At 42.2% G+C, this 555,790-nt stretch overlaps 3 protein-coding genes and 3 long non-coding RNA genes across 10 annotated transcripts in view; 2 read left to right on the forward strand and 4 right to left on the reverse strand.

The window, feature by feature from the left end:
* Positions 1–73,044: 73,044 nt before the first annotated feature.
* On the reverse strand, positions 73,045–141,855 carry LOC309847349. The gene is made up of 4 exons (XR_014302410.1): positions 141,785–141,855; positions 137,947–138,132; positions 74,470–74,558; positions 73,045–73,347 (listed from the first exon to the last, which is right to left on the reverse strand). It is a non-coding gene; the product is annotated as an uncharacterized lncRNA (long non-coding RNA).
* Positions 141,856–194,167: 52,312 nt separating this feature from the next.
* On the reverse strand, positions 194,168–248,344 carry PPP4R2 (protein phosphatase 4 regulatory subunit 2). Of its 2 annotated transcripts, none has more exons than XM_082697204.1 (9): positions 248,024–248,344; positions 246,926–247,007; positions 211,071–211,241; positions 202,353–202,446; positions 200,742–200,779; positions 199,575–199,649; positions 199,178–199,321; positions 198,234–198,514; positions 194,168–197,980 (listed from the first exon to the last, which is right to left on the reverse strand). In XM_082697204.1, the coding sequence occupies exons 1-9, from the start codon at positions 248,055–248,057 to the stop codon at positions 197,661–197,663; spliced, it is 1,239 nt and encodes a 412-aa protein (XP_082553330.1). In that variant the 5' UTR covers positions 248,058–248,344; the 3' UTR covers positions 194,168–197,660. The 2 variants fall into 2 exon arrangements, with proteins under 2 accessions (XP_082553330.1, XP_082553331.1); XM_082697205.1 differs by having other exon boundaries at positions 247,414–248,303.
* Positions 248,345–266,492: 18,148 nt separating this feature from the next.
* On the reverse strand, positions 266,493–384,784 carry GXYLT2 (glucoside xylosyltransferase 2). 3 transcript variants are annotated; one of them, XM_082697906.1, is made up of 8 exons: positions 384,617–384,784; positions 377,777–377,853; positions 335,925–336,117; positions 327,999–328,130; positions 285,766–286,017; positions 284,511–284,634; positions 276,723–276,895; positions 267,812–271,058 (listed from the first exon to the last, which is right to left on the reverse strand). In XM_082697906.1, exons 2-8 carry the CDS (start codon positions 377,800–377,802, stop codon positions 270,876–270,878), a joined length of 1,083 nt encoding a protein of 360 aa, XP_082554032.1. In that variant the 5' UTR covers positions 377,803–377,853; positions 384,617–384,784; the 3' UTR covers positions 267,812–270,875. The 3 variants fall into 3 exon arrangements, with proteins under 3 accessions (XP_082554031.1, XP_082554032.1, XP_082554030.1); XM_082697905.1 differs by lacking the exons at positions 267,812–271,058; positions 377,777–377,853; positions 384,617–384,784 and adding exons at positions 266,493–266,864; positions 357,712–358,129; XM_082697904.1 differs by lacking the exons at positions 377,777–377,853; positions 384,617–384,784 and adding an exon at positions 357,712–358,129.
* A 44-nt stretch (positions 384,785–384,828) lies between these two features.
* Positions 384,829–487,330, forward strand: SHQ1 (SHQ1, H/ACA ribonucleoprotein assembly factor). Its single transcript, XM_082697765.1, has 11 exons — positions 384,829–385,107; positions 390,542–390,606; positions 393,481–393,603; positions 394,592–394,752; positions 403,798–403,910; positions 410,722–410,849; positions 420,285–420,439; positions 422,256–422,309; positions 425,125–425,248; positions 444,590–444,710; positions 485,913–487,330. The coding sequence occupies exons 1-11, from the start codon at positions 384,965–384,967 to the stop codon at positions 486,490–486,492; spliced, it is 1,767 nt and encodes a 588-aa protein (XP_082553891.1). The 5' UTR covers positions 384,829–384,964; the 3' UTR covers positions 486,493–487,330.
* Positions 487,331–488,656: 1,326 nt separating this feature from the next.
* Positions 488,657–491,374, reverse strand: LOC309847710. The gene is made up of 2 exons (XR_014302587.1): positions 491,049–491,374; positions 488,657–490,848 (listed from the first exon to the last, which is right to left on the reverse strand). It is a non-coding gene; the product is annotated as an uncharacterized lncRNA (long non-coding RNA).
* Positions 491,375–539,145: 47,771 nt separating this feature from the next.
* Positions 539,146–555,790, forward strand: part of LOC309847616 — a 141,235-nt gene continuing 124,590 nt past the window's right edge. The window contains exons 1-2 of one of the 2 annotated variants that reach the window (XR_014302520.1): positions 539,146–539,256; positions 544,436–544,641. This is a non-coding gene — a long non-coding RNA (uncharacterized lncRNA). The remainder of the gene's footprint in view (positions 539,257–544,435; positions 544,642–555,790) is intronic. The other variant, XR_014302521.1, reaches the window with a different exon arrangement.

Here is a 555,790-nt window from a genome sequence, read left to right on the forward strand (position 1 = left end):
CCTGGGATTTTCTAAGCATCAGATTTCCGGCATTAAATCTCCCCATGCTTAAAATACCCAGGGTGATTTCTTTTTCTTGCGCTGATCCTGATTGATCATTTCTCGATGGAATTGTCTTATTCCTATTTGCACACTCAGTGCCTAAAACAGTATCTGGCAGCAGGTGCTCAATAAATATTTCTTGAAAGCTAATGAAATTAAAATATATGTGTAATTTCTTGGCAACACGAGATTTATTAGTATGACAGATCATCCAAGCATGTCTTCTCGCCTACGTTTAGCTTTCAAACCCAGATCTTGGTACCAGACATCCCGCTGTTTGAGAAAACAACGCGACTACCTCTGACAAAAGAAACCAAAATCTCCGGGGGACAAAAGGGCACCTTTCTTTATACAAACGGTGACCCAGGGTTCACGTGCACACAGGCTCGGATAACAAACAGTGGCATTATTAACAAAAGAAAATTCTATGATCCTGATATGGTCTAGTGATTTAGCACCCGCAGGTAACTTTTACTCTGAATCTTAATTTACTACCCACTGGTGACCCTTGTGTAAAAATCGGAACAGGGGAGATTTGATCTTGCATGTAAATTTTATGTTTTGTCTGCCGGCAGATTTATGATTTGGGTTGTGCCCAACGCATTCAATGAGGGAGAGCCACATAATGGTCATACGTGTCATCACCCAGCACATTAAGCTGCCTTGCAATATCCCAGATTACAGTAGTACATTGCAAAGCATGGCCATTTGAAGGTAATTCATTCCAAATTCAACTTGGATTGCTTTTCCTCTAAAACTGACAGCAGGCTATACAACAAGCCCACTGATGTGTGTCTCCAACCTAAAAATAAATTTTATACTTTTAGAGCCGTAGACAAAGAAGTCAGAATATTCAATTCATTAAAAAAAAAAATAACAATAATATTCTTTTGTGAGATCACTTGCCTCAAACAAAAGGAAACAGAGAAATGTCACAGAGGCAATTGAACAGAGCAATTAAGAGAATAGATGTTCGGGTCAGATGGATCTGGGATGTTAGCTCTCTGGCTCCCAGGCAATGCCTAGAAGCCTCAGCTGCTTCAAGCCTACGGTGCACTCGCCCTCAGGCTTGTTACAAACACTTAGGCAATGCACGCCTGATGCCTAACACAGCATAAGGACTCAGAGCAGTGCTGGTTACTACTTTTTTTCTGCCTAGTCAATTTCTCCTCCAACTTTATTTTATCAAATAGCATCTAATGGCAAAGAAGAATACATTTGTTTGCTTAAAGAAGAATACATTTGTGTGCTTATATAGCTTTTCCAAGAACCAAAAAAAAAAAAAAAAAAAAAAATTGCAGTAATTCATGAAGAGTTCTGGAAGTTCCTTGAGGTCTTATATTTTATTTTTAAGCATAAGGTGTATTACTTGATAATGTATCTGTACCTTCTTTAATTTAACATGTGTGGTTGAAATTGATCAACATCAGGGATGCCAGTTAGGTGGGTATGCTCATAGGTTCAAAATCTGAGTTGCTCAGTCAGGATATGTGTGTACTCTTCTCTCTCATGTGTGTCTTTGTGTGGAGGTGGGGGCTGTATGTTATACTTCAATAAAAAAGTTATTTAAAAGGACTCCAGGAAAATACAGTGGGTTTATCCTAGAGCTCTGACTAAACCCTGGCACGCTGCCCCAAACCCTTAGGGTAGCCCTCCCTTGTTTGCAAAGCATGTCACAGAGGAAGCAAAATCCACACTGAAGTGACAGTATTACTAGGGAAATAAGGAAAGCTTCTCCACGTGATCTAGGACATGGTGGAGTCAGGAGTTTTTCACAGCAGATGTGAACTTGTGCTGATTGCCAATTTCCAAACGCTCATTTGGAAGCCCATGGTTCAGCAATTAGGACTGACTCTAGGCTGTGTTTGAAATACAGGAGGGTTTGTGGTTTTGGGGGGGTTTTGGGTTTTTTTGTTTGTTTTTTTGTTTTTTTTTTAACCAAAAACTCTTCATCCACAACCATTGATGCAATGTGCTAGTTCATTTTTTCCAGTGACTGACCTGTAAGTGTCCAATTACAAAGTTTTATTATTTCCACCCCCTTTTTGCCATTACCCCCTTGGGAAGGAGAGAAATCAGAAGCCAATAGGAGTGCAGAATCTGAGGTTGGAATTGGATTGGAAATTGCAATTATAAAATCCCTAAACCCAAACACCAAAAACAGATTTCCAAGGGCAACATTAAAGTCAGGAGCACAGACGTTCAGGCTTAAATTTGATTTTATAAAATTCCTGGGAAGATGATTCATAACATTACTATGAGGGCACGTAGCTACATGACTTCTAAGACTCTCTCTACCTTTAAATGTATATAAATACACTGATCTTGAAATAATGCCTACTCCACCACATCCCCAAATGGGTTCCATTTATTAATAAAAAAGGCAGGGAGAGGGTAAAGGTCATGTGAAATACATTTGACAAACCCTATACCTTATCTTCTACTCCCAGAGCTTTGCAAGACTTATTAAAGGCTCTGAGAAGTCCTGCAGCCAGCAAATATGTTTAATTGTACGCAACCCCGAGCTTCCCCAATTTACCTGACCAAACATGTCACACCACAGAAAATCCTCTAAAAATTGGGGAAGTGCCAAGTTCACCCTGATGAGCTGTCTGGTTGTCATATTCAGGATGGAAATCCTCAAGCAGGATGTTGATGCACTGGCCTTGAGGCCTCATGTGGCCATTAGCCATGTGTCCTACAGCTCTCTGGAGTTTTGAATTTATACTCCCAAATTTTCTATGACACAAACTCTTCAGGGCTCCTTTGGCTCCTTTGGCCAACAGCAGTGACACTATGATTCCACAGTCCCACAGGAACTGGAGCTGTCAAGAACCGTGACTAACAGTGTTGCCATATGTGGTCGAAACGGAGAAACAGAGATCTGCAAAGGGGATATATATCTGCACCGATGCAACGGAAAAGGTTCTTGCTTCTGCCACTCTCCACTTACCTTTCTTTTTGTTCTTGCTCGTTTTTTGTTTTGTTTTGTTTTTAAGATTTTATTTACTTATTTGACAGAGATCACAAGCAGGCAGAGAGGCAGGCAGAGAGAGAGGAGGGGAAGCAGGCTCCCCGCTGAGCAGAGAGCCCGACACGGAGCTCGATCCCAGGACCCTGGGATCATGACCTGAGCCAAAGGCAGAGGCTTTAACCCGCTGAGCCACCCAGGTGCCCCTCTTGCTCATCTTCTAAACCTTCCTCTTTCTCCCCTCTCCTCACGTGACCTTCCTTTTCTTCAGCTGGTACCTCTTGATCCATGCAGAAGGTGACAAACTTTTGCTCTACAGGGATCAGAAAGTCACTATTTTAGGCTTTGCAAGGCCAACTGGTCCCTGTTAGAACCACTCAGCTCTGCCACCGTATGGCAAAAGCCACATAATATGCGAATAATTGGAGGGCAGCTGTGCCCCCAATAAAACTTTATTTATGAAAATAGGCAGAGGGCCAGATTCAGCCCATGTGCTGTAAAATTACATGGAAACCAATCTTTAACCTAGGCTTTATTTGATGAAGTTAAGGAATTCAAGTATGGTTTTCTTTTTACTTCTTCCATGACATTGCCCATTTCTGGTTGCAAATCTACCCCCTTCCCCCCAACGGTAATACTCTTCTGTAAATCTTATTCTCAATTCAAAGCGATTTCTCCCTCCATCAGGGAACATTCCCAAACTGCCCCCAGCCACTCACCATGACTTGGCCTTTCCCCTGACCCTCACAAGGCAGTGGGGCTCAGCAGAAATTACAGGACTGCCTGCTCTGCCTTGCCTTAGAATGGGCTTTTAAGTATTTTGTCTTCTGTTTCAGACACATACTCTATCCTCTCTGGAGCCCCGAGCCCTATCTGTACACACCGAACAGTTTTCTTACAGCGGATTCAGATGTCTGCGGAATTCCGTCTCCCTTTTTTAAATGGAGATGAATATTTATAGGAATAAATACAAATCACAAAAATTGAAGCTGGTTTTGGCATGAGGTGCTTAGTGAGCATTTCTGGGGACTGATGCAAGGTGTGTGTGTATGGGGGGGGCGGGTGGGAGGGTGGGGGGCAGGCAGAGGAGTTTCACATGAGATGGAAAGAAATCTTGACGGGAAGCCATTCTAAGGATATAAAGGCCCTTTCTCCTCTCACGCCTCAAAACAGATGTCCTACTTATGCATCCGTAGTACGAGCACCAGAGCTTTCAAGAAATGCCGTCTAAATGTATTCAAACAGGGACTCTGCAATAACTCCTAAGAAGCAATGCCTTCAAAGGAAAAGGAAAGGCGCTCACCTTGCGAGACCATCAAAACTATTCCCAGGGAAGCCTCGTGAGCCTCCCCTTATCTGACATGAAAGGAGCAGGGCCTGCTGCAGGCCCGGCGGGATTGGAATCCTCTGGTTCCAGGGAGAGAAGGTATTACCAAGACCTGCTTCAGCATGCGGCTTGAAAGGCACGTACACGGAATACGTCTTGGCCCGCTTGGTTTTGAACTAAATCTTCTCCTCCCTCCCTGATGTAAATGAGATCATTACTGAGGCTCGCTTAGCAGGGATGGATGGGAGTCGGGGGCGCCCGGGGGTGGGAGCGGCAGCGGCTCTCAGAGGCTCTCTGGGGCCAGCCTGAAGCAGGCTGGTAGAGTCATCAAGAGCCACAGCCCGACCTGTTGGACACATGGTGATGAACCGTCCCGTAAAAGTGAATCAATGAAGCAAGATGGGATTGGGAAGGAGACAAACCATAAGTGACTCTTAATCTCACAAAACAAAGTGAGGGTTGCTGGGGGGAGAGGGGTCGGGAGAAGGGGCGTGGGGTTATGGACATTGGGGAGGGTATGTGCTTTGGTGAGTGCTGTGAAGTGTGTAAACCTGGCGATTCACAGACCTGTACCCCTGGGGATAAAAATATATGTTTATTAAAAAAAAAAAATTATAGTTGCTCCAAAAAAAAAAAAAAGTGCCATAGTCCTGGAGTGGTGTTGAGAGCGGTACGGAGGGGCATGTCTGCCTCCAGCTTTCTGCGTAATGGAGAGAAAGTCACAGACTCTCTCTGTCCTCTATTTCTGTCACCTGTCAAGTGCAGGCAATGGCAGTCTGCAAGGTTGTGTTCATAGGGTCAAGTGCCTACAACCGTGTCTCTTGATGCCTCAGTGTCCTCGTTTATAAAAGAAGTCGTGATTTGTTATGCTCCACAATTAAGTGAAACCATATGATAATTGACTCTCTCCGCTTGACTTATTTCACTCAGCATAATCTCTTCCAGTCCCGTCCATGTGGCTACAAAAGTTGGGTATTCATCCTTTCTGATGGAGGCATAATACTCCATAGTATATATGGACCACATCTTCCTTATCCATTCATCCGCTGAAGGGCATCTTGGTTCTATCCACAGTTTGGTGACCGTGGCCATTGCTGCTATAAACAGGACATGGGGAGATAGAGAGGAGAAGGGAGTTGGGGGAAATTGGAAGGGGAGGTGAACCATGAGAGACTATGGACTCTGAAAAACAATCTGAGGGTTTTGAAGGGGCGGGGGGTGGGAGGTCGGAGTACCAGGTGGTGGGTATTATAGAGGGTACAGATTGCATGGAGCACTAGGTGTGGTGCAAAAATAATGAATATTGTTATGCTGAAAATAAAAAATAAAAAAAAAATTTAAAAAGAAGTCGTGATGACATCTGTTGCAAAGGGTTGTTACTGACTCAGTGTCAGCACCCAGAACAGTGCCTGGCACATGGCACAGGTCATGGAAGGGTTCCCTATGAGGATGGGAGAGGATAAACAGACAGGTAATTGTGCAGTGATGAACAGCGGAGGCCGGCCGGCTTGCCTTAGTCAGTGACCAAACTGCACGTACTTGGGCTGTGCAAGTAACACAGTTTCTGCTGCGACCACTCCCCTCTGCTGGGGGAGAGCCACGAGTCTCAGACACTTGTAAGGAGTGCTGGAGGCTTTGTGACAGTAAAACATGGCTTACGGACACCAACATTCGAAGTCCATATAACTGTCACCTATTACAAAATGTCACTCTTCTTAGGATGTTCTAAAACCCACTTCTAAAATATGAAAACCACTCTTCAATCCTGAGTCCTACCCCAGAACAGACAGGCACTGAATTTGGCCTCTGGGCCATAGTTTGTCGATCATTGATTAGGAGTGACTACTCTGGGGGCACCTGGGTGGCTCAGCAGTTAAGCCTCTGCTTTTGGCTCAGGTCATGATCTCAGGGTCCTGGGATCGAGCTCCATATCGGGCTCTTTGCTCGACGAGGAGCCTGCTTCCCCCTCTCTCTGTGCCTGCCTCTCTGCCTGCTTGTGATCTCTGTCTGTCAAATAAATAAATAAAATCTTTTTTAAAAAAGATTTTAAAGCAGGCAGAAAGAGAGGAGAAAGCAGGCTCCCCGTGGAGCAGAGACCCCGATGTGGGGCTCGATCCCAGGACCCTGAGATCATGACCTGAGCTGAAGGCAGAGGCTTTAACCCACTGAGCCACCCAGGCGCCCCAATAAATAAAATCTTAAAAAAAAAGAGTGACTACTCTGGAGTGATCCCTGTTATGTGACATTGAGTAAACAAACACTTCTAAGCCTCTCAAGTTTGATGATCATACCACCTATAGCTGAGAGTTGCTGGAAAGATGAAATGACCTAATGCTTCAGAAGAATGTATCATGAGGCCAGGTACATATTAAGTGCTCAGTAAGTGTCAGCTCTCATTATGAACAAACCCGTTTATCATATCTAACCGAGCTATAGGACTACCTTCTTAGGAGCAAAACCAATGTACCTGCCTCTTCACAAGCCTAGACAGAGACCCTGCCAGGAATTCAGCATGTCCTATGTTGTGGACACTGACAGGCAGCCTTGGCATTGACACTTGACCCCCCCACCCCGAATGAAATCAATCTGGGGGATGTCCATGAACTGTAACCCCCTACTTTAGAAAGTATAGAAGTGATCAGTTACAAAATACCTGGCCCATGTCCCCAACAGATAGCACAGATGATCACTGGGGACATTCATAGTCTGCAGGTAATGAAGAAACCACTAGAGCACCCGACCCTTCTGCTCCTCCTTTCCTTGCGGTGACTTACAATTCCCAAAACACTGAACTGTGCACATTCCACTCAAAACATCAAATATCCTCATCAGCCAGATCCCCTTTCCCTGTCTTTTTGAGAATGTCTACTCTGGCTGGTTCTTTGGATAAGATCATTTTAGTCCGGTGTGTTGTTCTTATGGTCATTGTTTCTTTGTTTCGTTCATAGGATTGAGGAGACCAGTGAACCTGATTGCATACAAACCTAACAACTTCCCTGACAACTTCAGGAGCTCAGGCAGTCTCGCCTTTACTATCCTGACCAAACTTCAGTGTCAGACAGAAAAATTCTAGACCTTTCCAAGAAAAGGAAACCTTTCTACATTCAACTCTACCATGTCAAACTGAGCTGAGATTACAATGGTTGGCCAGTCCAAGGGGGTAGAAGGAGAAAGCCTTGTTTGTGGAAATAGGGATCATGAATTTGCCTCATTGGGAAAAGATGGCAGAGAGCGATTACTTGCAAACACATCAGCAGAGGACAGTTAAGAGAGCCACTATAGATTCTGAGAGAGGCTGGGGGCCCATCCAATAATCTCTCTTCTCCACAAAGCCACTCCAGGAAGTGATCACAGCAATAGGGAACAGAAGTGATGCTTGAGATGGACAAGTGACATCTCCAGAACTGGCACAGAATGTGGACAAACTCTAGCTTTTTCTCTTCCTTCTTTCTTTTCTCCTTCCCTCCCTTCCTCCCTTTCTTTCTCTTTCTTTCTTTTCTTCCTTCTTTCCTTTCTTTCTGATCTTCATGTTTTGCTATAGCTACTGTGGAAAATACTGTGCAGTTTTTTTCAAAAAATTAAAACTAGAATGACCATATGACCCAACATTTCTACTTTTGGATATTTACCCAAAAGAAACAGACAAAAGCACTATCCCTAAGAGCCATTTGTACCCTCATGTTCATTGCACCATTACTTACAAGAGCGAAGACATAGAAACAGTCTGAGGGTCTACCAATAGTTCAGTGGATAAAGAAAATGTGCTATATATTCACAACAGAATACTACTGAGCCAGAACTTAAGGGGAAAAAAAAAGGAAATCCTGTCATGTGCAACACGGATGGACTTTGACAGCATTCTGCTAAGTGAAGTAAGTCAAAAGAAAGACAAATATTGTATGATCTCAACTGCTTGTTAAATCTAAAATACAAAACCCTTCGTAGATACAGAGAGTCAACTGGTGTTTGCCAGAGGCTGGGGAATGACATGGGCGAAGGGGGAAAAAGGTCCAAATTGCCATTTATAAGATAAAAGTCCTGGGGATACAATGTTCAGCATGGTGAAGAAGCAAAACAGACCTCACTCCTTCAGTTCACTTGTCCTGTGTACATCCTTTGCAACAGTCCTCGCCAGGCAAGCAGCCTTGCAGTCGCTCTCTGACTCCCACCCATGCCACGCTCCACAGTCCTGCAGGGAGGGCAGTTCCAGAGAACCTCTCCGGTCAGAGAACCTCTCAGGTTCCGTGCGGGCTGAGGGCCTCCAGCGCCCCGGGATGCAGCAGCCAGCACCTCCTGGGGTCCCAGCACTCTCACACGCTCTCAGCCACTGACGGGCTGCTCAGCCCAGCGAGAGCTGCCAGCACGGCCCCATATGTGGCGGGACCCCCGTGAATCCTGACAGTTGTGATGGGACGGACAGGTGTCTGATTGCAAGTCACATGGCCGTCATGTACCAGGCCACATCTGAGCACCGCTCAAATGATAATGGGAGGAAAACAAACAGGAGACAAAGCAGATTGCAGCCCTCTCCGGTGGGGCTTTACAGAAAAGGTACCTCGCCCATGTCATTCATTAAGCTAAAGCTCCGTTTGGACCCGTTTGGAACCTGACACAATTATTGCAGAGCAATGGCCCATCACTTGCTTTCTGATTTAAAGATGTCTTTCTGCCAGAGTAGAAGGATCCGGGGCTTCACAAGCAACAAGAACACATTGAAAAGTCGTGCTTTTACCCAATATGGCTCTGGATCCTGTTTCATTATCTAGCAGGGAAGAAAGAAAATGTTTTAAAGAGTCACTTTCTGTACAACAGCAGAGAGTTGGAAGCAATTTAACGTCCGGTAATATGGAAGTGATTCGAAGAACTATTTACAACACCGTGAAAAGCCAAGATGAGGTTAAGAGGAACGGGGAAAAGCTATACCAATGCTGAAGAAAAATCTCTAAGACATGCTGTTAAGTAAAAAGAAAATTAAAAGTGAAAACAACAAACAAGTTTAAGAACAAGAGATTCTAACAAAACAGTGGGAATGTGCTCTTGGCCCTGAGCTGTGTACTTCAAAGCAGTTAACACGGTAAACTGTATGTGTACTTTTACCGCAACTTAAAACAAAAGATGTTCTCAATATATCTATAAAAACAAAACTGTGCATTTTCCTCCTTGTCACTTGAGCATAAGGAATTATAGACAAACATCAGCAGAGTCAGATACTGACCTCCAGGGAGGGGCCTAGATTTGAGAGGAAGAACAGCGCAAAATTCAGCTTTGGTAGCATTCTATGAATGTCTTATGACAAGAACATGGTCATGTATATTGTAGTTCATAAATAATTTAAATAAAATCTGCAAGTAAGCCTCAGTCTCTTCTCTAAAATGAGGATATTGAACTAGGTCAGCAATTCACCTTTTCCCCCTATAGTGACAAGCCATGATATTGTAAGATTTGTGTCCATGAATTACTATAATTACTAGGCATGGTTAAAACAGATCTCGTACAATGTCTCAACTTAACCTAAAAACATTTTTTAGTTAGGGGTGCCTGGGTGTCTCAGTTAGTTAAGCTGCTGACTCTCGGTTTCAGCTCAGGTTATGATCTCAGGGTGGAGTCCCACTTTGGGGCTCAATGGAGAGTCTTCTTGAGGATTTTCCTCTGCCTCTTCCCTAACTCATGCAGATGCTCGCATGTGCTCTCTTTCACTCTCCATCTCTCAAATAAATAAATAAATCTTAAAAAAAAAAACACTTTTTTTTTAGTTAGCAAATACTTATTCCTAGTGCTTCACAAATACCAGCTCATTTAATTATCAACAAATACCATGAGGTAGGGCTATCATTATCCCCCACTTCACAGATGAGGAAAAGCCCAGAGAGATTAAGGAACTTCTCCAAGGTCCCACAGCTGACAAGTAAGACAACAAGGATTCCAGTTCAGGCAGCTCCAAGTCCATACTCTTTAAACACTGCTCTGGGCTGCCTCTCTTTCCATCACCTACTCGCCTCCTATCTGTTCTTCACACCTATCCAGTTCACTCCCACATCAGGCCCATCCACTTGCCATCCACTCTTCTGGTGAAATTTTTCTCCAGATCTTTACGTGGCACAGTCTTCTAATATTTAGGTTTCAGCTTAAATGCTGACTTCCTAAGAAGACCTGAAATGGCTTTTCTGCCATCTTTGTAAAATTATTTGTTTGTTAATAATCCATTCACCATTTTATTTTATATTTCTCCTAATACATTATATGCTTCATGAGGTTAGGAACCCTCTCTGCCTTGTTCCCCACTAATCTCAACTCCCACCTCCCATGCCTAACACAGAACAGGTGCTTGGTAAGCGGGGGATGGATGGATGGATGGGTGGGCAGACGGATGGAGACATGACAAGTGGATGAATAGATAGATGGATGGCTGATGAATAGAGAGACAGACGGATGATGGGTAAATGGATGGACTGACAGACAGCTGGAAAGATGGAAGGAAACATTTAAGTTTCAATGAATTTACCTCTACTCCTTTTATCCCACTCAAAACCATTAGCAGGATTCAGGTGAGAGACCTGCTATTACAGAGATGACCTTGAAATCATTAATTTCCTTTTAAAAATAATTTATAACTGCATGGCTTTGATACATTATAAGGATCAAATCACTTGGAGCACAGCTCACAATGGGTAGAGACAACTATTAACGGGAAAACGATCTCTGACAAACATTTCAGTTGATGTGTGAGAAGAAAAAGTCTGCCTACTTTGAAGGCCAATGATACTACTATGCACTGCCCCAGTAGCACTCGGAGGGTGAGGATTCAGACCGTCGGGATGAAACAGAACTCTCAGCTGCTCGGGGGTCCAGAGGAGCGACCGAGCAGCACCCAGGGGCCACGTGCTCATCGGGCGCTGCCGAGGGCTGGACGCAAACACGGTATAAACAGAGGGATCCCTCCTCTGGCCCCACGCGATCTGGGCTCTTTCATCAGGCTCTTTTGAATTCTTTGCTCTCCAGGAAAATAAGAGAAAATATCCCATAGCCTGTCTCAGATATTAGGGAGCCAAAACAAGCAATCTCTACAAGTAAAATATGAGATATTGAGCGAGGCTCCCTGGAGCAGCCAGCTCCCGCATGTAAGTAATTTTAAGAGGACGGAATTGATTTCTGACCTTATGCCTTGGTGTATTTGTAAGCATTTGTATTTGATGAAAAACAGTCAGAATAAAGGGCAGTTTGATTTTTCAAGAGCTGTAAAGTATAGACAAGGATAACAGGGGGTAACTTGCATATTACCCTGCAAATGGACAACAGAAAGTTCTGGGTAGAGCAAGCAAAATATGAAATCAAATTCAGCAAAAGCCCTCCTTTCGTTTTTTTTTTTTTGTTTTTGTTTTTTTTTTAACCCAGTGTATTTCAGCCTTGGTTGGATGAACTCACGACAGGCAGCTCTGTTCAATAAGCACAGTTCTGCTACGTTTTCTCATTTCCTCACATGGAAGCCCTTAGGCAGACCTGAACATTATCTAACTCGAACATGATCTAACTCAGAAAAAATATTCCTGGTTTCGTCAAGAGATGGGTCTCCTGTTCCTCTGGGAGTGATATGTGAAGGCTCCTGGATCCTACTGAAAGAGGATTGGAGACAGAGACTTCCACACCAACCTCACAGATGGCGTGTAAGGGACTCAGGCTGAGAAGGGAGGTTGTCCTTCTGCAGCCCAAGTGTGGCTCGCAAACCTCACTTCCCCTGGGCTTACTCAGGGACACAACGTGATTTTAGACTCATGAACAAGGACATGCATCTAGAAAGATTAATTAAACAGGCAGCAGACATAACAAGAGTCCATTCTCCCCCATTCTCACCACCACCACCACCACCACCACCACCACCACCACCACATAGAGCACACATGTTTCTGTGTGATTTGCATACATGGAGACTGGATCTGCCCTCTTCTAGCTCAATGACCTTACAGAAATGTAGACACTAAACATACTTTGCTTAAATGGGACCAAGAAAGAGAGATCACAAGCAATTATATGACTTAAAGACCCATGATTAAGTCTGTAATAAGACTTGGCATCCATTTCAAAGGTCCGTCTCAATGTTTCATAATTAAGGAGCGATGAGCCTGATAGACATGGGGCATGTCAGACATAAACAGAAATTGGGAATTTCATGCCATCTCTACCCCACTGTAAATAACTCAAGGGTGGAACAAGGCAGGAGGCATTACCAATACGGCTGGAGGTGGGGGAAAGCCAGTTCAGTGCCTTCAATGCCAGGAAGTTATTTGAGGACAGTTGAACCCTAGGAAAAATCAGGCTTTCAGGGTGCCAAGCCCTCAGACACTTGGGTTTATCAAAGAAGTACCAATCACATAACATACCTGAAACCGCCTAGAGATAACTTTGGCTTTCACACCTGAGATTTGGGGAAATTCTGAAGCTCTTGTACCTTTGCCAAAAGCAGAAAACTCATTATTGGCAGCTTTGTGCTTTGTCTGAATACACAGTTTCTCATGGGACTGTCTGATCCCCTTTCCTACCAATGGCTCTGCTGTGTGTCCCCGACAGTCCCAGCCCACACAGTGGGCATCAGGAGAGACCAAGGCATCATCTCAAAGGCAGGGGGCTGGGCATCGCGTCCAACATTGCACCAACAGAATTCTTCTGTGATACATCCTCTGGTTGATACTCCTAATCAGAGATACCTATCATTTGTAGAGAAATTTTTGCTATTTTGCTTGGGAATGAGATTCTTCTCCATCCAAGGAGTCCATCAAAACCCGCTACAGTTCACACGTCTCAACTCATGCATCTCAGTGAAATGTACAGAAAGAATGGCTTATTTGATTAATTAAAGGTCCCACTATGCTGGGTGATAGTTCTCTAGGGCAGCACGGTAAGTAAGTAGCCCTCATGCTTCAGAATCAGAGCCTACAAAGCCTATACATCCTACTGAGACCTTCTCTTGGTTGCCAATAGAAAAATAGTCACAATACATGGTTAGAATAATATACAATATGCATCATGAATGAGTACCAGAGATCACAAAAACAAATGCAGAGGGAAAGGCCTGAATGGAAGCCAACTTGAGGATAGAATCTAGCAATTTATCAAATTCTGTTGACACCACTTCATGACATAGTGCTCTCCAGCTTCTGCCCGGGCCTGCCTGGACCACCCATCTTCCTCCATGCTCTCAGAATTAACCTAATAAGTCCCAGCTCTATTCATACACCTTTAATGGCCCCCAAATGGATTAAACAGAAAGCCAAAAACTTGGTACACATTTAGAACATTCCGTGTTCAGAATGTAGCCCACTTGTTTGGCCCCACCTCTCAATGAGGTACCCATCCTCTAACCCCGAGCCCCACAAGCCTTCAGGTGCTATGCCTTCTGCCACGGATTCTCCATTTCAGGCTCCCAGTGCTTTGAGGCAGCGGGGAGGAGGTTGGGCGGTATCACTACAGCTGTCTTAGAGCTGAGGAAACGGAGTCTAGAGCGGTTCTGTAACTGGCCCAAAGTTACACAGTCAGTAAGCAGAAGCACAACAATTTGAAACCAAGTCTGCCTGATTCCAACACATCTGTTCTTTCCCCTATACTGTGTCAGCGGATCAGTAACTGTTGGACCTCTTGAGAAGTGCGTGGGGTTGTAAGGGGACAACTCAGGAACGTCATACAGAACTATCCCACAGAAGCCGGGCAGAAGAATATCTTTCTTTCCCAGAAATAAAGGCAATCAGGAATGAAGAAATAATCATGTTGGTGCCAGGAAGGGGTTGGAAAGAGGCACGTGAACCCCCACATTATTCCTTCCCATGAACTCCTAAATTTTTCAATAAAAAGGGATGCTCACCAATTGTTTGGTGGAAACCAAGGAAGGGGCTGGGCTTTGTTCTGATGGTAACAAGTGTGGCATGCACAGATGGGGAGGCATAGAGGCAGAAGGACACAAGCAGAAATTGGTGGTAGGGGGGCACACAGAGCTATTCCAGAAATTGGCACATGTGGAGCCGGATCCCTACGAGGCAGGGGAGTTTTCCAGCTTTTTTCTCTAATGAAGCACTGAGCTCCAATGCGTTCCAGAACCTCTCATGTATTCAGTTTTATCCCCGCCCACCTTTACTTCTGTCCCCCGTCCTCAGGGGAGCCCCTACCCCAAAGGAGTACTCTGCCCCCAGAGCCCAGGATCCCCCCCCCCCACCTCCTACCAAAACCTCCGTGCAGGAAAAGCTCTGACAAATTCATTGACCTCCAGGAGTAAAAGCCACTCCTTGCTCAAATCATCACCCCTCCAGGGCTCAGATTTTCATTTTTCAAGCAAAAAGGAAAGGAGCCACGGAAATGGAATTCCGGGCAACAAGGAACAAGTCAGAGGCTTTTCTGAAGGCTCAGAAATCCGACAAAGGCTAATCTGACACATAATATGACATCCCTGATTTTTAAGACAGTTTAATGAAATTAGGAATTTGAGGAAAGCTGTCAAAGACACGCAAGGAAATACCAAAATATAAGTTGTCATGTGCTCTTCGATGGACACTACATGATTGTCTTTCCTTAAAAGGTGGCTCCTTTGGCTCTGGCAAAACAGAATCCATGCCAAAGTGAATGTTCTACAGCTTTGAAAAAGAAAGCTATAAGGATGTATGGAGACACACACACACAAAGGTATGTACCAAGCAAAAAGCAATGCTATGGAATAGCAAAGACTCTGTATTCCTTTTTGTTGTTTAAATTAAGATGTACATGTGTACGCGTCACTGGCACACTATGTGGTTGTTAACTGGCACACTTTCTCCCCTTTTGCTGGAATCACAAACTCCCTCTTCTTTGAGTTGAGGTGGTCCTGGGCTTCACATTTCCCAACAACAATTCCTCCACCTGGTACAGATAAGGAGGTGACCCCAGTCTGTCCCGTTACTGTCCCCCTGTCACCCTCAGAGCCAGTCACCGTCCTTCGCTGGGACTGATGTCCAGGTCCCCAGATAAAGAAGTTTTTCTCTCCACCAGAGCGGCTGCCCTGGTGAGTTAGGGATGGGGGGATGTGGGTGAACATCTTTCCCACCAAGGGAAGGAGAGCGGTCTGCAGAGGACTGACAAGGAGAGAGAAGAATTAGATGATGGAGAAGGAGAAAGGGAGAAGAGGAGGAGGAGAGAAGGCTCCCAGCGGGCCCCGGGATCCAATCAAGAATCCATCCATGTCCACTCGCTAACTTCCCAGGAACACGGCTATTCCACTCGTGGCTGAAGCTTGTGTGGGTTTGCTTTCAGTCACGTGCAAATTAAAGAGCTCTCCCAAATACCGTGGATATATACCTGTGGGCTTCTGGATGTCTCCATCTCCAAATCTAAAACACATCCAAGTGATTTAACAGAACTTATATGTGATCATCTATGATTGTGATTAACGTGGGGTGGGAAGGGCCAATTTAATCACTTTAACTTAACAAGTACTGATACTATTTATGTTGTTGTTGTTGTTTTTTCAGTGAAAACATGGATTTGGATTTTTTTGGTTTGTGTTTTTCAAAAAAATTTCTGCCTCCAATTAAGAATGGAAAGAATCTGTTTTCGCCCTCGGAGTAGGAACCTTAAGTACCCTGTAGGTAGCAGAATCTGCAAGTGGCAAACTCACCTGTGCCGTGTGAAATAACACCGCTGGTACCTACTCTCATTCAGTGCATTGTATAGTGAGCCACTGCCAAGTGGAATCTTCCAGAAACTTAATTTAGCCCTCCTTCATCTTTGCTGTTTGTGTTAAAATGTTCTTCCTCCATGTAGTCATCACTTTGGGCACCAGAAATGTAGGATTCCTTACCAACTCCTGCTTGCTTCTTTATCACTAGAACAAAACCCAAATTATACTCCATTTTCTCCCTTTCTGCCAACCAAGAACACCAAGTCACCTCCAAGGAATACAGAACAACATGGCCAGATTCTGTCAGATTAAAATATGAGACAAATTAACCCTCATTAAGAGAATGCACCTGCAACACTGCCTACCAACTGTGAAAAAGCAACTGGCCGCATCCCTGAGTCCATATTGTCTTCACCCCTCATTAAGCAACCCCCCCGCCGCCGGATTTTGCTGAGCAGCCGCTGCCATGAGAGGCGTGACGGTAAGCAGCTCTGGCTGGACCCCATGGAGGGGTTCTGTAGGCAAGTTGGGACTATTTTGTCTATTCCAAGTACATGTGTATGGGATGCATACGGAGATTTGATTTTAGAAACCGATATTTATTTTCTGGAGGGAAAAAAAAAGAGTTCACATTTTTAAAGGATGCAGTTATGGTCTGGTTTATTCCAGGACTTTGAAAGCAAAGGTTCCTTCTGGACCAGTTTCCTTTCTGATGTCTTTTGTTTCTCAGTGCCTCAGGTGGCCGCAGAACCAGACGCTGCCAAAGTTCAAGGAAGGTCTCGTTTTCTGCCCTCAGAATGCTACTTTTTTTCCTTTCCCACTGAAGAGATCCTGAGTAAAAAGTAAACTGTTCCTGATGTCATTTTTTTGAGAAAACTAATGCTAATGTGAAGTCTCCATGCACAGCAACATTTTTAAGACGCCCCACACCCTTGATTTCTTTAACTTTAATAAGGAGACAGAGTTCAAGGTCGTTAGCTGTGCTCCCCAAGGTCTCCTGGCCAGAAACGGGTGAAGCCAGGTGTGTCTGATTGCAGAATCCGTATCTGCAATCACAATACCACAGCGCAGAGGGGTGCGAACCACACCCCACAGGCCAAAGCCCAGTCTGCCACCTGTTTCTACACATACCTGTCTCCTTGGCGCACAGCCAGGCAGTTCACACATGTCCTCTGGAGGGCTGCTTTCGCGGTGCAATAGAAAAGTCAAGCGATTGCAAAGCCAAACCTGTCTTCTCTCTGACCATTTACCAGTAAACGTCCACCAACCTCATACGGTTGTGGTGTCTCAAGTCTCATACGGTTTAATGTCCTGGCCCATGAAAAGAATAGAGCTCAACTCAGTATCCAGGGAGACCAAAATGCCCAACTGATCATGTTCACTGTCTGGAAGAACTTAACCAGTTGGCAGATGCCATATCCAGGGGGCGGACGTCTGTGCTGCAATGACCCAGCCTTATCTGACCATCCCTGCTCTCCTATGGGCTGCACTGTGGCCCCTGACAAGCAAGAAGTCTCCTGCTTACTGGCATCAAGACCTCAAAGGTAAGAAGGCCAACGTGGTCATTGTGAACCAAACACACATCTCCTTCCCTCATCCGTCACTGCCCCCCAGCAATCTCCTCCTGTACAAGCCTGAGAATGTGGGTTGGGCAAAACCCATGCTTTAATGTGGAATGGACTCACAGGTGTTCCAAAGATTATCTGCCATGCTTTCACTGACAGCCCTTTATGGGGGTTGGGAAGGTTTCGAGGACAGAAATGCCAAGCTACAGAAGGGCAGGAAAGGACCACGTGTGCTAGAGGATATGCTTCCAAAATCTTATTCGAGAGAGTGCCATTAGAAATCCATGCCAGGACATAAAAATGGTCCACTGAAAAAATGATCACGCTTTCACAGTCTAATTGTGATGAAAGTGAATCAAAATATGGCTTATAGTTGTTGTCATTTTTCATTATACAAAAGAATCATATTCCTTTCCCTCCCAGACCAGCAACTTCTCTTCTGGAAATCCATATATTTTTTTAAAAGAACTAGTTGCTCACATAGCCCTTTTCCCTTTCTAAGATATTCAGTGAGCACTTGCTATGTGCCTGTCTTTGTTCTAAGCGTATGTATGAGCTATGATGATCCCTGGGCTTATAGAGTTTCCACTCTAGTTGGAAGACATGTAAATAAGTAAAATAAATGGGAATATTTTAGGTAGAGGTAAATGCTATGAAAGAAACAATAGATGAGACAAACAATGTGTCATGATGGGAGGATGATTTTAGGCAAGAAACCCAGAGGCAGATACCTACTATATGCCGGAAAATGCAGGAAGATTTAGAGAAGGAGTAGGAAGTGCTGGCCAGAGAGGAAGGGCTGTCAATCATCCATCCACATAGAGGGGTTCCAGGCAACAAAACTAGAGTTGTCTTGGGAGGACAGAAAGGATTTTCAGGAACTACATCAAGACCCCAGGATGACCATTTCAATAACCAACAGTGGTGAAATAACTAAATTATGGTATAATTTAGGGGCATCTGGGTGGCTCAGTCAATTAAGTGGCTGCCTTCAGCTCAGGACATGATCCCAGGGTCCTGGGTTCAAGTCCCACATGGGGCTCCCTGCTCAGCAGGGAGTCTGCTTCTCCCTCTGCCCCTCCCCTGTGCATGCTCTCTTTCTCTCTCTCTCTCAAATAAATAAAATCTTTAAAAAATAAAGTAAAAGATGGTATCATTTGAAAGTTGTTTTGAAAGATTATGTAATGAAATGGGGAATTGTTCCTAATTTACTATATTGGAAAGGTCATTTCTAAAGCAGTCTTTGTGATGGCTGATTGTATGTGTGAACCTGACTAGGCCATGGAATGCCCAGAGAGTTGGTTAAACATTATTCTGAGTGTGTTGGGAGGGTGTCTTCCGGATGACATTACACTTGAATCAGACAGAGTAAAGCAAATGATCCTCCCCAAAATGGATGACTCCATCCGAGGCTCCGAAGGCCCAACTAGAACAGAAAGACTGATCTTCGAGAGCAAGAAGGAGCTTCTGCCTGACTGACCAGAGCTGGGATATCAATCTTTCCCTGTCTTCGGTTGGAAACTGAATCATGGGCTCTTCTTGGGTAGCGAGCCTGCTGGCCTTGGGACTCGAATTGTACCATCCACTCCGCTGGGTCTCCAGCGGGATGACGGCCCCTTGCGGACTTCTCAGCTTCTGTAATGGTGTGAGCCAATTCCTTAGAAGTCTCCTCTCTTGCTCTCTAGACAAACAGATATGTATCCTTATCCATATATACCAAGATCTCTCTATATGTGGGTACATATGCACATATACACTATTGATTCTGTTCCTCTTGAAAACCCTGACTAGTACAGTACAATAGGACTTTTTTTTTTAGAAATGTATGTATACACAGAAAAAACTGTCTATTAAATATTAACTGAGATTGTAACTGAAGAATGAAATTAGATGATTAACAATATTTTGATGCTTTTCTGCATTTCCCAGATGTTGTACTGTAATAAGTAGACACACACACACACACACAATTTAGGACACTTGAAGCAAAATGTGGAATTTTCTAGTCTCTTGGGCAAAGCTATCCATGAGCCCTCGGGATATAATAGAAACAGGCTACCCGCCTTGGGCCCGTGGACTTACTTCATTCCCCCGCCTGGCACTGATTCCCCACTCCCCATTCAACCTTCTGGGTGAGCTCTGTCTTCCCACATAGTGGGAGAGAGGGAGAGAGGGAAGTGGGAGAGAGGCTGGTAAAGTGGGAGAGAGAGTGCCAAGTGGGAGAGAGGCTGGTAACCATCCAGGCATGAGTATTCCACCAAAATGAATACATTAATAGCCTGGTTCTGGGGCATTGGCCATGAAAACTCGGGCAGACTGAATCCTTCCCTGAAAGATGGATACGGTAATGACATTATGGACAGTCCCCCATCTGAGGCCACATGACTGAAGGCCAGACCATGAACCAAATAAAGCTTTGCTTCTGCTAATTAAGCCTCTCAATAGATATTTGCCACACATCAGATTTTACACAATTCCTCAAGAATCATCTGCCAGATAGTGACATTTCCTTCTCTCGTTTCTACAGTGAACTCATTCAGGAGTCCAGGGGTGTTCATCAGTGTGGGGCTTTCAGCCCACTGTACCCCAGCCCATCAAACCACACTCCACACTCACCTTCATTCAATCTTCCATGATCCAAAATTGCTAAACACTAGGCGTCCCAATAGATTCACATAATAAAAATAATAGTCCTAAAAAGTCCTATAGCAAGCCTAGTCAGCTGGTAGGTGGGTACCGGCATCCCCATTGTATGGATGAGAACACTGAGACCTGGAAAGCTGACTGGTCCATGGTCACATGGCTTGTAAATGGCAGAGCCAGGGCTGGCCTGTGTTCTAATGCATTACTCCAACCCCAGAGCACCATCTATGGGAGCCCACCAGAACATTCTACCGGAACGTTCTCTTAATCCATGCTGCTTCTCCACCCTCAACTGACCCTCTTAACGCTGACACCAACTCTGCAAAGTATGACACACAAAGTATCAGAAGGATGATTTCATGCTTTTGAGCTCATTCCTCTGGCCCAGGAGTTGCACACTTAATTACCTAAACTCAGGTGAGGTAAATAAAGGAAGCAGGAGGTTTATGACAAGAACATGGTCTGTGGGAAACTGAGGACGAAATGCTGTCTACAGGGTGAAGTCTGTGTCTACATCCACTGTCAGAGGGCTGCAAACTCTGGCCTGTGGGCCAAATCCAGCACGCCACCTGTTAATTGTATGGCCCATGAAGTAAGAACAGTTTTTAGATTTTTAAACGCTTTTGTTTTAAATTGTTATCTAAATACCTTATTTTTTGTCTCTTGACCCACAAAGCCTAAAATATTCACTGTCTGTCCCTTTACAGAACAAGTTGAACAAATCTTGCTTTATAGTGCCCCTTAGCCTTCCAAACTAGACACATATCCACCTGCAGAACCGAAGTCAATAAGTAGATCTGTCTATGAAAACTCTCCAAGTCATTTATGAAGAATGGGGTCATTCAGTCTGAAAAAAGCTACAAACCCTGTGATTCCAACCATAGGGCATTCCAAACTATGGCAACAGTAGGAAGATCAGTGGTCGTCAGGAGTTGTGGGGAAGAGAAACACAGGCAGAGCACGGAGGATTTTTAGGGCAGTTAAAATACTCTGTACGATATACTATAATGGCTATATCAATGGATACGTGCCATTGTCCATTTGTCTAAGCCCACCAAATGCAAAACACCAAGAGTGAACCCTAATGTTAACCCTGGACTTTGGATGATGATGGAGATCAACACCACAGAATCAACATAGATTCAGTAACTGTAACAACCATACCACTCTCATGGGGGATGTTGCAACGAGAGGCTACACATGTGTGAGGGCACAGGTTAAATGGAAAACCTCCATACTTTCTTCTCCATTTTGTTGCAAAGCTAATACTGCTCAAAAAAAAAAATTAAGGAAAAAATATGATTCTTGCCCCGCTTATGCAGTAGATAGCGACCTAGCTAAGCATGAACGTGGTGACGTTGGCAAATGGGTACACAAGAAACCACACTCCCCTTTCATTTGCAGGGCAGACAAAGCCAACCAATTGTGGCACGCCTTCTTGCTGAGGCCAAGAATGATGTCTGAACCCTACTCAATACATCAGAGTTATCCGAAGAAAGAAACCCACCTAGTGAAATCAGTCAGACAGAGACAGACAGATACCGTATGAGCTCACTCACAAGTGGCATCTAAAAAGGCACACACACACACCAAAATAAAACAACACCAAAGTCTCACAGGGACAGAGAACAAATCGGTGGTTGCCAGAGGCAGGGGTTAAGGGGTGGGGAACTGGGTGAAGGGGGACAAAAGTAGGAACATCTAGTTGGAAGGTCAGTACGTTCCCGGGATTTAATGCACAGATGGGGACTGTAGTTAACAGCACTGTATTGTATGTTTGAAGGTTGCTAAGACACTAGATCTTAAAAGTTCTTGTCACAAGAATAAAAAATGTGTAACTGTGAAGTAATGGATCTGAACTGAACTTGGGGAGGTGATCATTCCACAATATGTACTTACATCACATTGTTATGTTGTCTACCTGAAACTTAGGCACTGCTCCATGTCAATTACATCTCAGTAACACTGAAAGGGGAAAAAAAAAAACCCTGCCATCTTGGGTTGTTACCTTGGAGCAAGTATTTTTTTTTTTTAAGATTTTATTTGTTTATTTGAGAGGAGAGAGAGCACAAGAGCGGGATGAGGGGCAGAGAGAGAAGCAGACTCCCCACTGAGCAGAGAGTTGGAGCAATATTTGAGAGATGTTTTGAGTGCTCTTAGCAACTTTCCTCTCTTGGATCCCACAGTGGAGGCTCAGGTACACACTTGAGGACCAGAGCTGGTTTGATTTTCATGGCATTTACTTCAGAGAGGGCAGAAAGTGGCTTTCCTTGTCCCAGAGTGATTCTCCAACATATGGCTGTACTGCAGGTCTGAGGACTGAAGCCCCTCTGACAATCTCTGTGTATGGAAATTTTCTGTGGTGAGCTAAGACTTCAGAGCGACACTAGTATTTTTGTTTAAAATCGCTTTCCTTTTTTCCCCCCTTTCACTTTCCAAAAACACTGAAGCATCCTCAAGGAAAGCCTTCTAAGCCCTGGGCACAATGGTCATCTACATTCTGTAAACACTTGAGGACTCTCCAAGTCAGGACAAATAATAAAATAGTCCAGATGCATTTCAATCATTAACCAGGCTTCAGTTTTCCCATTTTTCTTCTATCCTTCTGTCCCCCAGCGACCACCCCCTTCCCTCAGAATCCTCCACAAACCCAATATGCCTTCCCACCCCCTCAACCACACACTTTATTATTATCTTAGGGTCAATACCTTTATAAACGTGCCTTTGACTGGTTTTTCGTAGATAACTTGAGGGCAGTTCTTCTTCACAAGCAATAAACATACCCCAGCCTGGGATGTTATCAAGACGAAAGTAATTACAAAGTCCTGAGCTCAACTGCCTGCGAGAGCCGGCATCCCTTATTATTGCTGAAGTCTTTGAATGGGAGCACCTGGTTTTATGTAACCATCAATCTCATACTTTTCTTATTTCAAAAGAGGCTTCACCCTTAAAACATACACTCTAAGAAATTATTTGGTTTTGCAAGCAATTCTTTTTTTTTAAGATTTTATGTATTTATTTGACAGACAGAGATCACAAGTAGGCAGAGCAGCAGGCAGAGATAGAGGGGGAAACAGGCTCCCTGTTGAGCAGGGAGCTGATGTGGGGCTCGATCCCAGGACCCTGGGATCATGACCTGAGCCGAAGGCAGAGGCTTAACCCACTGAGCCACCCAGACGCCCCTGCAAGCAATTCTTTATCACATATTAATATTTTTCTGTAGGCACCTTAGGGGATCCGCAGTTATTTACTGGCCTTACCTTCATTAGTTACCCTAACGATTCACTTTCTCACACAGTGTGCTTTTGGGGGGGGGGTGCCCCAACCCCTCCACCCAGATCTGAAGCTAATTGGTTGATAAAGGCTATTCTAGCAATGCCAAGTTCGGAGTCAGTTTCAAACATAATGAAAAAAGCTAAGCACACGAGGGCTATGAGCCTAACCTATCTGTGAGGCATATGCACCAGCCAGATTTTGCTGATTCATGTGTCCGTGGAGAAGAGAAGGCCATCAATGCCACATGAGTGGAGAGCGGTAGGAATGTCTATGAGCTTTACACTGATGTTGGGAGGTAAGACTGACCCTTCCAGAAGAATATATCCTCAAAAGAACCGAGCACAGGTTGAAATCACGCTCACTTGGGACACTTTAGGACAAGTTTCAGTAATCTGTCAACAACACAGACCTGTGAGGGGGGAGCCACCACTCCGTCATTTTCCAGCTCTGTGGTGGTAGCCAAGTCAGCGAAACTCTCTGAGCCATGGGTATTTCACCTAAACTTGGGGATAAGGAAGAGATAAGACACATAAAGACTCAGGAAGCATCCCACAGCAACAGAGGAGATGGGGGCCCCTTTGTCCTACAAACAAGAGAGAGCAGATTATCTTCTAGTCTGTAGCTCCAGTATTCAATTGGTCCAGTTCCTAGAACAGGGGCTAAGGAGACCAGTGAAAATAACTTCTGCTTAGAACTCAGGAGCTCTGGGCCCCAAACCAAAGCCAGTTCAGTTCAGTCTCTCTGGCAAGTAACTCCTGTCAACCAAGCCTAGGAAACTTCTAGAGCACTGTATCACCTTTTAGACTATCACCTACATGATAGGGATAAACATGCCATCCCTACATGTACCCGGGATAAACACTTAACATGGTGACTTATATATTCTCTATGATAACAGAGAGCACCCGTGTTATTATCTCCCTCATTTTACAGATAAGGAACTAAAGCAAAGAGAGAATAAATTACTCTGCAGACAGCAAAAAGGGCAGAGGGGGTAGTAAGTGGCAGAAATAGCCCATGTGCCATTAAACAGAGAAGAGATGAGCTAGACCAACCGAGGAGTCACCTTTATGTGGGCTGCTCAAGGCGTGGCTTTCTGAGGGAGGGTTATCAGATCTGGGACCTGAAGGACAGAAGCAGCCAGGCATGCAAGGATCTCCCAGTCCAGGGAGGACATGGGAACTATGTGAAGTCCCCCAACTACAGAGGAGATGGCTCGAAGGCCGTGTTTCTCAGACGCTATGTGTGACAGAGCATCTGGAGGGCTCGTGCAATGCACATCATTAGGCCTCACCCCAGAAAGTTTACTTTGGTGGCTCTGGAGTGGGCCTGGGAAATGTCATGTCTAAAACATTCCCAGATGACGCTGGTGCAGCTGAGCTGGAATCCACACTTTGGGAACCACTGCTCTGGAAAAGGAGCCTTCCAGCTTTTTATATAAAGAGCGAGACAGTAAATATTTTTCACTTTGCAGACCATCAAGTCTCTGTTGCGACCCCTCGGTTCTGCTGTTGGATCATGAACACAGCCAGAGACAATATGTAAACAAAGGAGCATGGCTCTGTTCCAATAAAACTTTATTTACAAAAATAAATAGTGGGATCCATTAGGCGTCATGGGCCACAGTTTGCCAGCCACTGTTCTAAGTGAATCAAGAGCTACCTATAAATCTGCCTTTGACTCTTTCCAGAACAGAAATCCAAGAAAGCTCCTATGCCCTGAGCCTCTGCTAGAAACGACTGCACTTTCCCACTCTCTGTGGTCAGCCATTTGTGTCTTGGATTGGAAGCCATACACCTGGGAAGGTGCCCCTGACCTCCACGGGGCAGATAAGTTGCCCCTCCTCCGTGTGTCTCTGGTGCCACTCCCCCGCTCTGTCAGAGCACAGAGTCCTGTATGACGTACATGACTGCATGGTCCTAGTTCTATTGGAAGGGGGCCAAATCTATCACCCTCAAACCCCAGTCCGGTGCCCACTACAGAGCCTGCTAGACAACCACTGGGAGTGTCACTTATTGAATGACTGAGTCTTTCATTTTCCCCTTTTCAAGAGCAATTCCCAGTGGCCCCGAGCTGTACTCGTCCCATCCTAATGAGTAGGGATCACTTGGGAACCTTGTTAAAATGCACATTCTGGAAGAAGGAGGAGTCAAGATGGCGGAGAAGTAGCAGATGAGACTACTTCAGCTAGCTAAGTAGCTTATCTAAAGATTGCAAACACCTGCAAATCCATCGGCAGATCGAAGAGAACAGCAAGTCTAGAAACAGAAAAACAACCACTTTCTGAAAGGTAGGACTGGCAGAGAAGTGAATCCAAAGCGACGGGAAGACAGACCCCGGGGGGAGGGGCCGGCTCCCGGCAAGCGGCGGAGCAATGGAGCACAAAATCAGGACTTTTAAAAGTCTGTTCCGCTGAGGGACATCACTCCAGAGGCTAAACTGGGGCGAAGCCCACATGGGGTCAGCGTGGCCTCAGGTCCCGCAGGGTCACAAAAGGATCGGGGATGTCTGAGTGTCGCAGAGCTTGCAGGTATTGGAACGAGAAGCCGGGTACAGAGACAGAACCGAGGAGTAAGCTCATAGCTCAGGGTTACCTTGAACCGGTTGCAGGCTTGGTGAGCTCAGAGCGCGGCCGGAGGTCAGGCAGACGGGAGTTACTGGGCGCTGTTCTCTGAGCGCACTGAGGAGTGGGGCCCTGGGCTCTCGGCTCCTCTGGGCCGGAGACCAGGAGGCCGCCATTTGTATTCTGGTCCTCCGGAACTGTACGGAAAGCCCGCAGGGAAAAAAAGCTCCTGAAAGCAAACCCAGCGGATTACTCAGCCCAGCCCCTAGTAAGGGCAGTGCAATTCCGCCTGGGGCAAAGACACTTGAGAATCACTGCAACAGGCCCCTCCCGGAGAAGATCAACAAGAAATCCAGCCAAGACCAAGTTCACCTACCAAGAAGTGCAGTTTCAATACCAAGGAGAGCAGCAGAATTCCAGAGGAGGAAAAAGCAAAGCACGGAACTCATTGCTTTCTTCCTATGATATTTTAGTCTCGCAGTTAATTTAATTTTTTTTTCTTTTTCATTTTTTTCTCTTCTTCTGCTAAAATTTTTTTTAACTTTTACCCTTTTCTTTTTTAATGTTTTTTAACTAGTTTATCTAATAATATATTTTTTCATTTTTATACGTTTCTTTATTTGTTTTCTTTTTCTAATTCTTTTCTTTTTTTTTTTTTCTTTCTTTCTTTCTGAACCTCTTTTTATCCCCTTTCTCCCCACTCACGATTTGGGATCTCTTCTGAATTGGTTAAAACATATTTTCCTGGGGTTGTTGCCACCCTTTTAGTATTTTAATTGCTCCTTCATATACTTTTATCTGGACAAAATGACAAGGCAGAAAAATTCACCACAAAAAAAAAGAAAAAGAGGCAGTACAGAAGGCTAGGGACCTAATCAATACAGACATTGGTAGTATGTCAGATCTAGAGTTCAGAATGACAATTCTCAAGGTTCTAGCCGGGCTCGAAAAAGGCATGGAAGATAATAGAGAAACCTCTTGGGAGATATAAAAGCCCTTTCTGGAGAAATAAAAGAACTAAAATCTAACCAAGTTGAAATCAAAAAAGCTATTAATGAGGTGCAATCAAAAATGGAGGCTCTCACTGCTAGGATAAATGAGGCAGAAGAAAGAATTAGCAATATAGAAGACCAAATGACAGAGAATAAAGAAGCTGAGCAAAAGAGGGACAAACAGCTACTGGACCACGAGGGGAGAATTCGAGAGATAAGTGACACCATAAGACGAAACAACATTAGAATAATTGGGATTCCAGAAGAAGAATAAAGATAGAGGGGAGCAGAAGGTATACTGGAGAGAATTATTGGGGAGAATTTCCCCAATACGGCAAAGGGAACAAGCATCAAAATTCAGGAGGTTCAGAGAATAGGCCCACAAAATCAATAAGAATAGGCCCACACCTCGTCACCTAATAGTAAAATTTACAAGTCTTAGTGACAAAGAGAAAATCCTGAAAGCAGCCTGGGAAAAGAAGTCTGTAACATACAATGGTAAAAATATTAGACTGGCAGCAGACTTATCCACAGAGACCTGGCAGGCCAGAAAGAGCTGGCATGATATATTCAGAGCACTAAATGAGAAAAACATGCATCCAAGAATACTATATCCAGCTAGGCTATCACTGAAAATAGAAGGAGAGATTAAAAGCTTCCAGGACAAACAAAAACTGAAAGAATTTGTGAACACCAAACCAGCTCTACAGGAAATATTTGAAAGGGGTCCTCTAAGCAAAGAGAGAGCCTACAAGTGGTAGATCAGAAAGGAACAGAGACCATATACAGTAACAGTCACCTTACAGGCAATACAATGGCACTAAATTCATATCTCTCAATAGTTACCCTGAATGTGAATGGGCTAAATGCCCCAATCAAAAGACACAGGGTATCAGAATGGATAAAAAAACAAAACCTATCTCTATGTTGCATCCAAGAAACTCATTTTAAGCCCGAAGACACCTCCAGATTTAAAGTGAGGGGGTGGAAAAGAATTTACCATGCTAATGGACATCAGAAGAAAGCAGGAGTGGCAATCCTTATATCAGATCAATTAGATTTTAAGCCAAAGACTATAATAAGAGATGAGGATGGACACTATATCATACTCAAAAGGTCTGTCCAACAAGAAGATCTAACAATTTTAAATATCTATGCGTGGGAGCAGCCAACTATATAAACCAATTAATAACAAAATCAAAGAAACACACCAACAATAATACAATAATAGTAGGGGACTTTAACACTCCCCTCACTGAAATGAACAGATCATCCAAGCAAAAGATAATAAGGAAATAAAGGCCTTAAACGACACACTGGACCAGATGGACATCACAGATATGTTCAGAACATTTCATCCCAAAGCAACAGAATACACATTCTCCTCTAGTGCACATGGAACATTCTCCAGAATAGATCACATCCTCGGTCCTAAATAGACTCAATTGGTATCAAAAGATTGGGATCATTCCCTGCATATTTTCAGACCACAATGCTCTGAAGCTAGAACTCAACCACAAGAGGAAGTTTGGAAAGAACCCAAATACATGGAGACTAAACAGCATCCTTCTAAAGAATGAATGGGTCAACCAGGAAATTAAAGAAGAATTGAAAAAAATAATGGAAACAAATGATAATGAAAATACAACAGTTCAAAATCTGTGGGACACAACAAAGGCAGTCCTGAGAGGAAAATATATAGCAGTACAAACATTTCTCAAGAAACAAGAAAGGTCTCAGGTACACAACCTAACCCTACACCTAAAGGAGCTGGAGAAAGAACAAGAAAGAAACCCTAAACCCAGCAGGAGAAGAGAAATCATAAAGATCAGAGCAGAAATCAATGAAATAGAAACCAAAAAAGCAATAGAACAAATCAACGAAACTAGGAGCTGGTTCTTTGAAAGAATTAATAAAATTGATAAACCCCTGGCCAGACTTATCAAAAAGAAAAGAGAAAAGACCCAAATAAATAAAATCATGAATAAAAGAGGAGAGATCACAACTAACACCAAAGAAATACAAACTATTATAAGAACATACTATGAGCAACCCTACGCCAACAAATTTGACAATCTGGAAGAAATGGATGCATTCCTAGAAACATATAAACTACCACAACTGAACCAGGAAGAAATAGAAAGCCTGAACAGACCCATAACCAGTAAGGAGATTGAAACAGTCATTAAAAATCTCCAAGCAAACAAAAGCCCAGGGCCAGACGGCTTCCCGGGGGAATTCTACCAAACATTTAAAGAAGAACTAATTCCTTTTCTCCTGAAACTGTTCCAAAAAATAGAAATGGAAGGAAAACTTCCTAACTCATTTTATGAGGCCAGCATCACCTTGATCCCAAAACCAGACAAGGATCTCATTAAAAAGAGAGCTATAGACCAATATCCTTGATGAACACAGATGCGAAAATTCTCACCAAAATACTAGTCAATAGGATACAACAGTTCATTAAAAGGATTATTCCCCACGACCAAGTGGGATTTATTCCAGGGCTGCAAGGTTGGTTCAACATCCGCAAATCAGTCAATGTGATACAACATATCAATAAAAGAAGAACAAGAACCATATGATACTCTCAATAAATGCTGAAAAAGCATTTGACAAAGTACAGCATCCCTTCCTGCTCAAAACTCTTCAAAGTGTAGGGATAGAGGGCACATACCTCAATATTATCAAAGCCATTTATGAAAAACCCACCGCAAATATCTTTCTCAATGGAGAAAAACTGAAAGCTTTTCCGCTAAGGTCAGGAACACGGCAGGGATGTCCATTATCACCACTGCTATTCAACATAGTACTAGAGGTCCTAGCCTCAGCAATCAGACAACAAAAGGAAATTAAAGGCATCCAAATCGGCAAAGAAGAAGTCAAATTATCACTCTTCGCAGATGATATGATACTATATGTGGAAAACCCAAAAGACTCCAGTCCAAAACTGCTAGAACTTGTACAGGAATTCAGTAAAGTGTCAGGATATAAAATCAATGCACAGAAATCAGTTGCATTTCTCTACACCAACAACAAGACAGAAGAAAGAGAAATCAAGGAGTCAATCCCATTTACAATTGCACCCCAAACCATAAGATACCTAGGAATAAACCTAACCAAAGAGGCTAAGAATCTATACTCAGAAAACTATAAAGTACTCATGAAAGAAATTGAGGAAGACACAAAGAAATGGAAAAATGTTCCATGCTCCTGGATTAGAAGAATAAATATTGTGAAAATGTCTATGCTACCTAAAGCAATTTACACATTTAATGCAATTCCTATCAAAGTACCATCCATCTTTTTCAAAGAAATGGAACAAATAATTCTAAAATGTATATGGAACCAGAAAAGACCTTGAATAGCCAAAGGGATATTGAAAAAGAAAGCCAACGTTGGTGGCATCACAATTCCGGACTTCAAGCTCTATTACAAAGCTGTCATCATCAAGACAGCATGGTACTGGCACAAAAACAGACACATAGATCAATGGAACAGAATAGAGAGCCCAGAAATAGACCCTCAACTCTATGGTCAATTAATCTTCGACAAAGCAGGAAAGAATGTCCAATGGAAAAAGACAGCCTCTTCAATAAATGGTGTTGGGAAATTTGGACAGCCACATGCAGAAAAATGAAATTGGACCATTTCCTTACACCACACACAAAAATAGACTCAAAATGGATGAAGGACCTCAATGTGAGAAAGCAATCCATCAAAATCCTTGAGGAGAACACAGGCAGCAACCTCTTCGACCTCAGCAACAGCAACATCTTCCTAGGAACATCGCCAAAGGCAAGGGAAGCAAGGGCAAAAATGAACTATTGGGATTTTATCAAGATCAAAATCTTTTGCACAGCAAAGGAAACAGTTAACAAAACCAAAAGACAACTGACAGAATGGGAGAAGATATTTGCAAATGACATATCAGATAAAGGACTAGTTGTCCAAAATCTATAAAGAACTTAGCAAACTCAACACCCAAAGAACAAATAATCCAATCAAGAAATGGGCAGAGGACATGAACAGACATTTCTGCAAAGAAGACATCCAGATGGCCAACAGACACATGAAAAAGTGCTCCATATCCCTCGGCATCAGGGAAATAAAAATCAAAACCACAATGAGATATCACCTCACACCAGTCAGAATGGCTAAAATTAACAAGTCAGGAAATGACAGATGCTGGTGAGGATGCGGAGAAAGGGGAACCCTCCTCCACTTTTGGTGGGAATGCAAGCTGGTGCAACCACTCTGGAAAACAGCATGGAGGTTCCTCAAAGTGTTGAAAATAGAACTGCCCTATGACCCAGCAATTGCACTACTGGGTATTTACCCTAAAGATACAAACGTAGTGATCCGAAGGGGCACGTGCACCCGAATGTTTATAGCAGCAATGTCCACAATAGCCAAACTATGGAAAGAACCTAGATGCCCATCAACAGATGAATGGATAAAGAAGATGTGGTATATATACACAATGGAATACTATGCAGCCATCAAAAGAAATGAAATCTTGCCATTTGCGACAACATGGATGGAACTAGAGCATATCATGCTTAGCGAAATAAGTCAAGCAGAGAAAGACAACTTTCATATGATCTCCCTGATATGAGGAAGTGGTGATGCAACATGGGGACTTAAGTGGGTAGGAGAAGAATCAATGAAACAAGATGGGATTGGGAGGGAGACAAACCTTAAGTGACTCTTAATCTCACAAAACAAACTGAGGGTTGCTGGGGGGAGGGGGGTTGGGAGAAGGGGTGTGGGGTTATGGACATTGGGGAGGGTATGTGCTTTGGTGAGTGCTGTGAAGTGTGTAAACCTGGCGATTCACAGACCTGTACCCCTGGGGATAAAAATATATGTTTATAAAAAATAAAAAATTTTTTAAAAATGCACATTCTGATTCATCCAGGCTGGGGAAGGACCTGAGACTCTGCATTTCTTTTTTTTTTTTTTAAGATTTTATTTATTTATTTGACAGACAGAGATCACAAGTAGGCAGAGAGGCAGGCAGAGAGAGAGGGGGAAGCAGGCTCCCCACCAAGCAGAGAGCCTGATGTGGGGCTCGATCCCAAGACTCCAGGATCATGACCCGAGCCGAAAGCAGAGGTTTTAACCCGCTGAGTCATCCAGGTGCCCAAGACTCTGCATTTCAAACGAGCTCCAAGGAGATACCGAGGCCCCTGGGCCATGGACCACATTTCACGTGAGGAGCACTTACAATTACAGAATAAAGGATCTCTCCAGAGCTACGATGTAAGGGGAGGCCCTTGAATCACTCTCTCCAGTGCTTTGGTGCAGAAAGTCAGGGCGTGCTCTGTAGCTTCCAGACGGATGTTGAAAGAACCCACACTTCAAATCCAACAAGCAGATCATACTTTACAAACCTCACTGTATTTCCTGTTATTTTAACTATCACTGTAACTAAGGTCAAAAGACTTACCACACACAACTTGCTTTGGCACACTGGGTGTGCTCTGATTTTCAGCGGCCTCAACCAACTCTGGTGCCCTTGAAATTCTTCTGTCAGACACAGGGATGCCGCAGACTGAAATCACAAGAGTCCTATTAAGTTCGTGAGTCCCCCATGCCAAGCTTTGTCAAGAAACAGACCATTTTCAGCATATTCTAAATGCATGGTGTTCTTTGGCTTCCTACCACTGATCTCTCAGGGGCAGCCCCAAACCCCATCAAAAATCAACATGGAATGACAGAGGCTTAGAACTGGCAGGGATCCTGTATTTATCTGCTCCAAATCCAGCCACTAAATGAAAGAGCTTAACTCAGAGAGAGGAAGCAACTTTCCTAGGGCCACACAGCAAGCTCAAAGCAGGAGCTAGAATGAGTGTCTCCTAAATTATGAGCTGGAAATGTCATTTCTGGTAATGACTCTCTCATGGTGTGGTCCACGGCCAACCCTGGTTCATGTTCTCATCGTGTTCTGCAATGAGATATGTACAGAAATTGAGTGAAGATGTTTAGAAAGTCTTACAGCAGGTCGGCATTGCTGATATGGAAGCAGAGATCTGTGGTCTTGTCTCTGAATGTGGGGTCTTGCCATCTCCCCAGTCAGGCGTGTACCACAAGCTACATCATTATCTATAGAGAGTGGGACCACAATGAGTTAGAAATTTGAAGAAGGAAAAAACAAAACAAAACAAAACAAAAATCTGGTCCTCCCCTCTGGCTCCTCGTTTGAGGAGCAGTGGTCTATACCACAAAACCTCTCTCGTGGCATCACCACAGACCCATGGCAGTGCCCCAATTCACAGTTTAATTTAAAAGCATAAACGATGTTAGTTATTGGTTGGAAATCTCTCAGTAATAACACTCTGGCCACTGCCCAGGACAAACCTTCTCACTGGTAGGGAGGGACTACAGTCTGGTAGCTAAGAACCTGAGCTCTGGAAGGGTCCAACTGTGGCCCGTCCTGGAGCCGCCATATTCCTCACCATGTGACCTCGGTCACATTCCTAAGTCTTAACCCTTGGTTTGCCTGTCCACAAACTGGGAGTAAGAATAGTGTCCACTGCCTGCACGGCTGTTCTGAGAAGTAAGACAAACAACAAGAAGGATGTACGTAAAGAGCCTTCTCCAGCATCCGGCACACATATGTGACAATTGTGCTGAATCCAATTCGTGCAGAGGGTAGGGACGTAGCTGCTGGAGGCCGTTTGCTTGCAGTGTGATCCCAGCTTTACCAGCTACTAAATGAGTGACATGAGGCAAGCCATTTGCCTCCCTTACCTTTGCATCTCTTTATCTGCAAATGAGAAGACAAATGTCACGGGCTCTAGGAGGATGCTGGCAGGATTACACAAAACAACCATGAAAAGCATTCAGCATGGGGCCCAGCAGACAGCAAACACGGAGGTACAATGTAAGAGGGCCTGTCTCTTACCACCATCATAGCCACTCTGAAAAGAATTTGCCCCAGAAAGAGTTTATACATGATAGCTGATGTGTGTCAATTCCTGGGCACTCCTTTCAGTTGTAGGATTAAAAGTTGATTAAGAAATCAAAGGCAAAATCCAACCCCAGGGGACCATGTAAGTTACCTCTCACCTGAACCGAGCGAGAACCATGTGTTACCCAAAAACAGACGTCAAACCATTCGACCACTTCTTGCTGCCTGTTTCTGTTCAGGTTCTGAAATGATTCCATTTACTTACAAATGAGATTATCTGTAGCTCGAACTTGCCAAGAATTAAGAAACTAGATTATATGGTGTGACATTAATTTCTCTTCTGATGTGGTCAGGAGTAGGCCACAGGGCATCTGCCCCACTGCCAAGAGCCATCTGGCAGCTGTTTCCTTGGGCGGTTTGGCCTTGTTCAGCTCTGGCCCCACTGGTCAGGGCCGAGCAGATGGAGGCACACTTCACAGAGGGCCCGGCTGGCTCTCCATCACAGAGGTACTGAGCTCGGGCCTGCAGCGAACCACGCTGTGTACCTTGTCACATGACCGAGATAAACAGCAACAAAAAACACCACACACTGAGCATTTGAGGAGCGAGCAGCAAAAACCCCAGATGCTGATCCGTGGGCAGCATCTACAACGGAGGGCAGAGGGAAGCCGAGAACCAACTCGCCACCTTCCACACCAACATGAGACGGGAGCAAAGCAGCAGGGAGAGAGATGGCTTTTCTGGAGTTTCCGTCTCACCCTGGAAAAGGGTCTAACAGTAACAGGGTAAGGGAGGCAGAAACCTCGGATGGCAGAGCGGAACAAACAGCAAAGATGGGACACACACTTCAATCTCCTCTAACAGAGGGAGTGACATCAGCTCTCTGGGCGGGTGGCCTTCTGGGAATGTCACTGAGTGGACACAGGAGAAAAAGTGGAATTGTTGCCGAAAACCATCACTGGCAGTGATGCTACCATTTGTCCGGCCTACAGCAGGGACCGGAAAAGAACACTAGACGAGCTCCCAGCTGGTAACACACGGAGCTGTCCTGCTGTGTTCATGGGAAACAGAGTGCGAGGCTGCTCTGTCCACTACGGTAGCCACTGACCACACATGGCTCTTTAACTCCAAAGTAATCTTGCAACAACAGGGATGGACCTAGAAAGTATAATACTAACTGAAATCAGTCAGCTAGGAAAAGATAAATACCATAGGATCTCACTCGTATGTGGAATTTAAGAAACCAGAGAGCAAAGGGGGAAAAAGAGACAAACCAAAACACAGGCTCTTAGCTCTAGAGAACAAACAGATGGCTACCAGAGGGGATGGGGGTAGGGGGTGGGTGAATTAGGTGATGGGGATTAAGGAGTGCACTTACCCTAATGAGCACTGCGTAGTGTACAGAATTGGTGAATCACTGTGCTATACACCTGAAACTCATGTAATCATGGGTGTTAACTGCACTGGAATTAAAATAAAATTTTTTAATGGGAATAATTTAAAAATAAAAAATTATTTATCTAATAAAAAAATACTTTTTAAAAAAATTCTTAAATTCAAATGGCTCTAAATTGAATTAAAAATTCATTTCCTTGGTTGCTCTAGCCACATTTCAAGAGCTCAATAACCTCACGTAATTAGTGGCTACCCGATTAGTGCTAAAACAGCATTTTCATCATTGCAGAAAGTTTAATGGGATAGCACTGGTCTAAAAATAACAGAGTAGGTTGTGTATACAAGTCAATGAATAGGACCAAATAAAGATACTTCATGCTGGTGAAATCACGATGAAACAAGCAGGGCTCTACTCTGCTGCTAAGAAGGTAAATTTGATACGTCCCTAGAGTATAACCTGACAATATGTATCCTAAAAAGAGCCTTAAAACAGTTGTATTTGTTGGCCCAGTCTTTCTGCACGAAGGAGGTAATCAAAGAACAGATCCCAAAATTTATGGTTTTCATCCAGCAATATTTACTGAATAATTACTTTTCGTAGAAAAAAGAAATCATGTGAATATGCAGTATCAGGGTTATAAAAAATAGATTTCATCATATAATAGACTCCAATGCTACTAGTGAAAATGGAATTTCTAAAAACCAGTAACATAAAGGACATAACTGACCTAAGTTAAGAAAAAGATAGCAACGTGCCTATGTACCCCTACGGTATTTTCAAAATTGCACATACAGATATAAAGGAAAGAAAATACATTGAACCATTAACAGAGGCTATCTCTGGCTGATGGACTCATGAACAGTTATTTACATTTCTTCCTATTTCCCTGAAAACTAACACTGCATCTCTATCGCACCTTCACCGATGCTCATGATGTGTTGGGTACAATTCAGAGGCTTACATGTGTTCACACCTCTAATCCTCATGGTACGCTATCAGGTAAATTCTATCCCCAGCTGGGAAACAGTAATAAAGGAAGTCCCAGAGGTCACACAGGGACAGGGCAGATGAGCCAGGATGTGGAAGCAGACACTTGGATCCAGAATCCAGAGTCTCAAACTTTAAGCTGCCATCATGACTCCAACTTTCAGCCGAGGATACTGAATGAGGAACTGTAAAATGACGCACATAGGTAACACAGTCATTAACCAGCAGGGCTAAAATTCGAGCAGAGCCTCGCAGACTGTTTCCATGTTGCCGGCCTCAGAAGAGGGAATGTCCAAGCCAGGAATATGATTGAGGTCTACAAAACAAGCCAGTTTGCCTTTCTGGCACTCCAGAACATACAAGCTTACACAACCACGCTGCATCAAAACTCAATTTTCACGGAGCAGTTAACCTGTGAGCCCTTCACATGAAGCCCTTTGCAAATACCATCTTGTTTAATCCACAAAACAGCCCTCCAAAAGTTGCCACTATTCTTCTCATTTTAGAGTGAGGAAGCCGGAGCTCAGAAAACTAACAATTCAAGATCCCAGGGCTGCGAATAGGAAAACCCACGATTCGTACTTAAGCTGTGGACTGCAACACCTTTATTCTTTGCTGGGTCAGAAAACAACTCTGTAATTTATTTTTTTTCCCTTTAATATTTTATTTATTCATTTGACAGACAGAGATCATAAGTAGGCAGAGAGGCAGGCAGAGAGAGAGGAAAAGAAGCAGACTCCCTGCTGAGGAGAGAGCCCGATGTGGGGCTTGATTCCAGGACCCTGGGACCATGACCTGAGCCAAAGGCAGAGACTTTAACCCACTGAGCCACCCACATGCCCCTGTAATTTCTATTTCAGAAGGACACCTTTGAGAGTGAAAGGGAAGCTAATAATTATTCCAGGAAAAAGAGGCACAACCTGTTTCTGTCCCACGTAACCCGCTGCTGCTAGGAAATGTAGCTTCTCTGTGATCTTGTTCTCCACTGTAAAGGTCACTGGGCCGGTCTTTGGACACACTGTGGGCCTCCAGCATGGACTAGAAGGACAACACTGTTGTAAATTCCCAGGCAGGTGTCACACGACAAATTATAGATGCTTACTTCTTGGTGCTCTCAAAATACATACTAGCATGTGACAGCCCGAACTAGTGCTGGGGGCCGATTCGGATACCCCACAGCAGAATGAGTGAGATAAACTCAGGCCCTTTGGATTTCATGGGCAGCTGGTGGTAGGTTCCGCCTTCAGGAACCGGGATTTGTTGTTACTCTTGTCAATGAGAACAAAGACAAGACTGGGTCGATTTTGCCCACTTCCCAGCGCCTGCACCGGCCATGATTCATCATCACATGGTTCCCTGCACACTTCCTCACACAGTACTTTGAGGAGGCGGATGGCAGTGGGGGCAGATTCTGCTGATCTACAGATCTGATTTGCTGCTCTGTCCCGGGGGGGGGGGGCACCTTCCAGAATGTACCCACTGCTGGATGGAGCCCCCAGACCTGATCTACCAGTGCATCACTAGGGGTCAGCGGGGACGGGGTGACCCAGGAGTGAACTGACTCCACGAACCATTGAACAGACCCCCGAAAACCCAGAGCATCAGCCAGCTAATGAGGCTTGGGGCCATCATCAGTTCACTGGAAAATGACATCTTCCTGGAGGCTGACACTGGCTTCTCCATCATCCTGAAAACAGAAGGCTTGAAGGAGGGCCAGACACCTGGGCTTGGAGGCACCTGTCACAGCAACCATATCACAGAGCAGTGTTTACAGGGGAGACAGATGAGGACCACAGAGGTAGAAGGCCTAGTTCTCCCATCATCTTGTTGTGCATCCTAGGACAGTTCCTTAACTCTGTAAGTCCCAGTCTCCCCATCTGTAAAAGGGGTAAAATGATTAAAACTCACCTATAGGGTTTTGTGAGGATTAAATGAGGTAATACATGAAAAAGGCTTAGCACCGCATTCAGCTTATAGTAAGAGTTTAAGAACTGTTAGCAGTGACAAAGAATTATTACCTTAACAGTGACACAAAATCCAATTATAATAATTAGTATATATTAATAGAATTAAGATGTAACATATTATCCAAAGTATAGCAGTTACAATGATGGTTCCTATTGTATATTGCTTTTTTTTTCCCCTAAGATTTTATGTTTTTATTTGAGAGAGAGACAGAGAGAGAGCATAAGCAGGAGGGAGGGGCAGAGGCAGAGGGAGAAGCAGACTCCCTGCTGAGCAGGGAGCCTAGTTGGGGGCTCCATCCTAGAACCCTGGGATCAGGACCTGAGCTAAAGGCAGACACTTAACTGACTAAGCCACCCAGGTACCCCCATATATTGTTAATATTATATCGCATCTCAAATGAGAAATACCTGCTAAATACATTGCCTAAAATTAAGGAGTTAGAATGGAATAAAACAATAAAATTATAGTGAAAATATACCAAGAATAAGGCTCTGGATTCCCAGGCCAAAATCAAGGTCAAGGCCTTGCTCATGGAAAAACACCTCCAGATGTTGACGTTCTTATAAACATCACCTTTGGACATGAGCTGAGTTTCGCAGGAGGTTGTGCAGGGGAGGGGAATCAAAGCTCCAGGACAGTGTCTGAAAGAACACTGGTAGTCAGCAGAAGTCTGGTTCAGATCCCGAATCCCAACTGAGGACGGAGTCAGAGAGCACCCTCAGCACGTCGGTATCTAATGATGGACAAAATTAGCTCTTTCTCACTAAGAACCATTCAACCTAATGTCTTCATAAACATTTAATTGTTCCACTCTTTGCAGCAGAGCTTTGGGCAAGTTTTTCAGCAAAAATGAGCAAGAGAGGCTCGGAAAACTGTTTAATAGGACATAAAATGAGTAACAGTCTCAATTTTTGCTTTGCCCCTCTCTTCATCCCCAGGGATGCCGCTGAGCTAAAGGGTAGACGTGCCACACTCTGAACTCTTTCTTTCAATCCCTGACAGATTCACAAACATCGTCTTCCTCCTTGTCTTCTTGAGTTCACTTTATATTTGGTGTTTTCTCACCCGTCTTCCTCTCGCTCCCAAAACCGGAGTAATCATTTGCAAACAGGATGAGGGAGCCTGCTACGTTGTTGCTAAAGTTGTGCGATTCACACAAGACCCTTGAAACTCTGGAGCCAGAAATAAAAGGGGAGGGGTGTCCCATGAATCACTGCCCGCCCACACAAAATCAATACCACAGAGGCGGTAACCCAGCACGGAGAGCCATTTTCCCTTCTGAGAGGGAAGCAGTAGTTACAGTTTCAGCTAATATAACATGTGAATGACAACTTAGTAAAATCGAGAGACTTGATGACTTCCAGCCATCATTCAAGGGCTGGGCTGTAATTCACCATATTACTGCCCAGAGTTCAATACTCAGTTACGGTGTCTCATCAGTCCTGCTCTACCCACATCCCCCAGCTCTCTCCTGCCTTCCCTGCATTTGACAATCTTCCCATTCTGCTTATAAAGTCCTTGGGGTGGGGTCAGGGGGAGGTGGGCCGAAGGGGATAGAGCATAACAAGCAACTTTTGCCTCCAATTCTGACCACAAGAGGCAATGCCTCTATTCCAGGGCTCCTCTGGTCTCTCCTTTTCTTCTCTCTTCAAATCCGTCTGTATATAAACAGTGCCTAGCTTTCCTGAAAGCAGGCTCATAAACTCAAATCCTAGCCAGTACCAGATGGACAGCTTCCACAGGGAAAGTGAACCAAATGGAGATTCTTGTTTTGAGAAACCCTGTTCCAGGCCCCTCCTCACCACTCTTCTGCAGAGCAGACCACAAAGACCCAGGAGTCGCTCTCAGCACCCGAGCTTGCCATCTATTCTGCGGCTGGCTTTCTCCACTGGCTTCCCATCTCCTTTGCACAGAAAACAACACAGTGGGGCTCTTTTCAGGTTTTCCGGAGACCTAGTGATCAGTACCTACTGCCTGGCTGCTGAACTTAAAAAAAAAAAACAAAAACAAAAACCAGGGACTTCGTCAGCTCCTACAATTAGAGGAACTGAGATTTGAATAGCAGCCAGTAAATTTTCCTGCATTATTGATTTTCACTAAGTGTGTGACACATTGTATTTTCTTGAATTGAGTGGAGATACTTGTTTTCTTAGCAGAGGCTCAATCGATGTTCCTTCTGCCATCAGTCAAAGGGCAGCGGTCAATCTGGGCTGTGAGGCACAAGACCCATTCAATAAAACACACCCAGAGGGTGCAGAAGCCAGTTCTGGCTTTTCCGGCTCAGTGTCCCCGACTCTATCCAGAAAAATTCAAAAATTAATTTTCTTCCCACTCTAAATCACCTCTTTCTTTATTCTTGTACACCTGCTCTGTGCCAGGGAGAGCAGGGGTTGTTGGTGGACCATTTCCCCGCCTTAAGGGGTAAATCATCAGTGAGTGAAAATCTTAAGAATAGGTTTATTTGTGACTTTTCCTTTTTGATTCATTGTCTGTTATCTCCCTCCAGAAATGGCAAGAATTCCTTTGAATTAGAAAACCCAGAAGAGACAACATGCTCATGTGGAGAAGCCAATCAGCCTCAGATGGAGGAGAGAGGCCAACAAGAGGCATATCCTGGGGTGATGGACGTATACTAAGAAATAGCTCGGAACTGAAACACTGACAAACTTAACTAATTGCTGAAGCGTGCCCCCCCCCCAAACATACATACCTGAATCCCCTAGGAGAGGATGATGCTCCAGGAAAATAGGCTGATTGGGTCCAAAGTTTCAGAAGGGACCCATTCCTACAACACTGTCCAAAGAACTTCCTGCCTTGAATGTCCAATCACATGCTATCAAATATAATATTCAGTATTAATAGCCACAGGATGCTATTTGGCGTATAGAATGTGGCTAGTCCAAAGGAGAATTTTAAGCTGAACTTTAGATTTTACACTTAAAGTGAACTTTAAGTTTTATCTAATTCTATTTAATTTTATTTAAAGGCCCCCAGTGGTGAGGGGCTACCGTACTGGACAGTCTAGATCTACAATAAAGAAGTGTCTATTTAGAAATTCCCACCCAAGTCTCTTTTCCGTGATAGTAACATCATCAAGGGAAATGGGCTAAGAGCAGCTGTCAGCAAGTACCAATGTGTTCAAAACTATTAGCCCTTGTTGACACCGAAGACACACATTTTAACCATCTAAAAATACTCCTGAGTTAAATTCTTTGCATTGAGGCATTCCCACAAGACAGGCAACTGTTGGTATTGTCTTGTGGCCAGCAAGTACAAATTGATCCCCCTTCTCTAGTTATTGAGTTAGGAACAGATCCAAGTGCAACAAGCCTTGCCTCACCTTGTCCTCCTGCTGGGGTCAAGGGCTTCTGGAGAAGATTTAGGAGTTTCATGGGTCCAGAGCCAGGGAAGGTCTTCTGAGGACATGAGCATCATCTGACAGCAGCGTCACTCTTCCTTCTATCAGGAAGCCAACGGGATTTGGCTAATCCAGCTGGTTACACAGCATCTCCTCCCTTTCCTCTTCTGCTCTGTGGGTCTACGCAGCAAAGAATAAACAGATGGTCCAAGTCCGGGTTAATCTTGCTTCTCTCCTCAAACGTTTATGCTGAAGATGTTGAGTAAAAACAATTTTACCCACATTCCCATCCATTAAGCAAAGAAAGCACTTGCTTAATCACTTGCTTAGGTCTGGATGCCTCAGTCTTGGTTTTCTCAATTCTCTGGACTCTTTACTTTCTCCTGATAGTCCCATCATCGTTTTCTTTATAATCAATTTAACTTCTTAACCTAAACTGTTTGCATGAGAGACTTTATACCACTATATGAAAGAAAATACACAGATCTGATGTCCTAGTTACCAAGATTCTACTACACATTAACAGCTTTTAAATTATTTTTATGCCCAATACCCTCTCACTGATCTTGCAAGTAAGAGTGGTTACTTTTGGGACAATCTGGCCAATTATCCTGAAATTCAAGGATAATTATTTGAGACACACAACTGCTTTTCACCTTCATTTTCATTTAGAAATGTGCACTCTGCACCACTTTGTATGAATGGGATAAAATGCCACAAATGCAAGGAGATTAGGGAGTTGTGTTGATTATGGAAAACTTCTCCGTACTTAAGGAAGAGAATGGCTTTGGAAAGAGCCTGCTTGCTTCCAACCCACCAGATTTTCTATCTGACCCTTCCCAACGCCACCTCCCTGCTCCAGAACACAGACTTCGGTCAACCCTGCCTTTTCCTCCTCAAGAAGCTGAACCTTCCAGGTGCCATTTAAACTCGCTGGGAGATCACCCTTCAAGCTCGGATGCCTCATTCTGGACACACGATGCCCTTCACTTCGAGGCAGGTCTGACCTCCGTGATGCTAACAGCCAGTCTGTGCACCGCCCCTCACAAGTCATCATCTCGAATGGCCTCCTTGCCTAATTTTACTACTCTTTCTGAAAAAATTACTCTGGAGATTAGCCTATAAACCTTCCATACAAAATGGCAATTATCAATTACTGACCCTTCCACAGCCCCGCCCCTCAGGAAGGCAATGGTGTAAAAGACCACAGAGCCACTTAATCACCCTTGTCATATTTCTCTGTGAAATGCAATGCGGCTGCTGCTTTGGTCTGGCCCCTCCCACCATTGTCTGATCTTAACTGTGACTGATGGGTGGTGAGTGAGAAGTCAACCAGGCTCAAGAGAGGATATGATTGGCCCGTGGCCTCCAAGGGGGCCACATGTAGCCTAACTGCCTAGGAAAGCTTATGTCTGGACTGCCAGTCCCTTACAGTAATAGTCACAGGACAGAGTAGGTACCTGTAGGTCGTAATTTGAAGGGTTCATTTATTTATACATTCTTTCAATAAATCTATTTATGTACTTCTACCTCGCAAGCCCCTAGAGCAGCAGTGAGCAAGGGAGGCAAGGTCCCCACCCTCAAGAAGTTGATTTCTACCTGACAGTCAGATGACATGCAAGTAATCAACTAAATAACCCAGATATTAAAATCTCATCAGGGCTATGAAGATGGTAGATGGGCAAATAGGAGAACTTAAAGGGGGATGCATGGTAGGAAAGAGCCTGTTATAGCAGTTCCACCGCTAATGAAAAAGATGGTGGCTTTGTTCAGAATTAGAAAGGGCCTCCCCTTACTCTGCACATTTAACACCAACTGCTAGAAAACTGTCACAGCATGTGTACACAAATCTGTGATGACCAAAAAGTAAAGGGGTCCCTAGAATTGTGTGGTCCTTAACCAGCACACATCTAAGCAGTGGCTACCGTATTTCACAGCATGACCCAGGAAGGGATGTTTGAGCTGCGCCTTGAGGGACAGGAGACAGCGGTGCTGAGGTAGGGGATGAGCATCCCAGCCAGGGAGGACAAGCATGAGGCCCAGGCCCAGGGACAGGTGTGGCCTGCTGGAAGAACACAAGAGAAGCCCAAGAGCTTGTGTGCAGGTGAGGTCATAGGACAGAATGAGTGAGGGGGAGCAGGCCTGCCTGGACTTTAGGGGTGTGGTACAGAGTTCAGACTTTATCTTAAACATCAGAAGGTAAATGAGGGGTGTTAAGCAGAGAAATGCCGTGAGATCATCTGATTGGTATTTCTCAAACAGACTCAGCTTCTGGGTGGAGACTGTATTCTAGGGCCAAAGCCTGGAAGCCAGGAAATGGGATTTACACCAAGTCCGTGGTTCTCATCTCTAGCTGCACATTAGAAACCCTCATGAAACATTTGAAAAATAGTGATACCCTGGCCCCACCCAGGGAGACCAAGTTGGCTGAGGTGGGGGATCACTATTTTTAAATGCTCCCCAGGGCTGGGATGGGGTGCCGGGGTGGCTCAGATGGTTAAGCGTCTGCCTTCAGCTCGGGTCATGACTTCAGGGTCCTGGGATCAAGTCCCTGTCCAGGCTCCTTGTTTGGCAGGGAGCCTGCTTCTCCCCCTACTTGTGTTCACTCTCTCTCTCTGACAAATGAATCAATAAAATCTAAAAAAAACAAAAAAACAAAACAAACAAACCTCCACAAGTAATTCTAAGGTATAGCTAGGCATAAGAACCACTGCCCTCCAGGAAATGCCATGACACTGTAGAAGTCTACACAGTGGCTCTCCATGCACACTCTCTGAACTGGGAGCATCACTATTACCTAGGAATGCGTTAGAAATGCACCTTCCTGCACCCCACCCCAGACCTGCTGAATCAGAAACCGTGGGAGGGGCCAGGCAATCTGTTTTAACAAGCCTTTCAGGTGATCCTGAGGCCTTTGGAGAACCTTGGGCCTAAAAGATAACATTTTAAAAACGTGAAAATATTCCAAAGCCATAATTCCTAGTACTGGGGAAAATAAGTAATTCTACCATAAGAAGTAATACTATTGCAGAGGATTACAGAATTAAACAATAATGATAATACCGATCCCCATTTACAAAAACAGAACATTGAGTTTTCACCCCCAGAATGTACGCCCAGAATGGTTTTTCTGATAGCGGTAATGAATTCCCAGTGCTTTACCCGCACTCCCCAGGAGAAACTCAAGCCCCAGATCTGCCAGACAGCTGGATGACAGCCAATGAGCAAGGGATTGCTTTTCCATAATGCCACATTCTTACAAAACGCTTTCATCTATGTCACCTCATTGTACATTGTAGCAGCTCCACAAGGTAAATTCTGTTCCCATTTCGCAGGTAGAGAAACCAAGAATCAGATAGCTTGAGAAACTTACAGAAGGTCACACAGCCTGAAATTAATTCTGTCTACTTGAAGCTTTCCTTACATTTTTCCCTATGACCTCCAGCGATGAGACTCACCTGAGCTAAGTATTTGAAATGGCTACTTAAAATGCTTTAGAGTGAATGGGCATCCAAATCCTAGCTTCCAGCCAATCTGATGGGCCACTACCAGTACCACCTAAGGACAGACATCCCTTAGTGTAGAAGGAAAGAGGTCTGGCGGCATCTGCAGGAGGTCCTGGGAGCGGGGAGGCAGGATGGGGATGACAATCCTGTCTGGTGCCTCCCCGCTCCCAACGGAACTGCGTTCTCAGCCCAGGCAACGTGTTAGTGTCACCTGGGAAGCTTACAAACCACAGTGCCAGCTGTCCCCTCCCCCATGGCATCCTAACTTCAGTGCTCCAGGCTGGGGTCCAGACATCATTATCTATGAAAAGCCGCACGTGTGACTTCTCTGCACAGCCACCGGTTTAAACCATTAACTTCAGAGGGAACGGTGCCGGGGTAAAAATGCAGGGGCTGTTTTCTGGAAAAATCTTGCAAAGCTCTGGGCACACACTAGGTTACTCACAAAGTCACTTGCAAGGAACTTCAGAAGGAGCCCTTCAGTCCCTACCCCACCCCAGCCTTGGGGCCCTGTGAACAAAGGCAGCAATGGGGAACGAAGGTGCAGAGAAGCAGGAGAGAGACTTCCGTGCACAGAAAAGCAGCTCAGAGTAGCAGCAGCACCTGGAGTGGCTGGGCCAAGCCCCTGCAGTGGCACCCCGTGGTCACCAAGCAGCTGAAGGAGAGTGGGACACAGTGAGGAAGCTGACCCAGAACAACAGAGAGGTGCTTTAAGCCCTCATCAGAATGGCCCCCTCTGCCCTGGGTCTCCCAGAATTCACAGCTAGGGCTCCTGTGGGAGGGAGCTGACAGGTGAGGGTCAATGACGTTAGGTTAGCAGTGGTGTTCTGTTGAGCAAAACCTCCAAACGCACTCAAGGCTGCATTCTTCTGCGCTCCCGGCCGATCGCTAGGCTTCCTTCTCCACCCAGCATCCCTGAGTCTCCACTTCTAACCGCACGACAAGATGCGCAAAATTCTACCCCTGATGACAAGCAATCAGTCCCCTGGTGCAGGGCCTGTGGGGGTGGCCCGGAGCCAGGCATCCCAGGGAGACCCGCCTCCAAGCAGAAATAACAACAGATACCCCGCTGAAAAGTCCCCCCACCCCACCTCAAGCCCCTCCCCCACGCCCTGCCTTCCTCCGCCCTTAGAAACCAATTTTCCTTAATTGCAGGGGGACCTCATCAGGAGAGGCTTTCCCGGTGCACAGTGCCTTGACTGAGGCTAATGACAACAACCGTTCTCCAGGGGGGGATTAGCTGAAAGCCTGGGACTCCAGGGGACATCAGAGGTGCTAATAAGAAAAGTTTGGATGGCGCGGGTCGCTCCGGAATCCGGGAAGGGATGCCGTCTTTACCGTGGCCACTTACAGGAAAGGAGGCCCAAGGCAGCATTTCTACATGTAATTACGCTCTCATCCCAACCCTGCTACTAAGGGAACATGAGCTTTACTGCGCCGCTCACCACCGGTTTTCATTTTACCGCACACACGAACTCATATTCCACCAGGAAGATGAAAGATTGCAGGTTCCGAGGCTGCCAGACATTTGCGCTGGCGAATTTAGCGAGGCTCCTAAATCATGACGGAAGCACAACTTCCAATATCTCTCCCCTCGTTTTCAGGTTTTCTAATATCTCCCCTGCTCCTGTGGTATCTTGGAGCAATCACGCTAATAGGAACAATTTAATGGAGTCCTGGGGAGTCCGGAGTTGGGAGGATTAAATTTCAACACTCAGCGTCTTATCGTAGAGAAACACCCTTTCTCAGTAGATGCCCTGGATTCCAGACGTCCTCGTTTCTCTCTCTCGGAAGAACCAGCAGCACCTGATCAGGACTGAGGAATTGGAAATATGGTTACTGCTCCTTTAATCTCAGTTGCCATCAAGGATGGGCTGAGGGCAAGAGAATGCTAATAAAAAATTAGGAGCAGGGTGCCTGAGTGGCTCAGTGGGTTAAGCCGCTGCCTCCAGCTCAGGTCATGACCTCAGGGTCCTGGGATCAGGCCCTCTGCTCAGTGGGGAGCCTGCTTACCCCTCTCTGTCTCTGCCTGCTTGTGATCTCTGTCAAATAAATAAATAAAATATTTTATAATAAAAAATTAGGAGGGACCACCAGTCTGGAAAGACTAGAGTCATTTTTCTCCACACTCAGAAATCCAGTTTTCTTCTTCTTTTTTTTTAAGATTTTATTTATTTATTTATTTGACACAGAGAGAGAGAGATCACAAGTAGGCAGAGAGGCAGGCAGAGAGAAAGGGGGAAGCAGGCTCCCCACTGAGCAGAGAGCCGGATGTGGGGCTTGATCCCAGGACCCTGAGATCATGACCTGGGCCAAAGGCAGAGGCTTAACCCACTGAGCCACCCAGTCGCCCCCAGAAATCCAGTCTTCTTCCCTGCCCTCTCTAACCACCCACCAAGTAGCTCCAGCTAAAAGCCTGGAGACTGTCCTACAATCCTCCCTCTTCCACACACCCCCACGCATCTGGCCTGTAAGCAAATTCCCTCAAAGCTCTAACATTTCTTTTTAATAAACTCTCTACTTTCTAGTATTGGTACTTTGCTGTGGTTTAGACACTCTTCATCTCCTGGCTATATTTGTTTATTCAAATATTTGAGGAGCTGCTACTAGGTACCAGGCTTACGGGCTGGAATCACAGGGGCTCACATGCTCTCACGGAAAAAAAAAAAAAAAAAAACACATTAAATAAGTATCCCAATCAATGTTTAATAACCTATTTAATAAATGCTACCCAAAGAAGTGCCATTTGAATTGGAAATGGGCGTAAGTGCTTCTGAGATTTAACTGTTGAAACATACATTATCTGACATTTTTAGAACACAGAGAAGCCCAGCTTCTGGTATAAAGAGGTACCTGTGGAACTGAGGGGTCCAGCACATAACAACTATAAACTCTGGACAACACATGCACACATAGGCGCACACAAAAGAACCTGAAGGTATGAAGCATGAAAAGCAGACATTCTGGAGGGTTGTCAAAACTTGGAAGAAAAGTACAAGTTACTTGTCTCTACAACTTGCAGCCTGAAGACGAGCTGGAATTAGCACATGGGGCAGCTACCACTCTGAAAGAAAAATGCCACTCTTTTGGGGTGCCTGGGTGGCTCAGTCAGTTACGTGTCTGCTTTGGCTCAGGTAATGATCCCAGGGTCCTGGGATCGACGCCTGCAACAGGCTTCTTGCTCAGCGGGGACATCTGTTTTTCCCTTCCCTCTGCCTGCCGCTCCCCCTGCTTCTGTGCACACTCTCTCTTTCTCTATGTCTCTCTCTCTCCCTGAAAAGTAAATAAATCAAATCTTAAAGAAAAATACCACTCTTTTGGACCCAAAGCACAGGAGGACAGGGTTTGGAGCTAGCACAGTCATTGGAAAGCAAGGAGAGAAGCCTAGAGTAGAGAAAGCCAAAGAGGGAGAAGTCCAGTTTCTACATACAGTCTTGGTCCACATGTCTGGCTGACCTGAACTCAACATGCACAGAGCAGATTTCAAAGCAGCCCAGCTAACGATAAAAGAACAGAACTGGGGGCGCCTGGGTGGCTCAGTGGGTTAAAGCCTCTGTCTTCGGCTCGGGTCATGATCCCAGGGTTCTGGGATCAAGCCCCGCATGAGGCTCTCTGCTTCGCAGGGAGTCTGCTTCCTCCTCTCTCTCTCTCTGCCTGCCTCTCTGCCTACTTGTGATCTCTCTCTCTCTGTCATATAAATAAAATCTTTAAATAAATAAATAAATAAATAAATAAATAAAGAACAGAACTGAAATTTGACCTACTGCTCAGAAGTAAGAGTTACTCTTTGAGTTCCACTTAGTTAGGTGTCTGGTATAACAAGAACATCAAGACTTTGCAGAAGAATATAATGGAATCCAGAGTTTCTACAAGGTAACATCACAATATCCAGAATCTAATCCAAAATTACTCAGTATGCAAGGAACCAGGGCTGTGAGCCAATTGCCAGAGACAATAAATAGAGGTCAATCCTGAGATGACCCAGACATTGGAACGTGAAACAACTATTCTATGTTCAATAAAGAAGAAATTTTATCATAATGAATGAGAAATGGAAACTACAAAAAAGAAAAAAGGGAAAGAGAGAGAGAAACTCCAATGGAAATTCTCAAACTGAAAATTAAAATATGTGAAATTTAAGTTAATGGATGGGCTTACTGGAAGAATGGAGATGGCAGGGAAAGAATTAGCGAAATTACAGCTAACTCAAAAGAAATGAGGCAATCTAAAGCATATAGAGAAAAACAATTATGGAAAATATACAGAGCCTCATGGGATTTTGGTCTGATACCATATGGACTAGTTTTTAGACAACTACAATCCTGGAAGGAAGATCAACAGAAAAAAAATACTTGAATATAAAACACCCCAAATTTTCTTAATTTGGTTAAAATCATATGTTCATAGGTTCACAAAGCTACATAAACCCCCAAAAGATAAGTACGAAGAAAACAATGCCTAGCCCTTCATACTCAAAGCACTGAGGGCCAGAAATGAACAGAAAATATTAAAAGCAGCTAGAGAAAAACAGCATATTACACACAGGGGAACAAATATTTAAATTATCACAAATTTCTCATCAGAAACTATGGAGACAAGAAGATAGTGGAATAACATCTGCAAAATCCTGAAGAAAACCTTGACAAGAGCATTCTTTATTTAACCAAAATGTCCTCTGGGGGTGCCTGGCTGGCTCAGTTGGTAGAGTGTGCCACTCTTAATCCCAGGGTCGTGAGTTTAAGCTCCATGTTGGGTGTAGAGATTACTTAGAAAAATAAAAAGTAACGGGCTAGGGGCGCCTGGGTGGCTCAGTGGATTAAGCTGCTGCCTTCCGCTCAGGTCATGATCTCAGTGTCCTGGGATCGAGCCCCGCATCGGGCTCTTTGCTCAGCGGGAGCCTGCTTCCTCCTCTCTCTCTGCCTGACTCTCTGCCTACTTGTGATCTTTCTCTCTGTCAAATAAATTAATAAAATCTTTAAAAAAAAAAAAAAGTAACGGGCTAAAATATCTTTCAGAATGAAGTCAAAATCAAAACATTTTTTTTTTTAAAGATTTTATTTATTTATTTGACAGAGAGAAATCACAAGTAGATGGAGAGGCAGGCAGAGAGAGAGAGAGGGAAGCAGGCTCTCTGCTGAGCAGAGAGCCTGATGCGGGACTCGATCCCAGGACCCTGAGATCATGACCTGAGCTGAAGGCAGTGGCTTAACCCACTGAGCCACCCAGGCGCCCCAAAATCAAAACATTTTTAACAATATATTTTATCCAGGGGCACCTGGGTGGCTCAGTGGGTTGGGCCTCTGCCTTCAGCTTAGGTCATGATCTCAGCGTCCTGGGATCGAGCCCCGCATCGGGCTCTCTGCTCAGCAGGAAGCCTGCTTCCCCACCCCCTTTTCTCTGTCTGCCTCTCTGCCTACTTGTGATCTCTCTCTCTGTCAAATAAATAAATAAAAATTAAAAATTAAAAAAATATATTTTTTTATCCATTTTTTTGAGAGAGTATGCATGTGAGTGATCACAGGAGTGGGGGGAGTGTTAGTGGGAGAGGGAGAAGCAGACTCCCTACTGAGCAAGGAATCCAGTATGGGCCAGTGCCAGGACCCTGAACCACCCAAGGGCCCCATTTTTCCAAAATAAAAAAACATTTTTAAATCAAAGAAACCTGGGGCACCTGGATTGTTCAATAGCTTAAGCATCTGACTCGATTTCGGCTCAGGTTATGATTTTATGGTTGTGAGATCAAACCCTGTGTCTGGCTCCATATTGAGCCTGGAGCCTGCTTAAGACTCTCTCTCTCCCCCACTCTGGCCCTCCCTTTTACCCTCTCTCCCTCCCTCTCTAAAAAAAAAGAAAGAAAGAAAACTAAGAGAATCTGTCCCCTTCAGACCTTAACTCCAAGAAATCCTAAAGGAAGATTTTTAGGGTAAAGGGAGATAATTTTTCAAAATCAAAATAAAATATTTTATTCCTAAAATTTCTAGTGATTCAAATACTATCAAAAAATTACATTAAATGAGGTGTGAGGTATTAATGTTTGTCAAGCAGGAACACTAACTTTAAAAGATCGAGGACCACCACTCTCAACAGAAATCATAAAACAAGAGTGAAATGACCAAGGTATGGTCTAGCCATATGTAATTTTTATATTATTTAGAGAGTAAAATGGTCCTCATGAATGGTTTTTTGTAACTTAGAAAAATATCTGTTACAAACTAAAAGTGTATCTGTAAAACCCTAAGATATTCATAGCCTTTGATGTAACTTTTTTTTGTCCTGGGATATACCTTAAAGAAACAGAAAATCACACCAACAATAATGCATAACAATGTTCATCATTGTGTTATTTTTTTCCATCAAAATCCAAAAACTGGATGGAACCTCTTTCAGTTATAGACTTGTTAAATACACGCTACATTTTTAAAATTCATTGTTGTACAAGCAGTACAACTAGTTTTAAAGACTAAGGGAGAGTTCCTAGGTGGCGGTTAAGTGTCTCCATTTGGCTCAGGTCATAATCCCAGGACTCTGAGATCTAGTCCCACGTTGAGGAGTCTGCTTCTCCCTCTGCCTCTCCCCCCACTTGTTTCTCTCTCTTTCTCAAATAAGTAACATCTTAAAAAAATAAAGACTAATGGCAAAAATAATTTTCATTGCAAAAAGGACAGCAATTTATAATGTGCACATACATTGACAATTCCATGAAAAAAATACTGTGAAGCCTAAAGCACACATAGGTGATTATGTACAGGTGGTTTCTCACTGGCAAATGTATGTCATTTTTTTCTTTATATATTTTTGAAAGATTTTATTTATTTGACAGACAGAGATCACAAGTAGGCAGAGAGGCAGGGAGAGGGGGCGGGGAGGCAGGCTCCCTGCTGAGCAGAGAGCCAGATGCGGGGCTCGATCCCAGGACCCTGAGATCATGACCTGAGCCGAAGGCAGAGGCTTTAACTCACTGAGCCACCCAGGTGCCCCTATTTTTTTGTTTTCTAAATTATTTTAATAAATAACTGGATAAGTTTGGATATACAGTATCTGTATATCCAGACTGCTAGAAGAAAATTCCCTAATGTGGGAATCATCCATGGGGACACTCTTTTCTTCAGTCCAAACTGGTAGTTTTACACCCAGATATGGTCTGTGATACTTTCTTGCTTCCTGAAGAGAGGAAGAAGCTCTATAACTTGATGGTTAAGGAAACAGGCTCTGGATCCAGATTGGCTGGGTTGGAAGCTCAGCTCTGGCATTTTTTTCTAGTTAATCTTTCTCGGCCTCATCCCCAATATCCTGACTCTTTGGGTTGGTAGGAAGATTAATGCGTTAATTTTTGTAAAATTTGTAGGAAGATTAATGAGTTAATTTTTGTAAAACATTCAGAATAGTGCCAGGCATTCCGTGTTCTTGAATAGTGTGTTAAATAAAAACTAAATAGAAAATTATCCTAAGGATACAAGCAGATTAAAATGTTCACTAAACCATGATTTTAATAGGAATGAAAGGAGAAAGTGCCAACAAGAGATTAGTTAGAATGGCAGAACGAGGAGGAGCATGAACTCTGGGAGCAACCTGCCAGGATTCAAATTCCATCCCTGCCGTTCACGAGCTGGGGGTCACAGGACAAGCAACTTCATGTCTCTAGGCCTCCATCTTCTCATCAATAAAATGGAGAAAGTAAGAGTACTACTACAGAGCTGTTGAAGGGCTAAAGAGAACGGTGCTTATTAAATGCCCCCAAAACCATGCCTGATGTACAGTAAGCATGACATTCGATATTTCCTCTTGTGGGGGGACGTTGATGCAGTGGTGAAGGGACATCTACGTATGAGCGTTATGTGTCTTCCACAGACTGCTGAGGGGAAGATGTCAGGGCTTGCTGCCTCCATTGGAGCCCTCCACAGACCTGAGGAGATGAATGAGAACTGTATCCACCTGGAAGGGGGGTGGGGTGCATTTTGTAACACAGTGGAGATAAGGGAGTAGGATCCCATTCATGTAAAATAAAAATTTAAAAATGGACATTTATGGGGCGCCTGGGTGGCTCAGTGGGTTGAAGCCTCTGCCTTGGGCTCGGGTCGTGGTCCCAGGGTCCTGGGATTGAGCCCCACGTCAGGCTCTCTGCTCAGCAGGGAACCTGCTTCCCTTCCTCTCTCTGCCTGCCTATCTGCCTACTTATGATCTCTGTCAAATAAATAAAATCTTTTTTTTAAATGGACATTTATGTTTCTAAGTGTCCATCCACATTAAGTTCTATCAGGATAGTGGGCTTGGGATGCTATCATTCTCTCTTCTGAACTTTTCTACAGAGCCCTTCTCATCCCATGCCCCAGAATATGCCTTCTTGTATAAAAGCAATAAAGCGAAGCTCCCAGGTGACTCAGTGGGTTAAAGCCTCTGCCTTCAGCTCGGGTCATGATCCCAAGGTCCTGGGATCGAGCCCCACATCGGGCTCTCTGCTCAGCAGGGAACCTGTTTCCCCCTCTCTCTCCGCCTGCCTTTCTGCTTACTTGCGATCTCTGTCAAATAAATAAATGAAATACTTTAAAAATAAAAAATAAAAGCAATAAAGCCTTGTGTGCATCATGGATCTGCCTATTGACAGAAATAGAAACAATAGAAAATTTGGTGGACAACATTCCATTTCTGTATATGTGTGGATGCAAGGCTCAGGAGGGAAGAAACTCAAACATTTATATACAAAAATGAATAATTCCTATCCTTGGGCCCAGGCATTATTACAGTCTATGTCCACAGCTTTCTGTATTAATGAGAATGAATCTCTTAAAAAAAGTTTTTTAGAGCAGGGGGTGGGAGGTTGGGGGAGCCAGGTGGTGGGTATTACGGAGGGCGCATACTGCATGGAGCACTGGGTGTGGTGCATAAACAATGAATTCTGTGACACTGAAAAGAAATAAATTTTTTTTTAAAGTTTTTTAGATTTTGAAACAGAGGAAAAGAAAATACACTGAGTGGTTGCCTTTGGCGGTAATATTATGGACATTTCTTATTATCTTATATTTTCCTATAATGAATGCATGCTACTTTAATACACACAATATACTATATATAGCTAAACCCTACATGGTTCATCTACAACCTTACAGTTGAAAATAACAAGGACGATTAAAAGTTACATTTATGGAAACATTTTACAGGTGAAAAGAGTAGCTCCCCACATTCTCTCCCCTCCCCCTCTCCCAAAGCAAAGCCAGCAAGTGAAGCGTGTGTTTGCAGCAGACAGCTCAATTTTATCAGTTAGCAAGGTACATGCCCCTGGCAGATTCACCGCATTAAGCTTCGGCCATAGTTTAAAGTTTAGGAAACCTCATTTCCTAGTTCCTGGTCTGTCACACTCCCAGTTTCCCTTAGGAATGCTCTAGGAGGTGACTGTTTTATTTAAAGATTATTTTTATTTTTATATTCCTAGCCATGTTATGCTCAAACATTATCATGGTTAGAGCAGAGTGGTGAAGGCACATGGACACACACACACACACACACACAAACATACAGGCCAGAGTGGAGACATAAAACCAGATATTAAATACATATCATACCCTCCAGACTGTCAGGCAGAGGAAAGACTAGGACACGTGTACCAGCCCACAATCTCCAATGTGTTAAAATAATTTAATTGGGTATTTCATGGCATATTTTGCATTATTATGGCTCCCTTTGGATGCAACAAATGATTTGCTTCAGTAATAGAGTCCCAAGTAGTGGCATTATGTGATTAAGTAAGTGAGAACATCAACCATTAAATTCAGTTCAGTCATGCTTACATCCATCTTATTTCTTTTTTATAATTTAAATTTTCCTGCTGGTATATATTCATCTGAGACTATTTTTAAGTAACCTGTTTATGAGAGTTTCTCTTCTTACTTTTCACCCAATTACTGCTGCACTGGGAGCTTGAGAACTGCAATCTGATTCTCCTTTGTTAAGTAGATTGACCATCAGGTTAGAAGGCAGGAGAGTACATTCCTCAATGTCCACATTTACAACGTCTCTCCAAAAGGTTTCAGATGGCTTGTTTTGTGGGCCTCATAAGCACTACTAGGTTATTGGGCTTGAACACTCAATTAGAACTCCCAGTCATTAAGCGTGGTCTTGGCCTCTCTACCTATGAAATTCAACAGTGTACAGGAAGCTAAAGGAAATCATGGTGAAAAGTTTTAAAACAGCTAGAAAATTCTAGATGAATGGTTCTTGATTTTGCTGGACCATTGTCTCCTTTGAGGATGTATGAGAGTTGTAGGCCCTCTCCCCAAAGCAGTGAACACACACGAAACTAATTTTACGTGCTATTTAATGGTCCACACATGCACGTCCCACCCAGTAGTTCATAGAACTTAACATCAGATTCCTTCTCTCGAGCAGTGGTTCTCAACCAGGGGCTGTTTTGTCCTGCAGAGGACATCTAGCAAACATCTGGACTCAGTGGTGTTTGCCACCGCTGGAAGGTTTGGGTGCTAGTAGGATCTAGTGGATAGAAGCCAAAAGTGCTGCTAAACCTCCTACAATCCTGAGGAGACTTCCCCACATGGAAAACCATCTGACCCAAACATCATTTATGCCATGGCTGAGAAATTCTGTTCTACACAGTAGGCCAAAAATCCCAATGGAATACTGAGACCCAGCTCCATATGGGAATACACCCAGGAAGACTAAACAAAAGTCATGGGGAAATTCATACCATTTCGCCTGAATTCATTCACTGAACCAATCATTTATTCAACACACTTCTAAACATCAGTGTGGTGCCCAGTGTCACTACAGTCACAGGGATTCCAGCAGTGAAGAGGACAGAGTCCTTGCCTTCTGCAGAAGGTAGTCATTAGAAATAGTCAGTTACGCAAATATCCAATTTGATGAAATGCTGCTATCAGTTAGCAATGAGTTCAGCTGTATGCTTAATACTTTAATCAAACTGGGATTTGACTTAACCAGGTCTTTTTTCACGTAGAAACAAATACAAGGGTAGGCAGTCCCAGAGAAAGGACTGCCTGTGCGACAAAGACCACAGACAACTGCCTCTCTCTGGACAACTGCTGCTCTCCTGCCCTGCCATCCTTCATGTTTTGCCTCCCTTCTTTTAGCTGCTGCTCAAATCAGAATGCCAAGCAGAGGAGACAGAGTAAAGGACAAGGGCAAAGCAATGTACAGACCAGTCAGGTCAGACTCTCTTAAATGGAAATGATTATGAAGGAAACTGTTAATCAAGATAAAGAGTCATATTGATATGAATACATTAAGAGTGAGAAATCTTAATACGCCACTCTCAGTAATAGATCATCCAAGCAGAAACAAGAGCATTGAATGACACATTGGATCAGTTGGACCTCATAGGTATATACAGAACATTCCACCATAAAAGAACAGAATACTCATTTTTCTCAAGTGCACATGGAACCTTCTCCAGAATAGATCACATACTGGGTCACAAATCAGGGCTCAACCAATACCAAAAGACTGAGGTCATTCCCTATGTATTCTCAGATCACAATGCTTTGAAACTGGAGCTCAACCACAAGAAAAAGTTTGGAAGGAATTCAAACACCTGGAAGGTAAAAACAACCTTGCTTAAGAATGCTTGGATCAGGGGCACCTGGGTAGCTCAGTGGGTTAAAGCCTCTGCCTTCGGCTCAGGTCATGATCCGAGGGTCCTGGGATCAAGCTACGCATCGGGCTCTCTGCTCAGCAGGGAACCTGCTTCCTCCTCTCTCTTTGCCTGCCTCTCTGCCTACTTGTGATCTCTGTCTGTCAAATAAATAAAATCTTAAAAAGATAAAATAAAATTTAAAAGAAGAATGCTTGGATCAACCAGGAAATCAAAGAAGAACTTAAACAATTCCTGGAAACCAATGAGAATGAAGACACTTCAGTCTAAAACCTATGGGATAGCGGCGGGGGGGGGGGGGGCGGTCGGGGGAACCAGGTGGTGGGTATTAGAGAGGGCATGGATTGCATGGAGCACTGGGTGTGGTGCAAAAATAATGAATACTGTTATGCTGAAAATAAATAAAAAATAAATTTAAAAAAAAAAAAAAAAGAAAGTATAAACCCTGCAGCCATCCTACCAGAGTAGAATCTGGCCCTGCTTCTTACCAAGAGAGACAACTTTGACAAATTCTTTGCCCTCTGAAGGGCTTGCTTTCCTCATCTATAAAATGAGTATAAGCTCATAGGGGCTTCAGAGAGTTGATACTATGATGTATCTAAAACACTACAAGTATTATGTAAGATTTTTATTAAATAAAACTGTTGAAAATTAAAAAAAAAAAAAAAAAACCTATAGGATACAGCAAAGGCAGTCCTAAGGGGGAAATACATAGCCATCGAAGCCTCCCTCAAAAAAAATTGAAAAATCCAGAATACACCAGCTGTCTTTACACCTTAAAAAACTGGATAATTGACAACAAATTAAGCCAACTCCACATAAGAAGGGAAAGAATCAAGATTAGAGCAGAGATCAATGAGACAGAAACTGGAGATACCGAAGAATGCATCAATGAAACTAGAAGCTGGTTTTTTGAAAGATCAATAAGATCGATAAACCATTGACCAAACTAATTCAAACAAAAAGAGAAAAGACCCAAATTAATAAAAGTATGAAGGAAAAGGGAGAGATCACAACTAACACCAAAGAAATAGAAACAATCATCAGAAAATATTATCAACAGTTATATGCTAAAAAGTTAAGCAACCTAGATAAAATAGATGCATTCCTGGAAAACTATAAACTTCCAAAACTGAATCAGGAAGAAATTGACAACCTGAATAGACCAATACCTAGTAACAAGATTGAAGCAGTGATCAAAAACCTCCCAAAAAACAAGAGCCCAGGACCTGACAGATTCCCTGGGGAATTCTACCAAACTTTCAAAGAAGAAATAATACCTATTCTCCTGAAGCTGTTTCAAAAAAATTGAAGCAGAAGGGAAACTTCCAGACTCTTTTTATGAAGCTAGCATTACCCTGATCCCCAAACCAGGCAAAGATTTCACCAAAAAGGAGAATTTCAGACCAATATCCCTGATGAATATGGATGCTAAGATTCTCAACAAGATCCTAGCTAATAGGATCCAACAGCACATTAAAAAGATTATCCACCATGACCAGGTGGAATTTATCCCTGTGTTGCAAGGGTGGTTCAACATTCGCAAATCAATGTGATAGAACAAATCAATAAGGGAAGAGAGAAGGACCACATGGTCCTCTCAATTGATGCAAAAAAATTGATGACAAAATCCAGCATCCGTTCCTGATTAAAACATTTCGAAGTATAGGGATAGAGGGAACATTCCTCAACTTCATAAAATCTATCTATGAAAACCCCACAGCGAATATCATCTTCAATGGGAAAAAGCTGACAGCCTTCCTTTTGAGATCAGGAACACGACAAGGATGCCCACTCTCACCACTCTTGTTCAACATAGTATTAGAAGTCCTAGCAACAGCAATCAGACAACAAAGAGAAATAAAATGTATTCAAATTGGCAGTGAAGAAGTCAAACTCTCTCTCTTCTCAGATGACATGATACTCTATATGGAAAACCCAAAAGACTCCAGCCCCAAACTACTAGAACTCATACAGCAATTCAGTATGTGGCATGATACAAAATCAATGTACAGAAATCAGTTGCTTTCTTATACACTAACAATGAAAGTACAAAAAGGGAAATAAGAGAATCAATTCCATTTACTATAGCACCAAGAACCATAAGATACCTGGGAATAAACCTAACCAAAGAGGTAAAGGATCTGTACTCGAGGAACTACAGAACACTCATGAAAGAAATTGAAGAAGACACAAAAAGATGGAAGACCATTCCATGCTCATGGATCAGAAGAATAAACATTGTTAAAATATCTATACTGCCTAGAGCAATCTATACTTTCAATGCCATTCCAATCAAAATTTCACTGGCATTTTTCAAAGAGCTGGAGCAAACAATGCTAAAATTTGTATGGAATCAGAAGAGACCCCAAATTGCTAAGGAAATGTTGAAAAAGAAAAACAAAACTGGGGTCATCACGTTGCCCAATTTCAAGCTTCACTACAGAGCTGTGGTCACCAAGACAGCATGGTACCAGGATAAAAACAGACACATAGACCAGTGGAACAGAGTAGAGAGCCCAGATATGGACTCAACTCTATGGTCAAATAATTTTCGACAAAGGAGGAAAAAATATACAGTGGAAAAAAGACAGTCTCTTCAATAAATGGTGCTGGGAAAATTGGACAGCTATGTGTAGAAGAATGAAACTCAACCATTCTCTTACACCATACACAAAGATAAACTCGAAATGGATAAAAGACCTCAACATGAGGCAGGAATCCATTAGAATCCTAGAGGAGAACATAGGCAGTAACCTCTTCGACATCGGCCACAAAATGTTCTTTCAAGATATGTCTCCAAAGGCAAAGGAAACAAAAGCGAAAATGAATTTTGGGGATTTCAACAAGATCAAAAGCTTCTGCACAGCAAAGGAACCAGTCAACAAAACAAAGAGGCAACCCATGGAATGGGAGAAGATATTAACAAATGATAGTTCAGACAAAGGGTTGATAACCAGGATCTATAAAGAACTCCTCAAACTCAACACACACAAAACAGATAATCATGTCAAAAAATGGGCAGAAGACATGAACAGACACTTCTCCAATGAAGACATACAAGTGGGTAACAGACACATGAAAAAAACATTCATCATCACTAGCCATCAGGGAGATTCAAATCAAAACCACATTGAGATACCAACTTACACCAGTTAGAATGGCCAAAATTAACAAGACAGTAAACAACGTGTGTTGTAGAGGATGTGGAGAAAGGGGAACCCTCTTACACTGTTGGTGCCAATGTAAGTCGGTGCAGCCACTTTGGAAAACAGTGTTCAAATTCCTTAAAAAATTAAAAATAGAGCTTCCCTATGACCCTGCAATTGCACTACTGGGTATTTACCCCAAAGATACAGATATAGTGAAAAGAAGGGCCATCTGTACCTCAATGTTCATTGCAACAATGGCCACAGTCGCCAAAATGTGGAAAGAACAAAGATGCCCTTCAACAGACAAATGGATAAGGAAGTTGTAGTCCATATATACTATGGAGTATTATGCCTCCATCAGAGAGGATGAATACCCAACTTTTGTATCAACATGGATGGGACTGGAAGAGATTATGCTGGGTGAAATAAGCAGAGAGAGTCAATTATCATATAGTTTCGCTTATTTGTGGAGCATAAGAAATAACATGGAGGACATGGGGAAGATGGAGAGGAGAAGGGAGTTGGGGGAAATTGGAGGGGGAGACAAACCATGAGAGACTGTGGACTCTGAAAGACAATCTGAGGGTTTTGGAGGGGTGGGAGGTGGGAGGTTGTGTGAGCCTGGTAGTATTATGGAGGGTATTATGGAGGGCATGTATTGCATGGAGCACTGGGTGTGGTGCATAAACAGTGAATTCTGGAACACTGAAATTAAAAAAAAATAAATAAAAATTTTTTTAAAAGTGGAAATGATTATCTGGAAATTGCACCCAGTAGACAGCTCCTTACACCTTATTGGCAATAACCAGATCACATGACTGCACACAGCTACGAGGGAGTCTGGGAAGGTAAGTATTTTTAACTGGGCACATGGTTACTCTGAGAAAAACCAGGGTTCTTCTAATAAGGAAGAAAAGTATAATGGTTATTGGGGAGATAATTAGTACTATCTGCCATAAGGATGGTAACTGCAAGAAAATCGATTTAAGAAGTACTAAGGGAACACTTGGGAGAAGCACAGAAATGATCTTGAAGTACTTAAGGGAGAGGGGAGTCTCCCAGACATGGAAACAGAGGCTTGAAAATGAGGAAGAGTTACTGCCAGGGGTGAGGGTATTTGAGCAGTGGGATGGCTGTGAGGTAACAAAAATCATCCAAACAGGGGAACCATGTGTATAAAGGCTAAAAGGGAGGACACGGAGAGCAGCGAAGAATGAGGCAGGATGGGCAAGTAGGACAAGGCACTGCAGTCCATATTAATCCTGAGGGCACTGGCTGGCCTCTAAAGTTGAAAGCAGGGAAGTGACACTCTCTGAAAGTTCACTCAGAAACATCACTCCAATTGCAGTGTGGTGCACCCTTGTAGGGGAAACAGGACTTGGTAGAATAAAACCAGAGTAGTTGCACTGAGGAAGGAAAGACTGGATTGCTTGTTTTTATAATAAAAAAGCGTATTACCCCAGCCTTCAGCCATGAAGCAGGAGTGGTATGGGAATGCTTGGTTAGAAATGGGGATACTACCTGAATCTGTGCTGCAGGCATGTGTTCCAGAAAACCCTTGCCCTGAGAAGTTCCTGAATCATGTGATCATCTCCATGTTCTTCAATCTTTGGAGATGTGACTACCTTGGGCTTTTTTTCTTTTGCAATCCCTCAGGCAAATGTTGGTCACTCATCTCACCTAGCAAGGTTTGTCCAACAGAAAGCCAAAGGACTCCTACCAGCCCCTGCCTGCCTGATGATGTTGACTGCTTTTCCTCAAGCATTCCCCTACAAGTGCCTCTGCCACACTCTCCACATACAAGTCTTACATCTCCATCTAACTGGAGGTTCTCCCACTGCTTCTCTGGAGCAGTCACTGGACTACTACTCTAGTGCCTTTGGTATCACTGGGAACCATGACTCTTCTTATACTCTACACAACAATGGCGGAAGGAGAGACTGCAGAGAAGTCAACTCCACACTCAACTCAACATGGCGAACACTCATTGACCAAAAGATCATACTATATGGTACACACAGCGACACTCCTCAGCAGCAATTACACACTACTGCCTGCCAAACACAAGTGATGAGTGCTGGGGTGTAGTATGCTGACTATAGAAAAGAACATATTTATATCATAAAATGTACTAGGAAGGAATGCTGTGTAGGAAGATATTTTGAAAACATGTCCATAAAGTAGCATTATAAAAAAAAACCTGAGCTAGTTGGCAGGTAACAAGAGTATCTTCAAAAGAAGGTCCTTATTCATTCATTGGGAAAGCAGTAACTTCACAGCATAATTCTGCATATGTCCAAATCATAGCTACATAACATTAAATTGTGTGTGAGAAATATTCATTTCAAATAGCTCTTCTCCTATATGACTGTAGAGTAGAAGATCGTTTGTTCAGAAATCCAAATACTGGGATAATTTATCTGAATTGTTTAATAAGACTTTCTAATTATAATTCAATATTTTATAAATTAGTGTTTTCTAAAACAATTTTATTGAGGTTTAATTTATATACCACAAGACTGAGCCACCAACCCCCCAAATTCTATGAAGACCACTTTTACTTAATCCTTACTTGTTTCCCCTGCCCAAGGCGGTCACTGTTCTGCTTTCTGGCTCTATTACATTTGCCTTTTCTGGGCATTTCCTATAAATGGAATGATACAAGAGGTAGTCTTTTGCCCCTGGCTTCTTATAATGTTTCTGAGAATCATCCATGGTATGCATGTATGGATTCCTTTTTATTTCTGAATGGGATTCCATTGCACAGATACACCACATTTTGTTTATCCATTCACCAGTTGATGGACAACAAATATATAGATTTTTTTCTCTCTTATGAATCATGCTCTTTGTGTTGTGGGTAAGATATTGTCTTGCTTTTTGAAAAATCTAATTTGACAATCTCTGTCATTTGATTAAGGTATTTAGATCATTCCCAGTGGATTTACATTTTCCACCTTATTTTCTGTTTCCTTTTTGTGTTCCTGTTTCTTCTTTTTATTAACTTCTCTTGCATTAAATAACTACTTTTTAGTGTAATATTTTAATTCTTCTATGAAATATTTTAATTTTTTATTATTTTCTTAGTGACTGCGCTGGGAACTAAAACATGTGTCTTAATTTATTGCAACCTACTTCAGATTAATACTAACATAATTCTGTTAAATATAGAAACTCTGCTTCAGCATGGCTCCATTCCTTGCTCTTTTGTGTCTATGAACATATGTGTGTATATTATATATATTTATATATATATATATATAAAACTGCTATAATTAGCTCTTTATCTTTTAGAAAGATTAGAGAGGTTATCAGAAAGATATATTTATAGAGTTTCTTATGTTAATCTATATTTATCATTTCTGGCGCTTTTTTGTCTTCTTTTATGGATTCAAGATGTACCTAATGTCCTGTTCTTTAAGCCTGAAGGATTTCTTAAATATTTCTTGGTAGGTCTACCAGCAACCAATTTTATCAGCCTTTGCTTATCCTGGAATGTCTTTATTTTCCTCCATTTGAAAGGCTGGTTTTTCTGGATATAGTATTTTTAGTTTATAGTTTTGGGTTTCTTCTTTAAAAAAAAAAAAGATTTTTATTTATTTGAGACAGAGAGAGAGCACAAGCACAAGCAGAGGGAGAGGGAGAAGCAGGCTCCCCACTGAGCAGGAATCCTGATTCAGGGCTCTACCCCAGGACCCTGACATCATGACCTGAGCTGAAGGCAGACACTTAACTGAGCCACCCAGGCACCCCTGGTTTCCTTCCTTTAGCACTTTGACTACATCACCCACTGCCTTCTGGCCTCTATTGTTTCAGATGAGAAGTCAGTCGATCATTCATCATACTAATACTTCCCCTGCCTGTAAGAAACCATTTTTATCAAATTCTCAAGAATTTCTCTGCCTTTCACTTTCAAGAGTTGGGCTGTAATGTGTCTGAATGATAATCTCATTGGCTTTACCCTACCTGGGGGATGTTGACCCTGATAGATGTGTGTTTTCCATCAAATATGGCAGGTTTTCAGCCACTGCTTTTTCAAAGAGCTTTTCTATTCCCTTATTTCACTTCTTTCTTTTAGAACTCCCATTATATTTATGTTGATACATTTGATGCCCCATGTTTTCTGAGGCTCTGTTATTTTTATTCTTTATTCCCCCCCTCTCTGAATAGATCATTTCTTTTTTTTTTTTTTAAGATTTTATTTATTTATTTGACAGAAGAGAGCACAAGTAGGCAGAAAGGCAGGCAGAGAGAGAAGTGGGGGGGGGGAGCAGGCTCCCTGCTGAGCAGAGAGCCCAATTCAGGACTTGATTCCAGGACCCTGAGATCATGACCTGAGCCGAAGGCAGACACTTAACCCACTGAGCCACCCAGGCACCCGGAGTAGATCATTTCTGCTGCTCTCTCTTCATGTTCACCGAGGCTTTCTTCATCTATCTTGAATCCCTTTAGTGAATTATTCCTGTTATTGTATTCAACTTGAGAATTTCCATGTGGGTTTTTTTTTCCCATAATTTCTATCTCCTTATTGAGACTCAGTTGTTAATTATTGTCATACTTCCTCTGATGCTTAGTTTTGTACCTCCACTTCACCAGGCTATGGGATGCCCAGGTAACAAGTAATAATTATTTCTGGGGGTGTCTGTAAGAGTATTTCTGGACAAGATTAGCATTCGGATCAGTGAACCAAGTAAACAGATGGCCCACCTCAATGTGGGGAATCACCATTCAATCCCTTCATATTCCAGACAGAATAAAAAGGCACAGGAATGGTAAATGTGCTCTGAGCAAGGACGTTCATCCTCTCCTGCCCTCAGACATCAGTACTCCTGGCTCTAGGGCCTTCAGACTATGATCAGGACTTAGACCATCAGCATCTCCTGCCCCCACTTTTCAGGCCTTCAGACTTAGACTGAATTATACCACCAGCTTTCCTGAATTTCCAGCTTTCAGAAGGAAAATCATGGGACTTCTTGGCCTCCATAATCATGTAAACTAATTAATATACAATAGAAAAAAATACTATTGGTTCTGTTTCTCTGAAAAACCCTAATACACCTTCCTTTAATTCTTTAAGCATAGTTTTCTATACCTCTTTGAAAATATTTATAATAGTTGTTTAAAAACCTTTGCTAAATCTAACATCTAGGGATGTTCAGAGAGTCCTATCCACTGTGGTTTTTTCCAATTATAGACTCTGTATGTCTCATATTTTTGGTTGAACACTTAACATTTTAGATAATATGCTGTAGCAATCTGGATTCTGATTTTTCCCCCTCTGATGGCTGCTATTGCCATTTAGTTGGTTCTATTTATTCAGAAATTTTCACTGGCTAAACTTTGAAGCTTGTCTCCTACAGAGTGTGTGGCTGCTGTGCTTCAGCTCAGGTTTTTGTTGTTGTTGTTGTTTAATTCTTGATTTTTTTTTTTTTTTTTTTAGATCTTATTGTGGGGGGTGCACAAGAGAGAACGCACAGGGGCAGCAGAGGGAGAGGGAGAAGGAGGCTCCCCACTGAGAAGGGGCCCTACCCAAGGCTCAATCTCAGGAGCCCAGGATCATGACCTGAGCTGAAGGCAGACACTTAACCATCTGAGACACCCAGGGGACCCTTGATTTTATTTTTATAAGTCTGGCTTCGTGTGGGCTGCTCTTGTATCACTGTCGCTCAGTAGTCAGCTAATGACTGGGAAAAGGTTGGACTCAAATCCCTTAACCAGGAAGCATACTATCCTTTGCTGATGGTAGAGGTTAGGAGTGGACATTAAAAGGTCAGGCTCTTCTTAAGTCTGCCCTGGCTTTTGTTCACTGCTAGGCCTTTCCATGTATTCTGGGCAATGTGGAAAGTTTTAGGGTTACCCAGGAGTGTACGAAGAGCTGAGGCTCTCTCTGGTCTCTACTATGCACCTGCAAAGCCTCAGCTGGGAACATGTTTGCCCGAAAACTCAGGCTAGTAGACATTTCTACTTCCCGGTCACCAAGGTCATCACTTTCATTAATAACTCCCCTACCCCAAATTCACACAAGCCCCCTTCTACTGTGGCTGTGCAATTTACCCAACCTGAGCTGGGAAGGAGAGCAGCTTCAGACTAAAACACCTCAGACTCCCAGAAGTACCCAAATTCCAGTATTTTTTTTTTTTTTAAAGCACAAATGCTTCTCAGATTGTTTCCTGCCATGGACTAATTTTCAGGATATTGGAATGCTTGTTTTTGTCCATTTTGTCCAGCTTTATAGATGCATTTTGGGGAGAGGATTTACTGACCTCCTTACTCAGCCATACCTGGAAGTCCTGCCAATAATTCAATTTTAAAATCAAGCTGCTGCAAATAACACACAGCATGTAGTGATAGAATGATTTGTAAAGCTATGAATGTCTCATGGGTGATGTCATGATAGACTGATCCATCAACCGGAGCAGAAGGGAACAGGTAAAAACGGCTGATCGCATTCACATCACTATCATTCCCAGGCATAATTTCTAAGTTGAAAGTGTTGCTCTATGTCATTTATATATCTTGGCAAGTGACAACTGTTTTAAGGCGCTGGACACATATTATATATGTCAGAACACACACGTGTTCATATGTAGGTGCAGGTACAAACATGCACACTATAACTGCATTCTTCTGCCTTTCACATCCTATCACTGTGATTGTTCTAATTAAGCTATATAAACTCCAGAGTTGCTGTTAATCCAATTCTGGTAAAATCCCAGAAATTCTAGGCATACTCTCATCTACAGAAGTAGGGAGGAGATGCCTGTCTTCTACTTCCAAGCAGAAAAGCATACTGAACAGAAGAATCAAACGCTAACGTGAACCCAGTTCCACAAAAATTAAGCATAAAAGCATATTATTAAGTCTCAAGGTGATTTCCAAAAAGATGTCAACGATATTTAATTACCCACAACAATCTGATTGGCAAGGAATACCGCTTCAGGGGTGAGAGAGGTTCGCCCCACAGTACGGCAGCACCTCTAACGTGGTCCAATATCTTAAATGCACAGAAGAAAATAAAAAGCTCAAATTAACTTCAAAGCTGAAAGTGGCCTCGGTACCAATTTTTCACGCTAGATCATGAATAATGTCAGTTGGCTGAAACTCTCTGAAGAGAGCCTCCAGGGAAATCTGTAAAGCACGTGTTCATCTTCAACCTCTACCCAAGAGTTTTTCTTCACAGTCATTTGCCACCTGTCACCATTCTCCCAGTTACAGGGTGAAGTTTTGTCACTGGAGTTGCCACGAGCGAGAGCGAAAGAGAGGGTGGCAAAGGGGAGGCTGATGTGAAGATGCTTGAGATCTCCTTTGACAAGGAGTTCTCAAGATGGCAGAGGTATGGCTAACGCTGCCGTATTTGCTGTCACTCCCAGTAGTTTAGAATATGATTTCGTTTTCCCTGGTGCCTCAGGATGAAGCTAGCAGACAAGTGTATTCATAAATTAATAGGAATGAACACCACCAGATCAGCTAGAATTTACTGAGTACTGCGCCAATGCCTGGCACCGCATCATAGCTGCGAAAATTAATCTGAACTTTTTATTTATAATTTAATTCATACTGCCAACAAAGGCCACTGCTCTAAGGATCATTTTACAGTCACCTCAGTCTATTTTACTGATGCTGCATCCAAATGGACAGCATTTAGGGGCAACCAGGGTGGCTCAGTCGGTTAAGTGTCTGCCTTTGGCTCAGGTCATGATCTCAAGGCCCTAGAAATCAAGCCCCGAACAGGCTCCCTGCTCAGCGGGGAGCCTGCCTCTCCCTATTCCTCTGCCCCCCCCACCTGCTTGTGCTTTGTCTCTCTCTCTCTCTCTCTCTTTCTCAAATAAATAAAATTTTTAAAATATATATATACAGCATTTAATCACACCAACTCCATGAAGTTGAATGAGTATGAATAACCCCATTTTACAGATGAGAATTCAAGGACTAAGGCCCTTGGCCAGAAGCAAGTCAGGATCTGAATAATTTTATTCTCTCCTCAACATTCCTGTCCCAGATGCTGAATTATTTGCGCAGAGTCCTTCTATTAGAAAAACCATTTCTGCAGTACTAGTCTATAGATGCAGCATAAAATGGGAACATAGATATTGCAGGATTGCCCTGAGCAATGAAGATGATCTGAAACCCAAGCTAGTGTTTTATCTTTAGCCTATCTTTAAGAGAAATGTGTCTTGGGTGAAAATAAAGAAATGTATCAAAAGACTGTCAATGATTTTGAATTCAAAACCAAGCCCACATATTATTGCTCACATTATTCACTCATTACTTCATTCACTCATTCATTTAAATACTTATTGAATCCCCACTAGGTGTGGGGAATTTGCTAAACACAGGGCATACAGCTGTGAACATGGCAGCTCGTCCCCAACCTCAGTAGACTTGGGGGCAACCTAACAAGTAACCAGACAAATACCATCAGTTCCAATAAGTACCCTGAAGGTAGAATTATCAAGTCTTATATGAACATGGCGGGGGGAGGGTAGGTTCCAACTTCATCTCGCACTTTCAGAGAGAGCTTCCCAGAGGTTATGCGTCAGCCAAGACCATAAAGTGCTGTCCGGGTGGATAGGGGGTGGTGGTCTATATTCCAGGCAGAAGATCATTTTACAAGGAAGGTGCTTCATTAGACATTCTAAGGGGTGAGTGAGGACAAGACCTATTCAAGAAACGCAGGGGGGCAGCTGGGAGGCTCAGTCGGTTAAGCATCTGACTCTTGATTTCAGCTCAGGTCATGATCTCAAGGTCGTGAGATCGAGCCCCATGTCAGACTCCACTCTTAGCAGGCAATCTGCTTAAGATTCTCCCTCTCCCTCTTCCTCTGCTCCTTCCCCTTCATGCTCTCTCTCTCTCTCTCTCTCTCTAAAATTAATAAATAAATCTTAAAACAAACAGTCATGGTATAGCTCATGCTTAGTATGCCAGCAAGAGATGACATTAGACCACACAAAATCAGAGCTCTTTCTAAAGCAATGAAAATAGAAATGGAAACTTGTAGAACCAAAGAGTTCCTGGCTTGGAAACACATGAGAAGCACAAGGTTAGCGAAAATATCCCTTACTGGTCAAGTTACCTTTACATAAATAGTGATTTTTTAAAAACCTCCATCCTGCTTCACTTCTGGCTTCCGAAATGTTCTCTCTACATGGCGCAACATGGTAAACGGCGACATAGACCTTCCTTTCAAAGTGAGCCAAAAATAGAGAGGGAGATGTATCTAATAGTGCATTTAATCTGATCTTCTTGTCCTCATCAAATAAGACTCTCAGGAAAAAAAAAAAAAAACAGAAACAGCAATCACAGAATGAGATTCTCATTTTAAGGACAATGAAGTGCCTGTAGGAGAGTAGGGAATGGCACGTAATAGGCCAGTGGAGAGGGAGAAATTGAGGACTTGGAACAATGGCTTGTTTCTAGAGACCCAAGGATGCATAAAACTTCTCCGGCTGCCACGCAATTTGGAAAAGGAACAGCTTCAGTTGTAATATAAAACAGGAAGAAAGATCACCACTATAAAGGGACTGCCTTGAGAACTAGGGATGGATAAAACCCTTTTATAGAGGCCATAAACCGAGCTTGCTTCTTGGATGAGTTTATCGGCTCCGTGTACAAAGGTCGGTGTCAAGTTCTCAGGAGGAAGTGTCTACCGTCTAGAATGTTGTTCTCTCCCTCTCCTCTTCACCTCGCTAACACCTACATAGTTCCGGGGTCTCGGTTTAAGCAATTTCTTGTTACGGTTGTTCCGCTAAACATTTTTCATTCCCCAGTGAATGCAAGATCTGCTTGTCAGATGCTCCCATAGCACTGTCTTCCTCCCTCTGATCACAGCCCTCACTCCTAGAATCTGTGTAAAATGTGTCTCGTCTGTCTCTGCACATAGAGGCTCTGTGAGCAGAGGGACTAGGCTGTCTTGGTCATCACTGACAACCCAGTGCTAGGAACACACAACAGCTGTTCCTAATGATGTCTTTTTATTTTAATAGTCACTTGCTAATTCAATAAAATGTTGCAACTCCCACTTAAACTCAAAAATTTTTCTACACCAACTACTTGCCAGATGCCATGCCAAACATTTTCTCAAGCTTTTTCTCATTTAATCTTTACAGCAGTCTGGTATTCATCATTATTTGGAAGGAGATAAAATCAAGGCTGAAAGAGAAGAGAGATTTGTCCAAGGCCATGTGGAGGAGATGTGGCAAAACCTGGATTCATACCAGGTCTTCTGACTGCCCCCGCACACTCTCCCCACCCGTGCCATGGAACAGCAACTTGCCTACTGCGTTGTCTGCTCACACATATGGTAACAGGACATCCAAGTCTTAGAAGCTGCAACCAACTGCATGATTTTCCTACTCCCAGACACAATCAACACTTACATAGTTAGAATATGCGTTAAAAATGTTATTTTCAAAATAAACTGAATCAGTTGCTATAGGAAGGAGAAAACCTTAAAAAGAAGATAGCAAAGTGAAACAGGACAGAGTTCTAGAACTCTAACTAGATGTTGGAGTTTTGAGCCAAGGGCTGCTCACTATGGGTTTGGAGAGGAAAATAACCAAGTCACACCAGCATAAAGCTGAGATATTCTCCTGGACCCAGTTAAGAGTATCAATTTGTTTACAACAGCCAGCATATAAAAAGCAACTCAAGTGTCCATCAATAGATGAATGGATAGGGGAAAGATGGTAAATACACACAAGGAATATTACTCAGTCATGAAAAAGAATGAGCTCTTACCATTTGCAATGACACAGATGGACCCAGAGGGGATTATGCTCACTGAAATAACTCAGACAGAGAAAGACAAATACTCTTTGATATCACTGATATGTGGAATCTAAAAAACCAAATCAAGAAACAAACGAACCAAAAAAAAAGTAGAAAGAGACACATAGTACCAAAAACAAACTGGTGGTTGCGTGGGCAAAATGGATGAACACGAGTGAGAAATACAGGCTTCTGGTTATAGAATGAATAAGTCATAAGGATGAAAGGTACAGCACAGGGAATAGATTCAATGGTGTTATACTAGGGTTGTATGGTGACAGATGGTAGCTACACTTGGGGCGAGCACAGCGTAATACACAGAGATGTCCAATTGCAATGTTGTACACCTGCAACTAAAGTAACATTGTGTGTCAAATATATTTCAATTAAAAAATAGTATCTATCTGTAATGGGCTCTTAGGACAGTGCCTGGAATATAACAAGTATTATAGAAGTGTTTGTTGTCACATACATTTGTAACTGATTGGTGTCAGGGGTCACCACCGAGTGAATGTGGAAAGTAAGGAGAGAGAAGGAAGGAAGAGGTAATAAGAAGAAATGAAATTACAGGTGTCATGTGTATGCGTGTGTGTATGCCCATGTAAAATAACTGGGTAGTGATGGATGGTAACTAAATTTATTATGGTAATCATTTTGCAATAAATATAAGTATTGAATCATTATGTTACACACGTGTAACTAATATGATATTATATATATATATCAATTATATCTCCAAAAAAGGAGAAAATCTCTGTATCTCCATGAGATGTGTGTTAACTAACATTCTCCTAGAGACCATCTAAACACAACTTTCACCCCTCACTGTGAATATCTCATACTTAGAAACACAACACTGACAAGAGTATTTCAGGAAGGAAGTAACTGCGACTTAAAACAGCTCAAATCTTAGATGTCTTTCCATAGGAGAGTGGCGACATATTTCCTATGAGGGGAGACAGCACATTCTTTAAGGAAGTACCCTGGTGACCTCTTAGGTAAGAGAGGTGAGGATCCCAAACCTGAGACAGATCTGGAACGAAGAGTCAACAGAAAGAAGGAAGAAAGGAAGGGAGGAGGTGGGGGAAGGAGGGAGGGACTGGGAATTTCATAGGCAACCTGAAATAGAGGGAGGCTTACAAAAATACAAAAGAAGCAGGGAAGATATTAATCTTGCTCACAGAACCCTGTTCTCCTTCCCAGGCCTTCTCACAGTTGCGCTAGAATATGTGTGTGTCGTGTGTTTCATCTCTCCTCCTGTCTCTCTCTCCCCCTCCATCCTAGACCAAAAGCCCTGTCGCATCATGTCTGTTTGCATCTACTGCTCACACGTGGTACACAGAACATGCTCAATCCTATATGTTGATCTAATAAGCAAACAGGAAGGCAGAAGGGCTTCACAGAAGTCAGAACCTGAGCGGGCAAGACCAGTGAGGTTTCCCCATGGTGATGGAAACCAAGGCACTGGTTTTAAAAAAAAAAAAAAAAAAAAAAAAAAGTGCTATCTAATTCTTAATGTGTTCCCTATGCCCTTCTCTCTATCCACTATCCAATTCTGGAAATTGTTTCACATCCATCTACCTACCACTACCAAAGGTGGTAGGACCTTGGAGGATGAAGGAGGAGGTGGAATGAATCAATTCACATACAAACAGCAAGAAGATAGGAGTTTCAGAATTCTGCCTCCTTTGGAAAAGTTAAGAGAAGGGTTGAATGGCAGAAGAACTTAAGGCTCAGTCTCTAGCTTCTTCAAACTCTAACAAGAGGCTAAGTAAGGTGTGGGCTCAAGGCAGTTGAGAAGGTTGGCAGACTTAAAGACAACATCCCCACTCCTCACCCAGGCCACTCTTGGGATAAATTAGAATTATAGCAAATCAAGTGGAAGGAGAAGTGTATTTCTGGCTCCCCAGCAACCAGCACACAGAAGTGGAATTGCCTGGGTAAATGTCACATTGAGCCCAGACTCAAACAAAGGGACTATAGCAGGCAGCCCCTCATGTCTTCTTTAGAATAAAGCACAAGCGATAAGAGCATCTTTCCCTATGGAGCCATCTGGGAAGTGGATGGGTCTGCATTCCACTATCAGCAAAAGGTATTGATTGGTACTTATGAAGTGCCCACATGCTCCTTGTGCTGGACAAAAGGCCCAGTCCCACTTATAAAAGCACTCACTCGATGAGAGTATCAACATTAATACAAATAACAAGAGTCATCCCCCAATGACCATTAGACGTCACAATGGAGAAGAATCCTGATGTTTCAGAAAATAAGCCATTGTTGGCACAATCCCTTCCCAAAGTGACAGTTAAGTGGCTCAATATCCTCGTTTACAAGGACACTGAAAACAAAAATGTTAAGATAGCTACTGAATAAAGTTTTTTTATTATTATTCTAAAAGACCCAATAACAAGCAGTATTTTGGCTTCCGTCCTTCAAGGGAGCAGTTATGTCTCCCCAGAGGTCACAGGTAGATCTTCACATTTTAAGTTCTCCTCTTAAGGACTTTCAACAGGAAGAAGCTTCCTCCAGAAGGCAGGGAAAATTTGGCTTTTCTGAATCTCTAAATGTGTGGCAGCAGAAAATGAGGAAGGTGGTGGTGTACAGGGCTGGGCTGCATGGACCACCTTGGCCATCCACACTCAGCTGCTTGAGGGGGCTTGTGACATCTGAAGAAAAACAAAACCAAAAACCAATTGCTCAGAGATTGGTTCCTGAATTGTAAGTCATTTCTAGGAATAACTTCCCATTAATCCCAGAAAACATTTATATCTACGAAGTTTGAACAGCTCTTCCATCAATTTATTCGGGATTTATAATCAGGGAGCTGTCATTTTCCAACAAGAAGATGATATGCTCGTTGATTCCATTTCTCTTTCTGGCACACGAGGAAATGGTGAGTAATGCTCCTTCCCCCTTGGGGAATGAATCAATGGTGGCAGAAACACACCCTGAGCCTCACAATGGAGAACCCTGGTGTTCTGCTTGTCATCCTCTTCTCTGCCAGCTGATCAATGACAATATGTAAATGTGCATCCAAGACAACCCGCCCTGTCTGCCAGCATTACAGGAGCCCCTCCCTCCGGGTCCTTTTGTGCATCTGTGACAGAAGAGCTTGATGTACGGTCTCCCTGACGCGCTCCATCTCATTAGAGGACAATCCTTTGCTCAGTTCTTAATGGACTTTACAAATTGGTCGTCCTCCCTCTGGTGCAAGATTATTATAATTTTATTGTTCATTCCAGGAATTAGTTGCCAAAAATGACAACATGATCAGTACCACTGACAGATACGAGGAACATCTCCCATGACATCTTAGGAAGGGGACCATCTGAAATAATGTTTGATCTTTAATTAGGAAGAAATGATTTGCCACTTTTCAGCAGAAGTGGGAAACTACAGCATATGTGCCCTCCGCTCCGAGAAGCCGGCAGCATCCCCATCCCCCAGTGCTAAAGGCAAAAATTAAGCAAACTAATACACGCTAAACAGAGGCCTCGCTGTGCCAGCTGGAATGTGCAACTCAGATGTTAGTCGCCGTCACCTCAAATTCTACATCGGGAATTAGAAGATCTAGACTCAGATCTGTGGTCTGACACCAACCTCCTCTGGCGTCAGTTTTCTCATAAATAAGATGGATAAAACAATGTCATTCAATCATTTCATTTCTAAAACTTTGTCTATGGCTGAGACTTTTTGGTTGCCAGCATGGTAACCATTCACTTCTTTCTTCTACTCTATTGGCAGATTCTACCCCAACCCAGCAGAGACTGAAAATGCCAGATACTCACTTTCTCAGCCCTCCGTGCAGCTAGGGACAGCTGTGTGATACAGTTCCATCAATGAAACATAAGTGGACATTCCAGGGACCAGCCAGGATCTGGAGTTCAAAAAGAGAGAGAGAGAGCATGGGAGATGGATGAGCAAGTAAGGCACGCACTTCTTCTCCCTTCTTCCAACTCCGGAAGTATGGACTTGGGATGTGAAAGTATGGACTTGGGATGTGGACTTAGGGGTGGTGGTGGCCATGTTTAAACCAGGAAGGGAAGGACCAGACACTTGCAGAGACAATCACCCAGAGCCATGGCATTCTGGGCCAACAGAGAACCAACTCTGGAATTCTATACCTCTCAACGTCTTATTAGGAGAAGAAAATTAAGTCCAAACTAAGGAAACCACTCGGGTGCCATTTTATTTCTTGCATCTCAAAGCATCCCAGAAGCATCCCAGAAGAATTGTTATTCTGTGTTATGCTGTGTTACCTTTTTTTGTCTGTTTGTTTTTTCCATATTTTATGCCACTGATGGCAGCTGTCTACCATGGTCTGTTGGATGTTAGACTGGCCACAGGTGAAGGCCCACAGGACCCCTAGGAAGGGTTGGTGGCAACACCTGATCCCTTCACAGACCCCCATCCTGAGGTAGGATTGGGAATTTGCTTTCCTATGTCCTCGCATTGATTTGCTCCACCTCTGTGGTCTTCCAGCCTTGCCAATAACTCAATTAGAGCCTCCAAATGCTGAGATTCTCCCCAATTCTCTGCCTTTAGATTACAGTTTTACCCTCTGATTAAAAAAAAAAAATCCAAGTTTTGCACAGTGGCAGTATCGTAGTCAATGAGGTTTATCCAAGGCGCGATTATTGTTAATTGAAAAAAAAAAAATCCGGGAAGAAATAGCCTTAGAGACGATGCTAGATCTTAATATATTATTATTTTATCAAATAACATTAGCCAAATATTACCAAAGAGGAGACATTGAGGTCAACTGCAAGACATTTTTAAACGTTATTCTTAGGTGCCTCATTAGTGCAGTAGGTAGCACGTCAGTCTCATAAACGTTATTCTTTGGGCCATCTCACAACTTTTAAGACACAACCCGGGACCTAAGATATGCAGAGATTGTTCGAAGGGATTCAGTGTCCTACTTTACCGCTGGATGGCAGAGAACCATGACTTTTACTGGCTAAACGCCCTTTAAAATGCTGAATGAGCAAACTTTTTCTTAAAAACGAACAGCACCCCTCTGTAAAACTCAGACAAAGGGGCCGTTGTAACCTAATTTCAATGTAATTTTCACTTGCTCTGTGAGAGCAGGAGCAGCTCCGTGGCAGACCTCGTTTCTGATGAGTTTCAGAGAGCTAAGGGGACAGTTAGAGCTGAATTTACGGTCACCAGACACTGCCAGAGCTCTCCGCTCTGTACCAAAGCTATGAAGGCTTGAAGCAAATGTCACTATGACAACCATTTATGCGGCTAAAATGGAAAAGTAAGATTTGATGGGAGGGGGAAAAAATGCATGCACCTATAATTCTAAAATATATGGCGAGTTTTATGTTTATTTGTTTTTTTTAAGGCCAAGCCCAGCACCTGCCCCCTCCCCACCCCGCCCTCAGATGTGTGTGTGTGAATAAAAGGGGCCATAATGAAACCATGAATAATAAGTACAGGGCTTCAGAAATAATACCACAGGGTCTCCAAATATTCTAATTTAAAATCCACCAGCAACATACCCATGTGTCCCAGCTAGCCGCCCTTCACGGGAAATTCATGTGCTCTTCCCCACGGTTTATCCCTCGCCCCTTCTGAAATATGTTCTGCCAAAACCCCCACAGCAAAATATTCAAAGAGTTTGAACGCTGCCTTTTTTAAAACAACAGGTAGAACGAGTAATGAGTTCTTTCGATGTGTGCTTGGCCAAGTCTGTTAACGACAAACCCCAAAACGCCTCTGGGGAGTTGGTACTCTCAGAAGCCCCGTGCCGGTTAGCTCCCTTCTTCTAGAAACCCTGAAAAGTGTCACTGAGAAAAACAAAACAAAACAAAACCCATGTAAGGGAAAACCAAGGCCTTCGTGTCCAGGGCTCCCTCTGTCGTTCTCTTGGCCTGAGTTTCAGATGCCCGCGTCTTCAGAAAGACGAGAGCCTGCCCTAGGCGAAGGATGCTTCTTTAAAAAGGGAGAGAAACAGTTGTTAAGCAGGTTTTAATGTCACCTGCGCAATCCCCAGTCTCTGCAGCATGAGAGTTCAAATGAAATTCCATTTCTACCTGAATTACGCGGGCTCTGCTCCCCCCACTTCCAAAGCTCTCACTATTCAAAGGAATCCCTTTGATGTCTCTTTCCATTTCAGTGTCCTGGCTGGTGTCTGCAGGATGGAGGAACCCCACCAGCACGACACACCCCATCCCCCCTCCGCAGCAGCCCCAACCCTCCTCAAGAAGGCTGCTCCTCTGCCTGCGGGACAACTTCGTTTGGATGCTGGAAGATCCACGCCCCTTGAGGGACCACACAGCCCTGAGCTCCCTCCGTCCTTGTTCCAAAGCCACAGTGGGTTCTGAGCAAAAAGGAAAACATGAGTCTTGTTTTGTTACCAAGGTCCAGAGTGGCCAACCTTGTGTTCTGAATCTTAAAAGTCCCTCAGAAAACCAACGTCAGGGTTGCCTGGGTGGCTCAGTGGGTTAAGCATCTGCCTTCAGCTCAGGTCATGATCCCAGGGTCCTGGGATCAAATCCTGCATCAGCCTCCTTGCTCAGCAGGAAACCTGTTTCTCCCTCTGCCTCTCCCCCTTGCTCATGCTTCTCTCACGTACTTTCTCTCTCAAACAAATAAATACAATTTTTAAAGGAAAAAAAAAAAAGAAAGGAAAAGAAATTCAGAGAGCTACCAGAGGCAGTCTTAGTTTCAAGGTCAGACTTCGTTGTGGAGTTTGAAGTGGAAAAGAATTCTTCTATCTTCTTCCCACCTCCAGGGTGACCAAGCACTGGACTTCCTCCCCAAGCTGTGGTCTGTACTCCCATATAATCATCAAGAGCCACCTCTCGGGGTATCAGCTCTCTGTGGAAAAGTCTCCCACCGCGAGCAGCCATGTTCCCCTATGAGGTTCTTTCCTGACTACAACCAGTCAGACTTGAGAAGACCGCTGAACCAAACTGGATTCATATTCTCTCTCTCTCTCCCTCTCTCTGTCTAACCCGGGAGACAATGGTAATGAAGACACCACCATCAACATTCCCAACTGTGGTTATGGTAAGAAAGTCTTTAAGGTTGCGGGGGAAGCTCTCTGGTCCTCTGTCCATGGATGTGAGCTGAGAGTTTGAAGGTCTGTGCTTGTCACTCCATTTCTGTGAGAGTCCCCGTGTCCTTGTGGAAATCCACCTCACAATGCAGTCCTAAGAGTCATCGTGACAGCCATCAGAGTCAAGGGCAGAAGTGACTTGGCCCCCTCAGTCCTTGCCTCAGCAGGGGTTTCACCACAAAGCTGATGACTCATGAGGCCACAGGGTGCCACGATCAACAGCAGTGCCTTTTCCATTAGGAAGACTCAACACTGTGCTCAAGTCTGAGGACCCCATGGGCAAATCCCCAAACCCATCTTAGAGTACTAGCATCCTAACAATGCTTCTGGCGCCGACTTCCACATCATTCAGGATCCGGGCAGGAGATAGGAACCATACCAATGTTTTCTAGTTTGTTCGAAAGAGAGAATTTAATAAATAATAGGGTTAGCTAGGGATAAGATTGTTAAATTTACAGAAAGGAAAAAGAAGACACTAAGCTATCACATAGGGAGACAGTTATCACTGCCAGGAAGTCAGGAACCCAGGGCAGAGGTTGGAATGATTGGAGCTCAGAATCCTAGAGAACATTTTCTGCCGAGCTGAAATTTGGATGTCTGAGAAGGAGGTGCTGCCAGGCAAGTGCCGTTAGCTCAGAGCTTAGAGGAGGGACTCCCCCAGGGGCAGGACCCAGTCCTCTGAGGAGAAGCCACTGGCCTCCAGTTCTGGTGTTGGAGCAGGCAGAATGTGGCCAGGTCTGCTGGCCCAACAGCAGACGAATTCCATTGCCCTGCTGGGATGGAGAAGCATTACTGCAGTGATGTTCGCAGCAACAAAACATCTCCCAGGATCCTCTAGTCCCTCATCCTGGCAGAGCCTTCCAGGAAGCAGTTGGCCCAAGCAGAAATGTGGCTTGTAGTAGCCCAGCCACAGCATCACAAAGCAGAACAGAGGAGGGAGATTTGGGAGCTGAGAGACAGTAGCTTAATTACTGATGAGATCATTATGTTTATCCATAGGGAACAAGGGTTTTAAAAGGTAGAGGTGAGATAGGACGGAGTGTTCTGGCTGAGAGAACAGCATAAGCAAAAACAGAGACGCAGGGAGCAGTTGTTGGGTGAACGTGGCTGGTGCATGGGGCTCCTGAGAGTGGAAGACAGACAAAAGACAAAGAGAGGAGAGAAGTGGAAAAGTGCACAGCTGTCCTGTTGTGGGGGGTCCTGGGGAGCACACTGGGAAGTCAGGACATTTTCCTATAGTCATTTGGAACCCAACAAACACTTTCTTATTTTATTTATTTATTTATTTGACAGAGAGAGAGAGAGAGAGAGAGATCGCAAGAAGGCAGAGAGAGAGGGGGAAGCAGGCTCTCTGCTGAGCAGAGAGCCCGATGTGGGGCTCGATCCCAGGACCCTGAGGCCATGACCTGAGCTGAAGGCAGAGGCTCTTACCCACTGAGCCACCCAGGTGCCCCCCCAACAAACATTTTTAATCAGGAAACTAAAATAACCAAAGATGGGTTTTATGACCCCAGCAGTGTAGAGAGAGGAATTATCACTCTTTTTCATCTTCACAAATTGCCACCGAAGCAGCCAGAAGATGGCTTTATTTTAGCACATCAACCCTTCTGCTTAAGTTTTCCAGGACAAAATACAGTGCTCAAATGAATACCTTTTTTTTTTTTTTTTAAGATTTTATTTATTTGAGACAGAGAGTGAGCAAGAGAGCGCGCATGAGTCGGGGAGGAACAGAGGGAGAAGCAGACACCCCGCTGAGCAGGGAACCCAATTTGGGACTCGATCCCAAAACCCTGAGGCCATGACCTGAGCTGAAGGCAGAGGCTTCACCAGCTGAGCCACCCAGATGCCTCTCAAATGAATACTTTTTAAACGGAGGCTGGTAGGAGGAGAACAGGGTTTTGTTTTGTTTTTTGCCCAAAATGTCCTTGCCCTCCTCTGGCAAGATTCCAGGTTTAAAACCGCAGATTTGTTTGTCCACTACAAAGGGAAAGATAGTTCCTTTATACAGGATGAACCTGGCAAACAACAATTTACAGGAATTGCGATCAAAGAAAACATCACCTACGATAAGACATACCAACGTTACGAACTCCTGCCCGTCAGTCACTGAGGAAAACCCAGTAGTTTTGTGGCTGAAAGTGCATAACCTCAGACCAATCATGAGAAAACATTGGACAAACCCAAATTAAGGTCCATTTATAAAATAGTAACTGGCCTGTCCTCTTCCAAAGTGTTAAGGTCACGAAGATGGGGAATGGTAGGGCATTCGAGAAAAAGTGGTGAATTTCACATAAGGACCACAGTGTAGTTGAGAATGCTGTATCAATCGCAATTTCCTCTTCTTGATAATCACACCAAGGTTGTATGCCATGTCATGATTGGGGCAAGGAGAGAAAGAGATCTAAGAGAATTACCTCACTTACTTTTGCAACTTTTCAGTACATCTAAACTGAATTCAAAATAAAAGTTTTTTCTAAAATGCACAGATTTATTTACATGGCCTGGAGTCCCCCAGATTTCCAGCCATAACCATCACAATACGGGTTGAGTAAACAGATGATTCCAAAGTGCCTTTTCTGGAAAACAAAGACCATGAGACTTTCAGGCACAGCACATCAGCAGATGGGATGTTACTTGGCAGAGCACTGGGTGAGAAATATTTCACAATGGGCACAATGAAAGAGGTGAGAGGTTACCAAAGACCAACACTGTCTGCTTCCTAATAGAGTCAGGGACCAGCCCAGTTTACAAGATGGAGTCATAAGCCTCCTGCAACCAACCCACACCTGCTCCCAGGACCAATGCATCAGTCATCCTCACCTCTTCCCTCACATCCAAATAAATCAGTCATCAGGACGTGTTGACGCTATCTTGGTATTCTCTAACCCACCACCGCCTCTTCCATTCAACAATGGTCTATTGCTCTCTTGTAAGATGACCAAAGCCAATTTGGCCATTCACAGTTGCCAAACTTCCCTACTGAATCTGGAGAACCTCCAATGTTTAGAGGCAATTTCGAGCTGTATTTTTCCTCAACCCCCTCTTCCCACCTGAGCAGTATGTCACACGTAAGCAAGTCTCAGGCTGAAGGTCACCACACCTACAAAGAGTTCTGAGCAAGCAGGTCCTAGAGAATCAAACCATCTGGGCCTGGCCCAAGCCAGGCCTCCATTCTCAGGTTTTCAGGTTTTTGATAAAGCGCGTTGCACAGAAGTTTCATCCTGAGGTAACAACGTGTTCCAAAGCGAGGTTCACCTCTCATTTAGTCAATTTAGGCAACAGAGTCTTCCCTGGAGAAGAGAGACTAGGATCCTTCAGAGTTCTGGGCCTGTGTTAACTTTATTCTTCAACCCTGGCAGAGATTCTTTGCTTGAGCAAACTTGGGGTCCTGAACCTTCTCCTAGGCCCATCTGCGCACATCGTCATAAAATCTGGTTTTAGCAAGAACCCTGAGAAGTCAGTTGAATCAGAACGCCTCTACCTTTGACAACTGATCATTCTCGATATCTCATCATGTTCTTCATCCCCAGTGTCCCGCAGGTGATGTCTGATCACCTGGCCTGTCTTCAATAAGAATCCTGGACTGGTTTAGCCAGAACTCCTTCTTACCCCCCATGTTCCCTCTTAGTAATTTTCCATCCACTAGCCCTCATTCTGCTCCTTTGCTATAAATTCCCACTTGTCTGTGCTGTATTGGGAGTTGGATCCAGTCTCTCTCTCCCCCAGTGTAAAATCCAATTACAGTGCTCTCTGCACCTATCTGGATGGTCCTAGATAAAGTCTGCCTTACAATCTTTAACAAGTGTCATAAATCATTTTTTCTGTAACAACTCCATTTGTGCAAGGGCAGATTCTAACCAATGGATATCTTGAACACCATTTATTTCACCAATAACATTTATTTCTAACATCCCTTATGTTTAATTAGCAGACAGTGATATCTGATGGCAGCCCTGGAAAATTGGTCCCTGATTAATCCAAATGTTAACTACTCCTAAAGTAAAATTTAAAGTTGACTTATACCTACATAGAGAGATATATCAAATTGTCGATATTCATGCATTTTTAATAAATGGCAGAATATTTAACAAGTTCTATGTTCTGGTAAGTTCTGGGGACAACTGATGAGCTCAAAGAGACACAGACCCTATCCACAAAGAGCTTATAGTTCAACGGGGCAAGGAAGACAACACTCACACAGCTATTTTTCTGCCAAAAAATAGCTCATTCGCCAGAGATGCATGCTCAAAAGAAGTGAACAGCATTCTAGGAGTAGCGCAAACGAAGAATATGGCATTGTGCAAGGAATCAAGGAAGGCTTTTTTGAGAATGTGATAAATGAGCAGAGATCTGAAAGATTAAAAATTCCAGGTGAAGGTGGTAGAAAAGGGGGCACAGGGAACAGTCTGCCAAGTGCTCTACAAAGACCTGGTGGCAGGGAGAAGGACAGAAGGAATGCCAGTGTGACCTGAACAGAAAGAACCCTACTTGAGACTAGTTGGTCCTAGCTGGCTGCCCATCTCTGCTGTCATTCCCCACCTACCCCCACTGCATACACTCGTCATGTGCACACCACATTTCATCGTGATGTGATCCTACTCCGGTAGAGCATGCTAACTTGCTTTTCCAGCCAGCAGCTCTATGAATTTTAGAACCCCTTAATATTCTTTGTTGAAAACTCTCAAACATCACCATCTCTAAGACATCACTTCTTCTCCCCGCCTTGTAGCCCCTTATTCAGCCTTACGATTAACGCACTTTGGTCGACCAGCCATTACATTATAGATTTGTGTGAGTTCTTGTCTGTTTCCTCAGTGGACTATCAAATCCTGGAAGACAGGCATCTTTTTCTGCTGGAAATACACCATATCCCTAGTGCATAAACAGAATACAGAGTACAGGGTGTCTACCCAAACAGCTGAAGGAAAGAAGAGATGCCAAAAGAAGGACACACAAGACATTTTGACCACCAATGTGTGAATTAAGACTACAGGCACTGCAGGCTAGCTGCCAAAGCATTGCTTCCAGCTTAACACTTGGTCCACTGCCCAGCCTCCTCAAGCCTCAGTTTTATCTTCTGAAAATGGGAGTAAGATGACCAACCTCAAAAGACTTTCGACAGGAATAAAATGAACTAATCTATGTAAGACTCTCAACACCCAGAAAGGAATAAACACTCAATCGCATGTAAGTTATTATTAAACAAGTTTTACTGAGCCTTTCCTTAAATCCAGTTCAGGGAGAATTATAACAAGATCTCAGCACACAATGAATTTCTTCCCAAGATGTCTAGAATAACAATGTCTAAGAACGCTGATGCAGCTGACTTTGCTTTACAAGCTGGGAAGCCTTCTTGTGATTCTAATACCTTCTTTAAAAAAATTCCTAGGACGATGAGGTAGTGTGGAAGGTGAAATTCATTTGGATGCCCAGGAGTTCTCGTTCTGTGATCCTCTGTTAAAGACACTGGTTTTCCCAGCCAGAAAGGTTCACCCTTGATCATCTTCAATCTGCTCAACCCACATTAAATCTTCTCATCATGGGGATGTTATAAACCACACCTCAATTTGCTGATTAGGAATCTATTTGATTTCATCACCTTTTCTATAATTACACCCTCTCTGTCCTGTAAGGAGATCTTATTCAACATGTGACAACAAGTTCAAGAGCATGCATTTATACTTCAAACTCCCTTTAATGGAATTTCAATAGCAAAGGCAATGAACACCTCAGAAGTTCATTTCTAATTTTTAACATTATAGCAACTGGTATAAATTATGAGCATCAGAAGAAATAATAAACACGCAAGATGAAAAATGAAAAACTGTACCCTGCCTATAGTACTTAGATTTTTTAAAAAAGCAAAAAAAAGTACTTTGATGTACAGAAAAAATCAATAATAACATCTTTTAAAAAAAAAAAAGATCTGGTGTAAAATTTGATTCCAATAGCCTTCTTGGCAAAGAGATTTCCTGTTACTATTTAAATGCAAATGAGTTGTGAAGGTTGTGTCAAAAATATTTAGCTCAAAACTAGACCCAATACACCAAGAAAGACAGAGAACAAAGCCCAACCAAGGAAATGGAAATAAAAATGTTTGAGTTTCCAGATTTTGATAACTTTATGCATCTAGAAACAGAGGGAAGTGATAAATGGGTACAATTAAGATACTCTATATGCCATCTATTAAATACTGTGTGACATGCAACTGTATGGATTTCTAGCTTAACCAATCACAAATTTAATCCGAACATTTACCACTTTGTCTTGATGATGCTTTGGAGAATTCAGCTATTGATTAAAACCTATTTATGTGTCCTTTCACAACAATCCATTTTAAGAGCCTTTGATTTTTTTTTTCAAAGAAGAAGAAAAAGCACATTTAATTGTGGCCTCAAAGTCCTAACGAGAAACATAAGCTTGAAATCATATCTCTGTTCCAATCCACTGAAGCAGACATGCAATTTAAAAGAATTTAAAAGAATTAATCACAGCTGCGATAATGCAGCCTACAGAGACTTTCACTTAACCAAATATTAATGCAATTTATTCAGCTAATTCTACTTGTTTGAAAGGGAAAAGTCCATGTAGAGTCACAATAGAAGATGAACACTAGAATTTGTTCAAGAATAAAAACAAGAATAACAATAGCAACACCCATTTATTGGGCCCCAACTTGGTGCCAGGCCCCGGGCTCAGAGCTTCAAGTGCATAATCTGATTTAGCTAAGAAAACCCCATTATGTAAAGATATTGTGATTAAGGGGCACCTGGGTGGCTCAGTCGGTTAAGCATCTGCCTTCGGCTCAGGTCATGACCCCAGGTCCCTGGGCAGAGCCCTGGGTCAGGCTCCCTGCTTAGCGGGGTGTCTCCTTCTCCGTCTCCCTCGGCCCTTCCACCCTGCTCATTTTCTCACTCTCTTTCAGATAAATATATAAAAATCTTTTTTAAAAAAATTTTTTTAAAAGATATGGTGATCAAGTGGATTTTTGTCCCTCTCTCCCTTTTCCATGTGAGGTTCCATACTTCCCACTACAGTAGACATCTATGTTCTGCCTATCTGAAGCAGGCTTGGCCAGGTGACTCGCTTTGCTACCAGGCATGGTGCCCTGAGAGGCCTTCAACGGACGTGCACCGTTTGCCTTGGCCTCTTCTGCCTTCTTCCAGGAGAACATGCCCCAGGTAGCTGCCAGGGCCAGAATGATATAGGCACAAGGAGCAGATCTGAACCCAGCTGGCCTCGTGTCTGGGTGAACTACAACCAACACACAGGCCCATGGGCAGGAAAAATAAATGTTTTCCACTGTAAGTGGCCGATATTTTTGGATTGTTTAACATATGGTCTCACTGTGTATTAAACTGGCTAATTGCGTGTATCTGTTGTCAAGGGCTGAAGCAAACCACAAACTAGGTGCCACAGACTAGGTGACTTAAATGACAGAAATTTGCTGTCTCAACCATTCTAGAGTCTCTACGTCCAAAATCAAGGGGTCCACAGGGATGGTTCCTTCTGAAGTCTGTGGGAGAAGGGAGAAGGCCTCTCAACTTGGCTGACACACAGCTGTGCTCTCCATCTCTTCCCCGACCGTCCCTCTCTGTGTGTTTCTATGTCCAGATTACCCCTCTTGAGAAGGTCACCAGTCATATGGGATTAGACCCCACTCTGATGACCTCACTTGAACTTGATTACCTCTGTAAAAATGCTGTCTTCAACTAAGGTCACATTCTGAGGTACTGGGGGTTAAGACTTCAATATGTGAATTTGGAAGGGACATAATTCAACTCATAACATTTAGGTACTATTTTTAATATCAAGTGTATAGACGTAGAAAATGAATTTCAGAACAAGCAACTTTTCCAAGACCACAGAGCAAACAAATGATGAACTAAGCCAGAGCCTAGACTTCGGACAGCACCTTAGTTATTAAACCTTCCACTTTCCTGCCTATCCACCACTTTGCACAGAATGCCCAGAGTGAATTTTTTTAAAACCGATGTCTTTATCCATGATTGTCACACAAACACATGTACACACTGCTTACATACGTGCTTTCTCTTTTCATTTTTTTTTTTTAACAGAAATACAGGGACTCTCCCCAAACCCTTAAAATGGAAGAACTTCTAGAATGCAAGCTGCTTCATTCGTTCAATACTTCCAAAAGACCGACTATGAGTCAGCTCCTCCAGGGAGCAACAATGAGCAAAAAACATCTTGTCTCCTGCCCAAATGGAGCTCACAGAGGGTGATCGATGGATCAAAACAATACATACCTTACTCTGAAATCACACCTGTGATCGCTATGACAAGAGGAAATTATAGGGTTCCACTAGAGGGTAAAAGTCAACAATTACGACTTAGTCTGAGATGCCCAGAGCAAGCTAAGAAAACAAGAAATGAGCAGAAATCTCAAGCAAGGAGGAACCCCATAGGAAAAAGCACAGGAGAAGAACATTCTGGAGAGTGAGGAAACCGCACGTTCAAAGACACAGTGGCCAAAGGTATCCCAGAAGTCCAGAGCATACCCAGTCATAAGTTGCAAAGGGAAGTGGTGGGAGACACATCTGGTGAGGTAGATACTATCCATTGGGATCTACTCAGCTATCCCGGGCAGGAGGGACTATTAACAGCCTCATCTTCAGACGTTTCCCCAAGGCCAGCCAGTTGATACATGGTCAAGCAGAGACTCAAACCCAAGCATGTTTGGCCATGGAAGCCGAGTGTTAACCACCACACTGCACTGCCCCTCAAAGCAAAAGAAAGTACTCTTTCTTCAGTGGAAAAGCTACTAGTCTTATCAACAATGCCTCTATTACGGAGCTGCTGCTTTCTGGCTTAAATCCATCTTGTGACTACTGATTTGGTGGTATTTACACTACCTTATTTTCTAATTTCCTTGTGCAAAATGTACTGAAATTTATAAAACTGCCATTTCTGTAAGTTGAAAGATGGCCAACTACTAGCCATTTCACACGTTACCTCATATACTAATGCAAGTAAAAGATGTGAGCTGTTGAGTTAATAATCATCAAATGAACAGGTATGGCATCGCCATCTAGATGAGGAAGCGGAATATTCACAGAGACTGGGAAGACTGCCAAGATTCCCTTCCCAAAGTTGTGTGTCCAGGGACATGCCGCGGGGCTGAAGGAGATGGGGGTGCCCCCCTCCCCAAGCTGCAGACATGAAGGGGGCTGTTCCTTCTCAAAGTGACCCACTTTAAGTACGCCAGGCACACTTTGCAGATGTCTGCTCTGATAGAACAATTCTCGACCCAAGGAACGGAAGAGAGCCAGACAAAATATCTCAACAACTCCCACAGTGCTTTGCTCCCAGATCATTTAGAGCAATTTATCACAGTTTTTTCACAAGACAGTTCTAAGTCTTAATGAACTCTAGGGAGGAACTTCTGCCCACTGCCCTCCTTCCTCAGAGCAACCCCCAACTTCCAGCCCCACCAGCCAAGTGAATTGCCTCATGGCCCGCTGTCCCTGAGCCCATGACCGCCGAGAGGGGAGAACCTGGATTGATGTTTCCTGCAGTCACTAGTCTTTGTGAGGCTGCGCTTTCTCTGGGGCAGGTAAATTCTTGGCCACAGACCCAGCTTGACAGCCCGGTAGGTATCCAATGGTTGACAGCAGCTCTCAGCTAAGGCACACTGGAGGCTGGTTTCCAAGACAGCTTAAACACAATTAACTTTTCATTTGACGCAGCCTGCCTCTCTCTGCTCCTAATGTTCCCTTAGGACCCAAGATCCAATAAAGTCCAGCCTGCGACTGAAAAAACCAGGCAGAGAAAGTGACCAAATATTGTTCAACACTACATTACAAACCTATGGGAAAGGAGTTTAATTAAAGACCACAACAATTCTTCGGGGAAATGTTTCTTTTATTAACCATTCCTGCCGAACAAAGCAGCTTTAAACAAACCTTGACTGCTTGAAAATTGTGTATGCCTGAGATATTTTTTTTTTCTTCTTAATCTGTTCTGCTTTTTGGTTATTTGGTCATTAGGAAAATCAGAAGTGTCTTGGACCCAAGAAATCCAATTTGAGTGAGCTCATTCCACATTTATAAATATGAGCAGATGACATTTAAAACACACAAACCAGTAGGGACAGTTCTAAGTGTGAAATTGTTGTTCAACATAAAGTATTACCATAAATATATAAAGGAGTATTTGTGGACCAACTAACAAGTTTAAGGCATTTCAGTGAAATCTATGCACAGCCTGAATGTAGATACGACATTTATAAACGTAGAGGAAATGCAATTCTTTTACGCTCTAGTGTAATAAAACCACTAGTTAGTGTCACTGATATGATAGCCCCAATTGCAGAAGAGTGAAAAAGCAGAAATCAAAATGGAACAATGAAATTAGATTTTAAAGTATTATTGGAAAAGAGGAAATACCACCGAGGAGCAAAGACATGAGTGTATGAATTTTTTAAAACTCAACAAAAGTCAGAGGACATCTACATTTAAACCTGACCCATGAAGACATGAGAATATTCCAAGGCCATGCACTAAGTCAGAGGCACATCTCGTGTGGAGACATGCTCTTGAAGATGTGTAGGACAAAGAGAACAGCCCTTGGGAAAGTGAGTTTGCTTTTCTCAACAATGCCATGAAAATATGCAAAGAAACGAACATTCTGTAAACATAGAAATTATTAAGCACGGACTATAAAATTCTACCACCAACATCTTCATTCCCAATGAATGCACTTGTTTGTAAATTCTGCACATAATAGGACCCTCTATCTAGGCATATCTTCTCCAGAAGACCTTTCTTTTGCGTGCGTTAGATGTGGCAAATTTTGTTTTCCCAACATCCCTCATCCCCCACACTCTTTTTTCAGTGAAACCATGCAATACCCTATTGGGTGGTGGAACCTATTTCCATGGCCCCTTGAATCAGGGCAGCCCCAGATGCACAGGCTAGGGCTGGGCCAAGGATATTTAAGTGAGCCCATGGCTTCCAGTTTCTGCCTCTTGACAGTTAGCTGCTATTAAAAAGTACAATTGCATGAACACCACCAGGCTGCGAGTAGCCAAGCCATATGGAGAGGCCTACAAGGGCACAGACAGACAGGCCAAGGAGCATTGCTGGCAGCAGACATATAATTAAAGAGGCCATCTTGGAAGTGGAGTCCCCATAGTATAGCTGGAGGCCTGCAGCTCAGACCCCCCTACCACCCCCACCAAGTCCTTCCCCAACCCGGATGCCAAAAATAAAAAGCAAAATAAAATGGTTATTTTCAGCTACAAAAACACAGTGAATACTGACCTCTGAGGGGAGGGCCTAGAAACATGTATTTTTAAATACTCCCCTCATACTTCACATATATCCAATTCTGGCTTCATGACCCTCTCATGTTCCAAGCCTGGTAATAAGCTTATTTCCAAGGCAACGTCCAAAATAACTTTAGAGGCATTTTGGCGGATGTCAGAGTAAGCTGTCTTGACCTGTCCATGCCATGGTTTTGCCTACTGTGGTGTGCTCTTTGATATAATAGTACATGGTAGAAAGTGTTTTCTTTGTATTCACCCTCTGCAGTTAAACAACCAATTTATCTGCCAAACAAGTTTGTTCTACGAATAACGGCTTCTCACAAGTCCACTAGCCATTCTTTCTAGAGAAGGCAAATCAGTAGTAAGATTCAATTCAGACAAGCTTTACTGTTTACAAAATATATTGCTAGATGGTGCTTGTGATACCATCAGAAATTGGGGGGGGGGGGGGGAGGGGTGGCTGATCCCTGGCAACTCAGCCTGGTAAAAGAAACAATTGGGTCGCCTGGGTGGCTCAGTGGGTTAAGCCGCTGCCTTAAGCTCAGGTCATGATCTCAGGGTCCTGGGATCGAGTCCCACATCGGGCTCTCTGCTCAACAGGAGGCCTGCCTCCCTTCCTCTCTCTCTGCCTGCTTCTCTGCCTACTTGTGATCTCTCTCTGTCAAATAAATAAATAAAATCTTTGAAAATAAATAAATAAATAAATAGATAGATAAATAAATAAAAAAGAAACAACCGGTTCCCTGAACAAGGGTTCCCATTATGCAGATGGTAACAGAGCGCTACAAAAGCAGCATTCTGCTCTACTTGGCACCTAAGATCTGCAGATCTTAAGCAAGGGATGGGGCCATGTTTGCAAAGCAGATGTGAGAGGAGTCTTTTATTTTTTAATCAGGAGAACTTCTTCCTCCGGGATAGAACTGTCACAGAGCATAGTCAACCCCTTTCATAATACACTAGGGAGGAACAATGGTTAATTGAGATGCCCAGGGCCACACATCAGCCAAGCAAGGAGGTTGCTAACAAACTATTAATGATACAGGTTAATTGTTCAGTGACTTCTGTCAACATGACGGCATCCCAAACTTCTGTGTAGGAGTGTCAAATCCCAAGGAGGCAGGAAACAGAGCTGGGTCACACAAATAAATAATAAGCAAATTTATGCCTCCAATGCCCCTATTGTGATGTCATGACTGCCATGACTGTCTGTGGAGACTTTCGGCACTGGAGAAAGTGAAGAGCTTGACCTCTTGGAGTTTGGGGCAAGTCAAGGCAGACCATGATGATCGCGATTGTTTATGTCGTACCCATGTGGCACTTCTAACTCACTAAAGGCTGCCAACATTTTCCTCCAGTCCATATTTGTGAAGTTGACTGAGCCAGGATTTTAGATTTCAAAACTGTGAGATCATGGGAGGTCAAATGCCTTGTCTAAGATCACACACCTGTGGCAGCTGGAAAGTCAGAATTCCCAGACGCTCTGACTCTAAGTCCACAGCTCTGCCCAGAGAACGTTAGAAATCAGTGGCTCTGTTGACATCAAATATTCAGAAGTGCATTGTCTATATGAACAGGTCCTATTGGATGAACCTCTCTGATGGTTCCGACCGACAGAGAGGTGTCCAGATGCAGGGCTTGGACTCACAGAACATAAGCCTCACTCAGCTTCTTAACAGTGTGATTTTATCCTAGTCCCTTCATCTACCTAGGTCTTGGTTTCTTCCTGTATAAGATCAACATGACACCCAGAATCCTCAACACATAAGTTTATGCTTTTGAGAAGCTGATTCATAGGTTTCTTCCTCTCTGAGGTCACCACCTTCCCTGGGTTGTGTAAAAGCCCACATTCAGGAAAGCCAGAATGCCAGATGGGGCAGGGAAGGAACGAGCTTCAGAAAGAAAGGAGAGAAAGTAAGAGAAATTCCCCCAGACTCTATAGAAAGGGGACAGGGTTGCTTTGGGTCCTAGGGATAGTCTCAGTATAGACCCTGCTTCATAACGGTGTCCTGGGAGACTGGCCAGATTTCCGAAGGAATGGCTGTGTAGAGCATGAGAAGACAAGAGACCACAGACCTTAGGACTCCTGGCTTGGTCAAAGATACCACCCCCTCAAGGCACCTGGGTACCTCTGTCAGTTAAGTGTCTGACTCTTGATTTCTGCTCAGTTCATGATCTCAGGGTGGTGAGATCGAGCCCCGCATTGGGTCCATGATGGGTGTGGAGCCTGCTTAAGATTCTCTCACTCCTGCTCCCTCTGCCTCCCCCCCCCCGAATCACCCACTGTTTCTAAAAAAGAAAAAAGGAGCCACCACCCCCTTAAATGACAGGGAAACAAGGAAGCCAACAATGGACACTGGGAAACAGGAAGTAATCAGGGTGGGCTAATGCAATGTTGTATCACTCCAGATGTATTATGGTCAGTGCAGTTCAGGTGAGGGGGGACACCACCTACAAATGACCGAGACATTACATTGCAATGAAGTGCCTTACAAATTCCTCTGCAGGCAGTGCTGATGCCAGCATGGAATGCATCACTCTCCATTCTGCTGAGTCCAGAAGAAATACCTCAATGGCCTGAGGGACCATGCTCGATGAAAGAAAAAACATCTTAGACCCACCAAGGGAAAAGCAAATCCTGTCCCCTCATCCCCTGATCCCTCCAACCTTCTGTTCTTGGACTACAATGACAAAGTCAATCTCTCTGTGGCAAGACTACCATTAAAACTCATTACTGTGTTGTCTCCCATTCCAGAAGACAAGTGAGTTGAGTTGCTTTGATCCAGTTCCCCTCCGTTCCACCAGACCACAAACAATGTTAGCCACCAAAAATTCTAATACGGCTTTCCTTTTCGCCTAACAAGGAAGGAGATTGGGTGTACCAAGCTGTTTCATTAGGACCACCAAAGAATTTTTATTAGCAGTTCCATCACATTTAACTAGCTCTTTTAGGAACATAAAGAAAATCTATGTCAGAGGTTTGTCAGGCTTTGATGGATGTTTTCATTCTTGGAGTGTTATTACTGCTCTCCTTATGTGGCCAGGCGGCAATGGGGAGTTGGAGCTTATTAGACGCCATACTCCATCTGCCGCCATGCCCCGCAGCTAGGATATTGCTGTTGGAGCCCAACGCCAGGCTTCGAAATTACACAGTTGGGCTGAACAGAAAGGACTGGCCATTGTTTCAAGGAGGTTTTCTCTACCTCTTTGACTTAGAAAACCCTGAGCTTTTCACTTGCTCCTGGTTTGTAATATCAGGAAGAATTGAGAAGAAATCGGTTTGTTTGTGATTTGGCCAGCCCAATGACCAATGCCTTATTCTCTGTTGAAGGGGCTTGATTCTGTCATAATCGGTGATGGGAATGGCTAGGAGAAGAGGGCAGAGAAGGACATTACATATTGGCCAAGGTTTTGGTGCTTAGATCTTATACAAGGTCCTTTTTTTTTTTTTAAGATTTTATTATTTATTTATTTATTTATTTATTTATTTGACAGAGAGAGAGATAGGGAGAGAAGGAACACAAGCAGGGGGAATGGGAGAAGGAGAAGGAGAAGCAGGCTTCCCACTGAGCAGAGAGCCCAGGGCAGGGCCCCAATCCCAGGACCCTGGGATCATGATCTGAGCCAGAGGCAGATGGTTAACAACTGAGCCAGCCAGGCACCCCTATAGCACTTTTTATCAAAGTCATTTTGTTGCAATTTTTTTTAGATATTAAAGCTATATATTCTCTTTGAAAACATCAGACAGGTGTGTATTCTTACAAAGCTATCATGTCACCCATAGTCTCTGTGCCAGTTCATAGTTTCTAAAGATGGCTACACACACACACACACACACACACACACACACACACGCACACACCCCATCCCTCAGGTTCCTCTTATACTGCAATACTGAAACTTTACACAAAAAGTCCAAGTTCCCTCCCCTTGAAACTTTGTGGGTCTTTGTAACTGCACTGACAGATCAGAATTCAGTGAAAGTGATGCTGTGTGGTTTCCAAGGACAAGTCATAAAAGGATATGGGGCTTCAGCTTGGTCCTCCCCCAGCACCACCACCACCATGTGCATCTCCCTTTCTCTCTTTTCCCCTCCCCCTCTCCCCACTCCTGCTCTTTCCACATGTGCATTGGGAGCCCTGCATTCACATGAAGGAAGTGTCCAGGCTGGAGGGATTACATGGAGAAGCGAGAGAGAGTTAGAGAGAAACACCCAGAAGTCCAGCTGTGCCAGCCCCCAGCTGTGTGAGTCTCCTCAGGAATCAGATCTATGAGTGACCCTTCAGATGATTCCAGCCTTTTATCTACCCCAACTAACACCAAGTAGAACTGAGACGGGCTTTGTCCCATTAAACCCTGACCAGATTACACACTTATGAGTAAAATAAAAGGCTGTTATCGGCAGGGGCGGGGGGGGGGGCGTCTAATACTGCATTAGGTAAGCAGAACCACCTCATCACCTCCAGATAAACCCCTGTTACCTCATCAGCATCAGTACTCTCAAATAATAAGTGGCCTTCTCGCCTATTCTCAAGTCAAGAAAAAAATGTGTTCCACCAAGCAGTTTTTGTTCCAGCTGCCTGGTTTCATAAGTTATCAGTTTGGAATGTAGAACCAGTTTCCTCCAATGAAGCAAGTTATCTTGGTGGGCCGGGCCACAGAACCCCACTCAATCTCAGTCTCCATACAGAGTAGATGGCCTTAGAGCAGGAGCTCTACAGAACAGTGCTCCCATGTCAGAAAGAGGTTTCTTCCTTCCTTTGAGTGTTTTAGGAATGAATCTAACCTTGAGAATTTTTTCATGCCAGATGTCTCACCATCATCAACAATTTGATGAATTTTATGCAAGGAGTTCAATGAAGGACAGGTCACACTGCATTGTGGTTGTTGAGGTAAGTCCCCTGAGAAATTTAGAGCTTGTGTTCACTAAGCAGAAGTGATTAAAAAAAAAAAAAAAAATGGGTTGACAGGAAAGGATCATGGCGGCCATCTCTGGTCTCCTTCCCCTGCCCAGCATCATGCACCTTGAGTAACCACATCCCCGTGTTCCTTCAGACCTTGCTACTCAAAATGTGGTGCCCAGACCAGCTCCATCAGCATCACCTGAGAGCTCATTAGAAATGCAGAATCTCTTGGGGCGCCTGGGTAGCTCAGTGGATTAAAGCCTCTGCCTTTGGCTCAGGTCATGGTCCCAGAGTCCTGGGATCAAGCCCCACATTGGGCTCTCTGCTCAGCAGGGAGCCTGCTTCCCTCTCTCTCTCTCTCTCGGCCTGCCTCTCTGCCTACTTGTGATCTCTCTGTCAAATAAATAAATAAAATCTTAAAAAAAAAAAAAACAAAGAAAGAAATGCAGAATCTCAGGCCCCACCCTGGAGCCTAGTGAATCTGAATCTACATTTATCAAGAGCCCCAAGTAATTGATATTTACTTAACCATTGGAGAACAACTGTTGATAGACATTCGCCTTTCTTCCTTTCAGTTTGTGTGGCCTGTGGACCTGAGGGTCCTTTGTGACCCTCGGTGTGGCCAATCAGTAACAGCTCAAAATTAGGTATGTGAATCAGGCCTAACGAATGAGGGCTACACGGAAACTTCTCTTACACAGTACAAAGAAAGGAAACTTTGGGCTATTGCTAAACTATTCAGATGAAAACCACAAATTGTGGTCACAGATGGGGTTCGGAGGTTGACATTTAAATACCAATTCCTGTATACAAGCCTAATGAAGAGAGACGTACAGAGGAGTCAGAATGACAGAGAGAAACAATATCCACTTTATGTTGGAGAGGGAAGCCTGACTTCAAGTCACGATTATACTCTCTAACTTAACCTCTGGAAACTGGACATCAGCCTCTCCCAGGGAGATGCTATCCCAGTAAGCTTACCACACACAAGGCCAACAATACAAACATCTTGAACACAATTCTTTCCAAAAAACAAAAGGTTGCTGAGTCGCCTGTACCCAGTGTCTTCTTTCAAATATCAGGGGATGTTGCTCCTTTTCTCCATGAAAAATGAGATGGAGGGGGAGGAGATCCAGGAAGAAAAACAAGCTTGAGAATGAAGCACCCCCGAGAGAAGAGATAGAGAAACCCTTGACTAGATCATTTAAACAAGTGCAACCAGTGAAGCCAGAAGTTACGTGACCCAATAAGTTCCCTTTTGTGAAGGGGTCCTAATGCAGACATGGCAACTCCAAGGGCACCAAAGGTGCTGTTACATGGGACAGTTGAGGATCACAGAGAAGAGAGCTCCTCTATTATTTTTGCTCCCTACCAGAGTAATAGATTTGCTCCTGAAGTCAGAAAATTACTGTAAAAACTCTAAAGTGAACTGATGATAGTAGTGACTAATGACTAGTCACTAGTATGCTGATAGTGACTAAGGCACGGAGGAAAAGCCAAATATCTCCACGGATCTCACTAGGTGTAGCAGGTCTTTGTGTGGCAAAGACCTAGTTGCTAAGTGGGAAGGCAGTTTTTAGAGAAAAGGTGTCCGGGTAAGTTCCACAGGACTATTCCTCCCAAAAAGTGGTGTCTCCATGTTCCTTGAATCCCCTAGGCCTAAGTCCAAGCTTTCCAGTGACTCCTTATTATGGTTTCTCACCCTTCCACATGGAATGGCTGGAGGTCTTAATCCTTCTGACCAGCCAGTGTGTACTGAAAACTCACACATACACTTCTAAAGGTCTTACTTATAAAAACAGGCCAACATAGTATTAAGACATCAGGGCTAATTTTTCTTTTTCCACATATGCCTCACACAGGAGAAAATTACAGAGTTTGAAGGGTGAGCTTGTGGCATACGAATCGTGACTGAGCCTCACCAGGCACAGGCCTGGAGCCGAGCAATGGAGGGAGCAAGGCGCATGAGGGAGGTCTGTTCTCATGGAGGCGGAGGCTAGTCAGGAAGGCAGCACCACGGCAGGAAGGCGGAGTTGGGAAAAGCCAAGCAATGAGGGGGGGGGGGGGTTGGAATATCCACCAAGACCAAGGGGAAATGTGAACGTATTATGTTTGAGAAACAGAGAGAACCAGACAACAAAAGGGGAGAATGGACATGGCAAGAGAGGAGGCCAGACAGGACAGCCGGGATCAGGAAGGGAGCTCTGGGCCAGAAGGCAGGCTGCGGGTCTGGGCTGTGTGGGGCCGGGCCCAGGAGACCAGTGCCCACAGAGGGAAACACAGGAATCTGCTGCCCATAGACAACCCCTCGCTAGCTCTGGTGCAGCCACTGTAAGTCGCTGGGGCTTGAAGTGAGAGGGAAAGGAGGAATGGGCTGTGAGTGTGAGTGTGCTCTGAGGAAACCACGAGCTAAAGACAATGGGAGTGCAGACAGAAAGCACTTCTCCAGCAGTGGACGGGAGGCCAGCGTTTGTGAACCTTCAACCCAGAGCACCCTTCCCAAAGAGTGACCGGAAGTTCTTCACACACCTTGACATAACAAACAGTCATTTTCTTTTACTTTTCTGAGGGAAAGCCGCAAATATCCAACCAATAGTCGAATGGCCTTAATCCACATGATGCCCTTACCTGTATATAAAGGAGATGTGAAAAAGAAAATAATTTTTAATGAACTATATATTTTGATATATCACCACTTCAGCATTATTACAGTAGACCAGCAGTCAGCACATTTTTTTTCTGTAAAGGCTCATCTGGTCAGTATTTCAGGCTTTGTGGGCTGAAGAGGGTCTTTGTTTCTTTTTTTTTTCTTTTTTTTTTTCTTTTTCACAACTTGAGTATTGGTGAGGCTTTGAGCAGTCTAGAAAGAGACGCCAGGACAGCTTTGGCCCTAGTTTGCTGATCCCTGAACTGAAGAAGACCTTAAAGCAGATGTCAGATGCTTGGACCTACGTATAATGAAGTTTGGACTTCACATGTCAGAACGAGACCTTAGTAAGTGTAGCCGTGTGTCTACACGTGCATCAAACCACCCTGAATGCCAGAGCCGCTGTAGACACACTACAGCCGGTGTGCTTCAGCAGGAGTCAAGTGCCACCCACATTTCTGTCCTCATTGACAACCTTCAAAAAACACTGAGTAGGGGCGCCTGGGTGGCTCAGTGGGTTAGAGCCTCTGCCTTTGGCTCAAGTCACGGTCCCAGGGTCCTGGGATCCAGTCCCACATCTGCTCTGCAGGGGAGCCTGCTTCCCCGTCTCTCTCTGCCTGCCTCTTTGTCTCCTTGTGCTCTCTGTCAAATAAATAAATAAAATATTTTTTAAAAAAATACTGAATAAATAGTTCACAGTCAAGCTCTGGACGAAACAAACTAGAACCTTCTCTCTTTGGACGGCAGTTGCATTGCTGCATGACTCAGGGTATATAAAAACCATGTAAAGGGGCATGTGGGTGGCTCAGTGGGTTAAGCATCTTCTTTCAGTGCAGGTCATGGTCCCAGGGTCCTGGGATTGAGCCCCATGTTAGGTTCTCTGCTCAGCGGGGAGTCTGCTTCTCCCCTTGCCTGCTGCTCCTCATGCTTGTGTTCTCTCTCTCTCTCTCCCTCTCTCTAGCAAATAAATCAATACAACCTTAAAAAAAAACAAAAAAGTAGAGTGTACTTGTGTGGAAACTGGCATTCCTACCTTCAGTAATGGAAACCACTTTTCACTACAAGAATGACTGGTTAGGTGATGTGAACAGCACATGGGATGTTGTATGGGAAGCAAGAAAAGTACCCACGATGTGGGGCTGTCCATGCGTGGCAGGAAATCTAGCATTCCTTACCCGTGCCACCAAGGGCCAGTGTTGTCCCTCCGCCTGCCCTGCTCCGATTATTATGACAACCTTTAGCACCGCCATCCCTTTCCAAACACTACTCCTTAATAGCAGAGGTAGGTCCAAAGGTGAAAGAGAATGTCATAAAATTTTGCATAAATATAATTTCAACATTTCTCCAAGTCTTAAAGGTGGACCTACCAAGGAGGCTCCCTGTGGCTTCAGTGGCAGTGGTTTCCCAGTTGACAGGCCTCTGCCTTGCTGAGGAGAGCCCCAGCAGTGACAGCCTTGACCCACAACTGTAACTATGTGAGGCTCAAGACAGACCCAGGACAAAAAATAAAATCCCACTTTCCTGGAGCAGGGCCCAGTGACACTCGCTGAGTGAACCAATCCAGCCATCTGAGCCAACTGCGGGCCCACAGTCAGGATGGGCTACCCAACAAGGGAACCCAGTTCAGGATGAAAATGTGAGACCCCTCATTCCAAAATTATTAAGAATTTCAAGATGGCAACAGTAGAACACCACACCAAGCACAGGGGCCTTCTGAGCTCAGGGCCCATGTGGTCACACAGATCACACTCTGTGACATTGGTCCTGTCACAAATCAAGCCAAACAGCAATTATAATGAATCCATGTTATCAGCAAGGGCTTTCACATCCATTATTTGGTCCAGTTTCGTACCCGTGCCTTCTCTTAATCAAAGTAAAGCTCTGAGGATATGTAAGGAGAGAGAGGAACTAGAATCCAGGCAGGAGGGAGAGGAACTAGAATCAGGTCTCCCAACTGTTTGCCTGCCCCTGGATCTCATTCTGTAGCTGTCAAGGCTTCATCCCTTGTCCTGATTGCCAGACCCAGAGCTAATGGAAGGGGACCTAAATGGACGTAGATACCCGGGCCTCAATGCTGCTAGAGACATTATTAGCTTCACATTAACACAAATATTCACAGCGTTCACACATGTTGGTGTGGTTCTTGGTTGGTTGTTGCCAAGCCCCTTTTCACTCGAATACATGCATTTAATTTTAGGAAACCTCCAGTCACGAAATGGTACCAGCGATTCACCATGAATTTTAAAATTCTGACCTGGCTGTAAAAGGGAGACTTAGCTAATGCTTGCCCAAAGCCCTCTGGATATTGCTGTGGAAATGTGAGGCCAAGAAAATGGCCGACCAGCACAAAGGAACCAACCCCTGGTGATTGTACTGCTCCTTCAAATGACTTTGCCAAACCCCACTGCTATCAAAGATAGGGCACAGCCACGTTTAGAGTGCACTACAAAGCAGGCAGGAGAAAATGGGAAGAAGGGAAGACTTCTGTGATCTGCCCTCCCTTAATGAAAAAGTGCCCAGTGTGTCCGCTTAGGATCTGTGGAGCTTTCCAGACACCAAGCATTTAGACTCTGGACAGGTGGAAGGTAGGGAAATTAGACACTTCTCTATCCCTGATGATTTAAGTCAATTCATTTAAGCTTCCCTGAATAGATTACAACCTCTACTCATCAGTGAATTCCCGTGCTTGCAAAAAACACTAACAGAAATCCAAAAGCTAAATTTGCTAAAAATAGTTCCCAAAAGCAGTCAAGTTTCGTTTAAAGTTTCTATACCTGGGGCACCTGGGTGGCTCAGTGGGTTAAAGCCTCTGCCTTCGGCTCAGGTCATGATCCCAGGGTCCTGGGATCGAGCCCCACATCAGGCTCTCTGCTCAGCAGAGAGCCTGCTTCCTCCTCTCTCTCTGCCTGCCTCTCCACCTACTTGTGATCTCTGTCTGTCAAATAAATAAATAAAATCTTTAAAAAAAAATAAAATAAAGTTTCTATACCTTAGATTATACACACACACACACACACCTTAAAAGACAGCAAGGAATAAAGTTTATTCTGAGATGAAAACAAGAGCAGAGAGCAAACAAGGCAAACACGATTAAGCGAGGGGAGGCAGGGACAGGCGCGGGGAGGGACCTGGAGGGAGAGCTGTCAGCACAGACTCAGCATGAATTACAGCTTACGGAACAAAGAGAGGAAGATGGAAGCACCCGGGATATTTCATCATCATCTACATAGACCACTGAGTTTATTTGGTAGTTAAGGAGGTAATGACTTTCTTTCAAACTCATTTTAAAAGTTCTTTTTTTAATGATGGCGATAAATGTTTTTTAGTGCCGGGACTATATTCCCTAGAATGGCCGCACGGCCACATTCAACCCTTGTGAAGGATGCTTAATGAGGTGACGCTGGCTTTGCTAAAATATTCCGTGCTCGTTCCAAGTCTCGGAGTTAAGAGAACTCTCAAGGTAGGAACACAATATGGGGGAGAAAAGAGGCATTTTACCCTGTATGTGAAGCCCTCCGGGGTTCGTCTCAAGTGTGTTACCAACTGTTTCTTCCCCAGGAGGTACAAAGTGGCAGGGATATTTAACAGGGGCATAAAAACAAATTAACAGAAGTAATGTGTGAAATAAGCTTTTGCCAGTATCCAATTATAACATCCCATTATGCTAAAAGGTTGATTGATGTTTTGTAGCACTGAATAGCATGGAGTTTAGGGGCTGTATGTGTCACAGAGTCTTGTCCACCCATCAACCCCAAAATTTAAAACCAACCACTACGATAAAAAGAAATTTGCCTGCTGTCTCTCTAGTTTAAGGGGAGCAGGTTACCTCGCTGGGACCGCAAAATCAGTTCAAGTTTCCTCTATTTCTATCGTATTAAGAAACATCGTTTTTTAAAAACTCCTTCTCATCAGATGCCCACACTACCAAGTCAAGCTGTGTTCAAAAATTCATTACAATTGTGTGTGAAGCATGTCATGTTTTTGAGGTCCCGCAGCTCCTATAAGCATTTAAAATTTTTTTATTTTTCAAGAAAAAAAAGGGGCACCTGGGTGGCTCCGTGGGTTAAAGCCTCTGCCTTCAGCTCAGGTCATGATCCCAGAGTCCTGGGATTGAGCCCCACATCAGGCTCTCTGCTCGACCGGGAGCCTGCTTCCTCCTCTCTCTCTGCCTGCCTCTCTGCCTGCTTGTAATCTCTGTCTGTCAAATAAATAAATAAAAATCTTAAAAAAAAAAAAAAGAAAGAAAGAAAGAAAGAAAAAGAAAGGAAGGAAAGGAAAAAAAAATGTAGCAAGTGAAGAAAACACCTGAAAATTCTACTTAAAAATCCCTGATTGCAGTCACAGTTCATAGCATGGATACACCTACGTATTTTGGGTTTTTATTTACCACAACTAAATCTTCATAGCATAGTCATGTAACACAGTAAACACAAAGACAATGCACGGAGGTGGGAAAAAAAGTCAAGTCTTGAAAATCAAACTGTATCCAAAATTAAACAAATACACCTAACATTGAAAAAGTGGAAGAACTGCAGGTTGATGAATAATTAAACAACTGAAATCAAAACAATGGGGAAATAGACTGTTTTAAAAAAAAAAATACCACAGACTTTAAAGCATAAATCATGATTTATAACCCATCCCAACTTTGACCTCATAGAAAGCAAGAAAGATCAAAGGTGATTCTTCATTATGTATTTATTCCTCAACCAAACCATTACTCATCGGTCTTCATTTCAAAAGATATATACGGAATATGTACAAAGTCTCATAGATAGAACCATTACTGGGAAGTTTTTATGTGCAGAATTTATCATGAAATCTGCAGCTAATAGGACAATATGCCTAATTTGTAATTTGCCTGTCTCTTTCCAGATTTATAACATCACAGCTTTGCAGCCAAAAGATGCAAGCTGCAGTGCATCATGGGAAGATGGCTGACAGTTCAAATATAGTCGCTGTAACTCTACAGAGACCTTATTATTTAGTTCTCTAATGAGCATTCCATGAAACAGCTACCACTGCCACCACCATTAACACACACGCACACGCAAAACCCAGAAGATTCCAATTGGAAAGACTGCTGTGTTGTTCATTTCTAAAACGAGGTCAGGTATAAAAGATGTGAGGTGGGATTGCTTTTTTTAATTGAGAATGCTCCATTATATTGTAGAATTCTCTTCTCTCCGTGCCTTTGTCAGGGAAAGACTAAATGGCATCAGGAGTTTGCCCCTAAACCCAGGATACAACAACCATGAGTTAGTTAGCTGAACACTAAAACTAGTATTGTCCCCAAACGTAGTTTTTAAAGACCTGGGATATCCCTAGTTACTATAACTAGTGTCATAACGGTCCCAAGTCTATTTAGACTCATTTTCATGTTTCTAGAAGGTGACATAGCAAAGCGGTACACCTGTGCATTTGGGGAGGAAAAAGAAAGGGAAAGCCACTCATAAACCTAAGCTGTGTCTTGCGATGTGGGCAGGTCTGAGGAAGGCCCAGAATTTCTGGACTGTAACCAAAACTGCATGGCAAAAACGCCCCACCAGAGTGGTGCGGCGTACCTGAGCGACCAGCGTATTTCCCCCCATCCCTCAAAGCAGCTACAGCCTGGGCCTTGAGACCACCTCCTCATCAGTTTACCTAGATGGGAACATAGTACGACAGTAAACGTTCCCTGATTGATGTTCGTCAAATGATCTGTTGTGATGGTTCATTTCATGTGTGAACTTGACCGGCCCACAAAGTGTCCAGACCAGGCGTTACTTTTGGGTATGTCTGCAAGAGTGTTCCCAGATGAGTTAGTGTTCGAATTAGTCAACTCAATAAAATCCAGTGTGAGTGGGCATTATCCCATCGGTTAAGGGCCTGACAGAACAAAAGGCAAGGAAGAAGGTGTTCACTCCCTTCCCTTCTAGCCTACTGGACCTGAGACATCTCCCGTTATCTTCTCCTGCACCTGGACGGGGACTTACACCTCCAGCTCCCTGGTTCTCAGGCTTTGGGACTCATACTAGAATTACATCACTGGCTTTCCTGAGTCTCCTGCTTAGAATATGGATCCTATTGGGTCTGTTTTTCTGGAAAATCCTGCCTAACACAAATGTTAATGAGTACTCCACATTCCGAGGTCAAAATAGGTGCATAAATTTTGAGTTAAATGAAGCCGAAAGCTCTACAGGGCTTATTATTTTAGGACTTTTCAGCGCCATGAACACTGTAGACTGTCTTGAAGGGCGATAATCCTACATAGTTTTTCCAGTCCAACCACAGGTTTTTTTGTCTGTCTCTCTTTTGCTTCACAAGACCAGAGTTCTCCGGGAAACACCTCAAGGTGTAAGAAAATAAAGGAAAGTCTTTGGAACCGCAGTCTGGAATACAGCTCCTAACACTATTTCCCACCATGGGTATTCTTTATTTTTCTTTTTTTTAAGATTTTATTTATTTATTTGACAGAGAGAGATCATAAGTAGGCAGAGAGGCAGGCAGAGAGAGAGGAAGGGAAGCAGGCTCCCTGCTGAGCAGAGAATCTAATTCGGGTCTTGATCCCAGGACCCTGGGAATGTGACCTGAGCCGAAGGCAGAGGCTTTAACCCACTGAGCCACCCAGGTGCCCCCACCATGGGTTTTCTTGAGCAAGCAACTTGGTGCCTGAATCAACCCGGACATCAAATGGGTGCTCTGAGGAGGGTGACTGGTGAACAAAAGTATTTGCTCCTCTGGAAAAAGGCTTCCTGACATCAAGGCTGCCATTCTAGGCCTTGGGGGCACACCTGAATTCAAACCCAGCTGTGCTCCATTTCCTGGAAGGTGACCTTTGGCATTCACTTCAGCATCTTGAGCCATGGTTTTCTCATCTGTAAACTGACTTAAATGAGAAGATACCCTTAAGTGAGCATCAAAAAATAGCAGTTACTCTCAGACCTTCACCAGAGAGGCTGGACTGGGAATGGTAACCAAGAAGAACTACCATTCCCTGAGAATGTGGTGAATATTTGTCCTTCTGTGGCTGCTCAGCCTCCATATTCCCTTCCCAACAGTGACCCAATTTCCTCCAGAGAACCACCTCTTCTACCCAGTGTGTGGTCTTAGCAGGGTCTTAGCTCTTAGACTCACATCCATCATGCAAGTTGAAGTATAGAGCTCCTTCTTCCCTGTTCCCATGTCCTCTAGTACAGACAGAGGGAGCCACGTGACTTAAGCTTCACCAGTGGCATTTTCTCTGCCAACTCGAAATCTTGGACTTCATGAGGATGGAAGGTCAGGTTAGAAGTCAGCCATGGTGGTGGCAAAAAGAACATTCTTATGACCATAAAGGTGCCTGGCTTCCTACCTAATCCCAATACTGAGGCTCCAGCATCCAGTGAATTTACTGAGCTCCCAAATCCATCAATCAATTAACCTTATATGTATGAAACCAGTATTCTTTTTCCAATGACATGTCAGCAGAGATACCAGTCTAGAACAGTTCAGGTCTGGTCCTTAACAGAATCCCAGAGGGAAGACAGGAAGGACAAGAACATTAGTAAGTGAATAATAAACCAAACATCTGCCTCATATATGGTTTTCACTGGGCCACTTCTAAAAACAGAACTATTCGGAATGTATCCTTTATAAGCCCATCAGAAAAAAAAAAAAAAAAAAAAAGGAAATTTCCCTGTAATGAAAGCAGAGGGAATTTAAAACAGGCAATTGGTTACCGAAGGGAGGAAAGAGCTGAGAAGCCACTATAGGACAGTGAGGCAGTCCCAGAGAGCTGTAGCAGCAGGAAAACTATTACCACCCTGAATAAACAGAGTTTATAAAGTGGGCTTACCCCAGGCCAGGGGCTGGGGCCACCACCAAAGCTAGAATCGCTGCGTGCCTGAGGCCACAGAGGAACCACAAGAACTGGGGGAGACTTGATTCAGGGCAGAAAAGTAGGGATGAAAGGGAGAATTACCCAGTTTGTCCCTCCCCCTGCCCTTTGACCTCCCATCCACAAATCCCATTGGTCCAATCCATCCAGGTGATTCAGAAACTTGAGAAATCCCACCGTACGGGCTACCCCTCCTGCCCCAGGGTGGATCCCAGACGACAGACCCAGGACTGGCAAACAAACCTCCACACATAATGTTATGCCTAATAGGCTTTCGTTTCCATGATTCATGTCTCCTTGGCCTCCTGGCCTAAACATGTTTCATCTTTCATATGAGACCAAATGCTCTCAGATCCCTACCTCCAACAACCCAAGGCCCATTTGTTTCCCCCCCCAAAAAACCTGCAAAAACATTTTCTTTACCTCCCCTCCAGATGTTCTATGGACTTACCATTCTCAGAGGCTCCCGATGTTGCTCATTTCAAGAAGTATTTTACCTCACAATGAAAACCAAATGGAATACACGTGCTGTATTTATCATTTCTATAGTAAAAATAAAATCTCTAAGAAGTGAGCACTAGCAAGATAAGAATGAGCGCATAGATCTTTCTGGTCTCGTTGGGAGAGGGATATGTTTTACAGAGGATGTATTGTATGGAATTAGGATTCCCTCTGCCAAATTTATACTAATTTTTTTTCTCCAGGGGAATTTCTGATGAGATTGTCCAGCAAAGGCACCATCTCCTAATGGGATTAGCTGATCAAGATTATAGTGCTCTGTTAAGCGGGCACTTTAGAAGAAAAATGCAACCAGGGGAAGGGAATAAACACAGTAAGAACAACTTCCTGGCATAGCCTAGCGAGGTTGGCACTACTCCTGCCTCTGGTAGAAAGAGGGAGGGTTGGTATACTGGAGGCTCCCCTAAAGATCTTAAATTAGAAAGAGATCCAATCTTGATCCAGACCATTTACCAAGGTCACAAGGCAGTCCTAGTGTAGTGAGACACCTGGCCAGTGATTTCCCTGGGGACTGGGAGTGAGCTTGCCAGTAGCCAAGCCACCTCACTCCCTCTGGTGAGCAACACCATGCTCCTATTTTCATGGCAATGGGGCAGTGAGCTCATAGGCTCAGAATGGGGGTGCCCTTCAACAGGTGACATTTCCAAAGAATCCCAACCCTCGCCCAGGCTGCCCTCTAGGAGAAAAGACATGGGGGGAAAAAATCATGAAATATATCAGAAATAGCTGAAAACACCTGAATCCAAAGAAATCCTTTAAGGAGGGATATTCCAAAGCCCAAAGGAAGGGATGGGGAAGGGATTGCCCAAGGTCAGGCAATAAGAAAATGCACTGACTGTAGAGAATTTTAAAACTATTATTTTAAAGGGCACCTGAGAGTCTCAAGTCAGTTAAGCATCTGACTCTTGATTTCAGCTCAGGTCATGATCTCAGGGTCCTAGGATGGAGCCCCACGACCTCGCCTGGCTCACAGCTCAGTAGGAAGCCTGCTCATCTCTGTATCCCTCTCCCTTTGCCCCTCCCCCGCATGTGTGCTCTCTCTCTAAAATAAATCAATCCTAAAAAAAATAAATAAATAAAATAAAACTGTCTAGTCTTCATTTTATTATCACCATAAACTAGCACTTCTAAAAACTATAATGAAAAAAAATACTCTTCCCTTAAAAACAGAAACAAAAACAACACTTTCATTGGTCTAAGTTCAAAACAATTGCTAAACTAACTCGTTTACTAAACCGAACTGAGTAACCACTTACTCAGTTCATTTTTAGTAACATGTATGTAAGCTTCAAATTAGCATGATTCTGCTATTTATACTTTCATAATCATATTCTATATGAAAGCAAATTCTGATAATTAATTATACAGCCATTCCCAACAAACAGGAACTCGATTGCATGTGTTGGTTTCAAGATCGGGTTCCTAAGTGAGCTTGTTTTGTGCACGGTTTCTATTTCCAAGCACTTGTGGTGCAACACAATCCTGTGATTGAACAGGAGCTTCAAAATAAATAAAGACAACGTAACAGATGCAAAGACGAAGAAATAGAATTTGAGTTACTCCAGCTGTCATGTGGTATGACCACTTGGGTGTCTGTGTTTAAAATTTTCAACAGCCAAGATAATTGAAAGCCACCAGAATCCAACCTGAATGAAAACAGACATGGATGATGTCGTGACTTTCTGGGTAAGTTGTGGTGATATAAAAATTGTACGGCTCCCTGTGAAATTTATCCTTATGTTTAAGATTTCTCCCAACTATTTGAGAATCTGTTGCTTCGTGTAAAAGAAAAGTTTTCATATTAAAGCAGAAAACATTCTCTGATCAGCTGTGAGTAAAGCTAGATTGGCAAAACGGGCTCTACCATCTACTGACCCCAAAGCCATGAAGATCAACTTGATTGACGTCATTGTCAAATTTGTAGAAGCCTTGAAAAGAAAAACCGTATTTATTGCTGCAAACAAATATAAGGATTCTTTTTTGGCAAAAAACACGATATGATTTAAAGTTTTCATCCTTTTTTTTTTTCCTTTTTGATGCCTCAGTTGGTTAAGTGTCTGACTCTTGATTTAAGCTGGGATCAACCTCTCAAGGTCATGATATGGAGCCCCATATCAGGTTCTGTGCTGGGCATGGAGCCTGCTTAAGATTCTCTCTCTCTCTCCCTCTCCCCCTCCATACTCCTCTCTCTCTCTTTTAAAAAAAAAAAATAGAAGAAAGAAAAAGAACATTTGAACATTTGGACTGTCTGCATCTCTGTTCTATTACTATTACTTGTTTTATTTTATAATTGTTACTGAAAATCACTTTGTTGAATAGAGAAAGGACATCTGCGTACAGACTTAGCTACCATAGCTAAGTCTTTATCAAAGAGGAAGACTTTATGTCCTCTACCATCAGTCTCAAAAAGAAAAAAAAGTGAAGAGCTTGGATTCTTGATTTCTTTTTCTCAATAAACTATCTCCTAAATTTGATTAACAGCAAATTCAGGTTTCTCAGCACTTCAGGATTGCCGGATGGAGCTTATTCTGACCTGCCACTGGTATCTACATCATTTCTTCTAGGACGGACTTCCCAGACTCACACCACATCTCCACCCTTCCTGCACCTCAAGATTTACCACGTTTCCATGTGAGAAAGAGACCAGATCTCATGTCATCAGCGCTCATTCCACGACCCGCCCCTGCTAAGCAAACAGAGCATTTTCATAACCTACCATGTTATGTCTGCTTTATGACTAACTCAGTCAGACAACGGTCCCTAAGACTTCCTATGGATGTGACACAAAGTCCACCACTGTCTGAGTCCTTTGTTCAAAATGCCAAGCTAGAGCCTTGGGCATCACTGAATACAGACAGAGCCTCAAGAGTAAACATCAAGGTTGGAATTCCCTGACTTGAGAGACTTGGTGCTTGGGCCTCAAGAGGGTTCATAGGATTCTTTTCATCTCACTGAACTTCCCAGGGAAATAAATCTATTCTCTTCTATGAGGTCACTCATCTGGCAGACATCTTAATGCCATTCTATAAAGTTCCTTCAATTGTTGGGGGAACATTTGATTAATTCACTGACTTTAGCATCCAAGAAACTCGGATTGGAATCCCAGCTCCACCATTTATCAGCCCTGCCATGTTAAGGCAAATTCCTTAACCCTCTGAGCCTCACTGCCTCACCTGTCAAATCATGAGGCCACCATTGACCTCTAAGAGGTGTGCAAGGATTAGGTGAGTAAATATACTTAAAGCATTAGCACCAGGCACCTGGCATGCTGTAATGCTCTGTAACTGATGGATAAATGGTACTGTTATTATTTGAACAAAGATTGTTGCTGAAAGACTGAAAGAAGATAAATGGACTACATAGAATAAAGATTACTCATGTGACAAAGGATGTCAAATAAATGTCATTTAACTAAAAGAAACATGTGGTGGCTATTGGCATGGCAAATATCAAATTACAGCAGTCGCAACAGAGAAAAATCTACATCTCTAGTGTGTCGTGTGGATATTGATTGGTAAGATGCCCATGGGAAGGTCTGTGTTTTTACCCATCAAGGGCCAGCTGAGAAAAGAAATGAAAAGGGCAGAGAGGAGCAGGAGGAGGAAGAATGGGAAGGAAGACAGAGGATAAGAAGGAATGAGGAGGAAGAAATTTCTCTCACCCATCCCCAAATTGAACCTCATAAAATTTCTTGGTGATTATTAGGAAAGTAACCAGTTTGGAAAGGAGGTGAGAACAGAATTGCTACAAAGACTCTGCTCCCATGAACCACACAGTGCTTTGTCCTCTTAGGAGGTGGTCCCAAAGAAAGACAAAATGTGGTCAGATCGACCAGATGTTCTTAATAACTTCCTAAGTGGAAGTGCTGTAAAACTTAAACTTTTTTAGCACAATCTAGATTTAGAAGGCTTAAATTCAACTGTGCCAAAATATTAATGGAATTATGTCAGAGTAGCAGAAATGAACAATTTTCACTTTCTCCTTGTACTGTTTTAATCTTTCAAGAATTGAAAATGTATTATCTTTTTTGTAAAGATTTTATTTATTTATTTATTTATTTGTCAGAGAAAGTACAGGCAGGCAGAGTGGCAGGCAGAAGCAAAGGGAGAAGCAGGCTCCCTGCTAAGCAGGGAGCCTGATGTGGGACTCGATCCCAGGATGCTGGGATCATGACCTGAGTTGAAGGCAGCCGCTTAACCGACTAAGCCACTCAGGCGTCCTTGAAAATGTATTACTTTTTGAATCAAAACCTACCCCTCAATTTTTAAACTGAGCAAATTATAATTTTCAAATTTATTTTTAAAAATTTAAAATTTTTAAAAATTTAAAAAATTTTTAAAATAAGTAAATTATATTGGGCGCCTGGGTGGCTCAGTGGGTTAAGCCACTGCCTTCGGCTCAGGTCATGATCTCAGGGTGCTGGGATCGAGTCCCGCGTCGGGCTCTCTGCTCAGCAGGGAGCCTGCTTCCCTCTCTCTGCCTGCCTCTCCGACTACTTGTGATTTCTCTCTGTCAAATAAATAAATGAAATCTTTAAAAAAAAAAATAAGTAAATTATAAGAAGTATGTAGGATAACAGGGAAGGTGGTTCAAGATGGCAGCATAGGAAGACCCTGACACCACCTCCTCCCACAAACACAGCAAATCTATACCTGCATACAAGCAATTCCCCTGAAGAACTGAGGGCTAACAAGATGGGACGGGGGAGGGAGACAAACCATAAGAGACTCTTCATCTCAGGAAACAAACTGAGGGTTGCTGGAGGGGAAGAGGTGGGGGAATGGGGTGGCTGGGTGATGGACATTGGGGAGGGTATATGCTATGGTGAGTGCTATGAATTGTAAGACTGATGACTCACAGACCTGTACCCCTGAAGCAAATAATATATTATATATTAATAAAATAAAACAAAATAGCTTCTGCACAACAAAGGATACAGAGATCACATAGAGAAGGGTGGGGCAAATGGAGACACGGAAATATGAGAATCCCAACCCCCATAAGAAAATGTGTTAGGGAGAGATGTAACTAACCCATGTGCAGACTCACCTGCATTGGGGCAAAGTGAATAAATAGTAGTTTAAAGGGCAACTAGACTATAAGTGAAGGAAATCCCTTTACTAACCCTAGATCATCTGCCAAATGGGCAGGGTACTTTTGGCGCTGGCGGGTGTCATTTTTCCTGTTCCACTTCCACTTGGATAGCACAAATGAAGCAGGATCTAGGCACTCTAGCCAGCCAGCCAGCCACAAACTCATGAAGGTGGCCCAGGTGAAATACACCCTGAGACACCTCTCCCCCCGTCCACACCCACTGCAACACCAGCATCCAGCCAAGGTGGCCCTGACATGACAGGCCTTGAGACCCTCCTGGCTCTTCTAGCTCCAGCTAGAATCTGTCAGAAGTATGCAGTCCACACCAGCTGCTCCCACACAAAGCCACTCCTTCAGGGAGAGGTAGATGTTCTGCTGAACTCACAGACACAGAAAGTCAAACAAAATTAAAAGACAGAAGAATATGTTTCATAAAAGAACAAGATAAAACCCCAGGATTGGTGTGGGAGGGGGACTCGAATGAGTTAGAAGTAAGTAATTGATGTGATAAAGTAAGTAAGTAATAGATGTGATAAAGAGACCAAAGTATTGATCATAAAGATGTTCACCAAACTCAGGAGAAGAATGGAGGAACACAATGAGAGCTTCAACAAAAAGTCAGAAGGTACAAGAAAAGAACAATCGAGAGCTGAAGGATGCAATATGACGTCAAAAACATAAAACTTGGGATGGGGGAGTACAAACATAGTACATTCAGGATGTATTCAAACCAAAGCAATTACCAGCTTAAAACAGAATGCCATATATATATATAGGTTGATTGTATGAACCTCATGGTAATCACAAACCAAAAACCTAATAATAGATACACAAAAATAATGACAAAAGGAGCCCAAATATAACACTAAAAGAACCATCAAAGCAGGGGTGGTGCCTGGGTGGCTCAGACAGTTAAGCACCTGCCTTCAGCTCAGGTCATGATCTTGGGGTCCTGGGATGGAGCTCCACATTGGGCTTTCCAATCAGCAGGGAGTCTGCTTCTCCTGCTCCCTCTGCCACTCTTCCTGCTCATTCTCTCTCTCTCTCTCACTCTCTCTCTCAAATTAATAAATACATAACATTATTAAAAAGAAAAGAAAACCATGGTGCCTGGGTGTCTCAGTCAGTTAAGTGTCTGCCTTCAACTCAGGTCATGATATCTGGGTCCTGGGATTGAGCCCCATGTCAGGCTCCCTGCTCAGCAGGGAGTTTGCTTCTTCCTCCACCCCCAGTCATGCTCACTGTTTCTCTCTCTCTCAAATAAATAAATAAAATATTTTTTAAAAAGATAAAGAAAACCACCAAACCACAAGGGAAGAGACCAAGAAGAAAGGAAAAAGGACGAACTGTAAAAACAACCAGAAAACTATAAAATAGCACTAAGTACATACCCATCAATGAGTACTTTAAATGTAAATGAATTCTTGCTCCCATCAAAAGACAGAGGGTGGCTGAATGGATGAAAAAATAAGACCCAACTATATGCTGCCTATAAAAGACTCACTTCAGTCCTGAATCCACACACAGACTGAAAGTGAAAAGACGGAAAAAGATAATCCATGCAAATTGAAAAGAAAGCTGGATAGCAATACTCCTATCAGACAAAATACACTTTGAAACAAAGACTGCAACAGAAGACAAAGAAGGGCATTATATAATGATAGAGGTGAATCCAAGAAGAGGATATAACATTCATTAAATATTTATGACCCAACACAGAAGCGCCTAAATATATAAGGCAAATATTAAAAGACATAAAAGAAGAGATTGACAGCCACACAATAATGGCAAGTGACTTTAACACCCCCCTGACATGAATGAATAGATCAATCATACTGTCAGAAAGTCATCAAGGAAACATTGGTCTTAAGCAACGCATTAGACCAGATGGACTTAAAAGACACATAGAGAACTTCCCATCCAAAGACAGCTGAATACACATTCTTCTCAAATGTACCTGGAACATTCTCTGAGATAGGGCACATGCTATGCCACAAAACAGGTCTCAATAATATTAAGAAGACTGAAATCATATCATGCATCTTTTCCAACTACAACTGTATGGAACTAGAAATCAATTACAAGAAGAAAACAAGAAAAAACATAAATACGTGGAAAATAAACAACCCATGGGTTAAGGAAGAAATCAAAAAAGAATATTTTAAAAAGTGCCCTAAGGCAAATGAGAATGGAAACACAACTTTCCAAAATCTATAGGATGCAGCAAAAGCGGTTTTAAGAGCGAGGTTCATAGCAATACAGGTCTACCTCAAGAAACAAGAAAAATCTCAAATAAACAATCTAACTTTATACTAAAGGAACTATAAGAAGGAAAATAAACAAAACCCAAATTTTATGGAAGGAAATAATAGAGATCAGAATGAATATAAATGAAAAGGAAACTAAAAATTCAATAGGAAAAAAAATCAATGAAACTTAACCTGGTTCTTTGAAAAGATAAACAAAATCAATAAACCTCTAGCCAGACTCATCAAGAAAAAGAGAGAGGGTCCAAATAAATAAAATCATAAATGAAAGAGAAGTTACAACTGACACCACAGAAAGACAAAGGATCCTAAGAGATTACTATGAATAGTTAGTCACCAGACCAGGAAACCTAGAAGAAATGGATAAATTCCTAGAAACACACAACCTTCTAAGACTAAATCACAAAGGAAAAGAAAATCTGAATATTTTCTAGAGCAATTACAAGTTATGAAATTTAACCAACAACTTAAAAACTAACCCCCTCAAAAAAAAAAATCAGGACAGATGACTTCATAGTCGATAGTCTACCAAATATTTAAAGAATTAGTACCGGGCGCCTGGGTGGCTCAGTGGGTTAAGCCGCTGCCTTCGGCTCAGGTCATGATCTCAGGGTCCTGGGATCGAGTCCCACATCGGGCTCTCTGCTCAGCAGGGAGCCTGCTCCCCTCCCTCTCTCTCTCTGCCAGCCTCTCTACCTACCTGTGATCTCTCTCTGTCAAATAAATAAATAAAATCTTAAAAAAAAAAAATGTTTAATAAAAAAAAAAAAGAATTAGTACCTATCCTTTTCAGATTGTTCCAAAAAACCAAAAAGGGATGAATGCCTCTAAATTCATTTCATAAGACCAACATTACCCTGATACCAAAACCAAAGACACAACAACAACAACAAAAATGACACTCCGATACCCCTGATGAACATAGATGGAAACGTACTCAACAAAATATTATCAAATTGGATTCAACAATACATTAAAAAGGATCGGACACCACTATCAAGTGGGATTTATTACGGGGATGCAAGAACAATTCAACACCCACAAAACAGTCAATGTGATACACCACATCAACAAAACAATGTATCAAAATCATATGATCATCTGAATGGATGCAGAAAGAGCATCTGACAAAATTTAACATCTATTTATGCTTAAAAACTCTCAGCAAAATAAAGGCCAGAATAAAAGGCTGTGACAAACCCACAACTAACATCATAGTGAATAGTGAAAAAGCTAAAAGCTTTTCCTCTAAGATCAGGAACAGGTTAGAATGCCCACTCTCATCACTTTTATTCCAACAGAGTATTGGAAATCCTAGCCCTAGCAATCAGGTTTAAAAAAAAAAAAAAAAGAAGTAAATTATATCTTAATTGGAAAGGAAGATGTAAAACTGTCACTATTTGCGGATGACATGATACTGTATAGAAAAACCCTAATGACTCCACCAAAACACTATTAGAAGAAATGAATTCAGCGAAGTTGCAGGATACAAAATTAACATACAGAAATCGGTCATGCTTCTATAAACAAATAACAAATTATTAGAGAAATTGAGAAAACATCCCATTTATAATTGCATTTAAAAGAATAAACCACCTAGAAATAAATTTAACCAAGGATGTAAACAACCTGTACCCTGCAAATTATAAGACAATAATGAAATAAATTAAAAACAACACAAATAAAAAGATATTCTGTATTCATGGAATAAAAGAATACTGTTAAAACATCCATACCACCCAAAGCTATCTACAGATTCAGTGCAATCCTCATTAAAATAACCAATGGCATTTTTCAGAGGACTAGAACAAAGGATCCTAAAATTTGTGTGGAACCACAAAAGATCCCAAATAGGGGCACCTGGGTGGCTCAGTGGGTTAAGCCTCTGCCTTCGGCTCAGGTCATGATCTCAGGGTCCTGGGATCGAGCCCCACATCAGGCTCTCTGCTCAGCAGGGAGCCTGCTTCCCCCTCTCTCTGCCTGCCTCTCTGCCTACTTGTGATCTTTCTCTCTGTCAAATAAATAAATAAAATCTAAAAAAAGATCCCAAATAGCGAAAACAATCTTGAGAAAGAAGAACATAGCTGGAGGCATCACACTCTGTGATTTCAAACTATAACACAGAGCTAAAGTGATCAAAACTGTGTGGTACTGGCATGAAAACAGACATATAAATCAATAGAATAGAAATAAACCCACACATACATGGTCATAGAACCTATGACAAAGGAGGCAAGAGGACACAATTGGAAAAAGACAGTCTTTTCAATAAATGGTGCTAGGAAAACTGAATAGCTACATGCAAAAGAATGAAACTGGACCACTACCTTATACCATATACAAAAACAAATTCAAAATTAATTAGAGACGTGAATTTAAGACCTGAAACGCTAAATCTCCTGGAAGAAAAAATGAGTAGTGAGCTCTTTGACCTCAGCCTTGGGATCTTAGGAATACTTTTTTTGACCAGGCTCTGCAGACAAGGGCAAGAAAAGCTAACATAAACAAATGGGACATATCCAAGTAAGAAGCTTTTGCACAGCAAAGGAAACCATCAACAAAATGAAAAGAGAACCTACTAAATGGGGAAAGATATTTGCAAATCATACATCTGGTAAGGGGTTAATATCCCAAAGATATAAACAACTTAAAACAACTTTATATTGAAAAATAAATAGAAGATGTGATTTTTTTTTAAATGGCCAGGAGACTTGAAAAGACTTTGTCCAAGGAAGACATACAGACGAGCAACAGGCACAGGAAAAGAAGCTCTGCACTGCTCATTGTCAGGGACACACACATCAAAACTACAATGGGATACCACCTCATACCTATCAGCCGGCTATTATCAAGAGGAAAAAAGGAACAAGTGTTGGCAAGAATACGGAGAAAAGGGAACCCTCCTACACTATTGGGAAGACTGTAGATTGGTACAGCTACTATAAAAAACAGTATGGATGCTCCCTGCCCCCCAAAATTAAAAACAGAACTACCAAATGACCCAGCAATCTCACTTCTGGGTCTTTATCCAAAGAAAACAAAATCACCAATTCAAAGAGATGTTTGCACCTCCATATTTATTACATCACTGTTTGTAATAGCCAAGATAAGGAAGCAATGTCAATGTCCATCAACAGTTCAATGGATTAAACAGAGGTAAATACGGACGGACACACACACACACACACACAGAGAATATTATTCAGCCATGAGAAAGAATGCTATCCTGCTGCTTGCAACCACGTGGGTGGGATTTGAGGATATTATGCTAAGTGAAGCAAGTCAGAGAAAGACAAATACTGTATGATTTCACTTATATGTGGAATCCAAAAAAAACGAAACAAACAAAACAAAACAGAAACAGAGTCAGATACAGGAAACAGTTACCAGAGAAGGGAAGGAATCAGGGGATGGGAGAAATAGGTGAACGGGTTAAGGAGTACAAACTTTCAATCAGGGGAAAAAAAAAAAAAGTCATGGGGATGGAATGTACAGCATAGGGAACATAGTCAATAATATGATAATAACTTTGTGTGGTGATAGTAACTAGACTTACCTTGGAGATCATTTTGTAATGCATAAAAATATTGAATCACTATGATGTATACTTGAAACTAATAGGATATTGTATGCCAATTATACTTTCATAAAATTAAGTAATCTTAGTTGAAAAAGAAATAATTGCAGAGGACCCCAGTGGCCCTCTTGGATTAGATATGGTGGACTCATTCTTTTGATAAGAAAAATGAAGCAGTTTTGCAGATCCTTGAATTGAAGTAGAAGAAGAAAATGTTTCAGTTTTATAACCAGATCACTTAAAAATTAGACATTGTGGAATCTTGAGAAGATTGTTCCAAAGGGGAACAAAGTACAGGGCAAAGGAAATGCTTTATGCTAGTGGAAATAAATGCTATATCTCAGTCAGAGTGATAAATCTTTAATCAAATATCATTACAGAGACAGATCCAACCAAGATCTCATTATAAGAAGCCTACAAAATATGTTTCTGGAGCTAGAGATACACTCTTTCTGTAGATTTAGACTCTGGATTCTCCAGGGCCCTATCTTTATTCAAACCAGAGCTATACAGAAAGGTAGACAGAGAGCTATGTACTCATGTGCCACTTTTTGAAAACAATGGCCATTTTCAAGAATGATCTCTATATATAAGCAGAGATTATCTCTCTCCTGTGTATGAGCAGGCTTTAAGATTTTTAACCTGAAATTTGGGCCCATTTGATTAGGGACTGAGTAACATTAAATACTCTAAATGTAATCTGGGAAGAAAATAAAAATAAAAAGAACAATTTCAAGGGAAATGTTTGAACTACAAAAAGAAACCACTGTTTTCAAAACATGGGCCATACCTGTGGTCCTTTTCTATTAAAAAAAAAAAAAAAAAAGTCTCTGGACTTTACCCAAGCCTGCTGAAGTCTTGGAGTAAAGCCCCCAAATCTTCATCTTATCTAGTTTTCCAGGTGGTTCTTCGACACACTCTGGCTTGAAACCCTCTGATTAGGAAATGAAGAGTGTGATAATTTAATAGTTCTTTCAAGATCTACTCAACGGCTTTCCATTTTCTGACTTGAAGAGCTGAAACCACTACCTCTCTGAAACGGTTTCCTGATTGGCCTTTTGCTGAAATGACAAAGGCCAAACCGTATTCGCAATCAGCTAGTTTCTAAAACCAAGTGAATTTGTTTTTTGGAACCACACACACATTTTGAGCCTCCAGATCACTCTTCCTGGTGCACTGCTGTCCACTTGGATGGAATCATACATTCCTCCCTGGGCCATGTCCTAAATTCAAGGACCTTTTATGATGAGGAATTAAATGTCCCCAGCACACAGAGAGGAATTAATTAGTGCTCACCAAATGAACAAAGTTTTCATTCCCTGCATGAATATATATTTTGCTTTTGTCACAGCCTGAAAAACAGAGAAAAATCTCTGTAAAAATTAGTTATGCTCTATGGTTTCTGGTAGAGCTTGCAGAGTCTACCCCTTGGGCTGTTATTTGCAGTATTTACATTTTTTTTTTTTTACCAAATTATCAAGTGAAAATCCAATTGTTCCTAATGGCGCTCACTCTGTGTGTTTCCCATTCTCACATATGAGAAAGGGTTTATTATCCATTTGTAGTAATTAAGACACTGATGTTATATAGACCCATAAAAATCCTTCATTAAGCCAGTAAAGGGCTTTTCATCAAAATCACTGTAGCTAAATATTTATTTAAAAATAAAAACTAAACTAAAATAAAGAGTTTCCCCAGCCTCTCCCCCACCCCCACCACCCCACAAATGCTTTGAAACCATTTTGAAAGTAGTGGTGGGAACTCTTAACAGTTTCAGAACACACAACTATATTTTCTCACAGAGTAGAAACCACACTAGGCAGCAATCCATCATGGTTAGCTATAAAGAAATAAAGTAATTAACCACAAGGAAATAATTCAGCAAGATGCTACAGTTTAATAACATTTAAGTGTTTGCATTTAAGCATTATTGTTTTTAAATGGTTTCATAATTGTTTTAGATTTGCAAAAGGTGCTAACACGTGAGTAAAATAAAGAGCAACACAAGATTCTGTGATAGATATGGTCAGCCGAAGAGGTTATTAGGTGCAGAAATAAGGTTTGCATTGTCCAGGCGGAATTTAGAATACAGGCTCTCTGCAAAGCTAGTCTGTACCATACACAATTCAATAGCCCTCAGAAGCCGACACACTTTCCCCCAGCCAGGGGGAAAAGGAGGAAATCCAACAAATCTCTTTCATGAAGAGAAAAACCTCAAGTTGCCATCCTCATGTCACAGGGGAATTTCATTTAGAAAGCCAGAGCTGAGAAAGCAAAACATGTTGATTGGAAAGTGTGAGAACCTCCCACTGGGCAGCTTGGGGATAAGGTTTTATTAGAAAGGCCTTTCTTTATCTTTGAGGCATTATAGAAAGAGCCAAGGAGAAAGCTGTGTGTCTGTTTGCAAAACCTTCTGCCCACCGTGGAAGCTTCCTGCATTTCCATCATCAAGGAAGGAATTGAGGTCTGTTCGCATTTTCCATCCAATACCAGAACGGCATCCCCTCATAGGAGCACAAGGATAGATTGTCAGGGTCCCATGAGTTCCCTGTGAAACATTTTATTTTACCCTCCTGTCTTAATCTCTATGAAATCCTTAAAAATAATGGAATGACAAGGGCCTCTGGGTGGCACAGTCATTTAAACGTCCAATTCTTGGTTCCGGCTCAGGTCATGGTCTCAGGTCACGACCTTGGGTCATGAGGTTAAGGTCCACAACCGTGACCAGCTCCACGCTTGGTTTGGAGTCTGCTTGGGACTCTCTCTCCCCCTCTGCCTCTGCCCCTTCCCCCGTGCTAGCTCACACCCTCTCTCTCAAATAAATAAATAAACCTTTAAGAAAGTGTATCTGAAGGACTGAGTAGAGCATTGCTATAGGGTTCTCCTTTGTGATTATGTTTTATGTTTATGAACATAGTGACAACAATTAACAAAGCATCAGTTGACACAGGTTTAGGAGAGAAATGATAATGGTAGACTTCAGATGGAAATTACATTGATGCCAAATAAAAGCCAACAAAACCGCAATGTGTGCCCTAAGAGCAAATGTCCCCTAGTAGCCTGAACAGAGAGACATACTGAGGGGGAGGGAGTTATGGGCTTAGGCGCCCAGACACATGCCCAACTGGGACCTAAGCAGTCGGGACCTCGTGATATTTCATTTCAGCTCAACAACCGCATCCTTAACTTTCAATTAACATCGTTAATTAAAATTTCGTTGGTTCTGTAGTTTTCATATGTGGTTTATAAATCTGTGTTGCCTTTATAGACGTGGAGCAGACATGAGCGTTACCCCCAGAGAGCCGCGTCTCCCAGCCTCACCGCTGCTGACATCTGGGACCTGCTGAGTCTGTTGCAAGGATGTCCTGGCCATTCCAGGCCATTTCGCGGCCCCCCTGGCCTCTCCCTGCCAGATGCCAAAAGCAACCCCTCGCCCAATTTGTGACAACCAGAAAGGTCTCCACACATTCCCAAATGTCCCCAGATGAGAACCACTGGCCTAATGTATGAGTCAGCGTCCAGACAGGAAAGAGATGAGACAGAGTAATGACTGTCAGGAGAGCTGAACATGCAAGCCATTCATAAAGGCATGGGGAGGGGTAGAGGAAGGCTATTACTGAAGGCCTTATGGGGCAAAGCAGGGGAGAAGCACACTGTGGGGTCAGCGGGGAATGACAGGTCTGCAGAGAGAGTGCCCTGTCAGAAGTTGAGAATGGCAGGTACAAGGTGCAGTCAGAGGTACAGAGCCTGACTTTCCTGCCTGAGCTCCCCATGGGCTGACCCCAATCAGAAGCCCTAAGGAAAGGAGACCGCTGCTGTGGCTCAGATAGGTCATCCCAGCAGGACACAGGCAGAGTGGAGAGAAGGAATACGGTGTATGCAAACCGAGTGCTGTAATGCCAAGAATTTAAAAACATTATAAAAATGTTAAATCAACTCTAAAAGTCCGTAAGTTGCCTTTGATTTAAAAGCCGCTTTCTCCTTGGTGCACGCAAACTGGAAATGTGGACGACATTATGCTAAGTGAAATAAGCCAAACACAGGAAGAAAAAAAACCTGCATGATCTCTTAGAGGTGGAATCTATAAAAGTCAAATCCATGGAAGCAGGGAGTCGAACGGTAGTGACCTATGGCTGAGGGCAGGGGGCGCAGGGGGGAAAATAGAGAGATATTGGTCAAAGGGTACAAAGTTGGAGTTACGTGGGATAAATAAGTCTAGAGATGTCATGGACAGCAGGAGTATAGTTAATACTCTCCTCCACACTGGACATTTGCTACGAGAGACGGCAGGTGCACCCAACATGCACAAAAAGGTATGTGAGAAGGTATGTTAACTAGCTTGACTATAGCAATCATTTTACTATGCGTGTGTCTCCATCAAATCATGTTATATATATTAAATACACTTAATTTTATCTGATAAATAAACATGTAAGGACCTTGTCTATCAGTACGTTATTGAAGTTTGAAAATGATGCACTGGAAACTTCTAAATGTTCACGACAGACCTACCCACAGTGCCCCTGGGCTCCTACTGCTGAACTCGGTAACAATGAATACCGAATACCGCGGTTGACAACAAATACAGTACAGAGCACTATCCTGGTGTTAAGTGGGTGAAAAAAGGCCAGTTCATAAGAAATGTGACATAGACCTCATGTCTACTTACGGATACAACCAATGCACATGGATAGAAGAAGGCTCTCACCAACCAGCTTGAGGACAGAGTCCCAATAAAACATCAATGTCAGTGGCTCAGGGCCACACCGTTCATGCAGGATCCCAACCCTCCTTCTGTAGTGGTGTCTGATTAGGAGGAGTCATCTTTAATATCTGGGTTGGGATATCCCTTTCTCCATATTTATTTCCACAAGAAGACTTCTCCCTTATTCCCTGAAAGGGACAGCAATAGAGTAAGCTCTGTAGCCCTCTCTAGCTCCTGGCATTGGAATGAGGAGTCATGAATATGATTGGTGAGATGGGACCACCTGACACCCAGTGGGCCACCTGTGCCTGGGGCAGGACCACTGCACTGAACAAGGACAGCGAGAGCCACCTGCCCGTTGAAGGCATGATTCCTTGTGCCCCTGGCTCCTTCTAGTAAGGCGATGAAGCAGGGTCAGATGCTGGCCAGCCTGGCCAGTTTGCAATTTCTTAGTTCTTCAGCCTGTAAATAAATAGGCAAACCAAAGTCACATGAATCCCAGGGTTCTTGTTTAGAGAGAGAGAGAGAGAATGTTCATGGGGCAAACTGATCTGAGCCCATTTGACCATTCAATATGGACAGATTTGGGGGAGCCAGTATTGTCATAGCCAACAGTTAGAGGTATGTGGGAGCTATGTAGCTCCTCCAAGGTTCACTTCTGCATGGCATTTTATAATAAAACCAAGCTGTGGACCAAATTTTTCCATTTGTATAACAGTTTCTTAAAGCAGACTGGCTCAAAGTAATCATATATAACCTATCCTGTCAGCTCAGGGACATTTGATTTCCTATCCTTGAGCTTTACAACAAGAAGCTTAACAGAGAATTTCATTCACTTGTAATCCCTCTGTTTAGATCAAGCAACAGGTGCTCTGATAAGTGGGGGACACAAGGATAAATAACTTTCTAGACCAAGAGCAGGTGCTGTCATATTAGGCTTGTCAGGTTTTTAAATCTCCTTGGCTCAAGCACTATGGTGCTTGTAGAGTGTTTCTAGCCAGCCAAATATCTTGAACACCACTCATTCAACCATTGAGAAATTGTATACAACTAACTAACCACAGAGTGCAAATTTCAGATAAGAACTGTGACGAATTAAAGATGACTGAACGTTTTCTTGGATGCTTTTCCCATTGTGATTCTAAGCCCCCTGCCACTGAGGGAAACAGAGCTACAGAGATTTCAGGGAACTGGCTCACAATTTCCATTTTTCCTTTCTATCATGGCTAGCCAATCCATAATCTGCAAGGTAGACCATCGGGCTGGATACCCAGGGAAGAGTTGATGGTGGATGCGTCCAAAGACAATTTGCTAGAACTTCCTCTTCTTCAGGGGCAGTCTTTTTCTAGTAAAGCCTTTACCTGATTGCATGAGACCCACCCACATTGGGAAGTGCCCTCTGCTTTCCTCGAAGTCTACTGATTTAAGTGTTACCATTATCTAAAAAATACCTTCATAGAAACATCTACAATAACAGTTGAGCAAATATCTGGTTACCAAGCCCCAGCCACATTGACACTAAAAATTAACTATCCCCATCAGCCTTGGTGACAGGAGAAGTGATGGAGCGCGGCTTCCCAGGCTAAGTGGTAAAAACACTTGCAGCCTCACCACGCTCTCTTGGAAGTCTGGCTGCCCTGAGATTTCCATGCTGTGAGAAAGCCCCAGCTAGCCGGGTGGAGAGACCACATCAAGTCAGAGACCCCCAGGGAACCCCCCAGCCGTGACAGGCATCCTGGCCCAGGTGCCAGCCACGTGAGGAAAGACACAGCCTGGAACATTCACCCCCACTGAGGCCTCAGAAGCCTGCGGTCCCAGCTGCCAGCAGGTTGCAACCCTATCCAAGAGTCCAAGCGGGAACTGCCAACTGAGCCATCCATCTACAGAACAACAAGCAATAATCAAGGTGCTGCCTTCTAACCCATGACGCTGTGAGGGGAGTTATGCAGCAACAGGTAACCAGACTAAGCATTCTTGACATGTTGGCCAACAGCTCCTAGGGTATGTATTATACTTAACACGCACATGCACAGAAACCACTATCCACACTCAAATATTTGGAGAACATTACAGGCACTAGAACCACCCTGCCATGCTCTCAGTTTCTGGATTTGAAACTGTTTGGCTCCTTATGTCTGTCCGCAACAGTTTAAGGACCTTGGAAAGGGTGGGGGTGATTAGTGAGGACCCAAAACCACCAAGATGGACCCACGTGCCTTCTCCCGCAGAGCACTAAGGGGTCCACAGGGCACTGCCAATACCCTGCAGGTGTGTGAATCGAGTAGCAAGCGTCCAAGGGGAAGAGATCCAAGAATATCTCTTTGTCCCCTTTCTATTCCACTCTGTTAGGGGGATACCCAAGAGTCTGGAGAGAAACACTGTTGCGTTTTTTTACTTGTTGCTCTGCTCTCTAAGGCTACAGAGCCAGTGAAGGCTAGAAGCAGAGAGAAATCAGGATGTCAGACTTCATGCCATTATCTGACAAGTGAGTTCCTCTAACAAGGTCAGGGTCTAGTACCTGGATTCTCATTTCATCAGGATGAATTGTCCTCCAGGAGGGGCCTCAGCCTTCATGCAAATTGGCTTCCCAGGGCCCACATTCCATCAGGATAGACATGGCCAGACGTTCTGAATCCCTCTCAGATTTCATCTCGAAACTCTGCTCCCAGTAAATGAAATAGTGGAGGATACTGACAATCTAACAGATTAATCAGTGTAACAGAATGACCCCGGAGTCAGAATTTAAATTTGTTTTTTAGCAAGAAGCTGACAGCTGCTTCTCTCCCGAGCAGGGTTAGCAACTCAAATGGCTCCAGGCAAGGGTGAGAGTCGAAATATTTAACAACTAGTCCCAGCTGGGCACCGGTATGTTCTGCGCCGTTCCTTCCAGTCCTGCCCACGCTGACTGGGTAGGTGAGGGAAGGAGTGGGCACGCAGGGGAAGAGGGAGACGAAAGCTAGTGCTTCGTGACAGTGGCCCTAGAAAACTGACATCCTCTCTGCCGGTGGCCGATGTGGGAATGTAAGCTTATTGCTTCCAATATATATAGGGTTGTGTTTTTTGTTCCCCCAGAGAGCCTGAATTTGGACTTGTTTGGGAAATTTCCTGATTTAAATGTTGGCAACTAGGGGCGCCTGGGTGGCTCAGTGGGTTAAGCCGCTGCCTTCGGCTCAGGTCATGATCTCAGGGTCCTGGGATCGAGTCCCGCATCGGGCTCTCTGCTCAGCGGGGAGCCTGCTTCCTCCTCTCTCTCTCTCTGCCTGCCTCTCTGCCTACTTGTAATCTCTCTCTGTCAAATAAATAAAATAAAATAAAATATTTTTTAAAATGTTGGCAACTAGTTTGAAACCTAAAAAATAATAATAATCTCTGCAGGCCAAACCAAATAAAGACATAAACATATGTGGCCTTTCTGCTAGAATTCTTCACGGCTACTGCAAAGGCTGACCCAGAAAGACCCATGGAGCCTGTCACTGCTCCATGAAGGAGCATCCATGCAGCCTCTTCAAGGGCACCCAACGTCACTATGCTTCCACGCTTTGAAGGCAGGAATTTATTGGTCCTTTAGGTTAGCAAAGCAGTCCTATCCCCTTACCTCTGGGACCTCTGGGACCTCTGGGATAAGAAAAGGCAAATTAGCATCCAGATCTAGGAACTTCTGGAATAAAAATATTAGGGACACCTACTGCCCCAAAGCAAAAGTTGTAGAAACCCATCAGCGTGGACTGGGACTGGCTAGGTGAGTTCTGCCAACTAAGTCCTCAAAGGGAGCTTCAAAACTTAGGAGAAACCTGGGCTGGCATGCCACAGTCTCCTAAGAGCTACCGTGTTTGTGCTTTAGGAATGGTAACGAATCACTTAACAGGAACTCTAGGAATAGGAACATGGCAGCCTGAGCCCGGACTCGTCTGGTAAGGCCATCACATAGGAGGGGACAAGCAGTGTCCTTTGAACTGTGCAGCCTCACCTTCAACTATGACATCATTGGCCCCTGAGGCAACGACTATGGTGAGCTCATCAGATTCTCCTCTCCCAGCCTGGTGTTTAGAGGTGCCTTTCAGCTTGAATACGTCCATGAGCAGATCCGGCTACCTGGGCATGTGATGTGTGCCATTCCAGAAGGCCCCCTATGTGCTCATCTTGAATTCTTAAATTTTGTTTTTGTGTTTTTAAGATTTTATTTATTTAACAAAGAGCACAAGCAGAGGGAGCCACAGGCAAAGGGAGAGGGAGAAGCAGCTCCCCATGGAGCAGGGAGACCAGCATGGAGCTCAATCCCAGGACCCTGGGATCATGACCTGAGCCAAAGGCGGACGCTTAACCGATGGAGCCACCCAGGACGTCCCAGAATTCTTACATTTTGAACAAGAGGTCCCACATTTCCATTTTGCACTGAGCCCCACAAATTGTGTAGCTAGTCTTGGCCCTGAGGTTCTTAAATAATTGCAAAAAAATATTATCAAACAGGGGACCTCAAGAAGGAGTTAGAGTCATTTCTGATTACTTGTGGTAGTTAGGTTCTATAAACAGAACACGGAGTTAGTGAATACTGAACCATTGCTCTTATGAGAAATACAAGGTTATATTCCGTTAGCTCTGGTCAACCCATCAACGCAGCTAACAGAATTGCTACTCAGATTCTCACCGGGGCCTGAGACTGATGGCCTGGCCTGGCTAAGGAGACAGCAAGGGCTTTGTCCAAAAACCCCACGGGTGAGGAAAACAAGCCTCTTCACAGTGATGAGGGGTGCTTATGGAATCCAAAATCTCACCACCAGTTGGAAAAAATCTAATAAGAAGATAAAGGTGATTTTGTCAACGTGTGGAAAGGACAAAATTTCAAATTACTTTCCTGTGACAGTTTTTGAGGCGTCTAATTTACAAGGTTGGTGAGACTTAGCTCTCTTGCTATTTTAAGCTCCTCAGGAACACTCAAAAAAATTTTCTGGGACTGGTTATACATAATTCATTCTCTGGAGCAGAAATAAACTGAAGAAACTAAGGAATGGAGCTTAGTCTCTTGAATTCTTGAAATAAAGGCTAATTGAAGGGGAGAAAACTTGAGTTTAAAGTAAATGAGGAAGGCAGCTGAGGACCTTCCCAAAAGACTGAATGAAAACAGTCCTTCCTTCAGGGTGTGTTTACTGAGGGCCCACTATGTGACCCTCATTAGAGGTAGTTTTAGAGCATGGCCACAGATTTTCTTGACACTTGTCTTATATATTCAAGCTGTGGTAATAACATGCCACAGGCTGCATACCTTACAAATTTACGTCTCCCAGTTCCGAAAACTGGAAGTCCCAGATCAAAGTGACATCACGGTTGCACACATTCTGGTGAGGGCCCACTTCCTGGTTCATAGCTGGTATCTCTCGCTGTGTAGACACGGTAGAAGGGGGAAGGGGCAAGTCTGCTAGGACAGCTCTAACCCCGTTCATGAGAGCTCCCCCGCTTCATGACCTAAGCACCTCCCAGAGGCCTCAACTTCTATTACCATTAATCTCTGGGGGTTAGGACTTCAACATAGGAATTGGGGTTTACCTAAATGTTCAAAACATAGCAACACCCCTTTCTTCAAAAGGAGGTAAAATCTAATTCTTGTGAATGTGAACCACCTCGGTTAGGAACTTGGAACACAAAGAATTCTGCAGAAGTGACTTTTGAGACTAGGTCATAAAAGACATTGTCACTTTCATCTTACTCGCTCTTGGATCACTGGCGTCACTGCCATGTTGTAAAGCCACATGGGGAAGAGCTGATGCCTCTCACAAAGGCCTCCTACCAACTTGCCGGCTGTAAGCAACCTTGGATGTGGATCCTTCAGGCTCAGGCAAGCCTTCAGATGACTGGGGCTCCAACTGACTTCTTGACTGTGACCTCATAAATGACTCTGAGCCAGAACTCCCCAGCCAGATGGCTCCTAAACTCTTGATCCGCAGAACCATGAGGATTAAATTGCTTATTGTTGTTCTAAGCCACTACCTTCTGAGGTAGTTTGTTATGCAGCAATAGGTAAGTACTGTAACTTGCTTCTTTGCAAAGTTGTGGCAACAAGGAATAAAAACAACACAGTCTACCAGGAAGAAGCCCACAGCCTACTGAGGAGATTCATTTGGGTAAAACCAACAATAACAATACCATAGGATACATGTTAGAATCGAGGGGTCACTCAGTCAGCCTAAACTGAGGAATGGAGCTTAGTCTCTTGGTGGAGACTTAGAGCTTGGTGGAGACCAAGCTTGGTGGAGCTTAGTCTCATGGTCATGGTGTAGTAACCAACAACCTACACCTTTCAGACACTTAGAACCCCAACAGCTTATGTTTTGTTCACGTTACATATCAACTGTGACTGGTACGGACCTCTGTTTCTTCTCCTCCTTCTTCCAGGACCTAGGGACAGAGCAGCCGCTGTCCGTCTTGCTCCTGGCTGCCACAGCAGAAAGAGAAATTGGCAGAACGGGACTACCTTTAAAGCTCCCACCTGGAAGTTACCCAAATCAATTCTGCTCATATATCATTTGGCCAAAGCAAGTCATTTGACTGTGCTTTAAGGAAGGAAGGCCAGAGAACTAGAATCCTACCATCCTCCCAGAGAAGAAATCGTGTATTTATAACATCCCTGGTGATTAGCAGAGCTCTGCTGGGTGCTGTGGGACACAGGACAGAACACACCCCCGAGGAGAAAGGATCGGAGATGGCTCTGCAGAGGAATGAATGCTCCGAAGGAAGATTTTAACTACTCAAGGCTAGAACAGCATTCCAGATGTTGGAAACAAGAGATGAAGGTTCGTTTGCACAAGAACTTATCACATATTGGAGAGGAGCAGGTAACAGGAGCGGAAGCGGGGGATGTCACACTGAGAACGTAAGTCGGGCTAGGTGCCATGAGGGCAGTTAGCATGCTGAGCAGCAGACCACCCAAGGCCTGTAGCACACAGAGGAGTTAGGATGTTCCCAACTCTCCTTCCCCTTCGAAACGTCCTTGGGGCTGGAAGGAACACTGCCCCCTGTTGAGAACCACTGGTAAATCGGATCGTCTGTTTTTCTTCGAAAACACTGAAAGTCTAATCAGATTTTGACAGAATTCAAGAGAAATCAAGAATAAATAAATCACTGCAATAAACAGCAATTGCCACAAAACTTAAACTGTCCAACAGTAGCAGCTGGCTCCTACAGTCGAGAGACATTAGACCGTGGATTACATGGAATTACTGTCATACTCCTCTAACCACCCCTCAGGAAAGTACTGTTTTCTCTCCTTTCAAGAAGAATGCAGTAAAGGATCAGAGATAACTTTGAATCTGCTCCCATTTGTTTTTTAAAGGAGACATCACTAACAAATAATCCAATTAAAAAATGAGAAGGGGACATGAACAGACATTTTTCCGAAGAAGAAATACAGATGGCCAACAGACACATGAAAAGATGCTCAACATCACTCACCATCAGGGAAATGCAGATCAAAACCACAGTGAGATACCACCTCATACCTGCCAGGATGGCTAACATCAAAAACATAAACAACAAGTCTTGCCAGGGATGTGGAACCCTTACACACTGCTGGTGGGGGTGCAAGCTGGTGTAGCGCTATGGAAAAGAGTATGGATGTTCCTCACGAAATAAAAAATTGAAAATTCAAAAAAACGAATTACCATATGATCCAGTAATTCTACTACTGGGTATTTATCCAAAAAAACAAACAGACAAACCAAAAGCACTAATTTGGAAGGATATATATATATGGCTCTATGTTTATTTTTTAAATATATATTTTTTAAAGATTTTATTTATTTATTATTTTATTTATTTGACAGAGATCACAAGTAGGAGAGAGGCAGGCAGAGAGAGGCAGATAACAGTCTTCTCACTGAGCAGAGAGCCCAATGCGGTGCTCGATCCCAGGACTCTGGGATCATGACCTGAACCGAAGGCAGAGGCTTTAACCCACTAAGCCACCCAGGCACCCTATACCCCTATGTTTATAACAGCATTATTTACAATAGCCAAATTATGGAAGCAACCCAAGTATCCACCCATAGATAGATGAATAAAGAAGAAACGGTGTATAGAGAGAGCAGAATATTACTCAGCCACTAAAAGAATGAAATCTTGCCATTTCCAATAACATAGATGGATCTAGAAGGTAAAATGTTAAGTGAAATAAGTTAAAGAAAAATACCACACAATTTCACTTTATGTGGAATTTAAGAAACAAAAAGAGAAATGACCACTGACACATGAATGCATAAACAAAATGCAATCTATACATACAATGGAATATTACTCAGTCATAAAAAGGAAATACTGAAACAGGTCATTATATGGATAAATCTAAAGACATTCCACCAAGTGAAATAAGCCAGTAACAGAAAGACAAATCCTGTATAATTCCACTTAAATGAGGTAGCTAGAATAATAAAATTCACAGAGGCAATAAGTGAAATGGTGGCTTCCAGGATTTGGGGGTGAGGGAGAGATGGGAGTTAATATTCATGGGCATAGAATTTCAGTTCTGCAAGACCGTTCTGAAGACTGACTGCTTGACAACGTGAATATCCTTAAAACAACCACATTGTACACTTAAATTCTGCGTTGTGTCTATTTTACCACAATTTAAAACAAACTGGTTAAAAATGGTTACTTTTATGCTACGGACATATACACACACAATCTATTTTGTATAGCAAGAGAGAAAAAAGAATTTTCATTGTTAAAATCCACGTAGGATGAATGCAGAGAGGCCAGCCTCCAGGATCAAGATGGACTGAAAGTCACGTAATAAGCCAGATCAGCTGGCTTTGGAAATTTCATCTCAGTGACAGCTACAAACCAACTTACGCCCACTGGGTCACTGACAATCACCGCCTTCTTTTCAGCACATGGTGGCAGCCTCCGATTAAAAGGAGGGGAAGGATGGGGCGCCTGGGTGGCTCAGTGGGTTAAGGCCTTTGCTTTCGGCTCAGGTCGTGATCCCAGGGTCTTGGGATCAAGCCCCGCATCGGGCTTTCTGTGAAACAGGGAGCCTGCTTCCCTTCCTCTCTCTCTGCCTGCCTCTCTGCCTACTTGCGATCTCTGTCAAATAAATAAAATCTTAAAAAAAAAAAAAAAAGAGGGGAAGGCTACGGGGGTCCTTCCCGTTTCCCTGCCGTTACATGGTGTGTTCCAAGGACCAACGGCCGCCACCCCCATCCTACAACGAGCTCTTCTTTGCTCAGTGAGGTCCCAGCTCTCTGTCCTCACACAGAAGTCACCCTCAAGGAAAATGCAACCGTGTTCCAGCCCCTTTCCTTCCAGGTCTCTGAGATCACAGAACAGAATCCCCTGCTTAAGGCAATGCACAGGGATAGACGAATCAGGGGCCTCCACTGTTCCAGAAGAAACAAGATCCTGAACTTGCTAGATTCTCATACACCCTAGGTGGGCCACCTAATGTAACAAAAATTTTCTTACAACAAAGCCATTTCCATGTGGCCTGTGGTGACTTCTGCCACCATAGCTTGGCTAAAGAGTTGGAATATCAACTGTAGGGCCCTAAAAGCCTAAAACATTTTTCATCTGACCCTTGGCATGAAAAGGTGGCTACCCCTGTGATAACCCCTCTCATGTAAGGCAGGAGTGCCTACATAATATTCCTGTCTGTATTTCTCAAACATCACTCATTTCACCAATGAAAAATAGGACCTAATAGGAATTAATTTACCAATGGAGAAATGAGTTAGAGGTCAATTCGGTGACTGGCTAGATTATATTTTTATGGGGTCTCAACCTTGATGGGAATGAGAAGAATGTAGGTACAGCAGCCTAACAGCTTGGAGTCACTCTTGAGGTCTAAAACCACAGTTTCCTGTGCCTCCCCCCATACACGCTTAATGGGTGCTCTGTTGTCTGACCAAACTATAAGCGTGGCTGGCCTTGCCCTTGGATTTGTACTACATGGACCTCAGAGTGAGCAGTAAAGTCAAGGGTTCATGAAAGTGTCTGAGTGTAGGTGACACACTTTACCCACTGTATAGGTGTGGGTTTGGGACCCCACTCTGGTGGCTTTTTACGCTCATGTGTTTGATTTCCCGGTAACATACCGTCTTGGGTGAGGTTTGCAGGAAGAGACAGGTAACACCCATCTACCTGTGATCCCTGGGGCCTCCAATGTTTGTCAGCAGAGCCATCGTCAGGCTGAGTTAGGTCAGGTCACAAATCTGGGCTTTTCTTCCCAGAAACTAAGAGACCCCCGAAAACAACAGGACTGGTACGTTCATGCAACAGCTGTGAAGGCCCTGGAATCTTTTTACTGAGGCCTTCAGGAAACAAGGTAGAACCTAAGAGTGGTTTTCTCGGTGGAGCTCAGTCGCGGACTGTCAATCATGTGAAAAGAGCAGAAGCCTGCCGAGACCCCTTCAGTTTGAAGCACTGGTGAATGGTTGACTACTTTGGAATTCTGGTTTTCATTTGTGTCTCCTGATCCACACACCCTCCTGTACAACCCCCCCCCCCGCCGCCGCCACACACACACACCTTACAGCAAGGTCCCATAGACACAGTTACATTTTATCTTTTATGGCAGTATTTCTTCAACCCAGCTCCTGGGAATCGCCTGGGAAGAGCTGCATATGCATGTTTCCTTCTTGTTTGTTTTTAATACTGTTGTTCCTCAACTTCCCCTACCTCCAGAGTTTTCTGTTTGGTGAGTCTGAAGTTGGGCAGGTGGCGTTCTTCAAAGATCCCCAGGTCACAGGCAGCTGGGATGAAATCATTGCATTTAACACAACCACTCACTGGCCACCTGCCGCCCGCCAGGCACCGAGCCAGACCGGGCAATTTCTCAGCGGGGCCTCCAGCCACCCTAGGACGGTCCTTGTAGTACAGGTACAAACCCAGACCCAGAGGAGTTACAAGTCACCCCAGCTGGGTTAGCAAGGAAAATGTAAATATGGGGTGAGCACCCAGGTTTTCTCCCCTGGTGTGACTGCCCTGAAAAAAAAAAAAAAAAAAAGCCTCCCGTGGTTCTGAGGACAGCTAGCTGACCCCAGGCTGCCACCATCACACTCAACAGCACACTGATAGCCATCTTGGGGCAGGGCCCACTACAACCCAAGAGCCATGACTTTAGAGGTGGAAGGAACTCACTTGGGTCAGTGGGGGAACACATCTATGGGGGAACATGTCTATGGGAATGCCTCCCACCAGCTTCTCTGCCACTCTGCACCAGACAGCAGCTCAGAAATGAAAGAACTGTGTAAACTTTAGTCTTCCTACTTCCAGTACTTAATGTTCACATATGACCAAGACCCAGTGCTTCCATTTGGAGTCCCTCTCTTAAATCTCACCGCCTTGTCCAAAAGGAGAATGTCACACGATGATTTCCTTAAAACAGAGGAATGGTGTGGACAGAAGTATCTTGAAAGCTGGTATGAACAGAAGTAGATCCTCGCTCCCGGACAAGTCCATCTTTGCTTAACCACCATAGGGAGGAAGCAGTTAACATTTTATTCTTAATCCCTATAGCACATCTTTTTTTTTTTTTTTTAAAGATTTTATTTATTTATCAGAGAGAGAGGGGGAGAGAGCGAGCATAGGCAGACAGAATGGCAGGCAGAGGCAGAGGGAGAAGCAGGCTCCCTGCCGAGCAAGGAGCCCGATGCGGGACTCGATCCCAGGACGCTGGGATCATGACCTGAGCCGAAGGCAGCTGCTTAACCAACTGAGCCACCCAGGCGTCCCTATAGCACATCTTTTATAAAAAAAAAAAAAAAAAAACCTCTGGATCAGAGAACTGCCTGTATGTTCTTGGTTCTTATCATCATGGCAAAGATAAAAAAAAAAGTGAAAAATGTACCTTCTGAATTTGCCATCATTGATTTTAAGTATTCTTCTCATTGCTTTATTTTAATTTATACATTCGATCTTTATTTTTATAAAATCCTATTCTTTAAACACTCTAATTTGCATTAAAACAGTTCAGGCTCATGATTTTTAAAAAAAGTCATAGTAGAGAAGGGCATCTAATAAAAGGCATATTTTTATGTCACATCTCCTTTACTCCCAAAGGCAACCACTTGAAACCATTTTATTTCTAGTTCTTCTAGTGATTACTACCACACAATTTGCTAATTTTTCTTCATTCCTTTTATATAGCCATTTTTTTCCCATCTTGAGGCATAAAAAGAAATCCACACATTCAAATAGAAGGTGGCCTTAAATTTTTTAAAGAATAGGATTTCCTGAATATGAGTAAAGTTCTCTCACCACCGGCAATTTAAAGCACATAAGAAAGTAACTTTGCTTATCCTTTCTTTTGATTTTTAAAGTAAAATATTTACAAGGCAGCACTTAGGCAATCAAAATTTATTTTCTTATGTCCCCTGTGGCAGAGTAGCTACCTGTCCAATATACATTCTCCCCTCCTTTCTTCAATTGTTTTAGCTCACAATATGGCCACCTGCCCCAAGACTTATTTCCCAGCATCTCCTGCAGTTTTATGTACTCATGTGACTTCTTGTCAAATGTGTAGGGAAATTATGCATGCCAATGCAAATCAGATTTTTTAAATATATGAATGATGCTTTTATAGAATGCTGATGAGATGGCAGGAGCAAGAGCAGCCATTCTGAAACAAGAAGGAAGAGTATACTAACTGTGGTGGAGCCTCCCTACTTGCCCTGAGACACCCAGAGACTGCCCCTTGAAAGACAAACTTTATCCTGTTTGGGCCTCTTTGATGCAGTAACTTAAGCGCAGTCCAGCGGACCTTCTCAAATTAAAACCAAAATAAAAGCGCTCAGATCCTCTTCATTCATTTAGCAGGTATCTGGGTGTCTACTTTGTGTCAAATCTTGTTCTAGGTAGTTTGGATGAGAGAGAAATAGAAAACAGGCAGCAGGCGGTGAGGAGAAGGAGAGTATAGGAATCCTGGGCTGAGGGTAGGAGACAGTTTGCTGGGTGGGGTGGGCTGAAGTCGGTCAGAGCCACCATAATAAACCCCACAGACTGGGAGGCTTAAACAACAGAAAATCTCCCCCATAGTTCCAAAGGCTGGAATTCAAACTCAAAGTGTCAGCTGCATTGATTTCTCTGGAGGCCTCTCTCATTGGTTTCCAGATAGACACCTTCTCCCTGGGCCCTCCCACCCCCACGGCTGGGTCTGTGCTGCCATCTAATCTCATCTTCTTTTAAGGGTCCCACTCATTAGGGATGAAGATCCTCATTTTACTTCAGCTGTTTCTTCAAAAGCTCTCTCTCCAAATACAACCACATTCTGAGGTACTGGGGGTTAGGGCCTCCACACAGGAATTGGGGGTGCGCACAATTCAGCCCATCACAGGACAAGGGGGAGGGGCAGATAGGCAAATGGACAGTGCTGATTTAAAATAGCAAAAAGTCGTACTCTGATAAATATACTAAAGTGGCCCGTAGAAAACCAGTAAGCCTCAGCATGGTAAGACACTATAAATACAAAAACCAGGATTAAAAGGCAAAAACGAACTTGGAAAGCAACACAAAGCAGCACTCTGTTACCAACAAAGTCTGCTCTGTTTCATGTGGTGAGAGCCTTTGAAACTAATTAAAAGGCCAAATGACTTTGCAAGAAAATGCTAGAACATATGCATAAGGCAAATTCAGAAGAATATGAAAGACGAATAGAATAGTGCATAACCACTGATTATTAAAGATAAACAAATTCATACAAAGTATTTTACTCATCAGACTGACATGTATTAAAAAGACTGGTCTGTGTGGCGGGATTATGAACGACATGCAGAAAACACAGAGATGATCACGCAACTTGGTTCAAACAGATAAATCAGCATTACCCATTGTTAAATGTGTTTAATCTATCAGCCAGCAATTCCACACCCAGTGTACATATAAATTCATTGCAGAATTGCTTATAGTCACGCCAAATTTGAAACAACTTAAATATTTATGGTTATGGACTAAATGGTGTCCTCCCCCCAGAAGTTAACATGCTGGAGGCCAACCCCTCAGAGAGAGAGCGAGCCTCTCTTCCCCTTTCTCAGGGGTTTTTGTTTTTGTTTATTTGTGGATATTGGCTTAGTTCCTGTCAAATGTAGTTTACAAGGGGAAAGTACAAGTACCTTTGTATAGACATCACACCAGGGGGCCCAGGGAGGGGTGGAGGAGGGGACGTGTTGCCATGGGAACAGCTGCTCCAATCTCCGAGAATGGTGGCAGAAGGCTGGGCAGCCAGAAGCACCTCATCCAGTGCCAGCCTCAACCCCTGTTTGAGCTAGGTTCCCATTTCCTGTGCCTCCTCCTCCTCCCAGCTCCTTACACGGAGCCCCAAAAGTTGGGACTGTGTTGAGGACCATGTCCCTTGGGGCATGGGCCCCCTATCTGGGAAAACAAATATACACCATTAAACACAGAGCCCATGAGAGAAGGCAAGACAGGCACCCCAAGAGGTGGATAAGCTGAGCCCCCAGCCAGCCCTGAGGAGGCACTGCTTCCAGGTGTTCTCTTAAAAAGGAAAGCGCCCGGGCACCTGCTTGGCTCAGTGGGTTAAAGCCTCCACCTTCGGCTCAAGTCACGGCCTCGGGGTCCTGGGATAGAGTCCTGAGTGGGGCCTCTCTGCTCCGCGGGGAGCCTGCTTCCCCTCTCTCTGCCTACTTGTGATCTCTCTCTGTCAAATAAATAAAACTCTTAAAAAAAAAAAAAAAAGGAAAGCACCATACAACCAAAGGGGAAGGGATAAGTTGGAGGCCAAGGAATTGTCCCATTTATACAGAAAAGGGTAAAATTTATACACAAGAGTGATCAGAGGACATCAGTCCTATAGACTGGGGGTCCTTAGAGGGAGACAAAGATTGACACCAGAGATCTTTCTCTCCACAGAAGCACCATGGGAAGGCCACGAGACAACCCCAAGAAGGTCTTGCGTTCACAAGCCAGGAGGAGAATCCTCACCAGAAACTCAATCTGCTGGCCTCTTGATCTTGGGATTCCAGAACTCTGAGAAAATAAATGTCTGTTGTTTAACTACCCAATCCATGGTATTTTATTGTGACAGCCCCAGCAGGTAATGCCTGGCCAGTTAAAACACCAAGCAAAAGTTGGTTTCATAACTTAACAGCATATTCACCCAATGGAGTACTATACAGCCTTTAAGAAGATACAGAAGCAGATTCACAAGTAACACCATGGAAAGATGCCCCACTTCACCTTTACTACGTCGAGGCAATAAATACCCGAGTTTGCCTGTAAATCAAGACTTTTGTGCAAAAAATTATTTTATTCTTAGAAGCTTGGCTTCATCTGAGAATCCTAAATGACAGACAGTATCCTCTCCTTTGCTCCTCCTGTGTATTTATTTCCCCTCCTATAATATAATAATATTTTATTATAAAAATTTTCATACAGGGGCACCTGGATGGCTCAGTAGGTTAAGCCTCTCCTTTCGGCTCAGGTCATGATCCCAGAGTCCTGGGATCGAGCCCCACATCAGGCTCTCTGCTCAGCGGGGAGCCTGCTTCCCCCTCTCTCTCTGCCTGCCTCTCTGCCTACTTGTGATTGCTCTCTCTCTCTCTCTCTCTCTTTCTTTTTCTCTCTGTCAAATAAATAAATAAATAAATATTTTTTAAAAATTTCCATACATGCATAAAGTTGAATTTTACAGGGAATTTCTTCATGCCCACCGTGAAGATTCTGCAATTACTATTGTACTACCTTGCTTTATCAGATATCCAACCACTGTTCTGCCCATCCATCAACCCATCTTATGTATTTCAAAGTAAGTTGCAGATACGAATACACTCTTCCCTAAGTATTTCCATATGCATAGCGTGTAGACTGCTTTTGGATACATAAATAAACACACAAATATATTAAAAATTTTACATGCCAGAAGAGTCCACAGACCACACAATGTTAGACCATCAAAGGGAGGAGCTTGGAAACAAATAGCGCAGTGGGGGGTGAGGGGGCTACTTCAAAAGAACTAATTAGATTTTGTTTGCTACCCTGGTTCAGGCTTTACTGAGAAAGAGCAGAGAAGCACCCACACCCCACAAGCCAAACATCAATATGTTTGTCATTAATCAAAACTGCAGTTAAAAAAAAAATCAAAGGGAAAATAAGGGTCTGGATATATTTGTTGCTGTGAGCATGAGGAGCTGCTGTCTCAAACTAGGAGCCTCTGCCTCGGCTGGCTCTACGCCTTTAGCTTCTGGGAAGACACCACCAGCCAAGCATCCTTTCAAGTCCTTGAAATATGGTCTGTTGCTGTTTTCCTACAAATATTTGCATGTTGCTATCACTGAATGTTCTCCATTTTTTCAAGGGTTGTTTTCACTACAGAAACATCAAACTCCGATCAGCCCAAGACGACTTTCATGTAACATACAGAGTATCAGCTTTTCCTAAGTTCCTGACCTAGGAAGTTTATTTATTCATTTTCAAGGGAGTTCCAGGTCTCTTCTTTCTAATTAGCAAGCAATCCGGTAAGATTAAAAAGCCATGTGAATCACCTTCCCTTTGAGAACTGGGTCTTCCCCACAAGCCTCGATCAGAGGAAAGCAAAGCCAAGCCATTGTTTTCCTAAACCAGAGATAACATTTCTGGCATTGCCCGTAAACATACTTAGGAAGGTCACTGTGCTCATACATAACACAATTCAGATTCTTTGCTAGAGTGGTATCCATGCCGCGAATCCCCCCAGAACTGGAATTGCGGAATGCCCCCGTCTCCGCTTGGGAGCATGACGTGAAACTTACATGAAACTACACAGATCTTTTTGAACATCAGGAAATGCCTCCTGGCATAATGAAAACACCTAAAATCCCAAAGTTTAAGAGTGAGAAAAAAAAAAATTCTGGGAGACAGTACTATTTAGTAGAATAAAACCACCGCTGGAACATCTGCCACGGAGATTAGAAAATCATTAGATTTAATTATTCCCCTACTATGGATGGTACATAGAAATACAGTCTTGTAGGATTCTTGGGGGCCCGTATGGCACGCTTGGGCAACAGAGATGAGAACCAACGGGCAAAAAGCAGCTTATACGTCTTGTTCAACCTATCTGTTCTAACTTACACTCTCATTTTTTTTTCCCTGCTTAAGAATTCAAGAATAAATTAAAAAGCTAAATCCACTAAGACTTTCAATGGCCTTCACGGAGAGGAATAAATGATATTACATTTATCTGTTGAGAACATCAATGGAAAACTAATTTGAAAAAGAAAAGACTAATTAATAAAAGCAGAAATGACTACTTCACTTCCTTTGATCTTAGAAATTATTAAATAATAAAATAAGCACTGCGTTTTATTAGGCACAATAAAACGGAGAAGGCAAAGGAGAGGAGGCAAATAAAGGTACTGACCTTTAAACACAGGAGCAAGCTCTCTGCCATAGGAAATCCACCCCACTGGGGTTTCCAAGTAGAGCTCAGGGCCCTTGGTGCAGATGAACGTCTTTGGGGCAGCCCATTTCCAGGTCTCTCGCTCAATAATGAGGGATGGACGTTGTGTGCTCTGAGAATCCTAGCTGGCCCCAGGAATTGGTCCAACTGTGAAGGGATGCACATAAAACACTGGCTGAAGACCCATGTGCAGATCCTACAAGAAGCCATAGTCCTTGATCTCAAAATCCTTACAATCAGTGGAAAGACGAAATACACTCACATATAAATCAAAGAGGCCCTCTTTGAAAACAGGAGTGCAAGACAGAAGGAAGCGGTGAAAAAGCCAGGACGTTGTAGAACTCTAGGGAAGAGGGAATCTTTGTTTCTGGACTCTCAGAAGACTGAGAAAATCAGAGTCCAGGTCAAACCCAGAGGGCCAAGGATCATGCAGCCAACATCTGGATTGCACATACAATGTATCACACACATACAATGGCCCCACTAACTTGGAATCAGTTTACCTATCCTTGCATCAATGAGACCAAACAAAAGACTCATGGTCAGAACATCCACATTTCTATCCCCAAAGACCACGTTATTTGCATATCCTACAACTGTTTCATAAAGAGAAGGACATGCATCCTGTTGCTTTACATTCTGTAATGGTGCAATTATGTCTTAACCATTTGTTGTTGTTATTTTGGTTTTTGTACCCAGGTCTTAAGAAAATGCCTGGTACTTGGTTAAGTATCAAATTAAGAAGACCTAAATGAACTGCCATTGAGATGGTAAAAACTGTCTACAATTGACATACTATCACAGAAAGGAACCAACAATTTTTTGTGCTTTAACTAGTTATATTTCTATTGTTATTTCATTTTATTGATTTAAAAAGAAAAGAAAAAAAGAAAAACTGTACAAAAGATATTTTTCTGAACTGAAATTGCTTTGGCCCTTAGAGAATTAGCTATATGGAGTTTCCATAACTCAAAGTAACAAGAGAAACAGCGGGAATCAGACACTATATTATTATCCCCAGTTTACAGACAGGGAGACAAAAGTTTAAAAGCTTAAGGAGACTGTCCAAGAACTCATGGCAACTCAAATCCAACACTCTTCCAAGTCCATGCTTTTAACACTCACACTACATTACCCAAAACCTTGTCACATGCAAACCCTCACCGGTAACTTGACCTGCAGCATGTTTTTCAAGACTGGCCTTTAAAAGGTTCTCTCTGAGACTTGTAATTCTTCTGTTCTTGTATTAGGTGGGATTCCATTTAGCTTAGAGAGCAAATCCAAAGTAACAGTAGCTAATTCACATAAATGAAGTCTGGAAGTGGGCAGTGCAGGGCTGGTAAAGCAGTTTTAGAAAAGTACTCAGGGTCCCTCTTCTTGCTGTGGTACCATCTTCACAGCCTAAGATGGCTGCTGAACTCCAGTCATCACATCTATAGTCCCACAGCAGGAAGACAGTAATATGATAGTTCCTAGAAATCACAAGTGCCTCCATCTGCCGCCATCATATGACCATGCCTAGGTGCAAGGGAAACTGGGAAATGTATTTATTTAAGGTCACCATGTGTCCATGTAAAAACTGGAGACTCTACTGCTAAGTGATAAGGGAAGAAACGCTTCAGAGAAGTATCTAGCATTTTTGGTCACGGGCATATGATTAACTCAGTGGATGTGAGGACAACGGGGCTAACAAAGCTTGGTATCAACTGAATTGAAACAAATATGCATGATTGTCATTTTGGTCTTGATAGCTTACTCTGCTAGTAAAAGTAGAAAATTCTTTGTGAATACAATGGATAGTATTTTTGAAGTTTCATCTTCTTTTACTTTGGAGCGATGCCCATTAAAATTATATAAAAAGCATGTGTCTGCTAGGAGCACGCACATCTGTCCGAATATGTTTTGAGCGCTCCTAAAGTATGAGGCACAAGCCAGGCACTGGACACTACTAGGAACCCCGAGACACCCAGGCCTGCCCCTCCCCAAGCTTCCACATCAACATGACGCGGCGGTTGAACATGCTACAGAGGTCAGCATGGGGGCCTTAAGAACAGAGACAAGCATGGGAGCCCTAACCGCAGAGACAACTGGCCCATTACCCCCGAGGCGAGGAATCAGGTCAAGCTCTGGATAATGAGGAGGCTTCACTAGGTCCAGCAACACCAAGCAAATTCATCTGGAAAGTCTCCTCAGACTGGATTCCAGGGCAACAAAGTGCATATGTATGAACATTTCTCCCTCCACTGATGGTCTTCATACTTCCAAGAACTCTGAAGTCCGTTCCCCTCAAAAGGTCTCTGAAAAAACCAATGTCACTCTATCCCCCAGGATAAGGAAATGACGGAGCAAGGGTTCGGTAATCAGACATGAGTGCACAGCCAAGGGGGCACATTCCCACTTTAGGCCAACTAGATCTGGAGTCCCCATTAAGCTTCATCCTGGGAGAAGCTAGAACATTTGCATAAAGCCACTGAGCAGGAAAACCAATATCTGAACTGACATCTTCAAAGTGGGTGGTTTGATTCATAAGCGACTCATTGACATAAATGTAAAAGGCAAGACCCTTAAGGAACATTTTAGGGCGGACTTTTTTCCCCTTCATTATAAAATAAAGCAGAGGTGGTCTCCGCTCTCCCGAGGCTCCCCTGAATTGTGGGAAGTTGGCTGTTTCCCACTCAATACGAACCCTGCTGCACCAGATCAATAGGCCCTCTGGCTAGTGATGTAATTGGCTGCCTTCCTCCACCACGGAGCTGGGCCTCCCTCCCAGGGGTCTCAGGCTTCCTTCACCTACAAAAATTAAATAAAATCAGAGGAATCCTGAATTGGTATTATGACAGTCAGCCTTGGGCGGGCAAATCCATGTGACAGACCTTAGCTCTACTGACATGCAGAAGCAGAGATCAACCTGCTGAACAGAGCTCCTCACAGTGTGGTCCCTGGACCAGCAGGCTCAGCCTCGGCGGGCAGCAGGGGGAGAGTCTCGGGCCCCATCCCAGGCCCATAGAATCAGAATCTGCATTTTAACAAGATCGCCAAGGGATTCACAAGCACACTGAAGTTTGAGGAATATTGTGCTAGAAGATGGGCCGCAGAGAGAAAGTTTCACAGACTGAAGGCTGCTGGAGGGGAGGTGGGGGGGGGGCAGGGCGTGGGGTCCCTGAATACTGGACATTAAGGAGGGCACGTGATATAATGAACACTGGGTATTAAATAAGACTGATGAATCCCTGACCACCACTCAGAAACCAGTAATACATTGTATGTGACTTAACTGAGTTTAAATTAAAAATGAAAACAAACAAACAAAACAAAAAAAGTTTCAGCAGCAACAAGCTCCATAGTTAGAAATGACTATTGAGGGACGCCTGGGTGGCTCGGTGGGTTGAGCCGCTGGCTTCGGCTCAGGTCACGATCCCGGCGTCCTGGGATCGAGTCCCACATCCGGCTCCTTGCTCAGCGGGGAGCCTGCTTCTCCCTCTGCCTCTGCCTGCCATTCTGTCTGCCTGTGCTCGCTCTCTCCCCTTCTCTCTCTCTCTGATAAATAAATAAAATCTTAAAAAAAAAAAAAAAAAAAAAGAAATGACTATTGATCTGGTTTGGAAGAAGCCCTTGATTAAAATAGGAAATTGCCTCCCTTCACTGGGTTAGCACAGTTAAAGAGGATCAAATGTGTGTAAGTCATCGGTGCGATGGTGGTGTTGGCATTCTGATTATCACCTTGGGGAATGTGTTACAAGTCTGATGCCACGGCCTTGTGACCAGACCCTGGAAAACCCGCATGTTTTAACAAGCTCACCAGGTCTTTCTGACGCAGATGGTTGGTCCCAAAATACATAGTAATACACACTGCACGGTTTGGCCATCATGCTGTGAAATCAAGGAAATGATACTGACGTTAGAAATTCTGGTCCCAGGATGCATGGGTGGCTCAGTCAGTTAGACGACCAGCTCTTGGTTTCGGCTCAGGTCTCGATCTCGGCATCATGAGACTGCCTTGTATCGGGCTCTACGCAGAGCCTGTTCGAGGTTCTTTCCCCCTCCCTCTCTCTCCTCCTCCCCCTGCTCACACAATCTCTATCTCAAATAAATCAATAAATCCTTAAAAAAAAAAAAGAAATGCTTATCCATATCAGCTGGAAGAGGGAATGTTGGTACTATCAAGATGAAAGTGGACAAGAAGTAAACCTTGTCTGCTTCTTATACTTATATCACACACACACACACACACACACACACACACACAGGTATGTGTTAAGTCATGCAGCAAGCTGCAAGCAATGTGGGATTCCCAGGTCGGGGAGGGGGTTAATAAGGTGCTGAGAACAGGAAGGGTGTCTGAATCACAGCTGGTGTATTTAATTTGTGGGAAAGTTCGGGGCTCTGTAGTCTATGGTTTAGGGAGTTCTGTGTAGTCTAAGATGACATTTTCTCTGTGGTAGATTCAGCCTGAGGGGGGGTAGTCAAATCTATGTTAACTCTTCGTGGTCAACGTAGGATAGCTCTTAGAGACATTGATGAAGCAATTTCAATTTCCAGTTGGCAAGACTTTAGAAAGCCTCTGGTCCACGCACGGACTGCCAGCATCAGACTCACCTGAGGGCTTGTTAAGCGTTCCCTTTCCTAGTCACCCCCCACAGCAGGATTACTGGAAAGCATGTTTCTCTAGAAGCCTCATGTAGTTCTGGTGATCATCGGGCTTGAGAACCACAAAGTTTCATCTTCTAGATGAGAAAAAGCAGCATGCCCACAGTCCCCAGCCCGGATCCCCAGACGAGAGCTCAACTGGCAGATGCACTAACCACCCAGGAAACCCCCTTTGCCCCGGGACCTTACTGAGAACCAGGAAAGCAGAAGCACCAGCTTGAGGGGACTTTGCGCCTATTATGTATCAAAGCCCACTCCTTTGTTTTATTCTTTAAAACTTCCTACTGAGGGGCCCCTGGGTGGCTCAGTGGGTTAGGTCTCTGCCTTCAGCTCAGGTCATGCTCCCAGGGTCCTGGGATGGAGTGCCGCATCAGGCTCTCTGCTCGGTGGGGAGCCTGCTCTTCCCCTCTCTCTAGCTGCCTGCCTCTCTGCCTATTTGTGATTTTTGTCAAATAAATAAAATCTTTAAAAAAAAATAAAAAACAAAACTTCCCACTGAGTTTCTGGATACTTAAAATGCAGCTTCACAGATATTACATTTTGACCAACTGGAGGTTTGCAGCAACACTTCATGAAGCCATTTTCCCAACAGCATTTGCCTACACAGTGTCTCTGTGTCACATTTTGGTCATTCTCACCTCATGTTAAACTTTTTTCGTTATTATTACATTTGTGATGGTGATCTGTGATCTTTGATGTTACTATTGTAATTGTTTGCAGCACTTAGAACCATGCCCTTATAAGACAGTGATTTAATCAATAAAAGCTGAGTGTGAGCATGTGTTCTGACTGCTCGACCAGTCAGGCTTTCCTATCTCTGTCTCCTCCTCAGGCCTCCCTACTCCCCGAGATGCAACAGAATTGGAATTAGGCTAGTTACTAACCCTACAATGCCCTCTAAGTGTTCAAGTGAAAAGCAGAGTCAATCAATAAGGCAAACTTCATTGTTGTCCCATTTTTTGAAATTGCCACAGCCGCCCTAACTTCCTGCCTTAACACCCTGATCATTCAGGGCCACCACCACCAAGGCAAGACCCTCCAGCTGCAAAAAATTAGGACTCCCTGAAAGCTCAGAAGATGGTTCGCGTTTTTTAGTGATAAGGTATTTTTTTAATCAAGGTACGTACATTGTCCTTTTGGACATAATACTATTGCACACTTAATAAGACTAATCTCTAGTCTAAATTTAACTTTTATATGCACTGGGAAACCAAAAAATTCATTTGACTCACTTTAGGGCAATATTCACTTCATTATGGTGGTCTGGAACGGAACCCACAGCATCTCTGAGGTGTGCCTATGCTAGCCGACGAATGCCTCTGGCCTCACCCCAGAGCCTGGCTCCAAATCTTAAGACTCAACCCTCGGGAAATGCGCTAATGTTTGTACCCATTCAACATCCATTTAGGACTTTTTTTTAAGATTTTATTTGTTTATTGGACAGAGAGAGAGACAGCCAGAAAGGGAACACAAGCGGGGGAGTGGGAGAGGGAGAAGCAGGCTTCCCGCCGAGCAGGGAACCAGACATGGGACTCGATCCCAGGATCCCGGGATCGTGACCTGAGCCAAAGGCAGACGCTTAATGACTGAGCCACCCAGGCGCCCCTGACAACATCTGTTTAGGATTACACACAATGTTCAGTATAAGAGAAAGAGCGATAAAATTTACACACCCGGTATCACATTCCCTTTCTAAATTCTTCTCCAGAGAAGAATACAAATGTAAATGTTAAAACTTACAAAAAACAATGTGTTTCATACACCACCAACTGTGTTAAAATTAAAAGGATAATGACAAATGTATCTGCTTTCCTTTATGTAAAATTTCTCCCAAGTTAGTCAAGTAACTAGAGGCCTGATGGGAGAGGGCTTTTCCTGGAGTCTTATGCTTTTCCTGTTGTAAGCCTTGCAATGATATTGCCCACCTAAAATACCCAACTCACTTTTAGTTTTGTTTTTAAGAAAAGATTACATGAAGTGTCACGAAGTCTGCAGTCTGCAGCAAAAGTTGGTCTCAGTCCAGCAGGACCCTGTGACTCTGCAAGGTCAGCGCAACCCTCCTGTGGGTCCCCCAGTGAGGTGGGGCAGGTCGTGTGACCCAGTCTCCCCGCGGGGCATGGCGGAAATCCCTTCATCCCAAGCATGTGCCAGCCCCTACTCACCGCTCACTATTGCCATATAAAATACCTTCAGAACTATAGCCATATAAAAACACCTGCGCAGTAAGGAAAAGGGCTCATCAGAACACCACAGTCTGCACATCTGGTCCTACTCACCCGGTATCTCTCACAACCAGAAAACAGCCAAAGCCACCAAATAATCACAAAACCCTCAGCTCAGAAGCTGCATGAACCCTGGAGGACCATAAAAAGTCTTGCACAGGATCGCCTGGGTGGCTCAGTCAGTTAAGCGTCTGCCTTCAGCTCAAGTCATGATCTCAGGGTCCTGGGATCAAGTCCTACACCCGGCTCCTTGTTCAGAAGGGCGTCTGCTTCTCCCTCTCCCACTGTCCCTCTCTCTTTCTCTCTCTGTGTCAAATAAATAAATAAAATCTTAAAAAAAAAAAAAAAAGGTCTTGCACAGAAAGAAACCACATGATACCTAGGTATTTCCCTGCTTAATTCTTCTTCTGGGTGAAAATGCTTACCCACCACCACACAAACACACACACACACACACACTATATATATATATATAGTAGTGGAAGTTCTTAATATCAGACCATAAAATCCAGACGCCTTCAGCCAAATACATATATATATATACACACACATATACATATATGGTTGTTGTTCTGAGAAGATTCTAAAGGACATTTCTGACCCCCCGCCCAAAATTTAAGCATCACTGTTCTGCAGTCTATATTTCAATGGGCAGTCCTAAGGCCTCCCACCAGGAACACTTTTTAAAAATGCCTATTTCCAAATTAATTAATTAAAATGCGTACTTCCAAAGTCGGCCACCCTCTCACATCAGAGGATCTGCAGGTGGTGCCTGGGAATACACCGCTCGAACAGAACAGCGTGTCTCCAGCTCGCTCATGTTTGAAAGTCAATGATACAAGAAATATTCAAGTGCTTATCTTGGCTATTGTGAATAATGCTGCAATGGACGAGGGAGGAAAACAGCCTTGAGCGTTTGTCTCCAGCTGAAGGGATAAAGAAAATGGGATATATACATACAATGGAATAGTATTTGATTTTAGAAGGAAAAAAAAAAAGGAGTTTTGACCACTTACGGCAAGGATGAAGCTTGAGGACCTGATGCTAAGGGAAAGAAGCCAGACACAGAAAGATAAATATGGTATGAACTTGTTTATATGTGGACTAGGAGAAAAGTCCGACTCATAGAAGCAGACTGTAGAACAGTGCCTGCCGGGGACCAAGACCTGGGTGGGCGGGAGGCAGCGTGGCGGGGGGTGGACGGACAAATGAGGATCAAAGTGCACAAAGGTTTGGTTTTTCAGGATGATTAGGTTCCAGAAATCCAATGTATAGCACAGTCACTAAATACTGCATTCCACACTTGAAAGTGGCTAAGAGAGTAAATCTTTTTTTTTTTTTAAAGATTTTATTTTTGTTTATTCGACAGACAGAGATCACAAGCAGGCAGAGAGGCAGGCAGAGAAAGAGAGAAAGGAGGAAGCAGGCTCCTCTACTGAGCAGAGAGCCTGATGTGGGGCTCCATCCCAGGACCCTGAGACCATGACCCCAGCTGAAGGCAGAGGCTTAACCCACTGAGCCACCCAGGCGCCCCTAAAAGAGTAAATCTTAACAGTTACTACCACATACATGAAAACAGTAACTAGGTAAGGGAAAGCTGGGTTAATCAGCTTGATTGTGGTAATCATTGCACAATGCATATGGCTATCAAACCATCACACTGCATACCTTAAATATATATGAATTCTACTTCTCAAGTACACCTCCATAACGCTATTAAAAAAATAAAATTGAAGGGGAAAAAAGCCACAGCATTTCCTGCAGATAAAGAATTTATATCCTCTCTAGAGAACTCTGCAGCATAGGGTGGGAGTGAATGAAACAACTCCCCAAGAGGAAAAATTAGCTATTTGTTTGACTCTTTTATTTCCTAAAAAATCAGTGTGTGAGAGTCAAACTCAGGTAACACCACACATGTAACAGCCTTTTCAACGCTGTATGCAAAGGGCTGACTTTCTAGCTGTATTAAAACTTCTTCGAAAACCATGCCTTAGAGATGAAGAGAAAGTGTGACTTGTTTATTTGATCATTCACTTAATCACCAAATATAACACTTTGCATTCTCAATGTGTGATTTATTAAGTCTGTAAGCCTGATATCAACTCATGCCCAACCTGATACAGTGACAGATAGCCTAATACTTGGAATTCCAAACACGCTAGTCTGTGTTTACAGAATTCTAAGGTTTAACGCCATCATATCTCTTGATTGAAAACCTCCCCATCTGATCCACAGGGGTTTTCCCCCAAGTTCTCGTCTTAGGAGTCAAGATCTATCCATGTGTAATTCCTTTTATGTCGGTATTTTAATTGAACACTAAAAAATAATAGTTCGTGGAATACAAGATTTAGTGCAGTGCATAAAAAAATAAAATGACAATAATAAAAAAATATCTCACTTAGTCACATAAATTAACACAAAGCCCTAAAAACTCAACCTATGAATATCATATATTCTGCCGCTGATTTTCCATTTTCGCCCCCAAAATGCAATAAATTACCAAGTATTAGCGCAGCAGGGCACCTTGGGTGCTCATCAGACGCATAATTCTTTCCTAAAACATCTCCTCTGTTTCTCACCCGTATTTGTCTTCCCAAATCTTTATTAACTCCACCAAAAGAGCTTATTGAAGGCGCACCTTCTTTTCGACCTCAGGGGCTTTCAGCCAGTAAAAACAAAACAAATTAGAACTCTGATATTCACATACGTAAGGGGGAAATCAATAGTTTTAATTTTCACATTGAGGCCCTACAATTTTCAACTGACGGCCTCAGCAGGTTTTAATGGACACAAACAATTTACTTTTACTGTTTTAATTGTTTTTCGTCAATCACTTTTTATTGCCCCTCTACATCTGACTAAACAAATTAATCGAGCTGTATTCATAAATGATGACTCGGTAAAATGGCCGGTTATGTATATTTTACTATTGGAGTCTGAATTACAGGCCGTCCTGGGAAACAGGGAGCCAAAAGGTAGACTTGGTCCTTAAAGCAGAAAAAATGGAGTACAGAGGAAAATGACAGTACGGTGACCCCGAGTAGGTTAGGGCATCCCAGGGCAAGTCCCTTTCTTCTGCGTAAATGCCACGTGGCTAGCCGTTTGTCCCTGGGGAGAAGAAGTGGCAGAGTTTCAGGTGACTAGAATGGCAAAGACCTTGAGTGCCTGAAGGGAGGTGTGGGTTGTTTGTGTCGAGTTAATTAGGAGACTAGGCTGTCGCTCCGGCAAGCCTGCACGCCTCAGATAAGCAGACTGCCGCGGACCCCACGCACTTTCTTTTAATCACAAAAACTGTCTCCACTCTGCAAAAGCCTATGATGTCCTGCAGCAGCAAGCCCTCCCCTCTGAACAGTTTCTCATGGGCACCTTTTTTACATCTGATAGTGTGAGCGTAAGGAAAACCTCCTCGTCAATGGAAAACTTCAACACCTGTGTGATATTTCTGAAAGGTAACATCCCTAAAAGTTGACCTTGAGAGCCTTACAAAAGACAAATAAAGGTTTATACAACCAATACACTGTTTGGATTTAACTCCTCCATCTGCTTTGATCACATGGGCTGGAATCATTAGTGAAAGGTAATCAATCCCAGCTGTCATCATGGTTTATAGGAGAGAATTTTCCAGAACTGCCATCCAAGCGCTTTCTAACTTTGAAAAGTCACGGCTTTTCGGCATCTCCCTGGAGTAGGGCTGTATCATGGTAGGTTTGATTTTTGCAAATTCAATCACATGTACTGGCCGGAGAGTATGGGGAAGGAACCGGGGTAGTGGGGGGAAGGGAAATAATTGAAATAGTGCAAATGACTCTGCCTTCCACACACTTGCTGAGCACATGTCCTACAGAGAACGGAGATCCGAAATATGACTCAGCTGTCCCCGAGGTCACTCTCAGCCTGAACTCGCTCTGAACCACATCTGGTGCTCAACTAAGAAACCATGAAGAATTCCACCGTGAGCAGGGGTGGGGGTGAGTTGTCTATGGTGGACTTACTGACAGATGGGCTCTTAGTTTCCAGAGAGGGGCCTCTCCACCAGATTCTCAAGGAATATTTGGCTGCCCTCGACATGCTCCTGAAGCATTGCCTTTACAAGCTGCCTCGGTGTAGGAATCCACTCCACCGAACACCTCCTGGCTTCCCAACTGGAAAACTGTGCTGGACCAAACTGAAACCCAAGGAGACTCTTCTCTGGCTTGATTTATGGACATGTTGCAGCAGTCAACCCCTCGAAATCTCTGACACGACCCGAAGGGCCCATAATTATTCCTTTTAATTGTGATAAATCACTCTGGAGTAGGCAAATATTTGATTCTCAATTAATTTCCTTGGCATTCCCGATGGTGGCGGGGCAGCTGCTCTGTGGCTCTTTCTGTCGTCCTATTAGGACTGAGTGCAGGACTGATTGAAGGGACAGGTGGCTGACAGTGACTTATAGGGGACAGCCTGTGCTCTCAGAATATGTGAGAAAAGCAAAAAAAATGCGAGGAAATTAATATGCAGCTCTAAATTGGCATTTAGATCTATCAGAGAAATCAGAAGCCATGCTCTGGTACTGAAGAACCACTAGAGAAGACAAAACGCTGAGCATAGGGTCTGCCTGAGTCCCCAGTGCCGGTCAGAGAATTCCAATGCCTGTTATAATCTCCTTTCCCAAACCCCTGGTTCCTCAGGGCGGCAGGGAACCAGGAGGGCATTTTCGGACTCACTCCTCACTAGCGAAGAGATAGTACTCCAAGTTACTTAAATTCTCTGGGCCTCCAGTCAGCTGGGAATAGTCACAGTGCCCCTTCTTAGAGTGGTTATTAGGATGTTATAAGGTTATATAAATATTTGTGGCATGAATGCGTAAGTAAATATAAGTTGACATTAGTATTACTCATATCAATATTATCTTCATTACTAGGAAAATTGAACGTGCAGGGAATAATAAAAGACACTAGTAAGGCTGTGTTTCTACGTGCCTGGCCCAAATACATGGCATAATGTCCTCCTTGTTCATCTGTTTGCACAGGCACAGCCCACTTTAGGACGGTCACTGTGTGTTGGGAGACTATGTCACAGTTCTCTTCCTTCTATGCTCTGCTGAGAGCGAGCTGTAAAATCCAACTCTGAGGTACTAGGGAGGTCACACAGAGTCAAGTCTCATAGCTTTCTTCAGTCTGGATCCAAATGACTTCAGAGAAATGGAGAGCTCCATGTGTACCAGTCCAGCTTCCCAGACTGACCAGATTTCTCAGCACTGAGGTTTGGGGTCTGTGGTAGCCATCTTAATAGAAAGGTCAAAGGCTGCTTGCAACTCACCCCACCATACTATGTAGTATAACAACATGAATCTGGATCATAGTTACTTCATGGTCACGGAAATATGTCTGCATGGGATATCTGGCTCCAAGCTAGGGCTTGGAGACTCCCAACGAGAAAGCTACAGTGAAGAAGACCAAATGTACATCACGGTGACTATGCGTCCTAAAAGAGATGGTAGATGCCCCATGCCGGTGTTGTTCAAGTCAGCACTTTTTGCCAAATTGTCTTTCCCAGGCACTGAGGACATAGCAGCTAACTGGGGACACACAGTCCCAACCCCCACGAGACTCAGAACTTACAGACAGATCAAGCTGTTACTTGAGCATGGTTTATCATCTAGCTTCTCTGCTTCCAAGCAAGAGAAACCAACTCCAGCTAAGGGAAAAAAGGATGTAATTAGAAGGACAACTGTGGTTATTTGCAAGTACCACCCTAATTTCTCACCCCTCCAGATCTCCATGTCCTTGGCACGTAAGCAGGCAGTGCCCCCCAGCCTGGCTGGACCGACTCACTCCTCCCTTTGACACTAGGCTCAACTGTGTGCTTTGCTTTAGCCAATGGAATGCTAGCAGGGCAACATTAGCAGAGGCTACAATTGGACTTGGGGGTACCAAGGAGGCACAGATGAATTTCCCTCTATATCTGCCCTCTGAGTACAACGAAATACCCTGGAAAGAATCCAACAACCATAAAAGGTGGAGAGAGGAAAGTGGACTGGCTAGGGACCTCAGGACTTACAGAAAGAAACCATGGTAAGTTCCCTGGGTTTTCTCTTTAGCTCACATGTATTCCAGACTGGTTATCAGAGAGCCTTGAACCCAGATTCACCAAGAGTTATTAAAAAAAAAAAAAAAAAAGTCCAGCTCTGGCCAAAGTCCCCATCAAGGACATAGCAGGGAGACCCAAAACTAGTATCAGTAATAGCCCGATCTACTTACAGCACTGGCACCAGAGCTCCAGGGAACAACCCACTCGAATCTTCCCACAGCATCAACAAAGACTACCTGAGCAGGGGGAATCATCCCACATTCCACACCTGGTTGCACCAGCAGAACCTGCATCTCCGGACACTCCACCCAAAAGGCAGCCAAGGTCTGGCATCCCTAACTCCCTACCCAGCCATAGGAGATAAATAAGGCCCAGGGTCTTCTGATTCCCCCACCCAGTGGCAGAGAACCACCAGAACCTATTCCCCCAAACACTGGGCAGTACCAGGAGGGATCTGGCAAGGGCTCCAAGGAGCCAGAAGAACAAAGAGCAGAATAACATTGCAAGAGCTCAAAAAACTCAATTGCCATTGAAATTACAGTCCTCAAAGATGGACCAGAACCTATACACTAAACCAAACAGAGTGACTTCCTGCTAAAATTAAAAAGATTAAATAGGATCAAGATTTAGGAAAATCTCAACCTGAACAAGAAAAGACAATCAACTGATACCAATGCCGAAATAAATCAGATGTTGAGCTTTCTCACACAAAAAAAAATTTTTTTTAAAGATTTTTATTCATTTACTTGACAGAGATCACAAGTAGGCAGAGAGGCAGACAGAGAGAGAGAGGAGGAAGCAGGCTCCCTTCCAAGCAGAGAGCCCGATGCGGGACTCGATCCCAGGACCCCGAGATCATGACCTGAGCCGAAGGCAGCGGCTTAACCCACTGAGCCACCCCTCTCACAAAAATTTTAAAGCAGTTGTCATCAAATTGTTTCAAAAAGTAATTATTAATTCTCTTGGGCAAATGAAAAGACAAAACTTTAACAAATAAATAACACATACTAAAAACTGGAAATTATAGAACCAAAAGTAAAGTAACTAAAAAAAATTCAGTGGATAAGCTCAAGGGTAGAGTGGAAATGACAGAAGGGGACAGATGAGTAGAATTTACTTAATCTAAACAAAAGAGAAAAACAAACTAAAAAAAATGAATTGCCACTCAGGGACCTATGCGCCAATTACATATTCGTATTTTTGGAGTCTCTGAAGAAAAGAGACAGCTGGAAAAATATTCAAAGAAATCATGGCTGAAAATCTAAATTTGACCAAAAAAAACCCATAAACCTACAGATCCAAGAAGCTGTGCAAACCCTCAGTAAGATAAACCTAAGTAATCAATGCAAAGGTGCATCATAACTAAACTCCAGAAAACTAAAGACCAAGAAAAATCTCAGAAGCAACCAGAGAGAAACTGGTTACTTACTAGTACTTAACAGGGATCACCAACTCAGATGAGTTCTTTCTTGTCAGAAACCATAGAAGCCAGAAGAAAGAGACACAATGTTTTTTCAAGTGATGAAAAAAAAAACAAAAAACTGTCAAACATGAGTTCTGGATCTGATGAAATGACTGTTCAAGAATGAAGGAGAAATAAAGACATTTCCAGATGAACAAAAACTAAGATAATTTGTTGCCAAGAGACCTACCCTTATAAAGAATGGCTGAGGGAAGCTCTCAGACAAACAGAAGAATGGGAGCAGAAGTAGTAGAACTTCACAATGGGAAGAAAAACAAGTGAGATAGGTAATGACAGAATTTAAGAAATAGACTGTCTTTATCATCCTGAGTCATTTAAATCATGTTTTATGGTTGCAGCAAAAATGAAAACATCCTATGTTGTGGTACTCAGTGCATAATGGGGAACCACTTGAGACAATCACATTTCAACAGTAGAGAGGAAAAGGAAACTAAATAGAAGATTTTAATATTCCATCAAATGTACTAAAGCATCAATACAAGAAGGCTGTGATAAATTATGTGCATGTATTATAAAACCTAGGGCTATCGCTAAAAGAAAAAAACTATATAAATACAATTCAAGAAATAATACAAAGATACACTAAACATAGTACAAACAAAAAATGAATCCCTTACAAATATTCAGAAAACCACGGGAAAGCAAGAAAGGAGGAACAGAGAAATGAGAAACAGGGGAAACAAACAGAAAATAAATAATAAAATGGTAGACCTAAGCCCTAACCTATCAGTAGTCCCTGTAAATGTAAGTGGTCTAAATACACCAACTGAAGGACAGAAGGACCCCTACATGACACAATCATACACTGTCCATAAGAAACTCACCTCAAGCACAATGACAACATTGGAAAGCAAAAGGAAAGGACAGATCATGCTAAGATTAATAATTTTTAGAAGCATGAATGGCTATATTCAAATAAAGTAGACTTCAGAACAATGAGAATTACAAAAGACATAAAAAGTACATTGCGTAACCATAAAACAATTACCAAGAAGTTACAGCAGTCTGCCTGTGTGTGTATCAAACCACAGGGCTTCAAGATACGTGAAACAGAAACTAAGAGAGCTGAAAGGAGAAATGGACATGTTTGCAGTCATCCCTGGAGACACTTGGCAAGAGACAGGTCTACTAGAAAGAAAACGGGCCAAACTCAACAATAGTTGAACAAACCTGGCAATCAGTAGAGACCAACAACGTTTACGAAACATGAGACAACAGCAGAATACACATTGTGTTCAAGTGTCCATAGAACTTTCACCAAAATAAACCATATCCAGGATCTTAAAACAAACTCCCCAAATTTTTTTGAAAAATTAAAGCTTCGGAATTTGTTTTCTGACCCAAAAGGAATCAAACAAGAAATCAGTAACAGAAAGACAAAGGAACAATCTTCAAACACTTGGAAATTAAATGATACACTTTTAAATCATTCATGGGTCAAAGGGTAAGCCTCAGAAGAAATTTTTAAAGTATGAAAATGAAAATACGGTGTTTAAAAACGTGTGCCACGGGGGTGCCTGGGTGACTCAGTTTGTTGATTTCTGCTGAGGTCATGATTTCGGGGTCCGGGATGGAGCCCAGCATATCCACGCTCAGCAAAGAATCTGCTTGAGATTCTCTCCCTTTCCCTCTGCCCCTCCTGCTTGTGATCTCTCTCAAATAAAAAATAAATAAATAAATCTTTAAAAAATTAAAAAAGGCAAGGAAACGTCTTTACAAGATAATACATACATAACATAAAAATATGTGGCTCAGCAATTCTGAGACTGAAATCTATAACACTAACTGCTTACAGTAGAAAAGAGAAGAGATTTGGGGCACCTAAGTGGCTCAGTCAGTTAAGCTCAGGTCATGATCTCAGGGTCCTGGGACTGAGCCCTAAGTCAGGCTCCCTGCTCAACAGATTCTGCTGGTCCCTCTCCCTTCACCCGTCCCCCTACACGTGCTCTCCACCCCCCACCCCGGCTCTTTCAAATAAATAAATCTTTAAAAAGGAGAGAGAGAGAAAAGATCTCAAATCAATAACCTAAGTTTCTACATCAAAAAGAAAAAAAACCTACAAAATGAAAATAAAAATACAAAGCAGAGAAAAGGAAATAATAACAGCAATAATAGTAATTATAATAAGCAATTTCATTGTCAATCAATGAAATTGAAAATGGAGAAAATCAATAAAACCAAAACTGTTTGAGGGGTTGGGAGACCAATAAAATTAATAAACCTCTCCGACTGATAAAAGTAAAAAGAAGACACAAATCACCATTGTCAGGAAGAGAACAAGAGATTACTATAGATCCTGAATCCATAAAAAGGAGAATAGTAAGGGAATATGTACTAAAAACAACTGTAGACTAATAAATCCAGCAACTTAGAGAAAACAGACAAATTCTTATGGACCCCAACCATCAAAACTAAGATAAAATGGATAATGTGAATATGATAGTCAGCAAAGAAACTGAATATTTAAATGATACCTACAAAAGAAATTCTCCAGACCAAATGATTTCACTAGAGAATTTAACCAAAATTTAAAGAATAATTAACACCAGCTTCATAAAACCTCTTCTTCCAGAAAACAGAGGAGGAGGGAATGCTTGTCAATTCATTTTATGAGGTCAGTGTTACCCTGATACCAAAAACAGAAGACTATACTAAAAAAGAAAAAAAGAGGAAAAAAAGGAAAACTGTAGACTAATGTCTCTCATGGATATAAAATTCCTTAACAAAATATTACTAACAGACTCTTAATGTAAAACAAGAAGATTTATACGCCATTACTCTCTAGCAAATAAACAAATCTAAACAAACAAACAAAAGAAAACAGAGAAAAGATTAGTGATTTCTAGGGGAAAGGGGCAGGGGATGAGAGAAAGGTGGGCATGGCCATGCAAAGTTATTTCTGTCGTGTTGGAACAGCACCATATCTTGACTGTAACGGATACACAATTCTCCCTTGCAATAAAACTGGGAAGAACCAAATACAGACCTGCACCCAAGTGAGTACAAGTCAACTGAGAAAATCTGAACAAGATCAATGGGTTGTATCAACATCAGAATCCTTGGTGTGCTACTGCACTATACAGCTTTCCAACATCTCAGTGTTAAGAAATCACAAAAAGGGTTCACAGGATCTTACTGTCTTTCTTAAAACTTCATGTGACTCTATAATTGTGTCAAGATAGGTTTTTAAAATTCTTTAAAGTTGGAATTTCCCTTTTTTAATGGGCTTGTGTATTTGCACTTTTTCGTGCCTCTGCTGCAGCTGTGAAAACATGCCACAATTCACCCGCTGGAAGGTAAGAGACCCGTGGAGCAGAGGAGGCTGCCCCAGCTGATTCTGTCCCAGAATGCGCCGATTGCCAGCCATTCCCCAATCCTGTGGGCAACCCAGCAAGGCGGAAGAACCAAATGCCAGCTGATCCCACACATGTGACCAAAGCTTATTTTTTAATGTCACTGAAAGTTTTGTGGCCATTTGTCACCCAGCATTACCATAGCCGTTGGTAACTGATGCAACAGCCAAGGGTCAGAAAAGCTAGAACCAAAGGAACTGGAGGCAGCATAACGGCCTCAAGGTTCTCCTGGAAAAATTCAGCAGCTCCCACCATGTTTTGTGCTGGATTTTTTTTAGCTCAAATACGAAAGATTCAAATTCCCAGGAAAGTATCTGCTTGACTTCTATTGGACGCCTTGACTGCATGCGATGAGAGAGTGTGGGACTCCCCTCCCCGCCAAGGAAAACTGGAATGCAATAAAAAGAAGGGAGAATAGACACTCTGCCGGCCTGGGGAAAGTGACAGACGTCCTGCGCCGAGATGAACAGGTTGTATTACTAGCATCGCGATTCTGATCAGCTTTTAACATAGACTTAAAATCCACAACTGCCATTCCGATCGTCTGAGGGGAAAAGTATCTTTGGGAGAGTGGGCCACATTGAGAGGTAGTGTGACAGAATGGTTAATATTTGGATCCTGGAACCAGATTTGTGTGGATCTGAATTCAGCTCTTCTGCAAAATTACAGATGTCCTGAGTGAGAGCAATTAATATGAAAATATCCTCTATCTAGATATTAAAGATTTATAATACTGATTACCATATTAAAAGTTCTGGAAGCCCTGATGTCTGGAAAGCTGTTGAAGTGGGATGAACCCAACAGGTCACTGAGAGTCAGGACAGCAAAATTAAAGTGCAGGCTCTGTTTTTATCCTGGCTGTACCACTCATTGTCTATGTGACCTTGGGTAGGTCACTTAACCTCTCTGTGGCTCAGTGCCCTCATCTGTAAAATGGGGATAATAATCACACCCATCTAATAGGGCTGTCGTGCAGACTTAATGAATTTATCAGTCAAGCATTTCGAATAGTGCCTATTCTAAATAAGTGTTCATTTAAAACCTAACTTCTCCATACATTCTATTATTAATTCCTTGCTCAAACAAGGAAGTCCCTTGCTTTTATCCTTTCTCCCAGTAAAAGACAGAATTTATAACATTTGACCCGGGAGTTTTCACAACAGGAAAGGCCATATGGCAAATGCCATCCCTTAACAATTGAGGAAAATAGGCAAAGAGCTGCCATAAATCCCCAACCCTTTATTTGAACGGCAGCAGTGACCGATCCTTTGATACCCAACATCCCTCTCCACTATTGTCACTGTCCCCGTCCTTTCAAGCCTTCAAAAGGGTGTTTTATGGCCATTCCTTCATTGATCACATGGCTTATTGACACACCACAGCTGGGCCAACTGAGTCTTCAGAGCCACGGCCCCACATCTGCGGGCACGGTGATTAATCTTCAGCACTGCAGAGGCTATATGATTAGCTTGGGTTAGGCCACCCTGGAATTGGATTAAGGGAAGTCTCCTCATGTAGTGGGTCAAAGAAGTAATTTTTCATCTCTAGAGACCTGGGTTCTAACCTCACGGAAGCCCCAGGAGATAACACGTTTTGTGGTTTCCGTCCATCCCACAATTTGTCAACATCCCGCAGGAATAAAATTCTTCTTAAAGGCCATTAATCAAAAGAAAGTAGAGTCACCATAGCCAAGGATCGATGGAATTTGGGGGCTGCAGTTGACACCGTCAGCCTCGTTAGAAATGCCTTCCTTCCAAAACACAAAATAAAATAATAATAATAATAATAAAATATACGGTTTCCTTTTGTTTAAGCTCTTCACCGGGTGAGACAACACCATCAGTCCCCATGCCCTCCACCCGCAGCCCCTGGCAACCACCCACCTACATCCTGTCTGCAGGGGCTTGGGGGTTCTGGACATTTCCCATAAATGGGATTGTTCACTATGTGGCCTCCGTGTCTGGCTTCTTTCACTCGGCATCAGGCTTTTAAGATGCATCATGTTGCACCATGTATCAGTGATTTATCCTTTCTTATAGCGGAATACCACTCCACCGGACGGATAGAGCACATTCTGTTCACCTGTTCATCCAGTGAGGGACACGGGACTTGTTTCTGTGTTTTTGGTTACTCTGAATCACACCGCTATAAAAATTCATGCACAAGCTTTGTGTGCATGTAGGTTTTCAGTTCTCTTGGTATTCACCTAGGAGAAATCTGGGTCACAAGAGAACTCTATCTTTAACTTTCTGAAGCACCCAACAGGCTATTTGCCAACGTGTCTGCACCATCTTATATCCCCACCAGCAGTGGGTTAAGAGCTCAAATTTCTCTACATTCTCACCAACACTCATATTGTGGCCATCCTACAGGTGTAAAGTGAGAACTGGCTGTGGTTTGGATTTGTTAAGCATCTTTCATGTGCCTTTTAGCCATATATCTATCTTTTGGAGAAATGCCTAATCAAATCTCTTGCTCATTTATTAATTACATTGTCTTTTTATTGTTGAATTATGGAAGTTTTTAAAGGCATTCTGGATACTACTCCTAGAGCAGATATATAATTTGCAATTTCTTCCCATTCTGTGAATGACCTTTTCACTTTCTTGCTGGTGTCCTTTGACCCAGCAACTTTTTAGATATGATGTTTGATTTATTCCATTTTTCTTTGGTTACGTGTGCTTTTGGTTGGTGATTCCTTTAAAGTAGAAAAGCCACAGGGAAGAGAAGACAGGGGGGAAAAGAGGAGGTTTCTGGGCTCCTCACAAATCCTAGGCTGCCTGCTTGCTTCCGTCCAAGGTCACCTCCAGCCCAAGAGACCAGTAGTCTGAGGCACGCTTGTCTTGTAGTTGGCCCACACAGTAGTTCTGGGACACAGAACGTAAGTGCTTAAGGCCCTAGGAGAAGGATAAACCCAGGGCTGTGCAACCTGCCATGTGACACTCGGGAGTCAGTGAAAGAAACCACCCACATTAGCGGCAGGGTTCTGGGTGATGTCACAGAAGCTAGGTTTGGGCTGAATCATGGATGTGAAATATGCTAGAATCATCCATGACTGTCTATCACATTCCCACCTTCCTGCATAATCTCCCACCCCAGCCACTGGAGCCCAGGCAGTCAGCCACCCTGTGTCACCAGGAACCTGGCCCCTCAACCCCATCTTTCTTGGACCAAGCAGACTAGATGGAGAAGCGCAGCTGGACACAAGGACAGCCAATCAGCCCAAGAGTTGTCCGGTGACCAGAGCCATGGCCGGGCACCTGAAAGTGAGCAGAACAAGCCAGGCTCTCATGTATGCCCGTTTGCTTTGGGAAACACAGGGAGACTACAGCAGTGAGCTGTGAAGCCTGTGTGTGAAGCAATGACATGCCAAGGTCATTTACAAGGTTAGATTATGAAGGAGAAGCTGAGTGAGCACAGCGAGCTGCTCCAATGGGCATATTAGAACTGTGCTGCTTGACACCCGCTCTGCCCACTTACTGGGTCACTTCCTCTTAGAGGTACCACACTTTCCAGACTGCCTTGTAGCTCGGGGTGCGCATATAAACCAGGTCCTGCCAGTCAGCCTCACCTGAGACACGTAACGAGACAGGGAAGCAAGAAGATGAAAAAGAAATGCAGAAATAATGCTTATCAAGCACTTGCATTATTTCCAATAGCATGCCCTTCACTTTCCAATACGTCCTGCACTCTCATGTGCCGTATTCCTTTCCTTGATTTACAAATGAGGAAACTAAGTCCAAGCAAATTAGTTAACCTATCCAAGGTTCCCAAATGAACCAGTGGCTTTACTTCCACTCTGGCTAGCTCAAAAGTCCTTGCTTGTCCCACCATTCCATACTGGGTTCTTTTGGTTTGGGTTTTGTTTTTTTTGGTTTTTTTTTTGGTTTTTTTTGTTTTTTGTTTTTTTATTTGGGGGTATGTTTGTTTTTTATTCTGGGATGCCAAAGGTTTGGAAAGTACAGGGGAATCCATCAAGGACGATTCTAAGCTCCACCACCCCGAAACCCATCCCCTATAGAACAGGTCCCTATAGACCTGGGATTGCAAACAGAATTCATCCCTCCTGTCAGGCCTGACTTTATTCGGACTGGCTGAGAACAATGGTGAGAGAAGATTCGAGAAGCTACCTCAGGTTCAAAGGGAAAATGATGCTGTATGGCTTTGCAACCTCCACCATGGGCAAAAGACAGGAAATTTATCCTAAGAGTCTACATGCTTGGTAAATTTGACCCCAAAATCCTAGGCAAGACTGCAATTTTGCTGCACTTTTTAAAGTTTTATTAAGTAATCTCTACACCCAACACAGGGCTAGAACCCATGCCTCCAAGATCAAGAGTCACATGTTCCTCTAAGCCAGCCAGGTGCCCCAACCCTGATACTCTTAACTTCCAGCCTATTTTGTACTTTCTATCTCTCCCTAACTCCCCTTTAAATATCCTTTCCTAGCATCCTTCTTCCTACCACCACAAGTTCCTGGGACACGGTCTTGGCTCAAACATCCTATAGTAACATCCCTCCTCACTATACGCTGGACTTTAGTGTCAGGATCTCGTGGCTACTGTTTCTCTTATCCAAGCAGGGGTGCTATATTATTCTTCGCACATCTACACCTGCAAAGCTTGAAGTGTGACTGCAGTCTACAGTCTCTTTCTTATTTATCAAGGCTTTCTAGAAAGAATAGGTCTGTCCCATCCTTACCAGCACAGCTGCTTCATAACCTATGCAATATAGATCACCATATCCAAGTAATTCATACAAAACCATTTCCACTTGCACTGAACACATGCACAGCTGTAAATATCTTGCATGTGTGTGTGTGTGTGTGTGTATGCACTTTTCTCTTCCTTATTTTCTCTTCTTAACCCTAAGTTTTCTCTTCTTAACCCTACGGCACTTCTCTAAGTGCCATAAATGTGTGTGTGTGTGTGTGTGTGTGTGTGTGTGTGTATGCATGGAGAGAGAAATAGAGTTTCCAAATGTATGTTCTGCTCCAGTCCATCGGTGAGAAATAGATGGAAAAAAAAATGGTGATATATCCATATAATGGAATACCGCATAGCCATAGTCCTTAAACAAAGGAAGCAGGGAAGCAGTGGGTCTCTAAGTCTCAATAGGGAAAAATCTCCATGACGGATCATTAAGCAAACAAAGCAGAGCTACCCAGAAAACTGTCACAAGATGAGCAGGGTGTGTCCACAGATACTAGGCAGCCACAAAAACAAATATCCATCAACAGGGAGCCAAGTCAAGATGTATGAACAGCTCCATTTCTGTTAAAACGATAATATATTCATTTGTACGTTAAAAATAAATTTGGAAGAGGGGCGTCGGGATGGCTCAGTTCACCGGTGAAGCACCTGACTCTTGATTTCGGCTTAGGTCATGATCTCAGGGTTGTGGGATCGAGCCCCGTGTCAGGTTCCATGCAGGGCATGGAGCCTACTGAAGGTTCTTTCTCTTTCTCTACCCCTTTCCCACCCCCCTTTCTGAAAACAATTTTTTAATTTAAAATTAAAATTTTAAAAATCTGTTTGGATGAACATACACCCAGCCATGCAAAGGCATCGTCCTTGGGAAATGGGACCATGAAAGACTCGGTTCTAGAGGTTAGATTGCTGCACGACTGAATTTTTATGAACCAGATGTATTAAGGTTCTTTAATCTACTTCAAAAAATTTTAGCTGTCATTTAGAATTGTGAATTCCACAGAGAACCCCTCTCAGAAAGAGCGGCAGAAAGAGGGAGCAGAGATTGAGACGGAAACAAAGCTCTCTTGAAATGCAGAATCCTAAGCACTTTGAGCCCTAAGAGAATAGTCTCAACTACCTGCCTACATTGGGGCTAGCAAAGGCTAACTTTTTAAAGTTGGAAATGAAACATAGCAATGCCCCCAAATATAAACAGCCCTAAAGCTGGAGGTAGCACCTGTCTCCCTAAACACTGGGGGGACGGTATCCCAGCAGGAGACTTTCACTTCTCCATCACTGAGGCCTGTGGGTGTGGCCCCCAGGGCAGGCCCCTCAGAGCTCAGATCTGAGCCCTCCAGCTCCCTGGGGACCAGGACCACAGGGAGCCCTCTGTCTCCAACCCCTCTTACTGCTCAAGCTAGAATGAGTCAGGCAGGCTACCTGGCGCAGACATTGTTGTTCACAGGGACATGTCCTTTTTATTTTTTAGATTTATTTATTTATTTATTTATTTATTTATTTATTTATTTGACAGAGATCACAAGTAGGCAGAGAGGCAGGCAGAGAGAGAGGAGAGGGGAAGCAGGCTCCCTGCTGAGCAGAGAGCCCGATGCAGGGCTCAATCTCAGGACCCTGAGATCATGACCTGAGCCGAAGGCAGAGGCTTTAACCCACTGAGCCACCCAGGCACCCCGGGACATGTCCTTCTTGACATTTTTTCCTCCAAATGATTTCTCCTTTAATTGCTCTTTAGGTCACTGGATGCCATCAGCCCTCTGACAGCACCTGGACCTTCCCGTGAGCTGCCACGGGAGACACCCCCCAGCCATCTGCTCGTGGCCACTTGTCGTGGGGCAGGAAGTTGTCATTCCTTGGGACCCTTCATTCCCCCTGCAATTAACTCCCCACTCCCTTCATCCAGGTTCCCGCTGTGTTATTGCTGCGACACAAATGCATTCTTTCCATCGAGGTGGTACTTCCTGGTTTGCTAAGAAAACCTTGGTTTTGCTACAATTTATGCCTTGATTAAAAATGTGCTGTAGGGTGAGACATGCCATTCAGGGGAGGGTGCTTTGTTAATTAGTGAAACAAATCAGGTCAAATGGTCCTCGTAAAGATTCTGCATGTCTGCAATTCTGAAATGCCTTACATTTGGCTTAATTTTGTTTTATAAAAAATAGAGATAAGAGGAAATCTACATTATTTTTAAGGCAAGTTCGACAACTAAGAACAAGAGAGACATATCTTGGTGGTTTTATTTTGTTTTGTTTTTACAAAACCATATACTATGAAAATAATAATTTTTTTAAAGATTTTATTTGACAGCGAGAGAGCCAGAGAGAGAGGGCGCAAGGAGGAGGAGCAGCAGGCAGAGGGAGAAGCAGACTCCCCACTGAACAGGGCACCCAACTCGGGGCTCCAACCCAGGACCCTGGGATCATGACCTGAGCTGAAGGCAGCCGCTTAACCGACTGAGCCACCCAGGTGCCCCTGAAAATAAATATTTTTTTAAATATTTTATTTATTTATTTGACAGAGAGAGATCACAAGCAGGCAGAGAGGCAGGCAGAGAGAGAGGAGGAAGCAGGCTCCCTACTGAGCAGAGAGGCCGATGCGGGGCTAGATCCCAGGACTCTGAGATCATGACCTGAGCCGAAGGCAGAGGCTTAACCCACTGAGCCACCCAGGTGCCCCGAAAATAAATATTTTTAAATAATAACTATTTCAAGTCCAGTTTGTGTGTGGGTAAGGGTGTTCAGAACCACACATTTATTTTAGTGCTAATACATTCAGTGCTCATGTTGTTCTCTTTTCTTTCTCTTTTTTAGTCTTGCTACTTTTTTTTTATCAAGTCTTTTTAATTCCAAGTCTTTTTCTCTTTAATTTAAAAGTAGTAGCCACCCGCCTGCCGGAGGCCATGGTCCCGCCGGATCTTGGGGAAACATTTCTCAGTGTGCCATCCGTCCAGTATCTGCAAAACGTAGATCCCTGCTGGAGAAACGACCTTCAAGCACGGGGATGAGTCCATTTGTATAATACCCCTTCCCCATTCCTAAAATTGTATGCACAAGTTGCTTACCCATCTCATTACCCACTAATGAGAAGAGCTTACACCTGACTTTATTCACAGCCCCTCCCCCAACACGGGGTCTGCCATGAAGTAGGTGCTCAGAAAATCTGGCCGCGTCTATGAACCCGTCTGTTGTTATTTCAGGTACGTTCTCTTTTTGTTCTTGACTGGCCTTCAACCTGGCGATGGCTCTCACGAGGCTTGAAGGACCTGAGGGGACACACTGTGTCTTACTCAGCTTTCTATTCTGAGAAACCAGCACAGAGATCCTTAACCCTTTTTAAAATTTTTCAACCTCCCACTGGACTCCGGGCATTGTGGAAGATACAAAGATAAGTAAGATAGGGCTGCTGTCCGTGACAACCTGGCCACTTATAAAAGGAGACCAAATCACTGACATTTCATTATTTAAAATGAAACTCAGTTCGTGCTGCACAGGCATGTCCTCATTTCATTATCTAAATAAGACCCACAGGCAGGGCTTTCATTCCCACTTTACAAACAAGGAAATTGAGGCTCTTAAGAAGTCAGGGAATTCGCCCTGGTTAGAACTTGCACAGTAAGAGCGGGCAGAACGAGGAAGTCAACCCAGTGCCATCAGGACTCGCCGCAAGAGTAGGCGGTGTGTATAGCTTCGTGCTAAGGACCACGGGAGGCAGAGGGAAAGGACTCAACTGAAAATCGCAAGAGCGAGAAGTCTACTGTTCCAACAAAAATCCTACGGTTCTAAGTGACAGAGAAAGAAATCTAACTCCATGTGACTTTAAAAAGAGAACAAGGACATTTACTGGCTCTTAAATGGAAAAGTCCAGGGATAGGAACACGGCTGGATCCCAGAAGCTCAAACAATGTCAAGAAGGCTGGTCACTAAGTGTGGGTTCTGTTTGCCTCCAGGGTCACTGCCAAGCAGGCTTCTGGGTTGGTGATGGCACAGATGTCACCAGGCAAACATCCATCAGCTAGCACCCCCAGGCAAAGGAGAGGGCGTCATTCCTGGGAACACTCCAGCAAAGTCCTGAGCCCCGTGCCCATCCGTAAACCACCTCTCACCACCATATTGGTTTATCTACTTGCCCAGCATGATATAATAATAAAATATAAAAATCAAATTGAAGACAAAATTAAATCAGATTGTAGAAATAATTAGTTGCAAGTAAAATGGTGAAAATAGGTTAAATTCAAAAGTAAATACAAATTTAAATTTAATAAGTATTTTTTAAAGATTTGAGACAGAGGTAGGAGGGCAGAGGTAGAGGGAGATGCAGACTCCCTACTGAGCAGGGAGCCTGACCCGGGGCTCAATCTCAGGGCCCCGGGATCAGGACCTGAGCTGAAGGCAGAGGCTTAACCGACAGGGCTGCCTAGGCGCCCTTAGATAAATATATTAAAACTGAAATTTTAAAGCCCCAAGCAGCTCTATGGTAAGGTAGCTATGAGATGTAGACTAAAAAGGGAGAGAAAGTTGTTTGTAAACTATTTCTTTTTCTGTATCACCAAGGCAAGCAGCATAAGTGAGCACCCCAAGTGCACTAGAAACGCCCATGTCTTACTTAGAAGGCTGGTAGTTGGTGAGTCCATTAAGTGTCTGTCCAAGTGAGGATAACACAAGAGAAGCGATTGATAATGCCTACAGAGCATTTTTAATTAACTTTTTCTAAAGGAATGAATGGGGTTTTTTCCTATTTCATTATTATTATTATTATTATTATTATTATTTTAGAATGAGGCCATAGGGAGGGAGAGAGGGAATCTTAAGCAGGTTCCCCACCAGGATGGGGCCTGATGCAGGGCTCAATCTCATAACACTGAGATTATAACCTGAGTGGAAATCAGAGTCAGAAACATAACTGACTAAACCACTTAGGCACCCCTTTAGTAAACTTTTTTTTTTTTTTTTTTTTTAAGATTTTATTTGGCAGAGAGAGAAGGATCACAGTAGGCAGAGAGGTGGGAGGAAGCAGGCTCCCCACCGAGCATAGAGCCCATTGTGGGGCTCCATCCCAGGAGGACCCTGAGATCATGACCTGAGCTGAAGGCAGAGGCTTTAACCCACTGAGCCACCCTACGTACCCCAGTAAACTTTTTATTTTGGAATGACTTTAGATTTGCAGTGAAAGTTTTCACCAACAGGACCCAGAGTTCTCATCACTTAGTTTCTCCCATTATTAACAGCCTTTATTATCAGGACACGTTTGTCAAAACTAAACTCGCTTTGGCATGTTACTATTAATGAGACTTCAGACTCCTTTGGTTTCACCAGTTTCTCCACTAATGCCCTCTTACTGTTCCAGGATCCAGGGCAGGCACCCATGTTGCATTTAAGGACATATCTCCCCAGGCTCCTTTGGGCGGTGATAGTTTCTCCATCTAGTTTCATGGTCATGACAGTCTTGAGGACAACTGGTGAATGTCCTCTAGAATGTCTGCTGTGGGGAGTCAGACTGCTGTTCTTCTCAAGACTAGATTTCAGTTACCTATGTAACATTTTAACTAAAACATACGGGTACACCACCATTAGCCAACAGCGGGATGAATGACCAATCCTCGTGTGGATGGGTCACCCAAGATTGCATGCCGCCTTTCTGGCATAAACCATACCCCGAATGCACATCCATGAATTTTGGGTTCAAGTTCTTTGAAGAAGCTGTATCAATTAGGAATGCTTTGGGCTACAACTAACAATGAACTAAGTAATACAAACATTCAATTATCTAATATGTCAAAGTCTGAAGATAAACATTCCTGCATTGGTGCTGTGGCTCTAGAGTGTCATAAAAGACTTTCCACTCTACTGACTTTTGGTTTGGGGTTAGAGCCTCATGATCACAAAACGGTTGCTACAGCTCCAGATACTCTACCTACATTTAATGCAGAAACAAGAGGAAAGCATAGGGCTTAACATATACCTGTTCCTGATTTCTCATAACCACGTCCTCCCTCAGCACACTTTCATGTATTCATTAGTAAGAACTAGGTCACTAACACACCAGGATCCCAAGAAAGCTGGAAATTCAGGGAATTTGGCCTATAGCCTCTGTAATAGAGGCAGACTGGGAAGAAAGGGGAACGAATCAGGCACTGAGTTACCCAGTCAACAGTGTCTCAAAAGCAGAGAGAAGCTAGACCCATTCCAAAGCCCTATGAATGAAGGATTCTTCCAAATTTTAACAACCATTTTTCACTATTTCTTGCCCCGAATTCAACAGCAATTTTGTTCAGCAAATTCGCTTCCCAAAGCATTCATTGTAGTTTTCAGAGAAATGTTAAATGTTGCACTTATATCTAATTGGATCACACGATATTCAATTTATTTATTATTTAATCCATTAAATTGGATTTATTCTAAATTACCGCACAACTAACATGAACAGGTCTGGGGGCTAACTCAGTCGGTGGGGGGACGGGGGGTGTGCCATCAGTTCAGTTGGCAGCAGAGAAGTATCTGGGGCCGCAGAGCCGGTGAGGCAAGCCAACAGCCTCGCAGAGAGGGCTCCACTGAGGATACTGTCATCAGCTGCCCAAGGGGCAACGGTGAGAAGTTCTACAGAACTAGCACCAGGCTAGGCTCCAGGGAGGAAATTCAGATCAGAATTTAGAGGCTTCAAACAGCCAACTAGCTATCATTCAAGCCCATTCATCTCATGGCAAAGAGGGAGCATAGACATGCTAAGCGCTGGCACAAAGACAGAACTGGCCGGGAAGGACACAGCGGACGCTGCCGTGCCAGCCCACCTCCTCTCGGCCTGCCTCGTCACGGCACACAGTGACTGCCGACAGCCAGCACCTGCCTCTCCTTGCCCGGGGCTTTCTCTACCACACTTCTCTCTCTAGCCCCAAGGGCTGCAGAATTCATACCCGGATGAACCTTCCCTGGGTGGCAGGCAGGAGCAGGGATATAAACCTCCCAGACCCCCCGACACACACCCCACCTCCTAGCAGGACAACTCTAGGGAATGTGCTCTACACCATTTCCCAGAGTTTCCAGCAAGATTTAGCTGCATGAACCACTTGGGGGGTGGGGGGTGGGGAATGGGGGAAAGAGATTTTTAAAAAATAAAAAAAAATAGAAAGACTCCACTCTAGGTGCAGGCTATGATAGCTGGCTTGATAACACAATCCACTCTGGCTCTTTCCATGCCCTGTGTCCTTCTTAACTCCCCTCAAGATGATTCTCAGGATTACCTCCCAAATAAGCTACTAGGGGCTCAAATCCTTATCACAGGATCTACTTCTGAGAAATACTAAGTCAAACTGAAGAGTATTTATAACAGCTTCCCCTTACTGAGACCTTAAATATGTGCCTAGAATTGTACCAGGAAGCTTATTACACATGGGTTCTAACTCATTTCACAACAATTCCACAAAAAAGAAATGACTGTTATAATGATCTGATAAAAAGCAGGGGCTCAGAGAGGTTAAGTAACTTGAGCAACAACACACAGCAAAAAGGGGCAGACCTCAATGGATGAATGAATAAACAGATTAGATATCCACATACAATGGAATTCAGCCATAAAAAGGAGTAGTGAACCATTTGACAAAATGGGTCAACCTCAAAAACAGCATGGTAAGTGGAGAAAAAAATAAATAAATGAGAAGTCATGTGTATTATGATTCCATTTATATGATATACCCAGAACAGATAAGCCCGAGACAGAAACTCCAATAGGAGAGAAGGGAGGAAATGGAGTGAAACTTCTTATGGGTGTGAGGTTTTTTCTTCAAAACGATGGAAATGATCTGAAACTTGATAGAGACAGTGTTTGCACACCACTGGGAATAAACTAAATGCCACTGAATTATTCACTTTCAAATGGTTCATTTCTACTATGCGTGTTTCCCATGAATATTTGTTTTTTAGTGGCACAGCTGGGAGTTTGAACCAGGGGACGCAGACCGAGACGCTCTTCCATCACTGACTCTCAAAATGTGGTCCACAGACCACTGGTGGCGGCAGCACCTGGACACTCGCGAGAGATGCACATCCCCAGGCCCCACCCCGGCACCCCTGAAGCAGCAGATAGGGGTGGACCCAGCAGCTGGGAGCGGACCCAGCCATCTGAGTTTTGAGGTGGTGCCGTTCAAGGACCAGCAGCCTATGCCCAGAATTTAAAACAAGCCTTATCCTTAGCAACACTGAATTGAGCTCAATCCAAACACTTTCCGGGAAAATGAAGTATTTGCCGGATGCACTGAAATTCACCGAATGCACTGAAATGCACTGAAATCCAAGGGCTTGCGCAAGCGAGTTGATGTGTGTGAAGTCATCATGTATGTTCCGTGTTTCCCCGCCTGGTCGGGGTCAAAGTGTCCTCTCCTTCAAGGTATGTGGATGCTCCCCAAACAAACCAGAGTGGGGCAGGGCTGCCCAGGAGGGGCCGGGGTTGGCCTCAGCTGCCCTGGCACATCCATGTCCATCTGTCTTCCTGGAGGCCCAGGGCGGGCTGGGGCGTGGGCTCCCCAGGCCAGCTGAGACCAAACATTTCTCCAAGATAAAACAGAGGACATTCTTGGGACATGCCAGAACTAATTCTCATAAATATCCCCGGGCTCCGAGGAGTTCCCAAATTCTGTTTTTTGACTCAGGACCAGAAAAACAGACTTCGTGAATTTACTGACAAAAAGCTCTTAGGTATAAAACCAAAATTCTTTCATTTTTAAACTAGGTTTATGATTTCAGTTCCATTCTGGTTGAAGACCCTCACTGATCTCTTTGGAATGGTCTCCCCAATGCATAAACTGAGGCCAAAGACGAGAAATTGAACGCAAAGCCTTTCAATAAAGATTTTGAATTTAATTCATTAAACCAAAGAGAATGAGACAAGGAGCCGCCTTGACTTTTGTCCCCAGCCAATGGGGGCAAATGAACTCCCAGAATCTGGCCATGAGAGAGTGGCCAGTGCGGCCCGTGAGCAAGAGAAGAGGCAAAGACGACAAGCTCCCATCAAACGATGCTCCATCTCAAGGGACCAGACAGAACCACATCACTTCAGCCCACCCACTCAGGGCCCTTCTAGTCTCACCACCGCGGGCTGCAGCTCCCCAACCCCGAAGGTGCAAGTATGCCTTCCACCCGGTACAGGTTTTGGCCTCAGGATTGCTGCTTCCAAAACAAGCCGAGAGGAGACCCCAGAGGGATTTCCCGGAGCTGGGGAGCCTGGGAGAAAATGAGTAACGCTGACATCACAAGAACTTCCACAAATTTACTCCAGGGACTGAACCCCTGCTCCAAGGGAAGCCTCGAGCCAGGATTCGGAGACCGCGGGGAAGGAAACCTACGGTAGACAATGCACTGATGACCCTGTGCTGAGCACTTTACACGCGTTATCTTATTCAGCCCTCACTACACGCAGGAGTTATTATTTTGTCCGTGTAAGAAATGTGACTTGAAGGGGCACCTGGGGGGCTCTGCCTTTGGCTCAGGTCATGATCCCACCATCCTGGGATCGATCAGTCTCCTTGTTCAGCAGGGAGCCTGCTTCTCCCTCTGCCTGACGCTCTGCCAACTTGTTCTCTCTCTCTCTCTCTCTCTCTCTCTCTGACAAGTAAATAAATAAATAAATCTTTAAAAAAAAAAAGTGATTGGAGAATCAGAGAAGTATAGGCAAGTGCCCAAGGTCACACAGCTGGTCAAGACTGGTGCCAGGCAGGGGTACATTTTAGGCAGCCCGACTCGAAAGCCCACACTCGACCCTACCCACAGCCTTCAGGGAAGGAAGAGATCTGGAAAAGTCTTATTTTTGTTTTGGTCCCTTTTCTCCCATGAGAATAGCTCTAGTGTTCTGATCCCAAAAATGATGTCACAGAGGTAATTTAACATTCTCAGAACTATTTTACATTCTTGCCATGATCGTGTATCGTCAGGAAGAATATTTTTATTTTGGGGCGCCTGGGTGGCTCAGTGGTTAAGCCGCTGCCTCCGGCTCAGGTCATGATCTTGGAGTCCTGGAATTGAGCCCCACATCGGGCTCTCTGCTCAGCAGGGAGCCTGCTTCCTCCTCTCTCTGCCTGCCTCTCTGCCTGCTTGTGATCTCTCTCTGTCAAATAAATAAATAAAACCTTAAAAAAAAAAAAAGAATATTTTTATTTAGTATTTTTTTTCTCAAAGGAAAGTTAAACATTAGTTAGAAAAAGGAAGGCATTTGTGTCATTCACTCAACAGAGCTGTGAGCAGCCGTGGCATGCGTGCGACCCTCCGGCCCGGGAATGAGGCGGGTGCCACAGCCACCACCTTGGAATCCATACTCCGGCAAGGGAATGGCTGGGCACTTCTCTCAGGTGGGGTACAGGTAGGGGAGGGCGCCATGTTAGCTGTTCAGAGGCAGGGCAGCCTGGCAGCCCCCTGGAGTCAACAGGAGGGAGGGTTCCCCAAGAAAGTGAAGACTGAACCCCCACAGGAAGGAGAGGCAGCAATGGCAAAGTGGCTGGGGCATGTCGTCGGGGAAGAAGAGTCCCGACAAGGGAAAAGCCTGAGCCAAGGCCTCAAGAGAAGGGACAAGAATTGTTGGAGAAAAGGAGAGACAGCCCACGGGCTCTAAGAAAGAGCTAGTAGTGGACGCCTGGGTGGCTCAGTTGGTTGGACGACTGCCTTCGGCTCAGGTCATGATCCCGGAGTCCCAGGATCGAGTCCCGCATCCGGCTCCAAGCTGCATGGGGAGTCTGCTTCTCCCTCTGACCTTCTCCTCGCTCATGCTCTCTCTCACTGTCTCTCTCTCAAATAAATAAATAAAATCTTTAAAAAAAAAAAAAAAAGAAAGAGCTAGTAGATCGGGTTGCCGAGGTGGGGACAAGTCAGACAGCACTTGGCCTCCTGAGTGAGCGTGTCCTGTGAGAAGTGTGGAAACTTCATCCTTAGGACAATGGGCACCCCTGCAGGGGTTTAAGCGAGAGAGTGAAAATAGACAATCACCCCAATCCCACCATCCGGACAACAGTTAATATTTTGCTGTGAACTCTCCAAAACTTGCTCCTGGCACTCACTGTCACAAGCATGGAGCTCTGTATAACCTCTTCCGATGCACAGCCAGACCACAGTCTGTTTCCCAGTCTGCTTTTCCCTCTTCATCCACAGTGGTCCACCTCCAACCTCCCTCATGTGAGGTCATGGCCATGGCTCCAGGTCCTTATTCTAATGGCTGCCTGATACTCCATGATATGAAGAGATCAAATTTTAGTTAACCAGCTTCTGGGGATGGACAGCTAACTTGTTTTCGTTTTCCTACACTGGGGGACGAACCCCAGGGACCATCCTGACATAAGCATCGCCCTAGAGCTTTCCTTCAAACTCAGCTGGGATGGCTTTTCCTGCACCCTCTGGTCGTCCCAAAGGCCAGGCTTGCCCTTGATCAGAAGGCTTGGTGTCTGGCTGCCAGTTAGGTTAACAGAGATGTAGGGCTTCATTTGGCAGGCGTGACGATGACAGTTTCTACCCTGATCCAAAGCAGATGGAGGGACCCGGAGAGATATTAAAATAAAGAGGGAATTGGCAGCTGGGTCTTCCTTTGGGAATCAGGGAGGCCAGTAAGGATGAATTAAGTGTTTAAAAAAAAAAAGGTGAAATGAGCTGGAATCCAGCCACAGGCTCATCTTGCCTCTGACAGCGACACATATGTCTGGGAGCTGGACTCTCGTGTGGAGACGGCTGAGGGGAGCTGTGGTGTGACGGTGAGGGGCGTAGGACACACCTCCGTCCCTGTCAGAACTAGGGTAAATACTGAACTATGCTGAGCAAGTTCCTTATTTTTTCAGTGGGTGAGGTAAAGGCTCCCGCCTCCCCAAACTATCATGAAGGTGAGCGAGATGATACCCATGAAGGTATTATGAAGCCCAGCGTCCATACCACAGCAAGCGTCCAGGATAGGGCAGGTGTTCAAGAGTCTTTCTAGAGGAAATCTAGAGGATTTCTAGAGGAAATTGCTCCGTCAGGCAATGTTTCTGCCACCTTCCGCTGTTCCCTGGGCTTTTAAACCTGTAATGGTCCCTGGACCAGGTACGGCACGGGTCTCTCGATGGCTGTAGCAGACCGCTGAAACTAATTTTCACACAGGTTCCAGGGACCCAAACATGAATGTCTCTCGTTTACCACCTTGCTCAAAGATCAGTTTTTCACCATGAACAGCGCCTCCGAGGCAGGTTCTGACTTCCTCATTAAGGCGGGAAATACGTTTGTATGCAGTGTCCACTCGGAGCTGTAAATGCCAATGATTCCAGCCAAGCTGGTCTACACTCGTGGGATAACAATGGTATTAATTACTGGCAGAATTTAATATTTGCATTACTGGACACGCTTCTCCTTGAATTCTCCAATTCCCAGCAAGAAGCCTCTCACTTTATCTCATTAGCCATTCCACGTGTGGAGAGGAGATGAGAACTCCTACATCACACAAGGTTGGTTCTCTATTAGGAACAGGCCTTTTTCTAGAATGGAGGTGGAACCAAGCAGTTCCCAAGTATTAGTGCGCCCTCTGGTGGTCATTATTCAAACTGCAATACCAGCATTCATGCCACCGCCTTCCCCAGGGCCTGCTCCCCAGGCACACCAGGAAGTGGCCTTTGGGACTTCGAGATGACCTTTTACTCCAGATGAATGAAGGATAATCCCCTCTCACACATGACTTTTATTAAATTACATGTGGGAGGGAGAGGGTAATAGGTACAGTCTCTTAAGATAATGGGAATTAAGGCTTTTGCCAAGATGAGGCCACACCTCGAATCCTTTGCTACGGATTTCAAAGCAAACTTGAACCTTGAGGGGAAGGGGATGTGGGGGGAGTGCTGGGGTTTGTTTATGCTGAGCAAGAAAGGGCCTCTCGGTTGCCAAGAAGACCGGATCTAAAGCGCTCAAAGCCCCAGTGGGCTGCCAACATTTCTTATGCAATTCCCTTTGATGACTCTGGTGCAAATGTATGGAAATATGGGGAGGTGATTTCCCAGGAAATCCACCCAAGACTGGGTGGGGAGGAGGAGGAAGAGAAAGTAAGGTTTGGGGCAGAACTTGGGGGTGGGACCTGCCAAGCCTAAGGCAGCTGTAGGATGTTTGCCTGGGCGCCCAGACCATGTGGGTATCAGGGTGCAGGGGGGAGGGGCACCAGCACTGCTGGAAATCCTACCACTGGCGAAACCCATCAAGTTCATTCTCTGAACAACGCTGTTTTAAATCTGTAGGCGTTTCCCAAAGAAAAACCAGTATCTCCCCACTTTCTTGATACAAGTGTTCTCCCCTGCTGAAGTGGAAAAATCCCGAAATGTCTTACCCTGCTCTGCACAGCTAGTCCCCCTTCCCCCTCCCCATCGTCCCAACCTGTCCAAACCACCTCTCGATCATCATCGCAAGTGGCCCTAAACCAACACACAAGAGGTGATCAAACGATGGGTTCAGCATGAGGGGATACCGTACACTATTAGAACAAGGATAATCCAGGTCCGCTGGCCTGGAGGCATGGTGTGTATACTGCTGAGAACAACGGTAGAGTTCTGTGCCGGGCCCAGTGTGTGGTGGTTTTATCCTATCTGTATAAACAAGAGGAGACACTCCAGATAGTTGACACGAGCTCTTTGATGATGGGAAGATGGCAGGGGAGGAGATGCAATTTCTTTCTACTTTAGGTACCATCCCTCCCATCTTTATCCCCCCATATTTTGCCGGTTTCCGTTGGCGCTCAGGGTGTGTATTTTGGCATAAGGGTCTTATATGCCCCCTAGATTTTTTATTTTATTTTTTTTGACAGAGATCACAAGTAGGGGGAAGCAGGCTCCCCGCTGAGCAGAGAGCCCAATGTGGGGCTTGATCCCAGGACCCTGAGATCATGACCTGAGCAGAAGGCAGAGGCTTAACCCACTGAGCCACACAGGCGCCCTGCCCCCTAGATTTTGAACATTTCCGAGACCAGGAGGGAGCATCAGCTATAATGGGTGTTCACAAACAGAAGAAACATTTAATGACAGGAGATTGATTCCTAACGACTGCGGGGAAGTGTACGGTTTCGAACCACACCACAAATCCAACCCCAGGTGAATTAAAACCTCAATTTAAAGAACCAAATATTCAGGTGGTCGCAGCGGTTCTCAGACTTCAGGGAGCATCAGAATCATCTGAAGGTTTTGTTAGGACACCAGCGTGGGATACCAGCCACAGAGTTGGGAATCAGTAGGTCGGCAGTGGGACCTGAGTGTTGGCATTTCCAACAAGGTACCAGGTGAAGCTGATTGTCCTAAGACCACAGAGCCTCACATTGGAAACAGCTGGTCTGTGATCTTAACGGTGAATTATTCTATTTTAAGCAAAGGAAGAAATTATAAACAGCCAAGTAGAACTGGACCAGTGGTTCACAGACTTGGTTTCCCATCAGAATTATGCCCCATCCTCTTCCGCTTGATGAACGACACACTCCCTTCACCTTCAGATGGCCCAACAGTCGGCATTTTTTGAGACACATCCTTCCAGGTGAATCTGAGCCCCAGACAGTTTGGGGAACTACTGGGTTTACTTATTCATGATTTAGAACCTGGTAGAATCAACACCAGCACAGAAAGGGGGAAAAAGCAAGGGGAAGGGGTTTGCAGGAAAAGTGGGGAAAGGCTAAAGGCTTGTTCAAGTGTCTAAGAAAAATTTTGAATCCCCGGTAGTTAAATTGGAAAAGACTTGAGAAGACAACTGGTAGTCACAACAGCAATTACCCACCAGTTCCCTCTGGAACTCTCTAGAACACTCCGCAGCTGGTTTCCCTGATCAGAGTTCCCCAAGCTCCCTCCTGTGGACTTCTTGCCCCAGAAAGAAGGTTCTAGAGGAAAAAGGCCCTTCCCGTGCTTGCTTCCATGGGCTATGTCTCTGCACTTCTGAAGTTCGAAGGACTCCCCAGGGCACCTGAGACACAGAGACACATGATGCTGACCCTAACAGCCTCTGGGTACCCGCTCTGAGTGAGGATGTACCAAACGCAAGCCTCAGGTTCATTCTTACCTGGCTCTTGTGAGGAAGTATTTTTTACTTCACATGAGAAAACAGAGACTCAGAAAGGTTTTCAGTACTAACAAGGGTGCCAGAACCAAAGTTGGGGGCTCCCGAAATCCTCATGAGCAAGTCACCCCACTCCTACTCTTTAAGAATGACATCTTCTAGCCTATGTGAAGTGTAACGCAGCTTCCAGACACCACCCCCCGCCCAGAGAGCCCCATGGACCCCAAAAAGATGCCATGTATTGGTCCCCAAGCATATTCTCACTTCCCACACACAGCTTTTCACTTTCTTCTCAGGATGAATCCATGAGATAAGTACAGTTTTCCCCACTGCACAGACAAAACCATAGTCGGAAACTATGTGCTTTATCTGACGTCAGGCTAGGTGCACTTGGTTTTTCCACTCAAAGATTCCAGGCTGTGTGGTCTTTCGCTTGTTTTCCAAAACGCAAGGTGGGATTTCAGCCCCGGCTGCAGCTAGTTCCAGATCCAGGGTCCTCCGCACTCCACCACACCCCAGGGACGACATCCCGAGCCTTCCGTCCCCACAGTCTGGGCTCTAGGTGCTCCCGGCGGGAGCAGCTACAAGCTGACCCAGGCTGGCTGGGTGGACGGTGGTTTGCAGTCCTGGCGTGGAGCATGCTGGCAAGGCAAGCCCCTCAGACTGCTGCGAAGGTGAGTGCCCTCTGCTGCCCAGGTGCACCTCCTTGAGAGCTATGAAACAGGGCAGGGCTTTGGGGAAGCAGAGGGAAGGCCCGGAAAACTTCCCACTCTCCTCAGACCTTACAGGCTGGCTGGAGGCCGATGTGACTCTGCTCTACCTTCCCTCACACCACCCCTGCAGTGTCCTGCTAGGATGACCAGATTGAAATCACACACACACACACACACACACACACACACGGGGGCTCAATTTGAATTTCATATACAAAACGATTTTTTTTTTAGCATAAGTATAATCACAAATATTGCATAGAGAGGGAGAAATTCTTCCTCTACCCGTCAAGGTCTTCCAACTGGGCTACGAATTAAATTGACATGAAACAGATTAACAGGAGGGGGAAAAAAAAAACACCATTTCAGCCCCTATGCCTGAAAGCCTGAAAATGAGATTGAGACCCAAAGAAATGACCAAGGCAGGCCGTCTTTATACATTTCAGACTTGCCAGTGAGGATTTTGAAGGGCCAAATTTGGGGCGGGGTCTCCTGAGGAGGCAGAGGCTGTGGATGGGTAGGCGTTGGGATGCGGGGCCCCTCTGCACACCCACCCCTCCCACACCCCCTCCACGGTCTTCTCTGCCCCAGAGACTTGGATTCTGAAAACCTGCCTTTCTTCATTAGGTACACCTGGTGATTCTGTCTCCAGGGTGGTGCTGGTTAACCACGTGTCCCACAGGCCCCTTTGAAAGATAAGAGAGCGTCCCTCTCCCTGGAGCCTGCGCCTACGTGCTGCTGGGCTGGTCAGCCGTGCCCACGGTTGAGGTGACCTGTGCTGTTCATGCTGACAGGAAGGACGCCAGCTTCATCCTCAGCCTGCCAAAGCCGCACATTTGGGGGCGGCCTACCTTTGGCCTCTAAGAGTTCATAGGACATACATATTTTAAAAAGTTCCTTACTGGGATGCCTGGGTGGCTCAATGGGTTGCGCATGTGCCTTCAGCTCAGGCTGTGATTTCAGGGTCCTGGGATGGAGCCCTGCGTGGGCTCCCTGCTCAGAGGGGAGTCTGCGCTCCCTGCTTGTGCTGTCTCACAAATGAGTAAATGAAATATTTTTAAAATAAATAAGTAAAACTAAAAAGTCACTTACTGTGTATCTGGAATTCAAATTGAACTGGGCGTCCTGGGTTTGGGGGGCCTCCTCTGGCCTCAGGGGCCTGGAGCTGGTCTGTTACATGGCTCCTGGGGGGGTCTTTAGCCTCCACCCTCAGCCACCCACTCGGCCCTTCAGTGTCTGTGCTGTTTGCACTGGATCGAGCCACACATTACATTAAGCATCTTAAACCTCCATTATGAATTATTTGTTGACCCTTAAGTTACTCAAGAAATAGTTTGACATTTCTAAACACCTGAGGGCATTTCCACGGTTTGACATTATTAATTGCCAATGTAACTGCCTGGTGGAGAGCATACTCTCTGCCTCCACTCCCACCACACTGGCCTCCTTGCTCTCCCACATCCAGCCACTCCTACCTCAGGGCCTTTGCACTGGCTGTGCCGCCCTCCTCCCAGGTTACTTTTCCCACAGACATCTGCACGACATGCTCCTTCACTTCCTACCTACATCTTCTCCAAAGTTCCCTCTGAGAGGCCTGTCCAGATCGCCCCATATATAATGGACAGCCTCCCCCAGCACTTCCTGTCTGCTCTGCCCTGCTCTGTTTTTGCCTCCATAACAAAGTTATCACCACATGACATAGTAGGTATTTGCCACAGTTGGTGCTTATTGTCCATCTCTCCCTCTGGAAGAAAGATGGCAAGACTCTGCTCCCCTTGGTTCACTGCTGTGTCTTGGTCCCTGGGCCGCAACAGCTCTCAGTATGTGTGTTGAATGGCAGGTGAGCTATGATAGCAGTAATTTTAGATGTGCTGAGACTTATTTGATGACATTTTTTATAACTATTTTTATAACTATTTCCTGAGTATTGGTAAGGAGGTGTCTTCTCTAATGGAGAACTGGATTTTACAAACTCCCCTTACATACCAATTACACCTTTACGTGCTCGTCTATGTCAGAATTTCTCCCTACGATGGTGATGGAACAATTAAGCACATTACATACCATATCTTATTTAAGTCTTACAGCAACCATTCCTGCTATTACGGCTATGGAGGACATCGCCACCTGAAATGAATGGCAAAAGAAAACCAACCGTGTTGTTAGGTTCATATGTTCTGTGAGTCAGTCATTCGTGTCGGGCAGGGTTTCTATACCGGTGTGCAGAGCCGATGCTTGGAGTGATGGAGGGCTGGGCACGGGGACCACCTGGAGGCACCTGTATTCCCAGGTCTGGTGGATGAAGCTGCCCGTGGACATGGGGATATCACTGAGATGACCTACATGTGACCCCTCATCTGGCCCTTTGCTTATGCTGGGTCGGGCTTCCTCACAACATGGTGGCTCCATTCCAAGAGAAGGGGGTGTTTTTATATCTCGTTTCAGAAGTGCCAGAGGACCCCCTCCTGCCATACCGCAGCCCTGGCCGGATTCAAGGAGACTGTTGTGGGCCCCACCTCTTGCTGGAAGGACTGTGTGTGTGTTGGGGGGGGGGGGTCACACTGCCACTATCTTTGGAAATCACAATCTGCTGCAGCAGCCCTCAGAGGTAGGTTTTATTTTTCTTAATTTTAAAATGAGAACTAAGACACAGAGAGGTAAAAATCATCTGTCTAGGGTCAGTCGGCTAGTTAATGGCAACGGGAGGACCTAGTCTAGGTCTGCATGACTCTAAGGCACAGGAAAGGGAGATAGATGTTCACTTATGCTCAAGCTGATTTTTATAAAAATAATTTTGAGGCAGATAAATACAGGGGCACCTGAATGGCTCAATGAAGCATCCAGCTCTTGGTTTCGGCTCAGGTCGTGATCTCAGAGTCGTGAAATCAAGCTGGGGGTCAGATTCAGCTCGGCAGGGAGTCTGTCTGCTTCTGGGTGTCTTCCTCTGCCTCTGCCCCTCCCCCAACTGAACTAAACAAACAAACAAACTTTTAAGGTAGATAAATGCAAAATCATGTTGCATATTCAGGAAACGATTTCCATATTAAGAAGGATACTCTTCAGTTTCATTTCCCATGGAAGAAGCCGGGGGTTTTTTGCTTGTTTAATGAAGTCATTAGAAAGAAATGAACTACTAAAGATTCAATCAACTTTCCAGGGTCTCTTGGGTTCCTCCCCTCTTTTCCTTCTGCTGCCTGCTCAGGCCAGATAGAGGCACGGGGAAACTGCAGGCCGCACCTCCCACCCAGACTTTGGGTCTGGTAACTCCCTAGAGGTCAAGGACTCAGATCCCAGACAGGCCAGGTGTGCCTACCTTTCCTCTTCTCTTCCCTCCCCCAACCTGGGAAACAGAAATAACAACCCTTCCCCATCCCCATGTGGTGGGCACCCCAAGCACAGGGAGGAGGTCACATCACCAAGCTCAAGCTTCCAGAGCCCGAGCATGGTTCATTTCTAAGAGTTCCCTCAACTGCTGTATAGGAAAGGCAGCAGCACCCCAGAGACACCTGGTCTACTCTGGCTTTTTGGTCCATCAGAATGCCTGGGACCCCTCATTTATAACTCAGACTCCAGACTCCTGACCAGAGCCTCCAAACCCTGAGCTAGGGACTGGGCACATATATTCAAATCTCTCTAATTGGGTCTCACACAAGCCTGGGTAAAAACCTCTGCTCTAGGGTCACCTGGGTGGCTCAGTGGGTTAAAGCCTCTGCCTTCGGCTCAGGTCATGATCTTGGGGTCCTGGAATTGAGCCCCGCATCTCGGGCTCTCTGCTCAGCAGGGAGCCTGCTTCCTCCTCTCTCTCCACCTGCCTCTCTGCCTACTTGTGATCTCTCTGTCAAATAAATAAATAGATTTAAAAAACAAACAAACAAAAAACACCTCTGCTCCATCAAACCCCACAGCATACAGCTGGGAAACCGAGACCCAGGGGGAGTTGGGACCTGCACTCAGTCACCAAACAGGTTAGTAACAGGGTTGGAGCTGAGTCTCAGGGACACGCACCCAACAGCCTCCCTAGGATACTCTAAAAGTGTGTTTTGTCCGCTTGTCCTCTGACACAGCCCATTTATCAGGCTGAGCTGTCAAAATAAATGAACAGCAACAACAAACTGCCAGGTTGGAATCCCAAAGGCCACTGGATCTTAGGGCGGGCTAAACTGTCCCAATAACACACATTTCATCTTTCCAATGAGGACAAAAAGCAAAATTACCACTGTGCCCATTTTGCAGACTGGGAAAAAGAGACTTGGAGAGGACAGCTGATTTGGCTGCTGGCTCCCCTGGGGAGGGGGGGCACCCAGGGGGAACCAGGAGGTAGCCAGTGAGCGGTGATGTGATGGTGGCTTCCAAGAGGAAATGCTCCTGCCTCTGGTGTGTTCTTTGAGAGGGTCTGCACAGAGGCGCCTTCGTTAGCTACACGGCAAACCACCCCCCGCAGGCCCTTTGAGGAGAGCAGAGCAGAGAGCAGGCACTGCCAGTTTGAAACAGGCGGAAGTGGAGACTTGCTTCCCCGCAGGGTCCCGCCTCCCACGCTACCTGCTCCCTCCCCAGAGCCAGCGAGCCAGGGAGCTTCCAAGGATCCCTCCTGCCAAGCTGGGGCAGGAAGCTGGCTTCTGTCTAGGTTTTCTTCAGACTCAAAGCTCGGTGCCCTGAAGGGACTTGTTCTCAACCCATGGGGTGCTTTCCACTGAGCTTTTGTTTTCTGTCACAGCGGAGTCTCACATCCAGAGCAAGGCTTTGCCTCTGTGAAGGTGTCTTTTTTTTTTTGCCAGGCAGGGAAATCCAACACAAGTTCTTCTTTTCCTTCCCTTTGGATCAGTACCCAGGGGTGGAATTGCTGGGTCATGTGGTAGTTCTATTTTTTATTTCTCTGAGGATGTAGATATGCTATTTTTGTTTTATGATGATATCCTAGGATGTGTCACTCAGAGAGGGAGAGCCCACACCGGGTGGTGTGAATGCATGTTTGGCCATCAGGAGAAAAAAGAACGTGGGCGAATAATGTTTCCTGGTAGAAACTTGGAAAAAAAGATTTCAGGATCCTACAGGATCTTCAAGTTAGAATTTGGGATCCTCGCCTTGTCTTCTCCAAGAGCGGACAGAAATCGGCCACAGTTTCGATCCCATTTTTTTTTTTTAAAGATTTTATTTTATTATTATTTATTTGACAGAGAGAAATCACAAGTAGGCAGAGAGGCAGGCAGAGAGAGAGAGGGAAGCAGGCTCTCTGCTGAGCAGAGAGCCCGATGCGGGACTCGATCCCAGGACTCTGAGATCACGACCTGAGCCGAAGGCAGCGGCTTAACCCACTGAGCCACCCAGGCGCCCAGTTTCGATCCCATTTTGACAAAGAACCCAAACCTTAAATATTCCCCATACTCCTTACGCACCTTTCCCAAACGTTCCAGCACAAGATCCCAGCTCCCACTTCCAGGAAGGAGGACGGGAGGAAAAGAGAGGAAAGGGGAGAGGCAAGAGAGAGAGGGAGAGAGAGGGAGACAAAGGTGGGAGGAGAGGGAGGGTTGGAGGAAGAAAAGGAAACAGTTTAGGTTATTTCAGAAGCAAACAGCACATACATTTGGAGCCAGAATTCCTACCTCTAGGATTTTATCTAACAAATATAGTTGCCCACTTGTGAAATGGAACATATGCACGATTATTCATCGAAGGTCTCTCTGTACTAGCAAAACCAGAAAGCAAAGAAATGCTAAGAGCTCTCCTGCCTTTGGGCAGAATGTGAGGAGCATTTAAGAAACTGCGGCTACTGATCCCCAGAAAAGAAGACTGGGGTGTAGTGGGGAGGGAATGCCACCATCAAACATGAGCTGAGCTGTAGGAGGGAGGTCCTGGGCTCAGAGGGACAGTGACGAGCTCCAGGAAGGAAGATGTGAGGTTGCACCCCGAAAGGACATTGACTATAGTCGCCAGCACCCGAGGGAGCTCCCGGGGACAAGGTTGCACTGGAGCAGCGGCTGGGAAGCACAGCTGTGGGAGATGTCACCGTGCCTCCCCACCCCCACCAGTCCCACCACTTCAGGGCACCCCCAGCCTCCTCCGCCAGCTCCTGCATCCCCCTGAGTGCTCGGCCACACACACAGGTGGGCCAGAGGCCCCTGGGAGCAGCTCTGCATGGCTGTCGGCTGTCGGTGGATGAACACATGCCCCTTGGGGGGGGCTAACTGCCATATGTGCTGTCCCCCAGGACTCCCAGCAGGGCCAGGACTCTGGTGAAGCAGGAGGGGGACTCCCCTCTCAGAGCTCGACAGAGTCGGAAAGCTTAAGAATGGCACAGGTTTGTGACCCCGTGTGTCAATTCTTTTTCTTTTTTAACTTTCTGAATGGAAATCATAACCAGATTCCTATGACTCCTTCCCGCTTAGGAGAAAACAGCTTAACCTCATCACAGGCAGATCTTCTCCAGGATTCCTAGGGCTTTCTACCTCTCCTTGGGTTTAAAACCCAGTCGTTTCCAGGGTTTCCCTGGCCCCCTGACCAAGAGGTGCCCAGGTTCAAGGCACCCCCATCCAAGCTGGGTGGCAGGCCCCCTCCTCCCTCTTGACTGGGCTGCCTTCAGAGCCCAGTGGCCCCTGGGAGTTTCCGTCTCCTCTGGGACGCTGCCCCCTTGGCTCCTCCCGCCCAGAGCACACGCCCACCCAGTGCACACGTGTGGCAAGTCAGCAGGTCCATCAAGTGAGCGGGAAGCTCCCCTCCCCCCTCAGCCCTGGGTAGCCCACATCTAGGCACCCACTGATCGGGTATCAGGGTAGGGGGCGCTGCCAGCTCATCGTCTGCAAGACCTGACCACCAGAAGGTGGCCCCCTCGGCAGGTTCCCCATCTCCAGACCCTTGACGTCACCCTGGCTCCTTTCTCCATTACGGCCCACACCCGATCTGTCAACAGATCAGGTTCACCTCCACGATGTATCCAGAATGTAACCACTTCTTACCTCCAGGGCTCTCTCCCTCTCCCTCTTCCCATTTCTCCTCCATGTCTGTCTCCATCTCATCCTCCTGTTTTTCTTTTCTCCGGGGGACACTCACTTCTTAAAGTTTTCTTGTTTCCGTGTTTGTTTATGTCTTCCTTCGCCTCCCACTAAAATGTCAGCTCTGTGGAGTCAGGGACACTGTCTTGTTCATGCCTGGATAGACAGTATGTGAAGGAACTGCAGAACTTCTGGCATTCTTAAGATTTTATTTAGTTGTTTGTTTGTTTGTTTGTTTAAGAGAGAATAGGGGAAGGGGCGCCTGGGTGGCTCAGTGGGTTAAAGCCTCTGCCTTCGGCTCAAGTCATGATCCCAGGGTCCTGGGATCGAGCCCCACATCGGGCTCTCTGCTCAGCAGGGAGCCTGCTTCCCTCTCTCTCTCTCTGCCTGTCTCTCTGCCTACTTGTGATCTCTGTCTGTCAAATAAATAAATTTTTTAAAAATCTTAAAAAAAAAAAAAAGAGAGAGGGTGGGGGAGGGTAGAGGGGAAAGGGACGAGCAGACTCCTGCGCTGGGTACAGAACTTCCCACGTTCTTTTTTTTTTTTTTTTAAAGAGCATAATTTTTATTTGGGAACTGCCTTTCATATACAGAAAAAGATCTTCACACTTTCTTTAAAAATGGGCAGTAAATTCATCTTCCTACAGAAGAAAACAGGAAAAGTGAAGGTCTGTTTGGCCTTGGCATTACTGCTCTCCCTCCGCATCTCAGCTGGTTGGCTCCCAGGTCTCTGTCCGAACTACCGCACACCTGAGTGTGAGGGACCCTACTTCCCTTTCGGATCTTCTTGTTTGTCCTTCAAATGGTTTTGGCACATTTTCCAGCGGGGCTGTGTCACGAGGCTCCAAAATGTGTCTACATATCTTCTGTTGTGCTTCCTTTGAAGTTTGTTGAATTGTTTTGTTTTGACAGGACTGTCACATCTCAAAACTTGTTGCTGACTAAAAACATATGCAGGACCTTTTTTCCTTCTCTTTTTCTTTATTCATAGTTGCAAAGAACTCCCCCACCATCTTGCAACTAAACACATGACCACAAGAGGGCACCATGAGGCCGCACTTCTGCTCCATGGAGCAAGGCGACAAGAATGCAGACCCTGAGAAGGGAGGAGGTGGAAAACGCTTGAATAGACTCAATCTTTTTCCTCAAGATCTTCATCCCGCACTGGTAACACACCCGCTGCCTGTTGCCCTTCAGGAGCGGGCTCGGAAAACCAAATACTGGTACAATACTGGTTGGTAACAGTAACAATAACAAGTAACAATAACAAGCTGCAGAACTTCTAGTTAATAGAAAATATCGTATTTACTCACATATGCTTCGCACAACTATAAGGATAAACAGAGACTTCACCGACTTCCTCTGTAACAGAATCTCCAGAATAGACAGAGTGGCTGAAAACAAAGAAGAACACTTAAGAATTCACACCATAAAGAGGGTCATTCAGACTCCATCACTGTCTTAGAGAGTGGCAACCCCAGAGGAAACTTTTGACTTTGGGTAATCCTGTGAATGGGATGATTGAGAGGTTTGGAAGAGGTGGGAGTGGGCAGGGAGGAATAGGAAAAGGTTTTAAGCATGCAGGTAATGTTAAGAGTTGCCTTTACCTACTGTGGAGACAGGGGAAAACTAGGGCTCTGACACCAGGAACCCCTTTCAAAACTTAATGCACTGTGTGTCATTAGAGATATTAATTTACCTGAGAAACTCTCTTTTTAAAATCTCTTTAAGAGCGAGAATAACCTACATCCAGGTTGTGAGGATCAGGAAAAGTACATCTAAATCGCTTGATGCATACCAGATGCCAAGACGCCAAGATTGCGACACTAATGACCATTTGTTTCGTGTGCCCGGGCTGGACAGGTGGCATGACTTGAGCAATGACACTTCTGAGTGTCAGTTTAAAAAGAAATGTCTCTACGTTGCTATTAATTTTGGGGTCCCTTCTGAAATTCCTCAAGGGCCAGGAAATGACAAAGATTTCAGGAGTTTTTAACTCAAATAAATTCGTAAAAATGATAACCCCTTGATAACTGGCATTCGCTGCAGACATTTCTGCCACAGTGGGCCAAGATGTATTTAAGGATCTACTTTTAGATGTTGTGGAGGGGTGGAAGGTGAAGAAGAGTTTGCAAAAAACCACCCCCTGCCCTGAAGGAATCTCTCTCTCTCTCTCTAAAGAAGACGGGATTTTTCAACAACAGTTACTCAAAAATTCACTGAAAGATCCCATCAGAGAACTTTCATTTCACATTTCTAGCAACCATGAGATTTTGTGACCGAGGTTTATAGACACTCCAAGTCAGTTTCCGTCACTGACATACCAAGGTGTGGTGTCCTAACTTGAGGATTTCATTAATTAGCACCTTTCTGATTTCTGCTCTGCCAAGCCTCCCGTGTTGGTTTTCACTCTCATGCTAGTCTCCTCCTAGGAAGAAGGTGGCTTCAAGACTTGGGTCTCAGTTACTAGAGAACAGGAGGTCAGGGAAGGAAGAGAAGGGGGAAAAAGGAAAAGGATAAAGGGTACAGAGGTGAAGAACGAAGCACTTTCTCCTAGTAAGGTTAATACTACCTGTGGACTTCTGCCTGTATCTTACTGCCCTGAGCTGTACAATACAGCTGCTCCTGGGTGGCTGTGGGCCAGTAGTCACCGTTCCAGGCTTTATGGTGCAGGCATGGAAGAGAGAAGTAAACAGTCACAGCTTTGGGATATTGATCAATCTTCTGCCCAGGGGCCCAACCAAGAGTTTTCAGTGTATTTCCAGATAGACACAAACACACCATGAGCTCTCACCTCCACCAGCATGTCATAAAAGATGTTAACAGCCGGTCCTCACTGCTAGGGCACCCCTGAGGTGAAACGTCTGGCTGCTGACTCTACCTCCAAGGGCCACAGCTGACAATGAAAAACATGGCGGATTGGTGGCTCCAAGGGGATGGTGGTCATCTCTCTTCTGAAAAGGAGGTCACCTGGCTGGATAGTCCCTTTCTGGTCTTTCCCCAAAGAAGATTCCCTGCCTTTCAAAAGAAATAATCCTATTTAATGGAAAAAAGCACACATCTTCTGGAAGTGGAAACAGATTTTAAATCTTTTGTCAGTGGTATTATAGGTTATTTCTCCACTGGATCAATTCTAGCTGTTCCAGTTATTGGTAGAAGCCCTTAAGGGCAGTCTTCCTGCTAATTTTCCCTCAACCTCAGTGAAGTTGTGAATTGGCTTAAATGTAGGACCAGGCTAGTGAGGGGAATAGGCTCAGAGGATGGAAGTATGCATTAAGACAATGACCACTAGGGGGCGCCCAGTGGTTAAGCATCGGACTCTTGATTTTGACTCAGGTCATGATCTTGGGGTCATGAGGTCAAGCCCCAAGTCTGGCTCAGCTCAGTGCGGGGTCTGCTTGGGACTCTCTCTCTCTCTCTCCCACTGCCCTCTCCCACCCTTACTCACTTTCTCTAAAATAAATAAATCTTTTAAATAAATAAATAAATAAAACAATTGGGGTGCCTGGGTGGCTCGTGGGTTAAAGCCTCTGCCTTCGGCTCAGGTCATGATCTCAGAGTCCTGGGATCGAGCCCCACATTGGGCTCTCTGCTAAGCAGGGAGCCTGCTTCCCTCTCTCTGCCTGCTTCTCTGCCTACTTGTGATGGCTCTCTCTCAATCTCTCTCTCTCTCTCTCTGTCAAATAAATGAATAGAAATTTAATAATAAATAAATAAATAAAACAATGACCCTTAAGACAGAAGGGGGCAGACTTTCTGCAGTGGGCCAAATCATAAATACTCCAGGCTTTGTGGGCCAAATGGTCTTGGTCGCAACCACCCCCCTCTGCCTTCACGGTGAGAAAGGAGCTGTAGACAATACATAAAATGAATGGATGCGGCTACATTCCAGTGAAACCTTATTACAGACACTAAAACCTGCATTTCAAATAATTTTTCATGTTTTACAAAATATTACATTTTTTAAAATTTTTTCAACCATGAAAAATGTAAAAACTATTTTTACCTCATAGGCCACACAAAAACAGACAGTGGGCCTGTGGCTGGCCCAAACTTGAGTTAGAATAAATAGATAATGCTCTCAGGAGCAAACTTAACAAGAAAAACACACAAACCTACATGAAGGAATTAAAAATTTTTCCAAGTTGTAAGAGCAAACTTATACCAAAAGATATACCATGTTCTTTTTTTTCTGTCATTTTATTTTCTTTTTCATCATGATAAGTGAACTCTTTTATCCTCACCACCTATTTCTCCCATCCCCCCCCCCCCACCTTCCCTCTGGTAACCATCAGTTTGTTATCTATAGTTAAGAGTCTGTTTCTTGTTTGTTTCTCTCTCTTTTTTTTTTTTTTTTTGCTCATTTGTTTCTTAAATGCTACATATGTTTAAATTATATGGTATCTGTCTTTCTCTGACTGACTTATTTTGCTTAGTATCATACGTCTAGCTCTATCCAAGTCCTTGCAATTGGCAAGATTCCATTCTTTTTTTATGGCTGAGTAATATTCCATTGTAGATATCTATAAGCCACATCTTCTTATCTATATGTCTATTGATGGACATTTGGGCTGTCCCATAGTTTGGCTATTACAGTGCCATCAGAAACATGGGGGAAATATATCCCTCTGGGCCACTGTTTTTGTCTTTTGGGAGTAAATATATAATAGTCCACTATCTGGTTCATAGGGCAAATCTACTTTTAATTTTTTGAGAAACCTCCATACTGTTTCACCTTGGCTGCACCAATGTGCTTTCCTACCAACAACGAAGAGGGCTCATTTTTCTCCACATCCTTTCCAACATTTGTTTCTTGTGTTGTTGATTTTAGCCATTCTGACAGGTGTGAGGTGATCTCTTGCTGTAGTTTTGATTTACATCTCCCTGATAATGATGTTGAGCATCTTTTCATGTGTCTGTTGGCCATCTGGATGTCTCCTTTGGATAAGTGTCCATTCGTATTTTCTGCCCATTTTTATTTGGTTTTGATATATTGAGTTATCAGTTCATTATATATTTTGACTATTAACCCTTTATTGGATGTTATTTGCAAATATCTTCTCCCATTCTGTAGGTCGTCTTTTAGTTTTATTATTTCCTTCTCTGTGCAGAAGCTTTTTGTTTTGATGGAGTCCCAATAGTTTATTTTTGCTTTTGTTTTTCTTGCTTCTGGAGGCATATCTAGGAAAAATATCTAGGGGAAAAAAAAGGCTATGGCTCATATCAGAGAAATTATTGACTGTGTTCTTTTCAAGGGTTTTTATGAATTCAGGCCATACATTTAGGTCTTTAATACATTTTGAGTTTATTTTTGTATACGGTAAAAGAAGGTGGTTCAGTTTCCTTCTTTCGCATAGGGCTGTCTAGTTTTCCCAATATGATTTGTTGAAGAGACTGTCTTTTTCCCACTGGAGATTCATTCTCCTTTGTTGAAGATTTTTGACCATGTAACTTGGGTTTATTTCTGGGTTTTCTGTTCTAGCCCACTGATCTATCTGTTTTTATGCCAGGACCATGCTGTTTTAATTACTACCTCTTTGTAATATAACTTGAAATCTGAGATTGTGATGCCTCCAGCTTTTTGTTTTTCAGGGTTGCTTTGGCTATTCAGGGTCTTTTGCAGTTCCCTACAAATTTTAGAATTGTCTGTTCTAATTCTGTGAAAAATGCTGTTGCTATTTTAATAGAGATTGCATTAAGTGTGTAGATTGCTTTGGGTAGTACAGACATTTTAACAATATTTATTCTTCCAAAACATGAGCATGGAATGTATTTCCATTTCTTTGCACCAGCTTGAATTTCTCTCATCAATGTTTTATAGTTTTCAGAATACAGTACTTTCACCTCATTGATTAAGTTTATTCCTAGATATTTCATTGTCTGTAGGGCAATTGTAATGGGATTATTTTCTTAATTTTATTTTTTATTGTTTATTAGTGTATAGGATTGCAACACAATTAGTGTATAGGATTCTGTACACTGATTTTGTATCCTGTGACTTTACTGAATTCATTTACCAGCTCTATACCATGTTCTTTTTTTTTTTTTTTAAGATTTCAATTATTTATTTGACAGAGAGAGAGAGAACACAAGCAGAGGAAGAGGGAGGAGCAGGTCCCCTGCTAAGCAGCGAGCCTGCTGTGGGGCTCCATCCCAGGACCCTGGGATCATGACTCTAGCCAAAGGCAGATGCTTAATAGACTGAGTCACCCAGGCACTCCTACACCATGTTCTTTTTTTTTTTTTTTGTAATATTTTATTTATTTGTCAAAGAGAGAGAGAGAGCACAAGCACAAACAGGGAGAGTGGCAGAGGGAGAGCAGGCTCTCCACTGAGCAAGGAGCCCGATGCAGGCCTCAATTCCAGGACCCTGGGAATTTATGACCCGAGCTAACCATGTGAGCCACCCACGGGTACCCTTACACTATGTTCTTAATTAGAAAGATCCAACATCATAAAGATGCCCATCATTCCAGTTAATTTTAAAATGTATTATGATCACATTAAAGTACCAACAGATCATTTTTCTGGAATCACACAGGGTAAGGTTCATTTGATATGGCTAATAATATTGGTCTGACACATATTTCTACCTACCTTGTTTCTCCATCTTAATTGCTGTGCCCCCAGACCCAGGCTCATAAGCAGTCCCTTAATAAACACGAATGGATGAACCAAGGAGCAGATCACTGTCGGGTTGACTGATGGCTGTTTCTGAGATGGCTGATTCCAGCAAGCTCTTGTCTACTTGGAACTCAAGAGCCGTGGGCCAGTGGTGGTTGTGGCAGTGGCCATTGAGAAAGCATATGCAAAGTGGCCATCGCTGTTCCGGGAGTTGTCACTCCAATTGAGCTATGTGCATTGCTGTACAACAATATGGGTTGAAATTAATTGTCACCAGAAACGTCTTTACAAGACTTTATACTATGATTCTGCATTGAGACAAAAAGTTACCATGTCCGTTTAAAAAAAAAAAAAAAGTTATGTCAGGAAAGTCACAACAATAAGACAGCAAGTAATTAGGTAAATTAGAACAATTCGTAAAGCACGTACTTGTCATTGTGGGAATGACAAATTCCATACTTTCTTGCCAAGCAACAACTAAAAGCCTAAGAAATGAAAACATCCACAAAGAGGTCAAGCTGTTTTGCTTTATTGCAAGCTACCCAGCAGAAGCCAAGCAGTGCAAATGATCGAGACATTACAAGACACATCAGAAAAGATGAAAATGGCAAGCCAGGAGAGACTGTTGTGACTGCCCCATGTGCAGTGCAGGAATATCACTAAGCGTGTGTCCGATTTCAACGGGCGGCTTATTTTCCTACCTCCCATAAAGTAACAGTGTCTCTTACTACTTTAGAGGACTGCAAATACTGTATGCCATTTGCCTAAGAGAAAGTACCCCAGCCTCTCCTCCACCACATCCCAGAGGCAAGAGCATCTGTTTCCCACATTACTAATCTTTTAAGGAATAAAGTTCAATTGTTTGTTTGTTGTTTCTTCCCACGGTAGAGGGAAGGGAAGAGAGGCTGGTTTTATATGTTCCCATGTCAAACAGCTCGAACTGAGTGAACAGTGGCCACAAATCAAAACTTTGTGTGGTCTCTCAAAGGGAAGCTGGGTAAATCAAGTATGGTTCATCTGTACACTGAAATACAATGCTGCTGTTAAAACGACTGGGGTGATTGTAGGTACTGATGCAGACATATTACAAAAATAAATAGGGCAGGAAAGGTAAGATGTCTCTCACTGTAATGTACACATTCGCTCTGGAAAGGAAGTCGGGGGGACCACTAGCAAGTCAGGCTCTCTTCCAGTGGTCAAGTCTGAAGGTTGGGACATCATTCTCATTTTAGAGATAATGCTGGAGATCACACAGCCTACCAACGGTAGAGCTGGGATTCAAATCCAGGCAGTCTGGCTCCAGGATCTTTGCTCTCAAGCTCTCTGCTAGTGAGAGCATTTCTCTCAGGGTTGAGGGGGAAGATACAGAAATAAGAGTAGTAGGATATAAACAACCCAATGTATACTATTATTGAAATTCTGCCAAGTGTGTACTACTAATTTTTAAGATAAATTTTAAAAATCGATCGTGTACTGGGAATGTCTTTTTGGAGAACCATGGATAATAGAAAAAATAAGGTGAAGCTGGACAGTGAAGTAAATGTGTTGTGAAAACAAATGCTTGGGTTTGTGACTGGTCAAGCCCTTTGAGGTACCTGAACTTGCAGTCCCAAGTGGCACCAAGAACCTTCGTATACCTAGAATGGTTTCCTCTCTGCTGGTCTTACTCTAATTTGACAGATCTTCCAAGACTAGACAGGATCTGAGCATAAGGAGGGTAAGAAAACGTCAGGTTTGGGAGTCAAGAGCCCGATTCTCATTCTGACCCTCCCCTTTCAAAGGGTCCCTTTGCCTTCCTTTACCACAAATGTCTGTAAAACAGGGATATTACACATCTCATAGGGTTGATGGGAAGGTTAAAAGAGGGGGCATGTGCTAAGGACAAGGAAGGGCATAAAGTGTGTGCTCAATTAGTGCTTGCTATTATTATCCTGTTATTAGCCAGGATTGAAACCTCAACTTCGATTCTGATAAAAAGGCTTCCCCAGGAAAAATACATATTTTCTTCTCCATGTTTCTCCTTAAAAGAAATGTCAGATCCTAGGGATGACTGGGTGGGTCAGTTGGTTAAAATCTGAGTCTCGATTTTGGCTCAGGTCATGACCTCAGGGTTCTGGGATTGAGACCCGCATCAGGCTCTGCACTCAGTAGGGAGTCTGCTTGAGAATTCTCTCTCCTCTCTGCCCCTTCCCCAACTCATGCTCTCTCTCAAATGCAACATTGGGGGGAAAAAAAAAAGTCAGACGCTAAATTAGATCTAGCTTTATTCCCATAATTACACTGAATGCCCAGAGTCCTGCCAGATAGATACTATTATTTCCCCACTTCAAAAATGAGAATAATAAAGCTCAAAGAAATACGGCATCTTGCCCAAGGTGCCCAAGTTGAGGAAGGCAAACCAGACTTAACCCCTATCACTGCAACTCCTATGCCCTTCTATTCTGCCCATTACACCCTACTAACTCCCTGCTAACTCCCAAGCCCAAATCTGAGACCTTCCCAGACAGCCACAATGGCACTAACCTGTCTCTCACCAGTGCCATCTCCTCAAGTCGCAGACCAACCACCCTTAGTTCAAAACTTGTGGACTGCTTATTGTCCTCCTAAGGTGACTAAATCTCTCAAACGTAGGAAATGGATGTTTATTCTTTTAGCCCCCAAATACACAACTCATACAAGTTGCCCAATTTAATTTTAGGAACCCATCCAAGTTGAAAAGTGGAAGACTGTGCATTCCTAAATGCACATGGCAATTGCTAGTCATCATCAACTAAGCTTACCTTTCCATGCTAAATTACAAGAAATGTAAAGAAAAATATCCAGGGGGTGCTGGGTGGCTCAGTGGATTAAAGTCTCTGCCTTCGCTCAGGTCATGATCCCAGGGTCCTGGGATCAAACCCCACATCGGGCTCTCTGCTCAGCGGGGAGCCTGCTTCCTCCTCTCTCTCTCTCAGCCTGCCTCTCTGCCTACTCGTGATCTCTGTCAAATAAATAAATAAAATCTTTAAAAAAATATATCCAAAATGAAGATAGTCCAATACCTACCACATACTTAACCCTCAAATTTTCAGGAAATATATGCATTAACACTAGCAAACCTACTCAACTGTAACCAAGTATCAAGTCCCACCGTAACACATTAAAGACGACTTGACTGGTTTGCCTGTACGTCCAACTTGGGAGAAACACCTGTCCACCATCAAGTGACAATGTGCCGTGCCTTTCTATAGGCCTGGGGACGCTGGTTTTATTGACCTTACCTCTTCTGTTAACTGGGACAGTGTCAAAAACATCCAACTGTGTGTAATGCTCTCAACTCCATAAACCCAGCAGCAAAGAAATGCTTCAGATAACTCAGAACCCTTCAATTGGGTAGAAAGTAACTGTAGGATTAGTGAATTTAGGAATCCCAAAATGGATTGTGCAAAGAGTATCCACAAAGCTCATCTGATTTCAGCTGTTAACCATTTGCCAAGCACAGGTTAGCTTGTGCCAGTATAAAAATTAGTGAAACAGTGGAACGTGCAGACTGGGAAATGGAGTTGTTGATACTTGTCATTATTTTTAGTTTAAAAACCCATTGCCTTTGGGGGGAAAGAAAAAAAGCCTGTTAGTATAAACCTAAGCCACAAACTCTACTGCTGAATTTTGGAGGGGGGGAAAAAAAAAGTCAACCATTAGAATACAACAGGAAATAGTATTCTAGAATGTCAAGTAGCCAGAGATGGTCCGTTGTCATCCTGTTTAGTGCAACAATCAGTCTATCAAAAGTTACCCCAAAACTCTGTACCACCAAGTCTGTTTACTAAAGTTGTCTATGGGTAAGTTAGAGATCAAATATGAAGCTGAAATTCAAAAATATTTAAATTCAGGCACATGCTAATTGGTACTAGCTTCTGAATCCAAAGCCCCAGGTGTTACTATCATCTACTATGCAATACATAAAAGAAACAAGAACCCAGGATTTTTAGAAAACGGAATCCATTCTCTCCATTTAGGGCAATTCTACACTTCTAATCATGTAACTGTCTGAAAGAAACCTTTCTAAAATGATTCCAGTACAGATATTGTGTATCCATGCATGCAAATTAGTGCCAAGTTATGCCAAAAGAGAACTTTTTTGTAAGGTGAATCAGGACTTGTGTCAGATACCAGGTTTGAGTTGTCCATTCATGTCAGCTGCACCCTCCACGCGGAAATCCTTAAGACTTAAGAAACAGAGGTGCAATAAATTCCTGTATTAAGCTTTTTCCCTTACAGACCAGGTAATGCTTATGGATCCTAAACCGTCTAAAGTGACTGAGGAGGAGGAGTTGGGACAGAGGTGTGAACTATTAAAGAAAATAAAGTAATTCCACACATATATTCTTCTAATTTATATTTTATTGCATTATGAAAATAATACATTTGGCAAAGTAATCTAGGCTCCAAATTGAAATAAAAGAAAATTCTGAAGTGTACTGATTATTTTTTAAATGTGAAATATTAGATGTATCCTAACCAATACATACTAGCATTCTTATTAGGCCAATAATCCAATAAACCTAATTATAATAATTCCACATAAAATTACAAGGTGTTTTTGCATTCATCCATTTTATGATTAGCACAAATCTCAAGAGAACTGAGCTTCATTTGATCAAAACCAATGTAATTAAGAAACTCCTGTTCAGAAGACAACTTGAAACACTATCCAAAATTTTTATTTCCTTTGGTTCTACAAGTTGCATTTTCATCCTTATCACGTTACATTTCTCATAAACATTGTAGCAGCTATAGATTCTGCCCAGTACCTTTATAAGTAAACTAGTATATTACATTTACATTATTTGAAAAATTACTGATTTTACAAATGCAAAAATGCATAAATACATGCCTATCTACACCAGCAAAACAAAGTACTCTGAACCTCCATGCTTTAACAGGCTACACCTTCTGGCACAGGATTTCTGGAACGCCTTTCCAAGCCAAAGGGTTTAGCTCTCTGACGGGGAATTCCACTGCTCTGTCCACATTGTTGAAAGGTGTAGTTACAATAATCCCTAACTGGATTAAATTTATTTAATAATCAACATTTAAAATATGACATTTTCCACCACTTATTTCTGTTCTGCTACATTTTCAGAACTGAAAAGATGTAATTTTTAAAATGTACTAGGATATTTTTACTTTTTTAAAAGGGGAAAGTGCTAAAAACATATTACATATTATTCTCTATCCTCATCAGCATTTCAAGTTCTTTTTTTACATGTTGGGTTCAGAGTCTAGATTCTAATAGGTAAACAATCTGCTCAAGGCCAAAAAAAGGAAAAATAACATTTTTAATCACTGAGGTCTTGCTTCTCCACTTAGATCTTTAATATGACTTTGCTGATGTAAGAAAATGTGCCTAAAATCAGCCTTTAAAAAATTCACATCCAAATCAGTTACTATTACAACTGACATTTTCATTTAAGCAAAGTCTGTGTAAGTGCACCTATGCATACTTGCGGAAATCTACTTCCAAATGGGCATCAGTATCTTAAACCAGCTGAACAAGGTTTCCCAGTTTAACTACAGAAGTATTCCACCTATCCTAAAGGAGATATTCCGTGAGCATTCTACAATTATCTGTATGAACAGCAACAAGTTTGATCTATGATCAACATATGAATATCTAATAAATATTAAAACTATTAAACTATAGATTAAAATGCAGATCTCTCATAGAGTTAAGTGATGGCATTTTGGTACATTCACCATTATTGTACTTTATTTAATAAAGAAATACATTTGCCCTTGCAAAAATAGCAATTGCAAGTTTACAAATAAAACCACAGACCTCAAAGTCATGACGCTAAATCTTCAACTTATGACCAACAAAAGTAAATTGATTTGTTTACAAATGGTCCATGGCACAATTAAAACAAAAACTATCAAAAGGTCACAGGATCTTAAAGAATATGTTTATTGACAATAATTTCATAAATATCCTAAAGAAAATTTCAAAATTTCTAAAATTAAAATGTTTAAAATCTGTTCTCATTGGCAAAATATCCCTCAACAAAATAATAGGTCAATAGGTCACTACAAATGAATGTCACATTTAAAATTGGCTTCAACATTTTTGCAAAAAAATTTTTAAAAATTTACAATGTGTGATTTTTCTCCCCTCCTCCTGGGTACAGTAAGTCAATATTCAATTTTTATTTTAACTACTAGACATATTCTTAAATATATCATCAAGCTGCTGTGAACCTGAAAAGTAGTCAAAATGCAAAAGTTGTGGTCGCCACCCACATCACCCCAAAGATTATGATACAGTGTCAGAAATTGTTTGCATCAGTTTTATAAGTTCATCTGTGTACTTCAGGTATCTGAAACTAAAAAAGGGATTCTTTTGTATTTTGATAAAAATGTACTCGAATATTTCATAACATTAATATTTATTGCTTTATATGAATACTGTATTGAAAGCCCAAGCATTCAGTTTACACACAGAAATTATACAATTATATACCGCTTCACAAAGGCAGTGAACACATTACATTCTACAAAATCTACTTTACAGAAATTTAAAAATTCTAAATATCAAAAGGTACAGCTGAAGAAACAGGTATAAATTTGGCAGCCAGTAATTTTGACAGGGAAGTTGCAGCTTGCATGACTTTTAAATATGTGAATTTGAAAATATTGAGTTTAGAGTAATCATTGTGCTTTGTGTTAATCTGAAAAATATAACACTGGCTGTCGAAGAAGCATGTTCAAAAATATTTAATTCACTTCAAAATGTCATACAAATTATGGTGGTCTCTATGCACCCCTAAAGCTTCAGTCATTTAGCTCCAGTACATTACTATAGTAATATATTAATTCTTCCAGTACAGTGGGGTTTCATACCATTGACATTTGCATACTCTAGAATAATTTAGAAAGAAATGTGTAATATTCACAATGTTCAGAAAAGCAAGCAAAAGGTCAAGGAACCTGCCGGGTTCTTCTGAGATGGTCTCATGTCAGCATTCATTCTACAAAATAGTAAGCTAATGTTTGAACACAGTTTCCAAGATAAAGCGTATTTTCTCATAAATAATGAAGTCTTTTTCTCAGGCACCTCAGAAGTATACAAAAGAATTTTAGTTAGAACAGATCTCTTGGAATGTGTTTAACCTGGTATTTCAACAGACTTATTTCCAGGGTTTCACAAGGGCCAGATTTTATTTTAATTACTCAGAAGAGAAACTGAAACTGTCTTCTGAAAGAGGTGAACTCAATCATTACCAATAGAAAAAGTATTCACTGTATTCATCTCTTATAGAAACAGAAAAATAGAACATTTCCCCCTTAGAATAATATATATATATGTATATATGACTTAAAGTTCCATTGTACATAGTCAAACAATAAAATCTGGAAGCCAGCATGAAACCCTATAATTCACATGTTAAAATGTTGAAACTATGACCAAAATATGAAAACTGCTCGAGTTGTCAGAAAGAGACAAGACAGAAAGATTTCTTGCATATGTATAAACTAAATGTGATAATCTCCAAAAGGTTTTCAAAATTATAATTATTACCTTCCAGTTTAAAAACTTCAATTCTTTAAAAAAAAAAAAAAAATCTATACACAAACCACTGATTTGACAAGACCAGGAGAAGGAAAAAAAAAGAAAAAAGTCAGCGGTACGCAGGACCCAGAGGAGCTGATATTCACAGTTCTTACATGTACAACTCTTTCAGGATTTATCCCATAAAGTACTTTATTTTACAACCTGCTTCTCTTGTAAAACTAAAGGTCCACTTTATTACATAAAAGTTTTATACAGTGTAAAACCAGAACTGTATGCAAAATACTGCATCTACATGTTTCTCAATAGTTAGTCTTGTTCCATTGGTTCATCTGTGACTTCTGTGGTTTCGTCCTCATTTTCCATGGATGACTCTGAGAGAATCTCTCCAGTTTTACTGGAGTTGGATCCTACTAATTCTTCTGTCTCATGGCAATCAGAACCACTACTTACAGGGCCTGTATTTGCACTACCTTCAGAATGTAAATCTTTCTCAGCTCGAGTCAGATCAGATTCCTCCATTTGATTATTTTCCTCAGAAGTCTCTTCATTCACAGTTAAGGCATCATCAGATTCTTTTTCTTGATTTTTTCTTTCTGGGATCATTTCTCTTGATGTCATAAAAGACTCTAAAAATAAGCAAATGTTGTTGTAGTTAAATTTTATTTTCAAAATACCTCCACAGTTAAGTTTCATGAATTCTGATATTCTACAGTTCAAATCATAGCCCCTGAAACTCAGCAGCAAATACATACAGGTGGGAGAAAAGCCCAACATCAGCATTATAAGGAGTTCCATTATGTTAAATTCTTTCAGGCAAAATGAAGTACAAGAATTTGAGGATCTCCTTACTCCACCCTTTTACAGATGGTCTCTAAATACCTTCTTCTTCCTCTTCATCCTCTTCTTCATCCTCTTCTGTACAGTGCTGCCTGGTACAACTACTTTCCTTGTCTTTATCCTGAGATGATGACGATGCTTCTGTTTCTTCTACCATAACCGAAGCAATTTCACTGGAAGATGTTTGACTGGCTGTCTCTCTGACTTCGCTTTCTTTGTCAAACCTGAGTCTTTTTACCTCATGCCCCTCGGCCTCCACACCATCTTCATCAGGATGTTTATTTTTTATAGGGCTCACTGAGGAACCTTCTGATTCAGAGTCACTGTAAATGTTTTTTTAAAATGTCATTAATAAGACTGTTTTCTTCATCTTCCACATTCGCATTTTTAAGGTCTAATAATTTTTAAAACTGCATTTCAGCGTCAAAGTTAAATTATAACATCTGAACAAAGAGAAACACGAGAATAATTTCAAGGGAACCTCAACTGTGTCACAAATATTTCCCACTAGAACTAGTCAACAAGTTATATGACATTTCTGTTCAATTTCCCAGTAACTTATATGCCTTTCCATAAGAGAACTACAAGTCTTCCAGATGGACATACTCATTAAGACCTCTCACGTGTTTAGTCTGCTTTGGGATATAAATAAAAGCTTTCCTTTAATGATCTACAATGAGAAATAACTAAAAATTTTCAGCTCTGATAAACCTTTTTTCTTTTCAGGTTACTTTCAAAAACAAGAAATAGAAAGCATTATAATCACTTTACTTTCTTAAGATGCTATTATAAATTAGCAGTTTTAAGCTTCTCTAGGACTATCTTCATCATGTGCTATTGCTGAAAAAGTCCAGAAGCCATAGACCACACTAAAACCTTGCTGTGTCTCTCAAAACAACAGCATACAGTAGATAATGAGTGCTGAAAGGATAAATGCCAACCTATTTTGAAAACATTCTGTTTTTAAATATAAATAGCATACAAACCTGTGATTTTTGTCCTCATTTTGCTGTAAGTTTGACTCTTTGCTGTCTGCGCTCTCAGGCAAGCCATTTGTTGTCATGGGGACTGACAAAGAAACCTTTGGTCGATTAAGTGGCCTGGGTGTTCCAGGCCCATTTATATTAGACCTAGGATAAGATAAAGAACATCATTTTCTCATTTTGGTAAGAAGCCACCCTCCCAAGGTTTGCTTATGTGAACACATCACAGAAGTATTTACTCTAACTTTGACTTTCAAGATTTCAGGGTTACCAAATTAATTGTTCAGTATATTCTATGGCTTCCATAAAATGCCCAATTTTATTTAAGAAAATATATTGAACCTGCTTCTCAAAATTAGGAATATACAATCTCTCTGGTTATTAAAATCAATAATCTCACCGTTCAGTATAACTTGGTGAATTTCCAGGAAACATAACACCATTCATTCGATTTAAACTATTAGAATTATTTTTCCTATAAGAAAAGGAAAAAACATTATTATAGACACTTTAGTTCATTAATTTTGATAAGAGCCACAGGCCTAAAGGATCTTTTGTACAATCTCACAGTCACAGAACTTAACAGAGTTCTTTAAGAAATAGCATTAACTATCAGATTACCTTAATATCTCATTTAAAGTATATTCTTGCTAGAGTTCTAAAAACAAACAACATTATCATCTATAAAATCACAGATATTTTATAAATCCAGTGCCTTTTTTCTTTTTAAAGATAGTTTTCTTTATTTATTTGAAAGAGAGAAAGAAAGCACGTGCAGATGAGATGCGAGAGGGTCAGAGGGAGAAGCAGAGTCCCCATGGAGCTGGGAGCCTGATGCGGGACTTGATCCCACAACTCCTGGATCATGACCTGAGCCTAACGCAGTCGCTCAACCAACTGGGCCACCCAGGTACCCTAAATCCAGTGTTTCTTAACAGAAGACCTCATTCTCCTCCCAATTCCCCTTCATGGACCCCACAGTCCCAGTGGACTTTTGGCAATGTCTGAAGACATTTTTCAGGGAAAAGGGGGCATTATTAGCATCCAGTAGGTAGAAGTGTAGGACAGTGCTAACCCCACTTGAATTCCCAGGACAAACAATCGTAACAAAACATTAATAGTGCCAAGGATTGTGTCTTAAACCAACACATTAATTTGCTATATAAATCTTGACAACTGGAAATACTTTTCCATCATGAGGAGGAAAGTTTATCAAGGAACTATTCCAAACCTAGGAGTTATCCCCCAGACATGCCATGGCAAGGTATCTAGGATGGGATCTCAGGGTCCTGCGTACCATGACAGTACATAAATCCACAATCTTAAGATTACAGTAAATCACCAATCACTTTAATCCAAACCTCTTTACTAGAAAAACATACAGATGGTATCATTGGTAATACTCTACTTGAGGACTGGGTGGTAGGTTCACAAGTATTTATAAATATTTTCCTGCATCATTTCCATATAAAATAAATGTGACCTAATTTAAATACTTATATATTAGAAAATATCAGAAATTACATAATCAGCATATGCAGAAATTTTTAAAAATTTCTTTACTTACTCTGAAGAAGGATAAACACAGCTAACCACCATCACATTCTGCAACAACAAAAATTGATGCTTTAATATACAGAAAAGCACTACGACATAAAGGTTAACCATCTGTTTTTAAGCTCTCAGAATCACCCTGGCACCCCATCTATCCAATTTTACTAATACAAGAAAATAAATGGTTAAAAGTAAAAATTTTTAATCAAACAAGAGAAATTAAAACAATTAACACACTGAATCTAATAACCTACTAAACCATGTGCTCCTTCTGCCAGTATTATTTTACTTCTACTGGAGCTACTTTGGGACCCTGATATGTATCAAATTTAATACAGTGGAACTGCAGTCTTATTTTAGATAGAAATCATGCCAAGATACTTAGAGACTGAAGTATTCAGGCCGTGTATAATGAATTTCCTTAAAAAGCAGTACACAATCAAAAGTTTGTGTAGTAGTATCATACATTCAAAAAAAGAGCTTCAGACTTTTGAATAATACAATCTTCCCAGAAATACTGACTTTCCTATAGACAATATTCATTAAAAGTGTAGTATGACCCACAGGAAGTGCTTTTCAGCAGCACTTCTGCAGTCGTATTATCCAGATTTCACAGATCAGAAACTGAGACTTAGGTTATGTAACTGGTCCATGGTCATCCAAATACAAAACACTGCAGCCCTGATTTGGTGACAGGACCACTCCTGGTATGACTACTTTGATTGCCTCTTCATTCAAAGATTGCCAAAATCTAATTATTAAAAGTCCAATGAACTCAAGCCAAGTACTGATGAATCACTTCACTTTCCTGCCCTTCTGAAATCTCATTAAATCAAGGGCATGGAAACACAACAAAACAAATTAATCCAGTAAGGCCCTAAGATCGGTTGTAAACATTAAGTAACGGTTTTGGATTCCTGCTCCAAGGGTAGAATAAACTGAATATGAATTATAACCATAAAATGAACACTGGACAATGTTTTAGGATCAATCAGAGGGAATTAGCAACCTACTGGTCCAATCTTGGTTCTCACAGGACTCTCTCATTGGTTCTTCACTTCAAACAAGTCCATTTCCTACTTACTATTCCCTCAAACACCTGGATGTCTTTGTTCATCACACTGTTTCCTAGATCCAATATGCCCTTCTCTTACAACATCCCTTACCGACAAAAAACAACACTTCTTCATTCTTAAGTCTGATCTACATCTTTCTCAATATCTAAGTTAAATTTTTCATCAGATTTTCCAAAGTTGTGCACCTCTGAAGTCCAGAAATGAAGAAATGAATTCCATGGGTAATAAGTGTGCAAAACACAGCTAAAGTTAAAATATCAATTCCAGAACTTTGGAGAGCCTTTGATGCTAATGTGTGCTAGGAATTTTGAAAAGACAGTAAGCTGCATTCCCCAAACTTTGCTGATCAACAAGTCCTCCCTCTATGTCCCTTCTATTAAATCTTGCTCCAAAACTTAGTTTTTCCCAAATTAGGAAAATAATTTGGGAAAAAAACTTCAGGTATGTTTCAGGAAATCTATCTGAAGAAAAGGTGCCTGAAACAGAACTTACTCAGTGCTCTCTTCTGAAATAAAGTTTAATATAATCCCAATGATTAAGATAAATACCTTCTCTACTCCTCTGAGAAATTTGTCTGTTCCTGTATAGTTTCTCCTTGGATCTGTTAGCAATTCACATAGTCGCTGAATAGTAAAAGGGATACTGCAAAAGAATATAATTTTATAGTCTGAGGTCATTAATTATTAAGAGAATCAGAAACATTATTACTCTTACTATTTAAAGATTTATCTAGTTACCCATGTATTAAGCGATAAAAGAAACTGCTACAATAAGGAAATGAAAAGATGAGTGACTTAAAAAATACTCAAAATAATCACACCACCTATCTCTTTAACAAGAAAACCCCTAGCCTTAAAACGCAATTAAAAAAAGAACACACAAAATTTAGAAGTTTCAAAATTAATGGAGAAACATATTATTGACATTCTGAATATGATTAAAGTTTACAAGAGAGGCAACAAGAATAATAATCAAGTTACAGTTTATTAAGTACAGGAATTTCCCCTCAAGCATTCCTTTGCACATAAAGGTTTCTTTACAGTGTCTCCAAATAAAACTACAAATGTAGTATCAGACAGAACAAGGCAATGAAGACGTATGATAGAGTTCTGCTCCACAGTTAGTTTTACACACAATCTATGATTCATAAGATGTAAAATACACACAAATACAATCAATATTTTGGTAAGTGCCTTACCATAATTAAATTTTCACTTGATCATATCAAATACAAAACTGATGTAAGTCGGAACTAAAATCTTTTATAAATATTTAAAAATTTATCTCACACTTCAGCATTCCTCAGAATTACAGTCTGTACAGCCAACCTAAAAGCATTAGATAGGACAAGCTAAAAAGTACAGACATAAACTTCAGACTTCATTATATGCCATTCAGATCTATTTACTTTCCTTATAAAGAGAATTACAAAACCTCAAATTAAGAGTTAACATTCACAAAGTTCTTTACTATGTACAGGTATTTTGATATAACCCTCTCCCACAAAGGCAAGCAGCTAGTACATAATACTGCCAAGACTCAAACCCAGTGTCTCTAACTTCAAATTCCTTATCCTCCCCTCCATTATTCCAAACATACTTAAAATCTTATTTATTTTTTAATGGGACAGACCATATTTAGTCCTCATATCCTCAGCATCAACATTATTCTTATGTTCTTATAAAAAGCCAGTATAAGGTTTATAACAAATTTTGTAAAGGCATAAAGTATATGTTATTCATATGAAAACAAACATTTTACTTAGGAGAGCCCAAGAATCTATCTTGTCTCAAGTAGCATCAAAACCTAAAAATCAGAAACTATCATTCTGTCAACAAGAGACTGAGAGATAACTAAAATGTATGTCTGACACCACAAATACTCAGAAGCAACTAGAAATTACAGAACTCTTGACGTTCACCATGACTGCTGAAGAAAATTCCTTTGCGTTTCTGAGAAAGAATACGGTTTCTTGCTTTTGAAAATATGGTCAGACTGCAGTACACACACAGTCAAAACGCAGAATCTTTGAAATGGAAAAAGGAAACAAAGCACGCCAACAATGTTACTAATAATGAAACAGTTTACTGGTCTGTTTTATTCATTCCTATAAAGACACCGCATAAGTGAAAACCTATAGCTAATACATGAAACTGTTAACTGCATTAAAAAATTCAGGGAAACATTTTCCCAAGCTACATACATAATAAACAACATGAGTTTACAAAATGTCTTTCCTGAAAGCTCAAGGGCAGGATCTCCTCCTTTATATTAGTGTCAATATATGAGTTATTTGTACATATATGTATCTGAAATGCAGTACCACCACGGATTTCTGAGTATTAATGGTATACCAGCACCTCAGCCCCTTCTTCAAGTTCATTACTTTCCAAACCTTAAACACACAAACTCCACCTATCTATGTTCATCCCCTCATTAATTAACTCACTGTGATACAATCAGAAGTGTCTACATTATTAAAAAATAAACAAAATGGCACCCACTGTTAAGAATATTCAAACGATACTTAAGCAACAAATATTTCAACAGATATTATCTATGTCTTTTTCTCCAACTAAATTTCTTTCAAATACCCAAAGCCAGTATTTTCTCTTAATTTAAAAATTGCTTTAAAACATAAGTATCTTTAAATTGTCTGTTTAACAATGTTTACATGTTTTGGCTAATTTTCTTCAGGAAGGCAAGCAAAAGTATAGCCTATTATTAACAATACATGTACTGATCAATAATACTGCTTTTAGGGAGAAAAAGGTATTATGTTTGCACAGCACTGTCAGCAATAAAAGCCTATGATAAAACGTGTTTACTCCTTAGACACTTACAAGAGTTTTTGAAGGTATTTTACGAAGTGTCCAATAGATGGCACTAAAATGTCATATAATACCCACCCCCTTGCATAAGCAGGCTAAAATACAAGTATTACTTGTAAATAAAAGTATCCTTTGGAAACATTAATATAATCTTGCCAAATGCACTGACGGTCTCTTTACACAGTTGTACTTTTTAACCTTTTAGGTAATATGAAATCCTACCACAAGCTAAAATCAGAGCATGTAAATAACTACAATAAATGTCAATAAAATTTTGTACAGTGTTCTCAAAACAATAAATTTTATGCCAAGGAGGTAAGTCTGAACCTGGGGACACTTAATCTATGTTAGATCTTTTAAAGGAGGTATAAGAATAAACCAGATAACCAAATCCAAAATGAATGGTTGGTACAAAAAAATTTGTGCCAGGTTTGCTATTACTCCTTAGATAGAGCATACAAAACAGTTTATTCTAACTCCTGAAAATATTAAAACTTTTTCCAATAAAAATCACTAAATTAAGACCCTATGTGCCAAGAAGAAAAAAGCAAAAACCACACAATGAAAAATTTGAACCAGAATCCCTAAATTTGGGGAAATGGGTAAGGATGTTCATTGGAACAATATACTATAAAATAATTTAATAGAAAAACATTTGGGGTTATTTCAAATAGAATAGATTGTTTACTCTGCAATATATTACTTATTTCCCTGCCATCCTAAGATAAAAACTAAAATTACATAAAGAACTGGGTGGCGGGAAACATGGAACAGGACTAGCTAGCATTTTCAACTTCTCAACTTAAAAAAAAAAAAAAAAAAAAAAAAGGTGTGTCCACGAAATCCACTAAAACTTGGGAGGGGAAAAAACCCACATCAAGTAAAGGATCCAAAAGTAACAAGTCCTTTCAAATGGTATTACCCAGAAACACTACAGAACACTGATGTCCGATCTACTTTTGATGTTCAAATTATAAGGTAGTGTGGATAAAAAGGCATACTCATTAGCCCACTGAAAGACTGTGTCCAAGTTGAATTTATCTCTCTTGTTAAAGTTTCATGTCCATATCTAGGAAACAGGGATTCTGAACATATAATTCTCACTACTGATTATCATGAAGACTAAATAAAATATAATGTATATAAACCATTTAACAGTGCCTGAAATATTTTATAAGGTATTCATTAAATCTTAGTTCCTATCATCATCCTGATCTTAAAACCCACTAATTAATGAAGGCTGCAGAAAGCACAAACACCCCAAAGACCAACTATAGAGGAACAAAACCAAAAGTTTATCTCTTATCTTTTAAAATACTCCTTTAAATTCCAAGGAGAGAAACTAACACGTTTTACATTAGTTACAGTATCTGAATTTGACTGCAATTGTCCCCATTCACTGAATTAAAAAAAAGTATCAGGGCTCCCGGGTGGCTCAGTGAGTTAAGCAGCAACTCTTGATTTCAGCTCAGGTCAAGACTTCAGGGACATGAGATAGAGCCTGGGATCAAGCTCTGAACCGGGTGTGGAGCCTGTTTGAGATTCTCTCTCCCTCTGTATGCCCAAACCTTTAATATGCGTAAGTCTTAATGAGAATTCAGTATCATGAAAGGGGCTGAATATGAGGGAAAGACATTGAATTAGCAATCCAATGCTACTTTTAATAGAAAGAAATTTTAGACAATAAGGCCAACACCTGAAGGAAGAATTTCCTATCTTCTATTTTAAGCTGAGATTACAGTCTGACTAAAATTTATCTTAGTCTATTTAATGTTTTATCATTAAGATGTACAAATATTCTGAATATATACAGGTATTCAACTGGAAAGAAGACATTCAGAGAAGAAAAATGTGCACTTAATTCAGAATTTAAGATAAAATCAGATAACTGATTACCTTATTCCTTTCCAATGCAAGCAACTTTCCTCATGAAAAAGAGGCGAATATAAAATATAACACAGAGGCCGTTTGAGTACAAAAACTAAGAGATAACCATAAAATCAGACATCCTGTTACGAAAAATGTTAAAACAGCCAGCTCAACTTCAGTTTTACACATAAAGATGTCATTTTTACTATGTCCTTATTTTCTATGAATGGTTACATTTATACTATGCCTTAGTTAACAAAATCACTTAAATCTGACCTGAACTATTCAGGTAAAAACTAGCTTAAATTTATCTCAGTTATCACTAAGAAAATAAAATAAAATAAAAAATCTATATATATCTATCTCAGTTATCTAAGGCTGAACAAACAGGTTCAGTTTTGTTTACTCTTAAGTCCTACAAAAGTCAGAATTATCACTGGAAATATCACTGATATTATCTTTATCTTAGTATCTACACAATATCTCTATCAGTACTCAGGCTTTAGATTTGTACAAATATACACATACTTAAATATTGTTATGTATATATTTTCTACCTCAAATCAAATGTCAGAAATTGAGATTACTGAAAACATCAATGTAAAATGACAAGTACAAACAATAAAATGAAGAATTAACCTCTTTAAATAATGCTAAGTAATTATAAACTAGTATCTGTGCCACTCCCTATCCCAAAATAAGTATGTAGCAACTGTCAACACTTTCATTCAAGTTAATAATCTTTTATAATGCCTACAGTAGTCTGAACTATCCTTGTTCTGGCATCAAATCAAAAATGTCAAGAAAAAAAATCAGGACTTTTGCTTTCAATTTAAAACATTTTATTAGAACATCAAATCAAACCATATGATCAAAGGACAAGGCAAGGTGAGGTAGGAGGAGGTAAGGCTACTAAATAATTCCAATTCTCTACTAGTTATGCTAAGTGAAAGACAGTGAAGAAAATGGAAATAAACACATATAGCTAAAAGATTTAATATGTTCAACAAATACTGACACAAAAACTCTACTTCTCCTAAATAAAAATTCTCCAGAAGAGAATTCTGGAAGCAGCAATAAAACAGGTCAAAGGAAGTAAGAGAAAAAAGTAACAAATAGCTAGAACCTATTCTCTCATCTCTGAATAATCTCAAACTAACTATAAAGCAAACAATACAAAATCAAAATAGGATTATGCTTTAAATCTATGATCCAGATTTAAGAATGCAAAAATCTCATACATGACCTTTTAAAAAAGTATGAAGAGGCACACTCTCAGGTGCAGAAATTTTCAAGCGCTGTGTGTAAGCAACACACATATAAAACAATAATGTATAATATATTATTTGTTAATAAAAAATTAAAAATTAAAAAAAAATAATGTGAAAGCTTTTATGACTAAGAAAAATCTGGTCAATCATGTACATTTAAAGTAACTTTAGAGAAAAAATTCAACATTCAGAAAGACTATCATGCCAAAAGATGAAAAGCGCTCTTCAGTTGTAACCAACTGTACCTGCCTTAGAAAGATGATGTGACAATAAAGATCTTTAGGTATCTACTTTAGGTTGACTACTTTAGTCAACCAATCAGTACCTTAAACTTACTGCTTATTTAGAAAGATCTAACAACACTGACAAAGGAGAAGCAAAGACACAGTTAATTTATATTCATTATTCTTAAACTGTCAGTAACTTAGAGTCGACACATAAGTTATCTTTTAAAAAACTACTAAAAATGTAAATTACATTTCTTTCTACCCCTTGAAGTGCCTCTTTGTGTACAGCAGGAATGAACTACTACAAATAAAATACAAATATAGAAACACGTTTTTATTCCTTTCACTGATTTATTCAGTACTGTTTGAAAACCTGTTCAGGCATTCACTGTTGTAGGCCTTGTTTGGAAAAGATGGTTAACCCTGTCTTTCAGAATCTTACAGTTCAAGAAATCAAGCCAACAACTGAATGGACAATTTCCACTTCAAAGAGGGAAAATTTAAATGTTTACAATATACTAAAATAATTTTAGAACATGAATAATCTTTTTCAGGACTAAATACTATGAAGCATTTAAAAACCGAGCTTTTACTAATTAAAAGCAAAAACAATAAACTTACCAATAAGAAAATCACTCCAAAATAAAAAAAAAAAAAGGGTATGAAACCACAATTTGTAAGAGCTAATATAAGAACCTGTTAAGATGTTCAATTTAACGTGCACTCAAAGACACATAAATCTGTGTGCACATGCATGCGCTGCACACACATGACATTAAGGAATTACAGTATCCGCATTTACACACACATGAAATAATACACATTTTGCAAGGTCAACTTGACAGTTCAATAGAAATTTTAAGTATGTGTACACTGTGACATTAACAATTCCATTTCTACAAATTAAAAGCAACAACCTACACATACATTCAATGTGTGACATTTATCAACACAAGAAGTACGTACAAGGATGCTCACTACAAGCACTACTTAAAATAATCAAAAAATAAACACCCACCAACAGAAATAAAACAAACTTGTTCGTATAATAAAAAATAATGCAGTCATTTCAAATACACAGATGAACAGAAGATACCACTATAAATGCACTGATAGATGTCAAAGCTCTTCAAAAAGGAAAATACAACTAGCATATGATATGATCCCACTTTCTTTTCTTTATGTACTACTCCTGTGACATCTAAGGATCTTTTAAAAATTTTAACAAATATTTTTATAAGTTAAAAGGTGACCTATTATAAAGAGTGGTAAAGGTATACTAAGAAGGACAAATCCTCAATCTGGCTGAAAAAGACCAAAATGCTACTTGGAGCTACTACTCTTAACACATTTTTAACACACCAATTAATGAATATATTCATACATAAAAATAAAATTTAAAAAAATGAACATGTTTCAATATATCAATATAACAAAGACAAACAAGGTTAATTAAAAAACTGAAAAATACTTATCACTGATTAAGACCTCAATCCTGCCTAACTAGGAAAAAGGATTCATAAACTATTTTGAAAAATCAAATTAAAAACAATGTAAGTTCAAAATACTAATGGTTCAAAGATGAAAAATATTTTTTAAAGCAACTGTGTCTTAGGTATGCATTTAATGACCATTTAAATCATTTTCAGAAGTATGTTAATTACCTGCTTTACAAACTAATTATATTTAGATTTATTTAGTCTACATATCTGTCTAGTCAATCTTAATTTTGAAAGAACTGAAAATAATATTACTAATTCAGAATCACAACTATATTAGTTTACCATTCACAAAGCAGTAGCATATTATGACCTCTTTTACCTTGACTGAATTTTTAAATGGTAGCCATAACTTACTGAAAAGATGAGTTATAACGTCTAAGTACTATCTGTGTACTATTTATAAATATCCCAAAGAAGTATTCTTATATTGAATAATTTAGTTCAAGACTAAATCTTATGCAACGTATTTCTAACATAAAGCATGTGGCTTTGTCTGGGTATGTGCTTTTAAAAAATATTATTGACAAAAGCAGTATGTGCATACAGATAAATAATTTTCGATAGAGTGTACAGAAGTACAACAGGGTACAAAGTCAAAATAAGCGCCCCTCCCATCCCAAACCCCTAAAGGCAGCTCAAAGATAAAGCCATATATTCTACCCCAACAAAGCACTTTTGCAACATACCTAAAGCCAAAGTCTAAGAATGTGTTATTTTAAGCAAAACTCAAAACTTAAAAGCATGGAAACATGATATATAACAAAGGATTAACTGAATTACACTACCTTGTTGCAAATCCTATGTGTTTAAATATCTGAAAAGGATGAGACTGTTTATGCTATCTAATAGTTACAAATGAAACCTCTTCAAATAAAACCTATCTCAAATATGAATTCATGGTTAACATATCCACAATTCATTAAATTTGGTATCCAAATCGCTAATATCAATCTAAATACTGAACAATTCAACATCAAAAATACTTCTTCCCTTCAATAGAGAAAACTCTACAAATACCAAGAAAAATACTTAAAATGACAAAGAATATGACACACAGCAACATTTTTTAAAATAGCCATTTATTTTAATACACTGTATCTTTTAATGCAATGTTTACAAAGGGCTAAAAATGATTACTTGTTTACTTGGGAAGAGGAACTCCAAAAAAAATTTTAAATAGAAAGTCCTAAGTAATTTATACGTTCATAAATTGTCATTTTTCATTTAGAAAAATAATACTCATCTCAATGATATGCAGGTTCTAGGCAAAGTATAAAGATTTATATCACGTATAAAATGAAAAGAAAAAACTAACATTTCCTGAATGCCTCCACTGTCAAACCCATTTTAAAGTCCAAATGCCACTTACACACCCATAAACATGGTTCAAGTTAAATAAATAAATAGATACACTTATTATTTAATACTTGTAAGCTAAAAATCACTAACTACTAAATGTCACCTGAGACACAGAACTTACTTAATGGATAATCAATGATCAAAACAAATAAAAATCCATAATGTTCTGCTAAAAACTAAACCTTTAAAATAATATTAAGTGCATACCCATTAAATCCAGTGACAATTTTCAGTATTCTTTCCTTCATTTCATCAAAGGGAATATATTCGACATTTGGGTTGGGAGGACCTCTTGGTTCAGGAGCTGAAGTTCTGAAATCATCCATCACTTTCTCCAGTTTGAAAATAAAATAGCCTTTAAATTGGGACCACTGAATCCTATAAGCAAAAAATCAAACAAAACACAGTAACATGTAGCTTTACAATTCTTCAACACAAAGCACAAAACAGAATATAGGATAACACTGATGCTAACAACATTAAGATCTGAGTAAGAGGCAGTGAGAATATCTTTGTTAAGTGGCAAGTACCAGGCCTATGAATCTGACTCACAAACTCCAAACTAGTTACACCAATTCTCCCCACCCCTGATCCAAATGAAACCCCAATCTCTGTTAAAAATCTTTAAAATGAACAACCTCCAGCTAAAAGCCCATTATGTACTACGTCTCATTATTAGCAACTTTAAAACATTATTTTGACTCTACTGCTCCTAACAAGTCAGCCAGAGAGGTGTTACCAGACCATCGTAAATAGGTTATCAGAAATTGGCTCAAATTCACATTTTAAATAGGCAAGTCAGAATGACTCCAGACCCAAAGCTCTTAGTATTCAAGCTTTAATGCTTACATAGACAAATAAAGGTTTCTTGTCTTATATCTATGTTAAACAGCAAAATGAACTTCAAATTACTCTTTTCTTTTAGCTAGTATTTTCAGAATCTTCTGTCTCTTAAAGGGTACATATCATAGGTTCTATGTAACATGTATCTGCAAAGTAAAAATATATAATTTATGTGCTTTTAATATCTATTCACTTACTAGGTTAATAAGAACACCTTTTCTCCCTGTCCTTTTAAATTTTACCACTAATATAAAAACATTTTGTGATGATACCTGCCTGAATACTCGACATTCCAGGGGATCCAAGAGTCAAGAATGTCAACCATTTCCCAAAGTTGAAAGTACAAACCATTAATGGCAGCAGATACATCTTAAACAGGTGACTACTTAAGCAAAATAAGGGAAGTGTTAATCTGTACTCTCTTCCCCCATCCATAATACTACAAACTAGGGCAGCAGTTCTCAAAAATGTATTGTAAGAGGCCAAAGCCATTTCTCATAAGAATAAGAGTTGATATTTTTACTATGTTCATATTTGTCTTGATGGTGCAAGAACAGCAACAGGGAAAATGAAGACACTTAGCAGAAATCAAGCAACAGTTCCAAACTCCTATCTACTAGTCAGTCATCACCTTCTTCACCCACCAAAAATTCACAGTAAAACAAAAAAACATTTCATTTAAAGTTTAATAAAACAATAAATACTAATTTTATTAATACTCAACCTCTGAATATGCATTTTCTTAATATTCTCTGTAACAAAATGGGACAAATAATACATGAAAATGTATCAAAATATTATATACATTTCAAGGAACAATAGTTGAATATTGTTGCCAGCTGAACTAGCTGCTATCTTAGAAGGCAGTTTTTACTTGAAAGGACTGTCAAACAAGGCTTTTTTAGAACAAGAAAATTTGGTAGATATTTTTTAAGAAATGAAGGACTTCAAGAGATATAACCAGTAACTAAAATACTTGTGGCCAACGAAAAATTTGACTTCAAAACAGAAAGTGAAACTAGAAAATGTTTTCCAGTAGAAGCCTAGAAGGCTCCTGATACATTCCCAAGACATTTCGGAATCAGTCACTGTCGACTTAAACAGTACTATGTGACAACAACAACAAAAAGCTTGAACTATGTTCAAAATCAAAATATTTTCTGTCTCAAAGGTCACTATTAACAAGTGAAAAGGCAATCCCACAGAACAGAAGAAATACTTGCAAATCATCTATCTGATAAGGTGTTAATAACCAGGATATAAAAAGAACTCCTACAAATAAGCAAGTGGGGGAGGGAAGAAGGGCATAGAACACAACCCAGTGAAAAAATAGGCAAAGTAGTTGAATAGACATTTCTCCAAAGATATACAAAAGACCAATAACATGGAAAGATGCCCAACCTCACTAATCACTGGGATAATGTACATCAAAACCAAAACGTGACAGAACTTCACATCCATTAGGTCGCCTGCTATGCAAACAGCAACAACAACAAAAACAAAAACACAGGAAACAGCAAGTATTGGCCGCCAAAGCTGTAAAGAAATTGGAACCTCATACTAGCTGGAGGGCATACAAAATGATGCAGCAACTGTAGAGAAGTGTGGTGGTTTCTCAAAAATAAAAACAAAACAAAAACAAAGAATTACCAGGTGATCCAGCCATTCCCTTTCCAAGTAAATACCCAAAACATGTGAAAGCAAGGACTCAATCAGAACGTGTACACCAATTCACAAAGCAGTAGCCAAAAGGTGCAAAATACCATCAATCAACACACGAATGCATAAATAATGTGGTGTAAATACATGCAGTGGAATATTATTAGGGCTTAAAATGGAAATTCTGGCACATGCTACAACTTTGAAAAATCTTGAACACAATATGCTAAGTGAAATAAGACAGACACAAAAGAACAAATTTTATGATTTCACTTACATGAGGTATCTAAAATAGAATCAGAGGCAAGGAGTAGAAAGGCATTAGCCCAGGGGCTGGGGAAAAGGTAAGGTATTACATTACTGTTTAATGAGTACAGAGTTTCAGTATGGGAAGATTTAAAAAAGGCCTGGATATGGATAGTGATGACTGTGGCACAAGACTGTAGAAAAGTATTTAATGTCCCCAAGTTATACACTTAAAATGCCAAGATTTGTTATGTACATTTTACCCCAAAAGAAGTGTTGAAAATTGGACAAAAGATTCAAATAGGCATTTCTCCAAAGAAAATAAATGGCCAATGAGTACATTAAAAGATGACTAACATTATTATCCACTAGGGAAACACAAATCAAAGCACATTTTATAAGATACCATTTCACATCTACTAAAGGTGGCTATAATCAAAAAGTTGGGACAATAACAAGTATTGGGGAGGATGCAGGATGAAATTGGAAATCTTATACACTGTCGGTGGGAGTGCAAAATGGTATAGCCACTGTGGGAAAATAGTCTGGCAGTATCTCAGTTAAACACAGAGTTAACATGCGACTTGACAATTCCATTCTATTAAATGATTAACTTATATGGTATACAAATTTTATTAATATTAAAAAATTTTGGAGAGGATCATGCTATTTCCATGATCACATCTTCTTCCATTCCCTGCTCTATTCTGGGAAGGTTTTGAGATAAGAAAAGGTTTTGAGATAAGGTTTTGAGATAAGGAAAGATAGAGCCCAGGGTAAGCAAACTATGGGAGCTTCAAAGACTATGATATTAACTTGTCAGACAGGAATTAAGTCCCATAAACTAAATGAATTTTATACATATTGTATTTTAAGTTTCAAAGGTATCAAAAGCAGTTATTCTGAATTAGATCCAAGAGATCCAATTCAGAAGTCACTATACCATATAAAGATGAAAAACCACTTCTACAAAAATGTCAAAAACGTAGCTTTTTGTTACACTACAACTGTGACAAAAACAAAAACAGAAAATGTTTTCATGAATATTATAGAATTTGAACACAACAATAGGCCATGAGCAAATAAACTAAGGATCTTGCAAAGAAAAAGTATTTTCTTAGGAATGTACTCATTGGTTGAGTAGAAACTAGAAACAAAAAAAAACTTATTTTTCAAATGAAAATAAAATTATTCTAAGATGTTCAAAAAACACACATTTTCGGGGCACCTGGGTGGCTCAATGGGTTAAAGCCTCTGCCTTCAGCTCAGGTCATGATACCAGGGTCCTAGGATCGAGCCCGGCATCGGGCTCTCTGCTAGGCAGGGAACCTGCTTCCTTCTCTCTCTGCCTGCCTCTCTGCCTACTTGTGATCTCTGTCAAATAAATAAAATCTTTAAAAAAACAAAAAGACATACATTTTCAACTTTAAAATCAAATCAATTCCTCCACATTAATTTAATCTGCTTTGCTAAAATTAACTCAAGAATTTACTGAAATTACTCCTTAATTTTTAAAGATTTTATTTATTTATTTGACAGAGAGAGATAGTGAAAAAGGGAACACAAGCAGGGACAGTGTAAGAGAAGAACAGGCTTCCCACTGAGCAGGAAGCTCAATGTGGGGCTGGATCCCAGGACCCCAGACCCCAGAACCTGAGCCAAAGGCAGACGCTTAATGACTGAGCCTCCCAAGGACCCCACTCATTAATTTTTTTTAAAGTAACCTCACCTCCCTCCACTTTCTTCTTTCCATCTTTACTTTCATGCAGCTTCTCCTTTAGAGAGACACGGCACTAATAAAGATACCCTATGAAATATCACACAATGACCTTATTATCCCCACAGGAATTCACAAGTCTATACCCGCTCAAGGGCAGAAAATCTCCTATTTTCTCAGCGGGTTCTAGAACACTTCAGGGGCCAGTAACCACCATCTTAACTTACTGCCTCTTACAGTTCCAAATTCTATTAAGATTACTTCTACTCAGCCTCAATGGTTTCTACACAAAATCTGTGTGGGAAGCTAACACAAGAGAACACAGGAGAGCCCTACTACCTCCAGGAATAGCAAATACTACACCATATGCAAATATCAAAGGGGAATACATGAAGAATGAATGAAAAAAAAAAACAAATTTAAGAGGGCTGGGTGACAAGTTCATAACATCTTCAAAAGGTAGCTATTCAAATCAGGAGATTTTAAGTGTCAGAATTTGGGGGGCCTGGGTGGTTCAGCCAGTTGATGTCTGCCTCCAGCTCATGTCATGCTCCCAGGGTCCTGGGATGAAGTCCTCATCAGTACCCCTGCTTAGCAGGGAATTTGCTTCTCCCTCTGCCCCTTCTCCTACTTGTGATCTCTCTCAAATAAAATCTTAAAACAAAAAGTCAGAATTTTTACATGACAGGAGAGAGCAAAACCAAGTAAATTTAATTTGAATATTGAATTACATGAGCAAAAACATGTGGCAAAAATAACATATTGTGAATTGCTTACACAACATCATGACAGCATTTTTAAAAACTTTAAAATACCAATTACTAGCTCAGAAAATTTCTGTAAGTAGGGCCCCAATCAAGGGAATATTCCTTTTTCATCATGATTACACCATACCATATTTTATCGTTTAAATGAGTAAATAAAATATATCAGAGAACAGAGAGCCCAGAAATAAACCCAACACAAGGAAACATGGTATATGGGAAAGGACGGATTACTCAGGAAATACCCTAAGAAATGGTAGGACTACTACAAAATTTTACCAAAGTGTAAAAAGTATTTTTTCCAACTATATTTTAATAGCACAGTCATAAAAAATTAGAAAATAGAAACAAAATGAACACTGCCCATGAACTGTCCAGTAATTATCATTAAAATATATTTTAGTGTATTTTTCACTATTCTAATTCTTATTAAAATATGGCATTCTATTTTGATAACCCTTTTTTTCCCCTCTTTATTTACTATGGATATTGTCCCACGATCTGTAGTCTCTGGTAGGATTTTTAATTTGTATCACATACAGCTGCACCATTATTTAATAACCATTTTTAATAAAATTGATTTAATAAAAATTAAGGTGCAGTAGGGATAACTTTATACATACTTTTCTGCAAAATCTTTTTTTTAATTTTTTAATTTTTAAATTAACATATAATGTATTATTAGCCCCAGGGGTACAGGTCTGTGAGTCGCCAGGTTTATACTTCACAGCACTCACCATAGCACATACCTTCCCCAATGTCCATAACCCAACCACCCTCTGCCAACCCCTCTCCCCCCAGCAACCCTCAGTTTTCTGAGATTAAGAATAAACACAATTTTAAAAAGAGGTTTTCTTCCAGCTGATTACAATTAAAAGTAATTGTGGTTAATATCCTAATAATAAACTTTGAAGGCATCTGTTTATTACTTTAGTATAGATTCCTTAAGTGGAATTACTGCGTCTAAAATACAAGTATCAACTTCTGATAAATGTACTTTCAACAGCCTCTCAGAAATGTTGTACCACTTTTAAGCGTCATCAGGATAGAAACACCTATTTCAAAAAAAAAAAAAAAACCTATTTCATTCAAGTATTAAATTCTTTCAAAACTCCTGCATAATTTAATAGTAGAAAATCACTTTATTTGCATTTCATTTACTGCTAGTAAAATTGAGTATTTTAACCTATGTTCACTGGTCACAAGACAATTCTTTTGTGTCTGGAATAGGTCCTTTCCAATCCTCTCATCCTGGGGTTCCTCAACTTTGGCACCACTGACATGTGAGCCTGGCAGTTCTTTGTCATAGGGGAAGGTCCTGTGTAGTGTAAGATGCTGAGCAGCATCCCTGGCCTCTCTCCACCTGCTTTAAGTCAGAAGCACCCAATCTCCACCCTCTCAAAAGTTGTGACAACCATAAACATCTACAAACAATGCCAAATGTTACATAGAAGACAAAAATTGTCCCCAATTAAGCAGCACTGCCCCATCCCCACACTCCTTAAAAGAAAAAGTAAACTACTAGGCAATACAAGTATGAACATAACTTTTGAATTGCCATTTTGTACTGATTGCTTAAAAAAGAGCAACTGTTTTTAACATAAATGTTGAAGTGACACTAAAATTTTTGTCTATTTGTTCCAATTTTGAAATTACCCTTGAAATATTAACACATTTTCTTGCTCAGAAAGTCATATCTGAAGATGGCATGGTATTTACCTGCTTCAAAGCAATGAAGCTCTAACTAAATACTGAAAATGAATTTTCAAATTAAGAGTACTAAAATATCTGACATTTGTACCCATCAAAGATCCAATTCAATGGAAAAGAAAAGCTTCAAGAGGTAACACAAATGTTCAGATAATACTCAGCATGAACCTGGGTTTCTTCTTTGGCAACTTATATATTCATGATAAGGGTTCTAACATGTTTTAAAGAGTCAAGTTACTTTTCTCTACTGACCCATCTCTCCCTACCAATTAAAGCAGAAAGTTGAAGAAACAGTGTGTCTGGTTAGCCTAATATAGCTATCCTTTGGCCCCTTATTGAAAATCTTTCTAAAATTTATTAATATTACCAACATGAACCCGTCTGTCCCCCATGAACAGATGACCCAAAGATAAATCTCTAACAGCAAGGCTCAGGTTTAAGAGAGACAACCAATTCAAAACTTGGAGGATACCAGAGTTTTTTTTATAGCACCAGCTTAATGGCTGAGGTGGATCTATTCTGTCCCCTACTGGAAGGGAGCAGGAGCAGCTCTTCTTACTGCTTTCACCACTACTGCTATTACTTTCCCCCACAATCCATAGGATACCAATTCCAAATTTCCATCAACAGGCATTGAATGGTCCATTCCTTCACTGTAAAGTTTGTCAGAGCCTAGGTAGGCCCTGGGCCCTTTTTGCATTCTACCAACTCACACAACACATCAGGGGCAAACACATCAGCAGTTAGAAAACTCAGAAGATATACATCACACTGATCCTCCACTAGTAAAATTAGGTTAGAAAACATGAAACAAAGACAATAAACAAATAAAACATCATAAACTATTAGTTGTAGAGATTTAGTAATGGCAAACGGAACCTAGAGACAGGAAATATGAAATGTAGGCTTAGAGCTATCTAGGAAAGGCATCAGGGCAAAGGAGGATTGTTAAGTTGGACTTGTAGAAGGATGAGCAGAATGCAGAAAAATAAAGTGGAAAAGTACAGGACCTAAAAGTAAGAGCTTAAAAGAGACAATTTCCCAACCATTACTGACATTTTTGGCTACACAGTTCTGTTATGGTGGAATGTCCCGTACACTGCAGGGTGTTTAGTATAGTCCCTGGCCTCTACAACTAGATGCCAGCAGCACTCCCACCAAGAATGTTGACAACCAAAAATATCTCCAGAAAATGCCAAATGAACCCGGGGGGGGGGGGGGGGCACTGTCCCACACACACATCAAGTACCACTGCAATACACAATTCCTCTTGTTGAGGATTACGTCGGTTCCTGAAAATCAGTAAAATCGGGAAAATGAGAACTGCCAGATCAAAGTCTCACAAAATTTGAAGGATAAAGTAATATGCATGTATATTTTTAATGGAAGAAAGAAATTCTAAAATGTAGGTGATTTGTTTAAAAAATAAATAAAACACTCACTAACATTAAAGCCTGTCTCACAAAATCATTTTCAACTGTGCAGGAAAATGTGCTGTGGAGATGTGACCTTACATTTTTTTCCCCCTCAGGTGTCATCTTGTATACTGAGAAAGGAAGAGGTAAAAAACAACAACAAAAATCTTTCCACACTGACCCACAAACTCATGTGGTGCAAAGCAAAGCAATCAGTTAATTGTTGGTTTTTTTTTTTTCTTCTTTTCTTTTTTACGTTGGCTCCATGCCCCAGCTTTTGGGAGTCCAACATGACACTTGAACTTAGGACCCTGAAATCTAGACCTGAGCTGAGATGAAGAGTCTGGTATTTAATCGACTGAGGTACCCAGGCACCCTGGGTTTTCTTTTTAAAAAGACTGAAATGTATGTAAATGATGAAGTAACAGTTTCTGTTACTGAAATATAAAAATGAGTTTAGGGGCGCCTGGGTGGCTCAGTGGCTTAAAGTCTCTGCCTTCAGCTCAGGACATGATCCCAGGGTCCCGGGATGGAGCCCCACATGGGGCTCTCTGCTCCGCAGGGAGCCCTGCTTCCTCCCCTCTCTCTCTCTGCTTGCCTCTCTGCCTACTTGTGATCTCTCTGTCAAATAAATAAAAAATTTTTTTAAAAAGTTTAAAAAAAATGAGTTTACACATTCAAGGATGGTGAGAGATTACTGTATACTTTAGTACACAGGGTTCATCCTGGAGAATCTTGAATTTGAAGACAAGGCTTGAAGAGTCTAACAGTGTAATAATGGCTTTCAGTAGACTGGTATGTGTCTATTTTCTGCTATGTCATATACAGATTATTTCTGTTCATGTTTTGAAGTATGCCCCGGAGTTATGTGCTACTCTAAAATTACTAATTAAAGACATAATTACTTAAGAAGTATTTTTCTGCATCTTTACTCTCAAAAGGAAGAAAAACATATCATTAAAAGCACAACATATACTACAAGGACAATTTATACTCTGGTCCAAGATCTGTCTAAATACGTGGAAAACAAACACATGAACAATGAAATGGATAATACTTCCTCAGAATGTCCATCTATATGTGATGAAGCCAAGAAAATAAACCGGAAGCTTGGCCAAGCTCCAATTTCAGCTTAGCCACTTTTTCATTTTTCATCTGACAGTTATCTAAAATAATTCCTTTGTTTCCTCATCTATAAAATGGAAATAATTGTACCTACTTCACAAAACTGTGAGGATTAACATTAGTGTAAGGAGACTGCATGTCAGCAAAGTAACTCACACTTAGTAAGCACTCAATGGTTGTTTTTCCTCAAGAAACTCAGGACAGGGAGAACACCTGAGAATATTACAGAACTATGCAGACAGCTTTCAAGGTGGCATTACCAAGAAAAGAATTAAAACAGTAAGCAAGACCTCTGTTAGACCACAATAAAATGGTTGGTCTTATCTTATGTACTGCTACACAACACACTAAAGATTTTAGGCAATCTCTCTGGCCTAAGAATACTCTTTAACTATTCCCTTCATTAGAGGAGAAAATCTCTTATCCAATATTCCTCTCTCCACCATTTAACAAAACTCTTTCCTTCATAACTAACTAAATAAATAAATAAATGAAGTATTGCAGCTAAAAGATAAGAAGAGAGAATAGCAAAAAACGCCTGTGTATCACCTCGCTTTGTCAAACCTTATTTATATGATTTGCAGTTCCTGATGAACTAGAAAATCTACTATTGCACTTTCTCCAAAAACTGACTCGACCAGGATCTCCAATGCATTGATCCTGCTACCTTTTAACTATCCCTCAACCCCTCTGACACCCACTCTCTTCATTATCCCGTTTAAATTAAACTGTGCATACAGTTGACTCTCTAAACCTCTTTGCCTTCACTGTGCTCACAAAATCAACTACACCAGTGAAATGTTATCCCCACCAAATCTGTACCCAAATCTTAATTCCAGAAGGAACACGAAAGTTACAGAAAACTGCACCACCATGCTAGGTGGACTCAAGTACACTATTAATGCTGACAGGTAATAAATTTTCCCCCAGTTTATTCACTCTCAGGCTCTTGTAGATAACTATTTTATATCATCCTCCTCAAACCCCCAATGAGTTCTTCCTCAACATCACACTCAATGACTTTGCTTTCTGCTTCACTTCTAAAACTAAAGCAGTAAACAATGTCCAGAGTTCCACCACATTTATCCACCTACTAGCAGGATCGCGTACATACACACTGAATTCCCAATTGTAATCACAAATGTACTATTCATTCTCTCATCTATTAACATATCAGATTCTCTCCTTTTGTGCACCTACTCAGGAGTATCACTTGGGTAATTCTCCCTTTCTCCTGTCAACTACATCTATATCTACTTTGTAATCTCTAACAGATCATTTCCATTTCCATTATGCAAGTATGTCAGTATTTGTATCTCAAAAATTTCCACTTAGCCTCCTATCCTCTGCATTATTTATTTGCTGTCCTTGGCAAAAAAATTCCTTAAAAGGGTTGTCTCCCTCCCGTTATCTCTCAAACCCACTCCAAAGAAGGGTTCCGCCCCACCACTAAAAATTAATCCGCTCTTAACAAAGTGATCAATGACCTCCATACTGCTAAATCCAAAGGTCAATTCTCACACTTCATCCTTAATTAGCCTATAAAGAGTATTTCACACAGATATCATTCTTCCTTAATTGTATTCATTTAAGTTACTGGACGTTGTTGCTCATTTTCCCTTACAGGTTTCCCAAAGTTCTAACTCTAGAGTAACCCAAACTTGGAATAACTCTTCTTTGCCCACGCTTGGGGATCTTATCCAGTCTGGAAATTTTAAGTATCATCTATATGCCCATTATATCTCCTGTTCTCCCCATTCATCAATATAAAATTCAGTGTGTCCAAAACTGAACTCCTGATCTTTCCCATAAACTGCCCCTACCACAGCCTTTCCCACAGCATGCGTAATGAAATTCTATCTTCTAGCTGCTTAGGCAAAACCCTTGAGTCATTCTTTTTTTTTTTTAAAGATTTTATTTATTTATTTGTCAGAGAGAGAGCAAGCGAGAGCGAGCACAGGCAGACAGAATGGAAGGCAGAGTCAGAGGAAGAAGCAGGCTCCCTGCGGAGCAAGGAGCCCGATGTGGGACTCGATCCCAGGACACCGGGATCATGACCTGAGCCGAAGGCAGCTGCTTAACCAACTGAGCCACCCAGGCGTCCCCCCTTGAGTCATTCTTGACTACTTTTCTCTCATACACCACAGCCTATCTACAGGAAATCCTGTCAGCTGTACCTTCAAAATATATAAAGATTATGACTAATCTTCACCACCTCCAGATACCTGAACCACTATCATTCTTCAATAATATCATTACCTTCATCTTCAACAACACCATTCGTAAAACAATCCTCTTAACACTTAAGTCTGATAATGTCACTTCTCTACTCAGAACTCCACAATGGCTCCCAACTTCAGAGTAAGAGTAAAACTCAATGTCCTTAAAATGGTCCACAATGTATTACAAAAGCTAACTCCAAACCCCTTTACCTCTCTGACCTCTTCTCACTGGTCAGTCTACACCAGCCATAGTGACCTCCTGGTTAGTCTGTGAAAAAGTAGGACACACTCTTACTTAAGTACTTTTGTGTGGAAGGATTCCTCTGGCTGGAATGCTCTCCTACTATATAAAGCTTAGTTTAACCACCCTATTTAAAATTACAAGTTCTTTTCCAATCTTAACACTCACTTCCCCTACCCTTCATATTTTTCCATTGCCCTTTCAATGAAGTAACATAATATATAATTTATTATTTACTACCTGCCCACAGATTTGTTCACCTATATATATAGAACTATATCACAGCTACCAAGAATATGTCTGACAGACAGGAAGTACTCAATAATTTTTTGGCGAATATTCTGAAGCCTGCTTTGGTGGAAATAATACTAACAACCCACCTACAGTAGGAAAAAAAAAATCAGGAACATACCACTTTACAAACAGATTTAGGAGGTACTATATGTGCAACTGTTTTTGCCATAGGAGTACAAATTTGTATTTAAACTACAATGCATAACAGAAAAAGGAGCAAACACATAACCACTTATGTCAGACAATGGCCTTAGCACTTTGGACATATTAATTCAATCCTCACAACCACCCTATGAGTTAGGCAGCATTATTTCACTGGTCTTATCATCAGTATGCAACAAAGAAACAAAGAGGTTAAATAACCTGCCCATGATTGCACCACTAGTAAGTGGCAGAGCCAGGATTTTCAACCTAAGCATTTTGGCTTCAGAATCCATACTGTCAGAAAATCATGACATCTAGTTACAGGGAGGGAGGAAGGAAAGGTGGGCAAATATGCATCTCTAAGCTACTCTGTAATAGGAAAAGATGTTAAGAGTCAACCTGCCTTCAGGGAATTCACAATCTAAACAAAAAAGACAGCATTAACAAAATCTATACATACAACAATGGAAGCAAACATAAAGTATTCTACTTACTGGGCTAAGACTTGCCTACATGTAGACTTTTCTATGTATCTTAAAAAGATGAGCACAAAGGAGAGGTCCCTGTTCCAGGGAGAGAGCAACAGAATGTGCAAAGTCACTGAGAGGATGATCCACCACAGAACTTTGAGTAGTTTAGGAAAGCAGAAAAAACAAAAGGAAGAAACTGGGGAATAGCAAATTAAGCAGAAACACAATAATACACACCTTAGAACATCATGATAAAGATTTTAAATTTTAACTTGGGTAGGAGGAGGATGCATAAAAATTTTAACCATGGGAATAACATGATATTTACATTGTAGCAGGACCACTGCTAACAGCACAGATCAGAGACTAAACAGAAAAAGTAAACTGCAGTTTAGGGAACAATTTAGAAAAGCCTACAAAGAAACCTGGGCAAGATGAAAATGATTGCTAATGTCCACAGAACGGTAAACCCACTGTTTGCAAATCTTCATGTCCATTTCCACTAACATATCCTAAACTCCCACAATAGCCTCCTGATTTCCCTACCTCACCTAAATTAGACACCAGTTTAACCTAGATAAAGTTCTGCTTTATCTCTCTACTAAAAACAAAAATCCCCCAATAACTTGTAAGGTCTTTGTAAATGCATAATTCTATGTATTAGCAAGACACTCTGATTTATCCCATATACACCTTCATAACCACAGGTTTTCTCTTGGCTTTGCTCATTGTCTCCTCCAGTTGAATTGAGCTAAACTGTCTCCTGTCTCAGGAAGCTATCCTTAATCCTCAGAAATCAACTTCTTACTCCGGAAGCACTTTCTTACTCCCTTAAAGCAACTATTATATTCTGCCCAGACCATAATCACTAGGTTCTAGATTTTTTTCCCTCTTGTGAGGTTCCATGAAGCTAAACATCATGCAACAGAATTTCTTCTTTCGGGTGGGAACTCTTTTGTTAGAAACACTTTGACAGGAATGTAAGCAAAAACTACGCTTCAAATCCACAGCTCAGAGATGTTAAGATTAATGAACTTCTCACAATAAAGAAGGATTCTTTCTCGCAAGTCATAGTTATAATCTCATTAACAGTTTTAAGGTAACAACTTTAATACTCCACCTGTATGAACTGAGAATACTATACATGCATGCACATATGCTTGCTACAGCTTATACCAATGAGGCTGGATCCCCAGCTCATGGCTCCCAATTTCTTAGAAAGGGATATAATACACAAAAATGAATGCTCCAGGAATCAACTCTTTCCCTGTCTGTATTTCTTAACCCCTCCCCTGCAAAAACTGGATTAATCCTGGGGTCAGCCAATTGGACGTTTCACCCCAGAAATGTGAAATAGGGAGAGAAAACAGACTGGAAGTTACTGAACTAAATCATCTCTATAGCAGGAACTGAAAGAAACATCCAGCAACTTCCAGTCCAGCCTGATGTACCCCATTCTCATATCCTTGGCTTGGCAGTTTAACCCAACCTCTGATTCTAAGTTCTATCTCAGAATACTTCCAAAAAATCTGTCTCTTCTCTCATTTCTTTTGGGCTTAGAGGACCAAAATCAGTTTGTTTTGCTTCTAAGCAAAAAGCTTTACATTAATTTGATGCTTTCAAAAAACCATATATTATTTGAGGATTAAATATTTAATGCTTGATCTTTAAGCAAAAACCTGAGCTGAGAAAAAAAGCCTCTTCTGGATTTTCAAATAACAGTGTAAAAGTTCACTTCTATTTTCTATATTCACTCCTAAATATTTTAATTTTTAAAATGCTGTAACACTAATAAATTAATTCAAGTCTAAGCGGACACTGCCAAATGAACCATCTGAACATTCAGTCTAGCAGACTACCCACAGTATTTAGAGATTCTGGGTTTTAGTTTTGTTCTCTACATGCAATTCAGAATGTCAAAGACCCTATATGTTGTTATATACATTGACTGTCTTTATGATGATCACTACTATTAAGTAACTTTATTACTGCTTTCTTCCTTATTAGCACCTTATCCCTTGATTATAGTGTGAATATAAATATCCAATGTGTTCAAAAACCTTGATTTTCCTGGATCAGAAATTAGAACTAAACTTAAAAATGTATATAGTTATGAATTTAGTGTCTGAAGAAGGATGTACATTTCAGCCAATCATATCTATGATGTTCTTATTTTTAATGGGAGTATTAAAAATAGTATTAGGGGCGCCTGGGTGGCTCATTGGGTTAAGCCGCTGCCTTCGGCTCAGGTCATGATCTCAGGGTCCTGGGATCGAGTCCCACATCAGGCTCTGCTCAGCAGGGAGCCTGCTTCCTCCTCTCTCTCTGCCTGCTTCTCTGCCTACGTGTAATCTCTGTCTGTCAAATAAATAAATAAAATATTTAAAAAAATAGTATTATAAAAGGTAATTGCTTAAAATTAAGGCAGAGAAATTATAAACTAAGAGGCGCATGGGTGTGGCTCAGTGGGTTAAGCCGCTGCCTTCGGCTCAGGTCATGATCCCAGGCTCCTGGGATAGAGCCCCGCATCAGGCTCTCTGCTCAGCGGGGAGCCTGCTTCCCCCTCTTCTCTCTGCCTGCCTCTCTGCCTACTTGTGATTTCTGTCTGTCAAATAAATAAATAAATAAAATCTTAAAAAAAAAAAAAAAAGGCTGCATTGTTCGAATTGTTTTACATAGATATCCTACTTTTATAATAAAAAATACATTTTAGGGATGCCTGGGTGGCTCACTTGGTTAAGCGGCTGCCTTCGGCTCAGATCATGATCCCAGTGTCCTGGGATCAAGTCCCACATCGGGCTCCTTGCTCGGCAGGGAGCCTGCTTCTCCCTGCCTGCCATTCTCTCTGCCTGTGCTTGCTCGCTCTCCCTCTCTCTCTCTGACAAATAAATAAAAATCTTAAAAAAAAAAATACATTTTAAATACCCAGCTACATTTCTTAAAATAAGAAATTCAGTAATTTTAAAAATTAGCACATTTAGAAAACATCCCATTAACATGATTCTATAACTTAAAAGTTTTGTACTGTTCAACTATAAATTTTTTTTTTTAAAGATTTTATTTATTTATTTGACAGACAGAGATCACAAGTAGGCAGAGAGGCAGGCAGAGAGAGAGGAGGAAGCAGGCTACCCGCTGAGCAGAGAGCCCGATGCGGGGCTCGATCCCAGGACCCTGAGATCATGACCTGAGCCGAAGGCAGCGGCTTAACCCACTGAGCCACCCAGGTGCCCCCAACTATAAATTTTTAAAAAGCAAAACCTCTAAGAATCACTAAAAACAATATGATTTTATCCATAAATCCTTATAACGATATGAACTTTTAAAGACTACCAACTAAATATAAAAGCAATATAGTTATAGTTCTTAAAACTTGACTTGAAATATGCCAATAATTAAGTCAATCTTACACTGAATAGTCAGAAGCCTTTTTTTTTTTAAGAATGAATAATACTTCCAAACTGTACTAGCCACCCAATACTTAAATTTTATGTGCTTTTCCTAAAACCAAAGCTCTAACAGCACCATATGCATCAAGCCTAAATCAGGAACCGTTGGTTTTGTTTTTTTTCCAGATTTTATTTATTCGAAAGAGAGAAAGAACACAAGGAGGGGGAGGGGCAGAGAGAGAGGGAGAAGCAGTCTCCCTGCTGAGCAAGGACCCCCCCCAACAGGGGGTTAGATCCCAGGGCCCGGAAGTCATGACCTGAGCCAAAGGCAGATGCTTAACTGACTGAGCCACCCCGGCGACCCTAAATCAGGATCCATTTTGAAACTTTGTAATATTTTAAGAATTCTAGACCACTACTGATATTTGGTAGACATTCAATTTCAGAGCCATTAAAACACAGAAAAACATATGCCAATGAAGAAAAATTATCTTAATTTTAATTTAAAAGTATCTTTTTGGGGGGCTCCTGGGTGGCTCAATCATTAGTGTATGCCTTTAGCCCAGGTCACGATCCCAGGGTCCTGGGATTGAGACATGCATCAGGCTCCCCGCTCCCCTCTCAGCTGGAAGCCTGCTTCTCCCTCTCCCACTCCCCTTTGCTTGTATTCCCTCTCTCGCTGTGTCTCTGTCAAATTAAAAAAAAAAAAAACTTCAAATAAACAAATAAATAAAAATTTGGGGGGGTAACAAACTCTGGGATTAAACTTTTTTTGTTGTTTTTTTTTTTTTAAAGATTTTAGTTATTTCAGAGAGAGAAAGAGCTCATGTGAGCATGCAAACAAGGGGAGGGGCAGAGGCAGAAGAGGAGAATCCTAAATAGACTCTGTGCTGAGTACTGAACTGGAAGCACAGCTCCTGATGCAGGGCTCCACCTCAGGACCCCTGAGATCATGACCTGAGATGACATGCAACCAAATGAACATCCAGGCACCCCAAACTTTAATTTTAATGAAATTTGTGATTATGTCCAAATTTTGAGTATTTGGAATTTATACACACACACACACAAAGCAGAAAAAAATCTGAGAAGGAGAAATTTAAAGCAACTTCAATTCTATTCTCATATAATCTAACCAAGTTCTATAGCACTTCATACATTACAAAGGCTATTATCTCTTGAAACTAAAGCTCTCCTCTCCCTACTCAAAATATAAAATCAGAAATCTATGACAAAAATTCTTATTATTGGTTTACCCCTTCTATAGCTGATTAGTCTTAGGCTCACAGCATATGCTAATTTAAGGGTGAACTGAAAAAAATTACTCTCTAAAGGAACTAAAGTTTCCCTCCACCCTAATTTTAAAAATGAAGATAATATATTTGATACAGATGAATGTTGATAAAAGCAGCAAGCAAAATATCATATGAAATATAATACTATAAAGCTAAAATAATAAATACGATAAGCAACTATGGTTTGTTTGCTCGCCAGTACATTCCCAGCAATTAGGACAGTATGTGGCACAGCATATATGCTCAATAATGTCTGCTGATTTAAGTTAACATCTCAGGAAATGGGAAGGAATGAAGGAACATAAACAAACATAGCATTATCAAAAATTACACAAAAACTAAGTGGTGAGAAGAAAACAAAAGGAACTTGAACGTTCAGGAAATTTCACACCAGCGTATCTTATACAGAATTATCATATGAATTATCATGTAGTATGCTCAATACATCCCAGCCCTTTTTCTTTCCCATTTTCCTTTAACCAGGTACACCTAAAATACTTAATTAACAAAACTCAACGAAATTTAAAAATTTCAAGAATATATCTGCATACCTGAATCCATACCTGAATCTCATAAGTAGATATAAAGATGTACTAATTGCACAAATCAGTTGCAAATGTGATGGACCAAATGTGCCCTCCCAAAATTCTTATGGTATTTGGAGATGATATCTTTGGGAGGCAATTAGGTATAGATGAGCCCATGGGGTAAGGCCCTTATGATGGAATTAATGTCCTTACTAGGAGACACCAGAGACAGAGGTTGCTTGCTCTTTCTCTATTTCGTCTCTCCCATACCCCTAGCCCCCTTTCCTCTTGTCATGTGAGGATAGATCAAGAAGGTGGCCTTCTGCAAAGGAGGAAGGAGTCCTCACCAAAGCCCAAATATGCTGGCACCCTGATTTCAGACATCCAGCCTCCGTAACTGTGAGAAAATCATTTGTTGCTGAAGCCATCCAATCTCTGGTATTTTGTTACTGCAACCTAAGCTAAGACAGCAAGTTAACTATTGAAGAAACAGTGACATACACTACAAAAGGATATAAAGATCAAAAACCAAATTATGACTCCTAAGGAGCCTAGTTTGGTAGAGAAATAATGGTTGTAATAAACACCCATAACATAGAGCAGAAAACAATAAATGGAAAATTTATGAAGGCAAAGTTACTATATTGTTTGAAAATCTGGGAAGGCAGTTACCTTTGTCTAAATAGATTCTAGACATACGGAAACTGAAAGGGAAGAGAAATCAAGCTCCTTTTATCTCTCCCACCATCCTTCCCTCTCTCTCTCACATACACAGTCTCTGAATTTGGCTACAGTAGTTTCTATTATTTTCTAAAGTTAGAAAGAATACTTCTTTAACAGATGAAGACAGGTGTGATTTTGCTTTTTCTTCCACTTACATATTTAATCCAGCTCCTACTTTGTCACATTCTCAGCAAGGCAATCTCAGCCCCCTCAACACTTGGGAAACCACAAGTAGAAACAGATTAGTAAGCAAACAGCTGCAATAAAAAACGTGATCAGTGCATATCAGAAATATGGTGGTTTCTATTAAGAAAGGGGGATCTGAGAAAGTTTTCAGCAGATTACTATGTATTTGAATAGAGCTATCTGAACAATCTTAAAAGACAAGTGAAGGTTATGCCATGAAGAAGAAGAACAGAGGCAATCAACAGGAAGATGCTATTAGAATTTAATACTAGCAGAATACAGCACTGCACATTCAGTGAAATGCAAATAATTTGGTCAAGTTACAAATGGTGGCAAAAGATTGGAAAGTTAAGAAGAGCCCAAATCAAGAAAGAACTTTAATGAGTAAGACAATATTTGCCTCACTGGAAGAAAAGTAGTATAAGAAGGAATGATATTAACTAATAATGTTAACAAGGGAGACTTCAAAGGGAACAAAGCAGAGTGACCATACATCCTAGTTAGAACAGTCCTGGTCTACATCTGTTCACCTGGTGTTCCACCCAGTTTACCACTTGTACCGTATTTAATGAAGTGTTACTAGTAATTGCAGTAAAATATGCAGGTTTGGTAGGCCTCTCCACTTTGTACTTCCAACTTCTGCCATGATCCTGTCAGCTTGTTTATGAAATGCATGGATAATGAAGAGAGTCCTCACTTTAATGTGCAGTTAAATCTGAAAGATGACAGGAATAACTAATTTATCTTTCTTTCTTTAATACTAGCAGAATACAGCACTGCACATTCAGTGAAATGCAAATAATTTGGTCAAGTTACAAATGGTGGCAAAAGATTGGAAAGTTAAGAAGAGCCCAAATCAAGAAAGAACTTTAATGAGTAAGACAATATTTGCCAGACTCACTGTATCTAATCCTTCCCTTTCAAGGGTTAATATGCAGGGGACTTCTCCAGAGGTTAGGGCAATTAGCATCTTTGGATGTGGAAGAAGTGGTCAACATTTCTACCACTAATGTCCCACTGATGTATCAGCCAAATTAGGGCCTATGATTTTGTCCCTGAAAACAGAGCTGCCAAGCTATCAATGAGCAGAAGTAAGGGAAATTATAAGTTAGGTACATGCAGAGTAGCTAATATTAACACACAAAGCTAGTACTTTTTCACTAAAATGAAGAATTAAAGCTTCTCTCTTCCCAATGTATATTAAGACTCATCCCATGAAGCTAGCTAATGAATACATTTGTGAATAATAATTTTATCATTATTCCTAACACAGAGCTCTTAAAAGCCTTGTAAAACAGGGGTGCTAGGACAAACTTCTACTCTATTATAGAGTCTGGGGCCCCAGTTCCTGACAGAGCACTCTTAAAATCTTTGGAATTTCCTGAGTGATAGAAACAGCTTCTGTTCTAATGAAGCAACTCTAATGAGGCGATTGATGGACTCCTGCATGGGGGCTAGTATCACAAAGACCAAGTGAGGATTAGTAGTTTGGAACTTTCAGCACTGCCTTCCCTCTTCTCCAGAGAGGAGAGGGGCTAGAATTGGAGCGAATAATTAATCATGCCTACATGATGAAGCCTCCACAGAAATCTATAAACTAGATTCAGAGAGCTTCCAGAATCAAGAACAAGAACGCATTCACATGCTGGGAGGGTGGTGCACCCCAAACTTCACATGGACGAAAGCTTTTATGCTCAGGATCCTGCCAGGCTTCATCCTATCTTATCTCTTCATCTGGCTCTTCATTTGTATCCTTCAATATCCAGTGTAATAAACCAGTAATCTAGTTAAGTAAACAGTTTCCTTGAGTGCTGGGAGCCACTCTAGCAAATTAATGGAACCCAAGGACAAAGTCATGGAAACCTCCAATTTTTCAGCCTGCTGATCCAAACCACAGGTTAACAACCCAGATGTGTGACTAGCATTAGGGTAGAAGAGAGACAGTCTTTTAAGATTAAGCCCTTAATTTATGAGATCTGACATTAACCCCAGGTAGATAGTGTCAGAAGTGAACTGAACTGGAGGACATCCAGCTGGTGTCACAGAATTTCCTAAAAGCCCACACATGTAGTGTCAGAAGTGCTCTGAGAGTAAGAGTAAAGGAGAGACAGAATTTTCCAGACATATTTGACTAGGTAAGAGGCAAACATCTGCGACTTTCACCTTCACTGAAAATCAAAAATAACACTTATAATTAAGACTATGAATCTTTGACAAGTAATATTTATTTCTCAAAATTAAACTTTACTAAGTTTCTCAAATAGAATTCCAAAAGGTAAAACCAGAGACATGGTTAAAGATTTTGATCATACCCATCGGTTTTTATTTCACAGGTGAAAGAACAAACTATGAGACACATTTTAAAGCTTGATGTATGCTTTTTCCTATTAAGTAGAATCTTTCAATCTTGGCACCACTGACATTTTGGGTCTGGTAATACTCTGTGGGTGGGAGCTATCCTGTGCAATGCACAGCATCCCTGGACACTACCCATTTTCAGTAGCATCCCCCCACTAGTACCAACTGCAACGGTCTGTCATTTTCATCCCTGAGAACCACTGCCGTAAATTTTCGAAAAGGAAAGTGAAGACAAGTATTACAGAATTAAATGAAAACTTGCAGAAAAAGCCCACATCTCAAAAACCTTCAATTAGTTTTACTGTTAATTACTGCAAAGTCCTGCGAGTTTACATAAATACCACAGGTAAGATTAAATATTTTACTTACATTTAAATACAAGACTATATATATTCAAAACTAATTCTTTTCAAAACTAATTTTAAAAAGAACAATCTGAAGGTAAGTCCATTTTTGTAGGTGGTATTTTTATTCTTCCTGCTTGAGTATCAGAACTCTAGGACATTTCTGCAACCTCAGAGTGCTCTCAGTATTCAGTCTACCGAAGAACAAAATGTAGTTTTTTCCCTGAAAATAACTGGTTTGTTTTGGCCTATTTACAAAGAAATGCCAGAGCTAGATTGCGAAGAAAAAATTTACAAGAACAAAATTTCAAATACGTCATAAAAATTAAAAAGACACAGCTCGGGGCGCCTGGGTGGCTCAGTGGGTTAAGCCGCTGCCTTCGGCTCAGGTCATGATCTCAGGGTCCTGGGATCGAGTCCCGCATCTAGCTCTCTGCTCAACAGGGAGCCTGCTTCCTCCTCTCTGCCTACTTGTGATCTCTGTCAAATAAATAAATAAAAATCTTAAAAAAAAAAATAAAGAAAGGAAAAAAAAAAAACAAAAAGACACAGCTCATACTTTGTTACCTGGGGTCTCTTTTACTGATAAATATGACTACTTATCTATGGATTGTGACTAAAAAGACAGATACATGCCAGAAATAACAATCCAATCCAATCATTACAAAAATTATTCTTGCTATATAGTCATGACCATCTTTTTTAAACAACTTGCTGTTTGAGACTGTCTTAAACACAAATTATTCCTAACACAAAGAAGTGTAATTATTCAGAAGTAACTTCATCCGGCTCATTTGTTACTTTTATCAAAAAAATTTAGCAGAAGCCCTGAAAAACAAATCATAACTTCGTAAATGAGGAAGACAGTAACTATAATTGGAAATAAACAAATGGAAAGATGTAGGCACAAAATAAAAGAAAGCAAATTAAAACGAGATACCATTTTTCATCTATCAGATTTTCAGATTTAAAAGCCTAATAAAAGGGGCACCTGGGTGGCTCAGTGGGTTAAGCCGCTGCCTTCGGCTCAGGTCATGATCTCAGGGTCCTGGGATCGAGTCCCGCATCGCGCTCTCTGCTCAGCAGGGAGCCTGCTTCCTCCTCTCTCTCTCTCTCTCTCTGCCTGCCTCTCTGCCTACTTGTGATCTCTCTCTGTCAAATAAATAAATAAAATCTAAAAAAAAAAAAAAAAAAAAAAAAGCCTAATAATGCTCGGCGCTAACAGTGGTAGAAAAATAACTTCCCTACAGTGCTTGTATAAGCGTACACTGAAAAACTTTTTGGAAGGCCAGCTGGCAATACCTGACAAAATAATAATGCCCATAAACATCAACCTATAGATTCCATTCTTGCATCTGTGTCAATGTAAATATGCTCACTTAGGCACTTTCTGAATTGTTTTATAACTGTAAACAATCTAAAGAACCATCAAAGGAGGACAGGTTAAATAACTTACAGTATGTCCCAAAATATGGAATACTATGCAACCCATAAAAACAATGAGACAAACTTCTGTTTCGGTAAGATATCCAAATATAGGAGGTAGCAAAAGGGAAACTGCCCAAGTTTGATATTAAGTGTTTTTTAGAAAGAATTAACATACACACATTTACACATACACAGAAAGATTTTGTTACTATGTAAGAAAAAGGTTAAACGTATAGTTTGATTTTTTGTTGTTAGTACTAATATAATAAAAAAAACTTTAATGAGACAAGCTTATCTAAGCAGTACTGATTCCCATAATCTTTGTACATGAGTTTTTTCACAGTTTGGGCACAAGAATTATTTAATCCATGTGATCCATTAAACTCACCATATTTCTCCTTAACCAAAATGGCAATGTAAACAGAAAATGTATGTACTGTAGTCTCCATATTCAAGATTCTTAAAATATTTAAGACTGAAAGTTTTAAGACAAATATTAAAATTTGCCACCTGTCCACGCACCTAAAATTTTGTCAAAAAATAATTTTTAAAGTGACCACATCGGCGCCTGGGTGGTTCAGTGGGTTAAACCTCTGCCTTCAGCTCAGGTCATGATCTCAGAGTCCTGAGATCGAGCCCAGCATCAGGCTCTCTGCTCAGAAGGGAGCCTGCTTTCCTCTCTGCCTTTCTCCCTCTCTCTCTGCCTGCCTCTCTGCCTACCTGTGATCTCTGTCAAATAAATAAATAAATAAATAAATAAATAAAATCTTTTTTTTTTTTTTTTTTTTAAATTAAAAGACCACATCCTAACTGTGCATTGATTTCGGTCATATCCTACAGCAACTAAGATAGCAAAATCAAATGTCACAGATAATATTTACAAGGAAACTGGCTAAAGTGACAAGTATCCCTATGAACCTTCTAAAATAAACAGGCAAGCCTAGAGAGCTATCAATATCTACAGAGGAAGAAGACAAAGACTACTTCCCTTACAATAATAGCTCCTGAATAGGAAAACCCTGAATTCACTAACAGCACTTACTGAGGAAAAAAGAAAACTAGGCCACATTCTACCCACATTCAAGATTACTTGTTGCAGAAATACTCTGCTGTGCAAAGTCCCTAAAAAAGGTGGACCTGTCTCCAGATAAATAACTACCTTGAGACAAAATAGCCATAATCTCAAAAATCACCCTGCAGTCACCACGGACAATATTCCTAAAATAAGACCAGAATAAAACAATCTTGAAAAATGTCAAATTCACTTTAGTACAAACAATTCTGAACAGAAATATTTCATCAGTCAACAACAAGCTATCTCACCCTCCCTCTCAGATATACAATAATGCAAAAATTACAAATGTACTCACAATAGCTTATACCTCTCAAATATCAAATTCTTCTATAGCATATTTTTCTCTAGTTTCATCACCTGGAAATAGAAATCTTACCACCTACCCCCCAATATTGAGAGGTTAAGATTTTTGGTTGATTAAGAGTAACAAATCCAAAATACATATATTGAAAAGAAAGTTAGACTCGTACTTCCAATTAAAATATACATCAGTCTTATCACCTATACACTTTATTTTTACATGTCCGAAAAATTACAATTATTAAAATTTTCAGCCTTTGAGGTTACTGGAAAATAGTCTAAATCACAAATGTTAAAAGTATAGCAAGTAACTTACCTTACTGACTCTTCCAGTAAAGTATCTTCTGACACATTTTTTTCTTAAATCACAAATTACCACACCCAACCTCCCCATATTTGCCACAATCCCCAGGAAACTAAGACATGTCAGTGCTTAGAAGGTCCTATCATGGTATGCCACAAGGAAAGAAAAGCTGGATAGGTACATCAGTCAGGATTAGATAAGAAGCAAGAACATCTCAGAAATAACTATTAACAGATTCCTGTCAAAAGCACAATTTCAAATTCTCAAGGTTTTAAAAGAATTCTCAGAGTGCTTCAGTAGAGAGGAAAGATGTAGGGTGGCTCAGATGGTTAAGCGTCTGCCTTAGGCTCAGGTCATGATCCCAGGGTCCTGGTTGGAGTCCTGCACTGGGCTCCCTGCTCAGCAAGGAGCCTGCTTCTCCCTCTGCTTCTCTGTTTCTCACGAATAAATAAATAAAATCTTTAAAAAAAAAAAAAAAAAAGAAAGAAAGATTTGAGAAGACAACATGGGACAAGGAGTATAAAAGTACAGGCTACGAGAGGACCTAAAGGCAGAAGAATGCCTGAGTTTAAATTCCAATTCTTGCACTCACCAGATGCACTACCTTAAAACTTTTTAAGATATGTAAGTCTCGGGGCACCTGGGTGGCTCAGTGGGTTAAAGCCTCTGCCTTCAGCTCAGGTCATGATCTCAGGGTTCTGGGATTGAGCCCCACATCGGGCTCTCTGCTCAGCAGGGAGCCTGCTTCGCCCTCTCTCTCTGCCTGCCTCTCTGCCTACCTGTGATCTCTGTCTGTCAAATAAATAAATAAAATCTTTAAAAAAAGAAAAAAAATTTTAAAAAAAGATATGTAAGTCTCAGTATGTGTTTTTAAAAAGCAAAGGTACCTACTTCAGAAAGCAGTTGTAAAGATCAAATCAAGATACACATATGAAACGTCTGTGTCTGGCACAAAATGTTTACTAAAAGTTTGCCTTTTAGGAAGAAAAACCACTTTAACCCAAAACACAAGTCCTATGTGAAAACTCTAGTCCCTTAAAGATAAATCTCCATTTCAGGTTCACAAGCTTAAAATCAATCTAAGACTCCACAAAGGAGTTTATTGAGAAGCACCACACACAAAAAGAAGTAACATTTGGAGAATAAAATTTTAAAAGGGTCAAAAATATTCAAGATACCCAGAAACTGCAAGGAGCCTAGACAAATCACAGGGGGACAGGAAAAGAAAGTACCATGTACTGTATGTCTGAAGAAGTCTAAGTCAGATCTAGTTATAGCAAAGAAGGAAAATATAATAGCTAAAGCAAAGTTTTAGAAAGCAAAATGAGTAACTGGCTCAGTCTCAAGTATAAAAAAGTTTGATGAGATTTAGGGAAGTCTTGGGCCTGAACAGAGATCACTGTAACTGGTCAATGTTTTTGTTCTTAGGACTTCATTTCAGTAAGCTGCAAACCTTTTAAGTATCAAAATTGGTATTAAATTTATTTTTAGTACTGCTAATTTTTATTTTCATATCAATCTAAAAACAAAATAAGGAATTTAAGATTTTACTGAATACCTGCTATTTCAAAAAACTCCGTGAAGTTAAGTGTTTTCACATTTCCAGCGCGGACCTGAAGAAAAGGCAGCTTAGGTAACTAACCTATTCCATCATGGTCATTCACATAGATTATAAGGAAACTAAAATTTTCACCAAGATTGTTTTCTAAGCTAGGGTCAAGCAGATTATAAGCACAGAGTAAAGAGAGATACCCTGACAAATTCACCTCCAAGAGCAGCTTCACTGTACCACAGAGCCTGTCAATAAAGCTTTTCTTCGCCCCCCTCCCCAAAGACACACTGGTAAGTGGTAACAAAAAAGCCCTACTACATTGTCACATATATGGCACATTTTGAAAAAGAACTGGGGGCAGTAATTGCCATAATTTTACATCATTACTAATTTGACACGTAACTATTTTTCACTGTATAGTCAGTGGTGTAATCTCTCAATAATACTTAGTGTATCTGGTAGGAATGGACTTTGAGCTTGGGTTACAGAAGTACCTATTACACAAGGTAGATTCCACACAAGCAGTGCCAAACCCAGGCAGCCTGATAATATAAACAGGACTGCTGTGGGTTAAACCAGAGAAAGCAAAGAAAAGCAACTAAACACATCTAAAAGCCTAGCAGATATGAAGATCTAAAATATATTTCTCAGATTCACTGGGTATTTTTAAAGTAAAATGTTTTCACAAACATATGTATTAAATGAAGTAACAGCCAACATTCTCCTCTTCAACTGTCTCTACTGCTTTAGTCACTGAATACATTTAAGGGTTTTGTGTTTTGTTTTGTTTGCTATTGATACTGAAACTTGACTTCGGTACAGAAAGATACAGGCAGAAGGATGCAGGCAGACACACACACTTTTCACTCACAAACTCCGGTATCATTAAAGTAAAAGACCTTACAGTCCACAAAACAAAGGGAAAGCACAGTAAATTGTGGATCATAAAATCCTTAACTTCTTACTAGTAAGATGTTTTGAAGCACCATGGAGTTTCTGACAGACTTCCAGTAATATGAACTGATGCATTCATCAACTGGCAGGCACAAAGAGGACCTCTGGATTTAGATATACACAGGTGTGTATACAGGTGACACTAAGAATGGCATTCTGTGAACCTCTTTGTGGCTCTGATGAATTAAAGTGGTTAACCATGACTGGTCTTTCTCATCCAGGTATACACAACTGATTCTCCTTTTTTTTTTTTTTTTGAAATCTTTTTTGGTCTCCAAACCATTCACCTCTGCAATATACTCCCAACAGTGAACATCTTTCACCATCAGCAGACATTTTTAACATCAACCACAATCACTAAGCCCCATGCTTCACTCTTAATCACTATTGCTGCCAATACCACCCCCAAAGTAACTGCCACAACACAGACTCCTATATGGTTTTCAAGCTGGGAGGAAACTTGGAGATCATCGATTACAAGCCCTTCATTTAGTATCTTAGCCAACTGTGGCCCACAGTAATTTAAGTGATTTAAATAATGGGAAATAAAATAGTTAGTTATAGCAGCTTCCACTTAGGGGTGGGAATGAGAGTGGGTTGTCAATTTGTGCCAGTCACTGTATTAAGCACTTCAGATGTATAATGAGAAAATTAAAGCACAGAGAACTCAGCCTTGGTCACAGAGTAAGTGGTAGAGGTAGGAATTCAAACCCAGGTCTTGTGTTGACTCAAACCAGAGCTCTTTCCCTAAGATACAGTATTATCTCAGGCTTGTCTCTTAAACCAAATACACTGTTTATGCCCAACATATCTAATTTTTACTCCAAATTTTAGTATTTATAGGTACATCCTTCTATTTATTTAAGTCCTCACAAGAGCTGAGGCAACTATATGGTAAAAACCCCATTTTTCAAGTGAGCGAACAGGCTCACAAGTAACGTGCCCAAATTCACGGAGAGAAGTCGCCAACCTAATTTCAGAATTCAAGCCATGCTCCTTCCAAGAATATTACCACATGCTAACTCTCATGAAATTATGGGACTAACCAACTACTAGTAAAACAGGGACTGAACATGGAAAATATGAGCTCACCTGCACACCAAAGAGACTGAAAATTTTAAGTTAACTCTACACAGAAAACAAGGTTCCAAAGCATCAACAGATTTTCTGCAGTATGCATGACACATGAGGTTTATAGCACGATATGATGAAACAAATGATTAAAATTTTCATGTTTATACCTTAATCACTGCAGTTACTGGAACACATGAAACAAAATTTGGTGCACCCACTTAACTAATATTTAATGAAAATCTGTGCTTTGTCTGTGTACCACTGTGATGGTGGTACATGACAGGGGACACAAGGAAAATTCATAGTAAGTACATTATTTTAGTATTTATAGATTTAGAGTATAAGTACTGACTTAGAAAGATGTAACCAATGCAACAAACCAGTGGTTTCAGATCTTTCTCACAATGGGAAAAAAATTAACATAGTGACTACATTTCTGTGAAGGGATAAAATGAAGGCTTAACTTCTACAATATTTTTCTATTTTGAAAAAATCTGGAAAAAAGTAAGCCAAACTAGAAAATAGTATTAAATATTTACATAGATGTTACAAGGATGTGGCAAATATAATGAAGGCAGTATAGGAGGCTGACTTTTTTTTTTTTTTTTTAAGATTATTTATTTATTTATTTGACAGAGGGAGATCACAAGTAGGCAGAGAGGCAAGCAGAGAGAGAGAGGAGGAAGCAGGCTCCCCACTGAGCAGAGAGCCTGATGCGGGACTCGATCCCAGGACCCTGAGATCATGACCTGAGCCGAAGGCAGCGGCTTAACCCACTGAGCCACCCAGGCGCCCGGAGGCTGACTTTTTAAAAAAATATTTTGGGGGGATTTAGAGAAAGAGTGAGCACACATGAGCAGGAGGGGCAGAGAGGGAGAGAATCCCAAGCACAGCCCTAACTCAGATCATGACCTGAGCAGAAATCAAGAATCCACTGCTCAAATGAGTGCCAGTGGGCCACCCAGGTGCCCTGGGAGACTGACATTTTAGAAACAATGTTCAGTATATACTACTGTTCAGTAAATACTAAGCTGACAAACAAAATTCCCTAAAGAAATCCAGAGAAGAAAGATCTAACAGCCTCATCACTTAAGGAGATTTTTATTTACTTATAATAAGGAGGTCTCAGCTGTTGTTAACTACTTTTAGATAACCTTTTATTTTCTTACTATTATGTCAAAATTGCTCAACACAAAGAATTTCCAATTGCAGGGGGCGAGGTAGGGGGGTGGGGACAATCCAGACTCAATATAAGCACTGTCAACACAGTAACTACTTTTTATTGAGCATTTACTGTTTCACTAAGTGACATGATTAAGTTTTCCATGTATTAAGTACTTATACTATGAAATACTATTATTTCTACTTCATAGATGAGGAAAGTAACAAGTTTTCATAAGAAGTATAATAATGAGAGGGTGACAATGGTACTTTAGTTTTCTATCCCTCCAAAACCCCATATATCAGACATAACTAGACAGCAAAGCCAAAAACCAACAAACAATAACATTTACAATTAAACTACCTGAAAAAAAACAACACAACACAAAACTAGCTAAGAACGTAGTGAACCTCACAAACCCCAAAGAATAAAGGGTTAAGAAAAAGTGACAGTTACGTGACCCGTACCTTATCAGGTTCTGAACAAAAGAAAGTAGAGAGAGGTCATGGTGCACCTGAAAGGCCTAGGAAAAGGAGAACCACAAAACTGTCAACAAGCAATCACTAGAAATCATGATAGGGCAATTTGAGCATGGCAGCTGGAACTGAATGGGCTATGCCCACTCCACTAGTGATAAATAAAAGGGACCCACAGTGAAGGAACAGCAGTCTTGCTCCAATGTGATCCTGAAAGTGACCTACCAGAGATGACACCAAGATGCGGAGAAGAGGACAATAAAGATGAAGGAAACACAGGGTCCAAATAAGAGTAGGAGTGGAAAACAGAACCTGGAAATTTCAGAGAGCAAACTCCATGTTCTTAAATACTTATAAAAGCAATAAGAAAACTCTGTGAAGTCAGGAAAGCTATTCTGAACCAAATTTCCTCCTCAAAGGTCAAGAAAACTAATTTCATGTAAAAATGTACAACAGAAAAGTATCAAGCCCAAACCCAGTACAAAGTAATTGTAAGAAAAAAAGAGTAAGGAGAACAAACATCCCTACAGAAAATGAAAGGAACCTAGAAAGACTTGTCCAAAAACAGATCAAAACTGTATGATACAATTTCAAAATAAGCTAAAGACACAGAGAAAAATGATACAAGTCAGAATTAGAGAAACTCAGAAAATGAGTTTTATAATAGCTTTCAGCAAATGATTAGACATTTTTAAAATTACTTAAGGAAACAGACGTTTAAGCTAGTACATGAGAATGAAAGAATATAACAGATATCACAGTAAGAGTTCTTTAAAGGAAAAAACTTTTTTAAAAACCAAAACAGAATTTAAAATTTCACCTTAAAGATACTTATCAAGAGAATGAAAAGAAAAGCCACAAAAGTTGTACCAGTACTTATGAATCTTATGTCAGATAAAGGTCTTCTATCTGTAACATATACAGAACTCTCAAAAACCAGTAAAAAAACAACTCAATTTTTAAATAGGCAAAGACCTGAAGAACCAGTTTACCAAGAAGATACAAGAATAGCAGATAAACACATGAAAAGATACTGAATATGATTAGTCATTAGGGAAATACAAATTAAAACCACTCTGCAATATGTACCTTAACAAAATGACTACAAAAAAAAAAAAAAAAGAAGGGCCATATAAATGTTGAAAAGGACGTGGAAAACCTTAACTCAACTCCCACTAATACTGGTGGGAAAGCAAACTGGTGCAGTCACTCTAGAAAACAGTCTGGCAGTTTCTCAAGAAGTTAAACATTCACCTACCGTATGACTCAGCCAATTAACTCCTAGGTTTTTTTATCCAAGAAAAAAAAAATGCCTACATCCCTACAAAGATCTGTACACAAATATTTGTAACAGCTTTTCTGATAATAAAAAAACTGAAAATAATTTGTATGTCCATCAACTAGTGAATGTATAAAAAACCCATAAGATATCCATATAATGAATACCACTCAGAATCAAAAAGGAATGAACTACTGAAAACCAAATATGGACCTCGATTATGCTGAGTAAAAGAAGCCAAAGACTACAAACTGTATGATTCAATTTATATAAAATTCTAGAACAAGCAAACTAAAGTGACGAAAAGTGGATCTTTAGTTGCCTAAGAGGAGCACACCCAGGGAAGGAAGACTACAAAAGGGCAAGAAGAAACTTCTGGGAATAATGAATGGGTATGTTCAGAATCTTCAGTGTGGTCCAACTTTGAGGATAGATGTCAAAATTTAGCAAACTATGTATTCTCAATAAACGAAGCTTACCTCACCAAAGCTTGATTTTTGTCCTTTTTAAAAAAAAAAAACAGAAATAAGGAAAGGAATTCAGGACAAAATAAAGAATACTAAAGACACGCAAAGATGACTGACATAAGAATACAAGGAGTCCCTGAAAAGGAAAATCAAAGAAAATAATTTTTATTTCCTGAAATTAAAAATAAAGATATGAAAAATTTGAAAATACATACTGAAAGAGCATACCACATACCTGAGTATACTGACCCAAAATGCCCAACACTAAAACAAAGTCTCAAAAAATTACTGCGCTTAACAGAAAAAAATTCCTTGGGAGTCTAGGCAAAAGGAGTATATGGCTTTTAACGAGGTAAAGAAAATTGAATTATCATCTGATTTTTTTAAAAGGTTTTATTTATTTATTTGACAGACAGAGATCACAAGTAGGCAGAGAGGCAGGCAGAGAGAGAGGGGAGGAAGCAGGCTCCCTGCAGAGCAGAGAGCCCCATGCGGGGCTCGATCCCAGGACCCTGGGATCATGACCTGAGCTGAAGGCAGAGGCTTTAACCCACTGAGCCACCCAGGCGCCCCCATCAGATTATTTTTTTGACAGGTACTCTTGAGTTGGGGGAAACAATGGAATTAACATATTTAAGCTATTCAAGGACAGAAAATGAGAACCAAAAAATTTTATTTCCAAACTGACCCACAAGAATAAAGGACACTAACTGTTAACAATATATAAAAACTCGGGAAATGTCCCATGAACTCTGCCAAAAGACTCTAGGAGAAAATGAACTTCAGACAACCAAACTGACTAGAGATACAGACCTAAGGACTGGTGGTGAGCACTTGATACAGAGCTACTAAAAAAATAAGAATAAATGATGATTAGGAGAAACTTATGTAATAGCTGTATGTCTAGAGAATATAAATACAACTACTTTTCTTAAATTGGGGCTACAAATTGGGAGAGTATATGAACAATTTTGATGTTCTTACTAACTACACCAATGAAGTTGGTATTATTATTAGACTTTTCCTGTGTCCTTGAGAACCAGAATTGTTAGAGTGGAAGAAGTAAAACTCTGTAGTCCTGATTTTGAACGGGAAGCATCAGAATGAATCATGTAGTACTTTATTAGTTCTGTACACTGAAGAGGCTAGAAACAATGACCAACTCAGTAATAATAAGCCATCTCCAGTCTCCAGGTTGTAGTCTTTAAACACTACTTCCCACTAAAAGACACGGCTTCTTGAGAAATGTCTGATTTCAGGTCTGGGTAGGAATGAGCTTAGACCATATGCTAGGGGCGCGTGGGTGGCTCACTAGGTGAAGCCTCTGCCTTCGGCTCAGCTCATGGTCTCAGGGTCCTGAGACTGAGACCCACATCGGGCTCTCCGTTGGCAGGAAGCCTGCTTCCCGGCCTGCTTGTGATCTCTCTTTCTGTGTCAAAAAACAAAAAACAAAACAAAACAAAAACAAAAACAAAAAACCCCGACCATATTCTAATACCAAAGACTATGGACACTCAAAGACCACTAAGAGCCAAGTCAAAAGGACTCTGGGATCAAATGAAAGAGGCTCCCACAGGCCAAAGAGGGGACAATATGGCCATCAAAAAAAGTAACTGCAATTAAAACTTATCAAATGTTTAAATCCACAATTGAAACCCATCAAATATTCAAATTCATTATTGAAACCTACCACATATGTTTCTGTTTATTCAGCACATACTATATACTTGGCACTAAGCTATAAACTGTTACCTTTGGTAAAATGTCCTTTAAGGAAATGTTCCACTTTAGGACAAAGTAAGCTTTTCAACATTAAAAATAATTTTTTCAGGGGCGCCTGGATGGCTCAGACATTAAGTATCTGCCTTTTCTGCTCAGGTCATGATCCCAGGATCCTGGGACTGAGCCCCGATCAGGCTCCCTGCTCAACAGGAAGCCTGATTCTCCCTCTCCCACTCCCCCTGCTTGTGTTCCCTCTCTCACTGTGTCTCTGTCAAATAAATAAATAAAATCTTTTAAAAAAATAAACAAATAGTTTCTTGAAGTAGCCAAACCCAGCAAAATTTAGAGATTGTTTTAGATAAATAATCAGTCTTCATTACAGTTTAGTAAGCCATGACTTGGCATCTTTCCCAACTTCCTACGTTAGATGTTTACAGGTAATTTTTAAAAGACCCTAAAGGAAAATTGCTCCAGTATTTTTTAGATTTTCCTACAACTTCCTACTCAGTAAAAATGAATGCTATAATTTTTAAATCTCTCTAAAGCTAAAAATACCTAGTGTCAAATTGGGCTTTTTTAATGGAAAATAAATAGCCTAGGCTGTCACTGATGTTCGTCCATAAACAAAATCCACATACCTCCTCTGTTAATGATTTCTTGCTATAAGATATCAATGAAAATAAAAACTATGGAATTCTTATCTCAAGTCACCCATCCATCCTAAAACACTGAAGAGATCTGATCTCCTGTTCTTTACATTTTCTTGTTAAAATCTTGTAAGTTAGACAAAGCTTAGTTTAACCATAAAGTGGATGACAGAAAGTGCAAATTTCAGAATCAAAAGGCATGCACTTGTCGATTAAAAACAAAAAGATTAAAGCTAAACGTGTAAACACCAGCTGCTTTAATGATAAATTTAAAAATACTTACCAAATTCTATAAAGCATCTAACATCACCATTTTAATACAAAATAATACTAGTGAATGCAAATAAATGTGGGGTGGGAGTAAGTGGATAGCAGAATTGTGTAAGTCTCTATACAAACAAAATAATTGTACACAAAAATCAGGTTAAATTTCCCTAGCCACATGGTGATCCAGTCTGACAGGATATTAAGAAGTTTTCTTTCAGAAGTTTTCAACTATTTACAGCCAATGTAGTTTATCAAAAGAGAAGCCAGTTTGTACAGACCTGATAAGAAGAGGTTTTAAGTATTTACCTCCAAATAGTTTGACATAATCTTGTTTATCAAAACTCTGAAAGTAAAAGCTTCCCCTCTTGATATTGTAGAGGGATAAGTTTGAACCAACTGACAATTTGAAAGAAATAGAGGAAATCTAAGAATTTACAATTTAAGAATTTATGATTTAGGGATTAATTTATTTTTGAAAGATAGCAACTAGTCATTTTTAAGCTTATCTACATAAATATCAGTTATGCTGCATCAATTTTTAAAATCAAGATGTTCTAAGAGACTATAATTCAGAGAAAACTGTAATTTTTTTTCTCCTAAAGAGTTCCACTTTTTAAGTTGAATAAAGAAAAATGTAAGATTCAAAACATCACAGATACAGTCCTGTTAATTTTTAACAAAGCACTATGGAGACTCAGCTTATCTACTAAATAAGAGGGTATTTTTACCTTTCTAAATTTAGGCTCGTTATTAGAAGGCTACATATATTTCAACCACAAGTGCATCTTGTGAGAAATGAATATCTGCTAATAAAGCCCAAGAAAGTATACATCACTTGCTGAAGCTTACACTCACAGTAGGCCTCAAAAAGAATTTTAAAAATAGATAAGGCATAGGGGAGCCAAAAGAAAGCTCATTTAATAACACTGCACCCAAAGAAATCTATCTCCTTCCTACTTCCCACCCCCTACAAAAAGAGTACAAGCAAGTGACCAAATCTACACTCCTTTCTACAAATTAACTCAGTGATGGCAAAAACAACTCCTGCAACACAAACTACACACACAATGAACTGGAATGGTACTTAAGAAAACAGCCCTAACTTCATAGTATAAGTTTCAGATTCACAACATTTGGAAACAAGCCTAATAAAATGCTGAGCATATGTAACAAGTTAGCTATCCTAGAAAGTTTACAGGACAATCAAAACTGTAGCATCTGGAATTTGTCAGATACTCACCCTAAGTCCTCAGGAGAATAAATAGAAGTGACACTTCAAACACTCATATATATAAATATGACAACAAAAGGTTGGACAAAGGACAATATGAGAAAATACCACCAACAAAAAAAATTTGAGACAGAATCAAAGCCACAAAATTCCAGAAATAAGCCTGTTTGTTAGAGCCAAAAAGGGTCATAACAGGATAGGCATTCTTTTCCCTAGCACTGCCGACTAGTAAATTCTAAATCTACAAAAGCATAGATACGAAGGAAATTTTAACAAATTTTTAAAACTCATCAGAGTATGCATAAGGGAAATAAAGCATATGCACTTAGGAAATGCTTTAAGTAAGTGGAGCTTATTTTATTCAGTTCTTCTGAAATACACTCCCCGCCCCCTTCTAAACAATTCTGAATGATACCTACGACCCTAACAACAAATACATGTTTTCAACTCACATTGTCTCTCCAGTCTTGGCTACATGACAAAGAAACTGATCCAGGACAGGACAAACTTCTTTTTTTCCCCTCTTCTCAAAATCTAAATAAGAGAAGAAAGAAAAATTATCAGTATTTTCAAAGTCCATCAACCACTTAGAGTGCACTATAAAAACAAACTTTTCTCCCAGTTCTTTCTCAAATATAAAAAGCACTTTAAAAAAATATATTATTAGGTTCTCAGCCACATAGTCATTCACCCCTGACTCTCACAAGTTCTACTTCTAACATCGGTCTCTTCACGTCGTAACAAGAACCCTCCTAAAGGGGGCACTCAACTTCTCCACAAATCATCCTTAATTCAGTGTTTCTCAAAGTGTAGTCCGGGGGAACACCAACACCAGATTTATCTGAGACACCAATTAAAATACGAATCCCAGGCCCCAACCCCCATAAATTGTTTATCTAGATAAAGTTCATAAATCTGCGTCTTAAGAAACCGCAGCTACCTCACGGTGCCGTTTCCACATGATTTTCGATGTCAACGCATAATTGTGAAAACGCTGAAACCACACGCTATTCTAAGTTTGAGAACCACCCGTTCTCAAGCCTGTTGCGTGGAAGGCGACCACCTCAGAATTAGGGCGCGTGAAGGAATGACTTCAGCAGCTCTGTAAAAGACTTCCCGAGACACTTGAAAGTTGTTCTGCCGCCCTCTTCCCCCCACCACCACCACCCCAAACCTTCTACTTTTTCTCTCACCCAGACGCCTGGCGTGCGGGGGCCCGACGGAAAACGGAGCCTACCCGTAGGGGGGCTGCGGGCCCACGACCTCAACCCGGAGGGGTGGGCGAGAGGCTGGGGCCCCTACCAAAGCTTCCCCGGCTCCCCTCCCCCAGCCCAGACGTCGGCGGCCGACACAAAGCCCAGAGCCGGGCGGGAGGGAGCTGCCCACAGGGCTCCCCGCCCCTGGGGAGGTGGGAGGGGGATGGGAGCCGGGGAAGCACCCCCCCCTCCCCCGCTCCAGCCTGGCCCGGCTCCTCAGAGCCCCCTGCCCAGAGAAAGGAGAGGGGGCCGCGGAGGGTGAGGAGGAAGGGAGAGGGGGGCAGCTACCCCCACCTTTCAGCGCCTCCTGCAGCCTCTCGACGTCCATGGCTTCCCGGAGTCCCTCGCTGCCTCCGCCTCCCTCCGCGGGTCTCCCGGGGACCGGAACGCCTCCCCCCACCCCCCCGACGCCCTCCCCCTCCCTCGTACACACTCCGGCACGCAGGCGACCGGGGGGGGCACCGAAGGGAGCCGGGGGAAGCGAGCGAGAGAGCGAGACCGAGAGAGCGAGCACCTCCCCGAGCCGCTACCACCAGCCCTCCAACATGGCGCCCGGCACGTCACCGCGCGCACGCTCCCCGCCGCCGTCCTCGCGCCCGCCGCGCGCCCCGACTCGGAGCCCGAGCGCGCGTGCGCGGCGGAGGCGTGCCCCCTGGGCAGCGCCGGAGACCCGGCAAGGGCCCGCCGCCCCGCCTTCCCCCGGGTGGGGGACCCCGGCTTGCCTGCGCTGTACTCCAGGCGGATTGGTCGCGGCCCGGGACTGCAGGCCCTAGTTTTGAGTCTTTGGTATTTGCTAGCTGTGTGATGTTGAGCAATTTACTGAGCCTCTCTGAGCCTTTCTTTCCCGGTCCGTGCAATGAGGGCACTGGTATCGACCACCCTGTACAGCTGCTGGGAGAATTAAGTGTGTATACACAGCCATCAGTGTACGCATTAAAAAAAACACTCAGTGTTATGAATAATTCTACCAAGCATATCTCCCTGTCTGAACCTAACACTCATCACTGACCTACCTTGAAGAGAACTGATACATAAAAAGAGATTAAAAATTTAGCGATTGGAACCATCTGGATTCAAAGCCCAATTCGACTATTCCTATGTGACCCTGGACTAGTTATTTAAACTGACAGAGCCTCAGTTTCTTCACCTACAAAATGAGGGTTTGTAAAACACCCCTGAGACTCCAGTGAAATGGTGAACATGAAGCGTTCAGCAAGGTGCCTAGAACTTGTAAGCACTCGGTTAACGTGGCTGCTGTTTTCATTGTCGTCATGATTTGGATTGCGTTACATAAGCACCCGGGAAGTTAGGGCGGGACCTCAGAAGGCCTCTCCAACCCCGACATTTCACAAATGGGAAAGCTGCGGTGTAGAAAGCTAGTCTGGCAAAACGGCACCAGAACCCAGAACACCTTGCTCCCAGCCAGCGTGTTCCTTTTTATTATCTTCTCTTGTCTCTGCCCTTTCCAGGGAAAAGACACTGAGTTGTTCCACCTTGTCTCCTGAAAGCCTACCACAAAGCCATGAAAGGAAGGAAGAAGAGGGGAGGAGGGCAGGAGGAAAGAAGGCTATTTTTGACTTGTGTCAGAAGGTGGGAATTTGGACACAGCGCTCCCAAACTGCTGACCCTCTTAAAATAATGGCTCTGACCCTGCCCCTGGGTGGCAAATGTAGGCAAAAGCTCCCCAAAGCCAAAACACTTCTCATTTTGCCATCAGGGGACCAATCTCTAGTGTCTTTAGACCCTTTCATTGTTCAGAGCCTTACAGTTAAATAGCCTTACCGAGGGATGTATGAGGTTGACATCAAATATAAACACCCACCATGCCCAGCATTTAGTTATGGCGGTCCCTTCTAGTATAAAGGGGCCTATTCTCTAGATAGTAAAGCCTAGCCCCCTTTCTCTCTACCACCACGTCCTCTGTTTAGGCGAGTCTCTTTTTTGTCAGACTTGTGTGAGACTATATAGTTACTACTAGCCATGTGTGGTTATTTAAATTTTCATTAAATTTTTTAAAAATTTAAAATTCAGTTCTGGAGTTTTTCAATAAAATTCATTTCTCAGTCGCACTAGCCACATTCCAAGAGCTCAACAGACACAGGGGACTAATGGTTTCTGTACTGTCCAGCACAGATCAAGAAAATCCCATTATCAGTGTGCCTGGGTGGCTCAGTCAGTTAAGCCACTGACTCTTGATTTTGGCTCAGGGCATGATCTCAAGATGATGAGATCCAGCCCTGGATGGTAGGAGTTTGCTTGAGATTCTCTCCCTCTCCCTCTTCTTCTGCCTCTTCCCCTGTGCATGCTAGGGTGTGCTCTCTCTCACTCCCTCTCTTTTTTCTCTCTCTCTGAAATAAATAAATTTCTTAAAAAATGAAAGGAAATCTCATTATCAGAGCGCCTGGGTGGCTCAGTGGGTTAAAGCCTCTGCCTTCGGCTCAGGTCATGATCTCAGGGTCCTGGGATAGAGCCCCGCATCAGGCTCCCTGCTCAGCAGGGAGCCTCCTTCCCCCCTCTCTCTCTGCCTGCCTCTCTGCCTACTTGTGATCTCTGTCTGTCAAATAAATAAATAAAATATTTAAAAAAAAAGAAAAGAAAAGAAAATCCCATTATCCAAAAAAGTTCCCTTGGTTAGAGAACATACCATGCTAATTTCTTCCATCTTGCCTTGTCCCTTTCCATCAGCTACTCCCTCACTTGGAGATGGCCTGACTTCAAAATGCTGGAGAAAGTCTATGATAGGAGGCAAAGTACACAAAATGGTGACAGGCTAAGGGAATCAGGGAAAGTATCCTGGGAGGAACTAGTGTTTAAGCTGAGACCTCAGTTATGAGAGGTAGGTAGCTAAGTGAAGTGGAGAGGAGAAGCTTGAAAAAAGAAAATCCATTGGTGCACAGGCTTCGAAACGAGAAAGAACTAGATGGTTTCTGAAGAGTTATAGGAAATTCAGTCTGCCTTAAATTGAGAGTGAAAGGGCAGAAGAGGCAGGACAAGTGAGGCTGAAGTATTACTGCCTTTGGTTCATTTCTTCCTTCTTCTTTGAAATTCTCTTCTTGCCAATGTGCACAGTCTCTGTGCTTGCTGGAGTCTCCTACTGACACTAATTCCATTGGAGGAAAACAGAATGCAAATGAGACACCCAGCTTCCACCATTCCCCCAGTAATTCTTGCCTCCTGAGTGTCATGTCCTCCCGCAGTCTCCTTCCACAATGAATCAGAGTTGGTCGGGGTGACCAATAAAAGTCAAAAGGGATGGCATTTGACTTCTGAAGCTTGACCATAGAAAGTGCTGTGGCTTCTGCCTCACTGGAGTGGAAACCAGCTTCCCTGTTATTACAACACAAGAATAGCCCTATGAAGAGGCGAAAAGTAGAGCTGAGGCCTTGGATGTGGGTCCATCAGCCCCAGGAAATCCTTCGAATGACAGCACCCCTACCTGGCATCTGGACCACAGCCTTATGAGGGATCCCAAGCCAGAGCCACAGATCTAAGCTGCCTCTCAATTCCTGATCCACAAAAACTATGAAGATGAAAAATTCAGCTTCTAAATTCCAATGTAACTGTTACACAGCAATAGATAACTAATGTAAAGAATGAGAATATTAATAGTAATAGCTAACATTTATTCAGTATTTTCTATGTGTCTAGTATTCTTTTAGGCACTTTACAAAAATGTCTGATTTTAGCCTTGCAAATATCCTGTGAGATTAGTGATATTATCCCCACTTATAGGAGAGAAAACAGGTATAAGAGGTGAACCAACTTGCCCAAGTTCACACAACTAACTACACAGACAGGTGACTGACCAATAAATCTAGAGCCACTGCAGAGCCTTTGACATCTTTCTTGTCCTCAAGAAGTTTGCAAACTACCCAGAGAGATAAGGTGTGGGCACAGACTGAAGCAAAGTGGAAGGCAAATATGCAAATCAGGTGGTCAAAGGCCTGCGAAAATTCCTCCAGGCAGGGAGGGATAGAAGTTGCCTTTTAGAAGGATCTCACTTAATTAAATGTTGTAAAAGATTAGAACCAATAGGGAAGAAGCTTCCAGGCAGAGGGAGTGGTATTAACCAAACAGTCCTTGAGGGCCTCCTAGGTACTGGGGAAATGATGGACCTTAAACAAACATGAACCTGCAAGAAGACTGGCCCATTGCTCTGGGTATGAAGGAGAGAAAAAGCTGAGCTTGAAAAGAGAGATACACAGTAGGAAGTGGAAGAGGAGACAGAGAAATAGGAGAAAACACCTGTACCTAAATCAGAGAATATGTGCAGGGATGTTCTCATAAGACCAGAGAGAATTACTGGAGTTTGTCCATCCCTCTGAGATGAGTCTGTGGGAAGGGACAAGAATGGGGAAAATCTAGAAAACCTAGAAAAATCTAGAAAACCACACCGCCTCTGCAAGGACTGGAGAAAAGGGAAGAGGCAAGGTTAAAATACCACAATAAAAAGCCATGGAGGCTCTTTGATTTTAGCCTTTTATTCATGCCTTTTAGTCCTTATTTGTATGTCACGGTGGATACCAAAATGAAGCTAGGATAGGAAGGTGGACAAATGAAGATGAATGCAATTTCCTAAATAGGCAAGAGGGTAGCTTTACACATCATCAGGGTTAACTGTTTTCCAGATACTTTCAAGAGCTAACAGTTTTTTATCGGAAATAAGGGGAAGAAAGGGTCTGTTCTGAAAGACCCTTGGTTGTTTTCTCTGGCATCATAATGGGTGTGATTGCTGACACACGTTGGGCAGAAGAGTACCCAGAGGAGAGGAGTGAGGGCAGCCTAGGCTGATGACTTAACTAAGGTGGACAGTGGGGACATATGTGAGTTTGCTTCAAATTGTGTGAAAGAAAAGAGGAATTTATTAGGAGAAAAGGGTATTCTATGGGATCCAGGACTCTCACCAAACCCATTAGCCATTCTCTTCCTCAGCTCTGCATATCTTTCTCTCTCCCTCTCTCTCTGAATCAGTGTTTACTGCTCACAAAAAGATGTCCTCATTGCCAAAGACTTGCTAAGATAAATGACCAGTATCTTTCAGTCACAAGCCGACTTGGGCCAACTGCCCACTCAGCTGTGGTCTCCCAATGTAAATCTGAATGCTTTGGCCATGAATGTGGGGCAGCAGGGCCAAGCAATGGAGAATTCTCAGAGAAGTAGGAGGTGTGGTGATCAGATGCCCCAGATATGACTAAAACAAGGGACCCAATTGTCCCTAACCAAACTCACATAGGAGGCAGAATGGTACCCTGTGGAGCCCAAGCCAATGAGTTATCTGAAGGTTCATCCTGACTGTGGGTGTTGTTTAGAAACACAATCCCATCATCCTATTTGGGAGTACAGTCTTCTAAGTGTGGGCAAGAAACGGCACGTCCCTGTCTCCCTCAGGCAGGGCTAGGTAGGTACTAATCTGTTTTTGTTGTCAAAGTCCACTTTTTAGCCTAGTCTCGCCCTCTTTCCTTTTTCTTTTCTTTTTTTTCCCCCCCTTCTCTCATATATTTTGAGTATATATATTGTGACGATTAATTTTGCATGCCAACTTGTCTGAGCCACAGAATCCCCAGATATTCAGTAAAACATTATTCTGGGTGTTTTGGGATGAGAGTAACATTTAAACCAGTAGACTAAGTAAAGGAGACTGCCCTCCCTAATGAAAGCCTGAATAGAACAAAAAAGCTAACACCTCCCTCCCACCCACACCCACCCAACCCAATGGCTTTCTAACTGGATCATTGGCTTTTTCCTGCCTTTGGATTCAAAATGAACCACTGAATCTTCCTGGATCCTAGGTCTCTTGGCCTTTGGACTAGAACTACACCATTGGGCCATCAGGCTCAGACTGGAATTAAACTATTGGCTCTCCCAGGTCTCCAGCTTACAGACTGACCCTGCAGATCTTGGGGCTTTCCAGTCTCCATAATCACCAACTACTGTATACCAACTCCTTATAATAAATGAACACACTAACACGCACATACACACACCCTATTGGTTCTGTTTCTCCACAGAACCCTGACTAATGCATATGCACATATAATAATCAATAATTGAATATGTTAAAATTGAATGCTGTACTCCTTAAAAGAAAAGGGTCTAACATCAAACAGATCTGGATTGAATTTCTGGCTTATCACTTCCTAGCTGAGTGAACTCAGGTAAATGATTAATATCAAAATGCCCCAACTTTCTGATCTGCAAATTGGAGATGTGGTAGTATCTCACTCATAGCCTTGCTGTGAGAATTAAACAAGTGATCTGATTCAGTCAGCATGAGCCATTGTTGTTACTTTGGTTAAGAATTACAAAAATAGTATTTCTGATTTTGTTGCCTTTTTTAAAAAAATTTTTCAAACTCACCAATAAGTTGCAAATATTACACAAAGAACATTTTTTTTTAAAACCACATGAAGATAAGTTGTCAAATACACTCCTCCAAGCTTTGAAATTACATTCCTCTTAGTATGCAGGTCCTACAAAGGTATTCTGCTTGCCTAACCACAATCAAGATCAAGGAGTTAGCGTTCATAGATTATCTCCATTCAATCCCCAGACCCGATACAAGTTGTACCAGTTAACTCACTGTGTCCTTTCTAGGAGAAGGATCCAGTCCTGGAGCACATGTTACAATCAGTTGGTAGGTCTCTTTAGTCTCCTTCAGCCTGAGGGAGCTCCTCAGTTTTTCCTTGACTTCCATTGACCTTGACCCTGTATGATTACAATTGTGGACTGTCCCTCATTTGGGGTTTGTGTGATTATTTCCTCATGATTAGGTTCAGGCGACGCATCTCTGGCAGGAATGTCACAGAAGGGATGGTGTGTTCTTCTTGATCCATCCTACCGGGTGGCCCACAATTTGTCTCATTACAGTGATTAAGCTAGAACCTGCAAGATTTCTCCCCTGTGAGGTTGCTCTTTTCCCCTGGGTAACTGTGTTAGTTTACCGTGGCTGCTGTAAGAAGTTACCACAAACTGGGGAGCTTACAATAGCAGAAACGTATTTCCTCACTTGGCTGGGGGCCAGGAATCTGAGATCATGGTGTCAGTGGGATTTCACCCCCTCTCTGGAGGCTCCAGGGGAGAATCCATTCTTTACCTCTTCCTGCCTCTGCTGACTGGTGGCACTCCCTGTCACGTGACTGCCTGCTGTCAGTCCAAACTCTGCCTCTGTGCTCACTTGCCTCTTCATCTGTCCTCAAATCTTGACCTTACTCTTAAAAAAGACACTAGTCACTGGATTTAGGGCCTACCTAGATAATCCAGGATGATCTCCTCAATTCCAGTTTCTTAAGTTACATCAGCAAAGACCCTTTTCCCAATAAGGAATAACCACAGGTTCTGGGGATTAGGACATAGACATATTATTTGAGGGGTTACCATTCAGCCCACTATAGTAACTTAAAGTGCTTTGTGGTGAGACTTTGAAACTTTGTATATATCCCATATCTCATCAAACTTTCACTCTTCAGTTTTCATGTCCATTGATGTTTCTTGGTTGCATTAAGTATTACTATGATGGTTGCCAAATGGTGGTTTTCTAATTCCATCATTCCTTCTACATATATAACTTGGCAATATAACATAAGGAAAGCATCACCTCACATTAATTCATTTTTAAATTTATATTAGTTTGGACTCATGGATTCCTATTCAGTAGGTCATAGTTCATTACTATCACTATTTATTTTCATGCCTAAATTGTTCTAGACTTGGCCATTAGGACCTTCATTCAGCTGGCTTCTGCATCCTTTTGACATGGCCCCATCATTCTTGGGGCATGTTTTCTTTTTCTGGTACAAAATGTTATACCAGGCTCAATTTGCATCTTCCCTTCTTCAGCCCTGGAATTAATCATTTCTTCAAACCCTGATTTCTTTTAGTGGAGAATGCTATCTATGTAGGAGTCTGGATAAGATGGCTAGGGTGATCGTTGCCATTAATATGTTATTGCTCCCAGAACCTATTGGCAGATAAATCTAGAGAATATACACATGTATTCACACACAGCTACAAATACATTTATTTCTATATCTATCTATATAAACATATATTTGGAACCAAGAGTTCACAGCTTCCAGTTCCAATCCAACACTGGGGGATTCATTCTAGTTTTTTTTTCCTTTTCCATATGTACAAGGCTCCAACAGTAAAAAAAAAAAACCTGCTGCCATTATCCTCAATATATTTATTTATTGGATCTATCTTCCTTAGGCAACCAGCTTGTTACCATTGCCAATCCCTTTAACACTGGGACTTCCTACCTCCATTGGGCTCTGACACCCTGCACCAACCAGGATATCTTCCCCCACTCCCTTGCGGATTCCTGCTTTCTTTGGCCCCACTTAACTGGCATAAGAGTGAATTATTCAGGAAGGAGGAGTAAAAACTTGTAGTATTTATAATAAAAATAACAGTGACTTTTAATTCCTCAAATAGTTGATACGTAAAGTTTCATAAAGCATTTCAAAGAATACAGGACCAGTAAAAGTCTCTCCCCTACCCAGTAACCCACCACAGCTGTAGGAAGTGTAGTGAGTTTGCTGTAAGTCTTTCCAGATGTTTATTAGGTGTTTACGTGTCTCACCTGTATTATTACAACAGCCTCCAACAGCTCTCCTGCCTTCTATCCTTGATTTCAACACAGCAGCCAGGATCCTTTTAACAAGAAGAGCAGATCCTATCACATCTCTGCTCAAAGTAACCCCGCTGTTACTCCTCATTTGACTCAGTGTAAAAGCCACAGTCCCTACTGTGGGTCATTCTGCCACTCCACAGCCCTCCAACTCCATCTCCTACCACTGCTTTTAAGCCCTTCTTCTTCTTCTTCTTTTAAATTTATTTATTTGACAGAGAGAGACACAGCAAGAGAGGGAACACAAGCAAGGGGAGTGGGAGAGGGAGAAGCAGGCTTCTCTCAGAGCAGGGAGCCTGATGCGGGGCACAGTCTCAGGACCCTGAGATCATGACCTGAGCCGAATGCAGATACTTAAGGACTAAGCCACCCAGGCACCCCTCAAGCTTTTCTTCAAGCTGTTCCACCCTTACTGGCCTCCAGGATGTACCATCAACCTGTGGCTACACTCCCCACTTAGGACCGTACCCTTGCTTTTCTTGGATTTGGCTATTTTCTGGCTTGTCACAAGGTATGTCACATTTGCAATTGCCTGATCACATGTGGATTTTATAGCGTTACCACTGGCTGGAGTAGGTTGGGTGGGGCATGGTTCAGTCTCTACCAGGAAAATCACAGGTTTAGAACCTAAAACTGACCCAGGGAAATTCTCAGACCTGAATATTTTCTGAGCATATACCTTACACCAGAAACCCATCTGTGGAGATAGCCTTGAACAAGGCAGATGGGATCCTTGTCCTCAGGAATCTTATAGTCTAGTAGGAAAGACAGATGTAAAGGAAGCAGACAATTACATAAGAGCCCAGGTATTGTAGATTGAGAGAAGCACAACGAAGGAAATCAACAGGATAAAAATGGTGTGAGGACTATGTGGGCAAGCCAATGCGGATGGGCGATCAGAGAAGGTGTCTCTGGAGAGGTGACATTTGGATTGCGACCTGAGCCATGTTGGGGAAGAACTGAGGAAATGAGACACAAACACTTTGAGAAAGCAAAGGACACGGTGTGTTCTAGGTACCTGAAAGAGGGCCGGGGCATCATGGGTGAGTGGAGAACGAAGCGGGGGCAGTGATGGGGACGCCAGGCACTGTAGGTCCTCCTGAGACATCCTACTCAGTTTGGTTCTCATCTTCAGGGTGATAGACAATGGAATGCTTCAAGCAAGGCAATGGCATGATTCAGTTTATCTGTGTCAAAATCACCATGTTTTCTTGTCCAGTCAGAGGTGTCCTAGTTCCTGTCATTTCCTCTAGCATCCTAAAATCTATGAGTGAAGATATGCCACTGAGAGCTGTCGTTCTCAAAACTTAGAGTAAGATAGAATTACTAGGAGAGCTTGATAAAAATAGGTGTTCTGGGTCTTTACCCCAGAGATTCTGATTTAGCAGGCCTGGGGTGGGAGCCAGGAATCCCCATCTTAGCAAACTCCCAAGTGGTTCTCAAATTGCTGTCTGCAGAGCTACCTGGAGGGCTTATTAAAACACAGATGTCTGGGCCTCCCTCCCAAAATTTCTGATGAAGATCTGGAATGGAGCCCAAGATTGATATTTCTAACAACTTCGCAGGTAATACCGATGCTTCTTGTTTAGGAACGACACTGTCAGAACTGCTGTTCCAGTGGATTCTAATAAAAGTGATCTCTGGGACCACACTTTGAGAAACACAGGCCCAGGGACTAATGCTAATCTTAACCATATGTTGTAAGGGTCCTTTATAGTACCTCTGAAGCCAATCTTTTAGCTCTTATCTCATTCCACCCACTCTCTACCCTGGGACACCTCCTGGCTCTTTCCTTTGAACCATTCCTGGAATTTGCTGTGACGGTGCACTAGGCCTTGCTATGTGCCATTCTCTTTGCAGTGCTCTTCCCCTAATCATTCCCTTAAGACTCTGCTCAGGGATGCCTAGGTGGCTTGGTTGATTAAGCATCCAACTCTTGGTTTTGGCTGAGATCATGATCTTGTGGTCATGGGATCGAGCCCTTGTGTCAGACTCTGAGCTCAGTAGGGAGTCTGCTTCAGATTCTTTCTCCCTCTCTCTCCTGCTCTCTCTCTCTCCCTCTCAAATAAATAAAATCTTAAAAAAAAAAAAAAAGACTCTACTCGAATGTTATTCCTTCCATGCTCAGTATCCCCCCAACTCTGCGCTAGGTGTTAACTGCTTCTTTCATTGGCTTGCCTAACACTTTGTATATATCTCTAACATAGAGGTTTGAAAACATTTTTGACAAAGATCTGAAGTAAAAAATTCATTTTATTTTATTTTTAAAGATTTTACTTATTTATTTGAGAGAGAGAGATCATGATAGAGGGGAAGAGGAGCAGAGGGAAAGGGAGAAGCAGGATCCCTGCTGAGGAGGGAGCCTCACTTGGGTGTTGATCCCAGGATTGAAGGCAGATGCTTAACTCACTGAGCTACCCAGGCACCCCCAAAAATTCATTTTATATTGCAACACAATAAACATATACTGATATAAGAAATTAAAATAAGGGATGCCTTGGTGGCTCAGTGGGTTAGGCCTCTGCCTTCGACTCAGGTCATGATCTCAGGGTCCTGGGATTGAGTCTCACATCGGGCTCTCTGCTCAGCAGGGAGCCTGCTTCCTCCTCTCTCTCTCTTTGCTTGCCTCTGCTTACTTGTGATCGCTCTCTGTCAAATAAATAAATAAAATCTTTTAAAAAAAGAAATTAAAATAAGATTTTGTAAAACTATTTATCTTAATATGAACTCTGATATTCTTTTTTTTTTTTTAAGATTTATTTATTTGTTAGAGAGAGAGAGAGAGAGCGCACACAAGTAGGCAGAGTGACAGGCAGAGGCAGAGAGAGAGAAGCAGGGTCCCCGCTGAGAAAGGAGCCCGATGTGGGACTCGATCCCAAGACCCCGGGATCATGACCTGAGCCAAAGGCAGCCGTTTAACGGACTAAGCCACTCAGGCGTCCCTATGCACTCTGATATTCTATTTCATTTTTTAAAAAAAAATGCTAGCTAGCTGTGACTTTTTTTTTTAAGATTTTAATTATTTATTTAAGAGAGAGAGAGAATGCAAGCAGGGAGAGTGGGGGAAGGAGAAACAGATTCCCTGCTGACCAGGGAGCCTGATGATGCCTAACTCAACCCCAGGACCCCGGGATCATGACCAGAGCCAAAGACAGCTGCCTAACCAACTGAGCCACAGAGGCTCCCCTAGTTGTGACTTTCTAAATCTACTATGATATAAACACACAGCTCCAGTAAACTTTTCTCCTATCACATTGTAATTTTATATTTATCTCCTCAATTAAATTGTAATCTGTTTGGGGGCACTGGGTGGGTTTATCGGTTGGACATCCGACCCTTGGTCTTAGCTCAGGTTTTGAGCTCAGTTCTCAATCAAAGGGTCATGAGTTCAAGCCCTGTGTTGGGCTCACCACTAGGTATGGAGCCAACTTAAAATAAAATTTAAATTTAGGGTTGTGTTTTATTTATCATGTGTCTCCACATTTATCATGTGTCTCCAAAAGCAACTAGTGACTTTAGCACTTAATAGATCTCAATAAATATTAATTGAATGAATGAATACAAAGACCTATTGTCTTTGATTGTCCTTCTCCAATATTGATCCAATCATTAATATCTAGATAAATACAAGTCAGCAGGATCAACTGTTGAATCAAAAGAATACCATATGGGAATTAATTAACGTCAACACAATATCTTGCCATATACATTAAAAATTAGCTAAAAATGGATCATATATCCTCACCTGGCTGAGAGAGAAATCATGTCTCTCATGTTTCTTTTCTTTTCTTTTTTTTTTCTTTTTAAGATTTTATTTATTTATTTATTTGGCAGAGAGAGAGCACAAGAGAGCACAAGCAGGGGGAGCAGCAGAGGGAAAGGGAGAAGCAGGCTTTCTGCTGAGTGGGGAGCCCAAAGCACAGCTGGATTCCAGGACCCCAGCATCATGACCTGAATCAAAGGCAAACACTTAACTGACTGAGCTACCCAGGTGCCCCCTTTTAAAATAAGGACATTAATCTACCCTCAAGCTTAATTACTTTCAAAGTACACACCTTCTAATACCATGACGGTTAGGATTGCAACATATAAATTTTGGAGGGACACAAACATTCAGTCCCTACATTATAAAACCTAAAACTATAAAATGTTTGGATGAAGACACATGAGAAAATCTTTGCAACTTGGGATAGGCAGTCACTTCTTAAAACACAAAGCATAAAACAGAAAAAGGAAAAGTTGACAAATTGGACTTTACCAATATAAAAATTTTTGTTCTTGGCAAATGCATTAATGGAGTACCATTAAGACAACAAAAAAGCAAACCATAGACTAAGAAACAATATTTGCAATACATATATCAAAGGACTTATACCCAGACTATGTAAAGACTTCCCAAATTCAGTAGTAAGGCATTAACAACCCATTCTTAAAAAAAAAAAAAAAAAATGGGCAAGAGGTTTGAACATTTTACTCACAGAGACATATGAATGCCAACTGAATACATGGGATGACTCATTAATTACTAGGAAAATGCAATTTAAAATCACAGTAAGATGCCACTTCATAATCACTAGATTGGCTAAAATTAAAAGGATTGTCCACACAATCTAGGCAAGGATGTGGAGCAACTAGAACTGCTCGTGGGAATATAAATGGTACAATCAATTTGGGAAACAGTTTAGCGATTCCTTAAAAAGTTAAACATATACAGGCTGTACTACTCACCTATATCATTCCTAATTTTTGCCCAAGATAAATTTTTTAAAATGCCCCAAAACTTGCTTATGAATGTCCATAACAGCTTTATTTGTAAAGTCCAAAACTGAAGACAAGCAAATCCATCAGCAGGAGAATGAACAAACATATTAGGGTTAGTCCATAGAAGGAACTATTACTCAATAATAAAAAGGAATGAACTATTGAGACATGCACAATGTGGGTTAGTCTGAATTATGCTGTGTGAAAGAAGTCAAGCAAGAATACCTATGGTATGACTTGATTTATATAAAATCCGAGAACTTGTAAACTCATATAAAGTAACAGGAAGGAGATCGATAGTTAGCCAGGGATGGGGATGGAGAATAAGACCGATCAAAAGGGAGGAATGAAGAGACTACTATTAAAGGTTATAAAAATGTTTGTTACCTTGGTTTCAAGTGAGCATACACAAGTTACAACCAATCAAATTGCACCTTTTAAATACAAGAAGTTTATGGTTTTTCCGTTATTAGCATAACAAAGTTGTATAAAAATAGTAGTGACTATCTAAATGTAAGTCACAAACGCAACAAACAAAACAAAAATCTAAATCCAAAATATAGTGTATTTAAAATGCATACCTTAGAAAAAGGAAATAAGCAGTAATAGAATTCAAAGTATTGGGGACTCTTTGGAGATCAATAAATTAAATCACCCAACTGTGATTTACTTATATTTATATGATATTTATTTTTATTATATATTATATTTATTTGTTATATAAATACATTATATAATTTATTTATAATTGAGATAATAGCCTATAGACCAGAGTGTAAATGTCACACAGCTTGAATATATAAAATATACATATATATTATATAATATAAAATAATAATGACTAATAAAATCTAGTGATGGGAGAAAAGTTAGAATGCTAACTTCCAAATATTTTGTGCAGGCCCTTCGTTTTTTTTTTTTTTTTTCTTAAAGATTTTATTTATTTATTGACACAGAGACAGTGAGAGAGGGAACACAAGCCAGGGAAGTGGGAGAGGGAAAAGCAGAGAGACGGATGTGGGGCTGGATCCCAGAACCCTGGGATCATGACCTTAGCAGAAGGTGGATGCTTAAGGACTGAGCCACCCAGGTGCCCCAGGACCTGTGGGCTAATTCAAATTTTCCCAAATGAAGCGAAGACAAGGAGGACAAAGGGGAAGAAGAAGGAAAAGAAGGAGGAGGGACAGGGAAAAATGGGGTGGTGGGAGAGAGGGAAGGAAGAACTATTTTCCTTCCTTTTTTAAAATTTGAATTCCATTAGCTAACATATAGTATGTCATTAGTCTCAGATTTATCATCACCAGTGCTCATCACATCACGTGCCCTCCTTAATGCCCATCACCCAAATACCCATCCCCCACCCAAGAATTATTTTCATAACTAAAATAAGATCATAGATACTAAATTTTATTTTTTACTGACATGAAAAAATTTATTAGTTGCAGACAATAAAACAAAGATTTGAGTACAAGTGGTTTATTTGGGGCCAAATCCAAGGAAATGCTCCTACAAGAGTGGAAAGTGAGGCAGGAAAGGGAAGCCAATGAAGAAATGTATCATCAAGGAAGTCACTATTCTGTGAGTGGTTTGAGCTCCCCCCTCCCTCTTTCCCCCTCGGTGGAGAATTCTGGGACAAACAACCAAGAGTTACCCAACCTGAGAGGGGAGGGAACTGGGGTATGTACCCACCAATTTCCATCAATCAGTGGTTGAAGGGTACTCTCATGTGTTCATTTTCCAACACTTCCAGCCTTCCCATAGGTGAGCAGAGCAGACTGCAGTGGAAAAGGAGCCTTTAGCCACGGAGTCACAGGGGCTGGAAATTAGATTTCTTGCTGGTATGTGTGGAAATAATGTGTGTTAAGGGAATAGGGAGTGCATCCTGTACTAGTCGTCCATTACATGCCAGATACTGTGGGATCTGAACAGACAGATGGCAACCTTGAGAAGTTTAAATTTCCACTCACTTGAACACAGCCTCTTAGTTTTATGTTAACTCTCTCCTGCACCACCATGCACATGCAAACACTAGCAAAATTTTACAAACTACTATCGAGTCTTAAACATTTAATATTGCAAAGCTGGTATCAGCCCTTTGATTTTTCCTTTAACTCTGTATGCTTGTAATCATTTCTAATAATGATAATTTAGATGCCGGAGAACTCAGCTTCCTAGTATGACATTTAGACTTGCTTTGTTGCTAGATCCAAGATAGCAATTCTAAAAAAGAAGTGCTATTATTTTGATAAGATCTAAATGCTCAGTAAAGAGACAAACACAGGTATTCCCAGGAGTCTCTTTATAGTTGTAGACTAAGAAGCCTAAGTAAGATACATCTATAATCATGATTTTGACTGTCACCTCTGAGAGTCTATGTGGACTGTAGAGCAAAGGGATGGTGATAAAATACTCTTGTTCAACAGTTTATGAGAATGATCCTCCCTCCCCATGATCTATTCCTATTAGTTGGTGAATTGCTTCTTGTATGAGAGCTTTATTTGGTTAAGAGTGGTTTTCAGTGAGGGGGGAAGATACATTACAGTTGTTTTAAAACATACACCAGGAGAACAATTTTCTTGATGTCTTGACCCAGGTTGACAATACCATTTTTCAGCTGGACATGGAGACAATGTATTTTTCCAAAGATGGAATGATTCTGTTGGAATGACATGAAAATTTTATGGCTGGAGTCCTGGAAGGATGTGTGGTTTTCAATAAAATATTAATGAAAAAAAGCATTGTTAAAATGATACATTTCCCTTGGCATCGTTTAAGCCTTGAATTCAGAGCTATTTTTGGACTTTTCACTTACATGAGCCAATACATTCTTTCTCTGTCTCCCTCTCTCTATGTCTCTTTCTCTGTATTAATTTGAGTTGTATTTGCTGTCCCTTGAAATTTAAAGAGTTATAACTACTGTGGAAATTGGTAACAGGCATAGTGTGGTTTCCAGGCAGCCAAAATCCCACAAATGTCCACAACAGAGCCATCAAAAACAGATTATGGAAACACAGAGCATTTAGGAGGAAAGAAAGTTAAACATTATATAACCCAACTATGTCACTTTTTGGACAAATAAGTAAATCTCTAAGAAACTCGATGAATCAATACACTTTCAATGAATGAGACTTTAGAGGATAGGGTATTATAATCCAGAACAATGAATATTTATAAAACACACAGTTTTTGAGAACAACACTCAAAGTCAATACAGTGTGTCATGAAGCTTTGTGGATAAGAACTAGTCCCAGCTTATGATACAGCAGAATCACTTCATTCTCAATAAATACATTTTGAGCACTAGAAATGGTTTAGTCATTGAGTTAGGCAATGGTCACAGAACAAGGAGCAAGATCACTAAGGACTACACTGTTCTCAAGGAACGCTGTGTCTAGTGGGGAAGACAGTCAGTAAAGGAAATGTTTGACCCCTCTAAGTATTACTATTATAATACATATTGAAAAGAGAAAGTACAGGTTGATATGAGGGAGGGTAAGAGGAAGACCTGCCCTTATGGGGGCATCCAAGAAGGCTTCCATGAGAAAATGGTATTTCAATCAAGATCTGAAGGATACTAGCAATTTGCCAGGTGAATTTGCAGGTCGGAGGATTCCAAGCACGTGCAGAGCCCCTCTATGGGTAAGAGCTTGGCTTATTAAAAGAGAAAACGAATCAGCGAAACTGATTAATTAGGAGAGTGGGAGAGCAAAACTCCAACAAGGCCAGGCAGCTAGGAAGGAGGTAGATCACACAGGGACTTCCTGAGCTGTTTGGAAAGAAGTGTGGGTATTACCATAGAAGCAAAGGGGAACCACTGAATGGCTTCATAGAGGTGGGGTGGGTTATGGTTTGGTGGGGGCCAGAGTAAATAGGGAGAGAAGACCAGCATTAGAACAATAATCCAGGCCAGAGATCACAAGACCCCAGACAGTAATGGTTTGAATGGAGGCAACAGTAAAGAAAAACACAGGAAGCTGACTCAGTTAATATTCTGGAGGTAGAAGCAATTACACCCTCTGCCTTTCCGGTACTAATTTAATTTGTATATGGTCACTTGCAGTTTGAAGGGTTTTTGCTGCTGCGGAAACCGGTACCAGGAGTGGGCTATTTTAGTGGGGGAAGCGATGATTCAGGGAGGAGGGTGGTGTGCAAGGATGGAGGGGAAGCAGACAGGAGTAATGGCCAGGTTTCTGGGGTGAGGCCGCAGGTGGATGCTGGTGACATTTACCAACTTATAAAATAAAGAAAGAGAAGGACAAATTGGTTGCCATTCCATCATTCTGATACTCTTTAAAAACCAGTTAGACATTTACTTAGTGGAGTTAGAGGACCACAACAAGGAATTTTTAAAAATTTGAAATTCCATGTTTCTGTTTATTCCTTACCACAATCCAGGAGGAGGGTCTTCCCCAGCCCTGCCATTGTGGGTGGGAAGTCTGAAGTGGAAAGCGGGTCACTAAGGATTGGGGGTGGAGGGGCTAGGACTTAAATTCAATATTGTCTACATGAGGGTCCTGAAGCTTATATGTCTTAGTAATTGGATGTGGATTCCCAGTTATTCCAGAAAACCATACCCAAGTATCTTAACATTTTAAAATGTTTTAAAATATAAGGAGGAGCACCTGGGTGGCTCAGTCATTGAGCGTCTGCATTCGGCTCAGGTCATGATCCCAGGGGCCTGGAATCGAGTCCTGCATCAGGCTCCCTGCTGGATGGGAAGCCTGCTTCTCCCTCTCCCACTCCCCATGTCTGTGTTCCCTCTTTCATGGCCTTTCTTTGCCAAATAAATAAAATCTTTAAAAAAATATATAAGGAGGGAACTTAGTGGATGCATAGAGTATCTTGTGCTGATTTTAAAAAGAGACCAGGGATTGGGCGAAAAGCCTTTGTACAGACACAAAACTCTTGGCACTCTTCAGTTATTTTTGATATGTGTTATTAGCTTAACAATTCCATTTTAATTCTGCCAAATAACATGTAGGAATGGGAAGAACTGATTTTCACATCCTCCAAATTCTCATTGTACCTCAAACATATAAATATCCTTGAAACCAAACAACGTATGATTTATAGTATGGCATTAAAAATTTTTGTTTTGAATTTTATGCGGCTTGAACTCACAACACTGAGATCAGTAGTCTCGTGCTCTACTGACTGAGCCAGCCAGGTACTGCTATAGTACAGCATTTTTAAAAACAAAGCAAAGTTTTAAAGACTTTTAAAAATAGGCTAAGCTACTTATTAAACCAAATATTTCTTTATCAGTTCTTAAGAGGAAGGACTTAAATATTACTATTTTATATTATAAAATTGCAAACTTGAAATCTCATGAGAAAAGAAACACACTTCCAAAATAACACCAAAAGACATGTCTTTTTTTAAAGCTTTTAATTTAAAAAAAGGGTAAAACAGGAGATGGCATTCAAAAAGACATGTAATTAAATCATAACATTTCTGTTTCTTTTAAATGCTGTAACAATTCATTTTCTTGGAAGTATTGTTTTTTTAATGCTCATTTCTTCCTAAAGAAAAATTCCTAAAAAATAAGTTTTCCAACATATAAAAATCCACACAGGGTCTCCTTGGGAGCAATAAACAATGGTGCACTTTTCAGTGACAACACAAACGTGTAAACCTAATTAATGATGCAGAAACCGCACTGACTCTTACATGTTTGTTCAGATGGTTATACGCACACATACATGCTTAATCTTGAGGACTCAAGAGAGTATTTCCAGCTTTAACCTGTGAAGAACAGAAACTAGGATAACTTTCTCTGTTTGGCAGCGAAATCTCATCAGCTTCAAACACCAGCCCTGCAGCTGTGAAATGAGTTGACCTAAGATGTCACTGTCTAGAATTCTTCAATTCACAGAGCACGACAGATTACCAGGGCTCTTTCCTTAAAAGGCATGTAGGGTGTGTGTGTGTGTGTGTGTGTGTGTGTGTGTGTGTGTGTGTGTTATCTATGTATGGGTTGTGTGATTTAAAAAAATTTTTGCGAAGTTCTTATTATAAAGATTCCATCTAAGGATTAGAACTTCCTTCAACCTGTGGAGGGATCCCCGAGTTCTGTCATCTGTCATTAATGCCAAGCCTCTTGGTACTACTCAGTAGCTTACATCAAAGACAGGAAGGGAAAGGCAAAAATGAAAAAAAGGAAGATAAAAGAATAGAACCCAAGAAACAGAAAAACCTAAGAAAGCTTGCCTGCCATACCACTCAGTGAGGATAAAATAATTTGCATCCCCATGACATCCAACATTTTTTAGTCATGAAATTATGTTCACGGTGGTTCATCCAACATGTGCAATCCATCTTTTTTTTGTATAAATATTGGGCAACAGTTATACATAAATCTAAATTTCTGTGAATGTTGTCCTCTCTTCTGGGTGGGTGGAGGGATTATTCTACTACTGGATCACTATTTTGTGACATCAGTAAAGTCTTGTATGGCTGGCTTGTTTTATGAACACTGTAGGGGTAATAAGATAAATACTCTCAAACCTTGATGAGTCCATATAAACATCCATTTTGATGATAAATCCAGTCATAGTCACAACAAGTCCCAATGGAAGCACTATGTAACAGAGACTTCAAATAAACAGTGAAGCTGGAGTGTTCTCCCCTAAATGCTAAATTATCATTCAGGAAGTTGAAGGAAAACTTAAACAGATTTTCTAGCCAGTTCATTTTTTTTAAACGTTGAAATTTTTAATGTAAGTCACAATTTTTGAGATTTGTATTGGAGAAAAGCTCATCAAGAAAAATATTATAAGAATAGTGACCCTACTATAGAAAGTCTCACTCTCAATGCATACAAAAATACATTTTTCTATTGGCAAGTGTTCTTTCATTCTTCAGTGGAACTCTGTAGTCATATGCATTGACCAGAATTCTGAAGGAAACAAGAAGAGGAGATAGAGAACCAGTCTCATACTCTTCCCAATACAGATACAACGTGCCATATGGAGCAACACAACCTTTGGCAAACTTCAGACCATAGACTGCATGATTTAGGAGTCCACTGAATTAAAATTTACAGTTCCCAGATTTCTAAGGTGCTAATGTCATAGTTGTCTGGAAATTATCAAAGGCAGAGAAAATACTGCCTCATGGTAACATACCAAATAGAAAATAATTCGCACTTTCAGGCAGCAGAGATTGGAACAGCAAATGTTCTCCAAATTCTCCACCATACTCACCTCAAATTTCAGGATAGCATGAAGAAATTCCAAGGCAGGAAAGCATACCAAATTCTAAAGTTTCACGTTCTCATACTGCATCATTCTAGAATGTTCTAGAATTCTCTCATGGACGTTTGTTAGAAATCCAATTCTGGGTATTTAGACCAGAACCAATAGTCAAGACTATTGGGTAAACCAGACTCTGATAAAAGAAAAGGTGTTGCAGAATTCAAAGCCTTTACAGCAGATTTTTTGTGGAACTCACTGAAGGAGGAAAGGAACTTCTTTAGGTCGGTAAGTCATCAACAAATCTGAATGACATTCGTTGGGTTTACTGGCCATGCTAAACAAGTAGGAAGACTGGAACAGAAGTCAGGGAATTCTGGCTCTTTCATTAAAACCCCATTTGTGGGTATGTAGAATGCTTTCTCTCCCATCCAAAAGACAATCCAAAAATTGCCCCAAGGCCTTTAGATATAAAATAATAAATGACATCACCTTTAATGGTGAAATGAGGAAGCAGAAAATATAACAGTGAAGAGTTCTACATCATACTGGTAATTTCCTTAGCAAAAATAACAAATCACAGGCCATCAAACTGATCGAAACGAAAGTACGGGCCATTCCTCTAACATTTCACAATTTGTTATTACCATAATGGTGCTGTATACCAATATTCATTATATTTATATATTTCTTTGGAGTGCTAAAATTTTCACATTTTTTTCAGCATAAGACTTTTTCTATGGATATAGTACCTATGACATTGAACTGGGTTCTAGTACATAGAATACCACATTTGTACTAACAAAATATTATTTTTCATTTTATACTTTTCTTTATCTTTTTATCTTTGTCTATCTTTATCTATTTGTACTTGTCTTTATCACTGTCTATATATGATGAAAAGTATTTAATATTTTTATTTCCAAAAATTTGTCTGCAATACAGGATTTGTGTTACCCTGTATGTTATGTTAACTGTATGTCTTACAGAACAGCAATTATATTGGGTGTCCTTGTTTCTTTGTAAGAAGAAGACCTAAGACCATTAGGCTGTTGTGAACATCAAGATCATTTCTGCACAAGTTTTCTCTGAATAAATAAAGCCTTATGCAAAATGCTCTTACCCTGATACCAGCTACAGGTGCAGCTAGGGATTAAGTCAGCTCCCTTGGGGGAATATAGAATTTCCTCTACTGTAGCTAGGTGATAAGACCTGCTTCGTTCCTTGGCTAACAGCTGGGTAACCCTAGAGAAGGAAAATTATTTAAAGGGCCCTTTCTAAGGCTAGTATGAAGGTGAATTTTTTTGTCAGTGGAATCAGCTGAAATATCTATTCTGTACACATGAGTTTGAAGTTGGCCTTTAATTTCCACCTGTTGCCCAAGAGTTTAAAGAAGACGGAAGGTCACCCTTACTAGGGTAAGAGATAAAATGTTTTTGTCTGTAGGTAAACACAAAATCACATCTCTGTTAAGGTGACCCCTTGGGTTTAGCGTAATTATTGAATTTCCTTTCAGAAGGTATGGTTGCATAAATATTTCTTATGATTTAGTCTTCCGTTAATCTAAACAACTTTTCTTAAAAAAAAAAACAACCCAGATATGTTCCATCCTTTAACACTGCCAATCAGCAGAAATCTGAATACTTCTGCCAGACGTATTTTAAATAAAGCACTGTAAACATAATCATTTTCTCTAAATTTTCATCTCTACAGAAAAATCTCAGAGCAGGTGCCAGCTTTCACTCAACTACTGTTTCACATATGTATTACAATGGAAAAGACAACCAGTGAGTAAATATAGAAGTAGGGAAAAAAGGCTGGAAGCAACCCCCCATTGAAATAACAATCTTTCCACCAGTTGGTAGGATTATGACTAATCTAATTTTGATTTTGGTCCATGGACCTGTATTCCCTACAAATTTTTTTAAAGATTTTATTTATTTATTTGACACACAGAGAGAGATCACAAGTAGGCAGAGAGGCAGGCAGAAAGAGAGGGGCAAGCAGGCTCCCTGCTGAGCAGAGAGCCAACGTGGGACTCGATCCCAGGACCTTGAGATCATGACCCGAGCCGAAGGCAGAGGCTTAACTCACTGAGCCACCCAGGCACCCACCCCTACAAATGTTTAACATTCTCTTTTGTACAACAAGCATAGATTCCTGTTATAACAAGAATATGGGGGTGTCTATTGCATAGGAAGAGTCTCAAGAATACTAGATTAATATACAACAGGAGATGGCACTGACGTGGTTTCAGATGTTTAACAGGCATTGGAAGGCTCACAAAATTCCTTTTCACGGCTAGCTCCACCTGCTTGAACAATATGAATTGAGTAATAATACAACTAAAAAAAACCCCAAAGAGATAAATAGCAATTTAAAAAAAATTAAAGCATATTTCCTTTTAGGGGCAACAAAATGAGCAACATGTAATGAGGCCTTTTAAACTCAACCGTCACAGAGCACCATTAAATATTCACACGAAAGAGATCCAGGCAGCTTAAAGATGAACGTTGCCTTGTTCCCGAGAGGCCTAATCCATTTGCGACAACATGAAAAATATTCAGTGCATCTGGTTGGGGCCCACATGGATGATGACGTGTTTCTCATAAGCCCTTTTCATTGTTTTCTCGATTTGCTTCAAAAACACTTGTGGGATTCGTCCACATAAAGTGTGCACAGTCTCCAAAAATTTCAGCTGGAGCGGGTAATACATGGATTGAAAGAGATTGTCTTGAAAGGGAAACTGAAAAAGGATTTTTTAAATGATAGAAAATGTTTAGTGACTGAAATGCCATTTACAATGCAAACAACATTTACTAAAGAATGAAACAGGGAATTAAGCATGCCGGCATGGGTTAGACATTGGATGGAGATTCAACACCTGATTCAATCCTGTGCAATCCCAGGCAATTACTCACCTTCCCCGGGCCTCAGTTTCTTTCCCTCTTTAAAAAAAAAAAAATGATTTATTTGGGTCCTTAAAGCTCTTAAAATCTAAGATCAAAATGTGTCTTCAAGAACAACATATTTTCTATATAGTAGGCTCTTGATGAAGAAAAGCAAGGTGTAACTAGAGACTTGAAATCTACTGCATTAAAACATTGAATTCTCCATATTTTTTTGTATTTGTTGCAACTTATTTTAAGATTTATTTATTTGAGAGAGAGAGAGAGCGAGCGTGAGCGCGAGCGTGCACATGCATGCATGCCCGTGGCGGGGAGGAGGGCAAAAGAAGAGGGAACAAGAGAATCTTAAGCCAACTCTTTCGTTAGTGCAGAGCCAGACATGGGGCTAGGCTTCATGACCCTGAGATCAATGACCTGAGCTGAAACCAAGAGCCGGACTCTTAACAGACTGAGCTATCAAGCACCTGTTTGTTGCAATCTTTTTTTTTTTTTTTTTTTTTAAGATTTTTTATTTATTTGACAGAGTGAGAGATCACAAATAGACAGAAAGGGAGGCAGAGAGAGAGGAGGAAGCAGGCTCCCTGCTGAGCAGAGAGCCTGATGCAGGGCTCAATCCCAGGATCCTGGGATCATGACCTGAGGGGAAGGCAGAGGCTTAACCCACTGAGCCACCCAGGCACCCCACGTTTGTTGCAATCTTAATAAAGAAACTTTAAGGTATGTCCATAGTAATCTCATGAAGTCCAGAGTTTAGCCATTAAATAAAATCTATCATCACTGAACTTCATGTTAATAATTCAGTTACCAAAAATTGGTTGTTGGGTTTTTTTCCCACTTAATGTTGGGCTTTTGATTTGATTTGATTTTTTTTTTAAAGATTTTACTTATTTATTTATTTTATTTTATTTTTTTTAAGATTTTATTTATTCGACAGAGAGAGATCACAAGTAGGCAGAGAGGCAGGCAGAGAGAGAGGAGGAAGCAGGCTCCCCACCGAGCAGAGAGCCCGATGCGGGGCTCGATCCCAGGACCCTAGGATCATGACCTGAGCCGAAAGCAGAGGCTTTAACCCACTGAGCCACCCAGGCGCCCCAAGATTTTACTTATTTATTTGACAGACAGAGTTCACAAGTAGGCAGAGAGGCAGGCAGAGAGAGAGGAGGAAGCAGGCTCCCCGCTGAGCAGACAGCCCGATGCGGGGCTTGATCCCAGGACTCCGGGATCATGACCTGTGCCGAAGGCAGAGGCTTTAACCCACTGAGCCACCCAGGCGCCCCTTGATTTGATTTTTAATTCTCTTATTTTCCCATGGAAGGTGTTTATGAGAAGAATTTCCCAAAATAAATCTTTCTGACCACTTACTCATGAGCATGTTCAAATTTTTATTACAATCTGGTTGAAATGGAAAAGGCTTCCAATAGGTCAAGTCAAAGATTCATTGTTGGCAAGGAAATTTTATACAGAAAGACCAGGAAAAAAAAAAAAGGAACGAAAGAAAGGTGAAAGGTCAGTACACGCTTGCATGGCAGCAGAGTGGGTGGGTGTCTAGTTTCCTAGAACAAGTTTTAATCCCTTTAAAGTTCATCGGAAATATTGCTTAAGCATGTTTATCAGAAATGTGAATTTCTTCCTGGAAGGAGATTATGCATTATGTAACACAAAAAGGACCATATTTGGGACAACAGTTTTCTTTCCCAGCACTATTTAGACCACTGATAAACTCTTTTTTGGTCATGGTGTCCCTAGTGACAGGAAGAGAATAGGTCAGATCCTTGGAGGCAACCTTGATTTTCTCTTTCCCCCACATCCCTCATGTAGTGTATCAGCAGGCACTGTAAAATCTGTCTTCACCACAATGCCTGCATGCGACCACCGCTGCCCACCTTCCTCTTGCCCCCATGTCTCACCTCAAAGGCTACAGTAACTCTTCATAAATAGCCCTAGTGTTCTCACTCTTGCCTCCTTGCACCGAGTTACCAAGGTGATATTTTAAAAAAGTCTAAATCAGACTATGTCATTTTTCGGCAGGGGCTTCCCACTGCTATTAAAATAAGATTTCAACTCCTCTCTTATTCCCAAGGCTCCATGAATCCTTGAACACTCCTTGGTGTTCGGTCCTTCTGGTCACCTTCTGGTCACCTCCCTGCCGTTTGGGCACACCAAACTCATTCCTGCCTCCAGGGCTTTCCCTGGGTTATTCCTTCTATTTAGCAGGATCTCCCCAAGACTGTCCTGTGGCTGCCTCCACTGATCGAACACCTATCACCTATCACCCCTGAGGACCCCAGCTCCTGAATGCTCTTCTCTGCCCATGACTTTCAGGCCATCACCCTGTTCTGGTTCCCTTTTAACACCTTTCACAACCTGGTATGATTTTTATTTCTTTCTCTGTCCATGTGAGTATTACCTGTTTTCCTCCACACACAGTATATGCTTCATGATGACTGCTTTGTCAGTCTTGTTAATTTCCGAGTGCCTAGAACCGAGAATTGTTCCTGCATCAAATAGGCTCTTCATAGATGACGGCTGCAAGGTTGACTGACAGAATGTCTATCTGATAGATGACTTCCTTGGATCACAATGGGAGGAGACTGCATTTCCCCTTCACACAAATGCGGATACATAGGCTGAATGTTGGTGTATGCAAGCGAGAGAGAGAGACAGAGAAGAAGGGAAGAAATGGAGGGTGAAAGGGAAGGGGCAGGAAGAATACTTTCAGAGAGAGATGAAAGGAGAAAGAAATAACAGTATGAGAGAGAGAGAAAACATACTTATAGACTGAGGAAGAGAGAGTGAGACAATGTGGACAAGGTAGGAAAGGAGGTAAGTGTGAAACCGCTATTCTTGAAACAACTTCTAATTATTGAGCGCAACAGTATGTCAGGTACTGCACTATGAGCCTAAAAAACCATCATTTTGGGGGCACCTGGGTGGTGCAGTCGGTTGAGCATCTGACTCTTGGTTTCTGCTCAGGTCACAACCTCAGGGTCATGATCTCAGGGTTGCGATCTCAGCGTCATGAGATCAAGCCCCGCATGGGGGCTCCACATTCAGTGTGGAGTCTGCTGAAGATTGTTTCCCCTCCCTTGCCCTTCCCCTCTGTTCCTCCCCAATTCTCAGGCTCTCTCTCACAAATAAATAAGTAAGTAAATAAATAAATAAATAAACTCTAAAAACCATCGTTTTGTTGCATCCTCACAATTTTATGAGGTAGATAATAGTATCATTCCATTTCACAGATGAGGAAACTGAGGCCCAGGAGGTAGGAGCACAGAGTTAATGATTAATCATGGGAAAGGGACAAAAATTGGGCCTTGTGTTGAAGTCTGTCCACCCCCAGCCAAGCCCTGACCCCACAGTGCCTGGCCCAGTGGAGAGTGTGGAAACATATCTTCTAAGAGGGAGCCTATGCTTTTCCCATTTCAGGATGGGGTTGGTCATATTCCTGCTTGAAACGCCTGAAAGAAAATGGTCCTTGTAGGCCCACGTGAGGATCACCACTGGGTGTATTTGGCAGGATCACTTATGACCCAATTATTTGGCTTTCTCACTGCTCCTCCAGAAAGCAAACAAGACTCAGGGTAACTCAAGAACCACAGTTGCTCAATTCCAGACTAGGGCTGACAGATCTCAGAAGAAACCCAATGCGCCTCTGACGGACTGCGGCAAACTCATCTACTTCTCTTTGTACTCCTCAATGCTTCTGCCCCGGAGTCAGGGTTTGAATATCTGAAGTGATGCTATCGCTAACTACAGAACAAATTTTCTGTGTAATTAAATCACCTGGTCTTTGAAAACCAACAGCAGGAAATGTAGGAGAAGAAAACGGTGTTAGCTTACAAGCAGGCTAAACTCATTCCCTGCAGAGAAAATTCTGGGAATTCCAGAGACTCTCCTTAGGAAGCTGCACATTTTTCACACAGAAAAAAATGTTTTCCTGTGTCTCGGGATTCGCTTCCGCCAAAGCCCATTTGTGAAACTCCGAGGGTTTGTGGATTTTTAAGAAAAATACTTCTAACAAAGTCTACATACTTTATGTCTGGGGTCAGCAAATCTGTTCTATAAAGGGCTAGACTATAAATATGTTAGACACTGTGGGCCACACAGTTTGTTTTAAATACTCATCTCTGCCATTGTGGCTTGAAAGCAGCCACAGACCAACACACAAATGAATGGGTGTCACTGCGTCCTGACATGACTTTATTTATGAACGCCGAAATTTGAATTGCTTATAAATTTTTCATGTCATGAAATATCTTTTTTCCCCCAATGATTTACCAACCTGTTCCCAGCCCACATGTCTTACAAACACAGGCAGCAAGGTAGATCTGGCCAAGTTTGCTGACCCCTACTCTAAGTCTTGGAATTACCGTTTCAAAAGGGACATCCTTGAATCTCTGTTGCTAGATCCCCCTAGTGATCTCAAGGTAAAAAGCAATGTGGAAAGTAGCGTTTCCCCAAGTGTGGGATGAGAGGCAAGAGCTGGCAATATCTGGCATTTTAGGCAATAAGCCCCAAAGTAAGTTTCTTTCAACCTTCCCATTTACTGCAAGACGATAGTTCCTAGGCATCTTTAATGTCTCAACACTTTGCTAATCAATTTCTCCAAGGCAGTAACTGGGGACCCAAGGCTGTGAGAAGTCTAGCTCCAGGCCAAAATCCTATGTGTGGTCTTTCAGACTCAACTATGGGTAATGACAAGGCTGCTGGCAGTCCTTTGGAGGGATGGGGAGCTGCCCTCCTGACACCAGATTTGTCAGGGTACAGGTACAGGGTCAAGAACTCAGGCCCCTGCCCCCGGCCAGCCACGTTCAAATGCATATCTGCGTTCCTATCCCAGACACCTCCATTTGGAGGCTTCCTGGGAAAGGAGGGGTACCTTTCTACTCCTCCCTCCTTCCCCCTTCCCTGGCCTACAGGTCCACAAGGATGCAGGAGCCTTGAGACGATCTCTGCCTGTTGACCAGTACTCTTTGGTGGGTATGGATGCAACACAGGGGAGCGGGTGCCTCTTTTTGCCTCTTGCTGGCATTGCTGCAGTATGTATAATAAAGACTTGATTTTTACTTTTAGTTTGATCCCTCGTCCTAATTGACCACCTCCACACTGGATTGCTCAACAGGAGGCTGGCAACCAGGCAACCCACTCAGCTTGAGTTGAATAGTATCATTTTGTTCTTATTTTTTGACCTTTACCCTAACACATTCCTCTTTGCTATGGCAAACAACACCAGATTTCTTTCTGGGTCTTTCACATCCTCCTTAAATGAACTTACTTAAAGCCCCCACTCCCCTCAAAATGAATTACTTACTTGTAAAGATGAAGAGTGGCCATAATATGAGAGGGCAAGTGGACACAGTGAAGTAGTGCCTGAGACTGGGGACAGGGGTGGAACTCAGTGCTTTGGGGTAATTCTTGTGCTACGGACAAATGCACCTGTCCCGCTTCATGTGGAGTACGCATGCGTCTGCTCCATGGGGTGGGGGAAGGAGCACACTTACATCCCGTATTGCTTCATAGAGCGCTTTGAAAGTGGGTTGCTTATCGTCATGGTAGACGCCTCGGTTCCCGTGCAGGACAGACACGCCTTCCCGCTCAGCTTCTTTGCAGTTACTTCCGTACATGCAGTGATCAGGGCGGTAGTTCCACTGGCAGGGGAACACATACAGACACTCTGGTGGGGACAAGAGAAAGACGTGTCTGCAGTCAGTGCCCACTCTCCTCTTTGTGCCTGGGGCTTAAACCCGTGTTCCCAAAACTGCACGCCGCATGTGATTTCAGTGCTTGTGAGTGTGACTGGGACTCCCGCCCCAACCTTCACCGTATTTTGTCCATATTCTGAGATCAGGAACTGAAGGGGCACATACTCATGATGCTGTAGGTTTTACCCCCAAAAAGGAGGGCAAAGCATCAGGGACAAGGAGGCCAACAAGGTCAGCAGACAGCCTGGGTCCAGATCCCCACTCTCTTGCTCAAAAATGCCACAACCTAGGCCCAGCCATTCATCCTCCCCATGCTTCACTTTCCTCGTTTGTAATATGGATAGGACAGGAACTCCCTCTAATCGTGATGATTAGATTTTAAAAACACAGGTAAAAATGCTCTGCCGAAGGCCAAACACACAGTGGTGGTCAGCAGTGTTAGCACTTATAATCAACTCCTGGGGAAGGTTTTATGAAACAGAGAGACTTGAAAAATTGCAATCAAGATTGAAGCAAAGGTTCATCTTTAGATTAAAAACCAACCAATAAAATAAAAATGAAGGAAAAAAAACAAACAAAAGAAAACAACGGTGAAAGGGAGCCCCCCCCACCCCCGCAAAGAGCAAAGAGGGAAAGAAGTGTCTGTGTCAAGGAGACTACACACATTGTGGGTGAGCATGCGCACACTTGTGTTCTTGTACTTGTATCTCTAATCTGGCGGTTCTTCGTTGGGAGCCTCCCTGGCGGGGGGGGGGCATTCCACCATGTCTGGAGGGAGACACTGTTGTCATCCATGGAGGAGGCCTCTACTGGTCTCTCGTGGGTGGAGACGGGAGATAGCCTACACATTCCACAATGAACAGGGCAGCCTCCGCAAGAGTCGTAGAGCCAAGGTTGAGAAACTTGGCTCTGATCCTGTTGGACGGCTAGGATTACAAAATTAGCAACAAATTCATGACCCCTGAGCTTCCTGGCTCCTCAGCTACAGGCCTTTAAGGCCTGGGGCAAGGGCAGCAGGGATCAGAGCTCTCTGAGTGTGTGTCACTGTTCCCCAGAAAGGCCCCCTGTGAGAACACAGAAGCATTAGAGCAAATCAATGACCACTGTCAGAAAAGGAACACGGAGATGTGTTTGTGGGTTGCGTTGATGGCTATCCCTCCTCATGGAAAGGACCACTACTTAGAGACAGTTTCCAGAGAGCTTTGAGAGGGAAAGCAAACAAGGGAGAGATCATCACACATCCCTTCTGGTGGCCTGCGGGTAGTAATTCTACCACTCAGTCTTAACGGGCCATGGTGAAACCCAGGCATCCTCCAATTCCTAATCATTCATGACATCCTGAGAGATTGTCCTCTTCCTTTTCTCAGGAAAACCCCTTCCCACCGCGATGCTGCTCTTAACCTGCCTTCGCTTCCATACTTGCACAAATATAATCTCCCGTAGCTGGGAGAGAGCAGTGCTCATTCTGAAGTCACATTATCTACAATTAAACTCCTCTTGGATTCGGGTGATTTTTCTGCACTCCGGTGCAGGGGGTGGGCATGAGGATTTTGTGAGGGAAGATATCTAAAAGTGCTTGTGTGCTTTTAAGCTGCGTCTGACCTCATCATACCAGGGGCGGCCTTTCGTAACCTTCTGAATCACATCGCTCAGTTATGATACCTGCCTGGGTATTTGCAATTGAATCCCTGTTTAAGCACCTGCTAATGTTCCCTGCTGAGTGAATTGCCCTAGAATCCATCTCTGTTTTTGTAAATATGCTGATTGAATCAACAAATATTTATTGAGTTCGGGCTAAGTATGCAGTGGACAAAGAAAATCTGGTTCCTGCCTTTATGGCATCTAAGATTGGTGATGGAGGTTTGCGCCTCTTCACAGATAGTGCAGCAACCCGGACAAAGGAAACCTTCCCTTTCTTTGAAGCCTCCTTAGAGGACCACGCCCAGTGAGGGCCCTCCAAGGCCGATGATGAAATAGAAAGGCTCTGAAATCAAACAGATGTATGTTCAAAGTTGGCTCCCACCACCTCCTCGATCCATAACTTGATGAGTTACCAGGACCTCAATTTAGAATCAGTAAAAATATGCCAAATTATCTGGGGTTGAACTCCAGCTTTATTATGCTAATAGTGAAACGGCTGAGGGAGCCAGCTCTGGAGTCAACCCACTGGCTTTGACTGAGCCACCCAGGTACCCTTGGAGTCAACCCAGTGGCTTTGAATGATAAAACTGCCACTACTTGCATGAACTCAGCCAAATTATTACGTAATATTTCTGAGTCTGAGTTTCATCATCTGTGAATGGGGGAGGATTGTAAATATCTCGTCCAGTAGGATTCTGGGCAGTACTAAGTGAACTTATAAATACAAGTATTTGGAACAGCACATGACACATAGGAAGCATGTAATAACCGTAAGCTGTAATCATGACTGTGAGCATTGTAATTGTTATAAGAACTATTGCATTAGGTCACTGGAAGAATAAAACAAAATAAAGGGAATGAGCTCAGCATAGTTCTTGACACACAGTACCTTGGTAATAAATGTTTTACTCCAGTTGTTTCCAGACAAGCAGGTGGCCAGACATTCTTAACCTTTTATGGATCACAGATCTCTCTCAGAGTCTAATGAAAGCCTTAGACCTCATCATTGGAAAGGTACAACTGGGCCTATCTAAGAATGTTTGCTCATAAGTTTAGAGGTTTATCGATTTCCTAAAGACCAGCTTAAACCCAGCTGTTGAATCTCAAAAATGAAACTAGATTCCAGACAGAATTCAATTCACATCTTTACAATCCCCTTCAGGATTTTTCAGAGGAAGAAACACAAAATACATTGAGCATGTAATTGAAAGAAGAATTCATTCACACAATGCAAGACATTGGTGTTGCTGGATGATAAGGCTCTGCTCCTGCCCTTAGGGAATTTATACTCTTGTAAGGGAGACATGTTTTTTTTTTTTTTTTAAATCAGGGTTCATAGAAAGGATATTTCAGTAAAGTTTCATCTAAACTCAGACTTATAGACTAAGGATGGGATTTTGACAGTCAAAAATGGAGGACTGGAGGAGGATTCAAGGAGGAGAAAATGGCCTGATCCTGGTGAAGAGTTTGGAAATCAGCATGTGCTTTACGAAAGATAAGCTATTTAATTTTGCTGGGATAAATTCTGTCTCTTGAAAGGGGTAAGATAACAGCAGCAAAGCTGTCATATAAATAGACTGCTTTGACCTAAAATATTCAAGAAATATGTATCTATGTTGGATTGCAAGTAACTAACTTCGATTCCAGCTTGAAGAAAAAAAAAAAGAAGAAGAAGAAAAAGAATTTTCTCTTTCGAAAAAGAGGGAATAGCTCAAAAAAAACAGAGGTAATGCTGAACCCAATCAGGAAGTGGGGCAGCTCCTGGACTCTGACAGGTGGGCACTAATTAACGTCAGCTTTTCAGCACTGCTGCCAACACCGCCAACATCACGCCTGGGCTCCTTTCTGCTCCTGGATCCCCAGACTCAGGTTCATAGGATATGGTCTGACCGGGTGAGTGGGAGTCAGGAGCAGACGGAGCTCTAGGACTGCATGCAAAAGCATGTGGGGGGCGGGGGTGGGGATGGAGAGAAGGGGAGGGGGAGAGAGAGAGAGAGAAAGAGTGGCCTTGCTCTTCTGGCTCCGGATGACCAGATCATGGGTAGTCTCCCATCCAAAGAGAAATCATTTTTAGCTGGGCCTGGAATCATTTTCTAGGTTGGGCTAGGCACATCTCTCTCCTTCTCTCTCTCTCTCTCTCTTCAAAAATATGAATTAGGGGGTGTCTGGGTGGCTCAGTGGGTTAAAGCCTCTGCCTTCGGCTCGGGTCATGATCCCAGGGTCCTGGGATCGAGCCCCGCATCGGGCTCTCTGCTCAGCAGGGAGCCTGCTTCCCCCTCTCTCTGTCTCTGCCTGCCTCTCTGCCTACTTGTGATGTCTGTCTGTCAAATAAATAAATAAATCTTTTAAAAAAAAATATGAATTAGGAAGCAAAGGGGGCTGTTACCAAACATGCTTCATCAATGGCTGTGGGTTTGTAAGGCGGTGTAGGCTCAGGGTTGGGCCATGTGAAACAGAATGCTGAGAAACAGAACAGAATCAGGTAGGCACGGAGAGGGGCAAGGATGGCAGAGGCCATGGGGCCTCTGAGGGAGGAAGAAGTCAGCTTTGGTCCTTAGCAGTTTCTCAAAGCTAGTTCCCAAGAGGCCTAGGATGACGTGAACTGTGTGTTCCCAGGGCCACCCCCTGGTCCCTTCCTTAGCTGGCCTGAGTTTTGTTCCCTGAAACCTAAACATATTAATCAAAGCATATCTTTCTGTGTAGCGTGCTCTTCTGGCTTCGGTCAAATTTACCCTTTCTAGAGAACTCTGCTCTCAACCTGAATTTACACGCAGAGCTGTGAGCTCTGTCTTCCACCCCTTCAAGGAGCTATCTTGGCTCACCTGCCAGGAAATGTCCCGTGGGCTGAGGGACCTGCGTGTCCCTCCTGAGCTTTAGCTCTCTCCTCCTGTCTAGTACCCAGCTCTACAATTACATACCCACAGAAATGTACTATCTAATTATGGCAAAAGTTTTAAAATATTTTTAAACGAATGACTTTTATTTTTAAAAGTCGATTATTGGCTACAGAAGGCTATAATAATAATAATACCACTCCAGACATGTGCTCAGGTTTTTGGTGCATTCCCCCCCCTTTTTTTTAAGATTTTATTTATTTGTCAGAGAGAGAGAAAGAGAGAGAGATGGAGAGGGGATATAAGCAGGAGGGGAGCAGCAGGCAGAGGGAGAAGAGGCTCAATGTGGGGCTGGATCCCAGGATGCTGGGGTCATGACCTGAGCCAAAGGCAGATGCTTCACCTACTGAGCCACCCAGGCGCCCCTTGTGCATTGCTTCTTTGTCCATGGCAACCCAAAGACCATAACAATAACAATCTCCCTTCTCCAGGCCAATTTCCTCTCCTGCCTCTCCCTCCATCCTTTCTAGAGATAAAAATGACCAATCTTTTTTCTAAATAGTTTTTTGGCTAATAGAAAATGATCACAATATAAACAAAGAAAGAGCTTATCATATGAAGGGCATCAATGGGTTTCAGTTCAAAGGACTCATATTTAATGAAGTATGAGAAAGGACGACCGAATGCAGGTCACACAAAGAACCATCAAGGAGTCACCTAAGAACTCGCCGATCGAAAGCCAGAAAACTTGGTTATTGGTACTCTTCAGAACCAGGGTTTAGAACAACTTCAAAGTATTCGATGAGATTCGAGTACTCAACGGATTTAAGATGGGGCGTACAGAAGCCAACAAACTCAGCTGGTTTTCAGCTCCAATTAAAGACAAGGGCTCCTGTCTAATTGCAAAGCTGCTTACAACTGCCTTCAAGTATTATTTACTCACTGATCACGTCCTCAAATAATCTGCGACAGGCTAAGAGGATTTGTGGGGAGGAAACTGTGCGCATCTTTAGAATTCCTGCTTGGGAATATGTCCAGATGGGCTTCTAAAAGATAGTTTCAGTCACATAAGAGAGAGGAAAATGCATTATGTAAAGGACAAATAATTCAGTGCAGAGATACATTTTGGGATGTCCCCGTCAGCTTTCTAGGACTGCCCCTCTCTTAGAACTTTCCCTCTCCCCCAAACCCAGAGGGCGGATGTCAGAGCCGTCTGGGTTTGTATCCCTGCTCCGTCACTTGTTAGCAGTGCTGCAAATTACCAAACTCTCTTTCCCTTGGTATGTTTGTTGGTAAAATGGGGATTATATTCTCAGGGTGGTTGTTAGGATTAAAGAAGATAATGCTTAGACCAGCACCTGGCACTGAGTAAATAATAAACATCAGCCATTATTTCTTAGCGGCCCACTCCTGACCTAGCTGACCCACACTGGAACCATCTGGTTTCTCCCCCAGGGGAATCTGGAACGTGGCTGGAGTTCATCTTTGCACATGGCGTAACCTGGAGTATGAAACGTGTGGTACTTTGAGGAGCAGAGAAAGAGGTCCACAAAGAGGGGAATAAGCAATGTCAGTTAGAGAAAGCAAGCCCACGCTGGCCTCCCCCTCATTCTCCCTCTCCTGCCTCAGGTCCTGGGCCCAACCTGCTGGCCTTCCTGCCTCAGTTTCTAGCAGACACCAGTTTGCTAATAAAAAAGTATGCTTTGGGGGCACCCGGGTGGCTCAGTGGGTTGAGCCTCTGCCTTCGGCTCAGGTCATGGTCTCGGGGTCCTGGGATTGGGTCCTACGTTGGGCTCTCTGCTAGGCGGGGAGCCTGCTCCCCCTCCCCCCCGCCTGCCTCTCTGGCTATTTGTGATGTCTGTCTGTCAAATAAATAAATAAATCTTAAAAAAAAAAAAGTATGCTTTGTACTTGGACTAACTCCAGGGGTCTTTTACATGCAGCCAAGAGTCCTAACCAATCCATCTACACCTAGAAAAAAGATGAAATCTGCATAGGAAGAAAAAGGAGGAGGCACCTTACCAGTTCATTACCAGGAACCTTAAAGTTCCTGTTACCGTCAGAGGGAAATGGATTAAAACATGCCACCAGCAAATAGCCAAGACTTTGAATCTAATGAATTCGTAGTGGGAATTTCCCCAGGAACTCTTTCAATCTGCTTTTTTTTTCTTTCTTTCCCAGGATTTGCTCCTCCTAGACCCAAAGACCTATGGGATTAGGTTATTTCAGAGTTTTATTTAAAAAAATTTTCAAAAAAAAAAAATTCAAGTACAAAGTAGGTGCTTCCCGAGTGACAGGTTATCATAGGTGGAAGCCTTTACAGATAGGAGTTTCTATTTTAGGATTTTGTAAAGACAAAGAAATGAACTCAATAGGTCTGGGTAATGAGTGCTCCCCTCTCCCCCCGCCAAAGATCTTCCTCAAGAAGACATGGTTTTGATTTTAGCAACATTAAATAAGGTTTTAGCAAAGAAGAAAGAAAAGAGGAAATTTTATTAGTTTTAGGCGTCAACAACAAATCAGAAATTTTCATCTCCCTTCCTCCCCCAACTCCACCAAATCTCTGATACAATATAAGGATTTTTTTTTTTTTTTCCTTTTGCCTCACCTAAAAAGAAAAAGGAATTGGGGAATCTAAGTCCTTATTCTAGGCTCATTGAACCCTGAACAAACCCTGAACAAGTCACTTAACCATAGGGATTCCAGGAATCAATTCCCTTCAGTCTAGCAATTGTTTAGCCATGGAAGGCCTCCTGTCTAGCTTACAAAGCTGGCATTCAGTTCTGCACCCTGCCATTAATTCTGACCACACTTCTCAGAAGAATGGTGTGGCCAAACTCGAAGAGATATTCTCCAAAAATGGAGTCCAGTGTTGGAGGTTGCAACATTTGGCCTTTTGTGTCAGCAGCATGAGGGCCACCCCTGGGGGTGGCGCGGGGGGGGGGGGAGCCTGTGGAGGGCGGGTGGTGGTATGTGTGAATGAAAGGGCACACTTCACAGGGGAACCCAGGCACAATTCGAGCTCAGTCAGTTGCAGACCGGGCTGGAATGTGCTTTGGGCGGTGCGGTGGGCGGACTCTTACACAAACAGCATTCTCACAAGAGAGCCTACCTGGATTGAAATAAAAAATAATATTTAATAAATCCTGGTCTCCCCACGTGATGGCATTCTTGTACTTCTGGTACAGAGGGTACAACATGTCCTCCCAAGCCAAGCCTGTTGGAATCATGCTGTTCTGCAAAAGAGAAAACCATCAGAGGGGCTGAGGCAAAACAAATACATCCTATGCCCTGAGAAATGATGGAGAGGAACTGGTTCCCCCAAACCCTCCAGGAATGAAGCAAATACAGTAGGGGTTCTGCCAGTCTCAAGTCATAGGATAAAGCAAAACTAGAGCTGGAAACCATAGAGTTTTGCAGGATGGATAACACATGGATACAAGAGGGACCAGGAACCAGTAGCAGGGGCTATCATTTCTACTAAGAAAACTGTGCCCAAATTGAACCTCTTCTTCTCATGCTTAATTCTTGCCTCAGAAGTGACGGAACAAAGTACAGATAGCAGATTTGAAGAATCTAAGGAAAAACACCTTTTCCTTGTCTTAATATAATTTGCTTTTAAAATAAAAGCAACACATTCATAGACTAAATAATTCAAACAGCACACAAAGATAAGATTAAAAAGTAAAAATATTCTTCCTCCATCTTCCTTCCATCTCCACCCTCACTTTCCCCAGAAATATCCACAGTTAACAATTAGGTATTCTCTTAGGTATTTTTCTGGAAATTTCTAAGCCATGGTACCACACTTCATGGTACCATGCTTTGTTGCATTTTCACTTTTCCCCCTCAATATTGTTTAGAGATCTTATTTTTCTTACTCATAGATTGATCTGATTCTTAATAGGAGGACGAGTTTTTTCAAAAAAAATTTTTGACGGTTCTCTACTGATGTTCATTTAGGCTCTTTCCAGTTCTTTACTAGGATAAAAGATGAGGCCATGAGCAGCCTTGTACAAATATCTCTGTATACTTATATAAATATATCCTGAGGAAAATCCCGCAAAATTTCCCATGGTTTTTGAAGCTTTGGGTATACACAGAGTTCCAACATTATAGAATTCAGAAATGCAACATAGCATTCCTGAAGAGCAACTCTGGTGAAGCTTTAAATTCCATAACCACCTGGACTTTTCCTGAACAGATATTTCATAACATTCCAAATATTTTCCTCTTCCCTGGCTCCTTCCATTCTCACTGACAAGCAACCTACTTCCAAAATCAATACACTGACAACCTGGGAACATCACTGTTGAAATTTCTAAAAATCGCAATTTTTAAACATGAAATATAAAGTATTTCCTTACCTTAAACTGGGTACTTCTTATGCGAGTTAAATTCATCAGCATGACTCCTGAATTAACTCCTGCAGAGCCATAGAAAGGGTGCCGAGCAAAGCGACTGTACCAGCCAATCTTGGGGATTTCGTGCTCGGGGGCCATGGCTGCAAGCTGTGTGGCATTAAATTGCCTCAGAAGCTTCCAGATGTCATCAACGGGTCTCAGGAAGAGAACATCCGTGTCCACATAGAGGAGTGAATCCACATCCTTTAGAATCACCTTTGTGTGTTTGCAGGAAGGAGAGAGAAAACAAAATGAAAACAAATCAGAAACAAATGAAGTGGCCTGATGTGGCAACAGCACCACTGACTTCAGTGGTCAATGTCGAATTCTAGAAAGGGTACCACGCTCTTAGCTTCCATTCCTCCCATCTCCCTTGACTTCAGGGATAATATTAAGTGATGGGCAGAGACTCAAAGGAAAATAATTCTTAATTCAGGATGGTTCAATTCCAAGACCCTACGGTATATTTGGTAAGGGTTGAAATTTCAAAGGAGTGACCACATCAGCTCATGGACTGAGACTCCCTCTTCTTTTATTCTCCAGTGAAGCCATCTGTCTTTCTCTCTTAGTTTTCTCTTGGAACAGGAGGGTCTGGCATTAGACAAATTGAAGTGGACAATCTCTAGACCAGCTCACGCCAGGCTTTGAGGTAAATGGTCTGTCTCTGGATCCATTTCTTCTAGTGTTGATGGGTATGACTGCATCCTTGTGCAATGACATTTTCAGCTAAAATTTAGTCTTGGGAATTGGTAAAACGAATCATTAGTCAGCTTTGTTTGCAGATCAGAACTGGCAAACTTTTTCTCTAAAGGGTCAGAGAGTAAATCTTTCAGGCTCTGTTGCCACAATACAGGTCTGTCATAGTACAAAACTTAGAACAATGTGTGAACGAATGGGTGTGGCTGTGTTTCAATAAAACTTTATTTATGGAGATTAAAATCTGCATTTCATTTAATTTTCAGATGCTACAAAATCTTTTGATTTTTTTCGACTGTTTGAAATGCAAAAGCCATTCTTCATTCATGGGCTGTGATTTCCAACCTCTGTTGCAGTTCAGTGAAGCCAGCCACTTAAAGCGATTGAGTTCTCCTGTCCTAACTGCTTAGCTTAGCAGAGTTTTGCCCTGGGGTTTGAGACTTCAAAGTCTGTTAGTGATAGTGTTATTTGCCTTGTTTTACCATTGTTCCCCAAATTTAGTGGTTGCTTAATTAATCATCCTAATTACATAACAACACTTGCAATGGGCTGAATGCCTGTGTCCTTTCAAAATTCATAATTTGAAGTCCTAACCCCCAGTGTGATGGATATTCATAGGTGGGGTCTGTGGGAGGTAATTAAGGTTCAATTAAGTCTTCATGAAGAGATGGGTACCCTTATAAAAAGAGATGCCAGAGGGGTGCTTGGGTGGCGCAGTGGGATCGAGCCCCGCATCGGGATCTCTGCTCAGCAGGGAGCCTGCTTCCTCCTCTCTCTCTGCCTGCTTCTCTGCCTACTTGTGATCTCCCTCTGTCAAATAAACAAAAATAAAAATTTTAAAAAAATCTTAAAAAAGAGATGCCAGAGAACTTGCCGTCTTTCTCCACCATGTGAGAAAACAATGAGAAGCAGTTATCTCAAGGCAAGAAGAGGTCCTTCACCAGAACCCAACCATGCTGGCACCCCGATCTCAGACTTTCAGCCTCCAGAAAGGTGAGGAGATAAATTGCTGTGTTTTAAGGCACACAATCTCTGGAATTTTATTATGGTAGGCTAAGACAATATTCCATTGGGATCCCCAATATTTAAAATTGATGAAAATGCATACTGTATGATACAGGTATCATGGAAATTTCAGACTTAAATGATTTCAGAGCTTATATGATCAGCTCCAGGATCTAGCTTTCGTTCCTCATCTACTAGAGGAACAGATTTTACCAACTGGTAAAATGAAATTAAGAATATTGATCACCTGCAATTTTATAATAGAAATTATCTTGACATCTATTTTAACAAAATTTTAGAATTAGGATAAATTCTTCAAATTGGACACACAAACTTCAAAAAAAAATTCCTGGGATTCTTATTCTAAGAAGATGTTCATAAAACACACATTTTCGGGGCACCTGGGTGGCTCAGTGGGTTAAAGCCTCTGCCTTCGGCTCAGGTCATGATCCCAGGGTCCTGAGATCGAGCCCCACATAGGGCTCTCTGCCCAGCAGAGAGCCTGCTTCCTTCCCCCTCTCTCTGTTTGCCTCTCTGCCTACTTGTGATCTCTGTCTGTCAAATAAATAAATAAATTTTTTTTTTAAGATTTTATTTATTTATTTGACAGACAGAGATCACAAGTAGGTAGAGAGGCAGGCAGAGAGAGAGGAAAGGAAGCACGCCCCCCGCTGAGCAGAGAGCCCGATGCGGGACTCGATCCCAGGACCCTGGGATCATGACCTGAGCCGAAGGCAGCGGCTTAACCCACTGAGCCACCCAGGCGCCCTAAATAAATAAAATCTTAAAAAAAAAAACCCACACAATTCTTTTGTCAAAGAGTACATGCATGTATAAGTTTGATACGTGTGGCCAAACCGCTTCTCTACAAATGGACTGACTTAGCCTTTGGCCAGCAATGCAAGAGGCTGCCTCTTACCCCTTACCTTCACCAGCGTCCTGTTTGGTCATGCTTTCAGGCTTTGGCCTACATGGAGCACACTCAGAGGGACTTAGCCTGTCAGTTCATTTCAGTTTGTGTTTTCCTACAAGTCTTGCCCTGGTCGACTGCTTGGGATCCAGCACTGTGGCAAGAGATGATGCATGTCTGGAAGACCAGTGACAACCATTTAAGGGCACTTAAATACCAGTGCTGGCCCCCACCAGATAGCACCCACATAGGCCACAGATCTGAGAACCCATGCATGGGAAGCCCTCTCCACACCATCCTTCTCCAGAGCTATATCTAATCCCTCCTCTGCTGCTTTGATTTTAGAATCAAAGGATTCTGGACTAGGATTTCTGGACTAGGACCAATGGATTTCTGGACTAGGACCAACAGACAAGGAAGAAAAACTCAGGAGTAAATTTTATGGCTACTATTTTTTTGAAAACTTGCATGTCTTCAGTGAAGATGGCAAAGCCAGGGACGCCTGGGTGGCTCAGTTGGTTGGATGACTGCCTTCGGCTCAGGTCATGATCCCGGAGTCCTGGGATCGAGTCCCACATCGGGCTCCCAGCTCCACGGGGAGTCTGCTTCTCTCTCTGACCTTCTCCTTGCTCATGTTCTCTCTCACTGTCTCTCTCTCAAATAAATTAATAAAATCTTAAAAAAAAAAAAAAAAAAAAAAAAGATGGCAAAGCCAGTTCAACATACCCTACAGAGGCAAATCAGGGCCTGTGGGTCAAATTCAACCAATAACGGAATTTTAAAAAATTTTTAATACATATTCTTTTTTAAAAAATTGAATTAGTTACCAATATTTTGTGAAAACTGAAGATTTCTCAGAAATCCCTACATGTCTGTCTTGAAACAAAACAAACAAACAAAAACCAAAAGAACTCCGACAGCTCTGGCAAGAACAGCCTGTGTCCTCTAAGGGACAAATCTGCTGGTCCTTGTGGACAGGCACTCCCTTCGTCCTCAGTACATTCATACAATGAACATTTATGGAGGGTCCACTAGGTGCCACGTGTGACGATCAGTGACCGAGAAAGGAAAAAATCCTCCGTTCTCCTGTGGGAGTCAGATTATAAATAAGATAAATATATTGATTATAGAGTCCATACGCAGGTGAAGAATAAAGCAGGAAGGATGACCAGGGATCCCAGTAGAGAGGAGTCTGCAATTTTAAATAGGGCTATGGAGAGAAGTGTCACTCTGAAGGAGGTGAGCAAAGGAGAATAGAGCAGGCTGGTACTTTTCCAGAACAGCCCGGGACCCCTGTGGCTGGACCAGGGCCAACAGAGGAAGAAGAGTTGGAGACGAGGATAGAGGGTATGTGGGCCACTTAGGGCTTTGCTTGCCCTTGGAAGAACTCTGGTTTTTCCTCTGAGTGAGAGGAGAGCCACTGGGGAGCTTTGACAGGGCTGACACAGGATCTGACTTAGAGAAATGGTCACTGTGAATGCCATACTGAGGACAGACGATTAAGGTGCACGGAGGAAGCAGGGGGCCCAGGGAGAACAGCATCTTAGTAACTCAGGTGAGCTGTGTTGGTGGCTTGGCTCAGGGGGCAGTGACCCAGAGAGTGAGAAATGGTTAAATACTAAACAGAGTTTAAAGATAGGGCCAACAGCATTTCCTGATGGGCTGTAGGCACCACATAAGACAAAGACAAAAGTCAAGAGCAACCCGAGGGATTTTAACCTGAACGAAAGGTACAACAGAGTTACCGCTACTTAAGACAGCACCTGATCTGTGTCATTCCCAAATTACTTGTCTGGCCCTCGTGGGTACATACTGGCATGGTGGCTCAGTCGTTAAGTGGCTGCCTTTGGCTCAGGGCACGATCCGAGGGTCTTGGGATCGAACCCTGAATTGGGCCCATGCTTGGCGGGAAGCTTTCTTCTCCCTCTCCCACTCCCCCTGCTTGTGCTCTCTCTCTCGCCATGTCTCTGTCAAATAAATAAATAATATCTTAAACAAGAAAAAAATCGAGTTCAATTCCAGGCAGGATGACCCCGGCCCTGTGACTTTGGACAAGTCATTCCGTCTTTCCAGGTCTCCGTTCCCCATTTGTGAAAGGTGGAAAGCATCATCATCGTCACCACCTTCTCCCCAGGTTGTCCTAATGATCCAGGGAAATAACACACACAAGGTACTTGGTATAGTGGCTGCTACACAGTCAGTACTGTGTTTCTGTACTGTCACATGGTGTTATTGTAAGAAGTCTCTGTGTTTTCCCTTGTAAAGTATCAAGTGTAATTAGTTACCATTGCCATCAATGCCCACAGCGCTTCAAAATAATTTAACCACAAAAAGCCTTTAATGCAGTCAAAGTCAAGCAGAGAAGTTTTTGAACCTTCTGATATCATCATAATCTACTTATTACCTTTGCTGAAAGCTAGTACATAAGGCTTTTTTACTCTTTATTTGAAAAAACAAAAGACCAGGGTGGGAGGGGGGAAAACCCACTCTTTCTATAACATTATGTCTCTGGAGGCTAATTCTGCAGCAATTATTGCTGGTATTAATTTGAAGAGGATCATTTGGCCATGTGATAATGGAAAGAGGAATATTTACTGAAAGGATATAAAATTAGCCATTCTAATTCCCTTATGGAAATCAGGCAGCACCAGAAATGAGGCCTTTGTTTTCTTAGGAAAGGGGGGGCAGAAAGGGCACACAATTGCTATTTGTACCTCATCCTGCTGGCTGTAATGGGCGTTGCTGTCCCTGCTCCATTCACTGCCCTAACCTGGGTGGCTGTCCTCAGGGAAACCTGCTGGCTCTTTGTGCTTGGTGAGGACCAGAGGTTGGCCACAGGCAGCAAGATGATCCGGGACTCACAGGCTTACCTTCAAGTTTGTTTTGCCCCAACTCAGTTATTTGACAGTATAACTTAGTGGTTAAAAGCTCAGGGTTTGAAATCTAATTTCAGTAGCTCCCCGCAATCCATGAGGGTTATGTTCCCAGACGCCCAGTGGATGCCTGAGACCATGCAAAGGGACAAACCCCCTACACATACTGTGTTTTCTCTTATACGCCTGGGATGAAGTCTAATTTACAAATCAGTAAGAGGCTAACAACAACAATAAAATGGAAGAGTTACTACAATGTACTGTAATGAAAGTTATGTGACTGTTGCCTCTCTCAAAAATACCTTATTGTACCATCCTCACCCTTCTCCTTGTGATGATGTCAGGTGATAAAATACTTAGGTGACTGCACGGAGTGAGGTGAGTGACGTGGGCACTGTGACATGGTGTCAGGCTACCAGTGACCTTCTGACCGGATGTGGGAAGGAGAGGATCCTCTGCTTCTGGGCTGTGCTTGATGGGGGGAACTGACATGGTGCAAAGTGAAATGCGGATAAGCGGGGCGACCACTGTATCTGTGTTCAAATTCCAATTCCCCCATGAACTGTGTGGTCATGGGCAAGCGACTTGTGCTCATCCTGTAAGTGGCGTTGGCCACCCACTTCGGGGCGCTGCCGGGACGATGAAATGAGACCGGGCGATCGAAGGCCCTGGCAAACAACCAGCAGACACTCAGTGGACATGCCATAGTCTCATTATCATCCTGTCTCACCAGGGCTAGGATCCTTGATTCACACCTGGGGGAACAAGCACTTGGCTATAACAGTAGAGGCAGTTGTAGTAGTAGTAATGACAGAATGAGGCACATTGTCTGGTCTCCAGGAAGTCTAATGGGGGAGGCAGATAAGAGGCAAAGCAAAGTGAGGTGTGCAGGATGATGGGGTAGGACAGAAGCACACAGCAGGGTGCCTAAACCAGCCTAAAGCGAAAGCAGGGAAGACTTCCCAGAAGAAGCAACATCTCAGCTGAGCCATATGTGAACATCAAGGCAAAGAGTCCTGCAGATCAGTGGAACACCATGTAGAAAGATCCATACCTGACAGAGAATGTGGCACAGGATGAGATGGCTAGGTGCCCAGGGTCAGGGCAGGAGGAAGGGGGCGCGGCTGGAGCAGACAGTGGGAGAGCCAGAGAGCAATTAGGCTGGCAGAGTGGGGAGGGCCCAAACGAGCTATGCCCATACATTTGGACTGGATCCTGAGAGCAAAGGGGAGAGGTCAAAGGATGTAAACCAGAAACCCCAAGGTCAGACACATCCTCTCTCACTCACACTGCCCACATCCGACCATAAAGAGTCCCGTCAGTTTCTCTTCCAAATACATGTGAATCTGCCCTTTTCTCTCCCTTTCCATCACCTTTTCTGAGTTCAAGGCATGATTACAGCTCCCCTGGAAGTCTGGACAGGTCTGTTTGCTAGTCTCACTGTGTCCCTACTGACTTCCCTTCAACACATTCCTCCCAGACCAGCCAGAGGGATGTTTAATCTTTGACCCATGGGGTATTTACAAGTGTGCGGTTTGATTTACAAATATTTGGGATTTTCCAGATTTCTTTTTGTTTTTCATTTCTAATCGAATCCCCCTGTAGTCCGCGAGCACACTCTACATGATTTCAATCCTCTCAAATTTATGGTCCAGCATATGGTCCATCTTGGGGAATGTTCCCCAAACATATGAAAAGAATGTTAATTCTGTTGTTATTGGGTGGAGTTGTCTACCAATTCTCTGTCAATTAGGTCACTCACTTGATAATGTTGTCAAGGACTTCCATGTCCATACTGATTTTCCATTTGTTTATTAGCTCTGTGGAGTTTTTTCTCCAGACACTAAAGAAGGAGGGGGGAGGGAATTGTGAAATTACCGCAAATTCACTTATATCAACAGATATGATTAAGATCCAATGGTTTATTTTTGCTTTGGGTTCCCTTGCGTCAGGAGACATACTTAGTAAGGAGGTGCTATGGCCAATATCAAACAGGTTACTGCCTGTATTCTTCTCTAGGATTTTTATGGTTTCAGGTCTCACATTCAGGTCTTTAACTCATTTTGAATTAATTTTTGTGTATGGTCGAAGAAAGTGGTCCAGTTTCACCCTACATCCAGAAAATGCACTACTAGGTATTTACTGAGAAATTAAAAAAAAACTAATATAAAGGGATACAGGAAAACTGATGTTTATAGCAGTGTTATTTACAATAGCCAAATTATGGCAACAGCTCAAGTGTCCATTGACTGATGAATGGATAAAGAGAAAATGGTATATATACACAATGGAATATTATGCAGCCATAAAAGTGAATGAAATCTTGCAACATGAATGGAGCTAGAGAGTATAATGCTAAGCAAAATAAGTTAGAGAAATACAAATACCATGTGATTTCACTCATATGTGGGACTTAAGAAACAAAACCAATGATCATAGGGAAAAAAAGAGAGAGAGGGAAGCCAAGAAACAGACTCTTAACTATAGAGAACAAACTGATGGTTATCAGAGGAGAGGTTGGGGGGGGGGGGATGGGTGAAATAGGTGATCGGGATTAAGCAGTACACTTGGTGTGATGAACACTGGATGATGTATGGAAGTGTTGAGTCACTATATTGTATACCTGAAACTAAATTGCACACTTAATGGACTGTAATTTAAATAAAAACTAAAACAAAGAAAACCCTAGATGTGATTTGGTGCCCATCATTCATATTCACACTTCGATTACAGTCAATTATCAAAAGGGGAGTGTTGAAGTCTCCAAGTCAGATTGTGGATTTGTCTATTTGTCTAAGTATGTTTTTTGCCTTATTGATTTGGAAGCTCGTTATTAGATGCATACTTATTTAGGTTGGTTACAACTTCTTGACAGCTTGATCCTTATATGGTTATGAAATATTCAGGAGACTTTAAAAAAAAAAAAAACCTACATTAGAAGATGCCACTTTCATTCTTAAACCCCTTCAAGACTTATCACTACACTTGAAATAGTCACATACATACCATGGCCCATAAAAGGCCCTGCAGGATGGACATGCTCTGCCCACCTCTCTAACCTCATCTTCTATCAGTGGCATTTTTTTCACCTCCTAGCCTAATCTAAGTTTTTTCTGGCTTCAGGGACTTAAATTTTTTCTTATCACTCCATTACTGTCAAAGTCAGCAGAGGTTGGGGAGCAAAATAACAACATACTATGGAGCCAATAAGCTCTTGATTCTGTTTGTACATATGGCCAGGGTCTTCTATGTTGGGAAATGCTCTTAAGTCTCTGCTGAGACAGACACTAACATATAAATCTCCTCTTTCAGAAGGAATAAAAATTGAAATTATGTATTTACCAAGGAATCGCTTTTTGAAATGTTCCCTCATTTCACTCCCTAAGTTCATGATATCTGAGGTGAAGGAGATAAGGTCTCCAAATGTGCTTAAAAAGAATATCTTTATTGGGGCGCCTGGGTGGCTCAGTCGGTTAAGCATCTGCCTTTGGCTCAGGTCATGATCCCAGGGTCCTGGGATCCTGAACTTATGTCAGGTTCCCCTCTCAGCAGGGAGTCTGCTTCTCATTCTGACCCTTCTTCTTGCTTGTGCTCTCTCTCTCTCAAATAAATAAGATCTTAAAAAAAAAGAATATCTTTATTGACTCTGAAATACATGCACAGCCTCTGATGCTTTAGTCAGTTTCAAGGTTGCAAGCTATTGTTTCATTTTTATTTTTTAAAAAGATATATTTATTTGTTTGTTTGTTTGTTTGTTTATTTGCTGTAGAGGGGGAGGGGCAAAGGGGGAAGGAGAGAGAGATCGCGATCCTCAAGTAGACTCCTTGCGGAGAGCAGAGCCTGACTCTGGGCCTGATCCCAGGATCAGGGATCATGACCTGAGCCAAAATCAAGAGTCAGATGCTTAACTGACTGAGCCACCCAGGTGACCCTGTAAGCTACTGTTTTAGATAATTGCCTAAAGAATCAAAGCTGTGATTAGTGTGTAAATGGATGTTCCCAAGTCGTACCTGCTGATGTGAATGACTTGGCAGTAATCTGATGTTTGTCCCCTCTTTGTGAGTCTGTCCATTAAGCTCCATGAAGCTTCTGTGATTTATAGAAAGCACCTTCCTTGTCCTGTTAGTGAAGTGCTTCCAAAATCTTTTCCCCATAGAAGCAGAGCTTTCTACTCACGGTTTCTGGAACACCCAGCTCTGACTTATCCTCTAGATCTAAGCTCAGATGTTACCTCCTCAGTAAGGTTTCCTGGAGAGACCCATCACCTCTGCCTTCCCAGTCCCATCATTGCAAAACCCTACCGCTTTCTTTGCACCACTCTTCTTGCACCAGTGGCTTTTGCAGCATGATTTTCTCATATTGCTTGCTTCCTTGATTAGACTAGAAGCAACCAACCTGGAGCCTGACGCACCACGTGACCCCTGTCCTAACTCAGACCACCAGGTATCCTGCGTCAGTACCGGCAGATAGGGCCTGCCATGTCCCTAAGCCCTAACACTAACTCTAGGTTGTGTTTTCAGGTTTCTGTCCCCAGGGGACTGTCCCCTAAGTCCTCTATTGGGACCCCGGAGCCACACCCCAGGAGTCCACCTGCCACCCAGGAGAAAACCGTGTCCTTTGGACCTGCTCAAAGCCCTCAGAGCAGGAGAAACCTGCATTCCCCCATGAGGCCACCCCCCACCTTCAGTGCCCCACCAGGCCACCAACACGGAGTCTGACGCTCAGCCTGAGCTGAGCCCCTCCCTCAACTCTGTCCCCAGAAAGCTCCCCTCAGCGGGGGCCCTCACAGGAGCCATGTGTCCCTGGCCCAAGTTCCCTGGTGGTCGCAACACACACCTAGCCAGAAAGCGCTCTGAACAAAGCTCGTGAGAATTGGCGGGAAATGCCCAGTGACCCCCTTCTAGCTGTGCAGGCCTTCAGGGGAGCTGCCTGGGCCTGGCCTGGGGTTCCAAGGGGTCGTGGTCCAAACTTTGCGAGAAAGCACTCTAAAAGCCAGGTGCACACGTGGTCAAACCCTCCCTCTACTCAGCTGCCTGGGGTGCCGGTCTCAAGGACAGCAGTTCGGCCTGCCCTGCCCCTAAGCCTGAACCCGAACCCTAGGTTGGGTTTTCATGCTTCCATCCCCAGGAGCCTATCCCCCAAGCCCTCCAGATTGGGGACCCCTGAGCCACACACCAGGACTTCACCTGCCACCCAGGAGGAAACCATGCCCTTTGGAGCCGCTCAAGACCCTCAGAGCGGGAGAAACCTGCATGGCTCCCTGAGGCCACCCCCACCTTAGTGCCCCACCAGGCCACCAACATGGAGCCTGAAGCTCAGCCTAAGCCCTTCCCTCAACTCTGCTCCTGGAAAGCTGCCCTCAGCTGAGGCCCTATGGGAGCTGGGTGCCCCAGCCTGAGTTCCCAGGTGGTCGCAAATGCACCCAGTCAGAAATCGCCCTAAACAGCTGGCGTGAATATGGTCTGAGTCGCGGCACAAGGCCAGCCAATTCTCACAAGATTTGTGCCCAAATCGATATCGACTTAGGCAGAAAGCAGAAAATTGGCCGCAAACCCCCCGGCAAACTCCCTTCAGGCTGTGCGGGCCTTCAGGAGAGCCTCCTGGGCCTGGCCCAAGATCCCAAGTGGGTCTCGGCCCAAACCCTGCAAGAAAGCACTCTAAAAGCTAGGTGCACACATGGCCAAACCCTCCCTCTACTCAGCCCTCAGTCTCAGTGCAGGCAGATCCCGCCTGCCATGCCCCTAGGCCCTAACCCTTACCCTAGGCTGGGTTTTCAGGCTTCTGTCCCCAGGGGCCTGTCCTCCAAGCCCTCCAGATTGGGGACCCTGGAGCCACACCCCAGGAGTCTGCCTGCCACCCAGATGGAAACTGTGCCACTTGGAGCTGCACAGGAATCCTCAGATGGGGAGAAACCTAAATGCCTCCCTGAGGCCACACCCAAATTCGGCGGCCCCCCTTGTCACCAACCTGGAGCCTGTAGCATCACGTGACCCCTGTCCTCAACTCAGACACTGGGGGATCCTGCCTCAGCACTGGCAGATTGGGCCTGCCATGTCCCTAGGCCCTAACTCTAACAGGTTGGGTTTTCAGGCTTCCATCCCAAGAGGCCTGGCTCCCAAGCCTTCCAGATTAAGGACCCATGAGTGACAACCCTTGACTAACTCTAGGTTGGGTTTTCAGGCTTCCATCCAAAGAGGACTGGCCCGGAAGCCCTCCAGACTGGGGACTCCTGAGCCACACCCCAGGACTCTGCCTACCATTCAGGAGGAAACTGTGCCCTTTGCAGCTGCGCAAAACCCTCAGAGTGGGAGAAACCTGCATGCTCCCCTGAAGCCACCCCCACTTTCGGTGCTCCCCAGGACACCAACACAGAGCCTGATGCCCAGCCTGAGCCCCTCCCTGAACTCTGCCCCTGGAAATAGGGCAGAGATGCTGTGCGTCTAGTTAACTTTTGAAGTCCATGTGTCTATCACAATGCCTGGCATAGAGATTAGGCATCCAGTAAATGCTCACATAAACTAAGGAATTCAACTGCTGAGCTGTCTCAGAATCACTATAAAACATTAAATTCAAGGCTAATGGTAGATTAGGACAGGTCCTGAGGAATGAGAAATGAATTACAGAAGATTCCCGTTCCTGAAGACAAAACTAACATAACACCTCCCACACCAATGAATGTCCTTTTGTTTGTGTGTCTAATACGCCTCCCTCCTCTGTTGATAAGACAACTAGGTGTTAAGTATATAATTCCATTTCCTTACCTCTCAAACAATTCTAAAAGGCCCTGACAACTGAAGGAAAAGAAAAGGAACCAGAGGAGGAAAGGCAGAACAGAAGCAAAGACAAAGAAGCCATTCAGATCCAAGTAGAACTGAACCAGAGAGAGGGACCCTTTGGAAAATGACACCAATGTTTATCAGAAGGCAAAAATATTTAAAGAGGGTCAAAGAAGGAGGTGGAAACAGAGAGGAGGAAAAGAAACTTTTTTTTTTTTTTTTTTTGGCCAGGTGAATACATCACATATATGGGAAAATAAAGAGACCTGCTTAGAACGAAGATAGCCACAATTCAACTACACAGAATCAGCGAGGCACAGTGTCCATCTGTACCAAATGGGACTATGGGTAAGGAAATGGTGCTCCCATGGAAAGGCACAAGAAATACGGACACTGTTTCAGCGTGGCGAGATGAAGGGCTCTGGAGATGGACGGTGGTGATGGTTGCACAAGAGTGTGAATGTACTCGGTGCCACAGCACTGTACACTGAAACATGGTTCAAACCATTTTATACTGTATATAGTTTATAATAAAAATGGGGAAAAATGAAGCACAGGCACCGTTATTCTATCTTTTCAATTAAAGCCTGCTTTACACAATGTGCTTCGTGCTATGGTTTAAGCTATTTCTGCCTTTGTGAATTTTTACTTCCCTAAACCCTGCCCTAAATTTTCAGTTTTTCCAAAATCATCTTTCATTCTTTCATTTCCTCAGTTCTATCAGGTCCCTATCCTTTTTCATTTCTTTTCTTGTTTTCAAATATCAGTCCTACAGCCCACTCTTGTCCAGGCAAGATGTCTCTCAAAGTTGGCCAAGAAAGGAGCAGGGAGAGTCTCCCCTCTGCTACCTGCCTCCTTCTCTAACAGAGATCCCTCTCTCGGTGGGCAGACTCTCGGAAAACATTCAATGACCCCTGCCCCTTCTCATTCTACAGAAAATTCAAGTGGATGGACTAGAGCATCTATGGTTATCTGGACTTTCTGCTCTGGGACCAAAATTCCAAAGTCTCCAAACCAAAAACAGAAAGGAAAGGAAATTCTACATATCAAAATAAATCTGTAATCTGGTAAAAATAAGTACCCTTTCCCCACACCATTCCTTCATTTTTTTTTTGAAAAAATGCACACTGGAACTATATTGAAACAGGTTATTACAGGCACAATAATTACTAAGAAAAGAGAGAAAGCGGAATACGAATCCACTTTTCTACGAATGTCTGGGTAATCTGAGATGTCCTCTAGTAAACAGAGGTGGGAATCTGAAAAATGTAAAACTGATCAGAAGAGGCTATGGCTCAAGACCCATGTAAACAATAATCCTGTAAAATAATTAGGTAGATAAGATGCTATTCTGACTAAATAATTATAATAGTTAAACCACTCGTATAACACTTATGTTAAATCTTTTAATCCTTTCAACAACCCAATGAGCCAGTACTATATCCCCATTTTACAGGTGAGGAAACTGAGACACGGAGAGGTTAAGTTACTTGCCCAAGGTCACAGAACTATAAGAAATATTCTATCAGCAGATATTTTTGTCAATAATTTACAAATGTACAGGAATAATAATCCCTTCCTTTACTCAGTGCCTTTTGTATGTTAAGCCTCATTCTGGGCATTTCATATACATTGTTGCTAGTGCCTCAACAACCTCACTAGGGTGGAAATATTACCCCCATTTAACAGATGAGCTGAAATGGTGTATCTCAGTTCACCACGAGAAAAATGGCAGCACCAGGGTGAACCCAGGGCTCTGTGACACCAGGGCTCACGCTGATGTTCAACTAATGCTCACTGGACATGTTCACAATGTGAATGATGGATGTGGTCGGTCCGAGAGTAGTTGTTTCTTAAACTTCTGTGTATGTACCTGACAGTCATCTAGGAACAGAGGGAGGATTCCCAGACCTTACCCCAAATTCTGAATTATTAGGTCTGGCATGGGCTCCTAGAACCTGCATATTGTAGGTACATATGCATGTGTTTTTAAATGTTTTATTTTGAGACCATTTTAGACGTTCAGAAGACTTACAGAAAGAGTCCGGAGAGCTCTCAGTATTCTAACTGAGCTTCCCCCTGTGTTATCATCTGACATAACCACTGAGCCTTTGTCAGAACTAAGAAATTAACCTTGTACAACACTATTAACTAAACTATACATTTGATTCTAATTTTAGCAGCTTTTTCACTAATTTCCTTTTCTGGTCCAAAATCCAATTGAGGATGCCACATTGCAATGAGTTGTTACGTCTTTCTTGTCTCCTCCACTAGGTGATAGTTCTTCAGTCTTGTCTTTTCACAATCTTGGCACCTTCCAAGAGTACAGGTCAGTTACTCAGTAAAAATCACTCAATTTGGTGTCTGGTGTTTTCTCATGATTAGACCGAGGTTATGCATGGTCAGGAAGAATACAGCAGAGGTGAGGTGCCCTTCTCAGTGTATCATATCTGGGCATACATGGTGCTGATACGTAGTGATGTGAACCTGGGTCACTTGGCTCTGGGGCTATCCGCCAACATTCCCCACAATAAACATACTATTTTCCCTGTCGTAGTTGCCAAATGTCCTGTTTCTGGTTAAACATTTACCCCGTACTTTTAGCATTCACTGGTAGATCTTACCTGCAGTCCTTAGTATGATGGTGTTCTAAGTGTCATTTTCAATTTTCCTCGTATTTTCTGCAAGTATTCATTGGCAATCTTCCATAGGAAAGAGCTGCCATTTCTTCCCACTCATTCAATCTTTCTATTATTAATTTATATGTTTGGGCTTATGGAAAATTATGTTATTTGGGGGGTTATAATTCAATACTGTCATTATTTATTTTGCTGTCCAAACTGTTCCAACTCTGGTCATAAGGGGCTGTCAGATTGGTTCCCATGCCCTTTTGATTTGACCCCCCTCCTTCCTTTCTTTTTTCTTTTCCTTTTCTTTCCCCTTCATTGCTTCCTTCCTTTCTCCTTCCCCTCCTCTTCTTTCCTCTCCTCCCATTTCCTTTCCTTTCCTTTCATTCCCTTCCCCTCCCCTTCCTCCCTCCCTTCCTCCCATTTTTTTATTTTAGCACATTGTTAATTGCCAGCCTCACAATACACTCTGCTTCTAGCTTCTTTCAGTGGATAGAGCTAGGAAATGCATGTATGTATACTAACCACTGCATACACATACATCTATAATTATCTCTCTATCCGTCAGTCCGTCTATCTCTTTATCCGCTTAAAAACACGAGTCCACGTGGATCCCTGATCTCAAGAGCCTGTGTGCATGAGTGTGACTCGGAGAAATAATTTATTAAAGGTAAAGAGAATTTTGAGCTTTGATTATTGGGGTGTTGGGCTGAGATTTAAAGAACTGGGTATGGTTTTAATAAGTGAGGCTAGGGGTGGGGAGTGAAGTGGCCAGGGTCTTGTCCCCAGGCGATAGTTTGGAGGAGGATAATATGCTCTCAGGACAGTGGCGGAGCAGCCCGTCTGCAGTGGCAAGCCCTGATCTGGAACCACGCTGAAGAACGAACAAGAGAACTCAGTTGGAATGTGGAGGGCCCTGAACAAAAGGCTGAGGGTTTGGACTTGATCCTACATGGGAACAGGGACTCCAGGAAAGTTCTGAGCTCAGAATTCACATGCTGAGAGTAGCATTCAAAACCCGAAACCCCAGGAGTACCACGCAGGAGGGGAGGGACACAGATGGCAGGGAGACGAGTAAACAGGGCGATTCAATCATCCTGCTCTCTATGATCACTGCCGTGTTTATTTTTGTATTAATGTACATACAGCCAGACCCAGAACACCTGGTCAGAAAGAGGCCCGTACTTTCACGGTGTGTCTCTGTGTCCTTGCAAATGTGAGTGGAGAGCTTCGGTACCCTATGAAAAGCTTTGATGTTCTTGTTTTCTTCTCTTTCTGACTGGTTCGCCGTTTTCAAAAATTCTCCAAATTACACAATACATGAATGCAGGCTTGTGTGTTCTAAAAACACAGATAAGGCAGCAATCTGGGGAGTCAGAAATTCAAGTTGTTCTTTTCTTGCCTGTCCTCTGCACACCACTACCCCACGCCCCCACACCCTCTCTCCTTTCATTAGAATGAACTAATGATAACACTTCGGTGAACATCACCCTGGTGCTTTCTACACATTTATCTCTTCGTATATGCGATTGTAATATGGCTAGGCATTCAGATCTCAACTCAGTTGTTACCTCCTCAGAAGTCCCTCTCCCCATCACTCTTTAAACTCATAAAATTTTTTCCCCTAATTCTTATTACTACCCGAAGTTAATGTATAATTAACTTTTTTTTTTTTTTGGTCCTTCTCTGTTGGATTGAGATATAAGCTCTGTAAGCACAGGAAATTTGTCTTGCCCCCAATCATATTTCGAGGGACAGCCACATAGATGGGGCTCCGTAAACACCATTGAATGAATGGCTGTGTGTATCAATGTTTGTGTGCTCATATACATATGCATAAACATAGGTGCTTTCGGATTCTTTTTAACAGCAGTGGAATCCTGCTACACATACTTGCTAATTGTCTGCTTTGAGGTACTTCCCTCTCATTTTGGACGCACAGAGAACAAAGGACTTCCTGTTCAATGTTGAATTCTCAAATATTGTATTTGATAATGTTAAAATAGTTTAAGTTGGGGGGAGAATCATGAACACTTGGAAAGTGTTGTTCCTATGTAGTGTTTTTTCCCTGTTTTTTAAAAAATATATTGGGAATTTGAACAAAAATAAATATCCATTTTTTTTTATTAAGTAGTGATCTATCATTTTAACAGTTTTGAGATTTAAAATTGGTCCTTAAATTACCAGCTTAAAACAGAGTGGCATAGGAGATGGTCTATCAATTTTTATTTTTGCTACTATTGTGCCCTCTTGTGGAATTACATGTAACTGACAGGCTCATTTTTGTGAAGTTTTTTTTAAAAAAGAGCAGAACGTAACCAACGTCATGACTGCAATCACACGTGGTCCCCATTAACAGCCTAGATTCCTCTGATCAGTTTAATCTTTGATCTCCATGCAGACAAAAGTCAGCCTGCCTCTGAACCGGGCAAATCAATGATGGCTTTGTTTAGAATGACTCTCCTAGAATTCTGGCTCATCAAACTTGTATTCGGTCTTTGATTTCATCATCTCAGCTGTGTGGCCAACTGTTGTATCAGCATGCAGGATGTTTTCCACGGGCCTTGCGTTACTGAAGTTACTGAAGGTATCTGCTTTCTCTGGTGCATTCTGAGATAATGGCTCTCTCAGATCTTCCATCTGCTTCCATCCCTTTTGGCTTTCTTCCTCCTGTTATCAGATGTTGCAACCCCAGCCAGCAAGTACACACTATCTTTCCCTGTTGACTGTAGACATCCTGTTGGCCATGGCAACTGTCATTTAGAACAGGCTAGTTTTTTAGTCAGACAGTGCCTCCCCAGAGGATGCATCCTCTGCTAGGGAGTTGCTGGAAACAGGATCATTGGGTTACCAGGAACTGTGGCTCTTCACAAGAATTGGAAGTTTTCTAAGAATGTTTTCCCTTTCCTTATTTTTGAGGATCAAATCTAACCGACATTTACTGAGTATTTACTGGGTGCAAGGCTGGACACTCTTAGAAGTGCGGTAGCTTCAATCTTCTATGTTGCCTATGAAGGCACTTGCTCAAGCCTGGGTTGTAAGTACATGCTTCTTTCTTTCCTGCCTTTGTTCATTTGTTCATTCCTTCCTTCCCTTTGTCCACCCATATAAATAGTTTTACAGAGTGCCTTAAAAATATTTTTTTTATTTTTTTAATTAATTAAAAAAATTTTTTAGATTTATTTTTTATTTATTTGCAGCATAACAGTATTCATTATTTTAGCACCACACCCAGTACTCCATGCAATCCGTGCCCTCTATAATACCCACCACCTGGTACCCCAACTTCCCACCCCCCCGCCACTTCAAACCTCTCAGATTGTTTTTCAGAGTCCATAGTCTCTCATGGTTCACCTCCCCTTCCAATTTCCCCCAACTCCCTTATTATTAGGCCTAGGGGTACAGGTCTGTGAATTGCCACAGAGTGCCTTTTGTGAACCTGTACTATGCATTACTCTAGGTGCTGGAGACCAAAGATCTTTTTCCTGATTGGAGGTACAGGCTAGTGAGAGAAGTCCAAAAAATGGAACAAAGAAGTACATCAGGTAGTATTCTCAGTTCGAAGACAGGATAGGGGAAAAGCAAAGAGAGATGGTGGAGCAATTTTAAATACAACAGCCATATTAAACAACAAAGCAAAGACATGTGTACTTTTGTTGTCCCCATTAACAGTGGAAGAACGGACGGTTCAGGGGCGGAGGCATTTTGGAACACTTTGGTCATGTTTTGGTAATGGACAGGAGAAAACTCAAGCAAGAAGTAGAGCGGAGTAATTATACTATAGAAGAAACTTGGGCTAACTTCAACCACCTCATTTGCAGAAAGGATACAAATCAGTACATTCCTCAGAGTTGTGAAGAGTTAATGAAATCCTAACCCTCAAGAGCCTCAAAGCATGTGTCAAGTGCAGGAGACACTGCATGATCTTTGGGCCACCTATCATACATTCTTCTTTCAGGGCTATGGTCTGAAGATGTATCTTAAGCCCCTTTCTCAAACTATTTTCAACTGGCACCTCAAAGAAAGAGATGCATTTACATCACGACTCTAGCACAAGCATACGTAAATATATAAAAGAGAAACAAAAATTTCAAAAATGGCATTTGCCCTTACTATGAGCAACGCATGCTCATTATACTCTTCTACTTTAATTTTTTTCAAAATCTGATCATAATCCATTGAATTAATTTGAAGAGTTGCCAGTAAGTAATTTTCCACAATTTGAGGAATACGAGGATTGAAGTTAACAAAGGCTTGGTAAATAATTAAATGTAGGTATGTAAACGGAGAGACAGATAGGAGGACATATTTCCATGTCTCCCACCGCATTTCCTACTTTCTAACTAACCACCAATTCTAATTCTTTAAATTGCTTTTTTTTTGGATTTGTACCTTCATGTTGCTAAATAATATGCTTTAGTAACAGCTTTTTCTCTTAATCTATAGCACTTCTGACACCAAATGTGTCAATTCTCCAATCTGTGCAACGGCCTGGTGTCCTGTGATTTAATTATGACACTAACTACTGGTTGGTGCAGACCTCATAGGGGAAGGACCCAATCTGCCAAAACTGCCCCTCACTTCAGATGCCAATCATAGTACTCGGTTCTCACCCACACTTCTGCCTAATTTGGCTACAAGTACATGAGAGTTCCCATGATCTGCTCCCCAGGCTGGATGATTTGCTAGAATAGCTTAAAAAACACTCACTTTTATGGATTTATTATAAAGGATACAGCTGAAGAGGTATAAGGGTGAGGTCCAGAGGGGTCCTAAGAACAGGAGCTTCCATTCTCACAGAGCATGGGCTATGCCACCATCCCAGCACACATATGTGTTTGCCAATCTGGAATCTCCTCAAGCCCCATACTTTACAGATTTTTATGGTGGCTTCATCACATGGATATGATAGTTTATTAACTCAATCTCTAATCTCCACCTCCCCTTCCCAGAGGTTGGGGAGTAGGGTGGAAATTCCCAAGCTTCTAATCATGCCTTGGTCTTTCTGATGACCAGCCCCCATCCAGGAGCCCACCAAGAATTACTTCACTGGAACAAAAACCACTCCTCTCACCCAGGGAATTCCAAGGGATTTAGAAGCTCTGTATAAGGTGCTCCTAAACCCCAATTACTCAGAAAATTACAGCTTTTAGGAGCTGCATCAGAAAGAATGTCAAAGACCCAATACTGGAATGACATATATTCCTAGCATCCTTATCACTCAGAAAAATCATAAGAGTTTTAGGAGCTGTGTATCAATAACCAGAGGCAGAGCCCAAATATGTATTTCTTACCATGTCACACATGCCTTGTCTGGTGACTTTATACTCTAGAAAATAATTTGGTTCCTTTTAACACAAACTCCCAACCCCACCATGCGTCTCAATACATATATCTCATCCCCCAACAGAGCATATCAAAATACCGATTGGGTCAATATACAATGTTATCTTATCATGGCCATTTAAACACTATTTATAATCAAGCCATGGAGTGAACCACAATCCTTGACCTTTCCATACAATTCTATTTTCCCTGGAATTAAGACTTGTCTTTTTTATGGTTAACATTTTGCTTGGTTTTATACATATGTAGCAAAGTTTATTCCACAGCTCCCTAAATGGCTTCCATCAGATTGCAGTGCAGCTGTCACCTTCTTTGCCTTGAAACCTCTTTTATGTCTCTTTTGTGGGATTCCTGCCTTCCAGGGTCCCACATCTTCCTCTTTTTTGATGCACTCCTTCATTCTGATGGAGCAGTGTATCAGCAGCTCCCTGAGAGAAGACTCAGAGGAAGTAAATATATTAAAATTGTGCACATCTACAAATGTCTTGATTCTATCCATATGATTGATTTGTAGTTTATCTGGGTGTGGAATTCTGGGTTGGAAATGATAGTGCTCTGATGTATAAGGCACTGATCCAATATTTTACCAATTCCAATAATGCTGTTGAGAAATCTGGAGCCCTTCTGATTTCTGATCCTTTGGATGTGAAATCTCCTCCCCCTCACCCACTGGCACCTAATTTGATCTTTTCTCCCTATTGCTCTCAAAGTTCAAGTCTCTTCTTCCATTTGATCTAGGGTGCTGTTGAATCCCTTGAATTTTTCAGGCAGTTATTGCATTCTTCAGCTCTGTGATTTCTGTTTGGTACTTTCTTCTGTTTTCTATCTTTTTGTTAAAAATTTGACTTTGTCAATTCATGGTTTTCTGACTTTGGTGAGCATCTTTATTGTTGTTACCTTTTTAATTAGGTAAATCACTTATCTCCATTTCATTAGGGTCTGTTTCTGGAGTTTTATCCTGTTTTTTTAAATTTGGAACATATTCCTCTATTCCTCTATTTCATTGACTCTCTGTGTTGGTTTTTGTGCATTAGGTAAAACAGTCACCTCTCCCAGTCTTGACAAAGTGATCTTGTATAGGAGATGAAGCTTTTCAGTCAACCTCAAACTAAGCTGTCCCTCAAGGCTTTGTGATGATTCATGCCACCTTCTTTGTTAGGGGTTCCCAGTAGTTGACAGTGTGCTAAGACCCATTTCAATATAGGTGGTATGGGTATTTTCTTGCTTGCCAAATATGTAGGAATCACTCAGTTTCTAAATTTCTTTCAGAGGGAATTGTTCCATGTGTAGGGGTAGCTTCAGTGTGTCCATGAGAGGAGGTGAGTTCATGAGGTTCCTACGTTGCCATCTTGGCCTGGAACCCTGAAAGTTGAAGCCAATTTACGTGATGCTGTCTATTTTTTTTTTTTTAACGTGATAGTCTTTTGATGGGTTCCCTCAATCTGGAAATCTATATCTTCTTGTTCTTAGAAATTTTCTTGAATTAATTTCAAGGCTGATTCCAACCCTTTTTGTACAGTTCTCTCTTTCCAGAATTACTGTTGTTCAGATGTTGAATCTGTTCTCTGTCTATTCATTTCTCTATTCCCCGTCTCATTGATTTTTATTGTTTATTACTCCAAATAATTTCCTCAACTTTTTCTGCAGTTTTTCAATTGAGTTGCTCATTTCTTTCTTTCTTTCTTATTTTTTTTAAAGATTTTATTTATTTATTTGACAGAGAAATCACAAGTAGGCAGAGAGGCAGGCAGAGAGAGAGGGAGAAGGGGGCTCCCCGCTAAGCAGAGAGCCCAATGCGGGGCTCGATCCCAGGATCCTGAGATCATGACCTGAGCCGAAGGCAGAGGTTTAACCCACTGAGCCACCCAGGCACCCCGAGTTGCTCATTTTTGCTACCACATTTGAATCATAAACATTTTGGTTTTAGTCTTTAAATGTTTCTTTCTTTCTTTCTTTTTTTTTTAGAATCCTATGCTTCTCCATGTAATATCTTCTTTTATTTCTCTGAGGATACTAATGACAATTTCTTTAGAAGTTGTATTTATCTTGCATAGATTATTTGCTCTAAGTGGATGTTTTCTCTTTGCTTGTTTTGACCTCTGTCTTTCCTGTTAGAGGGCTTCTTCAAATGTCTAGTGATTTCTGGAATTCCATTAGTATTTAAGAGTCACTTGAAAGCATGTAGAGGGGACTTGTCAGCTGTGTGCTTCAGTGTAGCAAGTACTGGCTGTGTCGCCTTGACAGGGAATCCCCTGATATTAGTGTCCTTAAATTCCCACAGATATTTCTTTCAAATCCCTGCCTAAAAGGTATAATTTTCCTTGCAAGGTTCTGGGAACTATGTATGAGTAAAGTGTCTGGAGTCTTAACATTCATATGTAAGTTGTTGGGTTTTTTTTTAAGATTTATTTATTCATCTTAGAGAGAGAGAGAGAGATCATGTATTTGAGTTGGGGGAGGCGCTTAGGAAGAGGTAGAGAGAATGTCAAGCAGATGCCACACTGAGCATGGAGCCTGACATGGGACCCGATCACACAACCCCAAGATCATGATCTGAGTAGAAATCAAGAGTCGGACATCCAACCGACTGAACCAACCCACTGCCCCATATTTAAGTTTTTGATTGAATCTCATGTTTCAACACGATGCCCTCAGTTGTGCCTTTATTTCCCTAGTCCAGAGATATTCTGTTTTACCTTCTCTGGAAACAAAACCTCCAGTCTTTTGCCCAGGGTAGGAGTGAAGCAGATTCCCAGTTACATGGTATAAAACATGCAATCTGGGAGACACTTGAACCAAACCCCATGATTTTAGGTTCATCTTTACTGCCACTTCCAGACATATCTGGTGCCACCAAATCACTGGCCTTTTGTGGGTTGTGTCATGTAACTCAATTACTTCTGGGCTTTCCTCACTGCTGGTTAAAGATACAGATGCCTCAAAGTAGCTAAGTTGGTTGCGACCATTCAAAATATATTTTGAGCCTTAATTGCATCCTCTCCTGTTCTTTTGTCTTTGACTAGAGTGTTTATGCTCTTTAAAAAATGAATTATGAATTTAAGTATAGTTTTAGGAAAGAATGAATTTCAATGCAAATATTTTGCTTGCCATTCTAATCAAACCCAAGCCGAGGTGACTAAACTTCTCTCCCATTCTCAGAGCCCCTAAAATCCTTTCAATCAAATCTTCTGATTAACTCACCCTGAGTAAATTATGATTGCTTGCAACCAAAGAATCATGTTACAATAGGTAATCAACAAATATTAATGTTGATTTTTATACTGTGCTTCATAACAAACATGGTGATTCCAGAACTACTAGGATGGTAATCATGTTGGGGACAAAAAGAAAATTAACTACAATGTGTCTGATATTTTAATAGTAGTGTTTTCTGCTGGTACATGTTATAATTGTCCTGTGTTGGTTATGTCTTGGCTAACTAGACCAAAAAAAATGTTCTTGCTATTAGTCAAGATAAGGTCCTTTTGGGAAAAAAGTTAATAATCTCAGTAGTTTCATGCCACATATCAGTCCTTAAGGGTGTTAAATATATTAGCTAATTTAAATTTTCACAACACTATTGTGTCAGTTGGTAATATTCTTATTCCCATTTTACAGATGAATAAATTAAGGCAAATAAAATTTCCCAAGTTTACAAAGTGGTAAATGGTAGAAGCATGAATTCAGATCTGAACATATGTGGGCTGTTTTAGAGTCTGTGGGTTTTGTTTTTTTGTTTGTTTGTTTCTTTGAGAGAGCAAGCAAGCATGAGCAGGGGAAGGAAGGGGCAGAGGAAAAGAGAAAGAATCTTAAGCAGGCTGCACACTCAGTGCAATGAGAGGCTTGATTTCATGACTCTGAGATCATAACCTGAGCTGAAACCAAGAGTCAGACATTAAACTGCCTAAGCCAAACAGGCACACCCACAGTCTGTGGTCTTAACAACCACATCACACTGTCTCTGTATATTTCAAATTAATTTCTATCTCCATTAAATGCTTCCTAGTACCATGGCTATTAAGTTTCTTAAAGGCCCTGCTATTTCTGTGTGTTTGTGCGTGTGTGTGTGTGTGTGTGTGTGTGTATTCCTCATCTTAACAGTAAAATAACTTTCTGAAGAAAAAAGTGTTACAAAACTAGCTATACTTTTTAAAAGATTTTATTTATTTATTTGAGAGAGAGAGTGTTGCAGCGGGGTGGGTGGGTGGTGGGCAGGGAGGAAGAGAAGCCTACACGGACTCCACACTGAGTACAGAACCCAGTACCGAGCATGGCCTGAGCCTCAATCCCATTGCCCTGAGATCACAACTGGACCCAAAATCAAGAGCTGCTCAAATGACTGAGCCACACAGGTGCCTAGAACTATGCATTCTTAAGTCAGATAGTTATCTACTGTCTGTCCTCTCTAGCATATCTTCCTTCATCTTCTGACAAGAACAACACTCCTTTCTATGAAAAAAACAAATCTCTGAGGTTTTTTCAGAAACCTCAGAGTTTCTGAAAAGGTGGGGACCCCTTTAAATGTAGTCCGAATTACCCAGTTTTTCTTTTATTGCTTGTGTTTTTAGTATCATATCTAAAAAAACAAAAACAAAAACAAAACAGAAAAACGCTGTCTAATAGAAGATCGTGAAGATTTACACCTATGTTTTCTTCTAAGACTTTTATATTTTTAGCTCTAATATTTAGGTCTTTGATCATTTCAGTTAATTTTTGAATATGGTGTGAGGTAGGGAATACAACTACATTCTTTTGCATGTGGATAACCACTTTTTTTTTGGCACTCTTGGTTGAAACGATTACTCTTTCCCCATTGAATTACTCTGTAACATGACAGTTTTTTCTGGACTCAATTCCCTTCCATTGGTCTCTATATCTATCCTTATGCCAGTACTGCATTGGCTTGGTTACTGTGCCTTTGTAGTAAATTTTGAAATCAGAAAATTAGAGCCTTCTAACCTTGTCCACCTCTCCCAAGATTGTTTTGAATATTCTGGGTCCCTTGAATCAATCTCTCTCCCCTCTCCTTTTCTTTTTTCTTTTCTTTTTTCTTCCTCCCTTCCATCCCTTCCTTTCTTTTCTTTCCCCCTCTCTCCTCCTTCCTCCCTCCCTCCTGTCCTCTCTTTCTCCCTTTCTCTGTTTCTTTCTGTCTTTCTTATAAAGATTATTTTTTAAAAGCAGTTTTAGGTACACAACAAAATTAAGAGAAGGTACAAAGATTTCTCCTATACCCCGTCTCTACACATGCATAGTTTCCCTTATTATCAACCTCACTTACCAGAATGTTATATTTCTTAGCAAGGATGAACCTACATTAACACATCATAAACACCCAAAGTCCATACTGTACATTAGGGTTCACTTTTTGTGTTGTACATTCTATGGGTTTGGACCAATGTACAGTTACATATATTCATCATAACATCATATAGAGTACTATCACTACCCTTAAAATCCTTGGTGGACTCCCTATTCATCCTTTTCCTAGGCTATCCTTCAACCAGGCAAACACTTTCATTGCTCCATAGCTTTGCCTTTTCCAGAATGTCATATAATTGGAATCATACAGGTTTAGCTTTCTCATATTGGGTTCTTTCGCTCAGTAATATGCATTTAAGTTTCCTCCATGACTTTTCATAACTTAACAGCTTGATTCTTTTTCAGCACTGAGTAACATCACATTATCTAGATGTGCCACAGTTTCTTTATCCACTCCTCTGCTGTGGGACATCTTGATTGCTTCTAAGTTTTCACAACTGTGAATAAAACTGCTATAAACATTCAAGCAGAGGTTACTGTGCGGACAAAATTTTTCAGCTACTTTGGGTAAATACCAAAAAGTGAAACCTCTGGTTCCCATGGTAAGGGTGTGTTTCTTTCTTTCTTTTTTTTGTGTTTCATTTTTTAAGAAACCACCAAACTATCTCCCAAAGTGGCTGCACCATTTTGCATTCCCACCAGCAAAGCATGAGAGTTCCTGCTGGTCCACATCCTCATCAGCATTTGGTGTTGTCAGTGTAGTGGAATCTCATTATTGTTTTAATTTGCATTGATGATATATGATATGGAGCCTCTTTTCGTGTATTTATTTGCCAACTGTATAATTCCTTGATTAGGGAATTCTGGCCCATTTTTAAATCAGGTTGTTTATCTCTTACGGTTGAGTTTTAAGAATTCTTTGCATATTTTGGATAACAGTCCTTTATCAGAAAAGTCTTTGCAAATATTTTCTTCAAGTTTACAGCGTGCCTTCTCATTCTCTTGATATTGTCTTTCAGAGAGCAGAAGTTTTAAAATTTAATGAAGTTCAGCTTACCCATTATTTCTTTCATGGATCAGGTCTTTGGTGTTACATCTAAAAAGCCATCACCATACTCAAGGTATCTAGGTTTTCTCCTATGTTATCTTCCAGGAGTTTTTTTGTTTTGTTTTGTTTTTAAAGATTTTTAGTTATTTATTTGACAGACAGAGATCACAAGTAGGCAGAGAGGCAGGCAGAGAAAGAGGAAGAAGCAGGCTCCCTGCTGAGCAGAGAGCCTGATGCGGGGCTCGTTTCCAGGACCCTGAGATCATGACCTGAGCCGAAGGCAGAGGCTTTAACCCACTGAGCCACCCAGGCACCCCTCTTCACGAGTTTTATAGTTTTGCATTTTATATTTCAATATCTGATCCATTATTTTTGTGAACTGTGTAAGGTTTGTATCTATATTTATAATTTTGTTTATGGATATCCAGTTGTTCTAGCACCATTTGGTGAAGAGACTACCTTTGTTCTACCATATTATTCCTTTGTCAAAGATCAGTTGACTATATTTATGGGGGTCTATTTATAAGCTTTCTATTCTGTTCCACTGATTATTTGTCTATTCTTTTGCCTATACCACTCCATTTTGATCACTATAGCTTTACAGTAAGTCTTGAAGTTGGGAAGCATGAACCACCCAACTTTGTTCTTTTCCTTCAATATTATGTGGGTTATTCTGAATCTTTTGCCTGCCCATATGAACTTCAAAATCAGTTTGTTGTTATCCGTATGATAACTTGGTGGGATTTTGATTGGGACTGTGTTGAATCTATAAATCAATTTGGGAAAGAGTGATATCTTGACAATATTGAATAATCCTATCCTATTAAGGTCCTAAAGCTTACTTTTAAAGATCCATTTAGTATGATATTAGCTGTAGGGTTTTTTGTGTGTGTGTGTGGTTTTTATCAAGTTGATAATGTTTCCTTTAATTCCTAGTTTATGGACAATTTTTTTTATCATGAATAAATTTTGGATATTGTCCATTTTTTTTTTCTGCATCTATTGATAAGATGACATGATTTTCCTCTTAGCCTGATGGTGTGGTGAACTTCATTAATTGACTTTTTAATGCCAAACCAGCCTTGCATACCTAGGATAAATCCCACTTGGTCATGGTGTATAATTCTTTGTATGCTTTTTAAAAATTTGATTTGCTAATATCTTGTTGAGTATTTTTACATCTATGTTAGTAAGAGCTACTAGTCTGTAGCTTTCTTTTCATAATATGTCTGTCTGATTTTGCATTAGAGGAATGGTGGCCTCACAGAATGGGTTAGAAAGTATTCCCTCTTCTATCCTTTTGAAGAGTTTATAGAGAATTGGTATAACTTCATCCTTAAATGTCTGACAGAATTCACCAGCCTGTCTGGCTGGTGTTTTTTGTTTGTAAGGTCATTAATTATTAATTTAATTTTTAAAATTTCTTTTTTAAAGATTTATTTATTTCAGAGAGAGAGAGAGAGAGAATGCATGCACCTGGGAGAGAGGCAGAGGGAGAGAATCTTCAAGCAGACTCCCCAGTGAGGGCCCAATCCCAAAACACATGAAATCATGACCTGAGATGAAACCAAGAGTTAGACACTCAACTGAATGAGTTACCCAGGCATTCCTGATTCAGCTTCTTTAATAGACTTAAGCCTGTTCAGATCATCTATTTTTTTTGTGAGACTTTTGACAGTTTGTGTCTTTCAAGAAACTGATCTATTTCATTTAACTTACCATTTGTGGTCATGGAGATGTTAGTACTTTTTAAAATTATACTTTTAATGCCCATCAAAAGGAACCTATAATAACTTTCATTTCTAATATTAATAATTTGTGTCCTCTCTGCTTTTATTTAGTTAGCCTGGCTAGAAGCTTACTTATGTTATAGTCCCTTGGATTTCCGTATGGATTTTATGATAAGCTGGGCACTTTCTGCAGTGAAGCCAACTGGGATTTTGCTAAAGGCTGTACAGACAATGGTAAGGACTAAAGCCATCTTAACAATATTGAGTCTTTTGACCTATGAATATGAGCCTTCTTTCCATTGACTGCATCTAATTTCTTTCAACAACTCTTATAATTTTCAGAGTACAACTTTTGTATTCAATTTATTCAATTTATTATTTTATTATTTTTATTATTATAAATAATAAATTGTTTTAAAAATTTTATTTCTGGATTGCTTGTTGCAAGTATTTAGAAATAAAATTGCTTTTGTGTCTTGGTCTTGTATCTGGCGACCTTACTAAATTTTATTAGTTTTCCTCACTTTTAGAATGGATTCCCTAAGATTTTCTATGTATGATTCGATGCCATTTGAAAATAGAGATAGTTTTACTTCTTTCTTTCAATTCACAGTTCAGTCTATTCTGTTTTCTTGCTTGAATGCCCTGACTAGAACTTCCAATGCAATGATAAACAGAAATTTTGAGAGCATATAACTATTTTTTTAAAGATTTTATTTGTCAGAGAGAGAGAGAGAGAGAGAGCGAGCACAGGCAGACAGAGTGGCAGGCAGAGGCAGAGGGAGAAGCAGGCTCCCCGCCAAGCAAGGAGCCTGATGTGGGACTCGATCCCAGGACACTGGGATCATGACCTGAGCTGAAGGCAGCTGCTTAACCAACTGAGCCACCCAGGTGTCCCAAGCATATAACTATTTTTCTGATCTTAGAGGTAAAGTATTCAGTCTTTTACGGTTAAATATGAGGCTAATTGTAAGGTTTTTGTAGATGCCCTTCATCAGATTGAGAGAGTGCTCTTCTATTCCTAGGGTTCAAAGTTTTTATCACAAAAGTATATTTGATTTTGTCAAATTTGATTCTGAATCTGTTGAGATGTTCATGACATCTTTAATCTTTTTACATGTTACATTACATTAACTGATTTTAACAAGTTAAACCAACTTTGTGTTCCTGGGAAAAATTCCACTTGGTAATGGTGTAAAATCTTATTTTGAGTTGCTGGATTCTATATAGTAGAGGATATATATAGTTGAGGATATATATATATCTGTTGAGGATTTTTTCCATCTACATTCATGAGTAATTGCTCTGTAGTTTTCTTTTCTTGTGATGTCACTAGATGGTTTTGTTAACAGGTTAACATGTGGCCTAATATAATAATTCATAAATATTCACTTCTTTTCTGTTTTATTAATTAATTAATTAATTAGTTTTTAAGAGAGGGAGGGAGAGTTGGGGGGATGGGCAAAGGGAAGGGGAAAGAGAGAATCTTAAGCAGACTCCGTGCCTAATGCAGAGGCTGACAGAGCACCTCATCTCATGACCCTGAGATCATGACCTGGGCTGAAATTAAGGGTCAGACGCTTGATGAATAAGCCACCCAGGCACCCCTCTGCTTGTTTGTTTGTTTTTAAGAGATTGGAAAAAACTGGCACTAATTCTTTTTTTTTTTTAAGATTTTATTTATTTATTTGACAGACAGATCACAATCAGGCAGAGAGGCAGGCAGAGAAAGAGAGGAGGAAGCATGGTTCTCCGCTGAGCGGAGAGCCTGATGCAGGGCTCGATCCCAGGACCCTGGGATCATGACCTGAGCCAAAGGCAGAGTCTTTAACCCACTGAGCCACCCAGGTGCCCCGGTACTAATTCTTTAAATGTTTGGTAAAACTCACCAATGAAGTCATCTAGTCCTGAACTTTTCTTCATGGGTTTAAAGAAAATTACTAATTCGAAGTTGTCCATTTCCTCTAATTACCATTCAGTTATTTACAGTATTGCTTTACAATTATTTTTTATATCACTAATGTTAGTATTTGTCTTCCTCTTTCATTTCTGACTCCAGTAATTTGAGTCTTTTCTCTCGTGCTCAGTCTAGCTAGAGGTTTGTCAATTTTTTTTAAAAAAAGATTTTATTTATTTATTTGCGAGAGAGAGTAAGAATGGGGAGAGGCGGGGGCAGAGGGAGAGGGAGAAGCAGGCTTCCCACTGAGCAGGGAGCCCATCTCTAGGCTCTATCCCAGAACTCTGAGATCATGACCTGAGCTGACGGCAGATGCTTAACCAACTGAGTCACCCAGGTGTCCCTGTCAATTTTGTTGATATTTTCAAATAATCAACTTTCAAGTCTGTAATTATCCTCTATTCTTTTTCTATTCTCTACTTCCTTTTTTTTTTTTACTCTAATCTTTACTATTTCCTTTCTTGTTCTTTCTTGGATTTTGTTTGTTCTTCTTTTTAAAGTATCTCAGGTAGAAACTTAAGTTACTGATTTAGAATCTTTCCTCATTTGTAAGGTAGCAGTTTGCAACTATAAATTTCAATGTAAGTACTGCTTTAGCTGATCTCGTAAGTTTTGGTATACATATTTTCATTTTCACTTATCTCAAAGTATGTTCCTGGTTTTGTTTGTTTGTTTTTAAGTAGGTCTACTCCAGGGACACCTGGTGGCTCAGTCGTTAAGAGTCTGCCTTCTGCCCAGGTCCTGGGATAGAGTCCTGCACTGGGTTCCCTGCTTAGCAGGGACCCTGCTTCTCCCTCTCCTGTTCCCTGCTGCTTGTTTCTCTCTCTCTCTCTCTAATAAATAAATAAAATCTTTAAAAAGATTTTTTTTTAAAAGATTTTATTTATTTATTTGTCAGAGAGAGAGCGAGCGAGAGCGAGCACAGGCAGACAGAGTGGAAGGCAGAGTCAGAGGGAGAAGCAGGCTCCCTCCGGAGCAAGGAGCCCGATGTGGGACTCGATCCCAGGACGCTGGGATCATGACCTGAGCCGAAGGCAGCTGCTTAACCAACTGAGCCACCCAGGCATCCCTTTAAAAAGATTTTTTGCATGGAGCCCAACATAGGGCTTGAACTCATGACTCTGAGATCAAGACCTGAGCTGAAATCAAGAGTCAGACACTCAACCAACTGAGCCATCCAGGCACCCCATATTTCAAAATATTTTCTAATGTCTTCTGCAATTTCCTTCTTTGACCTGCTGGTTATCTAGGAGTGTGTTGTTTAATTTCCACTTCTCTGTGAGCTGCCCAAATTTCTTTCTGTTATTGACTTGTAATTTCATTCCACTGTGGTCAGAGAACATACTTTGCATGACTTCAGTCCTTTCAAATTCACTGAGGCTTGTTTTATGGCTTAACATATGGTCTATCCCAGGAATGTTCCATATGCACTCAAAAGAATGTGTGTTCCACTGGTGTGGGGTGGAGTGTTCTATGGATGTCTGTTGGTCCAGTTGGTTTAAAGTGTTGTTCAAGTCTATTTCCTTGTTGATGATCTATCTATTGTTTAACCCATTATTTAATGTGGGGCATTAAACTCTCCCATTAATATTGGTGGATTGCCTATTTCTCCCTCTAATTCTGTCAATTTGGGCTTCATGTACTTGGGGGCTCTGTTTGTTAGGTGCATATATATTTATAACTGTTTTATCTCCTTTGTGGATTAACATTTTTAGCATTTAATGTGCTTGTTTTTCTCTAATAATTTTTTTCATTCTATTTTGTCTGATATTAGTATAACCACTCCAGTTTTCTTGTTGTTGCTGTTTGGTTGACATCTTTTTCCATCTTTTTGCTTCCAACCTGTTTGTATATTAGGAACCTAAGGAATGTCTCCCATAGATAGCACATATTTGGGATTTTATTTTTCTATCAACTATTTCTGGCAATTTCTGCCTTTTGATTGTTTTATCCATTCTTTTTTTTTTTTAAAGATTTTATTTATTTATTTGACAGACAGAGATCAGAAGTAGGCAGAGAGAGAGAGAGGAGGAAGCAGGCTCTCCGCGGAGTGGACAGCCCGATGCGGGGCTCGATCCCAAGACCCTGGGATCATGACCTGAGCCGAAGGCAGAGGCTTTAACCCACTGAGCCACCCAGGCGCCCCTGTTTTATCCATTCTTATTCAATGTTACTGATGTAGTTGAATTTACGTCTGTCATTTTCCTTTCTGTTTTCCATATGTCTCATGTCTTTTTTGTTTTTCTGTTCTTCCTTCACTGTTTTCTTTTGCACTGAGTGGGTATTTTCTAACATAGCATTTTAATTCAGTGATTTGTTTTTACCATATTTTTCCTCAGTGGTTGCTCCTGGACTTACCATAGATGTCTTATCAAAAAGCCCTTCAGATTTATATTAACTTAATTCCAATGAGTTATACAAATGTTCATCCTATTTATCTCTATTCTCTTGTCTCCATTTTTTGATGTCATTGTTGAACATATTACAGCTATACATGCTATAAATCCCAAAATTTATTGTTATAACTGCTGCTTCATGTAACTATGTGTTTTAAAGAAGATGAAAGAGGAAGGAGAGCAAGGATATATTTATGGAGTTTGTTATATTAACCTTCTTCCATCATTTTTTATTTTCTTTATTTGTTCCTGTGGATTTGAGTTACTATCTGGTATCACTGTCTTATCTCACACAACTTTCCTCTTCTCCAACTTCCTTTGTGCTATTATATATATCTTAAATATATTACATTTTTATGTTATAGTCCCAACAATACAGTTATATAAATATTGTCTTATACAATTGTTTTTAAAATCAACTGAGAGAATAAAGGATAAGAAATATTCATCATAGGGGTGCCTGGCTGGCTTAGTTGGTAGGGTATGCGACTCGTGATCTCAGGGTTGAGAGTTCAAGCCCCACACTGGGTGTAGAGGTTACTAAAAAATAAAACCTGAAGGGGTGCCTGAGTAGCTCAGTCAGTTGAGTGTCTGACTCTTGATTTTGGCTCAGGTTATGACCTCAGGGTCATGAGATCAAGCCCCATGTTAGGCTCTGTGCTCAGCGCTGAGTCTGCTTGAGATACTCTGTTCCTCTCTCTCTCTCTGCCCCTCCTCCTGCTTGTGCTCTCTAAATAAATAAATAATAAATAGGTAAATAAAGTCTTAAAAAATAAAATAAAATTTAAAAAAGAAATATTCATTATAATGTTTTGTATATAATTGCCTTTACTTATGCTCTTTCTTAAATTTTTAAAAAATATTTTATTTACTTATTTGACAGAGAGAGAGTGATCAGACAGAAAGAGTGACAGTCAGAGAGGCAGGCAGAGAGAAAGGGGAAAGCAGGCTCCCTGCTGAGCAGAGAGCCCAATGTGGGGCTTGATCCCAGGACCCTGGGATCATGACCTAAGCTGAAGGCAGAGGCTTAACCCACTGAGCCACCCAGGTGCCCCTTATGCTCTTTTTTAAAATATGATTTTGAATTACTGTCTGGAGTCATTTCCTTTCAGCCTAAAGAATTCCTTAGTATTGCTTGTAAACCGTTTGTGCTAGCAACAAATTAACTCAGTTTTCTTTACCAGGAATGACTTGATTTCACCTTTTATTTTCCTCCTGCAAAAAAGCTTTATTGCTTCCATTTCATCCATGGCTTCGGAGAGGGATCCTGGATGGTTAAAAAGCTGCCTAGTCATTATAGGAAGAGGCTCAGGCACAAGCCCAGCACCAAGGCGATGCCAGAGGGGCCCCTCCAAGGCTGCTGGATTTCAGAGGGCTCTTAGTCATGCTTGATGGAGAGCCTTTTAAATAGAATGCATTGCCAGCACAGTGTGGGGGCCAACCAGCCACTGACATTAGGCAGGTGATTATCCATCTTCTTGATAAGTTTCACCTCCTCAGCTAGGAAGTGGTTCTCCAGGAAGTCACAGAGGTGGGGGGTCTGCCTGGACAGAACCCAGGGCATGAAGATCCGAAAGGGCCTGGTTCAGGTTCTTCTCTAGAACCAGAAGCCATCTTTGGATGGCTTCTGCATGCCTGGGAAGATAGCACAGCTGCCACACTGGTTTTTCATTTTCAAGAGATGCTCAGTGCCCTCACCTCTCCTTAGCTAACTTGTGGAAGAAGGGGCCCATGTCCTCCAGAGCCATGTCTTCACAGTGGAAATAGAGGCCCAGAGAGAGACCAGCAGATGCAAGCTGACCAGGCAGCTGACAGCAGCCTCCACCTCTGCAGAATAATTCTGAAAAACCTGGGAGCTCACAGTTCATTGGTAATAAGGAGAGAAGCTCCAAATAGGGTATTGGCCGGTCCCGGGGCAAAGGGTGGCAGAAAAAATGGCTCTAGAGGTTGTGACCAGAAAAAAGGTTGGAGGGTGGTCGGAGGGTAAAGAGGCAACCCTGGGTCTGTTTCATCCAAACATTGAAGGAAGACACAGATCAGCAGGACTGCTGGGTACACTGCTTATTCCACCTTCATTTTTTTTTCAAGATTATTTATTTATTTATTTATTTGACAGAGAGAAATCACAAGTAGATGGAAAGGCAGGCAGAGAGAGAGAGAGAGAGAGAGGGAAGCAGGCTCCCTGCTGAGCAGAGAGCCCAATTCGGGACTCAATCCCAGGACCCTGAGATCATGACCTGAGCCGAAGGCAGCAGCTTAACCCACTGAGCCACCCAGGCGCCCTCCACCTTCATTTTTAAAATAGTTTGGCTACAAGGCACCTGGGTGGCTCAGTCACTTAAGCGTCTGCCTTTGACTCAGGTCACGATGTCAGAGTCCTGGGATCAAGTCCTGTGTCAGGCTCAGTGGGGAACCTGCTTCTCTCCTGCCTATCGCTCTGCTTACTTGTGTTCTTTTTCTCTCTGTCAAACAGATAAATAAATAAAATATTTTTTTTTTTTAAATAAATAAATAAAATCTTAAAAAAATAAAAAAATAATTTTGCTAGATGTAAGATTTTGGGTAGACAGTTCCGCCCCACCTTTTGGCACTTCAAGTATGTCATCCCATGGCCTTCTGCCCTCCACAAGTATCTGATGAGAAATTTGCTGTTAATCTTAAAGAAGTTTCTTTGTATGTAACAAGTTGTTTTTCTATTTCTGCTTTTAAGACTTTATCTCTGTCTTTCAGGATTTTTTATTATGATTTATCTCCATGTGGATCTCTTTGAGTTTATCTTAGAATTCTTTGAACTTTGATGTATACATTATTTTTCATCAAATTTGCAAGTTTTCAACCATTATTTCTTCAAATAGCTTTTTCCTATTCCTTTCTCTTTCTATTCTCCTTCTGGCACTCCCATCGTGCATATGCTGGGTGCCAGATGTTGTTGCATATTTCTCTCAGTCTCTGTTCAATTTTATTCATTATTTTTCCCTATTCCTTGGATTGAGTGAACTTTATTGATTATCTTCAAACTTACCAATTCTTTCTACTTTAATTTCAAATCAGCTGTGAGGTCCTTTAATGATTTTTCACTTCAATCATTGTACCTTCTAATTCCAGAATTTCCAATTAGCTCTTTTTAAAAACAATTTTCAACTCTTTGTTGATATTCTTAATCTCATGGAACACTGTCATCATATCTTACTTTACTTTTTTAAAATTTAAATTCAATTAGTCAATATATAGTACATCATTAGTTTCAGATGTAGTGTTCAATAGTTCATCAGCTGCATATAACACCTAGTGCTCAGCACATAATGAGGCCTCCTTAATTAATTTACTTCTTCGACCACGGTTTCCTCTTGTTGCTTGAATGTATTTATGGTGGCTACTTTGAAGTCTTTTTCTATTTGTGTGTGTGTGTTTATGTGTGTTAGATTGCTTTTAATTACTGACAGCTGGGGAGGGGTAGGGCCTGTGCAGTGGGGGTGTCACTACCCCCCTCGTCAGACCTTCAGGGACCAGGCCAGTGCCCACAGGTCCTGAGCCCATGCCAGCAGACCCCAGTGTTGTACTCTGTCCTCCAGGGATAAGACTCCAGCAAAGTATGAAATATTTTTCACTAAATCTGACATCTGGGTCCTATCACAGGCATCTTCTATTGCTTGCATTTTTTCCCCATGAATGAGTCACACTTTCCTGTTTCTTTGAACACCTCATACTTTTTTGATGAAAAAATCTGGATAATATATTTAGCATGTTAATAAATGATAGCATGACAATATAGCCTAGGGTATGTTAGGTCATATATTTTAGCAACTGCAGCCTACAGGGCTTATTGATGTTGTTTGCTCAAGTATTTGTTCAATATCTTATCTGGACTATTTTAGTGAGGTCCATTTCACCCACTGCATGCAGCCTTCGATGTTGTTCCTCAGTGGGTGCAGCCTTGGGCAGGCATACAGTCACCCTGAAATGACAGGGTTTTATCACCTATCTTTCACTGACACTTTCTCCAATTTTTCTGTTAAACTGTCTGTCGCTGTTGGTATTACACCCAGCTATTAGCCTCCATGAATTGCCAGCTGATTGCTTTATTGTTTTTGAGGTACAAATTGCTTCTCCACCTGCTACAATTAAATTTAGGCTAATTTGCAGGATTAAACTTTAAGGAAATTAAAGGCCAGTCTTTGAACATTGTTCTGCCACCACGAAGGTGCTTTTTGATCTGTCTCTTTCCCCGGTTCTCCTTTATAAATGAGCTAGCCTCTGTTTTAGTTTCTTTCTTTCTTTATTTTTTTTTTAATATTTTATTTATTTGACAGAGAGAGAGAGAGATCACAAGTAGGCAGAGAGGCAGGCAGAGAGAGAGGAGGAAGCAGGCTCCCGGCTGAGCAGAGAGCCCGATACGGGGCTTGATCCCAGAACCCTGAGATCATGACCTGAGCCGAAGGCAGAGGCTTTAAGCCACTGAGCCACCCAGGTGCCCCTGTTTTAGTTTCTTGCTCTCCTGAAGCTACCATCTTCCTCTTAATTATGGAACCTGGAGAACATTGGCCACATTTGCCTGGAACTTAAACTCTGTGATGCAGAGATGAAAACTGCTGATGACCTGGCCCTCCTAAGGCAGTACAATATCCCTCAACTGGGAGTTGGGGAGAAAAGGATCCCTGTATTCTTGACTGAATTGTCTGGAGCTGACTTTCCATCATGCTGAGTTTCAAGGGGAGAAGGAGGGCCACAAGTTACTAAGTTACTTACTAAGTTGTGGTTCAAATGTCACAGATTTTCCCTCTTTTTATTTATTTATTTATTTATTTTTTTCCAAATTATTTTATTAGCACATAATAGATTCTCCCTCTTTCTTACCAAGTTTTAGTGTATCAGGGGAAAAAAACCCAGCATGTCTGACTCCACGTAGCTGCGACCTACAGCTTAAAAACTTCTGCTTTAGCCCTACATGTACATAGGCATGTTAATCATCAAAGAGATTTTGCTTAGGTCATGATCCGCTAGTATTTCATATTACAGCTAATATTTGCAAAAACTGCTTTCTACCGAAAACCTACCTCACCCAAGGAGATAAGGAAGCACATATAGAATTGACTATGCTTAATGTTTATAGGAATGACATGATCAGATATCTGTACACAAAGATCAACTGACCAAGGACAAACAAGTTTTATGACCAGGCATCAGTTACTTTCTGACTCCAACTCCCTTTTGCTTCCCCTGCTTTGCTAACATAAAAGAAAGTTGAATTTCATGCTAAGGGGAGAAGGTTGTTTAGGATAATAGTCTGTATCTCCTTGGTTTGCTGCATTTCCAGAAAAAGTCACTTTCCTTAACCCAACATCTTGCCTCTAGACTTGTCACACAGTTGAGTAGAACAAGCTTAGAGTTGGCTACATTACATTTTCTTGAATAATCTGTTTCCTCATTTGCTTAGGCCGTTAGCACAATGTCCAAAGAGTCTAGATAATTGTTTTAAAAATAATTTTCACCAGGGTTGCCTGGGTGGCTCAGTTGGTTAAGTGTTTGACTCTTGGTTTCAGCTCAGCTCATGATCTTAGGACCATGAGATTGAGCCACATGTCAGGTACACACCCAGTGTGGAGTCGGCTTGAGATTCTTTCTCCCTCCCACCCCCTCCCCCACTTCTTCCTTCCACTCATGTTCTCTCTCTCTTAAATGAATGAATGAATAAGTAAATAAAATCCTTAAAAAAAAAAGATTTTCACAAGTTATACCTGTTTTGCTGGGCAGCATTTCCACAGAGCTCTTTTGCCACCATTTAGTAAGTAGCCATCTTTCCTGGTATTTTTGCTGCTAAACTAAGCTTCTAGAATTTGGATCTCAGGCTGCTTCAAGCAATCATTATTTTCCTAGAGTGAGCCTTGCAAGGAACAGAGGGAGAGACACAGAGAGCCTGGGTGACATCATGGGAGCCCTTGGATCAGCCCTACACTTGGGATCATCTGGACTTCACAGTCAGATAAGCCAAACAGTTTCCTTCTTTCCTTAGCTAGTTGAAATTGAGTTTCTTACATGTAACTATGAGTTGTAACTAATATCCTGAATGTCAAACCTTTAATAATGTGTGAGTAAATGATAAGGACTTTGGAAAGCTTGTTCAACAAAATTGGTATCTAGGGTCATTTTTATATGACCTTGTCCCAATAATTTATGGCCTCTTGATGCTTAATGAAATATAGAGACATCATTTATGGTGATTCTAATAGATGTTCTTCTTAATAAGGATTTTTAATATGTTCCTATACATCCATCAATATTTGTTGACATCCAAAGGGTTGGTTCCAAGGAAGACTCAATGTTGACTGCTAATGCTGACTTATAATATTAAGAATAGTACAGAGGCCTGACCTTAATTATAGAAAGTTCTTATAGGTCAGGTAATCTCTCTTTTCCATTAGCCTGTAGCTGATTCATTAGAATCTCTCTGGTAAGCATATCGTTTTCCAAATATTGGAGCTAGTTACAAACCTCTAAAGAAACTATTAAGTGGAAAAAGGGAAGATTATATATTGTTACTCTTTTTTTTTTTTAAGAGAAAGATCTGTGCATTCATTCTTCTCTGCAGAAAGTATTTTTTTTTTAAGATTTTATTTATTTATTTATTTCTCAGAGAGCAAGAGCATGCAAGCGCACAAGCAGGCAGAACAGCAGGCAGAGGCAGAGAGAGAAGCAGGCTCCCAGCCGAGCAAGGAGCCCGATGTGGGACAAAATCCCAGGACCCTGGGATCATGACCTGAGCCGAAGGCAGTGGCTTAACCGACTGAGCCACCCAGACACCCTTGTTACTCTTTTTAAAAAAATATTTTATTTATTTGAGGTTGGGGGAAAGTAAGGAGGGGCAGAGAGAGAGGGAGAGATAGTCCCACACGGAGTGCAGAGCCCAATGTGGGGCTCAATCTCCCCCCCCCCCGAATAAATTTTAATGAACAGATTTGATCTATTTGTAATCAGCAGATTGTTTTAAATACTTTAAGCTTCTGAGTTACCCGAGAGTAGTATGCATCTTAGAGAGCTTACAAGCCATCTGCAGTTTACTTTGCACTAATAATGGTACTGCTCTTTGGACCATTATTCACAGAAATAGAAAATTAAATGTCCACTGGTTTCTAGGACTTCATAAATCATGAATTGGTAGGATCTGAGTTCCACTAATTGTACTTGAGAATCTAATACGCTTGAGTTGCAGACTTGTACTCTGGTTTTATTCTTATAGTAAAATCTTATGTGAGAAGGGTTTTTCTTTTTTCTTTTTTTCCTACAGGCTTTGGGTAGATGAGAATATGGGTGAGATTGTGGCCTGAAAATCGACTGACCTATCACTTGCTAGAATGTTTGCATTTTGGATCTCCATCTTCACTCTGCTGCCTCAGCAGTATATTTGAGTTGGTTCTACAGAGATGAGTTTCAAGGAAAACATCACCTAGACTTTATTTCAAATTACCTTGAGGATCAATATATTCTACTGAAGCCCAAAAATGCTATGTTCATAATCTGCTGCTATGATATATGACTCAGAGAAGGTAAATGTCCTGTCAACTTTAATCTCTCTTTGTTATTTTTAGGGAGGGCTAGTTTCCATTATCAAAAGCAGATAAGGAATGCCAGCAATCATTTGTCATTCAAAATGGAACACTTACTTAGTTGTGAATGAATGAAAACCATCATGTGGTATGTTTGTTTTTTTAATAGTGGTGATAAAGTCACAACCCAAGGTCAGGGGACATTCAAATGTGGTTCTACTGGGTTGCTTATATTTTTTGGATAGGCTGGAAAGAAAATTCTGCTTTGGTTTTTGAATACATTTTTCCCTCTAAAACAGAGACAAGAAGAAACATGACATTTTTTCTCATCTTCTGAAATGGTAATTAAGTTTTATATCTTCCACCTACAGATTTTTAGTTCCAGTTTGAGGTAGTCTGTCCTTACCCACACTTATGAAATGACTCCCATCTCACATGATGGTCTGTGGTGTGTGACAGACAGGTCACTTAATGAGTGAGTAAGCCTGTGCGGAGGTCTTCTCACAGGTTCTGAGTAGGAAATGATAAAATGGCCATTTGCCATTTAGGGTTTGAAACCAACAGATGGTAAGACTTCTCTACATGGCCATCTCCCAGGCACTTCAAAATAAAAATAGGGCCCAAGTTAAACTCATCTCATCCCATGAAACAGTCTTTTTCTCTCCAAAGATCACCATCCATTGAGTAGGATGAATCCTAACAAACTGCCTTTTTCCATATCTCATAAATAGCTGAATATTGGCAATTTTAAACAGAACAGCCTTACTAGTTGTTCAGGTCAGAGACCTGGGGGAAATCCTTCTCATCTCACTCTACTTCAACTCTTACAGCAAGCCAGTCATGAGGACTGGTAATTCTCTTTCTCAGGCAGGTTCTGAATCCATCTTTAAGGCCCTCAACATAGCCCATATAATCAGTAATTGGCCTAGTGATTCCACTGTCCACACTGCAATGAATAGGGGGTCCTCTTTAAAACACAAGCCAGACCATCCCACTTGCATGTTAGAAATCAGTCAATGGCTTCTCAGTGCCCTTAACACAAAGACCAGACAATCCAACCCCTGCTGACCTCTTTAATCCCACATCACCCTATTTTCTGATTACTCTACCTTTTTTTATTTTCTTAAGGATGTTCCTTTCCAACTCAGGGCCTTTGAACATATTATTCCATCTGCTTGGTACTCTCTTCTCTCTCATTACTAACCAGGCCCTTACCACTCAGTGATCCCTGCTTCTTCTGAAGGATCCTTCTTGTCAAGGATGTTGGAAGACTGGCACATTCATGCCTCAGCATAAATGCCATGTCCCCAAAGAACCTTCAATGACCTCTCACTCACCAGCGTGGAACCCCAAATTACATATGCCCACGAGACTTCAACAAGATCATACTTCCAATTACCTATTCAATGCTAGGCTCAAACTCCAAGGGAGCAAGGCTGTGACTGACTTGTTTGCTGCCATATTGGTATCACTAACCCAGGCCTAGAACCTATTCTAGAACCTAGAATCTATCTTCAGTGATTTTTCTACTTAGGATTTTTTAAAAGGTAACAAAAATGTTTAATTAAAAAATTCAAAACTGAGAGTCTGAACCAGAACTCTGGAGTGTTTTTGAATTATCCCCTAACATGGCTACATCTATTAATAGTTATTGTTACCAGAGAATAATCATCAAAGCTACCATTTATTGAGGGTCAACTATGTGCCAAACCTCTGGAGGAACATGAGGACTAGTGAAGGTGGGGGGTTTACTGAGGTTCAGACAGCTCATAAAGGTGGAACCAAAGTCACAAAGACCCATAATCCAAGACATGCTTCGGATGCTCTCAGTCCCTCAAATCTTTGGGACAGACAACTTCTTGAACACAAGAATCCCCTATACCAGAACACTAAGAGAATCAACTGCAGAATCCAAGAGAAACACCTTTTCAGTTCTAAGTAAAATGTTTTTAGACACACACCAGTTAATTTCACCATGTTTCCAAGAACAATCCTCTCCCGAGCAGCATCTTAGTAAAAGCTCGTGTTCCTACCGGAAGGAAGAGTCTCTGAGCAGCACAGGGTTTGAATAATTTCTTCCATTCCTGAGGGTTTCCAACCGAAAACGTGATGGGGTAGATTCTGTGCTCAAACTTCTTTGTATACATGTCAGGCCACTGTCGTAACTAAAAAATAAGGAAGACAAGGGGAGGGTGATTAGGCCCCAGAGATATGGAAAACACCTGAAGCTTCTGGATGTTCAAGTGGAAATTATTCAGGCACCTTACAGAGAATGTCTAACTTCACCACCATGATTAATGCTCAATGAATGAAAGACTATGGCTAGAATTAAAAAAAAATAACATCCAGAGTTGTCAAGGATGTTGGGAGATTGGCACAAAAACAGCACAAGGGGAGTATAAATTTGAATAAACTTCCAAGAGGGAAATTTGAAATTGGGAACAACCAACCCCAAAAGATAAAGGCACAAGATTTTCAACAAAGTCTCATTTGTAATTAAGAAAAAAAAACCTTTGTGAACAAACTAAATGCTCTATAGTTAGGAACTGGGAAAATTAATTATGATGGAACTATACAATAGACTATTGTAATAGTTAAAATAAAGTAGATCTATATGTGCTGACAAGGAAAAATGTTTATTATAAAAAACCTTTTATTATAAAATTTGTATGTTTAAATAAATAAGTTTATTAAGAATTTTGTTATAAAATCTGTTATAAAGATGCTTATTAAAAATAAAAAATAAAATGCAAAAAATTGTATAATGTTTCTGTCTTAAAGGAAAAATATATGCACATATATTTTATATGGAGAGAAAAATCTTGACAGATAGACACTAAACTTATTTTTGTGGGTTTTTTTTTAAGACTTTATTTATTTGAGCACAAGCTCAAGCTTGTGCTTGAGAGAGAGAGAGCACAAGCATGGGGAGTGGCAGGCAGAGGAAGGGGGAGAAGCAGACTCCCCACTGAGCAGGCAGCCCAACGTGGGGCTTGTTCCCAGGACGCCAGGACCATGACCTAAGCCGAAGGCAGACACTTAACCAACTAAGCCATCCAGGCATCCCTGATGCTAAAGTGTTAAAAGTAGGCACCTGTGGAAGTGGTGGTGGTGGTGGTGTCATTTTCTAAGTTTATATTTCTGTGTTCTTTTAAAATTTTCCAGTGAGTATATTTACTTTGCATATGTTAATATCAATAACAATATTAATTAATGAGTTTTATTTTTTAGAGCAGTTTTATGCTTACAGGAAAACTGAGCAGGAAGTACGGGGTTCCCATCCACCCTCCCCCCACCCCCGCAATTTCCCCTATTACCTATGTCTTGCATTAGTGTGGTATGTTTGTTATAACTGATGAACCAATATCAATATATTAGTGAGTAAAATCCATAGCTTACCTTAGGTTTCATTCTTGGAGTTGTATATTCTATGGACTTTGACAGATGTATAATGTCAGGTATCTACCATTACAGAGTAGTTTCAGCACCCCAGAAATCTCCTCTGTTCCACCTATTCACCCCTTCCTCCTTCCCTCCCACTGAATCCTTACAACCACTAATTATTTTACTGTCTCTTAGTTTGCTCTTTCCAGAATGTCATATAGTGGCAATCAGAGAGTATAAAGCCTGTTCAGATTGGCTTCTTATACAAGCAACATGCACTGAAGTCTCCTCCATGTCTTTTGGTGGATGGGTACCTCATTTATTTTTTATCACCGAATAATATTCCCTTGGTAAGGGTATTGTGGTTGCTTTCAGTTTGGGGTGATTACAAATAAAGCTGCATAAACATTGATGTGTAGTTTTTGTGCGGACAACTTTTCAGCTCCTCTAGGTAAATACCAAAGAGTGAGATACCTGGACTGTATGGCTGGTCTACACTTAGGTTTTTAAAAATGTGTCAAGCTGCTCTCCAAAGTAGCTGTAGCATCTTGCATTCCCACCAACGATGAGTGAGATTTTTTTCTTGCCACACACCCTCGGCAGCATGTTGTGTTGTCAGTGTTGTGGATTTTAGCCATTCTAACAGGTGTGTAGTGGTATCTCACTGTTTTCCTCTGCAGTTCCCCAATAACGTGTGATGTGGAGTCTCCTTCTGTACACTTATCTGCCATCTGTGTATCTTCTTACGTTTTTGAGTTAATGTTTCCCCATGGACACTTGTAAGAAAAAATTCCCAAAGTCCCCTCACATTTATGGCAAGTTTGTTTATCATATATAATGTCTGTAACAGAGCAAAGTTAGAAACAACCTAAACAGCAATTTGGTTAATAAGCTCCAAGGAATGTCTACATAACAGAATGTGACATCGTACAGGAAGGGTTTGCTAACCGTTGGTAGGACAAGAACTAAATGCAGCCTGCTATGAAAAGCACACAAGCCAAGAATGATTAGATACTTTTAAATAGCTGAAAAAGGTAAGAACAAGAATAACATTTTGTGACATTTATAAGTCACATGAGATTTGAATTTCAGTGTCCATACATAAAAGTTTTATTGGAACACTGTCACACCTAATTGTGTACATATTTCTACGGCTGCTTTCACACTCAATGTCAGAATTAGGTAGCTACAAGGCTGTGTAGCCTACAAAGCTATTATTTGGTCTTTTACAGAAAAAGCTGGACAACCCCAGTTTTAGAAAAAATTGAGTAATACAAGGCTTAGTGATATAAAAGGGAATATAGAAGATAACCTTATTTCTGATATTCATGTGAAAAGAAAAGGAATATAAGTAAATATACCAACATTACTCTCCCTGACCATTAGGATGGGTTGATTTTTTAAATTTATAATTTTATGAATTATTTTTGCACCGTACATATATTGCTTATACAGTCACATAAAAATGTTTGAAGAAACATACCATTAATCATGCTTTAAATTTGCAAATTTGAGGGCACCTGGGTGGCTCAGTGGGTTAGGTTTCTGCCTTTGGCTCAGGTCATGATCTCAGGGTCCTGGGATTGTGTCCCGCATCGGGCTCTCTGCTCAGCAGGAAGCCTGCTTCCCTTCCTCTCTCTCTGCCTGCCTCTCTGCCTACTTGTGATCTCTCTCTGTCAAATAAATAAATAAAAATCTTTAAAAAAAATTTGCAACTTTGAGATGGATATATGAGAGAGAAATCTCAGAAGGAGAAAGAGGAGGAGTGACAAAGTATTTGATAACTAATTTATGAAGGCCCACTGACCAATCAGAACCCACACCAGGCACAAATACTGGCACACCTGCACTGACTCATCAGAACCGACACTGGCTGTACACACTGAGAGCGACTACACTGACCTCTCAGAATGGACACCAGGGACAGATACTCAGTCCAAATGTGCCTTGCCACAGCAGCCCAAAATCAGTACTCGAAGAGAATGGGAAGGTCCCGGAGGTCTACTGGTTTCCCTGACTCTTTGATCTCCCAGAAGGGTTTATCTGCCTTTGCCAATCTGTGTCTTTTAACTGGAATGTTCAGTCCATTTACATTTGTTTCAATGCTCGTGTTTGAATAGTATACCAGCTCCAGCCACAAGTTCTCCTTGACACCTCTTCCTATGGCAGAGGACACACACACACACACACAAAGGATGTTGCCATTCCACTGGCCCCACCCATCACCAGAATGGATTGGTGGTCACCCCCCTTTGGTGTCCCACTTTTTCCTGACAGATGCGCCAAACCTCAAGCACATGTCTGATTCCCGAGCTGCCAGGAGCAGCAAGGAAATCAACCAGCTGGCATTTGCAGCTCCTATATTGAGAGATGACAAAAATAAATGAGACTCCAAAATATTAAGTATCTACATTATACTTGGTAAATAGCTCCAGACATATTGTATTTACATGGCTTAAAAATTAAAAAATTCTCCTTAAAAAGAGTACAATTCACCCACAAAGCAGTTTCCAGAGGAATCATGAGGTCATCTAGCACTTTGTTTTGTTTTTACAAAACAAAGATACGTGGCCTTGAGCTTTGTAGGAAGTTGTCAAAAGAAACTGGATATTCCCACAATGCCTCAGGGTTGGAAGTAATACCCTTGCGAAGGGCGGCAGACCCCGTCTCTCCATACCAGCACCTCCTGTGACTACACAAAAACCAACTGGTCCTGCCCTACTATTTTCAAGCTAACAAGGTACAGAAGATGTTCCAAAGAATCTCTGTGGAATGAAAGAATAAACAGACCATGTGATTCAGCCTCAAAGTATGTTCTGCAGTAACAGAGCAAGGATCATTTTGTCCTTCCATACTGATGAAACAACCAAGACTAAGGAAAGTTCTGTGACTTCCATAAGAGACAAGGTTTTATATCTGAACTTTTTATCTATAATCCCTGCATGGGAAGGGACGAGGCCAGATGCCCTGCCTGTCTTTTAACACCCTGTTACAATTTCCTTTGTTGGTTGAGCTCCACTGATCTAACAAAGACCTGAGGAAAGGAGCCATCACAGGGATAAAGTCTCCAGAGCGATTCAAATGATTTTTCAAATTCAATGATTCTCCCATACAATTTAGTTCCCAATTTATAATGTGCCAATTACCATGGCTTATAGCAAATTACCCCCAAACTTAGCAGTATAAAACGACCATCTATTAAGCTCACAGATGCCATGGATCAGGAATTCGGACAAGGCACAGAAGGGGGCGGGATGGGGGGCGGCTTACACTGCTGCATGATGTCTGGGCCTCGGCTAGAAGCTTCGAAGCCTAAAGACTGGAATCATCTGAATGCCAGTCCGTTCACATGTCTGCTAATTGAGGCCAGCTAGGGGCTAGGGACCTCAGGTCTTCTCTGAGTGGGTCTCTCCATACGATCTCTCCAAATGGGCTAGTGTGGGCTCACTCACCACATCCCGGCCAGGTTCCTGGGGCAGGCATTCCATGAAAGCCGGTAGAAGCTATGTTCTTTCCATTCTCTAGCCTCAAATGTCACGTGAACAGTCTATGTAGCATACTCTATTTTATATATACATACAGATGATGTATATAGAGGCATATGTATTGGCTATTACCTTTTAACAAATTATCCCCAAAACGTAGTGGCTCGAAACCACAGAAATGTAATCTTTCATGTACTTTCTTAGGGTCAAAAATCTGTAAGCTGGGTTGCTCTGGCTTAGTGGCTTTCACGAGGGTGTTGTCCAACTACTGGCTGGGGTCACAGTCCTCTGATGGCTGGGCGGGTTGGGAGGTTCTGTCTCCAAGCTAACTTCCATGAGTGTCACAAGAAGCCCTGATTCCTTACCAGGAAGACCTCTCCAAAGGGTGCTCTGACATGAAAGTGGCTTATCCCAGAGCAGGTGATCCAGGAGAGAAAGTGAGTGCAGGCAAGATAGCAATCGTGGTGCCCTTTTAAATGTTAATCACAGAACTGACATAGCATTGCGTTTTCCCCATGCTGCTGGTCACACAGGCCAACCCTTGAGACAGTGAAGGAGGGAAGCATGCCAGCGTGTGAATAACAGGTGGGGCCACTGAGAGCTTCTTTGGAAAAGAAGCCTCATACACATAGTTACACATAGTTACACACACACCTCTTCCTTCCCCTCACCTTCTTTAAGTTCAGATCTGTTTTGTTCGGCTCCATTCTCCTGTCCCAGCCTCTAGCACCCAGTGGGTACTCAATTAATTTTATTAGATGGTTATTGGGCAACACATTGCTAAGGTTCGTCCACAGCCGGTTTCCTCCCTTCCTGCACACTGAGCACTTCTCAGCCTCTTGCCATTGGGTGAGCCTTGTGACTGCTTCCGGGCAGTTCAATGCGAATGGAAAAGACTCGTGTCACTGTCAAGCTGAGGGAGTGAAATGCACAGTCGTGAGCCACTTGTCTCTCTCTTTCCTGCATGGCATCCCAAGAACTTCAGAAGCCAAGTGTTCCAGCAGGTGCAACTCAAAGCATGAACAGTCTTGGGGCACATGGCTGGCGTGGCTGAGAGGGCATGCCACTCTTGACTTCAGGGTTGTGAGATCACACCCCATGCTGGGTGTAGAGATTACCAAAAACACTTAAAAAAAATAAACTTAAAAAAAAAAAAGCATGAATAATTTTTGTCATTTTCAGTCCCAGATCTAAGAGCTTGTGTGAGACAAGCAGCAGGCACGTGGGAAGGGTCTGAGGTTTTCGGGAGGTGTTAAGGTAGCCTGACCTAGCATATCCTGATTTCCCGATACCTTAGCTCTTCTATCAGTGTTGCTCGCTTCAAGTTACAGCAGGGAAGCCGAAGCTCTGAAAGGCCACAAGGCTTGCCTGAGATCCAGCAGCAAGCATATAGGGGAGCTGAGTTTCTCAGATGAGTCTTCTATCTGCTAGCTGCAGAGGTAGAATGGCACACTGGTTAAGCAGGTGGAGGTCTGACGCTGTGACCTTGAGCTGACACCTGATGAACAAATCACTAAAACTCTACAAAAGAGGGACATGATTGCTACCTTCCGGGGAGAGTGAAGGAGGGGTAAATTATAAATCAGAAGCCCTTGATAAATGGTAATTATCATTGCCATCTCCTTTCAACCACAGCTGCAGAGAAGCAAACCATGTGTGTGCCAACCTCTTCCCTTTCCTTTGACTCAGATCTTTTTTCAAGGCATTTTCCAATCGATTTCAAAGCTTTGAGACTATTTGGCTTCGCCTGGTGAAGATGTCAAGGGGACAGTTTTCTTCAGAAAACGCAGCCCATTCTCTAGCTTTCTGTTAGTAGCCTTTCTCTGCCCTACAGGCTTCTTTTGGCCTTTCTCATTAGTGTAGCCAGCCTGGGGACAGGAGGGGGCCCTGCTGACACAAGTCAGTGGATATGAAACGAACCACGTCTCACTCTGCCAGCACTCAGGCCTTACCACAAGGGCAAACATCCAAGACAAAGCAAAGTTTGGTTTACAAACTCAAAACTCAAAACTCTGCAAACTCCCCAGTCCCGAGACTGGGGAGAAGAGGTATTTCCAAAGCTCTCCTCGGGAACTGGTAAAAAAAAAAAAAAATTGGTCCTTGTTCCTCAGTAGAGGAATAGTCAACTGAACAGGCATCCAACCCATAATAAAATACTATACAGTCACCAGAAAAGATGAGGTGAGGACATCTGAGACCTGACTTGGAACAATCCTGACAATACGGTTTTAAGGTAGGAAAACCAAGTTTAGGTGGACACATAGAGAACAAGCTTGATTTTATAAAAGAAATACAGGGGCATCCGGGTGGCTCAGCTAGTTAAGTGTCTGCCTTCAGCTGGGGTCATGATCCTGCGGTCCTGGGATCAAGCCCCACATAGGGCTCCCTACTCAGGAGGGGGCCTGCTTCTCCCTCTCCCTCTGCTCCTCCCCCCTGCGCATGCATGCTCTCTCTCTTTCCCTGTCTCAAATAAATTTTAAAAATCTTTTCAAAAAATAAAAGAAATACATTTTAGTCTGGGCATATATACCTGTGTGTTATACAGGTATATGTTTATACAAACAAATACACATTTACACACATATACATGCATCCATACAGATAATTACACACACAAACATACATCTGCAAATAAAAAAATATGGAAGAATAATTCAAAATAGCTAACTCAGATAGTTTCTTGTGTGGGACAAGGACACCTACCTTTTAATTTATAGCATATGTATCATTTGAATTTATTTTAATGAACGTTTATTACTTATCATTCAAAAAACCTACGTAAAGGGGATTTGTAGATGGCTACCTGTCCCCTACATGAGAGCCATGTTAATTACACCAGAGGGCTCAAGCCCTGGGTCAAGTGCTTTGAGTGTGTCATCTCATAGAACCCTTACAATATCTCTGCAAGGTAGGCGTAAGTATCCCTAAAGGATCCATGAGAACAGTAAGGCTCAGAGTCAAGTGTATGGCCACACAGTGGAGTACAACTCGAAGGTCAGTGAATCCCATTAGCGAAGGGGGATATGCATTTCCCACAATGCAGTCTGTCTGCACTCAGTAACTATGGCACTGCTATTTCCACAAATTTACCTGCTTATCAAACTCGGGCTTCAGAGAGTCTTCCGTGAATATGTGAAACTGGATCTTCCTGTGGCTAAAGAGTACAGCGGATTTGAGCATGACCAGGGTCTCCTCCAGACGATTGCCACAGGCCACCACAGCCAAGTGGATCCAGAGCTCCGGAGGCAGCACAGCCTGAAAACTCCTGAGTTCTCCAGGCCTCCTAGGAAGAAGCAAAACAGCTAAAGCTATTAATAAACTCATAAAATTAAAAACAAAACAAAACAAAACACCCAGCTAGTGAATAGTTGGAACATTTCAAAACATGAACAGGCACAATCTGTTATATTTTATAAAGTGATAAGCATTTTGACAATTCTTCCTGCTTGGAGAAAAATACCATTTATTCCCATATTTATCCTGGCAATAGCAGGATGAGTCACTGTTTGGATGGCCATAGGTGTCTGAGACTTTTTCTGCCCCACTCAGCTGTTGAGTGCCTGCTGGCTGCCGAATGGCCCGTGTTTGGAAATAGTATTGCTAAACTTCCAACAGCTGACAAAGGGGCTGTGCTGCTCACGCTCACTTGGGCCACGCAAATTAGATTTGAATGCAACATGAACAAGACGAGGGTGGGTTGTGGCTTTCCCATGTGAAACGAGCAACATGATATTCCCATCATCTGGATGGTTTTAGGCTGCGGTGGAATGCATGACCACTGCACCAAAGGAAAATCATGCGAGTCTGGGAGGTGAGCAGAGAAAATAACATGTGTGCCTCCGTCATATCTTGGGAGAGTCTCGAGAAACAGGTGTTAATCCTAACTGTCTCACTCAAAATTGCTGAGGTGGTAGGTTAGAAATTCGGCTTCCAGTATGTAAGTCGTGTTAATGAGAAACAGGCAGGAGAGGAGGCAGGTTAAGCTGAAAAATGACCAAGGTATCAAATACTGAGTCAACAGCTGAGAGCGGATTGGGTCCAAGAGTCCAGAATCATCATCCAGCTATTTCCTCGTAATAAAAGATTTGTTCCAGACAAGGAGACGCAGCCAAGCCTCAAACACACCACTGAGAGACATTTGCAGGCAAGTTGGAAGGAGTTGGCCTGGAAAAGGTGCCCTGAGACGAATGAAACTAATTTACTTGCACAAAAGACTTGGAGGCCAGGGAAACTTGGACATGGAATGTTACCTTCCTTCCAAAACCTTCCAGTCCAATCAGTGCACTGCTCCATTATCCGCTGCTCTGTTGAATAATGGCAGTCTTGCTCCAGAGTGCTTTCACCAGGAGGTAGGTGAAGAGGTGGGTGGAGCACGTCGGACAGCTTTCCGATTTGATCACTTCAGAGCGCACTTAGTGGAAGCTCAGCTAAGCTTAGACACTGAGAGGTATGTGGATTCCGCTGATTTCACAGATCACAGAATAACACTGAGAGGTGTCCTAAGTATCTCCTGAAGTTGTCCGACTCTCTCCATCCCCCTGCTGCTACCCAATGAGGCCACCAGCTTCTCTCGCCTCAACCACTGTGATGGCTCCCTAGATGGGCCACCTGCCTCCAGTCTTATTCTTTAACTCTCACCCTCTGATTTCTTCTTATTGGCACCAGAGTGATGTTCTTCTTTTTTTCTTTTAATTTTTTATTTTTTTAATTAACATATAATGTATTATTAGCCCCAGGGGTACAGGTCTGTGAATGGCCAGGTCTACACCCTTCACAGCACTCACCATAGCACATACCCTCCCCAATGTCCATAACCCCACGAGCCTCTCCCTACCCCTCTCCCCCTCTTAATCTTTTGTGAGATTAAGAGTCTCTTATGGTTTGTCTCCCTCCCAATCCCATCCTGTTTCATTTATTCTTTTCCTACCCCCCAAGCCCCCCCATGTAGCCTCTCGACTTCCTCATATCAGGGAGATCATATGATAATTGTCTTTCTCTGATTGACTTATTTCGCTCAGCATAACACCCTCTCGTTCCATCCACGTCATCACAAATGGCAAGATTTCATTTCTTTTGATTGCTGCATAGTATTCCATTGTGTATATGTGTGTGTGTCAGTGTGTGTATAAATATATATATACCACATCTTCTTTATCCATTCACTGGTTGATGGACATCTAGGTTCTTTCCATAGTTTGGCTATTGTAGACATTGCTGCTATAAACATTTGGGTGCACATGCCCCTTTGGATCACCTCATTTGTATCTTTAGGGTAAATACCCAGTAGTGTGATTTCTGGGTCATAGGATAGCTCTATTTTCAACTTTTTGAGGAACCTCCATGCTGTTTTCCAGAGTGGTTGCACCAGCTTGCATTCCCACCAACAGTATAGTAGGGTTCCCCTTTCTCTGCATCCTCGCCAGCATCTGTCAGAGTGATGTTCTTCTAAAATTCAAATCAGAATGTGTTATTCTTTTGATTAAAATAAGTGTAAGGGCTCCTAGATGTCCTTGAGATTGAGTCCAAACTGATGATCATGGCTCCTATATACAACTCTTGCATCTGCCTCCAGCACCCCCAGCTTCGGGGGGACAGCCATTCATAACCGTAGTCATAGTCACACATACTCATCCTCTCCATCCGTCTTAGTTTCTGGTTAGCAGACTGGTGGGTTGTCTCCAGGTATTGGCACACGCATTCTGTCTATCTCTCCCTCTCTTTCTCAGAAATGCTCTCCTCTGCTCTCTTTTTCCTGCTAACTTCAGACCATGTATTAATCAACAAATCTATACTGAGGATTATATGCCAGGTACTGTTCTAGTTACCCGAGGACAGCAGTGAAGGAAACAGAACAAGATGCCTGCCCTTGCAGAAATTATATTCTAAGGGTGGCAGGGGAAAGACAAAGAAGGGAGTAGCAGTAACTAAGTAACTTACATAGAAATGTATCCAGCAATAAGGGCTATGAAGGAAATATACCCTTGAGCAGAGAGGGATATGGCAGTGGCTGACAGACTGGTAGATATTTTTATAGGGTGCAGAGTTGGGAAAGTCCTCACGGAGATGGAGAAATCTGATGACAACTTGAAGGAGGTGAGGAAGTGAGTCATAAGCATTTCTGCGGGAGGAGCATTCCAGGCAGAGGAGACAGTCAGAGCAAAGGTACTAAATCAGGATCATGCCTGGTAAATTCAGGGACCCCTGCTGAACGAACTCAGATGTCTTCTCTTCCTCAGCTCTGTGGGCGAGTTTTCAGACCCACTATGAAAGCCAGCTCCCAATTAACTTATGTAAAATGATGGGAAGGATGTGTCACAGATAATGCTAAAAATCACAATTTTTAAAAAGGGCAAAAATCTGGCCAAAACATGCTACAAAAGAGATTTCATGCAAACTTGTTTGCTTAAAATTATGCTCAATATTTAGGAACACTGGTCTCATCCAAAGGTACTCAAACAATCTACTCAATAGCACAGCTGTCTTAAATAGGAACCACTGCCCCATTGCAAATAACTTGGCCCTGTTTAGCTTTACCTATTGGGCTTCTACATGAGCAAAAAACTTTAACCTTAGCAATCAGGAAAATACTAATTTTATTTATTTATTAATAAGACTTATTTATTTATTTATTTGAGAGAGAGAGAATGAGAACACGAGAGTGGGGAGAGTCAGAGGGAGAAGCAGACTCCGCATTGAGCAGGGAGCCTGAGGAAGGACTTGATCCTGGGACTCCAGGATCATGACCTGAGCTGAAAGCAGTCACTTAACCAACTGAGCCACCCAGGCATAATACTAATTTTAAACAGGCAGCCTGATGCAGGGATCGATCACAGGGCCCTGGGATCATGATCATGACCAGAGGTGAAGGCAGACGCTTAGCCGACTGAACCACCCAGATGCCCCATAGAATGATACCATTTAGATGAAGCTTAAAAACAAGCAAAATAGCACTGTATGTTGTTCATAGACTTATGTAGTAAAAATAAACATACAGGAGGATGATAAAAATCAAATACAGGATAATGGTTATTTCTGGGATTTAAATTTTTATTTCTTAAGATGAGTGCCAGGTACACAGAAATTCATTATGTTGTTATCCGTATTTTTTGTATGCCCAAACTATTTGAATTACTTTTCTTTCTTTTTAAGATTTTTTTTAAATTTATTTATTTGATAGAGAGAGAGAAAGTACAAGCAGGGTACAGCAGACAGAGGGAGAGGGAGAAGCAGGCTTCCCACTGAGCAAGAAGCCTGACACAGGACTCCATCCCAGGACCCTGGGATCATGACCTGAGCTGAAGGCAGACATTTAACTGATGGAGGTACCCAAGTGCCCCAACAACACCCTTTTTAAAAAAGATTTTATACAAGAGAGAGAGTGTGTTGTGTGCACATGTGTGCATTAGCAAGCAAGGAGAGGGGCAGAGGGGGAGGGAGGGAGAGAGAGACTCTCAAGTAAACTCTATGCTGAGCAGAGCTGATGCAGGACTCAATCTCATGACCCTGAGATCATGACTTGAGCCAAAACCAAGAGTCAGACACTGAACTGGCTGAGCCACTCAGGCTCCCCAACAACTTTTTTTTTTTTTTTTTAAATTAAAAAAAGCTTGCATTCCTCTGCAGCCTAACAAGCTACTTGTCTGCAGGCTTCCGTGATTTGGGACTGCACAGTACAAAAAGCAGGGGCTGGGGACTGCAGTCTTTCTTGGTGTCTGGTGACAGGTATTAAAAAAGAAAAATAAAGGCCTCTCCTGATGGCAGTTCAAGTATCAGTGGTTAGGATTTAATGAGACCTTTGCTGCTCCCCCTCTGTTACCTCTCACATTACATTCAAAACCTCAGGCTTTAGGCAGTAAGCATTTATATTGTGATCACAATGAATAATCAAGTTTAAGGGCACTGAAATGGTGTGCCTATCACCCAGCACTGCTCAAATGTCACTTGAGAACCTTCGAAGATCAAGGGAAGTCCAGTCTATGAAACTAAAACTCCTTAACCCCTTGAATTACACAGTTTGGGCAGGGAATGGGCAGTGGGGAATTGTAGCATCGTTCAGACTGATGGTTAACTATATTCTTATTTATACTTTATAAGAGGGGACTGGGGCGGACACTTGCTGTCCAGAATTTTGAGAAGCTTCCAGGTAAGGCTGGAACTGATGGTAACCATCTTGGTCACCACACTGGTAGAGCCTGAATGGGAGTCAACACAGGAGAAAGCAGGGCCAAAAGGTGGTGGGTCACATCTTTGCTGGCCCTACCTGCATCCAGGTGCACGTGACCATAACTAAGGATGTTTTTGTTGTTGTTGTTGTTGTTGTTTTTTAAGAGAGAAAGAGAGTGAGCACAAGTAGGAGGGGGGCCGAGGGAGATGGAGCAAGAAAATCTTAAGCAGCATGGAGCTTGAGCTCACAACCCTGAGATCATGACCTGTGCCGAGATCAAGAGTTGGACACTTAAGTGAATGAGCCACCCAGGTGCCCCAGACAGCTCAGCTTTTGAGCCAGTGCATTTCCTTTCGCTGAAGCTACATGGAAACAAACGTACAGCTTAGCAATCAAAAGAGTCCTAATGTAGGGCTTAAAAATATTACCAATCACCTTTGCCTTGCTCTGCCTAATATTCTCACCTTGAGTCAGCCTTTGAAATGCTCACTGAATCCCTTTCTTCCCTGTTGCTCGCTGCGAGGGCCCTGAGCCCCAGTCCCATCACTCTTGCAGTTTTGTGCTAGAAGAAACGCCAGATACCATCTAGTGCGGGGGATCCCCTACCCAGCTCACACAGCCTAGTCACTGGAGGTGCTTGTTAACATGCAAGTCTCCACGCCACAAGAGATTCTGAATCAGAGGGTCTTGGGGAGGTCCTGGAGTTTGCTTATTAGTTCTTGGCTACAGCCAAGAACTAATAATCTGAGCTGACCCCTCATCTCTCCTTTCTCTCCCAAACTCTTCCCCCACACCCTCAGGAAAACCCAGTCCATGTTCAGCCTTCTCTCAGGGTATTCTCTTCACGTCTTGCCGTCATGAAAACATGGCAGCCTTGTGAGGATGCTGCCTCCCCAGCAGACCCCCATGTGGAGGCTGCTCTTCCTCCCCACCCCCGGGGAGTCTTGGGGCAGGAGCTGGGCTGGTGTTGGTGTCCTCCTTGTTCTTCCTGCACACTTAGACGTGGGACTTGTCTTCATAGTGACATCTGTGGATGAAAACTGTCTGTCTTCTGTCTTTGTTGGTGTTATCTCTCAGCTTCCTGGCAGTGCTCTTAACTCAACGAACAGCTCAGCTCCTCACTCACAGAATTCCTCCCAGCATTCTCCAGGACTTCAACCACTGTTTAGAAGACGCTCCCTGACCCTTAAGTTTAGGGATTTCTGCACCCACCACCTTTCCTTCTTTCTACCTGAGACACCCAGTGTTGTGCTCACATCCTGGATTTTTTCTGTGTCCTCTGCTTGGAATATCCTTCCCTTTGCATAGATACCTCCTTCTCTTTTAAACAGCAAAATGACCTTCCTTGACCACCTCATCAAAGGAGCACCCTCCCTTTTATTGTCATGGTCTTTGCTTACTTCCTTCCAAAAACTTACCTCAGCTGGTGTTTATAAATTCTTTCAATGTAATTTATATCAAGGACACATTATATACCATCAATCTAAGGCAATGTAAATAAGCAAAATCTCTATCTTTAGAACAAGATCAGAATAAAATACACAATGTAAGTTTCCAATTAAAAAAATTAAACATGGGTGTCTGGGGGCCTCAGTTATTTGTGTCTGACTTGATTTTGGCTCAGGTCATAATCTCATGGTCATGAGACTGAGCCCTGTCTTGGGCTCCAAGCTGGGCACGGAGCCTGCTTGAGATTCTCTTTCTCTCTCTCTCTCTAGCCCCTGCATGCACACGTGTGCTCTCTCTCCCTCTCAAAACAAATACGCATATATAACATATATATTGAGATATACATATATTGGTAAGTGGAAAAAAGTTGTGTCCTCTAAAACTTTCTTTGCATGTTATGTCCTGGTCTAAATTCCACTGAATACTTATTTTTATAGCTGTACTAACAGTGTAACTACAACTTTATATTTCACATTTTTCATCTGATTCTTTTATTTTTCTTGTTACTTCTTAAGTCTTCATAACCGTATCATTGTAACTGGCTATCTACTAGTCCATCCAATAAAAACAGCAGAGCTTATTAGCATTGCCCTTTTGTTGGTTGTTTCCAACTAACTATTCTGTCATATTAAAAAAAAAAAAAAGGTCTGGTACTAAATATTGTGAGCCAACAGAATTTTTTTCCCTTCTTTTCATTATGGCCTTCAACTACATTCCCAGAAATGACATTACTGGGTGAAATAGCTATTATCCTACCAAAAATATAGTAACCTTGACAGTTTCTCAAATTTACCCAAGAGTTGTTAGAAAACACATACTGTGAGAAAAAATAAAACCCAAAAAACAACAAATATGACCCCTGCCACCTCCGAGTTACTTGCATGACATAACCATGAAGCTGACTGCTGGAACACGATGAGATGGGCTTGCATACAGCATCTGTGCCTCCCAAATTCTGCGTTTTCCAAAGGGCGATGTCTCAGCTGCAATTATCATTAAGACACCGCATCAAATCACTTTGAGCCTCTGAGTGAGAAAGCCATTCCATTTCCAGTTTTTTTTCAATAATGTCAGTAAGAAAGTCTTGGTTTGGCGTTAACATGTTTCAAATACCTTTCTAATGTTACCTAATCTTCCCTTTCAACCAAAAAGACAGCAGATCTCAGATACAGAACCTTCAACAGCCAAGTCAGAAATGACCAACACTTTCATTTTCTTAGTGTCTTATTCAGTAATTACCTTCTATTTATGTTGCCACTGAGAATTTGTGTCGTGATAGAAAGTTTCCCTTAAAATAAATATACTTAGAATGTGGAGAAGTTAGAACCCTCACCTATTGCTGGTGGGGTGGCAAAATGGTGCAGCCACTTTGGAAAACAGTTCCAAAAATCTGGTTAAACACAGAACTACGATATGACCTGGCAATTCCGCTCCTACATATCTGCCCAAGAGAAATGAAAACATATGTCCGCACATAAACTTACACACAAGCACTCAGAGCAGAATTATTCAAATAGCCAGACTCCAACCCAAATGTCCCCCAACTGGTGAATAGATAAATAAAAGGTGACATACTCATAAAACGAAAAATCATCTGGCCATTAAAGGAAAGGAGTGCTGATGTATGTCACAACCTGTATGAACCTTAAACAGTGAACTGTGAACCTTGTGAAAATATAGAAGACCACCTATTTCTGATTCCATATATAGGAAGAATCCAGGGGCAAATGTAGAGTGACAGCTTGATGGGCACAGGATTTCTTCCTTTCTGGTGGTGAAAACATTCTGAAATTTGGTGTGGTAATGGTTGTCCAACTCGGTGAATAAACTAAAAGCCACTGTATTGTATACCTTGAAAGGGTGTTTGGATTATATTGCAACCAAGCTATGATTAAATAAGTAAATGCGCATATGTTTAACCAAGACTTTTTTTTAACATTTCAAGACACTGGTAGTATGGCCATATCATAAGAATGATGGCTCTGATGTGCCATTGACTGCCGTTTGGAAAATGTATGTCTCATTCGTCCCTGCTCAAGCCCCTCCCTGTGCAAATACAAGATGAGATTCAGAGGAGGCTCACAGAGGGAAGCAGCTCTCCCAACTCTGTCCGAGATGAGGCGTCTCCTTAATCGCTTAAAAGTCTCAAGAGTGCGACTTAATTAAACTTCAATTTCTGGAGTGTATAAATAATGAAATACGGCACTTATGTGTAGTGCTATTTACTCTGTAGCCTATTACTGCAAAACACACTGAATTATTAAAGTGAGTAATTGGTTCTCCTCAGACCCTCTTTCCAGCCGTCTCCTGCTACCTCTTACTAGGGCTTCTCCTTAACTGACAAGCTGAATTAATGCAGGTAAACCTGATGCTGGGATACAGGCAGGCCGTGGAGGCTGAAGAGAAAACCCTAGTTTTTTAAAATAGAGTCTAAAACAGTGTTGTTGGTAACTCATTTTCATAGGGAAGGAAACATAAATGGGGGGGGTTGGTAGAAGATGAATTCCGAGAAATCGAATACTCTCATCCGGGGGAAGAAGAGATTCCCTCCTGCGTGGAATCCTACCAGATGAAACCATAGCTACTGGAACGTGCCGAAGGCCAGCAGATGAGGCCAGGGTGGCGGTTTAGAAATGGAAACACCTTGCTTCAGCCTCTAGAAGGCGAGTCTGGTAATGGGTAATTAGATCCACGCTACGGGCTGGCAGCAAGGGGTGCTAAAAACTTCCCTGTGAACCACAGGTCTGGGAACACATTCGTCCCCTGAAAAAAATTTTCCCTGCAGGAGCTGGGAGTAGAGCCTTCGCTTTAGAAACCCAGACATGACGCTCAGGACTGTGCTAACAGTTAAATCACTTTTAATGACCCATGGTTTGGAGTTAAATCAAGTACCATTAATCTTCCAAGATAGGACGAGAAGCTGACGTTTGCCTTAAAGCCATGGTATTATATGAATGGTGTCAACACAGTGCCAAAATCTGCTGGGGGGGGGCAGTGCATAACACAATTACATGATAAGTGCATTCAATTATTAATAGCATATTTTTAGTTTGGATCATGATATTTAAAACATGGCTGTGTTCCTAAACAAAGTCTAGGTCTAATACGTAGTAGGTGTTCCAAGCCTGAAGCTGTCAATTTTGTCTATGGGTCTATCTGTATGTGTGTCTGCTTTAAGACATTATTGGACATATACACCTGCTTTATGATTAGTAAATGGCAATGCATGGACTTAAACTCAGGGAGCTGGACTTAAGGGCCCGTGTTTTTAATCCTATTTGGGGCCACACACAAGTGATTCAGAAAAGGAGTCTGCTCTGGGTAGATAAACCTTTTATCTGTACTCAGGGCTCGCAGCTCAGTGATCGGAGCCTGGATGGGATTTTACCCCACCCCCTTCCCTAGGCATGAATCTCAGTGTGTACCTTTACCAACTGCACCTTCATAATCCATGCATTCACCAGCTGACATCATGCACAAGTATATTGATCTATACTCCTCTCCCTCTAACTCTGTGATGCTGCCTGGACTAATTCTCTCTTCATGTGTTCCCCTCATGATTGTTCCTGACACACAGGACATTCTATTTCTCCATCTCCCTCTTCTTCTCAAATTAAGATGTTACTGAGACTGTAAAAATATGAACCAGCAGTGTTAGTTTGAAATAAACGGCTGGTGACATATGAGGGAAAAGAATGAGGATTACATATTCTGCAAATGGACACTTCTAGCTCACTGCCCAAAAATGAGCATGAAAGACCAACTGAAGGGGAGGAAAAATGGTCTCTCCAACTAATTTCCATCCTCCAAGGCCTCAGGCAATCAGAGATTTTTAATTTTTATGATAATTTATATACTTTAACTTAAAATTATACAGGTAATGCATATATTCCTCATAGAAAAAAATTTAAAATACAGACAAGTCAAAGGCAAGTACCATAATTCCTAATTCCATAACCACTGTTAACATTTTGGTATAATGGTATAATCTTCCAGAGTCACACTCAATATATGTGGATGTGTTTCTATAAATATGTAAATATATAAAAGCTTTTTAAAAGGGGTAATATTCATATCCTATTTTTCCCTTATAAATATGAAAAATTTCTCACATAAAAAAGAGATTTAATCAAAGGATCTTCTTCAAAGGGATTCTAGAAAGCAATCAAATATTTCAAACTTCGTGATTTGTTCCCCAATACAGTGTGGTGGTAAGTGATTTGGCTCTCAAAGCACATGGCCCAGGCTTCAAATTCTAGGTCTGCCTCTTACTGTCCCATCTTGGGCAAATGCTTTAACCACTTCTGATCCTCAATTTCCCCATCTATAAAATGGGTATACTGATTATAGTGGACATTTGCTTTTGGTTTTGGTGTTTCTTACCAGCATTTCCAAGAGTTTCTGGTAAGACCACCTCAATTCTCTTTTGGGGAAACCATTCCTGTTCTGTTGTCAGTCCATGAGGTTTGGAAGGGCTGAATCATCCTCTCCCCACGTGTGGCCATCAGCGATCGGATACGGATGTGATCCATGTCAGGTCAACAGAGGTAGCCCTGGCACTCTTGCTGCATGAGGGTTTTCACTTAGCAGTGACTGAAGGAGGAGAAGGCAATCCCAGACCTGTTGGGACTCTCAGGTGGAGAACACCCATGCAAGGGTGTGGCTCACACAGAAGGCAGCAGAAATGGAAGGCAGAGGCATGACAGCTAGAAATCTGGGAAACATCTGTGATGGAATCCTTATCTCTTTTGCAATTTCTAGTTTTATGAGCCAGTAAATCACCTCTTATGACTAAGTGGTGGAAGGTGATGAGCTAAGACTCTATCTCTTGCAACTGAAAGTGTTCTGACCTATCCAATAATAGTACCTGCCTCTTAGGTTGTTAGGGAAGAAGCGAGATAACATGCGGAAATGCTTCATACAGTATTGTGGCTTAACTTCTTTTAAAGGATTTTATTTATTTATATTTTTTGAGAGAGAGAGAGAGAGAGAGAACAAGTTGCGGGGCGGGGGGGGGGGGAGGCAGAGGGAGAAGGAGAAACAGATTCTCCCACTGAGCAGGGAGCCTGACACTGGGCTAGATCCCAGGACTCTGGGATCATGACCTGAGCTGAGGGCAGACACTTAACCAACTGAGCCACCCAGATGCCCCATATCACGGCACATTTTAAATCATCATTAAATATCAGTTGATACCACCACCATTATTATTAAATACTAACTTGAAATATACAAGAAGCCTTCATTTTTCTCTAAAAATTTAATTCCATGACAAAAACAGGCAGGCAGAGTGGCAAAAAGCATGGTACTTTAGGTATCAGTGTTCTCCCTTGTTGCAAACTAGATTTGAAGTTTTAGTACACTTTTTAAACTAAAAGTTTCTTCTAAATGCCAATTGCCAATGTGTTTCCAACTTCTCTTGTGTTTCTTTTAAAATGGAGTTTCTAGCAATGCATTCTCCCCAAGGGTAAAATCTGATACCTGAACATCAAAGCTTGTTACTTTAAGGCTGGTGGTCAGACAACTGAGGTCCTTGTAATTCTAACAAAACTGGGAGGAGGAAAATGAAGGGCATCTTTAAGCCCGACCACAGATGCAGAGCCCTGAATAAGCAGTGTCTGTGGACAAAATTCTGCATTTGGGTTCCCTGAGAACACTTCCTATTCCCGTGAACCCTTCGCCCACTCTCTACTTTCCAGAGCTGGGAAACCATAGCTCTCTGCCCTCCAGTAGACATCAGAGCTAGAGAGAGTCACAGCTCCAGGCTTGACACTCTCCAGAACCATAGTCCAAGTCCCTGAGAGGCAGTCAACACGGTCCTCCCTCAGCTACTCACTTAGCTTATACTGAGGATCAGAAGACTGGGTCTGGTGTATTATTTATCATATATGGAAACTGAGTTTTGATTTCCTCAAGTCATAATCCAAGGAAAGCCTGCCCTAATCTGCATCTGAGCCCCAGCTCACATTTGCTGAGTTTCTGGCATGCTTCCATGCCAGCATCTTACCTGTTATTTCATTGTATCATTGAGCTTAAGAGAAAGCCATGATTTGCTGAGGAGGACTGATTCAGCTCATTAGCTGGATCTAGTTACGATCAGTTCCTAACTAATAAACAACAGTGGACAAGATCAGAGTACTCAGAACGGTGAATCATTTGTTGAGTGACCCCCGTGAGGTATCCCTGTGCTAGATGCTTTATGTACATTATTACTATCTTATCCCCTCGGATCTCAGTTTCCTCCCCCATGAAAAGGGGTCACATTTTGGATTATGTGTTCTCCACTAACCCTTACATAAAGCTTGGATTCTAATTGAACAAATGATGAATTTCTCCTAGACTATTTCAGTTCATCATGTTGCTAAAAGACGTTGAGGGGAGGGATCATGGCAAACATCAAAACATCACCTTCATATATACCAAAGTCACTCCCTGCTGGTCCAAATCACAGAGGCCCAATAAAAGCATCAAGTCAAGAGATTCCTCCTTCCAGGGGCAATTTTCAGAATTTTAGAATCTGAAGTAAATCGAGTGCTGGGGAAGATTTGGAAAAGAACACAAAATGAATTCCATCTTCCACAAAAGTCTCTTCTTTTCTTTTCGTTCTTTCTTTTTTTTTTTTTTTTTAAGACTTTAAATGGTGAGGCACCTGGGTGGCTCAGTGGGTTAAAGCCTCTGCCTTCGGCTCAGGTCATGATCTCAGGGTCCTGGGATTGAGCCCCACATCGGGCTCCCTGCTCAGCGGGGAGCCTGTTTCCTCCTCTCTCTCTCTGCCTGCCTCTCTGCCTGCTTGTGATCTCTGTCTGTCAAATAAATAATAAATAAAATCTTAAAAAAAAAAAGAATAAGAAATCCCTTTAAAAAAAAAAGACTTTAGTGATTTTATACATACACACACACACACACACACACATACATATATCTCATACAATTGTTTTTAAAGATTTTTTTATTTATTTACTTGACACAGAGAGAGAGATATCACAAATAGGCAGAAAGAGAGGGGAAAGCAGGCTATCTCATACAATTTTATCTTTTATTTTCTCACAGTGAGATAACAAGAAGAGAAGTATTTCCAAGGAAAACAAATCTGTTTTCAAAGAATCCCACCTGTGAGTTGGTCAGGGAATTTGTGTCAATATGGCTACTATTTACTGAACTCAGTGACAATGTTAAAAGCAGGTACCACATACCCAAATCAGTCAGAAATCCTTGGTGGTAAGTGAAAGAAACTCAGTTCATAGATTCTAGGAGAGGGATGAAGCAGCACAGCCAGAAAAGGGCAGACACTGGCCTTGGGAACAACGTCAGGACTTGCCTCCCTCACCTCACCCCCCACCCTTCCCACCCCTGCTAGTTGCTTTGTGTTGCTTCTCACTTGGATTCATATACTCTCAATGCAAACCAGCTTCCTCCATATGCAGGAAACATGGCAGTCAATCCTGAATTTCATACCTGAATCTTAGCCACTTTGCCCTTAAACTGTTTCTGATCCAATTTTTAAATCCCTAAGAAAGGGTCTAATTTGGCCCAAAAACTTATCTTGAATCATCTGGCACCTGGGACAAGGTTAAGGGTACATAAAGGCTGTTCCAGGGTGTGGTGGATGTGCCTTTCCTAAGGGTCCTCCCTCTCATGATCTTTCCCCTTTCTCTCCATTCACATCAGTGAGATTCTGATTTAAAGAACTATCGGGTTTGGGTAAGATGATTTTGGAGAAAAATATCAGACATCCCAACTCCGATTCATGTAACCGGAGAGCCCAATACAGGGCAGGCATCAGGATGTTCTGATTCTTGGGTTCAGTAACCAAGGATCCAAATTCTCCTACTTTCTCTATTCTACTGCTCAGAGTGATGGCTTCATCTTAAAACTGGTCCTCTAAGAATCCCGGTAGTAACTGGGACTTTTATTTCCTTGTTCATATCTAGCATATGGAGTCTTTTGCCCCAAAATAAAAAAATATGTCCTTCCCTTCTGGTTGGTTCAGCAATGTGGGTCAGGTAACACCTGTGGACCAATTACTGTTGCCAGAAAGATGAGTGTATTGAATGTTTTAGTCCTGCATGCACACAGCTAACACCATGAAAGGGGTGGGATGACCATGCCTGGCTTACACCATCTTCTAGAAGTTCGGTCTACCCACAAACTGCAGCGGGGTGGGAGGAATAGAGGTTAGGAGTCAATCACAACATCTACCACATCACCTTTCCCCAGGTGGTGTGAGCAGTCATGGTCTCATCTCTAACTAGGGCTTGGGCCTTCCTTGGTTTGAGTCAATTAGCCAATCCTATCCTACCCCTCCACTCCTTCCCAATTCCTCCCCCATACTACAGGCATTTAAACCAATGAAAGTCAAAGAATGGGAGAAAACTGGGGTTTGGGAAGACAAAAACATTCTCTCTCCCAAGTAAGGGAAGGAATCTAGAATAGTCCATATAGTAATGCTTAGCTTAACATAGATAGACACGGTTACATATGGAAATATTATATATATAAACATGTAAGTTAATATAAACACATATGTATTTTGTTCTGTCTGCTGTGAGTGTCTAAAAGAAATGATATCCCAGTAGCAAAAAGCACATCTCGTACCCAAATCTTGGTTTCTAATACCATTCTCCAGTGAGAGGAATCAGGGCTCTTTAAAGAATGGCTGACTCAAAGAATGAATCAGAAAATATACAAGGTGAGCCTGGAGCATCCTGTAAGGCAAGAAGGTAAGGAAGTGCTTGAAAAACTAGAAATGAAAACAAAAAAAACAAAAATACATTGATCGGAGCATGTCAAAAATAAAAGCCAACTCTAAGAGCTCCTCATGGCCAATAAAGAAACAATTCCAGCAACATGATAGTTGTATAGGATTATAACTCAAAGTATAAAATAAATATCTCTCTGTAGGTCCATAGTGATATAATGACTGAATACATTAATAAATAGAGGAGAAGAATCAAATTGTCCCATGCAGGACAACCAATTTTGAATAATTTGTATAGATACTCCACCGCAAAGAAGGGAGAGCATCACTGCTCACTCCTCAGGTGTGGGCTGAGCAGTGACTTCCTTCTAAAGTTTATAGTATGGAGGCACCTGGGTGGCACAGTTGGTTACGCGACTAACTCTTAGGTTTCCACTCAGGGGTGATTTCAGGGTTGTGAGACCGAGCCCTGCGTCAGGTTCTGCTCTCAGCCAGGGAGAGAAAGAGAGAGAATCTCCTTGACACTCTCTCTCTTTCTCCACCCTGCCCCCGGCTCGCTCCTCTCCAAAATAAGTAAATAAACCTTTAAAAAAATAATAAGGTATATAGCATGGAAGGGGGGGAGGGGAGAGCAGTTGCCAGTAAAAAAAACCCGAATAAACATTACCTCTTCCAGGTGACCAAAGCAGTCACGTCAGTAGCATATAGATTCCATATGATTTGATGAAAATGGCACTTCACCTCACTGGCTTTCCTCCCAATAACTCATAACTCAGTACTATCATGAATGAAGCATGAGACACATTCCAGGTGTAGGGCATCCTATAAAATATCTGAGCAGTGCTCTTCAAAACTCCCAAGATCATCAGAAACAAGGAAAGTTTGAGAAACTGCCACAGCCAAGAAGAGACTAAGGAAATGTGCATTTAAATATCACATGCGGGGCGCCTGCGTGGCTCAGTCAGTTAAGCATCTGCCTTTGTCTCAGGTCATGATCACAGGGTCCCGGAGTGAAGCCCCGTGTTGGGCTCCCTGCTCAGCGGAAAGCCTGCTTCTCCCTCTGCCCTTCACCCCGTTCCTGCTCTCTCTCTCTCAAATAAATAAAATCTTAAAAAAAAAAAAAAAAAAGGAAATAAATATCACGTGCTATCCTGGCCAGGATCCTGGAATAGAAGAGGGACATTCTGTAAAAACTAAGGAAATATAAATAAACTAAAAATTAGTAACTATACTATTAGTTCATTAACTGTAACAAATGTATCAAGCTAACAAGATTTTAATAATGGAGGAAACTGGGTGCTGGGTATAGGGAAACTCTGTACTACTTTCTCACTTTTTCTAAAATCCCAAATTATTCTAAAAAGTAACATTTATTATAAAGAAAAAGATGCCCTCTCTATTAAGGATGCTACAATTAAAGATCCTCACCATTCTTCTCATTGTTCTTCACTGTGAGATTATTTTGAACATTATTAAATAGTATTTAACTTAATCATATAAGTAAAATTTTTACCTAGGGCTGGCACAAGGTGGGTGCTGTGTTCATTCATTAGGTGATCTGACAAATATGCATCGAGTACCTACTATGAGATCATCTCTGTTCTGGGTGCACAGTGGTGAATAAGACTTGAAATATACACAGGAGGAGAGAAGCAAATAAAATACAATGTTCATATAATAATAATTTTTTAAAAAGCACTAACCAGGGTAAGGGAGTAGAGTGTGATGGGGAGGGTCCTTTTTTCTAGATCAGCTGGGAGGACCCTTCTGAGAAGAAAACCTAAAAGCATAGTCCTGAAAGAAGGAAGGGAACTAGCCACACCGGGCTATGAGCAAAGAACATTCTAGCACAGGGAATAAGTAAAAAGTGCTGAGGAGGGAATGAATTCAGCACACTAAAAGGCTACTGTAGCTGAAGCACAGTGGTAGGAGACAAGGTCGGAGACCTAAATGGGGTTGCGATCAGACAAGGCTTGAAGGCAGGACTAAGAAACTGAGTTTTCTTACTGTGACAGGATGTTGGTCATTGGAGGCTTTCACCAGCAAAGAGCTGGTGTGTTCTAAGTAGTTTACATCACTCCAGCAGCTGTATGGGGAATGGACTGTAGAGGGCGCTAGAGTGAAGGCATGCAAACCAGATCTAGGGCTACTGCAGGGAGTCCACGTTTAAAAGGCGGTGTTTAGAAGACAAGTGGTAAGCATGGAAATGGGGATACATACATACACATGCACATACATACACACACACCTATTTTTTTTTTAAGATTTACTTATTTATTTTAGAGAAAGAGGGAGAGAGACTCTCAAGCAGATTCCTTGCTGAGCAGGGAGCCTCATGTGAGGCTTGATCAGAAGACCCTGAGATTATGACCTGAGCTGCAACCAAGTGTCGGATGCTTAACTGTGCCTCCCAGGTACCTAGGGATATATGTTGACATAGAACCAATATGACTTGCTGATCAGTAAAAGATGAAATTATGGACCAATGAACAAAAATGAATGTGAAAAGAATCAAGAATCAGAGTACATAATATCAGAGGTGGTACCTAAGTTCTGGAGAGCTTTAATATGCTCTGGGGCTACCAGCTAATTATAGGATCACTGCAGGGTTGGCATTTTGCTATATAACACCATCCCTCTTAAGGAAGACCTTTATTCAGGCTTGAACTGTCTGAGCAGACTTATCTCAGATACCAAAGGGAACTGCAGGAAATGATGTCTCTTGATGAGCGAGTAAACACGCTTCCTCTCACTGGAACAGCTGGGGAGGCTGCCAAGTGTAAACGTGTTTCTCTATTGTCTCCTCAACCCCACCTCTCCCAAATTCTGGGAGGGCAACAACTCCTTTCACCACTGTACAGTGAGTGCCTGTCCAGAATATATGTGCAATAAACATCTGTTGAATGAGGAATAAAATAGCAGAGGACCTCCAATGAGCTCAGAGGTATCCTAAGTCTCCCTTAGAAACCATATTTTAAGAAAAAACAGCAATACCCAGGCCAATGCAAAAATAAAAAGAATAAAGTTCAGGAGAGGGTTGAGATTGAGTAATCAGTAGGAGTTCTAGGATAGAGCCAATAAATGAGAAACTGATTTTGCAAGAGACAGCACAAAGGGCTAAGCAATACTCATTGTTGGAATTTTACAGCTAAACTGGATGATCTCATCACACACAGGATCATCAAATGTCAGAGCTGGAAGAGATCTTGGAAAACTTTTGGATTGATTTGCTCAGTTTACAGATGAGGAAATTAAGGTGAAATGGCTTGGGATTGGAACCCAATTTTCTGGCCTCCAGATGCCAAATTATTTTCTACACTGCACTGATTAGCAGTTATATTCAACTGTCTTTCCATACAGAGGCTCAAAGAGGGGTTTTCAGAAGCAACTTGGAGATACAGCCTATTTAAATTTACTCTCTGGTAAAATCCTTTTTAGAATTCATTTCCATGAAAACCAAATCATCTCTTCCTGATCAGCTTTTCCTCTAAACATTCAGTGAAAATAAGGCAGCCTATCATGATTCCCTTTTTGACATGGCTGCCAGGAAGCTTGGAGCTAAATTTAATACTTAACTCTCATAACAATAGTGGCTCAGTTTTTGACAAACAGTGCTTATTTCCTCCTCTCCTTTATGACTTATTTTTTAGGATGATTTCAATGGCCTTATTATATATGTTTTTTACTAAAAGTCGTCTCATATTCTCTCTGGAAGTCAGCCAGGTGTAAATCACCAATAAACCAAAATAAAGGAAGATTTCATTTCTCTTGTGCACCTTGACCGGCTACTTAGATTGTGGTGTCCATTTCCAGATCCCACCCTTGACCTAAAAGCTCAGACCTTACCTCTGGGCTTTATATTTATAGAGAGGAGAGGCCACCGCAGGACAGATTGCATACAAATGACTAGTTATAAAATTGTAGGGTCTGTCTGCTAACTAGGCAAGTCCCTGGAAACTTCTCTAAAATGAAAACAAGATGTGGAAGGAGAGGGCTATGTTTCCTGCGCTGACGTGGCAAGACTTGACTTAACAGCAGTACCCTGGGGGAGGTAAGGCAGCCCGGGCCACGGATGGTCAGCAGGTGGTGGACTGTATCCCATCCAACTCCACGCTTGCTGCTGACTACTCCCCAGGCCGAGAAATGAGATCACGTAACCTTCATCTTTTCTGGAGTCTAGCCACGTAACGAGATTAAAGCACCCGGTTTCTGAAAACACGAGGCTTTCTTTTCCCTCCCTAAAATGAAATGCCTCCTAAACCACAAAAATTTAACCCAAGCAGGGTTAGAAGAGCAATAAAGGAGTCCATGCAGAGATCTTCCCTCCCGTTCCCTCATGGTCTCGGTATCTTCTGCCACCATTTCTGTCCAGGTAATATAAAAACAAACAAACAAACAAACAAAAACCAAAAAAACAACATTAGTAAGTCTCCGGATATGTCAACTTCTCCAGAGGACACTAGACTTTGATCTTTCTGCATCTAAGCTTCAGACTTCCTGTGGCTTTTTTGTTATTCGCTCTTTCCCGAGTTTTAAAAATTTTGTTCTATATTCCTATGGTGTTGGCCATGACTTCATTGATAATATAAGAGATATGTTCAAAAGAAAAATGGCTTCAGGAGGTACTGTTGCTCATGGAATAGTCCTTCCCTAAAACATCCATTTGGATTCTGCTCATGATCTCTTCCTAGTCAGAGCCAATTTGTTCAGATAGAGACAAGAAGATGCTGCCCTATGTTCCCAACACCTTGAAGAATGAGACCATTGTAAAAATCCATGATGTTTCTTTAGAGAAATCGCAGGAAAACCACGAAAAGCAGGCAAGACTAGTTAGTGTTATGACATCAGCATAGCAGGTAAGAGTCAACCGGGCCCAGACCACCTGAATCTTTACCCTTATCCACCACAAGTGACCTATGAACCTTGGACAAATGGCTAAACCTCAGGCATTACTTAACTCTACTGTGAAATGGAACAATAATAATTAGTGCTTACTTCATAGAACAGGCTCTCAAATGCTGGTGTGTGTTGGAAACAATGGGAGGGCTTGCTAGGACACAGATTACTGACCTCACCCCCCACGGCTTCTAATTTCCTGAGGCCGGGGTGGGGCCCCAGAATCTGCATTTCTACCGAGGCCTCAGGTGACACTGTTGCCGTTAGCTCTTTCAAAGACTACACTTCAGGAACCCCCATCGTAGGGCCATGATGCAGATGACATGGTTAAGGTGTGTACAGTAAGTGTTAACAAGGATTACTTTTGTGGACTGCTGTTAGGAGGATGCCTGGCAAAAGGTTAGCTAAGTTAAATGATGTCAGTTGTCACTGTCTTAGGCGTTGTCCCTTCTACTTACAAACCCTAGGAAACTTGCAGTTCCACCGTAGGGCAACACATTGTAAGAAACCCCAGCTCCTAACAGAAATATCCTGAGTTTAAAGTATGTATACATTCGTAAGAGCTTGTAAATGTTTCTAAATACTTAAAAGTGACTCTATAGATGATCATTGGTTCTTTCTCCCTCTCAAACTTGTCAGTACCCATCTGTACATTTATGATGAGGCAGAAGAGAACCAAAAGCTGACACAGCTACTTCTTGAGGTTTTGTGTCTTTTCTCTTAGTTACAGTAAAAGTGCCAAAACAGATTTAGTCATTAGGGCCAAAAGGAATTCTTCAACTCATTTCAAGTAATGAAGGAGCCCAGCACAGCAGAGACAGCAAGGGCAGTTACAAACATCACCAGTTTCCAAAGGGCAGAGGAAACAGACCCGCGGCAAGAAAAGGGGATTGTTAAAAAGCTCTCCACAACAAAGGAACTGAACGCAAATCCCTAACCTGGGGGCGGTCCAGCAACCCTAAGGACAAAGATAAAACGCTCCGATGTAAAGCTGTGGCGGGTTAAGCTCCGCGCAGAGAAAGAGAATATCAAACACCATGTCAAAGGTTAAGATGTTTCTGCCCCGTAAGACGCTTCGACCGTACTTGAGTCTGAAACAACGTGAAATAGGGAAACCGTCACTCTCCCGTGCCACGCATCGCTTCTTCCAGGAAGAAAACTTCTTTTTTTAAATAAACCTAGGTCGACTGCCCCTTCTGTTCTAAGCACAGTGCGATTCAAGGTTCCAGGAGAGGCGGCTAGTGTTTAGTAAACATCTAACTTTTCCAACTCAATCACATCTAAGTTTTTGGTAAAAATTCTCCTGTGAAACATGAGAATTAGATAAAGCATTCTTGAATCGTGATGGCTTTGGAAAAATTAAACAAAGGGCTCATGTTTGCAAGAACGCAAACACACGTCTTGCTCTGTTTTTAAAAAAAAATGTAATATATAAACCACCCTCCTTGGCACTTCTCTTTCAAAAATGTACGTGATTATCAGCACTGCGCTGTCAACAGGACTCCACAAAGGTGGTTCTTCAGCTCTGGCGGGGCAAAAAATACTCCCGGGCGGCCCGCGGGAGAGCCTGGAGTCTGTCCCTCCAGCCCAAAGCCTCCCCTGGACTTGACACGGGCGGAGGGAGCGAGACACGGGTCCCCAGCAGGGATTCTGGGGCTGCCACGACTCACCTCGCCAACTTCTCCAGGCTCGCGGCGCCCCGGCGGCCGGCTCGGGGGCGCGGACGCGGGGGCCGGCGCCGCCGAGCGCGCGGGCGGGCCCCCAGGAGGGCGCCCGGGCCCGGGAGGCGCTCGGAGGCCGGCGCGGGGTGGCGCTGCGGGGCGGACGCGGGGCGCGCGGGGGGCGCGGGGGGCTCGGCGCGGCCGGCGCGCAGGGACAGCAGCGCGAGCAGCAGCGCTGCCAGCGCGAGCAGGAGCAGCGCCGCCGCCTTGCTGCGGAGCTTCATGGTGCGGCGCGGCGGCGGCGGCGGCGGCCCCGGGGCGGCGCGGCCCCTCTGCGCATCGCGGCTAGCCGGGCGGCGGCGGGGCGAGCGCAGTAGTGCGAACGGCCGCCTTCTCCGCCCGCCCGCCGGGGACTGGGGTCCCGGCAGTCGGCGGGCGGGCGGGCGATGGAGGAGGAGAAGAAGGAGGAGGGGGCGGGAGGGGAGGAGGCGCAAGCCCGGCCCGAGGAGGAGCAGCCCGCGCCTACCGTACTGTGTGGAGTAGCCGCCCGTCCGCCCACCCGCCAGCCACCCGGAGACTGGCGCGTAGGCTTTAGGGAGCTCAGCTTCAAATCCTCTTCCTCATTCATGCATTCATCCTTCCACCCACCTGTTCATCCATCCATTCATTCCCTCCCATACCATTCCATTTTCTTGGTTACTTCTTCATTCAGTCACTCATTCACGTACTCTCCCATTCCACCCCTCTCTTCATCTCATTTTTCTATGCACTGTCCCCATGATTTATTTTTATCCATCTTTCCACACACCCGTGCATCCATCTAGACATCCAAGCAGGAAAGAGCATCTCTGTTCTGTTTTCCCAATGCAGGCCCTGACACTTGGTGGATATATTGTGGACAAAATCACGCCAGATCTATGTAGGCTAAAGAAGTTATAGAATAAATTTCAAAGTCTGGGTTTCAAATGTGACTCGGTCCCCTACTGGCTTAGTGATCCTGAGCAAGTTGCACAATTTGAGCCTTCATGTCCTTACATGCAAAATGGGAATGATGATACTGCTCTCCAGAGGCATTTTTGTGGGCATTAAATTAAAAAATGCATTCAAAGAAACTAGCACAGTGCCTGGCTCACAATAGGTGTCCAATAAAAGCTCTGTGATAATCAGTACAATAAAACGCAGCATATCACAAATACATAAATGCAAATGTTGTTTCTTTTTTCTTTCTGATGTGGATTTGACACAGTAACAACACCCAGTGTAGGAATAGAGTCTTCTGAGACCCTAGCAGCTACAATCACCAGATCAAGGTTCTAAATTTTCAAAGTATTCTTTCAGGGCATCTCTAGTCACAAATCTGAAGCATTAGGACACATGCTGTTATTATTCACTATGAACCGACAGCCAGCATTTTATTAACTTGCTTTTTGGCATGGCCACAGCACAAAGACGACCAGATATAACAATGACTCTGAGTTTCTACCAGATTTCATGCTGACATATAAATCATCTAAAATTCAGTTATATTCCAAATCATTCTTATATTAACTTTACATTTTAATTATTTGGGAACCTATTGTATTTAAAATTCTAGAAATGAGAATGTTTAATATCCTGGAACCTCTTGCCAAGCAGGCACATAGAAACAACAGGGTGCAAGGTCGAAGTGTGGGCTGAGATGTTGCAGTCGAGCGAGCACCAATAGTCCATTGGTTCTCAACAACGACAAGGTGTCATCCCAGTAGAAGGCATCTGGAATTGTGAGAAGGATGTTTTGGGTTGTCACAATGACCGGTGGGTTCTACTGACATGCACTAACCCTCTAACAATCCTCAGGACATTCTAGCATGACAAGAATTGTCCTGGGCCAAGTGCCAACACGGGGGTCCCGTTGAGAAGCACTGAGCTATGCTAAGGCTTGGGGCTTAGGCTTTCAGATTTAGCAAAGGCCACAATTGTGTTGCTTTGTGGCCCAGTGAAATAGAAATTTCCAAACTCTCTCTGGCCACCTCTCCTCTTCCTCAGGAGGATGCATGCAACAAAGGTAAAATAAGGCAAAGTAACACTGAAGTAGTTCCTGAGGGTTTTAACCTCAAACACCCAAATGGAACTTGGGACAGTTAGGCTTGACCAAACAGAGGACTTCGTTTTCTTAAACTCCACTGACTTACCTCCTTCCCCTGAGTCCAAACCCAAGTTTTGGATTTCACTGCTCTGATTGGTGGAAAAGTACAACTTCCTTTTTTTTTTTTTTTTAAGATTTTATTTATTTATTTGACAGAGAGATCACAAGTAGGCAGAGAGGCAGGCAGAGAGAGAGGAAGGGAAGCAGGCCCCCTGCTGAGCAGAGAGCCTGATGTGGGGCTCGATCCCAGGCTCGATCTCATGACCTGAGCCGAAGGCAGCAGCTTAACCCACTGAGCAACCCAGGCGCCCCGAAAAGTACAACTTCTGACATCATGGAAAACGGGTTCCAGATATTATATCTATGCATCACCCAATTCCTCACTTGGATGTTTAATACCCCAAATGCTTATTTATTTGCTCCCTTCACCCCGGAAATAATTTTCTCGTCTTGGAGTTCTGGCTCTAGACACTCACTTGCTCAAGCCAGAAATTAGGTGGGAATCATCCTTGACGTCCCTATTTCCCTCACCTCCTACATTAGTTAATCTGTTTTCCATTTTTATCTGTTGTGTACAACAAACAATTCCAAAATTCGGTGGCATAAGATAATGCACATACAATCTCATCATTTATGTGGGTCATGAATCCAGAACAGCTTAGCTGGGTCCTCTGCTTCCCAGGCTTTCATAGGGCTCCCATGAATTGTTGTTTCAGTGCAGTGATCTCATCTGAAGACTCAACTGGGGAGGGATCCTCTTGCAATCTCACTTACATGGCTGCTGGAAGAATGCAGTTTCTTTCAGGTCACCTTGCTGCCTGTTGGTCAGAGGATACCCAGTTCCTTGCCAGGTGGCCTTCTCTATCAGCATAAGACTATAAGAAGAGTCAGAGAGGACACAGCAATATGGAGTCAGTCTTTTACAACCTAATTTCAGAAGTGATGTTCTGTCAGTTTATCTTGTTCTTCTTCTTAGAAGCAAGTCATTATATCTTATTCATATTCAAGAGGAGAGGATTATATACGGGCTGGAATACCAGGAGTCCAGGATTATTGGCAGCCATTTTAGAAGGCTATCTTATTCATCTCCTATATCCGAAGAATTAGCAAATTCTGTCAAAGCTGCTTCCCAAAAGTGATTGGCATCTGTCCAGTTCTCTCCTTCTGAATTGCCAGTCATGATTGCTTGACAAGGCCAAACCTTGCTAAATTCTTAAGAGCCTCATTCCTATTGTATTCCCTATAACTTGTGCCAACCTCACCACCCACCACCCACCCCCATTATATGATGTGACTGTTCTACAGCTTACATACAATAGTAATTACCTTCTAGTTAATCTCCTTATTTCTTCCCAGGCCTTCTTCCAATTTTTAAAGCAGGATAACTTAAAACAAAACATAAATTGAATCTTATTTCTCCCCTGCTTAAAATTCTTCAGTGAGTCATCATGGTTTTTGTTAGTGTGGTTGTTGTTGTTGTTGTGGTGGTGGTGGTGGTGGTGGTTGTTTAGGAGACTCCACACCCAGCATGGAGCCCAATGTGGGGCCCAAGCTCAAGACCTGAGCTGAGGTCAAAAGTTGGAGGCTTGGGGCGCCTGTGTGGCTCAGTGGGTTAAGCCTCTGCCTTCAGCTCGGGTCATGATCCCAGGGTCCTGGGATCAAGTCCCACATCGGGCTCTCTGCTCGGCAGGGAGCCTGCTTCTTCCTCTCTTTCTTTTAGCCTGCCTCTCTGTCTGTCAAATAAATAAATATTAAAAAAAAAAAAAGTTGGAGTCTTAACTGACTGAGCCACCCAAGTGCTCCTTTTCCATGGTTCTTTAAGTAAGTCTGAGCCCCTTACCATACGTAGTATCTTCATTCATCCTGGGGCTTGTTCCAGCCCTACTGGCTTTCCATCAGGGCCTCTACCATTGCTGGGTCTTACTTGCTTCTGTGTCTTTGCATTTGTGTTTCCTTTTGCTGATTCTAGGTTATGGAGATACTTCAAGATTTTAGAGAACAAATTTACCAATCTAGAATTTTGTAACCCCATAAATTGTCTTTCATAGGCGAAGGGGAGGGGCACCTGGGTGGCTCAGTTATTAAGTGTCTGCCTTTGGCTCAGGTCATGATCCTAGGGTCCTGGGATCAAACCCCACGTAGGGCTCCCTACTCAGTGGGAAGCCTCCTTCTCCCTCTCCTACTTCCTCTGTTGTGTTTCCTCTCTCACTATATCTCTCTTTCTCTGTCAAATAAACACAATCTTTTTCAAAAAAAAAGATTTTATTTATTTATTTGACAGAGAGAGACAGCGAGAGAGGGAACACAAGCAGAGGGAGTGGGAGAGGGAGAAGCAGGCTTCCTGCTGACCAGTTTTCCTGACACAGGGCTCTATCCCAGGACTCCGGGATCATGACTGAGCAGAAGGCAGACACTTAACGACTAAGCCACCCAGGTGCCCCAATAAATAAAATCATTTTAAAAAAAGAAAAAAAAAAAAAAAAGAAATAGACCTTCTCAGAAAAGCAAAAGTTGGGAGAATTTGTTGCCAGTAGATCTGCCCTACAAGAAATGTTAAAAGAATTTCTTTAGGGAGAAAGAAAATGATACAAGTAAGAAAAAAATCAGATCTACGTAAGAAAGGAGGAGCATCAGAGAAAGTATAAGGTAAAATAAACACTTCTCTTATTCTTAACTGACCTAAAAAAAACAGTTTTTTGTTTAAAATAATAGCAATAGGGGCACCTGGGGTGCTCAGTTATTAAATCTCTGCCTTCTGCTCAGGTCATGATCCTAGGGTCCTTGGATGGAGGCCTACACTGGGCTCCCTCCTCAGTGGGAAGCCTGCTTTTGGGATCGAGCCCTGCATCAGGCTCTCTGCTCGGTGGGGAGCCTGCTTCCCTTCCTCTCTCTCTGCCTGCCTCTCTGCCTCCTTGTGATCTCTGTCTGTCAAATAAATAAATAAAATTTTTTAAAAAAATAGAAAAAGGCAACAAATCAAAATCAGTAATGGAATAAATTTTAATCCAACTATATCAATAACTGTTCTATCAATTGTTTAAATACACCAAATAAGAGATTTTCAGTGTGAATCTAAAAATAAGACCCAACTATATGTCATATGTAAGAAACCCACTTTAAGTATAAAGACATATACAGATTAAAAGTAGAAGAAAGGGAAAGCAAAGGGGGTAAAGAAAGTTATACCATACTAACGTTAATCAAAAGAGAGCTGTGGTAGCTACTTTAATTTCCAAAGGAGCAGACTTCAGAAGAAGAAAATTATCAGGGGTAAAGTAAGGAATTACATATTGATAAAGAGGTCAATTTTCCAAGAAGACATAACAATCCTTACAGTGTATGCATCTAACAAAAGAATGTCAAAATACATTAGGCAAAAACTTACAGCACTGCCACAAGAAATAAGTGAATTAATTGTTATAATTGGAGACTTTATTGGCATTCTATCAGAAATGGAGAGCTTCATCAAACAAAGATATCATTAAAAACATAGCACTTTTGTTCTACCAAATATAAATGACATCCACAGACTACTTCATCCAACAAAAACAGAATACATGTTATTCTCAAACTCACATGGATCATTCACCAAGATAGATCACAGTCTGAGCTATAAAACACACCTCCACAAAATTAAAAGAATCTAAATTATTCAATGCCTGTTCTCAGAGCACAGCTAAAATCAATAATAAAATATAGGTGAAAAATTCTAAAATACTTAGAAATTAAACAATACACTTTTACAAAGCACTTGGGTGAAAGAAGAAACCATGAGAAAATGTTGAAAACATTTGAACTAAATGAAAGTAGAAATTCAACTTATCAAAATTTGTGGGATTCAGGGAAATCAGTGCTTAGAGACAAATTTATGCCATTTAGTGCATATATTAGAAAAGAGGTAGGTTTAAAACCTATCAATTAACTTATAAAATAGAAAACATTAGGCCCAGATAGGTTCATGGGTGAACACTAACAAACACTGAAGGAATAAATTACACCAGTTGTCTAAAAATTCTTTCAGAAAACAGAAACAGGAGGAATGTTTCCTTATTCTATGAGGTTAGCATTACCCTAATACCAGACTCAGACAAAGACATACAAGAGAACAACAATCTAGTATCTCTCATGAACATAGACACATATATATATAAATCCTGAAAATATTAGCAAATCAAATCCAACTATGTATAGGAAAATTCATACACTATGAAAAGTGAGAGTTATTCTAGGTGTACATGGCTGGTTCAACATTCAAAAATTAACCAGTGTAATCCAGCACATCAACAGGATGTAAAAGAAAACTTACATGAGCTTATTGAGAGATGTAGAAAAAGCACTTGACAAAATCCAACACCCATTCATGAGAAAAACTCTCAGAAAACTAGAAATAAAGGGAACTTCTTCGGCTTGATAAAGAACATCAACAGTCATTATAGGTAACATCATACTTAATGAAGAGAAGTTTTCCTACTAAGATCAGTAACAAGGCAAAGATGTTCCCTCTTAACATTACTTGCAACATCATACTGGAAGTCCTAGCTATTTTAATAAAACAAGGAAAGGAAATACAGGTATACAGATTTGGAAGGAAGAAATGAAACTGATTTGTTTTCTATGTAGAAAATTCAAAAGAATGGAAAAAAACCTTCTGGAACTAAAAAGCAATTAGAGCAAGGTTGCAAGATACAAGGTTAATCTACAAAAGTCAATCATTTTCCTATATGCCAGCATTGAACAACTGGAATTTGAAATCTAGAAACACAATACTGTTCATAATAGAACCCCACAAACTGAAATAGTTGAGAATATATAAGAATAAATCTGACAAAATATGTGCAAGATCTGTATAAGGAAAACTACAGAATTAGATGAAAAGAGAACTAAAAATATCGAGAGATTCCATGTTCACGTCTAGGAACACTCAGTATCGTCAAGGTGTCAGTTCTTCCCAATTTTATTTATAAATTAAATGCAATCCCAATCAGAATATCAGCGAGTTATTTTGCGGATATTGGCAAACTGATTCTATAGTTTATATGGAGTGGCAAAAGGTTCAGAATAGCCGGTATAACTTTGAAGGAAAAGAACAGAATTGGAACAAAGAGTGATGCTACCTGGCTTCGAGACTTACTCTAAAGCTATGATAATCAAGACATTGTGGGGTTGGTAAAAGAATAGACAACAGATCAGTGGAATAGCACAGAGATTCCAGAAATAGACCTTGATAAGTTTAGTCAGCTGATATTTGTCAAGGGAGAAAAGGCAATACAATGGAGCAAAAATAATCTCTTCAACAAACAGTGCTGAAATAATGGGACATCCACAGGCAAAAACAAAAACAAACAAACAAACAAAAAAACAAAAAAACTCCCCCAAAACAATACCTAAACCCTACAACCTTCACAAAAGCTAACTCAAAATGGTTCATAGACCCCCATATAATGAAACTCCTAGAAGATAATGTAGGAGAAAACCTAGATGACCTTGCATATGGCAATGACTTTTTGGAAATAAAACCAAAGGCACAATCTGTGAAAGAAATAATTGATAAGCTGGACTTCATTGTTATAATGAAAAACTTAAGCTCTGTGAAAAACAATCTCAAGAGAATTAGAAGACAAGCTATAGACTGGAAGAAAATACTTGGAATAGGCAAACTATATCGTGGACTCTTACCCCAAATATACAAAGAACATTTAACACTCAACAATAAAAAAAAAAAAAAAAACAATCCTATTAAAAAATGTGCCAAAGACCTTAACAGACACCTCACCAAAGATGGCAAGTAAACATATGAGAAGTTAACTGTAAGAAGATACTTCACAACAAATGTAATCAGGGTAATGCAAATTAAAACAATGAGAGAGTACTGCAAATATATATGTATAGATGTTTGCTGGAGCAAAGAGAAGTGTGCAAACTGACATATATAACATGGCAGCCAATAAAAAATTCAGCAAGGGGAGGAAGTTTGGGGTTATGTCTGTATCTGTTGGAAGGATTTTAGCTACACAGAAGAGAATATCTGACTAACCATGGCTTAAACTATGGCTTTTCAAATTCCCTGCTTAGCAGAGACCCTGATGTGGGGCTCGATCCCAGGACCCTGAGATCATGACTGGAGCTGAAGGCAGAGGTTTAACCCACGGAGCTACCCAGGCACCCCAAGAGATTCTGTTTTTCTAATAAGTTCTTAGATGTTGCTTTTGCTGCTGGTGGTAGTACAATACTCTGAGTAGCAAGGATTGAATAATAAAGATAAATTTATCTTATATTTTAAGAAGCCCAGAACAGATGGACAAAAGTGGAAGGAAATCTTTTAACTTTATACCTACTGTGGACATTCTTACGTTTGTCTTTGGTGAGCACACAAATTTGTGTGTGTTGAGTATATACCTAAGAGGGACATTTACTACGTCACGAAGTAGATAAAAGTTCAGCTTTAGTGGGTGCCATCCAACAGTTTTACCATGTGCTGGTGTCAACCTACACATCCACCAGCAGAGAATGGGAATCCTGGTTGCTAACATATCATCTCCAACTGTCAGTGCTATTGGTCTTTTTCTTTGAACCATTCTAGTGGACTTGTAGTGGTGTTTCATTGTGGGTATAATTTTCCTTTCCCTTAGGACTAATGAAAGCCAGCATTTTCCCATGTATTCATTAGCCAATTAGACATCTTATTTTATGAGGCATCTGCTCAAGTCCTTCAATCATTTTTTATCAAGTTGTCTTTTATTGATTTGTAGGATTATCCAGAATATGCATAAAGAACCCTTACAAATAAAAATAGTTTCATTTTAAAATTTAAAACTTAGTTTTACTTGGAGTTTATTCTGATTAAGGTACAAGCACAACTTTATTTTTTTTTGGATCAGTTGTCTCAACACCAATACTACACAGGCCATCTTTCCCATATCAATTGAAGACAGTACCTTTGTCACGTACTAAATTTCCTTGTGTATTCTGGAATATTTCTGGGCTTTCTATTCAGTTTGTCTGTCTTCCATGGGAGAATACACTTTTAACTACTAGCAGTATAATGTGTTTAAATATCTACTATAGGGCTCTATTGTTTTAGAGCTTTTCAGGCTATTCTTATTTATTTTCCATATGAACTCAGAACTGTCTGTCTCATTTCAAAATTAAAAAAAAATTACTGGCATTGAAATAAATTTGTGAGTTAACTGAAGAAGAATTAACATCTTCCTCATGCTGCTTTTCCAATCTAACATAATTACAATCTCTTATTTGTTCATATCTTATTTGGTATCCTTCAGTGATACATAAATTTTTGATATGCACAGCTGAACTGGTGGGAAAGTAAAGACAATCTCTGAGGCTACAAAACTATAAGAAAGTAAGAGAATAGAGTGGTTATTCAGCATTACAGTCAAACTTTTCTTTGGCTAGGAAATAAAGCTTAGAGCCAAAGCAAGGTGTGAGGTCAGAACAGGAACACTGAAATAAAACCTGGTCCTCTCATTGGATCTAGAAGGTATTCTATTAAACAAAATAAGTCAGACTGAAAAAGAGAAATATCATATGGTTTCACTTACATACAGAACCTAAAATACAAAACAAATGAGCAAACAGACAAATAAGAAACACACAAACAAAAAACAAATATAGACTCATTAAAAACAGAGAATAAACTAGTGGTTGCCAGAGGGGAGAGGGTGAGGAAGATGGGTGAAATAGGTGAAAGTGATTGGGAGATAAAAAATTCCAGTTACAAAACAAATAAGTGATGGAGATGAAAGAACAGAATACGAAATATAGTTGATAATATTGTAATAACTTTGTATGGTGACAGATGGTAACTATACTTATTGTAGTGAGCATTACATGATGTAAAGAATTGTCAAATCACTCTTACACACTTGAAACTAATATAATATTGTGTGTCAATTATACTACAATTAAAAAGTAAAATAAAAAAATAGAATACCATAAAAATGAACCAGATCCTGAGTGGCACTCTGAACAGAAACCTAGAAAACAACCTACCTCACAAAAGATAGGAGAGATGTTGCCTGTGTGGACAGTGGTCCCCAGAGGATGGAAAGGATCTGATTGAGAATTCCTAATGGCCCATTTTCACATAGGCCTCTGTGGGGCAATCAATCAATCAATCAATCGAAATTTAAAAAGAAAAGAAAAAAGAAAAAAATACAAGGAGAAATTTTAGGTTAAAATGATCCCAAATTGGTAGAACTTTGGGGTTCTGAAAGCAAAAGCAAATTTTGATTGACATAATATAATTAATTAAATCTTAGGTGTGGTGGTTGAAGAGTGAGTCCTTAAAATTTATGCCCTCTTGTAACCTCAGAATGTGACTTCCTTGGAAATAGGATCTTTGTGGATATGATTAAGGATCCCAAGATGAATCACCTTGAATGCAGAGTGGGCCCTCAATCCAATGACTGGTATCCTTATCCTTGGGAGAAGAAACAACACCGGGAAACACACACAGGTAAAAGAAGAAGCCATGTGAATATGGAGGCAGAGACTGAAGTCACACTGCCACAGCTAAGAGATGCCATGAACCACAAGAAACTGGAAGAGGCTGGGAAAGATTCTCCCCTGAGCTTCAGCGAAAGCATCGCCCTGCGGACATTTTGATTTCAGACTCCTGACATCCTGAACCCTGAGAGAATAAATTTCTGTTGTGTAATCTGCCCAGTTTGTGGTAATTTGCTGTGGCTGCCCTAAGAAACTAACACACTAGCTTTCAAGAAATTCACACAGATAAAATTCCAAGGAACTGGGCGCCTGGGTGGCTCAGTGGGTTAAAGCCTCTGCCCTCTGCCTTCAGCTCAGGTCATGATCCCAGGGTCCTGGAATTGAGCCCCTGGCATCAGCATCGGGCTCTCTGCTCAGCAAGGATCCTGCTTCCCCTTCTCTCTCTGCCTGCCTCTCTGCCTACTTGTGATCTGTCTGTCAAATAAATAAATAAAATCTTAAAAAAAAAATTCCTAGGAATTTGATTTCATCATTCCAAACTATAAAACACACACAAGAATAAACCATGGTAGGAAAAAAAAAAAGGGTACAAGGAACTACCAAAAGGGATAGGGCAGATTTGAAAATAAAAAAAGCATAACTTCTAATAATACAAAATATGTAATTATTCAAATTAGAAACTCAACTTAAAAGTTAAATAGCATATAAAATCTAGCAGAAGAGAAAACTCAAGAAAAAATACAAAAGGAAGCTAGAGCTAAGGAAGTTACTGAAAATGTAGCACAAAGAGATAAAGAAACGTAATAAATCAAGAGGTTAAAAGAAAAAGGGATAAAACGAGAGGATTTAATATACTTTTTTTGGTTATAGGATTTCAATTATATTTTACTATATTTACTTTTCTTTCAAAATTTTATTTAACTTCAAGTTTGTTAACATATAGTGTAGTATTAGTTTCAGGGGTAGAATATAGTGAATCATCACTTGCATATAGCTCCCAGTGTTCATTATAAGTGCCCTCCTTAATGCCCATCCCCCAAATGCCCCATCTCCATTTTCTCCCCTCCAGCAACCGTGTTCATTCCCTGTAGTTAAGAGTCTCTTATGGCTTGTCTCCCTCTCTTTTTTTTAATCTTATTTTATTTTTCCTTCCCTTCCCCTATGTTCATCTGTTTTGTTTCTTAAATTTTACTTATGGGAGGCACCTGGGTGGCACAGTTGGTTAACATCTGACTCTTGGTAATAATCTAGGGGCCACGCCCTGGGATTAAACCCTCTGTCTGGCTCTGCACTTCGTGTGGAATCCGCTTGGGTTTTTCTCTCCCTCTGTGCCTTCTCTGACCTGTGCATGCTTTTTCTCTAAAATCAATCAATCGGTCTTAAAAAACAAAAAAACAAAACAAAAAAAAAACTTCTAGGGGTGCCTGGGCAGCTCAGTTGATTAAGCATCTGCCTTTGGCTCAGGTCATGATCTCAGGATCCTGAGACTGACCCCCTCTTTGGGCTCTCTGCTAGCTGGGATTCTGCTTCTCCCTCTCCCTTTGTTTTCCTCTTCCTCTGCTCCTCCGCCACTGCTTGCTCATGCTCTTTCTCTCTGTCAAATAAATAAATAATATCTTTAAAAAAAAAAAAGATTTGACTTACTTATTTGACAGAGAGCGAGACAGCACATGAGGGAACACAAGCAGGAGGAGAGGGAAAGGGAGAAACACACCTCCCACGGAGCAGGGAGCTGGATGTGGGTCTCCATCCCAAGACCCTGGGATCATGACTCGAGCCAAAGGCAGATACTTAATGACTGTGCCACCCCGGTGCCCCTAAATAAAATCTTTTAAAAAATAAAATAAAAATAAAAAATTCCACATATAAGTAAAATCATATGGTATTTGTCTTTCTCTGACTGACTTATTTTGCTCAGCATAATACACTGAACTTCTAGCCACATCATTGCAAGTGGCAAGATTTCATTCTTTTTTTTTTTTTAAGATTTTATTTATTTATTTGACAGACAGAGATTACAAGTTGGCAGAGAGGCAGTCAGAGAGAGAAGGAAGCAGGCTCCCTGCTGAGCAGAGAGCCTGATGTGGGGCTCAATCCCAGGACCCTGGGATCATGACCTGAGCCGAAGGCAGAGGCTTTAACCCACTGAGCCATCCAGGCGCCCCTGGATTTCATTCTTTTTGACCTCTGAATAATATTCCATTGCACATATACACCACATCTTCTTTATCTATTCATCCATCGATGGATGTCTGGGCTCTTCCCATAGTTTGTTGACTGTGGACATTGCTGCTTTAAACATTGGGGTGCACATGCCCCTTCGAATCACTATTTTTGTATATTGGATAAATTCCCAGTAGTGCAACTGCTAGATGGTAGGGTAGCTCTAGTTTCAATTTTTGAGGAACCTCCACACTGTTTTCCAGATTGCCTGCATCAGTTTTCATTCCCACCAACACTGTAAGAGGGTTCCTCTTTCTCTGCACCCTTGCCAACATCTGTTGTTTCCTGAGTTGTTAATTTTAGCCATTCTGACCCATGTGAGCTGGTATCTTATCATGGTTTTGATTTGTATTTCCCTGATGATGAATGATGAGCATTTTTTCATGTGTTAGGCATTTGTATGTTTTCTGTAAAGAAATGTCTGTTCATGTCCTTTGTCCATTTTTTAACTGGATTTTTTTTTTAAAGATTTTATTTATTTATTTGACAGAGAGAAATCACAAGTAGATGGAGAGGCAGGCAGAGAGAGAGAGGAAAGCAGGCTCTCTGCTGAGCAGAGAGCCCGATGCGGGACTTGATCCCAGGACTCTGAGATCATGACCTGAGCCGAAGGCAGCGGCTTAACCCACTGAGCTACCCAGGCGCCCCTTAACTGGATTTTTAATTTTGGGGGGTGTTGAGTTTGATAAGTTATGTGCAGATTTTGGATACTAGTCCTTTATCTGATACATCATTTGCAATATCTTCTCCCATTCCTTTGGCTGCCTTTTAGTTTTGTTGATTGTTTCCTTTGGTATTTAATATACATCTTTGGAGGGGGAGGGGTGGAGAATGAGGGAAAGAGAATCTTAAGCAGGCTCCATGTTCAGTGCAGAGCCAGGAAGTGGGGCTCAATCTCACAACCCTAAGATCATGACCTGAGCAGAAACCAAGAGTCCGATGCTCAACTGACAGAGTCACCCAGGTGCCCCATGGTTTAATATACTTCCAATTAGACTTCCAAGAAGGAAAAAATAGGGCTAGAGGATGCAATATTAAAAATGATAATGGCTGAGAATTTCAAAGAGCTGTAAAAAAGTACAAATCCTTACACTGAAAAAGAACGAGTTGCAAGTAGGATAAATGAAAAGAAATGCAGGCCTAGATATATGCCAACAAATATACAGAACATAAAGGAAAAAGAGGAAAACTTCAATTCACAAAGAAAAATCTGTGTACATGCAAGGAAATAAAAATGAGATTTCTCGGGGTGCCTGGGTGTCTCAGTGGGTTGAGCCTCTGCCTTCGGCTCAGGTCATGATCTCGGGGTCCTGGGATCAAGCCCCGCATCGGGCTCTCTGCTCGGCAAGGAGCCTGCTCCCCCCACCCCGTCTGCTTCTCTGCCTACTTGTGATCTCTGTGTGTCAAATAAATAAATAAAATCTTTAAAAAAAATGAGATTTCTCATCAGCCACAACATAGATGAAATGCAATGGAATAATATTGTCAATGTGCTGAAGAAAGACTAGACTTCTGTAGCTTGAGAAATTGTCATCCAACTTAGAGGGTATAAAGGTAAGAAATACTAAAAGCATTCAATTGGTTGGGAAATTTGGTAATGGACTGAGGCTGGAAGAATTTTGAGACACATGATTCTAGATTTCTTCAAAGAGACTGTTGGTAGAAATATAGATGTTAAAGATGCTGTTGGTAACGGTTCACAAGGAAGTGAGGAGCATGGTAGAGAAGGTATATATTACCTTAGAGAAGACTTAAATCATCATAAACATAATTCTGATAGAAATAAAAATGCTAAAGAAGCTGCTGGTGAGGGAGATGAGATACATGTTATGGAAAACTAGAGGAAAAAAGATCCTTGGTATATAGTGTTAGAAGCTTAGGTGAACTGTATCCTATAGTTATGTGCAAAGCAGAATTTGTACAGGATGAACTTAGATACTTAGCAGAGAGTGTCGGAGTTACAAACTGGCTTATTCTTACAGTATTTAGTAAAATCTGAGAGGTAAGAAATAAATTTAAGGAAGAACTATTTTTTAAAAAGGTGGAAGGGAACCAGGACTTGATGATTTGAAAAATTCTCAGTCTATCCACAAGGTAAAAGATGTAAAAATTTAGAGGATTCGCTGTAAGGAAACTATGGTCTGGAGAGAAAATCACGGATGTGTCTGGACAACTTGTTGCCAGGATCTGGAAAGGATCATAAATTTGGAGTATTCAATTCCAGAGAGGGCTCTTTGAAGAGATTAGATATATGACGTATGGATCTCCTTAGTTATCTCAGCATAGGCCAAGACTGGAAATGATATTGTCCAGTTAAGACCCATGGGAGAGCCTTTGGTTTAATAGAGTGAATCCTCAGGCCACACAAGAGATCAACAAAGTTTTTGACAATGGCAGTAGAAACACTGCCAGCGTGGGCAGAAAGGAACAGATGGGACTAAATGAAGGAAGGCTGTTGGACCCCAAAAATTCTACAGACAGTAAACAGGCTGATAAAAAAAAAAAAAAAACTCAACTGCAAACACATGGTCTTATTTAAGAAAAAGAAAAGGATAACTCAGAGTGCACAACTATCGGCCCAGAAGGCAGAGCCGATAGCCACACAGGGCTGTTCTTGGGCACTGCAAGCAGCTAATGGAGTTTGCCTAGTTGGATTTCAAAATTGCTTGGGACCAATGATGCCTTTCTTTTCTTCTTTTTAAAAAAAATTTAAAGACATTTTTCCTCTTTTGAAACGTGAATGTTCATAATTGTTGTCCTATGCTCATCCTACCATTGTATTTTGGGAATAGATAACTTGCTTTCTAGTTGTATACATTCCTAAATAGAGAGACATTTTGCTGGAGGCTGAATCATACCCAGATTCTCACCCATACCTTATTTAGATTTTAAGATTTGGAACTTCTGAGCTGATAATATTTAGATGAGATTTTGGACTTGAGTTGTAATGAGTTCAGAATTTGATGGGTGTTGGGATGGAATGGATATACTTTACATGTGGAACGGTAGTGGATCCTTGAGGTCCACATGCTCTAGTCCTTGGAACATGTCACCGTTGCCTTACATAGTAAGATGAACTTGCAGACATGATTAAGATTCAGATCTTGAAATGGGGAGATTATTCTGAATTATCTAGGTGGACCCTAAATGTAATCACAGAAGTCCTTACTAGAGAAAGGCAAAAAGATCTAAGGAGGAAGTTGGATTTCTAATGATGAAGCAAGAGATTAGAGTGACTCAGGAAAGGGGTCATAAGCTGGGGAATTTAGCCAATCTCAAGACACTAGAGAAGTCAAGGAAACCTGAACCTCCAGAAGGGACCAGCTCTTCTGACATTTTGGCCTTTTTCCGCTGAAACAAATTTTAGACTCCTGGCTTCCAAAACTGTGAGTAAATTTCTGTTGTTTTAAGCCAATAACTCTGTGGTAATTTGTTATAGCAGCAAAATGAATTTAATCCAGAGGGTAAAATATAGCACATGAAGTCTAAAAGTGTACTGCCCGGAGACTCTCAGTGCATGAATAATAAACATATATTTTGAGAAGAAGGAAACTGAATTCAAGAAGAAGGAATGGGATGCAAGAAGCAGTAGTGAGTTAAGAAATAGGTGAAATATATGGACAAGTCTTAAAAAAAACAGTACTTTGGGGGGCACCTGGGTGGCTCAGTGGGTTAAAGCCTCTGCCTTAGGCTCAGGTCATGATCCCAGGATCCTGAGATCGAACCCCCCCCCCCCCATCGGGCTCTCTGCTCAGCAGGGAGCCTGCTTCCCTTCCTCTCTGCCTACTTGTAATCCGTCAAATAAATAAAATCTTTTAAAAAAATCATAAAACAAAAACAAAAACAGTACTTTGAAGGAGTTTTATAATCTGGGTGTGACTAACATTTGTAAATAAAAACATGAAAGATCAAGGCAGACAGTTCAGAGGCAAGTTAAAATGTTAAGATCCTTGCTCTTGAGTTGTAATGAGAAGTTCTATCTTCTTTAAAAAGAAGATAGAAATATTGTTTATATTTTTCCTAATACAACCTAAAGTAGAACATTGACCCCTTTAATTTATCCCAAAGAGACTGGGAAAAACTCTGAAGTTACCAGGTTTACTGATTGGCAAACCACAGCTGGAGAGAGAAATTAAGTTCTGGTATAGAAAGTCAAAGTGACTTTTTTTTTTTTTGCACACCTGAATCTTGTGCTTTGAAAATTCATACCTAATATAGATCATAATAGTGCTACTTAGGGACATTATGGTTTCAAGACCATCTACTTTTTAGAATACCTTGACTCACAGTGCATGTTCACCTCATCACTGGAACAGGGAAGGAGGTTCAGAGCTCTGGTCTAAATGGAAGGTGGGCCAGGAGGTAGATGGAGAGAGAGGGAGGGAAAGACAGGACCGTGATTTTATTACAAATAGCTCACCGAAAGCTTCAACCCAGGAATTCTCTGGATGAACCCAGGTGATTTCTCTATTAAAATGTAGAAATTGTTTCAAAATTTCCAGGCCATAGACATTAACAAAATTGAACTTCCCAGGACACTATGAAACAAGATGATGTTCACAAAAGACTAACCCTGCTGTGAGGTACCTGGGTGGCTCAGTGGTTTAAGCACTGGGAGGAGGGAGCCCGATGCAGGTCTAGATCCCACGCCCCTGGGATCATGACCTGAGCTGAACTGAGCTACCCAGGTGCCCCCAAAAGAAAATAATTTTATAAAAAAATGTAGGATTTAGTATTATAAAGAAAAAAATCATGTACATGTTTAACAAAAAAGTGTGGAATATTAATAGTGTGAGTGTATCTGAATGATGAATTTATTTTCATTTTCATGTTTTCCTGTCTTATTTTAATAAGCAATCCCCTCAAAACCCCCAAAACTCCTATAAGTGGTATCTCTATAGTAAGCAATCCTCGCTTCTTTTAAAACTTAATAGAAGCAACCTTATTCATCATAGCCAAAGAGAGGAAACAACTCAAATGTCATCTAACTGGTAAATGGATAAACAAAATACATCCACACAGTGGGATACTGTTTATCAGTAAAAGGGAATGAGGACTGATGCATGTTATTGCATGGAGGAACCTCAAAGACAGGCCACGCAAAAAAACAGGCCATGAAAGGCCACTTATTGCCTGGTCCCATTTATCTGAAATGTACACAAAAGGCAAATCTTGTAAGACAAAGTAAATTATTTGTTTGCAACTCCCAGTGTGAACAAGGATTAACTGTGGAGGTGCAGAGAGATTTTACTGGGACCATGAAAATATTCCACCACTGGACAATGGTGAGGGCTGCAAAACTCTATGTTAAAAAGGACTTTAGGGCACACCTAAAATGGAGCAGATTTTATGAAATGTAAACTACGTCCCTATGAAGTTGTTTAAAAAAAAAAGCAACAACAAAAAACCTTGAGAAGAATTTGGTGAGAGCTCAGAGACGGAAAGGTGTTGAGTCTGTCCAGTTCGTTTCTTACGTGAAGGAAGGAAATGAGGTAAGAATGTTAGACGTTTTACAACTACAAATTAAAGCAGCTGGCTTTAAACGCTACCCTGGCTCTCAGGATCTATTAGGATGGATATCCTGTGGTATATCTGATGCCAGGGGAGAAAGCTTATCTAGATTTAGCCGCAAAGCAGGGCTCCCATTTCCCTAACCAACTGTGGGTTCCTGGAGGAAAGAGCCCACACCCTAGCCTTGGTATTAACTCCTGTGCCAACCAGCTACATGACCTCCCGGAATCTCTTCTTTCTCTAGGTTTAAGTTTCCTGATTTGTAAGAAAGAAAAAAAAAAAAAAACAAAAGAATTGGGTTGTACTAGATAGTTTTCGTAGTCCTGTTCGGCTGGGAAGTTATTTTCCTTGGCAATCAGCACACTCACCAATCGGCCCTAGACTCCTTTCCAAGCCCACTGCTTAGTGCTTCAATTCTTGCAGCCTTCACATCAGATACCGTGAATTTATCTGCACTTTTGCTGGAGCCTTTGCTCGGGACCCAGACTTTGTTATCAGAAATGAGATGTTTCTAATTGTTCCAACCCGGAGCATTTCTCTATCTCTGGATCTCCCTGTCTTAATCTGTATACTCTTTGTTGTCTTTCACTGTTGCTCTATGTATCAGTCACTGTGTTGCAAACCTCCCCAAAACCTAGTGATTTAAAATAGCAACGCATTTTATTATGCTAACATTGTGTGAATTACAAATGAGGATAGGCACCCTGGGGATGGCTTAGCTTTTCTTTCACAGGGCCGGAGCGTCAGCTGGAGTTGTTCAAAGGATTGGAGATGGCTGGGATGGGGCTACAATGCTGGTGCCTTGTTTCTGGCACATGGCTAAGATTCCCCTGGCTTCCATGTGGAAGTCTGCTGGGGCTCCAATGTCCAAAATGGCATCTTCACTCCTGTGAATGGTGCCTAGGCGGGGATGGAGGAGGCAGCTGGGGCTGGCCACACAGCCTTTGCATGTGGCTCGGCTGGGATTCCCTGCAGCTTAGTGGTCTCAGGTTAGTTGGAATCCGTACACTGCGGCTAGCTTCCCACAGAGCATGTGCTGCAAGAGCACATGATAGAAGGGGCAAGGACTTTTATGACCTGGCCTTAAGAAGGCACGCAGTGTCACTTCTGCTGCATTGTCTTGGCTACCCAGGGCCACCTCTGATTCACTGTTGGAAAGGACCAAACGAGGGTGTGATTCTTAGGAGTGGTGGCTCATCATGGGAGGAGGCATCTTTGGAAACTGGCTACCACAATTGCTAAATCTTCAGTGTTTTATTTTCTTTACTAAAGTCTAAACTGAAGTTAGAAATCACATCTTTTACCTTTTATTATCTCCACTCACTTCTTCCCTCTTCTCAGAGCATCAAGAACGGAAACACATGTTTTATAGACAGCGGGCTGGAGGCAGGGCAACCTCCGGGGACCCAATCCTGGCTGTGTCACTTACAAGCCATGTGACTCCGGCAATCACTCAACTCTCCAAGTCCAAGTTTCCTCATTTATAAAATATTGTTGGTGACAGAAAAGCTTTCTTCCTCACAGAATTGATAAAGGAATGAAATCACTTGGAAAAATGGTGAGTATACAATAAGCAATCAATAAATGCCAGCTATTATTGTTGACTAAATGTAGACCACACACTTATGGTAATTGGGAACAGTGCTGTCCAGATAAGAACTCAAGCATTATTTTCCAGAATGAAAAAATGTTACATTAACTATGATAATGGAGGCAATTGGCTCTATGACGTCTATTCAGCTTCCTTACCATTGGCTGGAGACTTCTGATGCCATGAAGACCTAAGTTGAAGTTTTCTTTTTTCTTTTTGTTTCTTTATGTCTTATCTAAATAGAGAATAGATCTAGTTGGCTATGAGTTATGATTTTAAAAATCACAATAAATGGTCGTTAAATATTGAAATGATCAAGAAAAACAAGTATAAATAAACATAACCCATAAAGGGAAAAATGATGTGAAACAGAAAAAATGTCAATGTAAGAAAAGAAGTGTAATAATTGAGGGGTGAAGGAACACGTAACAGAGAGTATATATAATCAGAGAGCAGAATGGGGGAAAGCCAAAGAAGATTGGAAGAAGGATCCAAGGCTATGTCTTGATTATGTACCAATAGCAACAACATAATTACTATGGGCATTTTAAACAGTAGGGCATCTTACTGAAAGATTTATCCTTATTCAGGAAAAAAAGTGACTAATGTGAACTCTTCTGGGAAAACAATATAAAACAATCCATTTATGCTATTTTAGCTTGATAGAGAAGAGTTTGTAATGAGTTTACAATACATATAATCAACAGAAATTGTTTCAAGTTGCAGGGGAAACTATTTTTCTCTTGGTTAAAGCTCATAGTTTTATTGACCATTTTCTTCACAAGACAGGTTTTCTTTTGAGTAGCTGCAATAATCAAAAGGCATTCAGGAAGACAGAGAGCCCCAGCAACCATTTAAAAAAAAATACAAACAAAATCAAGGCATAAGACCCCTCAGTGAAGAAATGCTTGGAAACAACCATGAAGAAAATTCAAGAAAGAGGTCATTGAGTTCACATTGGGGATTTCGGTTTTGAGAGGAAAGTGGGCATTCCAATCTATTTGGAAGGATAGAGCTGTAGCTTAGATGACATCTTAGACTGGGGCTCTAGGAAACAGAGTTTTCAGAAGGACAGCTGAATGCAGATGGTTTTGGGGGAATGGTTTTGGGAGCTATACCTGTAGGCAGGAGAAGGTGGGACTGGACAGAGGCCAACAATGCAATTATAACCAAGGACTCTGTCAATTCTACAGGAAGTTCCTGTAGTGGGGATGGCTTTCAAATTTGTCCCATATAAGGCAGGATGACAGGCCTTTGTATCAAGTATTACCCTTCTGGAAAGGGGTAATTTTGTACAAGGCACTTCTCTGCAGTCAAGGGCAGTACCCTGTGAGGGACACAGTGGTAAGCCTAGATTCCCAGTATCCATAGGTAATCCAAATCTTCTGATTGTTTCCTACTTTTAACTGTAATATCACATACAATAAGGCACACAAATCTCAAATATATGGCTCTATGAATTTTTGCGTATGTGTATGTTCATGTAATCCCCATCCAAGTCAAGATACAAACTATGTTTGTATATCATCACCCATGTTTTTCTTATACCTTCTCCCAGTCAATAACCACCTTCACAAGGTAATCACTATTTTCACATCTATGGCCATACAGTAGTTTTTCCCCTTTTGAACTTCATATAAATGTGAACATATTCTAAGAGCTCTTTTGGATCTGGCCTTTTTGACTTAATGTGCTTGTGTGATTCATGCATATTTTGTATAGCAGGAGTTCATTCTTTCTTTTTGCTGTGCAGCAGTACTGAGTGAATATACTACAGTCTGTCTATTGTACCCTTGATGGGCACTTGAATTGTATCCAGTTTGGGCTACTATGAATAATGCATTTATGAACATTCCAGTACATGTCTATTGATGGGTGATTACCACTTGTTTCTATTATGCATCAAAGAGAGGAATTGCAGGGTGTTAAGACATACCCAAGCTTAACTTTATCAGAGTATATTGCCGAACAATTTTTAAAGGTGGTTGTGCCTACGTACAATCTCACCACAGCCTCTGATGCCAAAAGAGGTACATTTAGGTCATTTCTGCAAAAAGGACTAAAAACACATTCACTCTGAATCAAAGAAAAGATTAATTAGATTAATCATAACTAGATTATGAGAACTTGAAAAAAATAACATAAGAACTTGTCATGTATTTTTGGTATATTGTAGGTACAATTCTCCAGCAGTTCTGCAGAAGTGTAAAGAATGTTAAAGAAGGAGTTTCTCAAGATGAGTTCATGGGGGGGGGGCGCCTGGGTGGCTCAGTGAGTTAAAGCCTCTGCCTTCAGCTCAGATTATGATCTCAGGGTCCTGGGATCGAGCCCCGAATCGGGCTCTCTGCTCAGCAGGGAGCCTGCTTCCCTCCTTCTCTCTCTGCCTGCCTCTCTGCCTACTTGTGATCTCTGTCAAATAAATAAATAAAATTTTTCAAAAAAAAAAAAAAAAGATGAGTTCATGGGTCAGGTGCCCTACATTTATTTCCTGAAGCAGAGCCTGAGACAAGGAAGTGAATGCATGTGATTTATCCAGGGGGCGTTTATAGGAGAAATCTATAAGGGAGGAAGTGAAGAAGGACAAGGAAAGGGAAAGAGCTGAGCAAAGATGTGGGCTTGGGGAAAGCCACTCTTGATCTGATCCCATAAGGAACTCTAGAGCATAAACATGCTGTAGTCATCTGCTCCTTTAAGGCAGTCTCTGCACCCCAGATCAGTTTTTACATTTGTGGGCCTTGATGGCAGGGTGGTGATGGTGGTGGTAATGACTTCCTGGAGCCTCCAATCAACTGAGGGCACTTATTTTCAACTGTGGGCAATTTTGTCCCCTAAGAAACATTTGGCAAAGTCTGGGGAGATATTTGTGGTTGTCACAACAGCAAGGCTGGTACTGGCATTGGAAAGTTGGAGGCCAGGATGCTGCTAAACATCTTACAGTGCTCAGGACAGCTCCCCACAACAAAGAATTATCTCCCAGAAATACCTGAGGTGGAGAAACACTGGACTGGGGCAATTCTTTGAAGAAGGTGTCAAGGGCGAGCCATTAATAACACTTGCCTGCTAGTGACAGATGGGTGCCCCATTTCCATAAAGGGCAACTGGGCAGGGCATCAAAACAACACCTTCTGTAGATGTCTTTTATATATATGATGTTAAACAATGAAGGAAGCTTGAACTGCTGTTTGGAGAGCATTGCTATGTGATCTGCATTTCATCTAATGGGATGGGACTAGCATCTTGAAATATATGTTGCTAAGCCCTTAGCTACACACTGCACAAAAATGCTGCAAGAAGTTTACTGGTGTCAGCTGCAGCCATTTTAGATTTTCTTCAGAGCTTTACCGAGCTTGTAAGAAATTGGGATTGGACTAAATACTACCTGAAATAACCATTACTCTGCTAGGTTATTGCCAGTGCTGTGTTCTTTTAAACAATGTAACTCGAATGGGCTGAAGGATTGGGGCAAGGACCAGAAAGAGTTGTGCTTAACTCTAAAGCGGTCATGGTCTGCTCTGTCTGCTTTGTCTGTATCCTGTTGGGACGATCCCTTAAGCCTCTTTTACAATCCAGTATTCATCTGTAGATTATCCAAGTACTCATCCAAGCCCTCGTCGAAGCAGTTTATAACTGGGAATTGCAAAACTTAGGATGTCTAGTCTTATTGTATTTACTGCTATTATATAAAAGGACAATATATTTTCAAACTTTGAAATGTTTTATCTAGTTTGTATTTCGACTTTTGCATTTTTTATTCTAGGATTGTGATCTATGTTTATGATTTTACTATTGGTTTCATCTCTTTTTTCCTTTCTCAAAACCAATTATCCCTTTGTTCATATTTTTAAGTGTTAGATTAATATGGTACAATATTCTTGACCAAAAAAATAGCCAAATGGAAATATTGTAATGCTATGTAAGGTGAAAAAAAGTAAAAATATAGAGTATAATACCATTTTTGTTTAAAAATCTTTCTATACTTTTCTCGGTAGGTAAGAGTGTGAAAGTAGGTATACCAAATACTAACAGGGGTTAAGGTGCAAGTTCTGTGTAAGATCCCACCACTTCCCCAAAATGGCTCAGATAATGAACTAAAACCATAAATAGCCTTTTAAGGAAGCTATTTCCAATGTAAGTTAAAACTGTTCTTTGTGATAACACTGTCTTAATAGCCTATATGAATGCCACCTTCTGGAAACAAGAAGCATTTCACCACTAGAAGAATGCTGTAACAATAGAATCTTGTCATAAGGCTGAAATGGAAACTGTTTATTGAAAAAATATTTTTAAATTTAATATTGAACCTAGCAGATTACAATCAAGTTTGTTAGAGGACAGGTTAATTTAATATAATCAGAGATGGCATATTATATACATGTCCTCAATAAAGGTGACCAAGGAAAAAACTATTTTTAAAACACTAAAGGGGATCCAGAAGTAAGCCTGAAGGAAAAAGAAAAATGAAAACAAATACGGCAGCCTTTGAATGGATCAAAAAATGATGAAAAAATTCATTCCTGTTCGATTCCCCCTACAACAGTTAATATGAAATGTTGAAATAATGTATTTTCAAGCAATGTCTCTATCTAGACGTGAAACTCAACTGACCCAACTCAACAGGATCCCTGAGGCAATATACATAGGTCTAAAAAATGATCAAAGTAAAAAAATAAAACAATGTAGATTTACATATAGGGTGTGATAATGTGCCCATGCACAGACAGATGTAAAGTAACAGGGTACCTAGAAAAGTACAAAGAAAGAGAAAACATTCTGCTGAAACCAATAATACCTTATATGATAATTAATTGGATTTAAATAAAGATACAATAGCTATTATTAATATGTTAAATAAAAATGTATGCAAGTAGGTCCCTGGGTGGCTCAGTGGGTTAAGCCACTGCCTTCGGCTCAGATCATGATCTCAGGGTCCTGGGATCGAGTCCCACATCGGGCTCTCTGCTCGGCAGGGGTCCTGCTTCCTCCTCTCTCTCTGCCTGCCTCTCTGCCTACTTGTGATCTCTCTCTGTCAAGTAAATAAATAAAATCTTTAAAAAAAAATGTATGCAAGTATATCCAGAGGGATTAACTTTGGGGAAGTAGAAGAGGGGACAAAAGTTAGACTGCAGAAGAGGGAAACTTTTCTGTAACATTCTGTTTTTTTAAAAAGAGAATGTATTTAACTTGTGTAATTTACCACTAATTAGAAATACAAAAATAAAATGAACTATCACCTAGAAGTAAAACAACAGAGCCCTGTTATACAGTTGCAACAGTCAATATTTTGTTATAATAGCAGATGCAATATATGTTTTTTACAAATAACAGCAGTATTGAACCCTATAGTCTCTTTATCAGTATGCAATCCTGTGTGTGTGCATTTGGTCAAATACAGAATAAAATACCTAGGAAGTACACAGCTCTACTTCTAAAGTGCTTTCACTTATAGTCTCCTCATGGATGGCATAGATCCAGTCTCAGTAATTTCTTTGGTATTAATAATTTTAAAATATTAATGCTTGTGACCTACAGGAATAAGGTCTCCTCATAGAAGTAAAGATTCTTTTTTAGACTAGCTAATTTGAAATGATCCAGCCAAAGGCCTATCTCAAGAGACCTCTTGAGAGCTCCGCTAATTCCAAGTTTGCACCAATTCATTTTCAATATTGAGCGGCTATTATTTGTTAGGCTCAGTACGGTCTAAAGCAGGATGGCTTGACTCAGAACGTGAAACAGTTGGGTGAGTGGTAATATTGGAGGGAATCAACCCTATAGTATTTTAGAGGCTGGGCCCAGGAATCAGATTCAGTTGGGTTTCAATTCCCACTGCACAACTCACTGCTTTGTGATCCTGTGCAATCCTGGGGAGGATCCTAGAGGCCTACTTCAAAGAGCTGTCAGGAGGCAAATAGGAAATCATTATAAAGGATTTGGCACAGTGCTGGCACAAGGTAAGTATTCAATTAATTCTATTAATCCTTCTGCTACCCAGGAAATTGATGAACGTTTAAAGAGTACTCTTTCAGTTGTTTCACATATAACCTCTTATTTTGTTTTAATCAAAACTCCCAGAGTTAAGCAGATTGCTTTTGATTTTGAGACTTTTGTTTTACTTGCTCCTGCTAATGTTTTCCTAAGTCCTAATTAATATTCAAGATTCATAAAACTTGGAGGTTGTAAAGATTTTTGAAGTGATCTGGTCCACTCATTACCCCAGAGATGACTCTTATCCCTTTCCACTGACATTTCAAACCAGGAAGTAAACAGTATTTCCCGAATAGTCTCGTTTCTGGTGGAATAACAGGAAATACAACGAGAGGAAGGCAGGCTAAAGGAATATGTAGAAAAAGAGGGAGATGAATGGGGCCGGCATTGGGAGAATCCGAGGAGCATGGACTAAAGGTGTATGGAGAAAAGTGACAAAAGGCAAGAAGGGAGACAGAGGGACGGCAGGCACTAACAGGGCTCAAGGATCAGACGTTCTGGGTTCTGATCATGTTAAGGTGCATGATTATAAGATACAGTACGGATCCTCCCTGAGTCGTGTTCTCTGGAGTTCATAGTGCAGGTTAGATGAGGTTAGTGGAGTGGACGCTCCATAAACGAGAATACTCAAATAAAGAATTCGGAAGGGGAGAGAAAGTAGCAGAAAAAGAGAGGGAGAGGGGAAGGGAGAGGAGGAGAAATGAGCAGAGAAACACGGAGAGGGAGGGAGAAAGGGGAGTTGGTGACCAGGCAGGTGAGGAATAAGGGAAACCACAGTAACGACGCTGCTGTGGCTACTGCGGTGACTGCTTCCACACAAGGAGCGTTGACAACTCGCCAGGTGCGTTGTTAGAGCTTTACTTGCATAATTTCACGTTATCTTCACATCTCTAAGGGGCTAGCATCACTGTCATTTTAAAGAAGCGTTCTCTGCAACGTAGAGAGGGTTTGGAACTTTCCCAAGAACTCACAGCTGACAGGTGGCCGAGAAGGGATTCAAACGCAGGTCTTTCTACCTGCAAGGCCAATGCTGGTTAAAAATCATCTCTATGGCTCTCGAAACAGGCTTGATGGGTCTGAAGAGGATTCCTGTCCGGATTTCTCCAAATTATATTCTTGGTTCAGTTCCCGCGGTCAGATCCCCGCGCTCCACGCCCTTTCTCGGTTAACAGCGTCTAGTCTCCATGGAAACCGGCGTGGGGGCGGGATTTCCTGCCCCACGCAGGAGCACTTCCGTCTCGAGCCGGAAGCACCCTGGCTAGCCGGCTGGGTCCCGGCGTGTGGAGACTTGCTGTAGAGTTTGAGTGGCGGCAGCGCGGCGGCGGGGAGCGTGAGCAGCTCGGACGCGGGAGTCCAGCGCAGTCATGCTGACCCCGGCGTTCGACCTCAGCCAGGACCCCGACTTCCTGACCATCGCCATACGCGTGCCCTACGCCCGGGTCTCGGAGTTCGACGTCTACTTCGAGGGGGTCGACTTCAAGTTCTACGCCAAGCCGTACTTTCTCAGGCGAGTTCCCGCTGTCCGGCCTCGGAAAGAGCGAATTTAGGGGATTGATGAGTTGATCGATTCATTCATTTTTTTACTTACCCATTAGCTGCTTAGCGAGGAGGGAGGAAAAGAGCGAGGGAGCCCTTCTCGATTTACCGATTGCCATTTTCCGAGATTTCCGCAGGTGCTTTTGGTGCTGACGAAGTGACTCCGTCAGCTGTGCGTTCTAGATGCTGCAGAAGCTCGTTTTCGCCTTTAACTTTGCTAAATCCCCACCGCAAACGTGGCGTTTGGAGCCTTCTTGTAACCTTTGCTGTTTCTGTCCCGTCAGCGTAGTTCCCGTACTTTTTCCCTGTTGTTTTCGTCCCGCGTTGGTCCTCCAGCCTCTCCCCTGCCCTGGGATGGTGCGCGCTGACCTCCCAGCTGACCCGTCCGTTTGACTTTTCTCCTTCCCCGTTCTCTTTAGAGTTGTGTCGACGTCTTGGCTGACCGCTCCCCACTTCTTGATACTCTCTCCTTCCTTTGCCTCACGGACACCAAATGAGCCTCGTTCTCCTCCCTTTTCGTCGTCTGCTACTTCTCTCATTTTGTCCTTTAGTTGTGGCGGTTGTCCATTCTCAATGAGGGCCTTTCAGCACTTGTTTGCATTTTCTCCTTGCAAAACTGTAACAACAGTAGTGACAGCTAACTGTTCATTCAACTCACGAAGCAAATTCCGTATGCGTATTTATGTGTATCTCATTTCGTCTTGACAGCGCTTCTTGGAAATAGGCATTGATAATTAGCTTTTTTTTTTTTTAAGATTTTATTTATTTATTGACAGACGGAGATCACAAGTAGACAGAGAGGCAGGCAGAGAGAGACAGAGAAGCAGGCTCCCTGCTGAGCAGAGAGCCGGATGCGGACTGGACCCTGGGATCATGACCAGAGCTGAAGGCAGAGGCCTTAACCCAATGAGCCACCCAGGCGCCCGATATTAGCTTCTTTTTACAGGTGATGCTGTCGGGTTATTCTTCCTATAACCTTATCAGTCCCTTGTCCTTCCCTTGCTTGTTAGGTAAACGCCATTCTCCTAATCTTTCTCATTCAGGTGTAGCTGCAACTCCCTCTCCTGCCCCTGTGCTTTCCTAATAAAAACTGCCTCTTGAGTCAAGCTGGTTCCTTCACTGAGCCTGAACCAGTGTTGCTCCGGTTTCCATTAGGCCCTGACTTAATGCACCTACTTGTGTATACTGTACTTTCCTATTTTTTAGTTCATTTATTTTTTATTTTTAAATTTTGTTTCAAGATTTTATTTATTTACTCGACAGGCATAGATCACAAGTAGGCAGAGAGACAAGCAGAGAGAGAGAGGGAAGCAGGCTCGCCGAGACCCAACACTGGTCTCGAACCCAGGGCCCCGCAATTATTGCCTGAGCCGAAGGCAGATACTTTAACCCACTGAGCCACCCAGGTGCCCCTTTAGTTCATTTATTAACTTTGGTTTATTTATGTCAGGCTGGATTTTTGGTATCAGGGATATGGTGGTGTCTTGAGTAGTTTGCATTCAAGTGGTGGAAGAACAATAAAGGAGCAAGTAAACATATAATTAAAAATTGTGGTAAGTGCTTTGAAGGGAGGAGTAAAGTGCAGTGATAGAAAATGAAAGGGAGCCTTTTAAATGTTTAAATGTAATATGGCCAGGGAAAGACTTTTCTGAAGAAGTATTTAAGGCAAGACATGAAGAGTGGGAGTAAGGTGGTGTGGGTAGTAGTGAACATTTACCGAATTTTTTTTACAGGTTTATACTTTATGTGGATTATTTCATTTGATTTTAGGACAGTACTACAAAGTAGTTTCTGTTACTTACATATGTTACAGATGAAGGATCAGAGGCCCAGAGAAAAGATCTTAAATGAGATAGGAATGTAAAATAAAAAATACAATAACAAATTTCAAAGTAGAAACCACTTTGCTTAAATTTGGGAGCTTTGATGAAGACCAGATAAAAGGTTATGTATGAAACAGTTTAAAGAGTGTTCTTGGAGCACCTGGGTGGCTAAGGGGGTTAAGCCTCTGCCTTTGGCTCAGGTTGTAATCTAAGGGTCCTGGGATCAAGCCCCAGGTCAGGCTTTCTGCACAGCGGGGAGTCTGCTTCCCCGCCTCCCCTTTTTGCCTGCCTCTCTGCCTACTTGTGATCTCTGCCTGTGGAATAAAGAAACAAAAATCTTTATATAAAAAAAAGTGTTCTTCACATGGGCTCATCCATTCCTCGGGTAGCAGGGGCTTGGGAGTTGGGCACACCTGGGTCTCAGCACACTTAATAGTTCTGGGACTTACAGCAAGTTATTTGGTCTCAGTTTCCCAATTTGTAAAATGGGACTGATATTAGGGATTCTAAAGAGTTTATGTGAAGGTTGAGATAATCCATGCATTGTTTTTATTACCATGCCTGGTGATTGCCCAGGCAAACAATTGTTCAACGAACAGTACATATTTATTACAAGGGCCTACTGTTTCAGTTATCTGTTGCTGCATAACCAATCAAACTGAATGTTGTAAAACAATAATTATTTAACTCCCTTGTCCTGGTTGTGTGTCAGGGTTTTGGTAAGGGCTTGGCTGGGCTGTTCTGACTTGAGATCTGTAAATCACTTGTAGTCTTATGGTGGCTGGACCCAGAACAGCAGAGGCCAAAACAGCTGTGGACTGGTGGAGTGGCTGGGGGAGGACACCTCTTTGTGTACTCTCAGGACCTCCCTATATGGTGTCTTTGCATGGTCTAATTTGGGATTCTTTTGGGGAGGTGGAACTGAAGGTTTCAAAGCCAAGTGTTCCAAGGGGCAAGGCAGGTTCATATCACCTTTATGACCTAACCTCAGAAATCACACTGTCACTTCTGCTTTATTGTATTGGTTAAAATATTTCGACAATGTGAATTAATTTTTTTTTTTTAAGATTTTATTTATTTATTTGACAGAGAGAAATCACAAGTAGATGGAGAGGCAGGCAGAGAGAGAGAGAGGAAAGCAGGCTCTCTGCTGAGCAGAGAGCCCGATGCGGGACTCGATCCCAGGACTCTGAGATCATGACCTGAGCCGAAGGCAGCAGCTTAACCCACTTAGCCACCCAGGCGCCCGTGAATTAATTTTTAAAAACAGTAATTATGGGGCGCCTGGGTGGCTCAGTGGGTTAAAGCCTCTGCTTTCGGCTCAGGTCATGATCCCAGGGTTCTGGGATCGAGCCCCACATCGGGCTCTCTGCTCAGCAGGGAGCCTGCTTCCTCCTCTCTCTCTGCCTGCCTCTCTGCCTACTTGTGATCTCTGTCTGTCAAATAAATAAATAAATCTTTAAAAACAAAAAACAAAAAAAAGTAATTATTTTTTATTTTATTCCATATGTTTAATATATAGTGTTGTATTAATTTCAGGTTTATAGTATATGTGATTCAGCAATTCTGTACATTACATAATACTCATAAATGTACTTTTAATCCCCATCACCTATGTCATCCATCCCCCTACCCCCTTCCACTCTGGTAACCACCAGTTTGTTCTCTTTAGTTAAGAGTCTGTTCTTTAAGAGTCTGGGTGGCTCAGTCCGTTGGTTGGCTGGCTCTTGATTTTGGCTCAGGTCATGCTTCAGGGTTCTGCAAACTAGCCCTGCATCTCGCTCCCTGCTCTATGGGGAGTCTGATTGTCTCCCTCTCTCTCTGGCCCTGCCCTACCTTGCTCTTGCTCTCATGCTCTATCTCTCAAATAAATAAATCTTAAAAAAAAAAAAAAAAGTCTGTTCTTTGGTTTGTCTCCTCCATTTGTTCTGTTTATTAAATTCCACATACGAGTGAAATATGGTATTTGTCTTTCTCTGACTTCACTTAACATGATACTCTAGATCCATTCATGTTGTTGCACGTGGCAAGATTTCATTCTTTTCTATGGCTGAAGTAATATTCCATCGTGTGTGTGTGTGTGTGTGTGTGTGTGTACACACCACATCTTTATCCATTCATTTATTGATGGACACTTGCAAGCTTACTCAGTTTTAAGGGGAGAGGACCTAGACCCCACAGTTGGGAGGAGTGATGTGATACAGGCTATCTTTGAAAATAGAGTTCGCTACAGTATACCAGAGGTGAATAAAACCTCGCTCATCTCCTTGAGAAGTTGGGTGACAGATCTGTGAACAGATAGGATTTCACTCTCACACAGTAAGAATTTAACTCTATACTTAGAGTTTAGGAAAAGAAAGTTGTTATTAATAGAGCATATCTTTGGAATGTTTACCGACTTCCACGTACTGGGCCCTTTGCATTATTCTTTCCTTCTCACAGTAACCCTGGGGTAGAGTCTGTTATTTTTCTCTTTGTGCACTATGAGCTTTGAAGCTGATTAACTTGTACAAAGAAAGTTGTAGAGGTGGTAAATGTCAGAGCTGGGATTCAATTCAAATTCCGACAGTAAAGTTAGTGTTTGTCGTCATCATAACAAGCGAATTTATGCATTAAACTAACTCCTCCTGTTGGGCTTAGAAGGGATTTTGGTTTGGAAATGCACTGTGGCTCCAGGAAGCCTTAAGATCAAAGGTAGCTAGGTTGTGAAGCCCTGGGCCTTTGGGACCTGCCAAGTTTTGATGGTGAGGATGGTGATGATGATGATGATGGTAGAATAGGGAGCAGAGGGCAGGGGGGAAGGAAAGGAACGTCACATTTGAAGTTTGGAATGGAGTGAGACCTGGTCTGATAGGTGGTATCAGTGAGTTTATTTAGCTGGTGTCGGGCACCAATAGAAGTTTTTTCAAAAGAAAAGCGATGGTTTTGTTTCCATTTTAGAAAAGTTCTTCTGGGGCCTCAGTGGAGGACTGGATGAAGAGAGTAAAACTGGAAACAGAGAAATTAGTACATCTCCTTTAGTGTGAAAGAAGGGGAAATCTCTGTATAGTAATAATGAGACCTGAGAAACACACTTTTGGTTTTTTTTTTTTTTAAAGCAGTAGTTTGCCCAAAATAAACAATTGGCCTTGTTATTTCTTTATTGTTTTCCAATTTTAAAATTCTTTTTAGTGGAGGAAGGAGCCAGTTAGTCCATCTTTTTTGAGCCATTCCTGTGGCACCAGGTATATTAACAAGTTTCTATTCATTAGGAAGATGAGAGTACTGTAACAATAGTGATAACTAGTATTTATTGTGGCTTTTTCTTAAGTATTACTTTTTTTTTTTTTTTTCCATTCAGTATTGCTTTTATTGGTGACTAGGGAGTTTCAAACAGAATGATGAGTCAGTCATCTGTGATTTCTTGTTTCTCAGGTAGGAAAGAGATGGAAGTTATTTTGTTTGTAAAATATTAAAGAAATGCTGAGGAATTGCCTTTTAAAATGGTTGATAGATTTCAATGGCAAATGTATACTCTAATTGGTGGTCACTTATTATACTTTGTGCTTTAAAGACTTAATGAAGTCTTAATTTAAATCGCAGGTTAACCCTTCCTGGAAGAGTTGTGGAAAATGGAATCGAACAAGGATCCTATGATACAGATAAAGGTATTGCTTTTGGAATTTTGTTAGTTTTTTTCATTGGATTCTTCCTGTTAGAATAACTTGTTGTAATCCTTTGAGACATGATGGTGACCTTTAGATGTATTGCAGATACAGTTTGTCCTGGTCATACTTTCTTGTTTCTTAACAAGCACATTGACCATTACTCATGGATTTCTTAACAGGTACAATTTTCTCAGTCCTTTAAAGTACTTCTCAGTTTCTTTTAAAGTTACTTAAATACTCTCTTTTTTCTGGAAGTTTATTTTCTACTTCCCCTACTTTATTTTATTTTATTTTTAAAAAGATTTTATTTCTTTATTTGTCAGAGAGAGAGGGAGAGAGAGAGCACAAGCAGGGGGAGGGACTGAGGGTGAAACAGGCTCTCCACTGAACTGGGAGCCTGACCGCGTGGCTCAATCTTATGACCCTGGGATCATGATCTGAGCTGAAGGCAGAAGCTTAACAGACTGAGCCATCCAAGCGCCTCATCCATTTAAAAGTCAGATTATGTGAGGTGATTGGTTACATAGATGTGGGTGATTTTTAAAATTAAATTTTTAAAATTAAAAAGATACGGGCATTTTTCTTGTGTGCGTTTCGAACTTAAAGTCTAATAATGTGGAGGTAGGAGAGAAACTGTGCAAAGGTGGCATTTAAAGGCTGACTGAATTTTCTTTTCATGATTGGTAGGTTCTTCATTTCAGCTAGCCTTGAAACCATTTATTTTGCTTTTGGAGAAACCACTGGATTTTCCTTTATCCATGGATCTCATCAATAAGATACTTGTTTATTTATTAAGTGACTATTTATTGATCTCAGTAAACTAGGGTAAGGGAGGAAGGATGGCATGAAAGAGTTAAATGACAGTGTTGTGACCCATAACACAGTAATTAATGTAATAATGAAATATGATGAAACTACCTTTCTAGGTAGGAAAAGTAGTATCTGCTTTTAATTGCAGGTAAGTTGCATATTGAAACAAATTTATTAAATTTTTAAAGTACCCAGGGGTTTAGGAGGGTTATATTTGGGTTGAGTTGTATTTGATATACACTTGAATCCTAAATAACATGGGTTTGAACTGTGTAGGTCCACTTATATGCAGATTTTTTTCAATAAATATAATACCATTCTGTAAATGTATTTTCTCTTATGATTTTAATAGCATTTTTTCTTTTTTCTTTTACTATTTTTAAATTATATTAAAATTTAGTTAATTAACATATAGTATATCATTAGTTTCAGATGTAGAATTTAGTGATTCATCAGTTGCATATAACACCCAATGCTCATTACATCACGTGCCCTCCCTAATGCCCATCATCCAGTTACCCCATCCCGGCACCCACCTCCCCTCCAGCAACCCTCAGTTTTGTTTCCTATGGTTAAGAGTCTCTTATGGTTTGTCTCCCTCTCTGTTTTTGTCTCATTTTATTTTTTCTTCCCTTCTCCTGTGCTTCCTCTGTTTTGTTTCTTAAATTCCACATTTGAATGAAATCATATGATAATTGTCTTTCTCTGATTGACTTATTTTGCTTAGCATAATACCCTCTTGTTCCATCCAGGTTGTTGCAAATGGTAAGATTTCTTTTTTTTTTTTGATGGCTGAGTAATATTCCATTGCACATATATATACCACATCTTCTTTATCCTTTCATCTGTTGATATGTGGCCTCTTTTCCATAGTTTGGTTAGTGTGGACATTGTTGCTATAAACATTGGGGAGCAAGTGACCCCTCCAATCACTACGTTTGTATCCTTTGGGTAAATACCTAGTAGTGCAATTGCTGGGTCATAGGGTAGCTCTATTTTTAACTTTTTGAGGAACCTCCGTACTGTTTTCCAGAGTGGCTAGATCACCTTACATTTCCCCCAACAGTGTAAGAGGGTTCCCCTTTCTCTGCATCCTAAACAACATCTGTTGTTTCCTGACTTGTTAATTTTAGCCATTCTGCCTGGTGTGAGGTGGTATCTCATCTTTTATCTTTATTGTAGCAAAATATATAATACATACAGCATACAATATCTTTATTGTAGCACAATATATAATACATACAGCATACAAAGTATGTGTTAATCAACTGTGTTATTGATAAGGCTTCCAGTGAACAGTAGGCTATTAGATGTTAACTTTTTGGGGAGTCAGGTTATACACAGATTTTTACCTGTACAGGGGGATAGGCCCTAAGCCCCATGTTGTTCAAGGATCAACTCTATTAGAGTATGGTTAAGTACAATGAAAAAGGTAAAATATTTTAAAATTCAGAGTAGTATATAATGTAATATAAGTTCATGGGGGGGGGGGACCTGGAGGAAGCTGATAAGCCCAGTCAGGGAAAGAAGAAGTACATAGATAGAATTTGAGTATGTCTTAGACTTTGGGGCTATGTCTCTGGTGATATCAGAAAACTTTATTAGGCTATAATTCCTTTAAGATTTTGTGTGTTTTTGGAACTGCTGCTATTTGTTGGATCAGATATTCAGATTTTTTTTTCTCTTTAAGTCCAGAAGTAAATGTTATAAGTGGCTATGGGCTAATTCTAAGCTACTACATTTTCAGGCAATGGAATTTTAGAGATTTTGACTTAGACTTTAATATGATCAATAGGTTAAGGGAATACTGTGTAAGACTAAAGCATTCTGCAGCTTTAGTAGATTAATTTCTTGTAGAGGTCACAGCTGAATCAGTGATTCTGAAAAACCCTATTTAAGCCTTTTACTATCCTGGTTTTTATTCACTGACTGTGTAATAAGGGCATAATTTTGGAGCCCTATAAAATAGAATTATAATTTACCAAGATATGTATTTCTCAGATTTATTTGTGAAGTCTTTGAATTTTTAAATAGAGCTAAGTGTAAAATAAATTTATTTTTAAGGAATTTTTACCATTCGATTGCCCAAAGAAACTCCTGGCCAGCATTTTGAGGGGCTGAACATGCTAACTGCTCTTCTGGCGCCAAGAAAATCCAGGACTGCGAAACCACTTGTGGAAGAGATAGGTATGTTTATTGCAGATAAGAAATAAAGATAAATAGAATATTTGGAATGCTGTGTGTTTCTAGGGGAAAAAGAGATATAGCAGAGAGGAAATTGGAGGAAAATCCTTCAGGTGATAAGGTAAGGACATCACATGAAAATGCAAAATAGCTCATTTGGTGACATATAATTTAAAGACAAAAAGAACCAGTATTTCAGTCATGTTTTTGGACCAGGCAAAACAGCATCTCAGGGCGCCTGGGTGGCTCAGTGGGTTAAGCCGCTGCCTTCGGCTCAGGTCATGATCTCAGGGTCCTGGGATCGAGTCCCGCATCGGGCTCTCTGCTCAGCAGGGAGCCTGCTTCCTCCTCTCTCTCTGCCTTCCTCTCTGCCTATTTGTGATCTCTCTCTGTCGAATAAATAAATAAAATCTTTTAAAAAAAGCAAACCAAACAAACAAACAAACAAACAAACAAAAAAACAGCATCTCAGTCTTTTGCAAAACCATGGCCTCTCAAGCTTAGATCAGAGGTTTCTAATTCAGTGAGTTAAATAAAATGAATACCACCTAGGTCAAGAAATGGAACATTTCCAATACCTTGGAATCCTACCCAGAGCCTCCTTCTAGTCACTTCTCCCTCCCTCCTCTCAAGGTTACTACTACCTTCAGTTTGGCTTGCTTTCGAATTGTCTATAATTCAGATGGTATGTGTTCTTTTTTGTCTGGTTTCTTTCACTTCATATTTTTGTGAGATTTATCCATCTATAGCTAAGGTTTGTTTTCATTGCATTTGTCATTTATACATCCATCCTGCTATTGATGGGCCTTTGGGTTGGTTCTTTTTTTTTTTTTTTTTGTTATTAAAAATAGTGGGCTCCACATATTCTTACATGTCTCTTTTGGTACACGTGGGCAGGTATTTTTTTTCCCCAGTACTTTTTATCCCCCCCCGCCCCAAGTTGTAGCTAGGGAATCCAGTACTAAAACAAATTAATATTTAACACGTTCAGGTGCATCTGAGGTTTCTGAGGGAGGAGTAGAAGATGAGGATGAAGAATTCGACTGGGAAATTGAACAGTCCCCCTATGAAGAGGCATCAGAAAGTGCTCTGAATCCTCGGTACTGCTATGGCTTTGGAAATTTACGCTCGGGAGTGTTTCAGCGGTTACAGGTATGTTGTCTTTCTAAAACACGTTGGCTCATAGGGTTTTACCATTTGGATATTTTAATTTCAGTTGTGCTCCTAGTTGGAGGTTTCTTATGAAGACTGTAGGAGGTAACGTATTTAGAGCACAAATCACAGCTTCTTGTATGTAGTGGTGACACAGATGTTTGTTCCTTTCCATTGCTCTGGCTGTTCTTCCCACTCATACTGTGCTTACAGATGTCAGATGTCCTGTTACTTTCTTTTTTCCCCACTTCATTCAGTATTCTAGACATGAAGTTTCCAAAATACAAAACGGAACTACTCTCTCCTCATACTTCCTGGAAATCTTTGTTTTATACTTCTGAAAAATGAAAATTATTACATGATGTCTCTTCTGTTTTATAAGTATAAACGAGACAGAATGTTCCCAGTGAGAGTGAATTTGTGTCTTTTGATCAAATTGTTTAGTTCTTGGTGTACAGTAGGCACTTTTGTCTATTTACTCTTGGTGGGCGTTGAATGTAATCTCTTGTTAAAACCCGATCATTTGTCAGTTAGGCTAAAAAGGAATGACATCACTCTCTCTTCCTCAAAACACATAGGAAATTCTATTTTATTTAAGACTATGCGGGGAGAATGAAATGGAGAGGAGATTTTGAACTATTTTGTCCCCATGTTTTTTACAGAAAATGCATCTTTACAATGTTACATAATGAAAGTGTGAACCATTAACTTGGGTTTTTTTTTTTTTTTCCTTAAGTGAAAGAAACCAAAATAAACAGCTTTTTTTTTTTTTTTTCAACTTTATCCCTGCTTAGGGAGAGGATGTTAAATCTGTCTAGAGTGTGGCTTATTGTAGTAAGATGTCTTTGAATATACTAAGAAATGGCTAACCTGTGTTTTAGTCCCACTCCTACTGTTGTTTAGATTTGGGATGATGGTCCAGTTATTTGACTACAAACAAGTTTTATCTCCTCTTTGTCAAATAGGGATAAATTTACTTATCTACTTTGTAAGGCCATTTAGAAAACTAAAGGAGATACTACTTTGTGAAAACTCTTTGAATAAAAAAGGAGTAAGACACTAGAAAGACTTCTGCCCTTGAAAAATATAAGATGTGCTTGAAACTCCTTAAAGAGAACAAAATTGGGATTTACTTGAGCAGATAATGCTGATTAGATACTCCCTTCAAAGCCCTTTTCTGCTTTTTTGCTGAATTATGGTCTCTCCATATTCTCTCTCCCTAATCACATTCCCTGGTCATTTCTGAGGTAGTAAGAATAGAGTCCGTTTCGTCTATGCAGAGACTACAGTGAATGGACCTCAGTTGGTTAGCTGAAAGCCACTCTGGTCAGTTAGTTGTGGGCTTACCTGTTGTGGGCTCTAAATGAATGATAATTCAAGTCATGCAGGCTAAGTACAGATTGTACATTCCGATGGAATGTCATTTCTGAGGCTGGGGAACTTGGTTTCTTGCCACTGCTGTTGAGGAAAGATCCTTTTAAGGGATGTCTGCCAGTTTGATGAGAAGCTGCCAGAATGTTGTAATGTGAGTCTAGGCCAGGTCTTTTAAGCCACAGGTTCTTGTATCTGTTGAAGATGTTCAATAAGTAATTGAGGTTTATTTAAAAAAATTATTTTGAAATACTCTTTATGTCTTTCTGAATGTCTTATCTAAGGCACTAAATCTCTAGGTACCTATCACCCAGCTTAAAAAGTAAAAACATCTCCATAGTTGGAGCCCCTCATTGCATCATGCTGTTTCCCCCTCAGAAGTGAACCACTGAATTTGATGTTTATTATTCCCAAGCATTTAGTTTGATTATCTAAAGTCTTTTGACTGTTCAAATTTTAATTGAATGAACATTCCTATTCTAAACAGTTGGAGTGCATATTTTCCTTCACATAGGATAAAAAAGAGATCTTTGTGAGATCATGTGAGAACACTCTGAGGGATGATATAACTAGTAATACTAGTACAGGCTTATAACTCACGTCTGTAGTATCGGGATCACAGAAAGTTCTGGAAATAAACATTATTTTTAATATTCAGTTTGTTGGCAAAACCTGATCTGAACTGATGTCTTTCAGTAGTTTTAAAAATCCCACTTGGTAGGCATATTCACAGATTTTGCCATAGAAATATGAATATGGGGTGCTGCCTCAGATTTAGAGGGGGTTAAATAAAATGTGGAATGTATGTGTACCACGTTACTCTTTGAAACTCTTCAAAGAGTCTGAATCCTGAAGTCCTCTCCTGTCTGGGTAGGAAATGTGGACCTCCAGTGTCCGTGTATCGACAGCTAACAGCTCCTGATTATGTCCCTGTGTGAGGCACTGTGCAGGGCTCCACGTGACTGTTCCATGCTGGTATTGTTGCTCTTATTCATCTACCTTTTACCAATGGATGAACCAGTAGATACCTTATTGGCTTTAAAGAATTAGCATATTTTCTTACCTGAATAAAATTAGAAGACTATGGCATCCTTCATGACATTAGGAATGACTCATTTTTATTTATTTATTTATTTGACAGAGAGGCAGCGAGAGAGGGAACACAAGCAGGGGGAGTAGGGGAGGGTGAAGCAGGCTGCCCTGTGAGCAGAGAGCTCGATGTGGGGCTTGATCCCAGGACCCTGGGAACACAACCTGAGCCAAAGGCAGAGGTTTAATGACTGAGCCACCCAAGCACCTCTGTATTTTTTTTTTAAAGATTTTATTTATTTATTTATTTGACAGATAGAGATCAGAAGTAGGCAGAGAGGCAGACAGAGAGAGAGAGAAGAGGAAGCAGGCTCCCTGCTGAGCAGAGAGCCCAATATGGGGCTCTATCCCAGGACCCTGAGATCATGACCTGAGCCATAGGCAGAGGCTTAACCCACTGAGCCACCCAGGCACCCCACCTTGTATTTTTGAGAGAGGGAAAGAGCGCGTGCCAGGGGAGGGGCAGAGGGAGAGAGAGAATCTCAAGTAGGTTCCTCATTGAGCACAGAGCCCGACGTGGGGCAGGGCTTGATCCTACAACATGAGACCACAAGCAGAAATTAAGAGTTGGATGCGTAATAGACTGAACCGTTCAGGCTCTCCCCCGTTCCCCCTGTGACATTAGGAAATATGAGAAGTTTCAAAAATTCTGGGTAAACCAGAGTGCACCGTCTCCTGGATATTAAGGTAGATGTGTTTATGAGTTAGTGGTACAGAAATCTCACATACTTGGTATTTCTCGCAGAATTCGTCTGCATTTGTGACTGCTCTATTTGTGACAGTCACACCATGTGGTTAAAAACTGAGTAATCATGTAAGGTTAGTGGTATCTCTTTCTGCTAGTGGAGCAGCTGGGAGAAACTGAAGTGACTGCTGCACTAAGAAATTTGAGAACATCTCTTCTACTTTCGAATGACATGTTTGAGAAACGTCACCATTTTCTCAAATACTGTTTTCTCACAAGTTTAAAGTTTCTCTCATTCTGCCTTTGGGTGAGACAGTATCCATGAAGTTTTGCTGATGGCTCGTATTTTACTCATTTTTTCACAGTCTGTTTTTCCCCCCTTAAATAAAACATAGCTCTGTTTTCTCTGATGATAAAAGCTGTATAAATTCATTACGAAAATATAACAAAGAAAGAGAAGCATTCATAATTCCAAGACCCAGGTATCTTCTCTTAACTGAGAAATTTAACCCTTTATGGGGAGGTTTAGTCCTTTATATTTTTTCCTTCCAACCCTTTACATTTGCTTGGAAACTTCTGTATTTCATACTGATAATGAGAAGAAGATTATTATTTTTTTTTCTTTTTTTTTTTTTTAAAGATTTTATTTATTTATTTGACACAGAGAGAGAGATCACAAGTAGGCAGAGAGGCAGGCAGAGAGAGAGGGGGAAGCAGGCTCCCTGCTGAGCAGAGAGCCCGATGCGGGGCTCGATCCAGGACCCTGAGATCATGACCTGAGCCGAAGGCAGAGGCTTAACCACTGAGCCACCCAGGTGCCCCTATTTTTTTTTTTCTGAAACAAATTCTTTTTAATGTATCTCCCACTCTACCCCCTCCCCTTTTTCCTTTCCCTTCTGAAATTGCTGCCAGCCACCAGGGCGCCTTTGGAAAACTGCCCTGGCTGCTCAAAGTCAGGCCTTCACAACAAGCTTTAGGGCGGTAGTGGCTGCCAGGAGCAACAGTCCTAGAGTCTCCGGGCGCCAGCCCAGCAAGCTCCTGGGACTGCTGCTGCCAGCAGCCACAGGATGCTGGCTTGATGGCCCTGTCCTTCCCTCAGCTGCACCAGGAGACCTATTGGCCAGATGTGCACACAGGTCTTCATTCTCTATCTGGAGATTCTCTGCCCTTGCTGTGCCAAAACTTAACATAAGCCTGGTTTAAATCCTGCATGACTTTTTCTTGGCAATAACCCTCTTCAGATGACTCGTAACAGAGGCCATAACGTTGCTTCAGAAAAGAGAGAGAATCACTTCTGTTCTTCTGTAGCTGAACATGTCCCAACCTCTTATCTTTCTGCCTTTGGTTCATTGATGCCATAGATGGGTTGCTCTGCTCCAGGCTAACTTTGCTTTGTAGTTTGTTCTGGTTTTTCTTGAGGGTCCAGTTGGAACAGGGCGACTGTGTGTGACTGTATATAAGACGAGCCTGGTGGGGTTTGTGCTGCCATGGACATTAGTGTTTTTTGGGGTACAGGCTACATAGCTCCATGTGGAAGTCCTAAGTCTGGGAGCCAGAGGAAAGAGGAGGGAGAGAGAAAGGAGAGCTGCATTCTTACTGTCTAGTTTCCATTCCCCTGAGAGCAGGAACCTTGTCTTTGTGTTTCTTTCTGGATTTCTAGCACCCCGAGCAGGCCCTTGTATAGTATTTGCTGAATGAATGATTTAATACTGAAGGCCAGGAACAGTGCTAGGGATACAGTGAGGAAAAAGATTGACTAGACTCCTGTCCTCGTGGAAGCTTCTAGTGGGGGGATAGAGAGTAACCATGTAAGCAATAAATAAGAATATTTCCGATACTGACAAGTGAAGGAAAGGAAAAAGTGATGTGAGAGCCCGGGGGGCCAGGAGAGGGCAGGGGGATAGGGTGACCACTTTGGCAAGGATGCCCAGAAAAGGCCCCTTGGAGGAGGTGGCATTTGCACAGAGTCTTGAATGATGAAAAGTGTACTGAAAATGCTAAGACTCAGAATTCTAGAAATGGAAGATGTGCTATGTAGATTTGAGCTGGGGGATTTGAGCCAGAAGGAGAAGGTAGGTGAGGGTGAAGTGCAGGACAGGGGAGGGATTATGCAGAGCTGTGAGCTGTGGGGAAAGTCCATTTTTTTTCCTCAGTGCATTTAGTATTTTGAAATGACTATGGTTCTTTTAGTCCATTTATCCTTTGAAATGTAGAGATACCCACAGAAACTCCCAGGTTATACCCCACTTGTGACCTTATATCTCGTCTAGGTGAAATAATGAAGCGGCATTTCTTTTTTTTTTTTAAAGATTTTATTTATTTATTTGACAGAGAGAGATCACAAGTAGACGGAGAGGCAGGCAGAGAGAGAGAGAGAAAGAGAGAGGGAAGCAGGCTCCCCGCTGAGCAGAGAGCCCGATGCGGGGCTCGATCCCAGAACCCTGAGATCATGACCTGAGCTGAAGGCAGCGGCTTAACCCACTGAGCCACCCAGGCGCCCCTGAAGTGGCACATTTTAATCTCTTTTTTCTTTTTATTGCTGTGGGAAGTAAGGAAATGGCAGGGGAGGGAGGTTAGGTAATCTCAGTAGGAAAGCAGCCAAGGAGTAACAGGGAACAGTAGTGGGACAGGCAGACAGAAAGAAAGGAGGCTAACTTTATTGAATGTATCAAGCCCTGTACTTGATGCCTTACTCAGATTATTTCATTTAATCCTCATCGTAGCTTGTGGTAGACAGAAGGATGCTCCTTTCCACCCCATTCCCTAAGATGTCTGTGTGCCAGTCCTCGGAGCATGGAACATGTCACATTATAAGGCGGAAGGGACTTTGCACATGTGATTAACTTAAGGATCTTGTGATGGGCAGGTGATTGAGCACAAACCAGGTGGGTCCTGTCTAATCATGAGGCCTTTGAAGAAGGAAGTAAGAGAGTCAAAGTGGAAAAAGATGACCATGTGGCGATGGAAGCCGAGGGAGGAAGGGCATTGTCATGGAGGCCACCAGCCAAGGAATAAGAAAGCCACCCTCCAGGATGGAAGAGACAAAGCAAGTGATTCTCCCCTAGAACCTTGAGTGGGAACCAGCCTTGCCTTTGCCTTGTTTGAGCCTGGGGACACTGATTCTGGACCTCGGAGCTCCGGAACTAGAAGAGGATATGTTTGTGTTGTGACTACTACGTTTGTAGTAACTTGTTACAGCAAGAGGAGAGCAGTACCCAGCCCCTCAATGGAGGTGTGACCAGACACGTTCACAGAAAGGAAGCTGAGGTCTAGGGAAGTTGCACAGTTAGACTAGAGCAGTCTTTGACTGCAGTCTCGGTTTCTCTGCTGCATCATGCTGCTTTCAGAAATGTATGTGTGTGTGTGTGTGTGCGCTGTACATGTGGGTACGTGCAGGGAGCTCCTTGGGGCAAGGAGGAAAGGGACTGGGTGACTCTTGCATACTGGGGAGGAGGACTTGGGGTTCGTGGGCAGGAAACGACTCTCATAGTAGTTATCTAGCTGAGGTGAGTCCTATGTGTACAGTAGAACTGGGCTTCTTCCCCCAGGGCCTACGTCAGTACCTTTTCCAGCTCTGTGTCTGGAGGAGCTAATGGCAGGCGGGTGAGCAAGCAAGAGAGGAAGAGTCCAGATTATCCTGCTTGGAGAAGAGATGTTTCTGGTGGATTAAAATGGAGCTATGAAAGCATTTTCCCATGGAAACATTGCCACGGGGTTGTTACACTGTTTGTATCTAGAGTACTCTATTTAAAGTTTATTGTAAATTGAATAAACTTGCGGGTTACCATGAGCATGTAACTACTATTTTTATAATAGTATTTCTATAGGAAAATACGGTCTTAATTTCCCAAAAGCGATTGTAAAGGAACTTTTGGAATGTAAAATTTTATTTGGGAACCACCAGTAATCGGGTTTTTGCCTAGAATGTTTGTAGTTAGAAGTATTAACATGTTCTGGTTGTGACTTCTATAAGTTCTGTGGACCCTTTTGCAGTATTAGTATGTGCTTTGATTAAATGTTGATACTACTCAAGCTAAGTGGATTGTGGTAGGAATGAGTGAGGTTTTGTTTTTTATTTTTTTAGGCACAAAATTTGATTGTGTGTATCCTAGTGTCTCCTTGGCTCCTTCAGCTTAGTTCATTTCTTTGCAGGTAATTTACCTTACAGCTCTCAACTTTGAGCCTGGTTATCAGGCTCTCTTCCATTTACAGATCTCGTTTTCAGTTTGACTTTACCACTCTGTCAAGTTATTTCCCTTGATTTCTTTTAGCTAATACAGTTGAAGGTTCTTCCAAATTCCATACTTCTCACTTAGGGTAACTGGAATGGGGAGGTTGAACAAAGAAAAAAAGGTATAGCTTTAGGAATATTTTGCATTGTGTGAGGTTTCTTGGCTTCATCATTCCAACCAAAAGAAAAAAACTCCATGGTATTCCAGACAGTTTTCCTACTCTACCTGTTTTCTGTAGGATTTGGCCTAGGACACGTGCTACGTATCAATGTGTGTATATCCAGGTAAAGGTTTTTACAGTAAAGCTGAATATCACTTAGGATTAGATTTTTAAATTTGAAAATAGAAAATTATATACATTTAAATTGCCCTTAAAAATTCTTAAATCTGCTTATAAAGTAGAATGCACACAGTTTTATATATAAGTTTTATTTGGTAATCCTTATTGAGACTGGCTGACTTAGACCTTAGGAAGAAACAAAAGGGAAGTCTTTGCGTAGATGTTCAAACCGTTGATATTCCAACTGTTTTGCCTATTGAAAGAAGATAATTTTCAGAGTGCCTGGGTGGCTCAGATGGATAAGTGACTGCCTTTGGTTCAGGTTATGATCTCCAGGTCTTGGGCTTGAACCCTGTGTTGGGCTCCCTGCTTATCGGAGAGTTAGCTTCTCTCTCTGCCTCTTCCCGCTGCTCGTGCGCTGTCTCTGTCTCTCTCAAATGAATAAATAAATTTTTAAAAAAGATTTTATTTATTTATTTGTCAGTGAGAGAGAGTGCATGAGCACAAGCAGGGTGAGCGGCAGGCAGAGGGAGAAGCAGACTCCCCACTGAGCCAGGAGCCTAATGTGGAACTCGATCCCAGGATCCCGGGATCATGACCTAAGCTTAAGGCAGACAGATGCTTAACCAGCTGAGCCATCCAGGTGTCCCTGAATAAATAAAGTCTTAAAAGAAAGAAAAAAAAAAAGAAGACAATTTGCAGTGATACAAACAGACTTTTATTTAACACTTCAGGAAGCAAAGGGTCTCCATTCAGAGAATTACAAAATGGGGCCAAAGGCGGAAAGCTTTTATAGGATGAAGAATAAAGAACAAGGAAGAGAAAGATAGGAAGTATCTTTGGCCACACAGTCCACCTAGTTTGGGGGGGGAATAAACAAGGAAGGAAGTATAGCGCCCAAGGTTGGCTTGGCCTCGAGATTGGCTGACTAGGTGTAGTGCACTTCTGGTCAAGCAGAGTTTTACAGGCATGTAAAAGTTATCTAATTTTTTTTTTTTTTGCTGATGTGGCAGGAGCACCTCCATCTTACTGGCTAGAAATTTATTTAAACATGCTGTTAATAACTTTCAAATTTCTATGAGTAAATGGGGAAGATATGAATTAAATGTTCCTACTTGCTTACACAGGTTTATTTATTTTTTTTAATGGTAGACTTTTATAGCTCTAATATATATTGATCACTTTGTTGTAAGGATTAAATGAGATAATTTATGTGAAAGTGTCCAGCGGGGCCTGGCAAGCAATAGGTGTTTAACAAACATTTGCTGGATTTGAATTGAAATGTCACAGGTAATATGATCAGATGGTTCTTTTGTTTTGGCCTTTTGTGCGAAATTTTTCAATGATGGCATGGGAGATAGCAATTATTCTTTCTTTTTTGTTCTTAGGATGAATTGAGTGATGTTATTGATGTTAAGGATCCAGATTTCACTCCTGCAGCTGAACGAAGGCAGAAACGCCTGGCTGCTGAGCTGGCCAAATTTGATCCTGATCATTATCTGTGAGTACTGAGTTTTTTGAGGATTAAGGGTTTGACTTGACATTGACTTGAAAATTTTTGAATGTCTTTTTAAGTATGCTAGGCATGTGGTTTTGGGATTCTAGAAATTAGTGATGGCTCAGAAACTTAACTGACATTTGAATTAACCTACAAACTTACGCTTCTGTGATCTTTGTAAGGTGTGCTTCTCAGGAGGTCATTCTGGCAATGGAGAACTCTTAATGTACTTCTTTATGTGTTTTCTCGGGAGGCTGCAAAGTAGAACACGGCATTCATGAGAGTATTTTTAGTTCTTTTCAGTAGACTTTTTGTTGCAATTAACGGTATATGTAAATGAAAAGATGTTTCAGTTTCTTTAAGAATTTGAATCTACATGTCCTGCATTTCTTGGCTGATCCAGGGTATTCCCAACACTTGATCTGCGAGCACTTGTAATTGAAGATCTGAGTCTAATTAACAAATAATTATTCATTGTGGTAGGGTATAAATAAAATTTAATTTTAAGTTTGCTGTATTTCCCATCTACTTTAATTACGTCTTTCACCACAGTGTGTCTCTGTCAGGCTTGTATTTGCCTAATAAGCTTATCTAGTTAATGGATAGGTAAATAATTACTTGAGACATTGTGATGTCTCTCATTGGCCACGAATAGTAGCACTTCTTCCAAGTAAGGGATTGTCACAGAGGATAGTCTCTGTGGATGCTAGACTCTAGGATGTGAGTCGTATGTACATACAGGCCTCAATTATTATTCTTCTGAAGCTCTAGGCCAACAACTTCTAAACTGTTATATGTGCAGCTATAAGCATCATATTCCCTTATTTTCTATAGTGCTTTCAGCTTATCAGGTGCTCTCAAATGATTATTTAAATTCATTTTCACAACAGTTGGGGAAAGAAGGTTAAGGGACTTGTCCAAGGTCATACCACTGCTAAGTTGCTAGGTCTGGAATCGAAAAAAATCTTTCCATTTGTCATTTTGTATTTCCTTTTCATGTACACTATTTCAGTTTAACTGCTGTTGCTCTTGTGATTAACATTCTATCTCCTGTGACACAGTGGGAGACTAATTGGAATGGCAGAAGTATATCTTGTGATGTGCAAATGTATTGAGTGATGTGTAGTGATAAATGGTCGAACTATTCAACGTCCTGGGGGGAACTGGGTAAGAGCAGGGTATGTTATATTTTGGAGGACATCTGAGAGATTCAGCTGCATTTACATTGCCATTTCTAATTACCTTTATCTCTCCAATTGTGGTTTTTAAAGGTCCACTGAAGAGTAATTTGAAGAAACCTATTTAAAATCATGCTGAATATTTAAAGTGGGAAATTTCATTGTCAGCAAATTTCTCGGGCAGCATGAAAACAGAATGAGCTTTACAAGACTAAAATTTCAAGTGGGAGGGAGCTTAATTAGAAGAACTGCCTATCTCTTCTCTTCTCAAACTGGAAGAATAACTGTATGGCCTGAGAGAATTAGGAAATTGGAATTTATACTTAGCAATGTGATATTATATGCAGTCCTTATTTTCCTCCATTTTCTGTGTTTCTTTATCCAGAAACTCATTTTCTTTCACAATATGCATGAACTGTTCTTTCCGTTTCTCAAGGAGTGGTTTAAATTTAGTCATGGGCAGGTCGGAGAGTGGAAGCTGTGAGGTAAAGGTTCTTTGTGACTTTTCCAATAGCAGTAAGACTTTGGCTTATTGTCCTTTTTGTGTTATTTCTTACCCATTTTTATTAGCTGACTGACTCACCCAAATGTGTTAATAATAAATGAAGTGCAAGTAAAATTCTTTAAAATTTTCAATTAAAATTTTTTTGGCCCAGTGCTTTTTAAATTGTTCTTATTGGTTAATACAGTGGAAGAAAAGGTTTACTTCAGTTTTTATCTACCTTGCAGGCAATGCATCGCGTGTATTATAGTACACATTTAGGTATGTAAATGTAATGTACAAGATTAATGCATAATATATATTATGTGAGTGTGTACTATATGACACTTTCAAGTTGTTTGACATATCCTTACTGGTCATGATGTCTTTTCATGGTGTCAGGTTTTTTGGAAGCTTGGGAAACCAATTTTAAATCTGTCCTGAGGCAGAACACAGTGAGGTTAATTCATTATATAGAAAATTCATACATTTCAAAGGGATATATAAATGACTTAGAATAACTATTATTTTTTAAATCTTTTGTTGTAAATTCTAGATGCCATCATGTGATGTTTTTCCCCACTGTGTGGTACATACTGTTTTTGATTATCTATATTTCTCCATTTGTAACTCTTTTTGGATATTATTTTTACGCTACAGTTTGTCGAAGCCTTCTTGAATTATTTAATAGGCTTTCCTGTTTTGCTTATCATAGCCAAGTTTTTATATTTCTCTTGCTGAGAGTGTTTTGTTTTTTGTTTTTTCCTTCCCCAGGCAAATTGTTTTTTAATTGTTGGCATCTCTTCTGCGTTAACCAATTCCTAAAATCTGCGTGTTTCTTTCTTTGGGAGAAAAATAGAAGAATTTAGTCAACACTTTAAATACTGTGAGATAAGAAAAGGTACAAAAATGATCGTAGCATTTGGGGTGCCATTTTAAATTGTAACTTTTCAGTGCTGTGCATTTTTTAAAGAGTTTGGTATACTGATTAGGCTTTTGCATTGATTGAGGAGTCTCAAGACTGTAAGTAGTAGTGATGAGGCTGGGAAGAGGGCCACCTGCTCCCAACATGGCTCTTTATTCAAAATGGCAAGCTTAGGAACAAGCATGAGAGTAAAATTTCACCCGTTCATTCTGTCACATGTGCCCTTACTTGTTCAAGTACGTGTTTGGATGAACTGCATGCTGGGTAGGTCACAGACCCTGAGGATTAGCATGAGTATAAAAAGGTCCCTGTGCTCATGGGGCTTCCGTTCTAGTGGGGAAGCAGATAATATTTCGAATGTGGTAAGTGCTCTGAAGAAAAGCCACGTTATTAAGGGTTTGGAGAGCGACTCCTCTAGTGCAACCTGTCCAAAATCAAGCCCATCATTTTTACCTGAAAAGTCTTCCTGAATTTTCTCTTTGGTGGAGTGTACCATTTTTCATGCCAGTCACCCAGGGTAGAAACCTGGGATTTATCTTTGACTGCTACCTCACCCCACACTCCTAATCTATCCTGAAGTGGTACTATTTATCTCTTTACTGTTTCCTTCACTCAGTGTCTCTCTGGTCCTCGTATGTATCTGCCTTAGTGCAGCAGTCGTGTTTGGCATCTCCACCTCTACACTTCCACAGATCCATCAGCCATAAACCCGGCAGTATTATGTCTTGAATACTGACAATGAACATCTGGACTGTGCCTGCCTCTGGAGCTTCCCTTTTGCCTCTCTGCCCATGTTTTACACTACAGCAGTAATGAATTTTAGTATTGCTCCTCTTGTACCCCACAACTTCTTGCACACTTGTTATTCATGATACTCCCCTGATAGCTTTTTCTCTCCTGCCCCACCTTGCTGAAATAACTTCTACTTATCTTTTAAGACTGAGTTCCATTGTCATCTGTTGGTGCCTCCCTCCCAGAAAGAGGAAGCCCTCCTCTGTGCTCCCAAGTTACAGCGCATCTTGATTGTATGTCATTCTGTGTTTGTCTCCATTCCTATTACATTCTGGAGCCCTGAATGGCCAGGATCATCTTACTGATCTTCATCTCCCTGAAGCTGCTTGTGCACTGGGCACTCAGTAAATGCTCGTTGAATGAACAACACTTAAAAATTTGGAAATAAATTTATTTTGTAAAGTAGAACATTAGGTCAACCTCAGACCTCAGACCTTTTTCACGAAACTAACCACGGACAGAATAAGAAATAAACCATCACATTTTAAACTATTGGGACTCTATTTAAACACTTTGAAATTTTTGGAGAGAGGGCATGGAGGTGATAGAGATCTTTTACAAAGTCATGTTTTGTTTAGTTCTCTTCCCCATCACTTGTCTCTTGGGGGAAATGCAGCATCTTTTCAGATGGGACCTTCTACTCTTGACTTAAATGTCATCAACACTCTGGTGTCTGGATTACTTTTTTCTTATCCTGCAAGTTCTTGCTGGGCAGTTCTGTCTTCTACCTTGGTCTCTGTCACTGTCTAAATGCTTGTGACTCCCACATGTCTCTCCTGAGCATCAGATTTGTATAGCTAGCTGCCTACTGCACCGGTCTCTGTATGCTATACAAGGACATTTCAAACTCATCTGTTCCAAGCAGAGGTCATAATGTCTCCATACAGCTCTGTTGGTGTCCTGTGTATCTGTCTCATCAGAAGGCACTCTCATCCACTGAATTGTCCAGGGTGGAATGCCAGGCATAAACCTTGACTCCTGGCTCCCTTTACTGCTGCATCCTATGGAATCTGGCTTCTGGCTCTAAGTCACATCCACCCACTTTGCTCTGTGTCCATGGCTGCTACCCTCTTCTAGGCCTTCATGATTTCTGTGCCTTGAGGCTTGTTCTTTCGACCACTTTCCCGACTACAGTGAGAATGATATTCCAAGACACACCGATATCAGACCCATATGTAAAAGCGTTTAAGTGTTCAGTTGTTTTGAGGGATAAAAATCCAATAGAGTTTTTTGACGTGGCTTACAATGTTGTCACTACAACATAATATTTTCAGCTGTTCTCAGCACCCCCCCCCCCCAATTCCCTTAAATGTGCTAACCTTTGCTAACTATTTTCCTAGCCTTTGCTAACTATTCTTTTCAGCTCAGGATATACCTTCCCACCCTTCTTAGTCTGGTTAACTGTTAATTATGATCAGCTATTGGCTTAGATAGTCTCTTCTCCAGGGACCTTCCCTGTCATCCCAATTTCACTTTGCTGTAGGTGCTTGTACTATTAGGTCATAGCAATTATATAGCATTTACATTGTGGTTGTTGGACTCTCCCATGATGCTGTAAGTTCCATAAGGACCGTGACTGCCTGTGTCTTGTCAGCCATGTAATCTCACTGCCCCAAATGGAGTTGGAACAGGGTAAAGAGAGTGAAGAGTCAGTGCTTTTTTTTTTTTTTTTTTACTTAGCATTTTAGCTATTTACTCATATTACTTATGTTTTTGAAATATCTCTCATGCATGTGACAAAATTGATACTGAGAATTATTGTTTCGAGATCATTACTATTCAGTTTGTCCAATATGGGCTTTTATTTCCTCAAGCATTAAAATGGAATGTTTATATTGGTTAATAATGTGGATTCTGGAGTTAGACTTAATTCGGTACAGATCCTGGCCATATTTCTTTCTGGTTCTTTGACTTTGGCCATGATGTACAAATTTTCTGATCCTGAGTTTCCATTCGTGTAAAATGGGAGTATTAACAGTTCCCTTTGCGCCTGGGGGTGGTGTGAGGATTCAAGAAAATAATGGGTGAAAACAGTCAGTACAGTGCTTGGCACATACAGATAATTCTGTAAGTTATCTATGATACTTCTTTTTAGAAAGATTTCACTGTCTCAGTTGAAAGCAAAAATATTTCAGATCATAAAACTTTCAGCTAGAAAATCAATTTATGAAATCAACTATTTCCTTGAGTTTCTTTCTTTTTTTTTTTTTTTTTTTTTTTAAGATTTTATTTATTTACTTCACAGACAGAGATCACAAGTAGGCAGAGAGGCAGGCAGAGAGAGAGGAGGAAGCAGGTTTCCAGCTGAGCAGAGAGCTTGATGCGGGGGCTTGATCCCAGGACCCTGGAATCATGACCCAAGCCAAAGGCAGAGGCTTTAATCCACTGAACCACCCAGGTGCCCCTTGAGTTTCTAATTAACTGAAATATAAATGAATTTTTCACCCAGAGTTATACCTTTTGTCACTCTCTTCCTACAAATACAGTTTTCAACTTTGAATGCAGGGTTGTAATTTCTGAATGAATGTCCTCCAGGGGTGTATTTTGAATGTAGCAGTTATTTTTCAAGTTAAAACTGAGAAAGTAGGGGCATCTGGGTGGCTTAGTCGGTTCAACATCTGCCTTCCACTCAGGTTGTGATCCTGGTGTCCTGGGATGGAGCCCTGTGCTGGGCTCCCTGCTTGGAGGGAGTCTGCTTCTCCCTCTGCCCTTCCCCTTAACTTGTGCTCTCTGTCTTGCTCAGTCTCTCTCTCAGTTAAGTAAATAAAATGTTAAAAAAAAAAACCAAACCTGAGAAAGTAAAGTATAGGAAAATTAATTTTCTGTTTTTTACAAAGGTTGCTTTTTTCTTTTTCAGTCATTTTAAGCAAAGGAACTATTAGGATTAGCAGAGTTATGAAAGAGAAATTGCCTCTGGGTAGAAAGTGTGAAGGCACATGCTAAAAAATGTGTATGTGTGTCTATGTGTAGCCTTTTTGTGGGTATGCAGTATCCTGTGTTTCCTCTTGATATGTTTATTTTCCTTTGCTTGGTGGAGTTAAAAGTGTTTTCCTTTATTGTAACCTTACTAAAATACATGGTACTTACAAAACTAGCCCAGGTTCCATGCTTCAGTCCATTGTGTGTTCAGATTTGCTTCTTCGCCCCATGCCATAGCCGTGCAGGAGATGGGCTTTCAGGGGAGGACTGGTCTTCTGTGTACCTTGTTTTTGAAGAGAGCAGAAATGTCGGCTATGCCTTTAGTCAAATGCTTAGTTTTCACTTTATGGTGATGAGTGTGACCACAAAGAAAGTAAATACAGTGCTTGTTTCCTTGATCTGTACTTTGAATTAATAATTTGTATTTCTAGTACAAATGTGATGAGTTTAGATAAAATCTTAAAAAATGAAAACCAGCCCAGTTCTGTGTAACACACTCGTTCACTGTTTTCTTTCCAGAGCTGACTTTTTTGAAGACGAGGCTGTTGAACAGGTTTTGAAGTATAATCCTTGGTGGACTGATATATATTCAGAAATGATGGCCTCTTTGGGAAAGAGTCAGGAGCAAGAAAATCATGCTGCATTAGGTAAGAAACTCAAAATTAGACTCATTTGTTGACCATCTTCCGTTATTAAGCACACAATGCTAATTGCCTCATAGAGGGAAGATACTGTTTTGGTTTGCTAATTTTAAAGACTACATTTAGTCTTTACCCTGGATTGGAAAATGCCACTCTGTGATTAGACTTGTCTTAGAACAGTCTTTTGACATATGCTTTACTTTTGAATGATTGGGGTCCTTTTAAAAATTTTTTATATTTTACGTAAAATTAGGCACATGAACACACAGGACATTTGTAGTAGTTAAATAATCTGCTTGAAAGATCTGAACATTTAGGGCCATCTGGTGGCTCAGTCGGTTGAGCATCTGATACTTCATGTAGGCTTGAGTCATGATCTCATGGGTTGTGGGGTAGAGCCCCCCTCACCTGGCTCCACATCCAGCAGGGAGTCTGCTTGGGGATTCTCTTCCTCTGCCCCTCCCCTCACTTGCATGCTTGCGTGTGCATGCACACATACTCTCTCAAATAAATAAAAAATCTTAAAAAGAACATTCCTCTCAAGTAGGGACATTTGAGTATTAGTAGTAGTGGAAAAGATCTAGTTTTCATTTCTTTTGTTGAATGCATTTGACCTATCCTCCCCAGTTTTTTCAGAATATTAATTATGTACGTTAGAATTTTAAGTTTCCAGTAAATCAAGAATAGAAGGCCCATGTGTTCTCTCATACTGATTTCACTTTCCTTTCTGTATTCAAAATGAAATTTCAATGTTTAAATGAAAGGAATACATATACATGATTTGGAATATAGAATCTCCTCACTCCAGATTCCTCTTCCTGAAAGTAATCACTGTTAGTAATTTTGGGGTGTTTTCAGTGCATATACCCACATCTGAATATTTGCTCTAAGAAATTCATACACATAGACTCCTATGCACTCTGTTCTTCCCTTGCTTTCTCCAGTTCGTAGTCTATATTCTCTTCCGTATGGGTACTTAGGGCTCTACCTGAGCTTTAGTGCCTACCTAGCATACTGTTGTGTATACAGGTGCACATACGGCCCTTGACTACTGATGGACCTTTGGGTTATTTGCAGTTTTCTGCATTGGCCTCCTTTGGCCACTCAGGCTGAAGTCGCTACAGGGATGTTGCAGAGCGGTATTTTGATTCTCAGTGTAGTAATGCAGTAGTCTGTCATTTGCTCTGTTTCCATTGTTTAGCATAGTGCCTGTTATATAACAAGTACTCAGTAAATATTTAGAGAATAAATAAATGCTGCTGTCAATATTTTTGTAGTTCACTTTTGTTAAGAGTTTAGGTGATTTCTACCAAGTTGAAAAATTGCTACTTTAATCTTTTATAATTGACTCTACTGCAGAAGAGAAACTCATTTATAAATAATGACTCTTGTTACATTGTTTTCAACAAATCCTTGGTTTAATATTTGAGTTTAAGAATCTTTCAGAGACTTCCTACATTATATTGACAAATTTTCAGGTAGAGTCTTGCTAACACAATGTAGATAGGTAAGTATGTATGCCATGTAGATCTCTTTGGAAAGCTTGTTCACTCTGAAATCCTCAAGGTTATCTAGTGGTCTCAATCAGTTTCCCCAATTTCAGTGCAGTATTTTAATGAGGTGGTGTGGGTGGATATTGGTGGTTGTGCAGTTGAGTTTTCTGCCCACAAGGGTGAGCTAGTTGCCCTAAAAATCAAGAAAAGGCATTCACTTTGATTTAAATTCTAACTCCCTTTACTTTCATCAATTGTAGCTTGTCCTTGGTCCTGTTTTCTGTGAGAGCCAACTTTTGAGTTAGGTTAGTTCTCTGTGTATAATTTTCTCAGAAGATTAAGCCAGGTCATCACTTTAAAACCACTACCCCTCCCATTCCTTCATCTTCATCCAACCTAGGGCGTGTACCCCAACTAGTGTTTAAGGAGCAGTCAGAATCGTTCTATGAAGCTAGTAATGGGGATCCATTTTTAAAAAATCACCTTTCAAAAGAGTAAGGACCTGTGATGTAAGTTCTGTGATGTGAGTTCTGTGTCGTTGTACAGAAAGTACCTTTTCTACATCTGCCAAGTAGAGGGTTAAGGATGGGATAGAAGCTAAAGATGGCTCTTGGGCATTAATGCCTTGCTCCACTGCAGGCTAGTTTGTGATCTTGCATCTTTCCTGGGTTGCTGCCTACCTCATAGAGTTGGCTTGATGATCGAATGAGATGATGTACTTAAAGTCCCTAGCATGTTGTGAATGTTAGAGATTATTATTGGAGAGTAGAAACAATGGCAGGAGAGCCAGGAATCGAATGGCTTCTCTGTAAAATTATAATTGTTTTATGTTTGTAAAACTTTGAGGGGAACTTTTTTGTTAATGAGATTTTTCTTTCTTCCTTCCTTTTTTTTTTTTTTTTTTTTTTTTTTTTTCCGTTTCCCTTGTTTAAGTATTTGAGACACCTAGAATTGGGAAAACAAGATGAAGTGTGGTGGTGAACCAGATTATAATATGGGTGAAAGGGAATCAGCCAAGAAATAAACCTTGAAGTCCTCAGCCTACTCAGCAAGTGTGCTACTGCTGGATTTTCCCCTCCACTTCCTCTTTGTTCTGTGCCTCCCAGGTCTCCTTCCTTTCTGTGTCATGGCAGTGGGGTATTTTCTCTTTTATGTTCCCTCATCAGCCGTTGCCAGGCAGATAGAACAGTGCAGGTGAGCGCTTACCTTTGATTCCTCCCCGTCATAAAATAGTAAGCTAGATTGTTTTGAATTCCAGATAAGGCTTAGATGGTGAACTTTGCTGCCTGCCTTTGCCTCTGTTGTGATTTCTGTCATTTTCATCGTAGCCATGAGTTCCAACATGGAGACTTTTATTAATGTCTTCAGTAATGATCCCAGTCTTCCTCCCGCAAAGGCTTGTGAATGGAAGTATTAAAATGCTGTGTTCCCCCTGAGCTCTGGTTTCATGAGGACGGACTTAACCACATTTCCCATGTTGTCTTTCAGCGGTTAATCCCAGCCCAAGAATCTTGGCACATGGTTGCTTGGTATGACACCACATAACATTTTTAGTCCATGAACTTCCTAGCAGGGACATCTGATTTGGCACCATTGAGGCGTTCAGTGTTTGTAGAGCTAACTGTCAGTGTCAGCTTTGAAAGTTGTAGCACTGCAGGGCTACCCGCTTAAGCAAAAGGTTTGAATGCAGCACATTTTCTTCTGGTTCCCTTGATCTCTTTCCAGAAAGTATACAATATAGTTGGCAGATTAGCATTCCTCTGAGAGGAGCCAGATCAAGGATTATTTAATTGTTGACCTGTGGAAGACAGAGATATTTGGGAGGGGGATTAAGAGAGAAGGAACGATTTAAAAGTAACAAAACTAGAAAATGTTCTGTAGGTGAAGTAAGAAGGTCACTTCCTGCTTTGATGGGAGCCCCTTTGCAGTCATCAGACCCCTTGATTGGGGTTTTTAATGTTGGGATGTGGTCCTGGGCCATTTGTATCATGCTAGGGCACCAGTTTCTTCCCCAAATGAATTGAGCTTTCAGCTGCTTTGTTTGACTGTAGAGTATTTATAGAAGTATAATTAACCGAAATGTTGTGAACTATATAGCAGAGCTGCATTGTAGTGTAGCGAAGTCATACAAATGCTTGACAAATGTTACTCATGGTGGCAATCATCCAAGTATTGTTGGCGCTGCATCTGGACTTCTTCCCATTGCTGCTGCTTGGTTAGACCTGATTGTGGGCAAACTGCCCCAAGTTCCCCTTTGGCTCATAGGATTTACAACTCCAATAAAAAAGGCCTTGGGGAGCTCTGACTTTTGGTTTCTCTAATGATTTCCTTTTTGTTGATATTGTTATTTATCATCTCTGGTTTCTTTGCTTGAGCTTCAGAATTTAAATAGATCTGTGTATTTATCAGTGAACTTTTTTGGCCAAAATGGGACTTAAAAACATCCAGAAAAAGGTGGTGTGTTTTAAGGAAGGCTGGGGGCACCTAGCTCCAAGACTTCGGAAGAAGACATTCCAGTAAGCTTTTCTTACCTATATCCCCCGACAGTGACCTGTAATATGGGGAAGCCCTTACTTGTGGGTGATGGAACATCAGAACCTGCAATTCCCAGGTCAGCCTTTACAAATTATTCAGCCTACATACAGGTATGATTACTTAAGAATGAAGGAATAAACGTTTAGATGAGTTAATGTGTTATTAAGTGGTTCTGGGCATGCTTACCTTATGATTTAGAATTATCTGGAAGCCTAGGATAAAGGCTTTTCTCAAGTGAGATAATATCATCATGAACACCTGGCACTTTCTTATTAGCTAAAGTAATGAGCATCTCAGAAACTATACCTAGGGGAATACTGTCTCAAACATTATGAAATACTAGGGGACTTAAAATATTTTGTTAGGTATACTTTCTTTGGCAGTGAGTATGTTCCTTCTTAGATTTTCCTTACAGAAGATTGCTTACAGAACTGAGAGCTTCTATTTAAATTAAAGGATCTTTATATGAGCCCTTTAATGAGACAGGTAATACCTAAGGCTTCACTGGACACCTTCCTGCATTAAGTTTAAAAGTATCCACATTTCTGGGGCACCAGGGTGGCTCAGTGAGTTAAGGGTCCAGCTCTTGTTTTCGGCTTAGGTCATGATCTCAAGGTCACGAGATCGAGCCTGGCATCAGCCTCTGTGCTGGGCGTAAAGCTTGCTTGAGATTCTCTCTCTCCCCCTCCCTCTGCCCCTCTGCCCTTTCCCCTACCTGCAGAAAGCTACATACGCATTTCCTTACGGCCAGCAAATTAAGTAAATTCATTTTCATAGTTCTTTCTCATTTATGTAAGCAACGCTTCTGCACATTTATTTCCTTTTTCTTCTCATACTTTTTAATCATAGGATTTCTAACATCATGGAAAAAATGATTACATAAATATATTTAAGACCTATTTTTTTTGCACTAAGTAAATTTTAATGAGTAAAGGCGTATTGCTTCTAGTAATTTCCAGTAACTGTATTTAAGATTCTTTCCCCCAGAGGATGGACTGTAAAACAAGGAAGCCTTTAAACAGAATGAATCCGTGTTAAAGCGAAGCCTCCTGAGAGAGGACTGAAGTGGGTTGGGGAACTCTGTGAGAAGGGGCCAGCATGTGTCAGTAATCATATTCTCCCTCTTCTGGCTTTTACCCAGTTGTGAGGAGCAGAAGGACAGTTTTTGTTGAGCAGAGAAAGAAAAGGATAGGGTAGCTAGCTATCAAGAGTTTGATCTGGGAATATTAAAAAAGCAATTTAGGGATGCCTGACTGACTCCATTGGTAGAATGTGTGACTCTTGATCCCGGGGTCATGAGTTTGAGCCTCATGTTGGGCATGGAGCCCACTTAAAATTAAAAAAAAAAAAAAAAAAAAAAAGCAATTTAATAATTTTGGTCTCCTAAGAGCATCGCAAACAGCCAGGTATCTTTTATTAGTCCTCCTCTACTAAGAGTCTTCTTGAGTTGGAGCTGGGCATAGGAGTGCTCAGCTAGTGACTGCCCTACTGACTACCTTTTTTTTTTTTTTTTTTTTACTTCTTTGCCACTTGGGGGTACTCATGGGACTGGATGATGAGAAATGAGTGGAAGTCTGTATGCACTGGATCAGGTCTTTAGAAGGGAGGCGCTTGCCATCTTATTCTGCTTTCCCATTGCTTAGAAAATGGTACAGACCTGGAGCAGCTTTCTTTGATGCATAGATGGAAGTCGAATGATGGAGATGCTGATGCTTCACCAGTCCTGGATCATTCACTCAGAATAGTAGTGTGGGAGAGAAACTTCTATCTTATATAAGCCACTATATTTCAGGATCTTTCGGATTGCAGTTTAGCCTGTCCTTACCTAAATATAATGGGCAATTCTAAACCCTGGAGAAAGAACCTTTTAAAGTTATTTTGGAATTAGGTTGATAGGAAGCACTGGAACTGGAAACCGGACGCTCCTCTGTATCCGGCTTAAAAACTTTTGAAGTGAATTTGAAGGTGATTGTCTGATAGGGCATGGAAGAAAAATTAAGGATTACGTTGTGAAGTAAGAGATCCGTAACATTTTTATTTAGAGGTAACTGAAAGTATGTATAGATGGTTGAATTTCTGTAGAAATCTAAGACAAGTAGTAGGCCGTGTATTACTTGTACTAACTATGTACTTGTTTGTAGTTAGCTATTAGTTTTTCTGTAAATCTTGCTTTAAGACAAGCTGTATTTGGGCGCCTGGGTGGCTCAGTTGGTTGGGTGACTGCCTTTGGCTCAGGTCATGATCCTGGAGTCCCAGGATTGAGTCCCGCATTGGGCTCCCTGCTTGGCAAGGAGTCTGCTTTTCCCTCTGACCCACTCCCTTCTCATGCTCTTTCTCTCTCTCTCTTTCTCTTTCTCTCTCATTCTCTCTCTCTCAAATGAATAAATGAAATCTTAAAAAAAAAAAAAAGGCAAGTTGTATTTTACTTCGTATGTATGGTACCCAATAGCACTCATGTTATAATGCTTGTTGGCTTGCCTGTATCGTAGACATCAAAGGAAACTTAGAAGGAATTTCAGTCTTACACTTGCTTACCTCACCAATGTAGACACAGAGTTTTCCTTTTTTTTTTTTTTTTTTTTTTAAATCATTAACGTTTGTTAAGTGCTCTAATTTGTTTGGTAGCCAAACAGTGGTTAAGATGGTATGTGAAAAGAAATAGATTTTCTCTGTCCTCTCAGTAATTTACTGGAAATGGGAAAAAAAAAAAAATGTTTACGAGTCACAAAAGCTGAAAGTGCTTGGAAGTAATTTTTAGCAAGAAAAGCAGCACATCTATTTCACAAAGTTGGTGGTTCAGTACAGTGGGGAAAGATGGATTATTGACCAGACTGTGTTGGCACAATTAACTATTCATCGGGAATTAACCGAAATCTTAAAACATGAAAAAGTAGCTTCCAGACGGATTAAAGACTTACGTTTTAAAAAGGAAACTGTAAATCTTAAATGGAGAGGGACATCTGTGTGGCTCGTCAGTTAAGCACCTGCCTTCAGCTCAGGTCATGGTCTCAGGCTCCTGGGATGGAGCACATATCAGACCACTTGCTTAGCAGGGAGTCTGTTTCTCCCTCTCCCTCTGCCTGTCCCCCTCCTGCTCTTGTGCACATGCGCATTCTTGCTCTCTTAAATAAATAAAATCTTTTAAAAAAGGAAAAAAAAAAGAAAAGCTAAGAGGTTTCATGCACAATTCAGGAGTGGGGAAACCTTATCGAAGTCTGTAAATTCAGAATCTATTTTTCTTAAAAAAGATGCATTTATTTGGGTACATAATAAATCAGAAATTCATTGGCAAAAGATCCCACAGAGAAAGTCAGTGGAGATGTAGATTTGGAGGTATGACAAGGGTTCATATCTATAACTGTGAGTTCTTAAAAATTTGACAAGACAAGCCATCCCATAGGGAAAAAAATGGGCAAAACACAATTAAATGGTTCATTCACAGGTTGCCAACAAACCTGTAAAGTAATGTCCAAGTTTAGCATTTGGAAAAATACTAACTGCAGTAAGAGTGATCTATCACTGTATTAGGTTTTTCTTCCTGTATAACAGATTACCACAAATTAGAAACTGTTCTAATTTGACTCAGTTTCCATGGCTTCAGACTTGGGCTTGCTTAGCTGGGTCTTTGCTCAGGATCTTATAAGGCTGTGGATAAATTTGGGCTATCTTCTCTTTTTTTTAATATGTTTTGGTAGCTAAGTTCTTTTCTGGAACTCAGGGTCCTTTTCCAGGCTCACGTGATGGCTGGCAGAATTCGATTCCTGTGGCTGTAGAACTGATGTCCCCATGTCCTTGCTGACTGTCAGCTGGGGGCCACTCTCCACTCACCCCCCTTCTCCTCCTGCCACAGTTTGCTGCCACACAACCGTGTTAAAACATGGTGAGTTTTGGTCAAAACCAGTGGTGAGTCTCTGGCTCCAGTCTACTCTTAGTGGGATGTAGTCATGATAGTGACCGTGCCATCATCATTGCCATATTCTTTTGGCTAGAGTAAGTCACAGGTTCTGTCCACATTGAAATGATGTGACTCAGTGGGTCTCATCTTAGAATTCTTCCTACCATAGTCACTTCCTGTCTGTTAAACTGGAAATGAGTAGGAGAGGCTCTAACATTATTGCTGGGTGTGAGGGATGTGTGTAGGAAAGAGAACTTGTGTCCATGACCATTAAAAAGAAGGAGAGTTGTAGCCTTCTAATGAAGTATTTTTTTAAGACATTTTTTTTAGATTTTTATTTATTTATTTGTCAGACAGAGATCACAAGTAGGCAGAACAGCAGGCAGAGAGAGAGGAGGAAGCAGGCTCCTCGCTGACCAGAGAGCCCGATATGGGGTTCGATCCCAGGACCCTGGGATCATAACCTGAGCCGAAGGCAGAGGCTTTAACCTACTGAGCACCAAGGTACCCCAAAGTATTTTTTTTTAACAGGTGCATTTTTTAACCCAGTAAATCTACTTTTAGGAATCTATTTTATAGAAATCTCCAGTATCTAAGGGCATGTGGTTAGAGACACTTAAGCAACGTTATTAACATGGCAGAAAACTGGAAGCATAGTGGATGCCCATCAGTAGGGGGAGTGGTTGGATAGAACATACTACACCATGGAATATTCTACTGCTTTACAAAAATTAGCTAAGTACCAAATGACTTGGAGAGATTTGCCAGAGATACTGAGTGAGGTAGGTTAGGTGGAGAAAAGTGATCTAATTCTTTGGTGGAGGTGGAGGAGGGAGGTATAAATTCCCTTGTATATGTTTGTGTGTTTGTATAGCATTATATGGTAATAGAGGAAAAATATGAAATGATATATACTAGATATTTAATGTAGAGAGGGCTGTCAGTGAAGATGGAGAAAGGGTGACAGGCCAAACAAGAAAAGATCCACTATTGAAAAGAGCTATCCTCTTCCCTCAAGTGAAATATGTGTGCTATAACGCTTTGTTTTTGTGTATAAAGAATATCAATATACTTTGCCCTTAACATTGACTATTATATGAGAATAGTCCTATTTCTTTGTATAGACCTTTCCCAATGGATAATGAATATTTATAGAGTGCTTTACTTAGCTATTATGTTTTCTGTTCTTAAACTGTCTTATCATTATTTTAAAGTCAGTAGCTCCAGCATTTAAATGTCTTGAATACAGGACAGTGTAGCAAAAAGGAGGCATCCTGGAAATAAGGAAAAGATATGGGTTAGACATTTCTTCTTTATTTAGCTCTACTAGGGTTTGAGCAGATGCACAGCCCTTAGTAAAACTGTGAAGTCTAGTTTAAGAGTTTTTTCTATATTCAGAGTTAAATAACTCCTATTTCAGTTTCTATAATCGAAGTTCTAATTTTGACAAATCCTCCTCACTGGGGGTTTTACAAAACTGAATGGAACATTTAGTTTTTAAATGCATTTTTTCCCTAGTGTGTTTTTCTGAAGAAGAGAAATACCAGCTGCGAAAATTTGTCAATAAATCTTACCTCCTGGACAAGAGGGCTCATCACCAGGTGTACTACAGTTTGATTGACATCCTTCTGGCGTATTGCTATGAAACTCGTGTCACTGAGGGAGAAAAGAATGTAAGTGCCCGTATGTCTCTGCATTGTGGCATAAGTGACCGGACTAAATGAACTGTAAGGCATCCCTCCTCCTGTGGAAAGTAAGAGCTGTTGTGATTAGTTATTCAGGAGCTGCTCCTGGCAGAGCTGCACGTGCGTGTTGGTGGTGAATTCCAACATGAACGCATAATGCCTGCTTGGTCTTTTTTCTTCTCTCTGGGCATCAGTGTCTACCAGGTAGTGGATCGAGGCAATAAAGCTGAGGGTAGAGAAAGGTTGTCCTGAGCTCTCATCTCGTTAGGAGATGACTTGGCCAGAGAAGAGAGCTGTTTCCGCATGACACTTGACATTGACAAGAGGTAAACTTTATCATTCCTGTTTACATCCTTTGTCCAAGCTGTCCATTAGCAGACGCAAGGTATAGCTTTTTACAAAAAAAAAGGGAATCTGAGCGTTTACCTGCAGGTGTCCCTCAATTTATACAGTAGTTATGCTTCTGAAAATATTAAATGTAAATCGCATTCTTAAAAAACTTGAATTGTATCTTTATTTGCTATTGAAAGAAATCTTGTAATAGTAAAGCCTTTTATAAAGTACATTATTTCTTAAATGATCATTTTTAAGTAATATAAAATTTATTGTATCTCTTCTTAACTCACATTTGATTTTGTAAATGAAGAGGTAAGTAAGCTTCTTTCTTACCTATATCAGTGATTGTCTATTTAAAAAAGACTGCATAGCCAAAAAAAGTCTTTCCAGTTAATGTGCCCCTGCAGCTGTTTATAATTATACTTGCTCAAGGGTTATTTTCCAGCTGAGCATATGCTTTCCTTTTTTACAAATTGCACAGATAATTCATATCAGTATAAAAGGAGAAATATACATATGAAGAAAATAATTAAAATTTCCTGTAATCTCAGCCAATCAGAAATAGCTAGTGTTAAGAGGGGATACATCTTTTCCAGTCTTTCATTGTGTACTTGTGTGTATGTGTATTTAAATTGGGTCATGATGCATATTATTTAATCTGCTTTTCTCAACATCATAGCGTTAGCATAGTATTAGAATTATAATTTGATATGTGCCAAATTTTCTCTTGTTATGATTCTGAAAATTTCAAAGGTGACTCTTGAGATTTGCATTTGACTCAAAAATGAATATTAATGAGTGTATCAGGAGTATAATATTGCTGAAAATGATTTTTGTTTCCACTCATCTTTTAAGGATACTGTAATTGGGGAAAATATTTTCTTTGACAAAGAAAGTACTTCACATTATTGCTGAAGAAGATGAGTGAGAGCATTTAGTTATGCTCAATGAAATTTACTATTTTTGATTCTTCACATATTTGACATCATGAAGTCTTGCAACTTTAAGACCTCTAGAATGTGCTTATTCTCTCACAAGCATTTTCTGAAAGGCCAAATTCTTGAGCAGCTTTTTAAGTGTCACAGTCAGCACTTCAACATTATCTTTGAGTCCTTTGGCAGATTAGAATGTTTGGGAGGCAAGTAACTTAGTTGAGAAGGACAGAAATTGAGGAAGCATCGCTTTGCTTTAATTTTTAGTTTCAAAGCCTCTGCTTATTTGCTCTTATGTTCTGGTGCTCTTATCAGTGGAAGAGCTTTACTTTGTGAAATCCCAAGGAAAGTAGGCAGAAACTTGCCTTTGATAGCTTCTGCAAAGCAATTATTTTTTCCTCAGTCATGGGTGCTTCTTAGTTCTCCTGTATGTCAATGCTACTGAGATACTAGTTGAATAAATGGGTATATTTGCTTTATTTTGGAATGACTTTACCTCTGAATTGACAGTATTCTTTTCTCCAAAACAAATAAAGGTTGAATCTGCATGGAATATTAGAAAACTGAGTCCCACACTGTGCTGGTTCGAGGTATGATTTTCAGTCACAATTTTTTAGATTTTGTTTTAAAAGTTATTTTTCTGTTACCATTCATTTTGGGTAATTCAAGGAATTCCTTGACTTTTTGAAAGTGGAAACTTTATTATGCAATTTTTTTTCCATCTTTTAGTAACATTCTCATTGCATTTGTAACTCTAATGCTAATCATAGTATACGAATGAAGCTAGATAAGATGTTGCGGAATTTGGGAGAAGGAGAGCACATTTTGGAGGAAAAACCACACATGGTATGTTGAGGAGAACAGTTAGGGTGGAGTTAGAGCATATTTGTAAGTTGGCATATATTGGGGCTCAGAGCTCAAAATTGGGCAGCAAACCTAAGTCATAATTCTATTAGCTGCCATTTCCTGACCATCAAGGACCGTGTTAAGCGTTTTATATATATTATCTCCCCTGTTCCTTCCGATAAGTCTGTGAGATAAATATTATTGCTGTTTCACAGATGAGGAAACTCAGATCATGTAAGTTAAACTTATCATAGGCCCTACAGTTAATATGGTCAGAGCTGATAATCCTTTTATTATAGTAGTCATTGTTTTTATATCTGTTTCCTAGAAAATACTTGTGTAAGTTTTATCAAAGGATGCTATTTTAAAATTTACTAGCTCTTAACGAATTGTTCAACATCAAAACCATAATTAAAAGTAGAAACTTGAAGAATGTGTCATATTAGGGGCACCTGGCTAGCTCATTCAGTGGAGCACGTGACTCCTCATCTTGCAGTCATCTGTTCAAGCCCCGCGTTGGGTAGAGATTACTAAGAAAGAAAGAGAAAGAAACAAAAAAAAACTAGCATTAAAAAAAAGTGTCAGTTTAAATAGCTGATAATTGCATCAATTAAATCAACTAGGTTTTGGTTTTGGTTTTTTTTTTAAGTTTAAATCCTAGATACAATAGATTGTTAAGTTTTAAATCAAGGTTGTTTCATGGCAACACTTTGTTCAAATGATGGATAAGATGTCAAAAGGAATTGAGACATTCACCTTTGTCAGAGAATTTTGCTCCTCCAAAGAATGATCCATGAACCAGCTACTAGACCAGCATCCTCCGCTGGGAGCTGGTTAGAAAGACAGAATCTCAGTCCAGACCCACTGAAGCAGAAACTGTAGCAAGGTCTCCAGGGATTCGTATGCATCTTAAAGATGGAGGAGCACTGCTCTCTAGACTTGACTTGAGTTCTCCTTATTGCCATGATCAGCATCAAATGGAGAAACCAGTTTTTGTGATGATTGCATTGGTTACTTAGGTTGAAAACAAAGTAGTTGGTGACTAAGTAATTTTGTAGTTGAAGTTATGAAAGGCTGCATGAGTAAATTCACCCACTTATGATTTTACTTTGAAATTTTTCTTGTTTTTGAGATAACTTAGAATTGCCAGAAATGTTAAGAGTTATTTTTGGCAGAATTTTTAGAAAGTTTGTAATTCTTTTTAGATATAAACTGTTTTTTGTCAGATACTCGGTATTCTTAATCAGAACTCTCACTCATTAAGGATTAATACACATGGAAATTCTTTTGCTTCCTTAGTTTTACTTTTTTTTTTTTTTTTAAGATTTTTTCTTTATTTATCTGACAGAGATCACAAGTAGGCAGAGAGGCAGGCAGAGAGAGAGGAGGAAGCAGGCTCCCTGCAGCGCAGAGAGCCTGATGTGGGGCTCGATCCCAGGACCCTGGGATCATGACCTGAGCCGAAGGCAGAGGCTTAACCCACTGAGCCACCCAGGTGCCCCATCCTTAGTTTTACTTTTTATATTCTAAGTTTTATATGTAGGTTACATTTTTTTGATACAGTTTTAATCAAAATCCAGTTAAACAATTTTGCACAAAACTGCCTTTGTCTAGTGGTGTCAGTAAGTTTTGGGTTGCTGGTGGTTACTGTTTGATACTTTTTTTTTTTTAAAGGTTTTATTTATTTATTTGACAGAGAGAAATCACAAGTAGATGGAGAGGCAGGTAGAGAGAGAGAGAGGGAAGCAGGCTCCCTGCTGAGCAGAGAGCCCGATGCGGGACTTGATCCCAGGACCCTGAGATCATGACCTGAGCCGAAGGCAGTGGCTTAACCCACTGAGCCACCCAGGCGCCCCATCTGTTTGATACTTTTTAAGATAAAACACTTTTTTTTCAAGGCGCTTTGGTGACTCAGTGGGTTAAGCTTCTGGCCTTCGTCTCAGGTCATGATCTTAGGGTCCTGGGATCAAGCCCTGCATTGGGCTGTCTGCTCAGTGGGGAGCCTGCTCCTCCCCCCACCCCACCTACTTGTGATTTCTGTCTGCCATGTATTTACCATGTATTACTCATGCCCAAAGCACCAAAAAAAAAAAGAAAAAAAAAGAAGAAGAAGAAGAGGGAGACCGTGAACATACTTTGCTGATGAGTTCCACATCTTTCATCTACACTATCTTGAATGGTCCTAGAGGACAAAAACATGAAACATACATCATTTAACAATGTCTTTTATGTGCATCTGCATTTTGTTAGTGCCATGTGTTTTAGATTCATATTTGTAATTCTTAAAAGACTTTTTAGAACTTTCCTGCTGCATATGTGATTTTTGAGGAGCATTTGTGATACCTTGATAAAGTATGAGAAATTACAAAGACTTCAATTAAGTATTTTATTGTAAGGTATATAAAAAGAATCTCATTTCATGGTTTTGTATTTCTGTCTTGCATGGCTTCATGATGATCTAAACTTAAGAGTTTTTAATTGAGAGTAGTTTCGTATTTCGTTGTGTCCTTTTGTTTATGTAATATGGAAATGATTACTTATTTAAACTCTACTTCACAGACTTGGACTAATGTTCATGAAATCCTGGTATCTTTTGGAAGGCGAGTTTTGTGCTACCCACTTTATCGCCACTTCAAGTTGGTGATGAAGGCCTACAGAGACACTATAATGATCTTGCAACTAGGTAAGATAATCTGATGCCTGCAGATTCGAGAGTGGAAAAGTTACTAGTTTGTGACGATGTCGTTTTTGCTTTTCTAAGCATAAATGAGCAGTGAAAATCATCACATTCAATCACTTCTCCTCCCAGGTATATAAAATAATAGTTCTCTCCAGGTATACAATCACAGTGAAGTGTGGTACTCTTTCCTGAGAGATGTTGGACGGGTCAGTGGATGAGAAACACACAGTATTCCACACCATTTTGTGTGATAGTAGATTGCATCATTCAGTTTTTGGTGCCTGCAATTTTCTGGGCACTATATTAGGACTGTGCAGTTTAGAGTTTTCCTAGGGGGACTGTTGACAACCAATTTCATTATAGAGTGAAAAGAGCTCTGCTGGGGGACATAGTGATCATTAGGCAGGGGCCCAGAACTTCCTGGACTTGGGAAGTCAGGAAAAGCTTTCCAAAGAAAAGCACAGCTACTCTGAGGACTTTTGACTATTGCCAAATCTAAGTTGAAAAGACAAATATTTGCTAGTTTTAAGAAAATGGAGAATTTTGAGTCTGAAACATATTCCAGAGTGACTGTAACAGCATCACTGGTTTAAGTATATAATTTCCAAGGTAATGACTTTGAAGGTAGCATCCATTTGTATGGATTATTTCAGGCACATTTATTTAGAAGTTGCTTTCCATCCTTTTTGGTTGTCTCTTATATTCCTTGGGGAGGTTTGGTCATTCCTTTGTCCTTAGATAAAGGTGCTTCTGAGGTTTTCAGACTTTAGAGTAAGAAGAGGAAAGTAAGGAAGCTTTTCCCTTTACCACCCAGGTGACATCATTGGCTTAAAAGGAAGAATCCCATCTCTAATGTTTTGTCCCTCTTAAAGGTATACCTCTGTTTTTATTTGACTTTTGTGTAATCTATCGCCTTCTTATCCTGGGGGGAAAAGTCATGTTTGAAATAGATTCTTTTAAGGTAGATAATAATTCTAAAAATGAATTATAGTTAAATGAAAGTTACCCTTTTATTAACCCACTTGGATTAGGTTAGCTCTGTTTTAGGATAGTTGTTCTAAAGATTGTAGAGCTACTACCTTTGAAAAACTGATCTTATTAACTTATGATGGGAAAGAAACTGCTTTGTGTTTTCTCATGTTATTTCCTCTTGCCTTCTAAGATATTTCTTGAATTGCAAAAAATTACCTTGAAACATCAACCTACTATAAATGACTAGTTGTTGAACTAGAGTTATGTGTCACCATAATTAATTTCTTATTTAAGTCATGTTAGATGATCTGTGCATTATTCATAGGTTTAAACAATGAGAATGAGTTTGCGATTATCCTGTTACATCATGGTTTTCAGATGGAAAACTGGCAAAACCCCCATGTCTGTGTGTGTGTTCATGAGTGTGTATGCAAGCTTGTGCACACTCACATGGTTGCTACTTTTTATTCTGGGAAATAATCTAGTTCTTTGGACTTTTATTTGAAAAGTAATCAGTTCTGTGATTGCATAACCAGAAATAAATTTGATTGCATTGACTTACATGGTAATCAATTATTCAGACAGTTTTTGTAGGTGAGTTTTTGTAGGTGAGAATTGAAATTGAGATATTTTCATCATTGTCAGTCTGACAAGAAACCATCTTATCCGCTGTGTCTTGAGAGCTCCAGGAAACCTTAGGTAACACACTGGAGGTCTGTCTGTTGAAAATGCATCTTAAACCTCTGTTAATGGTACACAGCATGTTCTGTGGCTAATTTGGGTCGTGGTTAGTGCTGAAACAGAGCTGAGTTGTCTAGAATTCACACCTTCAGCTATGGGGAGGACAACTCTAGATGAGGGTTGTAACCTGTGTTTGTACAGGTGGATGGCACAAGGGTGTCATTATTGCCATTGAAGAATCTCGTTTGTTTGGATACTCCATAATCGAAGCAGGGGGAGCTCTTCTGTGGCATTTAATATTTTCCAAGAATGAAATCGTGCCTGCTTATAATTCCAAATGCAGTCACGGCGATCACACTTTTTATTAGGTCAGTTTAGTGCTTCCATTGTTTGAAAGTAACGAATAACTCTCCCCCTTAAGAAATATTGATCTTAACTGGAATGAGCTCTCAAAACCAGTGTAGCAAGTCTTCAGAATCTGTAGAATATTTCATTATAATGGGTTGACTAAGGTCTAAGTTTTTATTTCATTTTTTTTTTAAGTTTTGAGTTTTTAAAAGAACCATGAATTTACTTTTCCTGACTTCACAGTAGCCTTCGCAAGAATTCTTTTGTGGGCCCTGGGCTATTCTCAATGTTGTGTTTCTTCTCCCTCCTCTTCCCCACTTCCTAAAGACTGTACATTGATCTCTCGCTGTTGCTACATGTCTAATCCAAATTCCTTTAAGGGCAGAAAACCTGCTTTACCCCTTTAAGTACTGTTCTAGTGCTTAACACAGTACCTTGTGCATGGAGTTTCTGCCCCTGGACAGTGATCTTGGGCCTCATGATCATCCTCCCTTTTCTCTGTCTCATGTTTTGAGCACCTCTCACTTTCTCCCCCTAGTTCCATTCTTTCAGGAAGAAGCGGGTAGAGTCCTTGATGGAAGCATTGCTTAGCTGTGGTACTCACTGACAATAAATGAAAAAAGAGATAAAAATAGCAGCTTTTCTAATATGTCTTGAAATTTTTCTCTGTTTTGAAGTGACATAATTTAGGGGCGCATAGGTGGCTCAGTGGGTTAAAGCCTCTGCCTTCAGCTCAGGTCATGATCCCAGCGTCCAGGGATCGAGTCCCACCTCGGGCTCTCTGCTCCGCAGGGAGCCTGCTTCCTCCCTTTCTCTCTGCCTGCCTCTCTGCCTACTTGTGATTTCTCTCTCTGTCAAATAAATAAAAAAAATCTTTAAAAAAAAAAAGAAGTGACATAGTTTAATATTTGATTATATACTTCATACAGTTTATTATTCCTACTGATATCTGCATTTAATTTTTCTTTATGATGGCATTCCTCACTCTGCTATTGCTCAGCTTTTGAACATATAATGCAACTATTATATTGAAGGTGCTGAACATCATGGGAAACAACTTTGTTTTTTCTCTCAGTTCTCTTTTTGAACTCATTCTGTCTGTTCTTTTATTGTTTCTGGATGGAATATATATCCTATAAAATCATACCACATACACACCTACCTGTCTTATATAATAGATATTCTGTAAATTTTTATATCACTTTAAATTATAAGAGTCTCTTTTAAGTACTTAAAATGTCCCCTTTGAACTTGATTAAAAAAGTAAATCCTCCTTTCCCCATCTCGGGCCTGCCTCAGGTTGGGAAGCCAGCCCTGGGGAGAGGGGGGGGGGGGCCCACTTGGCTTTTGTAGGAAATACTGCTTGCTTCCAGAGTGGGCCTTCCTGCTTCTTGATGGGGAGCTTTTATCAGGTGTGGCTCAGACACTAGTCTCTGTACCCTACAATTTCTAGGGGTGGTTGCTTATACTTTCTATGGGCACCACTTAAAACTCCCTTTCTTTTGGTTTAGGGTAACAGGAAAGTAGCTCTCCCTGCGCCACCACCCCTTCCCGCCTGCCCAGGGTGGTTGAAACCCCATAGCACTACAGTTTTATCCAAAGAGCTCTTCTGGACCTCTTTTGCTTAAATCCCTAGAGGTCAGTGTTAGGCTGAGGGGGTCATAAATCATCAGATTTTTGTTGGTCTCTGTAAGTTTAACATAGAGAGGTTGGCGTCTTTTCTTAAAATATGCATATGCTTGTTATTTGCTTTGTCCTTTGTAGAGCTCATTGGAAACAAGGCCCCAAGAGTCCTTTCTTACTTTGCTAGTACAGTCATAATCACCACAGCTCCCACATTCACGATTTCCTGTGGGCCAGCGCTGGTCTCCATTCTTCAGATACCTTATCTCATTTTGTCCCGTGCATACTCTAATCTTGTGAAGTTAGGATTACTTTCCCGGTTTTGTAGGTAGAAGACAGGCTTGAGAAGTTCAGTCACTTGCCCAGGGTCACAAAGCCATTAGTTGGTAGAGCCTGGATTTGATGCCAGATCTGTTTGACTCAAAGTTTGTAGCTTTTGAAGTGTTGAAATGGTTATAAATGAAATTATATGAAGCCAGGAGTTTATTTTGGAGTAATCCACGGAAGTTTGGGGGTAAATGGGCAAGGTGAAGGTGAAACAAGGTTGACCACACCTTGGTACCTCCTTGAAGATGGGTGACACATAGATGGCACTTCACCATCTTGTGGTCTCTTTTTGCACATGATTCTGCTTCATAAAAAGTTTTTTTGTTTTTTTAAAGTGTGGGCTCTTAACCACTATAATTCAGTATTTTAAGTTTATTCATCATTTTGTGGAAAACATTGTAATTCTTGTTCAGACAGTTGTATAATTTTTTTTTTTTTTTTTTTTTGGCTAATGAAAACACATGCTTGAAATAAGTTTTTTTGATTCTGTGTTTTTTGTTTTGTTTTATTTTTCAAAGATCTTATTTTTAAGTAGTCTGTCTGCCCAACACGGGTTCAATCTCAAACCCCTAGAGATCAAGAGTCCCATGCCCTACTGACAAGAGCCAACCAGGTGCTCTGGGTTCTGTTTTGTTTTTAAGGCTAACAGAAATCTACCTTTCTATAAACGTTTGGGGTCTGATGACTAGAAGCTGCATGACAGGCTGTAACCCAAGGAATAGCCTTCACAATATTAATTCTTGTTACCAACTAAAGGCTGGGTTTGTATCATATCATTAATATTGCTTACATATTAGACTTTATTGGGCTTAATAATCAGTTTTTTAGAAATGACTGTCTTACTTGATATATCTGTCTACTTGCTGTAGATAGATATAGCACAGTCAGTGTGGAAGACAAGAAGAGCCATAGCACAAGGGTGCTCCTTTTCTTTAAGAAAAATAATTGTCCAGGAATTAGGGATATGGCAGGTGTGTTGTGTGAATTCTGAGTTCTCATGCAACCTTGGAGATGAATTGGTTTTTAGTATTTGAATTCTGTTTAGCCTAAAGTCAGTTTAGCAAGTTATTATTTTTTTTAAGATTTTATTTATTTGACAGAGAGAGAGAGAGAGAGAGAGAGAGGGGAAATAGGCTCCCCACTGAGCAGAGAGCCCAATGTGGGGCACAATTCCAGGACCCTGAGATCATGACCTGAGCCGAAGGCAGAGGCTTTAATCCACTGAGCTACCCAGGTGCTCCTAGCACGTTATTTGTATTGACTTATAGAAATTACCCTCAATTTGAAAACTGAAACATGAAATCACTAAGATTTTCCAGTGTTGATATTTATCTGTATTTAGTTGTTTATTTGTTTTTAAGAGAGAGAGTATGTGATCTCCTGCACTAGAGAGGGTTGGGGGAAGTTGGAGAGGGGCTGAGGGGGCCAGAGGGAGAGAATCTCAAGCAGGCTCCACCCCCAGCACAGAGTCCAATATGAGGTTCAACCTCACAATCCTGAGATCCTGACCTGAGCTGAAATCAAGAGTCGGATGCTCAATCAACTGAGCAACCCAGGTGCTCCATCTGTATTTAATTTTTATGAGTTCCCTATTATGGACATTTTAAAGAACTGTTAGACCATCTAATTTTTACTCTTTAAATACATTATGAAAAATTATTTTTCAAGTTATTCACCAACGTTGAGTGCTTACTGTGTCAAGGTGCCAAGCTGGGTCTGGAGGTATACTCGTGAACAGGAGAGGTGCAACTCAGCTTAAATTCTCATGTGGGGGTGTGCAATTATATAATAGTTATATATATATAAATATACATGTGTACATATGTGTATATATATATATTTTTTAATTGCATTTGTTAGAAGTTCAGAGGAGAAATACATGGGATGAAACTATAAAGTTAAGGTAATGGACTAGCCTTCAAGTTGTCATTTCAAACATGTAACCTCATACAGAGGGGAGGCTCGGCTGTTTTGACTCTTGATTCCCAGTTCCTACTCCAGTTTCCTGTCATTCTAAAGTACTTGTTAGTTGGTTGACGAGTTCATGTATTTATCCATTCGGTGGTGTTTTGTCAGTACCCACTAAAACATGATTTATTATGTGCAGAGTACCCGTAAATAAGAGAGCTATGCAAAGAACGATTAGACTTGTGTACTCTGCTCATAGGGGAGCTAAGATATTCGTCAAAAACAAAATACCTAGTAGAAAATGGTGAGTACCATATGCGAAATGTGGACAAAGTAGTTCAGAAAAGGAGAGGTGCTATTTCACCAGGAATTCGAGAAAGCTTCATTGAAGGCATGAGATTTGAATTGGGACTTGAAGGATGAGTGGTATTCTGGCACAGGAGGGTAGGGGGATGTATTCTAAATACTATGAGTGAACAGCCTGAAGAAGTTCATGGAACAGTGTGGTTTCATCAATGACAATTTCGAGTAGATAGACTCTGATCCTGAGACCTACCCTACAGCCTCTATATCTAGTTCCCTTTCCTATGTGTCTTAACTGGTTTCCCAGAATTTCTCTACTTCTTTGTTATTATCCTTTAATTCTCTGCTCCCTATTTAGGAGGAAATTCTTACTCTCTATTCTCTTCCTGTCCAGAATTGTTCTTGAGCTTTTTATTTCCTAGTCAATTCCCCATTGCAGTTAAAATGTTTCTAAGAAGGGAGCAATCCTAGTGCTTTCAGGAAATTTAAATAGCACGGAATTCAAATAAAATATTGAAGTGCCATTTGTGCCTGTTTCTGCTAGCCACTTATATCCCAGCTTCTCCAGGAAAGGAGGGCTTCCGAGCCCCAGAGCATGTGCGCTGCAACTGAAGTGAGTAAGAGGAGGACAGGGCTCTGCCGTGTGGTCATGACTGAGCCAGTCCTTGGCTTCTCTCTTCCTGAATTGTCCTGCCATGTGGCAAAGTAAATTCCTTGTACTCTGTTCTTTTCCTCAGACCCAAAATCTGTTTTACAGTTTCTTAAATTGTCAGCTTCTTTCTATTTATCTGTATTATTTGTCATTGGACCTTTGTGGATTTATACATACACTCCTGTATAGAAGGATATTGTATATGAGCATAAACATTAAGGTGAGGAAAATGAAATTTCAGTCATCCCCATAGAATTCCTTTTTCCTCTAATAATCCTGTGAACCACTAGAATTTTAAAAAGTTGCTCTCACGGTAATTTCTGGGTTACATTTGTATAAAACATTCTTTGTTCTTTTAAGATACTCTGTAGGGGGCAGCATTTCCTGTATAGTTTACAAATAATAAATTGCCTTTTAATTGCCAGAGGTGATTAAGAGCCTGTGGTTATTCTGCTACCAAAAAAAATTACTTGAAATATTTGTGTTAGTATTCTTTGGAAATTTGAGTTACATAGTAATGCTTATTGGTGGGTATAGCTCAAATTCAGCTGATCTCAAATATTTACTCACAGATAGTCATTTGAAATGTGCATTACATTTCCAATACTATTTAAGATAAGTTTTGTTAATTTCTGCAGTTTTGGAGCACAGCAATCTGGAAAACCAGATTAGCTATGTGGTTTGATACTATGGCTCAAATATTTTTTTTCTATAGTTAGTGCCTCATTTAATAAATCTAAAGTCAGTTTTGAGATTGTTTTTACTGATCTGAATTTTTAAGGAAGTAACTTTAAGTTTACTTTTTACTTAAGGGGATAAAGGCAGAAAATTGTATATATTTAAGATAAATTTGGGAGAAAAAAGAGGAAAAGTTTTATTTGACCGTAATGAATCTAGGTCCCGTTGCAGAGTAGTAGTGAAGGTCCTGGATGAAGTTCATTGAATAGTACTTCATACATTATCTGGAAAACATGGAAGAATTATATTCTTGCAATTTAGAGTTCCTTTAAATAGGAATTAATACTGAAAAATCACAAGCTGGAGACATTTATGCAACATACATAAATCAAATTCCTTTTCTGTGCGGGTATCATAAAAGAATCAGCAAAGAGTTATAGGAATATATATGAGTTGGCTTTAGCTTTTAAGGAGTTTATTATATAACAGTAATGGTAAGACAAAGGAAAGATTCAAAATATGAATATAAGATACAAAGGAGGAAGTCCCTTAGGAAAATAACTGGACTCACAGGCCAAATCCAAATGCATCTGGTATGACCTCTGAGCCAAAAATGCTTTTTACATCTTTAAATGTTGAACAAAAAAAATCAAAATAGTGTTTGATGACACAATGTAAATTATATGAAATTCAGATTTTAATGCCCACAAATAAAGCTTTATTGGATTACATTCATGCTAGTTCACTTACATATTGTTTATGGCTACTTTTGGGATATGATGACTGAGTTGAGCAGTTGAATCGTATTATGTAGTCTGCAGGCCGAAATACATATTCTCTGGATCTTTACAGAAAAAAATGTGTCTACCCTTGCTCTAGATATATGTATCTAGAAGGTTGGAAGAGAGATTTTCAAGAGTGAACAGAGGTCTTTTGCTGCCTTCTGTCCTAAATACTGGCCAGTGTTGAAGGGGATCATTTCAGCTTTTTCCTCTCCTCCCCGTAGGGTGAAATGTAGCTGATCTAGCCGGTAGCCATAAGAGTGGGTCTCTCAGCATTAGGGAAAGTGAACTGAGATGCCTACTTTTCCAAATGGATGAGGGAGCGACAATGGCAGGGTTTAAGACAGTGGGGAGTAATGAGGCCTGTGTGAGCTGGAGAGATACATGCCCCCATCTGTAGCCTGTTGATGCCATGTGGATCTGTAGCATTGCCATTTTGGGGAATTTGCAAAGAATGAGAAAGCAATGATCTTTAAGAAAAAATTTTTCAAAAGTGGAAGAATTAACAATAAAGTAGAGGTTATAATTAAAATCCTAAGAGCAATGGCATGGCTGAGTGCACGAGTCCACCTGTGTGGACCCTAAGTTTTTCCATTTTGACTCTCAAGCATTCCCAGTGCCAGCCGGTTTCTCTCACACCCTCTTGCCCCTGCCAGTTTCCAGCTGCATTGAGGGCTTGCACCAGACCTCTGCTCTTTCAGTCCCAGCTTGAGGCTGAGTCTCAACCTTGTGTGTTCCAGGAGTAGCAGAAGGAGGTAGGACATATCTTGCATTACCTAAGTAACTATGCCCAGGAACCTTAAAAAACAAAAACAAGGTGGAACCCTTATTTTTCTTTCCACTTACCTGTGTTGCTCTTGTCAGCCAGAATCTGGTCAGGGTAGAGGGGATGAGGCACAGGATTCTAGTACCATACCTGTTTGTGACACCAGCAGGGTGCTTTTGAGTAGAAGGGAGGGCTTGATATGGAAGAAGCAAACAGCACTGGCCTAATGAAGGAGGCTTCATTGTAGTTACTACTTAAAGAATGTGTAGGGCTTAGAAAAGAAATTAAGGAAGGTATTCCATGAGAAAGTGGAAGGTAAGGAAAGCAGGTAGAGGAAAGTAAGAGCTAGGTCCAAGAAATGGCCAGTACTCTAGTTTGTCTGGAAGGCTTGGGTTGTGGAGGGGGACTGTGGGGAAGAGGTGTGAATGGTGTATTGGGGCAGGATTGTGGAGAGTCTGCAGTGCCTTGCTGAAGAGACTGGGCCTTATGCACTGAGGGACCACTGCAGAGCATGGTGTTGGTCTGTGATGGGCTCACAAAGTCAGATGCATCCAGCAGCAACACAGAGGATAGAGTCACTGAAGGGGGGTGAGATTAGTGGCACAGACAAGAGAGGAGACTACAATTCTTACCTGAAGCCAAGTAGTTTAGGGGCAGGTAATATGGTCTGAACAGGAGTGCTTGCAGTGGTGTGGAGAAGGAAGAAGTATGGGGGCAGATGTTTCTCAGGTAGCAAGGGAGAAGCACCTGGGACCCTTGATCCTTTCTCACTTCTTGTCCTTCTTCCCCTTGTCATCTGTAAAGTTTACATGGTCATTGGCTCATTTCCTTCCCATAGCAGTTCTTAAGAATTCTCTCCTCTTTTGACACATGGAAACATATTCAGATTAAGTATCAAATACCAGGAGCAAGCAGACCCACGACCCCCATGACTGACCATGGGCTGTGTAACTGTTCCACACAGAACACTTGTATCCACACAGAACACTTGTTATCATTTTTACATTGCAGAGAAATTAACCAGAACTGCACAAAGATTATGTATATGTGACTTTTTAATGATCTTTCTTTATCCTTTTAGAAATTGGGACCAGGGGCACCTAGGCAGTTCAGTGGGTTAAGCCTCTGCCTTCAGCTTAGGTCATGGTCTCAGGGCCCTGGGATCGAGCCCCGCATTGGGCTCTCTGCTCAGCGGGGAGCCTGCTTCCCCCTTTTCTCTCTGCCTGTCTCTCTGCCTACTTGTGATCTCTTTGTCAAATAAATAAATAACCTTAAAAAAAAAAAAAGAATTTGGGACCAGAATTCTAAGATCTTAATTTCATAATCAAAATTCTTAGGGCACCTGGGTGGCTCAATTGGTTAAGCGTCTACCTTCAGCTCAGGTCATATCTCAGGGTCCTGAGATTGAGCCCCACATCGGGCTCTCTCTCAGCGGGGAGTCTGCTTCTCTCTCCCACTCTACCTCTGTGTGCTCTCTCTCTCTCTCCCAAATAAAAAAATCTTTAAAAAAATTCTCATGTAACCTTTTAATGCACAATAAACTTCCATGTAGATATGGATATGCAATCATTTTTACTAAATTATATTTACTATGCATTGATTAAAATGTAAAGAAGCGTAACTTCGTTTTATTGATGTGCACACCATTTAGCAGTGAACGTGCACTCACTGTAATACAGGGAGGGTTTTGAAAGGGCTGGTTGTTCTCCCTTGGCATCCTCATCAGTATTTCAAAGCGCTGGAAGGGACTCATAAGGCTGGTTGGACTGGGTTGATTTTTTTCCTTTTATGAGCCATTTGAGGAATCCAGTTGTCTTTCCTCCTATATATTCTTTCTGACTTCATGTACAATTTTAGTTTGTCCAGTTTGAAACTAAACTAAATCCAAAGAATGATTCAGAACTGTGAATATTAAGTAATAACTATTGGAAAAACAGTCTCATAGTTTCAGTTAAAACAACATCAAGATAAATTTATTTGAAGTTGAGCTACCAGGTATTGAGATACAGTCTGTATTCATAGTGGAACAGTTGAAGTAAAATTTTACCTGTAGAATTACAAAATTTTAAACACGATTTTATTTATTTATTTATTTATTTATTTATTTATTGTTTTTTTTTTAAGATTTTATTTATTTATCAGAGAGAGGGGGGGAGAGAGCGAACACAGACAGACAGAATGGCAGGCAGAGGCAGAGGGAGAAGCAGGCTCCCTGCTGAGCAAGGAGCCCGATGTGGGACTTGATCCCAGGACGCTGGGATCATGACCTGAGCCGAAGGCAGCTGCTTAACCAACTGAGCCACCCAGGCGTCCCTGATTGATTGTTTTTAAAAGTAGGCTCCACACCCAGCATAGAACCCAGTGTGAGGCTTGAATTTACAACCCCGAGATCAGGAGCTGAACTGACATCAAGAGTTGGATGCTTAACCAACTGAGCCACCCAGAAACCTGTTCTTTTTTTTTTTTTCTTTCCACAATTTAGATTTAGTTTAGTTTTTTTTCAGTCACAATTTAGGTTTAGATTACAACTGTTTCCAGAGCTGTTTTCCATGACTCTTAGTTTCTTAGCCTTTCTACCTTTGTGCTTACTATATAGGTGGGTTTATCTTATTTTTTTTTTAAATGTTCTGTCTTGAATTTAGATGCCTAGCTCTTCAAAAGAAATTGAAATTAATTATGCTACCATTATGCAGTTTTGATGACATCCTGTGACATATTTCTAGACTGAAGGAACCACTACTTTGACAGGTGACTTTAAGGCAAATGGAGTTAATGTCAAGGCTGTCCTTCTGAACCAGCAAACCTTGCAGGAATTGCTAGAGCAGGAAAGGCAAAAGGCAGCCTTGGGTTAAATCCATTATTTGAACTTTTGATGGTATAGTGTTGTAAGAAAGTTGGCATAATTGCATTCTTTCGTGTCAGGAAATAGACATAATAAGGAGGCACAAACAAATTGGATATTCCACATTTGTCTTGGCACAAGGTAAATCTATAGATCACATAGGTGTTATTACTAGACACTAGCTGAGCAATTTGACCAAGTGTTTCTGAACTTATGCTTTATGTACTCCAGACTATATTAACAACCAGCCTTACTGAAAAGGGTCCTACAGTTTGCTAGACATTGTTCTAGATGAGGGAAGAAAGGTGAAAAGCTGCCATGTTCTTTCCTGTCCAGGAGTTTGCCACACCAGTGATAAATATTGACACAGTATTTATTATATAGTGACTGGGAGGCAGAAGGACTTATTTTCAAGTCCTGACTATTGCTCCATAGCTGTAATCTAGGCCAACTCCATATCCTTGAACCTCACTTTTCTCGTTTATGAAACCAGGAAGTACCTAATTGATGGGGTTAAATGATTTAATGTGGAAGGTACTTGATGCAGAGCAAGTGAGTAACTGCTAACTCCCATATTAGATGGGTGTGAAAGAACCCAAATTAGCTGGAGGGAACATTGGAAGCCCGTTTCTAGAAGCAGTACTGCCTGATTTGAGACTTGATGGTGAATTAGGTTTGGACTTGGGATTATGCATTCCATGCAAAGGGAACATCTACAAAGTTTGTTTGGACTTGCAGTTATGGATTCCACACAAAGGGAACATCTACAAAGTTTATGTTTGTTTTCTGTTAATTTTGTTTGTGGCTATAATAATAAAGTATGTAATTCTAATAACTAAAAATGTTCAAAAATGGATACTGGATCATAAATTTGTGCTCAAAATAGCAACTCTTACTGCTTCATATGTGTTTAATATTATAACTCTGAAATGTAATGGCCTAAATAACCCTATGAGGAATTTGAGAATAAAACAGTGAAATATTTGTTCTCAAATACTTTGAGAAGTATTCATAAAGCCGAGTTTAATGTATGTTTGTGTTAATTGTTAGGGACTTGACTTTAAGCTACTTTCTTTTTTTTTTTTTTTTTTAAAGATTTTATTTATTTATTTGACAGAGAGAGATCACAAATAGATGGAGAGGCAGGCAGAGAGAGAGAGAGAGGGAAGCAGGCTCCCTGCTGAGCAGAGAGCCCGATGCGGGACTCGATCCCAGGACCCTGAGATCATGACCTGAGCCGAAGGCAGCGGCTTAACCCACTGAGCCACCCAGGCGCCCCTAAGCTACTTTCTAACAGGGCCTGGTATTGACTTTGATTCTCTTAATTTTGATTAATTTGACACAATTACCCTTCCATTTTTATGGTCAGTAATCTATGAAAATTAATGTTAGAAGTAATTCAAGTTATCCCTTCTGATAATGTGGTCTCATCAGAATCCCAGAAATCTAACCAATATCTGTCATCTTAAAATGAAAGCAGTGTTGGCTTTTATTTTGAGTTGATTTTATAAATAAAGATCAAGTAGTGCTTTCTTTCAAGTATTCTAAATAACCACTTCTTTCTCCTTTACTCCTTTTGGTGCTTTGCCTTACATAGCTCACAACTTTAAAGGGTAAAACTAGATACCCAGAAAACCACAGCCACATGGCAGCTATAATGTATCAGAACTTGAAAAGAAATTTAGCTCTTATTATATAGTTAGCAATTTATATTATTTTTCTTTTTGCTGGCCAAAAAATAAAATAAAATAAAATCCACCATTCTGATCATTTCTTAGTGAGGGGAGCTATTTTTTAAGTGCTTCCAACCATCAGCTGGTCTGTCAGTAAGACATTATAGCCAAACCTGACCTGCTAGGAAGATTTCAAATCGCCAGTGGATTCTGATTTACAGTAGCTCAGTCTTGTCTCTGTTTTGAGATCTATTAGCCTGAAATGCCACATCTGTCCAGAACAGGACAGATGTGGTATTAGTTTTCCTTCTGTCACTCTCTCTTTTTTTTTTTAAAGATTTTATTTATTTGACAGATCACAGGTAGGCAGAGAGGCAGGCAGAGAGAGAGAGGAGGAAGCAGGCTCCCTGCTGAGCAGAGAGCCCGATGTGGGGCTCAATCCCAAGACCCTGAGATCATGACCTGAGCCGAAGGCAGAGGCTTAACCCTCTGAGCCACCCAGGCACCCCTCTTTCTTTTTTTTAAAGTAGGCTCTATGCCTAGCATGACACCCAGTGTGGGCACTTGAACTCACAACCCTGAGATCAAGACGGGAGCTGAGATCAAAAGTTAGATGCTTAACTGACTGAGCCACCACGTTCCCCAGTTTGCTTTCTCTTTAAAGGAAAGCTGGAGAAGGTGTAGCCAGAGAATGTGTTAAATACTGCTTACTGCCCACCTGCTTGTTGCCGGCATGCATATTTTTCTTTATGTCATCATTATGTTTCTCTGTGTTGTTATTGTACAATCATTTTCCATGAGGTAATACATTCATGGTGCTTGTCACTTATAATACCAGGATACTAATTTTAAACTGCCTTCATAAGTGAACAAAAGATCTGGGTCCCCGAAGCCTTTCTTCCATGGTTACAGTTGGCTTAAGTAAAGACTGCGTCGATCTGGAGAATCCCTAACTCTGGAGATTTAGCATCTTGGAGATGCCTGTTGGGGCATTGCTGTAATGAAAACAGTTACCGTGGTTACTGTGCAAGGCACCTTCTTTTTTCCTGCTTTGGACCAGGCAGTGAACTGGCTGAAAACGGTCACTTTCCTCCAGTGCCTTTGAGCAGGAAAAATGTCCTCTGATTTAGGCCTTTTTTTATACCTATGTGCTATGTGCTGAGCGCACAATCGGATAAAGGCCCACGGGAGCCAGGTGCTTTGAGTCCCGAAGGCTTCTGGCCACTGGCCATGTGACAGCTTGGAGCAAGGCCAGTTTTTTTTCTTTGCTGATAGCTGTTAGATAAGTGGTTGACAACCTGAGAGAAAGAGCAGTCAGTACAAAAGAGACTAAAAAAACCTGCGTGCCTCACAAGTCTCCTGGCTCTGTGGCTATAATCGACTATGGTGATTTAGTGGGAACAAAAGAGACCCAAGTACGACCTTGGGGTAACAATACACATTGTTGGAAAAAGGATGATTTAAATGTACTTATTTTCCTAGATTGTCAACTGCCAGTAGCCTAGTTATCTCTTACCTTTTTTTGTCACATAGCATACTGTGAAAATAGTTTGAATGAGACATACCGTGAAAACACAGCTTTCCAAGAGCGCACAACTTTCCCTTTCAAAATTGCCTTGCATGTGATTTTCTAAAATTACCTGATCTAAATATTGCTTCTCAGTTGTTCAAAACTACAATTTAAAGAGAATTTAAATATGAATTAAAATTTTTTAGCATACTTTGCTGATATTTCAAGGGTTGGCTGTGTAGCTGTGTGTGTCTAACTTTTTGTTAAACAAATAAATGTTTGTTGTGGGGAAATCTTGAAAAGGGGAAAGTACAAAGAAGAGTAAGCAACTGTAATTTCACATGTAAAACAGTGGTGGGCACATGTCAGGCACTTAGATACCTTTTCAGTGAATGCAGAGATACACATTAATATTGTTTGGGTGTAAATGTATTTAAATGGGTTTTTTCCTATGTGTATTTGTCTTCTTTTTTTTTTTTTTTTTTTGAGAAAATAGGAGTCAAAACATACAAATACAATGTAACTTCTCTTTAAATTAAAACAATTATTATTTTTGACATTTCTTTCTTTTTTTTAAGATTTTATGTATTTATTTGACAGAGAGAAATCACAAGTAGATGGAGAGGCAGGCAGAGAGAGAGAGAGAGAGGGAAGCAGGCTCCCTGCTGAGCAAAGAGCCCGATGCGGGACTCTATCCCAGGACCCTGAGATGATGACCTGAGCCGAAGGCAGCGGCTTAACCCACTGAGCCACCCAGGCGCCCCTATTTTTGACATTTCTTATATTATTATTTTTCTTTGGTGATAGTGAAGATGTGAATTTGCCTGTGGCCTTTAGCAAGGGGTCAATCTTACACGAGGCATGTCTGCTAAGGGAAGCTATGTAATTTCATTAAGGTAGTGGTTGCCTTGTATTTTCATTAAACACATGAGTGACCTTACTTCCATACCCTTCTTAATAAAAATCCCTCGAGTTGGGCCTCTTATCCCTGCTGTCCACAACTGCATTCAGGCCTTCATACCTCATCTTTCATATACCTGTCACCCCAGCCCTTGATACTCTCTGACTTTCTCCCAACTCAACCTGCTTCCTCTTCCCCATTTCCCTGCTTGAACCACCTGCGCCAACCAAATGATCTTTTCCTGTTGTTCCCTAAACCCACCCCATTTTAAGTCTCCTTTTCGCTCCTTTTCCCACTGTCCTTCAAGCCAGTATATCTCCCCTTTTTCTTCACTCCATTATTTGCTGTGAGGTCTTGCTCCAAATCCTGCATTTTTGGTAAGGCATGGCATCTCGAGGTGCAGGATTCTGGGCTGTCACACTATACACAGGCTTGTGAAAATTTCAAGTAAATACTTTTGTGTGTTTTTTTCTTTTGTTTGTTTGGTGGTGGTGGTGGTTGTTGTTTTGTAGAGACCTAAGATTAACCTTTAAAACTTGAAGTTGGTGGTTATAAAAGTAAACTCCTCCTTGAACCCTGTCCCCCAAAAGAGAGAGAGAGAGAGAAAGTAAGAAATTGGCATATGCTTGCCTTGATATTTTCTTCTCTTGGCAATTAAAACTGTTCAAGAAATTCTACACTTTAGTTAGTTCTTTTCTTTTTTTTTCCCTCTTGGGATAACATGGCTAACTTGGTTTCATCACTTCTGTGAGTTTTGATTGTATTTCCTGCCTCCTGTCATCAAACTCTGCCTTCAACATCACATACTTCGTAATGAAAATAGGCGTGCCATGGGGGGGTCCACACTAGTAATTTGATACAGTTAACCTGGGCCACACTGATAGTCCCAGTTCTGGTCTTCACTTAACCAAATGTAGTTTTAGGCCTTCTAAGTATTTGTTTTTCTAACCAATTGAGCAATGGGGTTTTTATTGGCATTCTTCCCATCTGCGTGTGAGGAAGCCGCATAGTTAAAATTTTTGAAAAAGGCATGGCCCCTGCTTTGAACTTAATTTCTAACTCTGGAATAATAAAATGTGTTGGCGACAGAATGGGCCAAGAACGTATGGGTAGCCACAAGCTGGTCAGTTCAGAATTTGGGTCCTGTGAGTATCTTACTACCTTGAACCTGAGCTTCTGCTGCTTGAAATGAGCAGGGAAGTCTCTGAGAAGGATCACCTATTTTGTTTCCATGTTTCTTTGCAGCAGTCAGTAGAGAGCTCCAAAGACAAGGAGGTGAGCCCAGGCTTCCTAAAGTGTGAAGTCTTAGGCTAGGCCGTGAAGGCAGGGTAAGATGCCATTAAGTTGAGTGGAGAAGAAAAGGCAGCTCTGGGTATGGGAACCAATTGAGGAGAGGACCTTGAAAGCATGCATGTGCAGCTGCAGGGACTTGAGGAAAGCAGTCCGCACAGAAGGGTGTCAGGGGATTAGAAGGAGAGAGTCTGCAATGTGAGGACATAGGAAGATCTTACAGTCAAGGCATGAAATGATGAGAGTACAGGTGAGGATAGTGTACCAGGAGTGGAGGGGAAAGGACTGCAGTGAGGGATGTTTCCAGGAGGAATCCTCAGGGCTACCGTATAAGGTCCTGAGATGAAAGGAAGTGCAAGAGTGTGAAGTAGACGTTCATTCATTCTTTTTTTTTTTTTTTTTAAAGACTTTATTTATTTATTTGACAGAGAAAGAAATCACAAATAGGCAGAGAGGCAGGCAGAGAGAGAGGGGAAAGCAGGCTCCCCGCTGAGCAGAGAGCCTGATGTGGGGCTCGATCTCAGGATCCTGAGATCATGACTGAGCCAAAGGCAGAGGCTTAACCCACTGAGCCACCCAGGTGCCCCCATTCATTCTTAAAATAATGAAATTATAAATTTGATGCTGCAAAGTTCTGTTCTGAAACATGGGGTGCCAGGATGGCTTGGTTGGTTAAGCGTCTGCCTTGAGCTCAAGTCATGATCCCAGGGTCCTGGGATAGAGTCCCAAGTCAGGCTCTCTGCTCATCAGGGAGTCTGCTTCTCCCTCTGCCCTCTCCCTCTGTGCTTGCTCTCTCAAATAAATAAATAAAATCTTTAAAAAAAGATTTTATTTATTTATTTGTCAGAGAGAGAGGGAGAGAGAGCGAGCACAGGCAGACAGAGAGGCAGGCAGAGGCAGAGGGAGAAGCAGGCTCCCTGCCGAGCAAGGAGCCAGATGTGGGACTCGATCCCAGGACGCTGGGATCATGACCTGAGCTGAAGGCAGCTGCTTAACCAACTGAGCCACCCAGGCGTCCCAAATAAAATCTTTTTTAAAAAAAAATCAATAAAACAGAAGTCCCTGCTCTTTTGAAATGTATTTTCTAGGGTTAATTGTGTTAAAATTTTAGTGGCAACAGTTTTGGCACCTTGCGGTGTCATTATCTAGCTCGTGATTCTTTTATCCTGTTTAAAAGTCAAATGGGAAATGTCAATGAAAGCACATCCAGGATCTTCAGGAAAGTGATATACAGTATTTTTATGTTTGGGGACTGTAAAGATAAGAATGAAACTGCTAAACTGAGAATGCTGTGTTTTACTGATCAAAGGAAGTGACACTACTCTAGATTTAGTAGTAATTTGCCTTAAGAGTCAGTATATTTCAGGGAATGTCCTGAAGTTCGGGACACCTAGGGAATTGTTGAGTTGTCCAAGGTTTCTTTTGGAGGCTTTTGTTGGGATTAAAATTGGGTTCATTTAACAACCAGGAGGAAGTAATTAGATTCAAGGAGAGTTTAGTACTTGATGGCTTTTTTCCAAGTGATTTTGTCAGCTTCTTTTTGAGTGAGTGCTGTGATATTTTAGTTTTCAGTCTTGTGTTTTCTTCAGTTCTTTAAGGTGCGAACACTTAAGTTAGTACCAGATAATTGTTTAACAAAAAATGTTGACATAAAAAATAAAGAAGTTTAAAAACCAGAATATAATTTCTTCATGGTGTTTTGAAAGCTTAAATTAGAAGAATATTTTATAATTAAAACTGTGGTAGATTTAAATATTCATTTCATGAGAAAAAGTTTCCTCTTATTTGCTTAATGTACTTAGTTGTGTTTTATACTGTTTTTATAGTAACCACAATTAATTAGCTATAAAGTAGAGCATAAGATTTATTCATAATTTATAATGGAAAAAATAAAGAGCTTTGGGCTTTATAGGACTGATAAGATTTCATGCAATAAAAGAATGTTAAAAATATTTTAAAATCATGGTTAAGATTTTGACCTGCTACAAATATATTACCTTGCAGTATCTGAATTTTTCAGTTTAAGATAATCAGATGTGGGTTTTTTTTCAAGAATGATTTCTTTTTTTTTTTTTTAATTGTCTTTAGGTAAAAGTGCAGTTTTAAAATGTCTACTGGATGTTCACAAAATTTTTCAGGAAAACGACCCCGCTTATATTCTGAATGATCTCTACATCTCAGACTACTGTGTGTGGATTCAGAAAGCCAAGTAAGTTTTGAGTTACTTATGAATTTTACATGCTCACATTTCTGGAATGCCTCTTGACCCAGGAGGAAGCAAATGAAGTAGCCTGGGAGGTAAGTTGTAATGAAAAAGAAACCCCATCTAGCTACCAAACATTTTAAAGAAGATCAACATGGGGAGCTTTGCAAATTTGCTTCAGGAGGAGGTACAGATGGTGAAAAGTTAATTTTATTGGGAAACATGGTTCTAGCCTAGAAAACAGGCATGCAGACAGAGGGTTGTGAGTATTCATTGCTGTGTTTTTGACTATCCAATATAAAATCTCAAGGTTCCATCCTTGAGTGTCCAAACTTGTGTCTGCAGATTACTTACAGTGGGGATGTGAGTGAGTGTGTGTATATATGTGTGTGCATGTGGGCATCTCTGCAAACCTCACAGGACACAGACCTAATCAGCTGTCATCCCATTGGCTAACTGCTAGCTTACAGATTCTATTCTTCAGAGTAAAAAAAAAGACAACATTCAAAGCTTCATAACATGATTCTTGATAACTAAAACACGTATCTAAGGGACCGAATACTCACCAACGTGGTATAGGCAAGCTTTGCCCAAAGTATTTACCGTCGCCTCCTCCATCAGGGAACCCTATGGAGTTTAAAAAGGCAGTGAGCTTTCATTTTGTGAAGAGGTTCAACAGCGCTGCCCACGTTATCCATTTCGGTAGCAGAGGACGATTAATTGAGAGCACACAAATAGAGCTCCGGATGGTGGTGTCTCTTAGGTGCTCAGGAAAATGATGGCACGGTGTCATTCTGGACTTAGAAGAGCAACAGTCGTGGTCATTGTCACATTGCTGCGATTGGTCAGTGAGTGCATTAGTTTACCTCTAGTGCCTGTTCTGAGTGAGCCACTGTGTAGAATTTATTTTTGTTTTCTATTGGGAAGCAATTACATGCAGAGTGAAATAAGACACAACTTAGGGCTCTGTGTGTTGTATGGAGGAACCAGTGGTCTGCTCACATAATGCCTACTGCCATGCAGCAGGTGGCAGCGGTGTTTGTGGTGGCAATCTCTGTGTCGCCAGATGGAAAACTGCATCTTTAACCCCTGAGGTCATCATGGCACGTCATCAATTCATTTCATCCTCCTGCTAATTGAGCTTATCAAGTACCCTGCTGCCATTTCCTGTTGTTTTCATAATAAAATTAAATTGAAATAGACTATTTGTACGGGTTTTTCTTGTTCCCTTCAGGGTGAGGATTTTATAAACATGTAATGAGCATTGAGATTTGTGTGAGGATCCCATTTCTGTGAGCACCTCTTTTCTCTGTGGCATTCCTTATTAACTAGAGAGAAGATCGTGTTGCATTAAAGTGGAAGGGTGTGTGTCCTCGTGTCTGTGTGGGGATTAGCACACCTTCTTGCACATAAAATCCTTTTTCACTTGGTTTTAAGTGGCAGGAAATGAAATGCAATTCCTAGGTCCCTAATAATTGTTATAATAACAGTCATTTTTTTCAAAGAGATATAGTGTATTGGTAAGTGAGACAGGAGAGGGAAGCCAGCAAGAACGCTTCTAATTACTTTGGAAAAATTGTTTCGACTTTACCGATTTGTTCACAACTTTCTTTTCCCTAAATAGGCTATCTTATTTTCGTTTTGTGTGTTATATTTTAACTGTGGTGGGGCCTGGCTATTTTTCTGTCCCTGAAATAACATATTTGTTCATTTCCCTGAATTTTATTAAATTTTCTAATTTAATTTTTAATTTTTCAAACACAACACATTTGAGCTTTCCAGTATCGTGTTTACCAAACTGTCTTGGTTGTAAATTAATTATACAGCAGTGAATGTTCTTGATTTTCATAATGAATTTCTTCCTCATGTTTCACCTGGTGTCTTTCTTTCCCAGTTAGTTTATCAGTGAAATCTAGCTTCTTATTTTTATGTTTTCAAATAGTTCCGCATTTTCCTTCATCTCTACTTGATGTTTTTGATTAGAATAATAAAGACCAAAATTGTATTTAAAATAGCAGACAAGTACTAAATTATAATGAGCACGAAACAGCGTTTCCTTTTTACAGTCAGACGTTCACTTTAGCAAAAACTTGCTGGAATGTGAATAGCAAAGTCATTCTTACTTTGAGTTAATGAAATTCAGGCAACAGTTAAATCCTAAGTTGTACTCTATACTGTGTAGTTATTTTTCCTTGTGATACCAGTGTCTCATAGAACATATTCGCATATTCGCAGATTTTCAAAATGGAAGGTCCTGTATTCTTATTCTGAGTGACAGGTGGCAAATTATTTCTCTGGAGAGAAACGCTCCCTGCCATCCTTCACTGTAAGCTTCCCTGGAAATTTCGAGTGCGGTGGTCAGGGCCACAGATGCTCCCTGGGTGGCCGCCGGAGAAAGGGATTTGCTTGAGGTCATGTAGCCTCTAAGAGTTAGGTGTGTGACAGTCTCCGGGTTTCTGGGTCTGGATTTTATGTTTTCCCAGACAGGCCACCTAGACAACCAGTTTTCTTTACCCATGCCATGTGGGAAAACACACACACACACACACACACACACACACAGAAAGAAAGAAAAGAAAAGAAAAGAAAAGAAAAGAAAAGAAAAGAAAAGAAAAAAGCCCTCCCTTTAGGGAGCTTTTTCTATAGGAAGAAGAATTAATGACTCACTCATCTTCCTCCTGGATGTTCCCATAGCACTTGGTTTAAGAACATATGGGCACATCTCATGCCTGCCTCTTTTGTAATAATTGAAGTGCTTAATCTCTTTCCCCCCTGAAGTTTTGGGTCCCTGTGAATAAGCACCTGTGTGGCCCCATCACAGTCCCTTAGGAACACAGTCAGTTTTCATTAAATTCAAAGTTACCTATAGAGCCAACTGAAAGAGCATTTTTCATCATTAAAAACAAACAAACATAGCACTTTAAAAACTATGCATTGGCTCTTACTTTTTTTTTTCCTCTTATTTTAATTGACATTTTCAGCTACATTCAGTAGATTTTGCCCTTCCCTGATTTCTTTCCTGGTGAGCTGCACTTACCAGTAACAGGGATAGTTCTGACCCTCTGAAAGTTCACAACCTTTTATGTAAGTGGGGAGAGAAAAGCATGAGCTGTAAAATAGGTTCCATGTTTTCCTCCCATCGGTGGTAAGACTTTAGAAGTCACTTCATCTCTTTATTCAGTGCAGCCCACATTAGTATTTTAATATTTCCTCTACTTGTTTTCCAGTGCATTTTTTAAACAGTGAAAATAATACTGCACTTAATCATTCTGTAACTTGTCTTATCCTTGTAATAGTACCCTGGAAATAATTTTCCTTTATAGCATAGTATCTATAGCATAGCATTTCTTAAAAAGATAACTAGTATTTTTCTCATTATAAAAGAAGTATCTGCCCACTGAAGAAAATTTGAGACCTTGTGGTTTTAATGCATTGTGTATTTTGAAACACGAGAGATCAAATAGGGAATGACTTTGTTTTTTGCTACATGGAAAAATTTTGGTTGTTTCTTTTTAAAAAAATGAAAATTAAAATCTAAAATACTGGCTGTCTTTAGTCTAAGCTTGAGCTTGTCATGAAGGTGTTAAATCACACCTTTTCTCCTTAGTACAGTTTTTTAAAGGTAGTAGGTTATAGGGAAAAGAACAAAAATGTCTTTGATGTGCTTAGCCGTTTTACGTTGAACTGATAGTTTACCCTGATTAATACATTTGGTGCATTTATTATTTTCACTGTTTTTTAGCATATTTTGCTCCACTCAGTCTTATTTTGTGGTCCTTTGGATACAGAGGTGCAAAGTCAGTGGAGGGAAGCCATTATGTCACTGAATAATTCTAATTTGATAAATCCTGCACCTTAGTTTCCTCAGTTGTGAGTGACCATAAAGCCATTTCTGCCCTGGAATCTTAAAGTTTTAGAAAACTTGGGACCTCATCTTTGCTTTATACTGTTTCTATTGCTTTCTCTGTGTATGTGCTTTTGTAGAGGAGAGGGTCATGTGTCTGGGAACAGCATAAATCTCTTCCATTGAGCCCTCTCTTTTTCCTGACTTCTCTGCTGAAAGTCATGGGTGTGGCAGTAACTCAGGCCAAGGTAGAACATCAGCATTGAGCGTAGAAGCATAATTATTTACGTCTTCAGCCACTGACTGTGAAGCCTTACAATATATGCTAGGTACTGAGATGGGTGATAGGGACACTCAGGTGGGCGGGAGATACCCTGTGTTCCAGCTGCTCTTGTAGGGGGGAGTACAGATGGAGCACAGTGCTATATCCTGCGAGTGGCTGCAGTAGGGAAGCGTGGATGCTGTGGAGGTACTTAGGAAACCACACCTCTAGCCTTGGGGTAGAGGAAACAGCTTCTGCAACGAACAGTTGAAGCTGAGAGTTAAAAGAGGAGTAAGAGTTGGTCAGATGCAGATGGGGAAGCAGGAGCAGAGTGTCTTTCACAGTAGGTACAGAAGCATAAGGTTCTTTTAAAGAGCTCAAGAGCTCAGGATGGATGGACCATACGTATAGGCATGGAAGAAAAAAATGAGGCCAAGGAGTTTATGTAGAGCTTTGGCCACTTAAAGATGCTTGGCCTTCTGTCTGGGAGAGTAGGGAGCAACTGAAGAGGTTAAGCCATGCAGTTTCTGGGTGAGTGATGTGATGAGATTCAGATTCTGTAAAGAGCCATCAGGTCCCCTTACAGGGAATGAATTGAGTGGGGCAGAGCTCAGACTTAACCCAGAAAGCCTCACCAGCTTGCAGGTGATGCAGGCAGAAGGCTTAGACTGAGCCAGCCGGGTGAGCAGAGAAGGAGACTGGTCAGATTTGAGGGGCTCATGGGCCAGAACTTGGTAATGACAGGATGTCAGGGAGAGTGAGAAGGGGAAACGTCAAAGAGGAGATCCACATTTTGACTTGGCCAGTTAACATACTTGGTGAAAGTACACAAGAGTGGAGAGAGGGCATAAGTTGGAAGAGAAGACAGAGGGAGGGAAGATGAGTTTTAGAAATGTCAATTTGGGGTCTCTAAGGAATGTCCATAAAGAAGTAGTCAGGAACATTTGGATCACAGCTGGAAAAGATGTATGGAAGAGAGTTTGGATGAAGAAGGGAAATAAATTAATAGCAAAACATAAACAATGGTATCTGGTTGCATAGTACTGTTATATATATGAATATCATAATAATTGGGAATGGATGCATTCCAGGCTGGGACAAAACCATCATGCAGAGGAGTAGAAGAATAAAACATGTAAGCATCACGAAGAACAGATTTCCTGGTTGTAGCTGTGGTGTGTTGGGGGGGTGAGAATGGGTGTGAGGCTTTTTTCATTTAGATAAGTTTTATCTATCCTTGTAGTATCCCTTTATTATGAATAAGAGAGAGTTCACAGTTAGCTTGGGGTCATGATGTTTTGGTAAGAGGACCACATTTAAAATCCTGATTTCTCCATTTGGGTACACAAGGCAAATGCACTTGGACTTTTATAGTAAAAAATAGGAGATTAATTAGGAGGTTATAGGTCATCTTCTGGAAGCCAGGAGTGGGGAGGGCAGCTGGGCCTCATGAGCTCAAGTCCTGAAGAAGTGCAGCAGTCAGCTTTTATGTCTGGTGACATGTGGTCACTTGAGTTGCTCCTTCCTACAAGTCCCTGCCACCCTTCTCTCTTGATGTACGTGGAGAGTTTCTTGCTGTCTTATACCTGAGTTCACGTGCACCTGGTTTCAGGAGAGAGAAACTCTGAAGCCCCTTGCTTGTAATTCCCAGAGGAAGAATGTGATTGACCTGGCCATAGGTCCATGTCTTTTCCTGGTCCAGTTGCCTTGATCCCAGTGGGGATGCTCTCTAAGGTGGCACACACATGGTGCCAGGGCCCACTCTGTCACGAGTGTGTGGCCTTCTCAGAGAAGGGGACATGGAGGGCATGCAGGTACCTTAAGAGGTCACTGCTGTAACTCTGTGATGCTATTTTGAGCCATAGCTGAGGAAGAACCCTGACATTGCACCATTCCTCATGGCACCGATACTCAGAGTAAAGACACAGTACTGAAGGTGATTTCAGGTATACCAGATAATAAAACCACCTAGAGGGCTAGGTTTTACTTTTGTATGAGAAATTGCTTCTGCAATAAATGGCAAAACGTTCAAGCGTTACATTAGCTGCTAATGATTAGCATATAGAAATTTCAAGAAACAATTGTGCATAATTTCAAGCAAGTTAAACCTCTCTTGAATTGAAATCATTCTTGGTAAGGTGCTTATTCTGGCATGTCAAGTTGCTCTTTGGTTTTACTGTTTATTTTTAATTAAATCCACAAATTCATCCTGGATGGGAGTGGGTTTTATCTCCATAAGAAAAGATTAGTGCATGCCAATATTCATTCATTTGTATCCCTTCCGTGGGGTTTCATATAGAAAGGATTTACTTAATGGTTCTTTACCTTTATCACCAGTAGTTCAGCAGTGCCCACTGGGGACCGCTGCTCTTCATTAGGCTTCTCTTACAAGAAATGTGCCAATAAATCATAGGATTATGAATGTTCCCACAGATTTCAGGCTAAAATAACTCTTTGTAAAGATGTGAATGCTCCCTGTAACTATGTATTGAGAAAACTAGCGAAAGAATTCTGTGTCTGAATGTTAAAATTTCGTGGGGGGTTTTTATTGTGTGTGTGTGGTTTTTTTTTTGTTTTTTGGCTTATTATGTTTTCTTTATTTGTGATTTTGCTCCTACTGTTTTTTTGAAGGTAAGCTTTTTATTTTAGAATAGTTTTATTATTTCTAAAAAAAAAAATAAAGAAAATGATGAATGTGGTACAGAATTCCCAGATAACCCACATGCAGTTCTCCTGTGATTAACATCTTACATCGGTAGGTGTATTTGTCACCATTAACGAGCCATTATTGATATGTTATTATAAACAAAAGTCCATAGTTTATTTAGGTTTTCCTAGTTTTTACCTAACAGCTTTTACTATTCCAGGATAGCATGTTTTGTTTTGTTTTTACTAAGAGCTAGAACTCAGTAATGTTCAGTGTCTTGCACATTTTTTGATTATCCAAGAGTTTGAAAGGCATTGAAGGGTAGTGAACTATTACTGAGATGATGAGCTCCCTCCGGAGCTTGATACATACAGATACTCGAACCGTCAAGAATCCAGACCTTGACAACAAAAGGTTTGGCATATTTAAGAAGTTTTAGAAATTTGGAAACTTAACTCATGTATCATTTTTACTTGTACTTGTGCTGTGGCCATCATGATTATGATATTTTAATAAAAAAAAAAAAACAGAGGTGTGTAAATATAGAGTTGGCAAGGCTTTATATTTTTCCATTAATTTTCTTAAGGTAGAGATTAGAGGAGAAAGCATACCTGTGAGTTCTGGTAAAAAAAAGATGGAAAGTTTCAGAGGTGAAATAGGCAGACCTTGAACTGGAGAATGCATTGCATATATGGTACAAGGAGGTCTGCCTGCGTCCAGCCCATTCTGGAACTGTGATTGGGTATTGGTGTTAGGTTTGTCTCTGGCCTTACTCATTTTTGGTCCCCTGTACTTGGCTCTAGTCTTCTCAGATCCTTGGTTTTGGCTTGCTGGAGCCAGGGCTTTATAGATTAGCTACTATGCGAACAGACTGGTACTTTCCTTTCCTCCTTGTTCGGAGGCCTGTTCACCCACCAGGGGTCTTTGGAGGATGCTCACAGGATCAGGTGAGTTCGGGTGGGCTTGATGTAGTCTGGTTTTGTAAACCAGTCCTCTCTGCTTCATGTAGAATTGTCAGTGCTCGGATTGTCTTCATGTCTTATTCAGAGAAGAGGCTTACATTGATTAATGGGGTGTACGTGTGGTTATCACACTTGGAAAGTGCTCTGTTTAAGGAGAGCTTTGTCAAGAGCGTCCTTTGAATGGAGTCACAAGAAAGCTTTTAAAAAAAAACTGTCAACTTCAAGTACAATTTCCTTTTTCTTCTGTGTATTATGATTGAAACCCAATCCTTGTTATAACATAATTATCCCCACCGAAGCCAGCAGGGAGTCGCTGCCTTAATGTAAGGGGTGTGAAGTCCCCTAAATAAACAGAGGATTAATTACACTCACAGCATGTTGTGAAGGTGATGAGATTGATTGTGATCATTTGACTTGTCCCATTTCCTGCTCTGACTACTTTTCTGAATAAATAGAAGCTGGGAAAATAATAAATAGAGCTCCAGAGTGTGTTGTCGGGACTGGGGTGGGGGACAGGCCTGCTTGAGGTATGGTTCCAGATTTTAAGTGATACATGATATTTATTTTAGATAGTTTTATCAGTGATTATTCGCTTACTATTTGCAATTTAAACAGCTTTCTAGGAAATGGTTTTTATCTTAAAAAAATAGATAGTAACAGAATGTTGAAAGAATTTGACAGACTGTATTTTAAATGGGTGGATGTCAACAAATTTCTGATTCATTTTTAAATGTTTTTACTTAGTGTGGCCTTTTGAAAGGTTTAAACTGAAGAAAATGGTAGCTGTTAAGTGTATTTTCTTTTCCTTATAGAAGCTCTGTGCTTTTCTTAAAGTTAATGATTAATTGGTACTGTCATAAAACACATCATGTTTTCTGTTTTCATTTTTTTTTTAAAGAATTTTTTTACTTATTTGAGAGAAAGAGTGAGAGGGAGAGAACGTTAGTGCGTGAGGGGCAGAGGGAGAAGCAGGCTCCCCGCTGAGCAGGGAGCCCAATACGGTTTGATCCTGGGACTCCAAGATCATAACCTGAGCTGAAGGCAGAGGCTTAATCCACTGAGCCACTCAGCACCCCTTATGTTTTTATTTTATGTTTCTCTTAATTCCTTTTCCTGGAGAGTTTTATAATATAAAATTGTGATTTCGATTTTTACATTCATTCTCCAAAGTGAATTGCACTTACCCCATGGACCACATTGAACCATCTTCTTGTAGTGGAGGGAGACTGTAATAGGCATATCTGTTTGTTTTAAAAGGAAGAAATTAAAGTCATTAATATTTAACATACGATTATTCGCAAAAATCATGTTTGATGGCTACCAACCGTCTTTTAGTGATAGGATACTTGATCAGAAGTTTGGAGAAACAACCATCCTTATTTCCAAAGAGAAGCACATAGGTTTCTTCTGAATGATGGCAAAGGAGGGGGTGTCTTGCCTAGGCACGTGGGAGTTGGGCTTTAGGGACTCTAGTTGGTCTGTGCCAGCTGCTTGAACTGAGTTGAAGGCATAGAAACCCATGTGCTAGAGCTTTAGATGTGTGTGCCGCGGTGAAGTGCTCACTCCCTGCTTCAGTTGTCTCTTCTGTTTGCCCAGTGAAGAAAAGGAAGCCTAACTTCTCATCGCAGGGCCTTTGTCAGGATGGCAACAGGTACTTTCCTGAGCACAAACAACTGGGCCTTATGCAGTCTTTGCTTTGGGGATTCTTGTGTTAATTTAACACAGTGAAGAACAGAAACCCAACTGTCATTTTGAGGTTAAAAAAGAATGAAATTTGAAATAATCATGTGTCTAGGAGTGGGGTATGGTAGAGGTTTATTCTTAAGACATATGATTCCATAAGGAATGATTTTGTGCTTTGGTTGTTAATTACTGACTCAGGGACAGAGGACTCAGAGAAGTCTGGACTGTGAATGTTCTAAAGGGCAAAGGTCATGTTCAACTTGGTACCCTAGCACCTTAGTCAAATGCATGTTGCTTATTAATGACACTCAGTAAATGGTCATTGGGCTGAAAATTTCCGTTCTAATTCAGTTAAAAGCTTCAGTGAAAAGAAGCAGCTTTACCTTCTCTTTACACAATACTAAACCTGTCTCTTCTAGGAACTGCAGTGTGTGTTCTATTGTTCATATCCTAGCATAAAACAAGGATATATGCTCTTTACTTACAGAGATGTTATGTATGGGGGTAAATGATAAAGGAAATCTGTAACTTCATGCTTGTTTACTTTAGGTTAGAATTCAGAATGAGTTGAAGGTTATAAGAGAGAGCGTGTGGGTGTTTGGATGGGCAGGTGGGTGGATGTTTAAATCTGTATGCCACCTGTTTGTTGGTGTGCAGCATTGACTCAGAGTGTATTGTTGGGAAAGTCATATATCATCCCTGAGGAGTCAGGCTCAAGGGATCTCTGCCATCCCAGGATCTGTACCCACCTGTTGTCCCTGAGTCTGGAGACAGTGTGTAAGCTGGTTGAGAAGGAAGAAGGTATTTCAACTGTCAGTTCCAAGATGTTCCCCAGATTGTCATTCCCAAATTACACACATGACCAGGAGACATGTTGAGTGATCTGTGACATGACTTAAGGAAACAGGTACAGCCATTTGATTTATTCCTTTTTCTCATGGGGAGATACACCTATGAAAAAAGTTTTGTAGATCATACCACATCTATCTGAAGTATTTATAAGTCTTTGTTAATTATCCATACCCTATTTATAATTATCAGTTATTTAATTATTAAATATAATTATTTATAATTATAAATGTTTCCCTTCTGTGTGGCTCATTTGTTTTAAATGTGGTTAGAGTCCAATTGAACCCCACATTTATTGAACACCTGCTTGGCTGGCATTGTACTCTGTACTGGAGGTAAGATCAAGGTCAAGATTTCTTCATCAAGGAGCCCACTGTCCAGGGGGGTTTGTGATGTTCTGCTGTCATGAAAAATCATAACCGGAAAGCTAGATGGGAAAAAGCAGTATGTATAAAGCTGTGTGAGCTGAAGTGGTCACACTAAAACATAGGTTCACAGAGCAAAAATCCCAGAAGGAAGCTTATTCATGCTGGTAAAAGATTGTCTCTTATTCATGGGCACCTTTTCTATTTTATACTTATTAGTAAACATATATTTTTTTCTTCCAATGTACATTTTAAGAAATTACAGAGGTGATAGAAATGCTTGTTAAATGTTTTTTTTCATCAAGTGTAATAGAATATTAGAGAACTAAATTAAGTAGTGGCACCTGGGTGGCTCAGTCGGTTGAGCATCTGACCCGTGATTTCAGCTCAGGTCATGATCTCACTGGTTGTGGATTTGAGCTCTACGTTGAACACACTACATTGAACAAGTTCCCTGTTCAGTAGGGAGTATATGTAGGATTCTGTCTCTTCCTCTCTATCTCCCGCCTCTGGCACATGTGCATGTGTGCGCTCTCTCTCTGTCTCTTGAATAAATCTGGGGGGGGGGGGGAAGGAAAGAACTAAATAAAGTAAAAAGTGCAGTGGTCTGCATGCAAGGCTCAACTAAATAAAAGAATGAAAAAAGAAAGCCCTTGTGCCCTGAGTGACATGAAATAAACAGACTAATTAGATAATCCATCAGTGCTGGTTTGCGATCTCGCAGATATGAACTTTGCATTTAACTCAAGTGGTAATTTGACATTATTTCAAATGTGGAGTTTCTCTCAGTGTTTTTATGCTCCATTTTATTATTTATATGAACTTGCACAGCAGGAAAACGACCACCATTAGAAGTCTACTATGCATCTGTTCTTAGTCTTATAAGAACATGTCAAGGAATAGAATACACTTCTATCATAACATATTTGCCCTTTGTTTAATTACACTTTTTTTAGTCTTGCAGTGGATATGTTACATCATAGATCTAAAATTCTGTGGTGGTCTTTAAAAGACAAGAGTGCTATGTGAAAGTGATGTCTGCTTTGACCACCTTATTTTCTCCAGGCTCATTCTTGCCTTTAACCCCAGGCCACATACAAACCCAGAATTCTTCTTTGGGGATGTCATTTTTTGATACCCTCCTAGAACCCAGAGATGTTCTTTGGAGCAAAGAATAAAATACCTTTGCACGTGTAGTATTAAGTATCCTCGTGTCATTTCAAGTAAGCTCACCAGCCAATTTAGATTTTATTTCTATCCTTGGAGTATCCTAATGATTCAGGAAAACAAGGGTTTAGTTCTTACTGGGAGAAATTGCCTTCATTTTCTACTTGATATTTTAAATTACAGTTGTCAGCATATGTCCTATATTCTTGTTTTAATGGACACAGCAGTTAAAAGGATTTCGCTTATGAGCTGTGTAAGCTAAAGCTATCTGAATAGAACTATTGGCAAAGGCTCTCCACTCTATTAAATAGTGGATTAATTATAAGAACCAAGCTTTAAAAAACTGAAGAAGCTGCAAAGCTTGTGTTCTGAACACAGCAGCACTACACGTACTTATGTTTCAGAAGCTTTATTATAATCCATGATTTCAGGTGGAATTTCAAACCTAAAATGTTCAGAAGATATATACTGAGTTTATCTTACTGTATTATCAGAAAGATCCACTCTTGCTCCAGGTTTGTAAGAGAATGTTTTGTTTTTGTTTTTAAATGAGAGCTACACGGATCTTCTCATCATCTGTGTAGGGCGGTGTAACATTGTTCCACGGATCATGTTTTTTCAAGGATCCTCTACCAGTCTAAGATGGACTCTCCCCTTGAGGCTTGGGAGTGAGAGATGAGGCCATGAATCTACTTTGTTTCACATCTTTCAGGATCCTGTTATCCTGCTATCCTGCAGTGCTGGCCAGGGGGATTGTGACTGCTTTAGGCCTGAGTATCTTTTCTTCGAACCATTCATTCATTCAATACATTGTTATGAGGTCCTACTATTTGCAGCATTCCCTGCCAAGTTTCTGAGCCTAGGATGGTAAGCAAAAACCAGACATGCCCCCCTCTTCGAGGAACTTACGGTCTAAGGGAAGAGAATTGTTAATCAAATAATCACCAGTCCAAAAAGTGAAATCCAAACCTTGGAAAGTGCTGCAAAAGAAAAGATAGGTGGCTGAAACAAAGAAAGTGTGCGTGTATGGGAGGTGGGGTAGGAGAGGTCACGGCCCAGACTGTACGGTCCCTTTTATAGGTAGTGTTTGGAAGTGTAATGTTTCTCCTTGGAGCAGTGGTCAGCCAGAGAGAGAAGTGGGTCGTATGGTGGGGGAAGGTGCCTGGGATAGTAGTGTGAATTGCTTGCCGCCCGAGTGTAGTTTGCCTGGGGAAGTAGCATGAAGCTCTAGCACGGTTCTGGGGAGAGGGAGAGGACAATGGAGAGCGTGATGCCTGGTTTATGGCCGCACAGCTGCATGGATGAAGAGCCCTAATCAGTGTAAAGTAATTCTCTCAATTTTCTCTTAGCTTTTCTTAGATTCCTCTGTATACAGAACTTAGCCTCTTTGTGGGTGAGCTGTACTTTAGTTCCTAATTCAGGGTAAGGGTTAGTTTTTTTCTTTGTCTACGTTATTGTTTATTTAAAGGAACTATTGGCTCAGGTGTCTGTTGAAGGTTACCTTTTGTGTGCCTTTTTGTGTGTTGGTAGAGTTTAGTTATTTTTTAAAATATTTTCTGATGATATATAAAGTAATACAGGAATATATAAAATATATATGTACACTCTAAAGAAGAATAAGAAACTGAACATGAATGTACCCACCACTAACCTGAAGAAATAGATTACTAGGGACGCCTGACTGCCTCAGTCAAAGGAGTATGTGACTCTTGATCTCGAGGTTATGAGTTCAAGTCCCATGATGGGTGTAGAGATTACTAAAAAAAAAATAAACTATTTATTTATTTATTTGACACAGAGAGAGCACAAGCAGGGGGAGAAGCAGAGGGAGAGGAAGAAGAAGGCTCTCCAATGAGTAGGAACCCAATGTGGGGCTCCATCCCAGGACCTTGGGATCAAGGAAGACACTTAATGGACTGAGCCATCCAGGTGCCCCTAAAATAAATAAATAAGCTTAAAAAAAAAAAAAAGAGTAGAGAAAAGAAATAGTTACCTGGAAGCTCCTGTGGGACCAATCCCAATCATGCCCGCCCCCCAACCTTGTAACCACACCCTGAATTTTGTGTTAATCATTACCTTGCTTTTCCTTACAGTTTTACAATCTCTGGGTGTACCCCAAGTTAGTTTTAGTTTTGCTTGCTTCTCAGCTATGTAAGTGGAATCCTATAGTGTGTGTGTTTTTCTATTACTTGCCTATTTGACATAACACTTTTTTCTTTTTCTTAGATTTATTCATGATGATGTACAGTGGTGTAGCTTATTTTTTTTTTTTTTTTCCTACTGTGTCCTTTCTCCTTGTCTGGATACATTGCAGTTTATTTATCTATTCTCTAGATGGTTTGTTCTGAATGGTTTCTTTCCCGTTTGGGTTGTTAGGAAAACACTGCTCTGAGCATCTTTGTGCATTCTTCGTGGTGCACTTTTATATACTTTTTTAGTAAGCTCTGTACCTGGGAATCAAATGCTAGGAGTTAGGGGATGGTTGACTGGGTGATGTCAAACTGTTTTCCAAAGTGGTGGTACCAATTTATTTTAATTTATTCACGCCCCCAGCAGTGTATAAGAACTTCTGTAGTTCAACCCTAATGCCAGTACTTGTTCGGATTTTAAGATTCGATAATCTGCAAGGGTGTTGAAAGAGTTCCTTTTGTCATTTCCATTTTCAGTTTTTTTTGATAACTAATGAAGTTATCCGTTATCTTTTCATGTGTTTATGAGCCATTCGTGTTCCCTCTTCTGTGAAACGTCTGTCTCTGGTATTGCCTCTTGCTCATTAGTGCTTTCTTTCTCTTCTTGATTTTTAGGATTCTTCTGGTATTCTGGATACTAGTCGTTTATTGGTTAAATATGTTGCAAACATTTTCTCCCAGTTTGTAGTTTATCTTTTAGGTTCCTTGTAGTGTCTTCCTAAACAGAAGTTTTTAATTTTAATGTTGTAGAATTTATCAGTATGTTCCTTTAGAGGCAGGCTTTGTGTTTCTCATTGAAGAAACTTTTTATGATATGGATGTCATAAAGATACTCTCATACAGTATCTTCTGAAATTTTTATTCTTTTGCATCTAGCATCTAAGCCTTTAGTCCACCTGGAACTGATTTGGTGTATTTTATGAGACAGGGGATCCAGTTTCATTTTTTCTCATATGGATCACCTTACCCCAGCTTCGTTTATTAAATAGTCCGTTCTTGCCTCATGCATCCTGCAGTGCTCATTCTGCCGTCCATCAAGTTTATGTATATACGTGGATCTGTTTCTGGGTTGTCTGTTCAGTTCCACTGCTTGACTTGTCTGTCATGTGCAGATACCATACATTCTTAATTACTCTGGCTTTATATCTTAGAATCGGCTTGTCAAGTTCCATGAAAAACATTTTGATTAGAATTGCTTTGAGTCCGTTAATATGTTTGGGGAGACCAAAACACTGAGTCTGTTTCCATAACATGATATGACTCGGTGTTTAAGTTGTCTTTGGTGTCTTTCAGTAAAATTTTATCATATTTTCCTTAAAATCTTTGTACATCTTTGGGATTATTGCTTTAGACTTTTTGTTGCTGTTGTAAATGATAATTTTTAAATGACTTCCAAACTGTTTAAGGCATATAGAAATGTTAATTTCACATTTTTATATTGATTTCATAATTGACTATTATGTATATGTTCCCTTCAGTTTTCTATATAGACAGTAGCAGTACACATAGTGACAGTTCGGTTTCCTCTTTTCCAATCTTTTTTTTTTTTTTTTTTAATAAAGATTTTCTTTATTCATGAGAAACAGAAGGAGAGGGAGAAAACAGGATCCTTTGGGACAGGGAGCCAGATGTGGGACTTGATCCCAGGACCTGGGGATCATGACCTGAGCCAAAGGCAGACACCTAACAGACTGAGCCACCCAGGCACCCTTTTTTTTCCCCCAAACTTTATATTCTTTCTTTTTCTTTATTCTTCATCTTACAGTAGTGGCGACACTCTCCAGCACAATGCAGAATAGGTAATGGTGGTAATGTACTTCGCTATCTTGTTCTTTGTCTTTAAGAAAGTGCTTTTGATGTTTGTTGCAGGCTTTTGTAAATGGCTTTTATCAAGTTAAGGAAAGTTCTTATTATTCTTACTTTCCAAAGAGTTTTTGATCCTAAATGGTCATTGAATTTCACTGCACATTCTCCCTCCTCTTTTGAGATGCATCTTAAGGTTTTTCTTCTTTAATTTGTTAATGTAATGGATGGGATTTATAAAATTTCTAACTTAGGCCTTGGATTCCTGGGATAAACCCATCTTGATTGTGATGTATTATTTAAATATGATTATGGATTTGATTTGCTGACTGTGTTTGTATTGTGCACACCAAGAAACATAGGGATGGAAAGAGAAGGAGGGCTGCGAGAGGAAGAAAGAAGATGGAAGGAAGAGAAGGAAATTAGGATCATAATTTTCCATTCTTGTACTCAGCTTTTTTGTTCTCTGAGATTATTTCTGTAAAAATTCACCAAAAAAGGAATCTTGACTTTTTTCTTTCTGAGAAGATTTCTAACTATTCAATCAAATTTTCCAGTTTTTTTAAGAACTCTTCTAGTTCTTTGTTTCTTTTGAGTTGGTTTTGATAGGTTGTATTTTTCTAGAAATTTTTCCACTTCATCCAAATTTTGAAAACTCTTTGACTTAAAGTTATTCTTATTTTCTCTCACCGGTTTTCTCTATAGTAGCTGTACATTATTTTATTGTAATGATTGTATTATTGTCTTACTGTAATACTTGTGTTTTCACTCTTTTCTATTAATCTTGCAAGAGAGTGTATTTGATTAGTTTATCAAAGAACCAATAATTGTTCTTTTGATCTTCTAGTTTTGTTTGTCTTCTTTTGCATTACTTTTTGCCATTATCTATATCATTTTATTCCTCCTATTTTGGGGCAATTATTAGGCTTTTACCCCCTCTGACTTCTTATCTGGATGCTTAATTCCTTAACTTTGAGCCTTCATTTAAGCCTATACATTTTCCTACAGGTGTCTGCTTTGTGTGCACTCACAAGTTTTGAAATAAACTGAATTTTTATTATTATTCCATTACAGATATTTTCTGATTTTACTCATGAATTGTGGAGAAGTGTTTCTCCTTTCCACGTGTATGGGTTTTTAATAGTGATACTTTTGTTACTGATTTCTTTATATTTGTGTCAGAATTTTACTATTCTTTTGAAATTTGTTGAGATTAATTTTATGTCTTCTATGCAGTCATTTTCATAAATTTTAAAGCTTGAAAATAATGTGTGTCCTTTAGTTGTTAGTGGCTGTGTTCTGTGTCCATTGGATGAAACTTGTCAGTTGAGCTATTCAGACGTTCTATATCCTTGTTGATTTGTTTTGTCTGTTTCATGTATCAGTTTTTGCACTGGAAGAGTTCTTTCAAAGTCTCCTACTAAGTTAGTGATCATGTCATTTTCCTTTAGACCTATAGTCAATATTTATATTTTGAGGTATATAATTCATTGTTATTAGTTTATAATTGTTATAATCTCCCTGGCTAGTTGAAATGTTTATTATATAGTGGCTTTCTTTATCATTAATAATCTTATTTTGCCTTAGTTTATTTTGTCTAATATTAATATGGAGATCCCAGTTTTCTTTTTTTCTTTTTTTTTTTTTTCCAGTTTTCTTTTGGTTAGTATTCACCTGTCTCCTTTCTGTTCTTAGAGGAGTTAATTTTTCTAGACATGCTTCAGTAAACTTTTGGTGACTAGTTCAAATTCTGACATAATTATGAAATCTTATATTTTTTGTATGTGAAAAATATACTCTCAGCATCTGATATAAAGCTGTGATGGGTCAGTAATTTGGGAACCATTTGTGACTTCAGATGTCTTGGGGGTTTGGGTCTTATTGTTAGGCACATTGATATGTCTGGGTTTCCTGATTCAAGTGTGTCTGTCTTTGACTCCCCACTCCACACTCAGTCAGTCACAAAGTCCTTTTAATTCTTCTGTACGGTGTCTTTCTTTTTTCTTTTTTTAAAGATTTTATTTATTTATTTGACAGAGAGAGATCACAGTAGACAGAGAGGCAGGCAGAGAGAGAAAGAGGGAAGCAGGCTCCCCGCTGAGCAGAGAGCCTGATGCGGGACTTGATCCCAGGACCCTGAGATCATGACCCGAGCCGAAGGCAGCGGCTTAACCCACTGAGCCACCCAGGCACCCTGTACGGTGTCTTTCATTTGAATTCCTCTTTTTGGTCCTACTTCCTTTCCTTTAATTCAGGCCTATATTTTCTTATTGTTGCCAGAATGTTCTGTCTCTTCTCCTTGCCACCAGAATCTCATTCCCCGTCTTGCTTTTTTCTGTAATAATGCCAGTCTGGTCATTCTGAAATGCCATTTTGATTGTGGCTGTTCTCAGAAGTTCTCAGTGGTTTCCCCTTGCCAATAAGGGGAGTGCCTGAGCTGGGTTTAGAGCCCCATCTTTATATCCTCTTCCTCGTCTTTTATGCTTCATCCCTTACTCCTGCTGACTGGGCTCCCTGTCTCTGTCCCACCAAACAGATAAACTCACCATTTCCCAAGTTTGCCATAAACTTTAGCTTTTCCTTGCCTTTGTGTATTCTGTTTTCTCTATTGGAAGTATAACATTTTGCCTGAAGCTCTTTCTCCTGACCCCGGCAAAGTCATCTCTCCACTGGAAGGCTTTTCTTGGTGATGATCATCTTTAATTCTGTCACTTATAGAATTGAAATTCCTGGCACAGTCTTCTCATTTGCAAGGCTTTATTTGAGGATCACTTCCCCCTGCACTGTTGCCGCCATGTGATTGCTTGACCTTGCCACAAAGAGTTCCAGTGCCTACAAACCCACTGATGAGTGAGGGAGCCTGTTCTATTCTGAAGCACCTTAGATGGGTTAAAAGTCCTCCTGTAAGTTGGACTGATATCCACTTCCACCATGTTAGTTTTAATTCTGAACCCATATAGAGTAAGTCCCATTCTCTTTGCATATGTGCTCTATCCCTGCTCTATCCCTTCTAAGGCTTCCAGATCAACCATTTTTGTCTTGAAGTTACTCTTCTAGGTCCAAGCTTCAAGTCTTTGGCCTTCCTGGTCTCTTTTTAGACAAACTACTTTTTCAGTACTGCCCTCCGCCCCCCCTTTTTGGTCATTGTCCTTTTTAAGTATCCGTCAGGCTAAACAAAATACTCCATGTCTGGCCAGAAAGTAGAGGGGAGCCTTTGAGCTGTTGTTTTCAGGGGGATTGTGGACATTACTGTGTTCGTGTAGTGTGGGAGCTCATCTACTCATCGCTGGAAACCTCAGCACACTATTCTTAGTTTGCCATTAGCCAAAACCCTTAACATTTTAGCAGACATTGTTGTTTAACTGTAATTCTGCTTCTGGGCTAGTGGTTGAAGAACTTTGCGTTTGTCCTTGTTTATTTACACGTTTTTGGATTTGGTTTATTCCATCCTCCTGTTGAGTCTTTTTGGAACTGGAATCTGCCATCTGCTGTAATACTGTTTGTAAACTTGACTTTTGAAAATCCCTTCAGTAATCCTTTTCCAAGCACTTAAGATGTGCCACGCACAAGGCAAGGCCCTGGGGGATTGAGAAGGGGCTAGATAAGGCTTCTGCCCTTAAGGAATTAGAACACACATTCTCTGCTTTCACCTCTGACAGTGAATGAAATGCTCCACGAGGAAGTCTGTCACCACAACTTTGTGCTCTTCTGCCAGGTACTTTCCTTCGGCTTGAAATTGATCTTCCCTCTTGAGGTCAGATGTGAATCCCATCAGCTTTATAACCTTATCCCTGCTATGTTCTATGTTCTGCCTGTAGAGCAGCCATGGGAGATTTTGATGTGTCCTCCTGAAACCCAGGCACCTTCTCTATACACGTCTCCCAGGCTAAGGCCAGTCGGGGAGATGGCGTCGGTTCTCATGCACCCATGTCATTTCCTGAGCCTACCATTTTACCTCTTAACTGCCTGCCATTCATGGATTTGGGGTTCACTGTCTTTGGATTCATCGCTTTTCCTTTTTCACCTTTTGGAAGTTAAGCAGGATATACTTGGATTTTTTCTGTCTTCTCTGTGGATGTTAAAGGCTAGAAACATCATTCTTATTCCATCAGTATGTATTTTTTCTGTGATCAGCAAACTGTCTTTTTATTCTTATAATCAGTGTCCCAGGATTTGCCTTCCATAATAACAACTCTCAATTTATAGTTCTTCCTGAACATTTTTCTCTTCTCTTTAGTCTCAAGTTTACTAAACAGACCAACAGCCCTTGGTCAGACAGAGAAGCAGACTCCTTGGAGCTCTCAGATACAGTCTGGCCCAGGCCAGGCCCTGATCTTCTTAAGCCACAGTCCACAAAGCCAAATCCTGCTTTTAATTTGAGACGGTTGAGGTCACAAAGTTGAGCCTGGCCATTAGAAATGTAGAGAGACTGTAGAGTACCATGGTTGAGAGTATGGGAGCCAGCTGGCTGACTTCACCTCTCTGCCTGTATGGCCTTGGACAACTCCTTTAAACTCTGTCTGCTTCAGCTCTTCGCTGAGTGGGGCAAGTCAGATGAGGAGACTCGTGCAGTGTGATCAGAGCATGTTCACACAGAGTAAGTAGTCGATGAATGGTTTGTAAACAAAGTGCCGGTGATGCAATGCTTGCTTACCAATCTCACGGGCTGGATTAGGCAATCAGTCTGTAGTAATAGTAGCTGACCACGCGTCAGGCATTGTGCCAAGCACTTTACAGTCATTATCTCTCTTCATTTCACGTGTGTCATGTGAATCTGGGCTCTGTCCCCATTTTATGATTGCCCTGGGTTACATAGATGGAAACTGAAGCTCAGAGAGATGAGATGAGCCAAGCCTGTTTGTCTTCAGAGCCTGGGCTCCTACCTGCCTTGCTGTGGTCAGTCAGTTCCCTGTCATCTTCCAGAGCAGGTGACACCACCCTAGCCCCCATAACACTGTAAATGCTGTTGAAGTTCCATTCCCAGCAGTTCCCCCCTAAGAAAGATTAGGACTCGGAGATGGGGGACTGTTGTGCTCTGTGAGGCTCAGGGCGTAGAATATTATGCTGGGAACTAAGGACGGACATGTGGAGTCTAGCAGGGCACAGAGAGAAAGGAGGGGGTGAACTAGGCAGGGGCCCAACTGGAGGCAGATCCCCATGGTCACAGTGATGTGCTGGGTGTGGGAGCGGAGAGAAACTGGTCACACTGGTGTGGCAGGTATGGGTGGGATGTACAGATTATGTTAGAAAGTAAGTCTGCAGAATGGGAACATTCACTCCAGCAGCCCTTGGGTCACATGTGGCTCTCAGTGAGTTTTTAAAACTTTGAATGGGTTGTCAGCACTTAAAAATTGGAAGATGTGATGTAAAAGTCTGGATTTACAGCTGCTCTGGAAATACCGGAACTTCTGGCAGTTGCTGGGCCCACATCCCCACATGGTAACAATTGGCTGGAGCTGAGGCCAGCTGCCTCCATTATGTGGGACAAGTGCTGTCTGCTGTGGCACAGACCAGCCCCCCCCCCCAACTCCCATCTGCACGGATATGAGGGCTGCAGAACTGGTGACCTCCGTGGAATGGACAAGGGGTCTGATACTGCATCAGAAGTTCATTGTGCTTGCCCCCTGCCAGATTGCAAGCTCCGTGCGAGCAGGAGCCATGCTAATGCTTGTGCCCCGCTTCACTGCCAGGGCTTACCAGATGCTCTATCGATGCCAGGCACTCAGGAACCAGAGTGTCTGGGTGGCAGCAGTGACCATGTTAGCGTGGGATGCATTCTGGAAGCTGCCACAGGCCCCTAGAATGCTGAGGAGGAAACACACTATACAGATCATTTTGATCCCCATTTTTAAGGCAAACTTTGGATGACCACGAAATAGCAAATAGGTAGCTTAAAAAGGAGAGGGTGGTGTGTGCGCGTGTCCGGGGAACACTGCTGGTTGTACAGCGCTGTGACCAGTGCCTCTCCCGCTTATGCTGTTTTCTTCTGCCAACACAGAGCAATAGGAACGCATAAGGAGGGCTTGTGGCACGTGCTCGATTGCCTCGATCAGCAGGATCACAGCCTGAGTTCAGGGCTCTGTACGGTTTTGCAAAAACCGGTAAAACCGAATTGCTTTTAACCAGGGATATGATCTTTCTCCTGGCTGCTCGTGGTACCCCTCACTGCAGGTTAGCCTGTGTTCTTGTTTTGTTTATTTATTTACTTGCCTTTCTTCTGCACTTGGCATCCCTTGGGGCTCTGCATGAATGCACCTTGCCATAGGGAGCACTGGGAAAGAAGAAAGTCAGACTGCCTCTCCCCTCGGGCTCCAGCTCCAGAAAATCAAAGCCAAGCTGAGGCCGCTCTTTGCTGCCTGCAGCAGGGTCAGCGGTTTGTGTAATGTTTTCCCCATCAGCTTAGCTCTGCTGATTTCTGGTGTTTTTGAGCAAGGGGATGAAGAGCGGCCTTTTTCCAGCAGGTGGGACCTGCAGCTGGGATCAAAGCTCCCCGTCCGGGCTCCCGCTGACAGCAGCCCCTGCTTTCCTGTAAACCGCTCATGGTGGGGCAGGATTTGTCTCTGTGGAGTGGGGTCACTCCAAGAAAAACTGGCGCAGATGCCCTGAGAAGGAATGGAAGGAGAGAAGCACTTCTGTCTCGCCCCGTGCAGGGAGCATTTGATAACATCATTTGAATCAAACCATAATTGGGTTTTTGCAACCAGTTCGTGTAGGAACATGAAACGCTGTTCAGCCAACAGGTTTGGTTCTAACAACCGTCTTAACTAGAGGTTTAAGTTGTACTGTGTATCCCTATATTTAGTCAAATAATATCTTTGAGCCACTTTTTCATTCTTATTTTTAGTAATCAGTAATTTTTCTAGGTAATAATTTGGGTCTGATTGGGACTTTTTGGCAGTTCTTCAGTTCTAATTATAGAAGACTTTTTGCTTGTACGTCTCGATGATAAAGTGAACGCAGGATTTTAAAGAGCTGGCCAACAAACTGGTTGAGTCCTAATTTTTGAGAATCATGGCTACCACCTAAAAATATGGAACAAATTATAGTTCCCATCCTGACAAAACTACCCCAGGAGATTTAATTTGCATAACTCTTTTGACAGCAAGCAGATCCCATGCCATAGGAAAGATTCTCCAGCGGTTTTACTGGCAAATGTCCTCTTCTAGCATCTTGTTTTATGTCATAAATAAGCTCTAATTACCCAGATGGTATCACTGCTTCAGTGTGAGCCAGGACCTGGTGGGTCTGCACCGCAGAGGCTCTGGGCTTCCCTGGGGCTAACCCTCTGTCATGAGGCACATGTTCGCTTTTGAGCGCCGGTGAAAATAGGGACAGCTGTACAGTCCTGTTTAGCTCATGAGGCCAAGGAGAGGATCAGATGGACTCCTGCATCTCAAAGCCATTTGAAAACCCTCCAGTCTGGTGCCAGTAGGGAAGGTTAGCACTCAAGACTGTGGTCAGCCCTGTGACCTGAGCTGTGTCTGGGCCTCATCTTTATCAAAGAAAATTAGGGCTTCCGATTAGATCTGTGTGGTCCCATTTTGTGCACATAGTTACACGAGGCTATTTTAATTTAATTAATTGAAATTAAATAAAATTGAATATCTAGTTTCTCAGTCACATTGGCAGCATTTCAAGTGCTCCATAGCCATGCGTGGCTAGTGGCTCCCGTGTTGGACAGCACAGAGAGAGAGCTCTTCCTGATTATGTAAAGCTGGCTTGGACAGCCCTGGACTCCTCTATCTCTCAGATATCTTCCAATCTGGGATTGTGGAGATTGCAGCAAGGTGGCTTGCTTGGTCCTTACAGGAGAATGAATTGCGCCTTTAACGTCATCCCTGCCACCCAGACATAGCAGGGGCTGAAATGTAATCTATACTCCTCGTTGCCTTGGTGGCTGAACAGGAGGTCTTCCTGTGGCATCTTTTACATTTTCTTAGATGAGAGAAATTAGCTGTAGAATGATAGGTTTCTGAGCCATCATATAGTTATATCTAGCTTAAATTTGTAATATGAAGTGTTACAAACTTTGAGCAAGCCAGAATTTTTGCTATATCTCTGGGTCTTCTTTTTAGAAACAAGGTGAAGGTGACCTGTTGTTATTTCCCCTGAGCACGGGACAGTGTAGGTTGGGTCTCAGGTGGATAAACGTACGAGAAGGAGTAGCTGAGGCATGCGTACATGATATGGAGATTAGAAACAGCCACATGGCAGTTGCTATCCAGGGGGCTTTCAGGACAAGGGGCAGGGGTAGATGGGAGTGTTGTAGTGAGCTTAATAGCTCAATAGACTAGAGATTCAAGTCCAGAAGAAATGAAATAGGTAAAAAGCAAGAAAAAGCTAGGTCCCACAGTTCAGGCTGTTCAAATATATTGGATCCCTTTTGTCACCTTTCAGTGAAGCCTTCCTGAAGCACTCAGAAAAATTGAACATCGCCTGTCCCTAGTACTTCTGCGCCACCTTTTTAGCTGTTTTTTTCCTGTGGCACTTATACTCTCTGGCACATTGTGTATTTTACTTACTTTGTGTTTATTGTCTGTCTTTTCCTAAGAAAGAGTGTAAGTTCCAAGGATCCAAGGATTCTTGTCTGTTTTGCTCAGTGCTTGGGCACATTAGCATTTTCCATGAATACTGAGTGAATGAATGAATGAATGAGAAAAGCAGATTGAGAAAGAAAATGTTTCTGAGAATGAGCCTTATGATCAAGAGAGGCCATGGTGATGACTCTTGAGTCAAAAGGTCCATCAGAGCAGGGCTCCTTGCACTGTTTTACCTGGAACCATCACTGGTGAATGAATGCAGTTTAGAGGTTATATTTGTGCTTTGGATGACAGAGGCCTGGCTCATAATCAGGCTGCCCTTAACAGAATGTGTGAAATGAAAGCAAATGCTTAGCTCTCCAGAGCTGACTCAGGAATAAGACAATCTTACACTACTCCCTTCCCTTTTAGGGGTTTGATCAGATTGAGTGAGCAATTTTTTACACAAAAAGTAAGGTGGTGATAATAATAATCACTTTGACACAGTCACAGCACTCTGGAATAGTTGTATCCATCAGACCTCTGTGTATCCAGATCCCCTGTGGAGCCTGGTAAAATGCTGTCTGATGACGAGGTCCGTGGTGGGGCCTGAGACCTGCTGCTGTGACAGGTGCTGAATACTGCTGCTCTGCTGATCCAGGGGTTACCCTTGGAGCAGCAAGGCTTTATTAAGGAGAGAAATTAAATCTTAGTCATGGCATCAGTTGCCTTCATTAAAAATAGTTCTAGGGACGCCTGGGTGGCTCAGTTGGTTGGACGGCTGCCTTCGGCTCGGGTCCTGGTCCCGGGGTCCTGGGATCGGCAGGGAGCCTGCTTCTCCCTCTGCCTCTGCCTGCCTCTCTGTCTGCCTGTGCTCGCTCGCTCGCTCTCTCTCTGTCTCTGACAAATAAATAAAATCTTAAAAAAAAAAAAAAAGAAAAGAAAATAGTTCTAAATTCCCCTCAAATAGGCTAGGGACTGTCATTTCAGGATGCTCTGATAGATGCTTTCCACTTTCGTTCAAGTAGTTGTTGAGGTAGCATAAGCAAGCATCAAGAAAATCAACCTTCCCCAGTTTTGGTTTTTCTGTAGTTGAGCACTTGCCAGCACTCTTGTCAGGACGGCTTTCAGTTCCAAGGCTTCTAAGGCAGTTGTTGAATACCCTAAGTCTTAGCAGACTTACACTGGTTCCTTACATGTGAGAGGTGGTTGCACCCAGTAGGGAGGTGTGTGTATGTTAAGCCATGGATCAAGCTGCTCCCAGAGGAGCCTGGATGGGAATTAGAAGTCTGTTTTTATGGTGCAGAGAAGCTCACAGTACCTGACTCTTTCTCACTGTGAGACTCACTATGCCTTTGAAAGAATTACTGTCCTGGAAGATTTAGTTTTTTAAGATTTATTTGTTTATTTTAGGAAGAGAGGTACATGGAGGAGTGGCGGAGGAAGGATAAAAATCCTCAAGCAGACTCCTGGCTGACTGTGGAACCCAATTCGGGACTTGGTCCCAGGACCCTGAGTACAAAATCTGAGGCGAAATCAAGAGTCGGATGCTTAACTGACTGAGCCACCTAGGTGCCCCTGCCCTGGAAGAATTAATGAGGGAAAAAAGGAGCATCCAAAACCATGGACATTTCAGAATTTGAGTTTGAGAGTCAAACTCCCTTGTAAATCAACGATCTTATCTTATGTGCATCTCTCTTTTCCTGCCACATTCCAAGATAGAGTACAGTTGACCTTTGAACAATGTGGGGGTTAGGGCTGTGGAGCCTGCCCCCCCCCCCCCGAGCCCTTGCCTCCATCTTCATGTAGTCAAAAATCTACATATAACTCTTGACTCTACCAAAACTTAACTACTAATAGCCTACTGTTGACCAGAAGCCTTACTCTTAACGTGAGCAGTCAACTAAACATATTTTGTATGTATATGTATTATACACTGTATTCTTACAATAAAGTGAGCTAGAGAAAAGAAAATGTTACTAAGAAAATGAGAAGGGAAAATACCCTTACAGCTCTCTATTGTGTCGGTGGGCCTGCACAGTTCAAAGCCATGTCGTTCAAGGGTCATTTGTGTTTATTGTTTGTGGAAATGTTGTCCTTCTGTCCTGTAGTCCAGGGATGTAGTCATGGACCTATAAGTGCTGTTGGTTTGTACCATGATTCTGTGCTTCCCATGTCACCAAAACCATCCCACTTTTCTCTCTTGGGTTGCTCTCATGGGCTTTAAGAGTGTTTGCATGTAGATTACCCTTTGTGTAGGAAACCTTCTCTGCTCTTGCCCCCCTTCTCTTCACCATTCCACCCTGAAATGGCTGTCCTTCCTCTGTGGCCTCAGGCTAGGACTGAATTATAGTCAATTTTCGTCATTCACGTAGTTATGTTCTGTAAAGTTGCCACAAACCCAGACTTCCCAATCTCAACCTTTGCTCCTAGGGGAAATACAGGGTTAGGTTCCTGTGGGCCTCTGGTCACAGCATTTTCATCAAACAACAAACAAAGGTACCTTTGTTCTATCTGTGTTTCTGTTTACGGGCACCTTTTATATTGCAGATTTGTTAACAGTGACCCTCATGGCCAACAGCATGGTAACTCAAGCTGGAATAAAGCTTATCTAAGACAAATATTTTCTTCCATTAGACACATTAGAGCCTTTCAGCACTGAAGAATACTGAAGGGGTGCCTGGGTGGCTCAGTTGGTTGAGCATCCAACTCTTGATTTTGGCTCAGGTATCAATCTCAGGGTCGTGAAATTGAGTCCTGCATTGCACTCTACGATCAGCATGGAGTCTGGGATTTGCTCTCTCCCTCTCCTTCTCCCTCCCTCCATGCTCTCTCTCTCTCTCTAATAAATAAATAAATATATTTTTTTAAAAAAAGAATACTAGAAAGTAATTTGGCAGTATGTTCAGGGACCATTTTTAAAGAGTTAAATTATCATCAAAAATCCTAAAATGCAAACAGTGTGTCACTTGCTAGACTGTGAAAAGGACATTTTTTTTGACAGTCTGAGAGCTGAAACAAGAAGTCTGGGAAGGTGCTCTTTGGCAACTAAAATGTTCGCCCTCTGCGCATATTTGTGAATGAGCATAAAAATGCTCATTGCCTTTGAGGTTACAAATAAATTTTAGCGAGTAGACAAATTCACAAATAAGGAATCAGTGAATAGTGAGGATCTACTATACCTTATAGACAGACTAAACTTTGGTATAGGGAACAGCACAATAGGGATAGAAAAGAAGAAATACATGTCTTTCTTGCCTTAAAGAATTTAATATTTGGAATTTCAAGAAAAGCATTGAAGTCATCAATCTGGGCTTAGAATTAGGACTTTGGTGGACTTCTTGCCCCCATTTTAAAATACAGAATGGTTTTTGCATAGAATTCTCTTGTGGGAAGAGACTGTGCTCAAAACTCTCAAAGCCTTGGGGCGCCTGGGTGGCTCAGTGGGTTAAGCCTCTGCCTTCGGCTCCGGTCATGGTCCCAGAGTCCCTGCATCTGGCTCTCTGCTCAGCAGGGAGCCTGCTTCCCCCACCCCCTTCTGTCTGTCTCTCTGCCTACTTGTGATTTCTGTCAAATAAATAAATAAAATCTTTAAAAAAAAAAAAAAAACTCTCAAAGCCTCTGAGCCGGACATTCCCAGGGCATCCTGTGCCAATCATTCTCCTTACTTCACCATGATGTGATGGCTTGTTTCTTGCCTTCCACAGACTGAGATGATCTGCTCTTCAGATCAGAGGCTGCATATTGTATTCACCATTCTATGCACCAAACCTGGCATATAGCAGGTACTCAATAAATATTTGTCAAAGACTGACCTTGAACCCGGGCAGTTGAGCTGAAAAACTGTAGCCCTATCTCCTTCCTTCTAGTTCTGGTCCTCAACCCCTTGTGCACAATTCTGAAAACCAGAAAGTTCTGAAAGTACACGTATTTTGGGGGCAATTGACAGCAAAACCTGACTGACCTGAACTTACCTGCTGTGAGACTATTATCTTTACTTAGTCCACTTGGAGAGACTAACCATACGTTTTAGGGCAGAAAGATATTAGTGTATTTGATTACAGGTTGTTGCAGGGAGTGTTAAGTCATATATGGCATAGTAGTAGAGATCCAGAATTACTTTTCTGAATTGGAAAACAAACAGAAATTTTAAAACTCAGGTCCAAGGGTTTTAGATAAAGCATTGTTGACCTGTGGTGGAATTTAGGGATTTTTCTGTAGAAGTTTTATTTGAGGAAATTGATCATTTATTTAGAAGCAAATTAGCCAGAGGCAGAAATGGTTAGTCTCTGGCTGATGAGAGGAGAATGAAGTGCCATGATCTGATGGCATAACTCCTGAGGGGACAGCACTTGGTGTAAAGTCAAGCCCCAGGGTTAGTTTAAAGAGTGCTCAGTAGTTCTTTTTGTCAAGAGGAAGCTTACAGAATGAAAGCCGAGGAGTTGATTCCTCTTACGACCTTATCATCAATACAGAAAATATTTACTTGGAGTGTTAATCTACAGGTGCATGTAATCTACACATGGGCAAAGTTGATTAGAAAAAGAAATCCCTTGACTTTGAGAAATGATTTGAAAAATCTGACCATGATGTCCAGTTCTATTATTTCATGGAGAAATGTGTTGGTAAACTTACTCTCCTGGCAAAAAAAAAAAAGAAAAAAAAAAAGAAAATGTCAGCATTGAGGTAGAAGATCCACAAGCAACTGAAGTCAGCCAAAATACCTGTTCAGTTTCCTGATCATAGTAATAATAAACGAAGGATCTGAAGACTTAGTCTTGTTGTTTCCCGCCACCCCAGGTGGGAAGTTTTCTCTTGTTACTGCATAAATGCAGGTACAAAATGAAGTCTTCTAAGCCTTTTATGCTCATTTTTTTTTTTTAAAGAAACATCTGTTTTAAGAAAATAAGCTTTATACCACTCAAATTAAGTAAAATCGCTCACTTGGAATAAAATATTTATCCAACTGGTATAAAGACTTTTGGGGGTTCATCTTCAGGTTTCTGATAGGTATGAAGCAGTTTTAGGGGCTTGGAAGCAGAACTAGAAGGAAAATTAGTAGAAATTATTACTTTTTATTTCAGAAAGTACCAGGATTGGTCTGTAGATCAAATGTCTGGGGAGGTGGGATGGGGGAAATGCCTTTAAAGATGTGTTTTGAAATGCCCCACAGACTGGCTTTCACCACTACCTGGGGAATAACCCCCATAGCAGTGAGCTACATACTTCTGCAGAGAACAACTTTCTGTGTGTAGTTCGCGCATTGAAAGAGATGACTAATAGATCTTTCTCTAGGCATATTTTGAGATTCTCTTTGTATTTGGTAGAACGTGCCATGCCTTTTAAAAAGACATTTGCAATGAGGAGTGTTGCATTAGAGGCCTGCCAGTTTGCCCAGAGGAAACAGGATCTGGCCCCGTGATCTGACCCCCAATTAGGACACACTCCTTCTCGCGGAGGCTCCATCCGCTTTTCCAGAGCAAATGTCAGAAGCCTGTGACTTTTTTTTACCAGGACACATATTTGTTGTTGTTGCTGTTGTTGTTTTAAGCTAATTTTTGTTGAAGTACACACAGATTATAAGTAGATAAAGAACGAACTCAGCTGTGGTAAAATACCTGTGTAACTAGCACCCAAATCAAAAATCGTGCTTGAGGGGCCCTCGATGCCCCTTAGTGCATTGTCATTCTCTGGCCCCTGCCCTGTAACCACCATCCTGATGTCACCATCTGTTGGTTTTGCCTGTTATAGAAACTGGGTATATAGAAATGATATAAGAGTGTATACTCTTCTGTGTGTGGCTTCATTCTTTCATGAAGCGTTTTTGTTTTTGAGGTTTATTTAGTTTAGAGAGAGGGAATGAGGAAAGAGTAGAGGGGAGGGTCAGATGGACAGGGAGAGAGTCTTAAGCAGACTCTGCACTGACTGTGGAGCTTGACTCAGGGCTCAATCACAGGACCGTGAGACCTGAGCTAAAACCAAGAGTCAGAGGCTTAACCAACTGCGCTATCCAGGTGCCCCTCTTTCAGCGTAATTTTTGTGAGTGTTCTGACTCAGCATTAATTTTAAAGGTCTCTTTGGGGCAACTTTAAAAAAATCCAGCAGATTGGTCTGAGAACATCAAGTCTAAGAAGGTGTGCAGCTAGTCGTGTAGTCCTGTAATTGTGTAAGGAGTGTGAAGCATGGGCATTGGAGAGGTTGAGCACTGAGTAAACTCTAGGTGGCATATTTCTGAGCACTTTCCCCTTTGCCTTTGACATGCCAGAGGGACTCCTTCCCTGCAGGGCACAGCTTTCCAGGTCCAACAAGGAGCAAACCTAGTGGGTCTGCATTTAGGAAGGAGCTCAGTGCTTCAGCTCTGTCTTCCCTTTAGAGGGGTGACAGGTTCATTCACTGCCCTTACTCCTATCAGTGAGCTGTCCTGATGGGCACAGCATGGAGTGGTTTTGTGGAAGAGCGGAGGAGGGTACTGCAGGCCTGCCCCAGAGGTGGCCACTTAGCGCTGTGCCTGATCCTTGGGAGGAGTGGTCTGTCCCAGAGCTGTGTGCCGTCCTGTTGTTCCTGTTTTCTCCCCAGGAAATCAAAGGTTCCAGACTTCCTTCAGAGGGCCTATTAACCATGGTTCCCAGCAAGTGGGAAGAGGCAGTGCTGATGTAATATGTCAGACAATTAATAATTCTGGAAGAGCCGAACTAGGGAGCAGGCAGTGTACCACTGTCATTCATTTTATAGAACAGGCTTGTCACTAAGAAACCACAGAACGGTTCAAGATTAACTGCTTCATGCCATGGCGATGTGTATTTAAGAAGACATTCCACCGTGTATCATACCAGTGAGTGGATAAATATTTTGAATTTTCAAAGTTTTTGACTCCTGTCATAATTTGGAGAGCTGCATGCTTCAGCCTGTGTGGATGTGGTCAACATACCAGCACTTAAGTTATTTTCCTGTCTCAGTATTGTCAAAGCGGCAGAGCTTACTAACTTTATATTTTGTAACCAAGGAAAATTTTAGCATTTAGAACAAGCACACAAAGAAATAAACACATTAAATCACTTAACCCGGCCTTTCCTTCTCAGAGCATGCCAGGAAATTTGGAAGCAGTCATTTTCATTCTGCTTTCAAGATGGGAAAAGGGAGACAAAAAGGACATGTTTGAAAAACTCTATCAAAACCTCCACTTTTGTAGACCTTAAAACTTGTCCTATTTCACCAACTTCAATAGTGGATCTGAGTATAAGTAGTTGGAGGGCAAAGGGCAGAGCATACTAGTAGGTGTTCTGTGGCATCATGAGTGGGTGTCAGGGGAATGAAGGTACTGGCCTCTCAGCCCTCAGGCTGGCGGGGATGCAGACTCTGTGTCACACCAGGCAGATGGCATCATCTGTGTGTCTCATGACGTGAAATTGTTTCTGAAGTGCTGCTTTACACAGACAGCTTTTCTAAGACTGAGGTGGGATTTTAGCTGAGTACTAATAAGACCCCCGCATGGGAAGACCTAAGGGAGAAGTGTACCAGAAGAAGGGTACAACAAGTGCAAGGGCCTTGAGGCACGAATGCATTAACAAGTCCTTAGGATGGAGAAAGGGCAGCCAGTGGAACACAGTGACTGGGACACTAATGGCGGGGTGACCTCACTGAGAGGCGGGCACAACCCAGGGGCCAGATCTCTGGGGCTTTGTCCTCACTGGGGAGTTTGGATTTTATTCTGTTTTGGGAAGCTACTGTAGGTTTTTACACTGGGAAACATCATGATCATAACAGAGAAATATAAAACCATGGTGTTTGGATTCAGAGGAGAATTAAAAACAGACTCAACCCATTCTCTGCATCTTACTGGCGAAGGAAACTTTTCTGTGCCTTGCTGCTGTTGATATTTTTGGTGGTGTCATTTTTTCATCTATAAAACCAAGAAGTTATATGTGATGCTTTCTGATTTCCGTTCAGCTCTAAAGATCTTGATCCCAACATACCCCTCTCTATTAGTGTCCTAGGACCACTGTAACAAATGACCACAAACCAGATGGCTTAAAACAACAGAAAGCTGTTCTGTCAAAGTTCTAGAGGCTGGAAGTCCTCCACAGGGTTGGTTCCTTCTGGAGGTTTCAGGGGAGTGTCTGTTCCATGCCGCTTTCCTAGCTTCTGTTGGTAGTGAGCAATCTTTGACATGCCATGGCCTGTAGATACGTCACTCCAGTCTCTGCCACCATTATCACGTGGCCTTCTCTGTCTCTTCATTCAGTACTATGGTAAGGACACCAGTCCCCCTGGAGTCATTGGATTGCAGACCTGCCCAAACCTGGGATAACCTCATCTTGATTTGATTATATCTGCAAAGATCCTATTTCCAACTAAGGTCATATTGACAGGTTCTGGGGAATAGGACTTGAACATATCTTTGTGGGGGACACATTTCCACCCATAATACCTTTGTTCTACCACCTTCATAGTAATGCTTTTTCCATCTTGTTGACTGACCTCTACTTAGTTTAATGGAATCTGAACAGCCATTTCATCTGAACAGCTAAGAGGTCAAAATACTGCACCTCTGTTACTAAACAACACTGTCTGCCCTTTTCACATAGATGAAATGTAGAAATACTGTCAGAATTGTTCAAATCTGACATACCCAAAATGTCTTGCTTCATAGAATCATCAGCCTCGGACCCATAATCCTCACTTCCCCATATTCTTTTCTGTCCAACAGAAGTGGGGTTTTTTTGGTTGTTGTTGTTTATTTTGTTTTCATTTTTGTGTATTTTTTACTTAACCAGCTATTTGGTTTCATTCAAATTGCATATTTATTCTTTGCCTTGTACCAGAAATTATTTAAGGTGCGTGTGTATGCGCGCGCGCTCGTGTGTGTGTGTGTGTGTGTGTGTATAAAACAACATGGTGTTAATTAAAGGTGCGGTCAAAGAAGGAAAAAAAGCAACAAAATGAAAAGGGAGGCAAGACAGAGCTTTGGATTCATTACATCATGCCAGGCATAATGTAATGTAATTTCCTAATAGCCAATATGGAGAGGGAGGCCTTTGAGTTTCACACTGCCCAGAGTTTTGTGGGGCCAGTTTTGAAATCGACTCTGAACATCAGTTTGGAGGATTGCAGTGAAGCATTTCAGCGAAAGCAGTTCTGCTGGGAGGCAGGGGGAGTAGAGGGAAAGGTGGCAAGTTGATGGGACTAACATTTCCATCTCTGCTAATCTGATTCGGTCTGGCATAAATGCAAAACCATTTCAGGGAGAGATTGAGTCAATTTCTTTCAAACAGTTCTTCCCTCCCCCCGGCCAAAGATTTTATTTATTTATTTGAAAGACAGAGATCACAAGTAGGCAGAGAGGCAGGCGGGAGGGGGGTGGGAGTGGGGAAAGCAGGCTCCCCGCTGAGCAGAGAGCCTGATGTGATGTGGGGCTCTATCCGAGAACCCTGAGATCATGAGCTGAAGGCAGAGGCTTAACCCACTGAGCCACCAGGCACCCCTCAGACAGTTCTTTATGAACATTGTACCTTTCTTAATCTGTTTATCACCTTCACCCTTCCACTTCTTAGATGGGTATCAGTGAAGAAGTAAATAGTAACCTCTCTGGATTTGAGTAAGCCTTCATTCACCTTCCTGGGGCATGCTCTAACGTATGTGGGATTACCGTAGCAATTTTTTTATATGGAGTCATTTACTTTGCTCTAAAGTGTGTGCACATTTGTGTATCTAGTGCAGCTACATAGGTGTGTCAATGCCTTATTTCTGAATATTCATTCAAATTTCTGTACTTAACAGAGTTACAAAGAGAAGTGATGATAGTCAAAACGCAGAAATATTCACTAATGATCAAACCACTCAATTTAGTCCCCATTCTAGCATATTATTTCCTTCCTAGCATCCTACCCACCCATCCGGCCAGTATTTTTTTGTTCGGCTTCTTATTGATTACTGATACTGTACAGTGCAAATAAATTGCAGATTGGGCAGAAGAGCAAGGGCTTCACAATGGCAGTGAAAGTGATACAGGAGTTGTACTTGAGGGAAGCACACAAGCACTGACATTGAGGCTTGGAAGTGTGGGATTAGTTAATAATTGAAGAAGGAAATTCTACAGTAATAGGGACATTATTGGGAAGTCTTTAAATGCCAAAGGAATCATTTGAATATCACATGATTGGAAGACCCTTGAGAAAACTGTTGATGCCTTGGTGATTATTTGTTCTCTGATTTGCTCTAAAAGGCTGACCTAAAGTGATGAATGTCATATAGCACTACACTGGAATTTTGTTAAAACAAAATTGTTAAAAACACAATATTTGGTTCACTCTTTGTTCATTGGGGGAAATGGCACATAGTTGCAGTTATAACCTACATATTAATCATTAAGTATTTTATGAACTTGTTGGTATAATTTGTAATTTTTTTTGAAGGTGAAATCATAACCTTTTTTTGGTTACTATTTACTATTAAATTTTGGTCTTTTATGTTGATCTACCTTAAGTGACCTTTCTTGGTCTTAATTTATCTTCCATTAGTGAGCATCTCTCCATTCTTTGCTTCAGCCATAAGGGGTGTAGTATGTTGGAGAGTATCCCCTCAAAATTCCCAGAACCCGAATATATGACCTTATGTGGAAATAGGGTTATTGCAGATTTTAGGTGATAGTAAAATGAGGTCATGCTGGAGTATGGTGGCCCCTTAATCCAGTATGATTGGTATTCTTTTAGGGAGAGGAGAAGAGACACAGAGATACTTCCAGAGGGAAGATAGCATGTAAAAAAACAGACACAGCAGAAAGAGTGCCTTGTGATGGCAGAATTTGGAGTGATGGGTCTACAAGCCAAGGAATACCCAGGGTTGCCAGCAACATGAGAAGCCAGAGGCGTGGGACAGGTTCTCCCTCAGAGCCTTAGAAGGGACTTCTAGCTTATAGAACTGTAAGAAAAGAAATTTCTGCTGTTTTAAGCCCCAGTTTGTGGTAGTTTATTAAGCCCTAGGAAACTAATATAGGGCGTTTTTCAGAAAATTATTCTGCTATTTCGTGGACTATGTGTTAATCTTCATAGTCCAGCCCAGAAAGGTATTACGTCAGGTTGGAAATAGGTAGAGAGTGATTTCACTGCCTCAAACTCAATATGGCTTAAATAACTTGCAGTATTTTTGGTATTCAATATGTAGCTTCTTGTTTAAAGAAATGGATTTTTTCTGTTAATAACCGAGCTGGGAGCAGTTTTCACTAGTATAGTGTAACAGCACACACTTCTCTCTTCACCTGTGCATCAGTCGTACTTGTGTTTCATGGTAGCTTTCAAGAGAAGACTGTCACTAACAACTTCTACTTAAAACTAAGGCATTATATTTTACATCAGGCTCCATAAGTGTGTTTTGTACAGAGGATTTCTGAAGTTTGAAACTGGTTCTTTTCAATAGACTGGGATTATGATTATATGTCATTATCATCAATACCTTTTAAAAAGAAAGTTGTAGTACTGTTTGTCCCCAGACAGAACCTGGGGTGCATGTGTGTGTGTGTGTGTGTGTGTGTCCTTTGAAATTCAAAGGCTAAGTCAGTGTATTCCATCATCCGGTATGAAATGTTTGTTGAATTGCCTCACTGGCACCCTGTCTTACATTATCAGTTGCTGGCTCTAGTGTCAGTATGTCATGCCTGGCAGGTTAGTGGGTTTTGGCAGAGGAAATGAAACCTAGTCAGTTACTCCGAGATTTATAGTAGATCTGCTATTGCAGGAAGTGGTGAAAAGTTGATTGATAGTTGGAGACAAAATTCTACAACAAGAAACAGGATGTATGCTTTCTATTTATACTCAGGTTTCCCTACATTTTAGGGCTCCTTTTGCACTTTGTTTTGGTTCTTTCATAAGGCCATGCAGTCCCCTACCCTTTAACACAGTCACCAAGATATGAAATAATTTGAGGGGATTCTCTGTTAGCTTAGCCATGGTAAAGGCATGTACTTCCTGCTGTGACTGTTACTCTGTCGTGGTACTTGTATTCACTGGAACTTGTCAAAGAGCCATTTTTTATAAAAAAAAAATCCTCCAAGTAAGGTATTATTTCACATCTACAAACAGAATGAACGTTTTTGTTTTTTTTTTTTTTTTTTACAAGTTACATGGTAGCATTACATTTCCAAAAACTTTCTAAGGAAAACTTGTTTTGAGTATTTTATTAAAATATGACATCACTGTGATCCAATCATCATGTCTCTTTTAAAAGATGAATCTCTTCACTCCTGGTGGAATACATTCTTAACCAGTATGTGCTCTTCACTTAGATATAAAATATATACTGTAAGTACAATAGTAATTCAGCGTATTCATGACTTTGTATCCTAATGTACCTGGTTTTTGTAAGCATTCTGATTAACTAATAGTGTCACTCAACTGACAGAACTTTTTGACATGAACTAGCTGGTCTGTTTTGAGTGTGACAGTGGAAAAACCCCTAACTACGTTATTGCGGTGCTTTCTGAAATGGAAAGGGACATTGTGGAATTAGGTTCTAGAATTTACAAGGAGTGGCAGACTTAGAACCAACTCTAATTGTACCACTGGTTGAAAGAACAAAAAGTCTCCTCTTTCATGGCTTGATTTTTTTTTTCTCCAAATGAGTAGTTTTTTTTTTTTTTAATTGCAAACAATGATTGCTACAATAATTCTATTCAAAATAATTGAATAGAAACAAACCCAACTTTCATTCCTTGAGCTGTTTGGTCATATTCTACATCAGTGATGCTTTGAAATTTTTAATTCCTTATTATTCTAGCATTCTTTAGGTGGTGAATTCAGAATGCTCGTCCATAAACTTAAGGTTTCTGTCACAACTTCAATATTAATTTAGGAAACTAGCCAGCTTGAGGTAGTAGTAAAAGTGGGATTAATAAATAGAGATGATCCTGGGTGAAGAATCCTAAGTGAACACAGAATTCATTTTTTACATACTTTATTTTTTCAAAAAAAGATTTATTTATTTCAGAAAGAGAGAAAGAGAGCATTAGTTGGAGGGACAGAGGGAGAGAAAGTATCTCAAGTAGACTCTGTGCTGACCATGGAGCCCAACGTGGGGCTCAATCACATGACCCTGAGATTATGACCTGAGCTGAAACCAAGAGTTGTATGCTTAATGTACTATACCGTCAAGATGCTCCCATTGTTTATCTTTCTTTCTTTTTTTTTTTTTTTTTTTTTTTTTACAATTTTATATAAACCAGTCACTTTAAATGTGATACAGCACTTAAAATGAGAAACAAACTACAGGAGAAAGATTCACATTACCCAGTAACAGGCACGAGTCCTATTAGGATCACATGGCTCATCTGAGCCTCTTTCCTGCCTGTCAGAGTGGATCCTTTTTAGTCTCACATTCGTGGGGTACGCTGGGTCTGAAAAGAGCCAGGATTACAGGTGAGAAGCTTTGAAATTCCAAATTTGTTCTGTTACACACGACAGATACAGTAAAGTAGACAATAGCAAAGATCCAGATAGTTTCATCTTGAGAGTCGACACCTCTACTCTCTTCGCTGTTTCCGCAAAAATTATCCAGATGTTTTCTTCCAGTTCTAAGCCTCTGTCATTCAGGCTCAGATGTGTACTTCATTGAAGCTTGCTAAGCTAAACCATCAATGTTTGCAGACTTCTGTGCCTGTACCTGTCAGAACTTGCTCATTTGGAAGATGTTGAATAAAGCTCCAGCTGGGGAGAAGTAAAGAATGTGGTCTTGGGACTGGAAACTTCAGAGCCCGGCGATTTGTGGGAGGCCCCGTGGCAGAGGAGGGAGTGCCCTGGGGCTCTAAGGCATGGGTTTCTGATCTTGACTGTGCCTCATTAGCTGGGTGAACTTCAGCAGGTCTCTTACCCCTCCAACCTTTTCTTATGTCATCGGTAATGTGGACAGAGATGAAACTGACCCGAAAGGTTGTCATTTGGAGCAAGTGTTTTTGGATCATCATCTTTTGTATATTGTTGGAAGTATTTGTCATGGCTTGTAGGAATGTGAGATGTATGGTCACTGAAGTAAGAGCTTTTATTTCAAAATTTTATTTCTAATATGATTTAGTGAGAGGCATGGTCTTCTTTCCCAGATTCCTTGCTCTTTCTCTCTTCAAGCTGCAGGTTGTCACCCTGAGAAGATCTGCTTCAGTGAAAAAGATAGCAGTGAACTAGCTCCTGGGCTGACAGGGCCATAGGGCAGAGACGTCTCAGACTAGTCCACTACCTCGGACCAGATTCTTTACCAGTGGTCATCAGGGTTTCAAAACAGCTGGTGGGTGGACACCATCGACACCCTCCTTGGACGTGGATGTAAATTACATTATAACCATCTTACTCCATAACTGTGCTCCTCGAGATGTCTCAAACTGGTGGGAGCATCCAGAGTTTATAACCCTCTGGTGAATCATAAGCTGATGTCAGCTGATCTTATCCTAGTTTTTCTCTTTACCCTAGAGAGGTAAGCTTCCTTTTCCTAACCTCTGGGGATTCCAGCCCTGACACTTGGGGGATTCCTTGCATATGAGAAAGTTGCCCTCCATGATCGCTGTTGCCTGTGGCCATGCCCCCCACTCACTGTGCCTTGCACCTGTCCGTGGATGCTGCCTGCGCTCACGGAGGGCCAGCAGTGGGGATGGAGCTTCTTTGCACCAAGTTTCATTATCACGGCACATATTCTGAGACCAAAGGGTCTCAGATACATCAAGGCACTTAGGTGAAAAATACCACCTTTTTTCACTTGTTTCCATTGCCCCACCAATCACTTCAGCTCCAGTGAAATGAAGCTTCATTTTCTCAATGTTATAGGATGGACAGCTCTTTCAGTAGTGAACTTGCCTTGTGAACTCACCCTCCTCCAGTGTGTCTCAAAGCTGCTAAATGTTCTGTATGCTCATTTCTCCTTCGAATGTAGAGACGCGTAGAAGCCATGTCAGTGTGCTGACCACTTTCACTCACTGCCACCCATTTTCATCATCATTTCCGATTTTCCTCTCTGGGAGAGTGACGACAGGGTTTTTGGACTCGGAGTATGCTTTTCGTTGCTTCTTTCAAAACATAAGGAAAAAAATTAATTCATCCAAGTTAAAAAGTTTATATTTAGTATAAGGTAACATTACAAATTTAGAAAAATACTCTCTGATATAACACGAAACGGTGTTCCGATAAAAATAAAAAACACTTACTTGTGGAGCATAACAGTAGCATGAAGGACATGGGGAGTTAGAGAAGAGAAGGGAGTTGGGGGAAATTGGAAGGGGAGGTGAACCATGAGAGACTATGGACTCTGAAAAACAATCTGAAGGGTTTGAAGTGGTGGGGGGGGGTGGGAGGTTGGGGTACCAGGTGGTGGGTATTATAGAGGGCACGGATTGCATGGAGCACTGGGTGTGGTGAAAAAATAATGAATACTGTTATGCTGAAAATAAATAAAAAATAAATTTTTTAAAAAGCACACTACATCATGCTGCTCTCTGTAGTACTGCATTTTATTTTTCATATATTTACAACTTTTGAATAGGAATTAACGTTCACAGAGGTTTAAAAATAATATGCAGTGAAAAGCCGCCCTTGTGCCATCACCATCCTCCACCTTTCTAGTCCCCGCCCCTTCCCCCCACGTAAGCTAGTGTTTTCTGTAGCTTTCCAGGTTTATTGATAAGTATACAAGCAATAGATGTGTTTCTATTTCTTTCTCGTTTTTTAACATAAAAGATAGCATATACATACGGCATGCCTTTTGCTGTTGCTGTGAAACAGGATATCTGGGTTAGCCCATGAACAGCTTTGTTCCTTACACAGCCATAGACTCTTCCTTTGCTCAGAGAGGAGAGTCCGTAACTTGATGAACCAGTCCCACATCTGGGGCATTTTGTTGTTTCCCATTTCCGGGTATGAAAAGCAATGCTGGAGTAAATAACCTTGGCCTCTGTCCTGTAGCATATGTGCTTAATTTCCAGATGTGGTATTGCCGGGTCAAGGGTGTGTACATTTTCAGTTTTGTAAGTTATTGCCAACGTCTCCTTCACAGGGGTCAGACCTGTTTAATTTCTCATCAGCAGTATAGGGAGGTGCCGTTTTCACAGTCTGGCTGGTCATGCTAGGTTAGTGTTTGGATGTTTGCCACTGTGATAAATGAAAAATGTATCTCAGTGTGACTTTAGTTTGTACTTCTCTTATTTGACTGGAGTTGAACATCTTTTCATATGTTTTACAAGCATTTATATTTATATTTCCTTTTGTGGGAATTATCTGCTTATGTCTTTTGTCCATTTTCTGATGAACTGTTATAGCCCATTTTTAGGAACTTTTGGGGGAGATTAGGCCTTGCCCTGTGACATGAGTTGCCAGTATTTTTCTCTATTTTATATTAGCCTTTTGACTTGATAATGTTTTGTTTTGTTGGTGGTGGTGGTGGTTTTGGTCTTACAGAACTTTGGTGTTTGGTTTTTTTTTTTAATTGAATTTGTCAGTCTTCGCTTTTCTTTTGTGACTTCCAGATTTTTTTTTTCTTTTAAGATTTTATTTATTTATTTGACAGAGAAAGAGAGCACAAGCAGAGGGAGTGGCAGAAGGAGAGGGAGAAAAAGGCTCCCCGCTGAACAGGAAGCTCTATGTGGGTGTCGATCCCAGGACCCTGGGATCATAACCTGAGCCAAAGGCAGATACTTAACTGACTGAGGTGCCCCGTGGCTTCTGGATTTTAAGTTGTAGTTAGAAAGGGCTTCCTCATTCTAGGGGCATAGAGGGAATCTCCTGCATTTCCTTGTAATACTATATTTTCTTCATTTTTTTTTTTTTTTACATTTATAGCTTTGATCTATTTTGGGATTTATCTCAGTGTCACGTGAAGTATGGATCTAACTTTATTTTGTTGTTCCTGGGCCAATTAATCAGTAGTCCTAATATTTCTTCAAATGGCTTTGAAGGTCCAAAAAGTTAGCAGCTCTTGCAGAAGCCTTAAAGGAAGAATCCCTGACAAAGGCCCAGCTGGGCCTAGACCTGGAAGAGCTGGAAGCCGCAGCACTTCTTGTGCAAGAGGAGGAAACAGCATTAAAAGCAGCCCATCCCATGTCCAGGCAGCAGACCCCTTCCTCCAGTCCTGAGGCCAGTGATTCCGAGGAATCAGACAGCACCACGTCGTCTGAGACTGAAGGTTCAGACTCAGAACAAGGGGAACTCACAGGCAGTGAATCTGAGACAGCAGATCCCTTGCAAGGTTCCTCTCCGGAGGGAAGAAGCGCCCTGCTTATTGTTGCCGGTGGGGTGTGCAGAAACACAGCCACCGAGACATCAGATGGCAGTCCTGGAAAGCCACCTGCCTCTTCCCAGGCTCTTAGAGGGTGCCGGCCACTGATAGAGGAGCTTGGAGAGCACCTGAACTCGACCGTTCAAGTTTCTGAACCTGAGGACTCGGCTGCTGGAAGCCACAGCACCATGCAGGGCAGAGTTGACTGGCAAACACCGAGTGATGGACGCCAAGGGGTTTTCCCCACCATTGAGAATTAGATAAGATTTGGTTTCCTTTACTGAATGATAATGCTTCATTTTCACTTTGTCCTTTTTCTTAGTGTGTACAGCAGTGTTTTTCGGTGAGCTGATGTTGATAGCTGTTGGTTTCCTTGGTACAACTTTAAAAATAAAGTTTTAAAGTATTTTTGCCGAAGTATAATTAATATTGAAGATGAAATAATAGTTGGGCCAGAATCTCTAGAATGCAGAGCCCATTAACATGGTTTTCTTCAAGATTTTATTTTTAAGTAACCTCTAAAATGTGGGGCTTGAAGTCACAACCCTGAGATCAGAAGTCACAAGTTCTAACAGCCAGCCAGGCACCCCCATTAATATTTTTGGTAGCCTCACCAAGGGATATTTGACATACAATAAACTGCACGTATTTAAAATGTACAGTGTGTAAGTGTTGACATATATATGTGCACAAAATGAAATCATCACTGCTGCCAAGATTCTGTTGTTACCCATCATTCCCAAGTGTCCTCATCTCCCTTTGTTACCCCTCTCCCCTACCCCCACCTACCACCCACCCCTCCAAATCCAAGCACTGATTTGCTGTGACACCGAACATTAGTTTGCGTCTCCTAGGATTTAATGCAAATTGAATTTATAGTAATATGTACTCTCCTAAAAATTAGGCTTATTTCACTCACTGTAATTATTTTCAGATTTGTTGGTGTAGCATGTATTCAAAAGGGCATTTTTAAAAAGGTTTTTCTTTTTTCCCGTATCTGAGAAATATTTCATTGGATAGATTTTTTCCATTCACCTACTGACGGACATTTGGTTTGTTTCCAGCTTTGGGCTGTTACAAATAAAGCTGTTATGAACATTTGTGTGCAAGTCTTTGTGCGGACATATGCTTGCATTTCTCTTAGGTAAATATCCAGTGGTGGAATGGCTGAGCCGTATGGTAGGTATATATTTAACAGTTTAAGAAACTGCCAGACTGTGTCCCAACATGGCGGCACCGGTTCTCGTTTCCACCGGTAAAGTAGACTTGCAGGTCCTGCACATTCTTGTCATCACTGAATGTGATCCGTTTTTACATTTTAATAAGAGTGAGGGGTGCCTCACTGTGGTTTTAATTTGCATTTTTTAAGACTTCTGTTGGTGAGCCTCTTTTCAGATGCTTATTTGTCACCCACAAATCTTTGTCTGTTCAAATCTCTTGCCATTTTTTTTTTTTTTTTTTTTAAGGCTGGGATGCTTATTTTCTTAGTTTCGAGTTTTGAGAGTTCTTTATAAATTCTGGATACATATCCTCATTATGAGTCATCTCTGCACACCTTGTAACCTTCAACTGGGTGCCACACATTGTAAATTTCACCTTGCTGAACATGTGGTCTTCTTCAGCTTTGTCTGGGGATGCAGTTACTTGGAAATAGTTTGATCTTCGTGCATCTTGCTTGCGTAATTTGTTAGGCAGGTATGGAAGTGTTCAGTCTGGATGAACTATTGCCTGGTACTAAGGAAGGATTTTCCCATCCCCCGAAATTACAAATTTTCCAGTTCAGGTGATGGAAAAACGGCACCTGTGTGAACGCTGACCGCTGTTCCCTCCAGTGCTTTCAGATGGTGCTTTCCCAGGGATGACACGCTCTCTGCAGTAAGTACTCTCATGAGTACCAGACGGGCTCTCTCTAGATATCTAGCCTTCTCTGCAGCTCCCTCTTCTCTGGTCCTCTGTCCTGCAGCTGCCGGCTGCCTCAGTCTCCCCCTTGTCCTCCACTCTGTCTCCTCAACTTGGGAGTCCACTGGAGTCCCTCCTCATGCAGCCTGGATAGTGTCTGCACGATGACACTGTGTTTGTTTCCCATTCCCCAGGATCACTGTCTCTCATGGCCTAACATCCAATGTCTTAAAAACCATTGTTACACGTTACATGTAACATGTTACATGTACTATTCCTCTTTTTCTTTTTTGGTTATTTTGGGTCAAAGAGTAAATCTGGTGTTTATTACTCCGTTAATGTTTTAAATGTGAGTTTTCCCACTTGAGAGTAAGCTCCCAGGGAGCGGGTTCTGTGTCATGTCTGGTTACCACGGATTCATCAGTGCCCGTATCCTCAGCACTCCATAAATATTTGCTGAATGAATGAACAAATGAAATAAACCAATTTGCTCTAGGGAGGAAATGAAATGAAATCTGATCGGTATTAATCTCAGTAGCATTTTTATTTCAAGAAAGGGTATGCTCCCTTTTACTCTAGGTTTATATAGGTTGCAAGTATTTGTATTTCCAAAACAAATTTCAGTTTGTATTAACAGGATAGTTGGGGTGACTGTGCCTTTTGACATGCATGCTAATTCCTGAACGCTCTTAACAGCTTTGTGGGAATGTGTTGAAGACTTTTCTCTGGCCCCCTGCAGAGCTTCAGAATCCCTGTGACCATTGAAAATGCATTTCTTCTTGGTGACACTTCACCTCCAGCCAGTTTGAAAAGTGCATGATCTGTTACCTCCTTCCTTCACTTCTCCTATCGTCAAGTTGAGCAGATCCACTCTTGTCTAAAAGTTTCAAGCCACAGAAATTCTTCCTTCTACCAACTCTGTCCTTAGTTATCTACACAAGACCTACTTCTGTGAATCTTGCCATGGGTTGAAAAACCTGTTAGTCCCTTCCTCAAAGAATGAGCAAACACGATCCTCCCTGGATATCCTCAGAGCAGAGGAGCTCCATAAACAACTCCCAGGAGTACCAAAGATGATACGAATGGGCACCTTACTTTTCGACTCCCGTGTCTGCCGTGTTTCTTTTGCCTACGCTCTCTTTGTTCACACAGGGTTAAAGCTTTGTGATATCACATTACCCTGTCTTTGTTTAAGATGAGTTAACACTACACCACGTCTATAACAAGTCCAAAGGTGCTGCCTTTTGATTTTTTTTTTTTTTTTTTAACTTGCCAACCTGCCATGCCACTCTAGGGAGCTCCTGTAACCAAATGACTTGCCCAAGAACCCTGGGTGATGGGAAAAACAAATATGTTGGGGGGAAAGCAGGAGAGGACCTCGGCCACTGGTCGGAGCTCAGTGGAAAGAATTAAGTCTTTGGGATTGTTGAGGGGAGGCGGTAAGTTGCAGAGCTAGAGCTCAGGTATGACCGGCCCACAAGGGGGTACATCCAGCTCCAAACCTCCTCCTTCCTTTTGAAACTGGGAATAGAACTGTTTTCTTGCTTATCTTAAAAGGGTGATGAGACTGTATGTTCAAAAACACTTTATGAAGTGGGAAGTCCTAAACGAGCATGAGGGTTTAGTACTCTTCTCTGACTTTCCAGAGCTGAACAGGGCTCTGTTGAGCTCCCCGCCAACAGGTTACTGGGGGAGTGCTGGGCACTGTGAAAATGAGTCAGACTTGTTAATCGCTCCAGAGGCATGCCAGTGGTAAAAGTCTACACAGTTCAGCAGATTAGAGAGAAATATTAATTATGTCAATGAATCACATCTTCTGGGTTCGCATTATCGTTGACCTAGTTTTCTATGTTCTGTCTCTCCTCTCCCATTATCCTTGAAGAATAATCCAGAGCCTTGCCGTGGGCGTGATGGGTTTTAGGTGCCAGTAACTCTGCTGATATCATCTTTCACTGGCACAGGATTAATTTACAAATGAGATTGGGCTGCTCCCAACCACTTTCTAAGTTAGTCGAACAGCTGGGGGGCGGTTTTCACACCTGCTAGTGGAAAATCCACTTTGGTCGTATGGATCAAATTCTATGGTGAAGAACTGGAGGAAGGAGAGAGAGAGGGTCAAGTTTTCTCCACCGTAAGACTTCATAAAAAATTCTTTTTATCAGAGGGGCCCCGGATATCCATTTTGTTACAAAGAGATTATTATCTTATAACTAGAAATTGCCCCTTACAGTCAGTAGTGACAAAACACCTCTAAAAGAAAACAGACATAAATTAAAAACAATGTAGGAGTTAAACCTTACTGAAAAATATACAGAATCTTCATAATGTATTACAAAATATTTGAAGATGCAGAAGTCCCCTCCTATCAACTGACGGGTTGTGTAATGGCGCTGCGTGTCAGGTGGATTGAATGAAACTTCATAAACAAATCTAACTGTTTGGTCAGGCATCTCCATTAAAGCAAATCAAAAACTGCAAATGTTTCCTTAACATCATTCCGTCTGAATCCCCGACGGCCTCTTCTTGTTTGTGATCTGCTCCCTTTCCCGGCCATTCTCCGTGCACATTATATATAGTTTCAATCCATACCAAATGAAGGAAGCATTGATTAGACTTGATTTAAGGCAGCAAGTGATAAATGCAGCTGGAAATTGATTCATGCCTCTCAAGTGACTGGGGCACAGCCATCTACAGTTGACACAACTCTTGTCTCAAGGCTGGAGAAAACAAACAGGGAAACACATGTCAGACAGATAAATGACTTCGCTGTTTTGAGCTCTCCGTGGAGGCCATTTGTTTTCCTAGATAAGGAAGACTGCTCTCCGAAGTCATGAAAAGATAAGCTAGAGAAAAAGGATGAATGTGGAATTGGATGCCTGAGCCCTTGGAAAAAAAAACCCAAACGGAAAGGATTTACCTCTGAGAAGAATCTTGCTAGGAGGCTCTGCTCTATCCTCTCCTCTCATCCCGGGGCGCTGCTGGCTGTGTTGGCCAGGCCAGTTCCACTCCAGCCAGGCCCGCGTCCTCAAGGCCCTGTCTCCGGGATCGTAAGTGATGGCAGTGGGATGCTGTGGTCCAAGTTCTTTCCAGCAAGACAGTTTCCAACTGCTCTCTTTCGAGTGAGCAGTCTGGGGGAAAAAAGCAGCAGGAATGGCTGAGTGACTCAAGAGCCCCACTTGAATTGTGGCCTGAAGGGCCAGCAGTCTGACGACAAGTGACAAGTTTAGAACCCTATCCCCTCCAGAATGCAATAGCCCTCTGGCAATGCAGTGCCTCTCATGGAGCCTCCTGCATGGTACAGGGTTAAATATTTACTGCATTTTTACTCTGTTTTCTCACCTCGACATGGTTGCTTATGCATTGCTTTCTCTCCTCCCTCTTAGTTTGCATAGATGGACATCTCACCCATCCTTCACAGCCCCATTCAAATGTTACCTCCTCTAGAAGGTCACCCTCCATTCTTCCTGGCTGGAAATTATTTCCCTCCTCTGAACTCCCACGAAATCCAGGCCAGGCCCTGCTGGAAGAGCCTCGAATCCAGGGAAAGCTAAAAGGATCAGAGTGGGGAAGTGTGATGCCTGTGAGGCCATGCCACAGAACATCAGTTTCCAGAATTCTTGTGTTCAGACTTATGTAAAGTTAAAGTTACAAAAAACAAAACAAAACAAAACCCACCATGGAATGCAGAGGGCTGCTGACATAAAGCTGCCAACACTTGATTTTGTATATACAGTTGACCCTTGAATGACACAGAGATTAGGGGTTGAAAATCCACATACAACTTTTCACTCCCCCAAACTGTAGCCTGGTGTTGACCAGAGGCCTCACAATAGCATAGTTAACACATATTCTGTATGTTCCATGTATTATAGAATGTGTTTTTATGATAAACTAAGCTAGAAAAAATATTAAAATCATGAAGAGAGGAGTGCCAGGTGGCTTAATTGGTTAAGCATCCTACTCTTGATTTCAGCTCTGGTCATGATCTCAGGGTTGGGCTTGGTGCTCAGCACAGAGTCTGCTTGAGATTCTCTCTCTGCCCCTCCCCTCATGCATGCACATGCTCTTTCCTTCCCTAAATAAAATCTTTAAAAAAAAATCATAAAGAAGAGAAAGCATATTTACAGTACTGTATTAATTGAAAAAAAAAATCTATGCGTATTAGTGGAAATGCCCACTTCAAACCCATGTTGCTCAAGAGTCACCTGTATCCAGGTATCCTCACCCAGCCACTGAAACCTTTCTTTCATAAAAGCATGTTTACATCAAAAGAGTAAAAGGAGGGATGCCTGGCTGGCTCAGTTGGTTAAGCAGCTGCCTTTGGCTCAGGTAATGATCCCAGCGTCCTGGGATCCAGTCCCACATCGGGCTCCTTGCTCGGCAGGGAGCCTGCTTCTCCCTCTGCCTCTGCCTGCCATTCTGTCTGCCTGTGCTCGCTCTTGCTCCCTCTCTCTCTCTGACAAATAAATAAAATCTTAAAAAAAAAAAAAAGAGTAAAAGGACATTTCAGAATTGAAGTCAGTCCTCTAAATTGAACATACTTAGCTTCAAGGACAACTCTTTTCCTTGAGAACCAGAGTTGGATTCATTGGAATTTTCCTGTCGTGTGGTGTATTTGCCAGGCATGATGTCTGACTTGTCTGGGTGCCCCCTCACAGCTCTTCCACAGCTGGGGAGCAGCAGCAGCCTCGTGTGTTTTGAAGACAGTACACCTTTGAATTAGAGATGAGACTAGACTTTACTAACAGCTGTCACATGGTGAACTACTGCCTTGCGCCAAAGTCTATGTGAGGTCTCTCATGTCAAGCAGGAACTGTCTCCACTTCGTTCTCTAGGCACAGACCCGCCACTGGAGGAGGCTCTGCTCCTAGCTGACTGCACCATGGCTGAACTTGGCTCAAGGGCAGGCTGAGGCTTCTGCTGACCTGGAAAGCTTTACTAAGCCAGGGGTTCTATGCTTCTGGTAGCATACTTGGACCATCTGAGAAGTTTTATTTATTTATTTTTTTTAAACATCTTATTTACTTATTTGACAGAGAGAGAGAGAGGTCACAAGCAGGCAGAGAGGCAGGGGGAAGCAGGCTCCCCGCTGAGCAGAGAGCCTGATGTGGGGCTTGATCCGGGACCCTGAGATCATGAACTGAGCCAAAGGCAGACACTTAACCCACTGAGCCACCCATGCGCCCCCATCTGAGAAGTTTTAAATAGATACCAGGCCTCCTCCAGAGATAGTGGAATCAGGATCTCTTTGGTGTCTAGACGGGCAGGAGCTGGGATAATCAGATCTGTGTTCTCAGAAATTTGCACTGGCAAGTGCAGCGTGTAGTAGGTCCTGGGCAGTGGTTGCTGAGGGTGAGAAATACATTGAGAAAAGTCACAAAGCAGATCTGGAGTCAGTCCTGCAAACTCAGGAAGAAGAAAAATGAATTAGAAGAATCTATGTAGTGGAGAAAATACCAAGGAGAGGATGAAGACACCAGCTGTTCAAGGAAAGGTGAGTGGCTGGGTGCCCAAGGATGCAGACACAAGTGGAGTTAAGTCACATTCCTCTCTGAAATGAAGATTCAAACATATCTGCCCCAAGGTCCCAGAGAAGCCTGAGATCCTCATATTACCATTTCATGAATCTCAATTTCTTTTGACTTGACACTGTGATTGTTCTTGCTGGTAGAGTTCAGAGGGCATCTGTTTCCCACATTTCTGATCAAATTGGAGGCCTGATTGGAGGCTGATCAAATTGTTCTTATAAATAATGGGAAAATTGACCAAACTCCTTCAAACAATAATGAGGGTTTATTAGTTCGTGAACTGAGAAATCCAGCCACAGAATGGATTTCAGGAGAGGCTTACCCCAGCTGCCCAATGATGGAACCAAAGCCCTGTTTTTTGTAGTTTCTTGGCTCTACCATCCTCAAGGGTTGATTTCATCACAATTTTGACACTTCCATGTCCTGAGGTGGCTTCCAGCAGCCCCTGCTTGTTAACATTAATCAGAAAAGTGATTATCGGTGTCCTAGCGTCTCCAGCAAGTGTCCTCAGGTTCAGTCTGATTGAATCTGTTTAGAATCACTCACAGTTGGCCTATAAAATGGAATGTACTGGTTGGTTTTGTCTCAGTTGGGGGCCCGCATGATGCTGGGAGTAGCCATGGCAGTGCACCACTCAGCTCTCTCTCCAGGGTGATGACAGCTTCACAAAGGGGATGCTGTGTTCACTGGGAGGCTAAACTCTTTCCTAACCACAGGCTGCTCCTAACCATTGACGGGCACAACCAGGTGCTAGACCTGGGCCATTCCCACTCAATGTGGGTTCCCTCCATAGGCTCTTTGCTCTAGGCGCCCTGTTGTCCATTCAGACTTTCTGAGGTTGCATGGCTGGCTGTGTAGGGTCTCCCTGTCCAGTCTCCCCCGCCCCCCATGCTAGTTCTTCTGGATGCCCTGGGCCCTCCTCTCCTCCTTTCTTTTCTTTCTCTGAGTTTGCACTTAAAATCCTTTCTTGGCTTTTGCTTCCCAGAGGACCCTCCTGTGACACCTTAGTTTACCCTGAATGAGACTGATTTTCATTAAGAAGCTCAGCTCCAGCATACTTTGTCCCACAAGTGCCCCGTGGGGTGGAGATTATTCCCCTGAAACAGAAGAGGAGACCAGATTCCAGGCCGAGTGACTTCGCCAGTCACCCATGTATCAAGGGGCAACCACGCGTGCAAACCCCATCTTCCCCCTTTACAGCTCCAGCTCCTTCCCAACACTAGGTGCTGTCCCTTGTAGAGCCTGGTGAGATGGCCTGAGTTGCTCAAGTTCATCTGGCTTCTCTGGAGGTGGGGGAGGGTGATTTCCAGCGTGTGTCCCCTCCAGGGGGCTTTTCTTGAACCATTGACACCTGTGGGGGGGGGGCAGGGACGATGGGCTGAAACTGTCACTGTCTTTCCTACCGCGGTGACTGCGGGATCCACTGCCACCTTGTCGTGCTTGGACATCTCACAGGTGACACGTCCACAAGAGCGGCATCCTTTGCACGGTAATCAGCCCGGCGCGGTGTTTAGCAAGGAGGAGAAAAGGCACACGCCTCTGGAGCGGGCCGGGAGAGCCCGAGCGCGGCGACAGCAGGCGGCCCCCCCACCCGAGGCGATCGCGGTGCCCCTGCTCCCTCGGGGCCGGGCGTGGGTGGGAGCGCCGGGCGTTCCGGCGCGCCGCAGATCAATGAGGATGCCTGTTCTCGGTTATGCGAGCCCACCCCCTCTAATCCGCCGCATTGTCCACTGACGTGTCTAATTATGTGTCTTACAACCACAGAACTCCCCCCAGAGCGGCGGGGCCCTTCTGGCGGAATGAGGAGCATGATTGCTCCATCTGTTCCTCGGGCGCCGACGGGAGGTGGCGGGCGGGCGCGGGCGGACTGCGCGTGCGCGCGGGCGGGGCGGGGCCGGATGGCCGCCGAGCGCAGGTGCCTGGAGAAAGGGGATCCCAGTGGCAGGTGCGGTTGCCAAGCTCGCCGCGGCGGAGTCACTGTTTAATTACTGTCGACTGAGGGGGCTGTTTTATTTAAGAATTATAGGAGACAGGTTCAGATGGAGTTCTGAGCCGAGCTCGAGAAGGTAGCAGGCTGGAAGCTACTGGGGAGGGGAGACACCTGCGTCTTTAATTGAGACTGGCAGGCTCAGAATTTCCTGATATGTAAAAACAATCACCTGGAATACGGGGAGGCGCTAAGAGGAAGTCAGCACGACTCCGTCCTCCACCCTCCTCCCAAGCGGACTAAATTGTTCTTCGGCGAAGGAGATCCCCAAATCACAAGCTTGTCATTCCCCTCCCAGTAACACTGTGTGTGTGAGATCTGGCTCCAAGGGTCCATGAAAGTATCACCTGCAGGGGACGGCAGAGAAAAGACGACCAAAAATAGGCTCTCCTTGGAACCTGCCACCGTCTGCTTCCAAATGCCTTGTCCTTTACAGTTTGCAAAGTGCTTCCTTCTATCTTGCCTTCCTTTCAACAGGGACAGGCAGGGGTGGTCCCAGTTTAAAGTGAGGAACCCGAGAGCCACTTAACGCTTTTACCGGGTGGGCACTCAGGGCACTGGGGCCGCAGGAATTATGAAAGATCTTCCAAGAAAGGATGAACAGTGGAGGGAGTTTGGGGTGGGATATATCCCAGGTGGAAGGATGTGATAGCAACCAGACTGCTTGGGATGATTGAGACAGGGTTAGCCCAGCTAGAGGATTGGGAAGTAGTTTACAGAAGGCCATCTTACAGCTGTGGACCCAAACTCAAGTGTGGATCATATAAAGAAAGAAAGAGAGGAAGAAAACCCAGTACCACAATAACTGAAAACCGACCGAATATTTACTGCAGTCCTTTGTGAATTTCATAGCAAAGTAGAACAAATATTGTAAAGTCTTCTCCTGTTCTCTCTTGCATAGCCTCAATCTGTCGCTCTCTGTCACTGTTTTATCGTGGTCACTGCCCAGAAAGAGTCACCTTTCACCCTGCGGACTTCCTTGGTCTCTTTCAGACTCTACCCTCTGCCCTCACAGCTTCCTTCCCACTATTCCTCCCTCCTTTTTCCTTTCAGTGGCTGTGATTTGGATTCAACAGTACCTGTCTTCCCTTCCAATATGAATTCCACTTGCCTTGTGGCTCCTGCCACTGAGATGGGTTCGGGCAGGAGTTGACAAACTAGCACTCAAGGACCGAGTCCATCCTGTCATCTGATTTTGTGCAGCCTGCAAATGGACTGTGTTTTTAAAAATATATATATTTTAAGCAATTGAAAAAAAATACTTGTACAAATTTGTTCTCTCTCTTATGTAAGTACCTTCATAATAGCTGTAAGTTGGCCTCTTGGCCTACAAAGCCTAAAATATTTTACAATTTGCCTTTTATCAGAACAAGTTTGCCGACCTCCCAGGTTAGGAGAAATAGGATATGGATACTTCTCCAGTAGTGTCTTGGATTCCAGGCCTACGGCTTCTAGGCTTTTCCAATCCCTCCTGGGGGAAGTTTTGCAGGAAGGTGGAATGAGAGGGATGAGACCCCTGCATGGCAGTCTGGTGGGAGGGAGAGCTTAGAGGAAGGGGACAAAACCTTCCTTTGAAGGAAACCTATCCACAACTGTCACAAGGGCCAGCCCGGGCCATACTTGTTTTTTTTTTCGGGCACGGGTTGCCTTCCCTTACCTGGTCATTCCTAGGTCTAGGAATGGTAGGGTTCCACTTCAAGATTCTCTTTCCAAAAACTGTGGCTCTTTTATGGTCCCATAGTAAAAATGAGGCCAGCCCAGTATACAATCATCTGAGAGATTTCATATTCCAGAGATGGATGACCTAGCAGGCCAAACCTGCCTTAGTGGATTATTTTCCACCAAGAGGTAAATAGCCTACCAGAGATGCCTTCCCAGAACATGTATCATATATAATCATAGAACACAGTCTTCTCCCACTTTCGGGTCTCTTTCTATATACATGAATATACTCTTACTGCCTTTTATCTTGGGAGACCTTCTCCTGGTTTTTTGTTTTTTCCTTTGAACGTTTTAAAAATCTTGTCATCCTAAGCATCTTTCCTGTAATCACCTGGGCTACCTTTTTGTCTGTCTGGCCTCCTCTCAGGGAAACCATTCCTGAGCTCTGTAATAACCGTGCTTATTCCCTGCCTATCTGAAGGGCTGAAATCACCCTGTAATCTCACCATAGAGAGATTACATGGCCCATGACCCAGGTCTGGCCAATCAGAATATCCTATTCCTCTGACCACAGTGATTGGTTCAGGTGTGGGCAGATGTTCCAAGGCCAGCCAATAAAATTCTTCTTCAGAACTTGGGCCAGAGCTATTGGAAATGATGCTTTTTCTTCTCAAACACTAAACTGGAAGAAAGCTATTTTTTTGAGCTGTTGATGGTTATCTTTGTAATCACATGGATAAAAACCTTTCTGGAAAAAGAATAGCATATACAAGAAAGCAGAGATGGAGAGAAGGAAGGAGATGGGAAAGAGAGAGGAGATAGAGATACAGATCTGACATCATTTCACATTCAATGTCCAGCCGTTCCTGAAACTCGTTCAACTCTGGATCATTCAATTACCGAAGCCAGGAAATTGCCCTTTAAAAAAAAAAAAATTAATCTGACATGGGTAGGGTTCCCTTACTTGTATCCACATGCTTCCTGAGCAATGTAGGGGCTTTACCACCTCCTTCGAGATGTTGAACGCCTCCCCTTAGCATCCCCAGCCCTTTGTCATATAATTTTCATGCCCTAATGCTCTGACTATGGACTTCAGGCAAGCTGTTTTGGCCTCTGGGGATGCTTGCACCTGTGATGCAGGCCCACTGGGGCTTTTCCTCTCTTTTGCAACTCTTGAAACCCTTCTGCTATCATAGGAACAAGCCCCATGTACCCGTGGGCTGATATGTAAAGCCCAAGTGAGCTGTCCCAGCTGAGGCCCCAGCCACCAGCCAGCCTGACCTGCTCTGGAAGCCGACAGTAGCCATAGAATGAGCCTGGCCCAAAAACCAACCAGCTGAGCCCAGCCCAGACGTCCAGCCTGAGGAACTGTGAGCTCAAGAAATGATAGAGGTTTTAAAGCACTTCAATTTTAACGTTGGTCCTTAGGCAACAAAAGATAATACACGGCAAAACATGCAAAAGACATTTGCAAGGTGCTGAAGGAGTGGACTTTTCTGTGGCTAGGGAGAACTAGGGGCTGTGATATGGCACTTGGACTCTGGCTTTTGGCCACCCCTACTTAGCAAGGAACCCATGGCACTTTACTGAGTCAGAGCCCATCTGTCTGTGTAGGCTGGGAAGTCTGTGCCTGGCACTGTCAACCAAAGCCATTCTGGGCAAGATTCACTGCAGGCGTCATGGCCAGCACAGAGCCAGGGATCAGATGCACACCTCACAGTTTGCAGTTGCCTCTGGTCATGTCCTAGAGCTCTGATAGGAAGAGTCAGAAGGTAGTGGCTTGTTAGACATTTGTGGGATTCATAATCCAGCTGCCATGTTTTTCTTCTGCAAGCTTGACTCCATATGCTGGTAGTAAGTCTTTGTGTACTTTTATTCTTTTATTAAGGGTGATTTTCTAGATAGAATTTTTTGTTTTCTCCTTCTATGACATAGCTCACATCAAATATTGAAATACTGCTACAGCTACTAGGGATGGCTCCATTTACTGAACAGTAACCAGTGTCTGGACAAAGGGCTCTATAGGCCTGACCACATCTCATCTTTCCTGCACCCAGGGGGAGAGGTGCTGTCCATCGCATTTTATAGATGGAGAAACTTCATCCCTTGCTCAACCATACAAAGTTTTTAAATGTTGGTGTCACAAGTCAAGGCAGACAGTAAGGGCTAGAGGAGTGGGGAGACTTCCTGGGGGACACACTTCACCTGCTTTGAAGACAGATCAGGATTTATCCTCTACTACCTTTCTGACCTTAGGCATCTTACTAAACTTCCTTGGGCTTCAGCTTCTTCCTCTGTAGATTGGGAGTCATAATCTCACCTTTCCAGGTGTTTGGGGACAAGAATTAAATGAGAAATATAAAGGTCCTGGCCCAGCATTAGGCCCACAGTTGGACCTTGATCCCTTTTTCTCCGGTAGAGGAGACTAGATCCTACCATCTGACAGTGATTCTGTCCAAAAGAATGTAAGTTCTGTGAGAATGCGGGGTTTTTTGTTATTTTGTTTACACTGTATTCCCTGGCACCACAGCATGGCCTGACATGTCATAGGCACCCAGTGCTTCTTGAATTGAGTTCTGTATTTCTGTGAGTCTCTGATTCTGTAAGATGTGACCACCAGTGATTCCCAAGGGCTGGTTGGTATGAGGAGGTAGAGGGAATCCAGGAGCAAAGCTTTGCAAGGATGGGAGTGGGGAGGATCCAGTCTTATCTCATTCAGCAGCCCTCCAGGAGCCAGGCAGAGTGGTTTGCTGAAAGATTCCTGGCCTCCCGGTGTGGGAAAGCAGCTTGTTTGTTGCTGGAGATGCTGGAAGGGGGTCTTAAAAGCAGTCAGTGGATGTGGCTTCCCCACCCCCTCCCCATCCACCCCCCTCACAAGCTTGTCCTGGCCTCTGCCTGGGAGCCCCCACCCCTCTGCACAGTGGCTGGGCTTGGAAAGAATCCTTCTTTGATGCCAAGTATCAGCAGGGCTCTCAGAGGGTGTGAATTATTCATCGACAAACCCAGCACCCATCTGTCTCCAGTCCCGCTGCTGGCATCTCCCCGGGCCCAGAAGCTGCCCAGGGCACCTCCACCCCAGGCCTGCCAGTGGGTTCCTCATAATGAAGATTCAGCTGCCCTGAGGCTTTTGCCTTAATTGGAGAGATGATGGGGTGAGCAAGAGGCTCTAAAGTGTGCATTTGAAATCAATTTGCTCCTTGAAGTGGCATGAAAACCAAAGTCGAAGAGATGCCCACTGTGAGGGGATTTCCCTGGTGCCACTCAGCTCAGTCTCTGTTAATGGCCTATGTTTAATGGTCCCTCGAATCTTTTGCTCTGAAGAGGTTGGCAGGAGCTGTGATGGGATGGAAGTGGCTTTGTGAGGAACCCTGGCCCTGCAGGGGTGGCTGCACCCACAGGGCGTGGCCTCTGGGAATCGAGGCAGGAGGACAGGGTGGCCCCCAGAGCTTGCGCATGTGGCTGGAGGCTGAGGGGAGACTCCAGGGGCTCCCCAGGGGGGATGCAGTAAGCTGGCAGAGATGTTTAAAAAGAGGTTAAGTTGTTGATGAACCCAGCCAGCTTCCTGAAATGTCTGGAGGAAGTAGGTGACAGCTCATCTGTAGGACAAGAGGCTGGAGGAAGGCATGTGGGCTGGTGGTTAGCAAGTCCCTTAATTCTCAGGGGCAAAATGACTTTTTCCTCCATTGAAATAATAAACCGAGAATCATTTGTGTGCATCTTTAGTGACCAGCGACTGACTTTCAAATCGGTGTATTCAGGGTTAAAAAAAAATGAGGTCCTCATTGGAGGCTGTATACCATAGTAGAGAGTTCTCCAAGAACCAATAACAGTTGTGACTATTGCCATGTAGCAAATCATTTTAAGATGTTCGTGGGCCCTAGTTACTTGTGGTTTTAGAACCTAACCCTATAGTATGTATCATATCAAACATTATAATGTGCCATTATCATATGCATACATATGTTTATATATAATATACATATATACATATTGTGTATTATATTTATTATATATCATAATGTACCCATATCAGAGGTAGGGAGATTGATATATTAATATTTATATATTTAAAAAAATAATTTTTAGAATTTGCTTTTGAACATACTTGGCTATGAATAGTAACTCATTTAATACACTATTGGCTCTGTTTTATAAGTAGTCGTCATGCAAACTTAGATGTTCACACAAAGCGAGGTAACCAAATCATGAATTTTTATCAGATGTAACAAAATCTTTATGAAAACTAAACTCGGTAGTAAACAAGGTAGACCTAATGTTTATAGAGATTTAATTAAATATTTATTCATTTTGGCTTTGCATATTTTTCTATTTCAAGCTGATACCTTTTATTCTTTTCTGGTGTTCAATTTGTTTATGAGACCTGGACTGTGTGACCGTGTGGTGTGTGTGTGTGTGTGCCCCTAGTGGATAAAACACCCTTGCCTGGGTGAAGGTAGGGGGATGGGGAACTTGGAGGAGGTGCTCTCACGGTCTCCAGGCTACCAGAGTTTTCTCTCTCACAGATCTTACTGGCTGTTTCTCTTGGTTGCAGAAATAAGCTTCGCAGGGTCTGTGCTTAGGTGAGGAGTTCTGCCGCCCATGTGCAAATCAGCACGTGTAGGTGAGGAAGACCTGAGGCACAGCCAAACCCACTAGGCCCTGCTAAGAAGTCCAGCGACACCTGTGAATGTTCCCCTCAGCAGACAATAGTCAAGAAATAAAGAGGGAAGTCTTGCTACTCTCACATGGCCTTGGTTCATGCATCACTTTACTCAGCGAAGGAAGAATAAGGAACTGTTTCCCTGACCAAGCAGAAGTGGGGGTGGGGGGGGGGTCAAGGACAGAAGGGACATGAGGTTTGTCATCACCTTGTCAGTGGTCCCTCTCTGTTAACATAGTTACCTCTTGGCTCTCACCAGCAGCGAGCATGCAACACTAGCAGGGGGCTGACCGGGTTGTGGATGTCAGGGACCCTGGAGAATCATGGCCATGGGTCTCAGTCAGGCCCTGACCACTTCGGGAGTCTAGCAGGTTACTGAGCGCACAGGAGGGATGAAGAGGACTGAGTCTGAGCACATGCATTTGCTGTTAGCTTCCTAACCTTATGCCTCCAATAATCATGTGCTCTCTTCAGCTGCAGAAATGGAAAATCCAGAGAGTTGAAATGATCTATCCAGAGTGTCAGAGGTAGAATTTGAGCTCAGCGTACTCACATTTGAGCCCTGTTCTGTTTCTTCCACATCCTGCTTGCTCCCCAATTCCTAGCAATGTTCAGACTCTCAAGACTATGTTGGTGAAATTTCTGATGTGCCTCAAAGGTAGATCATTTGTCCATTCCAGGAAAATTTTTCCTTCCTGAAGCCGAGAAGGGAGAAGTGGTAGATGTGCCAAAGGCTGCCAAGGGGCTTCTTTGTTGGGCAGGGAAGCACAGCAGAAGAGTCAGGTGGGGGCTAAAAATCTGGCCCATGGGTCACCTGCCCGTCGGCCCCTGGTGTTAGACTTTGTCAGACCAGAGAAAGGTTGCTTGCCAAGCCCTACGCCCCTGAAGCCCCATCCACCAGGTAGATGTCCCTTTCTAAGTTCCACAGAGACCCTGCTTTGGTTGGGGTATTTCTGGAGGCAGACCTGGAGAGAGATACTGGCATGCAAGCAAGTCTTCAGGGAGGGGGCCCCAGGAAGCACTTGGAGGGAGTAAGGGAGACAGGCAAGGGGTACGAACCATTCAGGTGTGCATCACGACGGTTATCACTATAGCTGCAGGTGTGGAACAGTGGAGAACATTGCCCGAGTCATCCCAGTGCCCCCTCCATTATCATGAGGGCTGTTCCCCAGGGCTCCTGCACCGGCCCTGCAGGTGGGCTGTGTGTCCCAGGTGGTAGAAGGCCCTCCTTTAGGGTCACAGTTGTTTCTGATGAGCTGCTGTGGTGGCAGGTGCATGGACAGGACATCCGGGCTTGGTGGGGATAGCGGCCTCCAGAGGCACCCTCTAGGTGAGCCTGACTTCTGTCCTGCTGGATCTAATCCACCGAGCTAGTGTCTGTGACCTAGACCCCATCCCTCAGCTGAGGCATCCCCCTGTGACATTGTCCTCCCACAGTCTAAACTGGGATTACTTCCAGAGAAAAGACCCACAACATCCACCACTGCTCAAACACAATCATGACACAAAGCCTTCCCACCTTATAATCAGGTCTGGGAGCTGTTCCTGGCTCTGCTGTGTGTTTCTCTTCCCATGGCCTGGCTTCGTTTTCTGCTTCTTTCTCTGCCTCCCCTCCGCCTCTGGAAGCCCGTAAGGAAATCCAGGTTTCCTGGCTTCCCGCCTTCCTGTTTATATCCCATGGACCTCCGGAGGGTTGGCAGGAGAGGGAGGTGGCCGCCCGGAATGGCTCCGGGCTCTGGAGGAAGGCTTGCGGGGGGGCAGGAGGGTGGAGCCCAGGGCCTAGCTGGGGGTCTGGGGGCTCATCTGAGAGCCCTGTCTGTCACACAGCTGTGCTGTCTCTTCCCTGGCTGGTTTATTGAGGGTAGCTGATGGAAAGGATGGGAGATTCAAGCCATGCTTGGCATGGCCCCCACCAAAGCCAAATTCTTGCCTCTGCTGCCTCCCCACACCTCAGAATCGCATCCTTGTCAGCACTGTCCCGGCCACCTGGTTCTGCGATTCCGCTCGTTCCCCGGGCTTTGGTGTCACCCCGGGAAGCACAGAAGCAGGAGGCTGGCCGAAGTGTAGAGTTGGTTCAAATCAGAAACCTCCCAACATAGAACTGGGACTCCTTTCATTTCTGTCTCCTCCAGCTCTGTCGCTGCTCGTTGTTCACTGGAGTTGTTTGATGTCACTCTCCAGTCCCCGTTTACCGTGTTGGTCTGGAACAGAAACGTCTCCTACGGAGGAGACGGTGCACCCCTGTTGCTTCATTTGGCACCGCCGGTCTAATGAGGTGTAAATCCCACAGATGCCGCTCAGGGCGGCCGACGTAGTAATTTATATCAATTGGTGTGATTAGAGGAAGCCCTCAATCATCCTGTGGTGTCTCGTTGCAATCTGTCATAGTCCTAATCACATGAGCTCCACCCTGAGTTTGTGCAGGGAGGAATACACTGCTCTCCGGGGTTCCACTCAAGAGCCCGCATGTCAGATGGAGAGATGGGCCTCAAGAGGTAAGTCACATTCCTCCCATTTGCCTGGGAGGCAGCCTGGCCAAGTGGACCCATGTCTGCCTGCAACCTGTTAGCCTGCCTGCGCATGAACTTTCTGGAGCACTGGGGCTCAGCCACACTTTGGGCCAGGAAGGGGCACAATGAGACCCCCATGCTCAGAGCCTCTGGGTCCTGAGCAGAGCCATGGGCCTGGGATCCAAGGGTGCCACCGTCCTCTTCACCCTCTGCCAGAGTCTCTGCGGGTCAGGCTCTGATGCAGGTGTCCAGGGATGGGTAAAGCAGACCCACCCTTGCCTTCAGGGGATTTCTATCCCAGTCAAGGAGCCTGACTTTCACCCACTGTACATGATGCAGTGGTTAACCAAAGCTGTTAGAAGTGCCAAGAGGGAGGCCTATGGAAGGCTGCCTCTGAGTGTTTACAGGCGATCTGACCTAGTCAGGGGGTTAGGAAGATTCCCTTGAGGAAATGACTTAACAGAGATCTTAAGGAGAGGAGAAGTACAAGAGGGGGTGGGGGTTGTGATTCCATCAAAGGAAGCAGCTGTGTGTGTGTGTGTGGCCCAGCCTCGTCTCTGGAGGGTAACATTACCAGATGGGGCTGGGGGAAGAGGAAGAAGCTAATTTCATCTGCCACGATGAAGACTTAGAACTGTTGAGAAAAATTATCCAAAACATAGAAATACGGGAAAAAGGAAGAGTATAGATTCTCAGTATCAGGCTAGAGCATTATCTACCAGGCCCACACAAGGATGACTCCATTCTCTGTGGGACCGTGCCTTTGATTTTGCTGTGTACTGATTTGGGCTGATCTCTGGGAGGTCACACATATATGCGTAAGTGGCTGTCACCCTGCAGGGAAGCCAGAGGTTTCTGTCTGGTGGAGAAGGTAAGCTGAGCGGATATCACTTCACCACCCTGAAGGACTTTAGTCGGTGTTGTTTCTAAGTTGAAAGGTGAGCAAGTGAGTTAAACCTTTCTTCTGTCCACCTTTTCTGTAACCCCCTGTCATCAAATGCTGTTTGAACCAGATCTACCATATCCCTCGTTCTCTCATGAATGAGTTAAATAAATGTTTGCCACATATTTATTCTTTATGGATCCATCCACTTATGGATGGATAAAGCGAATCTGGTATATATGTTTATATACTATATATGTACCATATGTGTATATACACGCACACAACTGAATTACACACACACAACGGAATATGGCACAGCCCCATAACAGAAGAAAATGCTCCCATCTGTGACAACATGCATGGACCTTGAGGGCATTATGCTAAGTGAAATCATTCAGACAGAGAAAGATACATACTGCATGACCCCTCTTACATGTGGAATCTTAAAGAAGCAAACTTACGGAAACGGTGACCAGACCCATGATGGTTGCCCACGCAGGTCGTAAGGGGGAGTGAAGTAGATGAAGGTGTTGAGGAGACACAAATTCTGGGTTATAAGATGCATAAGGTCTGGATGATGTTATGTCCGCTTACTGTGGGCACGATTTTGTAGCATTTACAGATACTGAATCAGTATGTCATATACCTTAACTAATACAGTGTTCTATGTCTACTACCTCTCAGTAAAACTGGAAAAAAAAAAAAAGGAGTTGGGTTTTTCTCCTTGGAACACTATTCTTTGAAAGAACTTTCTCCTACGAGTGATGAGAACCTGGAGGATTTGAAGCCAGCAACTGCCAAGGTCACATTTGCCTGGGGACGCTGTGTTAATGTTCTTCTGAGAAAATTAAGAGACCGGACTCCTACTTTTTTGTCAGATGGGAGCTTTCCCTCTCGGGACAAATAACTGTTTTGGTTGAAGACCATTCTGCTGTCTTTATCATCCAGCGCAGGTTTATTCTAGAGCCCTTCTACAGACAGAGGAGATGCTAATCATTGTGATGTCCATTTGGTTAAGATTTAAAGCCGTGGATAATAATTTATTGTAATGGGATCTAAACTAATGAACTCCACTTACAATTGAAATGTTTTAGAAAGCTTTCTTTTCTCCGGGGTCTCCCCGGGAGGCCAAGCTCTGGCAGCAGTGGAACCACTCTGCCACCGGGCACGTTGTTCATCAACTGTGTCAAGTGTCAGAAGATGGGGCCATCTCTTTAAAGTGCTTTAAAAAAAAAAAAAAAAGGAGGGGAAAATACCAGCATTCATTTCCATAAATTATTGAATATGAATTTAAAATCATCTAGTTGGAGAAGTGTTGAAATTACACATGCTAATTGGCAAGTCGGGGAAGTGGTGTTGGCGCCGCAGAGAGCAGAAGAGTAATTGTTTCTGGAGCGTTGGTGGTCAGATGCGGGGGGGCGGGGGGCACGGCGCCGTGCAAGGTAGGGCAGCAACACAGATCCAAAGGGGTTCTCAGGAGGAAAGGTACCAGCAGTGAGACTAGGACCTTACCTGTTCTATCTTCTTTAGTCCTTCTTGCACTCCTCTGGGACCATTATCTCTCTAGAGTTGGAAGGCCCAGCCAGAGTCAGTAGTAGTAGGTGGCCAAGGTGACTTTTGAATTTAGATGTTTGGGAGTCAATGTGAATGTGCCCACAGGCCTGCCTGTGATTTGTAAAAATTCTTCACTTCTGTTGTTCTGTTGTTCTGTTCTGCAGTGTTTATACTGCAGCGTGATCAAACTAATACAGTAGAAAGAGCATGGCCTCCCCATAGCCAGCCCTACTCCGCAGAATGAATGCTCATCAGTTTTAGGCAACTGACAAATAATTACATGGGGAAATTATGATCCCTCCTTCCCTGCCTCTCTGGTGATATTTCTTCCTTTGTCTTGTAAGTATGTATCCTTCAAGTTTTTCCTCCAACATCATCTACTCAGGAAAATCTCCGCTGGCTCTAACACTTAAAATCTCAGCCTGTGGGGCGCCTGGGTGGTGCAGATGGTTAAGCATCTGACTCGATTTTGGCTTGGGGTTCATGAGATCGAGCCCCGTGTCTGGCCCTGGGCTCAGTGGGGTATGTGCTTGAGATTCTCTCTCCCTCTCCCTTTGCTCCTCCTACGCATGCTGTATCTTTCCCTTTCTCTCTTTCTTTCAAATACATAAATCAATCTTAAAAATATTGCAGACTGCCTGAGCTCTGACTCAGTATTCTTGTCTATCACCCTATTCTATTTTTTCCCCCCACAGCATTTACTAACTTCTAACTTAATAGATAATTTATTTGTTATCTTATTTTTTATTATTTGTCTTCCCTTAATAAAATTTAAATATCAAGAAGGCAAGGATCTTCACTTTATTTACTGGCATATTTCTAGTGCTTAGAACAACACTTAGAATGTAGTAGGTACTTATTAAATATTTATTGAGTGGATGAATGAATGGATGAATGAATACCTACTATATGGCCTTTTATAATTTAATGAAAATCAAATCCAATGAATAAAGCAAACAATATTGTTATGCACACCCATGTTCTAAGTGTTTGCATATATTTTCTTTAATTTTTATAACAATTGTCATTATCACCATTTTAAAGATGAGGATACTGAGGCCTGGAAGAGTAAAATAACTTGCCCAAGGTCACCCAGCTAGTACTTTTAAATCCATTTTGTTGAGGGATAAATCTCATATAACAAAATACGCCCATACTTGACGTCCAGTGGACAGGGGGATCCACCCATGTACCCATCACCCAGGCGAGGTGGGCCACCTTCCCTGCCTCTGGAACTGTTATCCTGTGCTGCTCTGCAGTCCGTTCCCCCAGCCCCTGGGAGCCCCTCATGTTTTCTGTCCTTATCCTTTTGCTTTTTCTAGAATGTGGTATAAAATGGAATCATACTGCAGGTACTTAATTATGGTTGTTGCTTAGCATAATAATTATTAGAGATACATCCGTGTTGCTGTGTGGATCAACAGTTTATTCCTTTTCTTGGTGCTGAGTAGTATACGATTGAATGATTATACCACAAATTCTTCCTCCGTTTGCTTGTTAATGAACGCATGTGCTGTTGTGGCTCTTAGAAATAAAGCTTCTGTGAACATTGAGGTATGTTTCGTGTGGACGAACATATGTCTTCATTTCTCTTGGGTCAACACCTAGAAGTGAAATTGCTATACTGTATGCTCACTGTCTGTTTAACGTGATCAGAAATGGCCACATGGTCTCCCAAAGTGTTGTACCACTTTGCATTCTCACCAACAATACAGGAGGGTTTTTTTGTTCCCCATCCTCACTGGCATTTAGTATGGTTGGTCATTTTACCTTAAATTAAATTCTTTAACTTCAAGCATTGAAGTGGGTATCCAGCGTGGTCCCACCATGGCTTGATTTATCATTTTCCAAATGATTAATGATATCAAACACTTTTCATGTGCCTCTTGGCCAATAGTACATTTTCTTTGGTGAAGTGTTTGTTCAAATCTTTTGCCCATTTTTAATTGAATTGTCTTATTATTAATTTTGAGATTGTCTGTTTATTAATTTTTTCTAGTCATTAATTAGTTGATTGCCTTATTAATTTTGAGATTAAAGAATTCTTTTCATAAGCTAATTGTTTTTGTTAGACATATGTAATGTGTGTGGCTTTTTATTTTTCTGCTGCGTGGCTGGCCTCTTCATTTCCTAAATGGTGTCAGAACTGCTTTTGAACTAAAGTCTGTCCACCCTTCCTTCCTTCCCATTTTCTCAAGTGAGGTTCATCTCGAGGAATAAGATGGACAAGTTTAACAATTAAATTTGCCACCCTTGAGGGGTAACAAAAAGAAAAAGAAAAACAAAAACAAAAATAAAAAAGAAATAGTAAAAAATAACCAAAATAGCTAGAGGAAAAACAAAATCTTAGCCTGTGTTTGTGCTGAGAGTTCAGAAACAAATTACCTTAATAGGAGGCTGAGGGAGGTAGAGAGAAAGTTAATCACTAACCCAGGCTCAGCGTTATTTTAATTAAGCATAATAAGAATAATGAAATTATGCACCTCCTAGGATTTATGGCTTAGCTATTTGTATGGCACCAAGAGGATTTCAGGAACAAATAGGAATGATGGAATCCCAGGGACTACTCCTGTCTCGCTAGATTGCCCTTCCACACCAGTGTGGGGTGCTATGATGGGCTGGACGCAGCAGTATGGGTAGGGGCTCGGGAGCCCTGGTGTGGGATGTGGGGCAGACCCTCCACTCCCTGTGCCCCCATCTCTTTATATAGGGAGGATTTGACACAGCAATGTGCTACTGAACGTTCAATGCCTAATACATGTCTCTCCTCACCAAAGTACATAGATATGTATATATACACTCACACATAGTGCCTATTTATTATACATTTTACTAATATTAGTGATGTATACTAAGCAATTTAGTACAAATAAATATAATATTCTATGCAATTATGGTGTATAAATATACTTCACAGTTTAACATAAATTAAACAGATACTATCATATATTCCACATAGCCTGATGATTTTCACAAAATGCTTTTGGTGATGTTTGCCTAACTCCCACCTCAGTATCCCACCAGGAGTTGCAACTGACAAACAGATGCAGCTCCAACATGAATATGGGTTGATAATTTTGCTTATGTTGAAGAGTAAGATGGAAGTGAAGCAGTGAAGACATTTGTTTTCATCAGTGGCATGAGTGACTTCCTTGCTGAGCTGGATAGCACTGTTTGAATACTGCAAGAACCTGTCCTTGGTTTTTGTGCTATTCACAATGTGACATCTATATATACTATATATATATATATATATACATCTATGTATCTATATAATTATTGACATTTTCTCAATCGCTTACATACGTCTAGACCATCAACACAACAATGGATCAAGCCCTGAGTCAGAGTGTTTGCCAATGTCTATGGTGTAAATACACCTGCCTTGACCTAACTTATGCTACCAGCGTGATGTCACTGAATGGGGATTTGGGACGAGACGTGCAGTTGTGCACCACTCTGTGATTTATCTACTATGTGGATACATGATTGTAGTAAAATACTTAGAAAGGGGTGGCTTTGAGTATTTATCGCCTTTATTTTTGACATAATTTATTTAATAAAAGTTTAGGTAATTTACGTTATGATAATGATGGTGCTTATTGACCATTTTATAGTCAGCTCTCAGATATGTATGAGCCAGTGGCCGTGCAGCACAGGAGATCCAATCCAGTATTTGCTCTCAGGTGAGATTTCCAAGAAGGGTTCATGTTTCAGACCTTTCCTCTCCAGAGTCTGTCTCTCCCTGCTAGGGCCAGGCCTACTCCCATTCTGGGAGGAGCAGGAACATAGTGAGGTATTAGTCTTCTTGGGCTGCCATAACACAAGACCACAGACTGGGTTATTTAAATAACAGGAATTTATTTTTCAGTCCTGGAGTCTATAAGTCCAAGGTCAAGGTGCTTGTAGCATTGGTTTCTGGGGAGGCCTCCCCTCCTGGCTTGCAGACGGCTGCCTTCCTGCTGTGTCTTTACTTGGCCTTTCTCCTGTGCACCACACTCCTGCATCTCTCTTCCTCTTCTAGGAAGGACACTAGTCTTGTTGAATCAGGACTCCACCCTGATGACTTCACTTAACCTTAATTAGGACTTTAAAGGCCCAATCTCCAAACATAGTGTCCTCGGAGGTGAGGGCTTCAACATATGAAGTTATGTGGCAAACAATTCAATCCCTAATAAGTGGTTTCCATTCTGCTGGGGGAGAAGAATAGAAGCAGAGAGGTAATGAGGCAGTACTTAATACCAGAGGTAGGTCTGGGGAGCTCCTTTCTTGGGGTCTGTGGAGCATGGTCAGGACCAGAGGCTTGGCTGAGGGAGAGAGTGTACCAAGACCAAGGCAAGACTGAGAACCCAAGCCTGAGGGAGATGGGGTAGTGCCCTTGGCTCTCCCACTGTGCCATAGTTAAGACCCTTGCCATTGGAGCCCTGTTGCCCCGAATGGGAGTGGAGAATAGCGGTCAGGGCCATGGACTGAGCCAAGCTTCCTGGGCTTTAAGTCCCAGTTGCACCATTTACCAGCTGAGTAATGGTGGGCAAGTGACTGACCCTCTCTGTATCAGTGTTTCCATCTAAAGAGTGCAAGTAATGCTAGTACGTTCCTCCAGGGTGGCTATGAAGAGTAGATGAAGAAAGAGATATATTTACAACTAGAATATAGACTTTAGCTCTTAGTGAACATAGCATTGTGAGTGATATATCGGGGTTAGCAATCACAGCTGCAATTAGAGTCCGTTTCCCTCTCTCAAGTGTGTGTCTTTGAGAGGATGGATCCCTTGTCTCGTCTGCCTCTGAACCCTCTGCCCCTAGCCCAATATCTGGCACTTACTAAATACCCAATACATGTGCTGAATTACAAATAAATACCAAAGGGTACTGGAGTGATTAAACAGTCAGGAAACAAGAATATTCATTCATATGTGGAATCATCCAATTATTTAATCATTTATTCATTTAACCAATAATTTTTAACAGCTTTATTGAAATAGAATTCACACAGCATACAATTCACCCATTTGAAGTGTGCAATTCGGTGGTTTTTGGCATATTCAGAGTTGTGCATCCATAACCATCACCAGTTTTAGAACATTTCATGACTTTGAAAAGAAACCTAAAACCTATGAGCAGGCATCATCTTCTCCCAGTGTCCCAGGCCCAGGCAATCACCCATCGACTTTCTGCCTTTGCCTATTCTCAACATTCCATACAGGTAGGATTGTATAGAGTGTGGTTTTTATGTTGTAGTAGGTATTGGTACAAATGATTTTTAAACGTCTTCAAAATACTGTGAGATACACCAGAGAATCTGCCATAAAAATCTTATTGTCCAGGAGACTCATGTTCAGAGGCACCTGGTGGCTTGGTCGGTTGAGTGAGTCTCGCTTTTGGCTCGGGTCATGATCTCAGGGTTGTGAGATTGTGCTCAGTATGGAGCTGCTGGAGGTTCTTTCTCCCTCTGCCTCTGCCTCTCCCCACGCTTGCTGTCAATCTCTCTCTAAAATAAGTAAATAAATAAAATCTTTAAAAAAATTTAAAAAGAGAAGACATATGTTCACATACAGAACTGTACATGATTGCTCTTAGCAGCTGGTTCCTAATATCAAAAAACTAGAAACAGTTGCATCAGTGAAAAATGGTTAAACAAACTGTGGTCTATCCATGCAACAGAATCCTGCTCATCAAGATAAAGGAACAGGGGCGCGTGGGTGGCTCAGTGGGTTAAAGCCTCTGCCTTCGGCTCAGGTCATGATCCCAGGGTCCTGGGATGGAGCCCCACATCAGGCTCTCTGCTCAGCAGGGAGCCTGCTTCCTCCTCTCTCTCTGCCTGCTTCTCTGCCTGCTTGTGATCTCCGTCTGTCAAATAAATAAATAAAATCTTAAAAAAAAAAAAGATAAAGGAACAAAATATCAATACACGATAACAACACGAATGAATTTCAAAATCCTTATGCCAAGTGTAAGAAGTCAAACACCGTGTGATTCCATTTGTACGAGCTTCTTAAGAAAGGCAGAGCTTTAGTGACATGAAGCGGATTAGTGGTTGCCTGAGGCTGGGAGTCCTGGGAGAAGCCCAAATACCAAGGGCCTTGAAGGTGCTTCTGTGGTGCTCTCTCTATCCTGATTGTGGTGGGGATGACACTGGTGCACAGAATTACCGAAATTCATCACACGCAATACTTAAAATAGGTGAATCTCATTGTACTTAAATAAAAAAGAAAGTAAATTTATGACAATAATAATCATAATAAAAAATAATAAATAATGTATAACCTATAAGCTACTATTTATTAACTGGTACTTAATAAGGGCCAAATACTATAAGAACGTTACAGCATTATCTTTTAATTCTTATATTAACTGAATAAGGTAGATGCTAGCAGCTATGGATCAAATTGTGTCCCCCCCGCCAAATTCATTTGTTGATGTAACCTCCAATGGTATTCAGATATGGAGACTGTGGGAAGGAATTAGGGTTCAATTAGGTTATGAGATTGGGGTGCCCATATGAGATTAGTGCCCTTCTTTTTTTTTTTTTTAAGATTTTATTTATTATTTATTTGACAGACAGAGATCACAAGTAGGTAGAGAGGCAGAGAGAGAGGAAGGGAAGCAGGTTCCCTGCTGAGCAGAGAGCCCAATGCGGGGCTCCATCCCAGGACCCTGAGATCATGATGTGAGCTGAAAGCAGAGGCTTAACCCACTGAGTCACCCAGGTGTCCCAAGATTAGTGCCCTTCTAAGAAGAGGAAGGAAAAAGATCTTCTCTCCACATGCATGCACATAGGAAAGGTCATGTGAGGACACAGCAAGAAGGATGTCATCTTTGAGCCAGGAAGAGAGGTCTCACCAGAACCCGGCCAGGCTGGCAGACACCCTGATCTTGGACTTCCAGCCTCCAGAACTGTGAGAAAATAAATTTCTCTTATTTAAGCTACCTGTTATAGAATGTAAAGGAATCCTGTTATGACAGCTTGAGCTAAGACTACAATAATTCCCATTTTACAGAAGGAGAAATTGAGGCACAGAGAAGTTGCTCTTTGGTCAAGCACATCTGGAATCTATCCAGACTTGTGCTAACTTGAAGAAGCACCCCTTTCCCCACTGTCAGTGACTGTGCTTAGGAGGTGGTTCTATCCCCAACTGACACTTAAAGCTCATGGCTTGACCCAAGCTCATCAGCTCATCAGGATCCTCTGACCCCAAGGATTGGCTCAGGGTTCCGCAGAGACCCCAACAGAGCCACTGAAACATAACACAACTACAGGGACTGCTAGGGCTGAGACACCCTCCCATGCACGGGATCCTGGGAGCATGTGCGGCAGGAACTATGGCAGATGCGTTGCCTCCATGAAGGGAAACTGCATCAAGGATGGACCCAGTGGTCTGGAAGCAGAGCCGTAAGAGATGGAGAAGGAGAGAACAGACCTGAGCTCCTGGATTGAATACTGGTCTATCCCTGGATTCTTCAGTTACACCGCCCGTATATGCCCTTTTTTGCTTAATTCAAGGGTGTATATTCAAGGTCACACAGCTAATATGTGTCCAAGGAGTGTGGGTTCAAGCCCAGGTCTCATTCTACTGTGCCCGCTCTTTTGGCCATTGAACTCTAAAGGAGGAGAGAAGGAGTGGTGTCTGTGGGGTACAGGAAGGTGGAAACTCAGCCGCTTTGGGAAACTAGAGCAGGGACTTGTTGTGAACTGTGAACTGTGTCTCTCACAAGGTACCCTATCCCTTGGAGCCTCAGTTTCTCCCCCTGTAAAATGGGGATAATGAAGCATCCACCCCCAAGAATGATCATGAGATTTACGCAAGATAACGAAGAAAAAATGTTTGGCACTGCATTTAGGAAGCTCTCTCCCACCCACCGCCAACCCAGTAAGTACTGCTATTGACTTGGAACCCCCGCAGCACCCATTAGTGTCTGATTACAACGTGAATGTTTTATCTTGTGTTGTTTTTACTGAAGGAGACTGAAATTTTTGAGTTATTGTACTGATTTTAGCAAGACTGGCCTCCTCTCTGGAAGCTTCAAATTAAAAGCTGCAAAGATTAGAGGGATCCTTGGGATCAGAGGGATCAGAGGCAATGATCCCTGACCCTGTCCTCTCCCCAAATTTTTGTTGCTCCTGGAAAACACTTAATGGATCTGTCCTGCTCTGAAAACACTTAATGGATCTGTCCTAGGCTGTATGGCTTCATGAGCCAGAAAGGGGCAGGAAAAGAGTCCCAAGGGTCAGAGCATCCTGTTTCCAAACACCACCCCTGGGGGGGAAAGCCCTGGGCAGGAGCAGCACCTACAAGCTGGAGAAGCAGCATGGAGGGAGCCTGTTCTCCTCCTCAGCTCCGCCCCCACTGCCCTGCTTCTCTAGGGTCCCCAGGAAGTCTGTGTGAGGCTGTTTGGGTTGTGGACTGCCACAGATGCTGAGCAGAGTACCACAGTCCTCCTCCTCCGTGGCTTCCCTGGCGGCACCTGGGGGTGGCTGTCTGTCCCTCCAGGACCCGGCTCTGCATCCTGCCTTTCCCACTACGAAGTTTTGTGACAAGAGAATTCATTGCTCAAAGCCCTGATTTTCTCACTTGCCAGATGAGAACACTGTCAGGCGTCGGGGTCACTAAGGAAATGAGAACTCTGGCCTTGCAGTCTCCTCTGCCCAAGTGTTTCTGTCTTCCTCCCCTTCTTTGCTTCTTCCGCTCACAGCGTGCTCCCCAGACCAGCAGCCCCAAGCTGCTGCAGGGAGCTTGTTGGGGGCAGAGGGAGAGATGCAAACGCAGGGACCCCACCCCAGCTCTACTGCATGGCACACTGTAGGGCTGAGTTCAACAGGCTCTCAGGGGGATTCTGATAACATCAGTGTGGCAGCATCGTCCTAGCTAAATCTCTGTATTCCCATCTCGGCTGCGGCTGCGCCAGTTAGGTGACCAAAAAGGTGTTTCCTAGCCTCTCAGGCCATACTCAGATCTCTTCGTTCTGCCCACAGCACATCTAGGATTTAAATTGTTTTTTAAAAAAGATTTTATTTATTTATTTGACAGGCAGAGATCACAAGTAGGCAGAGAGGCAGGCAGAGAGAGAGGAGGAAGCAGGCTCCCTGCTGAGCAGAGAGCCCGATGCGGGACTTGATCCCAGGACCCTGAGATCATGACCTGAGCCGAAGGCAGAGGTTTTAACCCACTGAGTCACCCAGGCGCCCCTAGGATTTAAATTTTTTTTTTTTTTAAAGATTTTATTTATTTATTTGACAGAGAGAAATCACAAGTAGACGGAGAGGCAGGCAGAGAGAGAGAGAGGGAAGCAGGCTCCCTGCCGAGCAGAGAGCCCGATGCGGGACTCGATCCCAGGACCCCGAGATCATGACCTGAGCCGAAGGCAGCGGCTTAACCCACTGAGCCACCCAGGCGCCCAAGGATTTAAATTTTTAAAAAATATTCAGCACACTTTCAGTTATTTCTTATTTTACTACTTGCTGAACAAATAAATAAATCTGTGGTTATTTATGGAAACAATAGCTTTCCATTATGGTTAAGAGTGTACATGCTGATAGAGAGAAGGGGGTTGGGGTAAATTGGAAGGGGAGGTGAATCAGGAGAGACTATGGACTCTGAAAAACAATCTGAGGGGTTTGAAGTGGTTGGGGGGTGGGAGGTCGGGGTACCAGGCTGTGGGTATTATAGAGGGCATGGATTGCATGGAGCACTGGGTGTGGTGAAAAAATAATGATACTGTTATGCTGAAAATAAATAAATGGAAAAAAAAAAAAAAAGAAAGAGTATACACGCTGAGACCTGACCCGAGGTGCAAATCCTGGCTTGCCCATCTGGTTGCTGTGTGACTTGCTTTACCTCTCTGTGCTGCCTTCCTTCTCTCAGTGGCAAAATGAGGCTAATGAATGTACGTACACACAGGGTGTTGAGAGGATTAAATGAGTTAATCCATGTAAAGTGCTTGGCTCCAGGCAGCGTGCATTTTAGCAACTAACAGCAGCCCTGTGTTAAGTATTTCACATTCTTTTGTTTATTCCGCTTACCTTATGGATGAGATAGGTATTGCTGTTGGCCCATTTCACAGATAAGAAAACCAAGGTTCAGAGTTAAGTAGTTGACTGAAAGTCCCCACCCAGCTAGGATATAATCAAGCTAGGATTGCCACTGAGTCCCAAAGCCTGGCTATGCTATCTCCCTTTCTAGCAGACAAAATGTCCAACAAGAATATTCTGCAGATTCATGTAAAAACTTGCTGGTTGAAGCTGCAGCATTGTCTGTGTTCTCAGATTGACCCATAGGCCAAGGGTCAGCTTTGCTCTATGGAAATTACAAAAGAAGGAAGGCACGGGCTCTGTCAGCTGTTCTAGCCCACCTGCGGGAATGGGTCTGGGTGGATGGAATTAGCTTCATTTGTGTCTCATTTCTCAAGACTGATGTTTGGCAGTATCTTCCCATCTTTACATATCTTGGTGGGAATTAAAAATGAATGTGTGTGATACAATGAGTCCAGCAGCAGACCCTGGGATGCCTTCTGAGCCCCTTGACACTGTGATCCAATGCTGGGCAAGTGAGTGGTCAAGGTGTCTATTCTAAAGAATGATATTTTATCAGTGACAAAGGGCCTGCTTTGAGCCCTCAGCTTTATGGACCCTTTAAGACCAAACAAGCAGTGCTTTATTTCAGCATGCAGACACCGGAAAGGAGAGTCTCTCAAGGTCAGGTCATGCTCAGAAAAGGACAGCACACAGCTTGACAAGGTCATGACCAGGAGATGTTTACCTTGGGATTCAGTTATCACAGGCCCCATGGGCTCAGAACTCCGTCCTGCCTATTGCAGTGTTTCTGGGAGGCTGACAACAGCTAACCAAGAGAACCGATGAGTGTGGCCTACAGAGCTTTCACTTCCTGGACACCTGCTGCACACCCTGCCATTCATGGGCCATGTCTCTGACCCTTATTGCCCAACTACGCTGGTGACAGGCACTTTCCCTATGAGACACTGAGGCACAAGAGGTGATGTGACCTGCTCAAGCTTCCACAAGTGGGCAGTGGCAGATTTGGGATTTTTAACCCAGCTGATCTTGCTCCTAGGCCAATGCAAGTGATTTGGTACAAGAAGAAATAGAAATGTCCAGTGGATGGGAACTTGTAGCTCCCTGTGAGGACGAAATACAGCCTAGAGTCGCAAACTGAGGACGTGTGTCTAATCTGCCCTCAGAGGTGTTTTGTTGGGCCTAAAGAGTGTTTTAGTTTTTTGTTGTTTTTTTAAATGTTTGAATTCATTGCTAACTTTTAGAGATAGGGAGTTTTTTCATACAGAATGCAGATTTCTAGCTTCTCTTGCTAAAGCAGGTATGGGAACAATCTGCTGGATCTGAAGACAGCTGCCCTCTGTAGAAGGAACTAGAGCCTTCCAGAGTGCCCTAACCTGCACCCCACCTGGGCCTGCCCCACAGGAAGTCAACTAACTCCACAGCACCATGGAAGGCCATATCCAGTAGAGGGAGGGTATTGGATACCAACGCATACAGTTACCAGCCTGTCATGTCTTCATGAGTATGTTGGTTTGCTTGGGCTGCCGTAACCACATACCTAGAAGGCCAAGATCAGGGTGCTGGCAGGGTTGGTTTCTTGTGAGGTCTCTGCTTGGGTTGCAGATGGCTGTCTCCTCCCTGTGTCTTCACGTGGCCTTTCCTCTGTGTGTGTATCTCTATGTTCATCTCTTATAAGGACTCCGGGTCATATTGGATTAAGGCCTGCCCTAATGACCTTACATTAACTTGATCGCCTCCTTAAAGACCCTCTCTCCAAACAGTTACATTCTGAGGTGCGGCAGGTTAGGCCTTCAATATTCAAATTTGTGTGGGGACACAATCCAGCCCATGACAATCGGATAGCGATTGTCTCCCACAGGGACAGTCCTGCTTTTGTAGAGTCCAATGTTCAGACCACGTCGGAGGTCTTCTTGATAACGAAGAATATACAGTTATGAATGTAAAATTAGGTGCCAGGAGCAGAGCTGCTGGTGTCCTGCCCACGACCTCCCTGGCATTTCCATATGTTCTAGCCATTTCCACTGCCAGGACCTCTTTCTTTCTCCAAAGCCACTTCTTGCCCACAGGAGTGCTGCGGAAGTAGCTCCCACCACCACCACTACCCCTGAAAGCCCTCAGCCAGTGGCTACCTCGCCCCTGAGGTGGGATGGCTCTGTGGTCCGGTTTGTACCCTGTGCATTAACCGTGTCTTTATTTTCTGTGCTGCCATTGTTTTGACTTCTGGGACCTTGCTGACCCTGGTGGGAACCGCCCTCCCAGGGTTAGTCAAATAGTGAAAAAAAAACTCACCCTGGAGAGTGTCTTTCCAAATGCACACCAACCGCTCTAGAGCTTATACCCCACCACCTCCTTTATTGGGTTCTGAAACTCCAGGCCACTGTCCACTCTCCATGTGCCCTCACCCTCTGAGGGCCAGGTATGGACAACCAGGGACAACCCTATGTCCTAGAGCCCTTTGGGATTGTTCAAACCGGCCCAGCAGAAGCCTGCTCAACTTCCCTCTCCCTTTCTTGGGGCAACTGGGTAGCTCAATGGGTTAAAGCCTCTGCCTTTAGCTCAGGTCATGATCCAAGGGCCCTGGGATCCAGCCCCGCCTCAGGCTCTCTGCTCGGCGGGGAGCCTACTTCCCTTCCTCTCTCTCTGCCTGCCTCTCAGCCTACCTGTGATCTCTGTCTGTCAAATAAATAAATAAAATCTTAAAAAGAAAAAAAAAAAAAACAATAAAAACCTTCCCTCCCCCTTTCTTTCCTGCAGAAACCACAGTAAGGCCGTCCACACTCCCCCCATCCTCTGCTTCCTACTTGGAAACGGAGCTTCCTCCTATGGCCCATCACAACGTGACATGCCCTGTCCTCTTGTGAACCATGGGTGACAAGCTGTCTTTTTAATGGCAGTCGTCCACTGATCTGCTGTCCTTTCCATACCTAAATAATAATAAAACCTATATTTTAAATCACCCCGTCCCCACAAAGGCCCCCATAGAATTAAGCTCCAGGTGCTCACCCAGGGCGCTGGCCTGTGTTGGCCAACTGCCCTCGCTGGTCGCCCTTCCCACTTGCCGGCCACAGTTTCCTGTCCCTCCCAGGGAACCCAAGTGTGCCTTCATCCTTGTCCCGGGATTTGTTTCCCGGGGAACCAAACCAAGTCGGCACAGATGGGAATGTTCATGTTCAGTACAGAGAGGAAATCGAAGTGGAGATGGTGGCCTTCCCTGATGGCTGTTGCCGTGTCTTACACTGGCACATTTCACAAAATCGTGTGGTCACAGTAACGCATGTGGCGACTCTTGGAGGGTCCCCCTGCTCAGACTTCATTAGTTCACAGCGAAGCTGCCCCCTGAGGAGGACCTCAGCTCCATGAGTGCCAGACAGGGCTCAGCTCCGTGGCTGGCCCATAGCCGGTGCTCTGTGAATAGAGGGCTAGTGAACGAGTAGCCTACCAGGGTATGCCACTGGGCCGAGCAGACTCGGTGTACCCACCCCTCCCCTGGATGGTGCTTGGATGAACGTCCTTTAAATCCTCTTTTTTTTTTTTTTCAAATCCTCTTTTTGAAGGCTTCCACTAGTGGCAGCTAAGCTTCCTTCAAAGAGACACAATTTCCTTTTCTTTAAATTTTTCTTGAAATATGCAAATACTTTCATTCCTACAGACCTAGATGTGATAGTATCCTTTAGAAACACCTTGCAGTTTGCTGATCTGATGTTGTTTGGGATGACTATGTGGTTTAACTCCCGGACAGTGATTCTGTCTTCCTCATTTCCAAGTTCTCTGGGGCACTGGAACGGATAGGTGGGACATCTATCCCCTGCTCCCCTCCCACACCCCACCCAGGTATCAGTGTATACGGGATTGATTAATAGATGATGTGGAGCTGCACAGACCCAGTTGGAGGCCCCTCAGTTCCCTGGCAGAGCGATTTGGGTAAGTTACTTAGACTCCCGAGCCTCAGTTTTCTCATCTGTAAAATCGGGATAATGCTGGGAACCACCTTCCCGATTAATGTGAAGAGTCAATAAGATAATGCGTGCAGACCTTTCAGCATATCTGATCCACAGTTAGAGCTCCGTAAGGGGATCCTATTTATGGGACATGTAATACTGTAATACTATGCCAAGAGACTGTTAACCCCATCAGCCTGTGTTTCAGTGCTAGCCACAGGCCTGGGGCAGCATGGAGTTGATTCTACGACATTTTACCAGTCTCTGGGAACTTGTAAGGTAGTTGGGCAGTGCTTTGTTGTGAACAAGGTAGCATACATGATGTGCTTGGTTTCCTGTGAAGTGGCTTCTAATGCCTCTCTCAGGGCCCCGTCCCCTCCTTCCCAAACAGTGGGCTTCCTGAGGGAAACTGATCCCTCCTGTGGTCAGTCTGTCAATTATATACTGTTGGCCTGGGATGTACTTTTTACCACCAACAGCTTCTGGTAACACAGAGGTAAACTTGGAGGATCCGTAGAACAGAGAGGCAGAAGAAGAAAGAGAGACCAAAGGAGTGAGAGAGAGCAGTAGAGAGCTCTCTTGGCAAGCTAAGTACAACAAGGATGTAGTCTGTAGGAAACTATTTACAGAGACGAGTAATGTATGTGAAATATGAAACAAAGAAAGAGAAAGTGAACCAGGGAGAATGTGAAGAAGAAAGGAGCAGAAGATAACAGAAGTACAGGAAGAGGGCACATGAATTCAGCAGGATCTGACCTAAGGACAGCCAAAGCCCGGAAATGGAGTAAATAACAGAATTGATAGGCATACATACCATTTTTCTGTTTCTATGTCTGCGGCAGACATCACTAATCGATCACAGCATTCTTTCAAATGATCTGAAACCCAGCTTCAGCATCCTCACTCAGAGAGCCAGGTTATCACGACTCATCCACTGGAGTCGCTGTTTGCATTGAAACCTCTTCCTGTCTGGGTTGTAAGTTCTTGCCTCCCATTTAGGGGGAAAGCTTAGATTCAAAGAGCACACCGAGGCACAGAAGACACAAGAGCGGTAGTAGGTAAGAGGTGTTAGAACTGGTGGGTTCCTGACGGAAGGATAGAAGAATGGGCTCTTCACATTCCCAGAGACGGAAGCTCTGTCTCCAACCCTGCTCCACTTGCCAGACAACCCATTTCTCTGGCAGGCAAGTAGAGAGAGAAAGGGGCCACACTGAAACCAGATCCTCAGAGGCGCATATATGAAATCTATGAAGATGGAACATAGGGAGAAAAATATTTGTTTTAGTCATTTTTGGCAGTGCTTGGAAAACAGTAGGTGCTCAATAAAAAATTATTGGAAGAATTGAACAAGGAATGCTCAGCGGTGGCAAATACAGGGAAAGAACTATCCGTTCACCACTGTGGGGAGTGGTGTACCTTTTCTGGAGGATGCAATGGTCCTTCATAAATCCTTAAAAATGTGTAGAACTTTTGACCTAGAAATTCTATTTCTAGGAGTATATCCAAAGGAAATAGACCATGGAAATGCATAATATTTCAAGAATGTTCATTTCAGTGTTGTTTTTAATATTGCAAAAATAATGAAAGTAACCAACATGTCCAACAGCAGGGTATCAGTTAAATGAACAGCAGTATATTCAGGACATGGAAAACTGCACAGAGATTTCATGGGATCTTGTCTAGGGATGACATGTGACTGTATTTATGATATATCACCAGTAAGTACAGCAACTTACCGAAAGCAAGTACTTTAGGAAAAAAAGGATTAAATATATTCATGTGCACTAAATAGTCCTAGAAGTACATTGGCCAAAATGTTGAAAAATGTTTTTCTGTAGGTCCTTGGATTATAGGGGTGGATATTTTTTCCCTTCTACTATTCTATATTAAAATTTCTTCTAGAATAAACAAATTACTCTTATAATAATTCACGTGTTTAAGAGTGATGGGCAGGGACATATATACCTGGTCATTTTACACCTAGATATACACCCATCCACATAGTGTATGTGACTCCTTAGATGTTTGAACTCTTTGGGCTACTTAATAACAATACGGAAATATCTAATATTTGATAAAGATTTGATAAAGATGAACACTAAATAGATAAGTACCAGGTATTATATTAAGCTGTTTTCATATTTGCCTCTTGTAACTTCATAGCAGCCCCAGGAGAGAGGTTCTGCTTTTCTCCCCCTTTCTAGACCTGATTTAACTGAGGATGAGCCTGAGTTACCCAGCCCTGAGGGGTGGGGCAGGACGCGAAGGCAGACAGGATGTCTCTAGAACCCCCACGTTCAATCTCCTTGCTACATTGCTTCCAGTAAAACAAAATCTCAGCCAGAAATTTTTGGAATTCTATGATCAAACCAAGGGGTATTAAGAAATCCCATTAACAATAATTTTGAGAGCCCTAAATTAAACTAGATTCACATTTTTGTGTATATGTGTGAGCTCATGTCAGGACCAAAAAAAAAATGAGGGAATTAAAGTGTCTTGAAAAGATTCCTTTTTGTAATTAAGCCTTCCTTGCCTGCTTTCTGTTACCCACGCTGACATATTATAGCAATAAACAGCGTCTGAGCGTCACGGCAGCTCCTGTGTTGTCAGTGTGTGAAGGATGAGAGATCTCGCCCAGGCAGCTCCCTGGATTTGTCAGCAGTTTTCTGGGTCCCACATGCACATCCTCAAAGTGGCCCACGGTGCTGGAGATCCATCTGGATACATGTATTTTTTGTCTCTGGATGGCATCTGTAGTTCTGGAATCTTCCTGAAGCAGCTTGGAGGGATTGGGTTTGAAGGGTGGACAGATGGAGGAAAGTCCTCTCTGCCATCGGAGCTGATCCCTGTGATGACTTCGTCTCCCCTTGAACAAACCAGGGCGGCCATGGAGGGAAGGCCACTCTGTTAACGCCCCGTTCAGGGCAGCCTCTTCTGGAAACCGGGGTTTCTTCAGTCAGAAGTGAAGGGTCAAGGGCTATATTTAGGAACTGGGAAATGTACGGCTGCAGGCTTGCCAGAGGGGAGCATTCATGTGCCCAGAAGAAAGAAAGTGTGAAGGAGGGAAAAAAGGGGTTCTTCAAATCCTGGCTTTCACCTTCATGAGCCTTGTGACCTTGGACAAGACACTTCTTTGACCTTCAGTTTCTTCATCTATAGAATGAAGGAAATGCTTGTATCATAACTTCCCTTCCTGTGGCTTCTTCTGTACTTACCTCTTCCCTCCCTTCCTTCCTCCTCCTCCTTCCTCTCCTCCCCCTCTGCCTCTTGTCCTCCTCCTTTTTCCTCCTCTTCCAACCCCCTCTTTCTTCTCTCCCCTCCCTTCTTCTTCTCCTCTTCCGTCTTCTTTTTCCTCCCCCTTTCTCCCTCCTTCTTCTTCTCCTCCTCCTTCCTCTTTTTCTCTCTTTTAGGAAGTGAGTAAAATGTCACACACAAAGGAAACACCCAACAATAACCAGTAAAACAGCATATGCTCATGGATATGGCTCAGGGCTCTGAAACCCAACAAAGACAAAAATATGGTAGAAGAAACTCTATGATATTCCTCCCCCTGAGAGGTCACATCTTTGTCCCTGCCCTGCGTCTGACTAGGCTCTCTGACAGGCTTGAAGCAATGCTGTGCCCGCTGTGGGCTCAGGCAGCTTCCATGTGGAGCCCAGAGCTGCCCTGTTAGAGCACTGTTACCCTGAGATGGCTTTGCAGGTGGGAGCACACCTCTTCCCTCCGGTGACAGTCCTCACTGAGCCGCCCAGCCTCCCTCCCTGCCAAGGCATCAGTGCGAGATAAACCGTCTCAGAACCCACGGAAGAACCCCTCCCCCAGCTAGATACCCAAAGTGACCCCAGTCCACACTGCATGGAGCAATGCCCTGCCCGCATGGTGGTTGTTTTAAGCTGTTACATTTTGGGGGTAATTTGTTACACAGAAGCGGATAGCTGGAGCATCGGGGTTCACGTCCCTCCTTCATCACTTGATAACCAGCAGTTTGATCTTCAGCTATCACTTCCCCAAGCTTCCATGCCCTCGACTTCAAATGTGGACAGGAACATCCCTGCCCTGTAGGAGCTTAGCCAACGTTCACTGAGGCAACTCCGGCAAGGGGCTTGGGGCAGGGTCTAGGATCTAGTAAACACTCACAAATGCTTTCTCTGGTACTGTTCCCTTTCCAGACATTGCCAGTGGGACAACACAGCAGTGGCCAAGGGAAAGAGCTCAGCCTACGTGCATTTGAGGGCAGTGGTCCTGGGCAGCTGTCTATTTTTCCCAATAAATAGAACTGTCATAATCATACTTAATCCTGTTCTCAGGAAGGTATTTAAAATTGGAACTGTCATTTATTTGGTCTCCTCTGAGAGAGTTGCCCTAATGAACCCACGTCATTTGCTAGGGAATGAAGAGACCCTTCTCATATCCTTAGCTCACAGAACTCAGCCCCCTCCCCCACCCCGATGTGTTAGTGCCCATGCTGTCGGGGCCCGTGCTGTGCTGTCGGCACAGTTGCCTTCTTGGTTTTCTTTCTATCTTTCCTCCAGGGACTGTTCTTGGAGGGAAACTGTTGCTGCTGACTTCTGGCTATAGGTGAGGACCTAGGATGTTTGTCTGGCTCTGTGACCTGGGACCCTATCCCCGAGACTGTGCCTGAGTCCTCCTGAGGCAACTCACAACCTGCCTTGGCCTCCTTTTACTACTGACTAAATCTCTAGGAAGGTGTTCTGTCAGGCTGTTTTGCTGGGTAGTTTCAGAGAAGGCAGGGCCTGAGGGAGAGGCAGCAGCAGAATACTGTTGGAAAAAGACCACAAGGGCGCCAGGGCGGCTCAGTCAGTTAAGTGTCTGCCTTTGGCTCAGGTCATGACCTCAGGGTCTTGGGATCCAGCTGAGCCTTTCATTGGGCTCCCTGTTCAGTAGAGAGCCTGTGTCTCCTTCTCCCTCTGTCCCTGCTTGTACTCGGGCTCACACTCTCCCTTTCTCATAAAAATAAAGAAATAAAATCTTTTTTAAAACTTCTTTAAAAAAATCCACCACTAGCATTTTGGGGTCATTCCTTAATTCAACAGCTATCCCTTCAGCACCCTCCAAGTGCTCAGCTCTAGGCTAGGCATGGTTCTAGACATGTTTGGGTCTGATGCTCTGCCCCTGTCCCTAAAAGCTATCTGACATCCACCCAGCAGAATGTCTAGAACAAAAACGAGAGCCAATCCCCGGTCTCACTGAGGCAGTAAAGCACATTGAACATCCCTACTCGGCGGTGGGAGTGTCAATGGGTCTAGCCACTTTGGAAAGCAGAAATGGATACGTGCCCATGCCATGCACCAGAAGATACGCTCCGGAATGTTCCTAGCTGCACCATTTGTAAGAGCCGCCAGCTGGCAACCAGCCAGAGGCTCAGTTCCACAACAGAGAGCCACTCCAGAGTACTATGCTGTGACTAGCCTGAACACACTGGAAACACATGCAGCAACCTGGGCGAATCCCGCAGGTGCAGTGTTGCGGGGCACAAGTTATGGACAGAGCAGTAAATCCCGCAGGATCCCATTTATGAGCATTCAAGAACAGGCAAAACTAGTTTATGGTGTGAGTCCGAGCCATGGTTGCCTTTGGGGGTTAGTGAGTGGCAGGGACAGGACAGGAGCTCCCGGGGGGCTGATCAGGATGGTCTGTGTCTTGAGACCTGCAGTTGAGCTGTTGGTCCCATGGATGTGTTCATCTGGCGAAATCGATCCAGCGGGGAATGTGTACCTTTATAATGTATGCTTTTTAAAATGTAGACTTTTATAAAAGGTTAGGAACACAATAGCCAACGTTGATCAAACTGTTTTGCCTCTTAATCTCGGTTTCCTTATCTATAAAATATGGATAACACAGCCTTCATCTTAGCTCTACAGAGACTTCATGAAGGTGAAAAGGATAGGAATTACCTAAAAATGAACAATGGCTGTCATTATTGTTATTTTTGTTACTAGCAATCTCTTTATCTTCGATCTCTCTGAATGCCTGTGGGTTTTGTTGTTGTTTTTTGTTGTTTATTGTTTGTTTGTTTGTTTTTTTCACAATCTGGGGAAAATGTCATTGTTCTTCAGCAGAAGAAGAAATTTTTAAAAAACAGTCTTAAACAAGGTCTTTCTGTGGGTTGAAGTTGTTTCCTGATAGGTGTCATGTCCCTGCAGAAAATGAAAAATAGCTCCCTCTTTTGAAAATGCTCATTTTCTTTCTGTGTTCTTCAAATCCCCTTTCCTAAATGTTCTCTGAGGGTAAAACTTTTGGGAGAGAAAGTCATACCACCTGGAAGAAATTTCCTCCCTGCCTTTTCTCCACACTTTTAGAAAACGTGACCCAGAGCAGATTCTCCAATTCCTCAGGAACCAAGAACATGTCGTAATAAAGTTCATCCCTCTCGGCCAGAATTTTCCCTCACTTTCACAGGACCGTGTGTCTTGAAAGGGTTTAGCAATGGAGACCATGCTTACCATGTCCTAAACGCGATCTTCAGCCCCTGGAGAAATGCCCCATGCTTCATTGCTGGGAGCAAGTCTAAAGTTTTTACACCGTGGATATTACATTTCATCAACTTAGAAAGTGTAATCCTGGAATTAGCCTTTGGCGGCTGAAAAACAGAGCAGCTGGTCCCAGCTGAGGGAGGAAGAAGGCCATGGAAGGAGGCCTGGGCTGCAGCGCCGGGAGACCAGAGGAAGCATCAAGGCTTGACCACAATCCTTGCTCTGTTCCAGATGCCCCGAGAGAGAGAGCCAACCTGGGAGCGGGGGTGGCCTGCAGGGTCCAGGGTAGAGATGCCTGAATATTCCGCTTCTACACTTGGGCAGATGTGACTCCAGTGTTCAGGCAAGGTTAATGTGGCTTGGTCACAGACTGAGAGAGGGTGGAGGCTTTCCTGCCCCCACGGGACACCGGTCATCCAGCTCTTCCTTACAGAGATGAGACTCCAGAGGCCTCAACCTTGTGGCCTCAGGGAATAGCTTTGACAGTTCCAGGCCCTCCCTACCAAAGGCTAGACCGATTAGCTCAGAGAGTGCCTAACTGTGTTTGTGAGGGCCAAGAGAAACCAGAATTCTCCCATCTTGTGGGTGGTATGGCATTTCTGGAGGCCAATGCGATAGTACGAATTAAGTCTTTAAAAAGTGTAGCCCTGGGGCGCCTGGGTGGCTTAGTGCGTTAAGCCGCTACCTTCGGCTCGGGTCATGATCTCAGGGTCCTGGGATGGAGTCCTGAATCGGGCTCTCTGCTCAGCGGGGAGCCTGCTTCCCTCTCTCTCTCTCTGCCTGCCTCTCCAACTACTTGTGATTTCTCTCTGTCAAATAAATAAATAAAATCTTAAAAAAAAAAAAAAAAGTGTAGCCCTTCCGGCCTTAGGAATTTACCCTAAGTTTTTGAATAACGTATAGCAATATTTAGTGACATTTCTGTTCACTAAATATTTTGTAAGTGCCTGGGAAGTGACTGAGCCCTACCAGATGCCAGGTCCCCTGCTGGGACTTCACACATTCCCTCAGACCCCGCTCAGGGTCCCCATTGTACAGACAGAAGACTGAGGCCTTTGGCAGTTAATGAGCTAATGAGGGGGATGTGAAGCCCGTGGAGCGGACTTGGGAGGATAAACTCTGTGCCATTTGGTCTCTGAGATTCAGCCCTGCAGGGGAGGCTGACACAGCCCCCCTCCCTGTGGTCATTGTTACTGAGAGAAAAGCACAGGACCCCACAGAGACGGGCAGCTGGAATCTTCCTGTAGCCGTTGATCATCAGCCTGCAAGAAAGGAAATAACCTGAACGTCTGACGATTAGGGCTTGGCTAGATCACATTATGGTTATACTTTGGAACACTGAGTAGCATTAAAATGAATGTTGCAGGGCGATGTTTATTCACATGGCAAGATGCTCCTGTCACATTATTAAAGAGAAAACGATGATTATGGTAAAAGGGGCAAAAAAGCCCTGTGTGTGTGTGTGTGTGTGTGTGTGTGTGTGTGTAGGCATAGGAACAACACATTACTAGATTTTCTCTAGGTTTGGAGATTATTTATAGGTTTGTGTTTTTTTTTTTTTTTTCTTTCCATCCCCGATCTTTCTAATTCGGGGGGTGGGTAATGAGCATGTTTTACACATCGAATTGGAATACCAAGCTATTTCCATCTGAGGGTCAGATAGCTGCAGCATCTTCGGACACACACATGGCGTGGTGGCACACAAGTGTTTTATTCCTTATTTACCAAATGGAAAGGAGTGGCCTGCAGGTGAGGAAGGCTGGTCCACGTGTTGGTAGATCTCTGGTCCTCTAGCTGTGGCCTGTGGATCTCCTGCTTCAGAATCACTTAGGGCTGCTTGTCTGTCCCCCAGGGCTTCCTGGACTCCACTGTGATATTAATAATAGGTCTCATTGATTGAACACGTATCATGTGCTGGCCACTGTTCTAGGTGCTTGCTTCATACTCACTAACTCATTTCATCCTCACAAACCCTATGGTATGTACACAATTATATCCACTTCCCTGATGAGAAGGCTGAGGCACAGAATTAATGGGTGTGGTCTCAGTTACAAAGCTGCTGGTGGCAGAAGGGACACCAGGCCCTGTTCTTGTCCCCAGGCCCCAACTCAAAGTTACTAACCTAAGAGTATGGGAGTTCAGGAATCTGGATTTTTAATAAGCTACCAAAGGATATGGGTACACACTAAAGTGTGTAACACTGCTCTGAAGTATCTTTTTATGTTAAAGATTTATTTATTTATTTGGGAGAGAGAGAGAATGAGAGTGGGTGGGGCAGAGGGAGAGGGAGGGAATCTTAAGCAGACTCCCTGATGAGTACTGAGCGCAAAGCCCAACTAGGGCCGCGACCTCACCATCCTGAGATCACAGCCTGAGCTGAAACCAGGAGTGGGGCGATTAACCACCTGCGCCACCCAGGCACCCCACTCTAAAGAGTCTTTTACCTCAGAACCACCTGCATTGTTTAGGATTAAGAAACAGTTGATCCATTTACCCTATGTCAGCTGTGAAAGGACTTTCTCTCCTTGAAGCCATTAGAACAAAAATGCCAGTCGCAGGTTTTCGGCTATGGGAGAGTCATCAAACATGAAAGGTAGACGAGCTTTAACAACCACCCCACTTCCTCTCTTCCAAACACATCCTTATTTAGAATTCCACCTCTTAAATGTTGAGGAGCTAGACTGCCCTCCCTGGAGTTAGGATGTGGAGGGGGCTGGTAGGCAGGGCCCACCTGGATGCCCTCCCTCTCTATGGGGACTCTGACATAACCTTGGAAACGCCATCTGGAAAGTCAGGGATGGCTGGAGAGTGGAGGCCAAGATTGCCCGTGGGCCCTCAGACTTGGTTTCCTGACTCCTACTTTCAAAGACCAACCTAGTGTGGCTCTTTGAGGTTGTCCTGATGTGTTAAAACACCCACTGGCTCAAATGGTGGCTATAAAACGTGGCAGAGTGGCTGTGTTCTAGTATCAGCCCTAAGCCCAATAACATAGTTCCAGAGGCCCCACTCACATCCTGTGAACGGAGCTGGCCTTTGGACGCGGTTCGCGTATATTACAAAGTGGCTGGTGAAGCACCAAGGATCTGCCCAAGGCTCCTCCATTTTGGAATCAAGGTGAAGTTGCTCCCAAAGGAACAAATCAGCTTCAAGCAGTGGAAATGATCGCCCCGAAAGGCAAGTCTCCCCAACCTGAGGTGGCGAACCACAGCAATGGCCCTTCCACTTCGCCACGTTCACCCGGTGCCTGCGATGGCAGCTGCAGCGCTGGACGCAAGATCAGGGCACAGGCAGTGGGGTCAGCGCACAGAGAGCGTGAGGAGAGTCAGTGCCTTTGCTTGGGGCTGGAGAACGGGCCCGAGGGCTACTGTTGAGAAAAGGTGTGCCACCGCAGGTCAGGACTTGATGGAACGTGCCTGTTGACATTTTCGCTGACTGGATCACCTCTGGGTCTCCCCTGAGCCCTCTGAGGTCATTCGCTCAGGCAGACGTTATTAAAATTTGTCAGATTTTATTATTCTCATTTCATAGGTTAGGGAGCTGAGACTCAGAGCCTTGTTTGTGACCACACAGCTAAGAAGAAACAGTACCACTGGGACATTTGAACCTAGAGGTTTTCTTCCTTCTGAGTCAGTGAATGATGCCAGAGAACAAACATTTCTGGGCTGAATCAGAAGACAGCAAAGAGTGGCTTTTTCTCCCTGAGGAGGTGTTAGTTCTACATTTCCTGGAAGGTTTCCCCGACATACAGCATCTCCCCGCTGCACTGATGATCTGTACCGGGCTGAGAATTCTCTATATTCCTCCCCTACCTCAAGACCTGACTCAGCTGCTCCAATTTACACAGGGAGTAAAGGAATTAAAAAGAAAACCCTCTTAAACATGAAAGAAGTCAGTGTTTCTCAAGAACTAAAGGCTTTTACAGCAGTACAGGGGGAAAAAAGAGCAAACAACAACAACCAAAAAACCAAAAGACCCTGATTGTTCTTGGCAGCTTTTGAACAAATTAGTGAACTGAAAGAATGGCTGAAAGAGTGAGGGGTGTGTCAGAGGAAAGGAAATCTGCGAGCTCCCCGAGTGAGTGCCCTCTGCCTGCTCTGTCTGGGAAGTCAAGGGGTAGTGGAGGAGTCCACTTGGAAAACATAGCCATTTCCTTTCCCATCTCAGTTGGAACCACACCACCCCAGGGGGGCTCCTTTGACTCTAGACCAGACTGGTCCCTCCATCTCATGTGGTCTGCCAGTCCTCTGCACCTGACCTTTTTAACCCAGATTTTACTTGTAATTTTTGTTCAGCACCTGCCTCCCCCATTTGACTTTGAACTCCATGAGGGCAGAGGGTGGGTCTTCCTTGTTCACCACTTGTATCACTTGAGAATCTTTTGGTTGCAGAGGACAGAAGACCCAACCCGTGGGTGCCTGGGTGGCTCAGTGGGTAAGCCTCTACCTTGGGCTCAGGTCATGATCTCAGGGTCCTGGGATCAAAGCCCACATTGGGCTCTCTGCTCAGTGGGGAGCCTTCTTCCCCTCTGCCTCTCTGCCTACTTGTGATCTCTCTATGTCAAATAAATTAATAAAATCTTAAAAAAAAAAAAAGTAGAAGAAGAAGACCCAACCTAACCTGGATTAAGCAAAAAATGACATTTTTTTTTTCTGCCCAAGTTTAGAGCTGGCTTTGGGAAAGCCTGGATTCACAGATTCTGCCATATTTGATCTCTCAACCTCTCTATTCCACTTCATTTTCCTCTTTGGGATAGTTTTATTTTCAGGCTCCTCATGATGCTAAGACAGCTGTCACAACTCTGGCCTAGGATGTTTTCAGGAGTAAGCACCCCTTCCTGGTAACCAAAGCAGTATTCTTAGGATTAACTCGGATAGGCTTGGCTTGAGTAATATGCCCGCCTGTGAACCAGTCACTGTCGTCCAGAGAGCTTCGTATTGACTGGCTAGCATCACACACACAGCTCATCGTCCACCCCAAAGCCATTCCTTCTTCTTCCTTGCTAACAGAAACTCATCAGTTATCAAGCAGGTGGGAAAGATGCTCAGGAAAAATGACTCCTCCTCAATCCAGATAACCATTTACAGTAATTCTGTCTTCTTGGCAGCGATTGGTTTAGAAGTGTGCATTGATCCACTTCTGGCAAATAGGACATGATGCCAAGTTGGAGGCTTCCAGGAGAAATCTTCCTTCCTCTGACAAGTCACATCTGTAGGGGATGAGTTTCTTTCCCACCTGTTTTGCCTTTGGATATTGTTGAGAGCAGGTGGGAAGTTCGGGGCTGCTACAGCCATTTTGCAACCATGAGGTGAGATATTGCTGTGATGTACTGGGGATGGCAGAGTGGAAAATGTTGCTCTTGGCTTCTGTGATGTTTCCTTTCTACTGGCCTGCACCTGTGACTTCTTCTGAAGGACTGTCCACAGGCTCTTGGAGCCGCTTTGCCTGCACATGTAGAGCACCAGATTCCCTTCGATTTTGGTTCCTAGGGGAGTAACCCATACCAAGAACAGATGCACAGGTGTGAAAGCCCAGCTCCTTGGGTTTGACCTGGAACAAATTCTGAGGTGTACTTTTCACTCCAGAGTTCCCTGCAGGATCAAGCCAAGCCTTGGACTTGTTTGACATCAACCTCACTTGGCATCTTCTTCTTCCCTGTCCCACCCTCCCTCATCTCCCCACCAGATGCCCCCTGGGAGCGGTTCCTTAATCAATCGCTTGCACACAAATCGTTAGCTCCTTCTGGGGGACCTGTAGTATCTCCGGGGCTTGCACATCCCAGCTGCTCTGTAAATATTTGTTGCCTGAGTGAATGAATACATGAATGGATGAACAAGCTGGGGAAATCGCAGGCAGGTGGAATCCGAACAGGTTATTATACTAATTACAGGCTGTCTACTTTTTTTTCCCTTTGCTCTGTGAAACAGGTTGGCCCCTTGGGGAATTTCCCCAACGCTTTTGAAGCAGACAGGGTGTCTTCTAAACCATCTCGTGTGCTTCCTAATTGGGCAGTCCATTAGAAGGTGAGGTCATCTCCCCCAGGGAAGGAGGAGAGGCCTTATCACTCAGGACGAGGGGCCTGGGGCGGGGACAAACCCTGCCCCAACATCTGCAGTGTCTGTCTGTTACGGGAGCCGCTGGAGGGAATGACCATTCTGGAATGAATCAACTAAACCTTTGACCTGAACTCCAGTTTAATTCACTCTTTCCCCTCCATTAGCTAGTGTAAGGGATGAGGGAGGCAGAAGGGGAGGGATAACATATTTTATTTTTATGGCATTTTTATTCCAAATGACCTGCTGGGTCATACCCACTCTTCTTTCATGAATTATCCATGAGAGGACTCCTTTTGTTTTTCTAATGGCTTGAGTTGAGTTCACCCTCTAGAAAGATTTTTAAACAAAATCAGGGATTTCAATTAAAGAGTTCACCTCTTGCCGTATCAGTTGACATGGTTTTGATTGGGTCATCCCATAAATGCATCTCTGTTAGTAGAGTTTTCAAGCTTCCTAGGGTGTTAGAAATCCTCCGGCGCCATCCTCTGACTTTATACATGGAAAGACCAAGAGCCCAGAGATGGAAAATGACATGCCCAAGATCACACAGCCAGTGAGAGTCAATAGCTATTAAAAGATAGAAATGGTGGTGTATTTTACCCTCATTTTATTTCTAGCTCAGTATTCTTTACTGCAAGTAATATAGTTGCCATGGCTGCAGAAAAAATTGCTCTGAAACCTAGTGGCATAAAGCAGTCCCTCACTATGCTCCTAGTCTGTGGATTGGGAATTTGATAGAGAACAATGAGGATGGCTTCTTTCTGCTGCGTGGTGTCTAGGCACTCAGCTGGAAGCGCCAAAGGCTTGAGACTGCGTTCATCTAAAGTCTTGTTCATTCACATGAGCAGAGGTTCTTGCTGTCTGTTGGCTGAGACCTGCTGCTGGCTGGAATGTCCATGTGGGGTCTCTCCATGTGGTCTGGGCTTCTCAACAAGCATGGCGGGCTGGGTTCCAAAGGAAGAGTTGAGAGAGGAAGATGAGGGAATGGGGAGAGAGATCCATAGATTGATGAATTAGTGGAAATTGTGTCACTTGTTATAGACTGAAAGTCACACTGTATTACTCGCCCAAAGTTCTGTTGGCCAAAGCTTTTACGAAGTCCAGCTGGTTTGAAGAGGAAGGATGGTAGACCCCATATATCAATGGAGGAGTGTCAGTTACATCGTGAGAGAACATACTGAATTGTGTATATATATTCATGCGTCCACCTTTGGAGAATTCACTCTGCTACAAGGGGCTTAGACCTAGTTCCCATTAAGTTTTGCTGAATTGTTTATTTAGTTTCTATCTTTTCTGCCAGATTATAATTTCCTAAAGGGCAAGATATGTGTCTGTGTTGTTTGCTAATAGGCCTTAGTGTCCAGCACAGCTGCAGCTGACTCAGGGTAAGAACTTAGCACATTTTTGTTTGGAAAATACATGTCAAAAAGAAAGTATTTATTGGCTAAAAATAGACTCATAGATTTCCTTTATACTTTTGTGACCTTTCCTTGTCATCGAGAACTTGAATACTAGGGGCACCTGGGTGGCTTAGTCAGATTGGTGTCTGGCTTCAGCTTGGGTCATCCTGGGATCGAGCCCTGCATCGGGCTGCCTGCTGCGTGGGGAGCCTGCTTCTCCCTATCCCTCTGCCCGCTTCTCCCCATGGTTGTGCTCTCTCTCTCTCTCTCTCTCTGTCAAATGGATAAAGAAAATCTTAAAAAAAAAAAAAAAGACCTTGAATACCTCCATCATCTTCTCTAGAGAGTTGATTGATTGATTGATTGATTCATTCATTCATTCATGGTTGACACATGGAAGAGGCATTTAACTAAGTCTTGGAGAGGGCAGAGAAATTGTGCTGGGGGAGTGATGGTTGTAAGAGGAGAACTAGAGGATGAACAAGAGGAAGCTGAGTGAAGAGGCAGGAGGAAGGGCACTCCAGGCAGAGGGAACAGTCTATGCGAATTGGAGACAATCATTCGGTGTGGCAGATGTGTAGAGTTTGAGGAAATAATGGCTAGAGGTGAGTGAAGCTAGAGGGGCAAGCAGGGCCTGGGTTGTAACCAAGCCTTCAGGGCCACCTCAAGGAGTCTGACTTATCCATTAAAATCAGTAGGAAGCAGCCCAACAAAATTTGTGCTTAGAAGGGCATGTCTGCACAGTGGGTGATGGATTGGAGTGGAACGAGGTGGGAGGCTCGCTGGGGCATGGTTGGCAGAAATCCAGACATGAGATGATGGGGGTCAGAGCTATAGTGGGGATGGTGAGAAATAGGGGTGTTTCTAAGGAGGCCCAAATGATGAAATGGATGTGAGAGAGAGGCTGGGCCAATTCTTGGTCTCTGGGTTAGGCAAGTGTGTTGGCTGGCAGTACTGGGCCCCAAGCCAAGAAACCCTAGGGAAGAAGTAGCCTTGGGGCGGGGAGGGCACTGTGAGGAGTTCAGTATTTGGGGCATGATGAGTCCAAGACTCCAGGATGATTGCCTGAGTGAAGGTTCCAGGAGGCACTTGAATTCACAAAACCAAAACTCAGCAGAGTGGTCTGAGCTCTGTATCTGGCTTGGGGACCGAGGGAGAGATATAAACCGAAGCCAGCGGAATTGCATGGGCTCTCAGTGGGAGAATGAGCCCAACAGAGGGGCAGAGAGCCATGGAGAAAGCAGTTTTCAAAGAGGGAGGCAGTCAGTGGTACCCAGTGATCTGAGAAATGACGGAAGGAAAGGAGCAACATTGTCCACAGGACTGAACAAAAGAAAAGTCATTGGCAGCCCTCACAAGGACAGCTCCCCTGAGAGAGACAGGAAGAAGCCAGATGACAGAGTCGAGGGATAAAGAGGTGAACGTGATGAATTCAAAGCATGAATGAATAGCGTTCTAGTGAAGTCTTGACTTGCCTCCTTCCAGGTCTGATAATTCTGGAAACACTGGAATAGATTTGTCCAATTAAACTCCCCAAGAGCAGCCAGGAGGGACCTTTCCCACTCCGCTCTCTCTGTCCCAGAAAATAACCTATGTGTGGGCTATCTTCTGCATCCCTCCCTAGCAACCAGCATTTGTATTTAAATTCTTGGGGGAGGGGCGTTCTCATTTTTCAGCCATCAACACAGTTCTGTGGTCACATCTGTTGTTTTTGTCTGCACAAGAGCCATTTATCAGCATTTGGCTAATAGCATCCCAGTCTGGGGCGGGCTGAACCCTTTTTGTTGGTTCCACCGGTGGCACCTGTCCCAAGCCCGATCAATAAGACTCAGGACTGAGAATTTTTGGAAACTATTGGGAAGGAGAGGCACTCTTTAGGCAGGGGTGGCTTTCACATAGAGATAGCCTGCCTGCACCTAGGAAACCAAATCAGGGACAGGGAGAAAAACAGTTCTAATGACAATTTTGAACTCCTGGATCCAGCCTTGCCTGAAGACACTTTATCCTTGGATTTTTCAGTTACCTGAGCCAGCAAATTCTCTCCCTCCTTTCTTCCTCCCTCTCTCCCTCCCTCTCTTCCTTTCTCTGCCTCCCCCTTTCTCTCTTTCTTTTTCTTTCTTTCTTTCTTTCTTTCTTTCTTTCTTTCTTTCTTTCTTTCTTTCTCTCTTTCTCTCTTTCTCTCTTTCTCTCTTTCTCTCTTTCTTTCTCTCTTGTCAGAAAGGCTGTATGAATTCCAGTACTGAATGAGCCATCCCAAGAGGAGCAACTGCCAAGACATGGGGCCTCAGGGTGGGATTGGTGGAGGAAGTTTACTTGATTTTCTCAGGCATTTCACTGGACATTTCACTCACCAAGATGCCCCCACCTTAGGAATCCTCCCCTCCTTTTCACTGTCAGCCCGCTCATTGTTTCAACTTGTATTCTTACGTTTTTGCACACCCATCCTTGCTCAAAAACAGTACCTGAGGTGCACAGATGCTGTGCCAAAGGCAGGCCCTCTCTCACCACCCAGAGGCAACACACGTGCTTATTATCGTTCATAGGAGAAGCTCCCAGAGCCCACGGCTGGGAGACGGGGCGTTTGCAGGGCTCCCCGGTGTCCAGTGTCTGTGCCTCCGGTGACTTGCTGACAGCCAGTGCCCCATTCCAGATCCTCCTCCCTCTGGCCCCACCACCCCGCTGTGTGCAACAACCACTCCACCGGTACAAACTCGTGTTCATTTGTTCAGAACATGAATTAGTCATGCTAGCGCGATTCCTGGCCGCTGGACCAGGTTTTGCTGTGTTAGCAATAAACATCCCTTCATCTGGTCACCACAACCTGAAGGGAAAACAGAGATCCAGAAGTCTCAGAGGCAACGAGGGGACTCCATGGGTCACCCACGGCGGGAGGAAGTGACACATTCTTTGTTTTTCCTCCTCCCTCCCCATATCAGCTGTGATCTCGGTTTCCTTATTTTTTTTTTTTGCTTCTGAGTAAGCTTCCTACCTAAAGGCTTCAGTTGCGGGAATCACGTTTTCTGTCCAGCCTCCAGTTAGAGGGCTCGCTGTTGGCATGGGCCCGTAGCATGGCATCTCCTGGAGGGCGGGGCTTGCGTGTCACAGCTCAGGGCTTGCCAGAACCACCGGGCATCATTTCCCAGCCCTGCTCATTTGGAATTCTCAGGCTTAGGTGGGTTTCCCGCTCCTCCCTCCTTTCTTGCCTCCCTCTGACTCACTCTACTTACCTCCTCCGGCTCTGTCTCTTTGCCCTCCTCCTTCCTCTCCCTTTCTCCTTCTCCCGCCCACTTCCTCTTACGGCTTTCTCTCTTCCTCCCTCCATCCTCCTTCTCTCTTTCCTTCTTTCCATCCTTCTTGTTCCTTTTCATCCCCTTGCCCCCTCCCCCGACAGCGTTCACCCTGGGGCTTCAGTGAAATGTGAACGAAGGGAATAACACTGAGAAGCAGCCAGGCTCAGCCAATAAATCCTCTAATGCTTGTAATAGTTTCATGTTCTTCGCGTTCATCCTAGTTTAAGAGTTTAATCAACATCTTGGAAATACTCGTGATTTACTCCGTGAGCTCTAATTTGAGGCATGGCCAGTCCCTCCCTGTCTTCCGCCCTCCCTCCCTCCTCCTCTTTCTACCTTCCTCTCTCCTTCCCATTCTTCCTTCCCTCTCTCCCTCCCTCCCTTCCTTCCTTCCTTTCTACCATTTATTTAATGATTATTTTTTGAGGGTCTATCCACATCAAGCCCTGGGCTAAGTGCTGTTTATAGTAAATAGAAAAAAAGGACATTATCCCTGCTCTGATGTGTTTACAGTCTAGTGTGAGAGGCAGATTTTCACCATAGATCACAAATTAATGTATTCTCATAGTTTCAGTGAAAGTTCTGAATTTCCATGGGGATCCAAGTGGATGGAGTGACCCTGATCATGAAGGTGTGGAAGCTTCCTTGAGGAGCTGATTAGAAGGATGAATTCTCTAGGCAGAGATAAAGGAATACAAATGCCGGTAAAGAGAATGGAATATACAAATGTCCTGGGGTGAGAGGAAGCAAATGAGAGAAAACATTCTGTGTCACTTTCACAAAATTTGACAAGAATTAGTGTGGCTGGGACAGAGAGTGGAATAAATGAGCCAGGGGTCAGCAGTGGTCAGATGTTCACAGCTCTTATCTGAGGTGAGAGTTTGGGTCTTAGCTCCAAAAGCAAGGTGCTGTTATTGAAGAGTTCCATCTGGAGGCAGAGATGTCATAATGGCTTTGGCTGCTGGTGTAGTCAAGCTCGGGACAGATTCTTTGGGTGAGCCTTCTCTAGTCTTAGGTGATCTCAGTAAGCGGGGAAGAAGCAGGTTAGGCCAGACACAACATTAGTGTCCCGGGGCTTGGACTGGAGTCTGCCTTCCCCAAAGGGAGATTATTCTGCCTGCAGACCTCCTGGTGAGTCACAGGACCCTATCCGATGAGGAAGGTGGAAGGAACACAGCTAAGAACTTTGGACCTGGAGTCAGCCAGATCTGGCTTTGCGGTTTATCAGCTATGAGACCCTGGACAGGTTTACATCTTTATGGAGACTGTTTCCTCTTCTGTAAAACAAGGGTAATAATAGTAATAAATGTGTTGTTTTTGTCTGCCTATCATCCCTTTTTCATGTTAATTAGGAAATTAACATTGCATGTGGTTCTGGTGGCACTGGTAATCACTGTGCCCCATTTACCCTTTGGATACATGATCCATACCCAACCAATCAGGGTGCCCTATCTCCCTGTCCCCAGGCATTGGTCTAAGGGTATAGCCCAAGTAGGGCCTATCAGAGACCTACTAGGGGATCTGATCTGGGGCTGTTGGGAACAGAGGGTCTCTCTTGGTTTTAGATTATAAGCTATAAGATGAGGTGCCTGGGTGGCTCATTTGGGTAAGCATCCAACTCTAGGTTTGGGCTCAGGTCATGATTTCAGGGTTGTGAGATCAAGCCCCACATCCGAGTTCTGCACTGGGTGTGGAGCCTGCTTAAGATTCCCTCTCTCTCTCCCCCTCTCTCTCCAGCCCTGCCTCTCTCTATTTATAAAAACCCCTCCAAATAAAATAAAATAAAATAAAATAAAATAAAATAAAATAATGAGCTATAAGAGCATAGGCTTGTCCACTTTTCCTGGAAAGAAAATCAGGGAAATGAGTAGGGGAGGGAGAGGAAGAGAGAGAGAGAGAATAAGTGAGGTAAGAGCATGAGAGAGAGAGAAAGGAAGGACTTTCACACTCTGGATGCCACAGCTCATGAAGCCTGGACACCCTTTGCACTTCCCAGTTAATGAGCCCATCAGTGCCCATTCTGGCTTAAGCCAGTTTGAGTTGGGTTTTGTCACTCACAGTGGATGTGTTATGACCAAGGCGCCGTGTCACTGCGTTTTCGTGAGTGTTAATTTAGCTAAAGAACCTAAAGCAAAACTAAAGGGCCTAGCATGCAGAGTGCTCAGTCATCACTAGCCAGGGGTTTTGTTTGGATAATAATTCATAGCTGTAAGATACATAACTAGAGTGTATCCTGCTTCTCCCTCTGGCGTGTGGGTTCATACTGCCCCACAAAATGCTATGTGCCGCTTTAGCAACCCTATGTGAAAGCCTCAGATAATGACCTGAGTTCCTCTTCCCGACCTCCCCTTCTCCCCCAAAATTGCTGACTCCTTTGTCCCTTGGGCTTTCTTAAAGTGACAGTGGCAGCAACAAGAGAACACAATGACCTGGAAGATGTGACTGTGTTTAGACCATTCCCCTTCTACTTCAGACCAGCTGGCTTCCCGTCATCTTTATAATGAAGTGTATTAGTTACCTATCGCTGTGTGATCAACCCAAACTTCCTGGCTTAAAGCAAGCAGAGATTTATTATCTACTGGCTTCTGGGGATGAGGGATGTAGGAACAGCTTTGCTGGGTGCTTCTGCTCATGAAGCAGAAGTGAGAACACTGGCCCCAGGCTGCCGTCATCTGAAGGCTTGAGTGGGGCTAGAGGAGCCTCTTACAAGATGGTGTACTCACATGGCTGTTGGAGGAAGACTTTAGCTCCTGGCTACATGAACCTCTGCACAGAGTTGCTTGAGTGTCCTTATGATACAGTCCCCAGCTTCCCCTAGAGTGGGTGGCCCAAGAAGGAGGAAGATGGAAGCAACATTCATTTGACCTCATCTTTGAAACCATGAACATCATTTCTGCAACATTCTGTTGATTATACAGTTCAACTGTATGCAGTGTGGGAGAGGGCACACGAAGTTGTGAATACTGGAAGGCTGGGGTCATTGGGGGCCATCTCGAAGGCTCTGGTGGTATTTTTAAGTGTCACTAATGTTTCTTCTTAGCCTCATGGAATTGTCTTCCTCAAGGAGGCCTTTGGATGCACAAGATAACATGGTATCTTCAAGGCACCAAAAACACTCCTTCCAACAACCTGTGTTTGAAAGAGCTTTTTTTTTTTTTTTTTTTTTTTTTTCAGAGCTTGCAAAGAGCTCCTTAAACTAGTGAAATGACTAAACTAATTTGCTGGTCTGTAATTTCCTGGCACGTCTGGAGATTTCCTAATAAATACTGGCTTCAGGTTGGCTATCTGCCAGTGTTATGGCCTTCCCCTGAGTGACAAACAAGGATGTGTAAAGCATCGTGGAGGGTTGGGAAGTTTGGCGCATTGCAGGGATAGAGCACAGGATCCAGAGGCCGGATATTGGGGTCTGAGAGTCAGCGCTGCCCCTTACTCACCATAATACCTGCCAGCTCTACCAATGCCTCTCATACTTCAAGCAAACACTTTCCTTTCTATGCCTCAGTTTCTCCTTCTGGGAAACGTGGTGATGTTTCTCTGTGAGTCACGTGACTAGTACAAGGTTTGAATGAGCTGATATAGCATTTCTAAGAGGGAGGTCCCTGGGACACTAGCACCATGGGGCAAAGGGGTTCGGTGCTGAAGTGAGTATGGGAAACTGTGTAAAGTCCAACTGTTTTCCATTTTTCACAACTGCAGGTAGGGACAGCCCCATGGCTGTTGCCCAAGCAGCCACACTGGGCCGCTTGTTAAGAAGGACCTTACGCTTAGGGTTTCATGTCTTGAAATTCTTAATAATTTTGTGTTTGAAGATGTGTTTTGTAAGTGAAATTTGATGGCACAAGAGAGCATGTGCCCGCGGCTTGGTGTCTCAGCTCACAAGAGTGCCTCTCTCCTGCCTTCTTATGGTGAGCTTTTGGTTGCCGGCTTCTCTGCCCTGTCCCCAGGGTACCCAGGTCATGGGGCTCAGGAGAGCAACTGGCTTGCATTGGCAGAGTCCTGGGAGGGAAGCCCTATTCTGCTGCTACCCTCCCCGTCCCAGGGGGACTGGGCCCATGGGAAGGGAGGGCTAGAGTCAGTGCCTGCCCCACGGCATCACAGGGCTGGGCAAGGAGGCGGCTCTCTCAGGGCTGGGCTGGCAGAACCCCGGCACAGTTAGTAGGCCTCTCAGTGGGGGCCTGTCACCGATTTCTGACCTAGGTACCAAGGAGGTTGTAATTCCTCAGGGCTCACCCATCTGCTCTGTGTTGGAGCACCATGGGAAGAGGAGATCCACCCCCCACCACCACCACCAGCCAGGGCTGTGCATTCTCACTTTGCTCTGGGTCCTGCACATTCTGTAGCTGGTCCTGCCTGCAGAACTTGTCAGATCTTTAAGTAGAAGAGAGAATAAATTGTGGTGGGTCAGATTGCTGACTTTTGAACTAGACTGTCTGGGTTTGAGTTCTGGTCCCACTCCTTACCAGTATTGTCACCTCATTTTCCTACCCTTTCTGTGTCTCTGTTTCCTCGTCTCTGACACAACGATCATGTTGTTCCTACCTCAGAGGTGGCTGTAAGGATTAAATAAGGATGACTAGCCCCCACCATGTAGTGGGTATTAGCGGATGTATTTGATGCTAGCTTCTCAGGAAGGACCACAGTGCTCCTGGGGCAGAAGTGCCGTCCCTAACATGCTGCAGTCCTGATTGTAGACAGCCAACCCCGTGAACACTTGCTGAATGAACGCATCTCCAAGGGGAGGCTTCCTGCAGAGACACCCGCCCTGTCCCCCTTTTATTCCAGAGAATCAGGAGCGACCAGCAGTCCAGCCTCCAAGGCCATAGAGACACAGCCTCTTGTCCCTCCTCATCCCCGGGTCTCCCGGCGCTGGGGACAGAGCACAGGGACACTCCAGAGAGCACAGGGACACTCCAGAGACTCTCGCCGGCCTCCTCTCAGGGCCCATCTATCCTGCTGGGAATAGCTTTCCTAGACCCCCCACGGGGCACGCGATAACTCACTCCGCCTCCCTAGCCTCTCCGTCCTTAATTGGACCAATCTGTCTGCCTGACACCCCGCTCTGGTTCGCTTTCTTCCCAAAGCTGTCTCTTGTCAGTTGACAGATTCTCCACTGTCTTGAGCACATATTTCAATGTGTGCTCTTTCGGTGATTTCCCAAGCAGGTTTCTGCTCTTTTTAAAGCTACTTAATTTTATAATTTCCAAATGATGTTCCTCACCTGCCACGATTCTTCTCCACCCCCACTCCTTGGCTTATTTCCCATGACTTGCATTTTCTCAGCCCTAAAACCTTGCAGGTGTGTGTGTGTGTGTGGTGGGGGGGGAGGGAAACCCTTGAAGGAAGCCTGATATTTTTTTTTTTTTTTTTTTTTTTTGTCCAGCTAGAGGGAGGATGACCGTCTTAGTTCGGGTCCCTCCAAAAACTGGTCCTGAGATGAAGGCATGGGTGCAATAGTTTATTTGGGAAGTGATCCAGGAAGCAGGAAGGAGGGAGAATGCGATAGGGAAGGGAGAAGAGAATATGCTTTATTTTCTCGTGACCTACTGGGTACCGCACAGGGGAACTGTAGACGAGGAATGTTCCTTTGCATCGTCCCACAAGAGGGAGGGGAGACTGGCTGCACCCCTCCCAGCCCCCATTGGAGGGTTGTCTCTGGAAAAATGTACTTCCCTGAACTTCTTTCTGTGCCTGTGACCTCAACTCCTGGGGTTGGGATTGTCTCTTGAAGTGTGGACTCCTTCATTCCTCCATCTTCCTTGGAAGGCCCTGATCGCCGTGATCAGGGCAGACTCCAGCCAGCTGCTGCCCTCGCAGGGGGATGGCTGGGACCCGGGTAGGGAAGGGTCGTTCAGCCAGGCAGTTCTAACAGTGTTTCCATCTCTGGGGATCTCCATTGGATTTGGGGATCTGGCTCTGGAGAGGAAAGTGTTGATGTTTTCAGAGGAGATGAAGGAACCTCTCTCCCCATGAGTCCCAGGGCACCTGACAGCATTTGGGTGGGGGCCAAATTGCAAAATTGATGAAAGGTCCAGTACTCCATGTCCTGCCGAGTCTGAAGATGATGAAGCATAAACATGAATTTGACAATTTTTCTTCAACTGATCTGACTTCTTCCCATGTCCCTTAATGACACCCTGGATGGATCCCAAAGGCCTCTGCTCTCTTTGGAAAGGTCCAGCTTAAATTTCTAGTCTCCTTTCCTCCCTGCTGCCCTGCCCTGGTTTGGCTCAGCCTGAGGGGGTCTGAAGGGGAGAGAGAGCTTGGTCTGCCCAAAGGATCCCTTCACCTCCTCTCCCTCCTCTCTCATCAGGCCACTCGGGAGCATCGTTGACACGGTGGCCGGCCCTGCGACAGCCTTCACCCAGAAGACTCTGTGAAAGATACTCCCTGGGGTCTGTGTGCTGGGACAGGGAAAAGGGACTGGAGAAAAGAAACACATTTGTCTTCTCTCAGCCAACACTGGTTCGCCTGCCTGCACGGTGAGCTCCAAATGACTCCATTTGAGACTTTTTTGAGGTGCGTTTGTGTGTTTGTGGGCAGAGTGGGATATGGGGAGCCTCTCATCAATGCGCCGTTCACCAGCATCAGAAAACCACTCTTGGGCGCCTGGGTGGCTCAGTGGGTTAAGCCATTGCCTTCAGCTCAGGTCATGATCTCAGAGTCCTGGGATCGAGCCCCACATTGGGCTCTCTGCTCAGCAGGGAGCCTGCTTCCCTCTCTCTCTCTCTGCCTGCCTCTCTGCCTACTTGTGATCTCTCTCTGTCAAATAAATAAATAAAATCTTTAAAAAGAAAAAAAAAGAAAACCACTCTCGCTTGACCTTCTCCTACTTTCCCTTCAGCAGGAACCCCTCTTCCATCCCTAGCCACTGGCTTCTGGGGTCTTGCTTTGGGCCTCCTTCCTGGTTGAGACTCAAGCCTGTGGCGTCCTCTTCACAGGAGATTCCCTGGCTCATCCCCCTTAGTGGTGGGAGGGTTGGCTGCACCCTTTCTCTGTCTCATTGTCTCTAGTTCTCTCCTGGCCCTACTTGAATAGGTCTGAAATTCCTTCTGTTCATGGCAGTCCAACCAGGAAGTGAGGCCCCCAGCTCCCCTTGCAAGTACCCTCTTAGTCTCTATAAGCTACTCGCCTGGAACGTTCCTCCCTTGACGTGATGGAGACACACTCCCTCCACCCCACCTCCAGAAGTCACAGTCCAGCTTGGATCTCCTATGTCTGTTTGTACAAGGTAGAGAGAAGCCTGGATACACTCCTGGGCTTGCTCTTTCTGGCTCTGCCTGGGAAAGAGGTTCTTACCTTAGGCGAGAAAAAGCCTTATTTTTTATATTTACTAATCTAGAAATGGAAGTCAGCATTTTTTTCTGTTCAAAATTATATTGGTCATGCCTCTGACTTGGTGATACATTGAAATCAGTGATCCTTCCATATCACATTACAGGTGTCATAGAGATCTGAAAATGACATTTTGTGTTCATTTCTATTTAAAAATTACAGTAGTAATTAGATCTGCTGCTGGATCTTGTTTTTTAATGTGTTAATAAAGTAGCACCAGTATCACTATATCACAGATTTGTTCAATATTTTGATAGCCATATAACTGGTTTTCTCCATAATCCTATGTATTTTATTTTGTGCATTTAAAAACCAGTATTCTGCAAAGGGACCATCATTTCCATGGATGCCAACACAGGAAAGGCCAGAGGCCCTGCTCTGGAATATGTGTTCTTTGTGCCTAATGTCTAGCTCTGGGGCTTTGAATGTTAGAACTCACATATCCTTCTAGATAATTTTCTACCCTGGCTTTCTTTTCTTTCTTTTTTTCTTTTTCTTTTTCTTTTTTTTTAAAGATTTTATTTGTTTATTTGACAGAGAGAGCTCACAAGTAGACAGAGAGGCAGGCAGAGAGGGGGGGGGGGCGAGAAGCAGGCTCCATGCTGAGCAGAGAGCCTGATGTGGGGCTCGATTCCAGGACCCTGGGACCATGACCTGAGCTGAAAGCAGATGCTTTAACCCACTGAGCCACCCAGGCACCCCTCCCGCCCCGGCTTTCTTTTCAACCAGGATCCTGTTGTCCCTAGTCCGAGCCAATAAGAGCTAACAGATTTTAAGTGCTTCTCTGTGCAGGGATATTCCAAAACCCTCTACGTGCATTAGTTCCTTTAATTCCCATCGTTTAAGGAGGAACAGAGAGGTTCAGTGACTTGCCCAAGGTCACACAGCTAGTAAGTAATAGAACTGGGATATGAACCTGGACAGTCTGACTCTAGAACCCACATTCTTAAACCTCTAGATTGTAAACTAGGTAAGAGACAGCTAGTTTTCCAAAAAGCCCATGTTCCTGGCTTTAAATAGTATGGGCCTACTAGTTCATTCTTTATCACTGCAGGGTGGCCAAAAAACCTTTTCAGCTCCCCAGCTGAGAAATGAGCATTGAATCACAGCGCCCCCTGGCTTACACAGCAATTCTGATTGCTCTCTCTAGGGTCAAGCTTGTCCACAGAAATTTAAAACAAAACATTGATTAGGCACCCACAGGAAGGCAAGCCCTCTGTTGGGCACTGGGGATAAAGAGAGAATACCTATAGCTTCCACCTCCCAGGAATTCCTGCAAAGTCAGGAGAGACATACCCAGAAGTTGTTTTGGAATAAAGAGAGCTGAGCTCTGGTGGACGGTGTGTGGACACAGAGCCCCTTGGATGTTATGGGGGAAGGGATTTTCACAGGATTGGGGAAGAGGTTTCAGCTGTCTTCCGGCCCCCTACCCTGATGCCATGTTGGGCCCTCTTTGCCTGGCCCAAGTGCCACAGTTTCCGTTGGCCCTTCCTCCAAACCGTGGTCCTTACAATTCTGGGTCTCCCTGCCTCTTCCCTCAGTATGCTCCCAGTGGCTGCTTAGTTCATCTCAGGGCCTCATTCAAAGTCAGTGGCTAATGACTCCTGAATTTTAACAAGAGTTCTCAGTGCTGTAAACCAGGGATCACAAACATGAACGGCTGAGGGTCGGGCAGATAACGTCAGTGAACTAAGCAGGCCAGTATTTGCATGTTAAACATGAAGGAATATTCTTTACTCTCACAAAAATAGACACTCACCTATGTTTTTCTGAAACACACTGTCTTCCAGAACTATCTTTCCTTTGCTTTTCACTTTTAATAAAGCTCAAATACAGTTAGACATTTCTTTGCCAGAAGAAAAATGATAGTGCATGTTGATAAAGGCTTACTATTGCGTGGAAGACTAAAGGAGCTGGTGACTTCGGCTGCCCCAGATGCAGATTCTGAGAGGAGGAGCTGAGTGCAGGTAGTTTATTGTGAAAGTGATCCTGGGAAATGTTGGGCGGGACCTGGGAACCAGGACAGGGAAGGGAAAGCAGCCTGCTGATAAAAGCTGCATAATGGAGTGAGTTCCACTCTGGACAGCTGGGATGCAAACTCTGGAGGCCAGTGTAACAGGTGTCATCCAGGTATCCAACCTGAGGAATAGGGAGCTGTGATATTTACACATCAATTCCCATCCATTGTTGCTTGGGGCCTTCTGGGGGTGGTAGTGCTTTCACTTTCTAGCCTCTTGGGCTAGGTAGGCTCCAGGAGATCAGAGAAAGGGACAGACAAAGGGACAAAGGTTCTAGTTCTTGGAAGTCAGGTCATTGGCCCCCAACCTGGCAAGACCCAAGGACACAACAATGTCTGTGACAGGCATCGACCATGATGAACCAAAGCAGGCTGGCAGCTGGATTTTTCCAAGCAAGAATGTGGCCCAGGGTTGCCAGACCTTCCGATTTCTCAGGAAAAGCTGAACGTTTAGATGTTTAGGCGAAACTTCTCAATTTTAGAAATGTGGACAACAGATCTAAAATTTTAAAAAATACACTATGGGATCAACCAAAGCATACTTGTGGCTGGATCTGGTTTACCAGTGGCCAGATTATGAAGTCTGGTCTGTCCTAGAGGTACATCAGATCTTGGCTCCTGTCGGTTCTTGCTCAAGGCAAGCTGTGAAGATGAATTCTGAGAAGGTAAGGTAGATATATTAGGGGGTAGATTGATATAGTAAGAGACTCCTCCCCACCCCCGCGTCCCCCCGTAGGGGGTTTGGAACCAGACAGAAGTGTGTTTCTTTCTCATGCAACAGTCTGGAGGTAGGTGGGTGGTCCAGGTCAGCTGTGTTGCATGTCAGGGACCCAGGTTCCTTCTATCTTGTTGCTCAGCATGTTATCTTCATCTTTGTGGTCAAAAGCCAGTGACCCAGCTCCTTATTCACATTCCAGCTAGTCCAGAAGGGAAAAGAGAAGCTCAGTCAGTCTTGGTTAGTGCACAGTTCACTTCCTCTCCCATCCCATTGGTGAGAACTTCGCCACCTGGTCATATGGAAGGGATGCTCAGAAATGTTGTCTCTCTCTGTCTTTCTCTCTCATTGGCCATATGTTCAGTTTCAACTTGGCGTGTTTGTGAGAATTTGTGTTATCATAGAATTAGGGAAGGGCTGATATTAGGGAACAGGGAGAAGCCTCTGCCACAATGAGGGAAGGGTCTGGAAAAGAGGATGGGTTTCAAGCCTGAGGTAGGAGCTCCCTGAGAGAAATGTTTTCTCTACAAGAATGAGAAAAGTCTGGCTTTCCTCATGAGCTCTCTTTGTTTTGCCTTGGTCAGTCATGAAACCTTAGTAGAAGAAACCTCTCTGAAACCTTAATAGAAAATTAGCCCTACAAGGAAAAAGTCTATTATAATATAAAAGAAGCAAACATAATCAGCCCCTACCAGATACAAGGGGCTTTCACATATGTGATCTCAAGTAACCTTCACAACTATCCTATGAAATCAGTATTATTATTCCCCCATTTTGCGGATGACAAACTGAGGACCAGAGAAGCAGGTTGACATTCAGGCTCTCTAATGAGGGTCAGAGCAGGGGCGCTGGCCAATCAGAGCCGCCATACAGGTTTGTCCCCTCCAAGAAGTGAAGGGCCTTGGCCAGGATTTGAAATGAAGCCCGTATGACTGCAAAGCCCACATTCTTTTCTCTGCAATCTGATTTCCTTGCACCAGCTGCTTCCCCAGAGACAGCAACAGCAAATCTACTGGGTTGTTGAGAGGGTAAACAAACCGTGATGAATGAATCTCCTCTCCTAATATGAATGTCTTATTGTTGTTATTCTTCATGCCCCGACAGAGTATTTACAGTCTCTGCTGTTGTGTGGCTTCTATCTGGTGGATTAAGGAAACTCAGAACTCCGGGCCCTAGCAGAAAGTTACAACCGGGATTTGAGTTAATGAAAAGTTGAAGGCTCAGCAAGTGGCACTTGGCTCCACTATTAACCTGGACAAGGCCATGAACTCTCCTGTCATTAACTGGCTGCTTCCATGACATCCTGTTGCCAGGAAAATACCCTGGCATGTATGGGTGTACCCCACATTAAACAAGCCCACCTACGACAACAGACCTGGTGAAAAGAAAAGTGGGAGATCATCATTTAATTAACTACAAGAGACTTGGTTTTGCAGAATGGGATTTCTGTATAGCTATTTTCCAAATAAATACCAAAAATTTGATTCCGGAAGAAAGGGAACATACAAAAATGCATTCGTTCCCTCCTGGTCTGAGAATGTTCTGGAACAGATTAGATTTTGAGAACTTTGTAATGATCTATCAGAGGGAACTTGTGAAATCTGGATTAGGCTGAGGGTGATTTGTGGTGGGTACATTCTGGGAACCTGACATGCCCTGTCTCTCCTCTGAGTATGTAGTTGCTCAACCCTACTGGAAGAAAGGGGGGGGGGGGGTGTCTAAGCAGCCATGTCTATACCATGTGACTGCCACACCCACCCCTTACCTCTAGTTGGATCCTGGGTAAAGTGAACCAGTATTAATCCATAGACTCAAGCCAGCTTCTGCCCTTTAAACATGTGAACTAGAGACACACAACTCCAGTTAGCTAGTAAGAGGTTGTGCAGAGCTGGGTTGAGGGACTCTAAAGCCATGAGCAGTTTCTTAAGAAGGCAGGACGAGAGCACACCAGCCTGTAAAGGCAAAGGGGGAAGAAGCTGACACCCAAGCAGTGGCAGGGCCTGGCTTCCTTCGTTTCTTGTTGTTGGGTTTCTGTCCACAGGACTGCCTATTGCAGTTTTAGCATGAGCATTCAAAGTTCCCACTCAGCAGGGATTCCCAGCTTATCCACATTGGTCGGGGTGAGACCGATTTTTATGCCCCTGTCTGCTTTCAATGGATGTGGAGGGCTCTGGGGCCCTCTCTGTCCTGGGAGGCTTTTGTCCTGGCCATTGGTTGGGGAAAGGGTGTTGTCCCTGGGACAGATCCTTGCAAACTGGATGATTCATGGGGTTTGGTGGTCTTTGTCAGGTAAGAGAAATGCCTTGATGTCAACTCAAGGAACTCCCAGCTCCTTGGAGCAAAGCTGATGGAGGCTGTGATCTTCATCTTCCCACGGTGCTGCCGTGAGAATAAGGGGTTTCGCATTGCTTTGTTTCCTCCTGGAGTAAGCAACTCAGTTTGGATTTGAGGGGTGGAGGGAGGGAATGAAGTCCTCAGGATGCAGCAGGGAAATCTGTTGCGTACAGAGAAGAGTTGGGTGAACCCACAGTTAATGCCTCGAATGTTATCCCACCCCCCTAAGCGTGGGTGGATTTCTGTTACTGGTGACCAAAGGTGGCATGCAGCATACCAGCATAGTAGTCTGTGCCTTGCTTGTCCCTCTCTTCCCTCCTGAATTTCTACGGGAAGCAGAAGCCCTATCTGGCTACCCAGGAACCTTGGGAACATCCTATCCAGATTTACCACCCGGCTCAGTCAAAATCCATCCTGCCTTGGGCGTTAGCAGTTGTCCTTTGTATATTCATAGGTCTTTATAGACACAACTAACTTGCACTTCAATATTGTGAAAGTTTCTTATCAAGGGGGTTGGCTGTCCCCCTGACCGCTTTATCTGCTCCCTTCCTCCTTTTAATCTCTTGGTTGAACAGCTTCTCTCTACCAATCCTTTACCCTTCAGTTAATAGTATTCCTTGTGTGTTTTTGTCCATACTTCCCACGTGCCCGCCACTGTGGTAGATGATTTAGAGATACCCTGCTGTTTAACTGTCACAAACCCCTATGGGGTAGCTAGTAACGACCATCCCCATTTTATGGATGGTGAAATTGAGAGGCTAGGTCACTGATGTGCTGACAAGGCCGGAGAGTTTTACACCCTGCCTGGTTGTCACTCCGGCTTCCCTGCAGTGACAGTGAAATTTCCTCCCATCATTCGCGGTGGCTGAGGGGGAGAAGGCCCAGGTGTCCTGCCTGGCAGCAAGGCCCCCAGAACTTGGCTTTTCTCTTTCCTCCTTCCCAGCCAGCACAGCTGCCAACCTGGAACTTAGCCCTTTCCAAGAAAGCCCAGGAGAGAAGCCAAATGTTGACTCACCTGCCAGACACGGGGACATTGCAGCCAAGATGCCTCAGGCCCTGTGCAGGAGGATTGGCAGGGCAAGCCCGTGGTGGGGCTCTGGGACACGGCTCTGTGGGGCCCTCCAAAGAGCCAGGCCTTCTTTCCCGAGGGCTTCAAGTTCCAGAGGCTAAAGAGATCCAGATGGGCTCATCCCCTCCCCGTCCTGCTCTATCCTGCGGCCTTGGAAGTTTCTGGAGGAGACTGTCTCCTCATTTCCATTTGGATGGCAGGCAGGATTCTAGAAAAGCCCCCATGATCTTCTTCCCCCACCCCCACTGGTGTGCACTCCTCACAGGATCCCTGGGACTGTAACGGACCGCACCGCCATGATTAGACGGTGGCGCACAACACAGTTGGCCTAGAGAAAAGGAGATGATCCTGGCGGTCTGATCCTGGCTCTCTGGTGAGAGCCCTTTAAAGGCAGAGTTTTCTCTGGCTCAGAAGAGCACGTGAGAGGTTCCAGGCTGGAGGGTTTGACCCTCCCTGTCTGGCTTGAAGATGGAGGGAATCCGGTGGCAAGGAATGCCGGCAGCTTCTAGAAGTTAAGAGTGGCCATCAGCCCACATTCAGCAAAGAGCCAGGGACTTCAGGCCCATGATGGCAAGGAGTTGAATTCTCCCAACGATGAACATGAGCTTGCAGGTGGATTCTTCCTCAGAGCCTCAGACAAAGGCTCAGTCCTGTGGGCACCCTGACTTCAGCTTTCCGACAGGCTGAGCAGCAAACCCAGGGAGTGCCCCTGGACCATGACCTACAGAACTGTCCGCTGATGGGGTTGTTCCAAGCTGCTCAGTTTGTGGTAATTTGTTATACAGCAATAGAAAACCAGTACACCGGGGATCCTTAACAGGCTTCTCAAACCCCACAGGTCTACCCATTCCCACCTGCTCTTCTCCGTCTTCCCCATCTGGTTGACAACAACTGGCTTCTTCTTGGCTCAGGCTCCAAATCTTAAAGTCTGTTTTGACTCCTCTCTTCTCGGAGACCCTGTGTGGATCCATCAGCAAATTCTTTCAACTCTCTTTGTATGAAGGCTCCAGCCTTGGACCGTGCCTCACCACTCCCAGTATGCTGTCTTAACTCAGCCCTGAGGCTCCCAGATTTATTATAGCTGCTGGGAGGGAGGGTGCCCCTGGGCTGTGCCTGGCTCCCCTCCCCCTCAGTGTCAGGGCCCCACCCCTGCGGCACCTGTATTCAAACAGACAGTAAGAGGAGGGCAGCAGAAGAGGAGGCTTCCATGCTGAGGCCTACCAGGAAAAGGCCAGGGGCGGGATTCAAACTCTGGCCACCCTTGGCCTTGGGAGCTGTCAGGGCCGGCTGCCCTGCATATTTCTGGGTAGAACACAGTTATCACCCCAGAGGAGTTCCCAAGCCTGCTTCAGAACCAATTATGCTCGGAAGTCATGCTGTGGAGTATTTCCCAGGGATTGGGATTTTATTTATTGTTCAATATTTTGAGCCAAGAATGAAAAATTATTGTTGATGATGACTGAAGAATTCCCAGGAGGCCTGGAAGAACTTACAGGCAACCAGTCTCCTGGAGTGGTTAAGATTTATAGCTGTCAAGTGAGCCAGAGTGTAAGTCCGGCTCATCCTTTCTAGTTGGGTTTCCTGGGGCCTCAATTTCCTCAGTGATGATTACATGAGATCAGTTTTCTCTCTGGTCAAACATTTAGCACAGTACCTGGCATACAGTGAGTTCTTATTCAGTGGTGGTTATTAGGCTGATCTGTTGTCCATGATTTATTTCTAAAGCCGAAGCATAGATAATATGTTACCTGTGCTCGAGTGTGCACGCACATGCATGTATATATATGTGTGTCCATGTGCGTGTTAGCTTCCATTCACACTGTAGGGGCAGTTAGCTAACATTTGAAAGATCACAGTCCCACTCTCCAGAGGAAGTTACCTTAAGTGCTCCAATTATCTGTCTTAGCTCTGCACCCACGGGTGTGTTAATTAGCATAATGGATTTCTAAAATGGTCTTTCATTGATGAAAATAATGGTATGCTGGAAAGGTAGATGGCTGGAAATGTTCCACGGTGCGTCTGCTCTGCCTGAGCTTTGCAAATGAATCTAGCAAGAAGATGTTCTCTTGGAAAAGCACCGAGTTCGGATGTCCAACCAGTCCAGTGTCTGGATGTTAAAAGGTTGATTTTATCACATGCCTGAGTAGGTTAGCTAAATGCTGCACTGACAGTATTGTCACATCTGCCTCAAATGAACTTTTCATGTAGGAGGCTGTTGAAGTGTCTCAAAGGACAGCTCCCTGAGATGTCCCCAGGCTCACAGAATGGCTCAAAGGGCTGTGTATGTGTCTGCTTGTTAATCACTGTTCCCTTTTTGGTGGAATTTGGGCTGAGATGGGCTCTGCTTGCTTCACCCCATTTAATTAGGAAGTCGGGAGGAAATCTGTAGCCTCTGTGGACTTCTGACTAGTGGAGGATGGGGACATCACCATCAAACACCTCTAACTTGAACAGCCAAATTGCTTAGGATGGTTTGCAAAGATTGCTCTCAAAATAAGTAAGAGAATTATAATGGAATCAAGGAACACTGGTTTCCTGTAGCTTAGGAAAGACATGTTATAACAAGAAGTTGGAGAATTGTGAGAATAAACCTCTGTATAGATTGTCCTGGGGGTAGAATTCTGGTATTGTTTTAGACGCAGGTAAAACTTAAGAGAGGGTATGTGTGTGTGTATGTGTGTGTGTGTGTGCCTGCGCACATGCATGCATGTGTAGACCAATGGAGGAGGAGGTAGAGGATAGGAGATGAGGAAGTTGAGTGGGGAATTCTGGTGCCATTTTCCTCCCAGGACAAGGAAGAAAAAGCTGTGGAACTTTCTAGAAGTGGCTTAGCTGATTGAGATGAGCTAGCATTTGGGCCTCAGACCAGGATTGCAATGCTGCCTCTCTTCCTTTCTAAGTGATCTTGGGCAAGAAGCTTCTTAACCCCACTGAATCTGCTTCCTCATTGACAAAACGGATAGAAGTATACTTTGGGTTGGTTGTACTTAAAGTAAATGGACTTGAAACTTCTTAGCAAAATGTTAGGCACAGAGTGAGCTTTTGATAAATGTTGCCTCCCTGGATGGTTAGAGAATCAGGGGTCGTGCATACAGAGAAGAGGTTACAGCAGCAAACAGGCATACAAATTTCCTAGAACACACAACCTAGCTGTGATGATGAACTTCATGGAGGCATCCCATGAGAATCCCCTGGTGTGTCTTAAAAATGCAGGTCCTAAGTATGGTTCAGGAGATACGAGGAGATCTGTGGGTGGGGCCAGGAGCCCTATTCTTTTGAGCGGGGAGAGGCAGAGGGAGAGGGAGAGAATCCCTAGCACGCTCCACACTCAGCACAGAGCCCAGCCCCGGGCTTGATCTACCAACCCAGAGACCATGAGTGGAAATTGAGAGTTGGTGTTTAACCCACTGAACCACCCAGGTGCCCCAGGAACCCAATTTTTTAAAAAGATTTTATTTCTTTATTTGAGATAGAGAGCATGTGCAGGGGGGAGGGACAGAAGGAGAGGAAGAGAGAAGCAGACGCCCCACTGAGCAGAGAGCCTGATAGGGGGCTCCATTCCACGACCCTGAGACCATGACCTGAGCCAAAGCAGATGCTTAACTTGACTGAGCCACCCAGGTGCCCCCCACCCCCAGGAACCCGATTTTATGAAGCTTCCTGGGTGACTATGATGGGCAGCCAGGTGGGGAAATACACACTTAACCATTAATTCTCTACTATAACCTCAGGTTTGGCAAAGTTTCAGTCTCCTTTCAAAGGCTCCTTGGCCATGTGTCTGACTTGACCGCACCTGCATTTGTGGGAGGCCTTGCCTACTTCACAGCTTGAACCATTCTATTGCAATGGGACAGGAGAAGTTACCCCTTGTTTTGCTTATTTTATAGGTAGTGCTCATGTATCATTATCAGAAACTTCAAAGACTTTGCTGAGCATGGAATTGACAGGCCATAACTTGCATTATTTAGTCTTCACTGGCTAAACCCTCTAACCCGGAATAAGGCCCTGCTCTTCAGATCAGTGTCGAAGAATAATGAAAATCTAGTCCAATGCTGCCCTTGTCTGCCTGTGACTTTGGACTCGTATTTTCTACTTTCCTCCCCTCCTTAAAACCATGTGTTGTGCCTCCATTTGCCTAAAAAATAATCCCTACGCACTGTGGAAAATGGAGGTAATATAGCATTGGCACAGGATAAAA

Source organism: Mustela nivalis (genome assembly GCF_964662115.1).
Source record: "Mustela nivalis genome assembly, chromosome: 1".
In the NCBI taxonomy this organism is placed as follows: Eukaryota; Metazoa; Chordata; class Mammalia; order Carnivora; family Mustelidae; genus Mustela; species Mustela nivalis.

Bases quoted from the DNA above. Each gene is read 5' to 3' on its own strand.
- PPP4R2 (XM_082697204.1), bottom strand. From the start codon at position 248,057: ATGGACGTCGAGAGGCTGCAGGAGGCGCTGAAAG. The intron at 202,447-211,070 runs GTATGCACTTAA...ATTCTTTTGCAG, and splicing joins ATTGTCACTGGATTTAATGG to TATCCCTTTTACTATTCAGC. The intron at 199,322-199,574 runs GTGAGATTATTG...ATCTTATCCTAG, and splicing joins TCACCAAGTTATACTGAACG to GTCTAATATAAATGGGCCTG.
- GXYLT2 (XM_082697904.1), bottom strand. From the start codon at position 357,986: ATGAAGCTCCGCAGCAAGGCGGCGGCGCTGCTCCTGCTCGCGCTGGCA. The intron at 284,635-285,765 runs GTAAGGAAATAC...TCTCTTTTGCAG, and splicing joins TAAGAAGTACCCAGTTTAAG to AACAGCATGATTCCAACAGG. The intron at 271,059-276,722 runs GTAAGTGTGCTC...ATCCTTTTTCAG, and splicing joins TCTATGAAGCAATACGGGAT to TTTCCCTTTCAAGACAATCT.
- SHQ1 (XM_082697765.1), top strand. From the start codon at position 384,965: ATGCTGACCCCGGCGTTCGACCTCAGCCAGGACCCCGACTTCCTGACC. The intron at 393,604-394,591 runs GTATGTTTATTG...TAACACGTTCAG, and splicing joins ACCACTTGTGGAAGAGATAG to GTGCATCTGAGGTTTCTGAG. The intron at 410,850-420,284 runs GTAAGAAACTCA...TTTTTTCCCTAG, and splicing joins AGAAAATCATGCTGCATTAG to TGTGTTTTTCTGAAGAAGAG.